This window comes from Emys orbicularis, chromosome 1 (genome assembly GCF_028017835.1).
Source record: "Emys orbicularis isolate rEmyOrb1 chromosome 1, rEmyOrb1.hap1, whole genome shotgun sequence".
Taxonomy (NCBI): Eukaryota; Metazoa; Chordata; order Testudines; family Emydidae; genus Emys; species Emys orbicularis.
The window spans coordinates 127,715,577-128,292,292 of record NC_088683.1 but is presented as its reverse complement, the minus strand read 5'-3'; the positions used below and the strand labels follow the sequence as shown (position 1 = coordinate 128,292,292).

Sequence of the window (576,716 nt, the reverse complement as noted above, 5' to 3'; positions counted from 1 at the left end):
GCTATATTTAACTCCTAATAATAGTCTGGATCACCCCCTCTGGTGGAAAAGCCCAGGAGAGGGGGCTAAAGGAAGAAAGGCTCTTGTGGGAGGTTTCTCCCCATGGAATGGGCTGCAGTTCTGCCCCCAAGCCCCACAGATCCCTTGGGATCCACAAGAGGCAAGTTCCCCCAGGCAGAGAAACTGTGCCACGCCACAGAGGCTCTAGGATCCCTGGCTCTTTCACCCTTTTCCACTTGGTCGGGATGTTGTAGAAGAGCCAAACAACCAACGCTTCTCCTGGCTACGTCTGCCCTTGAAAACACCTTCAAATGGTTTCCCCTTGCAGGAAGAGGGTGCAGAAAAGACGATATAGAACCAGAAAAAGTAATAGAGACCCAGGCTATATTGTCTTTTACAATTCATCTCTACAGGGCTGGTGAATTGGGGTAGTGTATCCCTCTCTGCCCCACTCACTGCCTGCCCCACCTAGTCCCCATTAGCACTGGAGAGATCCTAACTCCACAAGGAGCCCACCTGAGAGTCCAAGGAAGAATCTTTACCTTACAGTGATTCTATTTCAATCAAGTCGTTTATTAGAGAAGAGTCCATTGTTTTTGTCAAGCCCTTCCTGCCATGTTCAATAACTCCTACCCTGTCTGTTTTAGGGAGAGCACATGTCATAACATACAGCCCTTGATCTAGGGTGGCCAACCATCCAGGATTGTCCTGGAGTCTCCAGGAATTAAAGATTAATCTTTAATTTAAGATTGAAACCTCCAGGAATACATCCAACCAAAATTAGCAACCCTACTGATATCACACCTTCCTATTGGAGATGAGGTCAAGCCTGGACCATGTTGCAGGACTCTGTGGGCAGAACTTTGGCCATAGCTGCCTTAGAAATATTATTGAGTAAAATCCAGCGAAAGTAACAACATTAGCAATTTCTTTCCTCTCCCAATAGCAGTGGAGGCTTCTCGTGGCAGGCAGCACATATATTGGAATTAGATAAATCATGATCTTTGCCTGCTACTTAAACTGGCTCTGAAGTCACCTTTATGTGACAATTTTACCTGGGCACTTTCTGGTATCACCTGCCTCCACTGACTTATAAGATCCACCCCATACCTTGTTTGTGGGGTCCAGGGACAGTTTTTGCAGTACAAAGGACAGATCTTCCCTCACTGTGGGCCTTTCCCCTCCTACTGTAAATTGATTGACTTTTAATGGCGATACACCTGGGGTGGTTGTGGGCCTTGTGATTTCATTCTCCACTCTTTGACAAGGCCAGATGAAGTCATTATAGGTCTGTGCTCAGGCCACAGCTCCTGGAATCACACAATGAGGTCAGAATCTAAGATGCTTTTCACCCCCAGAGCATGTTTCTATCCCTCATAGGTGTGAAGAGAAGCTTAACAATGTAACATGAGTGTAACCAAAACAATGTCTGCCTGAGTCTGCAGAGAGCCTGAAACAATAGCTTTGAGAGCTGTAGACTGACCCGAGGATCTCAGTGGAATGTTAACTCCAGTGGACATCAATACCACCTAGCAGTGGGATCTGTGTGTGGCAAGAGAAGAATGCCTCAAACCTGGCCCACACACCCCTGGCTGCTGAGGTAAGTACTCCAACAGGGGGTCCGCTCCCCTTTGGCCCCCTGCCTCTCCATGGAAAGGAGGGGACCTGCTATTCCAAAGGTGAGAAGACACTGCTGATCCTGGGGGCAATAAGGAAGCCCATGCTGCTGCCCATCCCTCTCTGCCACTGTCACTCCAGGTGGGGGATGATGGCCCAGAATGAGGTGGAGCTGTGGGACCCATTGTCATGGTGTGCCTAGAGCATCACCTCTTAGATTAGATAGGAAAAATATTTGCCGTCCCACTGCCAAGTCTCTTGCTTTGTTCAGAACCTAGATGTTGGTAGTTTAGGGAAAGGGGTGGGGTGGGGTGGATATTTAACATATCCCCACCAGCGCCACCAGCACAAGGTTAGGAGACAACGTACATGACAGAACGGTTTAAAGTTCCATTAAAACACAAAAACCAAAAGGCTTCCTCAATACAAGTGAGATATTTTGAAAAACCTGCTCACTCGAAAGGAGGGGAGTCTCCCTAAAAAGAAGTGAGATGTGGCAGGCCTGCGACCACCACTGTCATGCAGTCAAGCACTGTGTGAAGGATCTGTGCTTGAGCCAGGCAGCAGCAGCTGCAGCGGCAGTCTGGTGAAGTAAAGGGGAGAGGAATAATACAGCAGGCATGTAATCTCTGCCAAACAGGATTTCCAAATGCTTCAGGACCTGCTCTCCAGCCCAGCACATTATGGCCTAATTCACAGTTGCACTGCACACCCTAGGGAATACCCCTGTCACAGAAGCCCTACCCTTCCATCTGGCTCTGGGAGCAGGGGGCATTCTAGGATGTCAGGAGGGGCCAGAGGGCATTCTGGGTGTAAGAGGGAGTGTGGCCAGGTCTGAGTTCCTCCAAGGTCCACAGAGGCCGTGGATTAACAGTACAAGTTAGGGCAGCTCTCAGGGCTGCCTTAATTTTTGCTTGGAGCTCGACTGGCTCCTAATTACCCCAGGATGCACCTTTATTTTTTCATCAGCCCCTGTGCTGGGCTCCTCACTGCCACAAGTATAGGGTGACCAGATGTCCCGATTTTATAGGGACAGTCCCAATTTTGGGGTCTTTTTCTTATATAGGCACCTATTACCCTTCACCCCGTGTCCTGATTTTTTACACTTGCTATCTGGTCACCCTGCACAAGTATGAATTGGGGCCTATGTGTATAAGGTCCTGGTTCAGTGGATATCACCCTGGGGAGACGTTAAATCTACGTCCATTTCTTGATAGGCAGCAAGAGTTTCTAACATCACAGCAAAGCTCTTTCCCCATCATGCACATGTATATGTAGATGGTAATAGATGACAGAGGCAGACACATCTCTCTTTCTCTTATCTGTTGAATTTCTAATGGGCCCATCACCCTATTATCAGTGATGATTAGTGTACTGGTTCTTTAAAACTGTAGTAGGAAGCAAGGTAGAAGGGTTCGGGGTTGATTCTAGGTAGAAGCTCTAAAATGAAGCAGAGAGATACACAGGAGTTTGAGGAAATATATTGTTTCCTTATTCTAATGAAGTTCCTTGTTCAGTATTAGAAGGAAACAACTATGTGAGCATGTACCATTGTCACATGCCAATAGCCAGGCAATTTTCACTTGCAATGTGTAATTTACACTGAACTCACTCTGGGAAGAAGGTGTACAATCTAGCCTACCCAATAATTTGCTTTTCTCCCTAGCAGCAAGTGCTCTCAAAATGCAGTGGTTCTCAACCTATTTACCATTGTGGGCCACATAGACAGCTCTCTATGTGTTATGTGGACTGCGCCCACACAATATATATACTACCTGTATGGCCCTGAGGATGTCACATGGGCTGCAGCTATGTGCTGATTGGGCTGCAAGTGGCCCACAAGCCACGGGTTGAGAACCACTGCATTAGAGCTTCATAACTCCTTGTCAAGGCTGTATCCCCACTTTGAACTTTAGGGTACAAGTGTGGGGGCCTGCATGAGGACTTCTAAGCTTAATTACCAGCTTAGTTCTGGTCCGCTGCCACCATTCCCTTCCCTGGGAAGCTTTTAGAAACCTCTCACCAATTCCCTGGTGAATACAGATCCAAACTCCTTGGATCTTAAAACAAGGAGAAATTGACCCTTCCCCCCTCCTTCCTTTCACCAACTCCTGGTGGATACAGATCCAAACCCCCTTGGATCTTAAAACAAGGAGAAATTGACCCTTTCCCACTCCTTCCTTTCACCAACTCCTGGTGAATACAGATCCAAACCCCCTTGGATCTTAAAACAAGGAGAAATCAATCAGGTTCTTAAAAAGAAGGCTTTTAATTAAAGAAAAAGGTAAAAATCATCTCTGTAAAATCAGTATGGAAAATAACTTTACAGGGTAATCAAACTTAAAGAGCTCAGAGGACCCCCCTCTGTCTTAGGTTCAAAGTACAGCAAACAAAGATAAACACTCTAGTAAAAGGTACATTTACAAGTTGAGAAAACAAAGTAAAACTAAGACGCCTTGCCTGGCTTTTTTACTTACAAGTTTGAAATATGAGAGACTTGTTTAGAAAGATGGGGAGAACCTGGATTGATGTCTGGTCCCTCTCAGTCCCAAGAGCGAACAACCCCTTAAACAAAGAGCACAAAACAAAAGCCTTTCCCCCCCCCCCAAGATTTGAAAGTATCTTGTCCCCTTATTGGTCCTTTGGGTCAGGTGTCAGCCAGGTTACCCGAGCTTCTTAACCCTTTACGGGTAAAAGGATTTTGGAGTCTCTGGCCAGGAGGGATTTTATAGTACTGTACACAGGAGAGCTGTTACCCTTCCCTTTATAGTTATGACACTCCTTTTGCTACACCCAAGCACCGCTGAATGTATACACCCTGGTTAGGGCCCTTCCAAATTCACCATCCATTTTGGTCAATTTCACGGTCATAGGATTTTTAAAATAGTAAATTTCATGGTTTCAGCTATTTAAATCTGAAATTTCACAGTGTTGTAATTGTAGGGGTCCTGACCCAAAAAGGAGTTGGGGGGGGGGGGGTTGCGGTACTGCTACCCTTACTTCTGCGTTGCTGCTGGTGGTGGCTCTGCCTTCAGCGCTGGGCAGCTGGAGAGCGGTGGCTGCTGGCCAGGAGCCCATTCTGAAGGCAGAGTCATCGCCAGCGGCAGCACAGAAGTAAGGATGGCATGGTATGGTATTGCCACCCTTACTTCTGCGCTGCTGCCTGCAGAACTGGGCCTTCAGTCAGTAGCTGCTGCTCTCCAGCCACCCAGCTCTGAAGGCAGCAGCGCAGAAGTAAGGGTGCGATGGTATGGTATTGCCACCCTTACTTCTGTGCTGCTGCTGGCGGGGTGCTGCCTTCAGAGCTGGGTGCCTAGCCAACAGCCACCACTCTCCAGCCGCCCAGCTTTGAAGGCAGCACAGAAGTAAGGGTGTCAATACCCCGACTCAATCCCGGGCCCCTAAAATAACCTTCTGACCCCCTTCAACTCCCTTTTGGGTCAGGACCTCCCTTGTGAAATCTGTGTAGTATGGTAAAAGCACACAAAAGACCAAATTTCATGGGGGGGACACCAGATTTCACAAGCCATAATGCATTTTTCATGGTCGTGTATTTGGTAGGGCCCTATGCATGGTGTATCTCCTGACTGACTTTCACTGACGATGCGTAATTTCCATCAGGATCACTGGGAAGAAATTAAACAATCCTGCCCCTGCAGCAGCGTTTACTTTTCTCACTAGTAGCAGGAGCTCCCAGAGCCGGTGCTAGGCATAAGCAGACTAAGCAATTGCTTAGGGCCCTGATCATACCAATAATGGGTCATTGTGTGTTGTGTGTGGGGGAGGTCCACCAAAATATTCCTGCTTAGGGCCCCCAATGGGCTAGCACCACCTCTGGGAGCTCCTAACACCCCATTACAGCCCTTTCCACTCCTAAATCCTCATTCACACTTCATGTACCCTATATGTAACAGTGCCAAGCAAACCAAAATCATGAATCAGTTTCCCAAAATCATAAGAATGGCTTTAAAAATCATGAGATTTTTAAAAATATAATAAATATGGAGTTTTTTAATTTGCTGTCTTGTTCTTGAGCTGTTAGAAGTTTAGTCATTTTTAAAAGATAGGTGAGATTCTCATGTAATCACATGCCTACAGGAGCTGGGGCTTTAAAAAAAACAACCAAATATCCAGAGACTCCCCAGAAAATTGTGAGGGCTGGCAACACTGACATCCATATGTAGATCTCCTCATTTACTGCCATTTACAGTGTGTGGTTTCCATTGAGCTCCATTGGGAGAAAATAAACCTGCCCCTGCATTTGCTAACTTCCAGCAGGAGCTCTTAACACCCCACCAGAGCCCAGATCTCTCCATCCCCATGTATGTATATTTAATACAACCCCTGCTTTACGGTCATTTTCATTTGCAATCTAATTTCCGCAGGGAATCAGCACTGGGGAGAAAGTATATAATGCTGGTGGCTGGTTTAGCAACCGTGGCTGGTTGCTGTTCCCACAAGCAGCAGGAGTCCCTAGCATCGCAGATTCCTCCCACCTATACTTTGACGTGCACTGAGTCATTTCCATTGGGCTCGCTCTGGGGAGCAGGTAATACTCCTGCTTCTGCAGCTGCGTTTGCATTTCTCCCTAGGCAGCGGATGCAGCAGCAGCAGCAGCTCCAGAGCAAGGGCTCTCACCGCTGTGATGTGGCAGCGGCAGGTCGGATCACGTTGCTAGCCCTGTGCGTGTACCCGTTTGAGACAGGATTAAGGAGGAGGGTTTTTAGGTGCCAGTGGTAGTAAACGTGGGCTATGCGCACACATCCAGGGTTCATTATCAGACTAAGAGAAAGTGTGTGTGTGTTGGGAGAAGGGAGGGGAGGAGAACAGGAGGGGCATGTACCACCAGACACACAGAGCAATGGACGTTCACAGGGGAGTGATTAATATTACATTTCACTTCAGTGTAAGTCCTCTCCCAATGTCACCCTCTCTCTCTGCCTCTCCTGACAACTCCTTTGCAACAGCGATGCAGTCTGTGACAGTCATAAAACCACTAGAGCACGCTCCTGATTTGCACCTACAGACATCAACTCGCTGTAATCGGTAGCCTCAACTAGGGCGCTCCTGGTTCTTTCTAAAGGGCAATATTAAGAGTTACAGGCCGTTTATGATCACCTGCACGAGCCAGATTAAACAAAAACCCACGAGATTATAAATGGCTCATTGAAATAAACAGGCAAAATAATCTCTCGTCACCAAACTGACAAACTTTAAACTCCCTAAATGGGACTTGGCAGATCTGTGTAGCTCAGGAATAAAAGGACATTTTTGAATGCACCATTTTAATCACTTCCCAGACAGCTGATTTGAAAATTGCATCTTGGCAAACTAAGGTCTCCCCCACTACGGATTTTTCCTCCCAACGCGTTTTGCTTTTTGCACAGGACCACCACGTTGTGCCTCCGCTTTTAAATCCAGCATCCTTTATGCTATATGTGAAATCTCTATCCCCCCAGTCCATAAACTGACTAGACTAAAGAGCAACCAACCCCCAGACACTAAATGCACCGTGATCAGGAGTGCTGCGTTTATTTCCTTACAGGAGGAAACCTCAGCTGACTGCATTGCCATTTGGAAGATGAATAGCTGGACAAAGTTGTTTTTCTTTTCCGGTCGCCTGGATCAGCTGTCCCCGCCTCCTCTCCCTCCCACCCAAACCCCTAGTCTGGAGCTTGTATGGTACGTTCCGCACGTGAGCTGGGTGCTGGTCTGGCTGGCGACGCGCGTGCCCTGTGGCCAAACACTGATCAGTGAGTGCAAACTACCAGCACAGTGTGTGACTGTGACTGTATGAGTGGGAGAGAGAGAGGGGAGGGGAGACAAACTGCTTCACACTTTCCCCAGTGCACAAGAGAGACAGAGGCTGCATGTGCACAGTTTTGCTCAAAGATCTCCAAAGACTCTCAGCATCCCACAGATTCAATCAAAAGCAACAACAAAAAATCAGCTGTTGTCAAACATGGATGAAGGAATCCCTCGTTTGCAAGACAGGCAGTTGCTAGAACATGTGGATTTTATAGGGTAAGGAGCCAGTGCAATATATCTCTGTCTCTTATCACTAGTGTTTCGTTTCTTCTTAAGAAACTGATATAAAGCATTGAAAAGATAGATTGTTCTTAAATGGTGTCTGATTCTTGTCTTCTTTTTTGCAGTCGGGGACTATCTTTGGAGCTGTGCAATATTATATGCATATCTTATTTTTTTTCTTTCTGTATGTATATATTCCCACTTATGAAAGTGATAGGTAGCTCATTGACATACTACCATTGGATCTCTTTCATTTTTGCAGACTGGACTATCCATCCTTGTATTTGTGCAAACCCAAAAGAGGCATGAAAAGAGACGAGAGTAAGGTAAGAATAAGTTTCTGAAGCTCTTCATGACCTGCCTAAATACTTAATTGGGGTTCGGTGTTTTTTATAGCATAGCTTTACCCATAACCGCATCCGAGTTTCTTCCCTTTTAACTTCCCCTGAATTATAAGTGTGTCTACCGGAGAACAAGCATACAAGGGAGGGCTATACATGCTTTGCCATTTGCACTACATGTGGACATTTGTTTTTGTTTTGATTGTCATATTAAGTGAATGTAACATTTGGCTTTTCCTGACTTTACTAATTAGGAAACATACAAACTGCCACATAGATTGATAGAAAAGAAGAGGCGAGACAGGATTAATGAATGCATTGCTCAGCTAAAAGATTTATTGCCTGAGCATCTGAAATTGACGGTAAGGTTTATATATTTCATTGTGGGAAGCATTATACAATATGTTCTTTGTGATTATCTTAAAATTTAAGGACAGGCACCGTAGAGCTGAAAAAGTATGACTTGTGTTGGATGGTAAAGGTTTTCTACAGAGGTGTATGTGTATGTGTTTCAGTTTAAAGCAGCAATCATTTCTAACACGCTTATGTAAAACCAGAAGCTTTAAATATAATACTCCTTTCAAAAGGGAGGTTCCTGAAGTTAGGGACATAGAATATAATGGGCAATTGTATTGTGTTAGTAACCAAGTGTCCCTTTCCCCCCTACTTTTCAGACATTGGGGCATCTGGAGAAAGCTGTAGTTTTGGAATTAACTTTGAAACACTTGAAAGCTTTAACAGCCTTAACGGAGCAACAGCATCAGAATATAATTGCTTTACAGAATGGTAAGTCAGTTTCAGAAGATGCCAGCACATAAACATACTCAGGAGACATGGTTGTTAAATTGGAGATCTCATAATACTATAATTCATAGGGGCAGTCCTTTGAATTTTTTTTTCATGTGCTTTGAAAGGAATATAATAAAATGCTTAGTGTATTATCTGGCCAAAATGCTGACCTCCAATGAGATGTCACCAGCCACATTGCCATGTTAACGCCCAGCAAATATAGGCATTTGTGCCCCATGAGGCGAGGTAGCCTGGATTGAAAGACTTCCCTAAGAAATCACTGAAGTTACCTTTGTTTTGACTTTAAAGGACAAGCCTAATAGCAGGGACTCCCATGCCGGTGATAGCAGCTGTTTTTATGCTGACTTTTCTTTGCATTCCCCCTCCCATATTCTCCATCACAGGGGAGCGGTCTATGAAGTCCCCCATTCAGTGCGACCTGGATGCTTTCCATTCGGGATTTCAAACGTGCGCCAAAGAAGTCTTGCAATACCTCTCCAGGTTTGAAAGCTGGACTCCCAGAGAGCAGAGATGTGCCCAGCTCGTAAACCATCTGCACGCGGTTTCCACTCAGTTCTTACCCAGCCCCCAGCTGTTGACTCCACAGGTCCCTGTGAGCAAAGGATCCTCCTCCTCCTGTACACAAGATCGCACCGGGCAAAAGCTGGAGGCTCAGACTAACTGCGTCCCTGTCATCCAGCGGACTCACCCGCCCGTGGAGCTCGGCGGGGAGAACGACACAGACACGGATAGCGGCTATGGGGGGGAGAGCGAGGGCCGGCCGGATCGAGAGAAAGGCCAAGCGGCTGGGCTGCCCGGCGTGACTATCAAACAGGAGCCTGCCGGGGACGAGGCCCCAGCGCCCAAGAGGCTGAGGCTGGATTGCAGCAGCAGCGCCACGCTCCCTGCTGCTGCCGCCGCCGCGCTGAGCCCGGAGCACCAGGCAGCTGCTGCCCTGCTGAGACCCGACGCCGCCCTGCTCAGCTCCCTCATGGCCTTTGGCGGGGGCGGGGCTGCTTTTGGCCCGCAAGCCGCCGCCGCCCCCCTTTGCCTGCCCTTCTACTTCATCTCCCCCTCCGCGGCCGCGGCCTACATGCAGCCCTTGCTGGACAAGAGCAACCTGGAGAAATATCTGTACCCGGCCGCCGCCCCCATCCCTTTGCTCTACTCCGGAATCCCGGCCCAGGCCGCCGCCGCTGCCTTCCCCTGTCTGTCCTCGGTGCTGGCGCCGGCTGATAAGGCGAACGCAGCCGCCGCCGCCGCCGCGGCCCTTCTGCCTCTTGACATGGTCTCTGCTGGGCAGCACCTGCCCCATCTCTTCGCTGCTGCCTGCGAGACCGGGCCCAGCCTGGACAGTGATCTTCCCTCCCCGGAAGATCTTTTGCAGCCCGGAAAGGAAAGCCCCTGAACTGTGCTACAGGACATAGGATTCAGCCCACCCATGCTCCCTAGTAGGGAGGAAGAAGGAGCCCATCCTAATAAATAATAACAGCAACAATCAGAAACAACCCACCCACCCACTTTGTGGTTTTAAAGGAGAAAGTGTAATAGATTTGCACGATGTTTCTGTTGTGGTTGTTTCATTTCTTTGGTGTTCTCTCCTGCTGCGTTCCTTCCCCCCGCCCCCCCAACAAACCAATTTTTCTGCTGTAAAAGATCCTTTGCATTTCTGTGTTTCACAGAGAATCACAACTTGTCTCCACATTTACCAAAAGGGAGCAAATAGAAACAGGCTTCAAATCAAACGTTTTGTAAGCCGGAGGGTCAGATTCAGTTTCTGATCCAGAGTGTCAGTGACATTTGAAAGTGGGTAGGCAAAAAAAGTGGCCCTGGGAGTCACAGACTATGGTTATGGCCTCTCTAGAGATGTGTATTAATAATAATATATAGAAGCAAATGAAGATCATACAGTATCTGACTCAATGTAGGGTGGGAGTGCTTAACTCTAGAGGCCTCTGCCACTGCTTGAGAATCTTTAAGGATTACATTTGCTACTCAGTATTTTTTTAATGTTTGGCTTTATAAATGCATAAATACGTTAAAAAAGAAAAGAAAGAAAAAATAGTAAGGATATGCTTTTCTCTAAAGTAAACGTTGCACCTTATTTTGAAATGTTTTTCTGTAGTATCTCTATGTTCCATTTAGTAATTTGCACTTGTTTAAAGAGACTTGGATTGGTTCATTATCAGAATGGGGGAGAGGGGAGAGAAAGAGAAGGTGAGTTTTAAGTACATATGTTCGCACTTTATTGAGAAATGGACCATGAATGAATTGATCTTGAGCCCAGTCCTTCAGTGCTTTGAGTACCCAGAGTTGCTACTGGCTTCAGTCAGAGTTTTGGATGCACAAGGAATAGAGGGTCAGGCCTATGCTATGATTTCTTCTTAGTTAAGGTATAGAGGTATGGCAAGTGCATTTGTTTCCACCTGTCCTTATTTAATTTCAGTATTTTCCTGAGTTTTTATAACCTTGCTTTATAAAACAAACATTTCTGCACTGAACTAAAAAAAAAAACAAAAAAACTGACAACCCTGAACTAATTGTATCCCAAATTAAAAACTGGAGGAAATTATTAAACATCTCAGTTTTTAATTGGAAATGCTTAGAAGATATGGGATAAGGTCCCATGCAGTCCTTTTGTCTCCAAATATCGCGATTTCCCTTTCTGGAGACTGTACAGCTGCCAGATAATCACACAGATAAAGCTTTATTAATAAGGCTTAAAACAAGACCTTGCCTAGATATTTTTAGTTTGTTGCCAAGGTAGCACTGTGAGAAATCTCACTTGAATGTTATGTAAGAGGTGAGACACAACTGTCTGACTGAGTGAATAAGTATCCTGGGTCTGTTAGTCAGTTTGATTGCATTTGCTGCTGCTGTTGCTACTGTTTGCCTCAAACGCTGTGTTTAAACAACGTTACAGAAAAATCTTACTAGCCTGCAGAATGGCTGTATGTAAATAGTTGTTAATACATCCAATTAATGATGTCTGACATGCTATTTTTGTAGGGAGAAAATGTGTTAATGATATTTTGAGTTAAATATCTTTTGGGGAGGATTTGCTGAAAAAAGTTGCACTTTTGTTACAATGCTTATGCTTGGTACAAGCTTATGCTGTCTTAAATTATTTAAAAAATAAATACTGTCTGCAAGAAAACAGCTGTTTTAGAACAGTTTAGTATGTGATATATTAGAAATCAATCTTTATATTCAGTATTTTCCAGCACTCCACAAATTCTATTATCTAAATATTTACACACTATTTTGTGATTTAAAAAAAAGTCTTACTAAGGAATAAAAGCTTTAATACACAATATGGGGTTGTCTAGTAATTAAAAATTCCTACATTAATACAGCATAATGGATGGATAGCAAACCTTAAAAATGTCTAGTGCGAATGTAGATAGAAATTTATTTTGTCTTTGCATATTTTAAAGATGGTTTTGCATTTGCTTACTTTCCTTTGAGTTTAATGAATTGTATTTAAGAGTGTGTACATTACACAAAGCACTGCATAAAGCATGCATGCCCACACATTTCTAATTATATTTTAAATTGTTCTATACTTTTTTGCAGTATATTCATTCTACATTTTAAAATGATAAAATGTAACATAATTCACACTATAGATATTGTACATATTTAGTAATTGTCCATAATTATCAGACTTTAATTATCAGATTTTTTATGACAGGTTGATGGCATTAGTTTCATAAATGTTGGGGGAAATCATCTATATCTGAAACTGGAAATATTTTAAAAACCCCAGCTTTATAGGGATACAATCAAGTAATTTACAGTATGGGAAAATATTCCTCTAAAGACCTTAACAGTTTTAATATGGATGAGATTTGGGGCTTTTTTCCTTTTAAAATTTCATCATCCTGTTCCTGAGAAAATAATTTTTAAAAAAGTAGGGAGAGTTTATGTAAGATATAAATATAAAAACAATGTTTTGTGCTCCCTCTACTGGTTCTTCAGTACCAATTAACAATCGAAGTGTTTTCATAGCTGCACTGACATTGGATTGAGCTGGAGTACAAATATAGTAGCAAATTTTCACCAAAAAAAAAAAAAAAAGGGGGGGGGGAGCCATGTTAATTTCAATTTCCCTTAGAAATACAGGAACAAAATAAAGAATTCAGGTAACAACATATTTTTTTAAACAACTCAGATGGTATTATGAGCAAGTAAGTCTACATGGTTTCATAGTAAAGCTAAGCTAAACTAATTCACTATAGACAGCTAGATGAATCAATGAATTGATATAAAACTATGTATACATTTTCATTACTTGTAATGTCTTCTGAGAGTTTATTGTAAAATATTAATAATGGACCAGATCCTGCAACCGTGTGTAAGTAATCCTGTTGAAAACAGTTATTTATGGGTTTGATCCAGATCCCACCAAAGTCTGTGGAAAGACTGCCATTGACTTCCGTGATCTTGGGATCAGGTTCTGTGCCTGGGATTTCAATTGAGTCAGAGGAGTGAAATTCAATTAGGCTTTCACTACACACAAAAATGCTCAACCTGTCTCAATGGGTGGGCGAAATTTGATGGGCCTTGTGAAAGGGAACAGTCCTAACAGCAAGGGAGGAGACTCCTGCCCGTGGGAGTCTCTGGTACTCTGGCCAGCTGGGAGAGAGCGTGTTAATTGGCCAGCATACCTCAGCTTCTGGGATTTAATTTAGAAAGGGGCCATATGGAGCCCCTTTCAGCTCCATTCCAGCAACCCCATGCTAACCACCCTGAACTAGGAAGGGAATCTGGCCTGACAGATGCCGTGGATCTAGCCAATTGCCTGTTTAGGGGTCAGGAAGGATCTTTTTCTCCCATGGATTAATTAGCAGTGGACCAGGGAACTTTTCACCTTCCTCACAGCACCTTCAAGCCACAGTTGATTAAGTAGGAATGTGCTTAGTACCTAACTGAGGTACTGGAGGTTGAGTTCTTAATTCATTGCAACTTGCGGTCAGTTTCCAGTGCTCTTAAGAGGATAAAATGAACAGTTCCCAGAGGTAAAAGACCTGGGATTTTGGTGATGGGCCTTGGGATCATGGGATAGAGTGAGACCTTGTGGCCTTTGCAGGCTGAGGTCAGACCTTGTGGCCTTCGCAGGGCAAGGTCCCCACCCTTTTGCACCCTCTGTCCCCCTCACTGGGCAGCAGGTGTTATGACTCAGAGAGCTGAGTCCTGGGAGTTAAGCTGAGGAGAGCCTACCCCAAACTATGGGTAATCTGGCAGGAGCCCTGTAAAGCCCCATGCACTGGAACCAATCAAATGCCTGGTATAGGAGAGTGAGGGTGATGGGTGGGTAGCACTTCTCCCCTATGTTAAAGTTTAATAAAAGTTGCAGCCTGCCACTTCATTCCATGCATGTGTCTGTCCTCATTTCATCACTATGTCCACATCAAGTTGTACTGCTTTAACTGTAATGGTATATCCTCCCACCCCCACCACACTGTGGATGCAATTGTGCCAGGATAAATGTTCTTATACTGATGTAGCTAATTCCCCATACAGGAAAGCTCATAAGCTATACTGGTCTAAGGCACCTTTCTACCAGTATAACTGTGTTTACACTACTGCTATAATTATATTTGGGGGGGGGGGAGAAATCACACCCTTAACTGACACAGTTATACCAGTACAAAAATTGTGTCGATCAAGTCCATGGCTTCTTAGAAAATCCTACTCTCTATGAATAGGAGTCACAGGTTAGTATTAGTATCACTTTAGGCTCCATTGGATTGTAACCCTATCCCAACATCTTAAATTTTATGTTTATAATCAATTTCAATGTTCACAGGTGTAGTAAAAGGAATAATTATTTTGTTAGTCATTGCATCAAATATGTTAAAGTTCATGCCCTGTTATATCTTCAAGATATCCTCTTTAAAGCAGTTCCAGAAACAAAATTTAGAGACAAAATATGGATGGTTCAGTAATGTTAATGTTTTAACAAAAACATAAAAAACTTCATAGTTAAAACGGATAATATATTCCTGTAGAGGACAAAAGACAAATGGTGGAAGGAAATCTAAGAGCTTTAATTATGAAATTTCTGGCTTTTATCAGTTCCATGCCTTAGCTTTATTTGAAGAAATGCTGTTTTCACGTTTTCTTCCAGTTAAAAAAAATTAGACATGAAATGAAACTGATATTTAAAAACAAAATTATATTTGTTCTTGTGCAAATGCATATTTAGACATTATTCAAGTTTGTGTTTCCCACCTGATTTTTTTTATATTGGTATAATTTGTGGGCCCACTTCTGTATTTCTGGACTTTTAGAATGCAGGACTGGGCTTGATATTTTTTATACATACCTTGCTACATAATGTATTTCTCATAGACCGTAATATATTGGCAAATGTATTTTCCTTACACAACAAACTCTAAAAACAGGTATTATTTATCCAGTATATCATGGTGGCATGAAAGGTTCCCCAAGCAAGGGGAAAAGACTAATAGGGAAGGGTTGTGGACCAAACAGGATGAATAAGTATCTCAGACAGGTTAAGAGAAAGCAGAAAGCCTACAAGGAATGGAAGAAGGGAAGGATCAGCAAAGAAAGGATCAGCCTATACCTCCTCTTGGAAGTAAGGAGGTATAGGCGAAAAGTGAGAATTGCCAAAAGCCAAGCAGAGCTGGACTTCACAAAGGAAATTAAAACCAATAGAAAAGGCTCTTTAGCTATATAAATAAAAAGAAAACAAGGAAAGAAGAAATGGGACTCCTAAGCACTGAGGACGGGTGAAGATTAAAGATAATTAAATATGGCTTAGGGGCAATGGCAGGGTGGCTAAGGGGAACAACAATATGGAAGTAGAAATTACCATATCTAAGGTGGAAGCCAAACTCAAACAGCTTAATGGGACCAAATCAGGGGGCCCAAATAATGTCCATCCAAGAATATTAAAGGAATTGGTATATGAAATTGCAAGCCTAATAGCAAGGATTTTTAATGAATCCCGTAAACTCTGGGGTGATACACTATAACTGAAGAATTGCAAAATATAGTACCTATATTCAAGATAGGAAAAGTGATCAGGAAAACTACAGACCTATTAGTTTGACCTCAATTGTATGCAAAATCTTAGAACAAATCTTGAAAGACAAGAGTAATTAAAGACAGAGGGAAAAGGTAATACTGAAAGATAAACTGTCAGGCTGGAGGAGGTTATTAGTGGAGTTCCTCAAGGACAAATGTGGAGAAGGATCTGAATATCATACAAGAAAATATGGATGACCTTAAAAACTGAAATAATAGAAATGGGATGAAATGTAATAGTGCAAAGTGCAAGGTCATATACTTAGGGACTAACAACAAGAGTTTTTGCTATAAACTGAGGACTTACCAGTTGGCAGTGAAAGAGGAAGAGAAAAACCTGGGTGTATTGGTCGAACACAGAATGAGTATGAGCTGCCGATGTGATGTGGCTGTGAAAGCAAATATCTCCAATGGCCTGACATGGGACACTAAATGGGAGGGCTCTGAGTTACTACAGAGAATTCTTTCCCAAGTGTCTGGCAGGTGGGTTTTGCTGATATGCTCAGGGTCTAACTGATCACCATCTTTGGGGTCAGGAAGGAATTTTCCCCAAGATCAGAGTGGCAGAGACCCTGGTGTTCTTTCACCTTCCTCTGCAGCATGAGGCACGGGTCACTGGCTGGTTTGAACTAGAGTAAATGGTGGCTTCTCTGTAACTTGAAATCTTAAAATCCAAGATTTGAGGACTTCCATAACTCAGCCAGAGGTTATGGCCCTGTTGCAGGAATGAATGGGTGAGGTTCTTGTAGGCTGTGATATGCAGACTAAATGATCATGATAGGCCTTTCAGGCCTTAAAGTCTGAGTCTATTATGTATAAACTAAATACAGTATAGATTAAACCTAAGAAATGTAATACAGCAACTTCCACTGAAGGCAATGAGAGCAGTGTATGAAAGGACAACAATTGTAGGCCTATACTAGTTGTTACCCATGTTCACTAATGGTCTGACCTAAACTCCCTTTGTCAATGAGTCTTTCCATTGAATTTAATTTGTATGTTTTTCTCCCTCTCCTTTTGTTTCATTTTCACTTCTAAGTCGGTGTTACTTGAAAGTCTTTGCCTCCATATGACTAATCCATTTCGCAGTTGGCCATCTTAGAGTTGCCAGCTCAGGTGACTGTATTACAAATCTCACAATACTTGATGTTTTTCTTAAAATCAAAACTGCTGGGATCATGTGGTCTCAGTTTTCATTTAAAAAATAAAGCTTTCTGATTTCATGCTTGCAGAAACAAGCTTGAAAATGTGACCCCTAAAAACCCAAATCCTAGAAGGCAAATAAAAAGCATGCAAAACTTATTTTTGAAAACCTGGTGATTTGTTAAGCCAGTCATGACTTTGGGGGGAGGGAGCTAATGATTTTTGATCACTTGGGATTGGCAACACTGCAGTCTCAGTAAAAAGCCAAGAAGAAGTTAAGAAATGATTGCTTTTCCTTGCTCCTAGAGATGGCCATTCAGGTCAGGATAGATACTCATTGGCTAGGCAGCATGGGGGAGTTTGCACTGCCACGTCACTCACTGTACCTGTTTTGAGTATACATGATTTCAGTTTCCAGAGTGTCACAGGGTTTTCTCACTGCCAGGTCATCTCCCCCTGGCTGCTCTGGGGACTGGCTCTTTCCAGGTCCAAACGCCCCTTCTGTCAGTCATTCACTGTCACCACTGCCCCTCTTGCTCTCTCTGTCTGGGACTCTACACAGTCCTATTTTGTGACTTGCTCTTCATGGTTTGGCCCTCTGGCCAGGTCACTATAGCCCTCCCCTTCCGTGGTAGTAAAGTCACATTGGACAACTGTCCCAGGCATTCTCACATTGGACACTGCCCAGTCTCTGCCACTTGCCCAGTGGCTGGTAGGGGAACCTGGGCCTACCAAGTACTCTGGGTTCCCGTCCAGGTGACCTATGTCTAGCACCTATGGACTGCATGCTCCCAGATGCTGTTTGCTATTTCCCTGGATTCCTTCTGGCTTCCCCCTCTCTGGGTTTACTAGCTCATACTCCCTTCTCCTAGAGAGGAACTGCAGGCTACTTAACTCTGTAGTCCAAACACACCTCCCTTCTCCCAGGGATTGACTGTAGACTACTTCCCCTGGAGACTTTTTCCTACATCCCCTCTCAAGCTTCTGCTCCACCCCCTTTTGGGTAAAGTCTTCAGGGCCTGGATCCCCAGGGTTTCTACTTTACCACTGGGCATCTGTCTTCTCTAACATCCAGAGAGTGGCTGCAGGCTCCCTCGCTGCAGCCCCCTTCTGCTGCCAACTTCCTGGCTTTATACTAGCCCTGCTTGTTCCTTGTCATCTGGGCTCCATCATCAATCAGGAGCTACTCAGGCCACCTATCTGGTTAACTGGCCCCTTCTCAGCCTTGTTAACTTCCTCTAGGCAAGTGTGGGGTGACCACCCCATCACACAGAGTTATCAATCTGTCATAAGCAGTAAGTTCACTGTGGCCCCTGTTATGGCTGCACTCTGGGCAACACAGAGCTGATGCCCTGCCCATGTGGAGCAATAGAAACCATTCTGCCACAGTGAGCTCACAGGGTGCCCAGTGGTATCATGCCTGCTACCATCACGCTTTAGTGGGGTGTAGCCTGCTTCTCCTTGTGTGCTGGTCCCGCTCTGCTGGCCTGTGCTCAAGAGTGGGTGGTGTCAAAGAGTAGGGGAGGAGCTATGCCTCCCTGAGAGCAGGGATTGCTTGGTTTTATGCAGGCCAGCAAAAGATGATGAGGAGTCTTGTCCCCATCCCCCACTTCTATACATCAGTGTAAGGGGCTGGCACTATGTGCAGCACGTATAAGAGGCCAGGGAGGCTAAGCTACCCCCCCAAAACATAGGTGTTGGAACTAGGAGTGCTGGGGGTGCTGCTGCACCCTCTGGCTTGAAGTGGTTTCCATCATATACAGGGTTTACAGTTTGATTCAATAGCTCTCAGCACCCCCACTACATAAACTGTTCCAGCCCCCCTGCCCAAGAAGGCTGGCCATGCGACCAGAAATGCCGTGGATGCAGCATGGGTCACCCCTCCAGAGGCGCGCTGGCCTGCTGCCACCTTTGGAGCACAAGAAGTGAAGCTCCATAGAAGTGGGGGAGCCCACCAGTGCCTACACCGTGGCCCTGCCTGTACTCCACCCCTCCCTGGCTCCGGCTCTTCCTCTTCGGCCCCCCCACCCACCACTTGCTCCTCTTCACCCTCTCCCACCCCCCATCACTCACCTAAGGCAGGAAAAAGTGATGGTGCCATGGCCCCAGGGTCCCCGACCCCCTCGTTCCAGGGAGAGGAGTGAGCGGCCAGCATGCCATCAGGGGAAGGGACAGAAAGGAGTGAGCAGCCAGGGAGGGGGGGCCCCTCAGGGGGAAGGGGCCTTGGGAACAGGGCCACAGCCCACGCACCTGTGGCACCCCCCCCACTTCTAGGAGCTTCTGGCACTCGCATGTGAGCCTCCGCAAACGGAAGATTCACACACCACTTATTCCTGGCACTATCCAGCGTTGTATTTTTTTTTTAATCTAAAAATTTCCCAAGAAACAGATTCTAAGACAAGAAGGGACCATTCTAATCATCTAGTCTGACCTCCTGTATAACACAGGCCATAGAACTACCCCACACATAATTCCTAGAGCAGATCTTGTAGAAAATGATGGAGAATACACCATGACCTTTGATAAATTGTTCCAATGGTTAATTACTCTTTGTTAAATTCTGTCCTATTTTCTGTCTGAATTTGTCTAGCTTCAACTTCCAGGCCATTGGATGGTGCTAGACTAAGGAGCCCATTATTAAACAGTAGTTCCCCATGTAGGTATGTGATGGGGTGCTCTACTCACCTCTAGGATGGCACCTCCTCCTGGCCAGTCTAGAGATTAGCTTTGCGAGGTCGATGCCCCTTCCTGCAGTTTCATTCCGTCTCTCCCTCTCTCTTGGTATGCAGCCCCTTTCTTGCTCCACGAGCTGCTGTTGCCTGTTTGTGACTGAGCCGTCCGACCAGGTCGCTATACACATTTTCGTCTTCTGGGTTATCAGTCTTCCTTCAGCAATCCTAGGTAATCTTCCCATTCACTGCCTCATAGTGCCACTTCCTCAGTGGCTGGTAGGGAAACCCAGACCCACCCTCTACTCTGGGTTCCAGTTCAGGGACCCTCTAGTCGGTAGCTAAGGTCTGTTCCCTCCTGGAACTTACTGCCTTTCCCTGAGCCCTTTCCTTACCATCTGGCGCTTCCCCCCATCGGTTTGCCAGTCTACTAACTCCCTCCTTCCAGGGAGTAACTATAGGCACCTGTCTCTGCAGCCTCCAAACACTTTTTCCCAGAGAGTGACCGCCATCTTTCACAATAGTCCCCCAGCTTCCCATTTCCTGTCTTTCTAAACCGAGCCCAGCTCATTCCTCCTCAGCTGGACTCCCTCACTTAGTCAGGGGACTACTTAGCCACCTGCTTCTCCTCAGCTGTGGCTTGTTGGGTTAATTAGCTCCCTTCTCAGTCTACATTAACCCTTTCCGGGCAAGTGTGGGGTGAACAATCCCAACACAAGGTACTTAGCATAGGCGCCGGCTTCCTCATTTCCCCAGGGGTGCTCGACCCCCGCTCTGCCCCAGGCCCCACCCCCACTCCACCCTTTCCCTTAAGGCCCCTCCCCCCCACCTCCTCCCACCCCCACTCCACCCACGCCCCACCTCTTCCTGCCCCATTCCACCCTCCCCTCGCACTGCCCCTCCCCCCCAGTGCCTCCTGCAAGCCACTGAACAGCTAATCTGTGGCAGGCAGGAGGCGCTGGGAGGGAGTGGGAGGAGCTGATCTGTGGGTCCTGAGCACCCACTATTTTTTTTCCATGGGTGCTCCAGCCCCGGAGCACCCATTGAGTCAGTGCCTATGGTACTTATTGATTGTAATTAAGTCACCCCTTAACCTCCTCTTTGCTAAAATAAATAGATTGAGCTCCTTGAGTCTATCACTATAAGGCATATTTTCTAATCCTTTAATCAGTCTCATGGCTCTTCTCTGAACCCTCTCCAATTTATCAACATCCTTCTTGAATTGTGGGCATGTGACACTGTCCAAGTGATCAGAGTGCACCAATTAGTTTCCCCTTCTCCCTCCCCCAGAGAAAGCTGATTGGGGTAATTAAAGGTAATTAGATAATCAGGCTAGTGGGCTGGGTGAGCTAACCAGTTCAAGACTGATAAAGAGGCACAGGAAGGAAGTGCCGGAGGGAGGGAGGATCAGGGTGAGCTGAGCCCAGTCTCACAGAGGTCTTAGGGAAGGGAGTCCCCCTGCTCCTCTTGGGTCCTGAGAAGAAGGCTGAAAGCACAGAGGATATCATACATAGACGTGGGGACTGTGAATGTGTTGTTGGTAGAGGGAACTTAAATGGCACAGTGGATACACAACCAGAAGAGTCTGGGCCAGTTTCCATGGTGTGGAAAGGCAGTGGTGGAGTGCGCGCCCTGCTACAGGGCACTAGAACTGTATTTCAGCAGCGGTAACGCTACTGCGAAGGGTAAACTAAGCTCCCTACTCCAACTTGAGGATCCCTTGTTTATGTACCTCAGGATCACATTAGTTCTTTTGGCCACAGCATCACACGGGGTGCTCCTGGTGAGCTATCTACCACAACCCCCATCTGGACACATTATTCCTTTCTAGGCTGATAGAGTTTAAAAGCACCCACACTGATTTTCACAAAACAGCTTCTACAAACCATTTGCACCCAAGATGAAATCTTCTTTGTTAAATTTAACATTGGGCACTTTGGTTTTTTTTAATAGAAATGCTGTTGTACTCCCCCCCCCCCCAATTGACCATAGTGGGGTGACTGGCCTATATAAACCAAGGCTCTGATCCTCCAATGAGCTATGATGGATGGATCCCTGTGCCTGTGTGGATTCCCACTGAGATCAATGGGGCTCTGTGGGAGCGCAGAGCTCTGCCCCAGGTAGTGCCACTTGCATAATTACCCACCACTGTAGAGTCAAAAGGAAAAATTCTCAATGTCATCTGTCTGATTTTTTCACTTCATTAACGAAGTTTGATGAGTCTAGTTTTCATTAAAAAATGCTTTCAACCATACCTGAGCCTGTAGAACCAGTTATCAAAAAGAAACTAGAGAGAGTACAGAAACGGTTCACTACTGAGCACTCTCTAAGGAGCAGGTCTACTTGGGAAAACAGCTATGTAAAAATGGCATTTCTTTACTCAGCAGAAAGTCGACTTGCCAAGGGTATTTGAAGTCCTATCTGCATTCCTGAGCCATGATTCTACTCCTGTTGCACTTCATCAGAATGCTAATCAAGGCCCCTAGTCCTGCAACTGACAGCATGCAGGCTGCGACACTTGCACATAGTCCAATTCACTTCAGTGGGGCTCCTCTGTCTACACCACACAAGTGCAACGTTCTGCCCATGTGCTGTTAGCTGTGGGATTGGGGCCTTAGGGCCTAGTACAAAGCTCATTGAATTGACTTGAATGGATTTTGGATCAGGCCATACAGGCCCAATCCTCCAACCCCTTTTGTGAGTAGCCTCCCTTACTCAAGTACTCAGGAGTAAAGATGACAGATGTGAGTAAAGGTTATAGGACTGGGCCCTAAAGTCCAATTTCAGGGCCAAATTCGGTCTTTGGGTTCTGTCCTAGGTATGCTCATCTGCATCTGAGGGCAGAAGGTGACCTGCAGAATCTTTACAATTGAGGGCAACACACAGGCAGCTTGACTCTCAGCTCTCAGGGTGAGTTTGCAGGCCTGGCAGTTAGAAAGAAAACCCATCTTTTTATTTGTGAATTGAGCACATTTGCTCTGGAAGCCATCAGGATGCTTAGACAAACCGTACTTTCAAGTATCAAATATTTTTATTATATTTCAGTATGAGATTTAGCTTGATAATGTTTCTACAAAGCTTTGAAGATATAAAATATTATATAAATGCTATAAATGTGTGTGTGGGGGGGATATATAAAATACCTATCTGTACACACACATGCAACAGTCTGGAGTGGGGTGTCCATGCAGGCTATTTTATCAGTTAATTACATATATTGCTTTTAAAGTGTTGTGCATGTACCCAGAGGGCATGTGAAGGGTTTATTTTATCTAACACATCAGATTTGATTTATTTTAAAGAGGGTATATGCTGCTAAAGACCTCAGTGATTGGATTCAGTGCAGTGTGCAACAGGGCTTCACAAAAGTCCTGGGTGGTGGCAAGGGAATCAGTCCCTCAACCATTGCCTCTCGAAGAAGCTCCAGGATTCCAAAGAGAGAAGCATTATTTGTTGCCTAGCAATAAATCTGCCTTGACATCACTCCCTCTTCTTCCTCCCTCAAAGTACAGTACTTGTGTGTGAGGTGACGGAGCTGCTGCTGCAGGACTGGGCGGTCACGTGCGCTCACACATGCAAAGGCACACGCTTCAAGGCATGTGACAGGGAGGCTGTTCAGCAGCAGCAGACTCTGCTGTGGGGCCGCTGCAGGGAGGAGGAGTGGAGGAGCTCGGCTGCTACTGGAGAGAGAGAGGGAGGAGGGAGGAGAGAGGAGAGGAAGGGAGCAGGAGAAGAGAGAACTCCTTTGACAGCAGCAGCACTCTCCCTTTAGCGTGGCTTGTAGCTCTATAAGCATGTCACTGCAAAGATGGATCTGGAGTTTGCGTCCCAAGAAGAATAATCCTGATTAGCTCTTCACTGTCCTCCAGATAAATCATTAATAATATTAAATGAGCTCTTCTGTAGCGATTTTGCACCTGTGCAGCTCAAAGCGCTTGACAAAGTAAGTACTATCATCCTTCCTGTTTACACTTGGGGAAATTGAAGCACAGAGATATAAAGTGACTTTCCCTAGGTCACCTGACAGGTCAGTGGCAGAGCCAGGAATAGAGCCCAGGTCTCCTGGCTTGCAGTCCAGTGCCCTGTCCAAGGAGTTACCTCAAATCTTATCAACTATTGATATGCCAATGGACAGTGAGTACAGATGCCCCGCTCATTCCGACTGAAGAAGCACACAACTCTTCTGTCCTGATGGCAGACTCTGTAACAATAATTTACATTTATATCTACAATATTGACTCATCCCAAAAGTGGGTCCAATCCTGCCAACACTTACACACACGAATAATTTTACTTCCCACTGAATTCAGCAGCTCACTCAGTGAGTAAAGTAATTAGTGTGTGTAATCATTGGAGAACTGGGCTCTGTATAACATCATTGTAACATACACAACTTTGGGGTAGGAAGGTTAGCAAGCAACTGGTTTCACAGCACGCTGGCCACAATAGAGGTTGTGCTGGATGCAATTCTGGGACAGGTCAGTGGGGCAACATGCACTTAGGGAAAATGCCAAGGGATCTTTAAGGCCCATGCAGGGGAGATAGGACATCAGTTCTGAAATCCCATGAGACAGACAAACCAATTAGATAAGTTGGTTTTAGGTAGTCCAATGTATGCTTTAGTCCTTGATGATTAATTAAGGAGACCTGAATTTGCCTTGATCCCTTAGAGCACCACTGGACATCCTATTTACATGCAGTGAAGTGGCATTCATGGCCTTTGGATATGTCTGTATGTCCAACAACTCTCAGATTATGGAAGATGATACATTGCCTGAGGGCAGATCTCAAGGTTTAAAGTGAGTTGGATCTAGGGCCATGGCATTCAAGAGATTCAGAAAATGTATTTCAAACAAGATTATAGTATAATATTATGTAAATATGGACTGGCTGCTTTCAGGAACAGAAAATATTGACTCAGAGGTACATAGCTCCTGAGACCATCAGCTGAAGAACTAATATACCACAATGAAGGGAACTGTTTTTATTGGCAGATACTTTTTCTCTGATATTATTCTCAAAGCCTGTTTTATTACGTTTGTGAGGATTCTCATTTATCCCTGGTTACTTATGGTGGGAGGGGAGCAGGGAAGGCTTCAGGGTCTTGTCTCACTGACAGGAGAGTACCTAAAAGAAGAGAAGGATGATACTTTTCCCCCTTTACTTCAACCAAGAGCACTCTGAGGGGGAAAGGGCAGGGACAATCTTCAGAGCCCACCTCTTTCACTCAGGAGTAATATTGGAGGGAAGCTTTGGGATTCTTCCACCTCCTCTGTTGGAATTGTCACTGGAAATGAGCCCTGGGTGTTGAGGCGAGCTCCTGTCCTTAGTAAGAGTTATCAAGGCCTTCTCCCCGCTATGGACATTTGGAGTTGGCTGGCTTTTCTTCCTATGGGGAAATTCATGCTGGGGAGGACGGAGGCACATGTGGGAACCTCCTCTCTATCAGACTGTCTCATGAAAGGCAGCTTTGGGCAAGGGCACGTCTTCTCACTGACCGTGGCAGATTGTTCCCAGCAAGCATGAGTAGAAGGGGAGCTGTAAGGCCAATGTAACACGGCCGCTGTTGGGGCAGGGTTTCCCTGGCAATCACAGGGATTATATTAATCAAACGCTGTTGCCCTCCCAGCCTGTAATGGTGTCCACTTGGGAGGCCAAAAACATAATTCCACATTTAGTCACATGACCAAATGTTCTCTAATATGACTAAAGAAAAAATCCAGAAAAGTGTACGCTTGTGTATTATTGTGGAAGCAGCAGAGGTTTCTTACAATGAAGCTTTCATTACGGCTTCTAATATGACTCTATATTTTCAGCCACTTACAACTTTCTGAAACGTTCACCTTTTGGCCTAAATTTTTCCATGACATGTTTCTGCCCAATGGTGAAATTCTGAGAGGAAGTTAAAACAAAAGGAGTTCTGCCATTTCTGAACATGAGAACCCTGGAAGATTAAAATGCACATTTCTTTATTCTTGTGACCTGGATTAGCACCAATGTGGCTGGAGGTTGAAAAGTGAAGTATGGCTGGGCAGTAATCCACAGGAAGGAGTGGGTGTTTTTCTAGGAATTATTTTGGGAAGGTTGTATGGTCTGTGTTAGTCAGATTAGATTATCACAGAGGTCTATTCTGGTTTTGGAATCTATGGTAGCCTCTGGTGTTGCAGAGGAAAGTTGTTTTGATTTGATGAAGAATCAAGTACTAAGCCTGCACAGACATTTTTTTCAATAAGGCAAAAATTTACCTTAGGCAAGTCACTTAATCTCTCTGTAAAAAGGGGGGATAATAGAATCTTCTCTCTCCCAAACTTTGCCTGGCTTGTCAGTTTATGTTGAAAGCTCTCGGGGAAGGGACTGTCTCTTGCTATGGCTGTGTACTGTGCCTAGCACAGTGGGGCCCTGATCTTGGTTAGAGTGCCTAGATGCTACCATAATATTATATATGAAATAATGCCAGGCTGCTTTGACCTATAGACCAAAACAAAATGTTCTTTAACTGACCAAAGCCTGAGGAAACAAGAGTAGGTTTGTTTTTGTGAGGTGGTAGAAGAGAGAGATGCTTGTACTTTAGAAAGAAACTGTGTATGGGAAATGTATTCTGCCAGCATAGAGTAAATTCACTAACAGCCATGTCATACCTTGTTTGTTATAATTCCCTAACAGGGAACAATAGGTTAATATTCTTTGCCACTTTATACAAATTTGAGGATGCAGCCAAATGGGTAACTGTAGTGATGTTGGCCCAAAGAGCTTGTAATTGATGGGCTTGACTCTGTGGGGAGCTGAACTCCCCCTAGGCTCACAGAAGTCAAAGTACTTAAGTCATCAGGAGTGAAGGACACTCATCATCTCGCAGGCTAGAGCCTTATATCAGAAATAATGGACCAACTGCAACTCATATAGCAATCTCCTGGCTTCAACAGACAAATCTGGTCCAATGAATGCAAAGGGAGGGACATCATATTAAGAGTCAAAACTTTTGGACTGAATATGTTTAGTTTGGAAAAGATACAGACCCTACTGCTTCAGGGCATGATTCAACCTCTAACTGAGGGATTAGAAGAAACTTCCCCTGGGGATCGGCTGCTCCATAGCAGCCTACTGTAGGGTACCTTACACCTCCCTCTGAAGCGTCCGGTGCTGGCCACTGTTTCTTGGAAATTATTTTCCTAATAAGTATATTAAGGTTTATCACCACTCAATTTCTACACAAGCATTCCTTTAAGCGTTCAAAGGCCACGGTATTAATTACACCCTAAATACAAACATAAGCATATACACAGGCCAATATTCTATACCCTAGCAACAATAGAGTTATAAGCATTGGCCAACATACTCATGACCAGATCAGGCCTGGGAGATCCCTTCCCATCATGCTGTGACTCCAGAGGGGTAAGGAGAGGTTCTGAGAAAGAACCCGCTAGGAAAACCTGGCTTAGTGTACACTATAACAAACAAGTGATGTTATACTGGGCATTGTACCTTAGCTAAAGCCTGCTGAGAGAGTTATAGAGCTGAACCTTTCCCCCTGGCTTGTTTAAGAGAAGATTCATGGCTGGTCCCCTTTCTTCTCAAGGTTTCTGTCTTTATCTCAGTTGGCCATATTTCTCCCTAGCTACTGGACTGAGCATTTTTAACCAATTATTTACTAAACTTTGTGCCCAGTTAATCATGTTTTCTTTATTTCTATTACTTTTACCCAAACCTTAAATGAGATAACACTGGTACTTTAAATGTCACTACAAATTTAATACAAATAACTTCTGTTTCTCACGATCTCAGCCTTTTACATGCTTTGGGCCTACCACTCATGTCAAGAGCCAAACTAAGTCTAAAACCATAGCTATGCAGGTCTAATGTGGGCCTATATTCCTACACTGTTGAACCCAGAATACCGTACTAGATGGACCACTGGTCTGATCAGGTGGGGTAAGTCCTCCATTCCTATGCTTTTAAAGCTTTGTCGGTCTGTAAAACGTTAGTTGTTAGGAGGAGCTAGACCCTTGGTGTCCTGGAGGAGGAAGACAGTTCCATGTATAGGGAGAGAGATAGAAAATAGGCATGGCGAAGAGTGGTCAAAGAAGATGATGGGTACAGGAAGGCCCTTCACAGCCTCAGTTTCCCCAGCTTCCAAATAGGGATAATAATACTTTCCCAGGCTTGTGAGAATGACTCAGTGAACATATTTAGAGTGTTCTGGGAGCAGTGGCTCGATCAGCTATAGAAGCCTTATTCAATGTGAATAAAAAGGGGATTGTGAAAAGAAACTTGCCTCAACTCAGGACTTTCTAGGCAGCTGTTAAAACAAGTAACAAAAACACTTAATAAAACAATCCCATTGGCTCCTCACACTTCTCAGGCAGCTAGAGGCCCTTGTATTTTGTGGTCTTGTGCCCTTACAATACTCCTGAGGCATGCAGTGAGTATAATCACACATGTGGGGCCACACCTTGAGAGCTGCAGTGTCCACTTTTGTCTGCAAGGGGAGCCAAATGTGCTCAGCAGCAGGTAGCTCATTATGTGCACTCACTTATGTAACACAGAAGGAAGAAACTAGAGTAAAAGGAACACCAGGAAATAGGACATGAAATAAACGCACTGGGCCCGATTCAGTGATTCTCCACTGCCTGGAACCTCGTATAGTCATACACACGTGTGCCAAGTGAATTAAAATGCTGTGACTAATTGTGAATGTCTGTACAACTTCATTCTGATTGCTATTGTGAAGTTGTATTATGAAAAAAGTTCTGTACCATGAGTGCCTATATGTAAGTGGCTCCACCATTGCTGGCAGGTCCTGTAGCAAGTACACATCAACAGATACAAAGGGACATAACTAAGGTGAACAATGGTACTTAGCCCTTGCAAAGGTTATGCAAAAAAGCAGCTGCAGCCTTAGGAAAAAAAACCTGTGTAGCTGATTCCTCGGGGAGAAGAGGGGAAGGTAGGAGCAGTGGAAACTTACCAGGAGTAGAAGAAAAGAGGCCAGGTGACCAGAAGGAGTTTAAATAAAGAAACACACAGGCACAGGGGTGGCAGGCAGGAAAAGAAAGCGTGGGGCATGAGAGCAAGGTCATAGAAGCTGAGTGAAGGGCTGCAGGAGGGAGAGGTCAGCCAGCATGTAGCAGACTCATTGGGTAGGGGGACCCTGCCTGCTTTCTTGAACCCTGATGGACTTTGGACAGCCTAAGGAATTTGGGCTCCAGCCCAAAGAATGCCCCTGGAGTAGTGAGGAAACTAGGCAGGGACATGTGTTTAGTGTTTGTTTTGTATGAGCTGTTCTCTCCTGTGCTTTACATGATTAAGTGTAAAAGGCATTAGACTGCAAAGTGTGCATGTCTGTTAACTGCTTCATAACTGCTGTGTGCTCTTGAGCCAGATAAACTGTAAACCAGAAGCTTCACGCCTTGTGAATGGAGTTCTGGGAGAGGGGTGTGTTTAAGTTACTGGGGTATCTTGGGGGCCAGCCCTCTCTTAGGGGCTTAGGGCACATGGACTAAGCCCCATTTCTGAGAAGGGGTACAAGACTGAGAGTCAGTGCCCAGGAAATGTGCCGAAGAGGCCAAGGAACGAACCGGTGCTACAGCGGCTCAAGAAGCATGAAATCCCAGAGCAGCAGAGGCCTGGATTCCCTTCACAGCAGTTCTAGTGTGTGGCTGGCAGGATATGTGACAAATGCTACAAGTTAAGGCTGCCCTACCCTGTAATTTGGGCCAAATGTGGCACTGGTCAGCCCAAGAAAGTGGGGGAGTGCAAAGGTGGCTTACTGCTGCCTTTGTCCCCAGACTTGAGAATCAGACCTGACTCTTTACGTATGGTTGGTATGAGCAATACTCGTTCTGACTGCAGTGGAAATAACTCTCACTGGGGTGGTCGAAAGGTAACAAAGATTACTGGGAACAAATGAGTCCATATCTTTCCTTACTCAGAATCAAAGAACCCCTTGTCACCCCAATAATTTCAACTCTGCACATAGCCTCTCTCTTCACACCATAAGACTGAAATGCAATTAGGTTTCTATGGAGAACCATAAAATGCCGGCCTGTCGTGGCATGTCACTGGTTCCTTGCACTTTGTTAGAACATTGTCAGCCTCCTGGAAACATTGGAATGTTTAGGACCAGGAAGTAAACTTCAGAATGTTCAGGCAAGCAAGTCCGTTGATTAGTTGCACACTACAAGTGGAGGGAAGTTGCCTGACATAAGAAAATTGCTATGTAAGAAGAGCAGGCTGTTCTTATGTTGAGGTGAAGGAGCGTTTTTATTTCTTTAACTATTTTTACACGTTTAGATATCTTAGTTTTTTTTTTAAAAGTAAAAAAAAAAGCCACTGATACTCTGAGACCCCTCTTTTTCCATATCACGCCAGCGTCAGAGAAGACCAGCTCAGAGTGACATCTTGTAAAACCCTTGGGTAGGACGAAAGAAACTATTACTATTTGTATAATAGTAGCAGCTAGATCAGGGCCCCATTATGCTAAATACTGTACAAACAAATAGTAAGAGAGAATTCATTCCCCAAAGAGCATGTAGTCTAAATAGACAAGTCAAAGGGTGGGGGAAAGGAAGTATTATTATTTCCACTTTACAGATGTGGAACTCAGGCACAGAGGGATTACGTAATTTGTCCAAGGTCACACAGGAAGTCTGTGACCGAGCTAGGAATTAGTGGTCATCGAAGATAATCGCCTCAACCTGAGCTGTGAGTGCAATGTTGTGGCAATAGCAAAGAATGAAGCTGAATAAGTGGAACTTTATTAAACCCTGTGCACTGCTTTGTCCATGTGGCTGTCTTGCTTCCTCCACTTCCCATTTTTTCTGGTGTCTTCTCAATAACAGTCATAGAATCATAGAATATCAGGGTTGGAAGGGACCTCAGGAGGTCATCTAGTCCAACCCACTGCTCAAAGCAGGAGCTATCCCCAAATCCCTAAATGGCCCCCCCTAAAGGATTGAACTCACAACCCTGGGTTTAGCAGGCCAATGCTCAAACCACTGAGCTAGCCCTCCCCCCTCCAGGGAACATGAGCCCTCTGATGCCAGTTCCATTGATCACCCTTATTTTACAACTATTTTAATATAAACATTAAAAACAAATAATTGATGGTCAGACCCCCACCTCATGTCCTTTTTTACCTAGTAGTTGCTTCCACATACCCGAGTTGGAGTTTTCTCGTTACCACAGACTCAGCCGGTTACATCATCTTTAAGATAGTTTGGTCTCCTCAATGGGTGACCACACCGGGAATGATCCATCTCTGTCACCTGTCTCCGAGTCTAGAAAACTGTGTCTTTGTGGAGTATCCCCCCTCACTGTGGGTTTGACCTCAAGCGAGTTCTCTGTCTCTTCATTCTGTGATGAGCTTTGTAGACTTTGGCTGGGGGGTTGTGTCTGCTGGCTCATAAGAGCTTCCTGTTCCTTTGGATCCCTTGACCCTCTTGCGTAGTCACCCTGCTGCACCAGGTGGGTGGGCAGCACGCGGCCGCAGCCCCCCCAGCCCTGGAGCGCCAGGTGGGTGGGCAGCACGCGGCCCCAGCCCCCCCAGCCCTGGAGCGCCAGGTGGGTGGGCAGCACACAGCCGCAGCCCCCCCCCAGCCCTGGAGCGCCGGGAGGGCGGGCAGCGCGTGGCCACAGTCCCCCCAGCCCTGGAGCGCCGGGAGGGTGGGCAGCGCGTGGCCACAGTCCCCTCAGCCCCGGAACACCAGGAGGGTGGGCAGCACACGGCCGCAGCCCCCCCAGCCCTGGAGCGCCGGGAGGGTGGGCAGTGCAACCCCAGCCCGAGCCAGGGCCATTGCACACAGGGGGATGGGAGCTGCCGCACACAGAGCAGGAAGCAGGAGGGAGGGACTGGGATGGAGCATGGGCGGGGCCATGTCTGGCTGATTGTGGAGGCACAGTGTCCCCCAGCCTATGGTACCTGCTGCCCATGGCTGGATGATCCTTGGCTGAGCTTTGGTACTCTAGTGCCTCCTTTCTCTGATTGCTGGCCATCTCCTTCCAGTGGTATCTCCATCCGTCTGGCTACAACAGGGCTCCCCGCATTGGTAGCAGGGTTTTGGTCCTTTATCCCATCGGAGCTTGTGCTGGACTGTTATGGCACACATGTGATGGGATATTTCTGTGCGCCAAAAATGCTAACAATGGCTCTGAACCACAAGAAACAGCCTTGTCTGATTCCACCTTACCATTACTCTGGGGGTATGTTGGGGAGGGGGTGTGGTGGTCAAACGCTAATGGGCATGAAAAAGTCTTGCATTCTTCCAAGGCAAATTGGGGTCCGTTACTGGTGAACACAGAGTTCAGAATGTCAGATCTCACAAAGTGAGCCTTCCGTTTGTCAATTGCTGACTTGCTTCTTGTATCAGGCAGGGCAACTACCTCTCAAAAGTTCGAATAGTAGTCCACTGTAATCAAGTATTGCTTTTCATTGAAGGTAAATAAGTCCACGCTCACCTTTTCCCATGGTCGAGTGGGCAATTCATGTGGTAATCTCTCTCTGATGGTGGTTCTCTCTTATTTGATAGGTGTCACATCCTTTTATCTAGGAGCACAGCTGCGTATTCAGTCCTGTGTTTTTTGCACGAAATCCTTACATAATGAGGCACGGACAACAGCTTTCTGTCCTTTCTTACTCCGTTCTTTAGCCATGGTATCCATTTTTTTAGTTCTTTTCCTATTTTTTTATTTATTTTGGGTATACATTTAATTTGAGCCTCTATTATGGTGTTTTTAAAAAGTTACCATGCAGCTTGCAGGCATTTCATTTTTGTGACTGTACCTTTTAATTTCCATTTAACTAGCTTCCTCCTTTTTGTGCAGTTCTCTTTTTGAAGTTAAATGCTTCTGTAGTGGGGTTTTTTGGTATTATCCCCCCTATAAGTATGTTAAATTTAATTACATTATAGTTGCTATCACGGAGCTGTTCAGCTATATTCACCTCTTGGACCAGATCCTGTGCACCACTGAGGACTAAATCAAGAATTCTGTCTCCCTTGGTGGGTTCCAGGACTAGTGGCTCCAAGAAACAGTCATTAACGGCATCTAGAAATTTCATCTCTGCATCCTGTCTTGAGGGAAGATGTATCCGGTCAATATGCAGATTGTTGAAATCCCCCATTATTATTGAGTTTCTTATTTTATAGCCTCTCTAATCTCCCTGAGCAATTCACAATCACCATCCTGGTCAGGTGACTGGTAGCATATTCCTACTACTGTACTCTTATTATTCAAGCATGGCATTTCTACCCATAGAGATTCTGTGGTACAATTTGATTCACTTAAGATTTTTACTGTATTTGACTCTGTGCTTTCTTTCACGTATAGAGCCTCTCTCCCACAACTGCAATCTACTTCCTATTTATTTTGTACCCTGGTATTACCGTGTCCCATTGATTATCATTGTTCCACCAAGTTTCTGTGATGCCTATTATATCAATATCCTCATATAATACCAGGCACTCAAGTTCACCCATCTTAGTATTCAGACTTCTAGCATTTTTTTTTGTATAAGCACTTATAAAATTTATCAATATTTAGTTGTCTGCCTTCATGATGTAATTGAATGGGACTCTTTCATTTGACTGTTTCTCATCAGTTCCTACCTGTACTTTATCAACTTCTACTGTCGCCTCTCTACTGTCCCCATTAATAGATCATCCCCTAAGGGACGTCTCTGTCCAAACAGTGTGCTCCTCCACACGTCTGCTTTCCCCCAGCCCTTAGTTTAAAAACTCCTCTATGACCTTTTTAATTTTACATGCCAACAATCTGGTTCCATTTTAATTTAGGTGGAGCCCATCCTTCCTGTATAGGCTCTTCCTTTCCAAAAAGGTTCCCCAGTTCCTAATAAACCTAAAACCCTCCTCCTTACACCATCGTCTCATCCCCGCAGCGAGACCCTGCAGCTCTGCCTGGCTAACTGGCTCAGTGCGTGGAACTGGAAGCATTTCAGAGAATGCTGCCATGGAGGTCCTAGACTTTCATCTTTTATCTAGCAACCTAAATTTGGCTTCCAGGGCCTCTCTCCTACCTTTCCCTATGTCATTGGTACCTACATATACCACAGCCACCAGCTCCTTCCCAGCACTGCACATAAATCTGTCTAGATGTCTCGAGAGGTCTGTAACCTTTGCACCCAGCCGGCAGTTCACCATGCATGTCTCCAGGTCATTACAAATCCAACTATCTACATTTGTAATTATTGAATCCCCCATTACTATTATCTGGCTCTTCCTAGTAACTGGGGTTCCCTACCCAGGAGCGGTATCCACAGTGCAAGAGGATACCCCTGACATAATCTGGAAGGAGGGTCCCAACCAGGGAGGGGACTACAAAAGGGGCAATTGCCCAGGGGCCCAGGCGATTTAAAAGGGCCCGGGTGCCCCTGGCCGTTGCGGGGCTCCTAGGCACGCATGGCTGGCGCTGAGTTTCTGATCTGCTGGGGGTGCTCCCCCCGCCCCCACTCCACCTCTTCCCACCTCCGCCCAGTACCGCCCCCTCCCTGAGCATGCTGCACCCTCACTCCTTCCCCTTCTCCCCTGCAGCACCTCCAGCCACTGAAAAACAGCTGATCCACGGCAGGTGGTAGGCGCTGGGAGGGAGAGGGAGGCACTGGTCTGGGGCCCACCAGCAGGCAGGAGGCGCTGTGGCTCTGGGTGGGGGGGCTGCCGGTGGGTGCTGAGCACCCACCATTTTTTCCCATGGGTGCTCCATGGAGTCGGCGCCTATGCTCGGCGGCGATGAAGGCAGCCAGGTGGGCATGTGGAAGCCCTGGCCGTGCTGGAAGAGTGCACCCAGCAGCGCAGCCAGCAGTTTACTGGGCACTAGCCAGCACAGACGCAGCACCGCCCAAATGTCAGGCGGACCATGGGCGCAGTGTGAGCGTGCGTGCACCAGCCACCGCACATACACCAGCTCTGCACCCATGTGACAACACCACCGGGCCAGCAGCAGCGTGGGACTCGCCCTGCACGAATCAAACCTCAGCCACCCTTTTCTAAGGGGCCCATTGACTGTTCTGCCCTGGGGCCCGGAATTGCTGTCGGCGGGCCTGGTCCCAACTATGGGATCATTTCCCTTCGCTCCAGTTTGATGCTCTCCTCTGAGATTCCATCCTCCTCAACAGCACGGAGGCTGTTAGACTGGGGGTGGGATCACTGTGTCCCAGAAAATCTCATCTATGACCTCTCCGTCACCCTTAGCTTCTCCAGTTCAGCCACTCTAGTCTCATGAGCCCGTACTATCCCTCTGAGGGCCATTGGCTCCTTGCACCTAATGCACACATATGTTACCTGCCCACAAGACAGGTAATCATACATGCTGCATTCAGTGCAATAAACTGGCTAGCCCCCCACTCTGCTGCTGGACCGCTGCCTGCATTCTTTTTACTCCTGCAGCTTTTTTTGTTTGGGTGCAGTTGGGTGTTGATTGGCCTAAGTTTACAGAATGGTAAGTGTATCTGGCTCTCGCACTACCTCACAAAACTCCTGTTCACTAGCCCCTCTGGTCACTTAGGCGTTGGCTTTTGAAACCCCTGTTCTCCCTGAATAGGCCTGCCACTTGGCTAAGGGATCAGGATCCCCTTCCTTCATGGGCCGAGGGGAGAATGGGATCACCTGCATTGCCCTTAATATGCTCATAACCATGGGCAGCGGGTTGCATAGGCTGGGGGAGGCTTTGCCTCCCCAAACACCCAGGCATGACGCCGCCCCCTGCTGTGACCGCTCCCTGCTCCAGTCCTCTAGCTCCAGCCCCCCAATGCGCCGCTGGAGTAGGGACGCACACCACTCACCTTCCTGCGCTCCGTGGCTGGGGCCATGTGCCACCCACCCTCCCGGCACTCCTTTGGGGCTTGGAGGCTAGCCGTGGGACTGGGCCGGTAGCTGTGGTGGTGGCGGTGGGGGGTTGGCTCCAGGCTCCTTTGGGGGGCAGAAGAGGGGGCTCAGCTCCAGCGGGGGCAGGGCCTCGGGTAGAAGGGGTGGGGCTGGGGACTAGCCTCCCCCAGCCTGCAGTTCACGTGCCGCCCATGCTCATAACATCTGTGGCACTGCATTAAGATGACTAGCATCAAATCTCACGCTTCAGGTCTTCAGTTAGTTGCCTGCTCGGGCCAGGAAGGAATTTTTTCTCCAATGGACAGTTGTTCAAATATGTTCTCATGTTTTTTTTCCTCCCACCTTCCTTTAAAACACTAGAGATTAGCGGTGGAGATGGGACACTGGATGGGCTGGACCAGTGCTGTGAGGTGAGATAGGGAATCCTTTCTAGCTACCTGACTAGTGTGCCTCACTCACTGAGTTGGGGTCAGGATGGAATTGGCCCTCAGGTCAGGCTGGCAGGAACCCTGAGATTTTTTCACCTTCTTCTGCAACATGGGATGCATGTCACTTGCCAGGATCACCTGGGCATAAGTCACTTAACCAGTGCCCCTCCAGGGACCTCAGACATTGGTGGTACATTCGTCTCTCCTTTTGGCACAGTTTGGTTTTCTCAGGGCTGAACTGGTTTGGTCTAACTAAAGGCTTTGGGCTTTAGGGTACCTAGGTGAAATATAATAGCCTGTGATATGCAAAAGAGCAGGCGAGACGATCTATTAAACTCAGTGCTTGCATTAGTGCTGCTCCTGTTGTACGTTTTCTGTGGCTAAAACAAAGGACTTCAGTCTCCAGCCTTGTCAGTTTGGCACCATCTGTAAGTATTAAAAGACAGAAAGCTACAGGTATTACATATTCTGTGTCACGGGCTCCGTGCGGAGAAAAACTGTCTGTTGTTCTACTGCAGTGGCGTGGATGTGCTACTGTAGGAATGCCGGAAGGTAGGACTGCCCTCTTGTGTAAGCCTTGTTGCAATTGCAATAATTCAGCTTTCCAGAGGCGGAGGGCCGGATTCCCTGTTGCCCTGCATCTCATGTAGCAATTTACACCAGTGCAAAGTGAATAAGCCATTACCCTTTTTTAATTTAGGCCGTGCCTTTCTCTCCCTGTGCACTAGTGTGAATGGATCCATAAGCTCCACGACAACGGCTGAAGTGATGATAGAGGTTAGTTAGAGTAAAATGACAGCAACACGCTGTAGTTATGGGTGTATCGCTGTTCTCATACTTTCCTTTGGGGTTTTCAGAAGGGGTAGTTCTATCTCACCCACTGAAATCCACCTTAAGTTGAATCTTCTCAGACAAGCTCCTGGCAGTTGAAGCCTCTGTTTTCTACATTTTTAACAAATTTGGTAACTACAAAGTCAGGTCAGCTTAACGACCTTGCTCAGGGCTGTGAAAAATTTCACGCCATGTGAGACGTAATGAAGTCACCTGAAGCCTACGAGTTCTTCCGTTGACCTAGCTACTGCCTCTCAGAGAGGTGGATTTACTTCATCAGTAGAATACCTTCCTGTGCTGCAGTAAGTGACCACATTACAGTGGCACAGCTGCAGTGGTGGTGTTTCTAGCGTAGACATACTCTTATTTATCTAGGGCAGAAGCAATTGGTAAAATGTTTAAAGGTGAAAGGAAGTTTTGGGTCAAAGTTTAGGAAAGCTTTCGAACTAGATGCTCATTGAAAATGTGATGATTTGTATGTGGAAAACTTCAATCATTTTCTCAAAGTATCAACCAGCTCTTTTCACAACTATTAAAATAGTGCTAAGCTGCCATGGAGGATTGTGAAATAGCCCTCACAGCAAACATTCAATAGCCTGAAACATCTATTTGAGAATAGAAACAAACAATCCTCCCCCATGGAGCATGGACACCACGAGACTTGTTAGAAGCCACTTCCAACACATTGATCCTCTTAGTGGTAAAGAGCATGACCTCTGATGTTGCTACTTAGAATACGGAGCGATGTAATCAGGGCAAAGTGTAAACAAACAAAATCAATGAAAACTCTGGAACTCAAGGCCAAGCTTGACTTTGGATTTTAAGCAGTTTCACAGTTTAAAATCCTTTCCTTAATTACTAATCCCAGGGAGCATGGAAGATGTAATTGATGGAGATGACACGTGTACCTTCTTGAGCTTTCCAAGGAGGGGTCCAACCAGTAACTCCTTTTCCAGCAGGGATGAAGGAGAGTCCAGTTTGCAAGGGCAGACATCTCGCTTTGCAAGCCAGTCATACATTGCAGAAGAGAAATGCTTTTGGTTCAGTCTCCCTCTGTCTCCCATCAGGGCTTCACCATTAGTGGCAGAAAGAAGGGGAATAACTGTCCATCAGCTGCTTCCTCCATCCAGATCTGAAAGTTGCATGGCGGCTTTGCAGAGGGGAGGAACTGGATCAGGTCCTTACAGTGGCCCATCAGTCTCCTTAGAGATTGATCATTTTCAATTACATTGCACCTTTCATCTACACGGCCGTCTCCTGTGTCAGACAGGGAAACAGAGGTACGGAGAAGGTAAGTGACTTGTGCACTCAGCAGTTAGTCACACAGCAGTTCAGTGGCTGGGCATACAAGCTTCCATTTTTCAGGGTCCTTGCTCTAACCAAAAGATGAATGGCCTGACCCTATCTAGATGTGACCCTAAGCACTTTCCATTCACAGCCTGCACACTCATGTAATAATCTTTGTACAAAGCATGCCTTGAGTGGGATCATTTGAAAACTAACAACTTGCTGGTCGGTCACATCATGGTAAAATGTATATAGCAACATTATATGTAAAGTTTTGAATTCCCCCTGTAGAAAGTCACTAGCATATGTTCAAGACCAGATGGCTTTGCCTAGGTAAAATTGGTAAACGGGTCTATCCTAAACAAAGGAGTGGGTGTTTACCTCAATTTACATATATGCAGTAAGCAGGACTATCAAGACGGGGGGAGGAGGAGATTGCAGGGAACAGAACAACTTGCAAACACCAGTGGGAGGGTGAGTGGGAAGAGCATGGAGATTCCTTCATCACTGCACTCTGTCATTTTCTTCACAGCTTGAATGAGCTATACTTTATCCATCTCAAAGGTTCACTGAACTATAAAAGAAAGGGGCAGAGAACCCCACGTTCTCTCTTTCACTGAAAACAAAGAGAGCAGCACTTTGGGGCTTCTGGAGGAACTCTTGACCAAGGTGGGGTCAGCCACCCCCATCGCGCTGGAAGACTGTGGATGAGAAAAGCCATCTTGAACAAAGCCTGTACCTGGCTAGATTAAGTTTTAGACTTTTAGATGCATGTTTTCACTTTTATTTGCTTGTGACCCTAACTTTCTCTTATACTTGAACTCATTTAAAATCCTGTCTTCTTTTGCTAATAAACTTGGTTTACGATTAAGCGAAATGACCAGTGCTGTGTTTGAATTAAAGTGAATGTTAACTCCAGTTACTATGGCAAGCTGGTGGGTTTTCTCTCCTCAAGAAGCCAATGAATTGTCTCATCCCTCTGAATGTTGCAGGAGAGGGCTGGGCATTGCAGGGCACACGGGTTTGGGAAAGTTCAGGACCAGAATGGGTCTGTGATAATTGTTGGCAGGCTGTTGATTTCCAAGTGGTTGAATCAGCGTTGTATAGCAGATAGAACACAGAGTGCATGCTGACTGCGGGCTGTGTGTATGTCCTAGGCAAGAAGCCATAAGTAGAAACAGGATCTAAGGGTACTCAGGGTTATATTATAAGCAGTGACAATCTCTCACTGGTCTGGGATGCACCCCAGATTGTGACAATAGATGTTAGAAGTAATATGCTGAAGGACAAGTAAAGCAAAAAGTTTACCAATTGTGTTCTACTGTAAAACAGTTAAATCAGTACCACCATACTCGCTATAATATTTAGGCAGAAATAGGAACATGTCCTTTCAAAGGTGCCTTTCCCATAGGAGAGTTAATGAAATGATAGAGCACGTTACTGGTCTAATGACACTATGCAGTAGCGCTAACTAGCTCAGCAAAGCCGCACACACAAACATTATATCACTTTATTCTTTGATGCAGAATTAAAGAATGGAAACAGCCACATTGGGTATTCTCTTCCAGTCATGCAGTGGGACCTGCCCATGATGATAGCCTGCTGGTTTACATATAAGCTAAACTAAGGATGGTGCCTCCTTCAATACAGTCCCTCTAAAATTCATGCTGTGGTTCGCGTATAGCTGCAGCTTGTTGGGCGGCAGTGAGGCTCAGGAACTGCTGGGGACTGATTTTTGTCTCAAATATATTAGTGCAGCTCATTTAGTCCTATACCTGATGGGACGCTCAGACTCCCCTAGCTCAGGGAATGGAGAGAAATATCGTAAAAAAATCAAACAGATTCCAAACTAAATTGCTTCTCCAAAGTTTGACATACTAGCTCCTCTGATAACTGAGGGCCTCACTCTTGTAAAAGATGCACAGCATACTTGTGAAACAAATGTATCCTTTACCCACCAAAAGAACTACACTGACTTTAAATTTATATATATCAATGTATATTACTAGTATCCTTCCTTCTACCTCACTGAAGTGGCTACTACTGTGTAATAACCAATTTCTCATTAAACACCAGTGTCCTAAGGGGTCACATTGCTCTCGTTTCTCAGAGGCTGCACAATCCCAGTTGTGCTGCTATTCTGCAGTCATGGCATCTGGGGCTAACATTCTTGCCTGCCTTTGGAGGAGTGAAACAGCTCTGCAGGGCAGCAGGCTGGGTGGGGTTCTGAAATCCTCTGCTGCTCTGAGGCTGGGGGTAAGAACAGTGGCCTTAAAAAAAACAAACAAACAAACAAAAAAAAACCACCCTACAAGAATAGAAGGGAGACTTGCATGTAAAACCAGATTGCTTTCCACATTAAAAGAAGGAACTTGGATGCTACAATAATTAGGGCCCTACCAAATTCACAGCCATGAAAAAAACATCACGGACCGTGAAATCTGGTCTCCCCCTGTGAAATATGGTCTTTTATGTGCTTTTACACTATACTATACAGATTTCACGGGGGAGACCAGTGTTTCTCAAACTGGGGGTCCTGACCCAAAAAAGAATTGTAGGGAGGACAGAAGGTTATTTTCGGGGGAGGGAGGTCATGGTATTACCACCCTTGCTTCTGCATTGCTGCCTTCAGAGCTGGGCAGCCAGAGAGTGGCGGCTGCTCACTGAGGGCCTAGCTCTGCAGGCAGCAGCGCAGAAGTAAGAGTGGCAATACCATTCCAGACCATCCATACTTCTGCACTGCTGGTGGTGGCGGCTCTGCTTTCAGAGCTGGGCTCCCGGCCAGAAGCTGCCGCTCTCTAGCTGCCCAGCTCTGAAGGCAGCGCCACTGCCAGCACCAGCACAGAGGTAAGGGTAGCAGTACCGCAACCCCACCTACAATAACCTTGTGACCCCCCACAACTCATTTGGGTCAGGACCCCTACAATCACAACACCGTGAAACTTCAGATTTAATAGCTGAAATCATGAAATTTACAATTTTAAAAATCCTATGACCATGAAATTGAACAAAATGGACCGTGAATTTGGTAGGGCCCTAACAATAATGGTATCAGTGTGGAAAACCTGATGTCAGAACACGGGAAAGCCACCTGGTTTAATTGTAGTGACTCCTAGCTGCCCTGTAGGCTTAAATTTTAATGCGTCACCAACTTCCTACAAGCTCCACCCTTCCCTCTCCCCTCCAGTTACAGGTCTAGTCTACTTGCTTGGAGTTCTGAGAGGCATACACCTTCTGGTACAAGCCTCCACACCGTACTTAGACCAGTGGCCTGCTTCCTTTTTCTCCCTTTCTCTGGGATAAATTCCCTCTTTAGGTGAATAAATACAGAGTCCAGATGCTCAGCTTATGTCCAACACAACTTGGGTTATGCCAACAGTTAATTAATTTAGAATAAACATTTCTGAAAGCTTTTGATATGTGTGGTGTGCTATCCTGTCTTCCTTTCATACCAGATATTCTTCAATGCACAAAAATTGTGACAACTGCAGTGTGTTCGTGTGAGATGTACAATGTATGCCAACAAACCATGGATTGTAAAGACCCAATGATTCAGGGGAGATTTATTGTACTGGAGAATATCCAATATTTTTCTTCATAGCACTGAATAACAATTCATGAAAATAATCAGAAAATATAAGCTTTTTAAATGACAGTCAAAAGAGAAACTAATATAATTACATATAATACAGATTTCCATCTTTCAGGTAAGCAAAGCAGTACTAAAAATGGTCATTTTTGTCTTCACAGTTAATGAGCATTGCCACTCCTGTTTAAAGCTTCAGCAACTCAAATCTCCTAATCACTGTGTGATTATGTTTAGACCTAAGCTGCATCTGGGTTGTAAACATATTCTTCAAATCTTCCTCCTCTGTATTCTCTAGAGTGGGCACACTTAAATTCATTCTATTTGTGGGAATAATAAAGGTTTCAGAGATACCAACTATACATAAAATGAGGAATTATTACTAGAACTGTTATCTCTAGAACCAGAATGAACTTTTTAAGGCTATGATTCAGCAAAGCATGTGTGCGCGCTTAAACACATGCTTAAGTTTCATTGATTTCAATGGATTTTGAATCATGCCCTTTATGACTGTCAGTTTAATGACTAGCCCTAATCAGCATCTGCTTCAGCTATGTACTGAGCAGGGATGGATTTAAGCATATGCTTAAGTGCATTACTAAACTGGGCTTAAGTGCATGTACAGTATGTGTGTTTATGTAAATACTACACACACATGCGCACACAGTTATTGCCATTCGCTTTCTTGTGTTTGAACATTCTATACACTAAGGTAGAACCTGCACTTATTTTGGTTTCTACAAACATAAAAAAGCGCCTGAAGAGAGCTATTGCAGCTTTCAATCAGTCACTGTATTGGCATTGGAAGCTTTATTTTGAAAACGATAAGCAGCAATACTGAATAAATAAGATAGAATGATTGTTTTGTCATCTCCATACAGCCGATGGCCTTCATCCAAAACATGAAAATACTGTAGCAAATAGAATAAACATGCATGTTTCAATGTTCCAAAAAGAAAAAAATAAAGGCATAATATAAAAGTAACACTTTGACACTTATTTTAATACCGTGCAGGCCATTAAAGATTATTTTCTGGAAAAAAATGAATAAAGTTTTGCTATTTACATAGATAATTAAGGCCCAATTCATCCTAAGTAATGCACACTGGGAAACTGTATACTTCAGTTCACTAATAATCACAGGATCAATTTTTCCCTCACACTCATATAATCCCAGTTCACCATAATGCAATACATAGTGTGCTTTTTATTTATTTATTTTTTTAAAAGGCAGTCATAGCCCCAAGTAGAGGTTTTCCTTTCTCTAAAGGGTCTTCTTCTCTTAATCACAAAGAAAAGTCATATTTGCAGATTCTGTATGCTAGGCTAGTGATGGAATGTTCTCTTTAAAGTTTCAGAAGATGGGTAACTTTTTCAAAAATGCTTGAGTGACACAGGAGCCATTATCTTTCAATGAGATTTAGGCTTTTTTGTTGTTGTTGAAAATTTTACCCTAAATCTTAATCTATTTTTGCATTTATCTCCCTTCCTACACTTGTGAATGACAATGTGAGGGATTCACAAGTTAATTTCCATTAGCAATAGCAGGAATCTTTCATATAAATGTCCTGTGCACTTAAAGGAAAATAGATACTTGTGTATTAAACTATTTAATAAAAACAAAAATCTATATTTATTATGCTGGCAAGTATATAATGTGGCACCTGTTAAAGTACATGCTGTTTTTGTTCTACTCATGCCCCTCTGACCAGGTTTGAAAAAGCTTTTGAAAATGGAAGCATGATAAAAATCTACCTTTAAAAACGGGTCACATGTTGATATGAAGTGAAACTCTTAATTCTTTATGATGCTGTGGTTGAACTGAATAATAAATTGAATAGAAAGTTCAACATGTCAAGAAGATGGAAAATAAAGGGATTTTCTCAAATTTTAAAAAACATTTCAGTGAATTTTTTGCCTTACTAACAGCAGCCCTGGAGCACCAACTGTTCTGTTTACCCTCCTAGTGGACAGAAGCAGTGAAAGCTCCTCAGGTGCCCTGATGATGTTCTTCAGCTTTAACTTGGAGAGAGTACAAGACGGGATGGTTGTCTCCAAACCCACTTAGTGTTTGACCTCTCTGCCAAACAGCAGTCACCACCAATCTATGCTAAATTTAAACTACTAAATTAAGGGGAAAGGCTCCAAATTTCGTTACTGGAACAATATCTTGAGCCATCCAAAATCCTGAGTTTTCTTACCCCACCGCCCTTAAAGCACAAGACGACACATAATTCTTATGACCTTAGCATTCACGGAACTCAATGGGAGCTGGATCAGACCCTTACTGCATAACAGAATATTTTCAGGATACATACATTTATCTGCTTTAACAATCCTTTATATCAGTATGCAGCAAAGATTTGATTAAACTTTTCTTTGTGATTAAGTGACATAGGATCTTCGCTATGCAATGCAATTTGGGCTTGATACTGCAAAAGCACCGACTGCCTCAACTCCTATCGACTTCTAAGGGAGTTGAGGATACTAAGTATCCTGCCAGATTGGGCCATTTGTTTGGCAAAACTGGACCTGGAAAGTAAAGGTATATGCCCCTTGGACACAGTATAATCTCCAAATTATTTGTGTTTTATATTAATTAACAAATACATTTTTATATAAGGAAAAAGTTATGGGCACAAACATACATGAGCAAAGACTCATCAATAACTGATATGAAAAACTGAGCGTGGCAAAGATTCTTTAGGCTAGAGCAGCACATTTACCAGTTTGTTCACAAGTAAAAAGAGACATGGATAATGAATTTTTGTTTTTGAACTGAGTCTGTTTTGAAAGATCCTTTATATTTTCACAGCCTCATTTGAAGTTGCTGTTAGTCTAAATACAGCAGCATTTTTAGTATTTATGGTGCTATTAATAAAAGAGAAATGAAAAAAATTTCATTTAAACGGTGATTCCTTCATCTCATGCTGTATCCTTCAAACTTTGAGTTACCGTTCTGATGTGGAAATTCATGGTCATTTTTAAAATAAGAAAATTAATTTCGTATTTATCTGGGCACAAGTAAATCCAAACAGGAACATCTATATTTTAAAAATAAAAAGATTTCTGAAATATTATTCTTTAGTAATTAAAGCTTGGGTTTTTACTCACCAAGGATGAAATCCTGATCCCACTAAAGTCAAAAGAAGTTCTGCCATTGACTTCAATGGAATCAGGATTCTCCCTCTAGATTTTGATTTCTGGGGACCCCAAGGGCTAAATTCTGCTCTGGATGCACTGGCATGGCTCCCACTGAAGTCAAAGGGATCTGCAGGCATGCGATGGCAATAGCTGGTGCTGTTATAATAGGCAGTCCAAATGCAATACATAAGGCCCAGATTCTGTAATCAGATCCATGCATTTGGACCCCCAGGTCGTCATGAAGGAGTCCCACTGATGCCAATGGTGTTCTGCACAGACTCAGGAGTCCACTGCATTGATCCGAGTGCAGGACCAGGGCCTAGCATCATAACCGCACTTTATTTGGAAGTGATGTACCTGTACGTGTTTACTCTTACATTCTGCTGGGGAGCCACTTTGTCTAAACCTTGTTTTATTTTTGGTTGTACTAGGTGACCTCAAAACATTGTAAAAATAAACGGAAGTCTCCTAGTGAATCTGTGAAGGTTTATCTTCTACCTCTCACTTGTAAAATACATGCTCTATAAAACCCTGACCAGAAATAGTCTTGCATATCTAAAGAAAAACATGTTCCATAACATTTTGGGGAGCAGGAATGAAATCCTGGCCCCAGTGAACTCAATGGGAATTTTGCTATTAATTTCAAATGGGACCAGGATATCACCCCAGCAATTTTATATATCATTTTGCTAAATGGTGTGTGTGTGTGGATTTTTTTTTTTTTTTTAAGAATAGTAACATTTACAGGAAAATAAGAACACTGTCCTGGCTGGTGAAAAGAAGAGTAAAAACCACACACAGTGAAAAGCCTCACACCCCTTTTTAGTAAGACATACAATGAAGACCCCTTATATTGTTTGTTTCTCAAAAGGCATACGCAATGTGGCACAATATCTCAAATATACATTCTATATAATAAAATACTGTCTAACTAGTGCATCCTCAATCATATGCTGGAAATATCCTTACCAAGCCAGCTTTAAATTCCATAATCTTTTAATGGTTCATTCAAGGCAGAATCAATAGGAAGCTAATCCCACAAACTCACCTTTCAAGCCTAAAAAGGTAGCAATGGATGTGATATGATGCATCAAAATCCACAATGTAACAAACAAAATCAGTGGTTAGAGACTATTTTAAAGATACAGCACCCCCACAACACTCTTGTGGTTGTGAATTGTTAATGTGATGAAACACTGGACATTTATACACACACAAGTCATCTGGTCAGATTGAGAAATACGATATTATATAATTAGTCACAAGTTTAATATAATAAAACAAAAGACACCGTAAAGGTCAACATTCACACCTCCATGGATTGCATGGAATAAATTAAACCTTAAACCAGTTGCAAACAGGTTCCTTCACTCTGCTCACTCAGTGTTTTATTTATGCCTATATATGGAATAATACTTTTCTAAATGCTTCTGAAGTAGCAAGAATAAAAATGAAGGCTCTTGCATCAATAGTTATTGGACAGCAACTTCAACACTGCCAGCTGTGTAGCTACACAGTTCCTTTGTTCTTTTGCATTAGTGCAGGGCTCCACGTGGTGTGTAGAATGAAGAAACGCAACATGTGGTGGCTTAAAGAGGAAAAGCTTCTTTCATTCATCATTGGTAGAATCAAAAAGGAAGGAACTTATACTGTCCATGGTACCTTCATAGGTCCTCTTCAAAAGAGGTATATATTGTTATACATAAATGCCCTCAGGGTTAAAACCAGATGACAGTGGATTCTGTAGAATTCGAAGATTACTGGGGAGCTGCCTTGATGAACCTGGGCGTTTCAGGGACCCAGACTGAAATGTTGTCTCTACACAAAAAAAGATGATAATTAGTATGATTTACTTAATAATTACTAAATATTATTTGTAACATTTAGAGAACACACTTATTCCTTGGCCTACCAGTGTGCTTGAGTGGAGCACAAACATAATTTACATAGAATATATACACAAGTGACTGTATAATGGTTGACATTAAGACACACAACTGCCACTCATTTTAATGCGAGTTGTTTATTAGTTGGCTTTGAAAATATAACACCCCCCCCACCCCAGACAGTGCACATATACAGGAGGACTCATGTAGACATACACTCAAAGTACCAACTCACTGCCCTCCTAAAAGAAACACCATGGCATCATTAGCGGAAGAGCTCTATACAGGGGTTGACAATAAAGGCCTCAGAAAAAGGAGTGTTTTCAGAAGATGTTTAAAAAGTGGGAGGGATGGGCTGAGATGAAGGTCCAGGGAGGACCTGCAGGGGCTGTCACAGCAGAAGCTCAGTCACCTGCTAGGTACAACAGTGGTTCCATCATTGCCACAAACATAATTTGCATGAGTATATTTATAATTATATGTATATGTGTGTGTGTGTGTGTGTGTATGTATATATGTGTGTGTGTGTGTGTGTGTGTGTATATAATGTGAGATTTTTTTAATGTATGAAAAGAGAACTTACATAGCATACTCTTGCTATTTTGTTATATTGAGGGACTAGCAGATAATAAAGAGTTCATTTGATGTTTAGTGTATTAGTGTTAAAGGAAGAGAGAAGTGTATTTTTTTTCTCCTTACAAAACTTCCAAATTTGTACCTCTTTCGAGCTGTGTGTGTGAAGCCTCCACTTCAATAGGGTCTGCTGGTAGCACTGTGACCTTTGTTCCTGTTTGCTGGATAAATTGTTGGAGATTTACTTGTCTTAGCTCCTTCGTTAGCTGCTCCAGTTCTTGTTCTCGGTCCTAAACAGAAAGGGGGGGAAAGAGTCTGTTTAGAGGTGGGTAAGTCTGGAACAGACGTGCAAAATTCTATCCATCCATTTGTCTCTGGGGCAAGTCATTTTTTTTCTTTGACGGGTAAATAGAAAGTCACTAGTTTTTAAGATATTGTTTTGTTGAAAGATGGTTTGCTGCATAACTTACAAAAGTAAAATGATACTGCTTCATATGGACTTATCTACTTGTTAGCAGTTATCATATCTTTATATTTGCTTCCTTGTCCTCTCTCAGACACTACTCAAGTCACCTGAACAGAAACTTAGCACAACAGAAGCAAGAGGCTCTGATAATCCATATCCTGAATGCTACAGAGGCTGACCTTTTGTTTAAGGCACTGGTCTGGACCCTGAAAATCTAGCTCCAATTTCACAGACTTCTTGTATAATTTGGGCAAGTCACTTAATTACTCTGTGCCTTAGTTTCCTGTCTGTAAACTGGGGATGATACTTCCTTTCTCTATACCCTTGTCTTGTATATTTCGACTGTAAGCATTTCTGGGCAGGGACTGCTTCTCGTGTATATAGTGTATGGGTGTATATAGTATCTAGCACTTGTTTGGCAAGTACATTTCAGAAATTGCTCTGGTTTTAAGAAAACAAGTCCTCACAGATTTTTGCCAAAATTCTTCAGAATCTATTTGGTCTCAGCTCGCATTAATATATTACATTCTGAAATCATGCTCTCAAATGTCAGGAAATTCCAAAAATGGATATCCTCCCCCCACAATGTTAACTCTGTACTTGTTTACTCTATCCTATAAAATACACAAACAGTAATGCACTGAGACATTCATTTAACAAAAGGAAGAGGATCAGAAGACGCTAAAAACATGCAAGTGGCAACACTAACATTGTGAATAACCTCAGCCTTTGGAATTTCCTAACTTCTGAGTGCTGGAGGGTAATATTTTCAAAAGTATCTAAGTCCCATCGAATTAAGTTCCTAAATCACTTAAGAGCTTTTGAAGTTTTTCTCCTGAGGTCTCACACCAAACATTGCATCAGTGCTTTTTTTTTTTGGCATTTAAAATCTTCTTTTCTAAAAATGCCAATGGCAAGGAAAAAAGAAAACTGCTAAATCACAGCATATGCTTGACTGAAGGTGTCCTTAAAAATACAGAGGGAGAAGAGTGATTAGGAAATTCTCATATGCATACATGAAAATGCTGACTTTACATGTTCATACCCTTAGAACTACTTAACCAGTTTTCCTCCCTTCCTTATTCAGCCAAGACCATAACAAACAAGCCACATTTAAAATGTCTAATTTCAAATCAGCTAGTTATGCAAGTACTAACACTTCAGTCTGAGATTATGGAGAAACATATATCCTCCTCTCTCTTGCATAACTCAAACACAGCTGAACTGATTTTGCTCAAACTTTCTGGAAAAAATCATCTTTAGGTTGAGAACAAGCATTGACAATTTAGCCTAATAGGAATTTGCTTGGGACAGCCAGAGCATATGAAAAAGAGAGTGAGAATGGGAGTTTGAACTCAGTGTTAGCCTCAGTGGATGTTATCAGCATTGTTATTTAAATAAAATAAAAATAAATAAATGAAAAGGGGGTTCTCCTGGCATCACAGTAACTAAAAGGATAATTTGTAATATCACTGGAAGCCGGGGATGGGTGGCTAGACATATATGCTTAGAGTTTTCATGTGTTTTGTTTCAGATGCCCAAATTAACCATATTTTTATTTAGTAAAAACAGCTTAAATTGATACAGTACAGTGATTCTAAGGATCCCAAAGTCCTTTACATAGTGACAGCAGAATCACTTCACACTACTCAGCCACTGTGGAATGCAGCAGCAGTTTAATACAGGATATTAAAATAAATAACAGTGCTATAACCAACTGAAACTGAGTGCCTTAATTCTAGGGTGCCTGGGATATTAGACATGCCAGGAATAGGGAAATTTGCTTCCCAGTGTCATTGTATCCCCCCTTGTCACTATTTGCTACAAACTGGATTTCCATTTATATTCATTATTTCATGCTCTACTTATGTCCAAGTGACATCTTTAACTTTTGCAGGGAATAAAAAAGCAGTGACTTGATTCTCTGGTGATATGGGCTCTATAATTGCCTGAGGTAGACAGAAAACAAAATCTTGAACTCATACAGGTCAGGTAGGGAAAAGGAAGAACTAGTCTCCAAACAATTGTTTTATAAGCTATTAGTTACTTTAACACACCCACTCTGATACTACTTTTGGATCTGTATCTTTTTTCTAAATATTATGCTCATGGAAGATTCCGGAGAGCAGCACTAGAGAGACAGAAGTTCAGCCTCAAAAAGGCAAAGGACAGACAGGTAGTGCAAGCTTCAACCTTCATTATCCCAATGTCACTCAAACGCTGACTTTAAAAAAGGGACTATTTTCGTAGGGTAAGAGGAGGGTCCAGGCCTCTGCCAATACTGCCAAACCATAGTATCAAATATGGTGGTAATAGCGGCTATGTCAGATGTGGACACTCATCCACTAGGAACTCAGACCACTCAGTGATTTCACACAGGTCACTGAACAGCCAACAGATGGTAATGACTTTGGGTCACTACCAATTACGGTTGCCAACTTTTTAATTGCACAAAACCGAATGCCCTTGCCCCACCCATGCCCTGCCCTTTCTCCGAGGCCCCACCCTGCTCACTCCATCCCCTCTCCCTCTGTTGCTTGCTCTCCCTCACCCTTACTAACTCATTTTCACCAGGCTGCGGCAGGGGGGTAGGGTGTAGGCTCTGGGCTGGGGCCAGGGATGAGGGGTTTGGGTTCCAGGAGGAGGCTCTGGGCTGGAGCCTAGGGGTTCGGAGTATGGGAGGGGGCTCTTGGCTGAGGTAGGGGGTTGAGGTGTGGGAGGGGGTGCGGGCTCTGGGCTGGATGTGCAGGCTTTGGGGAGGGGCAGGGGATGAGGGGTTTGGGGTACAGGAGAGGGCTCTGGGCAGCTCCTACCTCAGATGGCTCCCAGGAAGCTGCTGGCATATCCCTCGGCTCCTAGGCGGAGGCACAGCCAGACGGCTCTGTGCGCTGCCTCTGCCCACAGGTATCACCCCCTTAGCTCCCATTGGCCACAGTTCCCGGCCAATGAGAGCTGCGGAGCCAGCGCTCGGGGCAGGGGCAGCGCGTGGAGCTCCACTGGCAGTGCCTCTGCCTAGGGGCTGCAGGGACATGTTGCCATTTCTGGGGAGCCGCACGAAGCCAGATAGGGGGCCTGCCAGCCCTGTGCCAACCAGACCTTTAATGGCCCAGTCAACAGTGCTGACCGGAGCCGACAGGGTCGCTTTTCGACCAGGCGTTCTGGTTGAAAATTGGACACCTGACAACCCTACTGCCTGCCACTGAATCTGCAACTAGAGGTGAAATGTTCTGTGCTGCATTCAGCACGAATTCCTCAAGTAATTGAGTCCCTCTGAATATTTAAAGAGCAAGCACACAAAAATCTTTATCACCTAACCTGAGAGACTAAGGGGCAGTTAAAAAAAAAAAAAAAAAAAAAAAAAAAAAAAAAGGGGGGGGGGGGTAGGAGATGAGACAGAATCATTTATGTCATGGTATTAGGACTGGCTGGGTCCAAAACTTGCAAATTCTGAAAATTTCTGATGGAGAAAAGGCAGACAAATTTTTTACAAAAATTGTCATGGAAGATTTTCCCTGTTTTTCTAACCAGCTCAGTCAGATCTTGGACTAATTAAAACTTAAACCTGCTATCTTTCCCCAGGCAGAAAAAGTGTTCTTACCTGTAATCTTTTGGTGGCTTGGCCCAATGACCTTTCTACAGCTTTAATGCCATTTTCCAGCCTCAGACTCTGTTGGCCCTGAATATCAATTTCACCTTTCACCTTCTCAATCTTCTCTTTGACCTCTTCTTCATTCACCTGCGACTCCTGAACTTCCCGGTGCAACTTCTCTGCTTCAAGGCCACTCTCCATTCTGTGGATTTGAGTCATATAGTCTTTTAACTTGCTCTCGGACTCCAGGATCCTTTGCCTGATCTCCAGGAGTTGTTCCTTCAGCTGCTTCTCGTTCTCTTGCTCAATCTGCAGTTCATTTTCCCAGAACTCTTCCTCTTCAATCTCTACTTCATTTCTTTTGATTTTCTGCTCAAATTTGATAATTTCCTCTTCCAGGCTGGAATTGTATTTCTGTTCCCAGTACCGGATTTCAGCCTCACTTGAGTCCAGCTGCTTCTCAATGGACTGAAGTTTCTCAGTCTGGAGGTGGATCAGTTTTTTCAACTCTTCAGCTGTTGTTTTACAGTTGAGCACCTTTTGCTTGAACTCAGATTCTTTACCTTTCCCAAAAATGTCCATTAACCCTTTTGCACCCCCAGTGAAGGTCAAAGACTTCCTTTTTGGCTCTCTCCTTTTTATTAATTTGTCATTCTGAGGCCTTAGCTTGGCTAATGGAGGTAAGCTTTGTCGGTACAAAGTTCTTTCAGGTATTCGAGCAACGCTGTCTGAAGTCGGCCTCTCGCTGAGGGATGGCCCTGTGCGGCGTAATATTAACTGCACATCACTTGCATACTGTCCCCATTTGTTCAATGAAATTATAGGATTTTCATGAGGTGCCAAATGCCTCTCTGTATCTCTCCATTTTTCTATCAGTGTGTATCTTCCAGTACGACCTAGGGGAGAAAGGATAATGAGAAAGGTGAAAATTGCATGTGTAATACCTAAAACAGTCCAACAGAGGGAACTATTGGATAAGGATATCTACTGACAAGTTATAAGAGTGTTGCATAGTCTAAATAATCCCATCATACATTTTAAGGCTAGGAGGGACCATTACGATAATCTAGTCCGATTTCCTGAATAACACACACGATAGAATTTTATCCAGTAGGTTCCTGGATCAAACTCAATATCCCAAGTTCAATATCAGAGCACTAGTCTCCCACTGATCTTAGAGTGTACATTTAAGAAGTGGTATATGGGAGGCAGATGTACAACTCTAGTTTACAATAGGATTAGCATAGATTTTTTTGTATGTACCTCCCATAAAATGCTTTGAAAATTGTTAGTCTACACAGCGTTAATCTACTATTATTTAGATTGCAATTGCACCCATAGGGAGCAAGGTGCTTTCCAACACAGATGAAGACAAAGTCATCTACTATACTAGAACATGTTTTAAGTGAGGGCAAGAACATCTGTTTTGTATAATTTTGCAAAAAGTAATACGACGGGTGCCCCGACTATTTTATTTCTTTTTAGTCATGAATTGCACTAAGACAAGTTCTCTTAACATACAAGAGTAAATGAACAAATTAGTACTGGGTTTCCTTTGAATTTGTGATTTGAAACATAATACCTCATGGAAACTATAGGAAAAGAAAATCATATTTCACTTTGCATTTCAATATATCAAGCCACCTAGTCTACATTATAACAGTGATCCAATGAACTCTGAATTCTAGCAATGGGGAAAGATAAGAGTTAAATTATTAGAAAGTGACAAATGAGAGACTAGACAAGTTTCCCAGGGTATTTTCTATCTCCACCTACATAATTGGCAAAATTAAATTTTGTGTTCTCCTCTGGACAATAACTCATCACTTAGGGGCCACTGTTAATAACCACTACTATTAAGACCGTAACCCAGAATTAAATCCCCAGTTAAACCAAGACAATGCTGACAGCATTATTCTAGTCTATGATGACTGCTAAGCCATGATCAGCATTGTGTTAACTAACGTGGTTGCTGACAACCATGTCCAGACTTCATACAGTAGATAAGGCTAAAGAGACACCACTAGAGGATGCCAAACTTGGTGATTGCTGATACCTGGCTCAGAAAATTTACATAGCAGCAACCAATCAGATCTTTTTTTGGGCTTCAGAGGATTCAGAAAGATGCTTTGATATGTTGAATCCTTTTACGATTGCTGGGACGATCTCTGACCTCTATCCAAGCAGCTGGCTTTACAATGCAATATGGTTATATTTTCAATAGAGGAGAAAATAAATTATGTTTTTGCTGCCACCAAATTATCCCTTACATATTTATTCAGGACCCAGGGTCATCTCCTCCTTACATTCCTCTATAATTAGACTCAACAGAATTAGATTTTTATTTTTTATAAATTCAATGGATATTCATATTTATTTGTAATCATTTCCCCATTTTTATGGATTAAAATGTTCACAGTTGCATGAAATTATGGAAGGGGCTAGAAAATAGGTAGGAGATCAGCCAATTATTTAGATATTGAGATTCAAAAAGTTAAAGCTTTATAACCATTCAAACACAAATCATCAACATCACATGTCAAAACATATAAAGTAAATATCCTTAAATCAGGCTTGAATATTTTCTTGGGCAAAGTAAGAAAAATACTGCTTATCCTTAAATTTCAATTAGCTCTACAGAAATATTTTCCTCGTCAGAGTGTGTGTGTGTGTGTGTGTGTGTGTGTGTGTGTGTGTGTGTGTGTGTGTGTGTGTGTGTGTGTGTGTGTGTGTGTGTGTGTGTGTGTTGAATCTGATATTTACCAACATTTACCAATAGGCTTGAAAGGATTACATTTCTATCTATAATACTGAGTATAGAGCCAACATGTTAGTCTCCTACCCCCCCCCCCCATTATTTTTTAAACACTATTGTTATTTTAAAATAAATCAGTCTTCACAGGTAGGGAAAAATAAAACTGAATTCCCCCTACCTTGTGAAGACTGTTTTATTGAAAAAAAAACAGTAGCATTATATTAAAAAAACAAAACAAAAACAAAAAACAGAGAGAGTCTAACTGCTTTCAAAGCATGCTATGCAATAGTTTGTGATAAGCTCCATAACTACTAATTATCAGAAAAATGTAATCACATGCTCTCTTAATACAACCTCTCAATAAACACATTCTTCAGGGGAAATTAGAGAATGAGCCAGGCAGTGCTGGGTTTATTTCATCACTTAAGAAGTGCAAGTCTTTTTAAAATTTCTCCTTTTCCGAAGCAATTGTAATTGCTCCTTATCCCAGGTAAATGTGAACAATGGATGTCTATGGGATAGAATTTCTTCCCTTTTTCAGCTTTGGACACACTAAGGGTATGTCTACACAGTCCGTGGGGGCGAGCCTCCCAGCCCAGGAGGCTTCAGAACCTGAGTTCCAGCCCAAGCTGCAACTTCAAAGCACTGTCTACACAGATATTTTTAGAGAGCTAGTCCGAGCCTGTCTACCTTGATTCGGAGGCTCGCTGCCGTGGGGCTGTATAGACATACCCTTACTTAAGAGACTGATGGGGAGTTAAGGTTGTATCATAACAAGCCCATGACAGAGCCATCTGGGGAGATCCAAAGCAAAGATATCCATCCCCCAAACCACTACCCCTTTCCAAAGCATCAAAAGGTATTTTAATCTTGTGTAGATTTGCCTCTGGCTTGCAATTACGTTTTCTCAAGACAGCACCCTCAGATAGAATTTTTAGGACACACACACACACACACACACACACACACACACACACACACACACACCTGTTGTAGGTCAACTAGTTGATATCATCTGATATAGTCAGACCATCCTTGGAAATCATGCTTTACAGCATATAGCCAATGCATACAAAATTATTACTTCGGTCTCACTTTGGGAGCTCCTACTTCACTATGCCCAGGAACTAAAACAGAGATTGAGAGGGATTGACTAGAAGAGAGAAAACTAGAGCTGACTAGTCATATTAACAAGACCAGGTGGATGTAAGATGAGTTATTGGATCACCATCTGTTGGTGAGAGAGTGAAGCTTTCGAGCTTACACAGAGTTCTTCTTCAGGTAGCCCAGACCTGAAGAAGAGCTCTGTGTAACCTCAGAAGCTGGTCTCTCTCACCAACAGAAGTTGGTCCAATAAAAGATATTACCTCATTCAATTTGTCTAATACCCTGGGTCTGACATGGCTACACCACCACTGCATATAGTCATATTAATGATATTTAGCCAGTTAGCAAGAGGGAAGGGAAGAATAGATCTCAATACATTTCCTCTGTGAAAGGAGAGTGTATGTATGTAAAGATTACACACGTTCCCACCCCCATGAAAGAGACAGACAAAATGAGGTAAGTAAAAATGGAAATAGCAGGCCAAATTCAAAACTAAAAACCTGTTTACAGTGACTCAAGATAAGCATTGGAGGAAATTCTATAAGTGTACCAATCTATTTGACTGAAATTCTTGGAATCAGTTTTAATGTTTATTAGAATAAAGTAGTTGAAAAAGAGGCAATGTGCCAAGAGACACAGTTGTAGACATTTGCGAACCCAACATATTCTACATTTAACATGCAGTATCTTAGAATTTGTACTAAGCATCCATGTCACTAATGGTAAATCAAGCCTAATTCAGTTCACCATGGCAAATTAAACACTACAAATCCAGGAGAGGAAAAACATGTTCCAGAATCTCAGAGCAAAGGTTGTAGCTTTGCACTCAACTTTGTTAATCCTAAAGGCTCGTAGCTCTTTTATCTTGCAGTCACAGTAATGCTACTAATGTTATTTTGTGTCAGAAAGAGCCAGGTCCAAATAAACCTTGTAAGTCTAAACAGCAGACCACTGGGTGAGTGCTTAGCATGCAATTTCCATTCAGTTTGCTACTAAATGCACTACTGTAAAGCAACATGAGAACAAGGAAGAATAAGGGGATAAACATGGCAATTTCAAAAGAAAATGCATGAAGGGTATTTACTGAGGTGCTGGACAAAAACATAGCTGTTCATATCTTGGGTTATGGTTCAAGGTCAACATACAATCTTAAAACAATAAACTTAATGGTCCCAACTCAGCACAAAAAACTGTGGCCCAGATTGCAGAGTTAGTGATTTTATATAGTGCAACAACCATGCTTTGAATCCAGTGCTGCCCTAAAACAAAATAATCTTTTATCCAAGCTAAATATTATTTGATTTGTTCTCCAGGCCACTTATGGTATAGATTAATCCTCTTTGTTATAAACAAACTTCAAACTCCAGTTATAATGATAATGCTAATTCACAAGTAAAAATGCAAACAAAGTTCATTCAAAACAAACCTTAGAATGTTTCAGAATCAGAAACCTTTAAAGCTAAATCGTTGTTTGTAATCTGCCACTGTTAGTGAACAAAGACAAGCTGCTTTGATTCCTAATAAAAAACAGTGGTTCTCAGGTTAAAGAAAAATTCACTGTGTTCTGTTTCTTGCAGCATATGTTCCATGCCAGCAACTCATGACTCAGTAAGACATAGTCTATCTTTCTGAATTGTGCAGTTTAGATATCTAATCACAGAAATCCGTACAAAAAATGAGGTTGAGAGAACATTAAAGTTGTACAGTTAAACACCAAAAGGCATAAAATGTCAAAAGCTAAGGTTGCATGCACAGTTTTAACACTGACCTCTTGTGCATATATATTACAATACAATTTTTATTTACGATGCCTGCTTAGATAATTTTTTTCACATCTTAGCTCAGAGCCCAAACAATACAATTACACATTTTTCTCTACTCACTAAGGTACATGTGTAGCATCTTAGAATAGTCTTTTGTTTTTGTATATGTCTGGTGGGTCAATGTGCCAATGAAAATGGTCTGTCTATCGATGGACAAATTATATAGTAAGTTCATTATTGAGAGAAAAGGAGTCAGAAGTCCTACACTATACAATTTCCCTTTAGACAAGCAGCAATTCAGGAGATGAAGAAGCTAGTGACAAACGCAGGTCCCCTACATACGCCAACAATTTTTCCACTAGTAGCCTAATATTGTTACACTTCCATCAGAAGTACACAGTGTAATAAGGACTGTACTTTGCAGTTTTAATATACAATTATTTCCATGGGCTGTTTTGTAGTTCTGTGTATTGCCAGAAACTACACAAATGTGTATGAGCTTGTTATTTTTTTAAAAATGGGCAAGATCATGTATAGAGGTTTGGCCGCAGCTCCTTCCATAGCCCATAGACATCCCTTTTTTCAGACAGCCAGAGTGAGCTCTAACAAGTGAGCTATGCCAGCCACTGCTACACTGGAGAGTGAAACACCAGCACCTCGTATGGCAGTCCACTCTACTGCTAGTCTGGCATCGACCTAAGTTTTAGGGTATAAGAGAGAGACAGTTACATGGAACTATGATGAAACTAATGAAATATACAGTAGTTACTGTGGAATTAAGGTCTTTTTTAAACTAACCTGAAAAATGTGGATTTGTAGATTATACTTCATGACTATAGTTTAAAATTAAAAATGAGCAGGCTTCTGGTCCTATTTAACAGTGATCATTTTAAACCTTCTGTACAAGCTCAGCACTTCGGTTGCAATCATCCCACACACTATTATTTCTGTTAGTTAAAAACCAATGGAAGTTCAAAGTAAAAGCGGTACCATTTCCACTCTCATGAAATACCTTTGCTGGGGCCATAATACAACTGACCACAATACAGCATTTAAAATCAACCACCACATTTTCACGATTGCACTGCCCAATGTGTGATACGCGCACCCTGAGCTCTTTTGGGCAGAGACCATCTGTATTTGTTATATGTCTGCTCAGTGCTTGGTGCAATGGGGCTAGGGCCTCTAGTTACTACCACAATACAAAATAATAAACAGTATTAGTAGCAATGATAATGAAAGCACAGAAGAGGATTTCAATGGGATGGTCCGATTGAAAATGGAATTGTTCAAATTTGAACTAAATACAAGGACATTTAGTCACCTGTGCTCCTGCCTTCTTTGTAAGCCCTCAGAAACCATCCTTTTGCTCTGTTTGTACAAAGTGGGGTCCTGCTCTGTAACTAGAGCTCCTAGACACTATGGTAATACAAATAATAATGTCCCTTTAATAGCTTTGCTGTGCTTATGTACCAGATCAAGCCAGGAGGCTTCTCTCCCTCCCACTGCACCTCCTATCGCAGAAGCAACATCTACTCTTGTACTACGAGATGTGAGGTGTGAAGAAGAGCACTGTGCTTGTGCCTCAGTCTGGATTCCTAACATGCCAAGATATTGGCTCGTCTCCTGACCCTGACACAACAGTTTTCATTGGTAGATCTTTGGACTAGTAGGGGCCCTGACTGCAGTGGAGGACAAAGAGATAGAAAGGTAAGTGAAGGAATGGAGAGCAAGAATGCGAGACTTTGAGAAAAGAGAATCAGTGCCTACACCATCCCCAGTCTTCATAAGCCAGACCAGCACAAGACAAGAAGGATCAAGAAGAGACGGTAACATGAACAAGGAATGAGAGAAGGGAAAGAAGGGGAAAAAACCCTGAGAAGCAGGACAAATTATACAGACAGAGACAGAGAGAGGTGCAATCAATAAGGTAGGTTTTTGGTGGTAGGGTAAAGCAAGGAGAGAAGAAAAAAAACAAAAAAACAAAGCAGGACCTAAAGGATACAGTGACATGGGGCAGAAGAACAAATTAAAATCCCAGAGTGTCCCAGTTTGAAATGAACAGATTCATTCTGTGAGGCCCAAACAATGAATAGTATAGAGAAGATAGAGCAGGTTCTTCTGTTCACCTTCTCTCATCATACAAAAGGACAAGGGGACATTCCCTGGAATAAAAGGCAGTGAATTTTTAACTCACAAAAGTAGTACTTCTCCCTTGCAATGTACAATCAGCTTTTGGAACTCACTGCCATAAGATAACACTCATTAGGATTCAAAAAGGGACTGGGCATTTGTATGGATAACAACAATATCCAGAGTTACAACAGTCAGGATTAATACCCACCAAGAGTTTGGAAGGAATATAAACTCATACCTCAGGGCTTAAACCAAATGTTAACTGTTGGGGATTAGAGGAAGTTTTCCCTATTGCCAGGTTATTCCACAGGTGACTACCACCAAGGTTCTTCCACTTCATTCTGACACGTGGCACTGGCCATAGTCAAAACAAGACAGTGGACTAGATGGACCTTGGGTCTGGTCCAATCTGGCAATTGCTAGTCAAAATGTGACTGCTATAAAAACAGCTAGAAAAGAGAGCCGTGTGTTTATCCAATGTAAGACACAAATAGGACTAATCTGGTCCCTTTACTATCTACTTGGATCTCACATGTGGCGTTCTAACCCCAGGAAAGAGATGGAAGAGAGAAATTTAACTCTGTCTTATTTATCATGACAATTTAAAAGGCTGTTTTTACATGGTTGTTTTTAGAGAAATTCCATATGGCTAAACTGTACTTTTAATCAACTTTTTTTTTTTTAAATGTGTGAAACATTTTAGGTCAGATTTTGTTTGATTTAGCAAAAGTAGCAACGCTAAAGCTCTAATGGGATTGATGGAAAAATAATTGCTAGTAATTTTAATAAAAATTTAAGGTTTGAACTCAATACCTTTGAACTATGAAGCTGACATTTGATCCACTAAGTGACACAGGCTTAAGCAATTTAAATTCATAGCAATTTAAAGGCATTACTCTGGTTACCTGAGAACTCATTTTCCATTAAATGTCAAGAATGATTAAAAGAATCAAAAAATTAAAAGTAAAGACTAGAGAGTTTAAATTACTATGTGCTCCCATGATCTCTATCCATGCAGAAAGTAATGGAAATCAGATTTAGATCCTAGTCTTATAAAAACATACACACATGCTCAACTATACTGATGTAAATAGTCCTATTAAATTCAATGGTACTGCACGTGTGTCAAGTTATTCATGGGCATAAGTATTTATGTGACTAGGGTCTTAGGGCTTGTCGACATGACAAGTTACAGTGCGGCAAGCCAAGGTGTGAATGTACAGTGCACCACTTTGCTGCACGGTAACGTCCCATGTGGAAACTGCTACAGCACAGCAAAAGTCCTAGAACACTACTGTACACCAAGCTGCACTCTGGGACTGTGGGTGGACTGTAGCAGTGTCCACACAGGATGATACTGTACAGCAGGCTGATGCACTGTAGATTCACACCCCACCTTGCTACATGGTAACTTGCCATGTAGACAAGCCCTGAGTTTATGATGTCCTCCTTCAATAAAAAAGTGTGAGCACAAGGTAATACCTCTATATTCTGGCAAGCTATTATTTTACTATAAAATACTCTGCACTCCTCTATTGACTTCCATCTGAGCACCTCAAAGTGCCACACAAACATGAAGCCTTACACATGATATAACAATTTTACAGATGGGTAAAGTCAGGCAGAAGATGTTTGAGTAAGCAGCTTGCCCAATATCAGAGAGCAAGTCATGGCAGATTTGATGATAAACTAAACTAGTTTGGCTCACAGTTGCATTCTCTACCACTAGACAAGACACTCCATCTTATTAACAAGAGCAGCAAAAAACAAACAATTTATTTTATGTGATGACAGTGTTGTTATGTCTGTGGAAAAAAGTCAGAAAAACTTATTTGAGAAAGGCAATATCCCAGATTCTAAAAGACAAAGTTGTGGGGTCATCCTATCTCACTGCTATCTTATACTTCCATTCTATTAACAACTCTGTCTTTAGAAATAGCAAAGTTACATATTTAATTTGTAGTGTTGTTGTAGCAGTGTTGGTCCCAGGATATTACTGAGACAAGATCGGTGAGGTGATCTCTTTTATTGGATCAACTTCTGTTGGTGCAAGAGACCAGCTTTTGAGCTACACAAACCTGAAGAGCTCTATGTAACTTGAAAGCTTGTCTCTTTCTCCAACAGAAGTTGGTCCAAGAAAAGATATTACTTCACCCACCTCATCTCTCTAGAAGTAACATACACAAGTTTTAAGCTGTACTACTTTATATTACATGATTACACTTTGATTTTTTTTTTAAAACCCAAACTCAAGCAATAATGTGCTCTATTTTTCTAATCCACTGTAGATTTGGTGCAACTCAGTTTCATCTCAGAGTTTTTACAACAGGTGTGTTCCACAGCCAACTTTGGTGTTTCCTTCAACAGAAATTACTCGCCAAAAAGGTAGCGTTTATGTGATTTCCCAGATCTAATCCTAGCTAAGCCATAAAATGCAGTAATGCATATTTGGAACAACTTTAACAAATCTTTGCTCTTTCTTCATGAGTCCATCTAGCTTTCACAAAGAAACAAATACACTCCAGGAAACCAATAAAATATTGCTTTGATGGACTGCATTTTTTGAAGAGACAGCTGTGTTTCTTGTTCAATGGGTCCATGTTTTGCTGATATTCTGCTACAGCTAAAAACATCCCTATTTAAAGCAATTCTGTCATTTTAATTATTTTCCACAGGAAACTGACTAGGACAGAAAAAAAACATAAAAGGTCTTTGGTTAGGAATTCAAATTTAATCTTCTGGAGACTGAAATATTCTATTTCCATGAAACAAACATACATTGTCGTTTTGACTATTAAGGACCCATTTATTCCCTGGAGGGGAAGGAAATCATAGCAAATGCAATGGGTGGTTATAGGGGGTAGGAGTCAGAGGAAATCACTACTGAAAAACAGGACAAGTGTACTGATGACAGTAATATTCATTGTTCTTCCTCTGGAGGATAAGTCATATTTTAGCAAGGTAGGGAGAGGAATTTTGAATGGAAAAACACTAAAGAAAGATTACTAGTATCCACCTAGGGCTTCCCATTCTAATCAGGTAGGAAGGTCACACTATGTTCTTTCAGATAGGGATCATTTTTATTCTACAGCCCCAAACTTGCAATGTGATCTGCATGGGTGGACAGCTGTGCTCACTTGTACCACAATGAAGGACGGGGGCCTGTGACAGGATAGTACTTAGTACAGTGGGGTCCTGATTTGTCTGGGGATTCTAAGCACTGCTGTAATACAAATATTACTGACATGTTTTCACCTCTAAGTTCCTTTTAAAAAAAACGTAGCTTGTAGTTTTCCAACATTAAAAAAAGGGGAATAAAAGAGAAGATTCTCTTTATCAGAAGCTGCACTGGTGAAATGTTCATAAGACCCCTCGCAGAAAAACATTATTAGAAGTACTAATGCTGGTAAGAAGCAGAAAACTAGCAGGACTTGTCTATTTTAAATAATAAATAATAATAAAAAAAAACCAATGATGAGTACTATCGAAAAAGCAGCTCACGTCTCCTGGCAAAAGTTCCTTTTCATAGTGAGACTTCCTGCTTTTCCATTTAAACTATAAGCTGCTTGTTTTTAATTTTACCTTTTGGAGAAAGAGAGAAAAAAACACCTCTCTCTCTTTATGGAAATTGTGTTTCTCTGACTCATCCAGCATGGTTAAGTTTTCCTCACCTTGTAACAATCATATAGTACTAGATGAAACCTGTACAGTGTAACGTAATTGTTCCTCAATATTCCAGTGGGAAGTTTTTTCAACTTGGTAGTTCTACTTCTTTACTGAAGAGTGTAGATCATCTCCTCCAGCTAAATCATTTCCAGCTCCTTCCAAGACACAGCTATAGGAAAATGTATTTTCTGAAAGTGGTATTCTTTCAGCCATAATGATCTCCCAGATCTTTTTTTTAAAATCAACTTTGCTATTTAGTTCAAAATTTGTGCACTTTTCATGTTTCTTTAAAGGCCAAGGAGAACTCCAGATTTAAAAACAAAACAAAAAAACTTTGACTTCCAAGTGAGATGGAAACTGAAATCTAATTTGAGTAAAAACTTTGAGCAGTATCACTTTATATTTATAGATATAGAGGGGGAACAAATGGGATTCTACATGAAAAGTTTGCTGTTTTCCACAGCATACCTGAGTAGTTACATCCATCAGAAATGCAATCTCGATGGACACAAGATAGAAATGTGCTTTCCATGGAAGGACCAACAGAAAGGGCCACAAACTTGTAAGGCACATGGAAGGGCCAACAGAAAGGGCCACAAACTTGTAAGGCACAGGTTAAAAGCCTTATCCTACATCAAAGTATGTTAGTGGCAGAACTCTTACTAATTGCCACAGGATCAGGCCCCAAGTCCCCAGGGAGCAGGTCCTCACCTGGTGTAAACTATCATAGCTCCATTGTTTTGAATGGTGGTCAAATAGCATTCCTCCACCTCAGTTTCTATCTGACTTTCCCATCCAAAGCCCTTACTGAGGGGTAAGCAACTTTTGGTGATTTCTCTATTCCTTCCTGAGATGAGGAGGTTTTCACCAGTCTCTTACTGGTCGAGTGAGGTGAGGCCTAACACTCAGATTGATGGCATTTCTGTGTCTGTAATGTGATAACTTTTGAAGACCTGCAGCACCAACTGGCCACGGTCAAGGGAAGAGGTGATGAAGGCAGGCATCAGGGTTAGGGTTTAAGGTTAGGGTCCCTGGAGTGAGTGATGATTGCTTGAGTTAGTTCTGGTGTCAAAATATTACTGCTCAGGCTTCTCTGTCTGCATTAACAAAGGGGCACCATCAAGGGGAAGATGTTGATATGAAACTGATTAAAACAATGAAGAAAAGAAGAGGAGCAGTTTAGACACCAGTGACATTTAGGTTTAGTGGCAGTATCTTGTAAAACTTCTATGGGTTCAGGGATAGATGGTGTTCCTGCCTGTCGTCGTCATTTGTTTGGCCAATAAGAGATTGGTAGAAGCCCACTCATCACAGCAAGGAATGGAGAAATCAACAAATGGTGCTTAACACACAATAAGGGTTTGGGACAGAGAGGAAGTCCAGGAATCGGAGAACCACTGATTGGGTGAGCCAAAACAGCAGGAGTCATTGGTGTACAAAGGAAGTGCAGCCATTCGACTGAAGCTGAAAGAGATACAGGTGGAAGAGTGCCAGATAGAGACTGAGCTGGAGGGATGCCACTTGTGTGAGAAGAAGAAAGCATGTCAGTTCCTGCTAGACAGAGGTGAGACTGGCAGTTCCAGGGCAAGAGACAAAGAAAGAGGAAAAAGCTAGAGTAAATAAGTACAAAAGCACAAGCCAAAAAAAAGGGGGGAGGGAAGAATGAGTGATGTAGTGAAGAACAGAAACAAAGTGCAGAACTCAAAAGCAGAGTGGCCCCTTTCTGACCTCCCCAAGTGCCCTTTAAAAAAACCTGTTGTAAAATTATTTCTTCAGTACTGTGAGGAAAGAGGCAGCTGCATTGTATTTGAGATGGTTCGTGAGCTACGAATGACTTTAAGGGGTAATGGCAGTTACCACTGGCCAGTGCTTTCATCAGACGATCCTACTGTAAAAATCAGTCTGACGGCTGCAAGAGCTCCTGGTGTTGTTTTGGCATGAATGATGTACCTGCTACATTCCAGGTTGGTCAATAAACAGGTTAATGGGTCTGTGCAGCTTTGCAATGGTTTTTAATCTAGGACAATCACATAATTATGTACGGTTAGAAATGGAAAAACAAAAAGAATATCTGCAAAGCTTTGGAAGCATGCCAATAGCAGCCTCCGAGACAGATGGTTATTAGCTTGGCATGGCCGGTGTGACTTACCTAGGACACAGACTCTGCACCATTGAAAATTTAAGATCAGAACCAGCCAAGGTGGAGGCCAATAGTGACTGGCTCATATCTGCCGCAAAATGCCAGATGAGGGCTTTCCTAAGGCACTGATGGCTTATAAGTGGCTATAATTTTTTCAAGCCCCTCTGACAGATGCTACTGATGACTAAGCCACCTGACAAGCTGGCATGGATGGACAAATCAATTCGTATGGATGCACATAAGGCAGTGCTTAACTTGCTGCTGGCAGAGATGGTTATTCCCCTTGTTGTGTGAGTTTTAAAGAAATAAAGAGGTCATTTCATCCAATAGAATGCACAATCTCAAAATTCATGACAGGCTTTATAGAAGGCCTAGGGGAGGCAGGCAGTGACACACTGTCTGTTCTCCTAAAGGGTTAGCATCCCTTTCCATTTTGGTACCGGAGAGCTCGAATGCATAAGCCATTTAAGTTTGGTACATAAATGACTTCACTTTAAAGATGTACATGCAGAATGCAAATTTTGCTGCGTGTGGGTGCCATCAAACCACTTATCAAACAGGCTTGATGTCCTTCAGTAGGCCCTAGAAGCATGGGGAAGATGTTGGATCATGAGAGAAAGGGTTGATTGGTGGGGGAAATATAGCGAGATCTGAAAAAGCTCTAGAGGTAGGTCTCTGGCCAACAGGGCCAGATTAAGGGATAGATGTTACAGGAATGTGCCTGTGGCCCCAGCTCCTAGAGTCAAAGTAATCTAAAATTATAATATAAAGTATATTTCTAGCCCTCACTGTTACAAAGAAAACATGACCCAAGTGTAGTTGATGCACCAATGTTTGCTGAACTTTGCAGAGAAGCTATAGCTTTGAGAGGTGTGAACTGCTCTATTCATCCCAAAGGGTTGTGAACTCAAAGCTGCTGGTCTTGGGGGGGTCTCTTGCCAAAAACCCCAATATTGGACTCTGTGTGGGAGGGCTGAGGACCTTTGCTGCTCTCAGCCCATCACTGTTCTGCTGAGGTGGTGTCACCAGAGGTTCTCCATGGCATGGGTTCTCTTACTTGAGTGGGCTCCACGACTTTGTAACTATTTTTTTTTAAATTTGAGAACAGTCTGGCAACACTGATAGATGGCCACTGTGGGTATGTCTGCACTGCAAACTAAGCCTGGGTCTGTGGGACTCAGGGTTATGGACTCAGTGTTTCTAAGTCCGTGCTCGGGTGTCAGAGCACTGTAAACCTGGGCTTACAATAGCTGGACTCGGGTCTCTCAGTCCAGCTAACACGTCCATGCTGCACTATGTAGATATTCTGACTTGGGTCTATGGCCAGATCTGTGGCCACGCTGCAAAAAGATAGAGCTTAGACCTGAGTCACAATGGGACTCAGGCTCTGACCCAACCCCTAGGACCTAGATCCTGAGTGCCTGCTGACCTGAGTCAGACTGATGTGTGTGTGGATGGAAGGAGGGGCTAAAACCTAAGTCCGAGCCCGGGCTTAATGTCCAGGATAGACATACCCTGCAAGTACTCGAGTGAATGATGTCTACACAAACTGTCTTAGCAAATAGCATCCAGAACACTGAACACACTTCTTATGCAGATATTCAAGACACACCTACCACCACACAGTGCTAATGAAAGGGTAACATTAAGAAGAGAAGAACTGAAGAGACTACACTCTATTGATGGGCAGCTAGGAATACTTGCAGTGTATATAATTTCAATGAATATCACCAGCTTGTATAAAAGACAGCTAGTTATTTTATGCTAGCTCAGTTTTTCCTTGGTACTTAGCAACCAGCACTGACAGTTTAGTCCTTAAAGTCTATTAAAGAAAATACGTGGGCTGTATTTACAAACTCAAACAAAGAGCAGCATGTTATTAGCTGGAGAGTAACTTCATGCAGAACTAAAAAGTTTGCCGATATGTGCATACATTTCCTTTTTGCAAATTTCAAATAACTCATCATAGCTATATATTTTAGCCAAACACTGAGGGGCCTCAAAGTTTAAGTCTAGAAAGGGACCACCAGATCATCTAGTCTGCCTCTTCTGTATATCACAGGCCACCAACACCACCCCACACTAAACCCAACAACCAAAATTAAACTCGAGTATTACAACCCTCAGGAGACTAGGCTATCCTCCATCTGGTTTAATAAAATACATCACACCAATTCATTCCCACCAATCCAAGTAATCCTTTTCCATACCTATAGCCTGAGCCAGGGCTATCACCACCTCTTGGCAAGTTGTGACTTCAGTGACCCCACAAACAATTCTCTGGACTCCATCCACCCATACTTTGAGCTCCATGGTGCACCAGATCATCCAAGAGCCATGAATGCAGTCATCAGGATGTCAAGTCATGTTTACAGCTACACCAAAGACGATGAGGCTGACTTCTAGTCATCAGCTGGAAAAGAAAATAATTCTGCCTTTTAGTGTACGGCATTGACAAGTTATATTACAAACAAACAATAATTTACTTAACATTTATGGGGTTAGGGGTGGGGGAGGCATACTTCAATGTCAAACATTTTAAACCGAGTTAGGTTTTGTAACATGGAAAGAGATGCAATTTTTATTTTAAATGAACTCATTTTAAATTAATGGAGATATCCTATTTCCTAGAACTGGAAGGGACCTTGAAAGATCATCGAGTCTAGCCCCCTGCCTTCACTAGCAGGACCAAGTACTGTTTTTGCCCCAGATCCCTCAAGGATTGAACTCACAACCCTGGGTTTAGCAGGCCAATGCTCAAACCACTGAGCTATCCCTCCCCACCTTGAGGGCATTTCTGCATTCTCTTTTAGAGCTGGAAACCCTAGAACAGCAGCACTGTGGTAGGTCTCAAGAACAAGAAAATGAAACTGATCATTCCTGTTCAAGATGAGAAAATTTCATAGACACAAAATAAAAATAAAAAAACCTAGCAGAAATAAGGAAGAGTAAACCCCATTTTAAAAATTCATATGGTTTTAATAACCTGCAGTTTTACTAACAGTTAATTTAAAATATGATTTTAATTTTACCAGTGTCTCTTTACTCGCTCTCCTCTTTTCCCCCAGCTACATCAATTTACTCTAAAGTAATAAACTTTAAGGTTTCATACAAGTTTTTTGCCTACCATATAGTACTTGGCAAGTATTTACAAACAGAAAACTCAACATTTTGAGAAATGGGCAGAAAGTAATTCCTAAAATAAAAGTGAGAAAATAAATAAAAAGGCCCTAATACATTGATTGGATCTCTCACGGGATTGGTAACTCGTTGCAGAATCTTTTGGCACTAGTTCAGTAGCTGAAATAGGCAGTGGTTTCCAACTGATGGCTGCTAGAGTGGGCTTCAGACCCCACCTCTTCCCTTTTGAAATTTAATGCAGTGGGATGTGGGTGCTTAACTCCTAAGATACTTTGAAAATTCTAGCCCTGCTCACTTCATGAAGCAATTTGGTGATCACTGTCCAGTTCCTACTGCAGAAGCATCCACATCATAAAACCCACTGTTATCTTGCATCATTGATGGCAGGCTCAGCAAAGAGACCAAACAGACATGGAAACAGACACAGCTTAATGCCACTAAATCGGGTGGCCCAGATAATCTCCATCCAAGAATACTAAAGGAACTGGCACATGAAATTGCAAGTCCAATAGCAAGGATTTTGAATTAATCTGTAAACTCAGCGGTCGGACCCTATGACTGGAGAATTGCTAATATAGTTCCTACTTTTAAGAAAGGGAAAAAATGTGATCCAGGAAACTACTGGCCTATTAGTTTGACCTCAATTGTATGCAAAGTCCTGGAACAAATTTTGAAAGAGAAAGTAGTTAAGGACATACAGGTGAATGGTAATTGTGATAAAATATAACATGGTTTTACAAAAGGTAGATTGTGCCAGACCAACCTGATCTCCTTAATTGAGAAGGTAACTGATTTTTTAGACAAAGGAAATGCAGTAGATCTAATCTACCTGGATTTCAGTAAGGCATTTGATATAGTTCCACATGTGAAATTAATAGTTACATTGGAGAAGATGGGGATTAATAGGAGAATTGAAAGGTGGATAAGGATCTGGTTAAAGAGGTGACTACAACGGGTCATACTGAAAAGGTCAGGCTGGAGGGAGGTTACTAGTGGAGTTCCTCAGGGATTGGGTTTGGGGCCAATCTTGTTTAACATTTTTATTACTGACCTTGGCACAGAAAGTGGGAGTATGCTAATAAAATTTGCAGATGACACAAAGTTGGGAGGTACTGCCAATACAGAGGAGGACCAGAATATCATACAAGAAGATCTGGATGACCTTGTAAACTGGAGTAATAGAAATGGGACGAAATTTAATAGTGCAAAGTGAAAGGTCATACATTTAGGGACTAACAAGAATTTTTGCTATAAACTGGGGGCTTATTATTTGAATGTGACAGAGGAGAAAGACCTGGACATATTGGTTGACTATAAGTTGTCAATGTGATGCGGCCATGAAAAAGGCTAATGCAGTCCTAGGATGCTTCAGGCGAGGTATTTCCAGTAGAGACAGGGAAGTATTAGTATTATAATATTAGGCACTGGTAAGACCTCATCTGGAATTCTGGTCTTCCATGTTTAAGAAAGATGAATTCAAACTGGAACAGGGGCAGAAAAGGGCTACTGGGATGATCCAAGGAATGGAAAACCTACCTTATGAGAGGAGACTCAAAGAACTTGGCTTGTTTAACCTAACCAAAAGAAGGCTGAGGGGAGATATGATTGCTCTCTATAAATACATCAGAGGGATAAATACCAAGGAGGGGAAAGTTATTTAAATTAAGCACCAATGTGGACACAAAAACAAGTGGACATACACTGGTCTAAAATAGTTTAGGCTTGAAAAATAATTGAAGGTTTCTAACCATCAGAGGAGTGAAGTCCTGGACAGTCTTCCAAGTGGGGGGCAAAAAACCTACCTGGCTTTGAGACGGAGCGTGATAAGTTTATGGAGGGGATGGTATGATGACCCTGCCTACAATGGCATGTGGCCCATCGGTAGGGTTGTCAATTTTCTACTTGCACAAAACTGAACACCCCTGCCCGGCCCCTCCTCTGAGGCCCCGCCCCTACCACGCCCCTTCTCAGAGACTCCACCCCCACTCTCTCCATCCCCCCTCCCTCTGTCACTCGCTCTCCCCACCCTCACTCACTCACTTTCATGGGCTGGGGCAGGGGGTTGGGGTGCAGGAGGGGGTGCGGGTTCCAGCTGGGGGTGCAGGTTCTGGGGTTGGGCCAGGGATGAGGGGTTTGGGGTGCAGGAGGGGGCTCTGGGCTGGGGAGTGGAGCCGAGAGGTTCAGAGTATGGGAGAGGGATCCGGGCTGAGGCAGGGTGTTGGGCAGTGGAAGGGGGTGCGGGTTCTGGGGTGGGGGAAAGAATGTGGGATTGAGGGTGTGGGACGGCGCTCGACTGGGGCATGGGGGGTGTGAGGGCTCTGGCTGGGGATGCAGATTCTGGGGTGGGGCTGAGGACGAGGGGCTTGGAGTGCAGGAGGGTACTCTGGGCTGGGACCGAGGGGTTCGGAGGGCGGGAGAGGGATCAGGGTTGGGGTAGGGGCACCAGGGGGAGGGTGCGTGTGCAGGCTCCAGTGGCGCTTACCTCAGGCAGCTCCCAGAAGCAACAGCATGTCCCCACCTCTGGCTTCTATGCAGAGCCGCGGCCAGATGGCTCTGTGCGCTGCCTCGTCTGCAGGCACCACCCCCGCAGCTCCCACTGGACATGGTTCCTGACCAATGTGAGCTACAGAGCCAGCGCTTGGAGCGGGGGCAGTGTGCGGAGCCCCCTGGCTGCCCATAGGTGTAGGAGCTGGAGAGGGGACATGCCGCTGCTTCCGGGAGCTGCGCGGTGCACAGAGCCACAGCAAGCAGGCAGCCTGCCTTAGCCCTGCTGCACCACCGACCAGACATTTAACGGCCTGGTCATCGGTGCTGACTAGTGCCGCCAGGGTCCTTTTCGACCGGGTGTTCCATTCGAAAACTGGACATCTGGCAACCCTACCATCAGTGACTGCCAGTAGCAAAAATCCCCAATGATTGGAGATGGGACACTAGATGGGGAGGGCTTTGAGTTACTACAGAGAATTCTTTCCCAAGTCCCTTGCTGGTGGGTCTTGCCCACATGCTCAGGGTCTAACTGATCTAGCGTTACCATATTTCCACAATCAAAAAAGAGGACACTGGGGGGGGGGAAGCCCCGCCCCCATCCACTCCCTCCCACTTCCCACCCCCTGACTGCCCCCCTCAGAACCCCAACCCCCCCTGCTTCTTGTCCCCTGACTGCCCCCTGCTGAGAACCCCCCACCCTAACTGCCCCCCTAGGACCCTACCTGTCCCCTGACTTCCCCGACCCTTATCCACTCGCATGGGTGGCAGGGTTGTAGAAATTTTGGTGGTGCCCAGAACCCACCCCCCCCCACCTGCCTAAGGCTCTGGGAGGGGGGTTGGGTGGGGGGAGGAGGTCTGGGGATTAGGGTGCAGGAGGGGTGCAGGGTGCAGGCTCTGGGATAGAGTTTGGGTGCTGGGTGCAGGCTCCGGGCTGGGGCAGGTGTGCAGGAGGGGGTGAGGGGTGCACGCTCTGGGATGGAGTTTGGGGGTGGGAGGCGGTGCAAAGGGAGGGGGTGCAGGCTTTGGGAGGGAGTTTGAGGGCAGGAGGGGGTGTGTGGGAAGGGGGTTTGGGAGGGAGTTTGGGGATAGGAGGGGATGCAGGGGTGAGGGCTGTGGGTCTGAGGATGAGGGGTTCATGATGCAGGAGGGGGCTCAGGGCTGGGGCAGAGGATTAGGGCGCAGGGGGATGAGGGCTGGGGCTGAGGGGTTTGGGGCGTTGGAGAGGCTCAGGGCTAGGGTGGAAGGGCAGGGTAAGGGCAGCCTGTCTTCCCATTAGTGGATGGGGGAAGCTAGGACCCAGGGGCAGCAGACAGCAGTTGCTGCTGGCTCTGGCAGTATAAGCAGGCACGGGAGAGGCAGGGAGGGGGGGGTGGCAGGTGGAGGCCGGGGACCCATCCAACACTCCCCTGCTCTGACTGCCCCCCCCCCCCCGACTCCCCTTACGATGCCCATGTCCACGTGTAGGCAAAACACGCTGCCCGGTGGGTCGGTTTGTGTGTTACACAGGGCTGCAGACAGAGGGAGGGGGGAGCAGGGGAGGGCTCTGGCTGCTGGAGGCCAATGGGAGCGGCTCAATCGGCCCAGCCGCCCAATCAGCAGCCGCACTCTGCATGGAAGGGAAGGAGGGAGGCGAGGGAGAAAACCGCCCCCGGACATTTTAACCTTGTTACCAATTCCTCCTGGACGGCTATTTAGAGACGCAAAAGCTGGACATGTCCGGGGAAATACGGACAGATGGTAACCCTAAACTGATCGCCATATTTGGGTCAGGAAAAAGTTTCCCTCAGGGTCTGACTGGCCTGTCCTGGGGGGTTTTCACCTTCCTCTGCAGCACTGGGCTTGGGTCGCTTGCAGGTTTAAACTAGTGTAAATGATGAATTCTCTGTAACTGGAAGTCTTTAAATCATGTTTTGAAGACTCCAGTAACTCAGCCAGAGGTTATTGTCCTATTACAGGAGTGGGTGGGTGAGGTTCTATTGCCTGCAATATGCAGGAGTTCACACTAGATGATCACGATGGTACCTTCTGACCTTAAAGTCTTACTACCTTCTCATCTCACTCGCTCCCGATCTGGAAGAAGGGACATTGGGAAGACACTGCACTGATGTTTACATTGCCACTGCCCACATGCTATCTGCTTTGCAGATAGCGGCCTTCAGTTTCCAGTTGTGCTAACTGTCAATCCTGAACCTTTCACATACAGTATATTGCATTGAATATATTACCAACACAGAGACAAATTGCACTGATCTGCCGCTGGCATAATTCAGTGCATTTCCATTGCCTTCAGTGAAAATATGCCAGGTTACTCCAGCTAAAGAACTGGCCCATTGCATTCTATCACCACCACATCCAACATTAAAAACAAACTTCCCAAGAGGGAAAAAAAAAAAAAAAAAAAAAAGATACTCTTCAATTTTAAAATTTAATTTTGAGTAAACAGAAATGCAATATAAAATTTATTCCCAAATTCATCACTATGCTGGCATTGGAAAGAATGGAACTGAAAGTACAGGAACAGCAGACAAAAAGTTGGGAGAACTAATTTGTGAGCACCTCATAAAAACAGTTTGTTCCTTGCTCATTCCTTGTGATCAGCTGCCGGTATAGACCTATCCCTCATTAACAGCAGTCAAACCATGCAAGGATTGTCAGCTTTAGTTTCAAACTAACTATAGCTCTGAATAAATGTGGTTTTGCAACAGTTCAGCTTTCCAAGGTTGTGAGAGAGAGAGAGAGCGAGAGCGAGAGAGCGCACGCACGCGCTGAAACAAATCTGTCTGGATTATGTCCCACAAAAAGTTAATATCTTGCCAGGACAGTGAAGATGTTGAATTTCAAAGACTTCAAAGTAAACTCAAGGGAAGCATTACTTAGATGGCTTAAGATATGATACTAGTGATGTTGGTTTGCCTTCTAAATCGTAAATAACAGCTGAATTATATAACAGATGGAGAAAAATAAACCAAGTTAATTTAGCAAAGGAAACTGAAATATTTGTGTAATCCCACATGGATAAAGGGTGATCAAACAAGAGAAGATGTTTTTAAAGTACCAAGAAAGTGGACAACACCGGGACAAAGAAAAGATCTGAAAGTTACGTAGAGGAGATTAGCAAAAGCAAAAGAGGGCCTGGTTGCACAAAACAGCTGGAATTTGATGATGCTGATGGATTTAGTACAACTGTGTTTGCAGGCAGAATTGGGGCAGAAAGAACTCAAAGTAACTGCTAAATAGTTCCCATTTTACAAATTGTAAACTGAATTGCATTCTTCTTAGGATGCAAACATTCATCAGCTTCTATATGTAACAAAATAGGAGTCCAGCCCAATAGTTATAATATAGAAGAGATTATTCAGTTTTAAACCCAGCATCTTGTTGCTACAACTGGCAGGTATCTGAAGTGCTGTTCAGGAGGCATACTGATCCTCATTAGGGAGGGGGTGACTCAGAGCCAACAAAGGGCTCCCTTTACCCCCCAACATGCAAATAGGGCCTGAGCCAGCACCCACTCAAGTCTGATTCAGGCCCTTGTGAAGCAGCATTGAGGGACTCAGCTGTGAAGTCTGTCTGTCACAATTATGTGAAATACATATTTCAAAAAACAAAAACAAGGACTAGTGAATATTTGATTCCAAATGTATAAATAAAAGCAGATCTCAAATATGTTCAACTCTTTAAACTCAAAGTAATATATGTCAGGACTCTTAAGAATTCTACTTCATGCACAGTAACATTCTTTTTAGTAAGCATCATGTAAAATTAATCCACAGGGCGATTTAACAGTTTAAACAAATATACTTCCCACACATAAAATTGTATTTCAAACACAGCCTGCATATGGAAGTATTACTAATACAAATACTGAAATTGCTCATCTAGTTAAGACTACTGCCATGTACCAATCAACTAAGGAGGTCTTTTATTGGCCCATAATATAACGGAATGACTGAAAAGCCTCATAAAAGGTCCCATCAGTCACCTTTAATTGTTTATTCTTGGAAAGGCTGTCTTCGCAAATAAACAGACTTCACATTCCAAGTGAAAATGTAAAGAACTTTGCGAATTAATTTAATATACTGCTGAGAGTTGGACAGTTCAGATTTACTGGCACAAGCCATCTCTCTATGTGACAACACACACGTCAAAGAATCCAACAGCCCTAATTGTTTTTCTGTCTGTCAACATCCAAAGTATTATTTTAATTTAGCAAGACAGCTAGTGCTCCCCCCCACCCTGCAGTCAGCATACCTAATTAACAGTCCTGCATTCAGTGTAGCAAACGGTTTTGCATTTCCATTTTCTGAATGCCTTTATTTGAAAAAAATCAAATTATTTAGTAGAATATTGCAGTCACTTCTTGCTTCAAAAAAGCAAATGTTCTGAACAATAAAATCTCTTTTGCAGTGGTTCAAGTTAAAGAAAAATACTGACATTTGAAATTTAAAAGGGCCAAATAATCTTACTGGAATAAACAGGAAAAGGAAAGCAAAACAATGAAAGCAGTTTATTGTACGTGCTTCAATCAGCATGGCATCAGTGCCCAGACACAGGACCGAATGCATGATCAAAGACATTAATATGTCAGGCTTCCTAACATCTGCCAAATGGAACACACAGGGACTTCGGACATTATGGTCTGATGTAGTGATTTCAGAATATATATTACATGCTTCCAAATAAAGTTAAACTGTTATCAATCTAATGTAATGTGGAATGAATCTGGATTATAAGACTCCTGTAAACTTTTTATACTATAATGTTTGAGAAAGGAGAAAAATCTTTTGGCCTTTATAACCATCTCTCTTCCCAAAAGATCCACTCACTTATGAGGCTAGACTACCTTTTCTATTACAATTTGTTCCTCCCCTCCCCTGCCTCACACTTATTCAAGTCATTGTTTGCTGCCAGCAAACTCTTAATATTGTCCAGTTATTGGTTTTTCTACCTTCTCAGTGAGGTATTTGCTGGTAACAAAAAAATTATATATATATATATATATATATATATATATATATATATATATATATATATATATATATATGGGATTTCTGGTATCCAGGAAGAAAGTAACATTTTCCAGATGACTGGGAATGGAGAACTTGCCATTAGGAACAAGACAGCTAATATTTAGCTAAGGCCTCCTGCACAATATGGTGAGTGGGAAAGATCCTGTAAGGTTCTCTCTGTCCCACCAGTAAAATCCTTTTGATTACACATTTGATTCAGGACACCAACTATGAGGTCTCTTTTCTGCAATGTTTTACTTGGTTCTTTTACAGGTTTATGTAGCACCTCATCTGCCTGAGCTAGCTTTGGTCATGAAAATGAAAATACCTGCCTACAGAAGGTACATCAAGCCTCCACATTTTTGGTGGGTCACAAGAGAACTCCTATCTCAGCTTATCATCCCTTTCAACCATTTAAGGTCTCGGAGACTATCAGCATTGCCTAAAGAATCCTTGAAGACAAGGATGGGGTGGGTTAGGGTAGGATGGATGTGGAGAAATGATGAACCTTACCTCACAGGCAATGCTTAATTTGTGCCAGGTCTTAGCCTCGACACCTCTAGGCTTGGCAGTTCATACCCCTGGCACCTCTGGGCTTGCCCTGTCAGTTATCAAAGTAAAAAAAGTTGGTTGAACCCTGGCACCTCTTTCATTACAAATTAAGCACTGCTCATAGGCCTAACTCATGTCCATGCTAAGATAAAAATCAATTCCATTCAGAAGTCATGCAGGACCAGGACAAGGACAAAGGAAATTTTGGCTGTAGCAGTGCCAGAAAGCCCTGATATAAAAGTCTATCTGAACTCTCCATTAACTGGAAGAGGTGTTCCCCTAGCAATAAGCACCCCAGCTTCAGGGAGTCTCGCCTCCAGACAAGGAAAGAGGCCCACCCAAACCCCAAGGATTGTTGTTTCCGATACAAGATATTTAGCTGATTTGCATCCAGGGAACATTATAAGTAGCAATCTAGCAGCAGTTGGCTGCATCATTATGGTCTTAACTTGTTCGGCATCCTTAACAGTGCTGCACGGAATTGAGGAAATGAAGCATTGCCCCTGAACAACAGAATCCACAGCAAGCCTGCATTAATAAAGTTCTTCCTGATTATAGAAGATTTCCTATTTCTCATTAGGTTTCAATTTTATTTGTCTGTTGTAGAGATGAGGAGACGGCAGAATTTCCCCTTTACAATTGGGTAGGGAGAATTTTTCTTTTTGGATGGGGGGGCATGGATTACCATAGTCAGCTGGAGTGGTAACTGAAACACTCAAACCCTCCTCCTACCCTAAAATTTACACAATTTACTTCAATATTTTAATTTCTGTCTCTTCAATTCCCACCCTCACCCACAACCTTGGGATTTGTCTTTTTCTTTATTCACATATCCGCTTCCCCCCACCATCTTAGCACCCCCAGCTCCTTCTATGCCCTCTCTGGTCCCTATTTTTCATTCTTGGCCCTCTCCTAGTACATGATTTTTGCTCCCCGCTCCCTTGAGAAAGAAAGCTTTGCAGCTACATCCCATTCCCAGCTGGCCGCATTGACTGAAGCCTGCTGATCAGGTGCCTTAGTTCAGCGTTGTCTCTTCCCCTTCTTTACTGCATTCCTGGTGTCAGTGGGAAAGGTGGAGCCTGTAGTCATTTCCCTACTGTGCCCTCATGAGCTCTCATGACTGAGCTGAAGACCTCACCAGCATGTCTAGCTCTTCCTACCCTATGAAGATGCTGCTGGAACAGATGCAGCAGCGCTATGGTGTAGGCCACGTTTGTTGACCCCCTCCTCTCACTCCTGCTGGCTGGTGATTGGCTACAGTGTTGCGTAAGGCTGACCTGCGACTCTACTCAGCACTGAATCAAGCTGACCATGAAGTGAGATTCTCTGCAGGATGGCTTTAAATTCGCTCTGCAATCGTAAGGCTTTAAAGTCCATCTGTCTATACAGAACCAAGCCTACCCATTGCCATTGTATTTGGTCAATACTTTGTACTGTTAATAGTTTCAAAAGCAGCTCATTCAATCCTTGCTGCAGTGCTTCAAATGTAGGGTTTGGCACACTTGGACGCATCTCAGAGTATCCTGGAAGCATCACAAAATTTATTGCAAGGAAACAAAACGGAAGGTATACTAATGGAACAGATGGCCTATTTAATTCCCTTGTTTTATTTTGCCACTATTGGGAATGGAACTTTAGCATTTGTAACATTACTTTAAAAAACACACATATATACTTAATCCAAAAAGAACAAAAACAATCTGGAGCCAAGGTCCTCCCTCGGTCACGCCTAAATATAAAAAATGCTCTATTCTAAGATCACTCCTGACCTCAGGCACAAAAGGGGAAAGGTTTTCAGGCTATAGGCTTAACTCAGACATACCACTGAGCCCCAGTGATGGTCATTTCCATCTACTGTACCAGATCTCAGTGCAGCTCAGAGTCTTGAAGTAGACAATCTAAAGCACAAAGATAGGTACCAGCAAATCAAAAAAGTATTCCACACATTAATTGGATCATTTTGGAGAGCTGCAAGCAAATTTATTTTTATACATGTTTGGCTCAGACTCAGGTGAGGACTGCTAGTAAACAGGATCCGAAACCTTTCACGTCCTGAGTCACCACTTTGAATCTGGCTCAGTTTGGTAGTAACCATCTGACGAAGGATTGTTGTTCTGTGTGAAACAAACTGGCAGCATCAGTCCACATTCCAGGTGCCCAAATTACAAAACTATTGGCACAACTGGTTTTAATTGGCAGTTTAAGTAGAGATCAAGGATTGAATGGGCATGGAAAGTGAACATCTCATCTTTGCATGTCAGCCCTGCAGATCTGGGATGGGGTGTGTTGCTGTTGTAACATAGGGAAGCTTATACTGATGCTATCTGGGTTTTATCTGTTTAGTGGACAGAAGATGTCACTCTCCAGAGGTATCAATCCAAACCTTTCTTCCAGTGCCAACTATACAACTACTCAACCAATCACACACACACACTTAATATCAATTCCAGCACGAGACATTCCATGTCAAGTCAACAGATAAATTCACTACATTGTGGTGACCTCCCGGGCCCCTAAAATCTCACTTCCTTTGTTCTATATGGAGAATTTACTGAACCTATGTAGCAATGCAACACTACTGAAAAATAGCAACTTTCAATGGAGGTAACTTCTGGAAGGGCTTATGCACATGGTCCATATTTGTACAATTTAATGTGATCTGGAGTAGAATGGTTTGGTATTAAAAAAGCCGAGTCTAGGGAACTAATTCTATTGCAGCACAAAGATTTATAAGACAACTGAACTACAATGTATGCAAACGGCTTCAAAATTCCCATCATGCCACAATTACATCCTGAGGTTATCCCTCCAAATATCCTCAATTCATAATGGTGTTTCTTCCCATTGCTGTATGGGAGCAGGTTATTTTCTTAATGGGCTTCACAAAACATTAGTCAAGGCAGACAATTCCTGTTTGTTCACAGTTCACAATATCCCCTGTACATGTTGTCTGCAATTGCTTAAGACCTTGTCAGGAATTTGAGTGAAGACATTTGTCCACAATAATTGCCTGCATTTAGACCAAAGCACTAATGAAATAACCAACTCAATTTCAACAATAAGTAGTTTAACCCTTGTTTCTGTGAAGTTAAGTCAATTCTTTACTGTTCATTCAGGAACACATGCAGTACCTGCCAAGTTCTTTATTTCTAGACAGCAGTTTTCAGTCAAGAGGAAAAGAGCATCTGAAAAAAATTAACAGGTGGGAAAAAATGTTTCCATCCTCTAACATGAAAGATTAATGCAAACTGATGAAGCTTAAAAAAGCCACACACCCCCTAACCACACCTCCCCTACTTAGGCTGAGGCCCAAACATAAGAAAATGTCACCCTCAACCACTACATTTTTTGAGAAAGTTACAGGTGTGGAATGAACTGACATCTCAACCGTAACTCTTTCCCTGAAGATATCAAAAAAAAAAAAAAAAAAAAAAGGCTTTACAAATGAAGTGTTTATTTTTTTTAAAAAGGAATTGGCTTAGAAGTTTTAACGTCAATTAAGTGTATGGTTTACTGCACACATGACTATTAAAAAAGGAGAAATTATCTCAATGCAAATAAATAAATGAAGTTTATGAAACAGAAATAAAGCAAGGCATTTACAGCTCAACCAGCTCTTGACAATTTTCTTCAGCGTTAGAAGGTCACATCATTCCTTAAATAGATAATCCTCTAAGAAGTCCCAAGTTACCAACTCAGAAGCCCTTAAGGGAAAAGGCCTCAGGGTATGCCTGTATAACAGGGCAAACCAGGATATAATTTATTTCCACAATGGAGTTTTTAAAACAAAAACTAACCTGAAACAACATCAGTTAAATAAAGTGACTAGGCAGGGAGGAGAGAGGGGAAAAAGTTCCCTTTCTATAAAGTTTGTTTTGTTGGCTGCACTTACTTTCACAATTCCCCCAGGACAAAAAGAACAAACTTCTCTGTGCTTTTCCATCCCCTATTTATAAGGGTCACCTGCATCAATTAAGTATTTCACATCTCTAGGCAATTGTTAAGATTTTTTGTAATTGAGTTTTTTCATCAAGGCAAATTTCCATGCAGTAAAGTCATAATATAGGGCAATAGGTTAGATATTCCTAGATACTCCAACTCCATGCTGGGAGATACAGAGTTCCACTAATCCTGCTTTCAACACAAATGCAATACAAAAGAGATGAGAGCTCATAAATACTCCTTTGCGAAATTGCCAAGAACCTTCCATCATCTGCTGGAGAGGCAAAGACCCTGGCTGCTCCACTCTCCACCTCCCAGAGCAAGGGGATAGGCTGATGGTCACTCCACTATTCTGCCTCTCTGAACTCAGAACTTTGACAAGATCCTCCCTAGTGGACAGCCGGAGGAGTTGTCATTTCAATTTTGCCTGTTGGAAAAAAAAATCAAAATTTTATAGCAAAATTGAAGTTTTCCTGCAGAAAATTTCAGTTTTGCCAAAGGGCATTTTTCATTAGAAAAACATTTAGATGAAAATATTTTGACCTGCTCTAGTCTTCATTTCAACTGTGTCAACCCTCTCACAGTCTCTCCAGCAGCTCCCTCCTTTCTCCATTGCATCAGCCACAAGCCACTCAAATATGGCGATCAGCTAAACCCTGAGCATGTGGGCAAGACTCACCAGCCAGACACCCAGGAAAGAATTCGCTGTAGTAACTCAGATCCCACCCCATCTAACATCCCATCACAGGCCATCGGGCATATTTACCACTAATAGTCAAAGATCAATTAATTGCCAAAATTACGCTATCCCATCATACCACCCCCTCCATGAACTTATCAAGCTTAGTCTTGAAGCCAGATATGTCTTTTGCCCCCACTGCTCCCCTTGGAAGGCTGTTCCAGAACTTCACTCCTCTGATGGTTAGAAACCGTCTAATTTCAAGTCTAAACTTCCTGATGGCCAGTTTATATCCATTTGTTCTTGTGTACACATTGGTACTGAGCTTAAATAATTCCTCTCCCTCCCTGGTATTTATCCCTCTAATATATTTATAGAGAGGAATCATATCTCCCCTCAGCCTTCTTTTGGTTAGGCTAAACAAGCCAAGGTCTTTGAGACTCCTTTCATAAGACAGGTTTTCCATTCCTCGGATAATCCTAGTAGCCCTTCTCTGTACCTGTTCCATCCTGAATTCATCCTTCTTAAACACGGGAGACCAGAACGGCACACAGTATTCCAGAGGAGGTCTCACCAGTGCCTTGTATAACAGTACTAACACCTCCCTATCTCTACTGGAAATACCTTGCCTAATGCATCCCAAGACCACATTAGCTTTTTTCATGGCCATATCACATTGGCGGTTCATAGTCATCCTGTGATCAGCCAATACTCCGAGGTCCTTCTCCTCCTCTGTTACTTCTAACGGATGAGTCCCTAAATGCATGACCTTGCACTTTTCACTATTAAATTTCATCCTATTACTATTACTCCAGTTTAAAAGGTCATCCAGATCTTCCTGTATGATATCCCAGTCCTTCTCTGTATTGGCAGCACCTCCCAGCTTTGGGGACCCAAATAGACAAAAGATTCCCACCTTGTGCCAAAGCTATAAAAAGGGGTGGAGCAGGACAAAAGGTGGCCAGTCATGGGAAAGCCCTGCTTTCCACTTAAGATGTCTGCTGGAACTAACAAGGACTGTACCAGGGGAAAGGATTGGGCCCAGACTAGGAAGGAGTCTAGTCCGTGAAAGAAGCTTATTGGAACATCTTTGAGGGTGAGATATTACCTGTAATCAGTTTCTTAATGTATTAGGCTTAGACTTGTGTGTTTTTGCTTTATTTTGCTTGGTGACTTACTTTGTTCTGTCTGTTATTACTTGAAATCACTTAAATCCTGCTTTTTATACTTAATAAAATCACTTGTTTATTAATGAACCCAGAGTAAGTGATTAATACCTGGTGGAGCAAACAGCTGTGCATCTCTCTCAATCAGTGTTATAGAGGGAGGACAATTTATGAGTTTACCCTGTATAAACTTTATACAGAGTAAAACGGATTTATTTGGGGTTTGGATCCCATTGGGAACTGGGTGTCTGGGTGCTGGAGAGGTAACTTGCTGAGTTGTTTTCAGTTAAGTCTGCAGCTTTGGGGGCGTGGACCAGACCCTGGGTCTGTGTTGCAGCAGGCTAGCATGTCTGGCTCAACAAGGCAGGGTTCTGGAAGCCCCAAGCTGTCAGGGAAAATGGGCTCAGAGGTAATTTCAGCACATCAGGTGGCAGTCCCAAGGGGGTCTCTGTGACCGAACCTGTCACATGCCCCACCCACTTATGTTGCCTCTGCTCTCCAGATATTGTCCCCCTATCTCTGCTCTGTCAGCAATGCCAGCTTTCATCACCCGTATGTTAATTTCAACTGGCACCATTGCATTCTCTCCTGCTGCCTCTTACACATGGGAGGAACTGCACATAAACATCAGCTAAGCCACCTTATTGTCCTCCTTCAAATCTCTCCTTAACATGCTCATCTGATGCAATGCCTACAAAAACCTCAACACTATTTGGGCAGTTGGTGGGCTAGGACCACTGCTTTTCATGCTGACCAGTTTTGCCTCAACGTCTCCTTGTGCAACCCCTCTCTGTCTGTTGGATCCAACTGTTGTCTCTAACATTATACTTGAATTGTAAACTTAGGGCAGGGACAATCATTTTATTATGCGTTTGTACAGCACCTAGCATAATGGGGCCCTGGCCCATGACCGAGGCTCCCAGGGACTACCAAAATACAAATAATAATAATAATGATAATGATAATATGGAGCAAAACAATTTTGCATAAAAAGAAAATTGTGCACATATGGTATCCCATGTGTAAGTTCTTTGAGAAAGTTACTACCATTTAGAAATGGCCATTTTCTGAATAGATGCAATTGCATGGGTTTAGTGATTTGATCTCTCTGAAGCCAGGGAACTGAAAAGTTAGGATTCCAAGGCAGCCTATCATTGGTCATGGGAAGAGCATATAAGCCCTTCCTGAAACCCACACAAGGCTCTCTCAACACTCTTGGCTCCCTCCAATGTATGTGCTTATTTAGTAGGGAGCAGCCCTTCTAGCTGTTTTGTTAAAGGAGTTAAAAAATTAAGCAAGTTCACCTACATTTTGGAAGGAAAGATTAAGTCCCAGCTCTCAAAGGAGAGCTCTTCGCCTGCCTTGAAGCCAATAGTGGTGATTCAAATAATCATTAAATGTGTTTTCATCATGACTGGAATTGACGTGTAACTCTTTTAGGCAAGCTGGACTGCTTGAACTTCAATGTGAAACACTGACATCATTGCCCAGGGAATTGTTCAGCATTTTAAAAACCTCAACATGGGCAGTGCAACGCAGTTGGCAGTACTTAGTTTTCATTTTTCTTAAAAAAGAAAAAACAAAAAACAAATAAAAACAAGAATTCACTGCTGCACACAAATTACAAGGAAGTACATGCAAAGCAGACTCAAAGCTCTTGTTTTCCCTCCCAGAGAATCTCTGCTGGAGGATACAGAAGTTCTGTGGCAAGGGAAGTTGTTTTTGGTGTGGGATTTACACCCTATATAGGTGGTCAAGCTTGTCTCCTCTCCACCCAATGGAAGGATAAGAAAGTAATTCCATGCATGGAAACAGCTGAGTTTCCACTCCCCTATATGGGAGTAACCCACAGAAGAAAAAGACCCTTAATTAAAAAAAAACAGTTGAGGGTGAAGTCTGATTTGTTCATTTATTTACAGTTGTTTCACTTACTGAAATTGACTGTTGACATCCTAGTTGCAACACGAAACAACAGGTAGGGTCAGCGGGTTTAAATTAGAAACATTTCAGAAGAATTTAAGTTGATAATGCTTTTATGTGTTGTATTGTTTTTAAACTGCATATCCATAAAGACCTAAAAATGTTATTGCGAACTCATAACTGAAGTTTATGATTTCAAAAAGTTAAAATTCTCAAACTGCAGCATAAGGCCACATTCAAAAGCTTCAATACATAGTCCTAGTGTTTATGTCTCTTCACAGAAATATAAAAGCTAGAGAGAAGAGTATCACTATCTGAATTCCAGTGCTGGCTGGGCCTGCGGTCATATTGTTTCCATGTGCAAACACCATGTGGTATATCCTGCACTTTGCTGACAACCAGCAATCTAATACCAGTCTTCTGAATCCTAAACAAACAATACCATAATCCACTGTCAGCCATACAATAACTGCTGCACTCTGTCAAAACATACATTAAAAGATAAACGCTCAAAGGAAACCTGTAGGAAAAAAAAAGCACAGATTCTAGTCTAGCCTCTTTTCTAATGTGTCTCTCCATAGGCTGTAACCCTTTGAATTTTGATGTTATGGTTGCAGACGCATACAGGAGTATGAGGTTCTAAACTTTGTACCGAAAGCTAAGAATTCCACCACACACCCCTATCTTCTTTCTAGCCAAAAATAATTGAGATTAATAAGAACATAAGAATGGCCATACTTGGGTCAGACCAAAGGTCCATCCAGCCCAGTATCCTATTTACCGACAGTGACCAATGCCAGGTGTCCCAGAGGGAGTGAACCTAACAGTTAATGATCAAGTGATCTCTCTCCTGCCATCCATCTCCACCCTCTGACAAACAGAGGCTAGGGACACCATTCCTTACCCATCCTGGCTAATAGCCATTAATGGACCTAACCTCCATGAATTTATCCAGTTCTCTTTTAAACCCTGTTATAGTCCTAGCCTTCAAAACCTCCTCAGGCAAGGAGTTTCACAGGTTGACTGTGCGCTGTGTGAAGAAGAACTTCCTTTTATTTGTTTTAAACCTGCTGCTCATTAATTTCATTTGGTGGCCCCTAGTTCTTATATTATGGGAACAAGTAAATAACTTTTCCTTATTCACTTTCTCCACACCACTCATGATTTTATAGACCTCTATCATACCCCCCCTTAGTCTCCTCTTTTCCAAGCTGAAAAGTCCTAGCCTCTTTAATCTCTCCTCATATGGGACCTGTTCCAAACCCCTAATCATTTTGGTTGCCCTTCTCTGAACCTTTTCTAATGCCAGTATATCTTTTTTGAGATGAGGAGACCACATCTGTACGCAGTATTCAAGACCTGGGCGTACCAGGGATTTATATAAGGGCAGTAAGATATTCTCCATCTTATTCTCTATCCCTTTTTGAATGATTCCCAACATCCTGTTTGCTTTTTTGACTGCCGCTGCACACTGTGTGGACGTCTTCAGAGAACTATCCACGATGACGCCAAGATCGCTTTCCTGATTAGTTGTAGCTAAATTAGCCCCCCATCATATTGTATGTATAGTTGGGGTTATTTTTTCCAATGTGCATTACTTTACATTTATCCACATTAAATTTCATTTGCCATTTTGTTGCCCAATCACTTAGTTTTGTGAGATGTTTTTGAAGTTCTTCACAGTCTGCTTTGGTCTTAACTATCTTGAGCAGTTTAGTATCGTCTGCAAACTTTGCCACCTCACTGTTTACCCCTTTCTCCAGATCATTTATGAATAAGTTGAATAGGATTGGTCCTAGGACTGACCCTTGGGGAACACCACTAGTTACTCCTCTCCATTCTGAAAATTTACCATTTATTCCTACCCTTTGTTCCCTGTCTTTTAACCATTTCTCAATCCACGAAAGGATCTTCCCTCTTATCCCATGACAACTTAATTTATGTAAGAGCCTTTGGTGAGGGACCTTGTCAAAGGCTTTCTGGAAATCTAAGTACACTATGTCCACTGGATCCCCCTTGTCCACATGTTTGTTGACCCCTTCAAAGAACTATTAGATTAGTAAGACATGATTTCCCTTTACAGAAACCATGTTGACTTCTGCCCAACAATTTATGTTCTTCTATGTGTCTGAATTTTATTCTTTACTATTGTTTCAATAGTAAAGAATAAATTTACCGGTCTGTAATTGCCGGGATCACCTCTAGAGCCCTTTTTAAATATTGGCGTTACATTAGCTATCTTCCAGTCATTGGATACAGAAGCCAATTTAAAAGGACAGGTTACAAACCATAGTTAATAGTTCCACAATTTCACATTTGAGTTCTTTCAGAACTCTTGGGTGAATGCCATCTGGTCCTAGTGACTTGTTACGGTTAAGTTTATCAATTAATTCCAAAACCTCCTCTAGTGACACTTCAATCTGTGACAATTCCTCAGATTTGTCACCTACAAAGGACGGCTCAGGTTTGGGAATCTCCCTAATATCCTCAGCTGTGAAGAGTGAAGCAAAGAATTCATTTAGTTTCTCTGCGATTATTTTACCGTCTAAGTGCTCCTTTTGTATCTCGATCATCTGGGGCACCACTGTTTGTTTAGCAGGCTTCCTGCTTCTGATGTACTTAAACATTTTGTTATTACCTTTTGAGTTTTTGGCTAGCTGTTCTTCAAACTCCTTTTTGGCTTTTCTTATTACATATTTACACTTAATTTGGCAGTGTTTATGCTCCTTTCTATTTACCTGACTAGGATTTGACTTCCACTTTTTAAAAAGATGCCTTTTTATCTCTCACCGCTTCTTTTACATGGTTGATAAGCCACGGTGGCTCTTTTTTAGTTCTTTTACTGTGTTTTTTAATCTGGGGTATACATTTAAGTTGGGCCTCTATTATGGTGTCTTTGAAAAAAAAAGTGTCCATGCAGCTTGCAGAGATTTCACTCTAGGCACTGTACCTTTTAATTTCTGTTTAACTAACCTCCTCATTTTTGCATAGTTCCCCATTCTGAAATTAAATGCCACAGTGTTGGGCTGTTGAGGTGTTCTTCCCACCACAGGAATGTTAAATGTTGTTATATTATGGTCACTATTTCCAAGCGATCCTGTTATAGTTACCTCTTGGACCAGACCCTGCGCTCCACGCAGGACCAAATCGAGAATTGCCTCTCCCCTTGTGGGTTCCTGTACCAGCTGCTCCAAGAAGCAGTCATTTAAAATATCGAGAAATTTTGTCTCTGCATTTCATCCTGAGGTGACATGTACCCAGTCAATATGGGGATAATTGAAATCCCCCACTATTATTGAGTTCTTTATTTTGATAGCCTCTCTAATCTCCCTTAGCATTTCATCGTCACTATCACTGTCACATGGTCAATAATTGATCCCTACTGTTATAGTCTTATTAGAGCATGAAATTACTATCCATAGAGATTCTATGGAACATGTGGATTCATTTAATATTTTTACTTCATTTAATTCTACATTTTCTTTCACATATAGTGCCACTCCCCCCCCCCTCCCCCGCACAACCTGTTCTGTCCTTCCGATATATTTTGTACCCCAGAATGATTGTGTCCCATTGATTGTCCCCACTCCACCAGGTTTCTGTGATGCCTATTATATCAATATCCTCCTTTATCACAAGGCACTCTAGTTCACCCATCTTATTATTTAGATTTCTAGCATTTGTGTACAAGCACTTTAAAAACTTGTCACTGTTTGTCTGCCCTTTTCTGATGGGCCAGATTCTTTTTTATGTGAATGTTTCTCGTCTGGTCTGGCCCCTACTTTATCCTCTTCCATCCTCTCCTCCTGACTAAAACCTAGAGAATCTCTATCAATAGACTCTCCTCTAAGAGAAGTCTCTGTCCAATCCACGTGCTCCTCTGCAGCAATCGGCTTTCCCCCATCTCCTAGTTTAAATGCAGTCCTTTAGTGAACAGTAAGTATCTAGGCTCTTGAATTGCTCAACCAAATTTCAGCATGGATACAAATATTAATGTAACTTCCTGTATTTACACTAAAGTATTATAAAAATGATTAGTATTTGTCATGGACCCTGATAATATAAAAACTGACAAATCATTCTGCAGAATTGTAGTTCGTGAAGAACTAAGTTTCTGAGGCCTGGTCTACACTAGAAGTTTATGTCGAATTTAGCAGCGTTACATCGGATTAACTCTGCACCCGTCCACACCACGAGGCTATTTAGTTCGACATAGAGGTCTCTTAAATTCGACTTCTGTACTCCTCCCCAACGAGGGGAGTAGCGCTAAATTCGACATGGCCATGTCGAATTAGGCTAGGTGTGGATGGAAATCGACGGTAATAGCTCCGGGAGCTATCCCACAGTGCACCACTCTGTTGACGCTCTGGACAGCAGTCCGAGCTCGGATGCTCTGACCAGCCACACAGGAAAAGCCCCGGGAAAATTTGAATTCCTTTTCCTGTCTGGGCAGTTTGAATCTCATTTCCTGTTTGGACATCGTGGCGAGCTCAGCAGCACTGGCAACGATGCAGAGCTCTCCAGCAGAGATGGCCATGCAATCCCAGAATAGAAAGAGGGCCCCAGCATGGACTGATAGGGAAGTCTTGGATCTCATCGCTGTGTGGGGCGATGAGTCCGTGCTTTCCGAGCTGCGCTCCAAAAGATGGAATGCAAAGATCTATGAGAAGATCTCGAAAGCCATGGCAGAGAGAGGATACAGCCGGGATGCAACGCAGTGCCGCGTGAAAATCAAGGAGCTCAGACAAGGCTACCAGAAGACCAAAGAGGCAAACGGACGCTCCGGATCCCAGCCCCAGACATCCCGTTTCTACGAGGCACTGCATTCCATCCTAGGTGCGGCCGCCACCACTACCCCACCACTGACCGTGGACTCTGAGGATGGGATATTGTCGACGGCCGGTTCCTCGGACATGTTAGCGGATGGGGAAGATGAGGAAGGAGATGAGGAGGACGAGGCAGTCGACAGCGCTTACAACGCTGATTTCCCCGACAGCCAGGATCTCTTCATCACCCCTACAGAGATCCCCTACCAACCGTCCCCAGGCGTTAACCCGGACACAGAATCAGGGGAAGGATCAGTCAGTAAGTGTTTTAAACATGTAAACATTTATTTTTAACAGAACAGGAATATTAACAATATTAACAATGGGTTTTTCATGATTACTTTTCCCTAAGCGCTTAACGTTTCAGTCCTTGGCAGTGCAACTACTGAAAAAAAATCTAACAATGTCCGGTTTAGCATGATTGTTTTGCCCTAGGCGCTCTACTGTTTAGTCCCTGCCAGTGCAGCTACAGTAAAATCCGGTCTATATGTCCGGGGATAGAGCAGAAATCCTCCTGGGACATCTCCACGAAGCTCTCCTGGAGGTAATTGGAAAGCCTTTGCATCAGGTTCCTGGGGAGAGCGGCCTTATTGGGTCCTCCGTGGTATGAAACGTTTCCGCGCCAGGAGACAATCAAGTACTCGGGTATCATTGCCTTGCAGAGCATGGCGGCATACGGCCCTGGTCTTTGCAGGCTTTCCCGAAGCATCCGTTCTTTCTCCGTCTCTGAAATCCTCATCAGAGTGATGTCGCTCATGGTGACCTGCTTTGAATTAGGTAGGGGAATGTTAGTATTGGGACTGCTTGCCTGTTCCTTTACAGAACTGTAACCGGCGGTTTAGAGCCACGCGGTGGAGGCGGGAGAGGAGCAGCATACAGGGATCTTTCCCTGGGACAGCCGCGAGGGGGTGGGACAGGGGCAGAGTTCATGCTTGCCGGATTGCTGGCAGCAGGGACTGGCATTGCTTTGAACGTGAAAGGAGGCCAGTGCTATTATTAAAGTTTTAAGCAGCCACAAGTCTACGGCTTACCATGTCAGCCTGTTACCCAAATTCCGATGTCCTGTCCCGCTTGTCTGATCTGCACTGCAAGACACCAGGCACTGAATGCGAAGGCCGAAAATTCGACCTTGTCCTGAGTGCGCATGTGATAGGTGCTGTGCATGGTCTTGTTCACAGAGAAAGACTATGTTCTTTGTTCACCCCAAAATTTATCTTTTTGAGGAATTCACTCCCTTTTTCCCATCCCACAGCTGCGACTGTCTCCCGAACTACCCTGGCATCACACTCCCAGAGGCTAGCGCAGATTAGGCGTAGGAAGAAGAGGACACGGGAGGACATGTTCTCGGAACTTATGGGCTGCTACCGAGCCCAGGCAGCCCAGCAGACCCAGTGGAGGGAGAACTTGTCCCAAATGCACCGATCACACATGGAACGGGAGGAGAGGTGGCGGCAGGAAGACCAGCAGGCGACTCAAACGCTGCTTGGACTAATGAGGGAGCAAACGGACACGCTCCGGCGCCTTGTGGATGTTCTGCAGGACCGGAGGCAGGAGGACAGAGCCCCGCTGCAGTCTCTCTCTAACCGCCCTCCCCCGCCACCAAGTCCCATACCCCCCTCACCCAAAGTCCCAAGAAGGAGGGGCGGCAGAGTCCGTGAAAACTCTCACTCCACCCCTGCAGACTGCTCAAGTACCAGAAGGCTCTCATTCCCCAAAATTTGATAAGTCCTTTCCTTCCCGCCTCACCCAAGCCCCCGTCCCAGTTTCATCCCCCAGTTTCATGTGTAGTTGCTAATAAAAAATACGTTTCTGTTAATTACTGTTTCCATCATGTTCTTTTAGAGGAGAGTCTGTTTGAAGGGGGGGAAGGGGGTTGGTAATTGGACAGGACAGTCACCTTTACCAGGGTACAGACGCGGGGGCAGGTTCAGCAGCAGGGCACACACACATTGCATTCACTAGTTACCCTGGTCAGTCTGGGTGGTTTTCATGTTCTGTGTGTGTGTGTGGGGGGGGCTATGTGACTTTGTGGCAGGGGAGGGCGGTTAGAGATCTTATGCAGCGGTCCTTATTCTGGATCACAGAGCCACGCAGCAGGGGATCTGTAACCGTCCTCCCCCTGCCACAAAAAGTCACATAGCCCCCACACACAGAGTCCCGAACAGGAGGGGTGGCAGGCTCCGTTGAAACAACCAGTCCACCAGTGCGGAGCCTGTCATTCCTGGAGTTTAGAAGTGTCCTTTGCATCACTACACTACACCCGCTCCCCACCACAGTCTGCGTCCCAGGTTCCACACTTTCCCGCGAAAACAGTAATAAAGAAAACGGTGTTCATTAACAAATTTCAAGTGATTTTATTTTTAAACGTGTGTTGGAAGGGGGGGAACGGGGTATGTAATTGGAGAGGATAGTGAACATTTACTGGGTAAAGAAACGGGGGCAGGTTCAGCTTCTCTGTAAACAAACTTAATAGTCACACGTTACCCTGCTCACTCAGGAACCTAGCTTTCAAAGCCTCCCGGATGCACAGCGCGTCCCGCTGGGCTCTTCTAATCGCACAGCTGTCTGGCTGGGCGTAATCAGCCGCCAGGCTATTTGCCTCAACCTCCCACCCCGCCATAAAGGTCTCCCCCTTGCTCTCACACAGATTGTGGAGCACACAGCAAGCTGCAATAACAATGGGGATATTGGTTTCGCTGAGATCAGAGCGAGTGAGTAAGGTTCTCCATCTCCCCTTGAGATGTCCAAAAGCACACTCCACCACCATTCTGCACTTGCTCAGCCGGTAGTTGAACAGTTCTTTTTCACTGTCCAGGGCGCCTGTATAGGGCTTCATGAGCCAGGGCATTAGCGGGTAGGCTGGGTCCCCGAGGATGACTATAGGCATCTCCACATCCCCAAGAGTTATTTTGTGGTCCGGGAAGTAAATACCTTCCTGCAGCCGTCTAAACAGACCAGAGTTCCTGAAAACACGAGCGTCATGAACCTTGCCCGGCCATCCGACGTTGATGTTTGTAAAACGTCCCCTATGGTCCACCAGTGCTTGCAGCACCATTGAAAAGTAGCCCTTTCGGTTGATGTACTGGCTGGCCTGGTGGTCCGGTCCCAGGATAGGGATGTGAGTTCCATCTATAGCCCCACCGCAGTTTGGGAATCCCATCGCGGCGAAGCCATCTATGATGACCTCCACGTTTCCCAGGGTCACTACCTTTGAGAGCAGTAGCTCAACGATTGCGTTGGCTACTTGCATCACAACAACCCCCACGGTAGATTTGCCGGCGCCAAAGTGGTTCGCGACTGACCGGTAGCTGTCCGGTGTTGCAAGCTTCCAGAGGGCTATGGCCACTCGCTTCTGGACAGTCAGGGCTGCTCGCATCCGGGTGTCCTTGCGCTTCAGGGCAGGGGACAGCAACTCACAAAGTTCCAGGAAAGTCCCCTTCCGCATGCGAAAGTTTCGCAGCCACTGGGATTCATCCCAGACCTGCAGCACTATGCGGTCCCACCAGTCCGTGCTTGTTTCCCGGGCCCAGAATCGCCGTTCCACAACATCAACATGACCCATTGCCACCATGATGTCCTCGGCGCGGGGTCCTGTGCTTTGTGACAGGTCTGTGCCACTCTCAGACTTCAGGTCCTCACCGCGCTGCCGTAGCCTCCTCGCCCGATTTCTCAGCATCTGCCTCTGGGAAAGGTGGATGATAAGGTGCGAGGTGTTGATAACGGCCATAACTGCAGTGATGGTCGCAGCGGGCTCCATGCTCGCAGTGCTGTGGCGTCCGCGCCGTCACTGACCAGAAAAGTGCGCGAACTGATTTCCCGCCGGCGCTTTCAGGGAGGGAGGGTGGGAGTGACGGTTGGATGACGACAGTTACCCAAAACCACCCTCGACACATTTTTTTCCCCAGAAGGCATTGGGGGCTCGACCCAGAATTCCAATGGGCAGCGGGGACTGCGGGAACTGTGGGATAGCTGCCCACAGTGCACCGCTTCCAATGTCGATGCTTGCCCCGTTAGTGTGGACTCACAAAGTCGAATTACTGTCCTTAGTGTGGACACACACGTTCGACTTTGTAATATCGATTCCACATATTCGATTTAAGTAAAATCGAACTACTCTCGTAGTGTAGACATACCCTAAGTCAGGAACTTTCCTCTTACATCTTTCAGGAATAGATGGTTATTCTTCATTTGAAACAGGACTAAGCCATGGAAAGACTTGGGAAACCTGGGTTCATGTCCTTGCTCCACCACCGCGCCTTCCTGAGTGACCCAAGGCAAGTCACCAAGTCGCTCTGTGCCTTAGTTTCCCATCTCTAAAATAGAGTGCTATTATCCCCATCTCCCAGGGGTGTTGCTAGGATACAAATATTAAACATTGTGGGGAACTGGGATTACAATGTAATAGGGACCATATCAGTAGGTAGATAAATGAAAGCAGTTAAAATGGATAGTAGGAGCACTAATTTTTACATAATTTTTAAAACCATCCTAAAGAGAAAAGGGATTCAGAGTTTAAATAGCAAACAAGTATCACAAGCAACTTTTAGGAATGCTAAAAAGAAACCAGATATATACACCAAGTGTTGAAGTTTAAAATCAAGCACTGAGCCTCACTTATTTTGAGAATTGGTTTAGATTTTCAATATTTTTGCATATAGCAAAAGAATCAACAGGGATTAGCAAATTTTGAAAAGCCCACACAAAGTAACATGCTCAGAAATTTCACTTTAATCAATTTAGAACACGTTCTTAGGAAATTTAGTGTCACTTCAAACATTCCTATCAACATAAAAACAAACACATTTTAACTAGGCAATTCGATGAACAGACAGTATATCTTACCTACAGCAATTTTAATCCCTGATTCAAAAAAACATACTGAATTCTTCATTAAGAGTGCATTCCCTCTTGTGATAATACTCAACCAGAGGGATCTAATGAAAAGTGACCAAGAGGGTCCATCTACTTTATTAAATTTTGACTTTAATAACCAGGGGGCAGCTAGAACAATTAAGCCTTCAGTTCTGTGATACTAACAGACCTCTGGTATTGTTAGGATTTATTGCTTTCGCTGCCAATTTTCCTTGTGATGTTGCAATACTAGAGGAAATGTAGCTCTTGGCACAGAGATTCAGTACAATACAATTGGTAGTTTTTGTCCAGACACTACAATACTTTGACTTTTTAAAAAATGGCCTGCCAGAGGTCAAGCTGCCCTTCGTGTGCTTTGATCAGCAACGGGACTCAGGCTTGAAACCAAACCTTAAAAATCTGATCTAAGGTTAGTTTTAACTTCGAAGCTGTCATTGTCAAAGTCAAACACAAGGGATATCTCTTGCTGCAAGAGCAGTGGTAGAAAGTTTAAGAAGTGCTTGTCTTTTCACCAGACAACTACTAAAATGCTATATAAGCCGTTTAGACAAATGAAGAAACCTACCACTGAATGAAGTGCTTTACACACTTACCAGAAGAAAAACAGATTCACCTTAAAACTTCTACTGTTCATGCTGTGCTACTTGAGATCAACATTAACACAGAGCTTACAAAGACTACAGTGGAGCTTTCTTAACCTAGTTATGTCCTATGGCATTAGTGTTAGATCACTGCAAAAACATATGGAGTAAAGCTAAAATTGTGCTATTAGCAGAGTTTAACTGAGCATTGTACTTCACTCAATGAAATACTTAAAATTGGCCCAATGCAATACCTGAATACAGATTACAGGAATCTCTCTTGAACCAGAGAGATTGCAAAGTCTCTCCACTGTACAACTTACAGACTCGGTATTCAGTTATCATAAAAAATTAAACTGAAACTGCACGATTCCAGACAGAACACAGCTTTTCCTGAAAAATGCCACTGAAGGCAACAGGTTGTAACTGCTATACTGTGCAAAGGTGTCAGCTGGCCACCACAAAGAGAAAACTAAAATGGACATATAAGGAAAGATGGAAAAGTAATTAGAGGGGAAAACCTAATTCCGTTCTAAACAAAAGCTATCAATTTAGCATAAATCACTGCCAACATATATTTTTATCCCTTATACCCTATGAAATAAGCACCAAATTCCCCTCATCTAACAGGCAAATTAATCAGCCTAGGTCAAATGTCATTATTCAACCCACACACGTGGGATGAAGTATCTACAGACTTACAAATTCTTAATGAACATAATGAAAAATAAACAAACAGAGGAACTGAAAGTAAACACCACAGATTTCCCAATTTCGTCTCAGATCTTAACCGGTAAATTAAGCACCAGAACAATATATCCAAGTTTACAAAGACAAATAAACCCATGGCTAATTTTTTAGTTTAAGTTGGTGATGTCTTATATTATATGGTGCATGGCAATTTTAGAAAATGGCCTTTAAGGGAGACGACTACCTACTACATCATATACAGTGATGTTTCAAAGATTCCAGAGCACTTTACAAAAATTAATCCATAGGTAATTGTGTAGATGAGTATTTTATACCCCCTTAGATAGGAATTCTGAGACAAAGCGTTTCAGTGATTTGCCTAAAGTCAAAGTGAGTTAGGGCTTGTTTACAGAGGAAAGTTATACTAATACAAAGGTAAAACATGAACATGAAGTATTATTGCTATACTGGTAAAACCCCATTGTGGATACTCAGATTCCATTATGTTAGTGCCTTTCCCCAGTTCAGCTTGTCACTTTGGAAGCGGTTTAAAAGCTAACCTGGAAAAAGCTAATCTTATTGTGGAATGAGAGTGCCCACACACGGCCTTGCGCTGGTATAACTACAATGGCCTAATTATACCTGTATAACTTGTGAAACTTTCCCATGTAGATAAGGCTTTAGTGGCACATCCAGCAATAAGGCAAATGCTACTCTCTGTCATCATTTCTTTGCCACTGCTGTCAGGGTTACTTTAAAACAAATACTGTATTGCAGTATCACTTCGAGGCCCCAACTAAGATCAGACTCTGATTGTGCTGTACGGACATGTACAATAAGTAACAGTCCCCGCCCCAGAATTCACAATTGAAATAGACTAGATAGAAAATGGGTGGGAGTGGAAAACAGAGGCACAAAGAGATGAAGTGACTTACCTAAGGTCACAGAGCAGAACAATAGCACTGTCAAGAATAGAACCCAGGTCCTACTAGCTCCCAGTCTAATCCACTATCTGCTAGGCTATGTAGTCTCTCAAGCAAGCAATATCAAGAAGATATTTGCACTGAAAAATTGAAAACAAAAAAAAACTCTTTAGAAAGGGTCTGGGTGTTTTATACAATTTATAGCTCATTTTATTTATGGGCCTATTGTCTAAGATTTCTAAATTTTCCAACTGATCACAATACAGTTTCTGCCCCCCCCCCCCTTCATTAGCTAAACCTCCTAGTGCTATGGTTAAGAAGTCTATATATCCCCCATCATTAGACTCAAAATTTTAAAAGTTAAAATGTTGGTAAAAAGAAAAGGGATAAAAATTGGACTCTAAGGAAAAATACATTAAAATGGAATCTGCAGCAACACCTAAGGGATGTAAGGAGACATTCCCTTATGTCTATTTCTCCAATCATAACCACAGAATTCAAATCTGTTTGGCTCATTGACAGAGCTTTCAGATTTCCCTAAATCTTCTATTTCTCTTACACATACAGTCTCTTTGAAAACCTTATCTCTTACACTTCAGGGATTGGAGACAAAATCTGATATGTTTAATTTAGAGATTCAATAACAAAGTTACAGTGGAAAAACAAAAGAAGAATTGATTTAAAAAAATTTTTATAGAAAAAATGAACTGGAATCTGAACCATTTATCGATGCATTAATCAGAGATACTTGCTTTATATACTTTTCAGAAATGTTTAGTTTGCTGTATAATAAAACATCCCACATTAGAATAGCGGCATTTTCTGAAGTATTGGAGGAGGAGAAAGTTCTTCATTTAAACAATTCTATAGCTGCTTTTGACCTCTCTCTCTGGATGATAAAGGTATTCAGGATATCAAAGTAAGTGTCACTGCCATCTAAATCTGCAAGGTCAAGTTTTCCCTCTAGTGTAGTCATAGCTTTTACATCAACGGTAGATAGGGAAAGATTTATGCAACAAGTATGGAAAAGAAAAAGTTTTATATAATGATCATAACACCTATATCTGTCTAAGGCCACAAGGTGAAAATTATTGCTACTTAGAATGCATTGATCAAGAATTGTTTGGTGTTGTGGGGTTTTTGTGTGTGTGGTTTTTTTTTTTTTTTGCAAAGAAGTTTTGTGCACTGCAAAGCTCTACTTTTAAAAAGACAACAGAAGATACTTTCTGTGATTCTGAAGACTGAAGATTCTCTGCTCGCTCCAGTGTCGTTAAAGAAGCACACTATGAAAGTTTTGAAAGTGACTGAATTAGAGATTTTCAACTGATGCAATTTTGAGGCCCTGTGGGTAACATACTTTAAAAAAAAAAAAAAACATTTGTGCTGTTGATTAGTGTTAGAGCCTTACGGGCTAAAGACAGATCAATAATTAACAAACTTGGTTTCCTTTGCTCCCCCTTCTGAGAGATATTTCTACTTTAAGATGTTAAGTGGCTTTAAATATCATTGAGAAACTATGATGTATAATTATTGTGAGATTATTTAGTTGTGCTGTTTGAGGCATTTTGTTTTGGATACCGTTTATTGGAACAGCTTCTGAATTTAGAAATAAAGAGTCAGCTAAATGATGGGCCACAAACTGCTCCTGAAAATGGAGCCAGAATACTGGGGAGAGCAGAAGAGTTCACATTGTCAAAGGAACTTCATAGAAGACGGAGAGCGTGCATGTAGGCAAGAAGAGGCCAGGGGAAAACACCACAAAATACATATTCAGATTAGGCAAAAGGATTATAGTTTTTCCTATCTACTATACTCTTAGCTTCCTACTTTGAATTTTTTTTCAGAGCAAGTGGACATATTGCAAAACCCTTCCAAAGATCATTTACAAATATATACAAACAAAAAATTAAAGAGCCATGTTTTGATAGCAACAGGCTATACCCAGGTGTCCTGTTCATCAATAAGTTACTGGCACATTTCTCAGATGGTTGGTGGCACTTTACCAACATGTGCCAAAGGCATGCACAAACAAGCTGCTAGTGACAAAGCACTAGGACAAATTGCTTTATTGCATTTGAAATGCACACATGCAGGGCCTGACTCACCTGATTTACACATATGTAAATCACTGAAGCCAGTGGAATCATATTTTAAAGTTTAAAGCCAGCGTGAAAAGAATCAGGCCCACAGGGTAGATGTAAATTAAGAAGTGACACAGTATAGTTTTTTGACTAGTTCTGGCATTCATAAAGTATATGATGTCCTTTTTCCTTTTTAAAAAAGTGATGCGTTTTCAACTGACAACTGTGTTCTATACATTAGATTTCTGCAAAAACAAATTCTCTGAATTCTCAGAGTATAAACCCTTTTTCTAACAAACTGTATCTCATTTCTAGAAACATTACATGCCCTTCTGACAATCAGTCTTGCTAACCCCACGCATTCAAATATCAACTCAGGTCCTCAAAATATGAGTTTTGCTTAAAAATAATGAGAATAAAAACATGAAATCTAGGGTTTTTTTTTTAATTTTCCTAGTGGTTTTGGGGCCATTAGGGGGTCACATTTTCCAACTTTTCTCTGCAACCACGATGGATAAAAAGGTACTTTTTTTTTTTTGTTAAATGAAAGTTGAAATACTCCTATAGCCACACATCTTCAGGAGCTGGGGCTTTAAGAAATATCACAAGACTCGCAAGAAAATCATGAAAGTTGGCAAGCCTTCAGGCATTGTTTTGAATGCTCCTGCTCTGAGGTAGGATTTAAGTAAAAACTACTTACTGACTATTTTGTTCAAACAAAACTGGGACAACAGATAATAAGAACAAGGGAACAAAAAGCAGGACTTGATCCATGTGAAAGTGACCAGAAATATAAAAGGGGACCTATTTCTTAAACTGCCTAGTGAAGTGACCAGAGTGCATTTAGGAAAAGGGGACAACAGGGCCCTTTTCTGGGTCATATAAAAGGAGACTTGAACTGGGGCAAGGTAAAAAAACTAGCCACCAGGTTTGCAGGTTAGAGTGGGTCATTCGCTTCCTACCTGGCTTGAAAAACAAGAGCCCCACAAAAGCTCTTTTCCAAAGAACCAGCATAGCAGTTATGCAGGAACCCAAAGCTATATCAATTATGGCACTATATTGTTTGAAAAAAGTGTGTATTTTTTTGTTTTTAAAGTCCAGTGATTTTCTTCCAACCATTTTAGGAGTGTTTCAGCTACACAGAGGGAGCACTCAAAAATGGTCGTCGTCATCATCATCAGCAGCAGGGACGTCTGATCCCAATATTTATCTCAAACCCATTAACTTTGTATGCAGTGCCTTAAAGCACTACAAAACCGTGTCAGGAAGATGAAATGTTCTGCGTATCTATTCCTGACTACGTGATTCGTATGTTATGTAATAATTCCTAGATCAGAGTCAACTACTGGAACACATCTCCATATTGCTAAGTGAAAGTCCATATTAGCATTACTTCTTCCATGTCTTGTCACATTTACACTAGATCTGTGTTTATCCAAGACACTTCTCCAAAAATCTCTGGTATCTAAGTACAGTTCTAGATACAGTGATATACATCATTTGCAAAGGAAAAAAAGCTCTTCCCATCACCATGGGCCAAACCCCCTTTTTAATCAGTCTTTAACCAAATCTCCTTTCTATTTGGATAGTCAGAGTTCTAATACACTACTACTAAAATTATATCCTGTTAGGAACGCAAGACTTGGTAGGGACTTGTTGGATCATTGAGTCCAGGCCCATACTATTGCAGGCAATGCAGTCATAGAATCCTGTTCATAAACTAATCAAGCTCCATCATAAAACTAGTTAGGTTCTTATGCCCACTATTTCTATTGGGAGGCAGTACCAGAACCTCACTCCACTGATAGAAACCTTCTAATTTCCAGCTTGAACTTATTCATGGCCAGTTTATACCCATTTGTTCTTGTGACAATATTGTCCTTTAGCTTAAATAGTTCTGTCCTCTCCCTAGTGTTTACTACCAGATATATTTGTAGAGAGCAATCATATCCCCTCTCAGACTTAATTTTGCTGGGCTAAACAAGACAAGCTCTTTTAGTCTCCTCTCGCAAGATAGGCCCTCCATTCCTCTGATCATCCTAGTAACCCTTCCCTGCACCCATTCTAATTATTAGTCTTTAAGAAGATTCCAATGGTCTAGCTATTTTTTTTTTTTACACCATAACCACTAACAAGATTCTGCCATCAGAACTAGCTATTCATCTTGTTGATGCATGAGCCAGAATAAAACACACATCTCTGGACTGCTAACAGGACTAAACATTTGTTTTTATCAGTAACTTAGTGAAGAATGTATCTGCTCATCTTATTCAATGTCTGTTTTATTTGCATACAAGGTTCCCTGATACAATTATGGGGAAATTAAAATTCATATGTGAATACCATTCTTCCAGCCACTTTCCTAACCATACATATGCTTTAAATTGGATTAAAGGTTTAGTATAAAACTGCTAATCTATAGTGAGCTTTTTAGCAGACACGGGCTTTGCCAGGAAAGAACTCTTTGCATCTTCCCTTTACCTCCCATGATTGACAGAACTCGAAGACCTTAGACATTACCGGCTTGTTCAGAATAAGTGAATTCTGAAATTCACTTATTTTCTCTTCTGACATGCACTTGGATATAGCCCATTCTTGCTTGCTGCCAGAGCCAGCAGTCACTGTCAACTCGGGGCACATTTAGATTGCTATTACAATTCTATCAGAAATCCCTATTTTCTCCATTGGACTGATCTGGAGTATAAACCACTGTAATAAAAACGTGACCCAGTCCTCATACAACAAATCTGTCAAACATAATCAGCGATCTAAAAAAAGTTAAGGGAATGTACACCACTGTGTGAACAAACAGCGGAGCTTCTTTACGTAGTAGGGTCTATTTCTCCTCTCCCACCCACATACATAAAACACCAAGGCTGAAATACAGGGTTTCTTGTCAAGCTATTTTTAAATTCCATAGACATTGTTTCCCAAATCTTTCCTGCATAGTCTGTGAAGATATCATCATAGGGTGATCATATTTTCCACTCATTAGCACACGGTAACTCCAAAATTTATGCATGTGCCTAACTTTTTTATAGATCTACTCATGTGTGCAAAATCTTTTGCAGGGATAAGGGACAAGGTTTGTAAATTAAACTTCTGAAATATAATCTTTTCCTCATTTTGTGAAGGATAAAAAAAATACACACCCAAAGCCTCCCTTATTATGTTCTGACTCATCCCTTCTTTACAACATTCTAAAAAATGCAACTACGTTACTTTATTCTTTTGTACATTTGCTTTCTCTAGCTCTCTCTCTCTCACCCACACCCCTCTTCAAAGGCAATGCTAAAAAGAATTGGTACATAGTGGCATGCTCTGTATTTTGTTTTTAATAGAGAAAAATAACCCACCATTTTAGAAACCAAAGCAGATTTGTTCCTGAATAGGATCATCTTGCTACAAATTGCAGCTATCAGACCTTCTAATATGAGAAGATAGTAAGTTCTTGAGACAAGGCTTCCCTCTGTGAAGTTGTACAAAAACAACCCCCAAAAAGTGGACATAACTGTATACTGTTGAAAAATAAGCAAATTTTTTGCCATGTATAGGGAGCAATTTGACAGCTTTTAAAAGTAGAAAAAGGATTGCTTAGAGTCAAGTGAAAAAAATATGTAGGGAATCCATATTTTTTCCTTCCTGACTAGAGTTTTGGAAGTATTGGTTGTAAAATTATTTGTAATCTACAAAAGTCTTTCTAGACTTGGAAGTCTGCAAGATATTAGCTTGCCTCATTCTGATTACCATCTCACTTTTTTCTTCCCACTTTTACTCGTGTTATTTTGGTGCTATCTTGAAAACAGCTAGAGCTTGGAACCAGTGCTTTATGCCCCCAAAGCCTGGAATCCCAGTTTTCAAACAACATAAAGCCTTTCTTTTTAGTGATCTGAGAAATATGGAACTGTTAAATTGAAGAGGAGAAAAAAACACACAAGTTTGTACTCAGATCAACACTCCTCTAAATGTTCAGTCTTCCCTCAAGCTAGGCTAAGGTGCATTTCAATGAGTTTAAAATCAATAGAACATGCAAGTGCAGGTTGTGAGAGAGACTATAACTAAGTTTTCATACTGGTTTATATAAACATTAAGAGGTCAAGCTTTGACCTCTTGCGTGTGTAATACCCATATAGCTTTTGCTCTAAGCATTTTAATAGCTGCATACAATGAAGCTGGCATCACACTTTGCTGTATCGGGCTATTGCAATGATTAAGCATAATTTCCCAGCAGTTGATAGATTAATGGAATAACTGAAGCTAAGCTAAACTATAAAACTATAAAAGATCAGCTAAATAAACTATAAATAAACGTATGATTTCATAGGAAGGATACTAGTTTCATTCTTTTCACTACTCCATGACAAAAATGTCTAATGTTAAAAGGTTCTATTTGAAAATATAAAATAAATGTTCAGATGTTTGTGCAGTAGAACAGTCTGTATACATTCTGATCTTGCCTTCCTTTGTATATAGTACATTTTCTTAGAGTGATCTCTTCTTCCTGTGGTCTATTTCTGTGTCCACTCCCCGTCTACATGTTCCCAGATGCATTCTGTCTCAGTCTTCCCACCTTTGAATTTTCACTATGCCACTTAGCAGGAAAATGAGAATGACTGCAAACTCCGAAACACCATCTATAGATACTTTAATTATCACATTTTTTGTATTTTCCCCCCCATTACCCAGCAACATGTCCAAAATCTGTTTTATCTTCAAGGGCAACACCCTTGAACCCAATCACACCCCTGCCCCCTCCCCCCAATACCTGTTTCAAGTGTAAGTGACACTTTGCATTACAACTTTACAGCAACTGCAGAAGTCAATGAAAAGCCATTGGTGCTTATGCTTTTTTCTGATTAAAAATCTACCTCTGCCTTGTAAATCTAGTTTAACATTTGACCATCTACAGTAAGTTTATCATTTTAAGCCTTTTGCAGTATACTTGCTCAACATAATGAAATTACAAACCAGGAACAACTTGCAGGGATTGGAGGGGGGTGGGGGCATCTGACCAAGGCTCGATCTACAGCTGACAGCAGTAGGTTCAGGCTGTTTCCTGCCCTTAAACTGCCTATTGGGGGAACAGGAATCCTGAAACATCCCTCCCCACCCCCTCCCAAAGAAAAAGAAAAAACACACTGCAACAGACCCACGGTGGTTGTTATCTAAAGACAGGGAGAAAACACCCTAGAGCAACCTAGGGGAAGAATCAGTTGTCCCTCTGAAGACAAGTTTCGGGCTTGGAGGAGAACAAGCCTGGTGGTTAAGCACAGGAATTATTGCCAGGAGATCTCAGTTCTAGTCCCAGCTCTGCCAGATTTCCTGAGAGAGACTTTTGGCAAGACACCTTGGCCAAAATTCTCACCAGGAGGTGACTCACTACTTCGGGTGTTGAGTGGCCAGCCGGAGACACTTTAAAAACAGTCTAATTTTCAGAGGGTGGGTTTTCAGCACTTGCTGAAAACAAGGCCTCTTTTAGGGGGTCTCAAGTTGGGCACCCAAAATTGAGGCACTCCAAAACCCACCAGTCGCTTTTGAAAATTTCAACTTTCTCTGTACCATCATCTATCTGCATGCTGGAAGAAATACTTGCCTATTTCACTATGGTGTTCAGGATAAATTCATTAATATTTGCATGTGCAGTTCTGCACTTCAGCAGTTTTGCATTAAAAAGATGAGAGGGGAAAGCAAGCACTCAGTCATTGTGACAAGGGCTACAAGCAAGGAAATGGAGAAAAGAGATGCTTTTATCATGATATTCTACAGCTATGCTCTCTCACCAGTCTGAACAAGTGCAAGGTCATTAAAAAACTACAACAGAGACAGTGCAGGAACAAAAGGCACATTGTGTTTTGTTCAACTCTGAAGAGGTGGGGAGAGGGAGAAAAAGAGATGACAAGTAATCTTGTACGGTATTCAGAAAAATGCAGTAAAATCCAAGAGTTGGGTTCCATAGATAACATTGTCACAGAAGAAGGAATCCTGATTTTCTTTTCTATGCAGCTCTAACCCAAAAGAAGAGACATGAGGCAGGTATGTATAGCAATGCTGAAATACAGTATTTGTTAGAAACACTGAAAAAGCTAAAGGTAACACTTAAGTTCCTTTCGGATTATTCCCTACACCAGCCCAAACTTCCAGGGAAGCAGAAAGGGGGCAGGGGGAATACTCCACTCTCTAGACACCTTTTTAGATTAGCTTGGAACTCACCCACCTCTTCATTCCTCTCTCTGGATGCCAGCAGCAAAGTGAAGATGAGAATCAGAGGAACTTATGATAAATACCACAAACAGAAGCATGACGAGACACCCCTACATTCAGAGTGATGAAGAAGTCCTGCCGTATTAAATGATCCAAGTGACGATTTTCAAATAGAGAATAAATACAAGCCTGTTTACCAAAACGGGCCTCATGTATAGTGAGCAAATATGCCAACAGGGTTGAATGTTAACAAGGCTGTACAGAGCATATTGAGTCAGTGGGCACTGGCCTCAGTCGGATTCTCAGAGGAATAAGGCCATCCTTTGTAAAACGGGATGGCTCTTGGTAATTTGCCCACTTTGAAGGGTGCTGCTGAAGCTGAACCACAAATCCAACAAACTGTCAGAACTATGAGCTGAATTGTAATGGAAGGGAAGAGCTGAAGAGGCAAGGGAGTGGACAGTTAACCAGTCAAAAACATCCGCGGCCTGTGCAAAACAGCTTTCCAAAACGCTGATGGAGAGGGGTCATGGAAAAATCAAGAGCACTGCCTGAGCTTACAGCAACAGTGTTTGCTGAAATAGCAAATAGGAATGAAATGTGTTTAAAACAACAAAAAGAAGCTCCCTATCTCCACCTGTTGATGCAGAAGGGTGGAATCTTAATGTTCATGCCAATATTGAGTACATGGAATGTGTCACTGATCCCATAAATCTAATTCTTCTCTCCTTCTCAAGCCTCTAAGCAAATGTAATATCCTATTTCCGGTGCTGTGATCTTGTCAGTTTTCAGGAGCTAAGTAGAGAACTGGTTAGTAGCTCTACCATTTAAGTAGATGGAAAAAAATCAGACTATTGTAGGAAGTGGTATCAGTGATTCAACAGCTTTCTTCCTCCTGAGTCAATAATGAATCAGTGTTCTAGAATGTTAGTGGACAGAGTGCTGCCGAAGATTCATGCTTTGAAATAAAATTTAAACTGAGGTCATGACCACTTGTATTCGTTAAAGGTCCCTTGGCACTTTTTTCCAATTTAGAGAAAGATGATAATAGATTCCAAGGCCATCGTGATCATCTAGTCTGACCTCCTATATAGGGCCTTAGAACTTCCCCAAAATAATTCATAGAACAGATCCCTTAGAAAAAAATCCTATCTTGATTTTAAAATGGTCAGTGATGAAGAATTCACCACGACCCTCGATAAATTTTTCCAATGGTTAATTACCCTCGCCATCAAAAATGTACGCTTAATTTCCAGCCTGAATTTGTCTATCTTCAATTTCCAGCCACTTTCTCTGCTAGACTGAAGAGCCAATTATTAAATATCAGTTCCCCATGTTGATTCTTATAGACTTTAATCAAGTCACCCCTTAACCATCTCTTTGTTAAGCTAAATAGACTGAGTTCTCTGAGTCCATCACTATAAGGCAGGTTTTCTAATCTTTTAATCATTCTCGTGTCTGAACTCTCTCCAATTTATCAGCATCATTCTTGAATTATGGACACCAGAACTGAATACAGTATTCCAGCATCAATTGCACCAGTGCCAAATATAGAGGTAAAAACCTCACTACTATTACTCGAGATTCCCCCGTTTATGCATCCAAGGATTGTATTAGCTCTTTTAGCCACAGCATCACAGTGGTAGCTCATGTTCAGCTGATTATCCACCACAACCCCAAAATTTTTTTCAAAGTCATTGCTTCCCAGGATAGAGTACCTCATTATATAAGTATGGCCTACTTTCTTTGTTCCTAGAGGTACACATTTACATTTAGCCATATTAAAAAGGCACATTGTTGGCTTGTGCCCAGTTTACCAAGCAATCCAGTTTACTTTGAATCAATGACCTGTCCTCTTCCCTATTTTTGTGTCATCTGAATTTAATCAGTGATGACTTTGTTTTCTTCCAGGTCATTGATAAAAATGTAAAGGAGCATAGGGCCAAGAAATGATCCCTGCAGGACCCCACTGGGAACATACCTGCTTTCCCATTTACAATTACGTTTTGAGACGTATCAGTTAACCAGTTTTTAATCCATTTAACGTGTGCCATGTTGAACTGAATTAAGGAGTTAAATTGGATTTTAAAAAGGAAAGAAAAAAAATGGAATAGTTCACAAACAGAACTGATCAATTTTTTTCAAGTTTCCACTTTTCAAAATAAAGATGGAAATGGGGGGAGGGGGAGGAAAATGATTAAATTAAAAAAATATATCAAAAATATCTTCCCCCAGCCACTTTTTGGCTAACTGAAATTTAGTGAATTTTGAAATTTCATATTTATAAAATTCAGAGTGGAAAAAAATAAATAAATAATCAGAGAAAAATGCAATTCCCTACCCCATGACCAGCTCCATTCACAAAAAAGAGACTTGTTTGAACCCTTTGGCATTTATTTGCCTGCAATGCTTTGAAGGTGATCATGTACCTTTATGTTTGACTATAAACGACAGTATTTGAATAGGTCCCTGAATGACATGTTGGAGGCCAGTCCTTCTGTAGCCTCCTCCCTCCTGGCATCAAACCAACATGCACTCACAGCAATGAGCCAATGATACATGATTTACAAACTTAGATTACAGTAGTAATGCTGATCTGAAAAAAAAAATCTGTTCAAAATGTGTAACAAGAGAAGCGAGTCTCCAAGTCCACCCACTCCCAGAGATAATCAAAGTCTCAGTGAGTTCACTACAAACACATACTTTCTGATTGTGTAGGGCAGTTCATCCAAACCAGGCATCCTGCAAGGCCAATTTCAAGTCATAAATGAGTGCCACCCTGGTCACCTGGCAATCAAAGGTCCTCCATTGTTAAACTTTGACTGTTCAGTAAATTCCTTCAAATACCCCAATAAATTCAGTAAACATCGATAAATGTTTCACAATAGATTTATGACCCCCAAAACTGAACAAAGTCCAATGAATTTACTATTTCCTCAGGACTTTTAAATCAACTCTGGTGTTAATAAACATCTGTTCTGGACAAATGCCACTTGGGGAATCACATTCCGTCTTCCAAAATTCCCCTTCTCATTTCATTTAGATAGGATACTCTTCACTTCCTCTACCAACCTGTTGCATTAGGTCATCATATTTTATGATTGGTGAAGTGGCTCATGTTTTGTGGCTACACATGGCATTTGTAATGTGGGACCAAAAATGCTTTTTAAAAAACATGAGAGAGTGCTAGGCTTAAAGCCCTACTCCAAGACGATAGCAAGTACTGCCACTTGACAACAGTCTGTATTACATAACTGAATTGCTCCTGATGCTTCCAGATCAGATAATACACATTAATATATTTTAAGGCCAGAAGGCACCATTGTGATCATCTAGTCTGGTCTGTGTGGAGAGACAGGTGTCAGCTATCCACCAATCCCTGGTGGACCCCAAATTTATTGACCCAGAGGCCCAAGTGACAGTGCAACCCTTTAAGGCCAACTCTTTTAACTTGCCTACAGCCAAGTTGCCTGTCCAGGGCTGGTCAGGAATATGGACTTTTGCAGTCTATGACAATTATCCCATTCCATGATGCTGGGAGAAGACTTAGCCAACCATGTGAGGCTAACAAAAATGGTGGGGATGGTCACCCACAGCCAGGCTAAAGAGGCCTCCACACCTAACTCCATTCCCGAGCCTCCTACAAGGACCCAGTCTGTATCCCCTGATATTAGAGGCCTGCGGACCCAGCCAGAGGTAGTGGAACAAGATCCCAGACCAGAGTCTATGGCAGCAGTTGTAGATCCAGTTCCTGGGACCCAGCCAGAACCAGCCCAAGAATCGGAACTGGCAGAGCAGTCAGCACCAGAGCCCGTGCTTGCAACCCCACCAGAGTCAGGGGAGCCAGCACCAAAGGGCACCACAGAGCCTGCACCTGCAGCAGCAGCAGCTCAACCGGAGCCTGAAATACAACCTAGTGCACCAGCGGAGAGCGGTGCACAGTCGTCAGAGACACCCCCCCATCACCTGCATCACCTCCAGTGGGACCAAGCCCAAGTCCACAACCCAGAGAGGAACTAATGTCTCCAGCATAAAGGGAGCAGATCCAGGCAGAGCAGGAAGTGGATGAAAGCCTCAAGGGAGCTTGGACGGCGGCACGGAATGACCCACGGCCTCTCAGCTCTTCTAATAGGTCCAGGTTTGTTGTAGAAGGAGGCTCTTATACACGGAAACCCTTTCTGGTGGGCACAAGGAGGACTGGCATCCTCAGAGACAGTTGGTAGTTCCAACTAAGTATAGGGAAAAGCTCTTGAGCTTAGTCCACAATCACCCTAGTGGCCACGTTGGGGTGAACAGGACCAAAGACCACTTGGGAAAGTTATTCCACTGGGAGGGAATGGGCAAGGACATTTCTACCTATGTCTGGTCTCGTGAGGTGTGCTAGAGGGTGCGAAAGCCCCAAGACCAGGTCAAGGCCCCTCTCCAGCCACTCCCCATAACTGAGGTTCCATTTCAGCATGTAGCTGTGGATATTCTGGGTCCTTTCTCAAAAAAGACACCCAAAAAGCAACGGTGGCGTAGAAGAGGTGAGCCTTTCCATAACCCTTGGGCATAAACAGCGACAGCAAATCCAGGAGCTGTGCACCAGCTTTGTGTCAACGTTTTCAGCCACCCCAGGACACGCAGAACGGGCATACCACTCCATGGACACAGGTGATGCTCACCCAATTAGAGTTCAACCCTACCGGATGGCTCCTCAAGCCAGAACCGCGATAGAAAGGGAGATCAAGAACATGTTACAATGGGTGTAATCCACCCCTTTGAGAGTGCATGGGCCTCTCCAGTGGTTCTGGTTCCCAAACCAGATGGAGAAATTCGCTTTTGCGTGGACTACCGTAAACTAAATGCTGTAACTCGCCCAGAGAACTATCCAATGCCACGCACAGATGAGCTATTTGAGAAACTGGGACATGCCCAATTCATCTCCACCTTAGACTTAACTAAGAGGTACTGGGAAGGGCTTGAGGGTACCCCACAGGAAGGAATTCCCAAGTGCACCTTCCTGGGTTCTCAAAGAGGTTTTGCACTTGGGTGGTGGCAGCATCTACCAATCCAAGATCAGAGAAAAGCCGTAACCTTGGGAGTTTACTACAAGCCTGGAGTGGCCAGTATTAATTTTTAGAATCCTTGCAGGCCCCCACTTCTGCACTCGAAGTGCCAGAGTGGGGAATTAGCCTTGACAATCCCCTACCCCCCCACACAAGGTGTACACATGTGCAGGGTCCTGTATCACATGTAGCAAGCTGGGATAAAACCAGAGGTAAGATCCATGGATTCTACAGTATTTTGGCAAAGCAGATGGAAAATTTTGTCCCAACACCATTTACATGATAAAATGGAGAAATATATATGAACCAAACATGAAAATCAATACAGCCCATGCTGTATCCCTTGTGTTATTTATTTCAATACTCATCAATTTATTTTTAGTTGTCTCGTCATGGTCTGCCTTCAACATGCCAAGCATTATTGCATGGAGAAGGCACCACTGAATCGGAGTTGATGCCAGGGAAAGCTGAAGGTATAACAGTTGGAGCTTTTGACACCTAAGAAAGCATAGGAGCATGAGATTGTGGGAGCAGCACATTAGCTAGATGTTTCACTCTATTCAAATTGTCAGTAGTGAAACAGTTGACATTGTCACCATTGGATTTCAAAGTTAAACCCTACTGAGAATGAGCTAGTTCACCCATCTTAGAGTTATTGTTTCAGACTGTTTGCAGACTCAGGCAGTCAACACTGCATCAGTTTGCACTCGGTTCATGTGTGGAATATTTTCTTCATAAGCGTAAGGAATAGAACCAAAATTTACAAAAATCCCAAAACATTAAACTTTAGATTTTGGAGCCCAGTTCTGCAACAAATTCTGAGAGCCCAAAAAGCCACCAGGGAAACCGACCGACAAAAAGGGGGGGGGGAGGAGAGAAACCTGTGAAACTGATAAAGCGCTGTTAGATGCACAAAGCAGACAAACTGAAAAAGGTTCTCTCTAATATTTCTAGCTATTGTAATCTTATGCGATACTTATAACAATACTATGTAAAACTTTTTCCAAAAGAAGTCTGACTTTTCACCAGCCACTCATATATATCTTTATTTTTATTACATATCTATCTATCTATCTATCTATCTACACATATACACATACACACACACACACACGAAGAAGTGTATATAAATTTACATAAATATAAATAAAAGAAGAAAGGAGGCACCCAAAACCTACCAATATCCTAGTAGGGTGACCAGATTGCAAGTGTGAAAAATCAGGATGGGGGGTTACGGGGTAATAGGCGCCCATATAAGGCAAACCCCCGAATATTGGGACTGTCCCTATAAAATCGGGACATCTGGTCACCTTATTTCCTAGGCTGCTCTCTAGCATCTCTTATGCAAACTCCGGTTCAAGACAGGCTTTGCATCAAGCCCTAACAGTCAAACTCTGGCAAACAACAAATCCTCCACCAGAAAAACCTCAGCCACCACCCTCTTATCTCAGTGCAGTTAGAAGCGAATCAACACTTTTTGGAAGACCGCTATAGTAGAGAAAAAGGTAGCCACGTCCCAGAACTACCTCAACAGAATTCCAACTCCAAGAGGAACTGCTATTCCTTGGGAAGAGAAGTGATCACTACAAGGTTTAAAAAGGATACAGTTTAAAATAACTCTTTGCACATCTATACAATTGCACTTTCAGGTGGGGGGAAAATGTGTAATGGAAGTTTGAGAATTCATTGCCATGACTTCATATTCCATACCTCTATGTGGAGAGATACCCAGATTAATTCTGTTGTGAAGATGTTTACGTGGGTTCTGTAGGCATAAAGCAGAAGGGTAGCGTTGAATACATGCAATCAATTACATGTTTAGGGAAGCCAACTGCGAGAAGAGAAACTATTTTGATTTGCCAATTAAAATAATTTTTCAAACAAAGTTTGTTCAGAGTAAAATTCATGTCTTTTTTTTTTTAAAACAGAAAAATATAATCTCTAGGATAAAATGAAATGGAATACAAGTGCGTTTTAATTTGTTAAAAAAAGAGTCCCATCTTGTCACATTTTACTGCTATAAATAAGTAAAAGTGATACACAGTATTTCAACAGCTTTCTAGAACAGCATGAAAATTAGACACCATATTAGGTAGTCATGAGAGTCTACTAGTGCTAAATTCTAACTAAGGGGGGAAATTATTTTAGTTAAAAAAAGTTTGTGAAATACTACAAAATCTGGAGAAGTTCCAGATGTAAAATTTCCAAGGGCTCTAGGACTATATACCCATAATTCCCCTGAGATATTGGCAAATTAGTTCATCCTGGCCAATGACATAATGCAAATAAGGAACAAAAAACAGACAGTGCAACACAGATCTCAACTGTTGGTTAAAAATTAAGAAATTAATATCAGTGTGGAAGGGATGTGTATTATAACATCAGTGCTTACTATATTTCTACAATAGCATCATTGTGTTAGGCTTCCAAATACTGTTTTATAGCAAGGCACAGCCACCAAGTAGGGCATATTTATAGATGGTTATTTTTAAATCCTTGCCAGAGACCCTCTTAAAATTACTTTAACAACATCTATTATCCTTAATGCTAAACAGGAGTTTTTATATATTGATGGGGATCTAAAGGGAAATCTTTCCTTGCCTTTGAGCCCCTCCCCATTTTCTGTAGTACGTTACTTTATTGTGACAAGACAGGCTGCCTTCCCCCAAGTTACCCGTCAATCAGAGCTAGACGTACAGATTAAATAAGTGGATGACCCATGTGAGTATGGCATAAAGAGGTTGGAATGTGGCATGTCCTGTTAAAATACAAAGCTAAACAAGAAGAATGCATCAATCAGATACCAAGTTATAGATCACAAGGACTACACATTCAACCCTTATAAGGCTAGTTATTTCATTCTAAAAAGGTACAAATTAAGATGCCCAATAAATCCTGAAGTTCTAGGCCATCGATGAACCTATTCTCAGTGCCTCAGCCTGTATACTTGATTTTCATTCATAAGGCAGCATTCATTACATGTAAAAACTTCTAGGTTTTCATGCTGGTTTTTCCTTACCAGTTACATTGATTGCTGTTCCTATTTGGGCACAAGAGATAAAACACCTTTCACAGCCTGTAGAGGCATTTATAGACATCAAAGCAAACATATCTCTTACAAATTACTTAGATCCAAACAGCAGATAACAAACCATGTACCAGTAGGAGAAGTTAAACAGCCTGTCAGTTTGCCTGAGTGATATGAGATGAGATGCTGACTGGCTCTGGGAGGGTCAAATTTCTCCAGGAGAGCCCAACTAGATGACAGTTGAATTTTTTTTTTTTTTTTTAAATTAGGGATGTGGCTGGAGTGTGGGAGAGAGATGAAGGTGGAAGCAGATGCTTGGCATAAGCAGATTGGGGGGAAAAAGGCAGGATTGTTATGAATAAAAGAGAAGACTCATTACAAAGTGGTTTTTTTTTCTTTTTAATATGCACTGACTGATGTTGGGGCTTTAATATGCAGTCAGGAAGACTTCCAAGGCCCGAAACTTTGGTACAGAGTATCAGTAACTGTGGGGTAGGGGACAGATAAAAAAAAATGCAACTAAAGGAAATCTTAATGTTAAGTCCAAAGAGATAGCTGGTGGGAAAGTTTCCCTAAGGAAGGGAGATGGTAACCGCTTCTAAAGAACAAGACTGGCTAGGAAGAGCACTGGAATCCCATTCAAAGGGCCATGAAGGGTTTTTGCCAAGATTTTACAAAAAGGAAGAAAGGTCAAAGGGGATCCATTAAAATGGCTGAGTAGTGAAAGGGATATTTGTTTAGGTTACCCTAGATTATGTGAAAGGGTGGGGGTTCAGGAGAGGCTCTCACAGCAGGAAATGGGAGAGATATATCATGAAAGCATGGAGGAGCTACCATTATTAAGGAAGTTGAGCGAATCTATGCTGCAGAGGTTCCAAAAAGGTAAGTCACTACAGATTTTGTGGGGTGAAAGGAGGTATAGAGTGCAATAGGATAGGAAAACCAGAGAAACATTAGAGGCAACAGAACGAGCCTCAGATGGGAGTATTAGACACTTAATAGACCCATTTGCCTTGTTTAAGCATGTATTAAGTTATGAACCTTAAACATGGGGGTATTATATGTTGAATTATATACCCGTTATGATACTACTCTTAATATACAACTTCTACCAACAAATAACCTACTGAAAAGTAGAAAACTACCTCAAAGAGTGAGCTCTTTTCATAAACCAGTATGCACATATTTCAGAATGGTTGCCTTCATCCCCATTTCTAATTATACATTTGAGTAACTGCTTACTCATCTATACATGCAAATGAAAAAAGAAAGAAAAAAAAAAAGGAACCTTGGAAAAGTTAGCCCTTTCCATTGTTAAAAATAAGGACAATACTTAATGAAATTAGAGAATCTCACTGGGAAAGAATGTGTGGTATAAAAATTTCACACATTTTAGACGTGATGGTGGTGTTCGGTTTTGTTATGCAAGGTTCTGCATGGAGGACTGTGCAAATAGCAGGAAACTAATTCTTGAGTCAGAGTGGCTCCCTAGGAACCAGGCTGACATTCTTCAAAGAGGGGATTGTCTGCATGCTGTTTGACCATGTCTGGTCCAAGGCTGGTGTGTAAATATAAAGTTACAGTTATTGGCCTGTGGCCCCTATGTTATATTAATTAATACTTGTGTCAGGTATATTTAGGATATAAAGGTGAAATATCAGTATTAATTAATATAACATAGGGCCAGAGGCCTCAGGTCTATAAAATATTCAGTTTAGCCAAAGTAGGCCATAGGACTTCAGGTTAGTTAGCATAAGCAAGTAAATAATAAATCTGCTGAGCTTGTGTTTATGTTTGTGATATACTGATGTTCTGAAAATAACTACTGAGTTTGGATAATAGTGTCTATGAAAGATCAGTATTACACCACAAGATGACCACTGGTAGCCAGGGCGACATGTTACAGACTTCCTTAAAGTAATCGCCTGTTACTATGGTGACAAGGTGACGTAAATGTTAATGAGTACAAGGGGAACTAATGAGTTAGCTTATGAAAAATGGGGCACCCCAAACGTAGTTGGGTGTGGAAGTTCAAATAAGAAAAAGGAGTTAAAACCTTCATAAATACACCTCTTCCCCGATATAATGCTGTCCTTGGGAGCCAAAAAAAATCCTACCGTGTTATAGGTGAAACTGCGTTATATCGAACTTGCTTTGATCCACCGGAGCGCGCAGCCCCACCCCCCCAGAGTGCTGCTTTACCGCGTTATATCCGAATTCATGTTACATTGGGTCGCGTTATATCGGGGTAGAAGTGTATGTATGAACCCCAGTGGGTGTCAGCATAACAGTATAAAAACTGTATCCTGGCCTGCATGCCTTGGGGGGGGGGGGGGAAGGGGCGGAGGAGGCTGGGGGGGAAGAGATGCCAGGATGATCACCACTGGTGGTGAGGATGATAGTGAGGATGAACACTAGCACAGTGTGAGTAATACAAATGTTACACATTCTGCGTTGGTGTCTCTCTCTCACTCTCTCCTTTACCAGATTGCAGTGTGTACACTGTTTGGTTGCTTAATAAAAGTAATTATTATACAAAGAGCACTATACAGTCTCTGTTGTGCACTATGTGGTCCCCCTTCTATTCATCACCTCTCTACAGTAGAGATTTTGGGAACTGAACTCTCACAGATTAAAGTAGGTGTGAACCCTCACCTTGGGGTGGGTAATAGGTTAAAATAACCCACAACTATAGATAAGACTACATGCCACATCACTTATTTCTCATCCACTAGTAAGCTAGCCTGCAAGGCCTCAAACATTGGCTGCGGCTTGGCAGAGGGGCGACATTGGTGTCAAAATGCGACACCGGCACCAGAAGAAGGAATAGAAACAAAATCATTAAAATAGAAAAGACTGATAATGTTGCAACAAAATTGGTTTATTCTAGGCATTTGCTGTCAAGATAGAAATTAGTTGGTGAAATAGATACTGGTTTTGTATTTTCTCCAACAGCTCATGCATAATTGCAGGTTTGTTTTTTTCTTCTAACAATCAGTTCAGTTATTGTTTAAATATCAGTTTGTCCTTCTGTTAATTTTTGGTCTAGTGTAAATATCACCATACAGTCTCCCATGGCCAAAATTCCGTATTCTCCCATCTCCTGAAAAGGCTAAGTGCAGGAGGTAACTGATTTTCATTCTACATCTGAAATGTATTTATGGTACAATAAATCTGCATCCTGAGTTGCATACCAATTTTTAATGCTTTCATACACTGAAACTTCAAGCACAAAACTTCATTTTATTTATGCAAATTTATACAAAGAATGAAAAGGGGCTACCTCTCCAAGGCTCCAGATGCCCCTGACATAAATTACAAATAAACTGCCTACAGAACACAAACTCCCCTCCTACTTACTAACAAATATAGTCTATCACAATAACTTGGATCCATGCTAACAGTAGAAAGCTGACTTGATAGACTCATGCTGGATTTTCAGAATAAATTCTTGTGCAACGATGCCTTGAATTTTGTACATTATGGGGACCCATCACAATAATTTTAAAAAATTAGTTATTCTGTCCAGCTTCTATTTTGTATGTCAAATTACAGCTACCGAGTCAAGCACCAACCTTACCTATCAGTGTGAATCATCAAAACTAGGGCACCAATACCTCTTATCAAAACCCATGTGCACTGATGCTAAGGCTTATTAATAGGGATATAAATAAAACTGCAATGTACCACAGTGACTCAGTTTATCTGAAAATGTACATCTGCTCTGGAAAAAGCTGTCAGAAGTCAGCTTCAAGACAATCAATCAATTTACTGTAAATGAAGACAATGGTAGAGACTGTCAAGGAAAGTCAAAACAAGTATTAATTGAAATTCTCCCTGTTAACTATGCCATCAATTTAGTTTAATACTCAAAAGGAAAAAACGGCCAATTTTTACCTAAAAATGTAGTGGCTGTGATGCTGATCCATCACTTCAAACTGATGGCTAACCTGCGGCCACAGTCAGAATGATATTTATTTTAGCTCCACTCAAGCACTAACCCCTCAAAATGACTTATTCAAAACCACACAAAAAAGGTTTTGAGTGGGGAGGGGGAGGGGGAAGGTCCAATCAATCAACTCCACATTCTGTCCTTAGAGAACCACTTCTTTTGTAAATCCAGTTTTCCAGCAACCACCACCAACAGCTGTGTGTCCTCAAATCAAATCACTTCCTGACAGGATCTTTATAACAATAAATCCACCAATCAAGCTATAGCTGGGAAAGAAAGATCACTTGCTATCAGGGCTGGCTCCAGGCACCAGCTTGGCAAGCAGGTGCTTGGGGCGGCCAGGCCAGAGAGGGGCGGCATGTCCAGCTATTCGGCGGCAATTCGGCGGAGGGTCCCTCACTCCCGCTTGGAGCGAAGGACCTCCCGCCGAATTGCCGCCGCAGATCGCGACTTTTTTGGGGGGGGGCTGCTTGGGGCAGCAAAAACCCTGGAGCCTACCCTGCTTGCTATACCAACTTCCAGAGAGCTAGACACCTTGGGACAAAAAGGATTCTGGTAAGAAAAAAAGCAGTTAAGGCAAAAATGCTGAAATTTTATCTGCTCTCACACTACTACTAACCTTCTAGGCTCCTAACTTCCCATCTAATCATACAAATAGATCCTATTGGCTTAACCTTACAATGCATAAAATGTAAAAGACAGATAGGTAAAGGGGTCTGCCTCATCATTACAACCTCTATTTGGATGAATCCAAGAACAATCAAAATTCCGATTTAGTGCTTCCTAGTATGGGGCCTGGCACAAACAGGAATTATTACACAACCCACATAGTATGCATGTACTACCAACAAAGTAGGAAGACCAGAGGAAAAACAGATATAAAGATCAACTTATTTCTCTGCAATACTGTGCAACCTCTGAGAAAACATACATAAGCGAGGATCTTATGACGGAATCCAGCAATCAATTGACACAAGTGTAGTTTTACAAAAGACACACCTGAGCTTGAGACTACAAAAAGGACAGATCTCCCAAATGTCCAGAACAAGTGGACTGATTCTGTAGGCTGGGATATCTAATTTGATTTAGATCTCTAGGCTAATAAGAGCAAGAATAGGAAGAGTAATCATTCTATCCATAAAGAAGGAAGAAATAAAAACCCATTTTTATATTATATACAGTATATCTAAAATACACACACACACACACACACACCCTACAGAAAGAGCCACAGAGGCTGCAGCTGGCATCCTACTAGGCATCCTATAGTCTGAGAGAAAAAACAAACAATAATCCACTAAAAGCCTGGCTGCCCCTTGGCTGTGAGGTTCAGCATGTAAACCCATCAGTCTAGTTTGGAAGATATGCAGTCAGAAGTGCCACATTTCTTCAAAGTAGCATCAGTTGTGGTATGTGTTAGGTGCTCCACTATAAGAAATGCAAGAATACAGATATCACTTCCAAGAGGCAAAATATTTTTGGTGTTGTGCAGCTATCTGGCAGAAATCTGTGCATTTCAAAAACAAAGCATTTCCCAATTGTGTCTGCTATTTGCTCAAAGCATCTTAGAGCAATACACACTCAGTAAAACTTAGCACTCATTATGACCAAACTTCCAAAGTGTAATCACTTTACATTGTATGTAAATAGTTGCGCTACAATATAACTGTAGCAAATTAGATAAACCGGAATTGAAAAAAAGCTCATCACTAGAGACCAGGAAGTTTCTTTTGGTAAGCCAATAATTTAAATTTTTAAAGAATTAAAGACTAAGATCTTATTTCAAACAATTCAGTTTCTAGCTTTCATGGTTGTCACTTTCTGAACATAAAGAAAAGGAAACAAGTCCAGTGCCTATGATACTGCTCTTTGCTTTGCCAAGCTAGAGTAGGGTGAAATTAACAGGACTCTGATTAGTTTCAATTTTGCTATTCAGAACCCATAGCCAGCAGTAAAAATCTTCAAGAATCAGGTCAGTTTCATGCTGCTGATGCTGGGAAAAGCTACCAGTGGCACTGTATTTATTCATGGAGGAGACATTTCTGGGTGTGTGTGTGTGGTGGTGGGGGGGGGGGGGAAGGAAATATAGTAGCACACACATATACTAATGTGATACTTCCAACTGCTTCCATGACAGGAGGTAGGAATTTGGAGCAAATGAGATGTTATTCTTCGTATGTGTGCTCATCTTTTCTCCCTCCTATTTTCTCTTCTTCTGTTCTTGTTATTTGCTACTAAATGGTAGCCTGACAGCTATATCATGCTTCCATTGAAGTCAAGGGCTAAACTTTCATTGATTCAAATGAAAGCAGGACTGGGTTTATAGTAACTCTTTCTGACCTTAAAAATCACCCTTTATTCACTCTGTAGTTGTTCTATAGTTTACAGGATAATGGCCAAAATTATGTCCCTGACTACTTAAACTGAATTAATCCCTTGTTAAGGGAAGTTCAAATGGAACAAGAAGCAGTTTTTGACACTGAAGGAGACCTTTGGGAAAACTGAGGTTTGAAAGACATTTTAGAAACTGAGTTGGCTTTTGAAAAGCTTTTTTTGTATAAATACAGGAAAGCAGGATTCTTGATGACAAGTAGGAACTTTTAAATGAAAGCCCTTTCTGTCTTTGTTGAAGTTAAGCAGCAATTAACCATAGAGGAAAAATATAGGAGCAGCAATTCCAGAAGACCAAATCATTATCTCTAAGGAGACACTGTCTATATAGTTTAACAGGGACAGTTTCAGTCAGTTGTATAGGATAATGGAAGTTGCATGATGTTAGGCTGAATGTCTGTCAAGCTAATGACAATTCTGGAAGACCACAGTAATCAAGTGACATCTAAGGTTGCTCATTATTAGACTCTAGGTCATCCAATAGAAGAAAAACCATCACATCTTTGTACAGCCATAAGTCTGCAAATGTTGTGGGTTGGTGGTGCTGAAAGGGTATGTTTGGTTTTGGGCAGGGTAGCAAGGGAAAGATTGGGTGGGACAGGTTGGGAAGACTTTCATATCCAGCTCATTTGGTACTAATCATCCCCACATCATTAGTAGTGATCAAAAGTTATCATATAAGCTTATCGTGAGAACACTGTTATCTCTACCTAATTTCCATTGGAGAGGGGGAGGGGTTGCAGGGGCAAGCTTCTATATCACAAAACCATATCAACAAAAGGGTGGGGATCTGAATGGCTACGGAGAATGAACTATATCCGCTTACCGATGTGGAGATGGTTGTTCCAGGTTAGGAACGAGGTACATTGTTAGAGCAACACAGGGAAGCTCAATCTATTGCTGCCTTTGCTGGAACCCATCTGTGGATGTATTCATATTCCAAGGTAGCCAATCCAGCACTTAACAAGATTACAAAATTAATTTAAGATCTCTAAATAGATTTTGTTATACTTGCCGCACACCGATGATTGAAGGATCATCAACATTACATGGATAGCCTAACTATATGTTTCAATTCCATTTTTATCTACCCAGCCATTTCTAATGTGCCCATTACCATGGTATTTGAAATCTTAAATGCCAAGTATCTAAAAATTCCTGTTTATGTTATTACTCTTTCTAGTTCATCATTTTGGCTATAACAGCGTAATGTATCTATACAGGGAACAAATATTTAATAATAGACGCTTCTCTGTTTGAAAGGTATAATACACTCCAATGGCTCAAAGTTGAAACTAGACAAATTCAGACTGGAAATAAGACAGACATTTTAACAGTGAGTGTAATTAACCCTTGGAACAACTTACCAAAGGTTGTGCTGGAGTCTCCATCACAGACAATTTTAAAATCAAGATTGGATGTTTTTTCTAAAAGATATGGTGTAAGAATTGTTTTAGGGAAGTTCTATGGCCTGTGTTATACAGGAGGTTAGATTATAGGATCACAGTGGTCCCTTTTGGCCATGGTATTTATGAATGTCCAGAGGCTTCCAAATCAGGAACTTTAACATTTACTGGAATGAGTGGAGCGACAGGTTTTTAATTCACATCTCTGCATTAGGCAGGGGAGAAGTGACATCTTACTTTCTAGTCACTACTACTATTTTGATGCAACTCTCTTAGGAAGGAAAGAAACTGGACCACAATTGGCATTTCCAAGTCCAGTACTCATAACAGTTAGTCTTCCACAAAGGATGTTTGTACAGGCTTCTCCATCCTCTATTTCAGCATACTTAAAATATGTTGAGCACTGGAAACACCATGTCAGACGTATTGAAAGAACGAGTTAGAGCAAGCAAAGCCGCAGCACTAAAAGCTACTTGATGTAAAAGACCGCCATTGCCATTATAATTTTATACATTATTTATTTTTTTCTTTTTGGGTATGTGTGAAAGGCACCTGCTTCCATTGGGTCAAATAGCAATGGACTTACATTAAGGTAATACGGCTCTAATTATTGTTGGGACCAGAGGGAAAACTCTTTGGTAAATATGGATTAGAATATAAACTTTAAAATTTTAAATGGAATGAATGCTAAACAAAGACTAATCAGTTAAATGTGGATTTTTATCTATATTTGTTTGCTTGTTTAAACAACCTTTCTAAAAGAACCACACAAATAAACCAAGAAGACTGTAGTATAATTAGAGATCTCAGCATAGGTAGAAACTTCATTTTCCTATATTTGTATTCTTGTTCCTGCAAATGAAGAGATCTTCTCTGTGTTTCTAAAGGTGTATCCTTTGGGTAGTCAAGCTCTGAATATCTAAAACTCACCATGATAAGTTTGCCAGAGTTAAAAAGACACATATGTACTCAGGGCCGGCTCTAACTTTTTTGCTGCCCCAAGCAGCAAAAAAAAAAGTGTCGCCCCGCCGAGCCCCACCCCCTGCCGAGTGCCGCCGGAACCCCGCCCCCCTGAGGGCCGCGCCCCACGCCGCCCCCCTGCCAAGCGCCGCGCCGCCGGAGCCCGCCCCCCCCCCCCCGCGGAATGCCGCGCCGCGCTGCCCCCCCCCACTCCAAGATTGGCCGCCCCTTACCAGGTGCCGCCCCAAGCATGTGCTTGGTTGCCTGGTGCCTGGAGCCGGCCCTGTATGTACTGAAAACACATTGTTACGGTGTATCCATAAGCTACCTGAGCTCAGCCCTAGGTATTGATTCCCCTCACACTTTCCATCTACAGGTTGATTTGGAATAACTTGGACATGGGCTGCATACAGACCATTGCTTTTGTCTATCTAGGGCCTGGTCCCCACTAAGCCCTCACTTCGGACTAAGGTACGCAAATTCAGCTACGTTAATAACGTAGCTGAATTCGAAGTACCTTTGTCCGAACTTACCGCGGGTCCAGACGCGGCAGGCAGGCTCCCCCGTCGATGCCGCGTTCTCCTCTCGCCGAGCTGGAGTACTGGTGTCGACGGCGAGCACTTCCGGGATCGATCCCAGAACATCGATTGCCTGCCGCCGGACCCTCCGGTAAGTGTAGACGTACCCTTAGATGCTGCAGATGTATATTCATGCCCCACACCCTGAGATAATCCTCCATGACACCAGAACGTGCAAAGCAGTCTCTCCTCATGATATTCTAGGCAGATAAGGGATAGCCATCTTTCATCATACAATGCTGCAGGTTGCTGGTGTTCATATCACTATGTGCATCTATGGCAGAATAAGATAAAGCAATGCATAGCTTGTATTGCAATGGCATTGAAGAAATGTGCATAAACTATCGTAACTGGTTTCTGTAGTTTTTTTTTAAAAGGAGTTAGATTTCATTAACTCCACTTTTCAGATAGAGAAATCGAGGTTCAGTAAGGTTAAGTGACTTGCACAAGGTTATGCAGTAAATCGGTGGCAGAAGTTAGGACAGAATTTGGGCCTCCTGATTCCAAAGCCCCTTGGTCTAACCATTAACATTTGTGTCTTATCAAAAGGAATGTCTAAATTGGTTTAATTTTATTTAACTGCAGTAAGAAGCCAGTGACAATAAACTAAAATATGTCCATTTAACTATATAATGAGAAAATATTATCTATACAGATTTGCAATTATATAACTTAATCAGAAAAGATCTCAAAGCACTTTTTGTGAACACTCATATCACCCATATGATGAGCTCTTTAAAAACCACCCACTAACCCACTCAAGAGTAAATGAATACAGTACCCTGGAACGGATTCTCCTTTTACTTACACTGGTATAAATAAGGAGCTACATAATTGTAAAAACTGGTGTATATGGGAACAAAACCATGCCTTTTCCTCTGGCACTACACAAATACTCAAGTCAGCATGTGAGTAGCTGTAATGTGAGAACAGCAGTAGTGTAAATGCACAGATTTTGTTTACAATACACAGACTCCAATAATCCCATTAGTTCCCTCAAATGTAATTGACAATTAATTCTTAAAGAAATGATTCCTCACTTTTGAGATTGCCAGACAACGGTAATTTCCATTTTCACCTAATGACAATTTGTAGTCACTCCAAGAAATCGGTTATATTAAATAAATAAATAAATAAAAATATCTTAAAAGACTGTCATCTTGGGAAATGGAGGACATTCATTTCTGTTCCACAGATTTTATCTATCTTGGGCCACTTCTCACAAAAGAAAGAAAGAAAAGAATACAAGTGTGAAATGGCACAGCTATTCCCTTGCAGGTCTGGATGGCCTGAAAGGCTAAACTGGGGGTGAATTTTTCTTCATTACAGCCACTAAATTTTAATGTTTATATACTCAAATGACAGTGGCAGGGCAATGGCTAAACTGCCATTTTTAAAAAAATTAATATATTCATTTTAAAAACTCTACCCATTTCATTTTATTAAATCATGCATTATTTTATGATGCAGTCAGCTGCCCATTTACTGTGTGTTTGCATGAACATGGCCAAGCACTTCGCCTTGGCGACCATAGCAACACTAACAAAAAACAAACCAGAAAGGTATAGTTTTTGCAGAATCTACAGATTTGTTGGATAAAATTGAAAATGGTTAATTTAATTCACGGATAACCAAGAACTCAGAAAAGTTGAACGATGCATTAAATAGCTTAAAAAAATCCAGTTTCATGGGTAATGTGAAAGTCCAGATCTCAAGCTACATTTCTCTCTGATCCAATCAATTCAAAACACAAGGGAGTTCTCATCTATACAAAGCAAAAGGATTCCCAGAGACAGGGCCATCCCTATAGGGGTGCAGGGCCTGGGGCAAAAGTGACGTATTAGTCTCTTCCAGGACTGACCGCACCAGCCAATCACACCGGCCTGCGGTGCCTGGAGGAGTCGCCCCAATTCGCCCTACTCAAGGGACGACTCTGCCCAGAGATCAAATATGGCAGCCCTGGTTGGTCTGCATTAATACCTGCTTTATGGTGCTTAGTTTCCAGCCTCCCTTCCTGTAATATAGACAGATATGTAGTTCATAATAAGAAAGCACATAAATAAATACAATTCCAAGTATTAACAGGAAGAGGCAAGACAGACATGTATTGTGCCATTTCCAAAGAGCTGCATTCACTTTTTTTCCCCTTCCCATTATGATCGCACTCTCACATGCAGTTCAGGACTTTATCTAGTACATAACTGATGTTTGTCCATCGTTATCGATGAAGATCTCAACAACTCATTTTTTCGATGACCAGTCATCTTCAGACGCACAGAGCCCGATCAGTCCGATTCGGGCGTGGAACGTCCTGTCATACGTCGGGCAGACATGTAATGGCAGTGTCGATGATGTACGAGCAGCTCTGGACTTGCGCAGCTCACGCTTTTTTTCAGCCTCAGCAATACGCCTCGCCTCAGAGGTATTACTGCCTGTGTGAATGAGGCTGCGCCATGCTGGACGGTTCAATGCGAAGGTTTCCCATGTGGCGGTGTTGATCTCTAAGGACTTCAAAGAGGTCTTCAGCGTGTCCTTGAACCACTTCTTTTGTCCTCCATGGGAGCGCTTTCCCTGAGTGAGTTCTCCGTAGAAGAGCTGTTTAGGAATGCGTTCGTCTACCATTCTCATGACATGTCCGGCCCACCTGGTCTGGGCTCTCATCAGCAATGTGTGAACTGACGGCAGACTGGCTCTAGTAAGGACATCAGTATCGGGCACTTTGTCCTGCCATCTGATTTTTAGAAGCTTTCGCAGACAGGAAATGTGGAAGTGATTAAGCCTTCGTGCATGACTCCGATAGACAGTCCACGTCTCGCAGGCGTACAGCAGAGTTGGAAGCACCACTGCTCGGTAGACCTTCAGCTTCGTTGGTAGGCTGATCCCTCGACGTTCCCAAACGTTGGAGCGCAATCGGCCAAATGCAGAGCTGGCTTTAGCAATTCTGCAGTTTACTTCATCATCGACTGACACTGCTCGGGAAAGGGTACTGCCCAGGTACGTGAAGTGGTCCACTGTCTGAAGTCTCTGTCCATTTACAGTGATGGACGGTTCTGAGTATGGAGCGTGGGGAGCTGGCTGGTGCATGACCTCAATCTTCTTGATGTTAATAGTGAGACCGAAGTTGTTGCATGCAGTTGAAAACTTGTCCATACTGGCTTGCATTTCTGGCTCTGTACTAGCATTCAGAGCACAATCATTGGCAAAGAGAAAGTCTCGAAGTACAGTTTCCTTCACCTTGGTGATGGCACGCAGTCGCCTCAGATTGAATAGTTTCCCGTCAGTTCTATACTTCAGGCCTACTCCTTCAGTGCAGTGTTGAAAGGCATCAAAGTGGCAGAGAATATCATGCTAAACAAAGTGGGTGCTAAAACACACCCTTGCTTGACACCGTTGGTGACTGGGAAGGCCTCAGATGTTTCACCGTCATCCAGGACACGAGCCATCATACCGTAATGAAATTGACGTACCATTCGTATAAATCTGTCTGGACAGCCAAATTTCGACATGATCCTCCACAGGCCCTGGCGACTGACAGAGTCAAATGCTTTCGTGAGGTCCACAAAAGTTGTGTAGAGTTCACGATTCTGCTCTTGACATTTCTCCTGTAGCTGACGCACAGCGAAGATCATGTCAATAGTCCCACGTCCCTTGCGGAAGCCACACTGTGATTCTGGCAGTAAGCCCTTCTCCAGGTGAGTGATCAATCGGTTCAACAGAACCTGTGCAAGAACTTTCCCCACTGTAGAAAGCGGCGAGATTCCACGGTGATTCTCGCATACCTGGCGATTGCCCTTCCTCTTATAGAGGTGTAAGATGGACGCGTCTCTATATTCTTGTGGAATGGATCCCTGCTTCCAAAAGGACTGAAACAGCTCAGTGAGTTTCCATAGCAGCACGGGTCCACTGACTTTGTACACCTCTGCTGGTATGGCATCTGACCCTGGGGCTTTGCCACTTGACAGCTGATTGATAGCTTTCTTCACTTCGTCCTCTTCTGGTGAAGTATCCATGGAGTCATTGACTGCAACCTGGGGCATCTTGTCAATGGCCTCATCATTGATGACTGAGGAGCGATTGAGAATTGCTTCAAAGTGTTCAGCCCATCTCTGGAGAATCTGCATCTTCTCTGTAAGGAGCACAGTACCATCAGAGGTCAGGAGGGGAAAGCTCCCAGAAGACTGTGGACCATAGATTATGTTGAGGGCTTCATAAAACCGTTTATAGTCGTTCCTGTCCGCATATGCCTGTATTTCATCTGCTTTGGCGCTCAGCCAGAAGGCCCGCATTTTGCGCAGTCGGTTCTGTACTGTTCTGCGAGCGTTGATAAAGGCGGTCTTCTTTGCCGCTTAGGATGGATCGTTTTGATATGCACGATCCAGGTCTTACTTGCTGAGAAGCACCGTCTGCATTTCTGCATCATTTTTGTCAAACCAGTCTTGCCACCTGCATGTGGAGGGCCCCAATACCTTCGATGCAGCTGTATGGACAGTGTTGCGGAATCGCTCCCAGTCTTTCTCAGCGTCATCCTCAATACGAAGATCAGCAAGCTCATTCTCTAGGTCTTCCGCTAGATTTTCAGTGATGCGGCTGTTCTTCAGCTTCGACACGTTGATCCTTTTGAGAGCCTTACAGCCTTGTGGTTGTCTCTTCGGCATGATACGGAACTTCATTTTGGATACTATGAGCCTATGATCCGTCCAACAGTCAGCGCTACACATAGCTTTTGTAACCCTGACATCTTGTCTGTCCCTTCTCCTGATGATGACATAATCCAGGGGTAGGCAACCTTTCAGAAGCGGTGTGCCGAGTCTTCATTTATTCTCTTTAATTTAAGGTTTCGCGTGCCAGTAATACATGTTAACGTTTTTTAGAAGGTCTCTCTCTCTCTAAGGGTATGTCTACACCCAGCCGCTAGTTCGGTGGCTGGCAATCAAAGTTCTGGGTTCGACTTATCGCGTCTTGTCTGGACGCGATAAGTCGAACCAGGAAGTGCTCGCCGTCGACTGCGGTACTCCAGCTAGACGAGAGGAGTACCGCGGAGTCGACGGGGGAGCCTGCCTGCCGCGTGTGGACCAAGGTAAGTTCGAACTAAGGTACTTCGAACTTCAGCTACGTTATTCACGTAGCTGAAGTTGCGTACCTTAGTTCGATTTGGGGGTTTAGTGTAGACCAAGCCTAAGTCTATATTATATAACTAAACTATTGTTGTATGTAAAGTAAACAAGGCTTTCAAAATGTTTAAGAAGCTTCATTTAAAATTAAATTAAAATGCTGATCTTACGCCGCCAGCCTGCTCAGCCCACTGCCAGCCTGGGGTTCTGTTCACCTAGGCCTGCAGTGGGCTGAGCAGGGCGACCAAGTCAGGGCAGAGGGCTGGGGTGTGTGTGGAGGTGCAGGGCAGAAGGCTGGGTGTTGGGGGGAGGTCAGGGCAGAGGGCTGGGGTGTGTGTGGAGGTGCAGGTTAGGGCAGAGGGCTGGGTGTTGGGGGAGGTCAGGGCAGAGGGCTGGGTGTTGGGGGCGACTCGAGGTCAGGGCAGAGGGCTGGGGGGTGTGGGAGGTGCAGGGCAGAAGGCTGGGTGTTGGGGGCGACTCGAGGTCAGGGCAGAGGGCTGGGGGGGGTGGGGGGTGCAGGGCAGAAGGCTGAATGTGTGGGGGGTGCAGGGCAGAAGGCAGGGTGGGTGTTGGGGGGAGGTCAAGGCAGAGGGCTGGGGGGGTGGGGTGCAGGGCAAAGGGCTGGGGTGCTTGGCTTGGGGGGGTGCTCCCAGCCCCCTGCCCTGAGCCGCTCAGGGCAGGGGGCTGGGAGGGATATGCCCTGTTCCACCCCCTTCCCCCAGGCCCGTCCCTACCTCTCTCTGCCTGCTCTACGGAGCTGTGTGCAGCCTGCCGCTCTCCCCCTCCCCCTCGCAAGGGCTATCCCGGCAGGGAGAGGGAGGAGGAGGGGCAGAGGGGGCGGAATGCACCAAGCTGTGGGAAGAAGCGGGGGAGGAGGGAAACTTGGCTGCTGCAGGACCAAGCTTCTGCCTCCTGCCCCCGCAGGGGAGAGCGGTGGGCAGGGGGCTGAGTGGGGCGGGGGGCCGGGACCCCCTCCCCCCACCGCTCTCCCCTGCTGGGGCAGGAGGCAGAAGCTTAGTCCTGCCGCAGCCAAGCTTCCCTCCTCCCCTACTTCTTCCCCCAGCGTGGCGCTTTCCGGCCCCTCCGCCCCTCCTCCTCTCACCCGCAGGCAGCGTGCCATTCAGAATTGGCACGCGTGCCGTAGGATGCCGACCCCTGACATAATCGATCAAATGCCAGTGCTTGGAACAGGGATGCATCCACGAAGTCCTGTTACGGGTAGGAAGGCGGAAGACTGTATTGCTGATCAGAAGGTCATGTGCTGCACAAGTTTTCAGCAGTAACAGGCCATTGCTGTTACACTTTCCCACTCCATTTTTCCCGAGTTCAGGACTTTATCTAGTACATAACTACACAGACAATCAAAAAACTTTTTCTTAATTGTTCACATAAAAGTTAAAATGTTTCCTATAGTTCACCACCACCAGACACTTTTACTGCCAGTATTAAAAACAAAACGCACCCTTTGAAAGACTGCAGCTCTGGCATACACAATCTACACATTGGTAGAGGCAACAAAGGGGAGATAAACAGCATACTTTTTTCCTATACCCTCCTGCTTGTGTTTATACACACAAATAATACTGCTTAGATATCAAACATGGTTTAGTGCAAGATCATATAGAGGTTAACAAAGAAAATGACTACAATGAAAGAGAACATGCAGTGACACTTGAACAGAACCTAAACAAAATATGACACCCTCAGCCTGGGATAGCTTCTGATTACCGCCACTTTCGCTTCCTTGACGTATACTGGATGGAGAGGGAAATAGATAGGGCCCTACCAAATTCATGAACTACGAAATCTGGTCTTGTGTACTTTTACCCTATACTATAGGATAAAACTATACAAAAGTATATGGCGTTTCTCAAACTGGGAGTCCTGAGTCAAGAAGAGGTCGCAAGCCTATTGTAGAGGGGTCATGGTATTGCCACACTTCCTTCTGTGCTGTCACACTTACAGCCTATTTCTAGGGTTCTACTTAAATTGTGGAGAAATCACAGATTTTTTGTGGGTTGGTCACAGCCTGAACAACAAATTTCACGGATGTGTTCATACCATACCATGCCACCCTTACCTCTGTGCTGCTTTCAGACATGGGAGGCCAGCCAGCAGCTGCTGCTCTCCGGCTGCCCACCACGTCTAGGTATAAGAGGATAGTTCAAATCTCCATTCTATTCCAGGATAGAACTTCTGTTCAGGGGCTAAACGAAACCAATTAGCATTTCTTCTGATGCAGACATATGACTACTGGGAACTGACCAATCTAAGACCAAACTTATTTCATCTATCACCAAAGGATACATCACACAACAACATATTTTACCAGGTGGACTAAGGTTGAACTTGTTAAGGTCAAAGGGTTCTTTTATTATTGCTGATCAAGTTTTCCAAAAGACCCAGGTATAGTATGTTGACTGCAACAGGATGGCCAATCAATACAACTTTAAAAAAAAAAAAAAAAAGTCAGAAAAATAATTATGCGCTATTTTTTAACCATGTTATTACATCATTCTTCTGATGTTTAATTTTTCTTTTTCCCCCATTATTCAGCTAAAGTTTAAATAATTGCATAGACAACAGGCAAAACCGACAGCTGATATACCCCTACTTCCACCAGCTGAGGACCTGGCCTAATGTTCGCATAGATTAGTCCCTCTCTTTCCTACAGCACATCTATATGCATGGCATTCAAAGTCTAAAAATCGATATGGTTGATAAAAACATTACTTGCATATATAACCGAAAATGTAAAACAAGAGAACAAAAGCACTGGGAAGTGTTTTCTGGTACAACGACAAATCACAAAGCCATACTTCTTTAAAGCAGTCTACTCATTGAAAAGTGAAACATTAATACCGTTAAAGATATTTAATGACTTGGTAAATAAGATCTATTTTACACGTAAGTATGAAAGAGTAGCAGCAGTTAAAGAAAAAAAATCCTTTCTTGCTTACATCTGGAAACTTCTTCAGAGAAATATCTAACCTGGGCTATTAGGACACCTTCCAAATTAGAGAGACAAGGTGGGTGAGGCAATATCTTTTACTGGACCAACTTCTTCTGCTGGTGAGAGAAACAGGCTTTCAAGCTTACACAGAGCTCTTCTTCAGGTCTGTGTAAGCTCAAAAGCCTGTCTCTCTCACCAGCAGAAGTTGGTCCAATAAAAAAAGATATTACCTCACCCACCTTGTCTCTATAATATCCTGGGACCAAAACACTGCATTCATCTTCCAAATGACAGTCTCTCTTTGTGCAATTTGTGCTGCCAAATATTCAGCTCCTGTAAAATGAACTGCAAATGCCTCTAATTGCAAGCACACATCAGGTAATTAAAGGTGAAAGTACTGAAATATGCAGCTGCTATTTATATTGTGGCTACAAAAATAGGGTCCCAAATTGCACCTGCAGAGAGGGAGGTTGGGCCTCAAATCTTTTGAAAATGTGCAACTTAATTTTCTTCCTCAACAACATTAGCCCTTGTTAAAGATGGTGTCTTTCCCAATCCTTCATCAGCCCCATGCCGATTACCTTCTGCACCCCCCCCCTTTTTTTTTTTTTTTAAAACATGGCAGATTTTAAGGGGTTTGCTATAAAGATTTACCATTTCCTAATTCTGTTTCTATACACGTGAATGAGTGTTTCCTAATTGCATAATTTGCTTTTAATACAATTTTCTAACCTCACATTCATTTTTGTTTGGAGGTTTAATTTTCTATTTCATTCATTACAAAGCCAAGCGCTCTCAAAAGAAACACACTTGGATTAGCAATGAGTCACTGAAAGAGGTAAATGAAAGCCAGCTGTAAAATTACTCAAAGAAAAATTTTCAAGTTGTATAGCCTTAAGAACCTCCAAAGTCAAAGATCCAATGGTTGAAACAGCTGAGGTCAGCAAAGGCTGCCAAAATATGCATATTAAATGGCTGCTCTGGTTCAAGATTCTACCTCTACTATCCCCCAAATTTTTAACTCTAACTAGAAGCATTTGTTGTCATAATTCAAATGTATCCTGAAGATGACAAAATGGATTTTCCTGCTATGTGAAGGTGCAGAGGAATCATTAGTGATATCATTTATAACACAGAACATAGGAATGGAATGACCTCTTGGGTCATTGAATCCAATCACCTGATCTCACAGGAAACCCCGTCACATAACCCTCTATTGATAAACTCATCAAGATCAATCTTTAAATTAGTTAGGGTGTTTGTCCCAACTACCCCTACTGCGAGGCTGTTCCAGAACCTCACTCCTCCAGTTAGTCCTACCTTCTACCAATTTCCATCCTAAATTTATTCATGTCCAGTTTATTCTTGTGCCAACATTGCCCTTTAGATCCCCCCTTTATAAAAAATAAACAAAAAAGGTATCAATGTTGGACAAATTCACACCTAGTGTAAACAATTACACCCTCATGTCTGAATTTGACCTACAAGGTCAAATTATTGTACTATCACAATTAAATAATTTCTCAGATTAAATACATCACTGTATTCTGAAGGACAATGAAATTCAAGTTTAAGTTTCAAAAAGTATTTGTTCAGTGGCGGACTGATTTCTCAACCCCCCCCTTTCCCCATGAAGCATTTGATGTAGGCGGGGAGGGGGATGGACAAATAAAAACAAAAACAACCTCTAAAGCGTTGTCTATGTGGGAAATTTTTTTTACCAACTACAGAATCATAGAAATGTAGAGGTGGAAGGGACCTCAAGAGGCCATCTAGTCCATCCCGCTGCACTGAGGCAGGACCAAGTATGCCTATACCATCTCTGACTGGTGTTCATCTAATCTGTTCTTTAAAACCTCCAATGATGGGGATTCCATACTAGTCTAGTACTTAGGGTACGTCTTCACTATCCACCGGATTGGCTGGTAGCGATCGATCTATCAGGGATCGATTTATTGCGTCTCGTCTAGACGCGATAATCGATCCCCGAACGTGCTCCCCGTCGACTCTGGAACTCCACCAGAGCGAGAGGCAGTAGCAGAGTCGACGGGGGAGCCGCGGACGTCGATCCCACGCCGTGAGGACCCGAGGTAAATCGATCTAAGATACGTCAACTTCAGCTACGCTATTCACGTAGCTGAAGTTGCCCATCTTAGATCGATCCCCCCCCCCAGTGTAGACCAGCCCTTAGCTATGCTTATAGTTAGAAAGTTAGGAGTATAATAGACACCTATGAGATGTTGCCTCTTCTCCCCCCCCCCCGCCTTTTATCTTCACCCATAGACTTTCTACTGGTCTGCCTCCCATCCCCTTCTTGACCTCAGAATGAGCGAATGAATACTTTATTGATGTCTAGTGCAACGCCTCCTCCTTTTTTTTTTTTTTGTCCTTCATGAACAAGCTGTACCCCTCTGTACAAATATTGCAGTCATGAGATTTCTCACCAAAACTCTGTGATGCCAATGAAATCATAATTTAGCTTATGTATGAAGACATCCCGTTCTTCTTGTATATTTCCCCATACTCCTTGCATTTTTGCACTAACATCTAAGATGTTAAGTATCAGAGGGGTAGCCGTGTTAGTCTGGATCTGTAAAAAGCAACAGAGGGTCCTGTGGCACCTTTAAGGCTAACAGATGTATTGGAGCATAAGCTTTCGTGGGTGAATGCCCACTTTGTCAGACGCATGTAATGGAAATTTCCAGAGGCAGGTATAAATATGCAGGCAAGAACCTCGTTATCTCCATACTGATTCTTGCCTGCATATTTATACCTGCCTCTGGAAATTTCCATTACATGCGTCTGACAAAGTGGGCATTCACCCACGAAAGCTTATGCTCCAATACATCTTTTAGTCTTAAAGGTGCCACAGGACCCTCTGTTGCTATTTAAGATGTTGAACAGCTTCCCCCACTGTATTCCCTCTTGCTGCTCCAATGACCGTATTGTAATTGTACTGGTCTAACCTCCTCTGTGGACACTCTTATTCCAATAGAAGAGTGGTTTTTTTGGTTTTGGTTATGTAACACGGGAAGGGGGTTAACTGAAACCAAAAGAAGCCACTAATAGGGAATAAGAGTATCCACTCACAGAGTTAGACTGGTATAACTATCAGTTTAAAAAAAAAAAAAAAAAAAAAAAAACACCTTGACCTAACTATTTTGGTATAAGCTAAGTTTATTAATAGCAACTTAGCCATTTGCCAGTGTGCCAAAACTAAAATATTACACAATAAAACTTAAAATTAAATCCAGAATTTTAAAATATTAAAACACATAAATACAAATTAAAAACAAACCCATTAAACCATATATAATCACTATGGTACTTGCCTTTTCTTTAATTTAGCAGCTGACCATGCAAACAGGGCAACGAATCAGATCACAAATACACTGCCAGTTCCTAATAAAAGTTCAATTTTCTGAGAGGTCATAGAAAAAGGCATTTGGGACAAAAATAACCGGAAAGCCATTTTGACCTCAAGGGCAAGACAAATTACAATATAATAAATAATGGGGTAGGTCTTCCACCTGCCAGAGCCACCTGGACAGAGATGGTTACACTTCTCAATAGCACAATCTTGGCTTTATAAGTAAGCTGACTGCTCAGATTGAAAATGGAGACCTGTAAAAGCCCTCCTTAGCTTGTTGTTGGACATATTGTCTAAATATCTGGCATACCCATGAGTCTTTTTAACAAGCAGGAGCCTAGGCAAAATGTTTGGAATGCAAACAACTGACATATACAGTTGCTTATTAATATCCTCTAATCTCAACTTGATTCGATATTTCACATTTTTAAATTTAAATCTGCTCATTTCCAATTCTTAGAGGCCTAGAGCATGCAACTAATTTTGAATATTCTCTAACAATGAAATTTACTAAAGTAAGTTCTTGTATAGTCAGGTCATAAAATACTGAACATGGATTTTACAAACCGAGGACAATAGGAATATCCCAAGTATTATCTGTGCCTGTGTAAACTTGATATGCAAAGCTAAAATTGATCTTAAATATTTTGTTTTTTCTACTGACCCTCCCCATCAGCATTAAACAAACATATCATTTTACCTTGTTTTTAATGTAAATGTTCAGCAAGTCTTTTAGAAAGTAGCTCCGACTCCTACAACTATTTATTCCTGAAAGTGTTAAGTAATGCTGACTTCTGGTTAGACATTTCAATTAATGGACTTCTGGAGGAGCTGAGCCCCAGTTGGTGGCCAGCTGCCAGGAAATGCTCAACCTGGAAGCAATTATTGCTATTATAAATTTTGACATTTACTTAGAAGTGTAAAGTAAAAGCTATTTACCTTTTTATGGTGCTACAAAACTTGAAATATGTTGCCATGGCCACAGGATTCTGTTTACAGTACTGGTCTTTTCCTAGCACTTAAAAGCCAGCTGTAACCAATAGGAACGCAGAACTTCACTCTCAGCATTCCCTTAGGTTTACAATTAAGCAGTAATATCCAACAGGGTGAGTATTATAGTCTAATAATGGCACACCTTACTGGATGGCAGTAGGCCATTCAACTATGTTTATCACTTAGGTGGTATTACATCAAAATTCACAACTTGTATTATTTCAAGTTACATATTAGGGCTTAATCCTAGGTGCTGTGAAACACTTCGGGCTACTACCAAAATCAAAAGGGAATTGGCGACACTTGGTATCTACCAGAATCAGGCTTAAATCTCTAGGAAAATAATTCTATCCAAGAAAAAAAAAAATTCTAAACATAAAAGATGAGATTAACTTAAGCACAAGGTTAAATTTGAAGAAAAGTCAGAAACAACAAAAGTTTCCATGATAAGCATCTGGCAATGTATCTTATTTTTCTTAAAGTCAATGTGCCAATTTTTTTTTTTTTTTTTGAAGGAATACCAGCTGATACTTCCTGCTTCAGAGTATTGTATCCCTTACCTCTTACAGGAGGATGGGCATGATCTAATAAATCTTTTCCCATCTCAAACTCCTGGTCCTAAAAAGTGACTGGTATTTAAGTTCAGCTACAACAGGAATTTTAAAGTTATTTAAACTGTGTCTAATGATCAAAAAAATTCAGGTGTTTTTGTCTCACAATGCGATGTTATGCTTTTCAGATACATGAAAGTTGTGGAGGCGGGGAGAGAGGGATCATGCTTTCATAACTAGGGCAAAACACAATAGAAGGAACATGAAAACAACATGGATTGTATAGAAACTGCATTACTGCAGAGTGTTTAATAGTTTGGCAACGCCAGCAGAAATTTTTTACACAGTAAAGTAACAACACACAAATATTCTTATTCTGAGATCTTACGAAGTCTGAATATCAAGAGGTCATACCCTTCCTTGATTTCTTTAGGAACGCCCCAACCAAAATTAGGAGATCCTGTCTGGCTTTTCACAACTGGTTAATTTAAAAGTTACCTCATCTTAAAATCAATTCAGTGCCAGGGAAAAAAGTAGATGATGTTGCATTAGACACTGTTCCTGCTGAGTATTAAATTTTGAACCCTTTGTAGACAATTATTCAGACTCCTCTTGTTACTTAATTTAAATGCCCCCATCCCAGCTCTCTTAGGCAGACTGACAAACTGTCCTTTTTTCCCCAGGTTCAAATGCAGGTTTCAAAACTCAAAGTTAACAGAATACAAAAGCTCAAGAGTACAGAAAGCAACAGCAACACCTCTATTACACTGATCCCAGACTTCATTAGCAACTTCTTCATGAATTAGAACTGACTAACACATCCTTGGAACTCCCAAAAATAGCACTGTAAATGAAGTACATTACACCAATAATCTGTGGGAAATGCCCACTCACTACAGTTGTTAGTCATGCTTCTGTAGCTAGAAGTTAAAAAGCTTTATGTGCACACTAATGAGGTGAGCATACTGTAAATAGCACTAAAATCACTGTATGGAAAACTTCATTTCTTCAGTGCAACAAATATGCTTTCTGAAATGCAGGACGTATTATCACAGACCCTTCAAGCCCCCATAGTTATGTGGAGTCTAAAGCAGCAGCTTGTAGTTCTAAATAATCCATTTTAAAAGATCTGTATTGAAGTCTAAAGGATTCTAACAAACCTCCTAACCCTGCTTTCAAAGAAATGCTGAAGATGAATGGCTGAATAGCCTATATCCATTTATGATTTCAATTAGGAAGCATTGAGGTTACACACTCTCACACAGACGACTTAGATAAAAACATCCATTCTACCAAACAGAGTCTCTGTGTTGGTTGGGTGAAGTTGCAAATTTATAATTTCCCCCCTAGCCCCACAATGCCATTCAGTCTCAACATTTAGCTTGCCACTTTTGAGCTATTGCAGACACAGTGTCTCCAACACTATCTCAGGAGACAAGGGGTATGTATAAAAGGCGTAAGAGATGGGAAAGATGGTCCAGTGGTTACGACACTAGACTAGGCCTTGGGAGACCTGGGTTCAAGCCCCTGCTTGCCCACCGACTTCCACTGTGACTTTTGGCAAGTTACTTCGTCTCCATGTTCCTCAGTTTCTCATCTGTACAATGGGGAAAATAGCACTTCCCTACCTCACAGGGGTGTTGTGAACGTGAGGATATGTACATTAAAAAATTGTGAGGCGTTCAGATATTATGATCATAGGGGCCCTATAAGTACCTAATGTGGATATAAGGTAATCAGAACAAGGGTCAAATCATGTGGTCTTACTCATGAAGATTCCTATTGATTTCCATGGAAAAATGAGTAGAGACTGATTTTAAGTTCTCAGAACGGCAAAAGCACCTACAAACAAAACATTACGCACACCTCTGCCACTGGTTATTTCAAAGCAAGTATTACCAAAACACACTAAACGGAGTGGCTATTACAATTCCAAATAGCAAAGGCAGAGATCAAGGATGAATGGGAGGTTGTAATCTTCCTCCCTATCAGTGTTACAAGGTCTACAGGAAGAGGGAAATGGCTTGAGTGGAGTTACAGTACAATTCTAGAAAATCAAAACCAGAGCACAACCCCAGAACCCCCTTGTTTAAAACAGTACTCTATTGAATTCAAGTCCACAGAGAGAACATTTTTTGTCAAACACATCATAAGCAAAACAATGCGTAGTATAGTTCTAGAATGGCAGTGTAACAGCCAGGTCAGCATAACCCTTTACTAAAGCACGTAGTTCACACTCTGAACCACTGGCAGAGACACATTTTGTGCTCATGTCCTTCGTTTTGTGTTCTATGTACAATTCAGGGGTAAAATGTACTCTTCACTGCTCTCTGGGTTCCTCAAACCTGCAGCATAGCAAATAGCTGCCAGTCAGCTTTTCCAACACAGGCGGGCTGAAGAGGACTGCATCAGCCAATACTCTGCACAAGGGCCAGCTGGGTCTGGGGACAGGCTGTTCTCCTAAAAGAGGTGCACTAATAAGCCTGATTTTTCAAAGGTTTCAAGTGCCTTGAGAGTTTTGATTCAATAGGATTCTATTGTGATTGTTACTGTACATAATATATTTCTATTTGAGATCTATGCGCATAGGAGCACACACAATAGACAAACTGGTTTAGTGGATCTGTGTTCATGTCACACTCCCTGTCAGTTCCTGGCCCAGGACAGGGAAACTAATGATCAACTAGCAGACCAAATTTGGTGATGAATCCTGGCCACGTGCTACGTGAGGCATGCCGCACGTATGCTAAGTAGTAGTTAAAATAATAAAATGGTTTTAACATCTAAGATTTGAATTCCTCCCCCCACCCTCCACACTTCTCAGCATCTCCCAATTCCAACAACAACCAGAAGCAAAATTATCTTGACTTCTGATAACCCAAAAGTGTGTTAGGTGCTGCACAGAAACAAGGAAAGAGCCTACAATCTAAATTCAAAGATAACACAATAAGTGAGCGTCTTTTACAAAGAGATGAGGAAGGATAAGGGGAGCAGGCTTATTGAAATAGCACATGAATGGCTCAATTTTGCATATTCAGTAAGGTTTGCATAAGCAACTGACCCTGTGAACATTTGGATGTTTGCCCATAATTGGCACAGGTACAGAGCATGTGAAGTTATAGTATGTTTCTTTTTCTTGAAACTGAATGATCAGAGCTATATTTTTAGTTACGTTATCTATTTTAGAAAGCATAGTCAGCTCGGCCTCAAAATATTTTGGCAATCACTTACATTTTCAAGATGTTTGCTAATGATTACATTCACTTCTGGGACACACTTGATATCAAGCACAACAGTTAGAATAAGATCTTGGAGATGGATTGGCAACTCCTGGCTCCTAGACAAAAAGCAAGGCTCCTCTCTACAAGACATTTTTCAGATCACTAGCTATCATTTTACTATCACTATTGAATAAACCTATTTTAAAAAATTTACTAAAAATTGACAAAACTATGACAATAAATAAGTGAAGACAGGTCTATCAATTGGGAAACCATCTGGAGAAGTTCGGCTGGCACTGATATTTTAACTATATTCAATACCTTGCTCCAATATGCATTAAGCATTTTTAGTCATTATTGCTAACATTAATGGTTTGATTCACTATTCCTCTGCCCAGCGCCCATCTGTTACACACGACCTCAAGAACTTAGACCTGCCTCATTACATTTGGTTTCTCCTTCTCTGTTCTGAAAAGTCTATCACCCAGACAACTTTTCCATACAGATGCCCAATCCTGCTCCCATAGAAGGTAAGGGGAATTTATTAGGAGGAAGATTGTGACTGAAGTCACAGCCAGTAGCAATTTGGTAATGTTGATAGCCCCAAAACTCAGCTACCTAAGCTTAGCTCACCTGAGGCCTGCACTGGCTTCTTGTCAAGGGCTGAGTTTGGACTGCAGATCTTGTTGATCATCCCAGCCCAAAGCTTTTAACTAGAACTGTGAAGCTGGGTAACATTGTTACCTTAAAAACTCCCATATTATACTTTTTCTTGGATTGAAAGCAGCACTTGAATCACATGGGCACTTGACAGGAACACACTTTCCATCTGTTTTATTAATGCAGAGAGTTATGATCCCAAGGAGGGCTCAGCTCTTAGGACCTGATCCAAAAGTCCACTGACATCAGTGGAAGCCTTTCCTTGATTTTAATGTGCTTGAGCCCCTTCAATGCTCCATTCCAAGAGGAAAAGCCTCTCTAGGTGTAGGGTACCCAGCCCTGTCTACTCTGTCATAAATCAGATCCAACTCCCTTGCACCCTTTCCTAACTGCACACTCTCCGTTACTGGGGTTTTCCTTCTTTCAAGAAGGAAGCACATCACAATCCCTTGAGTCAACCAAGAAGGATGCTGAGGCATTTTCACGAAGAAATTTTTATTTTATTATCCTGCATCATTCATGTATTAAACACAGACTAGAGAAAGTGTTTTAGTTTCATCCACATTGTGTTCATCAAACCCAAGGGTTATGCAGATCTTTGTCACAGTATTTTGCAGTACCATGAGGCTCCCCCCATTACGAGTTAAAACTTGAAGTTTTATGGTCTCAAACATTTTGGGGGGGAGGGGGGGGCTCAGAGAACTGGTTGGTCATTAACCCCTTTTCCTTACGCCAACCCTATCTTTGTGTTTACCGTACCTATGGATGATCTAATTAAAAACATTTCTATCCGAGAAGAGGGCTGGTCAGAACAGTGCTCCTTTGCCCCCTACCCGTAAGTTACTTTAGTCCCAGACTGGGCAATGAGCTCATACAGACATGTGCCCAAGAAGAGCCTCACTGACCTTCCTGTGCAGATCTCATTGCAAGATTGGGACCTTAAAAGGTGCGTCACATACACTATTTTTCCATTAGAAAAATCTCTGTTCATTTTCCCAGAGTCTCTGTATTTGTTTCTCCCTATCCTTTGGCTTTCACTCTATGCCACTTCCTTTTCAGATGGTCTCCCTGTAACAGAACTTGGATACAACTACATTTGAATTGCAGTCAAACTTTTAAACCCACCCATATTAGGGATGAGCCAACTCATTTTGCCTAATTTCAAACCCAAACCAATTCTAATAACTATATCACTTTCAAATCCATTTTAAAATTCCTAATACAAACTCAAAACTAAGAAAAAATTTTATTTCACAGCTGGGAGATGTGGGAAAATTTTCAATAAATTAATGACGTACTAATTGTTTAAATTAAAACCAACAGTTTTGAAAATGTTTACCAGCTATGGGTTGTCTTAATCACAGGAAGATGTCAAATTTCAGCCATAATCTTTTTATTAAGAGAGTGAAAATACATCAATAGCAATGAAAATTTTATTCAACCCCCAAAACACCTACCTATGGCTTTTATGGTATGTTAACTGCAAGACACAAATGCAATATGAAATTCAGCTGCAGTGCTTACATGTTCTCCTTGCACAGGATAGCATAACAAATAAAAACCAAAGACTTCATTTTTTCATCCTGTGCTCTGTTCTTCTGTAACTATCACTAAACACCGAGGAATGGCCAACGTATAAGACAGTCTTGAATGAGCTCTAGCATCAGTCGTCTTATGTTAAGACTTCACCTGGCAATTTAAAATAGAGAAGTGTCTGTCTCACACCATGTCTAGCCAGTCAGTAGTTTTTTATATCAGAAACTACTGACCAGCTAGGAGAGCAATAATGCTCTTTGATATGATCCTGGTTCTGCCAAGTGGATGCTCTGCACGGTAGACTGGCCTTTATGCCAATGGAAACAAGCATACTGTGGGGAGAAATGCCATACAAAGAAAACCATGTTCCATTTGATTCTTGAAGACCCAGTTTCTGACAGCCTTATTCACATCCAACAGTGCTCGTGCACACAATCAAGTACCCTTATCTCCGTGGAACCCCTCATATAAATATATTTCGCTTGAGTAAGGACAACAGAAATGTGGCCCAAATGAATTCTGTCTGCAAAACACTGAGCAGCTAGTTCTTGTCTGCTCCTTATTTCCTTCATTGTTGGCTACTTCCTATGAATCTCTGGCCCAGAGAATTTACACTACTAACTGTGTGAAAGTCAGGGATATTGATAAAAAGATTACTAGCAGCACCTCCCTTTTTCCAAGTAACCTGTCCTCTTGCCAAGATATTGAAGCACTGTTTTATTTTAATGGAGAATTTTCTGGATTAAAAAATTATTTTCAGACTGTAGATGTGGCCAAAATAGGACTAACAGGATTTCCATCATTGCTGGAAACTACATTCTTGAAACAGTCTCTTGTAATTTAACAGTACTGGGAATTCTTATGCAACAAACTACAGAAAGATTGATGGTCTCTAGATTAAAGCACAAACTACTGATAAGAGTCTTCAAGCAGTCTGCCTTATCTAAAAAGACTGTAAAGAAAAACTACCATAAATAATAGAAGGCTAGACACTATAGAAAGTCAACTAATAGCTGACAATAGACTTGAAGAGGTTAGACAAAAAGGTAATCATAACAATTTTTAAAATCATTTCTATATAGCATCATAGGTGTGCACAGTCGTTTACCTAGAAAATGAAAACAGCCCCTTCCATGAAGGGCTTATAATCAAAGTTATATATACACACACACACAAGATATGATGCAGAGAGAAATTAAAACATCAAACAAGGGGGTGGGGGGAAGAGGGAGATGGAGGTAGGTAGTTTTCCCAGGATTCAATGTGTGTATGTAGGTATATATAATCGTTTTTATTTATATATATATATATATATATATATATATATATATATATATATATATATAATATAAACGGAGGGTTGGCATCAGAACGTGGTGGATTGAAAGGATTGAAATTTTGTGTTCAATATTTTCATTAATGACTTGTATAATGGAGTGGAGAGTATGCTTATAAAAGTTGTGGATAACACCAAGATGGGAGGGGTTGAAAGCACTTTGGAGAACAGGATTATAATTCAAACTGAATTTGATAAATTAGAGAATTGGTCTGAAATCAACAAGATAAAATTCAATAAAGACAAGTGCAAAGTACTTCATTTAGGAAAGAAAAAACAAATGCACAACTACAAAATGGGGAAAACTGGCTAGACAGTAGTACTACTGCAAAGGATCTGTGGGTTGGCGTGGATCACAAATTGAACATGAATCAACAATGTAATGCAGTTGTGAAGAAGGGTTATACACCTCTACCCCAATATAACGCGACCTGATATAACACAGTAAAGCAGCACTGGGGGGAGGGGGGGCTGCGCACTCCGGAAGATCAAAGCAAGTTCGATATAACGCAGTTTCACCTATAATGCAGTAAGATTTTTGGGCTCCCGAGGACAGCGTTATATTGGGGTAGAGGTGTATCATCCTGGGGTGTTTTAACAGGAGTGTTGTGTGTAAGATATAGGAGGTAACTGTCCTGCTCTACTTGGCACTTGTGATGCCTCAGCTGGAGTTCTGTGTCACAATTTAGGAAAGATGTGGATAAAGTCCAGAGGAGGGCAACAAAAATGATAAAAGGTTTAGAAAACCTGACCTAGGAAGAAAAGGTTAAGCATGCCCAGTTTTTTTTTTAACCTAAGAAAGGATGTCCGAGGAGGGACCAGATAACAACCTTCAAATATGTTTAGGGCTATTGAGAGGATGCCAATCAATTGTTCTCCACGTTCACTGAAGGTTGGACAAGAAGTAATGGGATTAATCTGCAGCAAGGGAAATTCAGGTCAGATATTAGGAAAAACTCTCTCTAACTCTGAGGGTAGTTAAGCTCTGGAACAGCCTTACAAGGGAGATTGTGGAGTCCATACCATCGGAAGCTTTTAAGAACAGGTTGGACAGACACCGCTCAGGGGATGGTCTAGGTTTGCTTTGTCTTGCCTCAGCACAGGGGGCTGGACTCAAAGACCTTTCAAGGTCCCTTCCAGGCCTACATTTTATGATTCTATGAGAGAAGTGAATTTGCAGAAAGAGCTTGACGGTGATTTTATGAATGTACACAACAGGCGTTCAGAACTCCATGAGGGGAAAAAAGCAGCACTAGAAGGATAACTATCTGACCACTGTTCTATGTGACAGAGAAGAATCAAATCTTATAGCATTCAGGAGATCCCTGGCAGCATGCAAGGGGTGGGAGTGGGGGAGAAGTGTCTTCTCCTCAGATCAAAGTCTGGTGACTGATGAAATGCAAAACTCCTTGCCCCCATTTAAAAAAAAAACCAAAACCAACCACGACATTGACAATGGAAGGGTGAAGGTTGCATATTCTTCCTGTCTCTACCTGAGTATGCTTACATGCATGGGTGCCAGATTTGTATAATTTTTGGTAGTGCCCAGAACGGATCCAAGCAGAGCCATCCCAGACCGGGGCAAGCGCACCGGGCCCCGCACTTTGGTGGGCCCAACATTTCGGGGGGGATTCGGGGTCTAGGGCGGTCTGTGGGGTTAGCAGGGGGTCTGGCACCAGCAGCAGTGAGTGACCCAGCCCCAGCCCACCCCGCCGGCTCCCATTGTCACTCAGGGGCAGGGACAGAAGCTGGAAAGAGGTGGGGCAGGAGCTTGTGAGAAGAGGTGGGATGGAGCGGGGAGGGGGTGGAGCAGGGGCGGGAAGAGGCAGGGAGGGAGAGGGGGTTTGTGGGAAGGGGTGGAAAGAGGCGGGGCGGAAGGTTGGGGAAAAAAGGTGGGAAGAGACAGGGTGGAGCGGGGTGGGCTTGGACCAGGTTGCTCATTGCTACTAGTGCCAGGCCCACTGCTAACCACCTAAAAGCGCAGGGCCCGGGGCGGTGGCCCCGGTCCATCCTATAGATGGGATGGCTCTGAAAATATAAATCCAAACATTGGTGGAGCCGGCCCCACATTCCTGAACATTGGTGGAGCACAGGCACCACGGGCCCATATAACTCGCTGCCTATGCTTACATGGAGAGGGAAAAGTTATACATACTGTAACATCACTCCCAAATAAATGAGGCGAGACCATATTTTCAAAAATCCAATAAAGCTACTGTAGCCAGATCCCTCACACAACAGCATATGCTCACTCCTGTGCCTCTCTTTCCTAGAGATAGCAAAAGCAGGGCCGGCTCTGGCTTTCTGGCCGCCCCAAGCAAAAAATATAAAAAAAAAATCTGCGGCGCGGCCGGAGCCAGGGTGCAGGGGGACTCCCTGCCCTGCAGATGTGCCCCGGCTAGCGGGGGGAGGGGGAGGGAGCAGGGGGAGAGAAAGAAGGGGGGGCCAGGGCTTCAGCGGGGCGCTGCCATGTGGCCCCTCACGCTGTGCCCCCTACCGGGAGGGCTCCGCACCACACCGGTCAGCTGGGAGGGAAGGACGCGGGCTGCCCTGCTGGGCTTGCTGCAGGGCGCTCCCGTCCTCCACGCCGCTTCCCCCTACAGGGCGGCCGGAGCGGAACAACCACCACCACCACCAAAAAAGCGGCCGTGCCGCCCTAGGATTGGGCGGAATGCCGCCTCCTACAAGCTGCCTCCCCAAGCACCAGCTTGCTCGGCTGGTGCCTGGAGCCGGCCCTGAGCAAAAGCCTCTTCCCAAAATGACACTTTGTTTCACTTTCCATTCTCCGAGCCTCTCTCAAACCACACCCATCAGCAACCTAGCTAGTGAGGGAGGGGAAGTCCATTACACTATAAATTGAAGCTTTCAAAAGATTAAAGAAAGTTCACCAGACCAGAGTCTTGGAAGAAAAATCCAAGTCTTAAAATTACATGCAAAAATAATGCAGATTAAGAAGCCTACAATGAGCATTTGTAACAACGGCTTACATTTGATGCCTAATTAATTGAGGAAAATAACGATTCCTTTTGTGGGGGGTAATCTTACCAGCACAAGGACTTAATATTGCTTCTAGTTGTGTGTGACCAGGGACACTTAATTACTTATTAATAGTTACTCCCACTCTTGTAGATAATAAGTATCTGGATTTTTAAAAAGAATTATTTAAAACAATTCCAGTCACATGTGTTTCACTAATTTTTAATCCTTCTTGAAAGAGTTGTGACATTACTTCGTACATATCATAAAATATAATATGGATAGCACATTCTATTCTGCAGATTAAAAGCAAATAATTTTTGTATAAAAGTAATCAGAGTTCAGCAACATATTTTATAGAATTACTGTTTATTTTATTGATGAAAATAAATTGTGTGTTTTTAAGATATGGGCAAAGAAACTAGACCAAAATATTCTATTAACAATAGAACTTTACACCACAAATATCACAACAGGTGTGGAAAGGACATACTGCAAACTAACAAATGATAGATAATCAAGGTCCAGGAGGAACAGAAATTGCTAATGTTTAAATCCTTGGAAGACCATTTAATTTACATCTGTAAGAACTCAAAATCCAAGATAAAAAAAAATCTTTTGAATCATCAGACCTATGGAGTTAATTATTCATTCAGTTTTAAACTCTTGGAGATGTATATGCTAAATTTAACATCATAGTTTTCCTTGATTTGTCCTATTCAGAATATAATGGATTGCTTCATTTTTTAACTAGTACTCTGAGTTGGGGTCAAGTTGGTTAACAACCCCACTTGGGGATGATTTTAGTTCCAAGGGTCTAAGCCTTACTCAACATATTAGATGGTTAAATTATTTTTAAGATTGCCCATGATCTATTTTGGAGGTAATAATTCAGAACAACTTTCCAACCTCATTCATCTTTGCTGTAGGAAATTTCTTGTGCAAACTGTTTGCTATCCAACATTAGTCACACCACAAATTGGTGTGTGTTTCTTTGCTTTAATACATTATTTCCTAATATGGCTGTGATTCTGCATAGAAGAACCTAATGCACATTTAGGAGTACAGTGATCCACTGCACATTATTGCATACCTGAAGGTATCAATAGCAGTTTCACTCAAAAAAGGGGCAGTGGACAATATTAGCAGGCTTGGTACAGGTCAGGTTTGTGGTGTGTTGGCAGAAGTATATGGGGAATTTGTATTGTAACATCTGTACACAGAGTCTCTCTCTAATCTCAGCCATTAGTTCAATTTAATCCAGTACAAAATTTACTCACAAAAAAAAGTAGTAATTAAGTTTCCCCATCAACAGAAAAAGCCAGAATTCTGCCTCTCAATATTTTATCCAGCTGTTAATAACACTGTTAAAACAAGTAGTTAAAGATGAAGGATGGGAACACATTACATTTTAAACCATACATATAAACCAATATCAAAAACTCTAATCTGAAGTCACTCTAGTTAGCACACACTGGCAAATGACAACACAAACAACACACTGAGAATCCTGCAATATTTTTGTGAAAGTTTAAACCAATTTTTTCTACGTTGTGAAATGCTAGTGTTAGGTTATAGAGAGGAGGAAAGCAATTGGAATGTTTACTGTCAAAGAAATTCTTCAGCCCTAGTATCCCAGGAAGTGCTTTAATGCAGGTTTCCATGACTACTAACATTGCAGAAAACATGCATTCCTATCTCACCAAGTTGCCTTTCTTAGAAGACATCAGGACCCTACTCAAGGTTGTACAAATGAATTGCCTTTGACAACATACACACATCTCATTATAAGTGTTTTTATTCTGGAGGGCCTCCCATTAAACCTTAAAATGAACTACAAAATAAGTGGCATTAAACCTAAATTGGCAACAAATAACTATGCTGCCTGGAGAAGCACAAAATATCCTTCTTGAGAAAATGAATTTGGGGGTCATTGTGAAAATCACTAAGATGCAGCCAGTGGTAGAGTGCATCCAGATAACTCATTGGATAAGCTGCAGACTAGGGTTACAGTATGGTGACATTGTTTTCAAGGCAATTTTGAAGGTTGATTATGGAGCTAAGACCTGTTTATCATCATCCATTCATGACTAAAGCTTTGTTGTAGCTGTTGTTGGGGAAAATGGGGAATTACTCTACTTTCAATTAAAGCAGAAGGAAGGAAGGAATCCGCACATAATTCAATGCTGTGCTTACACCAAACATGCATTGAATTAAGTCTTCTCTAACAAGTATGGAATCAGTGTTTATTGGCCCTCAGTCTGCTGCCTTCAAACCAACTTTAGGATTATTTTCCCAAACGGTCAGCAGAAGGGGTAAGGTTATACAGTAACTCCTCACTTAAAGTTGTCCCAGTTAACATTGTTTCGTTGTTACATTGCTGATCAATTAGGGAACATGCTCGTTTAAAGTTGTGCAATGCTCCCTTATAACATTGTTTGGCAGCCGCCTGCTTTGTCCACTGCTTGCAGGAAGAGCAGCCTGTTGGAGTTAGCTGGTGGGGGCTTGGAACCAGGGTGGACCGGCAGCCCCCCCCCCCGATCAGCTCCCCCTGTCAGCTCCCCGCTCCCCTAAATTGTCTGTGCGGCAGCTACCAGGCAGGCTATCAATTGCCAGCAGTTCAGCGGTCCCTCCCCCCACTGCCATGTGCTGCTCCTGCCCTCTGCCTTGGAGCTGCTCCCAGGAGCCTCCTGCTTACTGTGCGGGGGAGGGGGAAGAAGGGGGCTAATGTCAGGGTGTCCCCTTTCCCCCTGCACCCCACTTACCCCATCTCCATGGCTGGGGGGAGGATGCGGGGGACGACATGACAGAGCTCAGGACGGAGGGAGCTTCCTGGGAGCAGCTGCTGTCTCAACTTGCTGATCTACTTAAAAAGGCAGTATACTTAGAGTGGGGTCAGCCTACTTAAAGGGGCAATCTCTCTCTCTCACACAGGATGTGTCTCTCTGTCTGCCATGTTGTCTTCCCTCCCTCCATTCGTGCTGCCTTGTAGAGTGTGAGGCTACATTAACAACAATGGGTTAACCCTTGAGGGTTCAGCCAAAAGCTAGTTCATCATTTAGCAGTAAGGCATTCCCTGGGAAATATCCCACCCTCTGACTTCACCACCTCAACCAAGCTTCACAATCATTGCTGTGTACAGTATTAAATGGTTTGTTTAAAGCTTGTGTGTGTGTGTGTGTGTGTGTGTGTGCGCGTGTGTGTGAGTGTGTGAGAGTGTGAGAGAGAGAGAGAGAGAGACTGACTTGTCTGGTGAAAAAAAGTTTCCCTGGAGCCTAACCCCCCCCCCCATTTACATTAATTCTTATGGGGAAATTGGATTCGCTTAACATCATTTCGCTTAATGTCACATTTTTCAGGAACACAACTACAACGTTAAGAAAGCAGAATCACAGACCAATGTACCTTAAAGAGAGGGGATGAGCAGCTCAAACAATAGAGGCCATCATTTTAGCGAGAGAGAGATTATACTGTGAAGATTAAGGACAGAAGAATGGCCATACTGGGTCAGACCAAAGGGCCAATGCAAAGAATTTATTTAGCTTCTCCGCAATGGCCTTCTCTTCCTTGAGTGCTCCTTTAGTACCTCAACTGTCCAGTGACCACACTGATTTGACAGGCCACCTACTTCTGATGTAAACTTTAAAAAAATTGCTGTTCGTTTGTGTCTCTTTTGCTAGTTGCTCTTCAAATTCTTTTTTGGCCTGCCTAATTATACTTTTACACTTTACTTGCCAGAGTTTATGCTCCTTTTTGTTTTCCTCAATAGGATTTTTCTTTCAATTCTTAAAGGATGTCTTTTTACTTCTCATTGTCTCTTTTACTCAGTTGTTTAGCCATGGTGGCATTTTTCGGTTACTCTTACTATCTTTTTTTTTTTTTATTTGGGTTACACATTTAGTTTGAGCCTCTATTATGGTATTTTAAAATAGTTACCATGCAGCTTGCAGGCATTTCACTTGTGCCTATTCCTTTTAATTTCCATTTAACTAGCTTCCTCATTTTTGTGTAGCTCTCCTTTCTGATGTTAAATGAGACTGTGATGGGTTTCTTCAGTATTTTCCTCCTACAAGGATGTTAAATTTAATTACATTACGGTTGCTGTTACCGAGCAGTTCAGCCACATTCACTTCCTGGACCAGTTCCTTTGCTCCACTTAGGACTAAATCAAGAACTGCCTCTCCCCTTGTGGGTTCTAGGACTAGCTTCTCCAAGAAGCAGCCATCAATGGAATCTAAAATTTTTATCTCTGCATCCCACCCTGAGATGACATGTACCCAGTCAATAGGGGGATAGTGGAGTTTTCTATTTTTGTAGCCTCTCTAATCTCCCTGATCAGGTGGTTGGTAGTACATTCCTACTACCGTACCCTATTCAAGCATGGAATTTCTACCCAGAGAGATTCTATGGCACAGTTTGAGTCATTTAAAATTTTTACTATATTTATCTCTAGGCTTTCTTTGACATATAGTGTTCACATTAAATTCTAATAGGACAGTATATCATAGAACAGCAATCGGGAAGTTCTGGAAAGAGTCATTTGGCACACTTGTTGATTCTGTTAGCCATTATCACACAAGCTCAGAAATGCACATTTGCCCCAAGACCATATACAATTATGTGCTGAAAACTGTTTGTATAGTCTCAGTGGAAAAAAGTTATGATTTAAAAAACACAGCTTCATTTATTATGAAGTACTAAAATAATAATGAAAAGTGACTCCCTCTGTTGAACAGCTGACTAAAGGCTATTTTTATAACGCGATTTATAGATTTGTGTAAATCCCATGAGTGTGAAGTTATGGGAGCTAATGAGTCAGAGAGCCAACACACAACAGTCTTTGATCCTAGGTGTGAATAGACTACTCTAATGCTCACTGACAGAAGAGCTGTAACTAGGAGGGGGGGGAAAATAAGAACACAGTTTTTGCTGCTTGGAAGGAAGAGTGCAAGACTTGCAGTTATATGTAATGTAGCATGCATTTGTATGTATTCAAGACAGCTCCTAGAGAGAACCAGCAAGAGCTTCCCGGTTTTATATCTGCTCTCAAGTTTAGCAAAATATGAGAAGACATTTTACCACATACAAAAAAGCCAAGAGTAATCAAATATAAATCCTAAAATATTAAAAATAAAGAAGCATCAATATTTAAGTCCCACTAAATAGTGGGAAACAGCATCTTTACATAGTCCCAAACTTGCTAATACAGTATATCAATCTTCAAGATGACAAACTGGCTTGAGAGTTTTTCTTCACTGTCAGCTTCATGATGACATAAGTATTATACAAAACCCTATATTTGTCCGTTCATGTGTACTGCTGATTCCTGGCATGCACATTGCTGATATAGTTCTGAGGCAGGAAAATATAAATTCCTAATACTGAAAAGTTTAGGGTTAAATATTTTCATAAGTAAGTTTTGGAGGGTACCATAGATTCTAGTGAGCTATATCACTTTCAACTGTAAGGATTAGAGACTGAAGTGCTACTTACTTTGCAACATAACCCCTCAATGCTGCTAAAAGGAATTAGGACACGGACTAGGTCAAACAATTACTGGTACAGAAATCAGAGCTAGTTGAGAATTACATGGATGAATAATTTACCCCAACAGTAGGTCATAGAGCCAAATACTTTGAGTTATCAAGAAGTTTACCAGTGACACCAGAAACCTAATACAATTACAAGTGTACGTTAATAGTTTTTGTATCCACTGATTATGTGGCAAAATTGAAAATAAAATGTCATTTCAGACTTTCTATTCAATGATGTTGCTGCAATTATATTTTACTTTGTTAGGTCTAAACCTAGCAGATAAACTAGGATATCAATGTACAGGTACTTACAAACTCTGTATAGAATCCCATGTTTCAGGCAGTCAGGAGCAACTCCTCCAATCACAATATTAGTTAATTTTATCCTATTTATTTCCTTTTGAGTGGATGAATTTAGTGTTCATTGAAGTGAAAGACCAATAACAAGGCCTGGAGATATTTTGGGCTGACATTGTATAAGCATATCTGTACAGTTCTATCCATGCAACTCAATTCTAATGTGCAACATACATACTACAAATAGAATTCTTGACTGGAGATGCCAGTTGTGCTAAGCTACCTGGTCATTCTGTAATATGGAAAAAAAATGCATACTAGCAACTAGAAGAGGGACAAATTCATTTTCGTTTTTGCAACAGGTCATGAGAAGTGAACAGAAAAATGCATTCTCACTGCACAATACAAGGCTATCATGACAGTAGTCACAGACATCAGGGTCATGGCCCTTAAAAGCATCTTGTCATGCAGGAAATACATTTCATACATTGTACAACCTCTATTCAGGAGCTCAGTGTTATTCAACTGAATTCATCTGCAAGAGAGGTGGAATGTTAAAAGGGCCAGGACTATATTGCCTGTAGAAGTGGGACTTCCAGGAATGACTAAAGTAGAAGCGTCACAGCGGTTAGGAGTGATGACAAGTATGCCAGTTACTTTGGGAATACTTGCAGGTACCCAAAATATACTGAGTGTGCACACAGTGACTAATCTGCCTTTTTAGAAGCTTACTTTCCACTACATTTCAGACTTAATGACTGCTGGAATGAGGATAAAAAATAACTAACTGCCAGATAATTAATATGTAAATAGATTTTAATTTCTTCATAATAAAAACCATGATTTCTTGGCTACAATTAGTCTTTACAGGTAGTAACACACTTATTCACTTAACAGAAAAAATGTCTTTCTACCCCAATGCCATACCCAAAATCCTATGAAAAATGCACCTGCCAAAACTCCCATCGTTTTGCTATCATCTCATGCTAAAAATTTGCATTTTTATGCCTGAGTACTTTGGAGTTCTAATAAGTTTGTGCATATAACAATGCAAGTCCTTAGTGTTCCAGAACCGACCTTGAATTTCCTTCCCCAGCTGGTGAGGGCTGACAGAATCACAGAAGCGACTCGCCATATTCTGAGGGCAGCATAGCTTGACAGTATTTGGAGCCCTTTCTAAAGGCTGCAGCACTGCGCAGCACTGCAGCTAAACCAGTAGGCAAAATGAAATTGGGATTAATGGAAGGGGTGAAAAAGCCAGTCCTGCAGTATGAAATGAATGAGAATGCTGTACCTCGCATGGAGAAGGAAGAGAACAAATCTCAGATACAGAGTTCACTGACACAAAGTGAAAACAGTCAATAGAATAAGTAATTTGAGCCCCACGACAGCAAAGAGAAATATAAAGCCCAGGCAGACATCTGTGTCCATGCGGCACCCCAATGACTTCATCGGTGCTCCATGTGGGCACCAGGATCCAGGGCTGGCTCCAGGCACCAGCTTACCAAGCAGGTGCTTGGGGCGGCCACTTCGGAGAGGGGCGACATGTCCAGCTGTTCGGCGGCAATTCGGCGGACGGTCCCTCACTCCTGCTCGGAGCGAAGGACATCCCGCCGAATTGCCGCCGCAGATCGCGATCACAGCTTTTTTTTGTTTGTTTGTTTGGCTGCTTGGGGCGGCCAAAACCCTGGAGCCGGCCCTGCCAGGATCTATCTCAGCACGAATCTCTTTGCAGGATCAGGGCCTTCATCGGACACTACATTAAATATTTTCCACTGCCCCCTACGGGGCTGGCCCACATTTTGGCACCTGAGGCGGGGAGCTCAAATGATGCCCCCTCGCTTGGGCCAAAACTTTGAAAGGTCTAAATTCTGCCTTCTTCCTGTTCTGCTCCTCTCATGGTACTGCTCTGCTACCTACCCCAATAAAGGAGAACTAACAACTTATAATGCCTTGTTCAAAAATTTTAAGTAACACTTAACTTTCAAACGCCTGAACAGTAAATGTAACTTTTCTTGTCTGCATAGTTAACACTGGCATTTTTATCTCTTTGAATAATCAAAGTGGTGCTTTCCTTGCCTTCTTGGTTGCAAAGATCTGAACTGCTTCCTGAAGGTCCACAGTCTGGGGCAGCTCATGCTCTATTGAGATGGTTGCAAGGCCAACCAGCCTCTCCTGTGTCATTGTGGAGCGTAGATGTGTTTTTATTAACTTCAGCTTGGAGAAGCTGCGTTCTCCACTGACAACTGTTACAGGAAGTTTAATAGTGAGAAGTGTAAGGTGATGCATTTAGGGATGACTAACAAGAATTTTAGTTATAAGCTGGGGACGCATCGGTTGGAAGTGACGGAAGAGGAGAAGGACCTCGGAGTCCTGGTTGATCGCAGGATGACTATGAGTCGGCAATGTGACGTGGCCGTGAAAAAAGCTAATGCGGTCTTGGGATGCATTAGGCGAGGTATTTCTAGTAGGGATAAGGAGGTGCTGCTTCCGTTATACAAGGTGCTGGTGAGACCTCATTTGGAGTACTGTGTGCAGTTCTGGTCTCCCATGTTTAAAAAGGATGAACTCAAACTGGAACGGGTACAGAGAAGGGCCACTAGGATTATCAGAGGAATGGAAAACCTGTCGTATGAAAGGAGACTCGAGGAGCTCGGTTTGTTTACCCTAACCAAAAGGAGGCTGAGGGGGGATATGATTGCTCTTTTTAAATATATCAGAGGGATAAATACAAGGGAGGGAGAGGAATTATTTCAGCTTAGTACTAATGTGGACACGAGAACAAATGGATATAAACTGGCCGTCGGGAAGTTTAGGCTTGAAATTAGACGACGGTTTCTAACTGTCAGAGGGGTGAAGTTCTGGAATAGCCTTCCGAGGGAAATGGTGGGGGCGAAAGACCTCTCTGGCTTTAAGATTAAGCTTGATAAGTTTATGGAGGGGATGGTTTGATGGGATAACGTGATTTTAGTCAATAAGTCAATAACTGCCATCGCTGGTAATTAGTATCAATGGTCAATGTGGGTCTGGCTGGAGAATCTTGCCCGCGTGCTCGGGGTTCTGCTGATCGCCATATTTGGGGTCGGGAAGGAATTTTCCTCCAGGGTAGTTTGGCAGAGGCCCTGGAGGTTTTTCGCCTTCCTCCGCAGCATGGGGCAGGGGTCGCTTGCTGGAGGATTCTCTGCGACTTGAAGTCTTTAAATCATGGATTTGGGGACTTCAACAGCTGAGTCAAGGGAGAGAATTATTCCAGGAGTGGGTGGGTCAGATTTTGTGGCCTGCATCATGCGGGAGGTCAGACTAGATGATCATAATGGTCCCTTCTGACCTTAAAGTCTATGAGGAAGCATTAGAAGTATGCGCAGAGCAACAAAAGCATTTGGAAAGAGGGTGTTCATCTTATTTGTGCACATATATTCCAGAACAGCCTTTGGAGTTGATCCTGCTGAAAATGTATCTTGAAAGGGCTTTCAGTTCATCACCTAAATCACTCGCATCAATATCGCGCATGTCATGTGTCAACACTGTCTCTAGTGCCCTGCATTACTAGTGTAGGTCTTCTTCAGGTATAGTGAGGAGTTTTGGAATATCATACAACATCCCAAATATACTGCTGTGTTCCTTGAGCTGCATGAAACGTTCAACTGACTGTATTGCACAATCTAGCACCTGGTTAAAGAATTCAACTTTGAATTGTTGTTTGGGGTCTCTTATGGGATTATCCCGTGCCTCATAATCAAAATGTCGTCTTCTTCAGTGACTCTTGTATTCTTGAATGGGTGGGAAAAGAGCTTCAGTGTGAACTTCTGTGCACTCTTCTGAATGTTTTGAAATCCCTCATCTGACCGGTAAGACTGTAGGTATGGCTCTGCTTTGTCCAGTTGTTCCATTGCTCCAGATATATCAAGGTCAACACCTTGGAGTCTCTTTCTTACATTTTTTCAAAAAGTATGTCATGCCACAACACTAAGACACACAGAAATTTGAAGTTATGTATGTTTCTGGTGATTCCATTTCCCTCTGCCACTGTTCTCCCACAAACAGTTCCTGTCATAGCATTATCCTCCATAATGGCAACTATGGCATCATCTATCTTCCCAATTTGGTGTTTGATAGGCTTTATTGCCTCCACTCAACTTTCCCATCGTGTGGCACTCAGTGATTTCAGTGTCAGAGAGGATGTTCCCAGATGTTGCTTCAAAATTTGCCATCGATGAGTTGATGCAGAGAAAAATACACAGATGCTTTGAATTACATTAAAAAATTCAGCAGCCTCACTAGAAGCTGAGGCTGCATCACTGACCACCAAGTTCAGTGAATGAGAACTGCATGGGACAATAAAAGCTCGAGGGTTTAACTCTCGGATCGTGTCTGCACACCTCTCCTTTCCTCTCATGTTGGCACCATTATCGTAGCCCTGACCTCTCATGTCAGCTATCGCAATTCCCGTATCTTCCAGCTTTTTAAGAAGCACATTTGTCATAGCAGCTCCTGTAGTATCATCAATGTCAATAAATTCTAGAAAATGCTCTCTTACAGTCACCATTGCAGGGACATTTTCACTAGGTTCTGTTGTTGTTACAAAACGCACCATTAAAGTCATTTGTTCTGTATGGCTGATGTCAGGTGTGCAGTCCAGAGTAGTATCTTGCTGACTTCAGATCTGCTACAATCTTCTGTTTGACTTTTGTTGCCAGTAACTGTATGATCTCATTTTGAAGTGTTTTTCCAAGGTAGTGATGTATGTACATTTCTTGGGTGGTGAGTCTTCTTAGATGCTCATGGAGTACAGCATCAAACTCAGCCATCAGCTCTACAATTTTAAGGAAGTTTCCATTGTTTGGCACATACAGCTGATCTGAAGTGCCACGCAGTGCTAGGTTTTGGGTAGCAAGCATTCTCACAATGGCAATGAGCCTTTTCAGAACATTTTGCCAGTAAAGAGACTCTGATGCAATCTTCTCTTGATGCTGATCACCTATGATGGCCTTTAACCTTAGTCTCATCTTAAGCTCTTTCCACCTATGGAATGCTCTCTGGTGATTTGCTACCTTCTCATGGCATGCCAGATTTTTCCAGTCCTTTGTTCCTGTAGAACCCAATGTGGCTGGAACATTAGACTGGAAGAGTTTGCAACAAAAACAGTATGCAGTATTCTGGGTTTTTCAGTACATAAGCCATGGCCTCTCCACTTGGTCACCATTGGGGATTTCACACCAGTAATGTGTTGGATGGAAAGTTCTATTTTCATTGTCTTTGGGGAACATGAAGTTTTTCGCTTGCTGTGGCCCATGCAGTTCAAGGAAGTCCCTCAGGCTACTACTCAAGTGGGTCCACAGTCCTGGATCGTCTAGACTTAAGGAACTAAACTCAGCAGCAGCTGTTTCTTGCACCTCCACCACACTCTTCTCTGATCTACACTTTTCTTTAGGAATGTGCATGGTTACATCCATTTGAAATGGAGATATGGATGCTGCAGTAGCTACCAGGTCACCTGCACTCTGACTAACTGGAAGATCAGGCATCCCCTCACCACTCATATCCTCGCTGGGGCCAGAAGGCTCACCGTGAACATTTGTGTTTATGTATCTCAGGAGAGCTCCTTCTTGCTTAGATAGAAAAGCTTCCTTTGCTTGCTTGCTTTTTCTGAATGCTGCCCCAGAGGGGCATTTTCTTCTTTCACTCATGACTGCTGTTCTGTGCCAGCTATAATGGCTCTCAACACTGAATTGAAGGGGACAAATAAGCAGGCTGGTAGCAGGGCCTGAGTGAGGGAAGATATCAGTGTCTTAAGAGCCTAACTGGCTCCTACTACTTCAGTTGACTGCCTGTTCTCCTTAAGTGGGTTCAGGGAAGCAGCAGGAAACAGGAAGCTCCCTGAGAAGCTGGTGTTAATCAGTCCAGGCTCCTGGGGGTGCTAGAGAGGTACATAAGAGGCTCCTCCTCCTCTCTCCCCCTGCAGCTTTCTGTTATTCCCTCTCACTTTTTCTCCTGCCTGCCTGTTATGTCTCTTGTGCCCTCCTTCCTCCAGCACAGCACTCCACCATCTCTGTGCATCTAGAGCAGAGAGACTACATATGCACCAGCAGCAGACAATTTTCTACACTCTGGGTCCTAGTGGCGCCCCCCCACAGTCTGGCATCTGAAGTGGTCGCCTCAGTTTGCCTCATGGTAAGGCCAGCCCTGACCCCCTATATTTTCCATTCAACCTACCAGACTGCAAATTTCAAAAGGCAGGATTCACGTCCTATGAATAAAATATTTGTGTAAAATTAAATTTTAATCACAAATGGCATTTGCTTGCCTAAATTGTGGCAGACACCTTCTTGCTAAAATACCCATAAGATACACTGTCCTAGAGTTATCTTAATCTCATGTTTTTAAAAGTAAGATGGCACCTTCCTGTAGGCTAACTAAAAAGATGCCAATCACAATTACATTTTCAAATAAATGTTATTGCTTATTTAAGTGGTTTCTCACCTTTCAAATTGTCATACCATTGGGCCAATAAAAGTAAGGGGAGCACTCTTTGAAATCTGGTTTGTATTTATATTTTAGAAGCATTCACATCCTAACCTCATTTACACAGGATAGTCCCGATCCTGAAGAATTAAGAATTTAATGCCTCAGTCCTGCAATTAGCTCCATGTAGGGAGATCACTGTGTCTGCATTGGTTTCAATGGGGTTCTACATGGATAGCACCTATTGCAATATCAAGGACTAAGGATATAAATGAAACTGTCCAATGAGAACTCCTGTTCACCACACCACTATCCCACTCAAAAATGGATGGACTTGCTACAGATAAGTAGACTAGCACTGTCTGCACAATGATCACCACTAAAACCTTTATCATTTTACCTTTTGCATCAACTTCACTGTAATATTCCCTGTATAATTTTACATATTATACCCTTCCTCCCTTCCCCCTATGTAACGGTTAATTACTTTCAAACAGTAACTATAATGACTTTCATGGGCACAAATGCATCTCAATGTGACAGCAGAGGTCACAGATATAGCATTCCAAGGTAACTGGAAAAAAATGTGAGCAGTGGCAACTGGTCATGTGGCAATCCTGAACCTGAAGAAGAGATTAGAATAGCTACCTTACCCACAAAACTAACAGAGTCATTCATCCATAAACGAGAGCCTGCCAAGTTTCTCCAGTCAACTCTTGCCTTGTACAGCAGAGTTTTATCGTTAACAGAATACAAGAATATTCTCTATAGATATCCCAGAGAACACATCCACCATTCCATTGTAGGAGCCATCTAAAGTGATTATTTCCTATGCTGCTTCTTCCGGAAGATAGATTTCTGTCACCTGCTTTTGGTGTTACCCACTTGGTGCAGATAAAACCATTTCTGCCACTGTATACTAGCATGCAGTGCTGCTGTAGCCATGTGGGTCCCAGGATATTAGAAAGACAAGGTGAGTGAGGGTAGTACCTTTTATTGGACCAACTTTTGTTGACGAGAGACACACGCTTTTGAGCTTACACAGAGCTCTTCTTCAGTATCAGTGCATTTTACATCAGTACTTAGTGGTGTCAAATCTGTTTGGACAGGGAAGGCAATCAGAATTCAGACAGGTATCAAAGAGTCATATGGTTAAACTGAACCAAAGGCTTTAAGAAAAAGACAAGAGGAGTAGAAACAGTAATATATGTACATGTACACATGCATACACACACTTCTATGTAATGTAAGGACCAAACAGAACTTACAGAAACAGACAAATAGGTGATTATTTGGCAAAAATTCTGAATATTTAGATACCAGATTTGCATTCCATGGAAACAGAGGGGGGGGGGGGGGGAAATAGAAATGAAAGCATTCCAGGTACCCTTCCAGGCCTCCACTAAAACATGTAACACTGCTGTACCAACACTATTAGTCTGTGATGCTGAAAGCCTATAGCTATAGTGTAGAAAAACAACACTTTAAACTTTCTACAGGCAGGCAGCCAGCTGCTGCAGCTGACAAGTGAAAGACTAAACTTTCCATTTCCATGGAAATTGACTTTGGATCTTTAAAAACAAAGATTTCAAAGCCTAAAACAAAACCCTACATTCCTTGTATTTTTTGACCCCACATCCATTTCCCTGGGAATTAGGAGTAAAATGACAAGTAGCAGATAAATTAATAAGAGCTCTAACCCACCAATTCATTATTTGTTACATTTCCCATTTTCACTCACAGAGATAGGCATCCTCTCACAAATCATAAAGCAATAGTATCAAACTGGCCATGATGATACTAGACAGCCAGTGATGTTCTAGAAATACTACTCTGTTTTAATTGGCAGATTCTGGAGCACTGATAGGGCAATAGTTACATGTGTTATAAGCAGCTAGCATTCCATTCATATTACACTGTAAATTCAAAACAGTGGTAAACTGAAAGTCACCTTGTTACTAGTCCCACTAGACATAAAGGCACTAACACACATTTGTTTTTATTGCTAAGATAGCCCACTGGTAGCCAGAGTTGCATAGTAACAGCAGAACTCTGGAAAAAATTTTTAATCCTAAAGATATCTCCATGAAAGATTCTTAAGCAAAAGCTGAAAATGCTTATCCTGGTTTCACCAATCTGAATTTTCTCAGAAATGGAAACGGAAGCCCCTAGCTGCAAGTTAAAGAACTCTGGCTTGTCAATTTCATCTGCAAGTTGCTCATTGACAACTGAAATACCACTTTGCAAACAGTGTGTATGGCTTCTAGTTTATGTACCATATGCTGGGTAATAACAAGACTCCATGGTTCTAAAATTAAATGGGCTCTTTATTAAGAGAACTATTTACAGAAGTGTTACAACTGTAGCTCGCACTCCAGCCATTTGCAGAAGGACAGACAGACTTACTTCCCAATGTCCCATGCAAACCGTTCCTGCCAAGTGCAATGCAGGTTGCTACAGGTCCTGAAGTCTATAATACTAGTTGTTAAGGGACTTTGGGGGGTAGAAAGAAAGAGTGAGATGGCACCCTCAAAACAGCTACCTTCAGAAGAGTCAGGGTATGCTTCAGAACTCTTGGGTGAATACCAACTCAAATGAGAAATTGCAGGACTACTAACTGTAATCTGTAACCTATCATTTAAATTAGCTTCTGTACCAAATGACTGGAGGATAGCTAATGTGACGCCAATTTTTAAAAAGGGCTCCAGAGGCGACCCCGGCAATTACAGGCCAGTAAGCCTGACTTCAGTACCGGGCAAACTGGTTGAAACTATAGTAAAGAACAAAATTGTCAACACATAAATGAACATAATTTGTTGGGGAAGAGAGTCAACTTGGTTTTTGTAAAGGGAAATCATGCCTCACCAACCTACTAGAATTCTTTGAAGGGGGTCAATAAGCATGTGGACAAAGAGGATCCAGTGGATATATTTAGATTTTCAGAAAGCCTTTGACAAGGTCCCTCACCAAAGGCTCTTAAGCAAAGTAAGCTGTCATCGGATAAGAGAGAAGATTCTCTCATGGATTGGTAACTGGTTAAAAGACAGGAAACAAAGGGTAGGAATAAATGGTCAGTTTTCAGAATGGAGAGAGGTAAATAGTGGTGTCCCCCAGGGGTCTGTACTGGGCCCAGTCCTATTTAACATATTCATAAATGATCTGGAAAAAGGGGTTAACATTGAGGTGTCAAAATTTGCAGATGATACAAAACTACACAAGATAGTTAAGGCCCAGGCAGACTGCGAAGAGCTACAAAAGGCTCTCTCAAAACTGGGTGATTGTGCAGCAAAATAGCAGATGAAATTCAATGTTGATAAATGTAAAGTATGCACATTGGAAAACATGATCCCAGCTATACTGTACGTATAAAATGATGGGGTCTAAGTTAGCTGTTACCGCTCAAGAGAGAGATCTTGGAGTCACTGTGGATAGTTCTCTGAAAACATTCACTCAATGTGCAGCGGCAGTCAAAAAAGCAAACAGAATGTTGGGAATCATTAAGAAAGGGATAGATAATAAGACAGAAAATATCATATTGCCTCTATATAAATCCATGGTATGCCCACATCTTGGACAACCACATCTGGACACAGTATTCAACTCAAAAAAGATACATTGGAATTGGAAAAGATTCAGAAAAGGGCAACAAAAATGACTGGGATATGGAATGGATGCCGTATGAGGAGAGATTAATAAGACTGGGACTTTTCAGCTTGGAAAAGAGACAACTAAGGGGGGATATGATAGAGGTCTATAAAATCATAACTGGTGTGGAGAAAATAAATAAGGAAGTGTTATTTATTCCTTCTCATTACACAAGAACCAGGGGACACCAAATGAAATTAACAGGCAGCAGGTTTAAATACTTCCACAGGTTGACTGTGTGTTGCATGATAAAACAAACAAAAGGAACTCCTTGCCAGAGGATGTTGTGAAGGCCAAGACTATAACAGGGCTAAAAAAAGAACTAGATGAATTCATGGAGGATAGGTCTATCAATGGCTATTAGCCAGGATGGGCAGGGACGGTGTCCCTAACCTCTGTTTGCCATAAAATGAGAATGGGCTGGGAAAGGGGATGGATCACTTGATGGATTTACCTGTTCTGTTCATTCCCTCTGGGGCACCTGGCATTGGCCACTGTTGGAAGACAGGATACTGGGCTAGATGAACCTTTGGTCTGACCCAGTGTGGCCGTTCTTACGTTCGAATGGATAGAGTGCTTCAGTTTTCACACATCAGATACCTTTCATAAGTACCAATTCCACATTTATATTTAAATAATGAACAGATCACAAATTCTGAAAGATTAAATATATAATTTAAAGCACTTAATATATATCCCAAACTTTTCCAGGTATGAGCTTTTACCTCTATCTGCACTTCAGATAGTTGCAGGTATTTGCCTTTAATTTCACATCACACATGTAGACATTTGGTATAATTACTCCACTAAATATACTATTGTTTGACTTATATTCCACAAGTGCAAACAACGAAGTACAGAAGTTTTGTTTAAGAACACAAAATATTCTGTGTATTTTTAGTACGTGGGATAACCAAGTTTGCAATAGCACCGTAAAATAGGTCTGATACTGAAAGGTGCTGAGCATCTACAACTCCCACTAACATCTGCAAGAACTGCAGATGCTCAGCACTTCTCAGGATTAGGCCCACTGTTAGCACAGAACATGACAAGACCATCCGCCTTTATGCATCAGCTTAGTGTAACACAGCACTGCATTTGGTTGCCCATGGTATTACCTGGGATGCAGACACATGCTTTAAATTTGTATTGCTGTGCAAGGGAAATATAGATCTTGATGTTATTGGGCTCAATGTAGGGATAACGCAATGAAATTCTATGTTCTATTCTGTGTTTTGCAGCAGATCAGACTAAGTGATCCTAATGGTCAGTTTGGGTCTCAAAATCTAGCACTAGTATGTAAAATAACTACTATTATAATACATTTGCCTGTGAATCCAAGGCTGTCTCTTCCCAGAGTTTACATTTTGTTTATTTCTACCTTTCATTTCAATGACAACTTGAATAGGTAACTCAGAAGGAGAGAGAGAAAGAAAACCTTAGTGTTGCAAGTTGAAGAGAACCTTTAGGTACCAATGTACCTCAAAACAATTTTGTCAACAAGCATTCCCCCAATTTATTATTTTAATTATTTTTAAATCCCTGGACTACATGAGCAAGTCTAGACAAGCAAGGGATTTTGACTAATCCTTTCTCCTCCCCCACACCAAACCCCTAAAGATAAACTTTATGCAAGCAGGTTAGTGTTACAGGGCATAGGCTACGAGAACAGTGAAAATGTGAAGGGCTCTGATCAACTAAATTTGCATTTACATATAGCACTGAATTTTACTTTATTAAATAAAAAACAAACCCAGCAGCTTTTTTTCTGACCACAGAAGTCTGTTCTAGCTACCCTGTTTTTAGTGGATTAGACTTAGTTACCCAGCCTTAATACCCTTGTTTTTGAATTAACCATCTGTTCTGTAGCATTTAGACAGATAGACCCAGAACAAGTAGAATGCCAACATAGATTTGTTTTACACCTGAGAGATACATGACAGATATGTTTTCAAAAGGGCAAAGGCACCATCTTTCTAGAACATGTAACCTTCCCAGCAAGGAAGTAAGCTACAGTCTTGATTTTCTAGTCTCTCTGGTCTGATTTTATCTAATTAGCACAAAGAGTCCTGAAGAGAATGGTAAGCATATTTATTATATCTTTTAAACTAATTAGCATGCTGAGAGACTAGCCATTAAAAATAAATCTACAAAGCATAAGAAGCTGGATATGTCTGAAGGTTTTTTTTAAATAAGATCCCAACAGTTGTAGATCAGACATAGATATCTTAACCTAGCTCATTTTAAGAAGATTGCCAAAAACAATGCAAGCTGTCCAACTGATTGTCACAAAGAGTATGTAAAATTCTTAAGTGAAAATGTACGTTGAAAAAGAAATAGGGTTCCACAGGCAACATGATACATATATTTTGAAGCATCTAATGTAACTTGAAAAGACCTGGGCTTCTCTTTACACATCTGTGAATGGGAAAGAACAGCAAGGATGCTCAGTTTAAAGCTAAATTAAAAAAAAAAAAAAGTTAGTTAAATGCCACTTATAAACCCTAACAAAAACTATTAATGGATATTTTTAATCAAGTAGTCTATTTCAGAGAAGTGTGCCATTATATTAATGGATACATTTGTCTTGCAGCTGTCTCTTCAACAAGAGTGCTTGTTTGGAAATGAAAGACTAAATCATAAACGGCTGAAGATGGCCTAAAAGTAACTCATAGGTACATGAAGCTAGATCACCAGAGTTCAGAGATCCTCTAGTGCCTCTTCCCTACTTAAGAGTTATATGTAGGAGCCCGCTCCCTCTGCACTGGTTTCCTACACACTGCCTTTGCTTCACTGAGTGCCCGTGCTTGGAACAGTAATTTGGGGCCTCCAAATGCTGGTGTCGCATCAACTAGTCTACTTCCCCCCGGCCCCAGTAACAAGTGCCCTCCACCTGACTCTCTCCAATTTCCAGAACTTTACTGCAAACATTTATCAGCCACCTCCCATTCCTTCAACTGTGGACCCTGACAGTATTTCAAGATATTAGGTACCCCCACACCAGTCAATTTTGCTCAAAGAAGGAAGTACAGGGTCTATATCACCTTACAAAGGTAAAGCCACAGAACCTATAGCACTTACTCTGCCTTTCCAAATCATCCTTTTTATTACCTTCTCTGGAAGGACATATGCACAAGTGCCTCAAAAATCAAGTGAAATGATAGGCAAATCTAAGCTAATGGCATGTTTCTTCAGCACCACATACATGAAAAAAATCTGTTTGCACTGCATTGCAATCTGGCTTGTTATGGCATCTTTTGATTGCACGTTATTTTTCCATTACATTGTATTCTTAGGGTGGCACTTCCGAAGCACTCAACACTGGGATAACTTCACTCCTATTGAGCTCAAAAGGAGTTTTACCATAGACTTCAACAGAGTTAGACCAACGCTGAGTGCTTTTGAAAATCCCTCCCTTAAGTTTCCACAGCTAGTCTCTTTTCTTGGATTTTAGATTAACTTTTAGTGAAATAAACCAGCCAGTTTGACTGCCTATACTAAAAGGTAATTTAAACAGCTGCCTCAAGCGTTGGCCATTTACAGGATCTGCAAGAGATTAGAACGCTGGAAAGCAGCTGCTCTTTGTGACCCCACCAGTAGCTAGAAGCACCAGTTACCTGTCATTTCGAGAAGGAAAGTGGAAGCATGCACCTCAGTATTATCAATGCCAATAATTATGAATATCAGTAGAGGGTGCCAGAGTATTTCATCTGCCCAATGCCTTTTTTCCCCTGGAGATTAACATTTTAGGTTCTATAAAATACACTTATCTGATGCCGTCTAACCCAGAAATGCAGAGCCAAGAGTTTCAGCATTGGGTACATAAAGACAGGTGTCTCCCACTGAGATCTGTGTAACCTGCTGGATGCTCAGCACTTTTGAAGATCAGACTACTTATTTAGGTGCCTGTAGTGGGCTTCATTGGGGGCCTGGCAGGCTACGGCTAAACAGTTGTCTTGGGGTGGCCTTGCCAGACAGTCAGAGGGCCTGGTGAGTTATAGGATGTCATCCCCCAGTCCTCCCCACATCCTCTCAGTTGGATGGAGGAGGAGGGAAGGGTAGGAAGAACCAAGCCCTCCCTCTCCATCAGGTCCCAGCCCAGGTGCCCAAGGGGAAAGAGGTGGGGAGAGTCTCAGACCCCTCTTAGCTGATGCATCAGACAGGCTTCCCCTAGTCCACTTCCTACCTCCCCTGTTCTCTTCATATTGGAGCACAGTCCCAGCCCTCTGCTTCCCTCTCAGCGGAAGGTTGCTCACAGTGTCCAAACAGTTCAGATAATCAGCTGGGGCTTTCCAGCAAACTTTCACTGTCTAGTCATTCCCCTTTGTCAGGAGAACTGGTTGGGGGGGGAAGGGGTCAAGCCCTGGCCAGGTCTTACCCACAATCCAGACACCTCCCTTGTAGATCGCTCTGACTGCAGGAAGGCAGTCAGGATGCCTCTTCTGGGACTTTCCCCTTTGCTCCCCCACCCCCATTTCACTGTCAGAGTTTCCTTTTTAGCAGGTCCTCCATGTGGAGAATTCTCTGCAGCTGCTATGGGGCAGGGCCTTCTTAGCCCAATATTGCTCTACCACTCCCTTAGCACGGGGTCTGTATACCTTACCAGAGTGGCTAACTATAGCTTTGGAGCCTAACCTGGGCCAAGATTTTTAAAAGTAGGAGCCCCAAGTCTTTATTCCACAATTTTCTGCTAACTTACATTTTCTATAGACAAATGGGGGGGGGGGGGGAAATGCAAAAATGAATCTCTTTTAGTTTGGTTTGCTTGCTCTAGTATCACTTTTCTCTAGCATAATTCTCAAATCACTAAATGTGTGCATATATAAAGGATGAAGAGGGTAAATTTCCATCTGAAAGATTAACCAATCCACAAAGGTCACATTAAAATTACTCTCTCTCAAAGTTATATGTCATTACTTTTATTAACAAATTCTATCCCAGCACAGTTTCATTAGAAAATTAATTTCACAACTGAGTTCTAATAACAGAACTAATCACATGGCATCAATCAGATATTCCCATAATTTTGTTTAAAATATCTGTTCTACTACTACTTTGTAGTCAGTGGCTGTGAAAGGCCAAAGGTTGTTGTCTAAGGAGTGGGGCATGTCCATAACTGCAAAAGATATCGTGGGTAAAATTTCACATGAAATTGTGAAACAGTCTGTAACCTGCACAATGAATAATAGAGTGGGTGGTGCTTTTTACAAAGGAACTAGTGTCTGAATAAGCAGACCTGAAATTCTGGATCCATTATTAGCAATTGCCTTCTTGTCTGCAGCCTCGGTCAAACATGCAGCACACCTGCTTACGAGATTGGTCTTGTTGCTTCTGTTCTATGGAAGTGTCCATATTTGACTCTTTATTATGGCATTAATTAGGTGTATTTATGCATGAAGTACTGGGGTTTAAACTGCTCCTCCTTGTTCTTCTTTTGATTAAAATATATAATGCCAATATAGGCAGCCAATATTAGATACAGTGTAATTAATACGTGTATTAAGTAAAGCAAGGACAAGCAGGAAAAAAAAAAAAAAAGTCCACCTAAATAATTTATAGGGAATTTCAATACGTGATAATTTATAGCAAGCTCTCCTAAATACACAATCTTTTGTCTGATGCTGCATAGAAGCAAAATATCACCCACTATGAAGAATTTCAGTTCTTGGAATATTTGAGAATTATCTAAAAAAATTGGAGGTGGAGGAAGGGTTCCCCCTACATGAAACTTTTAACAAACATACTACGGTGCCCATGGGAGGGGCTGAGCTGACAGCCTTAGAAGCCCTCCGGATATCAACATAGAAGGAACACCATAGGCAATGGAAGTGTTGGTTGTGTACTGAGGGGAAGCTTATATACCTCTACCTTAACTTGGAAAGACCATTTTTAAGAGTGAGCGTAATTTACCCTAAATATCTATTAAATTCTTGGCCCCCTTTATGAAACTGCCAATAAGGGGATCCAATTACAGCCAATTGTGATGATAGCAGTTTTGTGATGTGCACACTTCTCTTCTAGGAAGTGGACCTGAAAGGTTTAAGAATTCAAAACACAGGACACCAAATATACATTTCAGACATCATAAACTCGGGCCAGATCTGAGCCAGTAACCTAAAGATAAAAGCTTACATACGCTGCTACCATGCAGTTCCTATAATTTACTTTTTGCGGGGTAGTGTTAATAATTAATTAATTAGTGGAGAGGCAAAATATAATACAGTTCAATGTTTTGTATATTTTCCAACATATTCTGAAGTGTCAACACAATAAACCAGGCACCAATGCATTTTTTTAAGTTTTGCATTGCATATTCTTTGTTAATGAAAATGCATTTAGTGTATTTATTAAGTCAAAGCAAATGCCTAATCCTAAGTGAAAACATCTCTTCATAAATAACTTATCAAGGGGTCAATGGCAGGTCTGTCAGAACAAAGAAGGCAGAGCACAATTCTGGATTGAAAGGAAATCATCAGCTGACCTATCATGAATGATAAACCAAACATCGGTGCTTTCACTTCAACAAATCAACCAACTCAGATTTCATTCCATACAAATCACGTGGGTGCTAAACCTACATTACAATGTGTTATCACCCTGCTTATAAACTCCCCCCACTTTCACTAGTTTACAGGCGATTCCAGCTACAATGTACTAGCACAAACAAAATTAGTACAGTTAAAGTAGCGCACACATATGTAGCGCCTGATGTAACAAAAAGGATTAGGTTCATTAGTTTGCACTGCCCACTGGTCTACAGAAGATACCATATAGACACAGATATTCGAATAGCTGTTTACTCCCCCCACCCTTTCTGTTATATGGATGTGTACAGATTCTTCAGTACTTTAAAACCTCAACTTTTATTTGTTATGTTAGAGTGTCTTACAGAAAGTGTGTGTGTTTGTTCATAAATCATATGCCAACAAAACACTGCTAATTATTGGAGTTATATATAACCCAACACCTAAAGCTATTCTTTGACCATGTACCTGCTAATGCTGTGCAAGCAGCTTATTTAATATAAAGCTCGTTTTTATTTTTAAATGGAAAAACGAGACGTAGTTAACTTAGAATTCAGGCTGCTCAACTATTCCCCCCACCACACACAATACCAAAACTTAACCAAGGAATTGTAAGGTAAGACGACATTTACACCCTATACCAGCGGGGGGCAAACTACAGCCCGTGGGCCACATCCGGCCCACAGGACCCTTCCCTCTGGGCCCCGAGCTCCTGCCAGGGAACGGGGTCAGGACAGGCTTGCGGAGGAGTCAGCCCAACTCCGCAGCAGCGCAGTGAGCGGGGCAGAGGCTAGCCCCTGGCCCCTCCCCTTCTGCTCCCCTCTCTCCCTGCCTCAGTTCCCCAGCGCCTGGGCAGTGTGGCTACAGCTCCGGCTGGGCGGCACGGCTATAGCGCCACCAGACCTGGTGCTCCAGGGCGGCGCAGTCAGGGAGAGTTCCGGGGGGGGGGGGGAAGAGGGGCAAGGAGCAGGGGTGGTTGCAGGGTGGCAGTCAAGGGGCCTGGGCCCTGCTGCCGGGGACAGGGGCAGAGCAAGCCAGGGCCCCGCTCCACCCCCAGCATGCTTAGCCTCGTCCCCAGCAGCCAAGCCCAGACAGGGAGCGAGCCCTGCTTGACTGCCAGGGAGAGCAGCCAAACCAAACACACAGGGAAAGGACTGAGCCCCCCCTTTCCCCCACCCCACAGGTAACGTGGGGCAGGGAGAGCAGGGAGGGTTGGGTAGGGGTCCCGGGGGGATGGTCAGGGGGCAGAGAGTAGGGGTATTTGGATAGGATGTGGGAGTCCTGGGGGGCAGTCAGGGGTGGGGAGCAGGGGGTTGGATGGGGTGGAGGTTCTGGGGGGCTGGATAGGGGGCAGAGACCAGGCCATGCCTCACTGTTTGGGGAGGCATAGCCTCCCCTAGCCTTCCCTACCCGGCCCTCCATACAATTTCTGTATCCGATGTGGCCCTAAGGCCAAAAAGTTTGCCAACCCTGCCCTATACAATGCCAATCTCCAGGCATTAGTCCTACTGTCAAGCCATTCACACTGTAATACAGTCACTTTGAATTCAATGTTATCACCTCCAATGCACAGAGGAATTGCAAGTCACACTGGACAGGGCAGAGCTGGGAAGGGTACTGGAGTGGGGGGCAGCAAACCCCAAGGCTTCTGCAGGTGAACCAGGAGAGGAGACCCTGACCTGTACATCTTAGGAGTTGTGCGGTAGGGAAGTTCTTCTGCAGCTCTTAGGAAGGCTGTAGGAACACAACTCCCCTTCTGTGGGCTTCCCAAGGTCCAGGAGACAGACTCTGGGTATAAGAGCTTGTTTACACGTTAGCCCGTGAAGGAGTGACAGTCCATTTGAAGAAGAATGCACTGTTTCCCTTGGGTATCTTTTGCCTGAAATATACAACATACAGTCAATTCTCTCTGTTGAAATAATTACTGCAAAATCAATTATGCCACCAAATCCCCTATAAAATGTTTTCCTACAGGCCAGAGAAAATACGTTATTGGACAAATATCTGGGGAGTCATGATTAACAGAGCTCTTAGAAATAAAAATTTGCACATCAATAAAACTCAAAAATAGCCCAAGCCTTGGATGTGGGATAACAGAACTTAACCTGCAATTGGCATGAAATCTAAGGCTTCAGACCTCAAAACTTTTGATGCAAACATGTGTGTCACGCAACCCATTACTCAAATGCATTTTTCAAGTACTACATTAAATTTACTTGCCATCAAATCTGTGTGTCGCAAACTGGATTTTTCTGCTAAAACCATGAACATAGAAATAATGCTGACATGTGGACCCTGAACGTGCTTAACCTTGATTTCAATAGGACTACTCACATGAATAAAGTTAAACATCCAAGTAAGGTTAGAAGGACTGGGTCATAATCTGTAATCTTTAGGTTACAGAATGAACCATGCAATTGAAGGGAATCAAACAATTCACACTTCTCAGAGTGATTGTTTTAGGCTATCTGTTAAATTCTTTTTACACCTCCATGGTTGTGGAGAAACTTTGAAAGTCAGTCTGTCAGATAAGCACCATATAAGAACCTAGACAGAATAGAATAAGAAGCATAATTCTTAAGTGAAAATTTACATTCTGGAACATCCCTTAGATGACAAATATTTGATGAAAATATTAAGGAACCATTTTTACAATATAGGTAGAAATAGCTATGACTGACAGCATTAATAAATAAAACAAACAATATAAAAAGTAGCCTACATGTTACATTGTAATACAACTTAGCACCAAGTCAGTTTTCAAATCCCGAATCAGGAATTTAATTTTAAAAAAGAAACACCACTACAGTTCTTAAAAGGGGACATTGTAATGTGTTTATAGTGCAAGCTAGCAAACAGATCCATTGACAATTCTCAGGAAATCAAGTCTCACAGTCAGCTCTGTATGGGCAGACTTCTATGCCCGCATGGAATTTATTGCAGGAGTAGCATTTTAGTTTGCATTCAAAGAGTAAGGGTTGTACAAGATTAGGCAGAGTATACTGTATTATTCATATATAAAGAGGTTTAATCCCTGCTTTAAAAGGACCCAATCTAACATCAATTAAGATTAATGGAAAGACTTCAGATGACTTTATTGGGTGTTCGATTGAGTCTTAAGTGCAAACGTTAAGTTAACGACAGTGCCTCAATAATTAGTCAAAGTCCGATTTTCTTTATTAAAAACTGGTTTACAGAAGTCAGTCTAACATGGGAATACTCATCCTCCCCTTTTAAAAAGAAGGTCTATGGATAGTAGCTTTTCATGATAAAAGGAGGATTCTTATACTCTGCAAGATTATTCTCAAATTCAGTTTGGTCTAGTAATACACACGATACAGGAGTCAAATACAATACAAAATAACACTGAGGGTTTGGTTACTAGTTCTTAATGCACTCCATCTCACAGGAAAAAACAATGCAGAAGTTTCAGCACAGGGAGTTGGTGCCTAGCTACTACAATGATTGGCAAATACAGTGGTGTTACTTACACACACACACACACACACACACACACACACACACACACAGCAACAGCTAGGATCAACAAGGTGCGCTAACAATGCAGTAATATAAAGTACAACCTCCTTAATTTGCACTAATGGTATGGACACTGTCTGCAAATTAGCACATCTGTGCTAATTCAAATGTGCTATGTCACTGAACAACCAAATCAGAAGACTTTGACAGTTGTAGTTTATTTACTGTTAAATATTTTGTAAACAATAATCTTAGTAATTTGTGAACTCATACCAGCACTCTACTATTAAATATTGGTTAGAGTCAGAAAGAGACCACCATGTATATGTGCAAAAGTACACATTAGCCATGTTTATGTTTGCAAAGTTCTACTTTATTATAGAGACCACTTGCTAGAATTTATGTTGCTGATATGATCTCTCATTTGGCTTGAATGTGCATTTGTCAATAATTGGTCCTGTAGACTAACAGTTAACCAAAAGTCAAAACCAATAAATGTGTATACATAAAACTGTGGCTCAGTGCTCAAATACTGCAGTGATGAGCACCATAGAACACACCAAGAGAGATGAAAGAGAAGTGGTAGTTACACAACTGGAATCAACTAACGATCAGGAAATCAAGGTTTTAACATTTATTTAGGATCTGTGAAAAGTGTTCCAATTTCTTTTTTTGGGGGGGTGGGGAGAGGGAGAGGAAGAGACTGAAATTTGGCAGCTATCTTTTGCCACTATCATTAAGCCACTTTGCAAGTACAAGCCATACGTCTCCTGTTTTATTACCTGTTTCAATATTGTTCTTTGGTTTTGTTTACCTGGGCAGGGATCTAACACAGTGCTCTGGCACACAGCCTGTTTTATTGTACTTTCCATAGCCCATGAAAGTACTTGACTTATTTCTCCTCAAAGTTCTGCCAATTTGGAAGATAGTTACTGTTATGAATACAGAGCACATCCCCTCCTTGCTCTAAATGACAGTGTTATTTTATTTCCACCCCTTATCCAAGTACAAGATGCCTTGAAGTTTGTGTCATTCAATGAAAGCAAATGCATTAAATTAACAGTTGAAAAGTATTTAACAGATTCACATTTCCTCCCGCTTCCCAGCACTACTTTTGCTGATGACTATGGTCAGGTCAGCTGATGATTTACATGATTTCTCTACAATGCTAGATATCATTTATATTGTGGCAGTGCATGGAGCACCAGTCATGGACCAGGACCCCACTGTACAGACAGAATGAAAAGACTCTCCCTATCTCACAGTTTAAACATTAGGTGTTTGCATCTAATAACACTTAGCATGCAACAGTAAACAGCAAAGACCATTTAAGTCTACAGTCAGTAAACACTGGGTCAACTGTACACTTTATACCAGAGGATGAGGAAAGAAAAGAAGGCCTTGCGGTTAAGTCATTGCACTAGGACTCAAGAGATGAGGTTTCAGATCCCTGTTCTGTCTCACACACTCCTTGTGGCCTTGGCAAGTCCCATGGGACTACGCCGCAAAAAAAAGAGGAGACCCACAACAGTGAGTCTCAAAGCTCAAGTCAACTGAATTAGGCTTGCAGGGCTCACACTACAGGTTATAAATAGCAGTGTAGACATTTGGGCTTGGGCTTTGAAACCCATCAAGAGGGGTGGTCTCAAAGCCCAGGCTCCAGCCCAAGCCTGAACGTCTACAATGCTATTTTTAGCTATTTTTAGCATTTTAGCAGCCAGAGCCTGAGTTACATGCAGTATTCTGATTTATTTAAGAAACAAGATCCAAATTAAAGATAGGGGAAAAGGGGAGACAACCCATCAGCTGTCAAGTTGTGACATCATTATCCACCCCCTTCACCTTAAAGCTGGAGTAACCTCCTGGCGTAACAGATGGGAACACAGAGAGGGTGAGATATCCTGGCCATCACAGAATAAACCTCCCTTCTTGTTATACTTCTCTTTGCATTCACACTGCAGGTAAAGAGAGGTTTCTGCTGCATGGCTTCATGCGAACATGAGCAAGAGAAAGAAATTTACTTTCTTAAAAATAGTACATAATTGTATGCTATTTCACTCAGACTGGTTATGCTGGCAAATAATGGAGAGGTTCACTTGAAATCATGTCATCCAAAGCAAAATACAAGTTGTTCAAGACATCTGAAATACTTGTACAATCTCTCAGATAACAACTGGTCAGAAGGTACTCTGTTCTCGAATGACATTGACTGTTACAGACACATTCAGTGGTGAAAATCTAAAGAGCATATCAATAGAGTTGAAAGCATTTCCTGAATGCATATATTTAAATATTCATACCAACATCTCACACACAAAATCTAGTCATCCACTTTTGCCCCACTCACACATTAAAATAAATATTTTATGATATTACAAAAATGGAGACAAGCAATTGGACTAGAGGAACAATTCAGACAAACAGGCTGAAAGTATGCAGTGTTTTTACAGCCATGTTGGTCCCATTAGAGAGACAATGTGGGTGATGTAATATCTTTTATTGGACCAATTTATGTTGGTGAGAGAGACTAGCTATTGAGCTTACACAGAGCTGAAGACCTCTGTTTAAGCATGAAAATTTGTCTCTCTCACCACCAGAAGTTGATCCAATAAAAAAATATCACCTCACGCACCTTGTCTCTCTGACAGGCTGAAAGAGCAGTTCTCAAGCAATTCAGAAGCCATGTGTTTGAGACGGATGATCCTGCAAACACTTTCACATGTGTTGAACCTTAAGCATGTGATCAGTTCGATTAAAGTCTACGATGATTTGGGGCAATCATAAATCTTACTCACGAACAAAGGTTTGTAATTCAGTGAAAGGGCAAAACTTTTCATTGTTATTCAGACATAGCAAAGACGTTTTTTTGATCTTTCATGAAAAATGTCAGTTGCTGGAAAAAATGTAGTTAGCTTCTTTAGATTCAAGATGTAGGTCCAAGATTTTAAGTCATGTTTACCTGATAAAGCTGTTGTCCCAAGAATCATGAGCGTGCAAACCAATGGAAACTGTCCATACAAACTGTCTCACGTTGAAGTGGACTGAGGTACAAAAGCATCACAGGCCTGGGAGCAGGTACATGGCTCAGTAACATGGGGATTATTAAATGGAGAATATTTGTTACTTCTCCATAAATCAAGTCTGATGCTCAGTTTTTCAGCATGAATAAAGTATATTTCATTTTCCATGCCCCTCTCCTGAGACTACCAATATAAGAATCAATATGAAACAATTGTGGCAATTTTTGTAATCTATAAACTTGAATGAGACCAACTCATTTGACATTGATTGCAGGACAGCAATCAAATGGTAACAAGTTTAGGTCATTATATTGACCTAGGTAGCATCTGAACTAGTGACCTAGAGGTGAACAACTTAATAGCTTCTTCCATTCCCAGTCTTATGAACCATATAGTCACACAATGTCACTTTTTTTGGTATAATTAAGGTCCGTATCAATCTTTTATTGTAGTTTAGGACTCACATGTATTCCAAGTCATGGGGACAAATAAGAGCTGATGAAACTGATTCTTATTTTTCCATTGTTCACAGCTGTAAATAAAACACATAGGAAAGTGCTTAGCTAAAATATTCAGTTTTCTAAGAGTAGTTTTCAGGATTATTTTCCAAGGAGAATGCTTGATTTTTTTGAGAGAGTTGAGCTTCAGTAATTAATATCAGTAAGTGGGAAGAATTCCTTAGAGAGTTCTTAAACCAACGTGGACATTTATTCTTAGAGTAGTTCACGTTTTATCTGAGGAGAAGGAGATGTTGGCATTTGAATTTTTATGTTAGTTTATTTTTATTTATTTTTTTTATTCCTGGCACTTAGTGGTTCTTTCCCCCACATTCCCCTTCTATTTATGCAACAATGATTTTGATATGAATAATCTGTCATAACTTTTTGCCAGATACTATGAGTATCTCATTTGCTATTTTATTTTTCCCTATACTGAAATCTACCCCATCCAATCCATTTTCTTCTGCATTTGTCACCCTATGATATGTATTTTTCATCTGTTTTTATTAGTATGTCCTACAACTGAGGTTGCAAAATAGCTTCAATTAAAATGCTCTTCACTCTGATATGGGGTTAATTCTCAAGATCTAGGGTTAATTTGGGGGAGGTGAAAGTGGAAATGTATGCTGTTTCTTACCCATCATTATTGATCAATATTATTGTGTGGCATGTAAAGTAATATATATGGAAAATATTTACACACCATAGTAATTTTTGTATTAAATTAAAATTAATTCAAGGCAAAGAGGTACAATACCATGTATGGATTTGTAAAACAGAGCGAGTTAACACTTACAAGAAGTCATTTGAAAAATAAACAAAGGTGGAAAATGAAAGGAAAACCGCAGAAAAATGAAAAACATAGTTTTATCAAGTACACAAAAAGGTCAGCGAAGGACCTAAGAGAAAAAATTGCTAAAATGTTCTTTGCTTTAGTTTTTTCAAAGGAGGATGAAAAGACCTGCTACAAAAAACAAGTCTCCTCAGAGGAAGAAGAGAGAACATATACTGGAGGAAGTGAGGACCATGACAAAAGAGGCGCTCAAGAGATTATCCATATATATTATGTATATCTCCTAGTAAAAGAAATGGCAAAAAGTTCAGGATACATCAGAGCAGAAAAGAATTGACTGTGCTGCTGAATGCACTGAGCACACCAACAGTGCACTAATTAAAAGTGTTAACAGAACAATAGCAGGTGCAATGTGGAATCAACAGTGAAGGGGTTAAGAAGATTCAGCATACATTATAAAAGGCAGACTATACAGTAAATAAGTAATCGGATAACAGAGACCTGGAAGATATGTGGGAGAGGAGATTTACAATGGATAAAGAAAGTGTGGTATAATGAATGGGGCACTCATATGGGAGACTTGAATTCCATTTCTGACTCTGCTACAACCTGCTGTGTGACCTTGGGCCTCTAGGTGCTACTGTAATACAAACAGTAATAGTAACAACTGAAGATGCTCAGATATTGAGGTCAGCAGTTTGACAGGGAGAATATGATTACTAACCTGAAAGAGATCAGATAAGCACACAAAACTTCTTGCCCATTTACATCGACAAGACTGAGCTGGAAATCTCTCATAGGATACCATACACATGTCCTCCCATCTGAAAATACTACAGTGAATGTTGTTCTTGTGGTATTTTGGAACTTCTAGTCCCAGCCAAAAAAAATCAGATGTGAAAAAAATGCCACTTGGATATTTCCAAATATAAAAGGGTTTATTTTATTTCAGTTCCAGAGGTATAAAAATGGGTCTCTTCCTTATGCTGCTTGGCCTATCCCTAGTAGAGTGTGATGAGAATTGGTATTTGGAATCAAAAGTTCTTCACCTTCCTAGAAGATCAAGGACCACTGGAATCCTGTGGTACTACAGTCCAAGTTCTGTGGCAAGACTCCTGAGGTTGTGTCACACTGACCGACTTCACAAAACTATTTTACCATACACTAGTCTTTGAAACTATGATCTAATCCAGGGGTTCTCAAACTTCATTGCACTGCAACCCTCTTCTGACAACAAAAAATTACTTCATGACCCCAGAAGGAGGGACCGAAGCCTGAGCCCAGCCAAGCCCCACTGCCCCAGGTGGGAGGGCCAAAGCCCGCGCCCCCCCACTCTGGGCAGGGGGGCCAAAGCTGAAACTCAAGGGCTTCAGCCCCAGGCAGGGGGTCTGCAACCTGAGCCCTAATGCCCAGGGCTGATGCCCTCAGGCTTTGGCTTCGGCCCTGGGCACTGGGGCTTGGGCTTCAGCCCCGAACCCCAGCAAGTCTAAGCCAGTCCTGGCAACCCCATTCAAAGGGGGTCGTAACTCACTTTGGGGTCCCAACCCACAGTTTGAGAACCGCTGCTCTAATCAATTTCAGCATGCAGTTTTTGCTTGCTATCTTATGCAGAGAGAGCAAGCAAATGAAAAACAGCTTGCTAAGCTTTCAGGGCTACCAAGTGCATCAGAACATGGCATTACAATAAGGGTGCAAATATTTACCTATTTTATAATTTGCCCCGAAGTTCTTTTTTTGGAGAAGCAAAGCACAACTAGGTTTAATGTATTTTGTCACTTACAGTCTAAAGCCAAAATGAAAGTTAATTTTGTGTAGCAGAGTTAAACAGCTTGCTGCTATATTACTACTATTGGACTGAAAGAAGATGCCAGAAATAATTGTTAAAAACACAGTAATTTCCAGTCAGACTATTCTGTAGACTGTTGCTAATTCATCCTTGGTTTGCCTACAGTTCTGGAGTTTGAACAAAGTTTCTAGCAAAGGGTTTCACCACAAAATCAGATAGCCTCTCTCCAATCCAACAGTGAGGTGGGAGCATTGCACAACACTCAGCTGCTGTTCTCCATTAGTTTCTTTGCTCATCAGTACTGTTTGAAACACATGGCCTGCACAGGGTGTCCAATCTACATCACAGAAGTGCTTTACTTAGTAAAGGCCTGATCTGACTCCCAATGAAATCAGTGAAAAGTCTTCCACTGACTTCAGCAGGAGTTGGAGTAGGTCCAAAGAAAGCAGATATGATACACACAGGGAGCAGCACTGATGAGTAAGGTGTTTAAAAAAAAAGTCACTTTCTGACTGGCAAGTACAAAGACACTTTTCCCGCCATATGTTTCTATTTGAATGTTAACACTAGTACCTAAAGTAATTAATTAATATTGCTCGCTATAGATATTAGCGTTAAGTTTGTATGGCTAGCAATATTAACTAATAGCACATTTAAACAACTCCTATCTAGATTGCTAGCTACTTTTAAAAAAACAATTAACTCTGGCCTTTTTCCACCTTTCACCCCCAGGAATATTGTGATGTGTACACACTGGATAGCTTTCCGTTTTTTTGCCTTTTCATTATTTCTTCTGCCTGGATTCTGAGTCCAAAGGAACCAAGGTGATGGTTTGCTTGTATCCTCTGCTTAAGCCTAGAGTGATGAATCACACTGCTTCTCACTCCAAAACCTCCTTTGTGTGCTGTACGAGGATACGTAACTGGGTATGATTTGGGAGTGTGAAGCTTTTCTAGAGTTTTTCCATTTTTGTTGTCTGCTAGCTAAGGTAAATTGTTAACTCTAATTATTTAATGCTGCTGGCTGGCATGGTTACATTTTCTGTACATAAATATTAATGCTGCTGGGTAGTTATTGTAAGCCTAATTATTGTGAGGTGTTTTTGTATGAGTGTTATTTTTTAATGTTCAATCTTAACAAAACACCACCATCGAAATGTCCAGAAAAATCTACTCATTTGTAAAAATGGATTAATACCTACCTCTTATGTAGTGCTTTTCATCAGTAGATCTCAAAGCAGTTTACAAAGTATCGGTATCATTATCCACATTTTACATATGGGGAAACTGAAGTACAAGAATGTGAAGCGACTTGCTCTCAGTCACGCAGTAATCCAATGGCAGCACCGGGAATAGAACGTAAGTGTCCTATGTCCCAATCCAGTGCTCTATCCTATAAACCACACTACTTTTTTTTTTTTTTTTTTTAAATAAAGTGTGTGTACACTTTTTGCCAGTGGAAGTTTCCCCTGCCCCTCAACTCCCACAGCTTTATGGAACAGCTGAATTTAATTATAAAGCCACAATTTAAAAGGGGAAGAAAAAAAAAGGTTTCTGGGAAGATTCTAAATCCCTTTTAAAAACAGAAGTCTGAAACACTGTTAAGTGATTTAAACGTCTAGTGACCAGAATATATTATTCTCTAATTTCCTTTCAATTCAGTTGAAGTAATGCAGTACTTTAAACTTCCAAATGTGAAAGAAAGCACTGAAACGGCCCCAGCTACATCAGAACTGGATGATCCAGAGTCATAATAGAGGTAACAACACGTTAAGTATTGTTGCAATGAAAGGGCTAATAATACACAAGGTTATCTGTGGTACAACTATCAGAACAATACATTTGCGCTATTAAATGAATTCAGACTACCAATTTGAACCTAGGGGCAAAGGCAAAGAAAATTCAGGGAGAAAAGAACGGTATCTGTACATCTACATTCACTCAACAGAGCAACAGGGAAATAAATATATAATTAAAATTCTGAAGCAAATGTTAAATCCCACTATCTTAAAATACTAGAGAAAGAACTTCACTACAGCAGCCACCTGAAAGAAGGAACCACCCACTGAATGGATAAAAGTCACATGAAAATTCTAAATCAGGAAGTCAACAAATATAAAGGCAAAGGCCAATAACATTCAGAGTTACCTGCATAGTATGGAGTTTATTTTGGAATTTCATCTTCATATAAAAAGTATCATAAAAGTCTTGGGAACCTAAGTACCTTCTTTACTGAGTCTGTTCTCCCATCAATGTGCACACAATTCCTGCTCTTAGTGCTAGTGGGAGACTGGACCCTCTACAGACAAATAAGTAATGTGAATAGGTTACTACATCAAGGTTGCTGACCCCAAATGTTCAAAAATGATGAAGTGTAGTTGTAGCCATGTTGATCCCAGGACACTCTAACCAACAGAAGTTGATCTGATAAAAGATATTAGCTCACATAATCAGCTGACTCCAGGAACGGGGAATTTAAGTGAAACACCAAATAAAAATCACAAAACTCAAGATAAAATCTTGGGGTTAGCAGCACTGCAATATACAGACAGACAAATTGATAGAGAAAATATAGCTGATAAATATGTAGCTTATACAATTCAACAGAGAAAAATAAACACAAAGAGGAAACATATCTTCCATGCTCAAACTGGAGGACGATAAAAGAATTAACTGGGATTATTAAGGTTTAAAGGTCTTTTTGTTTCACAAGGTCTTTGGCAGAATGTGTTGGTTTTATGAGGATTTTCATTAATATTGTTTGATTTTTAAATCCATATGATTTTTTGTAAGCATTTGGGATACTTAGCCAATAATATTATATAAATACAATTCTAGTATTAGCAAAATATATGTATAATCAATCGTTTAAATTATGAAAGGAGAGGGCATCCCTACATAGCCTGTTTTTTTTTCCTTCTTCTCTTCTCATTCTAATAATGCCAAGTAAAGTAAAGAACAAATTATTTACATAAATAAAATAGAGCACAATACCACCAGGAATTAGGTAAAGTCAATATTATATCAAAAGGCATCCTTGACAAAGAGCCTCATCCTTCCTTACTGAAAAGGGATTTTGAAGATCTTAGCACTGATAAAATAGGGAATGTTTAAATGCTAGCTTCCCTCTAGGTGGTCCTCCAAAGTAGGTTCCATTTCCAGATGTAATTGCTTGTCAGCCCTAACTGGATGCCTGAACAGTCTCTGATAGTTCTGTAAAGTACTTAAACAGCTGGATGGTACAGACCACTGAAACTAAACTCTTTTTTCTCTTGCCATGGCTCTCTTTCACTGCCTTCCTTTGAAGTCTATGCCACTGAGGAATCAACAACAGCTGAATAACATGTGTTATCATACAACATTGAATGCAACAACAATACTGCACAGCAAGACATTTTGTTCAATAATCCTGGACTGTAGGAAGAATTGAGATTTATTTTGTTGGGGATAATCCCTTTTTCAAACACAATATTAGAGTAAACAAGACAAGCTAAATTAAATTTATTGATTACAGTAATGCATTATGCATATGAAATGCAACAATCCATTTTTTCCTTAAAATGTACAGAAGTGTTTCCTACTGAACCACTGCTTAAATCCTCACAGGCAAATTCCAAACAAAGTCTTCACTTATTTGTGGCAACATAAAACTGAAAATTTTCAATATGAATGAAAGCACTACAGACTGATGGAGCTGTAATTACTGTGGGAGATTCACTGAATACTCACTTCAGGGGCTGTAGATAATCCCATTTTCCTGTCCCATCTAGAGCAAATTCTGTGCTCTCATCTCAACATCTAAAAGCCAAGAGTATCACAGGGCTATCACACAACTTGACACAGGCCTGTAGAAAGAACCATATATTCTGCCAATGCACAAAAGATTTAGGCAAACTCCTCTTAATGTCAAAAAGGAGACAATAATGTCAATTTCCTTTCACCAACTGGAAATAGTTCCGAGTTAGTTATGGGCAAAATTTTCAGTTGTGGATACTCAAAGTTAGACCTCTGAATGAAAGTCAGGCCACTAATTTCGGTGCCTCCGTTTGAATACTTTGGTCTAACTGTCCAGGTAGAATTTGGGGATCTGACAGAATGTAGTCATCCCTACAGCTAAAGATGACAGTGATTCAAGTCTAAAGGTGTTCCATACATACAATATTGTGGTCGGATTCTGCAAAATCTTACTCCTGTAACTAGTTCTCCAAACACTACATCATCAGAATCTATACTATGACTGATCCTAAACCTTGCAGAAAAGCAAACATTTGAGATTACAGCCTATCTTCAGTGCACCCTTAAGGCTCAGAAACCAGAAGGCAATACAAAGAACCCCAAATGTATTTTTTTTTAAATCTCATGATTTTCAAGCCAATCTCGTGATTTTTGGGACATGACTCAATAAGATCAGAAATTGTATGCATCAGAGTTGATGGCCACAGTCCAGTTCCTAGCGGACATTTCTCCACACTGCAATTTGGACTAATAAGTCTCCTTTCTGCAGTGTCTGCAAAGAAGCTAAGAAATAAGAATGGAACTATTCCTTCGGTTCAGGTTTGAGATACACAGATGGGGTATTATGAGTAAGTATGCACTGATATGTCAAAGCCATGCCTGCTCTGTGGATAAAAAGAACTTCTGTCTCCAAGTGTCTCAAGCCAACACTAAATTCCCATCAGCTCATATACTGTATATTACTTTCAAATCATAAAGTAAACTGTGTGCATCAGGAATTTTTCTACTTTGCAGCTTTATAAAAAAACAATATAGTGCATGAACACACATGGAATATTCTAACAAACATGGTTCCTCAACTAGTATTCTAAGGCACTGTCATTTTTAAACAAATACTGTATACTAACAAATTTGCATGCAGTCGCTTTCAACAAGTGATCTTAAGAGTAATTTACAGACATGAATGGAAAGCTCAACACCATCTCAGGTACAGATGGGTACTGTCTATGTAAAGCTCCCACTGCCATTCAAGGCAGAAGTAGAAACAGAATCCATGCTCTTTCAGATTTCTGGAGACACCACCAATGAATGGAGTCCAATATATAGTTTAAAAAGATTCACAAACTTGTTGCCAACAGCATTTACTATGTTCCCAATCTGTCTTCTGTGAACCCATTCAGAGTTTTTCCTTTTTGTCTCCTGCATGCTCTGTACAGCCAAAGAACCATCTTTTTATTAGCTGACTAGTTTAAATAAGCAGGGTCAGCTTCAATGGGGATTTTTTTTCTTTTGGGGGAGTGAGGGGAGAAGGGAGGAAGTGGATTTACAGGTTCTTATATAGCTGTAGAAACTGCATTACACAAATTATTTTGTTATTCAGTAGTATGTCTTTCAGAACAACTCTGCGAATGAGACAATCATTTCTGTTCCCCAAGGAGAGAACCATTGTGCTGCCTTTCATTGAAAGGATTGCTTTTTTATGGCTTAGTAATTTAAATGTCAAGTCTTACCTATTTTATAATAAAATTTTAAAACTAAACAAAATTTATTTGCTGAAAATATTGACAGACTCCCCTACCCCTTTCCCCACAAAAAATGAGAAGGGAGGCAACAAATCAATCCATAATGACATTTTCTGAAAATATATACAGTGGGTTAATGCAACATAACCAAGATTAAAACTGACTGGTTCAATTCTAGGTAAAGTAGTCAGCATTTTATTCATGAATTATACACATTTTTTCTAAAATAATATAATCAGACCATCAGGTTAGTGTTCTCTATGTTAGTCATAACACAACAAACTAAAAAAATCTTTAACCAGGTATCTTCATAGAAATCAATAGATAATTGGTTTATTTTCTCTCTACAGTTCAGGGCATATTTAATTTTAACTAGAGGTGCTGCCTATGGATGGTGCAGAATATAGTAAAGCACAAGCCAGACTTCATAACCCACAGTACAGCACACTTTGTCATGGATGTAATTAGCGTCTGGTGATTTTTGTTATTATGTCAAACTTTGATATCTTTGCAAGGGTCCAAATGCAAGACAGGTGTTATTCTACAGGGCATGCCAAACATGTACCCTCGATCTCCTTCATATTTACAACACTGATCAAATCAAAGGGTAATATTGACCTGCAATTTAATGTGTGGCTCTGTTGGTCACATCAAAATGTCATTTTGATTGAGAAGCAAAAGGAGTTAGCACACAGAAGTATAGGACTCAAAAACTTAAGAAAAAAATTATTCCATATCAAGAAATCACCAATAGCCACAGACCTTTACAACAGTCTTCACTACTGCATAAACCAAGGACCAAAATCTGCCTCCTTACCCCTTAAAGTTCCAAGCCTTGTTATTGTAAAATGATTCACTCAAGCTTTCCTCACACTGTTCCTAAAATCTGATCCACTCCCTGCTGGCAAAACAGATTTACTTATAATCTTCCCCCCCCCCCCTCTACTAGCAGAGAGAGGGGGCAGGGGAGAGGAATAAGAAAGATTAATCATCAAACAAATCGTCACTGCCTGGACAGGAAAAACAAAACAGTCCACGTTGCGAAGAAGAAATCTTTCTAATTTCCATTCAAGGAAAGACAGAAAGAAAGACAGAGAGACAGAACCAGAGATTCCTCTGCTCAGCAAAAGTGGCCTCTAACCTCTCTTCTCAAGGACACAGAAAAATACCTCTTACTTTTTAAGACTTGTATACGGCTGCTATAGGAGACAGAAGATACAAGGGGGACGGGGGAGGGGACAAAACTGCAAGGAGGCAGGAAAAGGTGAAATAGAAGGGGAGAGGAAACTTACAAGGAAGGAAGAGAAACGGGTAGGGGAAACCAGGGAGAGAGGAAAATGCAAACGGAAGCAGAAACGAATAAGGGCTGAAGGTAGAACTGCAAAGAGGAGGGGAAAGTTGAGGATGGCAAGACGGAAAAAGGGAGATGGAAAATGCAAAAAAGAAAAAAGAGAGGAAAGCCGGGGGGGGGGGGGGGGTCCGAAAGAAAGGGAGAGCGAGGAAAAACTACCAAAAAAGAAGAGGAAATACGAAGGGAACTGAAAAAACGCAGAAGAGGAAGGAGAGCGGAAAGGGGGGAGAAATGCAACAGAAAGCGAGAGGAGGCAGGAAAACACGGAGAGGAAAACTGCCAAATAAAAGGGGAGCGAGAGGGCTCCTGGCAGGGGAGGAAGAGAGCCGAGTGAAGAGAGAGCCCGGGAGCGGCTGCAGGAGCGGGGGGCTCTCCCGGAAAAAACACTCCGAAGTTTGCACCTACAGCTCGGCCATAGCAAAGCCCGCGGCGGCAGCTGCTGCGAGCGCGGGCCGGGGGATCCTGCAGGCGGCCGCGTCCTCTGGGCTCCGGCAAGTCGGCACTTCCCCGCACCGGCTCCTCCGGACAGGCAGCAACCCCAAGTGCGAGCAGCCCGCTCCTCCTCAGCGGCCAAATAGCCCGGGAAGGGGGCGGGGGATCCCGACCGCCTCGCTGCCAAGCGCAGCCGGCAGGGGGCTGGAGCGGGAGCGAGGGGGGCAGTTCAGGCGCTGCTGCGGGCGGGCTGCAGAGTGTGGGGCTGCGGGCGGGCTGCAGAGTGTGGGGCTGCTGCCCCCTCCTCTGTCCCTGCGTTGCTGGGGCCCGGGCACCCAGCTCCTCCCCCTGCCCCTGTGTGTGTGTGTGCGCGCGGCGGGGGGGTGCTCACTCCGAGCCGCTGCCTCGCACCGCAGCCCCGTCTGCTCCGCGCTCTGGTTCCCGTGGCCGCACCGCGGCGGCGGCTGCCTCCCGGCCGGGAGCAAGAATGTAACGGAACCGGGACACCAGCGCGGCATTGTGGGAGCTCTTAAAGCAGCCGCCGCCGCCAAGCACAGCACCAGCCCCGGCCCCGCACCTCGGGCCGCATCCCGAGGGGCTGCCCGCCTAGTGCCAGGGCTCCCCGAAGGGAGGGAGATTTCTCCGCCGGGGAGAGGGTGTTGGAAGTGTCTGACTGCATCACCCGGGGGGGAGGGGTGCAATAGCTTCCTCCATGAGAGGATTTAAAACCTGGCCTGAAGGAGAACCCCTAAAAAGAGACTCTTTCATGCCAACCCCCAGAACAGGGGTGAGAAGCTCAGGGATGCGCTGTCTCTGCCCTCCCAACGCTTCTGGGAGTCCGCCGTCCGCATCTGCATCAGCATCAGCATCAGCCAAGGCTAGGAACCGGGAGGAAGGAAGGAGGAGAGCGCGCGATTTCCCATGAGCGATAACAGGTCAGGAAGAGCTATAAACGATGCGATGCTCAGCTGCATGCTCTTTGGTTTGTCTGTGTTAGGTTTAGTTTTTCATTCACCCTGCTTGGAAACTATCGATTCTGACCTCCCCCAAAGGTCTGGGGATTTTTGGTTCCACTCATTATAGACCGTGGCCAGTTGGGACTTAATATATTCTTACTCTAGAGGGAGTCCCGTTATACCACAGAGAGAGAGAGAGCGAGAGCGAGAGCGAGAGAGAGAGAGAGGAAATGGTAAATATTTTCCCTAAAACTTTGAAACGCTTTTTTTGTTGTTGCAGAAATATTAAAAAAAAAAAACGAAAATCAAAATGTTTGATGGTCATTTTTGGTTTCCAAAAGCCAAAAAAGTTTTGACTTTTGATAGTTTCTCGTTTTTGAAAATGGGGAAAAAACTTGGAAAATTTGAAAAAGGAAGTAAAAATTTGTGTTACAAAAACAAATTAAAAAACAAACAAAACAGGTCATTTTTGTCCAAAAAAGTTTTTAATGACAAATTTTGCCCAGCATTAGTGTATGTATATACACGTACATCCTCAAGACCAACTCAGATGGGGGGAGGGAGGGGAATTTCTAAAAAGATTTTAACTACTTGAAACTTTATTTTACATAATTAAAATAGGGATATTTCATGCAGGTTCTTTTACTTTTGTTTTGTTTGAGATTACTCCTGTTCACATTTTAGCAATACTCCAAATTACTCCTGTAGGTTAAGAGTGTCCGGTTCTATTCCTATCTGCCTCTGAGGCCCCAGTCTTTCAACTGACTCCAGGCAGACAGAGTTCTGCACCTGCATAGCTCCTCACTGAAGTCAGTTGCTGTAAGGGGCTTTATGGGATTATTCACATGCTTTAAACTAAGCACAGGCATAAATGCTTGTAAAGTCAGGGTGTTAGATTATAATCACTTCCTCTTCCTTTTATGTCCTGTATCTCACTGAGCACATTGTGGACACTTCATAAACAACAACAGTAACATGTGGCAAAGCCACAAGCCTCTGCTAAAGCACAGATATCTTGGTATTCATATGATCATCACTTCTAAAGTTCCTAACTTTCCTTCTGTCTCTTCTCTGCTCTTAAGAGAGAGAGGGGAAGGGGCATTCATTTGACTAAAGGGCCAGATGTGGGCTGGTAAAGGTAGTGCTCTATTGGATTGGTAAAATGAACAATTTTTCATGCTTTTATGGATTTAGGGCATGATTGTCAGAAATGTTGAGCACCTGCATCTCTCATTGATTTCAGCTGGAGTTCTGAGTGCTCAGCTCTTCTTAAATCAGCATGTTATAAAAGAAAGTTTCCTTCTGTTTTGAAAATGTCATTGATAACCCAGGATTATAAATTGTTACTTTAGGGAGAGAGAGAGAGCAAGCTTTGGAGAGCCCTCAGAAAGGAAGGGATAGTTGTGCTAAGAGATGTGCTCATATCTATTCCTGACAACTGTCTCAACAACAATTGTTGTGTTTTTCAGTTGTTTCTCTACATTAATATGATGACTTTTGTTCAAGATCTTCCTAGCATATGCGCAATGTGCCTCAGGAGGCATGTTACCAGGATTCATCACTGAATTTGGTCCGCTGGTAGGATCATTAGCTTCCCTAGCTTGGGCCGGGTACTGACGGGGAGTGTGACGTGAATGCTGATCCATGCCCCTCTGTTCTAGATATGAATTTATGAATACACACATCTTGAAATGAAAATGTAGAATTGTTATACTTGCTGTTGGATTATGGTCATGTCCTTAGCTGGTGTAAATTAACATAGCTCCATAATATTGGAATCATAGTCACAGAGTTTAAGGCCATAAGGGATTACCAGATCATCTAGTCTGACCTCCTGCCTATCACGGGCCACCACCACCACCTGGCATCTGTACACTAAACTCAGCAACCAAAATTCTCCCATTAAGTTGTTCCCGGGCATCTTATTCAACACTTGTAAATAAATACATTTCTAGCCTTTATGGTTTTGAATATACATTCTGGTCACATTTGGAAAGTTAACATGATACCTCGATGATTCTGAAGTTTGTAGTTGGGGAGCTCCAGGTCTGGTCAGTTTCACAGCTGATGTACAGGGCTGGATGGGGAGTGGTGGAACTGTGAAGAATCATGCCAGTTTCATACTAATGCTGCTGCTGGAGACAGTTAACATAAGCAACAAAAGTTGTTCACTGGGAAGGAGGACCCAGAAAACAGAGACTAATAGCTTAAGTAGCAAAGACCTCTCCCCAGTGCAGTTAGGAGGCTCTGAATTTGAGGGGGGGAAACAAAAAGCTCCATCAATTAAGGGATTGTAGAACATCAAAATTATAACCCATCTATATGCTAATACAAAAGATCGAGCTCCCAAGTAGGTCGAGGGATGGCACCATAAAAGAAATCCAAGCACCCAGTGGCTGGAGATGAGAGAATTGGATTCTTTAGCAAGAGAACCTGGACTTTCTTGGTGGAGCCCGCTCCCTGGCTTTCTTATCTATGTGTGCCTAAAAGGATTAGTCTTCTGGCTATTAGTTGACTGGTAAATTTCTCAAGTTCTGTCTAAGCAGAATTCAGTTTTGACCATGTTGTTTTTTGTAAATATTTCTGCAAATTAAGGTTTGTTCATATGAATTGTTTACAGAAAGCAAACCCTGGCCCTGTATCTGACATGCATTTCATCACAAAATGAAATTTGCTTTGGGCAGTAATTGAAAAAGTTTACAAAGATTATGTTATCCAGGGAGCAGAAACAATTTTATGTGATACAGGTGACCAATCACATACCTTGCCCATAAGGAATTGCAAATATAGACTATCCCAACAGGATACTTTCAGGAATAGAAATACTGGCAGCAAACAGTTTGCAATCAGTTTGCAATGCAAGATGAGATTTGTTTGCACGAAGCATTTCTACAACTATGAAGAGTGCATAAATTAATATAAGTCACAGTCTGATTGCAGACAATTCACAAACAGGAAAAAAAAAAGCTTACATTTTGCCAAATAAACTGTTTGTTGCAAGTTACTTAGCCAACTATTCTTATAAAGATTGCAAAAAGTACAGCATTCAGAATACCACTCCTCCCTTCCTTCCTAAAACATGCAAGCAGAACAGGAGTTGAAATACTGGCTGGCTGAAGATACAAGACTATTTCTCAGAATCCAGGGTTCACAGGAATTCATATATGAAAAGGAAAGAAGTTTTGGGAAACCAGTTGTTGTTAGATGAAGAAAATCCTTGTTTAAAAATTTTATTACTTACTAAAAACAGTCACATGATGAGTCATTACATTTCTATTGTTTACCACTTCAAAAGGTCAACAGAACTGGAGCCTGGAACATTTTACACAATTAGATTTCATATCCAAAACTAGTTTTCTGTCTTCTTTCTCCGACTTAAATAATACCCTTCTTGGACTTATAATTCCACCTCTTTTGGTAGACATTTACTTAAAAAAAAAACCCTATTACATTTAAGTAACTAATGGCCATACTAGAGAGATTTCAAAATATTTTTTATATATTCAGGATATATGTAATAACGTATACAATGTTCATCAATATTGACTTTTGTTTCATCTGCTTATTTTAGGAGGCTTGTTTGCTAGTAGAAAGACAATGTAACTGTTTTGACTATAAACACACTCTTCCCCCACTTCCCTCCCCCGATTTAATTGTAAAGGGGAGGAAAGTAGCACAAATTCCTGCTAAATCAAGGTGGCATGCATGGAATTTTCAGAATCATGTGTGCATGGCCTGATAAGCTAATATGTCCAATAGAGGCATCTAAAATATTTTTCAGCAATTATTTTTCAGAGTAAAAAGGGAAATGTTTTGGAAGATGTGGTGATAGAAAGAGGAAAAAATGAAACCTTCTTATTGGCATTGAGTAACCATCTGTGATTTGATATGCTTAGTTGCTGAACTGGAGGTGACAAAGATAGCTGGGAAAGAAAAGAGGAAAATTGGGTTTAAAACAGGCTATCAAGAATACGGGCGAGTCTCATCTTACGCGGCGGTTCCGTTCCGCGGTTAGCGCATAAAGCAAAAACTGCGTATAGTCAAAATTACATTGAGTTGAATGGGAATCGCCCGCACTACAAGTACAGTATTAAAATTGTTATTTTTCTCTCTTTTTTTTGTTTTTTTTTGTTTTTGCCGACCGCGTAAAGCTGAAATTGCGCATGTTAAATGCGCATAAGATGCGACAGACCTGTAGGGCTAAGAAATATGTAAAAGTATCCACCAACATTCTGTGGCATAACAAGCAATGAAGTTATTTTTTCAGCTACAGTGGCAAAGGACAAGGGATCTACTTTGTTGGAAACATAGTGGCTCAGTACATTACATGCAATTCAGATTAATCTGTTGAATTTGGCTTCAGTCCATCTTCCCTCTGTATTTTTGGATTGGAAGAGGGCAGACACTGATTCAGCAAAGCACTTATATACATGTGCTTCTTTTCCGCATGTACTTAAGTCTGATTTAAGTCTATGGAACAGAAGAACATGCATAAAAGCTAATCACATGCTTAAGTGCTTTGCTGAATAATGGTCAGACTTACTTCAAGATATTTATTGAAGGAAAAATGTTTACTCAGTTCTTTTTATTGGATGGTAAAAGGAGAGTGATTGTTGAAAAACAGTTTCTTGCTAATATCTAAGAACAAAAGGTGAGTTCCATTGAGGAAAGCCAGGGAACATTTAGCTCTTTCAAATGAATAATTTTTTTTTCCTTTTAATGGGGATGTATATTGTAATAGTCCGGTGCGGGGGTCGCGCCCTCTTAGGGGCCGTCGGGCGCCAGGCCGCTTCACTGCACGGCCAAGTCAGACCTCGTATCCGGGAGGTCTAAGGGTTCCGCCCCTTAGGCAGGGGCTAAACAAAAGGCTCCCTGCCGCTGCAAGGAGTTCCCGCCCTCAGGCAGGGCGGGACAGTGGACCAGTCCTAAGCTCCGGTTCCTTCAGCCGGAGCTGGGGACTTACACAGTTCAATAAGCCTGAAGGCTAGCTCAGAGCGGGGTGATACCCCAGGGTTCGAAAAGGGGCTCAGGTCCTTGTGGGAGGAGCTGAGCACTAACCAATAGTTCAGGGGGGGCTCAGGTCCTTGCAGGGGGAGCTGAGCGCCACAAACTTAGCAACTCCAGTCCCTCAGTCAGGGAGTGAGCAGGCAGGTAATGGCAACCCAGGCCCTAGGTCAGGGCGGGGCAGCAAACAATCAGCCCAGGCCCACAGTCAGGGCTGAGCAACAGAGTCAGTAATTCAGCCCAGGCCCTCAATCAGGGCGGGGCAGCCCAACAGCAGTTCTGGGCTCAGGCCTTCAGGTAGGGCTGAGCAACAAAGTCAGTGGTTTAAGCCCAGGCCCTCAGTCAGGGCGGGGCAGCACAACAGCAGTTCTAGGCTCAGGCCTTCAGGGAGGGGCTGAGCAAACACACACGCAGTTCAGGGCTCAGGCCCTCAGGCAGGGAGGGGCTGAGCAAACACACACGCAGTTCAGGGCTCAGGCCCTCAGGCAGGGAGGGGCTGAGCAAACACCCACGCAGTTCAGGGCTCAGGCCCTCAGGCAGGGAGGGGCTGAGCAAACACCCACGCAGTTCAGGGCTCAGGCCCTCAGGCAGGGAGGAGGAGAGACTGCCACCCGGCGTGGGGGTGGCAGGGGGGATCACAGGCCCACCCACTCCACTGTGTTCCAGCCCGGGGCCCTATCCGCAGCAGTCCGTCTGCTGCAGGGTCAGTGGGGATCCTGCCCGCAACACACTGACATAGGCTCGGGGTCTGCTATCCCCGGGCTACTTCCCATCTCCTCCTCCTCCATGGGTACCTGCTCCTCGCTGGGCTCGGCAGCGGGGTCCCACACCATGGGCTCCTCGGGTTGCTGGGTGTTGTCTAGGTCGAGCCGCTCCTCCGGTCTCGGGTCCGGCTCAGGTCCGGGTGGCTCCTCGGGGTACCGTGCTCGGGGTAGGCTCGGCCAGTCCACCTCGGGGTACCTTCCTTGGGGCAGTCTCGGTCGGTCCGCCTCGGGGTACCGCGCTCGGGGCAGGCTCGGCCAGTCCACCTCGGGGTACCTGCCAAGCGGGAGGTTTGAGCGGCGCTGGGTGTTAGAGTGCCTGGGTCTGGGGAGGCTCGGCCCATCTGCGTCCAGGTACCGGGCTCGGGGTAGGCTCCGTCTCGCAGGAGCTCGGTCCGGAACGTCTGTCCTCTCCGGCCGCTCGGCTCCAACTGAGTGTTGGGGCCGGGCTTTTATACTTCCTGTCCCGCCCCTTGACTTCCGGGGGGCGGGAACAGGTGGTGGTAGCTCCGCCCACTTGAGTGGCGGCTCTGGCTCTTCCCCCTCTGGGGTTGGCTCCGCCCACCTGGGTGGCTGTTCTGGCTCCTCCTTCTCAGGGGCCGTCGGGAGCCAGGCCGCTTCACTACAATATTCAATGAAAAGAAAAGGAAAATCAGAGACACTAAATATATCCATATGAGCAAATTACCAACAATTTACAAAAATATATAGCTTAATCAAATTACAATCTTGAGAAGATATGGACAATTTTTGTTAGGATAAGTAAATTACAAAATAAGAAAAAATTGTACAGACAATGTATGCTTGTTTATGAGACTACTTATTGTGGTAGAAGTCTCCCAATCCTGCAAACAGTTAAGCATGTATATATACAATGGGACTCGAAGTTAGTAGTTAACAGGATTCTTCATATACATGAAGTTACACACATAGAATCATAGAAATGTAGGACTGGAAGGGACCTTAATAGGTCATCTAATCCAGTCCCCTGCACTGAGAAAGGACTAAGTATTATCTAGATCATCTCTGACAGGTATTTATCTAACCTGTTCTTAAAAAACCCCCAGTGACAGAGATTCCACAACCTCCCTTGGTAATTTATTCCAATACTTAACTACATTAACAGTTAGGAAGTTTTTCCTGATATCTAACCTAAGTCTCCCTTGCTGCAATTTAAGCCCACTTCTTCTTTCCTGTCCTCAGTGGATATGGAGAACAATTTATCACACTCCTCATCAGTAAAAGTACCTTCTACATACTTGAAGACTATTACCATGTCCCCCCACCCCAAGTCTTCTCTTCTCCAGACTAAATTAACCCAGTTTTTCCAATCTTTCCTCATAGGTCATGGTTTTTAGACCTTTAATCATTTTTGTTGCTCTTCTCTGGACTTTCTCCAATTTGTTCACGTCTTTCCCAAAGTGTGGTAATCAGGACTGGTCACAGGACTCCAGTTAAGGCCTTATCAATTCTGAGTGAAGTCAAAGAATCACTTCACATGTCTTGCTTACAACACTCCTGCTAATACAAAAAAAGCTAATATCATTCTGGGATGTAACAGTATTACGTTGTTGACTCATATTTACTTTGTGATCCACTATATCCCCCAGATCGTTTTCTGCAGTACTCCTTTCTAGGCAGTCATTTCCCATTTTGTATGTGTGAATTGATTATTCTTTCCAAAGTGTAATACTTTGCATTTGTCCTTATTGAATTTCATCCTTTTTATTTCAGACCATTTCTCCAGTTTGTCAAGACCATATTGAATTCTAACCCTGTCCTCCAAAGTGCTTGCAACCCTGCCCAGCTTGGTGTCGTCCACAAACTTTACAAGTGTACCCTTTCTGACATTATTCAAATAATTTATGATGATATTGAATAGAATCAGACCCAGGACAGATCCCTGTGGGACCCCAATTGGAATGCCCTTCCAGCTTGACTGTGAACCATACTCTCTGAGTATGGTTCTCCAACCAATTGTGCGCTCACCTTATAGTAATTTCATCTAGGCTATATTTCCCTAGTTTGCTTATCAGAAGGTATGTGAGACAGTATCAAAATCCTTACTAGAGTCAAGATAAATGACATCTACTGCTTCCCCCTCCCCACCCCCCATCCACAAGGCTTGTTACCCTGTCAAAGAAGGATATTAGGTTGGTTTGACATGATTTGTTCTTGAAAAATCCATATTGACTGTTACTTATCACCTTATTGTCTTGTAGGTGCTCACAAATTGATTGTTTGATTATTTGCACTATTGTCTTTCAGGCTGTTGAAGGTAAACTGACCGGTTTGTAATTCCCTGGGTTGTCCTTATTCCCCTTTTAATAGATAAGTACTACACCTCTACCCCGATATAACGCGACCTGATATAACACGAATTCAGATCTAATGTGGTAAAGCAGCGCTCCAGGGCGGGCAGGGCTGCGCGCTCCGGGGGATCAAAGCAAGTTCGATATAACGCGGTTTCACCTATAATGCGGTAAGATTTTTTGGCTCCCGAGGACAGCGTTATATCAGGGTAGAGGTGTATATTTGCCCTTTTTCAGTCCTTTGGGATCTCTCCTGTCCTACCCATGAGTTCTCAAAGTTAATCTCTCAGAGATTTCTTCTGCCAGTTCCCTAAGTGTTCTAGGATGTATTGCATCTGGCCCTGCAGCCTTGGAGCTTGTCTTCACTATCGGGGAGATTGACGCTGCTGCAATTGATGCAGCGGGAGTCGATTTAACGCAGCGGTCACCAACCAGTTGATCACGATCGACTGGTCAATCCTGGAGACTCTCCCAGTTGATCGTGATCTCCGGCGCTGTAGCAGGGCTGCCACTAAGGCAGGCTCCCTGCCTGTCCCGGCCCCACGCCACTCCTGGAAGTGGCCAGCACACCCCCGCAGTCCCGGGGGAGAGGGGGCAGGGATCTCCACACGCTGATCCTGCCTGCAAGCACCACCCCCACATCTCCCATTGGCCGGAAGTGGGGAACTGTGGCCAATGGGAGCTTCATAGGGTGACCAGATGTCCCTATTTTATAGGGACAGTCCCGATATTTGGGCATTTTCTTCTGTAGGCGCCTATTACCCCCCACCCCCTGTCCTGATTTTTCACACTTGCTGTCTGGTCACCCTAGAGCTGCAGGGGTGGTGCCTGCAGAGAGGGGCAGCGCGCAGAGCTACATGTCACCCTCCAGAGGCCGCAGGGGTGTGTTGGCCCTTTCTGGGAGCGGCGTGGGGATGGCTGAGGTAAGTGCCACCCCCTTCAATAGGCAGGTTCTGAATGGCTCTGCCGCATTAAGACCAGGAGTAGCATGAGTACAGCAGGTCCAGCTATGCTGGACCAGCATTTCTCTTCCACCACCCAACCTGCAGCCTCCCGGAGCCAGCCCCCCATGCTCCCTTCTGCACCCCAAGCCCCTGCATGAGCCCCCTCCTAGAGCCAGCACCCCGTACCCCCTCCTGCACCCCATACCTCCTCCTGAACCCCATACCCTCTCCTGCAGCCAGTACCCCCAGCGCCAGCCCTGATCCCACCTCTTGGAGCTAGCACCCCATACTCCCTCCTGCACTCCAACACTCTGCCCCAGCCTGCAGCCCCCTCCTGCACCCCAACCCCCTACCCCAGGCTCAGCCCGGAGCCTGCACCCCCTCCCAAACCTCAACCCCCTGCCCCAGCCCAATGAAAGTGAGTGAGAGTGTGGGAGAATGGAGTGAATGGGGTGGGGCTTTGGGAAAGGGGCGGGGCCTCAGGGAAGGGTCAGGGTAGATCCTGGGTTGCCCTTAAATTCAAAAAGTGATCTTGGGCATAAAAAGGTTGGAGACCACTGATTTAGCGGGTCTAGTGAAGACCCGCTAAATCGACAGCAGAGTGCTCTCCAGTCGACCCCGGTACTCCAGCTCTCCGATAAGAGGAAGGTAAGTTGATCGGAGAGTGTCTCCCAGCGATGCAGAGCGGTGAAGACACTGTGGTAAGTCGATGAAGGCTACGTCCACTCCAGCTACCTTATTCACATAGCTGGAGTAGCATAACTTAGAGTAACTGGAGTAGAGTAACGAAGACATCTAACTTGTCAAAGTTGTTCTTAACTTGTTCTTTTTGCTATTTTAGCCTCAGATCTTACCCCATTTACACTGATGTTCATTATGTTAGTCGTCCAATCACTGCTAACCTTTTTGGTGAAAACTGAAATGAAAAAGGTATTTAAAACTTTGGCCATTGCTGCATTTTCTGCTATTGTCTTTCCCTCCTCATTGAGTAATGGGCCTACCTTGTCCTTGCTTTTCCTCTTGCTTCTAATGTATTTATAAAATATTTTGTTACCCTTTATGTCCCTAGCTAGTTTAATCTCATTTTTGTTCCTCTGTAATTTTGTTCCTACATGCTTGTGTTGTTTTTTAAAAATCATCCTTTGTAGTTTGACCTAGTTTCCACTTTTTGTACGACTCTTTTTTGAGTTTCAGGTCGCTGAAGATCTCCTGGGTAAGCCCGGGTGGTCTTTTACTATACTTCCAGTCTTTCCTATGAATTGGGATGATTAAGTGTTTGTAGGAGTGGGTCCTACATTAGCTGTTAACATTTATGTGAAACAGAGTGGAAAAAATGGCTGCCAATTATCTGACAAAAATTATCACAAAACATGAACTAGCAGGGACATATTTTTAAAAGAAAAAAATGTTAAAGTAAGACTCCTTCATTTTCCTGAGCTGAATCTATGAAATCTACAAAACATTTTTATAGCATTATACTCTCTGTAATTCCATGAACTGCTGCTTATTATTCAGTAAAATCACATTCTTTGGAAAATGTTAAGGGTTCATCATTAATTAACTTACCAAATTATCTCCCCTTCACTCTCCCTAGAAAAAGATTGGAAGAAGTTTCTATTCTGACTATTTCGAATTTATTTTCATTTATATATTGCATTCCAGGGTCTCTAGTTCTTTCATCCCATTAGGTAATACTTCTGATGAGTGGCAACAATATCATGGATTATATGTAAGAAAACTCCTAGAATTGATCTCTGTGGATGTAGAACATATAAGAAAGGGCACTTCTTTCAAATACTAGTGGAATTAGCGCTAGGTGAATACCACAGAAAACAAAGCATGAAGCTTTTTGCTCTAATTTGAATAACATTTATTTAAATTGAAATATTCTTGTGTGAATTTGCTTCACCCATGTTTATGCCCCTTTTGGATCACTTTCCATGAAAAGTTCAGAGGATGTATTTCAACAGCATGAATGCCAGGGGAAGTGAACTTAAACTTGTATGCTGATGTATTCATGCTAGAATTGGTGCTCCATATCCTCAACCCCAGCTCCATCCCTTTTGGCCATGCTGGCAGCACAAAAAGGACAGAGAGAGTTGCCCTAATATGTATAGCAGCTGGGGATTCCACTGGCCTATTACATGGCATAACGCTGGTATAGATTTTTGTACACCACAAGTCCTGGTCCCAGTAGTGTAACAGACATGGCAAGGACATTCCAGAGATGGGAGGGGACAGAAAGAGATGAGGCAGAGTGTGCTGCTCTCCTGAAACCTTGACTCATCAGTCCTGGGGATTCTCTAACTTGTGCCAGGAACCAAACTTTTCTCCTACTATCCTCAACCACCTATGCTCCTCCTTCCTCAGATGCATTATGGGGAGCTCTGGCACACCTGAAGATCTAGCTCAGTATATTTTTTATGGCATGGGACGCAGCTTGACACAGTAGGGCAGGAATGTAGGAATGTACCTTTGAAACTAGAGCCATGTACATTACACGCACACACACACATGGTACAAATGTGAGGAGGAGGAAATTTAAGGAAAGTCTTCACCCAGCCAATTTATTTTATATTAGCCTACTTTTTCTGAGAATAATGGCATTGTAGGCCAGAAATGAAGGGTATACAATTGTCTAAAATTTCCTAATCTCCTGCTCTCCTTGAGCTAATCTTTGACTCTCCTGCTACTTCTGCTCTTCACAATGTCTCTTGCTGAGAAGTTCGAAGCCCCAGTGGCTTCTTCAAACTCTTGTCCTGATTATAAGTTAGCTTCATTCAATCAGAGAACAGAAACACCATGTGACTTATGTGACCGATTACAAGTAATCAACACAGATGTTGAGTATCAAATATTTACTGTAAACTGTTCATGATCAATCCACAGAGTAAAAATACTAGCAAAAAATGCCTTGAGTAAATTCAAATAGGCCTTGATTCAACAAGTTAAATTTAACCCTGTGCATATATGTAAGCACATCGGCCCAGGTCCTCAGAGGTATTTAGGCTCCTAATTTATATTGAAATCAATGGAAGTTAGGAGCCCTAAATACCTCTGAGGATTGGGGCCATAGGCACTACTTATGTGATCAAAGTTATACATGCTTTTAAGTACCTTGGAGAACTGGGGCTGTAATGAATAAATCTGAGCAAGTCCTACCTGCTTGCAGATATCCAACAAGCATTAAAACAGGCTAACTGTTTTGAGTAGTTTATTTGCTGCAGATGATTTGCTCAGTTTTAACAGGAACATTTTGAGGGTTATTTTAAATTGTAGACACTGTCTAAAACACTAGGGAAATATGCTAGCATTAAATTACAATTCTTAAGTGCATTCTTCAAGCTCTTTCTTCTTAGTTTTATTATTCTCTCTAATTAATATTTAGTTTGGAGCCTGGAGAGCAATAATTCTTTATTGTTGCTCCTCCACATTTTCCAACTCTAGCTTTGTTGTTTACTATTGATCATCAGCCACGTGTTGCAGCAAATGTAGAGGAAAATACAGTCTATTCCCCAAGGAACTTACTACAGTCTAAAAGATTGGCACTACAAGTTACTAAATGCCCTCAACTGCCATTGGCTTTAGGGGGTATCAAATGCATTCAGAGACTCTGCGGTATTTAAGACTGGGCCCAGACCAAAAACAGAGCAGACACAAATCGCTCTGAACCAAATATTTAGCTGGTGTGAATCGATTTGTACCACCTGAGGCTCTGGCCCTAAAGATGATTAAGAGATAGAGCCATCCCATATTATTATTGTTAATTATTTGTATTAACTGTAGCACTGAAGAGCCCCAGTCAAGGATTAGGGCCCCGTTGTGGTAGGTGCTGTACAAACACATAAAGACACAGCCCCTGCCCCAAAGAGCTAGTAGTATGGGGTACAGAAGTGTATTTTTAAGTAGGGGAATAATAGCTCTTCCACAGGTGGTGAAAAGCACTGATAGGCCTTATGCCAAGTGAGTTTTAAATTGGGATTTGAAAGAGGAGAAGTCAGGTGAAAGAGAAGGATTGAAAGGGAGTGGTTAGGTGTGAGAGTTTGGCAGAATGAACGAAGTGAGAAGAATATATTAGTTTTCTTATTATAGGAGTGTAAATAGCATCTAGCTTTTGCTAGTTACTATTAAAAGACAAATAGAGAAGGCCAAATTAAGCCTTTGTGCAACTCCCTTGGACTTCCTGGAACAATACTGGGGTTAAATTTTGCCCAGAGACTCTAAAGAAGTGTTCAAAAATAAATTTGTCAAAGAGTATCCTCTTTCTTTATCTTAGTGACTTCCAGTTCTGTCAAGCAAGACAGTCATGAACCCAGCACATAGTCTTCTGGAGAAATCACAGGAAAATGAGTCAGGAGATCTTGGTTCTATCCCTGTGTGACCTTGGACAAGTCACATCATGGTTCTGTGCCTCAGTTTACCCATCTGTAGAATGGTGATAAAGATATGTCAGAAAGCTGTTGTGACACTAAATTCAATTATATCTGAAAAGCACTTTGAGCTCTGTGGATGGAAGGTTCTACAGAAGTGTGGAGTATTACTAGTAAAGGTTTTATTTCCTACTCCCTGTCCATTGAGTAATTAGAACTGAGGAAATACCTATCAATAACCTTTTAAAGTTTTCATAGGCTTGCTTAAAACACAACATCAACAACAGTAAGGTACCCAATATTGGCAAATCCTAATTTTATTCAAATTTTGCAAGATTTGGCATTTTTCTTGAAGTCCCAGCTCCTGTAATCAGATGACTACATGGGAATCTCAGCTTTCATTAAAAAAGCAAGTTTCTAGCCCTCGTGGTTGTAGAGCAAAGTGGGAAAATGTTAACCATAGAGGTTCAAAAACAGAAGGCAAATAAAAGGAGCCCTAAAAATTATTTTTAAAAGCTCATAACTTTAGGGGGTGCAGGGGGGTTCACAATCCTGGGTACTCTTTGGAAATCTAACTGTAGTTTGTTTAACAAGGGAATAATCTGCTTGTAGATTTTATGTATTCTGCATTACTTTTTTGCTGAACGCTGTGTCAGTATAATTTTAAAGCAATTTAAAGGAGGAAAAGTGACATATTGTAGTTCTGATAAAGTATGTACGGTTGTCAAGTAAGAGCAATCAACATCCCTGCTTTAACTTCACAATCAATTTGCTCTGGAGGAGTCAGACAGGTTAAAGAATGACAATATTCTAAGGTACTTTACGACTCAGAAATCATCTTAAGATGGAGCTACATGAAATCAGTCTTTTCTTTCAGATCAAGATGAAGGGCAGATGGGAGGGGATTCCAAGAACTAGAAACAGCCAAATAGCTGGCACAGAAATAGCTGAATTGAACTGGCACTAAAAGACAAGAAATAACTTTGCAACTTGTCATATTGGAAACTTTCACTTGAAATAAACAAGAGGTTTAGTGTAGCAGTGTGGTAGCTTGATGCCGGGCAATTAGTGCCCTTATTTGCCCAGGCCCAGGCCATCAAGACAAAAAGTTCCTCTATATTATATGAAGAGGCTTCAGAGACTGTTTGGTCTGCTAGACCAATGGTTCTCAATCTTTTCCATAGTGAGACCCCTTTTTCCATAATAGAATCCCCCTCTCATCTAGCTGGCTCGCGAGGACCCACTCCTCCTATTTAACAATATGAGAAGAAAAAGGCTGGACATGACACCCAGGTAGAGTATTCCGTCTCTCTTTGAACACTTACCTTTCCTTTATTTTAAATACCAACAGACTTTAAAAAGATAAGAATGCCCCCCTTATTCAGCTCACTAACCACCACCATTTAGAGTACATCTCATTATTCTACCTGTGCTTTTGATTTTTTCACAAAGAAATGTACATGTGGGGACACTGAGCATCACAGCTAACTGCTAGGCACTGAGAAAATCACTGGGATTCACAAAGCTGGAGTTAGGTGCCTAGGCTCCCTATACAATGAAGGGGAAGAGAGAGGTGTCCTCAGGATGGGATTCACAAAAACCAGCGGGCTAAGTAGCTGCCTAAACTAGCCACTGGGAGATGCCAAGGTGAGGGGTGTGTCCCAAGCTCTTCCACTCTTAGGGAGTTCAGAACTTAAGTCCAGGCTGGAAAGAGGCACTTCCCTCTGCTTGGGACTGTCAGTTGCAAACCCTCTCTTGGCTTTAGGCACCTATGCTGTATTTCCCCATAGTGTTTCGCCCAGTGGCTCAGGTACTCACCTGGGATGTGGGAGATTGCTGCTTCAAATCTTCCCTGCACCTGAGAAGAAGAAGGAATTTGAACAGGGATCTGCCACCTCTCAGGTGAGTGCCCTAACCACTGGGCCATGAGATATTCTGATGTGGGGCTTCCTCAGTCTCTCCTGTTGAAGTTGATGTCTAAATACCTCAGTCACTTTTAAATAAGGGGCCTTAGGCTCCTAAATCACATAGGTGTTTTCTGAAAATTTTACCCTCAGTCACTAAGGGCTTGCCTCCACATTCATCGGAGTCATAAGACCATGTTCTGTTCTCCATTACACAGGTATAAATCCAAAAAAAACCCCACCATTGACTTCCCCAGGTATAACTCTGAACAGAGTAGTCTTCATGGTGCAACTGAGAGCAGAATACCCTGTGGTCTTCTTTTAGGAGCAGGACCAGGTCCTAAGCCAAACCTCTAATCAAAACAACATGTAAACAACACTGAAAAACTCAGGTGCACAAGATAAAATTCCCCTTTTTGGAAACTAAGAACAAGTGAGTCTTAAACAAAGATGGCAAATGGTGTAAAACAATGGAGTTTAAAGTGTCCTGTTTGATCCAATAAAGTCTTGTGGCCTTGTTAAGGAACCATATTAAAACTTGGTTTAAACATGATTTCTGATAAAACTGTTTCTAACACAGCCTGGGTAGGGATGGTTTCCTGAATCAGGACAATAGGGCACGGCACTCTTTGATTTTGTGTATTTTTAAAAAATCGTATGATATAAAATAAAAAAGAATGGAACAAGATGTTATTGCTAATATTTCAAAATTAAGAATTTTGCATGGGAAAAGTAATCATGAATTTTATGAAAAGTTTAGGAATGAATATAAAACTTCACCAGGCCCACATATTCAAGAATATTTTGCAGATATGTTAGTTCTTGCTGAGCAAATCTGCCAAAGGCATAAATTGGTGGCTTTGCAAAGAACTGCATTTAACATGGATTCAGCAGGTTAATTCCTCTTTTGAAACCAGTTTCCCTGTTGTTTTTAAATGTCTTTTTCTCAGGTTTGTTCCTGGCTTTTGCACTCTGTCAGTTGGGAAATATGAGAGGACATTCAACAAAGAGCTAATTTCTTGGTCCTTATGACCTAAGCATGCCAAGCTTTCCCACAGAGAAACAAATTGGATGACTATTTTAGGATAATTGGGTTGCTAGATGCCTTTTAAGTTATTGAAAATCAGAGCTGTGAAAAGCTCTTTTCCCCCACTGCCTATCATGGAAAATGTGTGTTTGTTTTTAGGGGCTTTTTGTTGTTGTTCATTTCAAGCAGATAAGAACAAGATGACCAAAGAAACTAACAAAGTGGGTTTGTGAGCAAGTTAACCTTTGTATATTATAAACTGGATGTGTCCAACTGAAAGTATCACTTATATTGCTTTTCTCAATCCCAGCCCTTCATTTACATGGTATCTCTTTAAGCCCCAATCCTACTAAGAGAGATATTCAAGCAAAGCCCTACACTTGTTCACATATATACTTGTCAAGCGATTAAAAAAAATTAATCGCGATTAATCGCACTGTTAAACAATAATAGAATACCATTTATTTAAATATTTTTGGATGATTTCTATATTTTCAAATATATTGATTTAAGTTACAACACAGAATACACAGTGTACAGTGCTCACTTTATATTTATTTTTGATTACAAGTATTTGCCCTGTAAAAAACAAAAGAAATAGTATTTTTCAGTTCACCTAATACAAGTACTTTAGTGAAATCTCTTTATCATGATAGTTGAACTTACAAATGTACAATTATGTACAAAAAAACTGCATTCAAAAATAAAATAGTATAAAATTTTAGAGCCTACAAGTCCACTCAGTCCTACTTCTTGTTCAGCCAATCGCTCAGACAAACAAGTTTGTTTACATTTGCAGGAGATAATGCTGCCCACTTCTTGTTTACAGGGCCGGCGCAACCCATTAGGCGACCTAGGCGGTCGCCTACGGCACTAACATTTGGGGGTCGGCGACCACGGCGGCCGGATCTTCAGCCGCCCCGGTCGGCAGCGGTATTTCAGGGGCGGGACCTTCCGCCGCCTCTGTTGGGGGCGGCATTTCGGGGACGGGAGCTTCCACCACCTGTGTCAGGGGCAGCATTTCGGGAGCGGGACCTTCCGCCGCTTCTGTCGGGGACGGCATTTCGGGGGCGGGACCTTCCGCCACCTAGGGCGGCAAAAAAGCTGGCTGCTTGTTTACAAGGTCATCTGAAAGTGAGAACAGGCATTCACATGACACTGTTGTAGCCTGCATTGCAAGATATTTATGTGTCAGATGCGCTAAAGATTCATATGTCCCTTCATGCTTCAACCATCATTCCAGGGCAGGGGACATGCGTCCATGCTGATGATAGGTTCCACTCAATAACAATCCAAAGCAGTGCAGACCGACTCATGTTCATTTTCATTATCTGAGTCAGATGCCACCAGCAGAAGGCTGATTTTCCTTTTTGGTGGTTCGGGTTCTGTAGTTTCTGCATTGGAGTGTTGCTCTTTTAAGAGTTCTGAAAGCATGCTCCACACCTCGTCCCTCTCAGATTTTGAAAGGCACTTCAGATTCTTAAACCTTGGGTCGAGTGCTGTAGCTATCTTTAGAAATCTCACATTGCTACCTTCTTTGCGTTTTGTCAAATCTGCAGTGAAAGTACACCTCTACCTCGATATAACACTGTCCTCGGGAGCCAAAAAATCTTACCACGTTATAGGTGAAACTGCGTTATGTTGAACTGGCTTTGATCCACTGGAGTGCACAGCCCCACCCCCCCGGAGCACTGCTTTACCGCGTTATATCCGAATTCGTGTTATATCGGGTCGCGTTATATCGAGGTAGCGGTGTATTCTTAAAATGAGCAACATGTGTTGGGTCATCATCCGAGACTGCTATAACATGAAATATATGGCAGAATTCGGGTATAACAGAGCAGGGGACATACAGTTCTCCCCCAAGGAGTTCAGTCACAAATTTAATTAACACATTATTTTTTTAACAAGCATCATCAGCATGGAAGCATGTTCTCCAGAATGGTGGCTGAAGCATGAAGGGGCAAACAAATATTTAGCATATCAGGCACATAAATATCTTGCAATGCTGGCTACAAAAGTGTCATGCAAATGCCTCTTCTCACTTTCTGGTGATATTGTAAATAAGAAGATGGCAGCAGTATCTCCTGTAAATGTAAACAAACTTGTTTGTCTTAGCGATTGGCTGAACAAGAAGTAGGACTGAGTGGACTTGTCAGCTCTAAAGTTTTACATTGTTTTGTTTTTGAGTGCAGTTATATAACAAAAAAAATCTACATTTGTAAGTTGCACTTTCACAATAAAGATATTGCACTATAGTACTTGTATGAGGTGAATTGAAAAATACTATTTCTTTTGTTTATGATTTTTACAGTGCAAATATTTGTAATAAAAAATAATATACACTTTGATTTCAATTACATCACAGACTACAATATATATGAAAATGTAGAAAAACATCCAAAATATTTAATAAATTTCAATTGGTATTCTATTGTTTAACAGTGCGATTAAAACTGTGATTAATCGTGATAAACGTTTTTAATCACGATTAATTTTTGAGTTAATTGCATGAGTTAACTGCGATTAAGTCACAGCCCCAATATATACATCTCATCACAAGACCAAGGCCTTAGATGTTAAGCTCTTTGGGGCTTGTCTCCATAAATTTCTATAAAGCACCTGGGCCCAGATCTTCATAGGTGTGATGTCCCAGGTCTTGAACCCAGGCCTGGCCTCCACCCAATGTCTGCTGGAACTTGGTGGACTGAGAAGCTACTAGGACTATAGCCTCAGCTGGAGCACCACTCATGGGAGCTCTGATTGGTGGATTTTCTATCTCCACCGATTGGTCCAACTACAGTATTTAAGTCAGAAGGGGAACAAGAAGTTTGTCTGAGCAACAATGTGATTTCCTGTTGTGGCTGCATTGGACCCTGCTTGTGCCTGCCTCCTGCACCCACCCCTGTTCCTGATTCCTGCTCTGCTCCTGCCTTGCCCCTGTCTTTGATCCTGTTCCCACCTAGCTCCTGCTGCCTGTGTGATCCTTGTCTTTCCTCCAGTTCCTGCCCGTACACCTCACCTCCAATCATCAGTCCTGGCTCCAACTCTGACCCTGACTCTGGCATTTGGTATCTGACCTCAGCTTTGATTCCTGGTTCTGACACGGGCTTTACCCCTGACTCTGGTAACTGGCAGTTGACTCTGGGGCGGAGCATTGGCTTCGTTCCCCAAACTGGACGCCTGCTCCGCCCACTAGATCTGACTACTAGGCCAGATCACCTACATCCCAGTTCATAACATTAGGTGCCTAACTCCTATTGATTTAAATAGGAGTTAGGTGCCTAAATGCATTTGAGCATCTGGGCCCTAAATAACTGTTGATATTATATATAAGCAATATTTATTAGTAATATATAATTGACTGGGTATTCAGCAATAAGGAAACTGCATTAAAATAACACTTTCACTAGAAGGCCTTGAAGATCTTTTAAAATATAAATGTAAATGAAATCTTTACATTCTTATGAGGTAGGTCAGTGTTGTGTCAGTTTTTCAGGTGAGTGAACACACACATAGAGATTGATAGCCCAGTTTTTAAGAGCAGCCACAGATTTTGGATGCCTCCTGCTTCTGGCAATATTGGCCTCAAGGATTTGCTTAAAGTCACACAGCAAATGAGTGACAGGACTGGGAATGGAAGCCAAGATTCCTGACACCCATGTTATATGCTTTAGCCCCTAGACAGCACTGAACCTCTTGATAACCTGAAACAAAAACCCCTTCTCAATAACTTTAAAGTTTGACACAAACTAAGACCAGCATCCATAAGAGCTGTGCTCCATTCCCAAGAGGTACTTCTCCTTCAGGAGCAGTTACAGAATGTCTGATGCTGCCAAAGACTAATCTCGTCCCACAGACTGCTCCCTGCCCAGGTGCCACAGACTCTTGGGAATGATGTTAGTGGACACAATGAGCATGCTGGGTGCATCCTCCAGTATCCCAATACAGGGGAGAGTGCTTTGCACTAGCTGACTGACAGTCAACCAGGCAAATACTTTAAAATCCTCACCCATGTTTTCCTCAATTGGCTTGTTGAAACAGTATCAGAAGTTTCTACCAGTGGCTCAATATAGATTGAGATAACGATGGAGCACCACAGTGACCTACTGGTTCTCAGGGGCAACTAAACAGTTTGGACTCACCATCAGCCAGGAAAAAACTGAAGTCCTTTTCTAATCAGCTCCATCAACCATTACCACTGAGACAAACATTACCTCAGTGGTATAGAACTAAAGAGCCTCCTCAATTGCTTTACATACCTTGGCAGTACCATCTCAAATGACAGCTCCCTGGTTCAAGAAATATCAAATAGAATTCAAAAGGCAAGCCAGGCCTGCACAAGATTTGTTCCTAAGATACTCAACTAGTTATGTCATCAAACAGTCAACAAAATTGATGCTGTTCAATGTCACAGTGATAGCAGCCCATTTATATTGGTGTGAAATATAGACAGTTTGCAGCAGACACGTTAAGCAACTTGAAAAATTTCCCATGCATTGTCTTCACTCTGTTCTGAAGAGCCACTAGTGACACAAGCTCAAATGTTAACATCCTTGAAAGAGCAAAGACAACCAGCATCAAGGCAATGATCATCAAAGCTCACTGTAAGTTGTGTTATGAGAATGGGTGATGATAGACTGCTGAAGAAAGTTTTGTAGTGCCAAAGGCACTAGAGACAGTGGTGCTCGAACTAGGGGTCTTGCTGCACCCCCTGGCTTGAAGTAGTAATACCAAACACCAAATACATTGTTTCCATCAGCAGCACCCCAACTATAAAAATTGTTCCAGCACCCCTGGCTAGAGGGGAGGTTTCAAAGACATCCTTAAGCAGAATCTCATCTCATACAGCATAAATATGGATAACTTCAAAGACATAGTTGCTCTACATTCGGATCTGTCCTTGGCTATCATAAAGGTTGTAAAGGAAGATAGATACAAAAAACTGATTGAAAAAAGGGCTAAGCATCATACCAAGTCTTCAGAGGGAACCTGCACATGACAGCTTTTCATGATCTTGCTCCTCACAGATGGGACTATACAGACAAATGAGTACACACGTGGTGCCATGGCATTGGATATGATGGACAGGCTATGACCTATTCAATTTCCCCTCTTGTGGCTGCACAGGGGGAAGGATTATTTTAGCACTGGGGCTCCAAGATGCATAACTCAAGTGGAAGGGGATTACTACCTATTATTTATTATAGTTACTGTGGTAGCACCTAAAAGCTCTGATCAGGGTCCCATTGTGTAAGTGCTGAACACACATATAACAAAATAACTGTCCCCTGCCCCAAAACAATTTCCAGTCTGTCCAAGAATTCCCTAGAATAAGGAATTAAAGAGTGTAGGCAGGAGGTAACTCATGCCTGAAATGATCTGCCACTTACCAATACTGAAGGTAAACCACATTACCAATCCCTCTGAAAATAAAACCAGAAAGGCTATTTAGACATACTTTTAATATATTTTTTTTATTTGGCAGAAGACCAGCATCCTGCTCTTACATGAAAGCCTAGATGTTTTGATGCTTGGAGGATAATATATTTTTTTAAGGTTCACGGCCACATTCTCAGCAGGCATAAGCGGTCAGAGCTCCAAGTGAGCTATGGTGCTTCACACCCTCTGAAGAACTGGTTCACAGTTTGCTTTTCCAAGAAAACATAAAAACAGTGCAAAAGTTTTTCCCCCCCTCACATATTATAGCCTGAAATACAACACTCCAGTAAGCAAAATGATGAATATTTCAATGTCTTGAACATGATGGATTTTAATTTCTTATTAGGGGAGACAGAAATAGAGGAAGTGGGAATAGCTTTGGAAAGAACCAATTTCTTTGTTTTTTAAAGGGCATACATTTACCTGGTAATCTCCTGTGTAAATGATTTTCCTTGAAATTTGATTTCCTGCCTCCCATATCTCTTTTTTTACATTGTGATTTTATTTTCCACATCAGATAACACAGATATTCAAGGGAAAGAAGAACCTTAGGAAGTAGTAATGTCTTGGTGGGGTTTGTGATGGTGGTGCACAGCAGGTTAGATATGAGTAGAGCCAATTAGAAAATGGCAAAAAAAAAAAAATAGTAGTGTAAAACTATTGCTGTTTTTCTAAACACTTTGGCTTCAGATAAGAGGCTGAAACATGAGCTGGTAGCAATTTTGGGGCTCCAGTGCAAAAACATCATGTGATTTTATGCACCCAAAATGTCCCCTGACTTCAGTGGGAAATGTAGGCATGCTAGACAACCAGGATTTGCCCTCTGTTACTTGAATCAATACAGGACATATTAATCTTTCCTTCCTGAACAATCACAGCTGAAAGCTAGGTTTGGATGGTTGGGCAGCAAGTCAAGACATTTATTATAAGACAAACAATGTATCCAGGTGGAAAGCAATAAACACACACTAAATTGCTTATAGTCCCTCTTTTTCTTCATTCAAACAGTGATAGCAAATAACCTCTAAGCCTCTGTTTTTCTGACCTTTCCCTGACTTCTCTCTTTTTTTCTTTTCACTAAGATTATGTCACTCTTCACACTTAAATCAGAAGACAGTATAATCTTTTTCTGCCATTTCTATTTGACTGTCGCAAATGCCATTTTTTCCAAAGGCTAATGCTGTTACAAATGTAACCATAGTTCAGGTAGTAAGTTCAGATTTCTTCCAGGATCATAATACTGAGTAAAAATTTAAGTCAGAAAATCTTGAATAAAGTTGGTTAAGGGATTTCTTGACTAACTAGCTAGTCAGTCTTTCAAAACAAACAAACAAATCAGTTTATCTGTTGTAAGGTTATCATTCTGTTTATCTATGCTAATTAAATGCAGCCTGTAAAGTAATAAATGCTTTGCACATAATACAATTCATTCAAGGTTCTCTGTGATGGGTATTACAGACCTTTGGTACGCAAAAAGGAGATGCTAAGGGGTATGGCTTCTCCATCTCAGTTTCTCTTACTAAGACTTACTGAGGTGTGTAACCTAAGACTCAGAGGAGTACTTCCTGCAGGTGCTTAAGTGGAAAGAAGAACAGCTGGACCCAGTTCCTAAGAGGAGATATAAAGAGTCAAATGGAATATAAGGTATCTGTTGTTTAGAGAGAAATTCTTCTCTGCTTCCTAGCTGTGAGAGGGTTTTAAAATGTACGTGTTTTGTATGTGATTTGTTTTTTGGTATAAAGTCTATTTTCTGAGGATCCTTTATGAAGAAAGTTTACTTGGTTCTGGCTCTAACCTGGCCTCTTTAACCAAAAGAGGGGTCTCTTCCCAAGACAGTTTGTCTCTGGATGTTTTGTGAGTGGGGTTCTGAAGCTGGCTCTGATCTGTATCTCAGATTGAATTGCAGATACTCATTAGTTAAACCTTACAATGCCCTTATGAGGTTCATAAGTAATGTTAAAAGCAACAGAGGGTCCTGTGGCACCTTTAAGACTAACAGAAGTATTGGGAGCATAAGCTTTCATGGGTAAGAACCTCACTTCTTCAGAGGCTACCACTCTGATACATAAGTAATGTTATCTCCATTCGACACATGGGAAGGTGTGGCACAGAGAGATTAAGTGACTTGCCCAGGGTCACATAACAGGTTGATGGCAGAGTCAAGAGTACAACCTCAGTCACCAGGTGTGTGATACAGGCGGACGCCAGGTTTAAAATAGCTAGACAGCACTCCTTTCCTTTAAGTAATGAGTTATCAACCTGGTTTCAGCGCTAATGTATTGTTCTCTGATGTAGGGTTAAAGTCACATGCACATCAGCAATGGCTTGAACGACAGGGTTTTGTGTGGAAATTCTGAAGGAGTTGGAAGACCAAAGTCCCTTCAGTAATCTATAAGGCCACTATCACTATTTCAAACTTGTTGACCTCTTCATGACCAGCATAGAATCTCCTCCATGAAAAGCAGTGTGTTCAGCAACACTTTTGTGTAGATACTCCATCGATAATCCCATTTTGCAGTGACATGATAAGTACCTTCAGTGATGAGGATTGTGCGCAGGATTTTCCTGCCTGGGTTAATTTCCCCCTTAAGGCATAGTTAATTGCTGGATTTAAGACAGCACAGCAATAGTCCATAAAATTCCATTGTAGAAGACTCAGCAGTGATTTCCTGGATTGAATACAGTGTTCACTCAGGGTAGGATTCACCCTGTGCAGAGGGCCAGCACAAGGCCTATACACTTTTTAAGTCCTTCTTAAGCCTTATTTTGGGGGCTTAAGTGGTGTATAGGCCTTATGCTCCCCCTCTGCACAGGGATGAATTTCACCCACAGTGACTTCTTCTCTGGGTAGGTGGGAGGGTTCTTGGGGTACCCAGGACTACGGTCATCTTGGTTACTCCCCTGCCTCCAGCATGAGGGAGACTTGTGCTCAGCTGGTGTCAGGTCCCTGGCACCACCAGCCTGTGAACCACCCAAGCACTCTCCTCTTGGCAATGCCAGCCCTTATTTTGCCCTGCAGGTTAACAATAGGTGTACCCCAGTCCCTGAGCTCCTTTGAAGCATTTTCCTGTAGTGTCCAGCCCTTTATTTAGTGAACACTCACAAAAATATCAAGTCTGCTGTCCCCAAGGGAACAGTGTACATACCAGCTTCTGTGATTCAACTCAGGATCAGCTCCTTGTATAACCTTGTGTCTAAATAAGGTCTCCTCACCCCCAAAGTCATTTGTAGCATTTCAACCAAGGCTGGTTGTGATCTCCATTTCATGAGTATAATCGCACTACTGCCCGTTTACTTCCTCATTGGAGGATAAGGGCATGTTCTCTTTGTCTTGTACTTATATTCCCTAAAGTTCATTGTCTGTTCAGAGTCAGTATAACCACCCATCACTTGTTTTTTCCAGCGTGCTCTTTCCTGTGGACTTCACACCTCTGTTGACTTTCTATGTAAATGGGGGTATCTGTTGTGTTAGCTTACAATGCTTCTCAACAGGGAGAGAGGTGCATAAACATTTCTTCCCTGACAGAAAGCCTGTTTGTCAACCCTGCCTTGATACAGACCTTACCACATATTTTGTATACACTCATAACTCCTTACATAGTATCTGTACATACAGTTCACAATGATATTAATGACCAGTATGGCTCTGGCTTTCATTTAAGTCCTCACATGACATTCTTTGGTGAACCAGAATGCACATACCAGAATCAGGACATTCCTGTAACCCCCTTGCCAGGTGGCATTGAGGGGTTCTTAGGTTACAGTAGGATTCTACAATATAACTTTGGAGTCAAAACATATGTTAATATATCTTATTATATGGGAGGCAAATAAAGAACATGAGCTGGGAGGTCAAACATATGTTTTGGGCTAATTACTACTAAAGTCCACATACAGTACTGCAAGTACAACTTCACTGCTGAGTTAAAGTACATGTTTATGTCTTCCTGATTTCTATTCTCTCTCTCACACACACACACACACACACATTCCCCAGGTCAGCATTAGTTTTCCAAGTTCTTCTGAAAAAATATGCATTTTCCACTGATTCTTGAAAGGCCTGCTTTTATAAGCATGCATCCTTCATATCTGCCGTATATGTGCACCCTTTGTGATCTTATCTACATGTAACTTAGAGGAATTGCTTCATGTAAGGAATACTACACTGGAAACTAATGTGAGAGTCAGACAGCTATGGCCAAATGATTTCTGACTATGGTTCCCAAAGCAAACGCCACACATCTGTAATATATTTAAGGCACTGCTTACTCATGCCTTCTCCTCCCTGTGGTCCCTTTTAATGAAGGGTATGAAAAATTAAACTCCTTAGTAGACTCCAGCAAACTAAACAGGCCTCCGAACAAATGCCTAGTATTTTCCTCACACACCATTATATCCATAACTGTTACTAGCTGTGGAATTTACATTGATAAATGAAATGGGATCTGTTATGAGTTTCCTGCAACTTATAATACATTTGGGGCCACATGCTGCCTGAGGTTGAGGGCCGTTTTGTGGCCTTTAAATTAGCAATGGTTTTTGTGAGGCAGTAAGAATGAGTGAGCGTACAGTATGTAACTCCAGAATTACATTTATTAACAAAATAACAGCAAAATAGCACAGAGGGGAGTAAGCGGACTAAATTACATTTTGTGATGGGTGTAGCTAAGTAAAAGTAACAGAAAGGTTGTAACTGTTCTCTGTATCCCCCACCTTTAAATAAAAGGAGATTTCCTGTCAGCTGGAGGCAGGGCAGTGAGTCAATCCAAGATGGATGTAACTATAATCTACTGGGGAATTACGTAAGACATATTTGTTTGGTTGATTTCCTTAAAGAGATACCATCAACTTAGACGTTACATTTCTGTTCATTCTGTGGGGTTAATGCAGTTGTTAGACACGTACTAGTGTAGTAACAAGCAATATTTTATACCTTAGAAGATATGAGATCTACCAGAAATCCAAGTAAGAGTTTGGAGGCCCTGCCACGATCAGCCAAGTTGGTAAAGCCACACAGTAGTAGTTTAGATAGTAGGATGGCCACATAATCAATGTGCAATGACACTACATTCACAAGGAGAATGGGATGCCCAATACTGGTAACTATAATTTGAGAAGGTGACATATAAAAAGACTAAGACATGGAGGGAGCTAAGAAAGGGGAAGCTCTCTGAACATTAAACGATGTTCATATTACAGTTAGAGCTGGGCACAAATTTGTTTTGGTTTGGTGACTGAATTCGGAGGGGGAGGGGGAATATTTCAGGTCAATCAGAAACAGAATTTTTTTGGTATTCTTAGTGAAAGAAAAACCTCGAACAAAAATTCACTCTGGTTCAAATAAAATGTTTAATCTGACCTAAAACATAATGTTTTGATTTTTGGGTTTTTTAATGCTTAAATATTTACAATTTTTTAAACAAGGGTCATTGCAAAAGGAAAAATCAAAATGTTTTGTTTTGAAAATGTTGAAACAATACATTTCAACTTTTCTAATTTTTTTTCATATTTTTCAGCCAAAACTGTTTGCCAAATTCAACCCAAATTCATTAATAGCTATGTTGCCTCTGAAATGTCATCTTTTGGGGAATTTACAATTCACAAATCAAAAATAAATTTAATAAATACATTAATGTGGCTAGATCTACTTACTGAATATATTAGAGTAATGCCTCAGTAGCTCCAATCAGAATTAGGCTATCGTTGTGCTAAGTATTGTCCAGACTTAGGCAGAGAATCAACTTCTGTATCCAGGGCCATCCATAGGCGGGTGTGGGGCCTGGGATAAATCAGCCTCCCTGCTAGTCTCCTCACTGTCCGCCCGGCTGCCGCTCTCCTCCTCGCCATCCGCCCGGCGCGTCCCCCCCATCCGCCCCACTGCCGCTCTCCTCCTCGCCATCTGCCTGCCCGCCTGCCACTCTCCTCCCCGCAATCCGCCCGCTGCTCGCTTCCCCGCTAATCTCCTCGCCATCTGTCCAGCGCGCCACCCCGTCCACCTGACCCCCGCACTCCTCCTCACCATCCACCCACCCACCTGCCGCTCACCTCCCTGTTTGCCTCGTCACCTGAATATTGGGACAAATGGCATCCCAATCATATGTCAGCTGGGCAGGGCCGGCTTTAGGCCGATTCAGGCGATTCCCCTGAATTGGGCCCCGTGCCTAAGAGGGCCCCGCGCCCTTGCCGCCGCCGGTACGCCGTACCGGGGCAGCCGGCTTCCCCAGGAGGCAATTTAAAGGGCCTGGGGCTCCCCAGGCCCTTTAAATTGCCACCAGACTCCACTTCTGGAGCCCTGGGGTAGGGCTGCGGGGCTCTGGGGGCTATTTAAAAAGTCCAGGGCTCCCCTTGCTTCTATCGTCCCAGCCCTTTAAATAGCCGCTGGAGCCCTGCCGCTTCCCCAGGGCTCCCTCGGCTATTTAAAGGGCTGGGGTGGTAGAAGCAGGAGAGCCCTGGGCCCTTTAAATAGCTGAGGGAGCCCTGGGGTAGTGGGGGACTCCGGCGGCTATTTAAAGAGCCGGGGCTCCAGCTGCCACTGCCGCCCTGCTCCTTTAAATAGCTGCCGGAGCCCCGCCGCTTCCCCAGGGCTCCCGCAGCTATTTAAAGGGCCGGGACAGTAGAAGCAGGGGAGCCCCGGGCCGTTTAAATAGCCCCCAGAGCCCTGGGGTAGCGGGGGGCTCAGGCGGCTATTTAAAGGGCTGGTGCTCCAGCTGCCTCTGCTGCCCCGGTCCTTTAAATAGCCACGGGAGCCCCGCTGCTTCCCCAGGGCTCCCTCGGCTATTTAAAGGGCCGGGGCGGTAGAAGCAGGGGAGCCCCGGGCCCTTTAGCCCCCAGAGCCCTGGGGTAGCGGGGGGCTCCAGCAGCTATTTAAAGGGCCGGGGCTCCAGCTGCCTCTGCCCCCCCGGCCTTTAAATAGCCACGGGAGCCCCGCCGCTTCTCCAGGGCTCCCTCAGCTATTTAAAGGGCCGGGGCGGTAGAAGCAGGGGAGCCCCTGCCCGCACCAGCCCTGCACCCCACACCCCCTGCCCTGCCCGCAGCGGCAGCCAGCCCCTGCTGCACCCCCTGCTCGCACCAGCCCCGCACCTCCTGCCCTGCCCACAGCCAGCCCCTGCTGCACCCCCTGCCCGCAGCCAGCCCCTGCTGCACCCCCTGCCTGCACCAGCCCCGCACCCCTTGCCCTGCCCGCAGCCAGCCCCTGTCTCCAGCCAGCCCCGCACCCCCTGCCCTGCCCGCAGCTAGCCCCTGCTGCACCCCCTGCCCTGCCTCCAGCCCCGCACCCCCTGCCCTGCCTGCATCAGCCCCTGTCTCCAGCCAGCCCCGCACCTCCTGCCCTGCCTGCAGCCAGCTCTGCAGCTCCCGGCCCTGCCCGCAGCCAGCCCCTCACCCCTTGCCCTGCCTCCAGCCAGACCCTACCTCCAGTCAGCCCCTGCCCTGCCTCCAGCCAGCAATGTACGTAATATATAATTTTGTTATTATTTATATAGTTATGGAAAGTAAATAATACATGGAAGAAATGAAAGGGTTTGTTTTACGTGGGTTTTTTTTAGTCATCCCTGCCGGGGCCCCGCCGAAAATGTTCGAATTGGGCCCCGCACTTCCTAAAGCCGGCCCTGCAGCTGGGACATAGGACAAAAGGTTAAATATTAGGACAGTCCCGATTTTATCGAAGCATGGGGGCCTTGAAAGCATGGGGCCCGGGGTGGTTGCCCTGATTTGCCCTACCTACGGGACAGCTCTGCCTATACTGTGGAGCTTACAATCTAACAATATACAAAGAACAAATGCTTCTCAGGTTACTGATTGAATGCCTGGCTTCCAGAAGATTTGAGGGAGATTTCCAGTACAAATACTCCCATCACAAGGCATCACTTAATAAGATTTTTACCCTAGTAGTTGAAATGAGCCATTGGGAATCATTATAGCATCCCCAGGGTGCACAGAATGAATGACTGTTGCCAAAGTATAAAGAAGATGGCAGTCTTCCCAGACCATGCAACACCAATAAGGAAATGGTATGGGCAGCAACTTCATAAGGTTGAACCTGAGAATACAAAAACAATCTCTGTTCCAGGAGAAGGCCCAGATGCTAATAATTGAAATGGGGAAATTGATACTTCATTAATGAGGAAGGCTGTGGATGCACAAAGTGCCAGCAAAGCAGCTCTGTTGGCCAAGCAGTGAGGCGATAGATGGATACTGAAGGAACATCAATGTCAAAGGAAAATTAGGCCAGTAATCCTCAGTGCACCAGAATCATCAACACAGGTTAACTGCCTTGGTTGAAAAACCCTCCTTGCCTCAAAAAAGGGCTGAGAAATCAAATATGACTTCAGCCACACAGCAAAACAAAAAAACAACAACAAAAAACCCACTGATGGAGGCATTGCTGCTGCAAAGAACCATTCTGGGGTCCGGATATACTAAATGGGAAAGCGGCAAATGATGGGTACAAGAAACGCTATTCAAATCAAAGCGCCATTCCACAGGTGTGGCAGAGAGCTGGAAATGGCCTAACTAGAGGCATTTCTGACAGGAAGTTCATTAGCTGACCATGGTTAGGAAGGAACTGAGGCTGAGTGTTCTAGACGGCACTGAGAAGAGGCACTGTCGGTTGGTCTCACCATGAGGTGGGTCAGCTGCTTTGGGCAATTGAGGAAACTCCAGCCTGTCTCTCACTAGTGGGCTGAGGGCCATGAATGGGAACTCAGCTGATATGGTATCTTCAGAGAAGCTAAGCTTTTCCCAAGGGTGGGGAACCTCTGTACTGATTTCTCCTGCAGAGATGCCGGACCAGGCAATGAGGAAATAGGGTGAAAGAAGGGATATGGGGGAAACTTATTTATCAGGCTTTGATGAATGAGACTACGTTTCCCTTTTCTGCTTGGTGAATCAGGATGATACTTGTGCCAAATATCAAATCTAGCTGATAAGTATGGGAAGGAGAGCAGAGTCCAACGAGCATTATCTCCTCACTTCCCCAAGTTCATGGAAAACCATCTGTGAGAACAAGACATGGCTGGAACCACAACTTGGGTGAGGCATGTCAGCTTGGTGGTATAGACCCAAGTAGAGGACAGGCACTCCCCTGGCCTGAGTAGTTTTAGATGTGCTTTCCAGTAGGATCTTGTGCTGCACCACACCTTGCAGGGTGGTTTAGTGGTAGGACTCAGGCAGTCAGCCAACGACAGCATGATTTCAGAATCTGACTCAGCGTTTGAGTAACTCCTCTCTTCCTGTGGGCATTTCCATGGAAGGACTAATTTCCTCCCACATATGTAACAAGAATTCATCTTTATTCAAGAATTTCTTGATTTACTCTTGCACAATATTTTAATGATAACCCTAATTGCTTCTAAAGCACATCATCTTGTATTTAGCAACATAGTGTAAGAGGGACACAAGAGAACAATATTCACATCTTGTGAATATCAAGGTATTTTTATAGAATGTAAAGTAATTTTCATTGTTCTTTTCAATAATCTCTTGGGACTTTGAAACTGAAATCTTTCCCTAACTTAGAACATTTTTGTTAATTTTAATATGAGCATTTGGTCTGAGCACAGGATTTGAATTGCACTCCTGGATCTGCATTTGTGGCTTTAGACAGTCACTTGACCTCTTTTCCTCAGTTTTCCTATCTGTAAATTACTGACGTTCCTGCTTTAAGCATGCTGTAGGGACTAATTTAGGGTGGTTGAAGTTAAGTGCTTGAAGCTGTACACTGCTACACAAGAGAGCTAGTCATTATGATTCCTCTGTTTTATTTTGTGACAGCCTGATTCTGTAAAACCCAAAGAAATGTCTGCAAGGCATCTTTCTGGTAACATATGGACACAGATTCCATGCTTCAGTTATTTGGCAATGTAACTGATCCTGAGCCATGAAAAATCACTAAAATCCTAATACAGTAACTCCTCGCTTAACGTTATAGTTATGTTCCTGAAAAAATGCAACTTTAAGTGAAACGATGTTAAGCGAATCCAATTTCCCCATAAGAATTAATGTAAATAGGGGGGATTAGGTTCCAGGGAAATTTTTTTCATCAGACAAAAAACTATATATTATATAGATATACACACAGTATACGTTTTAAACAAACAATTTAATACTGTTCACAGCTATGATGATTGTGAAGCTTGGTTGAGGTGGTGAAGTTAGCGGGTGGAAGAGGGAGGGATATTTCCCAGGGAATGCCTTGCTGCTAAATGATGAACTAACACTTGGCTGAGCCCTCAAGGGTTAACACATTGTTGTTAATGTAGCCTCTCACACAAGGCAGCACGAACACGAGGGAGGGGAGACAGCATAGCAGACAGAGACCGACACACACCTTGTGTGTGGGAGAGAAAGAGAGAGATGCACACTGTCCCTTTACGTAAGCTGACCCACTCTTAAGTGCACTGTCTTTTTAAGTGGACCAGGAAGTTGAGACAGCAGCTGCTGCCCCAAGCTCTCTCTGTCTCTCTCCATCCGTGTCCCCTCCCTGCTCTATATGGAGAAGGGGTAAGCGGGGTGCAGGAGCAGGGGGGAGGGGGACACCCTGACATTAGCCCCCTCCCTTCCTCCCCTGCACAGCAAGCAGGAGTCTCTGGGAGCAGCTCCAAGGCAGAGGGCAGGAGCAGCACATGGCAGTGGGGGGAGGGACAGCTGAACTGCCAATTGCTAGCCTGCTGGGTGGCTGCAGCACAGGGAACTTAGGGGAGCGGGGAGCTGATAGGGGGGTGCTGGTCCACCCTGGTTCAAAGCCCCCACCAGCTAGCTGCAACGGGCTGCTCTTCCTGCAAGCAGTGGACAAAGCAGGTGGCTGCCAAACGACGTTCGAAGGGAGCATTGCACAACTTTAAACGAGCATGTTCCCTAATTGATCAGCAATGTAACAATGAAACAACGTTAACCGGGAAGACTTTAAGTGAGGAGATACTGTAATTAGGTGAAGGAAAGTAGTAAGCAGGGAAAAAATTGGGACAACCAGAATAAATGGAGTTGTCAGAGGGTAAGATATTTTTAAGTGCCTGAGTGATTCAGGGGCACAAGTCCCATTTGCTCCTAAATCACTTAGACACTTTTGAAAGTTCCACCCAGAGTCTTTAGATAAATTCTTGGCCCAGATCTTCAAAGGTATTTAGGCACCTAACTCCCTTTGACTTCAGTGGGAGCTAGGCACCTAAATATCTTTGTGGACCTGGACCATTCTTCCTATGACTACCTGAATAATTAATAAGGAGAGCATGGTCTCCAAAGACTTTGAATGGGCATTCACAAGACATTTCCTGTATTAATTAAGTTTTAAAGATGAGGAGAAGAATTTGCACCCTTTTTGTCTTTTCTTCATGTATAAAGAAGGCCCAACATATTTTTAAAGGTATTTTCTACTTGTATTTTTGCACTGGAAATTCAGGTCTTGTCTAGCCTAGAAGAATTTCTGGTGCCTGGAGAACTAGTGAAATGACAACATCAGGAGAGTGAATGTTGAGCAACTGAGAGGAATGGAGAGGAATTCTAGCCAGATTGTTTGAAATTCTGTGTCTTATTTGTGTTTAACTTCAATGACTCAACCCTAGAGATTAAAAGACCTCAATGTTAACGATTCAACATCCCACTCCTTCAATTAAATATAGGAAGGAGTTACAACTTCTGGGACAATAGGTCCTCCTGCAAAAGGCAGGGAGGGGGGTACCAGGGATGATGTTTCCAGGGTTGTGGTTTTATCCTGAATGTCATGATAGTTGATTTTTTTCTTAAACCCCTAAACCCTGACATCATGTGAATATACCAGAATCTCAGCTTTTTTTTTTTTTTAAAAAGAAGTTTTTAGCCCTCATGTTTTTTGAGAAAAGCTGGAAAACACAAACCCTAAAGGCTCAAAAGCCAGAAAGCAAATAAACAGGATCCAAATGCATTGTTTTGAAAATCTCATTATTTTTAAGACAATGATTTTTGAAAGTTTGATAATGCTGCAGTCCTGATATTTCTAAGAAGAAAATAATTAAGCACTTTCAGGCCCTGTTTACACATCACAAACCCAAATTTAAAACAAAAAATCCTTACCAGATTGCTTTAAGAATCTTTAGTATAACAAATACACTTGTTTCAAAACTTTATCTCCACTGGTCTCTTGTTTAACAGCATAGAGGACATGGATTAAGAAGAAAGGGAAGAAGTCTGGCCATGACAATCAAAACACCCTAATAGAACATTATACAAGCTCATTTGCAAACTTCAAATCCAAAACTCGGTTTGGATTTTGGGTGTACTCAAATCTGGGGGGCTGGTTTGGGCTCATCTTTATTTATTATCAAAGTTTGGAAGAGTGACAAACAGGGAGATAGAGTCAGGAAGAGACTCTGAGCTATAACTGTGCAAAGATGAACGCCTTGGGTTTTGAAATTATGCAGTGAAAGGCTACTATGAATATTTTATCTACAGCATGATATATTATCTAATAAAATACAAATGAGAGAGGCTTAAGGTATGCTGAGAAACAGCAGTCAACAGGCTGCTCAGAACAATGGGAAGGAGGGACTCAGCGAGGTATGAGATGAAGAGACGCAGTCCAGTACAAAACCTACAGGTATTAGCTGCCACTTACAATGTGAAAGACTCAGTGAAGTATGAGGTGAAATGGAAATCAATACACTATGGCTGGGTTACATTTCAAGACAGTTGATTAATACATTAAATTGGCTAAAAGGAAATGAAAGTGAATATGAAAAGCATTAGTATGTCTGAAATTATCATACAATTAAAACACAATAAATATATTTACTGTCTTAATTTGCATAAAGCAAGGCTGCTCAGGTTCATTATTAGCTTGAAAGATGTGAATAGCTGAAAGTTATGATTCATTTCTATACTTACTGGTGGTATAAATTACTAGAGTTGACACATGGAGAAAAGTGTAGAAGTGTTGTGAAAATATCTACATAGAATGTTCCAATGGGCAGTTCAGGCAAAACTCCCATTAACGCTCCTTGCTTGGGCAAAAACTCCTCTTCAACTCCTTTTGCTTGAGTCGGGACTGCAAGATTAGGCAGTGAAATCTTGTTTATTCCAGATGGTTAATTTGAGGTAGTTTGTGGAAGGCTAGTGATTGTGAACAATGAAAGTAAGGTCCTGTGTTTCTGGTAGAAAACGTGTGATCTGAGGATTCACCATCTTTCAATCAAGGCTGGATGTCTTTCTAAAAGATATGCTGTAGTCAAAACAAATGTTATGGGCTTGATGCAGAAATTACTAGGTAGGTTCTCTGGCCTGTGTTATGCAGGAGGTCAGACTAAATGATCACAATGTTCCTGCTGGCCTTCAAATCTATTAATTTATGAAGTGAAGGTCTCAAAGTGGAATGTTACATAGTAGAAATCAATGGTTAATAAGGTTGTTAGAAAAATCATCTTTGCAGACAAGCCATAAAAGACCGCAGAAGAAAGTGATGGCTATTAATCTGATACGAGACAGAACAATGTGAAGAATCTCAGGAAATCACAGTATGTCATTCCCCACAACTACTACTTATCATGGTTGGGCTTAGAGGCCAACCAAGAATGGGGTCCTGTGGAAAACAGCTTGTGTTCATTCAATTAAAGACTATCACAATGCCTACACCCATTGGGGGCGGGGATTAAGATTGCACAGGCAACCTTAATTCTGGCATTTCTTGATTTTTTGAGTGCTTGACTTTGGAAACGTAATGTTCTTCTAACATAGTTTGTGTTGTGTGTATATGAGACTTCTTACGTTTTTAAAAAAAGCAAACTGAAAAAACCTAATTCCATCATGCGTCATCATATTGACACCCACATGTTTCATCAGCAGGGTTGGAACCTTTAGATCAGCCACATAGACCTCTGCCGTGTGAACTAACAAAGTAACTGGTACTACTAGTAGGCTGTCAATCCTTTTGTGGCCCATCACTACAGAGAGATAAGGCACTTTGCCAGTGGCTTTTCACAGACATTTGCTGACTGCGGTGGAATGGTGAGACTCAGGAAAATTCGGTTCCTTTTCAGGACCTGGAAGGGAATATGCTGTAGTAGATACAGACTTTTCTGCCCACTTCCCCCAAGCATGACCCATTCTGCCCTGTCTCTTCCAATCTGTCTATGCCCCAGTCCCATCTCTTCCCTCATCCTCATCCTCCCCCCCCCCAGCTCCTTGTCCCAGTCCGATTCCCCTCATCTAGCCTGTACCAGTCTCCACTCCTTAGGCTTCTCATCCCAGTCTCCTTCCCCAGCCAGTCCTAGTCTCCCCTTTCAGACTTCCCTCCCCCCTGCTCCCAGTCTCAGTTTCCTTACCCAGTCAGTCTGTTTCCTCCCTCCTGGCTCCCCATCTGATCTCTCTCACCCTGCCCCAGCCTCCAGTCAGACGCCCAGCAACCACAGTCCCCATCATCGCTGGATCCCAGGCCTAGTCTCCCTTTCCAGACTCCTTGTCCAATCTCAATGTCCATCCTTCGCCCAGCTTCTTCTCACAGTCCATTTGGCCAGGAAGTCCCAATTCTCCCCCTGATGAAGAACCAGATCTGTTCCCTTTCTCCTCACTTCCTTTCCCCCACCCCTCCAAAAAAGTTTACAGTCCCAGTTTCCCTGTGAGCTCTTCGTCCAATCTCAGTCTTATCCACTGGCTCCCAGTCCCTTCCCCCATTTCCCTACCCAGCTGCCAGTCCTAGTCTCCTTGCCCCACCAGTCCCAGTCTTCCCCAACTTCCAGTCCCAGTTTCCATTTCCTCCCCTCCATCAGTCTCCCATGCCAGTCTTCCTCCTCAGGCTCTTTGTCCCAATCTACTCCTTTCCTAGACCTCCCACATTTGGCTCTTTTCTGCTCTTCATTTGTTTCAGGTGCCTTCCTCTTCCACACTGCCTGGGCATCAGCGGCGAGGGGCGGGGGAGTATTGAGAAAACAGGAGTGATAGGCTCCCTGCTCTCAGTTCCTGTGCCTGGAGCCAGATCTGGCATGGCCCCGAGCAGCCAAGAAAATTGAAGGGAATGTCCTGCTCAGCCCTAGACTGGAGTATCTTCAGTGTAGATGGAATCTTCCAGGAATTAAGCTGTGAAGTTCTGGCAAGTATCTATTCAGCATGTGAAATCTGCAATTTTTCAAAGACTTATAAATTGGCCAAATTTGAGTGGATTTTCACAGGGATGGCAAAAGGCAGATTCCTGATGCAAAGTCAGGGCCGGCTCCAGCATTTCTGCCGCCCCAAGCCAAAAAAAAAAAGCTGCGATCGCGATCGGCGGCGGCAATTGGAAAAAAAAAAAAAAAGCCGCGATCGGCGGCGGCAGTTCAACGGCAGGTCCTTCGCTCCTAGAGGGAGTGAGGGACCTGCCGCCCCCGAATTGCCGCAGGTGCCGCCCCTCTCCCTTGGCAGCCCCAAGCACCTGCTTGTTAAGCTGGTGCCTGGAGCGGGCCCTGGCAAAGGTGATCCCCCACCAAATTTGAAGCCCTTTCCCCAAAGCATAGAGGTGCTAGAGCTTCTCAAAGAAGTTGCCCGAAAAAAAAACAATGTATTTTTCCCATGGCCTTGTTCTTAAAAGTGGCTGAGCCTTTTGGGCTGACATTTTCCAAAACTTTTCAGCCTGAGGCAGACACCCGGCATGTAAAATTACAGCAGAAACAGTTAAAGGTTGGCAAAGTTGTAAGCAACGGAAAATAGAGCTTTCTAATGGGAGGTATCGGGCGACCTTAATAATAGGCGGTGCTACCAGTCCTTCATATAATGAAAGAGTTTTCATGTTTTTTGGCAGAGATCAAGATTTGAATGAGCACAGAGTAAAGCTGGGCAAATTTTGTTGTTCAGTTTCCCAATGATTCATCAACAGGGCTTTGAAAGCTTCCAGTTACTAACCTTGTTATAATAACACCTCTTTAGCACACACAATATGCTTTGCTTCAAAAAAGTAGCATTATAATGAGAGAGGAGTGGAAATACATATGCTTTTCATCTACACTGAATAAAAACCTATAAAATGTAAAGCAAGTCTTAAAGGCACAAACAAGCATGAGACAGAAAAATGCTAGTAAAATAAACCTGTGTGGAAAAACATTTCAAATGTGTACTGAAAGCCTTTCCTACCATACCATGTATTAGAACTAGACTGAGAACATTGTGTTATGAGTCAGAGAATGGCTGATAAAAGCATGTCTCCAGAACTGATAAACAAGTTTCATGCAAATCTCTTGCATGCCATGTTACTTTTCCTCTGATAAATATTTAAAGAAGAGATTTGTCTTATCACACTCACTCTTTAATGTAGGGCAGTGAGAAAAGACAGCAGATTTTTTTTATTATTGCACATGGGAAGTAACTTTATGTCTTGTGATTTTTGTTTTGTTTTGGTGTGTGTAAGCAGAATTATAACATACTTGTTAAAAACTATCCCATACAAACTTTCATATACTAAAGCCCAGAACCTGCGAACACTTAGGCATGTGAATATTATTCACATACATAAAGTTACCCACATATGTAAGTGTCTGCAGGAGGGGGGTCTAAGTACATTTCTTTATAAGCAGTTGCTGTTCTAGTTTGCCTGTTTTCTGCCAGCACCTCTTGTGGTTTGCATTGCGCAGGGAAACACTAGAGCACAAGCTCCACCCTCCAGTGGAAAGTTCATGGCAACCATCAATCAAAATTAGTTGCCTCTGGCAACCAACAACAAATCTGGCTGAATTAATCACAGGGATCAAGCATGATGTGAGACGTGGTTATTAGCACATTGATGTTCCGCTGAGAATTCCTGGCATCAGGAAGATTTAACATGCAGGAACTTCCAAAAAGTAAGTATTATGTAATGTCTGAAGGATAACTAAAAGAGAACAGCAAATGCCAGGATTAATTTAAAACTCCTCCAGCTTGGTTGTATCCAGTTGCTGTAACTTAGAGGAGGAAGATACCCAGAGCCAGCTTTAAAACTAATGATCAGAAGATTAAACTCTTGCTCCTTTGAGATGTGCTTGGTTATGTTATGGAGGAAAGCTGTATGCTGAGAATTTTAGTACTACCCAGTATCGCTTGCGGTCTGCAGCAGTGTTTCTCCAGTTGAAAATCTGCAGACTTGGATATTTTATAGTGTTTGCATTTTTAATTTCCTAGTTTTGTTAACTGGTATATTCATTTGTATCTATTTGTTATTATTGCTTATTTGTTTGTATAATTCCCTCCACACCTCAGCAGGGTAAGAAGACTTGCATTCAGTATGCGGTATTCCTTTAGAGATACTGGGCTGATTCTCTATTTCTTGGTATCCTGGGTAGTCATTTGCACCAGTGCAATACTTGTATAAAATGCTTCCATTCTTACTTAGGAGTATCTTACACCCACTTCATACTGGTGCAAGGTGCCTGGCAACAAAGAATAGGAAAACACAGACAATTACACTCACCCATGCATCATGTGCATGGGGCCAATTCATGCCTTTCATGAGGAAGGGCCAGAAAACAATGTGCAGCATTCCCAGGCGATCATCCCAACAAGGGCTGGGTATAGTTTTACAGCTTGGCAAAGGGGAGAGAGGTGGTAACACTCCAAACCCAGCAAGGTCCAAACATCAGTGCATTCTGGATTCCATGGTGTACTTTCCATTAGCTGTCTGCTCCAAACCTTTTGTCTTTGGCAGCAGGAGGCTGATGGGGAAAGGATAGAGAAGGGTTAATTTAAGGAGACAACAGGGGCACCTTTATCTTCTGCTTCCAAATCCACTAAGGTTTCAAAGGGGAGGATGCAGCAGAGAGTGACTATTCCTCAGCTCCACATCTTTCTTGAGTTCCAAAGGTAGGGAAGTGGCCTCTGTCGGGTGGGAGGGAAATGGATGCTGCTGCATTTACAGCACTTCTCCTCCCAACAAAATCTGGCCCGTTTTTGTGGAAACTCAGCTATGTTCACACCCTCTGTGGCACTTTCCTGAACTTGTGATCTGGCCCAGTGGTTATTTTGCCTATTCTCCTAGTGCCCTTTTGTAAGAAACATGGCATTTTTCAAAGAAGTCAAGTCAGAGGTCATCACTGGCTTGGCTTGACACTCACACATATATTGTAGATCGAGAAATGGAAGAATGATTTTCGCTAATGTAAAAGGTGAAAATTTCTGCAAAGTTTTAAAGCTCTCTCTCACTTATTCAAGATCTAAAAATAATTTCCTACTTTCATTAATTCATTAGCAAAACCACAAACTGTATTGATAGAGTGTGACTTAACACCTGGTGCAGTGCAGAAGTCATGGTAGAAAAGTATCCGGCAATGCAACTATTGCAGCAAATTAGCTGCCCGGATCACTTCTAACATGCACTCCCAGGCAAGAGGAAAGTGTTTCCATTTGGAAATCAACGATTGAGACAATGTTGCTTAGTGGATGGAGCATGGGACTCAGATGACCTGTGTTCAATTTCTGGCTCCCTGGCTTGCCATGTGACTTTGGGCAAGTCATGTCACTTTTTTGTGTCTCATTCCTCATTTGTAAAATGGAGATAATGATACCTCAATTGTAAAGTGCTTTGAGATCTATGTATGAAAAGTGCTGTGTAAGAGCCACTTATTATTTTAACCTGTTTTTTCTCATGCATCTTGAATTCAACAAGAGTCATTGCTTTCCCTGATACAAATCAGTATAGCTTTGCTGAAGTCAATAGAGCTGCACTCAGGGCCAGATTTAGGGGCAGTTAACCCAGGCAACCAGCTTGGATGCCAGGCTTGGGGGGCTGTTCTTATTGTTAGCAACAAAAGGGAAAATAGAATGTTTGAAGGGAAAATAGAATGTTTGAAGTGAAATGTTTCAGGTGTTCTGTATGTGGAAATCAGATCACTGACTTCAAATTTCTAGTCTCAGTTGTGGTTTGGTATTCAAAAATGTAACAAATGGAGGGGGGGGCACTGAAGATGCTCCTTGCCTGAAGCGCCATTTGGTCTAGGGTTGGCCCTTGTTGCACTGATTTACACCAGCTGAGGATCTGGCCTATCGTTTGATATGTTTGTCTGCATTTGTGCATCAGCACCTTTAATGAAGTTACCTCTGCTTTGGCAAGTGTTGAACTACTGCTACAGGGCCTGAAAGGGGAGCACAAAACTTTGTTTTTGTGTAGGTATTAAATATTGGTTTTTGTGGTTTTTGGATTTCTTGGTGACAGACTGGAAGATTACCCAAAAAGGAATTAATAGGATAAAGTATACTTTTCAGCCAATTATGGGCCGAATTTAAGATCTACACAATTTGACAGTAGTATTTATTTGTATTACACAAGCATCTAGGAGTCCTAACCAAGATCAGATTCCTGTTAGGTTAGGCATTGCAAAAACATGTATGAGAGAGTCCTGACCCTGAAGATTTTACAGTTTAAGTAGACTGTACTGACAAAGGGTGGTGATTATTCCCATTTTACAGATAGAGAGCTGAGGCCCAAAGAGAGTAAGTGACTTGCCCCGGGTCATACAGAAAGTCCTGGAAGAGCCTCCAATTGAAGCCCCATCTCTTGAAGCCCAGGCCTGTGCGTTAACCCTTTCCTCTCAGTAGCTTTTTAGTTTCTCATGTTATTGGTTGGAGTAAAGTAAACAATACCAATTCCTTGGCAAATGATACCTTTCAATGCATTGCATGTTGAGAAGATTTGGAAAGAATTTAGTTTTTTCCTTGCTTTATTAATAGACTTTAAAAATAGGGTGACATATGTATAGTAATGAAGGATAAAGGAATAAAGATATAGGAAATCCTAATTTGTATTATACTGGTACATCAAAGAGCTACTTTTCCTTAATCCACTTACTGCCTCTGCACTCCTCACACAAAATCAAGGAAAATCCCCACACAGCTTCAAAAAGAAAGGAGGAGGGAGAAGTGAAGCAAATCTAATAATTAGGAAAAGTATAATTTATTGGCTGAGCACATAAAAGCAAATATCATATGGTTACTTTTAAAGCCCTTGTGTTAGAATAGAATGGAGGAAAGCAATTGTATCAACAGCCAAAACCAGACCAGGTTACAGAACCAAAATTTGGCCAGGTTTGGCAAGGTTCATGAACCTATGGGGAACTAATGCCAGGTTTTGAGTGGCCTTGCATCCAGTTATGAGTTTGGGTGAAAACCATGCAAAATGCAGTTGTTTCATAATGTTTAACCTGGAACCAGGTGAAATTCAGTGATTTCAGCTGAGTTTCACTTTGAGGGGTTTTTGTTCAAACCTGAATCTAAACCTCAGGGGTGCAAGCTGACACGAAGCAAAACTGAAAAGGGTCCCTGTATTAGAAATAAATAACATATGGGCCAAAACCCCACTACAAACAACCCCAGGACTTTGGGGAAGTTCAGATCCACATCTATACTTGGGGCTTGGATTCATCTGTGCTCTAGTCACAACAAGATGTACTGGTGTGAATGTGGAGTGACTCTCCTTAAGTCACACAACAGAGGGCTTGTTTATGTGGACAGTTGGTGCACGGCAAGCTTCCCTTTTTTTAAGCACAACTCAGGTTGCAGGCTCCCAGCAGTGGTAAATTCACACTTAGTTGGCATGTAGGAGCATGCGCCACCCATAAACTCCGTCTCACCATGGCCTCTACAGAAAACAGCAGGCAGAGCACCAAAAGTGGTTGGAGCTAGTGTTGGAGGAAACAAGGTCTGGGATACACACTGATCCAATCAGTGCCCCTCCTGGGCAGCCTCCATTGATTGGTTCTCAGCCCTAAGTTCAAACTGCATTTACCCAGCAGAACCTCGGGGAGGGGGGCGAGAGGAGGGTGTGCTGGCATTCTCACAACAGTCCTCTCCTTCCAGGGTTGAATGGCCCAAAAACTAGGTCTGAGTGAATATTTTGCAAAGAAAAATTTATCGGATGAATTTCACCTCTTTTGTCTCATGGCATCTCTGAGCAGATCAGGATTTCCTCAAATTTATTATGTGAAAAGAATTGAAGTCTGTGGCAATATTTATTCTTAAGGCTGTGAATCGATCATGAATTCTTCTCTGCAGGGACTTGTCATTCAGGCTGTGCTGCTTAGTTGTGACTGGTCAGATCCAATACCTGAGGCCAAATTCCAGCCCCCATTATGGTCCCTCTTCACTACTCCAGTAGTGGAAAGAGAACAGAGAGGACCCTGGGGGAATTCCCCTGTGCAGGACTAGTGTCAGGCTGGCATATGTGACCCTACACTGCCCCCTCACAGCCCGTGGTATATGGGTGAGCTGGAGACAGGAGAGGGAATGGCTAGTGGTCTGTGCACCCATAATCCTGGGTTGCAAAACAGCCTACAGTCAGCCAGCTAAGCCTGCCATAAATTAGAGAAGCCCCTGAAACTGCTGTAGTTTACACTTAGAGCTACATTGGTCATAGGAGCAGCCCAGAACCTGGGAGGTGTGAAGAGGTCTAGAGCCACCCTTGCCCTCCGATCCCTCTCTTGGGCTGTACCTTTTGTGATGTCTCTTCCGAGAGACAGCACAGAATCTGGCCCAAGGCCCTGAATCTGTTTCCTGATTGCATGACAGTGCCCGAGATACTTTTGCAAATACTGATGTGTGCTAAAGTTTTGTCTCTGCTAGTAACTTTTGTGCCAGTACAACTTCACTGTGGGCAAGATTTACAAATATGCCTAATGGATTAAGAGTCCCAACAGATTTAGGCACTTTTTAAAATCCCACCTTGTTTGGATAGCTGCACAAAGCAAACAAATATAATTCATACTCCTGGAATATAAAGTGTCCACAGAGCTCTAAAAATAACAATGATAAAGAAAAGCACATCAAGTTAATACAAACAGCCTGAGTTGTCATGCACCGAACACCTATGGCTAAAACAATTCCCAGCTCTCGGAAATCAGGAGTCATGAGACCATGCAAAAAACTCTTCAGTTTAACATATAACACTCTATTTTCAAAGCAGCCCTATTTTATCACAAGTTGATTCAACTGTACGGTAGTTTTGACACCTCTGATTGCTAATTCATCATTACTTGAAGGCCAAAGACCATCCAAGGTTAGGAACACTCTTTAGTTAAAAATAAAATCTTACCAATCCTTCACTTCATGCCCTCCTTCCCCAGTGCTGATATAAAGCATCGCCAGCTTTTACTTCAATAAACGAGCAACCTATAATATCGGCTTGAACCAGTTTTCTCTGATTTGAGTCTCCCAAGTATTTTATTAATTAAAAGCGAGTATAGTGTTCATAGAGTAAGAGAAGAAAGTGAGGGTGGGGGTGGACTACTGAGGTTTTCATGTTGTATTTAGCATTTTGTTTTCATGGCTCAGATCCTGAGCCACTTTTCACCACAGTCCCGGCAGACATGGGACTTAAAGCTAGTGTTGCCAGCTGAAAGGATCATCTCAGTGTGTAGTGGGAATTCTCAATGGGCAAAGCAACTCCTGTGCCAGCTCCTAGACTCCTAAAGCACTGGGAATGTGGCTGAGTGGAAAAAATGTGGCTGGGGCTTCCACAAGCTCATAGATCCCAGCTGCCCGACCAACACCCTAGAGCCCTCTCCTTGTGAGGCCTAGCAGAAAATCTAGCATTAACAAACTGTCTAGTGTCCCTCTAGAGGAAGGTAAAGAAAGAGCTTTGGGCCTCGCAGGAATCTTGTTTTGGCTTTTGTGACACGGGTGTTGGGGAGGGAAGGAGAGTTAGAAAAGATGTCTTTGGTAGATAGGTGTAGGAATGGGCAGGCTGTGGGCGGGTGAGGACCTTGGAAGTCTGTCCACAAATTGTTATACCATTGTTACTGTGGTTCTTGAAGAGCTGTTACATTCCACATGAGAGGGGTCTATATTTGAGTGCGTATAATGGGCAGTAGGGGGACAGAGGATGAAATTGATGGACGTGATCCCCATATATTCCTTTCCTATGTTACAACTGCACGATGAGGTGTAAGTAATGTTTGTAAAATGTTTTGAGACCCTCAGAGGGAAGCTGCTTTAGGAATGCAACATATTTGCATGGAGAGTACATCACCTTCTCCTGAGGAAACTGACTCAGGGCCTGCTCCTATATAAATCCATGGGAGTTTTGCCACTGACTTCAGTGGAAACAGGACTGTGCCTTCTGAATGGCAACAGGTAATAATATCAGCGGAGGTGTTGGATGGGAGCCGGCTATGCTATTACAAATATACTTGTATTTTCTCAGCTAAGTAAAGCCTGCAGGATGAACATCATTTAGGAAGGACTGTCCCTATTTCTTACTAAATATTTCCCATCCTGCCCTTTAATAAAGCTCTTGTATTCCAATGGGTTTCCAAGGGGGTATCAATGGGGCATTGGGGACATGGATCAGCATTCATGTTGCACTCCCGTCAGTACCCGGCCCAAGCCGGGGAAGCTAATGATGCAACCAGCAGACCAAATTCAGTGATGAATCCTGGTCACATGCCACTTGATGCACGTTTTGCATAAGCTAAGAAGAAAAATGGGGCATTCCCCAATAGTCCATATTTATAACATTTCAACCATACCTGCCAATGTTTACAATGGTTTAATGTGGAACAGAAAGTGCCAGACCATCAAACAGCAAAGTGAGCTAGATGGTGCAAAATAGCTGAATTAAGAAGAACTGCTTCCTATCATAAGCTCTGGTAAGATATGATGCAATGGAAGAAGAGGAGGTGGCAGTATTGTTACCATCTGATAGTTTCAATCTAAACTTTTTTTTCGTACAAAATAGTTATCAGACAAGAGTGAACCGAAAGCAGCAGCTGATTACATTGGTGGCATTATAATCTCATTTTAAAATGAATGCAGAACAATATGTTTGTTCAGCTATAATGACAGTCTATCCATACGACGTGATCTTGCCTTGTTTTGCAAACACCAAAGGAAATGATTCATGTCAAACAAACCAACACTATTCCCATGAATAATTCCTGTTAATGATATATATTTTGAAAGATAAATATTTTTTCTTGTGTATTTGGACACAGTTTAGAGCAATTAGAGCCTCTAGAATGGTTCAGACTATTATTTGTTCTACTGACAGGTTTAGAAAAGTCACACAGCATGATCTATTTTAGAAAAGACATCATGAATATGGCCAAAGTAATGTACGCAGCTGGGTTTAAGTGCTTCATTTCCACTACTGTTTGTGTTTGTATGTAATGGTGATTGAGAATGATGCTTGTGCGCATTCATCAAAATGTATATTTCCTTGACTGACTAGTCAGACAATGGCTGTGACACAGCTTTCAGTTAGCATCCCCAAGGCTTACTGCAGATGTTTGATGGGCACTCATCTCCACTGTTATTTTGAAAGCCCATTTGGAAATAATAGCCCTATTACAGGGAACAGTAAGCGGAGGCAACATTATCAAAATGATTTATCCTGTCTGATCCAAACACATTCCCTAGGGCTTGCAGTTGGATATTTATCCCCTTGTCCCCCACCCCACCCCCCAGCACATTAAAATGATCATGGGAGGTGGAATCCAACTTATGATACATTGCAAAGATCCCCTTGTCTCTGCTCCCTAACTCTGGACGATACACAAATAAACAAACAGTGTGTGTTCCCAGAATTCAAATAAATGTCTTTAATGTCACCGGATTTGCTGTGATATTTAGTTCACTGCAAAGCCATTATTTCTATGGTGGCATAGGAAGGCAATTTTTAAAATGATTTCCATTAGTTGTTTTTAATGGTCTTTAGTGGGCTTTGCACTTCCATTCCTTTCAGGACCTCCACCACAGCTGAAATAGCAGCTAGCAACAACTGTGTTTAAACATGAATTTTTACAAGCAGGGGTCTAGCAAAGTTTCCTTGACTAGAGGGAACAGGTGCTTCTAGTCCTCATCTTCTTATCAGGAGGGGTTGGGTCATCATGCATCTACACTACACATTTTACTGTGGTTAAGCAATGTAGTTAAATAGTGACCTGACCGTGATACAGCTGGGTTTAGTCTTATCTGTGTAAATGGAAGCAAAATTGGAAAGTGTGACTCCTTAACATGGTTTTAACACAATTTGATCTTGTCCCCCCATATCAGACCAAACTGTTTACTGGTACAGGAGACTACCATGTGTGAGCATTGTGCTTAAACATGATCCAATCTGGAGTGTAGATAGAGACTTGTTCCATAATAATACCTGGCACTTGTGCAGTGCTTTACATCTATGGATCTCAACGTGCTTTACAGTGAAAAGCAAGTATCCTTATTAGGGCTGGTCAAAGGGATGTACTTTATTTTCCGCTAAGAATTTTTAAGAAAATGAAGAAAAGTCATTTTGGTAGAATATTTTGGGATTTTGTTGAGAAAAACAGAACAAAAAGCAAAAACCTGACAAATTTCTACAATGGAAATGTTTTTGCAGAAATTTCCATTTTGTCAAAGGGCTGTTTTTCTGGCTGAAAAGCTTTCAGCCTGCTCTAATCCTTACCCCTATTTTACGGAGGGTGAAGCTAAGGCACACAGAGCAACACTTGTTTGCCCAAGATCCATGGCAGAGCCAAGAACAGAACCCAGGTTTCCTGACGCCCAGTTTAGCACCCTATCCCCTGTTTTCTATTGCTTCTTTTTACATACCTTGGCTGTACAGTGGCCAAAAATCAGCATTTGCCAACAGCCACAAGAAATGATATCAGATATGAGTTTTCCTGGTACTTAGGACAGGAGACTGCTGTTGTAATTGCATGATATCTGTTGACAAATATAGCTCTCACCTTCAGCATATCCCAGAAAGCAATGTACTGCAGAATGATATGGAAGTACACAAGAGTGTGAGGAATATTACTTATTATGCGTTTTCCTCCCCTACTATCTAGCCAGCATGTGCCTAGAGGAGGCAATATAAGGAAGTGGAAAAGGGAAATCAAGTTAATGAATTGAAGTCTATAGCCAGCTCTAGGGTATACAGGCACTTATATAGTAAGAATTCTGGCTGCATTAAAGATGGTTTGATATTAAAGAAAAATGGTTTGGTCTCATTTCGATACTTCAGCTGCTTCAGTATCAATGCAAATAACAGACCCTTCCTGTCAAGTGTGTAGATTCCAGCTTTTTGTGCATTAGGAATACTTTGTATTGACATGATCCACTGCTTCTCTGCCCACCGTTCTAGATGCTGAATACTGGAAAGGCACATTCCGTACACTGACATGATTTATTGTTGTGGCTTCTTCTGCCTCATTGGAATCAGGGCTGATATAATTAGATTTCTAAACAAATTTTGTCCACTGTTATGTGCAAAAGGATTTGCTAGGACACAAAGCCTGTCACAGCAAGATAAGAACCATATTTTGAATGTGAGTCTCTGCTATTTAGCTAATAGTTTTAATTAACTTGGATTGTATTTCTCAGTTTGTCATTGATTAGAGAACATATCCAAGAAGAAGACAGTGCTTCAATAAACTGAGGGAATAGTTCTTACCATTTTTTAAATAATTACTTGTCAACAAGCTATGTCAGCTACTCAGTGTATTCCATCTGTGAAGATAATATTTATTTTTAATGCTTTTTCCCAGGGAATATTGATTAAAAATTTTCCTCCTCTTTCCTTTGTCACACCAGTAATCATTATATATTTTTCTCTGTTACAAAGCTTATTATTATATCCAGCTTTTCATGAATGATTAAAGAAATAAACTCAGTAAAACTTCAGGTGTCAGTATCATGTTCAGATGTCATGAACAGGTTTCATTAACAATCGCAAGGAGGAGTTTAATCTGACATTGATCAAATGTGTGGGAGTCTGGAAGCTATAATAAATATACAATGTATTGCAAGGCTTAGTATGGTGAGCGGGGAGTCAGGACATGAGTTCTTTCCCCAGCTCTGATACTGTCACGGTTGCTGTGCAACCTTAAGCAAGTCATTTAGGCTGGGATTTAGGTGCTCAACTTCCATTAATTTTTTTCTAGTGGAAATTGGGTGCCTAAATCTCTTGGACTTTGAAAATCCCACCCTTGATCTATCAGTTTGCTGCTCTATTAAATGGTAATAACACTCTTTATCCTTTCCAGCTGGGGGTGTTGTGAGGCTTCGTTAAATAATACTTAAAAAAACTTTGAGATCCTTGGATGAAAGATACTGTAAATGTGACAGGTATTTACAAATATGGCTAGATCTGGATAATATTTGGGTCAAAGTGAGATCAAATATTAGTATAAACAAGTGAAAAAGAGATCTTGGAGGGGAAAAAATCCAAACCTAGATATAAATTAAGGGAGCATTACTTAGAATGCAGCATATGAAGAGAGAGACAGGCTAATTGTGGATTAACTACTGTTGACAATGCAGTGTGATTGCAAAAGGGCCACTTGTCTTTTGGGATGTGTATACTATAACCAGGAAGGTTATAGTACCATGTCATGGTTAAAGGGCTGGCTGAACCTCTGACCCCTTCTCTGGTCTCTCTGAAGGTGTTCCCCACCAGCATGAGGCCTTGATCTTTACCTCCCTGGAGTGAAGTCACACAGTTCTCCCTCTCTTTGACCATATGTCAGGCTACAGCTCCCTGTGGATTAAGAGCACTTATCCCAACAGGTCTACCTGGGTTCTGGTACCTGCAGGTCCTCCCTTTGGGATTCTGTGACCACTAGAGAATACAATGGCAAAATAGCCTTCTTAAAGCAAAGTATTGTTTAATTTTAACAGTGGGAATGCCACAGGGTGCGCTCACCACTAGTGGATGCCTCCTCCTGGCCATCCTGGGGATTAGCTCTGCCAGGTGTTGCACCCGCCTCTGGTGGTGTCTTCATCTGTCATCCTCTTGTCCTGCGGACCCCTCTCGCTCCAGGAACTGCAGCCTCCTCTTCATGACTTGACTCTCCGGCTGGGTCACCATACATGTTCCCCCCTTCTGGTTTATCAAAGTCTTTCCAGGACAAATCATCCCACGCAGTCAACTGTCCTCTGCCTGGTCTGTGCCACATCCCCAGTGGCTAGTAGGGGAACCTGGGCCAACCCTCTACTCTGGGTTCCAGCACTGGGGCCCTCCGGATAGCAGCCAAGACTTGCATTGCTATTCCTTGCTGCTATTCCCCTGAGCACCCTCCTACCTTCCTGACTTCCCGACTCATCTCCCTTTGGGTTTGCCAGCCTCCCAACTCTGTCCTCCCAGGGAGCAACTGTGGACTACCCTCTATAGTCCCAACACACTTCCCTCCTCCCAGGGAGTGCCTACAGCCTACCTTCCTGCAGCCCCCTTCTGTTACCAGCTTCCTGGGTTATATAAGCCCCATCTGTTCCTGCCTAGCTGAGCCTCAAGTCTAATCAATCAATCCCTGCTCCCTGGCTCCTCCTCCACATGCAGCTTGGCAGTTAACTGGGCCTAATTTACCTTTCAGGGCCAGTGTGGAGAGTACACCCCATCCAAAGCATAACACAGGAGAAAAGGTTTTTAAAACGACCGAGGTCTACACTCATATCTCTCTTACCTAGCAGGCTTACCATCCCTAGTAGACAATAGACACATCTAAGTTCCCAGATAACCCATCCTCTGAAGTCTGGGTTCCCCTTCATTTCCTCTTCTCTGAGAGTGAGACTTTAAATTGAGTCCTATTGTTCTCCTGTTTTCTGAGCCTAGTTAAACTGGTTTGGGCAGCTCAGCAAGAGCTGTGAGTAGCAACACTAAATCCTAGGTGTTTGCTGAGAGGCTGTTATCCGGGTTGTTGTCCTACTTCCTGTCTCCATTTCCTGACAATCCTGCTGTGAATTAACTCACTATATCCATACAGTGAACCTTTCAAAATCCCCGTCACATACTGTATTCATAAATTATTACAGAGCAGGCCCCACGTGTTTCACAGTACCAATTTACACTGTGCTGACAAGTGTTTTGTACAGCAACTGTAAATCCAAGAACACACCTAGAATACTGTACATAGTTCTTGTCAACTTCCTTTGAAAAAATACAGACTGTGGATTTACACTAGTGTAACAGAGTAGAATCTCCTTTGGGGACTTGTAAAACTAAGAAAATGGGATACAAAAGTTATTGAGAGAGGATGGGCACACTTCCTACATTATCGTCTTTACAGTTACTTTTGCCACCAGCTTTTTACAGGCCAGAGCCTGAGCTGCATGTGGACAGCTTTGCACTTTTCCACCAGAGCAAAGATTTTCTGAAGTCCACTTAGCACGACACAGGAGGATCACCCTAAGAGAGCCACTGTAGCGGATTCTCCATTGTCCCAACCTCCCACCCTACTCCTTGCAGCTTGTAGAGATGGCATGCCTGGGGAAGGAAATTAAATTTGGATGTTGACTCTTTAATGACAATCACTTTAGATGCTGAAAACTGTATCGATACATTGATTAGCCCCATATATCAAGAAGGTTAGAGGAAAGCAGAGAAATAGATGAGATTGCACATATTCCATTAAGCACTGTTGTGGTGAAATCCTGATCCCATTAAAGTTGACGGAAAAAACTCTCATTGACTTCAATGGGACCAGGATTTCACTCCAGTAGTCTTTCTAGAATGTAAGGGGAAGAATAACATACAAGAGTAGCAAGGGAGCATGGAGTGTAGTTATGTAAAATACAGGGCTTTGTTCTCCTTTGTCAGTGCTGATTGATTATGTAGTCAATGTGATCACAATCACCTCCTATGGAAGATATTTATAATGATAAAATGTCATATTTATAGCAAAATAATGCACTGTGCAATTGATTCATGGTTACTGAAACCATTTCTCACTTAACATTAATGTACTGAGTAGTGGTTTCTTAACACACTAATATATGCTAGCTAAGAATAAGCTCAGGGCCCAGTATAAAGTATGGGTGCTTAATGTATCTTGACAGTCAATAAGTGTTTGGTAAAGGACTGGCAATGAATTCATTATTCTCCTTATGAACCCATTCCTATTTATTGCAAACAATCAAAAATATTTTATTGTAGAGAATGAGATCTCACATAACAGTTCTTTCACCAGAGGCTGCCATGAAAGGACCAGTGAGACTAGAACAAAGTACAGTTAATGATAGGTTGTTTCTCAGAGAATTAACCACTGTAATTGGTCAATCAGATTGAGCATTTGAGAAGGGAAGAGTTGCAATTATATTAAAAGCTACTTACTGTACTTTGGCAGCTTTCTCTCTGCCTTGGGCGATTCTACACTCTACATCAACATTCAGGTTCATCAAAAAGTTCTAAGTTTCCTAGCAGTCCCAGGGTCAGGTTGTTAGTAGGGCTGTCTAGCGATTAAAAAAAATTATCGTAATTAATCGCGTGATTAATTGCACTGTTAAACAATAATAGAATACCATTTATTTAAATATTTTGGATGTTTTCTACATTTTCAAATATATTGATTTCAATTACAACACAGAATACAAAGTGTACAGTGCTCACTTTATATTTATTTTTGATTTCAAGTGTTTTTCACTATAAAGAGACAAAATAAATAGTATTTTATAATTCATCTAATACAAGTACTGTAGAGCAATCTCTTTATCATGAAAGTTGAACTTACAAACGTAGAATTATGTACAAAAATACTGCATTCAAAAATAAAACAATGTAAAATTGTAGAGCCTGCAAGTCCACTCAGTCCTACTTCTTGTTCAGCCAATCGCTCAGACAAACACGTTTGTTTACATTTGCAGGAGATAATGCTGCCCGCTTTGTGTTTACAATGTTACCTAAAAGTGAGAACAGGTGTTCTCATGGTGCTGTTGTAGCCGGCGTTGCAAGATATTTACGTGTCAGATGCGCATGCTTCAACCACCATTCCGGGGACATGCATCCATGTTGATGATGGGTTCTCCTCGAAAACCATCCAAAGCAGTGTGGACCGACGCATGTTCATTTTCATTATCTGAGTCAGATGCCATCAGTAGAAGGTTGATTTTCCTTTTTGGTGGTTCGGGTTCTGTAGTTTCTGCATTGGAGTGTTGCTCTTTTAAGACTTCAGAAAGCATACTCCACACCTCATCCGTCTCAGATTTTGGAAGGCATTTCAGATTCTTAAATCCTGGGTCGAGTGCTGTAGCTATCTTTAGAAATCTCACATTGGTACCTTCTTTGCGTTTTGTGAAATCTGCAGTGACAGTGTTCTAAAAATGAACAGCATATGCTGGGTCATTATCTGAGACTGCTATAACATGAAATATATGGCAGAATGTGGGTAAAACAGAGCAGGGGACTGCAGGGCCGGCTTTAGCAAGTGCGGGGCCCGATTCCTGGGGCTTGTACTTACCGGGCGGCGCTCCCAGTCTTCGGTGGCACTTCGGATTGCCGGCCAGCGGAGGGAGGTAGCGGGGCTTGCCGCGCTCCGGCTGGGGTCGTGGGGCCATGGGGCAGCCGTGCTCCAGCCGGGGTCGCGGGACCACGGGGCTGCCGCGCTCCGGCCGGAGCTCCAGCCGGGAGAGCGGGGCCACGGGGCTTGCAGCGCTCCGGCCGGGGTCGCGGGACCACGGGGCTGCCATGCTCCGGCCGGAGCTCCAGCTGGGAGAGCAGGGCCGCGGGGCCGCAGGGCTGTCGCGCTCCAGCGGGGTCACGGGGCCGCGGCGCTCTGGGCCAGGGTTGCGAAGCCGCGGGGCTGTCGTGCTCTAGCCGGAGCTCCAGCCGGGAGAGTGGGGCCGCGGGGCTTGCCACGCTCCGGCTGGCACTCTGGCCAGGGGAGCGGGGCTGCCGAAGACCCCGGAGCAGACCACTGCCGCCCGCCGGGGTGAGTAAAAAAAATTAAAAAGGCGCCTAAGGCGCGGGGCCCGATTCCGGGGAATCAGCGAATTGGCCTAAAGCCGGCCCTGGGGGACTGTAGCGACGTGACGACACACCGGCGCGGCACCTCCTGCTGGTTGTCTTGGGAATTAGCTCTCCAGCTCCGGAGCGCCCTCTGCTGGCCGATGTCCCGCTTGCCGCTGGCCCCCATCTCCCTCCCAGACTCTGGTGCCCCTTTACCTTGGGTGCTGCCCGCTGGCAGTACCCCCACTCTCTGGGTCTCCCCACCCAGGGGAACTCCCAACCCTCTACCCCAACCTTGCCTCAGTGGCTACTGCCAGTCACCATCTAGCCCCCACTCCCTGGGGCAGACGGCAGTCTATCAACCACTCATCATCGGCAAGGGGTTTTGGACCTGCTGCCTTTGCCTACCCTGGGCTGCACCTCTGCAACCCCAATACCCTTTCCGGCCTTTAGCAAGGCCTGCAGCCTGGGGGTTTTCCAGGCCAGAGCTCCCCAGCTCCTCTGGCCTTTCTCCAGCTGCTCTACTCTAGGTACTCTGCTGTGCTCCCAAGCAGCCAGGCCCATCTCTCTCCACAGCTAGAGAGAGACTCTCTGTGCTCCTGGCCCACAGCCTTTTATAGGGCCAGCTGTGGCCTGATTGGGGTGTGGCTCCAGCTGTGGCTGCTTCCCCAATCAGCCTATCCTATTGGCTCCCCAAAGCAGCCCTCTCCCAGGGCTGTTTTAACCCCTTCAGGGCCGGAGCGGGTGACCACTCTGCTACAGGGACATACAATTCTCCCCCAAGGAGTTCAGTCACAGATTTAATTAATGCATTATTTTTTAACGAGTATCACCATCATGGAAGTCACAGAGTCACAGAGAAATAACCCTTCCCACAAGCCATAGAAGAGCAATAGCAGGGTTGCTTCCTGGATCCTACTGCATTCTCAGTGAATGGGGTTGTGTGGGTGTATCAGAGCAGTCCAGAATCCATCATCTTGAGTCTGAGAGATGAGTGCTTCATTTTACAAATTCAATATGCAAGTGAATATGTCCCAGTTTTGTAAAGTTGTGTACATGCTTTTACAAATGTGGGCCTAAATGACAAAGGCAAAACAAAATTATAGGATTTTAATGTGGGGCAGAAGGAAGGCAAGCCTTATCCTACACTACCAGGGGTGAAAGTAACTTAAAGGACTTACCGGTACACTGGAGTCCTGAGCGGGGGCGTGGCCTCAACCGGAAGAGGCGTGGCCTCAACCGGAAGAGGCGGGGGCTTTCAAGATTTAAAGGCCCTGGGGCTCTGGCTGTGGCTGGGAGCCCCAGGGCCTTTAAATCACCCCGGAGCTACCAGCTGAGAGAGGCAGCTGGGAGCCCCGGGACTCAGGGGCGCTTTAAGGGCCCGGGGATCCCCGCAGTGGCCGGAGCACCAAGCCTTTTAAATCCCCACCCAAGCCCGGCTGCCGGAGCTCCGGCAGCGCTTTAAAGGGCCCGGGGCTCCCCCGCAGCGGCTGGAGCCCTGGGCCCTTTAAATCACCGCCGCAGAAGCCGGTCCAGTCCGGCACAGCATACTGGCTCTTGCCGGTACGCCGCACCGGACCGTATCGGCTTACTTTCATCTCTGTACACTACTGAAGTCAGTGGGAACATTGTTATTGCAGGGTCAGGTCTGAAATAGGAAACCTTTGGGAGGAGGTTGATTACAGCATAACCAGTTTTTGAGCTGGCAAAACAATGATTATACCCTGGAAGTTACAAGTGGCCATTTCTTCCATCTTTTACCGTGTAGATTGATCTGTCATCTGAGGCTCACCATTTAAAAGATGAGATGGCTGCCATTTCTGGCATATATGAAAAGAAGGAGATGCCTGCACCTCAGGAACAACTAGAAGTGAGCAGTTGTGGCAAGATGAGAACTGAAATCAGCAGACACAAGAATTCTCAAGTGGAAATCAGATCCCAGAGCAGGTTTGTTTGCTTCTGCACCGAATACAGAGTTCTGATGGAAAGTTGTTTTTTCTTATTTAAAGAGAGAAATAAGGCAGGTGTGGCATTTTACAGCTCAATAAAAGAAATTCCCTGCCCTAAGAAACTTGTGATATCTAGTTTTGCCAACCTCAGGCATTCAAAAATCATGATTCAAACCTCCAGAAACAGCGAGATTTAAAAACAAATAATAAATGTTGAGTTCTTCACATAGTGGTTTCTGAGCCTTTAGGGTGCACTAGGTTCGCATTTTCAAGCAACTTTTCTCAGCAATTGTGAGGACTAGAAATTTACAATTTTTTTGGTCTTGTTTTGTTTTCTGTTTTTCCCGAATAAAACCGAGATTCCTATGAAATGTCTTTATTCCAGGAGCTGGAGCTTTAAGAAAAACATGCAAGATGTGCTAAAATCACAAGAGTTGGCAACAGTGTCTAGAGATGTCAAGGACAGCCCAAAGTAGCTTATTGTAATGCTTGACACCTCTTTGAATAGACTAACACAAGAGTGATCAACAATGATTTTCTTTCTAATCACAAGGATCCATCCTAGGACAATGGTTTGCTACAGAGACTGGTCAGACTGCAAGAAACCCAGTTTGGACTGGGTGGGGGAGGGGGGGGGGGCTGGAACTTCCTGGCAAGACACCTGACTAGGGTCTGAAGCTGACCAGTTGGTCACTTGGCAAAGGGGACAGAAACCTTATTTAAAGGCAGGATCAGTTCCAGTCTCCCTCTCCTTCAGAGTCTGACCATTGCCAGCAATAGAAGGAAAGGCAGGAAGGACCTACCCACCCGAACACAGAATGGGCCCAATGGCTCAGAAGAAGGGCTGAGCATAGACACAGTGTGAAGTGTGTAAAGGCATTTGTTGTTTTGCCCAAAGATTTGTAACTCTTGTATGCTTTAAGAGTCAATGTTACTATGGTTTTAGAAACCCTTGTGCAAAGCCTGTGTTCCTTGCCTTGCCTGCCACATGGTCCCCAAGGAGTTAAACGATAAACCAGATTGCTCACGGAGATGGAACTCTGGTGGAAGCATGCATAAGCAACTGGGAGGTCAGAGTGCTGGCTTTAGGGCCTAGGGCAGTTGGACCCTGGAGTCCCACATCTCAGGAAAGGGTGGCAGACAGGGAGTCTGCATTCAGGAGTGCATCTTAGAGCTAGAAACTGTGACTAGATGCTGGCCAGACCCACTGGCTTGGAAACGTGGGATCCAAAGGTTGGGACTAATTACAACAGACTGGTGACTGTCCACTAGGGGAACTCAATCAGGTCTGTAACACCATCACCATAGCATCTAATTTATGCAAAAATAGGGGTTTACTGGGGACTTAAGTGACAGACAGGCCTCGTGCTGGCCCATTGCACAAAGGTGACTTTGCCCTCCATGCTTCTATTGTGTATGCAGTTAAATCTTTGCAGAGAAGTGGGATGAGACCACACTTCTTGTATGAGAATTATTGGCCTTGTAGATTAACGGAGTGAAAAATAACAAGATTCTACTGTATGGTATTGGTTAATAACACTCACTGAGACTACAGTTTAGGAGACCAAACTAGTGTCAAGAAAACAGTAAGGACTAATTGCATGCATGTGGATATACCAAAATAACTTAATGGATTGTATGTACTGTATCAAAAAGGACAAAAAACCCTGAACCCTGAGTTAACAATTTAAGCAACAATAACAGCAGTTTTGTCAACTTATTTTAAAATATTGCACACAAGCTGTGTTAAAACAGTATTAATAATAAGGTTTCAAAATCAAGAATCCAAAAGTTAAGAAATACCAGAATTAAGGTTGCCTGGTCAACCTTAATCAGCCCCATTGTGCATATGCATTATGATACAATCTTTAATTACATGATCACATACTACAGTAACTCCTCACTTAAAGTCGTCCTGGTTAACGTTGTTTCGTTGTTACGTTGCTGACCAATTAGGGAACATGCTCGTTTAAAGTTGTGCAATGCTCTCTTATAACGTTGTTTGGCAGCTGCCTGCTTTGTCTACAGCTTGCAGGAAGAGCAACCCGTTGCAGCTAGCTGGTGGGGGCTTGGAACCAAGGTGGACCGGAAGCCCCCCATCAGCTCCCTACTCTCCTAAGTTCCCTGTGCAGCAGCTGCCCAGCAGGCTACCAATTGCTGGCAGTTCAGCTGTCCCTCCCCCCACTGCCATGTGCTGCTCCTGCCCTCTGCCTTGGAGCTGCTCCCGGGATCCTCCTGCTTGCTGTGCAGGGGAGGGGGGAAGAGGGGGACTATTGTCAGGGAGTCCCCCTCCCCCCTACTCCTGCCCCCCGCTTACCTCTTCTCCATATAGAGCAAGGTGGTGACAGGGCTCAGGCTGGAGAGAGCTTGCTGGCCGCAGCTGCTGTCTCAACTTCCTGATTTTTTTAAAGGCAATGTACTTAGAGGGGGGGGGTCAGCCTACTTAAAGGGGCAATGTGCATCTCTCTCTCTCTCTCTCTCCCTCTTACACACACACACACACACACACACACACATGTGTCTCTGTCTGCCATGCTGTCTCTCCTCCCTCCATTCATGCTGCCTTGTAGAGTGTGAGGCTACATTAACAACGTGTTAACCCTTGAGGGCTCAGCCGAGTGCTAGTTCATCATTTAGCAGTAAGGCATTCCCTGGGAAATATCCCACCCTCTTCCACCCTCTAACTTCACCATCTCAACCAAGCTTCACAATCATCATTGTGTGTACAATATTAAATTGTTTGTTTAAAACTTATACTGTTGTTAAAACTTATATATATTGTGATACAGGAGGACCAGGGAGCAGTAGGAGAGTGGTCGAGGGGAAGTATATAAGCCCTAGGCTAATTAAGGCATGGTTCCCTTTAGACTAGGGAGGGTTGCTACAGGTTAATTGGAGCACCTGTAGTCAATTAAGGCCCGGTTAGCAACCTAATAAAACCCCCTGCTTCAGGCAGTCAGGGGAGAAGGAGGAAGGAGAGAGGACTGGAGCTTGGAGGTGTGCTGTGAGACTTGGAAGATCAGAAAACCGGAGTAAGGGAGACCCTGCCCCAGCAGGGGAGGGAGACTCCCTCCCCCAGCGTTTAAGGACCGAAGGTACCCCACCCAAGGGGGAAGAGGGTAAGAACCCACAGGGGTTGAGAGGGCCTGGGGCTCAGAGTAAGGAGCAAACCCAGACCCGCCCCCACTTCCCTCCTTTACCACCTTCCCGGGCCACTAGTGGGGCCCTCAGTGCCCCAAGAGCAGGGGCAAGGGGTGGCATCTTAGCCCCCCACCAAGAAAAGCGCAGGACCCACCATACTACATCGGCCATCTTGTCACAATATATAATATAGTTTTTTGTCTGGTGAAAAAAATTTCCCTGGAACCTAACCCCTCCCCCCCATTTACATTCATTCTTATGGGGAAATTGGATTCGCTTAACATGGTTTCGTTTAAGTTGCATTTTCCAGGAACATAACTACAACGTTAAGTGAGGATTTACTGTATTTTTTTCCACATTTTGTCCTTTTTCTGTGCACAGGATGTACCTACTCTGGGGATGAATCAGGGTTGTGCAATGAAGGGGAGTTTTGTCCTGGGTAATATTCTGCTTAGTATGGGCAGAATATTCAGGGACTGAAGCTGCAAAGTTTTAACAAGTCTCTACTGAGCATGTGTGAACTGCAAATTTCAAAAGTTTATAATTTGGGTAGATTTTATGAGAAAGGCAAAATGCACATTTTTGACAAAAAGGCCAATCCTGCTAAAGTCCGTGCTCCTAAAGCGTATTTTCCCCTCGCCTTGTTCTCAGAAATAGCTGAACTATTTTGGCTGAAATTTTTCAAAAAAAAAAAAAATTCAACCTAAGGCAGAATACCCAGCATGGAAAATTTGAGCCCAAACAGTTTGTTTGGCAAAGTTATAAGCAAGTGAAAACAGGTTCTTATAATGGGAAGTGTTGGGCAACCTTAATAATAGGTAGTGCTACCAACCCTACCTATAAATAATATGGTATTGAAAAGTCTGCATTTTGGAAAGTAGAGCCATTTCAGTAGCGGCAGTGGGTGGAGATATTCTTTGGGAGTGGGGGCTGGGGGAGAAAGCTCCATGTGTTGTCTGCCCCCTATTGTGCACCTGAGTAGGAGCAGCTGGAATCTAACCCTATTTTTTGTTTGTTTGGTTTGTTGGTTCAATTTATCACAGTTTAATTTTCATTTTTCTAAAAACGGGAGCAGAGTAAATCTTTAATTTTTGGCTCTGACTGATATTTTGTGTGCGCTCAGACAGGAGGAGCTGGATACCGTACTCCTGAAGAAAGACGAGGACTTAAAGAATTTAAAACTTCTCATGGCCCAGAAGGAAACAGATTTGCAAGAGCTGAAAACCCAAAGGACATTATCCTCAATACAGCTGGATCTAGCCATGCAAGAGCTTGAGGAGCTAAATAAAAACATCCTGATGTCTCAAAGAAAGTAAGAAACTAAGTTTAGATTTCGGGCAGAAATCTGGTTATTTCTGTCGTATTCACAAAGAGCCAAACCTCTTAATCTTGTATCAAAGAGCAATGCGTATTTAAAGGTACAAACCCAGACACTCAGCTGCATCCAAGCTGTGCTTGCTACATCTCAGGAGGAGGGCAATGGTGGCTATATTGCAGTTTAGCAGCCCTAGGATTCTAAAACCATCTGAGGGCATGAATTAGAGCAGCTTTTGACACTATCCTCAGGGGTTGTTTTTGCAGTTGGGAATAGCTGGAGTGCAGTGATGCTCTGGCCACGCCCACTTTCTTGTGGTTATAGCTGCTACACTGACAGCAAAAAGATGAACTGCTGATTCACTGGCCCTAGATTACCCAGAGATTTCCCTTTATGCAAGTGTACTTCCCTTGTAGCCATTTAAGCTGGCTTTCTGGCATGGAGCCACAAAGCAGCCAGAGCATAGTCCTAGCGTAGTCCACAATATCCTAAATACATCAGAGCAAATCTTATTTGGTAGCACTACTGAGTTCTGTAATGCAATGTCAATGAGACTCCTCACATGACAGGATTTAGCTCATAAGGAGAAGCACTTTTATTACAGGAGTGGTGATTTGGTTAACCTACTGCTTTTTGTAAGGCATAGACTGCTTTAGAGAGAGCATAAATCTTTTGAGAATAATTTCAATGTAAAAAGTAAAAAACCAAATGAACAATGGATTAAAAAGGCAGAAAATGTCCTGGAAGTTTCTCTCGTTACTTTATTTGAGCCATGCTAAACTCGGGAGCTTGGCAAGTTGACCCCCCAAAGGGTTTTCCCAGCTCTCGGAGCTTTTAATGTCAGTACAAAACACATTGCGCAACCTGTGCTGCTTGTCCTCAACTAGCAAACGTAAACTGTGCCAGTGTAACCCAGGTTTATTTATAATACTGTAGCTGAGCATCGCTCATGAGTGTGACAAATTCAGATTAGCTGCTTTGCTGCCAGACTTAATGGCTGTATTCTGATCTGCAAACTTTGATGAGAAGCAATTTAGAATAATGTGACATAGCAGCAGTCAAAGGAGCTTGGAAAATTGTTGCAGTTCCCATTATTAACTATTCAATAGACTGTTCTGGCTGCTTCTTGTGTGCCTCTCAATATGAGCAGCAGCTATTCATCTACGATCAGTGGATGCAATGATCAAGGAATTGCTTTGCGTGTGTGGTCGGGCATGGAGCACTGGGCTTTCACATCCTATCCTTTCCCCAGTAAGATAGTCACATGACCTGACATCCTTTGACTTTTTGCCTTTATACCTAATATAAAGCACCAGACCTCAGTGTATGTTTTAAGTGTCCTTATATTTCCCTATCAAACTGTTGTACTCCAACAGAGGGAAGAATGGATGCAAATCAGAAAAGTGCTACTTATAGCACTGCATTGTATTACTGGAAGAATATGGAGATAAGCAGACTTGCATTGTCTATCAGCTTCAGGGTGGCTGGCATTAGGATATTAAGAGGCTTCCACTGTGACTATTTAGTGGGGTTCCCCTTCTTTGCAATTTTGCCCTTTCCCCCTCAAAAATTCTCCCCATTTTCTCTTTGCCCATCCCCTTTCCACTATTAACTCTCTCCCTCTCACTCAGTCAGGAGCTGTTGAGGGCCAGATGATCTTTCCTTTTCCGACAGTTAGCCCATGCCATTTGGTAGCACCAGCTAGAGAATCGATGAATATTTGTGGTCTCCCTCTTTCCCACTGTGATGACTGGTGACAGACCAGAGACTTGGAAGCTGGGGCTTTTCTAGCAGCAAGTCAGTGGAGAGCACATTGATCTGTACCCTGCCTAAGAGCTAAAAAAGCACCTAAAAGAAGAGCACTTATCAATGCATTTTAGGGTGCAATCCATCCCAGTGCACAGGACCAGCAATACGCACATCTTAGTCCCACAAAGGCTAATTTTACTCTGAGATAGTAATACACCACTCATTCCCATAAATTTGAAATTGTCCTGCACGTTGGAAGTCCATTATGAGTTGAGGTCCCAAAATAACCAACATCCAAGATATAAAGGCTCTGATAGCCACTGTCCAAGAAATATAGCTATCGTAATTGCATGTCTGTTTCTCATATCACATGGGTACCTAAGACCAACATACAGTACTTGGTATTTAGTTGATAATTATTACTATTTTTCATGGATTAATTAAATTTGTACCCAGCAGATTACGTGATAATTATCCTTACATTTGTTATGGGAAACTAGAAATTGCATGGGTTGTTAACAAGCAAGCAAGCAGAATGTAATTGCAAAAACACGACATGGCTGTCTGTACAAGATTTTGATCACAGACTATCACTTCAAAGAACCAAGGCTATTTTACAAGATAAAAACTGGCCAGTTTAGCACCTGAAAATATGAAAACAAAGCACCGAGTGGGAGCTTTTCCGCAGGCTGGAAGCAAAATCTCGAAAAATGTAGGTTTGAGAAGTTGAACAGTTTGCTATTCCCTATGTCTAATTAAACATAGAAAAAGAGATTCACCTTGTTTTTTGGTCCTGTGGAAGACAGGGTGTTCTTATGGATGGGGCACTGGTCTGTAAGTCAGGCAGCTTCAGTTCTATTCTTGGCTCTACCACTACATGTAACCTTAGGCAAATCACTTCACCCGCTTCCCCTCCCACCCTTTGTCTGTTCCAGTGGTTCTCAACCTATTTACCATTGTGGGCTGCATCCAATACTACCTGTATGGCCCGGAGAATGTCACATGGGCTGCGGCTCTGTGCTGATTGGGCCACAAGTGGCCCACGGGCCGCAGGTTGAGAACCGCTGGTCTGTTCTATCCATTTAGACTGTAAACATTCTGGAGCAGGGACTGTCTCATACTATGTGCTTGTACTGCACCTAGCACAATGGAGCCTCTAAGTACTACCATAATAATACATAAATAATATAATCTAAAAATGATAAATAATGGTATGTAGAAATGGTCCACCGTCAATAATGGTGACGACATTCTGAATTAAACTGTAGGAAGATGGGAAATCCATGCTTCAAGGGTAAATCTTGAAGTCCTTTGCCATGCAGGATTCCCAGTGGAATCAATGAGAGCTTGGCTTGAGTAAAACCTGCAGGATTTAGCCCCAAGGTTGTCATTCAGCCCTTTCTGCCTAGTTAATAGAACACTTGGGATGTGAACCATTGCCCAAGACTCTTGCCAAGATCTGAGCTGGAGCAACAACAGCCTTAACCTGGAGGCTCTCCATGATCATTTTTAATATAAATTTAAAATTCTCTGATTTATCTTCTGATTTTCTTGGACATTTATTTTAAACATAGATTTAAAAAAAAAAAAAAAGCTAAAAGCCCATCATGGTCCTCCCTGCTAAAATCCCTTCAAACGTTGCTTCCAGGTATTTCTGCTTTAGTGGATGTCATGGGACTTCAAGGATGTTTAGAGGGGTGTTGAAGTGCCTGGCGTTTTAGCACAGCCCCGGGCATTTTTACACATCCTCATCTCCACAGACCCCAAGAGGAGAATATGCCCTGGTCTTCACACACAACAACACTTTCACTGCATGATGAAATAGTTGGGGATTTTAATCATGATTTGCACTTTTGTAGCATTTTACTTCCCGATGCCCTCAGAGAACATTTAGAAACACTGGTTAAGCTTCACAACACCCCATATAAATAATAACAGAGGGTCCTGTGGCACCTTTAAGACTAACAGAAGTATTGGAGCATAAGCTTTCGTGGGTGAAGTGGGCATTCACCCACGAATCAGATGGCGTCTGATGAAGTGGGCATTCACCCACGAAAGCTTATGCTCCAATACTTCTGTTAGTCTTAAAGGTGCCACAGGACCCTCTGTTGCTTTTTACAGATTCAGACTAACACGGCTACCCTTCTGACATATAAATAATATTATCCCCATTTCACAGACAGAGAGACTCAGGCACCGAGAAAGTGAGTGATTTACTTAAGTGTCAGTAGCAGAGTCATGAATAGTAGTGAACAGGGGTTCTGATTCCTAGTTCCCTGCTCTGATCATTGTAGAGAACAATCTCATCTGCTAAATGTTCTACATTTTATTATTGCCAATGACCGTTTGTTGAACTCTCCTGTGGAGCGTCTCAGTTGCGCAATAAATAGATAACAGTATGGAAATTATTCATCCAAAAGGAAGACAAGGATGTGACCTAGGAGTAGACTTCATCCTGGGTTTCAAAGCTTAAGCTTGAAGACAGAATTGGCCAATGGGGTTGTTTCGTTAAGGGCACAACCTACTTTCTACTTGCCTACTTGTTATTGGGTAAATAGCAGCTGCCATTGGGGTGTAAAATTCTGCCTTTGCTTTAACCCCCTTAATTCCAAGCCCTTTTGCTCAATGTTTCTCTGCCATTCCTAGCTTTTTTGAGTATTTACACTCTAAACTCCTCAGGGATAGGATCTGCCAATAGAGCAGGTCAGAAAATGTCATGTACACCTTATACATGTGTAAGCAGTGTCAGGATGAGCTCTACCCTGACATCTGATGGTGAATTATGGCGAGTGTGGAAAAGAACTCCAGGGGCTGATCTTGTTTGCATAGGCACACCCACTCGCCTGGCATGGAACAACAGCAACTGAAAGTGGTTACTTTGGCTGGTGTGGGATCCCCAGTTTCTCTATTATTGGGGCAGGAAGAATAAAGTTTTGTTACCCTGATTCTGTGAATCAAGGCCAGTGGAACTGTTGTATGACAGAAGGACTGAGTGAGTCCTTCACCATTACCTAAGTAGCACTTGCTTGACAAGGGGCATGGGTTACAAAACCCAGTGAATTGAGAGAGGATGGGGACAGGTATTTGTACCTGATGGTATGGGCCCCCTCTGAGGGTTTGAAACACCAATTGCACCATCTCCTCTCTCCACTGTTGAATGTTAGAGCTAACTTTGATTCCATTAGAAGTCTAGTTACAGACTGCTGAGCTGAATTCACTTTGGGCCAATGGTGCACCAGCACTAGGGCTCCCCTACTATTGAGCTGAAATCGCTAAGAGCTGAAATCACAAAAGAGCTAAAGTTATTAAGAGCTCAGATCACTGAGTGAAGTGTTAACAAGTGGGGGAGCCTGAAGCTATATTGCTCAGCAGCTGGCGGAGCAATTTGTGGGGACGACTGGAGGAGCAGCGAGCGGCGTGGAGCCTTGTGGGGCCGGTTGGAGTGGCCCAAGGAACGGTGAGCGGAGCTGTTTGCGGAGACGGCTGTTACAGCTCACAGGTCGGGGAGAGGAGCGGAGCGGAGTGGAGCGGAGCAGCTTGTAGAGCGGAGCAGTTCGTGGGATGGCAGGAAAGTGGACTGGCTCGTGGTGAAGGCTGCGGCGGAACCCCCACGGAGAAACAGACGGCTGGCCAGCCTTGGATCACGTAAGGTGCCCCTTAACACCCTGCGTGCCCCCCCTTTTTGCTCTGGGGCTGCACTGACCAGGGACAGAGACTTTGGGGGTTGTTGGACTTTTGGGACTTTGGGTGGTTGCTGGACCCAAGAGACTTTGGGGGTGTTGGACTTTGGGGACTCTGGGTGATTTTTGGGTTGTTGGATTCAAGAGACAAAGGGAAAGGACACAGCCCAATTTGCTGGGGTGGGTTTTGCTCATGGTTTGTGTTATGAATCCTGTTTGTGGTGTTTTTTCCAATCTTATGCTGATGTCGTTTACCTCATGTTATTAAACATTTTCTGCTACACTCAGACTCCGTGCTTGCGAGAGGGGAAGTATTGCCTCTTAGAGGTACCCAGGGGGGTGGTATGTAATTGTCCCAGGTCACTGGGTGGGGGCTCGAGCCGGTTTTGCATTGTGTTATTGAAACAGAACCCCTAGATACAGAACCTGGCCCTTGTTGCTGCCAACTTAGATGGGCAGAAGGGTTACATTTTTGGGGGCTCGTCCGGGATTCCCTGGGTCAGTACCCCTCGCAAGCACCTGTTGAGTGTTCCACTGCATTGGGAAACAATTGTGGTTATATTTTGAGGAAATTACTGTTTGTATAATGGCTAATATGTCAGGTTTGTTGGGCCCCAGCCCTGCAGCCTCTAGCTCAGGGGCCGCAGCCTCAGCCAATGATTGGGCAAAAGCACTGGGGCAAATATTGGAAAAGGTTGTGCTGTCCCAGGCTATGTTAAACTCTTGTCGTGAGTTAAGATTATTTGCTGGGGCAGAGGAGTTTGAACCCTGGTTGGAGCATACCACTGAAATGCTGCAGGAGTGGGCCGTACCTGATGCAGAAAAGCGAAGATGTCTAATAGAGAGCCTTAGTGGCCCAGCATTAGATGTGATTCGCACCCTGAAGCTCATTGACCCTGGGGTCAGTGTGAAGGACTGCCTAGAGGCCCTTGATCATACCTTTGGGAGCGTAGAGGGCCCTGAAAACAGTTACTGTAAGTTCCTTAATTCCCGACAGCAAATTGGCGAGAAGATTTCAGCCTATATACAGAGGCTGGAGAGACTACTTCAGAGAGCTGTCATGAGGGGAGCAGTAACTGCTGAACAGATGGATCGGACCAGACTGGCTCAAATTGTAAGAGGAGCTCAGTATCAGAACCCGATTCTACTCCATCTCCGGCTAAGAGAACGACGGGAGCATCCCCCAAGTTATTCCCAGCTGATAAAGGAGGTCAGAGAAGAGGAAGAAAGCCAGGCTGCCAGCGAGTTTTGGGAAGCCCAAACATTGGAGCCAGCTGGCACAACACCACTGCAAACGGCTAGTGTACTGATGGTGAGCACCACAGAGGAACTTGCCCAACAAATGCAGGTCCTGACAGAACGGATAGCTGAACTGCAAAGCACCATTGACCGAGCTAAGACTTCCAGGAATAAGGCGCCTCTGACTGTGGCGATGGAGAAGTCAGCATTTAGAGCCACCATCCCACCTGGGCGAAGCGGGAAAGGACAATTCTTCTGCTACCGATGTGGTCAGGATGGACACAGTGCTGGCAAGTGCCATAATGAAGAAAACCCCTCCTTAGTGTATGGAAAGCTAAGGATCAGTTGGGAGAGATCCGGTAGCTGCCAGAGAGTCCGGGGACGGGGACCACCCAGGCCTGCAGGATTTGAAGATTCCCCCAGAAGCGACCGTCCAGCTGGGATCCCCGCAGGACTGATAGGGCCTCGAGCAGAGGTCATGGTGAAGATTGAAGGGGCGGAGTGTAAAGCCGTGCTTGACACTGGATCTCAAGTGACTATTATATTTCAGTCATTCTACCAACAGATGCTTAGGCACCTGCCTATACAGCCACTGACTGGCGTTGGTCTGTGTGGCCTCAGCATGGATGAATACCCCTACCAAGGGTATGTCATAGTGCACCTGGAATTCCCAGAGGAGGTTGCTGGGGTAAGAGAAGAGGTGGACACAGCTGCATTAATATGCCCTGACCCTAAAGGGACCTCTGATGTGTCTGTGCTGATAGGGACCAACTCCAGTCTCTTCAAGGTGCTCGCGGATTACTGCAGACGACGGGCTGGGGACCAGTACCTGAATACCCTGATGATCCATACGCTTTGTGCTGAAGCCTATAGGAAGATTGAGGGTGCTAAAAAGGAGACATCTGAGCTACCGATTGGGGCGCTGAAGTACATGGGCACAACCCCCTTAGTAGTGCCTGCAAGGACAGAGCAGGAAGTGCTTGTCATGAGTACCCGGCTGAAAGGCAGTAAAGGGGCATTAGCAATGGTAGAGCAGCCAGTTGAAGGAGAGCTCCCGGAAGGAGTGCTGGTCCCCAGTGGAGTCATAACCCTACCTGCTGAAGCCCAGGAAAAGGTGACTATACTGATTGCTAATGAAACAAGTCGAGATGTTGTTGTGAAGCAAGGACAAAAGATAGCAGACCTCTTCGAGCCTGAATCAATTGTAAAACCCCAGTGTGAGACTCAAGTTCCGACAATAGACCCAGCAAAGTTTGACTTTGGAGATTCACCGTTGTCCGAGGAGTGGAAAGATCGCCTGAGGAGGAAACTTTGTGAAAGATCCAAGGTGTTCTCATTGCATGAGTGGGATGTGGGATGTGCAAAAGGAGTAGAGCACAACATCAGACTACATGACTCTCGACCTTTCAGGGAGAGATCTAGGAGGATTGCCCTCTCCGAGATGGAAGATGTGCGACAACATCTTCAGGAGCTGGCTGCGAATGGCATCATTACAGAGTCCCGCAGCCCATACGCCTCACCCATTGTGGTGGTCCGTAAAAAGAATGGGAAAATCCGGATGTGTATTGACTACCGCACCCTAAACCGCCGTACTGTGGTTGACCAGTACACAATGCCCCGAGTCCAAGATGCCTTAGACTGTTTGCTAGGAAGCCAGTGGTTCTCTGTGTTGGATCTTCGGAGTGGATACTACCAGATCCCTCTGGGTGAAGAAGATAAGGAGAAGACAGCCTTCATCTGCCCATTAGGGTTTTATCAGTTTGAACGCATGCCCCAAGGGATTTCTGGAGCACCTGCCACATTTCAACGTCTTATGGAGAAAGTTGTGGGAGACATGAATTTACTGCAAGTGTTAGTTTATTTGGATGACCTGATTGTGTTTGGAAGAACCTTGGAGGAGCATGAAGAAAGACTTCTTAAAGTGCTTGATAGGTTAGAGGATTATGGTTTGAAGCTTTCAATTGACAAATGCCAGTTCTGCAGGACCTCAGTGAAGTATGTGGGTCACATCGTGTCCCAAGAGGGTGTGAGTACTGATCCCGATAAAATAGAAGCACTCACTACATGGCCATGTCCAAGTAACTACAGAGAACTCAAGACCTTTCTTGGGTTTAGTGGCTACTACCGCAGATTTGTGAAAAACTATGCTACGATTGTAAAACCTCTGAATGATCTTACCAGGGGATACCAGTCCAGCAGGAACAAATCTAAGACCAAGAGTAAGGGGAGGTCCCCAAAGCCTCCTGTGCAGAGACACTATGGCTCCTTCGAACCATTTGGGCCACGGTGGGATGAGAGATGTGAAAGGGCTTTTCGAGAAATCATTACTTGCCTAACTCATGCTCCAGTCCTAGTCTTTGCTGACCCAAGCAAACCATTTATCCTGCATACTGATGCCAGTTTGGAGGGTCTGGGAGCAGTACTGTACCAGGAACTGGAAGGAAAACGTAAACCTGTAGCCTTTGCCAGCCGAGGACTGTCTGATAGTGAAACTCGCTATCCCACCCACAAGCTGGAGTTCTTGGCCTTGAAATGGGCCATCACTGAGAAATTTCGAGACTACTTATATAGTGCTCAGTTCCAGGTGTGGACAGACAACAACCCACTGACCTATGTGTTAACAAGTGCTAAGCTGGATGCTACAGGGCAAAGATGGGTGGCCGCTTTGGCTAGCTATGACTTCAGCATTCAATACCGATCAGGGAGAAGCAATGTAGATGCAGATGCATTGTCCAGGCGTCCACAGGCACCAGGAGTTGCTGTGATACCCACAGATGGAGTGAGGGCTATTTGCAGTGTGAGTCGCCGGGAGCCAGAGTCCCATGAAAGTCTTCATGGATGTGCTGCCGAAGCTTTGGGCCTGCCCCCTGAATGCGTGCCTTCTGCTTCAGTGAACTATATTGCGTTGGACCAATCTCCTTTGCCCATGCTCAATGCGGCTGACTGGCAGGAAGCCCAGCTGCAAGATATTGACATTCGTGATACACTACTTGCCAAAAGGGAGGGGCGAAGCCCAGCTGTGGTTGTCCCACCTAACCCGGAGGGTAAACTACTATTGAGAGAATGGACCAAACTAAAACTGATTCAGGGAGTGCTACACTGAGTGACCACAGACCCTTTACAAAAGCAACGAGCACAGCTAGTGCTGCCAAAAGAGTACAGAGCCCTGGCCATGAGGGCCCTGCATGATGACTTTGGCCATTTAGGGATGGAGAGGACCCTGGAACTTATTCGTAGTAGGTTCTATTGGCCTCGGATGGCTGAAGATGTTCGCAGGAAATGTGAGACCTGCGCTCGATGTGTTCAAAGGAAAACTCTGCCCACGAGGGCTGCATATCTGAAGAACATCACCAGCAACAAACCTCTGGAGCTGGTATGCATTGATTTCTTGTCTTTAGAAGTAGACAAGAGAAATATTGGGAACATTCTAGTAGTGACTGACCATTATACGCGATATGCGCAGGCATATCCCACACGTGATCAGAGGGCCATCACTGTTGCTCGAGTACTGTGGGAGAAATATTTCTCAGTTTATGGATTTCCAGCCCGGATACACTCGGATCAGGGGCGGGACTTTGAGAGTCACCTTCTGAAGGAGGTGCAGGATAGCGGGAATTAAAAAGTCTAGGACAACGCCTTATCACCCTCAAGGTGATCCACAGCCAGAGAGGTTCAACCGAACCCTATTAGATATGTTGGGGACTTTGCGGCCAGAGCAGAAGGCAACCTGGAGCCAACATGTCGCATTTCTGGTGCACGCCTACAATGCCACAAAGAATGATGCTACAGGAGTCACCCCATATCTCTTAATGTTTGGGCGAGAACCAAGATTACCCATAGACCTGTGCTTTGGTGTATCAGAGGATGGAGATAGCTATGAAACTCATCAGCAATATGTATCCCGACTAAGAGAAAAGCTGCGGGATGCTTATCACTTAGCTACATCTGCGGCTCGGAAGAACGCAGACCGGAACAAACATCGATATGATGCTAGGGTACGTCTGCAAGAACTCCAGCCGGGGGACAGAGTCCTGCTGCGAAATTTGGGTATTACTGGCAAACACAAGATAGCTGACAGATGGAAGGCAATACCTTACTTGGTGATGGAAAAGCTAGGAGATCTGCCGGTCTACAAGATCAAACCTGAAGATGGTCCAGGGCAGACAAAGACAGTGCATAGAAACCTTTTGCTCCCTGTGGGGGAATTGGTAGACACCCCGTATGAGATGGGCCACAACAGGGCAATCGGGCGGAACGAAGGTGCTGGACCAAAGCTGCCCTCCAACGTGGACAGCCAGCCCCCTGCAGCTAACCTACCCCTATGCAGCACATGCGAGAGTGAGTCTGAGGAGGAAGACACAACCATGGTGTATCCTGGGATGGAGACAAGATTTCAGTCTCGATCAGCATCAAAAGAGAGCTCCTCCTCTTCCGCCCTAAACCCCATGGCAGAAGTATTTAGGCCCATTCCTGACACCACTGGGCCACTGGTGGGACCCCCATGTGATGACACACACAGGTTATTGGACAGTGGAGACATACAGGTGGAGGATGTCCTGGGCACCTTGGACCCTCCACTGTTAGAACTAGAACTGCAGGGGCCTATGCCAGTAGCCGAGGGACCCTCAAAGGAAACCTCCCCATCTGTCGTTCAAGACGCTGTCCACTCTACCACGGTAACAGAGAGTCTCAATAGACGAGACAGGGTAATAAGACCAGTAAAACGGTTGACTTATGATGCACCTGGGGTGACTAGTGAGGAACCAATATGTTTAGCACACAGGCTTGTGGAAGCTAAAGTGGGCTATCTGAGGCCCTTTGGAGGGAACCAGTGAGTTGGTATATAGGGTGTGATTTGTCGGGACGACAAATTCTCGGCTGGGGGGAGGATGTAAGCAGTGTCAGGATGAGCTCTACCCTGACATCTGGTGGTGAATTATGGCGAGTGTGGAAAAGAACTCCAGGGGCTGATCTTGTTTGCATAGGCACACCCACTCGCCTGGCATGGAACAACAGCAACTGAAAGTGGTTACTTTGGCTGGTGTGGGATCCCCAGTTTCTCTATTATTGGGGCAGGAAGAATAAAGTTTTGTTACCCTGATTCTGTGAATCAAGGCCAGTGGAACTGTTGTATGACAGAAGGACTGAGTGAGTCCTTCACCATTACCTAAGTAGCACTTGCTTGACAAGGGGCATGGGTTACAAAACCCAGTGAATTGAGAGAGGATGGGGACAGGTATTTGTACCTGATGGTATGGGCCCCCTCTGAGGGTTTGAAACACCAATTGCACCACCTCCTCTCTCCACTGTTGAATGTCAGAGCTAACTTTGATTCCATTAGAAGTCTAGTTACAGACTGCTGAGCTGAATTCACTTTGGGCCAATGGTGCACCAGCACTAGGGCTCCCCTACTATTGAGCTGAAATCGCTAAGAGCTGAAATCACAAAAGAGCTAAAGTTATTAAGAGCTGAGATCACTGAGTGAAGTGTTAACAAGTGGGGGAGCCTGAAGCTATATTGCTCAGCAGCTGGCGGAGCAATTTGTGGGGACGACTGGAGGAGCAGCGAGCGGCGTGGAGCCTTGTGGGGCCGGTTGGAGTGGCCCAAGGAACGGTGAGCGGAGCTGTTTGCGGAGACGGCTGTTACAGCTCACAGGTCGGGGAGAGGAGCGGAGCGGAGTGGAGCGGAGCAGCTTGTAGAGCGGAGCAGTTCGTGGGATGGCAGGAAAGTGGACTGGCTCGTGGTGAAGGCTGCGGCGGAACCCCCACGGAGAAACAGACGGCTGGCCAGCCTTGGATCACGTAAGGTGCCCCTTAACACCCTGCGTGCCCCCCCTTTTTGCTCTGGGGCTGCACTGACCAGGGACAGAGACTTTGGGGGTTGTTGGACTTTTGGGACTTTGGGTGGTTGCTGGACCCAAGAGACTTTGGGGGTGTTGGACTTTGGGGACTCTGGGTGATTTTTGGGTTGTTGGATTCAAGAGACAAAGGGAAAGGACACAGCCCAATTTGCTGGGGTGGGTTTTGCTCATGGTTTGTGTTATGAATCCTGTTTGTGGTGTTTTTTCCAATCTTATGCTGATGTCGTTTACCTCATGTTATTAAACATTTTCTGCTACACTCAGACTCCGTGCTTGCGAGAGGGGAAGTATTGCCTCTTAGAGGTACCCAGGGGGGTGGTATGTAATTGTCCCAGGTCACTGGGTGGGGGCTCGAGCCGGTTTTGCATTGTGTTATTGAAACAGAACCCCTAGATACAGAACCCGGCCCTTGTTGCTGCCAACTTAGATGGGCAGAAGGGTTACACATGGTAGGTTGTAGGCCTGCTACTAGCAGGTCAGGCTTCTGTACCAGATATGGATTGGCTACAGAGCTTTCTTCCCAGAGAGATACACCAGAGATGTGTACACCATAAGATCCTGTAATGGCAGGAATGGCTGTTGTGAGCTTAAGTATATTACACATGACACCACCTAATGGTTGAACAGTACAGTACGGTTTCACACTCCATGACATCTCCCCTTTTAAGTTTTACATTCCTACCATTTACAAAACGTACACTTTAAAGTTCAGTACTGTTAAGTCTCCTAAGTGTCTCTGAATTGTACTGGTTTTCTAATTACATGACCAAAACGTGTAACAACTTGGTCATCTGGCTGCCTACTGGTTGCAACGACTGGCTTAGTTGGCTTGGAATCAGTAGCGTAGCTGGGGGGGGAGCGGGGCAGCGGCCGCTCCCCCACTGAGCACAAATGGCGCCTTGTCAATTTCTTGGGGCCTTTTTAATTTTTAATCCCCCGGAGTAAAACAGGGGGAGCGATCAAAAAAAAAAAAAAAAAGGCCCCACCCACTGCGGTGCTTTTACTCACCCGGTGGCGCTCCAGGTCTTCAGCAGCGGGACCTTCTCTCACTCTGCGGGTCTTCGGCGGCATTTCGGCGGCGGGTCCGTCAGTGCCTTTTGATCGCTCCCCCTGTTCCCTCCACCTGGCTACGCCACTGTTTGGAATCCTTGAGGAGGAGTCTTGTTCTGCATCCACCATCTGTAGAGTTTGTGCTGTTGTTGTTCTTTCTGGAGGAACAAACTGTAGATGTCAACGGTTTCTGTTGAACTTTCCACTGTTGGTCTCAAGCACATATGATCTGGGCGCTGAATTCTTTTTCTTTACAACAGCTGGGGTAGTCTATCCTTTTTCTCCATCCATTTGACACGAACGCAGTCAGCAGGTTCTAGACCCAGACTCTAATTGAGTGGCATCTGTTGTAAAAGTGTTCTTTTAGCTTTTTTTATCTGATTTGTCTACTCGCTTCTTGTCTGGTCACTTTGGAGATAGGTTTTTTTCCAAAGGTGGAACAGTAGTTTTGAGTGGTATTCCCATCAGGAGTTGTGCTGGGCTATATCCAGTAGCTACTATTGGTGCTGATCGGTAACTCAGAAGAGCAAGCAATGTATCTTCGTGTTGTAGGATTTTCTTGGCTGTCTATACAGGTCTCTTAGCCTCTCCATTCACTTGTGGGTAATGTGGGCTGTTAGTAATATAATCAAAATCATATTTCATTTGGAATTATTTAAATTCTACAGCAGTGAATTGTATTCCATTGTCCATCGTCCATCACTAGTTGTTCTGGAATACTAAAGTGAGAGACAGTGCACTTCAGTTTCTCAGTAACCTGGAAAAATACTCTGCAACAACCAGGTAACCAATGGGCTGTAATGTAACTTAGAACTCCTTGAAGTTGTGTGTCTGTTGAGGTTGCTTTTTGTAGCTGGTGTAGTTTCTTTTCTGCCACTGGTCTGTATGCATCTGTAGCATCCACATACACCTTTACATCATCTTCGAGCTCACAGGTAGCTGAGTGAGATACTGGACTCCATGGTAGAGCATCTGCTGCTACCAGATTTTTCCCAGGAACATAATTAGCAACTGGGTTAAATTGCATTAACCTGATCAAAAGACATTCGCATCTCAGCGTGGCTTGATCCAGGTCTTTTCCATTGAAGAGGGTTACAAGAGGTTTATGGTCTGTTATCAGTGCAAAAGAATCCAGTCCACACAGATATCTGTAAAAGTTCTCACATGCCCATAGGCTTGCCAGGCACTCCTTTTCACTCACTGTGTACATTTTTCTGCTTCTGTGAGTGATCAGAGCAAAATTCAACTTCCACTCAGACCCACGTTGTTGCCACAATATACCACCTAGGCCAGAGCTGCTTGCATCTGTACTCATCCTTGTGGACTTGTTCATATCACAGTATTTGAGAACTGCAGCTCTTGAGATCATTTCTTTTACCTTTTTCGAAGTCAATTTCTTGCTTTAGCGCCCATGGTCATGATGTGTTGGAGTTTAATAGTTCATTTCGTTGTTTTTGTTGCTGTAGAAAGGTCTTGTTGGTATTGTCTGAGGTGGTTACCTAGGGAGGTGGTGGAATCTCCTTCCTTAGAGGTTTTTAAGACCTGGCTTGACAGAGCCCTGGCTGGCATGATTTAGTTGGGGATTGGTCCTGCTTTGAGCAGGGGGTTGGACTAGATGACCTCCCGAGGTCCCTTTCAACCCTGATATTCTATGAACCTAGGCCACGTCTCAGTTCTGGTACATATGTTGATGCATTCAATTCTTGAATTGCTTTTACTTTCTCAGGGTTAGGACTTTGTTTTTTGTCCGTCCCAAAAACTCGATTAAGGGTAGGCAGAAAACTCACTGTTCCTTGTTTAGCTTCAGTCCAGACTGACTGAACTCCTGAGGGATGGGACCTGCCAAAAGAGCAGATCAGAAAAATGTTTTTTTCCCTCCTGCAGAAGATGTCCATTTTTATTGTGGTTGAAAAACAGATATCCTGAAAAGTTAAAAGTTTTCAGTTGTGGCCAAAAACTGATGAAAACGGAAAACAATTCAGCCAAAAACTGGGGGCAGGAGAGAGGAATAATTTTTTGTCAAAAGTTTTCAGTTATCCAACATAAACATCAAAACAATTACTGACCTTTTACATTTAGTTAAAGCCAAACACAGTTTCAATAGAAAATTTTCAACCAACCCTAACTGCTAATTTTATTTGTCAATAAAATGCCATGTGCATCTAAATCACTTCCTGAACTATCCTAAACAACTCTCTGCGTTAACTATCCCTTTCTCTGTGTTAACTATCAGATACATGACACAGCCTTCTGCAGTCTTTATTGAGGCATACCTTCCAATTAAGTCATGAAAGGTCTTGGGCCAAATTCAAGGGAGTCAGTAAACACGCACAGTTTACACACAGGCTGGATTTGGCCCTACAGCTTAATTTGGTGAATAGCTATAACTTAACTGAGCCTGTAACAATAGTTTTATGGATATCACTACAAGAATTTTTAAAAAAACAACAGAACATTTTATTAGTTACACCTCTACCCCGATATAACGCTGTCCTCAGGAGCCAAAAAATCTTACCGTGTTATAGGTGCTTTGATCTGCCGGAGTGCGCAGCCCCACCCCCCCACAGTGCTGCTTTACTGCGTTATATTCGAATTTGTGTTATATCGGGTCGCGTTATATCAGGGTAGAGGTGTATTTCTAGTCATAATATGTAATTTGTTCCTGGATACATATTGACTCCCTCACATTACATATAAAATGCAGAGCTAGAGTATAATGGCTGAGGACCTGACCCCACTGGGTTCCATCTGAACTACAGAACTATATTTAAACTGGGTTTAGATACATGTAAGGAACCGAGCATAGCTGGTGTGGTCTGGTGGTCACAGCTGGGCTGGTGTCCACAAGTCAAGGATGGCCGCAAAGTGGTAGTCAGTGAGCAGGGATTGGGATAATCTCTAGAGCCAGCATCGGTCAACAAGGGTCAGAGTCAGTTATGGGCAGAGATTTGAGATCAGAGACAGCTACCAGGCTGGAATCAGGAGGCCAGAGTCAGGATGGGGACAGAGACTAGAGATTAGAAAACAAGATGAGGTTTGGAGTCACAGCAGGCTAGATGTCTTTGTGATTCCCAGACAACTTCCTTGGTCACCCTCCAGGGTTAAATAGTGTGCTTGGCCAATCAGAAGGCCACAGGCTGCTGTCACTCTGGACTCTTTGGGCAGTACTTCCTGTGGTGTCTGATCTCCCGTGTGCTCCCTGTGGGCTCTCCCAGGCTCTGCAGCTCTGGGTTCTAGACTCATATAAGGCTTCTAGACCAGTGTTTTTCAAACCGTGGGTTGTGACCCAGTACTGGGTCGTGTTACCAGATCTGCCCATTACTTTGGGGTATGCTCATTTATTCAAGTTACTTTTTGAGGGGAGGGGGGTTCTGTAATTCTATCAATGTACTGCTTGTGTCTCGTGTGTTTTCATATGGAGCTCTACTTCTCCCTTATGCAAGTTCACTCCCAATGAAGCTATCCTGCAGGACTTAGGTTCCCTAGGGCTGGGTTCTTCCAGCCCCGGAACCGGATGTGCGCGCACACACACACAAGTCTGAGCAGACCGGGTCAATCAGCACTTTCAAGCTGACCCCTTATCTGTCCCTGGACTTAATAGGCTGGATGAAGCAGCACTTTCAAGCTGCCCCCCGCATTATGTGCCCCTGGGTTCAATGGACTGGGTTAAGCAGCACTTTCAAGCTGCCACCCTTGTGTCCCAGATTCAGCATGTCCCTATCTCCACTCTCACATCACAATTGTACTGGTAGAAACCTACTTGATGAGCAAACCCCAGAATATTTTGGGTGCTGCAGGGATCTTTAGCTTAGGTAAAAGAAGCGTTGATGTAAAGTGAATGGGGGAAGGTAAAAACACAAAAGAGTAAAGTTCAGCAAGAGAGAGAGAAGCAACCAGCTTAACCATAAAAGTTATTTATTGAATAATAGTGATAATTACACAAGGAGAGCCTAAACCAACATAACATACACTATTAAAGGTTAATACCTAAGGTAGAAAGAGAGAGAGAGAGAGAGAGAGAGAGAAGGGAGCTCTCACCCACTCCATGAGGTTTGAACTGGTCGGTGTTCCCAGGTGATGGTGGTAGCTGTGGGTCCTGAGTGCTGGAGACAGGAAGAGCCCCCAGCACAATCAGTCAGGAGAAGATGGAGTCCCAGTGGAACTGATGCATAGTTTGGATCTAAGCATCAGAACACTTACTGGAGGGTGAGTAGGGATTTTTGTAGAGAAAATACAATGGTTCAAATGAGAACACTAGATTTGTTTATGGGTAAACTGATGACTCAAGGATTTTCTTTAGGCTAGCCCAGGGGTCGGCAACGTTCGGCACGTGGCTCGCCAGGGTAAGCACCCTAGCGGACCGGGCCAGTTTATTTACCTGCTGACGCGGCAGGTTCGGCCGATCGCGGCCCCCACTGGCCGCGGTTCGCCGTCCCGGGCCAATGGGGGCGGCGGGAAGCCGCGGCCAGCACATCCCTCGGCCCGCGCCGATTCCCGCCGCCCCCATTGGCCCGCGATCGGCCGAACCTGCCGCGTCAGCAGGTAAATAAACTGGCCCGGCCCGCTAGGGTGCTTACCCTGGCGAGCCGCGTGCCGAACGTTGCCGACCCCTGGGCTAGACAATAGGAGCTGATCACTCTTGGCTATGGGTGGTGTTTTCTTCCAGGGAGCTCACAATGCAACTAGGCTGCTTCAGTATTTTGGATATCAATCAAGGATTCATTACTAGAATTGGTCTGATAACTGCTGAGCTGGGTGTGTGCAGGCATAGGTTCATTAACATCTGGAGCAGAGATTCCCATGATGCAGTGCTTCCCTGCTTTTCTGGTCCCAGAGTTCAGTGCGGTTCTCTGTTCTCTATTCTGTATGCAATTGAGATGTCTCCCTATCCTATCTTTCATGAAGATGAGGCTAGGGGGGTTGTCTGTGTTCTTCATTCTGTATGCTAATGGATATATCTTAATCTTATCACCCTTGTCAGGAGGGGTCTAGGTGTGTCTCCCATCCGCCCTTCATTGCTCTCTGCAAGGCTTTTCTCTGATGGGTTTTGGTTTAAGCAGAGACTGGTGTGTGGGGGGGTATCTTTCATGAGTCAGACAGGCTGGATACTGCGCCCTGGTTCCCCAAGAACACAGAGCTGACTGGTATCAGTCGCGGCACGTAAAGCACCGGGTCGCCTTGCTCTGGTCAGCACCGCCGACCTGGACGCTAAAAGCCCCGTCGGCAGTGCTGCCCAGCTAAGGCAGGCTAGTGCCTACCTTTTCCGACACCGCGCTGTGCCCCAGAAGTGGCCAGCAGTGAGTCCGGCTTCTAGGCAGGGGGGCCATGGGGCTCCACGTGCTGCCCCCGTCCCGAGAACTGGCTCCGCACTCCCAAAGGCCGGTGTCTGGGGGGGGGGGTGGTGCCTGGAGGTATGAGTCTTGCGCCTCCGCCTAGGAGCCGGACCTGCTGCTGGTCGTTTCCAGGGCACAGTGCAATCCACAGTGTACCCCGGCTGCGCCGTTGACTGGGAACTGCCGGAGGTAAGTCCATGCCCCAATCCCCTGCACCAGCCTTGAGCCCCCCCAACCTGGAACTTCTTCCTGCACCCCACATCCCCAGCCCCACCCCAGAGCCTGCACCCCCAGCCCAGAGCCCTGACCCCCTCCCCACCCTAACCCCCTGCCCCAGCCCAGAGCCCCCTCCCACACCCTGAACCCCTCATTCCCGACCCCACCCCGCAGCCCCCACCCCCATACCCCAAACCTCTGCCCCAGCCCTGAACCCCTCCCACACCCCAAACCCCTCATCCCCAGCTCCATTGGGTTGCGGGCATCAACAATTTTCTTCAACTGGGTCGCCAGAAAAAGAGTTTGAAAACCACTGTTCTAGACTCATCCTTACAACATGATTCAGTCTAAATTGGTTCCTAACATGGGCCCCCAATTCTGCAAATAAAAGTAGTCTCATTAACCATTGCTTGGCCCGGAAGTAGAAAGCCTCGTCTACACTAGGGCTGTTTGCCCCAATAAATAAATCCCACCATTGCTAACAGCAGAAAGAAAAGGAAAATATGAATCAGGAAAATACTTAAAACTATTCAGGGAGAATAAACCAGTAATTTAAGAATGCCCTGACTACCTCATTACCAAAGCAAGCACTTTTCACATGCTTATTATAAAACAAAGAAGGGATCCCAAAGACAGTGGCTTACTTGCAACTACTGGTTGCTCGCGCTCTCTCTCTCTCTCTCTCTCTCTCTCTGCATATTGAAGAAGCTGCAGCCAAATTGCAAAGTAATTGTCCCTTTTTCCAATAAGCAGCTTTTTTCCTAACATTTATGCTATTTATACTTCTCCATTTATCGTAAAACTACTACTCTTTTCCAAAGCAAAGTAATCACTAAAAGCTGTGAGATCCGTTTATAGTCCAGGCACTTCAGGCCAGACTCATTGGGAAAAGCCCTGACGCCACTAAAGACAGTGAAAAAGATCCTGTTGATTTCAACAGAGCCAGGATACCACCAGTAGTTGCACTAGGTCTCCTTTGTATTAGCCAGGCTGGGGAAAAGGCAGGTAGGACAGGCATAATCTCTGCCCCCAACAAATAACTTCGGCACAAAGGGCCTGCATGTCAGGTGCAGTGCTGATCTTCATGCCTCTCCAGAATAGACTTTTGCTTCCCCCAGGGCAGGTGATGTTCTCGATGGAGGCAGGCTAGAAGGAGTAGGGCTAGGGTGCAAGCTTGTCCTGGTGACTGTGTCCCCTAGCAATGTTCCATGTGGCCTTTGTAACAGGACACAAGTTAAGGCTGTGCAAGCCATAGTCAGCCCCACGGATCACACCAGCTGTCTATAACCTCTGAACAGGGGAGGCAGAGGAATGTGTCTGGCTCTTCATCCTCCTGTGGGTCGCCCCTCCTGCCCCGCAGTCACTTTGATTTGGACTGATACCGTGTGAAAGAACAACAGTGATAGAGTTTTCTCTTTATCCCTGACTACTTTAGGTATGAAGAGGAATTTTCCCAGCGACTGAAATTGCAGGACCAGGTACTGCAACTCAAACACCAGCTGGAGCATCAAAAAGAAAATTGTTTACAGGTGAGGCTAATAACACTGCTCCTAAACTGTGCTTTTGAAGCCTATTCAGTGTCTCCTAATCAGACTGCTAAAACTTCTGCAGAATTGTCCTTCCTCCAGCAATGGATTAACATGGACTGCTCTTTATTAGAGCACACTTGGGAAGCTGGTGTCTGTGAATGTTTATAGGGCCAGCTCTCCATAATTCCAAAGGTGAAGGAAGTTCACCACTGCCCCAAAACTTGTTTGCATATAGAGCCAGCTTCAGGATTTTAATGCAGAGATCCAGCTGACCCACGAACCCTGCCATGTGGGTCAGCTGGATCTCTGCATTACTGAAAGCCCCAGCAAGTAGTGGTTTGTGCTCTTTAGTGCCTTCTTCCTTGTCTGTCATAGTGGCCTAACTATGCTGATGTCCATACCATCTCTATGTGTATATTTTCTTTTCATCTTCTTGCTTTGGCAGGAAGGATGGTCTTTGCTTAGAGTCAGAAACCCAGATAGGGTGACCAGACAGCAAGTGTGAAAAATCGGGACGGGGAGGGGGGGTAATAGGAGCCTATATAAGAAAAAGACCCCAAAATCAGGACTGTCCCTATAAAATCAGGACATCTGGTCACCCTAAACCCAGATCATATTCCTGGCTCTGTCTCAATTTTCCTGGCCCTGATTCTTCACTACCTCACACCTTCTATGGTCATTTCTAGGAGAACAAAGTTGGGCATAAAATGCTGCTGTTGATTTAAGTGACTGGAGAATTCGACTGTGGTAGTGTTTTGCTCTCCTGCTGCTGCCGCCAGGTAGATGATTACGCCAAGTGAAAGGGGAATCAAGTCCTCTGTGTGAAGCTAGGCAAATCACTTCCTCTTGTGCTGAAAGGAGGTGCTGTGAGGAAGCAGAGGATTGGAATCTCCATTCTAATACATTGACTTTCCTCCCAGTACTCCAGCATGCTGAGTTAATCAGCCTAAAATCTTGTCCACACTTTTTTTTTTATTTCTATCTCATAGAGCTGGAAGGTCATCAAGTCCAGCCCCCTGCCTTCACTAGCAGGACCAATTACTGATTTTGCCCCAGATCTGGAAGTGACCCACTCAAGGATTGAACTCACAACCCTGAGTTTAGCAGGCTAATGCTCAAACCACTGAGCTATCCCTTTTGACTAACCCCAGTTCCTTGTCTATGGCAAGCATTTGGTGTAGTGCAGTGGTGCTGACTCATTAGTGCAGATGAAAACAAACTGGAGCCTGTGCTGATTGAGCACGAAGCAGGTGCAAACCTTGATTAGCTCAACTGGTGCAAACCCCTACACTGAATGTGCTTAAGAGGTCACTATAGGGACTGCTGGCTGCCAGAGGAGGAATTGGGCCTATTCTGTAGTACAGTGATGAGGCCTTAGGTTGTTTGTGTTACAGTGCAGGTAGGAAAGCCACTGCACTACAATGGGGAGTTCAGTAGCCTCTTCATAAGGGTGTTGGGAAGTTTAATTTATTATTGTCTGCAAAGTGATTTAAAATTCTGGGAGTAAAGTGGTTAGCATAGTTAACTGGCTTCCCTTGGGTATTATGGGATGGAGCTATGCTCTACCCCTCCCTTACATCATATGTAGTGAGTGGGAATTTGTGCCCTTCTGCCTCTCTTGTGATGCAGTTAAATAAAGCAGTAACTTTCCAGCCTGCAGTCCTGTGAGTAGACATTTTTGTTTCACGGAGTGGCTCTTTACAAAAAACAGGGATGGCATTACAGAGTAAAGTAGTATTATTACCATATGCTGTGGTGGTTTTGAGACTAGAATATTTTTTAACCCATGACTACCTGGTTATATACTAATTTACTCTTAGTTAGATCTGCTGCATTTAAGGGTCTGTCAACACTTATGTTATTAAATTTTGTTAAATCTCTTTTCCCCCCTTGAGAGTATGTTGGAACAGAAGTAGTCAGCCCAGCTGGAAATGGTTCTACCTGAACTAGGCTTGTTTACTTATGGAGCTGCATGGATATTTAAAAAAAAAAAAAAAAAGAAAGAAATTGTTGGCACCGTGAGATGACTATTATTTCTGTTGTGGAAGATTGAGGTACTGCAGCCAAGGCTTGAGGACTGTGCAATGTCAGCTGAGACAGGCAGTAAGTGGGAATGGCCAAAGAAGTGGAGAAGATAAGTGACATCTCTTAGGAGTGTTTTTTAATAAACAAAACATAGATTAGCCAATAGGGGCTGATTAGCTGAAGCCAAAAGGAGGTAGAGGTGAGGCCCATAAAATGCCAGCAGCTGGGAAAGGCAATTCATGTCTCACATTCTGAGCAAAAAATGTGTGTCTTATTAGGGGTAAGCAGTCATAAAGTTTTTAAGGCTAGAAGGGACCAACAGATTATCCAGTCTGACCTCCTGTGTATCCCAGGCCACTAAACCCCACCCAGTTACCCCTGTATTAAAATCAATAACCTGGACTAGACTAAAGTATTACAGCTTTCAGAAGACTTAACTATTGTGTGTCACAGTCAGCGAACAGAAGGGACCAAAAAGCACCAGTTCCTGGGGCCTCTGCAGTGGCAGGGAACTGATTTGGTGAGAGAGACCCAGCTGATTCATTAGTATGTCTCTCCTGGCTGCTGGTGTCTGGGTTTGCTATGTTTTTTTGTTTGTTTAAACTGAAGTATTAATTTTCTCTTTCTGGCTTGTTTGTTATACTAAATAAACAATAAAAGGGCAGCCCCATAGCTTTTTCTGGCTGGTAGGCATCAAGGGGGCAACCAACATCTTTCCCCATACATGGAGATAAGAAAACACATGAATCAGTGTATGTGTTGGGAGTACTCCTTTGTCAGACAAGGAGCAGCAGTAAGAAGTCCTTTACGTAACTCAGCAACCACCTTGCTGATCTAGACCAGTGTTTCTCAAATGCGGCCACCAGGGGCTTTTCATGTGGCCACAGCCTCCTGGATGGTGAAGGGGGCGGGGGGAAGAGAGCACAAAGCAGTGGCCCCTCCCCAGGGCCATCAGCAGGGGTGGGGCTTTGCCCCCCCTTTGGAGCCATAAACACTAGAGAAGCAGGCAGCTATTGTGAGTTCCCCACCTTCCCAAGGGCGGTGGGGCTCAGGCTTCTGGCTTCAGCCTTGGGGTGGCAGGTGCTGGGCTCCATTCCCTGGCTGCAGGGTTTCAGAGTCTGGATGCAGGACCATGGGCTTTGGCCCTGGGCCCCAGTCACGTGGCAGTGGGTACCGGCCCTAGGCTTACCACCCCCCCATCGCTCCTAGTCCCTGCTGTGTCCTCTGACCCCAGGCTTCAGCCACGTGACTGCAGATCTCTGGCCCCAAGTTCACCAACACCCCTCGTCCGTGGCCCCCACTGTCTCCCCTGGCCCCTCACCCACCCACCCCATTGCATCTGTCTCCCACTGCTTCCCTACCCACCTCCCCATCCAGGGCTTAATTTGTTTCCCAGCATGCCAGGGCTGAGAGTCTGTCTGTGAAAAGTGATATTGGTATGTTTGTTAATATCACTTTTCACAGCTTCCTAGCTAGCTAGCAAGTCTGCTACTGTGAAAAGTGATATTAACAAACATTCAAATATCACTTTTCACAGACAGACTTACTAACTCGCAAGTCTTTTTAAAAAATAAAAATAAAAAAAAGGAAAAGAAACAATAACAAAAAAAGACAAGAACATGCAAAGCACATTATCTATTTCTATTCTGTTTAGGTCCAGTAAATAATAGACAACTGTACATTTTTATCATTGAGTCTGCAAAAAAAAAAAAAAAACCCAAACCCCGACATAAATAAATTACAAGGATTTGGACATGTATATGTGCATATTTATTTGTTTTTCCTAAAGTTAATTAAGTATTTTAGGAAAAACTGTCAGCGGCCACCAGCAAGAGTTGGTGGTCGCACTCTGAGGCCACCAAAAAATGTGTTGTGAGAACCCCATGACAATTGGGAGAGATGTTTGATTGGAATCCCTCTGAGTGCAGACAAAAGAGAAAGGAAGCATTGGCCAGTGGTTAAAGTGCCAGCCTAGGACTTTGGAGACCTGAGTTCATTTCTCTCTTCCACCACAGACTGTCTGTGTGACCTTAGTCTGAGAGCGACAAGGAACTTAAAGGCACCTAGAAAATCCCCGTAACAAGGGAATCTGCTTTCATACCGGGCCACCCTTACTTCTGCACTGCTGCTGGCAGCAGCGCTGCCTTCATAGCTGGGTGACTGGAGACTGGCGGCTGCTGGCCAGGTGCCCAGAGGGGGGCATAAATATGGTTACCAGACATCTGGGTTTTCCCAGACATAGCTGTGATGGGTTGTCACCCCTGGGGTGCAGTCTGGGAGCTGTGGGAACTGCTGCACTTCTCTAAGACACACACCTGGGACACAGCCAGCCTCACCCAGAACCTATCATCGCCCAACAAGCCAACAGGTGGTGCCACTCACCCAAACTGGGCTACCGGAGTGCAAACAGCAGACCCCAGCCAGTTTCCCAGCTCCCCAGGCATGCACTCCGCTCTGGAATATAAAGCCAAAATTATATCATCTTGCACTGCACAAGGATCTCCACAGTGTAAACACATTAATATATCTGCCCCTCCCTCAATGTGGAGAGGAATATGCACACTTGTAGTAACCAAGCTGATATTTTTCCCAAAACACTTCACTTAAAGACACACTGGTTTAGGATAAAATATAAAACAAGTTTATTAACTACCAAAAGATAGATTTTAAGTGATATTAAACAGATCAAAGCAGATTACTTACTAACTAAACAAAACCGCAAACTCAGCCTACGATACTAGACAGATGGGATATGAGTTAGCAGATTCTCCCCCTGGCTGATGATACAAGCAGGCTTTCAGATTCTTAAGCTTTGCAGCTTGGGATCTCCTCCCCCATTCCAAGTCTTTTTCTTTTGGAGCTTCTCTCAGGTGTTGAGTTGTGGGGGAGTGAAGAACAACAGATGATGTCGTTCCCTACCTTATCTAGCTTTAGCATATGGTGGGAACCCTTTGTTCCAAAAACAGTTCCCAGCCCAGTTTGTGGAAAAATACAGGTACCCGAAATGGAGTCCAGAGTCATGTGGGCTGGTCACATGCCCTTGCAGAGTCATAGGCTGCCAGGGGCAGTCTCAGGAAGGTTCACCAGGTAGGGGATAAGCTTCTCCTAAGGCCTATTGTTTTCCCTAATGGCCCGTTACCCTGAATGGGCCTTTCACAACCAGCTCTTTAGACTGGAAGCAGCTTGCCTAGTGGGTGTCCTCCAGGTGTAGCTACATGTGAAATACAGATACATAGTCAATATTCATAACTTCAGGTACAAAAATGATACATGCATACAAATAGGATAATCATATTCAGCAAATCATAACTTTTCCAATGACACCTTACATGACCCATCTTGTACAAAATGTATCATAATTATGCCATAATTATATCATCATAATATCACTATGAAGAATATGAGGTGCAGTGTCACAATAGTCTCTTTTTGGATCCTCTGACTTCTGTCTAGGCGGATTTTTCAAATAACAGGCAATGTCTTGGATTTTTGCAGAGCAATTGTTGAAGCTCAGAAAGAGCCCCGATTGGTCCCTTCCTGTATCCGTAGGTGATTGATCCATTCCCTGGCACCCGCAGCTGCCAGATCCCCGCCCCCCACCCAGGCCTCAGCTCCTTGCCCTGGCGGGGGCCCCATAAGGAGGTAGTAACTGATGAATGGTGCTGCATCCTGGGCTTGCACCAGCCACCCTGCCACTGTGACAGGGAGCGACGCTTCCCCCTCACTCCAGGGAGTACCCCCTCAAGTACACACACATCCCTCCAGCACCCCCAAATATACCCCCTTCCAGCTCTCTTCTGCCCTCCCTAGCTCTTCTCCCTACCACTTCTGGTACTGTCCTCTTTTTGGGAACCTGAAATATGGTAACCCTAGGCATGAGCTACTACAGATGTAAGGAAGGGGGTGGCATCAAATAAGTCTGAGAACCCCTGGGTTAGAGCACACAATTGGATGTTGGAGAGCTTGGTTCAATTCCCTCATCTGCCTGCTGATTGAACAGCAGCGGTTCCCTACTTCTCAGGTGAAAGGACTTGATGGACCATTGAACTGTTCCAAAATGGCACATTCTGTGTTCTTATTGTAAGCCTGGCAATGATAAGCACGTTGTTGCACAGAGCTTAACACCAAGATTTATTCAGTAGATACATAGGTTGATGTGGATGATCTATAGAACTAAAAAGCAGGCACAAGAGCAACAGCTTGTACTCCTCTTGGAAACCAGCTGGAAACAGGCAACCCTTTCTCTTTCATATATTGCCAAGTTTGTATTGCTGTACTGTACTCTGTTCTAAATACCAGTACCCTCTGGTGTGCAACTAATTTACACACGGTTACTGTATTTTCTCTTCTCCTATATTATTTATACAAGATTCTTCAATTTTTATGTAATGCAGCTTGTTTGCTATTGCATTGACTTCCACTACATTCACATCTAGTACTGAGCAGGGGAATATTAGTTATAGCATCACTGCAGAGTGAAAGAGGTGCTCTAATTTCTGAAAGGTAGAGATTCAAGTGGGTCTTAATGCTGCCACCGTAAGGAGTGGTTAGATAAAACGTCATTGCTCTCCCTCATGTACGATGGGCTTCCTCTGTGCAGGTGCATTGTAGGGGAAGTGGATTCAGAAAAGCCTCGTCTCACCCAGCCTTGAGCATCTGAGCAGGAACTGGCCAAAATACAGCTCTTGTGCTTCTTTGAGCATTAAGGTGATGGCCCAGTTAGCATGGTTGGCACATTCCATCTTTCCCCAGGGAGCATGGCCATTCAGGTGCATGACATTGGCTGAGCCCTGGTTCTCTTGTGTACCATCTATTCTAATGCATGCAAAAACAACCCCCTCCCCCCCGAAGATAAACATCCTCCATGGTGTTCTTTCTGAGTCATTCTGTCTGTAGTAAGATAGGTGTTTCTCCATGAATGGCTAGATTTTGCCCTCTGATATTCTGAAGGTGCAATTTGGACCCAAGGAAGTATTCAGAGTGGTGATGGGATGAGGGCGGATCACTGAGTGAGAAGTGAGATTTTAAAATGTAAATGAAAGGGTGGAATTGTCCAGTTATCTGTCAGCCACAATAACTTTTCAGCCCTGGGGACCATTTGGCGATCTGCTTTGATTCAGGTGTCCAAAACATGGTTGATTTAGACAAGCCAGCGTATGTATTTGAAGAACAAGCATAAGCCACACATACCCAGTGATAGAAGGGTATCACAGAAAACTATTGCCCTGGGGATTGAACAGTGGCCGACAGTGGGGATTAGATGCATTGGCCTTGGGCATTGTTGCCCAATAGAGGGAAATTTAGAATTTAAGGAGCAACAGGTCTCACCTTAGCTAAGAGTGGTAGCCTTTCTATATACAGTGTGGTACAACCCCTTAAAGAACGGACAGGAACAAAAAAGCAACTCTCTTCTGCCTAGCTGGCTGGTTGCCAGAGGAGCCCTTGGCACCTGCTGCAGGTTGACAGTCTTGGCCAGTTTGCAGTTGGCTGAACCATGTGTTTTTGGGTTTGCTTATTTTCTCTGCCTTCTGATTAGTTAGTTTTCTTGGCTGTTCCACTGCATATATAAACATTTCCTTCCCTAGTTCCCATACCTTTGTTGTTTCCCCTGGTGAGTTGATGCTGTGACTACTGAATGATGATTTTTCTTTTCATTTCATTTGCAAGCATGTAACAAGGTGAATTAACATGTAGGGGGAAGGATCGAGTGGGGAAGAAACTTAAGAAAGTAAGAACATTGCCTCAGGATTTAAAAGGAAAATCTTTGTTGATTTTGCTAAACTTCTCTGTTGAGTCTGATTATTTCTGGATGAATAAGAGATGTCCCTGAACCAAAACTCTGAATCCAAACACCCCATAGTGTGTGTGTGTGTGTGTGTGTGTGTGTGTGTGTGTGTGTGTGTGTGGATGATGATTGATAGGGGTCAGATCTGAATCCAAATTTCCCAGCTAGACTCTCTCTCTATAATGGGACAGCCCAAAACCTTACATCTGAACTCTGGGGGAGGTTTTTGGATGCAGATTCAAATGTCACAGTTCAGGTCCATCTGAAGTATTAGCTGAGGTCACTTCTAGATTTGCTAGTTTGTCCTCCCATTCCTTGCTCCTGCTTTTTTCTCGTAAAGCAACTCTTGATGAGATGAACACATTGTTGAAAACAGAACTGTTTGATCTAACCATCCAGCAACACATGTGCATTGCAAGAACTTTGTGAATCTCATCAGTCATGGACTTAGAACCAATATTTGCCCTCTTTTCCACACTGGCCTCCAACCTACCCTTTTCTGTGCAACTGGGATTAGCTGCTGACACTGTGCATGCAGAGTACTTAAGCTCTTTGAGACTCTACTAATTCTTATCATCGCTCTGGAGTGCGATTCCATTTGAAGCATAAGTTATTACCTACAATTCAGTTTCATCTCTTTGAGGATGATAGAGCAATAATTCCTTCAACCCAACCATACTGTATGTAATATTCATGTCAGATGTGTCTGATATGTACAGTAATAAAGGATAAAACCTTTTTTAGTGGAATAGAATCTGAACGCTGCTGCATCTTGGGCTAATAAGTGTTGCGTAGGGTGTGTTTTCAAATAAAGCAGTAATAACAGAAGCTTGATATTAAAGGATATTAATTCTTAGAGTATTACCACTTTGTCATTGTAAATATTGTAAAAAACGACATCCACAAGTTATTTCAGAACCCCTGACCTATTCTATTTTTTTTTTTTTTTTTTGGTGGCTCAGACCCCAGACTTCCTCTTTGGTCCTGCTTTTTTTTTTTTTCCTCTCACTTATTAACAAAATGGACTGTGGAAATGAGACTGTGAGCTGTGCTGTAATTTGCAGCACTACGAACAGGCAGATTAAGCTGATGGTGTGATATGTGATGTGATATCCCTCCATTATTTTCCCAAAGCATCAAGTTAATAAGACTAATGCAGACTGGCATGTGTGTTGCGGCAGCCATCACTGCTTCTGAAAAGAGATTCAGTATAATGACTCTAGGACAGGAAGTGGAAGATGTGGATATAATTAGAAATAAGCATTTTAATTAGATGTTAGTGACTGTGCTTTTCATTAGTAGTGGTTAAAGAGTATCATTGACTTTTACAGCTACTTACCCAAAAGGTAAGATGTGTCTGTATAAAAAAGATAAAGTGACTTATATGTATGTATTTCCTCCTTGGGAACTGTGAAATAGGTTGTGGTTGAAAAGTTTAGGGTTTTTTTTCTGTTCTCTGAAATTGGCACAAGTGAAACAGAAAAGTCCAAGGAAACATGCGTTTTTCTGCTCTGGCTTTTTAAACAATTCATCATGGAATCTAACAGGGAAAATAAGTTTGTTATAAGTTACTCCCTTAAAAGTACTTGGCAATTAACTAGCAGTATTATCAAAATTCGTTTACTGGCTTGTTTTCAATATCTTATATCTTTTAAGGACACAAATGATTTCTTTTTCACTGTAAAGAAATGCTCTTACGGTTTTTTAAGTCTAATTTTTGTGACCTGTCCCCTGAGAGAATCTAATTCATTCTTCTTCTAAAACAACTATAGGGATCCAAAGAGATGAGACAGAGGCTTGCGTGGTCAGAAGTTCTCATACTCCAACTAGAAGGAAAACTTCAGGAATTGAGCAATGGGGACTCAGATTCAATGGCAAAAGTTCAGAACATTCGAGAAGCCAATGAAGCAGAGGTGAAACAAATCCAAGAGGAAACTGCAACAGCCTACCATCAAAAGGTAAGCCTATAATATAGAACATGTGTTCCTTCTTTCTTTTGTCTACTTTACAAGAGTTAATATACAGTATTTGCAAGGTTCAGAAGGGGGCTTTTCTCCCTCCAGGCTACTAGCTACAGTTACAGCTTATTCAGAAAGTTAGACTTTTCCCCTATCTGAAAAGAGTTTAATAACATAGCCTTAAAAAAGAGAACGGACAAAACTAATGGGAGCATTCTGCTTAAACATAACAATACAGTGCCAGAGGAAATGAATTGGGCCAGGGTGAATTATTTTTACTTGTTAAGAAAATGTAAAGGGTGAAATCCTGGCCCCATTGAAGCCAATAGCAAAACTCCCTTCAACTTCAATGAGGCCAGGAGGACTTCCCCTTACAGTATGCATAATGGAATTGTGGTAGTGACTCCTTAGCTAAAGACAAAAGGCAGTTAGGTGTCTGACTGGGTGCCTAGCTCCTATTTGTGCTTTTGAATATCTCCTCCAAAGTTTCTAAGCTGTTTTCCAAGGTCTACATTTGAAAAACACTCATTTTGACTTTTCTTTGACAAAAAAAAATGTCCTTTACACCTCAAATTGTATATTTGAGGCCAGATCCTCAAGACCAGCCATTTGGCACATGGCATTACTCCCTGATAGCTGACACTTTATTTCAGTACACTACAGAGAAGCCTGAGGGTTGCTCTAAATTGCACCAGAGGCAAACAGCACCAACAGGCCATTTTGGTAGCCAGGGATTGCTGGAGTATAAGAAAATTCCAGCCATGCTCCCTTTTTTCTTGGCCTTTGCCACCCACACTCACAGCCCTTGTCATAGTCGATGAGAACCAAGGTGTGAGTGTACCATGGATTTATATAGTGGCATTATGATATTTTCCATTTTATTATCTGTCCCTTTCCTAATGGTTCCTAACACTGTTAGCTTTTTTGGCTGCCGCTACACACTGAGCAGGTGTTTTCAGAAAATTAATCATGATGATGCTAAGCTCTTTCTTGAGTTGTAATAGCTAATTTAGACCTCATCATTTTGTATGTGTAGTTGGAATTATGTTTTTCCATTGTGCATTACTCTGCAGTTATCAACATTGAATTTCATCTGCCAGTTTGTTGCCCAGTCACCCAGTTTAGTGAGATCCCTTTGTAACTCTTTGCAGTCAGCTTTGAATTTAACTATCTTGAGAAATTTTGTATAATCTGCAAACTTTGCCTCCTTGCTGTTTACCCCTCTTTCCAGATTGTTTATGAATATGTTGAACAGCACTGGTTCCAGTAGTGATCCTTGGAGGACCCTGCTATTTACCTCTCTCCCCTATGAAAACTGACTCTTTATTCCTACCCTTTATTTCCTATCTTTTAACCAGTTACTGATCCACGAGAGGACCTTTTCTCTTATCCCATGACAGCTTACTTTGTTTAAGAGCCTTTGGTGTGGGATCTTGTTAAAGGCTTTCTAAAAGTCCAAATACACTATATCTACTAGATCACCCTAGTCCAGTGGCTCTCAACCTTTCCAGATCCCTGTACCCCTTTCAGGAGATGGATTTGTCTTGAGTACCCCAGTTTCACCTCACTTAAAACCACTTGCTTGCAAAATTAGACATAAAAATACAAAAGGGTCACAGCACACTGGAACTGAAAAATTGCTTACTTTCTCATTTTTAACATATAATTATAAAATAAATCAACTGGAATATAAATATTGTACTTGCATTTCAGTGTATAGTACATAAAGCAGTATAAACAAGTCGTATGAAATTTTAATTTGTACTGACATCGCTAGTGCTTTTTATGTAGCCTGTTGTAAAACTAGGCAAATATCTAGATGAGTTGATACCCCCTGGAAGACCTCTGCGTACCCCCAGGGGTATGCGTACCCCTGGTTGAGAACCACTGCCCTAATCCACATGCTTGTTGACACCCTCAAAGAATTCTAATAGATTGGTGAGGCATGATTTCCCTTTACAAAAGCCATGTTGACTCTTCCCCAACACATCATGTTCATCTATGTGTCTGATAATTCTGTTCTTTAGTACCAGGCAAACTGATTGAAACTATACTAAAGTTAGGCTTACAGGCCTGCAATTGCCCGGACTGCCTCTGGAGCCATTTTTAAAAATAGGCGTTACATTAGTTACCCTCCTAAAAATAGGCGTTACATTAGTTACTAGGTACAAAAGCTGCTTTAAATGTAACTTTAGCGCCCTCGTAGCCAAGATGGAGTCTGCTCTGCAGGCAGCTCTGGCCAAGAGACGGCACGCGCAGGAATGCAGCAGGAAAAAAATCCCTTCCACCCCAGGGGCACCTGTTCCAAACCCCCCAGAGTGAACACACCCACCCACAGGAAAAGTACAATGGATATAAGAAAGGGAAATATTTATTTACAGAGGGATGAGAGGAGAAAAACAAAAGGGGGAATATAAGGGGTGCAGCAAAACAGGGTTGCATCCAAGCCTAGGCCCCACAGGCCCAGTGGTAACACAGTCTGGAAGGGCAGACACTGAGCAATGTGTCTGCACACAGAGTTCAGGAGTCCTGAGCAAAGTTCCAGTCCACTGGTGAGTCTTGGATGCTCCTGGTCGTCTTCGGCACCAGTGAACTTTCCCCAACAAACCCCTCTGGTGCCCTCTTCTGCCGCTCTCTGCAAAGCCACACAGAGCGACCACCTCCCCACTTAACTAACCAGCAGCCTCCCTCCTTATTCCCAGTGCAGAGTCACAAGCCCCAGTACTCTGAGCCCCATGCAGCTCTGGGCAGCCATGATACTGGGTCCACCTCCGGCCTGTCCTTCTTGGGCATTTCCTCCCTGGCACAGTGCTCCTCCTGGCTCCTGTCCTGGGGTGTCCCCGATCGGCCGCCCTGTCCTTCCCAGGCTTCAGGCAGGTTCTCTGCTGCTTCACTTTGTGAGGGCCTGCGGGCTGCAGCCCTTCTCTCCCCCAGAGCTCCAGAGCCACCTCCCTCCCCCGAGTTTCCCTCCTTTTTCTCACTGCTCCCCCTCCCCTCTTAGGAAAAAGATTTGAAGGGGCCATGCTCTCTAAACCCCAAAGGTGTTACATAAAGGATAGGTTATGTACCCCAGTAGTTCTGTAATTTCATATTTGAGTTCCTTCAGAACTCTTGGGTGAATATCATCTGGTCCTGGTGACTTATTACTGTTGAATTTATCAATTTGTTCCAAAACCACTTCTGTTGATATCTCAGTCTGGGACAGTTCCTGAGATTTGTCATCTAAAAAGAATGGCTCAGGTGTGAGAATCTCACATTCTCTGCAGTGCACACTTTCTCTCTCTAATGTTTTTCTAAACTGTTTTAACCTTTGGTAGCATTCCAAAGGGCTCATTTTCTCACCCCTTCACATTCCCTATTGTCTATTATGATCTTTCCCATTGCACACTTTGCATGCAAAGTGTTTATTTTGGGTAATGCAATGTTACCACTGACTGTGAATTGAAAGGACAGAGCGTGCAAGTAGATCAACAGTAAAGATGTTTTCTTCTTTCCTGTATTGTCAGTGTAATCAAATTCATTCTCATCAGAACTGAAATCCTCTTACCTTTGCCCGAGCCCCTGTTGTACAGTAGATTCCGGGGTGTGTGTGTGTGTGTGTGTGTGTGTGTGTGTGTGTGTGTGTGTGTGTGTGTGTGTGTGTGTGTGTGTGTGTGTGTGTGTAAAAATCTGGACAATGCATTGACACTATAGTAAAGCTCATTATTTGTGCTTTTTTCCCAAGGCTAATTTTCTTTTGAGAACAGCAAATCGTAAATTATCCTTGCTGAATAGCCTATTTACTAAAAACTGAAACAAAAATACATTCATCTAATGCTAGCAAAATATAGCCGTGATCAGGATACGGTCAAAGATGTAATCAGCATAATGTATCCAGTTGGCTAGGCCACCTATCTGAGGGACCAGAAATATGCCCTGTCAGAAGAGGGATGCTTCTCAGAAATCCACAAATTCTTTTGGAAATTAACGAGTGATATGCAGCTTATTTTGTTAATAGAAGCACAAAATGGGTCTTGCTTTTCCAAAATATAGACTTTCAAAGAACCATGGTATGCTATTACTCTTATTCATTCTTTCGTTTCATTGTTGGCTTCTGTAGAAGGTTCGTGCCGGGGCTCAACCCTCCTGGGCAGGAGGGGAGCCATACTGACTCACTACCGGTGGGACAGCGGTACAATTCGCTAGGTCCGGGCTCAGGTCCTTTGGCACAGGAGCTGCGCACAATATAACAATTAAGGAGCTCAGGCCCTTTGGTGCAGGGGCGGAGCAACAATATAACAGTCTAGGGAGCTCAGGCCCTTTGGTGCAGGGGCTGAGCAACAGTATAACAGGCTAGGAAAACTCAGGCCCTTTGGTGCTGGGGCTGAGCAACAGCACAACAGTTAAGGGGCTCAGGATCCTATACCTGAGCGTTGGGTGAGGGGGAAGCCTGCCACCCATGAGCGGGGTGGCAGGGGGGGACGCAGGCCCACCCACTCTACTGCGTCCCAGCCCGGGGCCCTAGCAGCAGCCACTGCGGGTCAGTGGGGTGTCCTGACCGAAACACACTGACATCAGCTCATATGCGTCTACATCCTGACCGGGGTCGGCTACCCCCGGGCTACTTCCAGGTTCCCCCTCAGGGCCTACCTCGTCCGTGGCACCGGGCCCGGTCCAGTCTACCAGCATGGGTTCCTCGCGGCCGGGACTTGGCGGCAGGTCCGGCAACTCCTCGGGGAAGTCCGGCCAACTGACCTCGGGCGGCTCCTCCGGGTAACAGCAGGGCCGGAGGGCCTCTGGTGGCGTCTCGCCTTCGGGGTTGGTGTGGGGGAGTTCCAACCGATCCTCCCAATGACGGGAGCGGGCGGGCTCCGGTGGCTCCTCCTCGTAGTGGGCCCGGAGCAGCTCCGGCCAGTTAGGACAACGGCCTCGGGCCTCGGAGGTCTCCCAGCCGCGAGCTCCCGGCCGCACGTCTGCTCCCTGCAGTGGCTGGGGCCTCACTGAGCTCTGGCGGCCGGCTTTTATACTTCCTGTCCCGCCCCTTGACTTCCGGGGGGGCGGGCACAGGCGGCTGTGACTCCGCCCACTTGGGTGTCTGCAAGGGCGCTCCCTCTGCTGGGCAGGAGGGGAGCCACACCAACTCACTACAGCTTCCTTATTCCTTGCCATTAACAGCAGATTAGCAGACCAGCAATTGTGTTAACAAACAAACAATTCTTTTTAAAGCTAACGTAGTCTCCATTTTGTTTCAAATTCCATTGACTAGAATAAGAAAATCCTGAATCAGAATATCAGATAACCAGGTTATAATAGTAGGTGCATGTAAAATAGTGCCTGAACTCCTGAATACTTTTCTATTATAGCATAAATAAAAGTATCAAATGTCTTTCAATGTGAATATCAAACGAGGCCCCTGCTCCTGCACAGGAAAACCCCTATGTAGTGGTTTGAGCACTGGCCTGCTAAACCCAGGGTTATGAGTTCAATCCTTGAGGGGGCCATTTAGGGAACTGGGGTAAAAAAGAAAAAAAAAATCTGTCTGGGGATTTGTCCTGCTTTGAGCAGGGGGTTGGACTAGATGATCTCCTGAGGTCAGGGGCGGCTCCAGGCACCAGCGCAGCAAGCACGTGCCTGGGGCGGCAAGCTGCAGGGGGCGGCCTGCCGGTTGTTCTGAGGGCGGCCGTCAGGCTGCCTCGGCGGCATGCCTGTGGGAGGTCCACCGGTCCCGTGGCTTCGGTGGTAATTCGGCGGTGGGGACGCTGAAGGCACAGCACTGGCGGACCTCCCACAGGCATGCCGCCGAAAGCCGCCTGACTGCTGTGCTTGGGGCGGCAAAAACCATAGAGCCGCCCCTGCCTGAGGTCCCTTCCAACCCTGATATTCTATGATTCTACATGGTACCCCACTGAAGTCATTGGGGCTCCATGCTACTGAAAGGGTCTGCTCATTGCAGGATCAAAGCTTAGAAACTGGGCCCAAGATGTAAAGTCCAGATCCAAACTTCCCAATGTTTGAGGTACTGAGGCTTGGATTTTAAGTCTGGCCATTAGCACTAGAGATTTATGGGTAAGAAATAGGGAAGAGCTTTCAGTATAAAAAATGCAATAAATTGTCGCAAACCTTCTCTCAAAACTCATACTGGATCTGAAAAAACTATTAAGGTTCTAAAGAGTCAGAAACATTTTCCCTTTCTTTTTTGTGGACATCTTTACTTTGTAATTCCAGCCAGGATCAAAAATGAATGTGCTGAAATACTATCTAGAGAGGTTGTTGGACAGTATTTCTAGCCCAATCAGAAGCATTAAGTACTGGAAATCTCCCTGGATGCTCCTGAGATTTTATCTCTAAACTGTGGCTACAAGAGGTTTGGTTACTTTAGATGATTGTGGACGTTTTGTGGTGGTTATCCATATGGAATTTTGACCTTTTAGAGCTTGGCCCATGTCTAGTGTAGTGGGAGTGAGGGGTCAGGGAGACTCTAGAACCCACAAGAAAATCAAACCCCCACACTTTTATTTTGCAGAGTAGTTGTAGAAGCAGATAGTGAATGTTAAATTAAGCAGAGTATAATGCTCTTCTGTAATTGCTATAAGTTCGCCAATAACATGCTTCAAATGTGTGATGCAGTAGAATTTTTTCACAGCTGAATTCCTTTGATTTGAACTATGGTCTCTAGAGTATGAATGTGAGGGAATAGATCAGAACCTTCCTTTGCTACATGTCACAAATAACAGTTTCAGTGCTATCAGTTCTTGATTTGTAGGCCTGTTCAAAGCTTTCACTGAGTTGGCTCTTTTGACTGGCTATGATCATAACCCTTTCAATTCAATCAATTTCAGCCTGAGTACTGCAGTGACCTTAATTACCAGATCTGGTTACAGGGTCTGATTTAATGTTCAGATCTGTCAGGGCACAGAGTAACACTGTTTGGAATGAGGGGCTCTTGAAAGGTGTATACAGTGCTAACAAATCTGTAGAATCCATATAATGTGAATATCAGCAATTTTTGTTAAGATGTTTTAGTTCGTGGGCTTGGTAAATTTAAATATAAACTTGGTCATACTTTATATTAAGTAGTCATTTATAAATAGTGTATAAAGGATTAATACATACTGTTTTAATAAATGGTTAATCAATTGTTATATATGGTTATAAAGCCCAACAGGTCAGTAAGTTGCTTATAACCATCTATAACAACACCTGCTTGTGTATGCATTATAGATGGTTATAAGCATTACCTGCACCTGCAACATGCTTCTAATGTCTATTAATTATTTAACCCTTAATAAACTACTAATAAATGTACCTTTAATGTAAAGTGTGAACCAGAGTTTTATTCTACTTTTGGCTTTTTTAGCTATGTAGAATTCTAAGTGGAATATTTAAGACAAATTTTTAACTAAAAAATGAGCCCTGGACTTATTCCTGGTCCCATTGAAATCAAGTGGAATTTTCAATGGGATTTTCTAAAGTTCCTCAGTGACTGATAGTCAATGGGACTTGTGCTCTTAAATCATTTAGGCCCTGATTTTGAAAGGTATTCAGGTACCTAACTTCCATTGCATTCAATTGGGATTAGGTGCCTAAATATCTTTAAAAAATCTGGGCCTTAGGCCCTTTTAAAAATTCCACCCTTTATTTACTTTAATGGGAGTGGTTTTGGGTCTCTGCGGGAACCATGACACATTGCTTCAGTTGGGGAAAACCGGAGGAGGCATACGATCACAGTTCATCAAAAGCTCTTCTTTATATAGTGTTTCTGATCAGTGGGTGTCCTCTTCCTGACAAGCTGTAAATGTGTACTTAATATTGTATTATCTATTAACTCCCAAAGTCAATAGCTTCCCTGGTAAGATCAGAACACTTCCAACGTTAGTCTCTGTAGTAAAAATAATATAGGTAATATTTACTCAGTGTAAAAGAACCCTTACTTAAACATTTATAGAGTTCTTATGATTCTAGGTTGCTTTCCTAAAACATTGATTAACTACAGAGAATACATAGGTGTTTTTTTAAATACATAATATAAGCTTTGCTTCATTTAAGAAAATATTTTGGAACATTTTTTCTCATAACTTTTCTGGCATTTTTGTAGGATTTAATGTTACATTATTAGAATTCACCTGAACACATAAGTTTAAAAATAGCATGTGACGACACAGGGCATGTCCACCTTCCCCTATGGCTTGAGTGTATTGTCTCTTTAATGATCCCCTGCATTCTGGCCTGTGGAATGGTAGGCCAGGTTTAGGAAAAAACTTCAGGATTCTTTCTTGAATGTATGAGTTTGTGCACTGAATAATACAAAATCCTTCTGTCTCTCACTTTTTCTCTTTAGCCTCAGCCCCCCTTCCACCTACGACATCCTGCAAGAGAGCCACAATAGCAACTCTGCCAAGGTTTTGACTTCCAGATTTTGCAATATTTTAGTTCGTTTCTTTAGATTTATACATTTGTGTTTATGAAGATTAAAAGTTTGGCAAAGGTAGCAGTTTAACTCTGGGAAATGATAGAGTTCGCTGTGGAGGCAGCAGTAACACTGCTGTGGAAAACACACAGTCCTTCTGGAGTAATAGATAAGTCCCTGATCCAAAGCCCATTTAAGTCAATGGGAGTCTTTCCATTGACTTCAGTGAATATTGGATCAGTTGCCTAAGTCAACAGTAGCTCTTCCGTAGCGGTAGTCAGCTGCTTTTAATACTACAGTGGGGACTGGTGAAAGGCAGAAAGAAATCTGACCCAATATCACCAAAATCCACAGATTCCTATTGAAATATAGAATGTGTACATATTGGATTGTAAGTAAGGCCTGGTCTACACTAGGCTTTTATGTCGAATTTAGCGCCGTTACATCAAATTAACCCTGCACCCGTCCACACCACGAAGCTATTTAGTTCGACATAGAGCTCTCTTAAATTTGACTTCTGTACTCCTCCCCAACGAGAGGAGTAGCGCTAAATTCGAAATGGCCATATTGAATTAGGCTAGGTGTGGATGGAAATCGACGCTAATAGCTCCGGGAGCTATCCCACAGTGCACCACTCTGTTGACGCTCTGGACAGCAGTCCGAGCTCGGATGCTCTGACCAGCCACACAGGAAAAGCCCCGGGAAAATTTGAATTCCTTTTCCTGTCTGGGCAGTTTGAATCTCATTTCCTGTTTGGACAGCGTGGCGAGCTCAGCAGCACTGGCAACGATGCAGAGCTCTGCAGCAGAGATGGCCGTGCAATCCCAGAATAGAAAGAGGGCCCCAGCATGGACTGATCGGGAAGTCTTGGATCTCATCGCTGTGTGGGGCGATGAGTCCGTGCTTTCCGAGCTGCGCTCCAAAAGAAGGAATGCAAAGATCTACGAGAAGATCTCTAAAGCCATGGCAGAGAGAGGATACAGCCGGGATGCAACGCAGTGCCGCGTGAAAATCAAGGAGCTGAGACAAGGCTACCAAAAAACCAAAGAGGCAAACGGACACTCCGGATCCCAGCCCCACACATCCCGTTTCTACGAGGCACTGCATTCCATCCTAGGTGCGGCCGCCACCACTACCCCACCACTGACCGTGGACTCTGAGGATGGGATATTGTCCGCGGCCGGTTCCTCGTCGGAAATGTTAGCAGACGGGGAAGATGAGGAAGGAGATGAGGAGGACGAGGCAGTCGACAGCGCTTGCACCGCTGATTTCCCCGACAGCCAGGAGCTCTTCATCACCCTTACCGAGATCCCCTACCAACCGTCCCCATCCGTTACCCCGGACACCGAATCAGGGGAAGGATCAAGCAGTAAGTGCTTTAAACATATAAACTTTTATTTTTAACACAACAGGAATATTTATAATATCAACAATTGGTTGTTCATGATTTCTTTGCCTTAGGCGCTTAACTATTTAGTCCCAACTATTTAAAAAAAATCTAATAATGTCTGGATTTTCATGATTAGGCTGCCCAAGACGCTCCAGTCTGTAGTCCCTGCCAGTACAGCTACACCAAAATACGGTCTATATGTCCGGGAATTGACACGAAATCCTCATGGGAGATCTCAGCATAGCTCTCCTGGAGGTAATGTTCAAGCCTGTGCATCAGGTTCCTTGGCAGGGCGATCTTATTAGGTCCACCATGGTACGACACGTTTCCACGCCAGGACTCTATCAAGTACTCTGGGATCATAGCACGGCAGAGCATGGCGGCATACGGCCCTGGTTTCTGCATGCTCTCCCGAAGCATCCGTTCCCTGTCGCTCTCCGAGATCCTCATCAGCGTGATGTCGCTCATGACGCCCTGCTTTGAATTAGGGAGGGGAATGTTAGTATTGGGACTGCTTTACAGCCACGCGGTGGAGGCGGCAGAGGGGCAGCATACAGGGATCTTTCCCTGGGACAGCCGCGAGGTGGTGGGACAGGGGCAGAGCTCATGCTTCCCTGATTGCTGCCAGCAGAGACTGGCATTGCTTTCAATGCGAAAGTAGCCCAGTGCTACTATTAAAGTTTTAAGCAGCCACAAGTCTACGGCTTACCATGTTTGCCTGCTACAAAAGTTCAGGTGTCCTGCCCCGCTTCTCAGATCGCAACTGCAAGACCCCAGGCACTGAAGGCGAGGGCCGAAAATTCGACCTTGTCCTGAGTGCGCATGTGAGAGGTGCAGTGCATGGTCTTGTTCACAGAGAAAGACTATGTTCTTTGTTCACAACTTCATTTATCTGTCTCAGGAATTCACTCCCTTTTTCCCATTCCCACAGACACATCTGCGACTGTCTCCCAACCCAGCCTGGCATCACACTCCCAGAGGCTAGCGCAGATTAGGCGGAGGAAGAAGAAGACGCGTGAGGACATGTTCTCAGAACTAATGGACTGCTCCAGAGCCCAGGCAGCCCAGCAGACACAGTGGAGGGAGAACATGTCCCAAATGCACCGAGCAATCATGGAACGGGAGGAGAGGTGGCGTCAGGAAGACCAGCAGGCGACTCAAACGCTGCTTGGACTAATGAGGGAGCAAACGGACACGCTCTGGCGCCTTGTGGATGTTCTGCAAGACCGGAGGCAGGAGGACAGAGCCCCAAGTCCAAAGAAGGAGGGGCGGCAAGGGCCGTTAAAACTTTCAGTCAACCCCTGCAGACTGCTCTAGCACTAGAAGGCTGTCGTTCCCCAAAGTTTGAAAAGTCCTTTCCTACCCACCTCACACAAGCCCCCGTCCAAGTTTCACCCCCCCCCCCGTTTCATGTGTGGTTCATAATAAAATATTCGTTTCTGTTAATTACTGTTTCCATGATTTTCTTTTAGAGGAGACTCTGTCTGAAGGGGGGGAAGGGGGTTGGTAATTGGACAGGACAGTCACCTTTAGCAGGGTACAGAGGCGGGGGCAGGTCCAGCATCAGGACACATACACAGTGCAGTCACCAGTTACCCTGGTCAGTCTGGGAGGTGGTTTTCATGTTCGGGGGGGGGGGTTGATCTGTGACTTTGTGGCGGGGGAGGGCAGTTAGAGATCTTATGCCACGGTCCTTATCCTGGATCACAGAGTCACGCAGCAGGGGATCTGTAACCCTCCTCCCCCTGCCAGAAAGTCACTTGGCCGACACATACACGCAGTCCCGCCCAGGAGTGCTGGCAGGCTCCGTTGAAACAACCAGTCCACCACTGCGGAGCCTGTCATTCCCGGAGTTTAGAAGCATCATTTGCATCAGAACACTAAACCCGCCCCCCGCCACAGTCTGCGTCCCCGGTTTAAAACATTCCCGCGAAAACAGTAATAAAGACAACGGTGTTCATTAACAAAACGGAACAGATTTTATTTTTTGGGAAGGTGGTGAAGGGGGTATGTAACTTGGAAGGATAGTCAACAGTAACTGGGTAAAGAAACGGGGGCAGGTTCAGCTTCTGTGTCCACAAACTTAACAGTCACTGGTTACCCTGCTCAGTCTGGAACCTAGCTTTCAAAGCCTCCCGGATGCACAGCGCGTCCCGCTGGGATCTTCTAATCGCCCGGCTGTCTGGCTGGGCGTAATCAGCAGCCAGGCTATTTGCCTCAGCCTCCCACCCCGCCATAAAGGTCTCCCCCTTGCTCTCACACAGATTGTGGAGCACACAGCAAGCTGCTATAACAATGGGGATATTGGTTTCGCTGAGATCACAGCGAGTCAGTAAGCTTCTCCATCTCCCCTTGAGACGGCCAAAAGCACACTCCACCACCATTCTGCACTTGCTCAAACGGTAGTTGAACAGTTCTTTTTCTGAGTCCAGGGCGCCAGTATAGGGCTTCATGAGCCAGGGCATTAGCGGGTATGCAGGGTCCCCGAGGATCACTGTAGGCATCTCCACATCCCCAAGACTTATTTTGTGGTCCGGGAAGTAAATACCTTCCTGCAGCCGTCTAAACAGACCAGAGTTCCTGAACACGCGAGCGTCATGAACCTTGCCCGGCCATCCGACGTTGATGTTTGTAAAACGTCCCCTGTGGTCCACCCAGTGCTTGCAGCACCATTGAAAAGTAGCCCTTTCTGTTAATGTACTGGCTGGCCTGGTGGTCCGGTCCCAGGATAGGGATGTGAGTCCCATCTATAGCCCCACCGCAGTTTGGGAATCCCATCGCGGCGAAGCCATCTCTGATGACCTCCACGTTTCCCAGGGTCACTACCTTTGAGAGCAGTACCTTGACGATTGCCTTGGCTACTTGCATGACAACAACCCCCACGGTAGACTTGCCCACACCAAAGTGGTTCGCGACTGACCGGTAGCTGTCCGGCGTTGCAAGCTTCCAGAGGGCTATGGCCACTCGCTTCTGGACAGTCAGGGCTGCTCGCATCCGGGTGTCCTTGCGCTTCAGGGCAGGGGACAGCAACTCACAAAGTTCGAGGAAAGTCCCCTTCCGCATGCGAAAGTTTCGCAGCCACTGGGATTCATCCCAGACCTGAAGCACTATGCGGTCCCACCAGTCCGTGCTTGTTTCCAGGGCCCAGAATCGCCGTTCCACAATATCCACAAGACCCATTGCCACCGTGATGTCCTGGGCGCAGGGTCTCGTGGTTTCTGACAGCTCTGTGCTACTCTCCGACTTCAGGCCCTCACGGTGGTGCCGTAGCCTCCTCTCCTGATTTCTCTGCATCTGCCTCTGGTAAAGGTGGATGATAAGCTGCGAGGCGTTGAGAACGGCCACAACTGCAGCTATGGTCGCAGCGGGATCCATGCTCGCACTGCTGTGGCGTCCGCGCTGTCACTGATCAGAAAAGTGCGCGAACTGATTTCCCGCCGGCGCTTTCAGGGAGGGAGGGCGGGAGTGACGGACGGATGACGACAGGTACCCAAAAGCACCCTCGACACATTTTTTTACCCAGAAGGCATTTGGGGCTCGACCCAGAATTCCAATGGGCAGCGGGGACTGCGGGAACTGTGGGATAGCTGCCCACAGTGCACTGCTTCCAATGTCGACGCTTGCCCCGTTAGTGTGGACTCACAAAGTCGAATTACTGTCCTTAGTGTGGACACACACGTTCGACTTTGTAATATCGATTCCACATATTCGATTTACGTGAAATCGAACTACTCTCGTAGTGTAGACATACCCTAAGTCAAGGGCAGCCAAGAAGCGGGAGGAGTGTCAATTGGATGTTCTCTATATACATGAGAAAAATGGTGGGAACATAGCAATGCTTAAACTGGATTTAGAGGCAATACACAGAAATCCTATCTTGTTTGAGGATCTAGTGGTGCAGAAATAAACTGGCTGACTTGGTGTTGGTAAATCACACAGATACAGATACAGAAAGAAACAATTAAAACTCTGCCACAAAAGCATGTCAGCCCCACTGACCTCAGATATCCTAATCTGAAAGTAAGGGCGGGTGGCATTGACACTGTTAAACATGTATGTCGTTTGTTAATCTGAACTAGCATCCAGGAGAACAGTTTCACTTGATGTAGGGACCCAAATGGCTGTGAAGGAAGAAGTTTAAGAAAAGATCAATAAGCTAGTTAGTTACAAGGGCAAGCGATAAATTCTGTCAAGCAGGGTACAGATATTTGACAGAGCAGTTAAACATATGAAGTAGCAGAATTATAATGTATTGTATGTTCAAAATGTGTGTGTCTCTTAAGAGAAAAGGCAGGATGTTGCTAAGAACTTGATACCTAAGAAGAATGTGGTCACACTTTATATTCAGGTTCATTTATAAAGGATTAATAGATGTTGTTATAAGCATGTTACAGACACGAATAGTATGTGTCATAAATGGTTATATGTAAGCTATTGACCTGTTGGACTCTTAACAGTTCACAACTTAATAACATCTATTCATCTTTTAATCCTACATAAAATATTTATAAATGGAGGCTTAATATAGTGCAAGTCCAATAATGCTAGAAGTCAAGGTAAAGAAGAGACCTACTCTGACCCAGCTTTTCACTCTCAAGAATTCATTATTAACTTTGGGTTCTGAAGATTATAAGGGTACTTTGTGTAATAAGAGACTATAAACTATATTTTAAACTACTTATTTTAAAAAAAGTTTTCTGGTGTATACTGCTCCTAGCACGGCTAATTGGACCTATTGAAAGAAAAGGGAATTTATTCTCCTTTTCCTTGCAAGTATTTTACACTGAGGTAACTCAATTGATTTTATTGGAGTTACTTCTGCTTCACGCTATGTAAGTGAGAAGAGAATCAGGCCAGAGGTTTAGCTTTATGCCGTTTCTTTTGTCCTAAATAGGGGACATTTTAGTCAGGTTGGTAGAATACTACAAATACTATTAACTTTGGTAAATGTAAAGACTGCAAAGCAGTAAATGTCAATTTGTAATGGGTCACACAGTATGGGGATGAGCATCCAATCTTTATGTAACCAAAGTCCCATTGAAATCAGAGAGAGACTTCTCTGAGTTTTAGAAGAATATTTGGCATTTCTCTAGTACCTTTCATTCAAGGATTCCCAAACCCTTCACAGACATAAATGTATTAAGCCCCACAACATCCCTTGGAGGTAGCTAAGTAGTACTGTGCATATTTTTGTAGATAGGGAAACTGAGATGCAGAGGTTAAATGACTTGTCCAAAGTCAAATGGCAAATGTGGCAGAGCCCATGTTTAACTGTGAGAACATGCTTCCTCTCTTACGCCTGAACCAATGTCCTTTAAAGACAATGGAAAGTCCCCCAAAACAAATCCAGGGGCAAGAGGAGGCATTTTAGAACCTGGAGAGTGTGGAGCCAGAGCACACTGTGCTCTGACAATCCTCACTAATGTAATGGGGTCATCACAGGCTTGTGTGAGTTAGAGCAGCCCTAAGGCTGCTTTAACTTGTGCTAGGGGACAGTTTGGCCCACAGCCAATCCCAGGACTGGTGCTGGAAGCAGAAAGGTGGCTTAGAACCCCCTTTGCCTTCCACCTTCAGTGATGCTAAATCTGCTCTAGCACATCTGAGGATTTAGATTAGTGAAATTAGTGCTGGTTAAAGGTGTAGGATTGACAGAGGTAATTTGTGCGTACAACACAGGCATGAGTATTGGAAGCTTCCCCACCAGTATGGCTCAACCCTGACCTCCAGAAGCTACCTCTCTGGGTAAGAGAGCATTTCTATCTCACTTATTTAATCTTTAGCTTCTCTGAGGCTACCAACAAAACTACTGATCAGTGCCAGTTGCAAAGGTTTATTTTGATAGGGACACCTGTTCACTAGGAACAGGACTGAGACTACTAGCTCATTTCACATAGACTATAAAACAGCTGTTGTTGATAGTGACTTTAAATCACTGTTGAGCTATATTTCTATCTTTAATCTGGAGGTAAAAGGCGCATAATATTAAACCCCTGAACCATCCAGTGTACCTAGTGCAACCTTTCTTTCACAGGACAAAAAAACTCCAAAGCAACAAAACACTGAATTCCTTGTGACACTTTCATGGAGAGCTGGACAAAGAAGGAAGGAAACAGAGACATCATTTATCTTTGCTTATTTCTTTGTCTTTTTGGTCTGGTGAAGACCATCTCTTAAGTATTACTCCTTGGGCTGAAAAACTCCAACCTGCAATTAGCAATGAGCACACAGAGATTGGAGGAGTTCAGATCCTTGAAACAAAACCCTGCTTCATAGACTTTAAGGCCAGAAGGGACCATCATGATCATCTAGTCTGACCTCCTGAACATTGCAGGCCACAGAACTTCACCCACCCACTCCTGTAATAGACCCATAACCTCTAGCTGAGTTACTGAAGTCCTCAAATCATTATTTAAAAACTTAAAGTTACAGAGAATCCACCATTTTCACTAGTTTAAGCCTACTACAATGAGATCAGTAAAACATGAATATAATAGGGAAGAGGCCCCTCTCTTTCTTTTTTTCCACCTAACTCTTTTACTCTCCATTAGAAACTTGCAGTAGTTACACCTCTAATTCCACAGGTTGAGCTTTTCACTTTGATATATGATCAACCTTCTGGTGCTGAGGGGCGGGGGTGTATGGTGTGTTGTGTCTGCGTGCAATGAAATTAAACACATTAGAGCCAGATGCTGTAGGACTAATGACCCTGATTCAGTAAGGTAGTTACTCATGTGCCTAATTTTAAGCATGTGAGCAGTCCCACTGACTTCTGTGGGACAACTCTCTATGCCTATAGTTATGCACAAGTTTACTACCTTGCTGAATCAGGCCCAATTTGTGTCATTGCCCTTTCTGACCCTGCTAACATCATCCAGCAATGCTCATGGTAATTCACCATATCATTCTTTAACTCTGTCCGTTAACATGCCTATGGCTACCACACATTTACTGTGAGTATATAATTCTATCTATATATAAAATATACACACACAGAGTAAATATGTGTTAGTTGTAGGCATATTAACAGACCGAGTTAAAGACTATATATATATATATATATATACTGGTGTATTCCCAACTATAATTGTAAAGCAGAATCTAGAATCAATCTTCCTTTACAATGAAACTGAAGGCCAGCCTTTGTATCAGTGACTACTTGCTGTGCCCCAATTCTGCTGCTGTTGCTCTCAATATGTAGAACCCATCCTCAGTGAGTAGCCCTATTGATTCCAGTGGGATTAGTTGCAGAGTATTGTGCTACTCAACATAGTTTGGGACAGAATCTGGTCCAAAATTTCCACTCCTTTCCCCTCTTCTCTCATTTTTCTTTCTGTCTCTTTCAAGAATAACATATTTGTGTGATTCAATGCACCCCTGTATTCACACCCTACACACTATTGTAATAATCTCTCTGGAAAATATGTCTTGCAAGGTGTCATTTGAAAACTAAAAAATTGCTGGTCAATAATATCGTGGTGGAATGTATGTAGCAACATTATCTGTAAAGTTATGAATTCCCCCTGAATGATGTTTGTGGCACATGTTCAAAACCACATAGTCCCAATTAGGCAGAACTGGTTAAGCAGGTCTGAAAGAAAGGAATGTGTTTACCTCAGTATACATATAAGTTGTAAACAGGGTCCTCAGGCAGTGAGGGGGGAAGACAGGAGACAAGAAAAATCTGCATTTCAGCAAACAGAGGTGAAAAGAAACAGCATAGGACCTCTTTTGCTACTAGACACCATGCCGCCTCCTTTACTGTTTGAATAAACTTTGTCTTGAGAGGTAACCTTCAGAAAAATACACCTCAAAGGGGACTGGACTATAAAAGTGAGGGGCAAAACCACCCCAAGTTATCTCTTCCTATCTATCTCTCTTTTCACCTATGAAAACAAAAGAAACAGCCTTTGGCCTTTGGGAGCAGATCCTGGCCTGAGAGTTTGGTCAGCAATGTTACTGGAAATGTGGTAAGGGATTTCACCTTGAACCAAGTCTAGTTTAAGTTCAGAAAGCATTTTCTTTATTTTTCTTACATTTCTGACTTTAATGCCTCATTAGCTGTACTCACTTAAAACCTTTCTCTGTAGTTAAATAAACTTGTTTTATTCTTTAATACAAATCCAGTGTTGATTATCTTGGAGGGGCAATGGATCTAATATATCTGGATTGTCCAGGAGAGGGCTGGGTTTTTTGGGAAAATCCAGAACTGGGAGTGTGTTGGGGTCACCCTGCAAGAGGTAACCAAGGCTGCTGGAAGTCAGAGTGTGGCTGATGTGTAGCTGGCAGGCTGCAGCTCTACACAGATTCTCAGGCCTGGTCTACACTATGAGTTTAATTCGAATTTAGCAGCGTTAAATCGAATTAACCCTGCACCCGTCCACACAACGAAGCCATTTCTTTCGAAATAAAGGGCTCTTAAAATCGATTTCTGTACTCCTCCCCGATGAGTGGAGTAGCGCCGAAATCGATATTGTCATTTCGAATTAGGGTTAGTGTGGCCGCAATTCGATGGTATTGGCCTCTGGGAGCTATCCCACAGTGCACCATTGTGACCGCTCTGGACAGCAATCTGAACTCGGATGCACTGGCCAGGTAGACAGGAAAAGCCCCGCGAACATTTGAATTTCATTTCCTGTTTGCCCAGCACAGGAGAGCACAGGTGACCACAGAGAACTCATCAGCACAGGTAACCATGCAGGCCGATAATCGAAAAAGAGCACCAGCATGGACCGTACGGGAGGTACTGGATCTGATCGCTATATGGGGAGAGGATTCAGTGCTAGCAGAACTTCATTCGAAAAGACGAAATGCCAAAACTTTTGAAAAAATCTCCAAGGGCATGATGGAGAGAGGCTACAATAGGGACTCAGAGCAGTGCCGCGTGAAAGTCAAGGAGCTCAGACAAGCCTATCAGAAAACAAAGAAGGCAAACGGTCGCTCCGGGTCAGGGCCGCAGACACATTATACGCTGAGCTGCATGCAATTCTAGGGGGGGCCGCCACCACTACCCCACCTCTGACCGTGGATTCCGAGGCAGGGGTAATCTCATCAGCCACACCTGAGGATTCTGCGGACGAGGAAGAGGAGGAGGACGACGACGAGCTTGCAGAGAGCACACAGCATTCCGTTCTCCCCAACAGCCAGGATCTTTTTCTCAGCCTGACTGAAGTACCCTCCCAAGCCAGTACCCAAGACCATGACCCCATGGAAGGGACCTCAGGTGAGTTTACCTTTTAAAATATAAAACATGGTTTAAAAGCAAGCATTTTTTAATGATTAATTTGCCCTGAGGACTTGGGATGCATTCGCGGCCAGTACAGCTACTGGAAAAGTCTGTTAACGTGTCTGGGGATGGAGCGGAAATCCTCCAGGGACATCTCCAGGAAGCTCTCCTGGAGGTACTCCAAAAGCCTTTGCAGAAGGTTTCTGGGCAGTGCAGCCTTATTCCGTCCTCCATGGTAGGACACTTGACCACGCCATGCTAGTAGCAAGTAATCTGGTATCATTGCATGACAAAGCCTGGCAGCGTATGGTCCCGGTATTTGCTGGCATTCAAGCAACATCCGTTCTTTATCTCGCTGTGTAATCCTCAGGAGAGTGATATCGCTCATGGTAACCTGGTTGAAATACGGGAATTTAATTAAGGGGACAGAGGTGGCCCTTCCTACTGGGCTGTTTGCCTGTGGCTGAAAAGAAAGCCTTCCCTGTAGTAAGCCAAGAGCGGGGTGGGGGGTGGGATTGGCGCTGAGCTTTTCACGTGTGGCTAGCAGGGATCTTCCCTGATACCAGCCACGCGGTGGGGGGAGGGATAAAGCGATCATCCCAGAGAATTGGATGGGGGGGTTAGTTTGTTTTCTGCTGCTGAAGGTTAACAGGAAAACCGCAGCACTCAACGAGCTTTGCTTGGTATGTGGGAAAGGAGGGCGCAGAAGCCGAAAGACAGTGGCTTACCATGGCCGCTTGCAAGCCGAATTCTGTTGCCCGGACCTGCATCTGTGATCTCTAGCAGCAAAGCCACAGGCACTCAATATTAAGAGGCAAAATGCGACCTTGCACAGAAATCACATGTGCTATGTAATGTGAATAGTGTTGTTCACCGTGAAAGAGTATAAGCATTGTTCTGTAAAATGTATCTTTTTAAAAAATTCTCTCCTTTTTTCCCTCCCTCCAGCAGCTGCAAATTTTTCAAGCCTCCCTCCTCCGTCCCGAAGGCTATCTCAGATAAAGGCGTCGGAAAAAGAGGACGCGAGACGAGATATTTGCGGAAATCATGGAATCCACCCGCAATGAAAGAGCTCATCTGAATGAGTGGAAGGACATGGTTTCAAAGTATAGGAAAGATGCCAGTGAACATGAGGACATGAGGGACCAACGTGAGGACATGAGGGACCAACGTGAGGACAGAAGGGACCAACGTGAGGAGAGGAGAGACGCTCGAGATGAGAGGTGGCGGCAGGAAGATCAGAGGAGGCAGGATGCAACGCTGGGGCTGCTGCGTGAGCAAACAGACATGCTCCGGCGTCTGGTGGAGCTTCAGGAACGGCAGCAGGATCACAGACTGCCGCTGCAGCCCCTGTATAACCATCCTCCCCCCTCACCATGTTCCAAAGCCTCCTCACCCAGACGTGTAAGAACACCGGGGGGGAGGCTCCGTGCACCCTCCCATTCCACCCCAGTGGACAGCCCAAGCAAAAGGCTGTCATTATTTTAACCTTTTTTTAGTGGCCTTTTCCTTCCCTCCGATCCTCCTCCCAAATCCCACCCGGGCTACCTTCTCAGGTCTCTTCCTCTTTTTATAATCAATTAATAAAGAATACATGATTTTTAAACGATAGTGACTTTATTTCCTTTGAAAGCAAGCTGTGATCGAAGGGGGAGGGTGGGTTGCCTACAGAGAATGAGTCAATAAAGGGGGCGGGTTTTCATCAAGGAGAAACAAACAGAACTTTCACACGGTAGTCTGGCAGTCATGAAACTGGTTTTCAAAGCTTCTCTGATGCGCCGCGCTTCCTGGTGTGCTCTTCGAATCGCCCTGGTGTCTGGCTGCGCGTAATCAGCTGCCAGGCGATTCGCCTCAGCCTCCCACCCCGCCATAAAGGTCTCCCCCTTACTGTCACAGAGATTGTGGAGCACACACAAGCAGCAATAACAATGGGGATATTGGTTTGGCTGAGGTCTGAGCGAGTCAGTAAAGTGCGCCAGCGACCTTTTAAATGGCCAAATGCACATTCCACCACCATTCTGCACTTGCTCAGCCTGTAGTTGAACAGCTCCTGACTCCTGTCCAGGCTGCCTGTGTATGGCTTCATGAGCCATGGCATTAAGGGGTAGGCTGGGTCCCCAAGGATAACTATAGGCATTTCAGCATCCCCAACGGTTATTTTCTGGTCCGGGAAGTAAGTCCCTTGCTGCAGCCGTTTAAACAGAGTAGTGTTCCTGAAGACACGAGCGTCATGAACCCTTCCTGGCCAGCCCACGTTGATGTTGGTGAAACGTCCCCTGTGATCCACCAGTGCTTGCAGCACCATTGAAAAGTAACCCTTGCGGTTTATGTACTGGGTACCCTGGTGCTCCGGTGCCAAGATAGGTATATGGGTTCCATCTATCGCCCCACCACAGTTAGGGAATCCCATTGCAGCAAAGCCATCCACTATGACCTGCACATTTCCCAGAGTCACTACCTTTCGTAGCAGCAGCTCAATGATTGCTTTGGCTACTTGCATGACAGCAGCCCCCACAGTAGATTTGCCCACTCCAAATTGATTCCTGACTGACCGGTAGCTGTCTGGCGTTGCAAGCTTCCACAGGGCTATCGCCACTCACTTCTCAACTGTGAGGGCTGCTCTCATCCTGGTATTCTGGCGCTTCAGGGCAGGGGAAAGCAAGTCACAAAGTTCCATGAAAGTGCCCTTACGCATGCGAAAGTTTCGCAGCCACTGGGAATCGTCCCACACCCGCAACACTATGCGGTCCCACCAGTCTGTACTTGTTTCCCGGGCCCAGAATCGGCGTTCCACGGATAGAACCTGCCCCATCAACAACATGATCTCCAAAGCGCCGGGACCCGCGGTTTGAGAGAAGTCTGTGTCCGTGTCCATGTCCTCATCACTCTCGTCGCCGCCTCCTCCTTGCCTCGTTTTTCTGGTCCTGGTTCAGCATAAACTGCACGATAATGCGCGAGGTGTTTACAATGTTCATGACTGCTGTCTTGAACTGAGCGGGCTCCATGCTTGCCGTAGTATGGCGTCTGCTATGTTCACCCAGGAAAAAAGGCGCGAAATGGTTGTCTGCCGTTGCTTTCATGGAGGGAGGGGTGAGGCTGTACCCAGAACCACCTGCGACAATGTTTTTTGCCCCATCAGGCACTGGGATCTCAACCCAGAATTCCAATGGGCGGGGGAGACTGCGGGAACTATGGGATAGCTATGGGATAACTACCCACAGTGCAACGCTACGGAAATCGACGCTAGCCCCGGTACATGGACGCACACCGCCGAATTAATGTGCTTAGTGTGGCCGCATACATTCGACTTTATACAATCTGTTTCCAAAATTCGAATTCTGTAAATTCGGATTAATCCCATAGTGTAGACATACCCTCAGGGTGGGACCTGCATGCTGGAAGACGGTTTGTGAGAGGCCCAGGACGGAGCTGCAGCAGCAAAGCATTGTGAGGCACCCAAGATTGTAGGGCAGGTGGTGACACAGCTCCTCACTGGTCTAGATTTCACCCCAAGATGTCATCATAAGTCAGAGAGAAAGGAAGATCTATCAGGTAATTTACTGCATTACTGCAGGAGTTTTCCTATACAGTGTTTTAAATGGGGTCTTTTCCTACCAAATAGAGTTTCCACCTCTTCCCTTGGGAGGCTGTTTCACGCTCTACTAGATCTGTTAATGTAATGGGTTTGTTATTGCATTTTAGTAGTTCAGAATACTTTCACAATTACCCTCGGAGGATAGGCCCTGATTCTGCTCTCTCACTAGATTTATGCCAATATAACTCTAATCATTTAAATTGAGTTATTCCTAATTTACAGTGGTGTAAGTAAGAGCAGAATCTGGCTTGTAATGTCCAATGAAATGTCTTGAATGAAGGAATTTCTGGAGGAAACTTGCAGATGTACTATATAATACTTAAATATAGAGCCATGATCAGCATACCTTGGTTGCATAGGAACACAGGGATTGCCATAATGGATCAGAGCAATGGTCCATTGAGTCTGATAGCCTGTCTCTGACAGTGTCCAGTATAAGCTGCTTTAGACATGAAAGAAACCCTGCTGTAGTCTGTGGTATAACCAACCCGCTGAGAAAGTTCCTCCCTAGTGCCCCCTTTAGTTAAATATTGCTGTATGTCCTGAGCCATAGAATCATAGAAATGTGGGGTTGGAAGATGCCTCGAGAGATCATCAAGTCCAGTCCCCTATGTTGAGGCAGGACCAAGTAAACCTAGACAATCCCTGACAGGTATTTGTCCAACCTGTCCTCCAATGATGAGGATTCCACAACCTCCCTTGGAAGCCTATTCCAATGCTTAACTATCCTTATAGTTAGACAATTTTTCCTAATATCTAACCTAAATCTCCCTTGCTGCAGAGTAAGCAAAGGAGATTGAGATTAGATATTAGGGAAATCTTTCTAACTATAAGGATGGGGCAGATATTCAGCATTTTTTTTTGTCTTCCTCCATAAAATGGTAAAATGCACGCACACCAATAGTGCTATAGAAACAGTGAATAATATTAAAACAAAAGTTAGGTGGGAAATGGGATTAATTTTTTGTAGGAAAAAATACTTTTCATTGAAAAATATAGGTATTTGACCAGCTCTAATTAAAATTTGCTATCCAGCTGCATCCCACTCACTTGCTTTACTCTAATCTCAGCCCCTTTCCAAGGACTTCCCTTAGTTGGGATTCATTCTTTAATGCTTCTTGACCTAGGAAGGCCAAAATGTAGATCATAATATGGAATAAAGGGCACAAGAATATTATTAGTGTACTACACAAAGAGTTAAGGGACATGAATTTCTTTAGCATAGCTCACATTTTCTATAACCTCATCCTTACTAATATCAATAATTTACAGCAAGAAAAGGGATCCAACATTAAATGTTTGTGGGCTGCTAGTAAATCTGGGTCACTAATGAGGAGCATGTGAGTGATATGCTGCATAAGTTTAGGCTGCTTCATCTATCTGGAACCCCTCCCTGTCCCTACCTCTTTCACCCTGAGCTAGTGAGTCACTTCCTCTCTTCCCCAGAGTGATTCTGGTTGGTTTTTTTTAAAGCATCATAGGGTTCCATGTTTGTTGACTTTCATTGACTTTTAGAACAACATTGTTCAGCTCACAAGTAAAGAGATGTTTTTCCTAACTGCTGCTGCTGCGGGCTCACCCTGGGAGCTGAAATTCAAGATGTGTTCTCTCTGTCTTATGCATCACTGCCGGTAATTCCAAATCTGCAGGCCAAATTAGACTGTCAGAAACACCAGTGAAAATCCTCTGACCCTGATTCTCTATTCCACTATGGCTTCTTTATGCTACTCTGTCATGTAAACAGGTCATGCAGCAGGCAGATCGTCCCACTGAGGAATACCCATGACCTAACAGAGCCCCTCTCGTGTCATCCAATGTATGGGGCATGCCAAGAGTCAGAAGGAGTGTGTTGGGAAGGGAGGAGGATAGGGAAAACAGCGTACCAGCTATTCTTTTGGGTCCAGGGGCAGTCTTGAGGCTGCTCTAACTTAGGCTGGGGACCAAGCAAGCCCCTGGATGCCCGGAGAATATGACAAGCGCAAATGATGTTTTAAACCACCTTTGACCTGTCTCCTGGTTTTTACACTTCAGTTTTTTCCTTTATTCCATCTTTGTACACTATTTTTCTCTTTCTGCCTCTAAGCGAGGCTCTCCTCAGTCCCGTGAAGCCTTATCCATCCCTTTCTGTATGCGCTTTACGCTCACTGCATACCATTGAAAGAGAAGTTATATTGTTTCCATAGCAACAAACTGATGTCATAAATATAGGATTATGACTTCACTTGAGGATCGAGCAGATGGAGAAACTGGTGTGTGAAGAAGAAAGCTCTTCCTCAAACCCAAATATTAGCACTGGGAATACAGGAGATTGCTAGCAAAATTAAATTGAGTCTTGAAGACCTAGGAATGTAGCACAACACAAAAAGAGCATTTCTTTTTATTCACCAAACCTGAAATTCACTTCATTGCAGATGGCCTACTCCAAGCCCTATGGAATTTAAGTGGTGCATTGGTTCTTGTGTGAGCTGCCTGCCCTGGGGCGAAGGTCACCCCACATGTACAGGTTCGTATTTTAGCACAGCACAGAATTATTCTAGATACACAGGAATTTGGAGGGGCTTCTTACTTTAACGGAGTCACCATTCCTTACAGTGCTGATATCACCGGGGACAGGGAGCCCCACTCTGACAGGCTTCTGTCTCCCCACGTAGTCTACCTTAACCAGGATTGAGGCAGAGGCTTTATTATCCGAAACCCAAATCCTATGACATTATAGGAGTCATAATAGTACAGTGGTTTAACCATATACTAGTATAGCTTAACCACATACAGTTCTGCTACAGACACCGAGATACCTATAATGGGACTATAATATTTCTCCCTTCTTATGCTTATTTCAAATACTGCTGAACATGTTCAAGAGCATTTCAGGAAGTAACTGACAAGAGAGTGTTGAAAGCATTGGGAGGAATAGAGACTGTGAGAGAGTATTGCCAAGGGAAGAGAGCATTTGTCTACTTTCCACTGTTCCTTGCAGTTAAACATTTCGTCGGCCTGATTCACCAGTTCATTAGAGATTCTTTGCAGTGGTCTGGTGGCACAAAACAGCCTTAAAGCCGGATGAAGTGACCATTGGAGAATTCCTTCTGAATAGTTAGATCTTTAGTGGTGTACAGCTGCTGTAGGGGCTCTTACCCCCACCTGCTTTTTTCTGGCTGTGATTGGGCACAGCAGGGAAAAGGTGGGGTGTCTGGGACATCTCTTTTATAACTGATCCATAATGGCATCTGGAGACTGTTCATTAGATTAGAGCAGTCTTTAGATTGCTCTCAGAATGGGGACTGAACTGATTTGTAACTGGCTGCCAGGAACAAGAAGGCACAAAAAGGGCATAAAACTACCTTTCCCCTACTCCTTTGGACTTGTGCTGAACGCCCCTTGGCTAGACCAAAAAATCAGGGCCAATATCTGTTTTTAAAGAAGGTTACAGGATTTACAATGAAACACCTAACTATCAAAGCTAAACTGCTTAAAAAGTCCTATTGCCTCAGGCTTGAAACCCATTTAGATTTGGAAATACTTTCACTTTCATCTAGAGTTCCCAAGACACTTTATACAGATATTATTGTATTAACTTTCACAACACCTCTGCTTGAGTTTGGGAAGTATTATTTCATTTGATTTACAAATAAAGAGGGTCACGTAACAAGTCAGTGAATTGTGAAAATAAAACCCAGGTGTTGCAGTTTACCATACAGTTTTAACCATAGATTTTAACCATATTACCTAGTTAAATTCCCTACACACAATGCACTTGCATCAGGCAAAAGATCCAAAGTTAACATAGCCATATAATGGGTTATGGTATGATTGGGACCATAATATTGCAAGTTAAATAATCTTAACATTAATGCCCCTCTGCATCTTCTGTCCGATAAAATAAATGAGTCTCTCAGTGGATAAACCGTTTGTAAACAGCATTATATATATAAAAAATCTATAATTTGGCAATTTACTACCCCCCAAAGTTACAATAAAATTGGGAGAATATAATTACAAAGACTGATAGACAACTTTTCAACCACCAATAAAATAACACATTTCTGCCCATAAACTTCACTACATAACTTCTTTTAGACAGTCTGGATCTTAAATTCGACCCAGATTTGTGACTGGGAGAAGCTTTAATAAATTAAAACCTTTGAGGAGGTTTATTTTAGTACCGAAAAAGCTCTGCTGTAGCTGCTTGTCTTCATGCTTTAATTGTTAGCATTGTAATACATTTTTGGATATGGCTTTGAATAATAATACCTTGCACTTTCATAGTGCCTTTAATCAAAGGATCCAAAGGGATAAAGAAGGCCAAAATTCACATTCACATCATCCACTTCTTAATTACAGATAATTATATACTTTCATTAAATAAAAATCACAATTTATCATCAAACTACATATTGGCAGGAAGATGCTGTAGTTCTCTGCACCCACATTTTAAAACATGGGCTTAGTACAAGTGTGGTAAAGTATATTCCTTAGTGCATAGAATTTGTATCTAAAAATGGATTGTGTTGCATGTTTTCTGTTAATTCCAGTAAAGCTGAGAGCTTTTCAATTATTTATATATGGGAATATCCATAATGGATTGCAAATGTATGGAATTAGTCTGCCTGTCTTAACGAGTGTTGTTAGATAAACATGACAGTGTGTGATTTTTCTTTAAAATAAAAAAAAATTACATGTATGTGACTATATTGCTGGTGAAGTTGGAAGAACAGGTCCTTGGATTGAAGTCCCCTCAGTTTCAAAACATAGTTAGAAGAGAAGAGCACAATGTCGGTGTGCCTGTAGCGAGGCGGTTACTCTGCTCCTGAGATAAGAGGAGTGAGAACAGCTGAGGGAAGCTGACTGAGTAGCTGACCACAGCTGTGGTCAGCTCAATCAGGGCCCAGCTGGCCTTGATAAGAAGGTTGTGCGGGAGGAGCTGGGTCAAAGTCTCACTCCAGGGCTGGAGTGAGAAGGGCCTAGCTGCCTGGGAGCACAGGGTACCTCAAGCAGAGCAGTGCTGGGGAAGGGCAAGAGGCACTGGGGAGCTCCAGCCTGGCAACTCCCCAGGCTGAGGCTTGTTAAAGGCCTAAGGGGGTACTGGGGCTGGGAGGTGCAGCCTGGGGATAAGCAGAGGCAGCTGGTCCAACCCCCCTGACAGTGGTGAGTGGTGATTACAGACTGCAGTCTGCCCCAGAGAAAGGGGGCTAGATGATGACTGGCAGTAGCCACCGAGCCAAAGTGGGCATAGGGGGAGAGGGCTCCCCTGGGAAGGGAGACCCAGAGTGTGGGGGTATTGCTGGGGGCAGAACCCCAAGGAAAGCGGCCCTGGGGTCTGGGAGGGACACGGGGCCTGAGGCAGCCAAGACACGGTCTAGCAGGGGGTGCTCTGAGGCTGGAATTGAGCTAATTCCTGGATGACCAGCAGGAGGTGCCACGCCGGTGAGTCAGTGATCTGCTACAGTGCCTCAAACCTGACCTTTAGGGATCCTGGTGGATAGTTCAGTCTCCCTGACTATTCCCTCCTTGTCCTCTGTGCTGAGGTTGACAATGTGATGCAGACACCTGTCTAATAGGAACTGAACTGAGAACACCCAGTTCACTGCACACTCATCACGACTGACTTGATTTGGAAAACAAACCCCTATATGGCTCCCCTCACCTTCCAAGGATTAGATGTTGGCACTTTTCAAGCAGCTGAAATTTGTGCCCACTCTTCTAATAATTGGGGCCTGGCAGGCCTACCCCAGTTGTGGGCTCAACTGTAGGAAAGTGGATAAAAGTTCGTAAAATGTACCAATCACCTATAACAAATGTTGAAAGGAAAAGGTACAGAAGGGGGGAAAAAAGACCAGGTTAGTCCACAAAGATGCCTACTGATAAAACTCAAGGACTGTGTTGATATCATGCCTGGAAAACAAGAGGAGTGTGGGACCAGAAGTCAATGTACCAAAATTGATGTATCAGAAATTAGGCTGACTTCTGCTTGCTCCAGGAACTCTGTCCTTTGTTCGTGAGCCTTGAGGACCATTGGATCTGCTGACACCCAGATCTCAACACACCTGACCATCACCGCTGTCCCAGCAAGACTTCAGCATGGGGCCATCATGTGACACCCTGCTCTGTCTTCCCTTCCTCATGTCTTTGTCCCCCCCACTGTCTCTCTATCTCTTTCAGCTTTTCTCCTGATCCTGAGAGCAGCCACATAGCACCAGCATGATGGGATGAGTTGCCCCAGCTAGCTGTGCCCAGCCTCAGAGAGACCAGTAAAGCACAGGGTCCTGACCAGACCAGCCAAATGATGTCCCAGACTGGAAAAGTGAGCCTGAGTAGCAGGTTTTGTGGCTTACCTGCCAGGCCAAAGCATCTGTCTGTGTCTGATGAGCTGCCCAAGAACATCAACAAAAAGCCATACTTTCCCCACCTTTACTATCCTATCTGTTTTCCCCTTTAGTCTGTCTGTTTTGTCAAAATCTGGGAAAGTGACTTGTAGCCCAAGAACCTTTTAATGCCAATTCACAAGGGGGTACAGAGGGGTACAGTTATCCCCTGATTCTTGTATGTACATTCTGGTTCACCAAAGAATGTCATGTGAGGTCGCAAATGAAAGCTGGTGTCACACTGGTTATTAATATAATTATGCAATGTATGTACAGGTACTGTGTAAGGAGTTATGTGTATATATACTGAAAATATGTTCTTATAACCTGCATCAAGGTATTAGTCACCAGCAGAGGTGCAAGACAGATTTTCCTCCAGACAGGAGGAAATAAATGCATCTCTCTGTCGGGATGTAAAAATTAAGATAATACAATGGTTGTCCATTGAAGTCTGATGTTAAGGAAGAGATGTGAACTCAACAGGGAAGCAGCATGTGCGGAAAACAAACTCCAGAGGTTTATCCTAGCTCTAAGTACAGACAGTGAAATTTGTGGCATATGTAGGAGGCAAAGAAGATACCCCCTCATCCTGCACCTAGGAAGTAAATAGACAATGAGTTTACATTCATGAGAAGGGGATCACAACTAGCCTTGGTTGAAAATGCTCCAGAGGATTTTGGACAGGAGATTAACCTGTTAGTTATGTCTAGTGTCTAGAAGTCATCTTACAATTTTTGTTTTACATGTAACTATTTGTTGCTAATATCCTAACTCACTATCACATGAATCTTTGGTGATAAACTTATTCTTGCTTTTACTATAAATATATCTCAGTGCGGTGGTAGTAAGCAAAGTGCTGATCCTCAGTTGAATCATGCAAAAGTGCTGATCCTGAGTTGCATATAGTGTAGTTGTAGCCATGTCAGTCCCAGGATTTTAGAGAGACAAGGTGGGTGAGGTAATATCTTCTTTTGGACCAACTTCTGTTGGTGAGAGAGACAAGCTTACACAGAGCTCTTCTTTTGGGAAATTTACTCAAAGTGTCATAGCTAAATACAAGGTGGAACACATTGTTTAGCATAAGTAGTTGACATATTTCAAGGGACCATTCAAAGTGACACCCTGTTAACGAGAGGCCCGTTAACACCCCTCCAGTCATTACCAAGAAAGGATAGCACAAGGGAATGCTTCAGAGGGACTGGCGGGTACCTATTGTTAAACAGCAAGGCAAAGTAAGGGCTGGCATAGCCCGAAGGAGAGTGCTTGAGTGGTAACAGGATGGTTGGGGAGCTGACGTGCAGCTAAGCACAAGCCAGACTCCCTCACACTGGAGGCAAAGGTAACAAGATGACTCTCAGTGTTGTATATCCCAAGAACCATCACAGTGACTATCATTCACAACTCAGAATTGAATAAGAGAACTACTCTGTCTTCTCTGCCTGACAAAATAAGAGACTCTAACCATCAACTGCTCTCTGAGAAAGGGACTTGGATAAGTTTTTTTTTGTTTTGCATAATCACTCAATTTCAATTCCAAAATATTTTGTCTTGTTCTGATTTTTTTTTTTTTTTGCTTGTGTATCCTGATCAATAAACTCCCAAACTTTGGCATTAATTTTCTAGTGTGTTTGCCATGGTACTAAGCAGGCTGAGGTCTTGGCATGCAAAACCCCGAATCATGTTTGACTGTTTAGTGTTGGCACAATGACAGGGTTGTGTTAACACCTTTAACTCTCTGGGCTCATTTACTCCAATTAAATTAAGACTCTACCACCCTATCGCTTCTCCTCAGTGACAGTCCAGGAAATCCCTTAGGTGACTATATGGGGTGGACCCCTGATTGTGACCAATTGGCTAGAGCGTTGTTGTTTTTTATTGGCCTTTGAGGAGCTAAAGAATAAATGTTAGTTATGTGATGTGTAAGTCAACCTTCACAATGTTTAAAAGGGTGAGAGCTTCCTCCTGGACCAGCATTTTTCCCCCCCCCCCCCCCCCATAAACCACCTTTCCTCAAGGTTGCTGTGCTCTTGCAATGTTTACCCTTCAATCAGAAGAGTATCTGGGCACTCCCCTCATCTAAGGCTGATGCAAAAACTGCTCCATGGGTAGGGCAGCCGGACTGGTACTCATATCTACTCTGCCCTGGCAGAGCTTTGGTTTCCTGCTTTCAGGCTATATCTGAGCCCTATGAGACTGGATTTGAGCTGGCTATCTCTCTGTGGATGGTTGCAGTATATCTGGCATTTGTAAAAGGATCAGTTTGCAAAATCCAACTCTCAGAAGTTGCTAGGCAAGTGTCCTGCCTTCAGATTCTGGCATCACTGAGTGAGATTTTGTTTAAATGATATATTGCCTGTAAATTAACAGCGAATTTTATGGGTGGAGTTCTGTGAAAACCATTGTAAACTGGCTCAGACCAATTTAGTGCACTTTATAGTAGAGAACCTTCCTGCTCGGGTAGGTTAATTTTATCCTAATAAACACTGATCATATTCTATAACACCTTTGGACTCATAGCTATTACACCAAACACAACCGAGAGAGTTCTCATTCAAGATAAAAATACTGTAAGCTGAAAGTGGAAGCCTGGGGTGCAATGTAGCTTCTGTAACTTACATCCTTTTTTGCGTACTGCACCTTTAAATTTCTAAGAGCCTTGCTGCTGTGAGAGGTTCTCTGGTCTTTCCATTCACGGGGGCTGTTGTTACAAAGCGTGTCTCACACACACTGCACTGTCGCAGGAAGACTTTACACTTTTATTGATTTTCTTAATCTAAGTAATTGAGACTGGAGTACATGGTTGCTCTTTGTGCATGGGAGAACATGGAAAAACCCCCATAATAATTCATACCTAGTATGTTGCATTAATAATTGTGTAGCTCACCAAGATGCCCAAATCCCATGTTTATGGGAAAACACATTAGGAAAAAAAGCAGTAAAGGCTAAACAAATATATGAATAAAAATCCCATGGCTTATGCATGCAATTATAAGATCTGTGAAGTTAATTAAGTTGCTGAAAGAATGAATTTCTGGTAAAATGCAGTGCAATGTAAAAGTAGATTAAAACAAACTGAAGTATATCTAGTTTGCTCCTTAGATACTTTCCAGACTTATTTTTTAATGAGTCTTTAGATTAATATTAATATAAAGTACTTTTATTGGGGGGAGCAAGAGAAACTGGGACAACTTCAAATCTTCCATCATGCTGTGTGTAAGAAATTTTGCTGATCACAGCGTGGTTCATTGTCTAATCGACTTTGGCATTTGATTCCTGTTTTAATAATCATGTAAGTTGCTTTGTCTAACAAGTCCCTGTGTTCTTTCTCAGTTTCTGGAGTTACAAATGAGGTTACACACTGATCGAGTCATGCTGGGGAAAATGCAAGAGGAGAACCAGTGCCTGAATCAGCGAGTTGATATGCTGACAGTTGAAGTTACGGCATTACAGAAGAAGGTGAGATCAATATAAATATAATAGAGGTGCTATGGATTTTTGAAAACTGGAAGTGGGTTAAACCACTGCTCAGTTGTTATATCTCAGTGGCTTTGTATGGACATGTTTTCTTCTGCACACCACTGAGTATAGTTTACTGTGTGGCTAACATCATAATGCTATTTATTTGAATGCATTCTGAAAAGTTATCTTAGCGTTCTCAGTCATACATGTTTTTGGAAAGCATTCAACTGCAATTTGTTCATAAATTTCTTTGATTGCTGAACCATCAAATAATCCAAAAGGGGAGACTGAATTTTTTTGTAAAATAAGGGCTGATACAATTTTAATTTTCTTTTTTAAAGTAGAATAGTGTGTAAATATTTAAAATACAAGTGGCACTTGGCTTCACATAGCTAGGGAAAAATTGCTTTTATTACTGTAAACAATAAAACACATTCCACCCCTGTGGAATTACTGATTCACCAAATTATGTTCTGGTAGATTTGACACAATAATAATGAAAAAATTGTTTGTTACACTATAAACCTACGCAAACAGTGTTGCTAAATTCTCATGAAGTGCTCTTTGTTCCTAATGATAATGACACTCCAGCCCCTGAAAACAAATGAGAGCTGGAAGATTTTTCAAGCTTGTTTGTATTATATTATGTAGCAACATTTGCCAACAGATCTGAATATTTTAAGTGAATTGACTGCACTATAAAGGTGCCTTGAGAATCAATTCCTTTCTTTGTCCTCACAATGGTAACAAAATAGGCAGAGGACTTGCAAAGTTTAGCTATACTGCCAATGAACCTTAATCCTGAGCCTGAGGATGAGAGGATAATTTCGTCTCTGTCCCCTATTCAGTCTTTGGCCTTTCTATGGAGATATCAGTTAGAGCCAGTTGTGAAGGGCTGTGGTTTGGACAGCTGTCCTCTATAACCACGACTGTCAGCATCACAAGCCCTCATCCTCTCAGTCCCCACTCTGAGTTCAGTGTTGGTGGAGGAATGAATTTGTCCCTGAGTCAGTATTCATTCCAAGCTGCAGTGGGATAGTATGGAGCATTGAACTGTTGGAGAAAGTGTATTTTGGATGAGATGGAAAACTGAAGTCCTGATCCCTTGTGGTCTTTAAATATGTTGATGTTTGTACAAGACTTTGGATATTAATCCCAGTGTCCTGAGCCAGTTGTGATGAGAGCCATTACACTCCACCTACCTACATTTATTCTACAGTTTTAATTAGCTACTGTATTCTTCCTCAGTTGTATTCCTAAACTTTTAGTGCTGTTAAACAACTGCTGCATTTTGCCCCAGTTATGGCTGTATTATAGTGGTGGGTGAAGTGAGTCCTGTTTATGAAGTGTGTAAAGCATTTTAGGACCTTTTTAGATAAAAGGTGCTTATAAGCAGTTAGAGTTATCATGCTGCTCAAATCACAGAGGAGACACACATTGGATGTGGTCCAAAATTACTTCCATCCAGGGGTTCATTTTTATTTACTCAAATAACAATGTAACATAAACCTCAAAGTAAGCTGTCTCTTGAGCTTGGCTATTCCATGTAGGCTTTTTCTCCTCCAGGACCTCTTTGTCTTTGCTCTAGTCCCTTCCACCTCCTAGAGGCACTCAAGTTTTCTTTTACACCTGGGCTGGAGTAAATAGACCAGCTCATAGGACATCAGAGAGCTCTGCATATCTATGGATCGTTCTAACACCTGACAAGACGACTTTGCAAAAGAGTCTTCCATTTCTGTGCAGGGCCCTAGAAACTTCCATACTGTTACAGAGCTATGTCTATATATAACATATTCAAAATATTAACAAGTTTAGTTTTTTATTTGTGTCATGTATCCATTTATAATGTATATCCAGCCAAAATTAATAGCCAGATTTTTGAGAGAGCTCAGCGCCCAATAGAGCTTGTTTGAAAATCTAGCTGTAAATGTCACAGTGGAAGATGTGGGTACTGTTATCTTGGGAAAATCTGGCCCCACACAATCAAGGATAGTCCCTCCATGACATAATGAGCTTGTCACTATTGCTCAATGCTGTGCTAAAGGACTTAGTCAGAAACTAGAGATCTGGCTTCTGTTCCCACCTTTCCCATACACTTCCTATGTGACAATAGACAAAATAGTGCATTTCTGTTTCCCTGTCAGTAAAATAGTGATAATATCTAACTTGTAAGTTGTGTCTAGATAAGCATAAAATTAGTATTGTAAAAACATGGTAGTTAAAACATATTAATGAGCATGTTTTAAAAATACACTGTGTATCCTAGTCTAGATAAATGTGTTACATTACTGAGGACTTAATTTTTTGGTTTGATCAGAAGACACATATAAATGAAAAGTATTATTTCAGTCCCACTGAACTGAACTGTTTTTCCCAATTGCTGAATGAAGTATAATTTAGGGCTTCCGTTCCAAAACTAATGTTGTATTCTTATTTGTACTGGTTTTTTTTAGGATAGAGCAGAGATATAGAAGCTAATTTTTAAACATTTATTATACATTCATTTTAGCACCAATGTACATCTGGCAAACCAATACAGTCCAATTTAAAATGACAAAAAGGCTGCTAGAGAATTCTCAGAAGCTTAATACATCTGTGCTTTTAAAAACGTGCTCTGTGATAAAGCTATTATACATGCTGGGTACAAACCAACAACGTCCTCCTCCCCCACTAACTATTCTCACTATAAATATCAAGCCTGCAAAATCCATCTCACTGAGATTTGTGTATTGCTTTGTTTCCAAGAATAGTCTTATAGTAAGGGTGTCAGCTGTTCTGTCTCCAGTTTGCACTCAGACTCCATTAGAAATCATACACTGGATGCCCATCAAGCTTGAGGTCCCTGTGCTTACTGCATAGCTCGGAAATGAGACTTCTGATACTGTACTTGAATGCTACTGATAAAATACTTAACTATTTCAGATAGCTTGCTCCTCAGTCCTTCACTATACTCTGAAATGCTTTCCAGTGTGTCATTGTGGAATGCACATGCACTTCCAAAGTTCCTAGCAACAGTCAAAAGCAATCCGAGGCAGCTGTCCAAAGAGAATAGCATCTTTTTAGAAAGCTAGATTTCTTACTCCAAGGCAGATGCGGAGACCATTGCAAAGCAAGTGGACAAAGACCTTATTTCCATTGCTTTTCTGTGAATAGTGTCCAGTGAAGGGAAAGAATATTAAAGAAATTGTGAGATGGCGAGCAATCTTGTGTGTGCATCCTTTCAGATAAGGACAGCACCAGCTGTTTTTATTGTCAGAAAACCTTTTATCCTATAAGAATTGTCTCTTGCAGCCTGACCACACTACTTTTTTGATTCAGGAGCCATCAGATGTTTAAATCAGAAGGGCACTCCTTCACTTTCTGTATAATGAAGCACTCACCATTTACTCTGGGTGTTGTCTACGGCTTACCAGTCTGTTAGAACTGGGGATCTGCACGGGCAATTTTATAATGAAGAAAGGAAGGTTACTCCGCAGTAACTGGAGTTCTCTTGATCTATTGTGTAGGTCTACACGGCTTGTCCTTCCTTTTCAGCTTCTTTGAGGTTAAGTTAGCTGAAGTATAGAAGAATGGAAGATGATCAGAAGGCATGTTCCTGTTACTACTGCATCTTGAAGTGGTAGAGCCATGTTTCGTATGCATATCGCTTCTCTGCGACAGTCATACTGCTATTGAGCTATTCTGTTAACCACAGCATGTTAAGAAAATATTTAGAAGCCATTTCATGAGAGAGGAAAGCTAAGTAACATTCCTAAGATCTCTTTACACTCAGACACTCAGGGCAAGAGGGACTATACCATTCAATGGGAGCCTTCCTGTGTACTTGAAGGAATGGTATTCCCAGCTTTTTTCCTTCCAGTGCTTTCTTTTAGACATGCCAGAAGAAAAGAGTGGCAAGAAACCCCATTCTGTGCCATGCAAATTCCTTTCCCCTTATGATCCCAGAGGATTAAAGGGAGGAAAAAGCACGTGATTGTCATTTTGGATGTGATCCCAAGGCCACTGAAGTCAGTAAGAGTGTTTTCTTTGACTTTGGGGTTTGGATCAGGCCCTTTGAAGAGCATCAATCTGTCACACACTTGGGTCCATTTTAGCAGATAGGTGACACAATTTAAGGAAAGAAAGCTGGACAAGAGAGACCCCACCGGGTTAAAGGTTGTGGACAAAGGCTAACCCAGAGTGCATGTAAACTAAATCAAAGGAGATTATTGTGGAGCATATGATTTGTGGTGACTAAGGAGTGGTTGTGCGGTCCTAGTGTTTTAATTCAGTGGATGTTCTGAGTATTCTCCAGTGAGCAGAGGGTAGTGAAAGGTTATAGCAGGTACGAGTGATCTTTGGATGACCAGGGTTGGGTCCTTAATAAGTAAAAATGGGGTTTGCCTGGACTCTGTCAAAGGCTAAATCCTCTGTATATTTTTTGCTACCTTTTGGTTTGTGGTTAAGACAGTCTAACCTTGTGCTTCGGATTGTGGAAATGTTTTTTTTTTTATTTATTTATTTTTTACATTGGAAATATGAGAGAAGTCTATCTATAGATAGGTTGATTAAAAGAACCATGAAGTATATTTTTCATTTTAATGTACATGTATCAAAACCTACATTGATTCTTTTTTCTTTTTTCTTATTTGTTGAAAAAGAAAAAAAAACTTTGGCAGAAATCATTTTAATTTACAAACCAATATGTACAAAAGGATTACAAACAGCAAAATAACAACTACAGAGGAAAACGTATTTATCAATATATTCAACGTGAAATGATCAAATATATTTAGACAATATTCTTCTGTCTCCTGTGGAGAAAAGTTTCAAGCTGCCATGTTAATACAGTGTGTAATGTAGTGTAGCAGTATCTTTTGTGGACAAATTTGTTGCTATGCTCTGATATCACAGTGAATGTGATGTCACAGTAAGATCAGATCACTTGATATAGGTTGCACTTTCAAATTAAATGTAGACATTTCAAAGGCAATAAACTCCTGTAGACCTTGATTCATGTAGAGAGAAATCGTTGGCTCATCAGAATGGATAACCTCCAGTCAGTAAGTGTTGCCTTTGTAGAAGATATGGTAAAAGCAGAAAATGTACATTCCTAATAACAGCCTAAAGCTTTTTAAGGTTGTGCGTTTTCTGTACAACTTAATTTATGTATTGAAATAATAGCTCTTCTATTCTTAGCTGGGGAGAAGTTTTTAGGGAGGGGGTTCCACCCCTTGTCTAGGGATTGGGCAGGAAATCTGTCAGTCTGACCTTCATGCAGTAGTGTTTTTTACTTGCTAGAAACCAGGAAATACATGACCAGTCTTTATGTTGGTATCTTATTACTCTTACTGACCAGAACAAGGAAGTACAGAGGCATGTGAGAATTAAATGGGGAAAGAATCATTTTATTTATTTCTTTAAAACTCGCTAATCAGTTTGGATTCAGGTCTGATTTTGAGTTTGGACTGGTTCCCATCATATCTGAGCTGGCTTGCCCATCCCTGGGAAAGTATTAAGCTTAAAAAAAAATTCTGGTGTTCAAAACTTTTCTGGGTGTAGCTGATAGATTTTAAGGTTCGAACTCTTAGATTTGTGATTTCTCATGTAAAGTTGAAAAGTCCTTAAATTATGAACTGTTCTTGTAAGATTCTTACCTTTTACATTTCTTCACTGCATTAACATGACATTGACATGACTTGTGCTAATATATATAAACACTGTATATAGAAAATGCACCTACCATTGCATGTAGCTACATATATCAAACAAACAAACAAACAAACAGCCATGGATACATAAAGATAAAGCGAAAGTTCAAACCAAACATTCAGTATTTATTCAATATTATATCTGTCTTTCCTTTCCATTTCATTTTTATCCGTCTTATCTATCAATCACATATATATAAAATGTGTGTGTGTATATATATAATATTTTATTGCTTTACATCTGTATCCCCTTGTCCAGAAACTTCCCTTATACATTAGGAAAACCAGCGATTTCCTCGGGGAGAGAGAGAGAACTGAAGATCTAAATAACCATTACAACTTTGAGCGCACCCTTTTAAGCATCAGTCCTACAAGCTGCTTCATGCAGGTGGACTCCTGCTGGCTAAGCCATTGAGGTGCCCTGCTGAAGGCGTCAGAACTCCATGCAAATGTAAGGGTCTGCCAGCATGAGGCAGGATTGGGGCATTAGTTATTTTTAATGCTACTTCTCTTTATACCAAAGTCTTTCATGAAGATAGCCTTTGTGCATTAACTTGTTTTTAACAAAAGGGCTATAAAATAGCCGAATACAAAGTGATAAGTAACAGTCAGCATGGATTTGTCAAGAACAAATCGTGTCAAAGCAACCTGATAGCTTTCTTTGACAGGGTAACAAGCCTTGTGGATAGGGAGGAAGCAGTAGACGTGGTATATCTTGACTTTAGTAAAGCTTTTGATACTGTCTCACATGATCGTCTCATAAACAAACTAGGGAAATGCAACCTAGATGGAGCTACTATAAGGTGGGTGCAAAACTGGTTGGAAAACCGTTCCCAGAGAGTAATCATCAGTGGTTCACAGTCAAGCTGGAAGGGCATAACGAGTGGGGTCCTGCAGGGATCAATTCTGGGACCAGTTCTGTTCAATATGTTCATCAATGACTTAGATAATGGCATAGAGAGTACAGTTATAAAGTTTGTGGATGATACCAAGCTGGGAGTGGTTGCAAGTGCTTTGGAGGACAGGATTATAATTCAAAATGATCAGGACAAACTGGAGAAATGGTCTGAAATAAATAGGATGAAATTCACTAAGGACAATTGCAAAGTATTCCACTTAGGAACAATCAAAATGGGAACTGACTATCGAGGAAGGAGTACTGCGGAAAGGGATCTGGGGGTCATAGTGGACCACAAGCTAAATAGGAGTCAACAGTGTAACACTATTGCAAAAAAAGCAAACATCATTAGCAGGAGTGTTGTAAGCAAGATACAAGAAGTAATTCTTCCACTCTACTCCGCACTGATTAGGCCTCAACTGGAGTATTGTGTCCAGTTCTGGGTGCCACATTTCAGGAAGGATGTGGACAAATTGGAGAAAGTCCAGAGAAGAGCAACAAAAATGATTAACGGTTTAGAAAACATGACCTATGAGGGAAGATTGAAAAAACTGGGTTTGTTTAGTCTGGAAAAGAGAAGACTGAGAAGGGGACACGATAACAGTTTTCAAGTACATAAAAGGTTGTTACAAGGAGGAGGGAGAAAAATTGTTCTTAACCTCTGAGAATAGGACAAGAAGCAATGGGCTTAAATTGCAGCAAGGGAGGTTTAGGTTGGACATTAGGAAAAACTTCCTAACTGTCAGGGTGGTTAAACACTGGAATAAATTGCCTAGGGAGGTTGTGGAATCTCCATCATTGGGGATTTTTAAGAGCAGGTTGGACAAACACCTGTCAGGGATGGCCTAGAGAATACTTAGTCCTGCCATGAGTGCAGGGGACTGGACAAGATGACCACTTGAGGTCCCTTCCAGTCCTATGATTCTATGAAACATGGTCACCAGTTTAGCTCATCTTATTTGTACCTGTAACCACTTCACATTCAATGGGAAATGGCAAGAGAGAATCTGCAGTTGCAAGGTACAGCTATGGGAACTCCTGACCCTGTCCTGCGTGAACACTTTCCTGGATGTAATATGACTTCCAAATATAAACTGTTAGTATGTAGGAAATACAATAATACTTTCCTTATGTGGACTAACTTCCCAGAGGTAATTGATGAATTCATGTTATTTATCAACAACATAGGCCTTCCCATCAAATGCACTTGCAGTGATGCTGCATCTTTCTCCCTTTCCAGGACGTACTGTTATATATTCATAGCAAAAAATAAAAACAGATCTGTATAGCAAAGCAACAGATGCTCTCTTGTACCTTAACTAGACTGCATCCCATTTCTGCCACGCCAAATATAGTATCATTTATAGCTAGCCTTGAACAATTGGACACATCTGCAGCAGTAAGAAAACCTGCAACATAAAACTACAAGTAACTGTCAAAACAAATGAAATGCAGAAAGTTCACACTACGTGTCGTGAGATGACAAATCCTGTCATGGTTAGAACTGAACAGAAGAGCACCCATCACAGAGAAAAAATATTGTGATTGAATTTTGTTGTGGATTTTTATCCCATAGCTAAATACATAAAAGTAGCCAAAGAAACCTAGCCTCCAGTTTCTAATTCAGATAAGTTACAAAAGGCCATATCAAAATACCCACTGATTTACTATCAATTCTCATTTTATACCACCCCTAGAATACTGTGATCTGCAGGTACAGTGCAGCTGTTGGTTCTCAGATGACCACTTGTCAGAGCTAAAGACAAGGCATTCTCAGTGAACAATGTCATGCTGTTTAACTAAATAGGACGAACCTCCTCATTATTTGGAATGCTGCCCCTCCACCCCACATACTCCACACATGTGTATCTACAACTCCTAAGGGTGAGGAGCAGAACACCCTGTAGGCCAACCACGGAAAGTGTTGAAGCTGAAAAAAAACTCGGTTGCTTAAATCCTATGGTGACGGACATAAATAAAATGTATGTAGAGAATGATAGAATCTCTCCTAGGTACTAGAAATTCCTTACTTGTTAGATGAGAATTAAAACCTAAAATTGTGATCACAATAGTGATTTTTCCCTCTCTTGATGTCTCATCTTACACACCTGTGCAGACTACCTAGGTCACTGGTCACAGCGGAGGGTGAGAGAAGGCACCGCAGGTGGGCGGACAGGGAATGGGTGTAGTCTTGAGTCCCACTCTCTACACTGAACAGCTCAACCTGAGCTGGCATAGACTGAAAATAATTTGTTTTTGACCAAGGGTAGTAGCAGGTTACTCCCCCATCTTTCCTCCCTCCAGAGCAGGAGGAGCAAGGGAATGAGTTTGTGGTCCTACCTCTTTCAATAAGAAGCTAATAAAAGACACGGAATAGCTGTTCAGCAATGTTACTGAGGCAAACTACTGGAATTATCAAGAAACAATTAGAAATATCCTTGAAAGAACTCAAGTACTATGATAATTTGTGGCTCTGAGTCACAGTTTGTTCCTGGTTCTGCTTCTGGAATGGTACAGTTACAAGCTGCCCTTTATGCAGGATATCAGCATCTTTTCTTTTCTGAGGGAGGCTGGGCAATGAAATATCTGTGTCAGCCTGACATTGTTGAGCCTTAAGTGAGCCAATAAAGTACAGATAAAACATGAGTTTTCATCTGTCTTTTTGAGCAGAGGTATTAATAGACCAAGGAGCCTGTAATTTCATCTGTGCTTCTCTACCCCTCTCTTCTGTTTCAAGATGATATCTTATATTTCCCACCCTTCCACTTCCTGATTGATGTTGCAGGAACCCTCTGTGTTGCTGCTGGGTGTTGGAGAGCTTTATTCTCGGAATGAATGACTGCTCCCTGGTGAACCTCTTGTTTGGCCATATGTTGACATCCAGACTATTTCTGACAGCTATTGCAGCAGGCTATTGCAGCTACCCAGTGCTACTGGCTTCCCCTGCCCTCCCCTTTTATAGTCTAATAAAGCAAGTTTTAGGAAATGTCAAAAAGCATGATTATTAGAGCTGGTGGGAATTTTTAAAATGAAAAGGGTTTTTTTGTTAAAAAATAGGAGTTTGTCAAAATGAAATTTGTCATTAAAATGTTTTGGTTTTGATTAACATATTTTGCTTTTCATAGAGAAAAGAGAATTTCTTAGCCACCAAAACCTAAGACCAACACATTTAAAGTTTCCAGTTTTCAGATTTAAAAACTTGACATTTTTGTAGAAAAGAAATCTCTCAGCCACCTCTAATGACAATAATGTTTATCTGACCTCCTTTTTGTGTATGGAATCATTCTCCATGACACAGCCCATGTTCTCCTCTCTTATGGAGAAACCATGTTCTCCTCTCTTATGGAGAAACCAGTAGCAAGGGGGAAACCTATTTGAGGACCTATAAGCTTAACTCAGGCGATTCCAATCAAGTTACCAACACTGATAAAATACATTAAAATGATAGCCCGCACACTCTGATTCCCAGTGCTGTCTAATAGCAGAGCTGATTCTTGCAGTCCTACTTTGCTTCACCCAGGGGGATCCCAGCAAGAGGACTCCGTGGGACTCCATCCATGCATAGCTAGCAGTTCTCTTTGAGAGCGACAACAGCACCATTAGCTGAATGAAGATACTTGAGACCATGACACATTCTTTTTGAGGAATCCACGTACAGTGGTCGTCTGATGGTTTTTAAGATAATTCTGGTCATCACACGATAATGGTGAAGCTCCCTCTCACCTCGTGGGCAAATCACTGATGAACCAGAGGTGCTTCCAGTGAGAGACGTTTTACTTGAAAGAGAAGGGCCTCAATGGAATCAGAACTGTGCTAGCTACAAAAATCCTTTTATAGAGCTCAATCCTGCAAACGGCTGAGCACTCTAGCCTGATCCACAGACACACTTAAACACTGGCATAAATTTAAGTACATGATCAATCCCATTGACATCAGCGAGACTCCTCATGTGCATAGCTTTATACACATTCTTATGTGTTTTGCTGCATTGGGCCAGAGTGCTTAGCACCCTGCAGGATGAAGCCCACAGGACCTGATCCACCTTTACACATGTTGAGTAGAGGGGAAGCTTTGCAGTCTTTACTACAGTCGATACCACCAGGCACCTTCTGTAATTGAAAGAAATAAATCTGTCTACTATATATTTACTCAAGGGAACTATTCCATCTCTTGAGTTGGTTATTCATTTAAAAACAATATAAATATGGTTTTTTTTTAAAGGCTGTGGAAGGAAACCTTGAGATGTGTTTATCCAAGAGAGGCCTTCTGTGATGTTATAAATGTGTACGATGTCTTAAAGAGCCTGAAAACATACTTTACTTGTCTTTAGGTTAAATATCCAGTTTATAATTACAGGCTTCCTTGAAAGATTTTAAAAAAATGAAGTTTAAAATTAGAACTTTTTTTGGCATCTGCATTGCCTGTAAACAGATACAGCCGGCTTTCACAATAAAACACAGGAGGAAATGAGGGCATCCAGTGCAAGCAAAGCAAGCCAGTGCCATGACAGCCTTCTCCAAGGAGGAAATTATTTTCATGCATGAGCAAATGCCTATAAACATGGTAGGGATAAATTTAGCGTAAATGTTGTATCATTCAACCAAAAGTATTAAAACTCTGGGGGCGTTGGCGTGGTCTAGTGGGGAGGGCACGGGACTGGTCTGGCAGCATTAAAAGTGTGTTTTATTCCCAGCTCTGTCATTGACCTTGAACAAATCACTTAACTACTCTGTGTTTCTGTTTCCTCTCCTACTCTTTGTCTGCTTAGACTAGAAGCTCTCCTGAAGGGAGACTGTTTCTTAATATGTGACTGTATAGAGCGTACCACAGTAGGCCTGATCTCAGTTTTGGCCTCTAGGCAGTAATAATAAAAATAAATAAAATAATAAAACTTAATATTTGAGAAGGCTGACCAGATATGCAGGATATGTTTCCCCCTTCCCCCCCCTTGGATCTTTTCTGGTAAATAGTTGCTTCAGTTCTTGAGCTCACTATGTCTACACTACACACCATGTCTACATTACAGACCTTTTAGTGGCACAGCTGTATCGCTGCAGCTGTGCCGCTGTAAGGCCTCCTGTGTACAGGGCCAGCTCCAGGTTTTTTGCCCCCCCAAGCAGCAGCAGCAACAACAACAACAAAGCCGGAATGCCGCCCCTTGAAAAGTGCCGCCCCAAGCACATGCTTGGGATGCTGGTGCCTAGAGCCAGCCCTGCCTGTGTAGCTGCTCTATGCCGGCGGCAGAGAGCTCTCTCGCTGGTATAATTAAACCACCCCCAACAAGCGGTGTCAGCCAGCTGACACAGCACTGTGCACACCAGCGCTTTGGTCGATGAAACTTTTGTCGGTCAGAGAGGTGTGTTTTTCACCAAGAAAAGTGCTAGTGTAGACATAGCCTCAGAAAGGTATTTACCCCCCATAGTTCTGCATCTAGTGGTGTAAATTTTCCATAACAAAGAGAGTCTGTAAGGCTCCAAATAAGGCAGCACAAAACTCTTTTTCCTGGTGGAGAATGGGAAAAGATCTCTGGTTGGTTCATAAAAAGTTCCTCCAGTAGTGCCTGCATATAAAGCATGTGACTTATCACAATATTGTAGAATCTCTACCCCCAATCCTGCAAACACTTAATGCATGTGCTTCACTTTAAGTGCTTGACTAGTTTCCCTGAAATCAGCTTGAAGTGAGACACCTGCATAAGTGTTTGCAGGATCAAGATCCGTGCTGATTATCTTTTCTGTGGGTGAGTATGATGCCTTTAATGAGATGGAACTGTGTTATTCCACCTGGTGGGAGGGCCTAACCCTTAGGTCTGCCCAATTGTGGAGGAAGGTGCACTTACTGTACAGTAGCTGTGGAGTACGCCCAAGTCAGTGTAGAGAACTGGCGGTACTCCACCTATGGAAGCTCATCCTTTCAACTTGTCAGGGTGGTAGAAACTCCACAAGATGATTAGAGTCTGTAGGCCAAACTAACCCAGAAGTTGTTGTGCTTGAGATATTACCAAAGTAGTGAGCATGAGGCCCAGGAAGGAAATGGACACTTCTGTGTCCAAAAAGTTTTATATGTGTAAGCCCTGGATTTTCTTAGTTGATCCATCACCTTCTTGATTGTCACCATGCCATGAGAGGTACATTTTGTGAAAGTGTGTCATTGTGTGAATGTTACCTCTTCAGTCTTTTTCTTACACCCACACAGCTTGTATCATCTGTGACGAGAGCATGAATGTCCCCACAGCTCAGTGATCTTTGTGTTTACTGAAATACCAGTATAGTTCTGTGGCTGATGGTAAAGCACCTTGAGAATCAGATCATATTTTAGTCGCTGAAGCCTCACTTCGGGTTTGTTCAGAAGAGAGTTTGGTACTAGCTCTTGCATGAAGAAGCTAATAAAAGACATGGAATAGCTGCTCAGCAATGTTAGAGGCAAAATGCTAGAATAATCAAGAAACAATTAGAAATATCCCTGAGGGAACAGGAGTACTATGAAAGGACAAGATTCGATGAGACAAATGACCTTTACTTGTTTCCAACAAAATCTTATGTTCTATTTTTTCCCCCTTACTACTTATGGGGTTAGCAAATACAGCCATAAATCTGTATGTGTGAGACATTACGTAGATGAATACTCCAGTACCACAGTGCTAAAAGAAGGAATGTGAGGCTGTATTTGGATGGCCAAGCTGATAGAGTTGGGATCCCAAAGAATCTATTCTTTAATGGTGCATTTTTCAAAGGCAACCTATTGTTGGTAACTGCTCACAAGCATGGAATGATGGACCTAACCATCTTCCTAACATTTAATGCCCTGGCATGTGGTAGGGCGTTGTGGGAATGAAATGACAGGCCAGGACTGCTGCCTTCTAGCGGGACCTGTGAGTTCTTGTGACTCAGGGGCTGCTCCAGGCACCAGCGCAGCAAGCGCGTGCCTGGGGCGGCAAGCCGCGGGGCGCAGCGTGCCGGTCGCCGTGAGGGCGGCAGTCAGGCAGCCTTCGGGAGGTCCGCCGGTCCCGTGGCTTCGGCCGCAATTCGGGGGCGGGTACACCGAAGGCGCGGGACCGGCAGATCACCCGCAGAAACGGCGCCGAATCCGCGTGACCGAAGGCCGTCTGACTGCCGTGCTTGGGGTGACTGAAGAGAAATCAGGGTAAAGACAGGTGGGGGCATTTTTGGCTTTGTGTCAGTGATGTTCCCTTTTCCACATCTGTTGATTCCTGAAAGCCAAGTGAGCTGGCACAAGCACAGCAGAAAAAAACCCGACAGAGTCAAGTGAAAGGAATCTTAGTGACTAACGAACGCTTAGCATGGTCATTTTATTTAAAGTATTTTTCTCCCTCACTGCCCCCCCAGATAATATATCCAAATTAATGAGATTAACAGAAATAATAATAATAATAATTCATAATCAAGTAAAAAGACAGTACAAAAGCCAACATTTCCATTATGTGCAGGCTTTGCATCCTTTATAGTTTATGCCACTAATTAAATCTTCCTCCTACAATGTAAATTGGAAGATGGAGGCGATAGCTTTAACTGGAGTTCACCAAATATCAAACTGTTTTCCCTCGCTGTGAAACACAGCTTCACTTTCTCAGCAAGGAGTTTGTTGTACAGCTGATGTTGGCTCCTGTTTCATCACACCCTACTAGCTGAAGGCCAGGGTGTGGCTGGGCCCTCACTCATCTCTTCTCCAATCAGGACCTCAGCTGCTTTGACTCCTGGAGAAAAACCATGGCTGTCTTTGTACTAGAGAAACAGCCAGTTAACGTCAAAGGGTAGGTATCATGTTTTCCCTGTGAAACTGACTATGCTTATACCAACCTTAAGCCTCTGAGCATGCCCTGTGTAAACTAGTTCTGTATAAAAGAGGCAGTGTTGCCTACTGGATAGAGCATCAGATTGTACTCAATAGGTCTGGATTCTATTTCTGATTCTGCCAATGGTCTGCTGGGTGACCTCTGGCAAGTCACTTTACCGCCCTGTACCTCAGTTTCCCCATCTTTAAAATAGGGGATAATGATACTGATCTTCTTTGTAAAGCAATTGTGATCTACTGATGAAAAGCACCATATAAGAGCTAGGTATCGGTATTATTATTTATTATGTGTTTTCCGGACAGCGCACCTGCAGTTAAAAAATGCTAAGCTTTTTCTCCTGACTCCTGAGCGTTAATTAAGCATTACAGCTATGCCAAGGGACTAAGGAAGTAGAAAGTCCCCCATAAGAGCTGTTAATAGCTGTTGGTGTAGTGATTGACACTCTGGTTGAAATAGAAGGTGAGATATACCTCTCTACAGACAAGCAGAGTACAAAAATTCATAAGTTCTATTGTCTATGAGAGCTTCTTTTGCTAGGTAAGGTAATTGGATTTAAACATAATGTAGAGAGTTGAGTTGGATGACAAGGTGCTGACCAGAACTAACTCGCCAATGTAGACAAGGACAAGTCACAGGGAGTGCTGTGTTTATCAAAATCAACTCCCCACAATCATGTTTAAATAGGTTGAGGTTTCCCTGTGAACATATAGACTTGGCTTTGCTACTGATGTTACCATCAGTGCTTGGTAGGGTTTAAGGCATGGTTGTTTTTCCCCACTTGTCATACGTCATACAAAACGGTGGCACCAGAGGTTTCTATGTTATCTTATGCTGCTGCTACCAGTACTCAGATCGGTAGATAACTAAATAATCTATACTCCATGTCACTGTTTTGTTTTCTTTGTCTGTGTACCAGAGCTATAGTTTCTTTTGTAAGGGATTGAGCCAAACTTCACTGAAGTCAGTGGGAGCCTTTCCATTGTTTTCAGTGGACTTTGCATGAAGCCCTAAACCCAGATTTCATTAGTGTCTGCACAGAATGCTACCACTAGGCTCTAAAAGAGAAATGGTATTTTAATTAACTTATTTTGTAAATAATTTCAGTAAATGTAGGGTCAGTTGATTTCTCTGTTCCTTTGACTAGATATTGAAAGCTAAAGGAAGAGCCAGATTTTGAGTCAGCCATTTCTCTTGCATTTGCCACTGACTATCACAGATAAGTGCTAGCTTAAAAAGAAAAGTCCACAGTATCATCAACTGGACAGAATGAATTCCTGCAGGTCCGTGAATAAAAAGGAATAAGGCAAAATGTGAATTTTGAGCTCCTCTGCCTCCCTGAAATGAACTCTGACTACATCCCCGTAGGTATCTGTGCAAGTTTGTTAATTGGGTCTGCAAGCGCTTCACTTTTTATTCATTGGATTGTCTCTTACAGAAGTGCTTAGTAATGTATATGGGATTTACTCTTATACTTACTTCAGTGGATCTATGTTGGACCGTATGACAGGCTTTTAGTAGGGACCTCTCTTGTTTAACAATTGCTGGACAAGTAGGGATGGGCTAAAATGAAAACCTTTAATCCAAACACCCTTGAACTCAGGTGGGGAGAGGGACTGGGAGGACGTCTTGGAACTTGGACCAGGGTCTGAATTTTGTAGCTATACCCCTCCCTTAATCTCATGAGCAGCTGATTCATCCCATACTATTTGACTGCATTGTACCGCGGTTTGTGTGGTACAACAGTTGCTGTTTCTTATCTTTCCTAAAATAGACTTACAAAGCTGTGTAAGAAGAGAGAGCTCCACAATTGCCCTGGATGTGACATGTTTTAGATCTATCTATAGTACTGGAGTCATGACATTCCACTGGTCCTGTGGGAAGACAATATTTTTTACAGGATTTCAATGGTATTCAATGGGATTATCCCAGCAGGGCAAGAACTTTCCTGCAGGGCAGACGAAATGTAATTATATACTGTATATCTTCCTATGGATGTGCATGGATATGAGTCTATATGCATATGTGTATCTGTCTGCCTACCCACCCAGATAAAACAGCAACTCGGAGATGGACATTGATCCTTGCTGGATTGAACTATATTGGAAACTCTGAGCAACTTTTGCATTTGGTTACAGGCACCAGAGTAGTGAAGTTGCAGCAGCCCAGGCTTCGGCACGGGCTGTACAAGCCCACCCAGAACCTTTGGTAATTACTTGGGGAGTTAAGCTTGAGCTGAAACTCGGCTTCCTGCGGTATTGCTGCTCCAGTACCCGAGCTAGCTAGATCAAAGCTAGCTCCAGTATGTCTACACCAGCCGCAATCGCACCTTGTGATTGTAGTGCAGATGCATCCAAAACATTTGTGTTCAAGGGCCTAGTTTTGAGAGTGTTTGAGCTGAGCGACAGTTACAGATAGAGCCAAGCAAAGCTTAGAAGTTCTGCTTCCTCTGTGGCTTTCGATTCATTCAAAATCAAAGCAAAAGGGATATAGTCTGCAACTATAGAAATGGTTCACATTGAAACCTCTTGAACTGAATCCACCACATGGGATGGAAATTCTGCTGGGTGCTAGTGTGTTGTGCACTAACTGGCCCATGTGGTCCCAGCTGGTGTGCACTAAAAGTTTCCTAGTGGGCATGAATGTAAGCCCATTTCAAACAGTACTATGTTAACATGCACAAGGGAAATTTCAGTGCACACCAGCAGGTTCCACATGGGCCAGTTTGGATATGTCTATCTCCACTGCTGACTTGGGCTCATGGTGCTCGGGCTAAGGGGCTGTTTAATTGCTGTGTAGACTTCTCGGCTTGGGGTAGGGCCAAGGTTCTAGGACCCTGCGAGGTGGGAGGGTCCTAAAAACAGAAATCTGCACTGCAGTGAAACAGCCCCGCAACTCGATCCCTGGGAGCCCAAAGTCAGCTGGCATGGGCCAGCAGCAGGTTTTTATTCGCTGTGTAGCGATACCCTTAGTGCACAACACACTAGCAGTGAAACAGCCCCGCAACTCGATCCCTGGGAGCCCAAAGTCAGCTGGCATGGGCCAGCAGCAGGTTTGTATTTGCTGTGTAGTGATACCCTTAGTGCACAACACACTAGCACATGCTAGAATTGACACCCCGCTAGTGTGGACTAAGACACTGTGTAGACAAGTCCTTTGGCTTCTTTTATTTTTATCCCACCCTTGCTTATTATTTCCTTCTCAATCATCACCTAGGTCTTTTTTTTGGGGGGGGGGGAGAGGTAATTGAAGTACCATGTCTTGTCAACTTTTTCACATAGTTTTTAACACTATGAGCAGCATGGTTTTATTTTCCCTGTTTGTCATAACTCCAGTGTTTCCAGTTTCAAACATGCATTCTCCACAATGACCTTGATTTAATATGAGGAATAAAAGGAGTTTGTTTCATCATAAAAAGACATTGCGTTCTCTATCCGTCTTTTTAATTGGCTTAATTGCAAATAACACTTTTCATTTAATTAATGTTTAATGCCATAAGTGGGGGAGGGAACACCTCACCCACTAGTGCACCGTTTAGGGGGCCATCACTTATGTAGGAAGTGGAATCAAAAAGATACAAATAATAATAAAAGCCCACTACGCTGTGCACAACCATATTTTCTTTCAAAAAATTCTTCCAAGTAGTCCTTACAAAAGAAATACACCACAAAACTCCATAAATTAAAGAAATGATGGCATGGCAGCCGGCCCAGCGCCGTAAAACGATCTCCTGGGGTTAGAGAAACATGAAGAGCCAGATTCTCGGCTGGTGTAAATCCCTATCGCTCTGAAGTCAGTGCAGCAATGCTCATTTACGCCACCTGGGGATCTGGCCCCAAATGTGCCTGGGCCTGTTCTGTTCTGCTGATGATTTTTGTAGATCCAATTTTGGAAAGCCCAGACTTGTAGTGCTCGGCTAGAGCAGTGAATTCAACAAGCGGAACAGACTTAGGACTTGTTTTTTAGATATGCTGAATGACTAGGAGCTCCTTAAGCCAAGGCACTAAGATGCCGTCTTAAGATACATAACTATGAGCTTTATTTATCATGTCTGCACTGCCTGAGGAGTCACACAAAGCAGACTAAACTAAAATCCTTTCTCAACGTACACTGCACTTATTAAAAACCTGGGATGGATTCTCTGGGAAGAAGTCTTTCCTTTGGCTGTTCCAAAAGCCTTCTCTGGAATCTGAAAGAGAGTTGGCCTAGAGGCATTAGAGTATCAAAACAGCTTTAGGGCAGGTCTACACTACAAATTTACAGTAGCTCTTCTGGTGAAGATGCTCTAAGTTGACGGGAGAGAGCTCTCCCATCGACTTCATAACTCCACCTCTGCGAGAGGCAGTAGCTATGGGTATGTCTACACTACGAAATTAGGTCGAATTTATAGAAGCCGGTTTTATAGATATCGGTTTTATACAGTCGATTGTGTGTGTCCCCACATAAAATGCTCTAAGTGCATTAAGTCGGCGGACCGCGTCCACAGTACCGAGGCTAGAGTCGACTTCTGGAGCGTTGCACTGTGGGTAGCTATCCCACAGTTCCCGCAGTCTCCGCCGCCCATTGGAATTCTGGGTTGAGATCCCAATGCCTGATGATGCAAAACAGTGTTGCGGGGGGTTCTGGGTACATGTCGTCAGGCCCCTCCCCCTCCGTCAGAGCAACGGCAGACAATCGATTCGCGCCTTTTTACCTGGGTTACCTGTGCAGACAACATACCACGGCAAGCACGGAGCCCGCTCAGCTCAGCTCAGCTCAGCTCAGCGTCACCATATGTCATCTGGGTGCCGGCAGACGTGGTACTGCATTGCTACACAGCAGCAGCTAATTGCCTTTTGGCAGTAGACGGTGCAGTATGACTGGTAGCCGTCATCGGCAATCTGGGTGCTGGCAGACGTGGGGCTGCATTGCTACAGAGCAGCAGCCCCTTGCCTTTTGGCAGTGGATGGTGTATTACGACTGGTATTTGTCATCGTCGTATTCCTCAGTGAGTTCAATCAGAGGCACCTGGGCAGACATGGTTTGTCTCCTGGCCTATTGAACCGTCTTGACGATGATGGCTAGCAGTCGTAGTACATCATTTTCTGCCAAGCACCCAGAAGATGCCGATGGCTATCAGTCATGCTGCACCGTCTGCTGCCAGCTTAAGATGTAAAAAATAGATGGACCAGATTTGTTCTGTATTCATTTGCTTCCCCCTCCCTCCGTGAAATCAACGGCCTGCTAAACCCAGGGTTTTGAGTTCAATCTTTGGGGGTCCATTCTGTGTGACAGTTGTTTGTGTTTCTCCCTGATGCACAGCCACCTTTGTTGATTTTAATTCCCTGTACCTGTACGCCATGTCGTCAGTCGCCCCTCCCTCCCTCCGTCAGTTTCACGCCTTTTTTCAGACCAGACGCCATAGCACTGGGATCATGGAGCCCGCTCAGATCACCATGGCAATTATGAGCACTATGAACACCACGCGCATTGTCCTGGAGTATATGCAGAGCCAGGACATGCCAAAGCAAAACCAGGACCAGCCGAGGAGGCGATTGCAGCGCGGTGACGAGAGTGATGAGGAAATTTACATGGACATAGACCTCTCACAAAGTACGGGCCCCAGCAATGTGCAAATCATGGTGTTACTGCGGCAGGTTCATGGCATGGAATGCCGATTCTGGGCCCGGGAAACAAGCACAGACTGGTGGGACCGCATCGTGTTGCAGGTGTGGGACGATTCCCAGTGGCTGCGAAACTTTCGCATGCGTAAGGGCACTTTCATGGAACTTTGTGACTTGCTTTCCCCTGCCCTGAAGCGCCAGAATACCAGGATGAGAGCAGCCCTCACAGTTGAGAAGCGAGTGGCAATAGCCCTGTGGAAGCTTGCAACGCCAGACAGCTACCGGTCAGTCGGGAATCAATTTGGAGTGGGCAAATCTACTGTGGGGACTGCTGTGATCCAAGTTGCCAGGGCAATCAAAGACCTGGTGATATCAAGGGTAGTGACTCTGGGAAACGTGCAGGTCATAGTGGATGGCTCTGCTGCAATGGGATTCCCAAACTGTGGTGGGGCGATAGACGGAACCCATATCCCTATCTTGGCACCGGAGCACCAAGCCACCGAGTACATAAACCGCAAGGGGTACTTTTCAATGCTGCTGCAAGCCCTGGTGGATCACAAGGGACGTTTCACCAACATCAACGTGGGATGGCCGGGAAAGGTACATGATGCTCGCGTCTTCAGGCACTCTGGTCTGTTTCGAAAGTTGGAGGAAGGGACTTTCTTCCCGGACCAGAAAATAACCGTTGGGGATGTTGAAATGCCTATCGTTATCCTTGGGGACCCAGCCTACCCCTTAATGCCATGGCTCATGAAGCCATACACAGGCAGCCTGGACAGTAGTCAGGACCTGTTCAACTATAGGCTGAGCAAGTGCCGAATGGTGGTGGAATGTGCATTTGGATGTTTAAAAGTGCGCTGGCGCAGCTTACTGACTCGGATAGACCTCAGCGAAACCAATATCCCCATTGTTATTGCTGCTTGCTGTGCGCTCCACAATATCTGTGAGAGTAAGGGGGAGACATTTATGGCGGGGTGGGAGGTTGAGGCAAATCGCCTGGCCGCTGATTACGCGCAGCCAGAAACCAGGGCGGTTAGAAGAGTACAGCAGGGCACGGTGCACATCAGAGAAGCTTTGAAAACCAGTTTTGTGACTGGCCAGGCTACGGTGTGAAACTTCTGTTTGTTTCTCCTTGATGAACCCTCCGCCCCCCTCCCCCCCGGTTCACTCTACTTCCCTGTAAACCAACCACCCCACCCTCCCCTCCCCCCTTCGAGCACTGCTTGCAGAGGCAATAAAGTCATTGTTACTTCTCATTCATGCATTCTTTATTAATTCATCACACAACTAGGGGGATAATTGCCAAGGTAGCCCGGGATGGGTGGGGGAGGAGGGAAGGAAAAGGACACACTGCACTTTAAAACTTTAACACTTATTGAAGGCCAGCCTTCCGATGCTCGGGCAATCATATGGGGTGGAGTGACTGGGTGGCCGGAGGCCCCCCCACTGGGTTCTTGGGCGTCTGGGTGAGGAGGCAATGGGACTTGGGGAGGAGGGCTGTTGGTTACACAGGGGCTGTAGCGGCAGTCTCTGCTCCTACTGCCTTTTCTGCAGCTCAACCATACGCTGGAGCATATCAGTTTGATGCTCCAGCAGCCGGAGCATCGACTCTTGCCTTCTGTCTGCAAGCTGATGCCACCTATCATCTTCAGCCCGCCACTTGTTCTGTTCAGCCCGCGATTCATCCTGCCACCTCTCCTCTCGTTCATATTGTGCTTTTTTGCACTCTGACATTGACTGCCTTCACGCATTCTGCTGTGCTCTTTCAGTGTGGGAGGACATCTGGAGCTCCATGAACATATCATCCCGAGTCCGCCGTTTTCTCCTTCTAATCTTCGCTAGCCTCTGCGAAGGAGAAACATTTGCAGCTGGTGGAGGTGAAGGGAGAGGTGGTTAAAAAAGACACATTTTAGAGAACAATGGGTACTCTCTTTCACATTAAATTTTGCTGTTCACATTACACAGCACATGTGCTTTCGTTACAAGGTCGCATTTTTCCTCTTATATTGAGGGCCTGCCGGTTTGGTGTAAGAGATCACTCATGCAGTGCCAGGCAACAGAATTCGGCTTGCAGGCAGCCATGGTAAGCCACAGGCTTTTGGCTTTTTTAACCTTCATAACATGTGGGAATGGTTTCAAACAGCAGCGCCCTCATTTCCCATACCAAGGACCCATTGGGTTGGCCATTTAAAATGGGTTTGCAATGTAAAAGGAGGGGCTGGGGTTTCCGGGTTAACATGCAGCACAAACCCAACTACCCCCCCACACACACACACACCCAATTCTCTGGGATGATCACTTCACCCCTCCCCCCCACCGCGTGGCTAACAGCGGGGAACATTTCTGTTCAGCCGAGCAGGAACGGGCACCTCTGAATGTCCCCTTAATAAAATCACCCCATTTCAACCAGGTGACCATGAATGATATCACTCTCCTGAGGATAACAAAGAGAGATAAGGAATGGATGTTGTCTGCATGCCAGCAAACACCGGGACCATACGCTGCCATGCTTTGTTATGCAATGATTCCAGACTACGTGCTACTGGCCTGGCGTGGTAAAGTGTCCTACCATGGCGGACGGGATAAGGGAGCCCTCCCCAGAAAGCTTTTGCAAAGGCTTTGGGAGTACATGAAGGAGAGCTTTCTGGAGATGTCCCTGGAGGATTTCCGCTCCATCCCCATACACGTTAACAGACTTTTCCAGTAGCTGTACTGGCCGCGATTGCCAGGGCAAATTAATCATTAATCATTAAACACGCTTGCTTTTAAACCATGTGTAATATTTACAAAGGTACACTCACCAGAGGTCCCTTGTGTGCCCTCAGGGTCTGGGAGCACGCCTTGGGTGAGTTCGGGGGTTACTGGTTCCAGGTCCAGGGTAATAAACATATCCTGGCTGTTGGGGAAACCGGTTTCTCCGCTTCCTTGCTGTGAGCTATCTTCATTGTCTTCATCATCATCTTCCTCGTACCCCGAACCCGCTTCCCTGTTGCGTGTTTCTCCATTGATGGAGTCAAAGCACACGGTTGGGGTAGTGGTGGCTGCACCCCCTAGCATCGCATGCAGCTCCGCGTAGAAGCGGCATGTTTGCGGCTCTGCCCCGGACCTTCCGTTTGCCTCTCTGGCTTTGTGGTAGGCTTGCCTTAGCTCCTGTGCGTCCCTGTTATGGCCTTTGTCCTTCATGGCCTTTGAGACCTTTTCTAATATTTTGCCATTTCGTTTACTGCTACGGAGTTCAGCTAGCACTGATTAATCTCCCCATATGGCGAGCAGATCCCGTACCTCCCGTTCGGTCCATGATGGAGCTCTTTTGCGATCCTGGGACTCCATCATGGTTACCTGTGCTGATGAGCTCTGAGTGGTCACCTGTGCTCTCCACGCTGGGCAAACAGGAAATGAAATTCAAAAGTTCGCGGGGCTTTTCCTGTCTACCTGGTCAGTGCATCTGAGTTGAGAGTGCTGTCCAGAGCGGTCACAATGAAGCACTGTGGGATAGGTCCCGGAGGCCAATAACGTCGAATTCCGTCCACACTACCCCAAATCCGACCCGCAAAGGCCGATTTTAGCGTAATCCCCTCGTCGGAGGTGGAGTAAAGAAACCGGTTTAAAGGGCCCTTTAAGTCGAAAAAAAGGGCTTTGTCGTGTGGACATGTCCAGGCTTAATTTGATTTAACGCTGCTAAATTCGACCTAAACTCGTAGTGTAGACCAGGCCTATGTCAGCGGGAGCACTTAGGTGAGGATAATTATGTCACTCGGGTGTGGATTATTCACACCCCGGAGTGACACAGCTATACTGAAGTAATTTTGTAGTGTAGACTGCCTTAGTGTTTGCATCCTTTCTTAGTACACTAAAAATTCATTGAGTATGCTCTTTCCGTAACCCAAACACAGTAACACCTTTCCTCCTACCCCCTATGGCAGAAAGGTGAAGATTCCTGCAGGTCATTCTGGGAGTTGCAGCTTTCAGACCCTTTGCAACCAAGAACAGCTGACAGCAAACTTACTACAGAATAGTGACCAACATAATTTTCACGCAGGTGAACAAAGTTAGGTGGTGGTTTGGTTTCACAAAATATCATTGGTCACGTTTTGGTTTTGCCCAACTAAAAACAAATGAGTTCAGACCAGGATCTCGTTTTAACCACATTTCGGAAGCTGTGTGTTGGGGGTGTTCAGATACATGGTTTTGGCTTTGGATCATCTTTTCCATGAACTCTTGGCAACTCAAAACTCACTGTTTACATTGATTTTTTTAATGCAGAAAGTCAACCAATAATTTAATGCAATGTCCTTTGGGTATTATTTCTTCATGGCTTACCTTTGACTTCAACTGGCGCAGGATCCATTCCATAATGCATAGTAATTCCAGGACTATTTGGTTTGTAGAGAATATTTTAAAAGGAATCATCCTTTTTTAAGGGAATTGCAGGTCTTCCATGCCTCAGAAATAAGGCACAATTTGTCTCAAATTGGTGACCCAAAAATTAAGGCACCGAAAGCGAGTGAACATTTATGAAAATGTCGCTGCATATAAGTTAAAAAGACATGGGCACCATCTGCCATTTCATGATAGTACTTGAAATCCCACAATGTTCTCTGCCCATGTTGTTGTTTTGTAGGTCAATTTTTCATCATGACTATACTTTCCCTAATTTCTTTGAACAGCAGTATAATTGTTAAATCACAGCTCTGATTAAGGGTCAGTCATTATAGTTAGTCTGCAAAAGAACTGAGGTTTACTTGCAGTTTTAAAAATATATCTGGTTTAATTGGAAAACAAAAATGGTTTAGCCCAGATTTTATTATGGTTTTTGTGAGCCTGGCTGGCTAATATTCAACAATGCTTACTTCAACTGGAGTGCCTGAAGGCATAACCTTTCCTGCATTGTATGACTTGGTTTGTTATTTCCTCTAGGAAAAACAAATACTGCATTAAGTTACATCCTGGAGTGGGTTACCTACAAACTTGAACTCTGATCCATCCTAGCAGCACATGTGATTGCAACACTGGTATTACAGAAAGGAAAAAGTCCAGGGTAGTTCAGACAGCAGAAGTAGGAGCAGAGTTGCATACTTTTTTTTAATGCAATATGAAGATCTTCTTGGTTTCTCCCATTATATTTATACAGATCACTTCATGTCAATCTGTTTAGTTATGGCTAGTTTAACTAAATCCCCTCTTGTATTTTTAATTGGATACTATCTTCTCTTCCAGCTTTAATTAAAATATTGTAGTATTCTGTGATGTTAAGCAGTGGGTCTGTTCCTCACTAGAGGTAGATGTATTGAATGGTTGGTGAAGAAGGCCCTATCTCATATAATCCAATTTATCAAAAGGATTTTGGAGACATTTGGTACTTTCATAAAAACAAGGCAGCTGATGAGTAGGGGAAGCAATGTGTGGTGAGGTTGCTGGTTGCAGAAATGACCAGCCATCAGTTAACCACAGGCTGCTAAATGGGGTTATATGGTGTATTGATTGTAAATCATTTGCAATGATGGCTGTGAAGCAATTAAAAAAATTAATCACGCAGTTAATTGCACTGTTAAAGAATAGTAGAATACCATTTATTTAAATATTTTGGATGTTTTCTATATTTTCAAATATATTGATTTTAATTACCACACAGAATACAAAGTGTACAATGCTCACTTTATATTATTTTTATTACAAATATTTTTACTGTAAAAAAACAAAAGAAATAGTATTGTTCAATTCACCTAATACAAGTACTGTAGTGCAATCTCTTTATCATGAAAGTTGAACTTACAAATGTACAATTATGTACAAAAAAATAACTGCAGTCAAAAATATAACAATGTAAAATTTTAGAGCCTACATGTCCAGTCAGTCCTACTTCTTGTTCAGCCAATCGCTCAGACAAACAAGTTTGGTTAAAATTTGCAGGAGAGAATGCTGCCCGCTTCTTGTTTACAATGTCACCTGAAAGTGAGAACAGGTGTTTGCAAGGCACTGTTGTAGCTGGTGTCACAAGATATTGATGTGCCAGATGCGCTAAACATTCATATCTTCCAACAGTGGCTAGTGCCAGATGCTTCAGAGGGAATAAACAGAACAGAACAATTATTGAGTGATCCATTCCCAGCTTCTGGCAGAAAGGCACCCCTAAAATTGGGGGCGGGGCAGTAACAAGGATCCGTGAGAGTAGAACCTATGGGCAGGTCTACACTTACTTCCTGGTCCGGCCATAAGCATTCGATCTTCTGGGATCGATTTATCGCGTCTTGTCTAGACGCGATAAATTGATCCCGGATCGATCCCGGAAGTGCTCGCCATCGACGCCGGTACTCCAGCTCGGCGAGAGGAGTACGCAGCATCGACGGGGGAGCCTGCCTGCCGCGTCTGGACCCGTGGTAAGTTCGAACTAAGGTACTTCAAATTCAGCTACGTTATTAACGTAGCTGAATTTGCGTACCTTAGTTCGAAGTGGGGGGTTAGTGTGGACCAGACCTAGGTGTATAGAGCCTGGGACAGCTGACATTCCCACATCACCACCAGGAGGCCCTACTACTATGAATGTCAACGCATCTTGAAGGATGATTGTTACCCTTCAGTGGCTAGCCTACAGGGCATGTAAACCCTAATGCTGCTACCATGGAGGGAGGTTCTCCTTTAGTTCCAGTGAAAGGTGCAAGCCTTTCTGAAAGAGTTTTAGTCTCGCCAATGACCATGAAGTCCTGTGTGGTTCCAGTGTGTACAATATCTGCTGACTGTCAAGTGCATGCTGCTGTGGAATACCTCTCACAGACTCATAGTCTCTGAGATCAGAAGGGATCATCATGATCATCTAGTCTGACCTCCTCCACACTGCAGGCCACAGAACCTCACCCACCCATGCCTGTAATAGACCCATAACTAGGGCCCTACCAAATTTACGGCCATGAAAAATGCATCACGGACCGTGAAATGTGGTCTTTTGTGTGCTTTTACCCTATACTATACAGATTTCATGGAGGAGACCAATTTCTCAAATTGGGGATCCTGACCCAAAAGGGAGTTGCAGGGGGGTTGCAAGGTTATCTTAGGGTCCTCGTGGTATTGCCACCCTTACTTCTGCACTGCCTTAAGAGCTGGGTGGCTGGAGAGTGGCGGCTGTTGGCCAGCACCCAGCTCTGAAGGCAGCGCCCTGCCAGAAGCAGCACAGAAGTAAGGGTGGCAATACCATACCATGCCATCCTTACTTCTGCGCTGCTGCTGGCGGCAGCGCTGCCTTCAGAGCTGGGCTCCTGGCCAGCAGCCACCACTTTCCAGCTGCCCAGCTCTGAAGGCAGCACCGCTGCCAGCAACAGCACAGAAGTAAGGGTAGCAGTGCCACAACCTCCCCTACAATAACCTGTGAAATTTCAGATTTAAATAACTGAAATCATGACATTTACAATTTTTAAAATCCTGTGACTGTGAAATTGCTCAAGTCCTGATGGCTCAGACTGACTATCAGGTTTAGAACATTACCAACATTTTTTTCAAAGTCCCTTGTTCTTTTCTTGACCCTGTTACTGCCACTATGGGGGAGACAAATGCTAATTATATATGGAACAGGGTTTTTAATCTGTATTTATGTGTGTGTGTGGGGAGGGTGGGGGTGTGGCGGCACTAAGGCCGAGTTCCCTAGGGACCAACATTGTCCCTACAGGCCAAGGGAAATAGAATGCCCGAATATTTTATAGGGGCACTATCAAGATATCAAGGTGCCTGTGACAGGGCAGAGCGGCCCTACACTGGTACCCTTCCTTCCTAGCAGAGGAAGACACGCCCCTGAGGCTCTGCTGGGCATCCTCCAACAGGAGAACAGGTATAAAAGCCTGCCTAGCTGCTCAGTCTGGGCTGACCGCCGGAGGGGAAGGAGGCATGCCGCCAGCTCCCAAGGAGGGACAGCCTGCGCTCCAGGATCCGGAGGCCAGCCAAGCCAGGACGCACCCTGATGCCCAGATGGAGTACGTCACAGGAGGGGAACAGACCGGAGGACCCCCCCGAAGCAGAGAACCCGGAGTTTATGGTAGGAAGTGACCGAGGGGAACTTTAGAGGAAAACGGCGTTAGAGCCGCACAGATGCTCGGTGTGTTTCGGGTGGATCCCCGCCGAGCTGGTGGCAAGGGGAACTTGCCACTACCAGGGCCATGGGTTGGGACCCGGTGGAGAGGGCAGGCCCGGGTGCCCCTACCACCCTCCCCACCACCACGCCATGGGAATCATACAGACTCTGGCCACTAGGCCACGCTACCCTGTCTGAGAGGGGTGATTATATGGACATCGTCCATTGGGCCGCACTGCTCCAATGCTGGGAGTGATTTATATGGACCTGAGCCATTGGGCCACACTGCTCCAATGCTGGGAGTGATTTATATGGACCTGAGCCATTGGGCCACACTGCCCTGACACTTGGGCAAGTTACATGGACTCCGGCCGCTAGGCTGTACTACCGCCTGCGAGGGGGGAGTTATATGGACTCTGGCCATTGGGCCACACTGCTCCAATGCTAGGAGTGATTTATATGGACTCTGGCTGTTAGGCCACACTACCCCGCCCAAGGGGTGATTGCATGGAGAGAGGCCATTAGGCCGCATGGGACCGCCCACAGAGAGGCGAGCACGCGAACTTGGGAGTGGCGAGGTTCTGACACCCCATCCAACCCCTGCCACAAAGGGGCGGTGCGGTGCCAGGCCCGCCACAGTGCCAAATAGATTTCCATCCAGACCATCAAAATTACCTTTCTCTTTACTTTTAAAATGCATTCTTAATATAAAGAAGGAATTATCTTTCCAAAAGGAAGACTGCAAAAGTCTTAGAATCAGAAGGTTTTGAGTCAAAACTTCTAAACTTATGACACTTTCCTAATGGGACAGCAGGATAAAATCTGTTTTTTCCAGCAGTGGCTTAGATGTACATTATGTGTTGTTATTAAACAGTAATCAAGCAATTCAAATGCAATTTAATTTTTTAATTAAATGATTTAAAAGAGCTATTTTAAGGGCACAGTTTTAATCAAATGCTACTTTTCATTGCTCTTTTATCAAGAACTTCATCCACAATATTTAATATTTTATAATGCCAGGGGGCATTATATTATCTCATCTGATATTGCCATCCTGATAAAAAGGCCTGACTGTAATTTCTTCACACAGTAGGGTACAAAATTGTTTGACAATTTGTTAAAGGGGAACATGCTGCTTTGAAAATTCAAATGAATAAAATAACGTGAGCATTAAGAAATACAGCAACGTTATACCAAATAATATCCAAAGAATTCTCCAAGATTTTTAATAGACTGGTCGCTCAAACCTCAATTACTGAAGATCCTTTCTCCTCTACTTGTGATTTTTTTGGGCCAAGTTCAGCTCTGATGTGTAAATGGGTATAATTCCAATGAAATCCGGTGGAGCTGAATCCTCTTACGGCAGGACTGAATCTGTCCCATAACAATGTTATTTATTACATTAGTGGCTGGGATGACTGCACTTCATGCAGTCAAAAAACCTATCCTGCCTTTTTCTTTATAATGGATGTATTCACTCATTTACAGTGCCACACCCATAGGCAGCTGATCAGACAACCAGCTATGGTTCAGTGCTGACAGGACAGTCCCTTCTTGGCTCACTTGGGAGTACACATGTGACACTTCTTGGGGCACCCACATCTGTGAGTCATCTTGTTACCTCCTGCCTCCAGCACAAGGGAATCTTGCTGGAACTAGTTGGGTGTTGGCTCCCCAAAACAACTATCCCATCAGCCACTCTCCTCTGGCTTACATCAGCCCTGTCTTCATTTTGTAGGTTGACAACACATGTACCCCAGCCCTCGAGTCTCTTCAAAGTGTCCCCCTCTGGTATGCATCTCCTGATTACTGGATACTCTCAGAAATCCCAGATCCCCTGTTCCCAAAGTGTACCACAGTTTACCAATTTTACCTTAAACCCCCTCTCCTGTATCACACACAGCACTTGAGTTCAGTTATAAAAAAAATGGGGTATTTTTCTAAGAAGGAATAGAGATTCAAACAAAAACTGGTGCGAGAGATGAGAACCAATGATTTCATATAAAACAAAATCATAACACACTTTCTAGAGACTAAGGTTAACTAACAAGTCATTCCCTTATCTCCTACAAGCTAGCTTAGCCTATGTTCTTTCCCCAGCATTTTCAGCTAGTTTGGTTTTGAGACCCTTCTCGTAAGATCAAGCCTGCTGGCAGTTTGTCCTTGCAGATGGAAGGAGTAACTGGCAGTTCATCTTCAACCTCTTGAAATATTCTTCCAAACCATTGTTTTAGTTCGCAAACAGGATAAACCCCTGCAGCTTGTTTTTTCCTGTGTGCTGCTTCCATATTGATTTCACATCCTTCCATTAGTATTTGATTCAATATGTAAATAGGCCTCCATTTCAAAGCTTGCAATACTTCATTTACATGTATCCAGAGAGATAAATGTTTCTTATCTCCTGTCTTGTGGAACCATTCGAGGGCACGTCACCTTACATGTTTTAAGAACATATTTTGGACAGATATATAACTCCTTAAATATCACCCGTACATGCACCTCACAATGCTTGAGGACCCGTATGACATGAGCTGTCATTAGAGACCTGACATGACTCTCTTTGGTGAGCTAGAATGTAAATACCAGAGCCAGAGGATCACTGTAATCCTTATGCACCCCTTATGCGCTCTGTCATTTGGCATCAAGAGGTCCCTGGGTCACAACATGAACTCACTGTCATTGGCTTGTTGGGTTCAGGGTGAATAAAGCTTGAATTCAGCCAATATTAATTCTCAGCAATAGTTTTACCTGAATTCAGTGTCAGAGAGAGAGAGAATCCAGAACCAAAGAAACATGTTTAAAAGATGCTCTGCATTTTTTTCTGAGCTGAGCCTGGAGATATTTAAAGAGATGGGTTTCCCCATGCTCTTTGGATCCCTCATCAACAACAAGCCCAATGTTAATACTTCCCAGAGGTACTGGGGTCACCATAGGTATGAATAATTCTCACTGAAGTAAATGGGAATTACTCAGACCAGGCTTGATCCTGTCATCCTCCCTCAGCTGTTAGAAATGAAAGCTCATACAGCTGACAGTGAGCATGCTAATTACTTGCATAACCTACACTGAGTGAAATATCAATTATGGTGGCGACTGGACTTGTTGACATGAAGTGTAATTTCCTATAAGGAAAGGAGCAGCATTAAGTTCTGTTTACAATAACTTTTTATTAGTGGCAGATGAACCATCAAAAGGTTCAGAGGTTCATTTTGGATGTTGATGCAAAAAGTCTGAAGCTTTTCCAAACTTCTCTTTGGTCTAAAAATCAGAGGAGATCTGGCATTCTCATCCAAGAGGTTGGGGAAATCTCAAAGAGAGTACAGAGCACAGGAACAGAAACCAGAAGCTATTGAGTTCTGACGTGACTTTGGGCAAGACACTCTGAGAACTTCAGAATAAGTGCCAAGCCCGTTTGTTCATAGCCTGTTGGTCTTGCTAAAGTTATTTAGTCTAATGTGAAAGCCACTCTTTTGTCCCCTCCTCACTACTAATTGTTACATTTGTTTTGGAAAGGGAAGGAGTTTGAGAGTTTGTGCACCCTCCTGGACTGGTTGAGGAAGTAACATGTGGCAATGCTAGTAAAGTTATAATTGAAATGACTACAGCAAAATGCAGTGTAATTCCCAGTAGGCTAAAGCAAAATGAAAATGTGCTTCAATTTGGTATGCTCCTTTTTCACCCTACTTCACTTACTACAGAGCTTTTACACCCTAAGAGAATGTAATGGTAGCCTCTTGCATATATTTAAGGGCTGATCTTGAAGTCAGTGGTGCTCCCAATGGGCATAAAGGTCCACCTGCCTGGTTCCAATTTCAGGACTGTGGCCTTTGTGTGTAATTTATACAATCAAAAAAGTTAAGTTCTTATGTAGCATCTGGTTTCGAAAGAGCCCCCAGCCCTCTTTTCCTGCAGTGATGAAGGCCAAAGGGACGAGGAAATGTTTTATCCAATGACATCCAGGCTTAGAGCCAGGGTCCTCAGTGCATCCTTTCCAAGTTGCTTGGTCTCACCACTGGGGAACGTAGGTTCACACGGGGAAGATAAGGTTGCTAAATTGAAACACTGGGTGTAAATAAAAGGGGCCGTTCCTCTGATGCAGTTAATTCCCCATTCTGAATATTGCTAAACCATTCCTGTCAAAGATTATCTTTATCCTGGTTTGTACCAATTTTTTATTGTAGCCCGATCTATAGATTATATACATATATTTTATTAATTACTTAAGAATCCCCAGTTATTGCTTTGAGGGTTGAGAAGTTTTTGTCCCAGGTATTATTCAGGCCTAGTATTATTCAAATTATTATATAGTTGGGAACCCTGATGTGCACAATTGCAACACTCACTATAGGAATTCCTCTATATTTACAAATAGTTTATTAATACATTTAGCACAGTTGCAAACACCCCAACTCGGTAAGGTAGGGGGGATGCCATTTTAGATTTGGTTTTGGTGAGTAGTGAGGACCTCGTTGAGGAAATGGTTGTAGGGGACAACCTTGGCTCGAGTGATCATGAGCTGATTCGGTTTAAACTAAATGGAAGGATTAACAGAATTAAATCGGAGACTAGGGTTTACGATTTCAAAAGGGCTAACTTTAATAAATTAAGGCGACTAGTTAGGGAAGTGGATTGGACTAACATATTTACGGATCTAAAGGCAGAAGGCGCCTGGGATTATTTCAAGTTGAAGTTGCAGGAGCTGTCGGAGGCCTGTATCCCGAGAAAGGGAAAACGGTTCATAGGCAGGAGATCTAGACCAAGCTGGATGAGCGAGCGTCTCAGAGGGGTGATTAAGAAAAAACAGAGAGCGTACAAGGAGTGGAAGATGGGAGGGATCAGCAAAGAAACCTACCTTATTGAGGTCAGAGCATGTAGAGATGGAGTGAGAAAGGCCAAAAGCCGTGTAGAGTTGGACCTTGCGAGGGGAATTAAAACCAATAGTAAGAGGTTTTATAGCCATATAAATAGGAAGAAACAAAGAAAGAAGAAGTAGGACCGCTGAAGACTGTAGATGGAGTGGAGATTGAGGACAATCTAGGCATGGCACAATATCTAAACGAATACTTTGCATCGGTCTTTAATGAGGCTAATGAAGGGCTTAGGAATAGTGGCAGCGTGACGAATGGGAATATAGGAGGGGGGATTGACATTACCGTATCCGAGGTAGAAGCCAAACTCGAACAGCTTAACGGGACTAAATCAGGTGGACCGGATGATCTTCATCTGAGAATATTAAAGGAACTGGCGCGAGAAATTGCAAGCCCGTTAGCGATAATTTTTAATGAATCTGTAAAATCGGGGGTGGTACCGTTTGACTGGAGAATAGCTAATGTGGTTCCTATTTTCAAGAAGGGGAAAAAAAGTGACCCGGGTAACTACAGGCCTGTTAGTTTAACATCTGTAATATGCAAGGTCTTGGAAAAAAATTTTGAAGGAGAAAGTAGTTAAGGACCTTGAGGTCAATGGCAATTGGGACAAATTACAACACGGTTTTACGAAAGGTAGATCGTGCCAAACCAACCTGATCTCCTTCTTTGAGAAAGTAACAGATTTTTTAGATAAAGGGAATGCGGTGGATCTAATATACCTCGATTTCAGTAAAGCGTTTGATACGGTACCGCATGAGGAATTATTGGTTAAATTGGAAAAGATGGGGATCGATATAAAAATCCAGAGGTGGATAAAGAACTGGTTAAAGGGGAGACTGCAGCGGGTCGTACTGAAAGGTGAACTGTCAGGTTGGAGGGGGGTTACCAGTGGAGTTCCTCAAGGTTCGTTTTTGGGTCCGATTTTATTTAATCTATTTATTACTGACCTCGGAACCGAATGTAAGAGTGGGCTGATAAAGTTTGCGGATGACACAAAGTTGGGAGGTATTGCCAATTCGGAAAAGGATCGAGATATCCTGCAGGGAGATTTGGATGACCTTGTAAACTGGAGTAATAGTAATAGGATGAAATTTAATAGTGAGAAGTGTAAGGTGATGCATTTAGGGATGACTAATAAGAATTTTAGTTATAAGCTGGGGGCGCATTGGTTGGAAGTAACTGAAGAGGAGAAGGACCTCGGAGTCCTGGTTGACCGCAGGATGACTATGAGTCGGCAATGTGACGTGGCCGTGAAAAAAGCTAATGCGGTCTTGGGATGCATTAGGCGAGGTATTTCTAGTAGGGATAAGGAGGTGCTGGTTCCGTTGTACAAGGCACTGGTAAGACCACATTTGGAGTACTGCGTGAAGTTCTGGTCTCCCATGTTTAAAAAGGATGAACTCAAACTGGAACGGGTACAGAGAAGGGCCACTAGGATGATCCGAGGAATGGAAAACCTGTCGTATGAAAGGAGACTCGAGGAGCTTGGTTTGTTTACCTTAACCAAAAGAAGGCTGAGGGGGGATATGATTGCTCTCTTTAAGTATATCAGAGGGATAAATACCAGGGAGGGAGAGGAATTATTTCAGCTCAGTACTAATGTGGACACGAGAACAAATGGATATAAACTGGCCGTGGGGAAGTTTAGGCTTGAAATTAGACGAAGGTTTCTAACCATCAGAGGGGTGAAGTTCTGGAACAGCCTTCCGAAGGAAATAGTGGGGGCGAAAGACCTCTCTGGCTTTAAGATTAAGCTTGATAAGTTTATGGAGGGGATGGTTTGATGGGATAACGTGATTTTAGTCAATAGGTCAATAACGTGCCATCGCTGGTAATTAGTAACAATGGTCAATGATGGGTTATTAAAAGTTACTACAGTGAACTTTTTCCAGAGGGTCTGGCTGAAGAATCTTGCCCGCATGCTCGGGGTTAAGCTGATCGCCATATTTAGGGTCGGGAAGGAATTTTCCTCCAGGGTAGATTGGCAGAGGCCCTGGAGGTTTTTCGCCTTCCTCCGCAGCATGGGGCAGGGGTCGCTGGCTGGAGGATTCTCTGTGACTTGAAGTCTTTAAATCACCATTTGGGGACTTCAACATCTGAGTCAAGGGAGAGAATTATTCCAGGAGTGGGTGGGCCAGCTTTTGTGGCCTGCATCATGCGGGAGGTCAGACTAGATGATCATAATGGTCCCTTCTGACCTTAAAGTCTATGAGTCTATGAGATAAAGATACTACAGAATGTACATCTGCACATCCATATACTCACACCATCCCTGGTAGAACAACCTGAAATGTTAGCCATCATCTTCCTCATCACCTTCCCCATCATCACCAGTGGCCATCAGTCTGGCACTTCCCAAGGACTACATCTCTTTCTCGTACTGCCTCCAGGCTGGGATGCAACTTTTACGCTGATGCCACTATGTTTGATGCATGTTCAGTAGGGATTTCCCCCCTTTTCCTTATTTGTATTTCCTCACCTTACTAATGTTGGAGGGTCCTTCTCCTATAGGTTAGTATATCAGTGATTTCAACTTATTATCATATACATCAATTCGTTACCATGGCCCTCTTGTGGTTAGGTATCTGCAGATGTAGCTCATGTACCTGTTTTGTATGTCAATTCGTTGCCATGACACTTTTATGGTTGGACTCTTGGACGCTCTTGTGGTTGGTTGTTCCTGTGGTCAGAAATTTCCCTTAAACACTCTATTTTCAGCTCCCCAGTACTTGGGGTTTTCCATTGGGCCATTTATCTGTTCAAAGTTTATAGGCTTCAAGCCTTATGCTAACTTGCTGAAGCTAACGGCTTACAGGATACAGGCCTGTAGGGTTCCTTGCATTACTGCTGAATATAATGCAAAGCAGTTAATATAATAAAGGCAAGCTAGCCCTATGGGCTACGCTATACAAGTACAATACATGTTACTTGGTATAATTTGGCGCATTCATTGTTCACTGCAGAGGGTGTTCCTGCTCTTCTGTCACTCGTAAGGACTTAATTTCCCCAAATAACTCTCTGTCACCTATTCTCCAGATTCAATACTGATCATATTTGCATCCCTAGTGCCTGGATGTTCATAGTGAATCGTGAGGCTTCCCCCACATATCTGTAGATATTTGTCTGTCTTAGGAACGTCTATGCCTCTTACCATAGTATCTGAGCCACCTCTGTCACAGGATGACCGGCCCCTTTAAGGAGAAATGGGGCCAGTCCCACCCATAGATTCATAGATTCTAGGACTGGAAGGGACCTCGAGAGGTCATCGAGTCCAGTCCCCTGCCCGCATGGCAGGACCAAATACTGTCTAGACCATCCCTGATAGACATTTATCTAACCTACTCTTAAATATCTCCAGAGATGGAGATTCCACAACCTCCCTAGGCAATTTATTCCAGTGTTTAACCACCCTGACAGTTAGGAACTTTTTCCTAATGTCCAACCTAAACCTCCCTTGCTGCAGTTTAAGCCCATTGCTTCTTGTTCTATCCTTAGAGGCTAAGGAGAACACGTTTTCTCCCTCCTCCTTATGACACCCTTTTAGATACCTGAAAACTGCTATCATGTCCCCTCTCAGTCTTCTCTTTTCCAAACTAAACAAACCCAATTCTTTCTGTCTTCCTTCATAGGTCATGTTCTCAAGACCTTTAATCATTCTTGTTGCTCTTCTCTGGACCCTTTCCAATTTCTCCACATCTTTCTTGAAATGCGGTGCCCAGAACTGGACACAATGCTCCAGCTGAGGCCTAACCAGCGCAGAGTAGAGCGAAAGAATGACTTCTCGTGTCTTGCTCACAACACACCTGTTAATACAGACCAGAATCACGTTTGCTTTTTTTGCAACAGCATCACACTGTTGACTCATATTTAGCTTCTGGTCCACTATAACCCCTAGATCCCTTTCTACCGTACTCCTTCCTAGACAGTCTCTTCCCATTCTGTATGTGTGAAACTGATTTTTCCTTCCTAAGTGGAGCACTTTGCATTTGTCTTTGTTAAACTTCATCCTGTTTACCTCAGACCATTTCTCCAATTTGTCCAGATCATTTTGAATTATGACCCTGTCCTCCAAAGCAGTTGCAATCCCTCCCAGTTTGGTATCATCCGCAAACTTAATAAGCGTACTTTCTATGCCAATATCTAAGTCGTTAATGAAGATGTTGAACAGAGCCCGTCCCAAAACAGACCCCTGCGGAACCCCACTCGTTATGCCTTTTCAGCAGGATTGGGAACCATTAATAACAACTCTCTGAGTACGGTTATCCAGCCAGTTATGCACCCACCTTATAGTAGCCCCATCTAAATTGTATTTGCCTAGTTTATCAATAAGAATATCATGCGAGACTGTATCAAATGCCTTACTAAAGTCTAGGTATACCACATCCACAGCTTCTCCCTTATCCACAAGACTCGTTATCCTATCAAAGAAAGCTATCAGATTGGTTTGACACGATTTGTTCTTTACAAATCCATGCTGGCTATTCCCTGTCACCTTACCACCTTCCAAGTGTTTGCAGATGATTTCCTTAATTACTTGCTTCATTATCTTCCCTGGCACAGAAATTAAACTAACTGGTCTGTAGTTTCCTGGGTTGTTTTTATTTCCCTTTTTATACATGGGCACTATATTTGCCCTTTTCCAGTCTTCTGGAATCTCTCCTGTCTCCCATGATTTTCCAAAGATAATAGCTAGAGACTCAGATACCTCCTCTATTAGCTCCTTGAGTATTCTAGGATGCATTTCATCAGGCCCTGGTGACTTGCAGGCATCTAACTTTTCTAAGTGATTTTTAACTTGTTCTTTTTTTATTTTATCTGCTAAACCTACCCCCTTCCCATTAGCATTCACTATGTTAGGCATTCCTTCAGACTTCTCGGTGAAGACCGAAACAAAGAAGTCATTAAGCATCTCTGCCATTTCCAAGTTTCCTGTTACTGTTTCTCCCTCTTCACTGAGCAGTGGGCCTACCCTGTCTTTGGTCTTCCTCTTGCTTCTAATATGTTGATAAAAAGTCTTCTTGTTTCCCTTTATTCCCGTAGCTAGTTTGAGCTCATTTTGTGCCTTTGCCTTTCTAATCTTGCCCCTGCATTCCTGTGTTGTTTGCCTATATTCATCCTTTGTAATCTGTCCTAGTTTCCATTTTTTATATGACTCCTTTTTATTTTTTAGATCATGCAAGATCTTGTGGTTAAGCCAAAGTGGTCTTTTGCCACATTTTCTATCTTTCCTAACCAGCGGAATAGCTTGCTTTTGGGCCCTTAATAGCGTCCCTCTGAAAAACTGCCAACTCTCCTCAGTTGTTTTTCCCCTCAGTCTTGATTCCCATGGGACCTTACCTATCAGCTCTCTGAGCTTACCAAAATCCGCCTTCCTGAAATCCATTGTCTCTATTTTGCTGTTCTCCCTTCTACCCTTCCTTAGAATTGCAAACTCTATGATTTCATGATCACTTTCACCCAAGTTGCCTTCTACTTTCAAATTCTCAACGAGTTCCTCCCTATTTGTTAAAATCAAGTCTAGAACAGCTTCCCCCCTAGTAGCTTTTTCAACCTTCTGAAATAAAAAGTTGTCTGCAATGCAGTCCAAGAATTTGTTGGATAGTCTGTGCCCCGCTGTGTTATTTTCCCAACATATATTTGGATAGTTGAAGTCTCCCATCACCACCAAATCTTGGGCTTTGGATGATTTTGTTAGTTGTTTAAAAAAAGCCTCATCCACCTCTTCCACCTGGTTAGGTGGCCTGTAGTAGACTCCTAGCATGACATCACCCTTGTTTTTTACCCCTTTTAGCCTAACCCAGAGACTCTCAACACTTCCGTCTCCTATGTCCATCTCCACCTCAGTCCAAGTGTGTACGTTTTTAATATATAAGGCAACACCTCCCTCCAACCCATGCCACAGTTAGCAGCCTCCCAGTGTGAGGGGGTGGGCAAATAGGGTCAGGTGGTAGCCTGATGAACACCTGGGCCTCATAAGAAAGGGCTGAACAAACTCAGCAAAGAGAGGAGCTGAGGAAAAGAGGAAGGAGATTAGGCTCTTGTTAGACACACTGAGGTAGCCTCTATAGGAAGCAGGAGGGTCCTTGAGAGAAGCTGCCAAAGTTCCCTGGGAGAGGGGAAGCAGTGGGAACCTACCAGGAAAAAAGGGCCTCCCCAGGGAGAGCCCTGGGTAGGGGTGCTACTCTGAAAGGGAAAAGAACCACCCTGCAGGGTCCAGAAGGAGGGGCAAAGAGCTGGGAACTTCAGAGGGGTCAAGCGCGGAACCCAGAAGCTGGGCTGAAGCGTAACCCAAGAGAGGCAGAAGAACCTTTTGTTTGTCTGGACTTATAGTTGTACTTTCGGTACCCTGGCAGGGAGCTGAACTTGAAAGGTGAACCTGTCTGGAGGCTGTGCTGGGGAAGCTGCAGACATCTGCAAAAACAGAACAGGCAATAGGGGATGCTAGAGTAGAATGGGCCCTGCAATGCCACATCATTGCATGAGGGGATGTTCGGATGGTGAGTTCACCCATTACCATTTCACAATCTGTAATGTATTTTTCCTCACACTACCCCTGTGAAGTAAAGAAGTGCTATTGTCCCTGTTTTACAGCTGAGAAACAGAGGCACAGGGAGACCAAGTGACTTGACCAAGGTCACACAATAAGTCTGTGGCAGAGCAGGGAATTGAGCCTGGGTTTCCTGAACCGCAGGCTAGTGTCCTAGCTGCTGGGCTATCCTTTCTCAGTTAGTGCTGTGTTATTATTATGAAGTATTGTGTTATTAATATCATTAAGATTAGCATTACAATCAGGATTTACAAGAAGCCCTAGTGTAGCAATTTATTTGGGTATGATGGGGAAGATTTGTCATGTGAGGTTGTTATTGTGATATAGTTAACATAATAAATAAATTGCATTGTGTAGCAAAGATGCTCTGGGCTAAATTTTTCTCTCAGTTATACCGGTATCAAGAGCACTAAAATCAGTGCAATTGCACTGGTGTAACTGGGAGCGACATTTGTTCCTGCATGTGGAAAGTTTCCTTGTACAGCCAAATTATGAGGGAGGAACACTCCTTTTAGTGGTCACTTTTGCAGTCCTTAAACTGAAAAGCATTTACTCATGTGAATAATGCTACTGAAATCAGTGGCACTACCCATCATGAGTAAGGATTGCAGAGTCAGGCCCCTCATGTACATTAAAGGCAGGAAGGTGATTTCAGAGAAAGGCATGTGACAATCTACAGAACAATGGTAGCTAATTTTGGATTTAATGAACCGTTTAAAATTAAACATAATGAGCATGAAAGGTGCTATGTAAAATGACATTCTGTCCCACTCTAAGCATTTGGGTATTAGACCTCCCAGAAGTCTGACAGAGTTTAGCCTTTGGGCTAATTTTCAAAACATTCAGTGTGAAAGTTAGAGGAAATGATGATCATGTCTCCTTTATGGCAGAGCATTTTTATCCAGGATGCAGATGTGATTTTGTTCCAAGTCCACAAAGCAGATGCCTTGCTCAGAGGAAAATGTTTAGTCAGGGTGAAAATACTTATTTTTGCGCGGTTTATTTATAATAGACATTTCCTGCTATCCAGATGATTTATCTCCCGCCTCCTTTCAGCAAGTGCCAGTGCAGTCTTTTTGAGCTGTGTAAGGTCTAGTAAGTCTGGTACATAAGCAGCAGCCTTTAATTTTCATCTCAGGTGGAAAAGAAGATATGCTGTTCTACTTTCCCCATGGAATAACATTGGGTTAAAGGATGATGCCCAGCTGGGAGGACAAAGAACCACATGCCCTGGAAAGGTGGCAGCTTCAGTGAAATCATGATGATCGGGCAGAACTATTCAGAAAAGGCATGTGGCTGGGGCAGATCTCAGCTAGGAGGGAGCTGTAATGTCAAGGTGGTGTTGTAGAGGGTGGGGAGAGGCTGTGGTGTTTTATCTTTTTGTCTCTATCTCAGGGGTCTCAAACTCAATTTACCTTAGGGCCCATGCCAGTCCTCAAATCCTCCCAGCGGGCCAATAATGTCACTCATGCCGCCCTGGCTGACCCTGCCTTGCGACTAGTGACGCTGCCTCCATGGCTGACTTTGCCCGGCGACTAGTGATGATATCTCTGTCCCTCTCCCCCAGCCAATGGGAGCTGTGGGGGGGGCGCGGCGCCTGCAACAGAGGGAGCCAGCTGCATGGGTCTCTCCTGCCCGCTCCGCTCCCCTCCTGCTCCCACCCTTCGGCTGGCAGCCACAAGGGCCGGATGAAAGAACTTTTTAAAAAGTTTCTGCGGGCTGCATTGCAGAGGTTCTTGGGCCACAGATGGCCCGCGGGCTGGGACTTTGAGACTCCTGCTCTATCTAAAAAGGAACTGTGCAGGCGGGTGGGTGAGATTTGTGAGGCCTTGCTAGTATTCATCCAGGCAATGTGCAATTCCTGGCCTCCAAAAGGAAGCTGGGATTGGAGTTTCTTCTTTTCCTTTAACTTATTATTATTGTAGCTTTTAATTTAAATACGCATAGTATAATCATACTTCTAAATGTGGAGCTGAAACATAATCCTGAATTCAAATCCCCCCTGAACTTGGAGATTGTATGAAATCTAGATCCTAATTTTATGGAGTACCTCTGTTTCTGTGTTTCATAAATGGTAATGCATCTATGTCAAACCCATTGAATTTCCTGTGGATATCTACAGACTTCCTGTATGTCTTCTTTAAAATTAAATATAAGGGGCTTACTTCTCTGCTTCCTTACATCTTGTGTAGTCATTTACATCTGTGCCAAAGTGGGTGTAAAATACTGTGAAATGGTAGCATGCTACACCTTGTTTGCATTCAATTTTCAGAAGTATAGAATCATAGAATATTAGGGTTGGAAGAGACCTCAGGAGGTCATCTAGTCCAATCCCCTGCTCAAAGCAGGACCAACACCAACTAAATCATCCCAGCCAAGGCTTTGTCAAGCCAGGCCTTAAAAAAAAATCATCATATAAGCTGCCAAGCAGTAGTTCAATAGGTCAAAGTGGGAGGGGGAGCTCACCAATGTTAGTGTTCATTGTGATGGTCATGAGGTGTTTTGGCTTTGCATCATCTGGTGATGTGGTCCCCTCAGCAACAGAATGGGGAGAAGAGAACAAATGTGTGTGCAACCTTAACTGCTCTCTTTTGCATATGCATTATGATTTAGAGCTTTATATATGGTCACATACTATTTCTCAAAGAATGATAGAGTAGCACACCATTTTTTCTAAAACCGTAGATATACACATGTAGCCTATTGTAGTCCTAATGGTAAAGCATAATTGGAATAATTAATACTTGTCATCGATAAATCTCAAAGCACTATAAGAGGAGGTTAATGGATCATTTACTCTTATCCAGACGGGAGGGAAAAAACTGAGGCACAACAATGTTAAATGACTTTACCAAGGTCATACATACGGAATAGAACCCTGGCCCCTTGGTTCACAGTCCAGCACCTTATCCACTGAACTACACATGACACTGTGTATCCTGTTTTGAGAAAATGTAAACATGTTACACCACTGTAAAGAAATGCACAATGCTTTCGAAAGCTATTCATGCATGTGCAGAAGAAGTTGAAAGTAAGCAGACTGCTAGGAAATTGCATTACAAAGTGCATTTAAAATCCCTCTTATAGCTATGCCAAACTACAGCTAATGTTCCCCAAATGACCGGGAGCACATCTCTACGTTCTTTGTATGCAGTTTATGAAGCTGGCACGTCCCAGTGGGTCCTTCTGCTACAAAATGTCAAACCGCACACTACAGTTTCCTTCATTTTAAAAGATTTTAATAAAGTCCAGAAGAGAGAGGGAGAGAGAGAATATTAAACCGAAATCTGCCTCGGGCATGGTGTGTTCTATTAAAATATCAATGAGCCCAAACCATTGAGCCCAGCAGGCCCCACATTATAAAACCAGAGCAGGTTCTCCTCTCTCTCTCGCACACGCACTTTTTTATCCATAGGAATATTGAGCTTCTCTGCATACCACCCGTATAAAGCCCAAGTCTCCAGCTCCCTTCTACTCAGTCATGTTCCCTGACATCTATATAAAATACGTGCATTTTATTGCAATGCTCTATACAACAATTTAATCTTTTTGCTCACTATATCTTCCAAGTTTTCAGTACTTTCTCTTCCTTTCCTTTAGTCACTCCACTCTACTGCCTTTTCTCCCTTTTCCTTGGTTCAGTTTCCCCTTTAACTTCCCCCGTCCTTCATCTAAATTCATTCACTGACCCCACACCTCTTTTGTCGCCATGCTCTATTCCATCAGTTTCCTACATTTGTCTCCTTTCCATTCACCTCCACTTGCTTTAGACTGACCCTACATTCCCCTTTTGGTCTCCTAAATTAATTCCCACCCCACTATTCTACTAGGGAGTACCAGGAGAGGGAAAGTTGATGACAGAGCAGGATGAATTTTTTTTATCCAAAACTCTTTTTGAAACAAAATCTTTTGATTTCTGATTCAAAACAACTTTCTGTTTTGAAATTCCCTTCAATTTAATGGGGAAAAAAATGTAAATGTCAAAAACCAGCTCAAAATCAAAACGAAACATTTAGTTTCAGGTTGAACAAAATGTTCCATTTGACCCAATATGAATTGTGTTCGACTTTTTGATTTGCCAAAAATTTTGTTTTCAGGTCAACTTGAAACATTTTTTTTAAACTGCCAGCAAACCAAAACCTCAGTTATTTGCACAACTCTATTGATGCTACATATTGTTGCAGGTGATCTTTAACCCTAGAGAGGAGGAGTAAGCCAGGAGGTGCTCCCTTTTCTATTCCCCCTCTTCCCTGGCACTGGGATGGTTCATTCCTCCTGGATGGAATTAGGGAGTTGGTGAGGGGACAAGCCTTTCTATGGAAGAGGCAAAACGGGGACATCTCTTCTTTTCCCATCAGATGGTGCTGCAGCCACTGGTATGAATGATGGGAGCTCATGAAATTCTCCTGTTCCTCCCTGTGATGCCACATCAGAATCTCCAGGCTGGTATGCCCTCCCTTCATAAGCCAATATAGAGGAGGGGAAACCCAGGGAATGCTGTGCTCCTTAACCCAAGGAGTGGGAGAGGAGGTGGAGCTATGATTCCCCTGCATTCCACTTTACTTCAACCCCCAAAACTAATAACCTCCTGCGAGCATATTGATAAATAATGTTGACTGTAGCAAATCTTTCCCCAGGTTTGCTTATCTAGGATGTTTGTTGTATGTGAGTTTATAATTAGAAGCACTAATATGCTTATCCTGTTTGATAAGATCTGCAAAAGGTCTTTGTATTTCCTCGTAAGCCTTTACATTGTCTGGTGCCGTAAGGACACAGTGGCCTTTCATATGCTCTGTCGTCTTTCTTTTCTCTTAACCACCCTTCTGCTGGTGGCTTATCCTGTTCCATTTTCTATATATTTTCCCGTCTTGGCCCAAGCGGTTAACCAATATTCAGGGCCTTCTTCCTAGGTTATTTCCAGTGGGAGAAGAAATTAATTATATGAGGTGGGTATTGCTTTGGTGCAATCCCTTCTATTTACAAGGAATGTACACCAACTCCTGTTTCCCTGAACACAGCAGAAACAAACAGGAGGCAGTTTCCTTGTTCAGAAATCCAAGTCTGCTGTTCCAGTCAGTACTGTGCCCAAAAGAAGGTCTGTCTCTCATCTTCCTTCTAGGACCATGTTCACTACTGCTTCTCTCACTGTCCTCGGGCAGAAAGCCAGCAACCTGCAGCTTCAACCAATTGATCCCCCAGCCCTAGGTTTGCAATCAGTCCCAGGGAATCCCCTCTGCCCACATAACTTAGCTTCTGATCAGTCTTGCCATGTGGCTCTTGTCTTGGGTGGTGGCTTCCTTTAGTTTCAACTATTACTATACGAAGAGGCATTTAGTTGTTCCTTCCATTCAGCCTGAAAGAAAGAGGGTTAAGTCCACATATTGACTTTAACCAGGTCTGCAATTGCTCTATAGATCAAAGACATACCTGATGGCAGCCATTCACATCTTCCAGCATCACAATCAAATTATACGATTTGCCACCAACAGAGCTGATATGAAGGGACTTCAGGGCCATATCCTGAGGTTTTTACCTAGGGTTCAATTGTACCTTACAGGCACTGGTCCACCTTGAGCATGAATGTTGAACTGCACCTCCCTGGAGCTCTGAGATAAATTCTGTCTCCTGGAGGCGGACTCCCTCCCAGGGGCTCAGAGGTATCACGACTACTGTTCTATCTCTTCAGGAGGCCCAGTGTACTACATCCTGCATACCCAGCCACCTCCGCTGGCCAGTGGGTAATGTGGAGAGCGGGCATGGGCTTACCTCTCACTATCACATCTGGGTAGGGTGACCAGATGTCCCGATTTTATAGCGACAGTCCCGATTTTGGGGTCTTTTTCTTATATAGGCTCCTATTACCCCCCACCCCCGTCCCGATTTTTCACATTTGCTGTCTGGTCACCCTACATCTGGGGTTTCTTGTGCCCCAGGGACATTAGGAGGGACTGAGTCCTTGTGCTTCAGGAAGATCAGAGGCAACACTATGCCCAGTGGCTGGACAAAGTGAAGGTGAGGGGCTCCAAGGAAGGGAGGGGTTTTGCCCTCCTACCTACATGCTTGTGTACCTTGCAGCAACTAATCACAATCTGGTCCACGTATTTTACTCAACTGTTGCTTCCCAGTGAAGTCAATGGGAATTTGAACTGAGTAAGAACTGAGTGAAGATTGAATAAGGATTTACTCCACTTAAAGCTCACTTCTCCATTGAGTTATGCAAGCCCACTTCACATGCTGAAAACATCTCTAGGGTACATTTGTGCACTGACTGCAGCAGCACAGTTTCCAAGGTACACAGCAATGTGGGCATCTGCCTCTGTCAGTGGTCAGATCAAGCACTAAAACGATGTGTTCGGCAGGTCTTTGCTCTGTTCACACTTAGGCTATGTATACACTACCGCAGTGGTTCCCAAACTTGTTCCGCCGCTTGTGTAGGGAAAGCCCCTGGCGGGCCGGGCCAGTTTGTTTACCTGCCGCGTCCGCAGGTTCGGCTGATCATGGCTCCCAGTGGCTGCGGTTCGCTGCTCCAGGCCAATGGTTGCTGCTGGAAGTGGTGCGGGCCAAGGGACAAACTGGCTGCCGCTTCCAGCACAAGCGGCAGAACAAGTTTGGGAACCACTGCACTACCGCTTATGTCAGTATAACTTACATTGCTCGGGGCTGTGAGTAAGCCCACCCCCTTGAGTCATGTAAGTTACACTGACCTAAGTGCCTGTGTGGACAGTGTCCCATCTCCCTCTCCACCCCTCCACCCCCCCGACATAGCTACTGCCGGCTCTTGGGGGCTGGAGTAGCTAAATTGACAGGAGAGGTCTCTATCACATCGGCTTAGAGCATCTGAACTAGCAGCGTTACAGCTGCACCGCTGTAAGCTCTGTAGTGTAGCCATAGCCTTAGATCTCAACAGTAACTAGAGATGGCCACATCTCCCCCATCACTACAGTCTGGCAGACCTCCCTGAGCCCAGTGGGCATGTTCCGGTTTTTAAACAGGTGTTAATCTAATCCTTTGTTCCTGTAGTAAGCATATTTGCTTGGAATGTTAGACTAGCCCTCAGGAATCCCCAGGGTCTCCATTTATTTTGTTTATGTATCTTACAAAAAACAAAGCTTTTGAAAATAAGAGGAAGTAAACACCAAGATCAGAATCATGGTTTAATATCCTTTTGCGGTTAGAGCTTCCATAGCAAAGAAGCCCATTAAAACACTGATTCATTATTTAAATGTATTGCTCAGGTTTCACTGTTCCCCCTCTGAGGTTTCTGTAACAAGTACAAGAAATATCCGGTGCCAAAAATGTCTGCAATACTTACTTTAACAAGCCCTCTCAGCCCTTGCCATCTTACTACCTTCTGTTTGCATCTTTAATATGTGTACGTACATGCACATGCACCACAGGTCTGACTAAGCATCCAAAATGCCCATTAGAAGCAGCACTGAGCCTCTCAGTTAATACCAGTTCCTTTGAGCTTGTTGTTCATTCAGATGAACTGTTATAGGGACTATTTCCTTCCACCCTCTTTCCATAAACACAGCTGTTTCCCAAATCCCTTTGTCTAGACGTACTTTTAAACAAGGCCTCTCTCCGTCCTGCAATACAAAGCTGCGATACAGGACTAATAGGCCTGCTCCTGGGAAATGCAGAGAGCCCTCAACTCAGATTAGCTTCACTGGGAGTTGAAGGTGGTTGTCCTCTTGCAAGAGGTGCTCAGGACTGAGCCGCTGCGGTATATTGGCTGGAAATTGCTGTGGTACAAACTGGGTCAGTGGCTGAGCCCTCTGAGCCAGCACTGTGGGAAGATTTAGAGCCACTCTACACTAGAAGCACTGCAGGGGAGCAGCTGCATCAATGCAGCTGTGCTGCTGTAGTGCACCTGGTGAAGACACTTCATGCTGATGGGAAAGCTCTTGGCGCTGAGGTTGGTTTAACTTACGTCGCTCAGGGGGTGGCTTATTCACGCCCCTCAGCAACGTAAGTTATACCCACATAACCTGTAGTGTAGACAAGCCCTTAGTTTTGCTTCTCAGCTTGGCTTTTCTAAAGAAAACCCCAGCTTTAGGGAAACACCCAGTATGTATTTATGGTCCCCCATGACACATACTCGGTGTACAGATTCTAATCAGTTAAAGCAATGTAGCCCCATTTAGTTTTGTGTCAACAGTTCTATTATATATTATCAGTAATTGAAACAAATATATCCTACAGCCAAAAGAATGTTGGATGCAAAGTGAAGCACTCAAAAGTTGCCTGTGCAACCTTAATTCCAGCCGCCTTGTGCGTATGCATTATGATAGTCTTTAATTACATGATCACATATTATTTTTTCCACAGACCCTTTGTCTTGTAAATTTTGATTTTGTTGTTTGTCCATCCTTTATAGGAAGTTGTGTGTGTCGTTAGCAATAAGTGATGCAACAGGCATATGGCGCTGTAGAAAAGACATCTTTATTGAGTATGCTGAGTGGCCCAGATCTCATATCAAGGCTCTAGAGTTTTTACGTTCAAGCAGCCTGGGCCCGGATTCTGTTCCTGAAGTGTTGGTGCTCCATCAAGCTGAGTTTCTCCTGAAACCTGACTCATTCTCTAGTTCCCCTCATCACAGTACACTGTGCACGGCGGCCATAACTAAATTAGTATATAACGTTATTAGTTTGAAAACATTTGTCTTTTCTTTTGCCTTCTGGTATTTTCCATCTCCATTTCTCTTTCAAAGGTCTGGGTTAAACTGTTTCGAGCACTCCGATAATGCAATGCTTGTAGTCTGGAGCAGCCTTTACAGTTTAATAACTTTTTATCATCTTGACAATTGCCCTCCCATCACCAATTTTAACTTGTTTAGAAAGCAGGGGAGTATTTCTTAAGCTTCCGTGAGCAAATATTAATCCAATAATTATGATGATTTATGAGTTGGTAATAGATAATAGAAAATGTAATTACCCTATTGCCTGTGCCTACACTGTATCAGTCTGATCAAATATGATTATCTGGTAAATTACTTTAAAATGAATCCTACATTAACCACAATAGGACAAGTTCATCGCTAGTGTAATTCTTCGGACCTCGGTGAAGTTATGCCAGGAATTAAATTGGTCCATTATCTCATATATTGAAGGCCCCAAACCTGCAAACTTATGCACACTTTTACATTTACTCACATGAGTAGTTCTACCGAAGGCCCTGATTCAGCAAAGCACTTAAGCACATACTTACTTTTTGGCATGTGCGGAGTCCCATTGACGTCAGTGCTCAAAGACTCCAGTCCCAAAGATGCTGCTTGCTTGCATTCTGAAAGTTTAAACATGTGCATAATTGTGTGCAGAAGTGGGTCCCCACTCTGAACTGAAAATCATGAATTCCAGGAAAGCAGAGGGGGGTATGTTTACTAACATTTCAATTACAAAACTTCCTCTGATGTAGGGAGATTCCTATGTTTGGTCTTACTGAAAGCACCTCACAAATGTACTATACACCTCTACCCCGATATAACGCGACCCGATATAACACGAATTCGGATATAACGCGGTAAAGCAGCGCTCTGGGGGGGCGGGGCTGCGCACTCTGGTGGATCAAAGCAAGTTTGATATAACGCGGTTTCACCTATAACGCGGTAAGATTTTTTGGCTTCCGAGGACAGCGTTATATTGGGGTAGAGGTGTAATAATAATAAAGTTAAGTCTGAGAGCACTTGATCAGCATTATTGTTGTATGGGCTGTTCAGTTAGCAGCTGTAGTTTGTTCGTGTGTGTGTGTGTATACAGATGTGTGTGTGTAGCTATGTATATGTACACATATGTTTATAAGTATTTAATATTGCAAAGTGGCTAGAGTTCTGAATGATTGGAGAATAAATAAATCATCATCATCATGTTCCTATTACGCCTCTGGCGTTTAGGGCAGTGACAAAGCTCCTCCACTCCTGTCTGTTTCTGGCAAGTCTTTCAATGGTTACTGAGGTATATTCTCTACTGTGGTTACTTTTACAACAGAGGTTATAGGAGAGCAGAATTATAATTCACATTGCAGTTTGTTAGAGTATTTTGGAGAAAAATGATACTGAGACATACCTCCCGACATTTCAGACATGACAGGTCCAGGGGTGGGAGGCCAGAGGGAGTTGCAGAACAAGCTTGCCCTTCACGCATCCCACAGCGGCAGCTCCTGTCCTGCAGGGGTTCGGCTCCTCTCTCCAGGCATTGTAACCTGGCCTCTGGTGCATGGGGGCGCCCTGCTGCTTAGGTATGGCCCAACTCCCTTGACTGGGAGGAGGTCATTGGCCTGCTAAACCCAGGGTTGTGAGTGCAATCCTTGAGGGGGCCATTTAGGGATATGGGGCAAAAATCTGTTGGATGATTTAATTGGGGATTGGTCCTGCTTTGATTTGAGCAGGGGGTTGGACTAGATGATCTCCTGAGGTCCCTTCCAACCCTGATATATTAAAAAAAAAAATCTAGGAGGATAGCAACAGCCTGGAACTCGTACCTTTGGTTACTTCATTGCCAAGTCAGTCACACACTTTTTCATTTGACTAAGAGGCATATTTGAGAGGGCAGGCCCAGTGAGGAGATCTCAGATAGTGTCTCTCATCGCCACTGAAGTTGCACATTCAGCATGTCAATAGCGTTATCAAATTGTATTTTGAAATCTTGCTCAGTGTGATATTGAAATCTTTGTCTTGGGCTTCATTGGAGTCCAGTCTTCTTACCTTCCTATTCCTCTTTTTAGGAAATTCTGAAGAAAGATCCATGAATTGAGCATGGATCCATTATTGCATCAACCCCTTCATCACACACATGTTGCAGTCCATTCCACAGTCCATTTATCAGTTTTCCAGCTTGGTCCACAGATAATCCTTTGCTTTGCAAAGCTAGACTGACATAGAAATATTACTTAAAATTCAGTCCCACATAAGTAGAGTGAATATGAACTTGAAATTAATTTGCAGCATAAGGCTCTTGGCTGTTGAAACCGTTTCTGGGCATAAAGTCTGTTCGGATATTTCGTGCAATGCCTGGAGAACACCTGGCAGTTGTTGACTTAAGGCCTTGATAGCACAGGCTTTTGGTGTCACTGTGACCTTTGAGCGTGATTTTAAGAATATTGGTTAAGACTTTCCATCTGCTTATGGAACTAACAAAACAATTAAACAGTCTCTGAACAGTTCCAAAAAATGAAACCATGCCCACAGAGGAACCAGCTGCATGAACGCCTACTAAATTCAGTGAATGTGCTGTACATGAAACAAATCTAGCCAGATTGTTCACTTGTTTCAGTCTAGCCTTCATGCCACTATACTTTCCAGCCATGTTTGCTCCGTTGTCATATCGCTGTCCATGAATCTAGATCTAATCCATCATTGCATAGCTTCTGTTCTGTTTCCTCAGTGAGACCGCTACCTGTCTTATCAGTCATTTTAATAAAATATATAAAACTCTTCAACACTGCATTGGTCATCAGCAATTCTAACATACCTGATTATTTCACAGAGCTGTTCCTTGTGTGCCGTGTCCGGAATGCAATCAAAGATAATAGAATAGTACTTAGCCTCTTTGATTCTGTTGATTAATTCTTGTCTTACAGTGTTGCCAAGAAAGTTTATAAACTCATTTTGAATTACTGGTGAAAAATAGGAAACTCTTTCCTTCTTGTGATTTGAAATATGAACTGCTAACTCAGGATTGTAATGGCTAATCATTTCAAGCAAACTGAGGAATATTCCTGCGTTGGATTGGCCAATTATGTCATTAGAGCCCCAAAGAGCTAGATTGTTCTTGGCGCAGAAAATAATTGCATCAAGGATTATTTTAAAGATTGTATGCCACTTCTTCTTTTCCACAGAGAGCACTTTGAAATGCACTGTCAATTCCAGTACCATGTTTTATGTGCATCTCTAAAGACCTCCAACTTAAATAACTTTGACAATGCTCTGGTGAGTTCTCATATTCTCCTATTCTGGGGTTAAAATACTTCCAATGAAAGAAGCCTCTCTTAGGATTTGCAATGCAGATGCTTGGAGTGGATGGTGATTTCTTTCCAAAGAGTATGCAGGGGAAACAAAACACAGCTCTCTCTGTCTCCGAATACGTAAGCCATTTGCACTCTACTGTTTCTCCATTAGGTAGATTTTTAATGAACCAATCAAGACTAAATCACCTCCTATCACTAGAGGTTGACACGCTGAAATCTGCATCTTTCCGTTGCTCTGGTCCCTCTTCCTCTAAACAACACCTCAGTTTGTCCGTTTGGCCAAGAATGTAGATCATTAAAATTAAGTCCCAATGAAGCAGTGTCATTCTCAAATTTGTTTCAGAAAAATTGTTTACACTGACACTGGAATTGCTAACACTGTGGAGTGGAGTGTCCATATTGGTTTCGTAACTCTCATTTTTAAAATTAGGGCCTACCAAAGCTGTTACATTGATGGCATTCTGCTCCTCCTGCTCTGTGACTGAACTTGAACTTGCTGTCAGGCTTCTGCCACCCGAGTCCTACTTCAGACAATCGCTCAGACAAACAAGTTTGGTTACAATTTGCAGGAGATAATGCTGCCCACGTCTTGTTTACAGTGTCACCTGAAAGTGAGAACAGGCGTTCACATGGCACTGTTGTAGCCGACGCTTCAAGATATTTACATGCCAAATGCGCTAAAGATTCATATGTTCTTTCATGCTTCAACCACCATTCCAGAGGACATGCGTCCATGCTGATGACGGATTCTGCTATATAACGATCCAAAGCAGAGCGGACCGACGCATGTTCATTTTCATCTTCTGAGTCAGATGCCACCAGCAGAAGGCTGATTTTCTTTTTTGGTGGTTCGGGTTCTGTAGTTTCCGTATCTGAGTGTTGCTCTTTTAAGTCTTCTGAAAGCATGCTCCACACCTCATCCCTCTCAGATTTTGGAAGGCACTTCAGATTCTTAAACCTTGGGTCGAGTGCTGTAGCTATTTTTAGAAATCTCACATTGGTACCTTCTTTGCGTTTTGTCAAATCTGCCATGAAAGCGTTCTTAAAATGAACATGCGCTGGGTCATCATCCAAGACTGCTATAACATGAAATATATGGCAGAATGCAGATAAAACAGAACAGGAGACATACAATTCTACCCCAAGGAGTTCAGTCACAAATGTAATTAACACATTTTTTTTTAACAAGCATCATCAGCATGGAAGCATGTCCTCTGGAATGGTGATCGAAGAATGAAGGGCCATACGAATGTTTAGCATATCTGGCACATAAATACCCTGCAACGCCGGCTACAACAGTGCCATGCGAACGCCTGTTCTCACTTTCAGGTGACATTGTAAACAAGAAGCGGGCAGCATTATCTCCTGCAAATTTTAACCAAACTTGTTTGTCTGAGCGATTGGCTGAAGTAGGATTGAGTGGACTGGTAGACTTTAAAGTTTTACATTGTTTTATTTTTGAATGCAGTTTTGTTTTGTACATAATTCTACATTTGTAAGTTCAACTTTCATGATTAAGAGATTGCATTGCAGTACTTATATTAGGTGAATTGAAAAATACTATTTCTTTTGGGTTTTTTACAGTGCAAATACTTGTAATCAAAAATAAATATAAAGTGAGCACTATACACTTTGTATTCTGTGTTGTAATTGAAATCAATATATTTGAAAATGTAGAAAACATCCCAAAATATTTAATAAATTTCAATTGGTATTCTATTGTTTAACAGTGCGATTAATCGTGATTAATTTTTTTAATCATGATTAACTTTTTTCAGTTAATCGCATGAGTTAACTGCAGTTAATTGACAGTCCTAATTATTTTTTATTTAAAATTTGGCTGATCTAACAGTGGGTTGTCATGCATCCAAATAAGCCTGGTCCAAAGCTCATTGAAGTCAATTGAAAGGCTTTCATTGTCTTCAGTGGGCTTTGGATCAGGCCTATAATGCTGAATTCCCAGTTTCCTGGCTAGAACTGGCCAAATACTGCTTACATTTTTCCATGACTGTTTATATGTCCTTGCTTTGGCCTTGCCTATATCCCTTTTGTGTTCAGTTTCCAGCAGTCACGATTTGCTGATTCTAGCAAGCACGTAAAACAAATTTAAAACTTGCTTACACAAATATGAGCACATGTATTCCCTTCACTCCCTGCACACTCCAGTTGTGGAAACTGAATAAATACCCTGGAACTTGTGACCGATCACAACATAATCAACACAACTCCAGTTCTGAATATCAAATACTCACAATCAAACTGTTCACAATCAGTCCATACTGTAAAATTAGTTTAAAACAAATTGGCTACATAAACTCTAATCAGTAAATTCAAAGAATGTGTGATTGTGGCTAGTCTGTGTGCTGAAAAAGAGGCTAAATTCATTGGATAAATTATTTGTTGTGTATTATTCATTCAGCTCCTGTAACAATAGTCATCAAGCTGGTAATTTCCTGAACACACTAGGTGTTTTTTCATTGGTTTACTCTCCTTTGTAGTGAGATGCAAGGATTAGAGTATTTTTATATTACAATTCAGTTTTCCTTTCAGTTATGGGAGAAATTTTCCGATGCTGCTATATCTCTTTTCACCCCCAGGACAATAGATTTAATAATTTCACGTAGTGTACTACCTTGCCCTACTGTCTTTCCATTCTGTTTGAATACCTCAAAGTTTGAAAACCTTGCAGAAATCCTATTCAAAAACTAATCATAAAGGACAAGAGACTATAAAAAGATGACTCAGATGAAACCAATAGAGACTAACCACTTAGCATGCATTGGTTGTTGCACATATCGCTTTATCATAGCCATCAATCAGACAATCCAGGTACGCTGCCAGAACAAAACTTTTATTTTAGTTTTTTCAATTGGATTGCCATTTTCAGTTACAAGAAAAAAAATATTTCTTTAAATCGTAGGCGCTAATAAGGGGCATAGGTAAGAAACTGGGGTGAATATAGCAAATGTAAATGAACTAGCAAGGTTCTTCTGCCACCTGGAAGCTTGGTGGAATTAATCAAATGCCTTTATTATATTAGAACTTTTCCATAATGTATGCTTGCTGATTAATAGTTAATTGAACAAAGAAGTCCTAAAAGAAATAGACTTCTATGAATTGTGGGCCTAATTTTTAAATGTTGGATTCCTAATTGGATATTCATACTTAGCATATGGATGCTCAAATCAACAAATATTTAAGTAAAATGGACATTTATGAACATACAGTGGTTTCCATTACAACGTAAACATTTGCCAAGTTATACTGCAGAGTTATCACAGTTGTTTTCCTATTCTGTGGATGACCTCCTCATTAGTAAATTGGGCTCTGTACTGGTAACATGCTAAAACATTCAAAAAGATACTAATGTTACTACAGTCTAAAGAGTAACACACTTTTACATGACTGCAGCAGAATCCACTTAATTGGGACCCTGCTAAATTACTATTATTTAACATTTGTATTATGGTGCCACATGGAGATCAGCCAGGCAGGTCTCCATTGTGCTAGGCACTGTAGAAATATACAACGTATGACAGTGCTGATCCTAAAGAGCTTATCATCTAAAATGCCACAATCAGAATGATAATATAGCATCCAGGGCCAGCTCCAGCTTTTTTTGCCGCCCCAAGTGGCCAGGGCCGGCTCTAACTTTTTTGCTGCCCCAAGCAGCAAAAAAAAGTGCCGCCCACGAGCGCCGCGCCGCGCCCCCCCCCGAGCGCCGCGCCCCGCCCCGCCGAGCGCCGCCCCCCCCCCGCCGAGTGCCGCCGGAGCCCGCCCCCCCCCCGCCGAGCGCCGCCGGAACCCCCCCCCCCAGCGCCGCGCCCCGCGCCGCCCCCTGCCGAGCGCCGCGCCGCCGGAGCCCGCCGAAACACCCCCCCCCCGCCGAGCGCCGCGCCGCCGGAGCCCGCCCCCGCCCCCGCCGAGCGCCGCCGGAACCCCCCCCAGCGCTGCGCCCGCGCCGCCCCCCCGCCGAGCGCCGCGCTGCCGGAGCCCGCCCCCCGCCGAGCGCCGCCGGAACCCCCCCCCAGCGCCGCGCCCGCGCCGCCCCCCCCGCCGAGCGCCGCGCCGCCAGAGCCCGCCCCCCCCCGCCGAGCGCCGCGCCGCCGGAGCGCCCCCCCCCCCGCAGAATGCCGCGCCGCGCTCCCCCCGCCGCCCCTTACCAGGTGCCGCCCCAAGAATGTGCTTGGGTGCCTGGTGCCTGCAGCCGGCCCTGCAAGCGGCGAAGAGAAAAAAAAAAAAAAGCTGCGATCGGCAGCACTTCGGCGGCTGCTCTACCGCGCCGCTTCATTCTTCGGCGGCAATTCGGCGGCCTGTCCTTCCCTCCGAGAGGGACTGAGGGACTTGCCGCCGAAGACCTGGACGTGCTGCCCCTTCCATGGGCCGCCCCAAGCACCAGCTTGCTGCGCTGCTGCCTGGAGCCGGCCCTGATAGCATCACAGCTAGGCACAGATTAAGTGTCGTGTCTGTCAATGTCCCTAAGCAATGGATTAAAGACACTTCATTATAGAAAGAAAACTGTTTAAATTAGGTTTGGTTGATCTGCAACCAATGCACAGTAGATTACAGCTGTGTTTAATGTTTGTAATTAATAATTTTTCTGTGGAAAGGCTCTTTGCTTACATCACACTGCTTCCCTACTCAGTTATAGTTGCTAATTAGTCAATGATGACTTAATAGAGTTTTCAAAATATGTAAATTCTTTATACACTGCCAAACACTTCATGAAATAAAAGTGACTATCTCCTAGCCCCGTATATCCATGTGAGGCTATGAGAAAATTGATAACTTTAGTTGGCATGACAGTTTAAAAATGCCATCAGATTTTTAATGTCCAAGTGGAGCAGACAGGACCTTGATTTCTAAAGTCTGATCCAAAAGACCCACAAACTGTAATAGTTCATGCTGCTTACTTTATCTGCGTGGAAAGGACGAAGGATTCAACCTTGTTGTCCCAGGAATGGTAGATAGTTCATAACCCGATTCTTGGATCACTGGGCCACTGCCTTTAGCTTAACCCAAAATATCATATTCCAGTAGATCTTAATCTAAGATATATTTAAATAAATGCTATTTTTGCAACAGCAATCTACTCAAGTTGAGTACCTACTGCATCAGTTAAGCGGATTCCATTGTATTAGACAATGTGAATTTTAAAGGAGTTTCTGTAGAAATCAATTCTATGTGCAATTAAGTACACCTAAATGTTTTAATACCTGATCCAAAGTTCAATACAAGTCAATGGAAGAGTCTCATTTACTGCAATGGGCTTTAGATCTGGCCTTGATACAACTCTCAATAAAATCAATGAAAGTCTTGTCATTGGTTTCAATGAGCTGTAGTTCAGGCCCTTTAAGATTATTTTGGGTATTGAAATGCATATTGAAAAGCAAAGATGCAAAATACATTCAGCTATTATACAGCTGCTAAATATTGCCTCAGAGGTGATTGCCTTTCTATGGTGGGTGAAGTAATCCTTGTGCATAGACATATAATATATGTAAAATGCTTTGGGATCGTTTGTGAAAAATGTCACTGTATAAATGTGGGATTAGTAGTAATAAGTGGTTAAGTTTTTATTACAGAGTCAAGTCCACTACAACTAAACTAGATTGTAAATTCTTTGGGCTCCTGACTGTCTTTTATTCTGTGTTTGTACAGCACCTGGCACAGAGGTGCCCTAATTTTCACCAGGGTACATAGGTGTTGCTGCAATACTATTATTTATTATATTATTCATTTTGCAGTAGCCATATTGTATATAGATGTTGCTGCAATACAACAAGTGTTCTTATTTATTGTATTACTTGTATTGCAGTAGGAGTCTCTGTCGATAACCAGGACCCCGATGTGCTAGACACTGTACAAACATGGGATAAAAAGATGGCCCTGCCCCAAAAGCCTACAATCCAAGTAAATAAATAAATAATAGCTTGGAATGATTTTATAAATTAAAGGAAAGAAAACAGTTTGGTGAGAGAGAAAAAAGGAATAGTCGTTTGAAAAGTCCTCCCTGTCCATAAGACCCACTCAGGTAAGGCCACAGTGATCAGACCTACTGATTCAGAGGAGCCTTAATTTACCCCAGCCCTCAACACAGACTGAGACTTACCCCCTCAGCTGAACCACTTCAGAACAATCCTCTTGGGAGAGGGGGCGGAGGAAATATAATCCAGACACTGCATTCTCTCTCCTCTGGTGTCAGCTTGCATTATAAATGTATAAAACAAAAATGTTCCAATACATTCTGTGTTTTAAAAAAAACAGACCGCCCCCCAAAAACAAATACTCCCACAGCTTTCCAGTGCATGTAGGATAAATCAGAGATAATTATTCAAGTGCTAAGTGTGAACACTGATAACATCATGTACAGCTGATTCAACAAAACTCTGTGGCAGTTAACTTTTAGGAACTGAAAAGTGGCAAACCAAAATGTGCATTCATTAAGGTCTACATTCCCATATGTGTCAATCCTCTGACAGTGTCTCCCCCATGGGTCATTTGTAGTGCAGTACGGTACAGGCTCCCTGAGCAGTGTACCATTTGAGATGAAGAGGGAGGAGAGGAAAGTGTGTATAATACACACTGACCTCTGTGCCTGGCATAATAAAACAATCTACATTCTAAGATCCTATTTTTCATTCTTTTATTTAATAATCAAATGAAGGAAGTTTTTATTGTCCAGTAGTTAAATCAGGGAGGTGGGCATCCATATTTCTGGGTTCTGTTATTTCTGGCTATCCCATAGAGTTGCTGCAACCCAGGAATGGCTCTGTATAAATAATAGGGTTATATAATAGGTTTGCTCTTAACTGTACAAATATGCTGATTTTTTTCATGCGGAAATTTGGGTTCTGTAATTGCAGGTGGGGCGATTGGCCTGCTAATTGTATGGAAGGTCTCTGGATACAAGATTCCTGGGTGGTTGCAGAGTCACCATAGCAGCGCCTATGCCACCCGCTTTTTGGACCCCAGCGTAGATGTATGTCTGGGGGGAAAGGGAGCACTGTTGTGGTTTCTCTGTACCTCAGAGGTCCCTGGCTACCACAACAGTGGCTTGGGGCTGTGTCCCGGTGGGCTTAAGGAACTTAGGCTAAGGACCAAACGATTCCTTGCCTAGGCTGTATGCATTCTAGGTGAATGTTAGGGTATTTTCTTTGTCTTTTTCTACAATTATTTAATTAGAAAACCCCAGCAATGCTACTATAAGTGCTTCAAATAGCTGCCTCATCTCTTAACCCCAGATGAACACAGATACATATGGCCAAAGAAACTTAATCAAATATAGGGATGTACATTAAATGCACTCTCCCATGTTATGTCACTTCACCTTTGATCCCTTTATCCTGTTCACTCCGTTCCCTTTGCTGCTTGCATTCTTCTTTCTCTCCTTCTTTTTTCCCCTGTTTTTCCCTTGTCCTCCCTCATCTCTTTCTCTTTCCCTTTCTCCCTCCTTTGCTGCCCATGATGCCTTCTCTCCTCTTCTGGCAGTGTGAGGAGGCTGGACCCTGCTTTCCTTTGCCCAGATGTTACATCCTCTTTCCTATCAGTTTGCTAGCTGCTCCTGTTGAGGGTCTGTGTATTGAAGGTACTTGCTCCCCATTCTTCCACCTCCATGTTCGTTCTGTTGCATCTCCTGCATGTGCTGCCCACCCCTGTAGACCGCATTGGAATTTCAGTTGCAGACAGCCTGCTGGCAGGGAGCTTGCAGCAGCCTCTGCACCATCAGTCATAGCCCAGGAGACCCATCCACAGTCACTAATAAGTTTAAGCTCTTTTCAAAATTCAGAAAAGCCACCTAACATCCACAGGTTTTCAGGCTCCAAAGGCCAGCTCTGGGTGGGTATGGTGGGGACTGAGCACCTTACATTTACAATAAATACAATTGCTCTAAAGAAAGGGGCTAGAAACTTGCTTTTTAATAGATTTAAAAAACACAGCAATTAACACAGATATCTGTTTGTTCTTGTTGTTTATATTACAACAGAGTCTAAAAGCCCCATTGAGGATCACGGCCCCATTGTGCTAGGTATTGTACAAACACATAAGAGGCAGTCCCTTCCCGTACACTCTAAATTGCTGAGAGACCAAGGATAGGAGATTGGAATTAGTAGCATCTCCATTTTGTAGATGGAGAATTGAGGCCCAGAGACCAAGTAACTTGCCAGACAGCAAATCTGTGGCAGAGCTGGGAATGGAACTCTGTTCTCCTGAGTCCCATTCCAATGCCTTTAGCATGCTCATCTCTGTGGTACATCCGGCTGCCCCTGCTGGATCAACTTCAACCTCCAGCCCTCTGAATCCACCAGGACTGTGCTTGTACTGGCTTCAAATTCACTGAAAAACATATAGAAGACTAACAAGAACAGAAACTGCTCTTGGTGGTGGACATTTTGAAAAAAACATTTTTTCAGTGTTTTTCTAAACCCAGTTTCGTGCTTTAGTCTGACTATGTATGAATCGAAGGAGCAGTGTGTTATCCTGGGGGGGAAAGGAACTTGCTTTCCAAACAACCCAGGTTGAATAATTTCTAAAACTTTTGAATATCTTATTTCTCTCATAATAAAATCAGAAGCCTCCAGTCAAGCATTCAGTACACAGATCTTTCAGGTCACTGGATATGAGCATGTTCTATTTTCTGTTTTACTTTCTTTCTTTTTAAAATTTATGGGTATTTGAGGCTTATAACAATGAGACTCAGACAGCACTGGCGAGCGAGGCATCCCCGTGCAGCTGTGCCAGTCCTCATTTCATTCTTCACAGACATGATCCATGTTTGTTTCAGCTTTGGGCCTCCCCTGAGTAGAGACTGCTTCTTGTGTGATGTATACAAATGGGGTCTAGAATGAGGATACCAAAATCCTACTTCATCTGAGAGCCTAATGCGAGTATGAAATTAGGTGCCATTAACCCATTCTGCCAGCTACATGAAGGGGTACTTATGACTGTATACAATAAGCATACGGATAAGAATTTAGACGTCAGGAAGGACGTTTTGATGAATAGTGTATAATTACGTGAGGTGCGGCGGCTGATTTGTGGAGGCTCTCAACTACAATCCTGAAAGTTATGGATTTGAGTCTTGCTCAATCTCTCACTTGAAAGGCTGTCTCTAGTTCACCCTGCTACAAAATGAGTACTTCACCCATAGGATTAGGGAGGTCAAAGACAGTTTGATGTGCTGCTAGCCACATCACTCCCTTGTGTTCTGTTGGGGATGGAAATCGAGATGCCTTAAACCATCTCAGCCCCATGAGCCATCTGTGGCTTGGGGCAAAATTTTACTTTTTTGTGTGTAATTACGTAGCTGAAGGCCAAGATTTTTAAAAATGGGTGCTTAACATTAGGCTCCTAAATCCATATCTAGGCACCTAATGTGTCTGATTTTCAAAATGATGAGCACCCAGAAGATCCAGTTGACCTCACTGTGAACTTGCTGGGTGCTCAGCATTTTGAAAATCTGACTACAAGGCTGTATTGTATCTCTCATGCTCCAGGGGGCAGAGTTAAGATTTTGGATGTGGCCTTAACTCCTTAAATTTGCACAATTAACTATGCAACCTTGAGTTTCTGTAAATGTCAGTTTGTCATATTTAATGCATATTTTCCCTATATAATATGCATAAAATTATTAAACATTCTGTTTAAGAATGAGGAATTTTAGTCAAAGATAGCATAGTACTGGAAAGTAATTACCAAATAACTGAGATGTATGGGCTTGCAGTTGGACATTTGGATTCTTGTTTTAGCAATTTATGGCCATTTTGAAAAAGAAGGCTGAGTTTGGAGAGAATTTTTTTTCTTTGAAAACTAGGCTAATTTTGATTTGCCCAGATTGTTTTCCATTGCAGGACCATGCTATCTAAGAGAGCAACCAATAATTTCCTTTTTAAATTGGATGCCCTGGGATAATGCTGTAGGTAAATTTCTTTGCAGCTGTGAATTTCACAGTCATAGCTGTTTAATGGATAATTGGCTTAAGAGGGGCTATCCTCTAAAGCACAGGAGTTGTAATTGGTGCATTTTTTTCTAGATAAAGCTGCAGTCAAGAAGCTACTTGCTTATAGTTTGCTAACTTTTTCTCAGAAACTAATTCAGCCATCTAACCACAGGAATTTAGTTTGATATATCAGTTGTTTTCATTAAAAAAAATAACAAGGGCTATTGTAGTACCTCTTTCATATTTGGAAACTCCTGATTGGAATATGCTAGCAATTTAAAATCCACTCCTTTCCAATTCTTTCTTATCTTGGGTTTTGATCACTCTTGAAAGAAAAGTAGCCTGCAGATTGCTTTTGTTTTTGATAGCTGATCAAATGGTTATCATTTCCTTCCAGTATATTGGGTGTTTGTGCCTCCTCTTACCAGATAGATATAGATCTCAGGACATCCTTTCTTGGTGATAATAATAACATGCATATTAATTAGTTATGTTTGTTGTAACGTTCAGAGTCAGGTACTGGAGTTTAACCAGTAGAAGATGATATCCTTTAATAATTTATTTACTGTGATCCCCTGCCCTTCCCCTAACACTTTCTTTTACCTGGCCATAGCTGCTAGAGCCCTACCTTTCCATTGGCATTGTGGAGTTCTTGGTGACTGGTTTCTATTCCTCTTGTGCAATAGCAGGAACCAGTGGTGTTTGTTAGGAGTGTACACAAAGTTGCTGGTGTGGAAGTAGAAGAAAGGTTGGCCATCAGCAATTAATGAATCCAGGAAGTTCTGGCAGCCAGGGGTAGAGGAATTGGGACTTGCAAGGGGGGAGCAAAGCCATCACTCTGATTCCCCCTACCCCCCATCACTGTGCATCTGTGATATTTGTAAAGGGGGGAGAGGGGGAAGATCTCCATGACAAATCTTCATTGCTGCTCATAGTTGTTTTAACCACTGTGTCATCTAGGCTTACTCTGAGCAGGGTTACATGACAGAGGGGTTAAAGTGCTGAGGAGCTGTCTCCACTAGTGCTTCAGTGTTGCCACCACCAAGGCGTAGTGTACTTGAATGGACAAGGGCACCAGCTTGGGAGTCAGACTTGGGTTCTATTCCCAGCTTTGCCATGGTTTTGCTATGTGACCTTGAGGCAGTTACTTGGGCCATTCTTAGTCTGTCATGTCCATTTCGACTGTAAGCTCTTTGGGTTATGGACTGTGTGTTTATACAGTGCATAGCAGAGCTGGTCAGAAAAACCTGGACAGAACCATTTTCTGTTGGCAAGTCCATTCCATCAAAATTTCATTTCAGAGAAACACTGGGGGAAAAGTTTAAACAATGCTGCAAGATCCTGTTTTTTCAACATTTTCAGAAGGAAACGTTTCGATTTTTTTTGGTTTGAATAGCCTTTTCATTTCTATTTTTTGTACTTTCAAATTGATTGAAATGTTTCAGTCTGAGGTTTTTTTCTGGAACTTTCCTTCGTGGATAATTTCAAAATCTAAAATTCTTCATGAAATGGAATTCCTGTCCTCCGCACTCTTCTAGTGCCTAGCACAATGGGGCCCTGATCTTGTGTGGGACCTCAAGGCACTACAGTAACACAAATATTAATAACAATGGTGGAGCCAAGGATTTTTACTGCTTTGTAGTAGCGTCTACGGGTGATGTTACTGCGTGGCAAGCTGGTGTGATGCAGATTCATAGCATGGCTTTGTGTGCAGTAACTTGTCATGTAACAAACTTTTACTTGTAAGAGCTTGTCTACAAGAACCAGTTTTAAACCCACTTCACATTAAAACTGGTGGAGGCTAAAATGTGTGTACTGGGCCAATCCATGTTTAAACTGCCATGTTGGGCTGGCTAAGCCATATTAGCTATCCTGAACCAAGGAACTGTTTTAGTCCTAGTATAGAAAGGGCCCTAGAATATTTTATAGTCCCTTGTTCATACTAGGCTTTGTGTGAGTCAGTCACATACTGAATAGCTTTTATGACTGTTTTTTAGGAGACAGACTTCATCATGACAGAGGTGGTTAAAAAAAAAATCAATGGAAAAGGGAATAAAAAAGAAAAGGAGAAAATATCTTGAGGGCTTTTGCTATTTTCCAGTCTCTAGGCAACTCAGGACTGAGGACAAAACTAAATTAAATTTTGTAGTAACAGACTGATATGTATTACCTTAGCAGCTATTTTTCACACACAGGCATCTAACATATCTCACATCCGATGGCTTTATTTGAATCACGGCAATTCATTGGGAATAAAGCATCTATTTAATTTATCTTTATGATATTTATCTCATGAATACCAAATATGCAATTATTCACACAGCATTCGGTACTCCAGACATTATCCACCAATATAGTCTCTTTTCATGCTAACTATGGCTCCTGAAAATGAGTCCTATTCAGTACCTAAACTGCTACATAAAGAAAGAATTAAACAAGTGTACGGTATGCTATTTAACATTATACCTATATATGTGTGTGTGTGTGAGAGAGACAGAGAGAGAATAATGATTTTTGATCAATGGTATAAGCTTGAAGGAATTAAGGGAATGACTAACTGGTAAATATTACTGCAATCTAAAGCCCCTGAAGTATGTATTTCTTTACAGTGATCAAAATTAGGTGATAGCCATATATGAGCAATTTATGAACATAGGGCTAGAACATAAGAATGGCCATACTGGGTTAGACCAAAGGTCCATCTAGCCCAGTATCCTGTCTTCTGATAGTGGCCAATGCCAGTGCCCCATAGGGAATGAACAGAACAGGTAATCATCAAGTGATCCATCCCCTGTCGCCGTTCCCAGCTTCTGGCAAACAGAGGCTAGGGGCACCATCCCTGCACATCCTGGCTAATAGCCATTGATGGACCTATCCTCCATGAACTTATCTAGTTCTTTTTTTAACCCTGTTATAGTCTTGGCCTTCAAAACATCCTCTGGCAAAGAGTTCCACAGGTTGACTGTGCGTTGTGTCAAGAAATACTTCCTTTTGTTTGTTTTATGACCCCTAGTTCTTGCGTTATGAGAAGGAGTAAATAACACTTCCTTATTTACTTTCTCCACCCCAGTCATGATTTTATAGACCTCTATCATGTCCCCCCTTAGTTGTTTCTTTTTCAAGAATAAAAGTCCCAATCTTATTAATCTCTCCTCATATGGAAGCTGTTCCATACCCCTAATCATTTTTGTTGCCCTAGATTCTAACTTGGATTACATGCCTACACAGGGCTAAGAACTCCCCTTACACATCTGGTGGACTGTACACACTTTGGATCCAAGCCAGTGTTGTATGATCTGCTATTTCCCTCTACTGAACTGGTGGTCAAGAAAATAGGTGATGCCTTCATTCCATTCCCCATCCCTACAACATGCCAGCAAGCACAGCTGGGCTTGTGCTGGGAATATTACAATTTACTATAGGTATAGGGCCATTCTTCCCTGTCTTTCCTTAAGCCAGGGACAGAGTTGTGTCTGAAGGGTATCTAAGATGCAGTGCCTCCTAGGTCTGCTCCGGGGCTGGTACAGATTTCACGCTGCTTCTTACTCAGAGCTGGGCCTAACAGCACAAACTAACTCATACAGTGTGTATGTACATACATAAAAATGGATCCTTTCACATGCTAGCTGAAATTGACCCACCTCTGGAATGGAACTTGGCAATTGTTTAACTGCGTACAGCAACACTATAGAGAGATGAGATCAGAAGCGGTAAAAATCCCAACCAATTGAAAGTACGAGGGAATGTTTGAAAGCAGAATGTGATTACCAAATTTGAAACTTGGCCAGGACACTGGGGCTACTATCTTTACTCTTCCATAACAAGTCATGGGATCATCAGGGTAAATCCTATTCCATCCTCCAAGACCATCAAAGGCCCCATAAGCAATAGGCATGCATAAATTAATGTATCTGAGGAGCCTGAATCAGAGTTTGCATCTCCTGTGTGTAGTGAAGCACAGCTTTATCGGTGTTCCTATATGTATCTGTGCAAAGATGTGTAGACAATTAAGCAAGGGGAAGCTACAGGAGGACTGAGGATAGGGCCAGTAGATCTATTTCTACTCTAGTCAGATGGCCACATAGACCCCTACGGAAGAGCTGTAGGAGCTTTTGCAGCCTCAGGGGTGCAATAGAGGCCACACAGTAGTGGAAATGGGAGAAAGCCTTCTCCTACCCATCTCTTCATACACCACGGAACTCTCCTGCACCAAGCCCAACTACTTGGACTTGGTTGACATAGGTTGAAAGACTTAGTTCTTCTTCGTAGCTGGTGCTCATGTAGTTGGTTTTGCATTCCTTCTGAAAGATGGCACCTCTTGCAGCCCAATACGTATCAACACCAGCTGGCGTGTTGGTTCAGCAGCAACTCAGAAGGAAGAAAGTCACCTACCTGAATCATCAGTGTCACTTCCTGCACACCCAGGAGATCTATATTCCAATAACTGAGCCCACCTCTCCTTTGCTTGGGAGACCCGACAGGAGCATAGGATGTGGTGGCGTGGCTATCCTGGCCGCAGTGCTATCGTGGCTATCAGCTAATGCCACTCTTGTTAATTTCATATGGGTGACTGGATAAAATCCATGACTGTGATTTTATCCTACTTAGATGGGTATTGACTAAATGTTGTTGCTTTCAAGTGGCTTTCTCCTGACCCATATGAAGTGAATCTTCTGGCTTTAGTGACACTGACAATTCAGGTAGGTGACATTCTTCCTTCTGAGCTGCTGCTGCATCCAGCTTGAAATGTCCACATCTCAAAAAACAAAACAAAAAAAACACCACCACCAAATTTGGCAAATGTATCACCCTTTTCAATAAAGAGGGCAAGGATTGAATAGTCATAAATTGAACAGTCACCTGATGTTGAGGCATATTTATGCAGCAGTGCAATGCAAACTTCACTGCGATTGCCCTTGGTATATCTATAAGTACAGATTTCTGGTTCCTAGGCTGACAATCCCAGTGACATTTACAGGAAGACTAAATTCAATTATTCAGCTGCCAACTCGCAAGTCTTAACCATGGAGAAAGTTCTGGGTGTTGAAATATTTTAAGGATCTGTAAATTAGCCATAGGGTGGAAAAGCCTTATAAAATGAGATTCATCTTAGTGAACTCTAAAGCTTCACAATCTGCTGTGGTGAAAAGCACACGCACATATGCAAGATAGCAGATGATGTAGAAATTGTTTTCTTGGCAGTGGAACATTTTTGAAGGCATCACACTTTTGTCTAGCATTGGAGCTTTGGTCATAAATCTTGTAGTTATAAGATCAGCACCCAGAACAACTTGTTGTAGAATCTAAACTAAGCATTGAAAAGAAGGCAAAGAAATTCCAGAACCCCTAAAGCTCTTCTCCTAATCTCTGCTTGAGGAAAGGTTTACAGGGGTGATGTGTAGATTAATAGTGGGTGGGAGTCTCCCAATGCTGATTTTAATTTAAACTATGTGTCTTGATATTGTTTAACCTTCCCTTCATGCGAAGGGCATTTTTATGAGTTAATAAGTCAACAATACATACATAAAGCAGCTTGCATCCGTTTTTTGAGGTGCAAAATACATGTCATTGTGGTTTCAGCCTCAAGCTGCCCATTTAAATGTCAGTGTAGAAATCAGTGACTCAAACTGTATGAAACAGAGGAGGAAAATGCTGGGTTTAGACAGTAGAACCAAAATCTTTGTCTTTTTTGAGTGTGACGTTTCCTAAAAAGTCAGTGTATATTTTTAAAATGTTAGTATGCAAATGTGTGTCATGCGGCAACATTCTGAAGTCAAGTGTGATTTCAGACACTGAAAGCCATTGGTAAAGTTGCCAGCATTAGTTCTTCTTTCATTGGTTTAGCAACAAGTTGTACGTCCCTTGTCTTTTCCCCAAATTCAAGGGAAAATATTCCTTCACCCTTTGCCACTACGACTGTGTCTAACTGGAAACATAGGGACAGGGTAGACTACAGTGTGCGATGCACATGCCCTATTGCTGCTAGTGCTCCTTGTTTCTCATAGAGTCATGGGGAAGAATAATGAAAATTTCTACCAAGAGGCCTTGTCTGCACTGGGTATTTCAGCCACCAGTGACCAGCGTAGATGCATCAGTGCAAAACCTTAGCCTAGATAGGCAAAGCTGCTATAGGTCTTGACTGGCACCAGTGAACCTTATCCCAGTATCAAGCAAGGGTGAGCTGCCAGGGTGCAATTTATGGTTATTGTTGATTGGGCCTGACTATACTAGGGGTTTGCACTAGTGGCTGTCCACTGATGGCTGGAATCCCCAGTGTAAGTCTCAGCCTCCATTTTGAGAGGCAAATAGCTCTCCGGTGACCAGGAGAGGGCAGTGTATCTGGCACATGGAAATTCTGGGCCTGTCAGTCAGTTTTGACAGTGTCACTTTAAATATGCTTTTAATGGCTGTTTATGGAGCTGTAATAATGGCCATTAAAGCCATATCTAATCTCTTAAGGTGCTAAATGTAAATAAACGCCCCTCTGCATAAAAATGCCTTGCCTGTAATTTTTTTTAAGCAAATGGTAGAGAATAAAGGAAATGTTTTATAGAATGTATTCAAACCCTTAAGGGACTCTAATTGCTTTTAATTTCCATGTGTGATGGTCCTTATCCAAGGAAAGTATGCTGCGTGGACTATAAGCCATTTTATCCCATAGAGCGTTTAACAGAGCATGCCTGGAATTAGCTGAGCTCCTTCCCTTTCTCTCTCTGATCTCTATTACCCTTCACTGTGATTAAACACACAGTGTTTTGCTGCTTGATCTTCAAGGACATTTAGAAAGGTTATACGAGTTATAATATTCTAATTGTCTTGCCTGAGCTCTTCTGTTTGTCCTCCATGTTTATTATATCACCTGTGAAACGGAGGCTCTCTTTCCTGTTTAAAATGAGAGGTTAATGATGCCTATGAAGACATGCTGAGGTTTTTCTCTGTGTCCCAGCCGAGAGCTCAGGAAGAATTCCATTTACTGCTGAAGACCAGGGGTACCCCAGTAGGTAGGAGAGCTTTTGTTCTGCAACTAACATTCCAGTTGCCCACAAAACAGATCTACACCTTTTCACAAATGACAGAGCCTTGTATACCCTTTTTAAAGAGACATCACTGACAGTTTTTCCTCTTAAATTTCAAGACAATTTAGTGCTTGTGAAAAATGCCAAATTGAAGGCCCTGCAGGCTGAAATCCTCTCTCCATAGGACAGACGTAGGAGAGTGCAAGCAGTGGCAATACAAGCTCTAGCCATGTCATGCTGCCAGTGTGTCTCAGCCCTGGCCCTGGTCTCATTTGGTGTTGCCCCAGTCCCCTCCCCTCTTCCAGTGAGGCCAGCGTCATCTGCCCATCTGTCCTCTTTCCACACAACCATCTCTGTGCTGTTTTCCGGGCCACCCCTACACATGGCATGCCCTGCCTCACGTATGAGGCCACCACCCTCTTCTCATTCAAGTCCTGCTGTGTTACCTATGGGAGAACTAAATGACAGATTCTGACAAGCTTGGGGAATAACTGGGAGTTGTTTATATATCCTAATTTAAAAACAAACAATAAAACTACTCATTGAGTCAACATAGATGTGTCCAAGCAGTATCTTCATATTACTAAGATGTAGCCAATCGCCTCCTTGAGTGCTCTACTTATATGTTATATCCCTTAGTCCTGTTCTCTGTTTATTTCCTTGTCTGCCTTTAGACTATGAGCTCCTTGGGACACAGACCATGCCTTCTTTTCTGTCTGGAAATCTCTTAGCACATCTAAGAGTTTGGATGATTATCCAAAGCTCTTGTGTGCAAGTGTGTGCTGGAAATTTTCTCATTCATCAAAGACCCAACACCTCTTCCTCCTTTCACCTTCCTCTGAAGCATCTGGTCCTGGCCTCAGGAATTGTCTGCACAAACAATTAGTGCAGCAAGCTGTGGTGTAAATCTACAGTGCACTAGCCTGCTGCTCATTAACTGTCTGTGCTGACCCTGCTACCATGCACTAAAAATTGCTTACTATATTTTGATCTAGCTTGCTTTGAAGGGGGAGTATGTCAGTGTGCATGGGGGAACTTGTAGCACATAGTAGCAGGGTCCACCCAGCCATTTAGGGCATAGCAGGTTAGTGCATGGTAGATTCACACTCTCGTTTGCCACACACAAACTGTTCGTCTAGACAAGCCCTCAGAGAGAAAAATGCATTCAAATATGTCAAAACTAAAAATGGAGAGCTTGTTAATCCATCTTTATAAATATGTGAAGGCAGAGAGCTAAGAGAAATTCTGATTTTATCTTAAACCCCAAGCAGTTCTTAATGTGGCTGAACCAGTAGATTCATCCTTATTCAAAATATTTCTCTTCTTTTCTGGTCCCATTCATATTGGGTAAAATATCTTTTGTCTTGTTTCTGATATAGCAGAAGCCAGTAAGACCAGCCCGTCTATTTACTTTCATGTATGTACATCTGCACCAGATGACCACAGCAGAAACATACGCTGAGAAACAGCTGCTATTTCCAATTATGACTAAAACTGAGGAGGCTGTTTTTGTTTGGAGTGTCCCTGAACAAAAGACTGGATATGTACAATATATTATTTTTTCTCAGCAATGGAATTATTTAAAAAAAAATCAGATTTTGTAGAAAAAGGAAGACTTCTCCCCTTAGATGAGGATTATCATGTTTACATTTTACAAAGGCCACAGATCAACCCTGCCATAGTAACAACTTTCACTCACTACCAATCCAGGCTATATTTGAAATACTAACTTAGAGATGAAAGGCTCTCTATCCCCCTATCAATCCCTTGAGCCATCTAGCAACTTGCTGCATTTATTTTTCAGAAATTAATTTTAAAAAAAGAAGCAATTGTTTTTGCAAACAGTCCTTTGACTTCTATCCCAGTGGCATTTTGGAGCATTATTGCAAATTATTCAATTTAAATGCGTAGTCAAGCCTACATCATTATTCCTATTTTATACTTAAGTGAAAAAAAAGCCAGCCAGTCTAGAAAAAACATTCTTTACCAGGCCAAAAAATAAACCAGAAACCTTACCTTGCAATAATATTGCTGTTTACAAGGACATCTTGTAGGAAGATTCCAATTACTGCAGCAGAACTCAGAGATACGTTGCATTATAAACACTAATTAATGAAAGTATTTATGTTTTTGGCTTTAGACAAGACAATCCTGCATTCTTAAAAATTAATTAAAACTATTACAAAGACTTATGTTCATACCTATATGTGTTCCAACTCGCAGCTATCCATTAGTCACGGAATAATAGGCCACTCATTAACATCCTATGAGTTCTAAGGTCTTTTTAACTACATACTCACCCACCTACCTGCCCCATATAGCTTGCCTTGCAATCAGTGCTCCTGATGGCAAGAATTAAGAAATACAAAGCAATGATGATACCCAATAAAGCATGACTCGTAAAGCTCTTCCTCTAATATAGTATAAAGCACTTGATTGGTTCATTGTTCCTACACCCAATTTCTGGACTTGAATGGGAATGTTCAGATCCAAATTTGCTGCTTATAACCATAGTTCCCAGCCCTTTTAATTTTGATTTGAAAGGAAAATGGGACTCTACCAGCATCCCGGCCTGTTACATTAGACCCAGTGATATTGCAATAACGTAAGAAGCACAGATGCTCTGAAATAACAGTGTCTGGGATAGGAAAGGTTAGACGGTGGTAAAATTGGAGGCTTCCAAAGTGCAAGATGTGGTAAAACCAAAACTTAGGTTAGATTTACAAGTGTGCTGGCAAACTTTAGTTAGATATCAATGGCGGGTCCTCTACAGATATAACACATTAGATAAGTTGAATAGTTTTCTGCAAGCCTGACCCAAGTAAACAGTTCAGATCAAAACCTTGGTTTCAACTCAAAACAAAGGAAAACTTGACACTTTGGGCTGAGCTTTACTTCAATTTTTGGGGCTTGTACAATCCTAAAGCTCAGAGGGTGTGGACACTTCTGTCATCCTTCCAACCTCACTTCGGTCTTGCCTGCCAGGGTGCAGCTTTAGCCAGGTGCTCTTCACCCCGTTGCTTATTTTGGTTAGGCTTTGAGAAAGCTGGGAGATGGTGCTGTTGATTTGATGTAAAGGAGATGAAGAGCTCGGTGTTGTCTGAGGGCTGCTGGAACATCAGCTTGTTGTGCATTCTCATTATGAGCCATCAGGACCACTGTAGACATCGAATAATATGGGGAAGAGGACTGAGCCTAGCGCGACTTTGCAAGTAAGGACTTCGGAGGTGTGGAAACAGTAACCCATAATGACTCTGTGGGCTCTGTCAGAGAGGAAGGACCTCGGCCATTTGTGTTCACCCCAGCAAGCATTTGGAGGTGGGACAGGAGTATCTGGTGATCAAATGCTGCAGAGCACCAGCAGGGTGAGCCCTGCTACACTTTGTTTGTTTGTAGAGAGGTGGAAGTCAGCCACAAGAGCAGCAAGTACTTTCATTGTACCGTGCCCTGAGGCAGCTGTGGTGTTGGGAACCGACAAGCAATGCTGGAGATTTTTGTTATGCTTGTTTTCCAAATAGCTTGCTTAGAAAAAAGAGGTTAGACACTGAGTGGTAATTTTTGATGTCTCTAGCAAGTTCTAGATCAACAACTCAAAGGACACACAAAAGTCATGTGATTACTGCTGACCTGGACTGGATTTGAACAGTGGATTAGTTCTGTAATTAGCAATCTCTTGAGCCATCCAGTCTCCCCAAAAGAAAGCTTTTTTTAAAAAAAATATTGCACTACTAAGACTTTATACTAAACATTTATGGAGTTTATTGCCCTCAACTTCACCTTGGGCTTAATTGGCTTAAATGCTTAATTAACATAGTGATGATTAATGCCTAGTGGCAATTAATTTTCAAGGGATTATTTTTTAAATTAAGATCATGAGTACTCCATTAACATTATGCAACTGAAGTTCTGGAAAACCTTGCCAGTGTGTTTTGTTTACAACAGCCAAATCATTTGCATTTCACCTCATTGTGAAGATTTGCCCTGTGGTAACAATGATTAGGGCTGGTATTAAAGCCTGTCCTGTGTATGGAGATTAGAGCTGTTTTGGAAACAATGAAATGTAGTTGTTGGGCTCGCACGATTCATAATTAAATGAGAAGCAATGAATGAGTGTCCTCAGATAATACAAAAAGAACAGGAGTACTTGTGGCACCTTAGAGACTAACACATTTATTTGAGCATAAGCTTTCGTGGGCTACAGCCCACTTCTTCAGATGCATGTAGACAGATAATACAGTAACCACACCCATAAAGGATACTTTCTGAATACTATGTATGGTTATCTTCCATTTACCAAGTGCTTTTCATGCCAAAGGACCCAAAGTGCTTTACAAAGTGGTTTATTACAAATATGTTGTTCTGTTACTATATATATATATATATATATATATATATATATAAGGTAATGTATCAAGTCATGAGTGTATGAGACTTTATGTGAATAAGACATTTTTTGCCTCATCCCCCACTGTTTATGTGACACTTTGACAGCAAAGTTTGGTTGCATTCAGAATCATATCTCAATGCATGTGAAATTTGGAGACGAAACCAAAAGATGAAATTCACCTAGGATTGCCAGCCCTCCAGGATTCTCCTGGAATCTCCAGGAATTAAAGATTAATCTTTAAATAAAGATTATGTCATGTGATGAAACCTCCAGCAATACATCCAACCAAAATTGGCAACCCTATATTCACCCCAATCAGAGAGTCTAGTCACCACTTATTTCCCACTCTTTGAGAATTTAGGCTCTGCCTAGGTCTTTTGCTGACTTTCCGCACATGGGAGAATTTCACCCTAACTGAGGATCAAATAGGGATAACACATCCCCGATGAAACAGTGGTGATGTCTATGGTAGGATGAAACATTATAAGATGTCTATGCCATGAGATGTTATGAGAAGAAACTGTGTCCCCCCCAGATTTCATATAATATAAAAAAAAACCAAAACACTCAAAAAGTAAAAATTCCGCAGCAATGTATCAATACTGAAAGGTATAATCACCGAATAAATCTGTGAGTTAAGTCAGATCTGTTAATTATCCTCCTACAGATCAGGAAACATTCACTTTATAATTTTCTTTTGCAGTTTTATATCAAATCTTAATTTTATTTCTCCCCCACCCCAAAATGTACAGTCTGAGACTCATAAAATTCCACCTGGCCTGTAGAGAATATCTTGCCCTGCTGGGTGAATGCCATTGAACTCCTATTTAAAAATAATTTAAAAAAAAAAACAAGTACTGCAGCATGGCTGGAATTTTAGTGCTGCCTGAGTAGCTCTCATCCTTTCATTCCTAGGAAAAGGAACACTTGTGGGTTATAATGCCCCCCTTTTTATCTCCCTTGCTCCTATCTAGGAATACCAGAGAGGGGTAAAGGCAGAATTTCAGCCTTAACATTGAATTAAACTCTTTAGGGCATAGACTGTCCCTTATTTTGAATATCTGCAGCATTCAGCACAATGAAGCCCTGATCTGATTGGGCACTTCAGATGTAATAGAAATACATACTGATAATTTCCTGAGTTTTGGCAATACCATAACATTTTTGTATGTGCATATCTGATAATAAGTGTTAGGGTGGTGGTGGTCTTTTCCCCTTCATAATAATATGAAGGTGCTGTTCAGAGTACAGCAACTAAGCAGTAGCTGCAGGTATGGGACTGGGCAATGCTGCAGGTTGAACTGAAAAAAGGCTATTGTTTTGCTGTAGTGCGACAGCAAGAAGATTTGGCAGCATGCGGGAGATGGTATATAAAGAAGCTAATTATGCCTTTACAGTCTCTTTGTTGGACTATTTTCCCCCCGCACTCACAAAGAATCTTCCTTATCCTCAAACAGCTCCTCTCTGAAGAGGCCAACAACAGTGCATTCATTGAAAAGCTGCAGTCGGAACACAGGGGGAGACAACAGCACATTGGGGCCCTGGAGGCCAGGCTAGAGGTCAGTGTCTGTCATTTTGCCGGTAATTGCACTCCCGTGCCACTATAAAGGGAACTCTTAGAGGCAGATGGAGATTTTCCATTTAGTTTCCATGTTTTTTTTAAAATGTCCAGTGGTCTCCCCTATAAAGACAGTCACGTTTTCTGTTAATAATTAGGGCCTTGGATAAATTCTCCATTTCTCGCCGATTTTTTGGAGGCATATTCTTTGGCTGTTATTTTCATAGTGCATTATAGAGAATAAACATGGTCTTTTAATCAAGGTCATCAGGTATCTTGTCTGTGATCCACACTATGGGGCAGATTCTCTGCCCTAATCAGCATCTGGAGCAGAAGCCTCCCGTAACTCACCTGCTGAGGATGCCCTCAGTATGGAGAAGTCAGCAGGGGGGCATAGAATAGGAAGAGCCAAGTCCTACTCTTCTCTCCCTGCAGGGAACTTTATGGGGGGTAACAAAGGAGTGGCCTTTTAACAATCCCCAGCTGATTTATGTTCCCAATTTGCAGTAGCCCCCAGGTTGTGCTGCTCAAACTTGGGCCAGGATCAGGGCTGGAGAAGAGAAACAACTGGCTTCTTGAAAGTCTCCCACACTCTGCTGTGAGGAGCAGAAACTACTTATGGTACAGAACCTGCCCCTGTAAAAACAAACTGTGCCATGGGGACTGCTTACAGCCTGTTGTGTCCAGTCACAATACAAGCACAATTTGCTATCGCAGTGTAGAAGGGATCTAACTATGTTCTAACCCAGCCTGTGAATCATGCTGCAGCCTATAGCCAAAATGACAGACATTGAACCATTCTTTTGGCTGTAGTACTTTTCAGAGGCATAGTTAAGTCTAATTTACACTGCAAAACTAAATCATGCTTAAAATACATTGAGGACAATCATGTAACTGATTCCCCTGACAGTTGTTTTTACAAAGTAGACACGCCATCAAGTTTGAAACAGAACAAAACCCCACCATCAGTGGTGTAACTGAAGGCTGAATTTGACCTACTTGATACAGGGAACTTTGTAAAAAATATGAATTATGTAGTTTAAAACAACTCTCAGTTAAATTCCACACTTGCATGCTGTGTAACGGTTAGTGTCAAAGATATGGAAGGTTGGATAAAAATCCAAGCAAGAATTTGGAAGTTTTTCCTCATAAAACTTATCAGAATCTCTTTGGTCTGGAACATATGGCTAGAAATCTTGTGACTACAGGCTATTTTGCCAAATTGCCAATGATTCTTCTTTCCTGCCAAATCAGAATTACTGCAAGAATATCCATTTCACGTGATATTTTGGTACTTATCATTCAAGATGGAACCAGGAAATTGCAGAGAAATGTTGAAAAATTTAACTATTTTTTACAAAATGATGCTTTGTTTTCTGGTATGAAAATAAGGTTCTATTCTGGGGTCTATTCTTATTTTTCCTAATCCTGGTCATCTGCTCGAATAACAATGGAAACCTCACAACCCTGGTATTTAGAACCAAATATTTTGAGTGGCATAAAAGAAACAACAATAGTAATACTTTGCACTTCTATAACACATTCTGTCCGAGGATTGCAAAACACAGATATTAATGAATTAAGCTTCACAACATCCATCAGGGCAATATTGTTCTCCAGTTTTACAGGGGGTGGGGAGGGAACTGAAGTTAACAGATGTAATGATGTGGCCTTTTAAGACGACCATATTTTTTTCTGAGAATTGCAGAATGTCTGGAAGTTATTTTAGGGTATGAACCTTTAGCAAGTAGGGCTGAGTGCTGGAGCTCTGCTACTACAGAGTTAAAGATTTGTGTGTGGATTTACTTCCCCAAAGCATTACAAATAACTTGTCCAACTCCACACAGCAAGTCAGTGAAAGACCTTGTAATAGAACCCAGATCCTCCTGACTCTTAGTCTTATGCGTTAGACACAAGCACATCCTTTTCCTTTCCACAGGACCATCTGTAAGGGTAATTATAAAGGGATTACACCCATTGAATATTGCACATTTATGACAGATCTGTCTGGAATGGATGTGATTTTTAGAATGTGGGTGGATCTACCTACTACGTTCCTCTGTCCCATTTGTTTTGAATGGACATTCCACTAAAAATAATGGCACTATCAAATATGCAGGAAATTGGCTTTATATCAGCTATGAAAAATGTGTGAGAAAGTGCGAGAGTTTACCCAGAAATCTTCTCTGCTCCCTACCCCACTCCACCTTTCTCCACACCTTTTCTCTCTTCCAGGCAAATGCTACCTGGCTACTTTTCAGCTGGCACTGCCAGTTTTGTTAAAGTTGCAGCTAGTTAGTTGCCAATAATTGCATTTTAAAAGCATCTTTGTCAGCCTGTGCTGGCATTGCTGTTGATTACATTGGTTCACCTTTCCTATTGATAGAAGCAGCTGCCTATGGATGTGTTGAATTAGCACTGATGGTAGTGCTAGCCATTGTGCGGAGGGGGCAGATTGTGCCTAACAGGAGACGGTAGGATGCATCAGACAGTGGCTTTTGTAGCACCCAAGGGATGATACATAAACCCTAACAAAATGGGCAAAGATGGATCAAAGAGTAGCAGGAACTGAGGAGCAGAAGAAGAGAGTGAAAAGAAGTATTGGAACAGTCTTCACATGTTCTGGATATAGCCATGGCAATTATTATTAGAGAACAAATAAGTCTGGACTAGAGATCACTTTGGGCCACCTATATTTCAAGCATGTCAGAAAAAAGGGCTTTCTTGCAGTGTGCTTGAGGGCTGTGCTCAGACTTGCATCATTCAGTGCTCTGGCCTACAAAACCTGGATATTTTATTTGATGTTTGATTTATTCTTGAGGAAGCAGACTAGAAAGCTCTGCTGTGGTGCCTCCAGGTATTAATTTCAATTGAGGTTACTTCATTAAAGTATCTAACGTAGTTTTGCTTTAACACCTCCTACAGCTGGCAATGACTGCGTAGATGTAGCCAGCAATCTATATATATCGTGCAGAAGGCCTGAGAAATCATCCCAGGCATGCAGAATATACACCTAATGCAGATGCAGGGTGGGAACTAGGTGTTCCTGATTAATAAGACCTGAAGCAATATGGCTATGGCTATAGCTTCCTTAAAGTTGTGGGCAAGTATTTGCTCCACTGTAACTGATACGTGGAGGAAAAACTTCAAGAAAATCTATCCCATGTCCTGCTTAGGAACCATCTCTGGTATGGGGAGGCTATGAAAAGGACTTTAAGAGAGCTGCATCATTGACAAGTCAGTGTGTATCTGGATGCAGGAAAACATAACTATGAAGAATCAAACCAGATGAGGCAGAAATTAGTTGCCAAATTAAAATCCCCGTACTAGCTGTAGACCAAGTTACTGACTGAATGCTGTGGTTCCTTCAAAGAGACCTGTAAAAATATCACACTGTACCCTTAAAGGAAAACTGAGAAGTAATATAAAATCCTAATCACTATATCTAATTGCATAAAAGAGTAAATCGTTAAAAAATTAAGTGTCTTCAGTGTAAGGAAAATAATTGGGCAAGAAGCTAGACAATTTAGTGAGGCAAATTACGACTAAAATAACAGGTTTCCCATTAGAAACCTTTGAAAATCATTGTTCAGTTTGTGGCCCCAGGCCTTAATTACTGTGTACTATTAAAACCCTGCTCTGAAGACAGAATTAATTTCCTCATATTCTTTTCTAGGAGGGTACTAATCGCTATAGTATCTGAGTGCCTCACAAATAGTAATTAATTTATTTTCACAATAAAGTTGTGAGTTGAAGGGTTGGTATTATCCCCTTTTTACAGATGGGCAATTGAGGCACTAACATTGAAGTCAAAAGTATCCACTAATTTTGGATGCCCAATCTGAGACCCCAACGGCCTGATTTCTTGGGGACTTACATCATACAGCACTTTGTATATTCAAAGCACAGTGTCTATTGCTTTCAGTTGCAGCTGTGAGTGCTCAGCACAACGGTTTCAAGTTGGGCACCCACAAAGTGAAGAACACACAATTAGTAGCCATCTGTGAAAAGCCGGGTTTAAGTGACTTTCCCAGCATCACACAGGAACTCTGTGGTACAGTCAGGGGTAGAATTCCTTCTCCCGGGCAGCCATAAACAGCCTTAACTATCATTTATCTTCTGCAAACTCTGCCTCACTTTCCAGCTTCCGCAACAAATAAGGCAGGGTCCCTACAGATAACACCCTCATTTACTACACACAGGCCCGCCAACAGCAATTCCCCAGGGCAGAACAGTAAATGGGCAAGGCCAGGGCTTCCACATGCCTGCCCAGCTGCCTTAACCGCTGCCGGTACCACCCCGTGCGCACCTAGGAGCCCTGTGGCCCGCCCGGGCAATTTAAAAGGGCCCAGGGCTCCTGCCTTTTTAAATTGCCCGGGTCCCTGGGCAATTGCCCCCTCTGTCGGCAGGCCTGACTACACAACCCTGATTTAGTCCCAGAGCAGGACTATCCTGTGCACCGAATGAGGAAAGGGTTCTGTGAAAAAAATGTGATCATGTAAAAAGACTGTATTAAAATGCATATGCACAAGAGGGTAGAATTAAGGTTACATGGGCAATCTAAAGTCTGGCCTTTCCCAACTTTTGAATGCGTGTGTTACACTCCGAGACCAGAGAGAGTTCAAAACAGGAGCATTTTAATAAACTTAGAATCCAACCTCCCACCCTCCCCAAAAGCACTCGTAGCTTGCATAAGGACAGTTGCTACTGTCTCTCTCTCTGGAGCACACCACACTGCTGCTGCAACCACACTCTGCTCCCCAGAGCTGTGTCTCTTGATCCCACCAGCAGAGCATCAATCCTTAAAGGGACAGGGTGCAGGTAAATATAACCCTGGCATTCCTTTAGGAGTGCTACATTCCCCCCTTGTCAATGTAATGTTGTCCCAGCTTTTCTGTTAACTCAAAATACATTCATCATCCATCTGACTCATTAGCAGTAGTGTACAAGCTCCAGTAGCTCTTGAGTGCATCTTTGTCTTGATTTTATTTCACAAGTTCTGATACTGATGATGGAAACTTCTGGATCTCTCTTCAGTGTATCTTGCCAATCAAGCAGGAAGTTACTGTGGCAGTTCTAGGTCCAATGTCCAATAGAATGGCCAATTCTGCACAGCTGAAATTCCCAAACATATTGATATCTTATGAAATAACAGTTCCTGTATGATCAGTAGTATACTCGTACAACTCAATCACTAGGCATATGACAAGCCATTTTGAAAACACATCTGCTAAATAAACATCATAAATTATCCAGAACTATAAAACAGTCAGTGTAGAATGATATCCATGCTATGAGTCAATATAACTTCATTTACCAATATAATATCAGTCTTGGATAGAAAACAGGATAAGGTACAGAAATAGGTACTTGGCATGGCATGCAGGGTTGACCTCACAGTTGTCACATGCCATGCCTTGTGGATAAGTTATTTTCAAACCCTGCCCCTTTGTCATGATGAATCCTTTTGGTTAAACCAACTTTTAAAACAAAGTAATTGAAGACCTTGTCTGCCATAGTCTTGCCTGATTTTTCAGTGGTAGCGTAGGTTTGGACATACCTAGTGAAGTGATCCACTATGACTACACTTTATTCAGATCCTCATTTGCTCCTTTCTGGATACAAGATGTTAATTGAAACAAAGAAAAGGCAGATCCCTGATATTACAGAATTTTCCCAACCCCAGCTAATTCAAGTCCCTGCTCCAAAGCATGGAGGTGCTAAAGCTTTTCAATGAAATGGTGGTAACATTTTTTTAATATGGACAAAACACTGAGTTTTTTCCCATAACCTTGTTCGTGGAAATTGATGAACCATTTTTGCTGAAACTTTCCCAAAATAGCCTGAGGCAGACACCCAGCATGAAAAATTTCACCCTGAATGGCTAACGTTTGGCGAAGTTATAAGCAACTAAAAATAAGGGCTTACAATGTAAAGTGGCAGGCAACCTCAACTATAATTTAAATGATAGATTGTAGCTTCCAACAGCTTGAATCTTTTTGATTTCAAGCATTTCCTACTGGGAAGCTGATAACATTCAGTCCCACTTTGCATCATTAGAAGAAGAATCACTGCTGAGAAAAATAACTAAAATGGCAATCCCCAATGCGAGAGACAACCAGAGCTGGCTGTTGGGATGCACAGAAACCTTGGCCGTGGTCCCTTGCAGAATTTGGGGATGTAGAAATGTGTAGGAATAATAGGGTGTTATTTTAAGTAATTAAAATATAAGATGGGCTCAGGAATGATTTTTAATGGTTTTACCTTTTTCTACTACGTAGACTACTTCGTCTGCATTGAACTTTTGAGAGATGAACCAGTTCAGTATATCTTTTATAAATGTATGAAAAGATGGAGCAAGCAGTTATAAGAACAAATATGAGTTAAGTGAAATATGTCACTAACTAGTTTAGCTTATATTTTACCTAACCTAATTTACAATGGTACAAGGCAATAGTTAAATTAAGGTTATAATTGAAATATAATCAATAAGCCAATGGTTCAGTCTATCTGGATTGTCAGCTACTACAATTAGTAATTACATAAAATTATCATGAACAAGTTAAGGAAAACAATTCTCTCAGGATTTTAAAGGAAGGCTGAGGGGAGAAACCATTCCCATTGATCTGAGCCATTTAGCTAAGAGTCTGTTAAAGGCAGAGGCTGTTATTTGCCTTGGTTTTAAGGAAGTACAGTTCTTAAATTGGTTTCCTGCTAACTTCCTCCTCTGGCTGCTCTCTCCTGTTATGCTTCACTGTTCTCGGAAATCGTATCAAGCTTTAGTCTATTTCTCCTCCCACTTTAACACAATACCTGCATCTTTCTGGTTGTCTTCTTACACAGATCCAGAATGGTTTCTAAAAATCCTGCACTTTTAGCAGCTTTAGAAGGACACTGGTTTAAGGCAGATATCTCTTATGGTCTAGGTAACAGACTTAGGTGTTTAGTGTCCACTTTGGGGAATAGTTAGTGACATACAAAGCATACGTACATGCTAATGGGTGTTGGAGTGATTTGAGCATTCTCAAATTGCTTTATAGAACAGATCTCTGTATTGATAAGATGTAACTTGAAGCTTTCATGTGTGGGGGGAGGGGAGGGGAAGAGGAGGGGACTTTTGGTCTTTTCTCTGTGTTGTAGACTTCAAGCTTGTCTTAGCCAGTGGTCAGTCTTTCACCTCTCCTTCTTTGGATGGCCAGTCCAGGGAAGAGAGCAGGATGCAACTTCGGGTGTCATATTGATGCAAGAGCCCCCCGCCCCAATTCCTTCCGGATGATTAGCATCTTTTGTAGGGATCAGTGACTCCCCTACTCCATCCCAGGGGACACATGTCTCCAATTAGCAGTTCCAGCATATTAGCTATAGTTCAACATGGACCAATAACTTGGCACTTTGATCTTGAAGTCACATCAGTGATTCTTGTTTAGTGTGTACATGTCTTGTACCAATTTGTTGATAACCACAAGTAGATCTCTCTCAAAAACAGGATGTAAGAGAGTGCCATATGATGAGGAACTGGTAGGCAAACTTCTGTTTAGGCCCAAGATATAAATGTCTTAATTGTTTAAATATAATTAATGGTTTTCAGCATCCATTCATTCCCACACATCCTCATGACAGCAAGTTAATTATGACACTGGGAAAGTAACCCTAAGAGGTTGGGGGCAGAGTTTAATGACCTTACACAAATACCCTTTTGGCTGCAAGCCAGCACGTTGCTTTGGACATCTCCTAGTTTCTAGATGATAACTTTGTTAAATATTTGAGCAACTAAAGTTACTCAAATCTAAATCCAAATATGTACCCAAATATGTACGTTGTATTGCAGGATTGATTTCAATGTGCATGTTTTCAAAAGTAATTTCTACTGCTTCTTTTGTAAGAAGAAAGATGTCCTTGAAAACATGAACTAATCACTAAAGTCCCAGTACTCAAATACTTATGCAGGTGCTTAAATTTAAGCATATGAGTAGTACTATTGACTCCATTGGTTGAAATTTTGCCCCTGATTTATATCAGAGACCATGGGTGATTTACTGTTCCCAACCTCCCTCCACGTTAGTCTTATTTAGTCAGTATTTATTCATCTAATGAAGCTACTATAGTACGTTTCTGGATATTTTTTCTTAAGTTTGCAGTGTGTTTTCTTTTGTCAGTTGATGGAACCACAGGCAAGCTATCCATAAATGCTAAGTTTTAATATATAATCTTAATAACTGAGCATAGAGGATTAAAAAAACTCCACTGTATCTAACAACTTTCCAAAGCTCTCCTCACCTCTTCAATTTCCCTCCCATTTGAACAGCTCAAAGGAGGATCTGATTTCTTGTACTTGGAGGAAGAAACCCTAATATGGCAAGATATTGCTGCATTTGAGTTATGCCTTAAAAATAAAAGATGACAGGCCCTGAACTAAGTTGTTTGCATCAGCATCCAAACCAAAGCAGCGGCTTCCAGTTTGCTATGTTAATAGAAGAAAATCATGTCAGTTGCTTTTGCATATCTATAACAGAATTAATTTAGGGGATGTAATGTTGGCAAACATTATGGGATCTGGGTGAAATCTGTCAAAAACTATAAACTCTTATTTTCTAAGTTCCCAAATACTGCATATTAATATAACCTGGAGATTTTTAGGTGCTGACTATTAAAAAACAAAACAGAGAAATGTATAATTGAGCATGTTCCAAGTTTTAAATAATGAACAGTTATTTTAGTTGTCATGAAACATTTGTGCCTTTGTGCATTTTTATGTACGAAAAGTAATGAATTTGCATGCCAAAACAAAGTGACTTGTTAATTATGCATAGTATTATATATTCATCAGATGCCAAGGGGTTTGGAAAGGTGGTGTGACCAACATGTATGCTATTGCCATCTGTAAAATGACAATGAGATTAGCGATGGATAGAGGATAAATTGGTGGCAAGATTATTGTAACTTGAGGGAAGGAATTGCTGGAATTTTCCGGTATGGAATATTGTCTACAGAACTGTGTAGGCAGAATAACTACAGGTTAGTGTGTTGGCCTCTATCTAAACATCATAAAACACATTTATAATAGAAACATTTGTGCTTGTACTGCACCACAGTTGATGAAATGGCTTTGGAGCAGGTGGATTGTTGCAATTATGCAATGAATGGGAAAGACCCGGAAGGTCTGTAGGAGCTAGCTTTGGTCAACGGGGACTACTAAAGATCTCTAAACATCCAGAGCATTTGAAAATGAACAAAGCCTAGATTTTGCCAGGCTTTCGGTCATCTCTCAGCTAACTGCTGTAGAGCTGTGAGCACTGGAAGCTGAATGAGGATCTCAGCTAGAGTCTTTTTGAGGTATGCTGTTATGGGTGATTTATTTACCTACTTCTGGATTCTTTGGCAGCCAGAGATGGAATGAAAAGTTTGAGACAATATGCAGTACAGGACCCTGACTGAAACTGAGATAGGCGTTTAGATCATCTCACATGTTGATCAAGATGCTAAATGATACCAATGTGGCTGCATTTAATTAACATTATTATGTTACGTAATTATTTATTTATTTTACTCCTCCCACACCATGGCTTCATTTCAGCCAAGCATTTAAGCATGTGTTTAACTTTAAGCACAACTGGGGTCTGTAAGCATCAATGATCTGTAATTAAAACTCGTTAATAATGAAAGTTACTTTTCAATCTCAACTATAGCATTTGCTACTCTAATAATTACAATATCACTCCAGAGGTTGTTATTCGTTATAGTTATTTAAACCTCTTGTAAGAAAATGCTGTTTTTCTGAAATCAAAATGTTTTGCAAAAACAATTAGATTTCTGCAACCTTTCAGATGTGTTCCATGAGAATAATTCAAAATGAAATTTTAATTTAATTTTTTTTTCTTTGAAAAATTGAAATTTTCTGCTAGTGAAGTAGTTGCATTCAATTTTTTATTCACAGAAATAAAACTGGATTTTTTTGGCAAGCTCTGTTATTATGTCTGCTTTCCCAAGACAAATTCATGAATGTTGGTGCCAGGTAATGTTTTCAAAAGTCACTAAGTCCTGCCTAGATTTAAAGAGACAAGGTGGGTGAGGTGATATCTTTTATTGGACCAGCGTCTGTTGGTGAGAGAAACTTAGGCTTTTAAGTGTCTGTCACATTTGAAAATGAGACTTGCGCTCCTAAGTCACTTCTATGCTCTTCAAAATTTTACCTAATTATGTTTTGGTCCTCCTAAAAATTTGACTAAAAAGTGAGCTGCTCAATAGCTCAGATCTCTAACTGGATTGTAGAAATCATGCAAAAAACATTAACTGGCAACGTTTTCTCAAACTTTAGCTGTGAAGTGCATTATTTTTGTTCATTAGTCACCACCCCATAGTTAAGGTTGCAACTGTATTTCTATTATAAACCTAACATTGGCACCCACACTCTAAAAACCACCAAAAAAAGTCTTATTAGGTTCAAAGTCTTATAGGTTAGGCTTGGGGCCAAGGTGGACTGGCAGATTCTTCTGTGTTAAGAGAGCAGATCTGTGCATCAGAGACTTTCTTCTGAGACTAAGACTACTTTACCAGGACTAAAGTCTTTAGTGCTTATCAGAGGCTCTTAGCTAAGTGTATTTAATTTCCCCTTTATTTTGCTTACTCACAGTTGAAGTGAACTTTGAAAAGGTTCTCTTTCTTTAATATGGGGTCAAAAACTATTCACTGAATTAAACTCAAATTCCTGAGCAGTTCCAGTGCCCCAAAAGTAGTATTCTCTGGGGGGAAAAAAATCACTCAGTTCTGTTGCTGGAGACCTCCGGCTAACTTCCTTTTTATCAATGGAAAAAAGATAATTTGTTCTTCAAATGTCTTGTGAGGAGACCAACAAGGCTGATGGTGTTTTCCCCTTTTGCAAACCTCAGGGAAAATGCTTTCTTTCTCCCCACAGACCTCCAGGTCTTCTAATGCTGCTCTGTAGTTTGCAGCAGATGGATGCTCATTTGATGTGAGAGCTACAGGTAGCTTGTCAGGCGGAGAAAGCAAGGGAGCAACAGTGTTTCCCCATTTCCTTCTACTCCGACACTCCTAAGCTTCTCTTAAGCACTGCTGTCTCTATCTGGACCCCTCTGCTCCTGGTTGGCACCACTTCTAAAGCGCACAGGCATTTTGGAGATGGTGGTTGTCTCAGATAAGCCTCTAACCTTTCCAGGAGTGGGTGCACTTACCCAAGTAGAGCTGTTCTTTGGTGCACAGAAGACAGGCTTCACTCCAAAGGATCTTAGGAAATGTATATTGGTGAGGAACTCTTGTAGACCTCAGGTAGTCAGGAGAAAGGGGAAGATTGTCTCCTCAATCCTATTTTGCTCTTCAGTTCCATGTTAAGAGTATTTTTTTTTAAGTAATGAAATTCTCGCGCAAAAATATTTAAAGTTTAAGGCAAAAAATATTTGCTGTACAAATGTCCGTAAAGAGACAGTCCCATCCCTGGAGAGTTTATAGTCTAAATAAAAGACACAAATAGATGAATGGATGGGGGCAGGGAAAAACATTCAAGCAAAAAGACATGGTAATAATTGGCACTTCCATTAATCCCACCTTTTGTTGTTTTTCTATATAACTTTTAATAGAAGTACAGGGTGGGTGAGGGGAACAGGAGGAATGTAGGAGTTACCAGTAGGAAGGGATTAAAGAGAGACTGTCACAGCTTGTCTTCTGCCTAGCCATGATAAGCAGGCAGAGTTTTTAGGGCATCATGGCAAAGGTGAGTCTTAAGAAAGGACTTGACAGATAATATTACAATGGTTGTATGGATTTTATCGGGGCAATATAGGGCAAAGAACAGAGGTGTTTGTGGAAGAAGATGACTAATTGGAAGTAAAGGGTGAAAACAGTGGTGGGGTGAAAATAGGCAAAGCTAGGCTGTGAAGGGCCTTAAAGGTAAAGATGATAAGTTTGGGTTTGATGCAGAGCTGAAGTGGTAGGCAGTGGAGAGGGATGACATTGCCAGAAGGACGAACCAAGAAGACAGTCTTATCTTTAACATTATAAATGGACGTGAGGAGAGCAAGGGTGCAGGAGCTGAGGCCAGAAAGGAGGAAATTGCTATAGTCAAGACATGAGATGAGGGTATGGGCAAAAGTTCTAACCCTGTAGACAGAGGTTCTTAGAGATGTGTAATAAGAAGTGGCAAGACGTGGCCACAGCCTGGATGTGTGGGTCTAGAGATCAAAAGGCATCCTTTTAAAAACTGGAAGTTATAATAAATATATGGAGATATACCTATCTCATAGAACTGGAAGGGACCCCAAAAGGTCATTGAGTCCAGCCCCCTTCCTTCACTAGCAGGACCAAGTACTGATTTTGCCCCAGATCCCTAAGTGGCCCCCTCAAGGACTGAATTCACAACCCTGGGTTTAGTAGGCCAATGCTCAAACCACTGAGCTATCCTTCCCCCCCAAATCCTACTGAGGAAAATAGAAAGGAGCATAAACTCTGGCAAGTCAAGCGTAAAGAGTATAATTAGGCAAGCTAAAAAAGAATTTGAAGAGCAACTAGCAAGAGAGGCAAAAACTAATAGCAAAATATTTGTAAGTACATCAGAAGCAGGAAGCCTGCCAAATAATCAGTGGGGCCACTGGACAATTGAGGTGCTAAAGGAGCAATCAAGGAAGATGAGGCCATTTCAGAGAATTCTTTGCATCGGTTTCCACTGCAGAGGATGTGAGAGAGATTCCCATACCTGAGCTAGTCTTTTTAGGTGACAGATCTGAGGAACTGTCGCAGATTGAGGTGTCAGTAGAGGGGGTTTTAGAACAAAATGATAAATTAAACAATAATAAGGCACCAGGACTAGGTGGTATTCATTCAAGAGTTCTGAAGGAACTCAAATATGAAACTCAAATATAAAAGGCTCCAGAGTTGATCCTGGCAGTCACAGGCCGGTAAGCCTAACTTCAGTAACAGACAAATTTATTGAAACTACAGTAAAGAACAGAATTGTCAGACACATAGATGAACACAATTTGTTGGAGAAGAGTCAACACAGCTTTTGTAAAGGGAAATCATGCTTTGTCAATCAATTGGAATTCTTTGAGGTGGATCAACAAACGTGCACAAGGGTGATCCCGTGGATATAGTGTACTTGGACTTTCAAAAAGCCTTTGACAAGGTCCCTTACCAAAGGCTCTTAAACAAAAGTAAGCAGTCATGGGATAGGAGGGAAGGTCTTCTTCTGGATCAGTAACTGCTTAAAAGTCAGGGAACAAAGGATAGGAATAAATGGTCAGTTTTCAGAATGGAGGGATGGAAATAGTGGAGTCCTCCAGGGATCTCTACTGGGACCAGTGCCATTCAACATATTCATAAATGATCTGGAAAAAGGGGTAAAAAGTGAGATTGCAAAGTTTTCAGGTGATTCAGAATTACTCAGGATAGTTAAGTCCAAAGCTGACTGCGAACAGTTACAAAGGGATCTCGCAAAACTGGATGACTGGGCAACAAAATGGCAGATGAAATTCTATGTTGATAAATGCAAGGTAATGTACATTGGAAAACATAATCTCAACTGTACATACAAAATATGTCTAATATCGTGAATGGTGTGGAGAAAGTGAATAATAACATACAACATAAGAATCGGGTCACACAATGAAATTACTAAGCAGCAGGTTTAAAACGATGAAAAGAAAGTATTTCTCCACACAGTGCACAGTCAACCTGTGGAACTCATTGCCAGAGGATGTTGTGAAGGCCAAAACTATAACTTAGTTAAAAAAGAATTAGGTACATTCACGGAGGTTAGGTCCATCAATGGCTATTACCTAAGATGGTCAGGGGTGCATCCCCATACTCTGGGTGTCCTTAGCCTCTGACTGCCAGAAGCTGGGAGTAGACAAGAGGATGGATCACTCAATAATTGCACTGTTCTGTTCATTCCCTCTGAAACACCTGGCATTGGCCATTGTTGGAAGACAGGATACTGTGTTAGATGATCCATTGGTCTAACCCAGTATGGCCATTCTTATGTTCTTATGACTAAAATATCTCTGTGCACACTTGAATTATTTCATGTAATCCCCATATTTAGCACAAGTATCAGAGGGGTAGCCGTGTTAGTCTGGATCTGTAAAAAGCAACAGAGAGTCCTGTGGCACCTTTAAGACTAACAGATGTATTGGAGCATAAGCTTTCGTGGGTGAATGCCCACTTCGTCGGATGCATGCATTCACCCACGGAAGCTTATGCTCCAATACATCTGTTAGTCTTAAAGGTGCCACAGGACTCTCTGTTGATATTTAGCACAGCAACTTTATGAAGAAGAATTGGATTTTCTTGGCTCTTTTTACATGTAAATATTCACTGGCTTTTTCAGAGGAAAAACATAAATGCTCCATATTAAAAAAAAAAAAATTGTCCCCCAATGTCTGTTTTCCCCCCACCACACTACAACACAACCATAAACATCATACTTCATTCACATCTGCACTAATGCCACATCTGATGTATACTCCTTTTTGAAAGTTACACATTAAATAGAAAAACAAATGGTTCCTTTTACTCATTTGCTTATGCCAAGAGTAGCAGATGGTTACCTCAGGATCTGTGCTCTAATATTGCCACACTGTCCAAACTCCCAAACTGAAAGCCTTCTCTTTTAATCAAGTAAAATAAATTTACTATGCAACAACTACAATCTTATTTATTTAATCTTGCATATCAGAATTAGAAAAAATCATTGTGGGAGGAAACCTATTAAATTCCCTCTTAATTTCAGAGAATGCTGCAACAGTACTGCTTGTCAGAATCGAAAAATGCAAACATACATGGGCTAAATAATAATACTGCAAGTGTTATCTCCTGAAGTAAGCCCATACTCTGTGCTGGAGCTACAGCATGCATCACTTTGCTGCTGATGACACCAGTAAATTCTTGTGTGTTCCAAAGCAATACTTGAAGAGTTGGAGAACGGAAGCCCCAGAGTTCATTGACATTTTGAACAGACAATGGGTTCTCATTTCCAATGAGAAACCCCATTAAAATTGTCTAGGTAATCCAAATGTTTGTAAACAGGTATGTACTACCCAGGGGCACTGCTGGTAGCATTGGCACAGGGGACAACTCAACCAGAATGGTGTTTAAGAAGTAGGTAATATCCACTATGAGAGATCAGAACCATCATTTTTATATGCTGTGTACCACTTAAGCCCCACGTTAGGAGCTTTAAGATTTTCTAGAGGGCCTATTACTATATCTAAGCACCCTCTGGATTAATAGAACCTTAATGGTAAGAGTTTCTCTCTCTCTCTCTTTCTCTTTTAAATCATGCCATTAAATTTGGCAGCGAGTCCTGATGGCCTGACTCTGCCTCTTTTTTTATCTTGGTGTAATTCATTGATGTAAATGGAGTTGCTCCAGGTTTACACTGATGTAAAAATAGATAAAAATCAATGTGCCCAAGTCTCCAAGCTGCAACAAACAGGTTTTTTTTCTCTACTTGCCCCCCACCTCCCCCCCCGCACCTTCCCCACTTCCCCCCACATACAGCTGGGTTAAGGAAATGTTTGTATTATTCAGATTAGATTTGGGGTAAGGTTTGAAATTCAGGTTCATTGCTGAACCAGAACTCGTCTCCAGGTTCAGATTTGACATTGCAGAAATCTTTTGCCATATTAATAAATTTTCAGCTAAAAATGGCTAAAGTCTTGTGAGATTAGCTGTGCTTGTGAAATTTCCATTCTCATGTCTCCTTTAAACAGGATCTGGAAAATAGGCTCCACCTAGTTTTGAGTCTGACCTGGAACCACAATCATAGGAGAAAGTTCAAATCTGAAGTTTAAATTCAGAACTCTGCCCCCTGATATTGGGAAGGTGGAAATGGGGTCGTATTTGAAGTTCTGATTTAGGCCCACTTCTATTTACAGCAGGTTATGTTATGTGCTTTCATACATTCTGTCACATCCAAAACAGCTGTGGCTGTTATCCAGTACAATAGTGTTGAAATCAAGATTGATTGCATTTCCTTCAGTCCAGTTATCTGCTGTCGGTCTTGAATATGGCAAGCAATCCGTTCAGATTTTTAGCCTGGTATTAGCTGCCTTGGTATTGAATAACGCAAATAAATATATATTGTACAAACTGGCCTTTGGTGACAATAGACTTATGTTATCTACAAAACTCTATTTCTATTTATAAATGACTCTCCTGAGTCACAACTGAGGCTCAACTGCAGGTCAGCAGTATTTGAAATTGATTCTGTGGGCCAAATTCTGGCAATACACCCAAATGCCTGCACAGGGTGTTGACTGCTGCTTTCCTCCGGAGTAATGTGCTTTCTGCTATTGTTTTTTTTTTTTCTTGTGTTTGCCTCTGATATCATATGTGCTTGCCAGTTTTTGAGCTAGCTGCAGCCCTTTTCCCTAAAGCCTTGGCCCTTGTATTCATGCTGTATGTACTGTGCAATAACATACCAAGCTGCTGAACTTTTATGCATTATGGTTAGTTACTGTTTATATGCAACATACTGCATAGCTCTGATCATGCATTGTGCATTGGCCCTCCTTATGCACCTGCATAGTCATAGGCAAGAACGTAGCTCTCTGAAGTGCAGTATTGGGTGATGCTTGCACCTCAGCGATCAGCATTCTGGTATGTTTCATTTTCAGTGCCAGAGGAAAAAATGGAAGAATTGTGGGGAAGTTATTATGCTGAAATTTATGTACAAATAGGACTGAACAAAAACTCTGGATCCAAGCACCTTCAAAGTTTAGAGAAATTTGGCTCTGAACTTTGTGGCATATGTTCATTTCTGGATATAGCTTAGAGCAGAGGTGGGGAAAATATGGCCTGGGGGCCACATCCGGCCCTCCAGACGTTTTAATCCGGCTCTCGAGCTCCCACTGGGAAGCGGGGTCTGGGGCTTCCCCCACTCTGACGCTCCAGCTGGGGAGTGGGGTCGGGGTCTTGCCCCACTCCACATGGCTCCCAGAAGCAGTGGCACATCCTCCCTCCTATGCGTAGGGGCAGCCAGTGGGCTCTGCACACTGCCCATACCCCAAGTGCCGCCCCCACAGCTCCCAATGGCCAGGAACCTCAGCCAATGGGAGCTGCAGGGGCAGCACCTGCGGACAGGGCAGTGCGCAGAGCCATCTGACCGCACCTCTGCGTAGGAGCCGGAGGGAGGACATGCCACTGTTTCTGGGAGCTGCTTGAGGTAAGCGCCGCCCGGAGCCTGCCCCCTGGCCCCCTCCCATGCCCCAACCCCCTGCCCCAGCCCTGATCCCCCTCCTGCCCTCCGAACCCCTCGGTCCCAGCCCAGCCCCCTCATTCATCCCCACCCCCACCCCAGAGCCCGCATCCCCAGCTGGAGCTCTCCCGCCCCCCCAAACCCCAATTTCGTGAGCATTCATGGCCTGCCATACAATTTCCATACCCAGATGTGATCCTCAGGACAAAAAGTTTGCCCACCCCTGGCTTAGAGTAAGCACAGCTTTTACTCAGCAATTCACTGTGATGGAATCCCTTCTATCTGTTGACTCCCTTGGAGGGTAGGAAATGGTGGTAGTTAAACAGTTTCTGCCAACGTTGTTTCTACAGTGCTTTTAACAAAGTTGTGTCCCATCTCCATCAGTCAACATAAATGTGTTTACAGAAACATTTTTCAAAAATACTGGCTAAAAATTGTTTCCTATCCCAGAGATCAGACTGTGCCATACACACAATAACTGTTTCAGTCCCCTAACCTTAACCTAGACTGCTCTGTTCTCTCAAAGGTCCATTGTCTATGAACACAACAGAAGCAACTAGAAGATCTGAGAAACTACTCAATAGTGGGTGTGGGAAAGCAAAGAAAGATGAAGTGTATCTCAGTCCCCACTTAGCCCCCATTTAACTTAAAAAGGCAATAGGCTGAACCCATGAAGCAGGTCCCCACCCTACAGGAAAAATGTGGCCTTTGACATTATAATTTATTAATTATTTGTATTACATTAGCGCCTAGAGGCCCTTTCCCTGTCTGGGATGCATCTGAATGTTGGCAGCCTACACTGCTTCACATTCAGAGAGCGCTCTAGGATGACAGGGACCCTACTGTACTTTCAGCACCATTTCCCTCTTGCTTCTACAGCATCCACTATACGACTTTGTAAGGAGTGCGTAGGTTGATTTAATTGGTAGTGGAGCTTATCTGATACAATGGACTAAACAGTTCATCTGTTTGCTGGAATGTTGTTAATAAGAAGTGGGTAAAAGAGCTTAGAGCAAGTAAAAATAGTTCTTTTTCAGAGGTTTCATGATCTAACATTTGGACAGGGTCCTATTATGATGTTTGGACTAGGGATTTTTCCACCTCTTTTTCCCTCTCTGTTTATTATTTTTGAAATGCTTTTCCTCTGTATTTTTAGTGGCTCATCTTCTTCTGTTTCTGTCACCATGGCATATGGTTTGGGTTTTCTAATGGCTTATTTTGCTTCTGTGGTGTCATTTATTGTCTTGGATTTAACATCATAATTTGCATTCCATCCAAGGACCAGAAAGTGCATTACAAACATGGATTAAATAAACCTCACTACTTCCCTGCGAAGCAATATCAGTTGTGGTCTTAGCCCTGGTCTACACTGGGGAGGGGTGGGGGTGTCAATCTAAGTTACGCAACTTCAGCTACGTGAATAACGTAGCCAAAGTCAATGTACTTAGATTGACTTACCATGGTGTCTTCACCGCGGTGAGTCGACTGCTGCCGCTCCCTTGCCGATTCTGCTTGCGTCTCTCACAGCGCTGGAGTACAGGAGTCGACGGGAGAGGGCTTGGGGGTCGATTTATCACGTCTAGACTAGATGCGATAAATCGATCCCCACCGGATCGATCGCTGCCCGCCGATCCGGCGGGTAGTGTAGACATACCCTTAGAGTCTTAGAAGTCACCACAGAACTCCTGCCTCCACTCTCCAATCCTGGGATTGATTCTCTCTCTTTCTCCCAGGTTTCCTGATTCCCAATCCCCCAGTTCAATCACTAGGTCATTCTCCATCCAGGAGAGAATTCTTAAGATACCGTCACAGGCTGAAATTTAAGCTTTGGTTAAAAAAAATCTTTAAAGCTAATAGACCTGACTCTCATTAGACTAAGGCCGTTTTATACTGCTCTGGAACAAGTCACATTTACAGACACTTTAAGACCATTTTTTACTGCTAGAGCAGTATAAAGGAGCCATAGGGTATGTCTACACTGCAGCTGGGAGGGTGCATCCCAGGGCGGGTAGACCGATGTGTTAGCTCTCCTCAAACTAGCATGCTAAAAATAGCTGTGTGGCCATGATGGCTCAGGGTAGCCACCCGATTACAATCCCGTCCAACGCCCTCGTCGAGTTGCTGTCCATGCTGCCACAGCCACATTGTTAATTTTAGCAGGCTACCTCAAGCAGAGCTAAAGTGTGTCTGTCTATGCATGCTGGGAACCATGCTCCCAGCTGCTATGTAGACAGACCCCCCTAGTGTAAAAGAGACTCAGACCCAATTGTAAGCTCTTTGCGGCTTTGAGAAACTGTCTTTTTGATCTGTGTTTGTACAGCACCTAGCACAATGGGGTTCTGGTCTGTGATTGGGGCTCCTAGGCGCTACTGCTGTATAAATAATAATCATTAATAGAAATGTTCAGTTAAAACCGGCTTTTTGGTTGGCAGGTCCATGCGGTTAAACACTCCCATGTGGTGCTGGAAACTCACATACAACAACATTGTGTCTGTGGTAGAGAAACATAAAATAAAAATGACTATTTTTGCTTCATTGTCATAGTGGAGTGAAATGAAACAAAGTAGAGAAAAGTAAATGGGATTTTGAAAATATGTTCTGTTTTAATTAACTATGGTGTTAGTTACCTAGTAAACCAATTCAAAAAGGAAGAGTATTTTATCTTTACAGCATCACTTTATTGATACCACATTTTGCTTTTCTTTGGTTTTTGTGGCGAAAAGAAATAGATTTTACAAAAATCATTCACAACAAATACTTGTGCAAACAATGCAGATCAGCTTTAATATATTAGCTGCTATTGACAGAAATATTGGTGAATTGCAATCTTGCCTCTCAGGCTGCAATGAAAGAACCATATTCATGGCAATTTTGGCATTATAGAAACCCAGAGAAGTGCAAGCTGAGCATAAATAAAAAACTGCAACCAGGGGGATAATAACTTACCAATGAAAGGCATTCTATAGTTCCTGCTACGGGCCCACCTAGAATGATATTTCTTCCAATTATTTCCCTCAGCTAATATCAATTTTCCCAACAGTTCTGCATCAGAGAGCTTATTAAATGATCTCAGTGAGTTGGTTGGGATGCAGATTTTCTAAGTACAACCTACTTTGAGATGTAACATGGCCATTTTATACTGTTAGTCAGGCAATTCCATTTGTCCCAATGGTTTGGTATACATAGACCCAGGGAGAGTGGAATTTTGCTTTCCAAACCTAGGAGTGACTTTTGAATCTAGCTTTCCACTATATTTTTTAAATGTATGGCAGGAGAACAGAATGTGACGCAGGTTGGCATACTGCTGCTGACATTTCTTGCATTTGCTATGATTCATTAGCCCAACCAAACAGAGACATTCGGGGGTTTATAAAACCTTGTCAGGGTCTTGTTTTGAAAGAAGCAGAGAGAGAGGGAACTAGAGGAGTCCTTTATATTCTACCATAACTTTTTTCTCATTTTTCTATAGAGAGTAATGTTTCCGTGTCCCTTTAAGGACTGAGCGAATAGTCTTTATTTTCATTGCTCTTTGGTCAGTTTACAGCTGTCCTGTTAAATAAGTATGGAAAGGTACATATTGCAGTGCCTCTACTAAAATTCTCCTTTGGGAACTAGGAACTTCTTTGCTGCCTTCATAGACTGCAGCCGCTGATCCATTCAGCGTGCTGATGTGTGTTCAACCTCAAGTCAGATAGTGGGACAGATCCTCAGCTGGTATAAATGATTTTAGCTAAATTGACATCTGTCCCAATTGCCTTTTCCATCTGACAAAGTTACACTTACACTTAGTGGCAAATTAAAAAAGATTTTTAAAAGATTATAAAAGTGTACATGGGGCTCCAGGCTCTGGAGCAGAGTGTGCTAAAGCTTTTAATACCCTTCTCTCTTCCCTAGAGTAAGGGAGAAACCCCAACCACCAAATCTGCTATTGGTAAAGTAGTAGGTAACATGCCTACTACAAAACTCTTTAGATTTCATGTGATGACTTTTGTGAAGATGCTTGAGAATGGGAGCTGGCTTTTAACTAGTTCTGCATATATGTATAGGATGACACAGTGAGGATGAATCTCTCAGTTAAATCAACCATTAAACTGGGATAGCTCTTCCACTCTTCAAATATTGAATATTATGGCAGAACACCTTGTCCTTGGGATGGATTTGGATTATAATTTCTTCAAGGTCGGAACACTGAGACAGACTTCAATCTCTGTCACATTAACTTCAGTAGAGTTATTTCTAATTTACACATGAAATCAGATTATGGCCTGTTGTCATTAATTTGTATTTAAAGCACCATCCACACTGCAGAGCTGTTGACACAATATTACGCAGTTTGAATTTATTTTTGATACAAATTTGGTTTTTGGACTGATTTGAAGTTTTTTAAAGGAACAGTTGAAGCAGTTTTATTATTATTTTTAAAAATACCAAATTTACAAACAAATGCATATGGGGCCAGATAAGGGTGCTATGCCAATTTATAACAGCTGAGGATTTCTCTCATATGTTACATGTACACATACTCGCACTAATTTTCATCGAGCTAGCGTGAGTACAAATGGCAGTGTAGCTGTGGTAGCACAGATAGCCGCAGTGGAGGCCTGGCTTAGCCATACTGAGTACGTACCCACTCATTTCAGGCAGTTTTGTACACAGCACAGCTAAGCCGTGTCTCCACTGCCACTAACCATGCTAGCGCAGCTTCACTGCTATTTATACTCATGCTAGCTTGAGGAGAACTAATGCAAGTACGGGTACACAAGCATGGGAATCACACCTCTAGCTCACATTGTAGATGTAGCTATGGTCTACCTTTGAAGTGACATCTGTAAAAAGTTGGCAGTATGATTCTGAAAAACTTCTCTATGCTATTCTTATAACCCTATCATTTATTTAATCGTGGCATTTCAAAGTTGGAAAGATCTGTATGGGAGGAAACCTATTAAACTGCATCTTTATGGCTGAGAATAATGCTACAATATCTGCTTTTTTGGAATCCAGAAATGCAAAGCAGTATATGGACCGAATACTAACTCTGCAGTTGTTATCTCCCGAAGTAAGTCTCTCACCTATTCCAGTGCTGAAACATTGGCATTGTACTGTTGACTACACCAGCTGATGGTTGTGTTCCAAAGCAATACCTGAACAATAGAAAGGAAAACAGAGTTCACTGGAACTTTGGACAGGCATTCAGTTCTCTGTTTCCAGTGGGGAATCCCTATTAAAATGTTCTATGTAATCAAAAAGTATGTAAGCAGTTGTCTACTACCCAAAGGCACTCTGCTATAAAGGTATTTAAGAAGCAGGTAACATCAGCTAAAAGAGATTGATATGATCAATTTTATGTCATACCTGTTAGATTTTTGGATTAGGCCCTTGGTTAGAGCTAGACTTGGTCACATAAATGGTCAGTTTAAAAATTTGCTTGTTAACAAAGCTATAGCATGTCCTGCAGAAGCCAGAGGCTGTGTTGCTGATCTACTGATGTTGTCTCACCTTAGACAAGCATGTAAGAGGGGCTGTGGTTTCTGTAAGGACGTTCACTTAGTCAGTTTATTATTATTATTTTCATTATTGAACATTTAAGTAGCACTATAATATTCCAGTGTGCTTGACAGATTTTTAAGTCTGCTTAATTAGCACAGTTATCACCACATGGAAGGTATTCTTATAATCCACTAGTGGCCTTGTTATTAATAGGAGACTCTCATGTGAGAATGTGCATTATTGCACTGCAGTCTAATAAACCTGACATTAAAAAATTACACGTGAAATTAACTGCCCCCATGTGGAGTTCAACATTTGAGGTGATGGTCACATTGAGGCTCTGCTGGTGTATATTGTTGCTTTTCTATCGTAACTATCACAGCAGGAGCATGAAATCAGAAAATATGTGTGTGGGAGGGGAATCAAAAACAAAAAAAACCCACAACCCGTCTCAGCATAAATAGGTTTGACTAGACAGTAAAATAGTTGCCAGCAGCCTATTGCACAATACTGTTCCCTCCGTGAAAAGTGGTTGAAAAGTCAATTCATATCTTTACCCATGTCTTGGAAAGGATAAAAAACATTGGGAAATAAAACGTGTTCTTATGCTTTGTTGCCTTTAGTGTCAAAGCATAGCTGGCCAGAGGTAGACTGGAACACACAATCTTCCCGATAGTCTAATCCTAGTGTTAAACAACATCAAAGCTGTCCTCTTTCCCCTTTTTCTTCCCCACCTCGGCCATTTGCTATTGTGCAATAACACCTGTAGCAGAAGCATGAGAACCTTAGTTACTTTTGGAGCTCTCAAACAATGAATGATGAATATGGACAATAAAAATGTGTCTCCACTAGTATATTACGTATGTATTCACAAATTTCTTTAGCTAGCCATTCTGTCCAGGCATTGGTGTTCGCTGATAAGTAGTCTGATGTGTTTGGAATTCCTAAAGTATGTGTCCTGGAGACAGCAGAAGTATCCTCAAGCCAGACTTTTGGCTCACCAGCATTATTTTGCACTGCAGGGCGGCAGGCCCTGGGTTTTGGATATACTCAGGACTTCTGCGCCCCCAGGACAGAGGGAGAAATGACAAATAATTAGGCTTGGGCAAACAGAATAAGGTGTTTCCCAAATAGCACAAATGTCCGGCCTGTCTGGTGAGCTGCAAATATGAATTGGAAAATACTCAACTGCCAGATTTTCGGGGGTGTGCTAGCCAGAGCAGGGTAAGGAGACAGAAGGGAGCTTAGAGGGGGATATCCAAGGCTCAGAAGAGCACTCCAGCCAGTTTGTGGCTAGTTAGTCATATGTCCTATGTACCTCAGTTATATTGCAGTCATTTCTCATTAGATCCACACTCAGAATCATCATACAGCAATAAAAATTAGAAAATAAACAAAATCTCAATTTGCTTTCTCTTTACCTGGCCTTGTAGTGTTGCTGCTTTCTCTCCCCTGAACTCCATCCTTTCTATTTTACCTCTCTTATTTTTGTATTTTGTTCAAAAATACATATTCCCAGTATTATCCAAAGAACATCTTCAAATATATGTATATGGGGCATTTGCCTATCCCTACAAAATATAGCCAACATTTTTAGATTCAGGTGTCAAAGGCACATAAAACCATATTGAGACACTTAAGTAAGTTGCTTGACATTCAGAAATGCTGAGCACCTGCAGTTCCTATGGACATCAGAGGGAGTTGTGGGAGACCAGCACCTTTAAAAACTCAGAACACGTGTTTAAGGTGCCTCGCTTTAACTACCCAAGCTTGAAAATTTTTGCCCGTATGCTTAATATCTGGGGCAACTGGGAGGGGAGGGAGAACTACTTCATGAGCATGCTCCCTATAGGACAATTGATGGAATGGTATTAATAACAGACTCTGAAAGAAGCCATGTGCTCTGCTCACTTGAGACCTGATCCAAATTCTCTCTCTAATGACTCCAGTGGATTTTGGATCAGGCCTGTCTTTAGCGCTAGTCACCCAGAACACCCCGTCATGAGGCTGACCTGTGCTTGGTGAGAGCAGTTGCCATAGATGAAATCTGCCTGTGTAAATTGATGAGTTATTTGTTCCATAATTTTATCTTTAGTAATAAATTGTAGTTTTGAAAAGGAAAAAGTCCATCAAATGTCATGCTTCAGAGAATATATTGATCTGCAATTGTGTCAGGAAGTTGTCCCCCTCTCCCAACATCCCACATATAGCACTGTATGATTAGCTAGTTAATTATGGGCCTTTTTTCAAGTGTCCTTGCAGCAGCAGTCATTGGCCATTCGTGAGGCACAATATCACACCTGCTGGGCTGATGCAATGTAATACACATCCTGCATTCCAATGATTGCCAGTGCTTGGATACCTGGGATGGCTATCACAGCCCTCAACAATAACTGAATTATAATTTGCAAGGATACTTGGGATTCTCTCTAGGAATCTCTCTCCTGTCTGTGGTGATCAGTGTATGTTGCTGTGCCAACATAAGGAAGGTTATGGGTTCTTTAGCACATTGAAGATGATATCTGTATAATGCCATCTCCTCTAATGAAAAGAGAGGATTGGCGGGGGGTGGGGGGGCGCACTTTAAAATATCCCCAGATATGTATACATAGAATATGTGATAAATTCTTGAGATGCATAAGAAATGTTGAGTCCCGACAACATGAAATTGTTTTTTATTAAGACACAGTCAACCAAAAAACAACTTGAAAATGATGCAGATAGGCCGTCATTGGATTAAAATGTCATCTTTTATAACAGCATCCATTTTTTATAAAAATTAATGGGCTGCTGGGAAGATACATGATTTTTTGAACCAAGTTAATTCAGTCCATGTACTTGCATATATTCGGTGTAATGTGGTTTTGCTGCCTGGATGTGTAGATGGCAGAATACATATCCATACATTTAGATGATTTATGGATCCTGATTATTTTTGTGAACACAAATGACATAGAAAATATCCATTGGCAAGGAAATAACCTTGATAACTTAATTGCATTGGCTAATGTATATGTCAGTCTCTCCCTCGTGGGATGGTTGCTGTATGTGTCATTAGCAAATGTCTCTGCACAGCTTACTTTTTTTCCCCTCATGTCTTTCACATGTTCCTGAAGAACCTTAAAAGACATTGTAACGTTTCTTGTGTTGTTTAAAATGAACCATGAACAATTTTCTCTGGCTAATAACAGCGTGTGTGTTCAGTACCTTGGAAAACAGTCATTATTAAAGTTGGAGCAGTTTCTTTCAACAACAATATGTGTCTCAGTAAAGTTTTTCAAAGTCATTGTTTAAATGGAAAAATCACACTCAATTGCCTCTCTCCAGCTTAGGTGACTTTCACAGGACTCATAGTCAGTGAATGAGAACTTGAACAAGACCCAATTGTCTGCTCATAAGCACTGGCAGTAGCAAAGTGCTGACAGGATCTGGCTCTTCAAAAGGACAGACTATGCTGCTAAATGGATTTGATCTGCCATAGTTGTCATCGAGCAAGAATCCCCTTTGTGATATCAGGCTGGCCAAAAAAAGAAAGCAAAGTGGCTTGTTCTGCTATATGCACAGAGCTGGGGCTGTTGAATGAAGAATTTATGCAACCCAATTGGATTTTTAGGTTAATGTTATAACCGTCCTTCCTCAGCTGTTTACACCTGTGTGGTAAATACCATAGTGACAATGCAGCTCACTCATTCATGCTTGAAAAGGAATAGGATAGATGAATTTGATTTAATATAAAAGCATAAGAGTTGAAGACCTGAAGTAGCAAGATCCACTTCTTGCAGCCATAGAAAATCAGGGTGTGTCTAAACGAACCCTTAATTCACAGCAAGCTGGGGTATGACTCTATCCCACTTTGCACTGTGTCCGTGTGGATCCTCCTGCCAGGGCCGGCTCCAGGCACCAGCCGACCAAGCACGTGCTTGGGGCGGCACCTTGGGGCAGGGCGGCGCTCGATTTTTTATTTTTTATTTTTATTCGGCGGCGCAGCGCTCGGAGGGGGGGCGGGGCTTCAGGCGGCGTGGTGCTCGGAGGGGGGCGGGGCTTCAGGCGGCGTGGTGCTTGGAGGGGGCGGGGCTTCGGGTGGCGTGGTGCTCGGACGGGGGCAGGGGCTTCGGGCAGCGCTCGGGGGGCGTGGCTTTGGGCGGCGTGGTGCTCGGGGGGGCGTGGCTTCGGGCGGCATGGTGCTCGGAGGGGGGGCGGGGCTTCGGGTGTTGTGGTGCTTGGGGGGGCGGGGGCTGGCGCGGTGCGGCGCTCGGAGGGGGGCGGGGGCTTCGGGTGGCGCAGCGCTGGGGGGGCGGGGCTTCAGGTGGCGTGGTGCTGGGGGGGGCGGAGATTTCGGCGGCGCTCGCGGGGGGGGGGTACGGCGGGGCGGCGCTCTTCTTTTTTGCCTGGGGCGGCAAAAAACTTAGAGCCGGCCCTGCCTCCTGCTTTGCACAAATAGTTCCCTAACGTGCTTTAATTTACTCCAGTTTCAAGGTGGGGTAGATCAAAGCGCTCTAAGGTACTTTAAGTATGCTGCAGCAGGGTCTATATAGACATAGTAGTGTGTGGCAAGCTAGTGCGAGGTAGATTTACACCCCAGCTTGTTGTGCACTGTTTAGATAAGTCCTCGGTCAGCTGAGATATAGCACCCTAGCCTACTGCACTTAGACATCAAATTGCCAACTTCTGAAAACATCTAACTGGTTCAAAATACAGTTTGCTCAACAACTCAGGTGGCATACACCCCATCAGTCTGTGACTCCCCACTCTGCATTTACTCTTCATTGAATACAGAGTCAAAGTTCAAGGTTTCAGGCCTTGTCTTCAACATACTCTACCATAATGAATGGGGGTGTTGGGTGGGCATGTGTTCATATCTAGAGAAAGAGTTAGTGTGTTACTTTTAGAATAAGGTAATCATGCTGTGGCAATGAGCCTAGACAGACCGAGATATACTAATGGATGATAAAGAAAATGTTACTGTGACTCTGACAGACCAGCCAACCTGTGTGTGATCCATAACAACTTAACAAGAGGCATTACAATTGTATCAATATAATTCTCTTGTATGTGAATTTCAAAGAGATGTACTAGACTAAATCATTAACCCATTCATTTGTAGTAATAGAAATCAAGGATAGAGGCTAAGTGTATTTGTCTGTATTTACTTATATCTTGTTAAAAGTTTAACAGTGTAACGTTATGTATGCGGATGGTTTAGTTAATCTTAAAATCAAAGATGTGAGATACTGCAGGAAACTAATAATATTAGTTACATTGTTTTCAGCTTAACTATCTCTGTTATAATGAATGACCGGCTGTTGTCTTATAGTGTAACTACATTACCTGTGTATGTATAGGAAATAGAAAATTAACTTCAAAGCAAATGTCCACAAACTATCTGCAATGCCTATTCTTCCTCGGAGGAAAGCCCTGTTGTGACAATTTCTGTGGGGAGGCTTGTCAGCCTGCTAGAGAGCTATAAAAGAGAAGTCTCGGGCCTGATCCTGTTATCTTGGGTCTGAGTAAACTCTAACAAGGAAGGTCTAAGCCATAGGATCGAGATCTCCAGGTAATTTCCTGGATTACCCTGGAATTCTCCTGGAACAACTAAATCATAGAAAGACTCTACACGTGAACTGCCAATTGGACTATAACCCTTTGAATTGATTCCAGAGAGACTTTTACAAATCAGCAGCCTCACAATCTCTGTTATGAAACTGACCTAAGGACTTTACACTCAAGTGTATGTATATGGACCTTTTCACCATTTGTACCTCTCTTCTTTCTTTTCCTTTTATTAATACCCTTAGATTTACTTATTAAGGATTGGCTGACAGCATGATATTTGGGTAAATTCTGAGATTCATATTAACCTGAGGGTAAGTGTCCGATCCTTTAGGATCGGTAGAACTTTAAGTACAGTATTGTGAATAGAGTTTTCAGTAACCTCTCACTATATTAGACTTGGTTGTTTGGATGGAAGCCAAGGGGACTATGTTTGGCTTCTTGTTAACCAGCGTGGTGCTACAGAAGCTGTTTTGTTACTGGTTTGGTGAATCTAATTATAGAATAAACCACCAGTTTTGGGGATTGTCTGCCCTATTTCTTACAGTCTGCCCCGAGTGTGGCATTCTCGGTGTGGCCCATCCATGCACCTGGTCACAGTTATATTTAACAATCCTGCACTGGAAGGAGAGTGGACTAGATGGCCAAATAGGTTTTTTTCCCCCTCATCTTCAATGAATGTTGCGAAATGTTCCACCAGAGAAGGCCAGAAAAATCCTATGGTCCTTAGGGAAAAATTCCTTTTTCCTTAGGGAAAAATTCCTTTTTGGACTTAAAGTTGGGGAATGATGCTCCTATCTCTTTATGGGTGGAAAGGGGAGCAGGGCTGGTGAAGAGGCATGTAAAGTTGGCCAAGTAGCCAGGATTATACCCTATTCTAAATTCCACATGTATAAAGCTTACTACTCTTTCTCCATTTCCATGTATAGCATTAATGAGGGTTACAAAGTCTCCTGTGCTGAGTCCATCTTTGGAAAATTAATTTTCTGCCTCAGGTTTAAAAATGCAGACAAGTTAATCATTCATATTATTGCAGGCAGATTAGCTGAACCCAGAGTCTGACCACCTTTAGGAAATGCTGCAAAATCTTCCTCTTTGATAAAGCTTCATGTAGCCTCAGCAACTGAAGAGTGAGCCCAACCTTCTCTGTGGGCAGGAGGAAGGAAAAGCAAACCCATATTATTGCAGGCAGCAAGGGGCAAATGCTGTCTCTGTGTGACCAACTACTTTCAAGGGGGAACAGCAAAAGGAAGAGTGAGATCTTATGAAGGGGGAAGGGCATGGAGGTGCTGTACGGATTCTTGACAACACTAGTTACTTCAGGTTTCTTTAGCCAGGGAATTTTGAACATATATCCATTTTGTGGGAAAACACATCTATATCACAAACCCATGATGTTAGCATTTTACTTCTTAGGTTAGAACTATAGTAGAACCTCACTAAATCACACTTCACTAATCCACACAGGCCATCATTGCTGGGTATTCTGAGCTTGCTTGTTGTTTTTACATCAGTTTAACTCCATTGACTTCAGTGGAGTTGTTTCTCATTTACACCAATATAAGCAAGATCAGAATACCCAGAAATTTCTCCCTGTTTTTCAGCAATCATTTAACAGAAGCCTCTGGCGTGGTCTCATGTTACTTCATTACTTTCACAATATATACTGTGGAACATTGTCTAGGATACGACGAGGTATCATCATCAATTATTAAAACTACAGTTGTCAAACAAGTGCATTCTGTGATGCATTATCCTTGATTTTTTTTTACATCCTGTTTGTTCACTTACTACTTAATTTGCAAAATTCAGTAATACCTTGACATGGATTGCTCAGTCATTCTTGTGAATTAGTGAGGTTCTACATGATGTGACAAGGTTAAGTTTATAAAACTGAGTTTCCATGTTTCACTTTTAATCCCAAAGCCTGACACCTCAGAAAGGAAGGCTTCTAAATACACATGCACACCCACTCAGCGTAGGGCCTACTTTAGCACAGGCAAATTATCTGAATTTCATGTAGCCTCAGCAACTGAAGAGTGAGCCCAACCTTCTCTGTGGGCAGGAGGAAGGAAAAGCAAACTGCTGTCCAGCTCATGGCAAGAGTAAAGGGAGAGCCAACACCCTGCTCAAGCTTGTCTTTTCAGCAGTTCAAGGTGAGGCCTTTGTCGGGGGTAAAGGTAAGGGGGGAACAGTGAGGAGGTTTGCTGTGGTGGGAGTTCTCTCTCCTGTTTCAATCTCCTCTAACCACTTCCTGTGACTTCAGGGAGGGGTGTGGAGGCATCACCTTCCCCGCAGAGTATGTTGACTGACTGAGCTGGCATTGGCCCAGCAACGCTGTCCTGAGAGCTCAGCAGCCCTTCTCTCTACTAACAGCTTTGCCCCCCAGCAGGAACCCAGGATCAGTTCCCCCTCCCCTAGGCCTCATGCTCTCACACAGCAGCCATAGAGAACATATCTGAGACCCTGCCCTACCAATCCTCTCCCCGTTCTGCCCCATTTCCTTAATCTCCCCATCCACCCCCCATGCTGCCTTCCCCAATGCCCTCCTACTCTCATGTCTCTACTCCTCCACTCACTGCCTCCTCAAGTGTCCACTTCCTTCCTCTATCCCTCAGACTGCCCCTTCCTCACTACTCCTTCCCTTCCATGCCGCCCCCAGAAGTCTCCCCCTCACACTACATCCCCCAGAAATACCCTTCCCCCTGCTTCTCCTTCTTCCAAAGCCCCCCTCCACCAACTGCTCCTTGCCCTCCCCACCCCCCCACGCAGCATCCACCTCCTTGTATTGCAATTCACCCTCAGGTACCCCTTTCACCATTTCTGAGCAGGAAGGTGGCGCTGGTCCTCTCTGTGTTGGCCAGGAGGGGCCCAGTTTCTTTTCCTGATGTATCTGGTCACCAGACTTGGAAGTGGAGGAGGAGGAGGAGCTGGAAGCCAGAGGACCACTCTCATGGGACCAGGGGGGCGACATAGCAGTCTCGTCCTTTCTGGGGAGCAGTGTCTGAAGAAGAGGCACATGACCCAAGAGAAACTCAGCAGGCAGCTACACAGCAGTGAAGATGGGGAGACTGTGTAGCAGTAGAGAAGGGAGGCACTGCGTTGATTATTTGAGTGAGGGGGTAAGAATCAAAAAGTGGTTAAGAATTGATGGCTTGGGAAAGGGGGAGCAAGAGTAGCACTGAATTGATTGTGGGCTGGGGATGCTGAGACTTGAATACAGTGAGAGGAAGCTGACAAAAATTGAACGGCTGAAGTAAGGGTGACGATCTTGGAAGTATATTGATGAAGAGAAGGAGGGGTTCTGAGAATTTATTGGGAGAAGGTGGCAATGAATTGTGTGAAACTACGGAGAGGTGAATTGGAGAATTGAAGGGTTTGAGAATTGAAATATGGAGGGGGATCAGGAAGTGAACAGAATGAAGGGAAAGGAAGTCAGTAATTGAATTGATGGATTAAGGGAGAGGAAGTGAGAACAGAAGATTGAATAATTTGGAGGTGGGGGTTGAGACGTGAATAAATTGGAGGAGTGTTGCAGAATAAGTGAACCAGCAAAGGAAACATAGAATTGGGGAATGGACTGCAGGAGAGGGAGCACAGATTATAAAGAGAACGCGATGCAGAATTGATGAATTTATGGGAGTTAGTGTGGGACAGCTGTAGGTGGGTAGAGTGGGGTAGATCTAAAAACTTATTTTCTTGTGCAGGGGGGAAAGGGATGGAAAGAGAGAATGGATTGTGTTATGTGAAAATGGAGAAGAAAAGGAGAGATGAATTGGGTAGAGAAAGGGAAAAGTATGAATGGGAGGAGAGTGTATGGATTTGGGGAATGAGGTTAGTGTATTTCAGGGATTAGAGAGCGGTAGAAGGGGATGGGGAAGGAGGGAGAAATTTGGAATCATGGGGAAAAGAAAATGAGTGAGAGAGAAGAAAGGAGAGAAAGACTTAAAAATGTAGAAAGGGGAACAGTGGGAATGGAAATGTAACCGTATAGCCTGGATTTCAGAGAGATGAGACTGTCTCTCTATATGTCTGCATATGGGTCTGGGAAATGTGCAAGGGCATTTGGTGCTCTTTGCTCTTCGTGTATGCAGGGCCGGCGCAACCCATTAGGCGACCTAGGCAGTCGCCTAGGGCGCTAACATTTGGGGGGCAGTGACCACGGCGGCCAGATCTTCGGCCGCCCCAGTCGTCGTCGGTATTTTGGGGGTGGGACCTTCTGCCGCCTAAGGTGGCAAAAAAGCTGGCGGCGCTCCTGCATTTATGGCATCTACTGGTAATTTAATATAATATAATTTGCCTACGGGCAGGTTATTTGGGTAAAGAATACCAGATAAATACTCAGTAAACTTGCTTATTTAATATATAAAATGAAAATGTACAAATGCTTTAAAATCTACTTTAATTGTACATTGTATTTTTAAAATTGTGGGGGAAGACCCCTCTAGACACATTCTCTTCCTCCCCGCCCCCATTCCCATTTAATTTTGATGCTTCCTTGTAGTTCACCAAAGCCTCCCATTTCTTTTTTTGGCTAGCTCTTGGTCTGCTCAGGGCCTTGAAATGTCTGAAAGTAATTATATGCTAACAGTATTGGGCTGTGCTGTAAAATTTGCCTAGATCAGCATAGCAATTTACAACACACATTTCAATACATGCTTATCAATTTTAGTTGACAATAGATTATTGTAATATATAACCTGCTGGCATAGACTCCCCCAAATGCAAATTAATTTTGAAAATCATCAAAGGAAACAGAAGTATTTACAGAAGCAATTGTGAAACTAGACCTCTTTTAGTAGCCCATTTATAAGGGTGCTTCCAGTACTGTGTTTCAAGTCAGGCAAACAAGAAAATTTGTACATGAAAATGTACAAATGCTTTAAAATCTACTTTAATTGTACATTGTATTTTTAAAATTGTGGGGGAAGACCCCTCTAGACACATTCTCTTCCTCCCCGCCCCCATTCCCATTTAATTTTGATGCTTCCTTGTAGTTCTTATAAAGTAATTATATGCTAACAGTATTGGGCTGTGCTGTAAAATTTGCCTAGATCAGCATAGCAATTTACAACACACATTTCAATACATGCTTATCAATTTTAGTTGACAATAGATTATTGTAATATATAACCTGCTGGCATAGACTCCCCCAAATGCAAATTAATTTTGAAAATCATCAAAGGAAACAGAAGTATTTACAGAAGCAATTGTGAAACTAGACCTCTTTTAGTAGCCCATTTATAAGGGTGCTTCCAGTACTGTGTTTCAAGTCAGGCAAACAAGAAAATTTGTACATGAAAATGTACAAATGCTTTAAAATCTACTTTAATTGTACATTGTATTTTTTAAATTGTGGGGGAAGACCCCTCTAGACACATTCTCTTCCTCCCCGCCCCCATTCCCATTTAATTTTGATGCTTCCTTGTAGTTCACCAAAGCCTCCCATTTCTTTTTTTGGCTAGCTCTTGGTCTGCTCAGGGCCTTGAAATGTCTGAAAGTAATTATATGCTAACAGTATTGGGCTGTGCTGTAAAATTTGCCTAGATCAGCATAGCAATTTACAACACACATTTCAATACATGCTTATCAATTTTAGTTGACAATAGATTATTGTAATATATAACCTGCTGGCATAGACTCCCCCAAATGCAAATTAATTTTGAAAATCATCAAAGGAAACAGAAGTATTTACAGAAGCAATTGTGAAACTAGACCTCTTTTAGTAGCCCATTTATAAGGGTGCTTCCAGTACTGTGTTTCAAGTCAGGCAAACAAGAAATATTACGCAAAGAAAGATATATATTCTCACTCTTTTTTTTTTTAAAAGTTGTTCTATATTATTTACAGTAGCACCCACTACATGCTGGGCACTTTCCAAACACATGATAGTGAGTGCTGTTCAGAGGCGCTCACAGTCTGATAACAGACAAATAGACAGAGGCGAGGGGGGAGGGAGGAGGAGCCACAATAGAGAACGGACATACCATTGAGATAGTCAAGTCAATTCGGTTCACTGTAAGCAGCTTGGCAAAAGTGGGCCTTTAAGATGGACTTAAATGTGGAGAGGGTAGAGGCTTTGCGGATGAGCTCCTAGAGGCCACACTATGTATAAGGGGCCATGGACACACAAACCTCTTATTTTGCTACACTGTTATTCAGAGCTAAGGAGGGGAAAAGGGAAGAGTGCTGTAGGTGATATATGAAAATGAGAGACAAAGGTCTATATTCAGTTTCTTGAAATAATTTAGTACATGTTTCTATTTGTTTCCAAACTAGTCAAGTATTGCTTATAAAGTAAACTGTTCCAGAGTTAAATATTTGATAAGGGAAACCCAGATCTGTGTAGCAGGCATGCCACTTTAGTCAGGTGGTTTAAATTTTTTTTTCCTTAACAAAACTAAGATACTAGTTATGGGGAAGGTTGACGCAGTTTCTGCCCAGATTAGTACCCAAATGTGCACTTCTTCAGATTACTGGGAAATATAGTTGAAATTGAGAGAGGAAATGCCTGTATAGATTGGAAAAAGGAGACAATGCCTTGATGTATAAATTTGTTAGTCTCTAAGGTGCCACAAGTACTCCTGTTATTTTTGATGTATACAGTGTCTTGCAACTATTAAGCATGTTTTTATGTACTGAGTTGCAGAGATGAAGTGAACTGAAACATCTGTGTACAATGAAGAGTTGTGTCTCTCTTAAATTATTGGCAACTGTAAATTTGTGTATAGCCTCCACAGTTTATTCCCACTTCTTTTCCAAGAATTTTGTTTTATTACGTTCTAGGAAGGTGGAGTGTTTTAATGTTTGATAGCGTCTAGATATAAAACCTTTCTAAGGCCAGCCGTAGCCTACAGTGATTCTAAAAAAACATACTGGAAGGGACTGATTTTTGCCAAATAGCTTTCCTATATGTGTGCTTCTTGACAAAAGAGTAGTAAAGTATTTAATTTCTTTTGCATAAAAGGAAGTTTATGTAGGACGTTCTTAATCCTATTGACTTCATCCTAGGCTCAAGCCTGTGCTCAGTGCAGTCATAGTAAAGCTCCAATTGAGTTCAACGGTGAAGATCAAACACTATGGTCCCAATTCGGGGAAGCACTTAAGCATGTTCTTCACTTCAATCATGTACTGAATGGGAATCAGTCCCATTCACTTTAATGAGGTTTAAGCATATGCTTAAGGGATTCCCTGAATCGGGGCCTATACGACAATAATCTATCACTGTTTAGGAGAACTTAATAATAAGAGATTCTCTTCTAGTGGGAAACTGGGTTACCTCAATGTAGGTTTGAACTATTTTATATTGATGTTTTATTTTCATCTGTGTTTTCATGCCCCCTTTCATGATGGATTATATAGCTAATACTTTGAGGGATGTATTTGTTCTGTTGGGCAACATAATAGCTTAGCAGTGTGCTGTTCAGTTTGTGTCTGAGTGGTTATAAATCCTCACTTGTCCATGCTCTCCATAGGAGGCCTAGGAGCAGAGTCTCAGATAAGCAAGTTTTAGTCATTCTAGTCCAGCCATTTTGGAATAAATCTAAAAACAAACAATAAATAAATCACTAGAGAGCTGTGGGCTTTTCCACCCACTTTTTAGTTGAAGACTTGGCCAATGGGAAAGTGATACATATGAGAGCTGAGGACAAAATATTTTCTATTTATGGGATCTAGTTATGGAATAATCTTCCAGAAGAGATTAGCTGAACCCAGAGTCTGACCACCTTTAGGAAATGCTGCAAAATCTTCCTCTTTGATAAAGCTTCTCCACCATAACCAGAATGACATTCACAACCTAAAAAAAAATACCCACACCTCACATAAACACAAAAAGAAAAGAAAACCAGGCCCCACCCAGATCTTTCTGTTGCCCAGAAAGAGAGAGGAGCCTGAGACACCATGAAGTCCACTTGGACCTTTGCCCTTGTTTTATATGGAAGCCCCTCATATGCTATGGTGATAGGCAACAATACAAAACCCTGAGATAGATAGATAGGTATGGACTCAGCATCTTTTATTGCATAGCATCATAAGGCCTGCTGCTGCAAGCCTTACTCATGTTATCCAGCACCTTACCCTTGAATAGTCTTACTGATATCAATGGGGCTACTTGGGTGGTGAGGTACTACTCACTTTCTGTAAGGCTGGCTAAATGTAGCACATACTGCTCCTTACCTTCACTTTTCCTTTTCAGTGTGGTGCAGTAGTTACTTATTGTATCCACTTGTACTTTTCGGGCTATGTTTCCCACCTGCCATTTGCCAACAAAGTATTTATTCTCCAGCTGGTAGGATGGGGACGTAGTCTGTTTTGTTGATTCTGTCAGTGATATGGCTGTATGTTTTATATATGATAAAATCATACAAAGATCAAGTTATATTTAAAACAAACAAACAGAAACCACAATGACCTTGAGTGGATAGTATATACGCCAAATCAATGAGATTATCTGAACACACACTCTGGATCATCTGATCATAAAAGGTAGGGATGGAAAAGTCAGACTAAATTATGTAGCGTCATCCAAAATTGGTGAAAAAAAAGGCACAGAAACAAATCTTTGATATACTAGTTGTCATCCTTAAAATCACTGTTATTGGACTGTGGACTGTTAAAAAAGATCAGAAAAAACAAGGTCAGAAACAATGAAACAATGAAATACTTGAAAAACAAGATCCTATCACAGTCACATCAAATACTCAAAAAACAAAAAACAAGATCTTATCACAGTCACATCAAAAAACTAGGCTAAATATATTTGAAAGTATCAAAACTGGCAGTCTGTCTTCATCAAATGTGCATCAGAGAGGAGTTGAATTGACCTGACAGCTGTGGGCTAAATTAAAAAGTTGAAGAATGGAAAACAGTTCAGATTTGGAGCGGATGTACTGGTTTGGAAATAAAAAAGAGGCCTTTCCCAGAACCTTTCCCAAAACCTGGAACTGAAACTGAACTTGAGTGGTTTTTTGAGCAGTTTTTTGGTGTCTTGATTGCGTTTGTTTTGCTGCTGTTAATATACCAGCCAGTGTTTTTGTTGTTGGGTTCTGCTGCTGGGTGGTATTCCTGTTTGCATTGTGAATTAAACTGTTGTCAGAGCATGGAGAGCTCGTGTATATGCAAGGTGTTTAGTATCTTTTTGTTTTGTTTTGGAGTAGGTGGTTTGTTTTTGTCTTTTGCCTAGTAAACTGAAATTAAAAGAGTTGGGTTAAATCTATTTGCATTATTTTTCTCTTCTGGGTGCCTGCAATTCCAGGTTACAGCCAAGACTGGAAGTGCCAAGGTGCTGTGAAAAAGACTGCTTGAGGGACTCCCTGTCCAAAATTTCAAACCCACGATGGAGAGACTTGGTTAAAATTTGAGGAGGGAGTGCTGTAGTCCTTAACTGAACACCGCACTCATTGGGGACCAAATTCTGAAATCTACACTCTGTCATTACACACAGAACCATATGTCCCCCCAATCCCAAATCAAACTCAAGGGGAGCTGCAAGTGCTCAGCACTTCTAAAAAACTTGCCCCTTGTTTAGGTGAAGAGAAAATTTTGACCAAAGGAACTTGCCCAAGGGTATGCAGCAAGTCTGTGGCAGAGCTGAAAATAGAATCTGTGACTCCTGGTTCCCTGTCCAGTATGTTAACTGCAGGACCATCCTGCCTTCCTTTAAAAATAATGTTACTTTAAAAAAAAATGACAGTGCATTGCAGGAAATAATGTGAGAAAGAAATGATAGGATCCCAACAAGGCTTATGTGAGTGCTTAACTTTATGTCAGTAGTCCCATTACACTCTGTGCTTAAAGCTAACACATCCATAAGTTTTAGCAGGATCTAGGCCTACATTTATAAGTCACCTAGAAATTAGTTTAGAGTAAAATAAGGTGTGTGCACAGGATGTGGGTTCTAGAACCCATTTGAAGCCTTTTAAAAATGTATATTAAAAAATGAAATAACATATGGGATGTTATGAGGGACAAAAGTATAACTGGGTTCAAAAAAGAATTAGATGAGTTCAGGGAGAATAGGTAGGTCCATCAGTGGCTATTGGCCAAGATGCTCAGGGACACAGTTCCATGCTCTGGGTGTCCCTAAATCTTCAACTGCCAGGAGCTGGGACTGGACGATGGGATAGATCACTCGATATTGCCCTGTTCTGTTCATTCCCTCTGAAGCATCTGGCTCTGGGCTAGGTGGACCATGGGTCTCACCTAGCATGGCTGTTCTTATGATCTTAATATGAAAAAGCTTTTGTCCTAGGGGGGAAAGTGAATTGGGGGGAGGGAAGGAATGCTAGGAATTATGGGAAGAAACAAAGTGAACCCTTTGTTTGTGAGAAAGACAATACCAGGTGTTTTGGATGAGCGGGTGTCTCAGGAAGGACTACATTTTTCACTTGACACAAACCTATGACAATAAATGTACTATACTTACATGATAATTCCTGATGGAGGAGTATGGAAGCCAGTGAACCATTTTTTTGTGACCAGCTAAATAGTGAGGCATTAGATTATTGCAATAGCTGCTTATTGCAAAGACTGTGCCCATGCTTCATGAACAGGGTTCCTATTATCCCAAAAGGCAAAAAAAGCTTCAACAAAGTACAGTGTAAAAGAAAATAACTTTCTTGTTTCTTTTTTGCCCTAAGAGGGTTGGAATTGATCTATGTTGCCACCTTTTAACTTTTTAGTTCTATCACTTTGAGGCAGGAACTAGCCCCCTTATAACAAGTACTATAGCTTTCTCCAGCAATGGTTCCAAACGGAACCATATATCTTACAGTGGTGAAGTGAAGTGTTTGGTGCCATCACTTAGAATATAGTAATACTTTTAAAAAGTGGGGAAGCTTCGGTGAATAAATTGTTCTAATGTGGGCATAACTCAAAGCTATGGTGAACAACCATAAAATTATGGGGCAGAATGAGAGGAATCGCTAACCTGCTGTGAGACAGTAAACTTTGTATTGTCTTAATTAATTTTGATTTTTCTACAGCCCAATATTCCACTTCGCAAGAACGCTATAAGCAGAATGAATATTGAGCTATAGTTAGGCATTTTAATTCAAAAAGGCCTTTTCAGATGCTTATATTTTAATTGTAGGTGAAATAGTCAGATCATATCCTAGGAGGTGATGGTGAAAATCTGGCTAATCTGGAGAAGAGATCAAGCACTGTGTGCTGTTAAAATGACTGTCCTCCTGCAGACGACAAACTGCAGTGGAGTTTGTATACGAACCTGTACAATTCTATAGCAGAGGGATACAACTCTCTCTTATTTTCTAAACCTTTTAGTAATTTCTATCAAACTCTGTTTATTTTCAGTAGAATCCTATGGAATTCATCCCTATTCAATTTGATAGGTTTTTTTCCCCATAAAGGTACATAGTAAAAGCAGTCCATGATTGTATGTTTAAAGCAACTATTTGATGGAGTGGTGTGGTGTTGAAATGGTGATGTGATTGAACACATGCCAGTATGGATTTCAGTGAAGAGTGTGAGAAGACGCTGTTTGATTTCCCTGGGCTTTGATTGTCTGAAATCCTTCTTTTGTCTTTTAATGTAGCAGTATCATAATTACAGAACTCCGATTATTCATACCTCCCTATTTACCAATAGGGAGGTGTATCCACCTCTACAGAAGCGTTCTGTTAATTTGTCAAACTGTCATTACTTTGCCAATTGTTGGCTCATCCACTTTAAGTAATCTGTTTCCCATTTGTTAGTTTTTCAATTTGTGAATTTTAAATTGACTAAGTTTTAATTTTGTCACTAACTGTTAATTGGCTGCCATTTACAAGGCAATTAAACAGTCTACATTAAAATTTATGCACGACTTGCCCAAATAAATCTGTTAGTCTTTACGGTGCCACTGGACTCCTCATTGTTTTTGTGATTACAGACTAACATGGCTACCCCTCTGATAAGAGAAAGTGGGGAGTTTTAATTTTATACAAGAAACTGGAGCTAATGGATAGCTGGAACGCAGGAAGAGAGTGGTAGTTCTGTCTGGCAGGCATGGAGTTGGGAAGTCCATGGTTATTTTGATTCGTTGAAATTTGGGATTCGGCTCAAACGCCTGTTTTGATATGAATTAAAGAAGGGCAGAGAGGTGGTCCCAAACCATTTATTGCTTTCTAGATTGAAACCAACATCTTAAACTCCACCAGGAAACTAAAATAACTAAAATAGAGGGCCTAGGCATCATCACTGCAATCATATTTCATCCCTCTGGAAATACAGTGTGGCAGTACTGAACAGGCAGAACACGCTGATTCAGGTATGGTAAGCACTTCTGACCGATACAACTGGCTGGTGAGAGGCTCTTGGCCCTCACTAGGGACCTGATCCGATGCCCATTGAAGTAGATGGAAAGACTCCCCCTGACTTCAGAGGGCTTTGGATCAGGCCCTAAGTCCCCTTTGCACCATTTCAGAGATTCAGAGGGCTACAAGCAAGCAGCTGAGGAAGAGCCACATGGTAGCCAGTTACTCCCCCACATGCAGTATAGGGTGCATGTCAGGGTGGGAGGAGGGAAGGGGCTGGAGTGCACGGTCTGATCCTTCACTAGAAGAGCAGTCGGTAGCACCATTTAGGCCCCTGAGTGAGACAAGAATTAGGGGACATAAACGCAGGGTAGAGCCACTTTTGCCTCTTCTCGACTGAGCATGAGCTTGGCATGGTTCAGGATTGAGTCCTTCCGTTCTGTCAAAGAGAACGCAATGTTCCCCACACGTTCTTCAGCCACCAGAAAGGACAGCTTCAATGTTTGTTGTTGTCCATTTGCAACTAAAGTCCTTACTGTGTTTGAAGGTAAACTGGAGTTCTGTTAGGGGTTGTTAAAAGGTCCTCTAGAGATTGCACAGCCCCGTGGCTCTTTCTGTGAAAACCAGTCATTCAAATTTATACATTTTTCTAGTTGAAAATGTCTTGTGATTTAAAAGGAATTTGGGAGTGACTGTAAATGAACTGTTGGGAACACTTAGATGGAAGATATAAAGAAATTTGAATTTTCTGGTTGTAGTGAATGGAGAGAAAACGTTAAAGCTACAGAGAGATCCAGAACTGTACCATCTGATGGAGAAGATCCTCTTAAGTTCACTCAAAAAAAACTAGGCCTAGGCTAAATTGACCAGCTTTGATGATGATGTGTTCTTAGAGAGAGTTCACGTAAAGGTTTTACATAGAAGTGGGCCCAAGCTGCAAGGTTTGGATCTGAATTTTTCCCTGGGTGCTGAGATCCACGCTCTTGGGTCAGACAAATCTGTAATTTTGTAGTTACCAGGCCAGAATTTGCAAGTGCTCAAGTGCAAGTGCTTATCAGGGCCATGATTTTCAAAAGTACTCAGCTCCTAGTTGGGGCGATAAATGTCCAGATTTTAAAAAGAGCTCAACACATTTGAAAATCTGGCCCTTGCTTAGACGCCTATAAAGGATCTGAGTTCTCTTCAAAATCTGGCCCTGTCTGTGGGTGCTGAGCTCTTGAAAATCTGGCCCCAAGAGTCTTCCTTTAAGAGAAAGTAACATAACCAATGTTTCTGATAGAGAGCAGTGTTTGTAGTCACAGCAGTTCCAGGGTTTAGCTGAGTAAAGACAGGTGAGCAGCTCCTATAATGGTGGTGGTATTTGAAACAGTTGGCTCAGTGATCCACTTAAAAAAAGAAGAAAAACTTATTATTATTGGAAAGCTTTTAGTCAGGCTCCACTGGACAGAGTTTAAAAAAAAAAAAAAACTGCCCCGAAACAGGATTGACTTTACAAAGCAGTGTTGATTTTAATGTCAGGCTATGCAAGATTCCCATGTTGACTGGGGTATCTTTCTGCAGCCAGCTTGGTTCTGAAGACCATATGACGTCTAGGAAAATGCACTTCAGTAAAGACTTGTTTGTTGCTGACACAATGGAGAGCCTCTAGGCTGAGTTATTGATTAAATTTAAAAAATACCTATAGGATTTAGCCTAACTGGGATCATTCTTTTGGCATCATAAAATTGCTGAGCCATGAACTATCCAAATAAAAACCCAAACTGACCAAATACATATAATAAGCACAAACAAAAACAATTTAAAAACCACAAACTCTACAAAGTAACTTCAGTTGCAATTCACTCTGTAATCATGGGTGTACACCGCTCTCTCCTGAACGTGCTCTGATCAGGGATCGGAAAGCGATAGCTTTCAAGATTTTGCTTGCCTGGAAAGAAATGTATCTTCAGTCTTTCTGCAGTGGGTGTTTAATGCCTGTATACTCCACTGTTATCATTTAAACATACTGATACTGCATCGTAGGAATGAAGAGAACGGAGCCAGTTAAATATTTAGGTCAGAAGAGGTGTATGTCCCTGCTGAGTTGAACACCACCCAAGCTGAATTTTGGGAGGTTCCTTAACCTCTGCTCTTGAGGTCATTATGCCACCAGTGTGTTTAAACTCTTAACTGAACAACGCACTCTGGAGCATACCATTACGCTTGGTTAATTCTAGATCTGTGAGGGGCCCTTACCTCAACCACCTCCCATTAAACTAAGTGGGCCAGACCAATCCCGCATACAAAGAATGATGTCACTATTGTGAAAGAAAAGAAAAGCGCAGTGGGAAGACAAGAGCCAGACCCCCAAATTAAGGATCCTTTGTCTAAATACAAGAGTAGACAGACTCTAAAGGATCAAAATGCTTTTGCGTGCCAATGTGACATGTGATGTCAAAGATAAAAGGAAAGCTTTTTTTCAGAAGCAAGACTGTTTTGGGGGAAGAGAGTGAAATCTTAGTATCTACGTTGAAATGCATAAAAAACACATGTTTCTGATATTGTTTTCTCTTATGTTAAAAGGACTGGACATCTGGTTATATTTTACATAATTAAATTAAGAGACACTAAATCATTGCTCCACAAAGCGAAAGGTAGTACAACCAAGTACATCAAATAAGGTAACAATGAAATGTTTGGCAGGACTTCAGAGTAATGGAAACTCCTGCAACCAAAAGGAGGTGAAACATCTTATTGTGATATATAGGAGGCTTTAACTTCTCATTTATCTGTGATATTTCTTACTACATTTTACAGTAATACATAGTGTTCTCATTCCTGTAGATTTCTATATTTTGATGCCAAAGCTCCAGATGTTTTCTAGGTAAATCTATGGAGATTTTTTTATTTTGTTTTATTTCACCTCATTTACAATGCCCTCTGAGCTTTGATCACTAGTATAAAAATCCATAAACTATACAGTTTGGCTGATTGGACATTTTTGTTCCACGTTCATGCTAGGGATGGGTTCACACAAATCTTGAATTGAATCAGAATCTTTGAGTTTGAAAAAGTTGTTCTACCTTTTTTTCATTTTTTAACTCTTGGAACACTGCAGAATTAAAGATATCTCCGATATGCTTATACATATTTTTATTTGCTCAATCTTTCCCCTTTCCCCCATCCCACTTCAGCCTTCCCTATACCGAGCCCAATCCCTTCCCTCCTCCATAATACTTCCACAACTCCTAGCCCCAGGAATGTTCCTCAACCAAATCCCATCCCCAGGACCAATTCCCTTTCTCTTGGTCTCTCCCATCTGCCTCTTTTCATTCTGTCTTTAACCAGTTTGTTCCGTCTGTCATATGTTCCCTGTCCAATAGAAGTTTTTATGGTTATCTAAACCACACTGTTTGAGGTTTGCTCACCACATAAGGGGCAATATTCTGGCAAGGAACCTCTTTTGCCACTCCCATACACTTACACAGTAGCCAGTCAGAACAGGTGCCTAGTACTTCCTTGGATGCTTGGCAAGGAACTCAACTAACCCACCCAGCTGTGCTCCATAGTTTCAAGGCCTTCTGAGTACATGGTACCTTTAGCAGCAGTTGCTAGAGAAAGCGCACACACTGCTTCTCTTCAGAGTAGCAATAAGGACTACTGCAGAATCTGTTGTATCCTCTTTCACTGCCCTTTCCTCCTTCAAGATAGTACACAGTTCTTCCAACAAGTCTACAAACCCCAGCCTCCCCGTCAGGGAAGCATTCAGAACCCTTATTCATTAAAATATAATAATGGATGTGCCTTAGTTCAGTGTGCAGTCACAGTTTCTTGTCACACCACTACTCCCTCCTGCATTTCTCTGATGTCTTCTTAGATTGTAAACACTTCAAGGCAGGGACCTTCTCTTTTTACATGCCTGCAAAACACCTACTTGATGGCATTCAATAATAATTATCCATCCCTTTTGTAACAACTGGACTTCAGTTAATTTTAAAGGATGAAGTTCAGATTTGAAGTGATGAGTTGTGTATTATACATTTTGTATATACCATCAGAGACATTCTTGAAAAGTGGACATCAAATGTCTATGTGTATATATGGGTGTATGTACCTATATATATATATATATATATATATCCATTCCAGTGCATGTCCTAATAATTTGCCAGTACTTGGATTAAGCTCCCCGGGGCTGGAAACACTGGGAAGGAATTGTTCAGACAATCATAATTTCTCCTGTGCTGCCCTTTTGCTCCAGAATAAAGGAGGAAGGAGGGTAACTTACTGCAGCCCTGAAAAGAATTTTGCTTACTTCCATGCTCATGTCCAACTAAAAGGTGTTTGGCTCTGGCTATGGAGAAACTGCTGAAGTTCAGGGGTTACACGCCGCTGGGGACCCGGAACTGCAATGCAGGTAGCTTTAATATGACTGCGAAAAGGTGTGGGGAGGTCTTTCTAACTCCCCTGCTCATTAGGTCTTGTAAATGTAAGCGGGGGAATGGTCCTGCTATTGTGGGGAACTTTCCTGGCTTCTGCACTACACCGGTGAAGTGGGCTAGCGAAAGTATCTGAGTCCTTGCTCCCACTGCCTTTACCCAGGGGCCTCCCTGCCCTTGAGGACGCCCCTTCCACTCTCCTGTCTGGCAGAGTCCTCGTAACCCCAACAAGGCTGGGCCCAGAATTTCTGGGGGGGCTCAACCCCCAACCCTGCTGTGGTCACCCAGGACAGGGGCTAGGGTGTCCCCACTCCGGGGTGCTCTCTCTGCACTGGGTACCTCCCTGACCCACTGATCATTTCATACAATTTAAAGCAAATACAAGTTCTTTAATTAACAATTAATTTAAAAAAAGAATAAGGAAAAATGGGAAAGGTTAAAGGAAAACACATCATCTCGCTCTGTGGCAGGGAACATCACAAACGTCTCTGGAACGTCAGCGCAGCTCACAGTCTGTTCCTTGTAGGTCCCAGGCCTCCTTCTCAGGCCCTGGCCGTGCTGCAGAGACGCTGCGGGTTGGACACTTGCTCTGGCGGTGGCCACACGCTCTCAGGCTCTAGGTGGCAGGATCCTTCTTCCCAGTGTTGCCCCTGCCCGGTTAGGGTTACGATCCCCCTCCAAGTCTGGCCTGCAGAGCCTCTTGGCTGAGGCATCTCCCTGCGCTGGGCCCACTGCCCAGGATCCCCCTTACTCTACCCAGCTGCTCACCGCACCCAGCTCCGGACTGCTCCAGCCCCAGCCCCTGCCCCCACTGCCTCAGCTCTGCTGCTGCTCTGCCTTCAGCTCCCTGGGCTGCTTGTCTGGCCCCTCTGGCTCTGGTTGCTGCAGCTCTGCTCCCAGGGCAGGTCTGCTCTCTCTGGGCTGTGCTCTGGCTTTGGGGCTGCAGCTCTGCTTCCAGCAGCTTAGCTCGAGCCCCTGCTCTCTCCTTAGCTCGGCCCCACTCTGTCTGACTCAGGCAATTCCAGCTCACACGGAGGACGGGACCCCCCTGGCCTCCTGTCTCCCTGATTAGCGTGCCCGCCCTGTCAATCAGGCTGATCTGGAGCATTGGCCTCTCCCCATTGTTCCTGGGGACTGTCAGTCTCAGGCTCCTGATTTCCCATCGACCCCTCCCCTTTTAGTGCTGGGAGCTAGCCAACCAAAACACCCCCACTGAATGTTAGTAAGGGGGCAACAGTCCCCTTACATAAACATCTAGCCCTATATGCTGTGACATGGCTGCCTATTGAATTTTTGGTAAATATTTTTGTTTCTGTTTAGTCTCATGAGCTTTGCCTTGCTGAAATATCTATGGACAAGGGATATAATGCAATTAGATATTTTATAATCTGTGCTATTACTAGTGTTTTATTGAATTATTTATTAAAGAAGGAATACAGCATATCTGTATGACTTGAATATTTTATTTCTTGTTTCATGTATATATAGGTATGACTGCCCTAACTGGTATCCTTATTACTTGTGGAACTGAATATTATTATAATGAATGAAATCATTTTAAACTAAAAAAAATCCAAACAAACCAACAATGCACAAATTGCAAGAGTTAAAACTCAAGGATTTTTAAAAATCAAAATCCCAGATCTGAGCACCCCCAGATTCTGGAGGAATTTGGATCTAAATTCATAGATGACCCTTTTAATAATACTTAGCTCTTTTCATCTGTAGAAATTGAAATGCTATATAAAGAAAGGTAAGTATAATTATCATAACCTCCATTTTACAGATGGAGAAACTCCGGGACAAAGAGGTGAAATCACTTGTCCAATGCCACTCAGTAGATCAGGAACAGCTGGGAATAGATGTCTTCTAATCCCCAATCCAATGCAGTATCCACTGAACCGCACTGTTCCTGCTCTTTAGAATAGGCTGGCTTAAGCCGCTGGACCCAAACACCCCTCAATTTTGAGGGAAGCTCAGATCCAAATCCAAACTCTGTGCCTCCAGCTTATCTTAGAAATATGTAATGAACAACATTTTACAGCAGGTTGTATGAAAATAATTTACAAAGGAAACATCAAAGTACAGTATCTTGCCTGAACATATTACACAGAACTCAATCCCTAGCAAACCAAAGGAGGTATTATGCTGATCAACCATTTTTAAGGAGAAAAATGTAATAAAAAGACAGGCAATAAGAAGCATTGATAGAGGACGTTATATGGGCCTTATTTTATTCTAGTTACTAGAGAAGATTAAAAATTACCTGTTTCAATGTACATAAAATTACATCTGCACGTTCTTATAAGAAGACCATCTTATAGCCCTGCTCAAGGTTTCTAGGCTCTATAACCATTTGTGGGAAGGACAAGAGGATGCTGTCAGGTAACATATTTTAAATTTGGAAGGATTAAATTATTACCAATGCTAGGATATATGATCTCCCCGATATATGTGATGGAGGGGAACAAAATGTGATAGAAAAACACTTGAACAGGTGGAAGGAGGAGAGCCAGAGCACCACTACTTGCTTCCCTCTAGCCCCAAGCATGGTAAACGCCCCTCCACTCTATGCATGTTTGGAATCCATGGTTGGGAGGGGGCAGAACTGAGGAGCAGCTACTCTCTACAGCCTAAACTCCTGGGCACAGGTGGATTTTCATGCAGAAGCCTGCTCAGGAATTAATGCTGGTGGAACCATCAGTAATCTCCCCCTCCATGGTAGCTGTTTTTTGGGACAAAGAGAGAGGGACAAAACTTCTCTCCTCCTACAAACCCTTATTTCTCTAAGTAGTCCTTATTCACACAGCTAATCCTACTGACCTCACCTTTCTGCTTTAGTTTCTTGATCTATAAAATAGTGATAATACTGTTGTGAGGATTTATGATGGGTTTTTCTAAAGTGTTCAGTATTGGCCTAACTCTGTTCCCACTGAATTCAGCATTCAGTGGAAGAAGAGTCAGGCCAATACTGAGCACTTTGGAAACACCCCCCACTCTCCAAGTACAAAATATGTTTGATTCTCCTTCTACCCCAGTAAATGGCAAAACTCCTTATTTTGGTAACATCCTTTGAAGATGAAAAGTACTATGAATGTGCTAAATATTACTATGTTCTCTTCCTTTCAGTGCATTCATGTAATTTTCACCAATGCTTGGGATACTTACATTTTCCATAGTGCCAGTCAGGTTGATATTTAAAAAGATTTTCTTGATCGATCAATTTCAGTATCCAGCCTGTATCTCCTGTTTAGCTCAATAGTTTCCAAAGGGTGAATGCTAATGATACGTGTGCATTGACTGCAGAATATATCCTTAAATCAAGCAAGCATGCCTCTAAAATGTCATTTTTGCAGTTCAAACTAAGGTCATTTGAAAACCTACTTGGCAATTCATGGTAATGCAACAAAACTATAGCTGAAAATACACACACACACACACACACACACACACACACACACACACACACACACACATTACAGACAGAATCATGCTTTTAAAAACTGGCTCTAATTTTGTGCCTCTAATTTTGGTTTATATAGCATTTTTCATGCATACATCTCACAGAGCTTTACAAAGGAATGTAAATATCATCATCTTTGTACAACTGAGGGAGCTTGGGCACAGAGAGGTGAGGGTTAATATTTTCAGAAGAGCCTAACTCACGCAGGAGCTTAAGTCCGAGTGATTTTCAAGGACACTTCGGCTCCTAATTATCTGTCACTTTTGAAAACGGGGCTTAGGCTCCTTAATTGCTTAGGTGCTTTTAAAAATATTCCCTAAATGACTTGCTCAGAGTGACACAACATGTCAGTGGCAGAGTTGGGAGTAGAACCCAACTGCCTCACTTTGTGTGACATTGGAAAACTGGATTGCACATGAAAAAGCGTATGCGTGTATTCAAAGTGGGTGGCTGTGGAACTCCCAGATTTGTTTATGCAAACCAGATTTTGTTTATGCAAATAGTTTTGCACATAAAATTGTGTGCTCAGCTCAACTGTAGTGACCTTTCTGAGGCCCTTTTGAAAATGTTTCCAACTGTTGGATGGCGAAATGAGCATTAGATTCCACCAGAGCAGATATTTAGCACAATGCTCCATGCTTTAATCTCACCGCTCCAGTTAATGTTTTTTTGATGCAAGGAATTAAAAAACCCACAACACAGCCTTATACCTAGGAAGGCGTAGTGGTCTAGTGGATAGGAACTGGACAAGGAGTTAGGATTCCTGGTTCTGCCACTGATATGGGGCAATCCGCCCCACCTTTCGGTGCCTCTGCTTCACCGCTCACCCTTTGGCTGCTTTGTCTCTTTAGGCTGCAGGGTTTTCTGGGCAAAGACTGTCTCTTACTATGTGTTTCTCCAGTGCCTAGCAAAATGGGGCCCTCACCTCCCTGGGGCCGTTAGGGATATGTCTACACAGCTTGCGGCAGTGAGCCTCCCAGCCCGGGTTGACAGACACAGGCTAGCCGGGCTCTTGCTAGTGCTCTAAAAATAGCTGTGTAGATAGTGCTTTGACAAAGCACTGTCTACACAGAGTTTTTATGCAGTTTTATTCCAGCCTTTATTTTGTAATTGCTCTATGTAATGGCTTATGTCTGTAGTCGGTTCATAACAAGATTTTGTTGTTCGTTTTCTGTTCAAAATAATAAAAAGTCTCTTTTTAGGGTTAACCCCAAAGAAATACCCTTGTAAAAACTTCCTGGTGCGGTTGGATTGCATCTTTCCAAGGCTGTTTGGTGCTGATAGGGCACCATTGGCCTATCAAAATGTCAGCAGCCCAAACTTTCAATCCTACCTGTTAGCGAGGGTGCAGAGAAGAGGCTTTCAAATAACTGTTGACCATCCACTGCCGTAAGTACCACAACCAAGGAGCAATTTGAGGTCCTGCTGCTACCAAACTACTTTACATAAAAATTAGTGTGAACCCTGAATGAAACAACATTCCAGATTATCCAATCCAATTCTACACTCCTTGTTCATGTGAAATACAACTGGCATCAGTGGAACTACTTGAGTCAGGATCATCCTCATGAGTCGGGTTTGCAAGCTTGGATTTAAACATTGGGTGGTAACAGAGACACTACAAGGGACATGCAAAGACTAGCCACACAGGATACCCACTGTATATTTTGACCTCTTGGCTGCCCAAGTGCTGGAACTGGTAGCAGCAATGATCATGTACGTTTTTTCTCATTGGAAGTCGTGCGGAGAGCACTAAAGGCTGGAGCTCATTGGGAGAGGAAGGAGAATTGAAGAAAGTGCCATGCCTTTGCTTTCTCTCCACTTCAGGCCAGCCAGGTGATGCTTCCATTTTCATACCGCTCCCACTGAAGTCAGTGGAAATAGAACCAGGCCCAAAAGAAGCAATGCTGGGGCTGCCTGATAAATGAGTGAATCTTCTCCAAAAGAATAAGTTTCCATTGGACCACAAAATAAAATAAAATAAAATAAATCAACCTGGTAAAGATCTATAGCTGAATACATTTTATGTGTATCAAGCAAAAATATATTTCCCATAACAAGAGAGTACTCATTAAAGGGGAAGAAGCCAGATTTTGGACGGCAAGGGGGGGGGGGGAACCACCAGCATTAGTTCTGAGTTCCCTCCAGACCTGTGTATAAACATGGTGCATTAGAGCATTAATATCCATCCAAGTCCTAGCTGTGAAGAGGAACAAAGGGGAGGATCTTGCATAATTCATTTCCTGTTGGAATAGGAATACATTGTGCATGGAGCTGTGTGCCAGACTCACTGCTGGGGTTTGCTATTCACATATGTATATGTGCAGATGTATGTGGATCATACTCCCTGAGTCTTTGGCAGCAGGGCCGGCTCCAGGCACCAGCCGACCAAGCACGTGCTTGGGGCGGCACCTCGGAAGGGGCGGCCAATCTTGGGGTGGCGGGGGGCGCTCGGGGTTTTTTGTTTTTGTTTCAGCGGCTCGGCACGGTGGTTGCGGGGGCTGGCGTGACGCTCGGGGGCTTCGGCGGAACGGCGCAGCGCTGGGGGGGGCGGGGGTTGGCGCGGCGTGGCGCTCGGGGGTTTGGGCAGTGCGGCGCAGTGCTCAGGGGGGCGGAGGTTACGGCGGCCCGGCCCGGCGCTAGGGGGAGGCGGGGGTTTTGCCGGCCCGGCGTTTGGGGGTTTGGGCGGCCTGGCACAGCACTCAGGGGGGCGGGGGTTTCGGCGGCCCGGCCCGGCGCTCGGAGGGCAGGCGGGGGTTTCAGCGGCCCGGCCTGGCACTCGGGGAACCGGGGGTTTGGGCGGCCCGGCCCGGCGCTCGGAGGGCGGGCGGGGGTTTGGGCGGCCTGGCCCGGCGCTCGGGGGAGCGGGGATTTCGGCTGCCCAGCCCGGTGCGGCGCTGGGGGGGGGGCGGGGGTTGGCGTGGCGCTCGGGGGTTTGGGCGGCCCGGTGCGGCACTCGGGGGTTTGGGCGGCCCGGCCCGGCGCTCGGGGGAGCGGGGGTTTCGGCGGCCCGGCGCTCGGGGGAGCGGGGGTTTCAGCGGCCCGGCCCGGCGCTCGGAGGGGGGGCGGGGGTTTGGGCGGCCCGGCGCGGCGCTCGGAGGGCAGGCGGGGGGTTTGCTGGCCTGGCCCGGCGCTCGGGGGCTTCAGCGGCGCGGCACTGGGGGGGCCGGGGGTTGGCGTGGCGTGGCGCTCGGGGGTTTGGGCGGCCCGGCCCGGCGCTGGGGGGGCGAGGATTCGGCAGCCCGGCCTGGCCCGGTGCTCGGGGGGAGCGGGGGTTTAGGCGGCCCAGCTCGGCGCTGGGGGGGGGTTCGCCGGCACGGAGCTGGGGGGGGGGGGCGAGGTTTCGGCAGCCTAGCCCGGCGCTCGGGGGGGGGGCGGGGGTTTGGGCGGCCCGGCCCGGTGCTCGGAGGGCAGGCGGGGGTTTCGGCGACCCAGCGCAGCCCGGCGCTCGGGGGGCGGGGGTTACGGCGGGACTGCGCTCTTTTTTTTTGCCTGGGGCGGCAAAAAAGTTAGAGCCGGCCCTGTTTGGCAGTGGCCCATTAAGCTCTTCTTTTGTTTCTGTCACAGCAAACTTATGTAAAAGGCTTTCAACTGTACTTTTAAAAGAGCTGGAATATAAACAACTACCTTCTTTCTGCTGCTTATATATGTGTATGCCAGAATTTGGCCCACATACCTGTAAATGGTATAAAACATTGTGTGTCAGAAGGTTACTTACTTTACAGGTTTCTAATGTAACATTCTTTATAAAATTTTGGGTGCCATTATACAAGTAAAGAAAAGACAGATTGAGATGATGATAATAATTGAGCTCTAAAGGGAAAAGTTTGAGAAAGTTGCGAGTGACGGAAAACAGGAGGTTAGAAAATGCAACCCTAACTAAAGCATCCACTGCTGTTCCCGCTAGAATATACTACACTAAAACACCAGCTGATCCTTATCATTATCTAAAATACTAAATGGAGGAAAGGTGAAATGAGTCTTCCAACTTCATGTCTCCAAGAGGCACTTTTGGATTTGCAGGTCCCCAAACATAATTTCTTTCTTAGCCATAGGTAAACACCACACTATGTCTCAGAAACATCAGGATTTCCACTAAGTTAAAACAATGCTGGATCTACATTCTGGAGTTACCTCAGCAACCTTCTAGTGAGAAAGTTCACCTAAATCTTAGAAAATTCCATGTATGTTCTGCAAGATTAACAATAAGACAATATATATTCAGTGACCCTCTTGTTCCATGAAGCTCCAACTGCCCCTTGTCTTCCTATTTAAGGCCTCAATTGAGCAAAGCATTTGAATATATACTATTTACTGGGTTCAATTAAAGACATTTCTGAGAAGGGTGTGAACTTCTGCTAAATTAGGGGCTCTCTGACCCAAGAAATTTGGGATATATCAGATCTCTGAGAATCAAAAACCAGTGACCAGGTTTAAATTAATACTTTATTAAAGCAAATGCCACAACAATATAAATATACCTTTATAGACCAGAAGAATGGTCTAGTTTTTGTGGAGTCAAAGGAGGCATGATGTGAAGTTTAATTGGGGGTAAATCTTTCTCAAGGTACTGTATTGATGAAAACATTTTATAATGGAGAGGTTTAAAATTAGAATATCAGTATTTTTTGTTCTCTGAGTGACATTCTTATAAAGATGTTTTGTTAATGCAGTATCTAATATCACCATGTAATGGCAATGCCAACCGTGTTGCCTAATAATTTGATGCCAGTTATTAACCTGATATGAATACTGAATATCCCAGAAGAAGACACCAAACTTTCTCTTCTATGTCAGATATCATTTGTTATAGGACCACATCTGCCCTCTGCTGTCCTTTCCAGACAATATGGAACTAAATCACATTCTCAGAATATAATAATTAGTATAATAATTAAATAAAAGGTAAGAAGAGGAAAATGGCTTTTTTTAAAAAAAACCTTTTGTATTAATATTTTTAGCAGTGGCTTTGAACCAACTCTTGTGAATCTAAACACCACTGAACTTTGGGAAATTTTCTGTTCACATTCAGACCACTTGTTCCTTGGAAGATGTCAATAAACTGTACTAAATTCTGAGGTTTAACATATAAATTGCAAGGAAGGTGTCAAATTCTGCCCCTTTGAAAATACTCCACAAAAATAGCATGCACTGAGTGATATACAGCAAAACCAGCATTACTATCATATCTGTTCTAACTAGCAGTTACCACCTGCACAGATCTCTCCCCCTCCTCCAACACAATGTATTCCTTCTCTAAGCAGTAATAATTTGTGTGTGAGCTTTCTGGATGTATGTGCTGCTGTTCAGGCTGGAGCTGTAAGCACACCAAATGAGGACCATGCACTCTGGTCACCAGCTCCCACTCAAGAATGCCCTTCTGTGACTATAGATGTGGAGAGAATCTTTTGCCTGGACATGTAACTTCTAGAATGTGTAAGGACCCACAGCCTAGAACCCAAGTCTGCAGATCCTGGGACAGCTGATATTCCCACAGTGCCACTGGACAACCATACAAAACCATGGTGAGGGAGCACTATGGAGAGTAGGTGCTGCAGGAAGTGCCACCCAAGAGACTAAGAGTCACGGTACCCTGTGACCCTCTGATTGGCCAAGCCCCTTATTTTACCCCAGGGGTTGGCCTAGGAAGTTGTCTGGGTAACCACCCAGACTTTGGCTTGTTGCAAGGCCAGATTCTGCTTGATTTCCAGCCTGACTCTGACTCTGATTTCTGCCTTAATTCTAACTTGGTACTGCCTCTGATCTCTGGTCTTTGACCCTGGCCTCACTCTGACCCTAATTCCTGCTTACGGAACCTGGCTCTGGCAATTCCTTCAGCTTCTGCCTGGTGACTACTATCCCTGGTGGGCAGGCCTCAGCCCAGTTGTGACCACTAGGCCAGACCGCTTATGTCCTGGTCCATTAAAGAATGTAGTTATGTGCCGTGATTATGAAAATCTGCAGCACACACTGAAAATGCTTATTTAAGAGCAGAACAACTAAATTCATATTTTATTTCCAAATAAATGACACAAGGAACACTGCACTACTTGTATTGTCCATTGTTAGATTTAAGCCAACAAACCCCACAATTTTTTAACTTAACTGAAGCTGCCACAGAATTTCCAGGGCGTTGCAGAGGAGAGCTGCAGATACAAAAGATCCTTGCTGAAGATTTGAGTTCTACATTGTTGTGGAGTAGATTGTACAAGGCCTTGATTGTAATATCTGAAAAGAACTGTGCAGCCATTCTGAAGTTCACATAAATCTTATCAAGCAATTTCAAGGACCAGATCCTTGCGTGTGCCAAGCTATGCTTGTTGCAGAATCTCTCCAGGCCACTTTTGTGCTCCCTCAGAACTGGATACAGCTGCAGCTGTTATGGTATAGACCTAGTTACACCAGCTGTATACATCCTGGAAATTCCCCCATGTAAGAGGAATTGTCATCTGACTCTTTAAGCTAGCTTTCAAGTAGCCTTTAAGCTACTTGGAGTGGTGGAAAGTGAACAGAGGAGGGCAGAACATATAGCATCAAAATATTTGACTATTTTCAGGAAGCTGGTGGTCAGATAAGTCGAAGTCAGGCCATCGGATACAATCAAACTTCGAGTTTCTAGGCGAGGCCATTTTTATGATATTGCAAGTCAAAAACTTTGAAACTGTTCATGAAATGATACAACTTGTCATCTGAATTCTCATAGCTCCTAAGTATCTTGTCTGACTTGCCTCAAATTTCCTAAATAATCCCCACCCTGGCATAAGATCATACTTGTAAAATTTCAGGCAAATTGATTAAACGTTGGCAAAGTTCAGGAAAGAGGGTATAAAAACTAAAGCGGGTCAAAACTCAGAATTTCTCTTTCAAGGGAATTGTCATTTCAGAATTTGTTTTTATTTCTAAATCAGAACAAAACCAAATATTTTAAAACTTTCCTGTGAAATGAACATTCTGAAAAAATGTTTTGAAACTTTTGTTTGGGGAAAGTGTTTGAATTTCCATATTTTTATTTTAATAGTTATTGGTTTTCCATTTTAGTATTTTTATTATTTTACATTACATTACTCGTCATGATCTGATGTCATCTTATGCATTAGGTTGGACATTGGGAAAAACTTCCTAACTGTCAGGGTGGATAAGCACTGGAATAAATTGCCTGGGGAGGTTGTGGAATCTCCATCATTGGAGATTTTTAAGAGCAGGTTAGACAAACACCTGTCAAGAATGGTCTAGATAATACTTAGTCCTGCCATGAGTGCAGGGGGCTGGACTAGATGACCTCTCGAGGTCCCTTCCAGTCCTATGATTACTAGTGACATGTCATGAAATAATGTCATATGACATGATATAGTCCAAGTATTCTGTTCTAATCTACTTTATTAAAAAAAATTAAGGGCAGGTTCTACTTCATACAGATTGAAACACATTAGCATAGGTTCTGGATCAAGATGTCTCCTGATTGTGTGGTAAGGAAACAGTTTGACCTTTTATCTTATTTTCTTGTTGAAAGTGTCAAATTGTCAAACTTTTTCCTTACCACAGAAACAGGTGACACTTTGATCTACAAAATGTGGTAAGATGTTTCAATTTGTATTAAGTAGCAGCTGTTCTGAATGATTTTAAAAATGCAAATAAAAAATATAACAATAAAATAAATTAATAGAATATATAGACTTACATAATATGTCATACAAATCTATATATGACACTCTCAAATTATGTCAGTAGTAACACAGAATATCGTTTCATATTGTGACATGACATGTCATATGACCTCACATGATATGTAATTATGTACTACTACTATTGACATGTCATACATTTTAAATGAAAATTTACATTTTAAAGAAAATTTGGAGATTTCCTAAAACCAAATTTTGCTAAACAAACATTTTTTGATTTTGCAGGAAGTTTATCACGATCACAATTTCACACACAAAAAATGGTTTTGTCAAAAATGACATTTTCCAGAGGAAAACTTTCCATGAAAAATTTCTCCCCAGCTGTAGTCAAAATTGATCCCATAATGGAAAGTTAGTTACATCTTTAACTGTGTGCTGCTTCCCTGTACTGAGACTCCTTGATTATCTGAAATATGTTATGCCTAAGAGGTAGTTTCTCATAGACAATCAGCTTTTTAAAAAAAGCTGTTAAATTTTAGGTAGCATATAATGTACTCTACCACCACATAACGGAATTAAAATATTTACCAGAATAAATTTTTACTACATATACTTTTCTTGACACAAATGGTTTCCAAGCAGGGGTGGCAGGTTTGTATAATTTTTGATGGTGCCCAGAACGGGTCCAAGTCCCGCTCTCCCTCGTCCCACCTGCCTAAGGCTCTGGGAGGGTGTTTGGGTGCAGGAGGGGGATGGGCTCTGGAAGGGAGTTTGGGTACTGGGTGCGGGCACGGGGTTGGGGTGCAGGAGAGGGTGCAGGGTGCAGGCTCTGGGAGGGAGTTCGGATGCGGGAGGCAGTTTGGGGTGCAGGCTCTGGGCTGGGGTGGGGGTTGGGGTGCGGGAGGGGGTGAAGGGTGCAGGCTCTGGGAGGGAGTTTGGGTGTGGGGTGTTGGCTCTGGGCCAGGCTGGGGGTTGGGGTGTAGGAGGGGAGGCAGGGAACGGGCTCTGGGAGGGAGTTTGGGTGCGGGAGGGGTCTTGGGGGGCAGACTCTGGGCTGGGGCAGGGGGCTGGGGTGCGAGAGAGGGTGAGGGATGCGGGCTCTGTGAGGGAGTTTGGATGCTGGAGGGGGTTGGGGAGCTGGCTCTGGGAGGGAATTTGGTGCGGGCTCTGGGCTGGAGCAGGGGGTTGGGGTGGAGGGGAGGTGGGGAGATGGCTCTGGGAGGGAGTTTGGGTGTGGGGTGCGGGCTCTGGGCTGGGGCAGGGGGTTGGGGTAAGGCAGAGGGTGAGGGGTGTGACACTTACTTCGAGCGGCTCTCGAAAGCAACCAGCACACCCCTCTTGCAGCGGCTCCTAGGTTGGGGGGGGCAGAGGGGTCTCTGAGCACCACTGCCAATAGGCATCGCCCCTGCAGCTCCCATTGGCCGCAGTTCCCGGCCAATGGGAGCTGTGGAGTCGGCACTTGGGGCAGGGGCAGCGTGCAGAGACACCCCTACCTCTGGGGCCACAGGGATGTGCCAGCTGCTTCCGGGAGCGGTGTGGAGCAAGGGCGGGCAGGAAGCTGCCTTAGCCCCGCTGCGCTGCTGGTGGTGGCAGTGGCATCTGTGAGCCCCCAGGCCCTTTTAAATTGCCCAGGGGTGGCAGGTGGGGCCAGGAGATGCTCCGGGAGAGGCGCGTGGGGGAAGCAGGCAGGGCCAGGGGAAGAGTCCCGGCCCCGAACATTGGTGGAGCCGGAACCCCAGTCCCTGAATATTCCTGGTGCATGGGCACCACGGACCCATGTAACTTGTAGCCCCTGTTGCCAAGTACTGGTCAAACTGCTCCATGCCTTTTGTACAAACTATATATGCAGTATTTTAATGTTTAATAACCGGTAAACATCTAGTACATAACTCATTTTATCTTAAGTCAGTGGAAGGACTTGTATTGACTTCAGCAGGCTTTGGATCAGGTGCTTAGGGACCACGTGATTCTCTGTGTGATTCTGGTGCTGTGGTTATCAACTGAAGTGATTGAGTTAACCCCTCCCTTAATCACATAGGATGGGCAACAGGCCTGGACTAACAGAACCTGGATTTGGTATTTAATTCCACTGGAAGGTTCATGTCTTTTACCAGGCTTTTCCTTTGGGAATTGATTAGGGTCCGAGAGTAGATGGCATGGGAGACATTTACTTTGGTAGGTGAGGATGTCATTTTGAGCTAACATGAGTTTGTAATGATTGCCTACCCCCTAGGGTTCTGGGTAGGTACTTCCATTAATTTTATTTATTTATTTCTATTCCAATAGGCTGTCAATGTGTTGTGCACTTCTTGCCCCAAAGAAATTGCAATCTGAGAAGATTAGCAATAGCCGTAGGGAGAGGAGAAGGATAAAGCATATAAAGTTTGGGGTTTTTTAATTAAGTGTTATATAAAAATAACACATTCCCTGCTGTGGCTCCAAAGGAGGAGAGATGGTCATGGAGGGCCTTACAAGCTTGAAGAGTTGCATGAAACAAGGCAGTGATATGATTTTAGGAGAAGTAGACACATAGGTTGAGACTGGCCACACAATAGGAGATAAGAGCAGAGGAGTATGGAGAGGCAGAGTTCAGAAGGATTATAAAAAGGAGGAGAAAAATCTTGTAAAAGAAGGAGTCTGTGGAGCAATTTCCAGCTGGAGGTGACAGGGTCAGAGTGATGATCAAAGAAGGTGATCTAAGCAGCAGAGTTTTATATGGACTTGATGGTATTGGTATTACCTGATAATGGTATTAGGTAGGCCAAGAGTGAGTGATATTGCAGTAATCAAGAAGTGGGATAAGGGCCTGGAAAACAGCTTTAGCTGTGTAGACAGAAAAAAATATATATAAGATCATACAAATGTTAGAGAGAAAGAAGTGGAAAGAATTGGAAGTGGCCTAAATGCGTAGGGCTGGGGAAACAGTGGAGTCTACGGTTACATCTACACTTACGCCAGTGTGTAGGGTACAGACACTGCATGCCCAGCTCACACGGGTGTAAATAGAAGTGTAGATAGAAAGGCATTTCTTCGGAGAGTAGAGTGCCTTATATGCACGAACCTCCAGGATACATACCCACCATGGTCTCTCTACACATTCAAACAGTGCCTCCCACTGTATTCTGCTGTTTTTTAGCAGTGTAGTGTCCTGCTTCCTCCCTGCTGCTGGAGTCTTTCTTCCCTATGATGAAAGGCTCTAGTAGTGGGGAAAGGAGATTTTCCCCACTACCTACTCATTGCAAGAGCCTTTCACTGTTATGTGTAGCTATACATATAGTGCCTGTACTCTACATGTCCCCATAAGAGTAGACATAGCCAAAGATAATCTTCAGGATACAGATATGAGTAACAGGGAGGATGCTGGTATTGCTTGAAAAAACTGTTTTTCCTTCTATGCTAAGTTCTCACTTCACTTCTGCTATTTACATTATTACTCTTAAAAATTTCTCCTGTACAAAAGCTCTCCATATGCACATGGAAAATATGTATTGAGTGCCCAGCCAAAGTTATCAATTAAAGTTCACCTAGAGGTGAGTACAGCTGGTCATTGAAACGTTGAATATTTTTTGACCAAGAGATCGACCGAAGGGATTAGTTATTTGGTATATGCAATCAACCATAGGTTAGTCGGTGGAAGTGGTCAGGTGCAATGAGCAGTCAGCTGATTAGCAGACTGCTAGCTGCAAATGAGATGAATATTTACCATGCAGATGAATGAATGGTAGTCTGTCTGGAGAGCTCAGCTGAACAGAGCACTGAACAAATAATTCAGGTAACCTCAGCTGCACCCTAAATGAAAGTATGTGTGTGTAATATTGTTGCTATTTCTCTCCTGAGACCAATACCATATATGATAAGGTATTAATAAATAATAATTGTTCTTTCCCTCTGGTGCACCTGGCATTGGCCACTGTCGGAAGACAGGATACTGGGCTAGATGGACCTTTGGTCTGATCCAGTATGGCTGTTCTTATGTTCTTATGAAAATATAGAAATTAAATAACTATTTTCAAACAAATTATTACTTGGAATGAATGCACTAAGAAATTGCTTTTTTTTACCTTCCCATTCATTTCACACTAGATTACATTTGCATTTCAAAGTTGTTTAAGTATCAAATACTTTGTTCTTTTGTCTGGTAATAATTCTCATATTAAAAATAAGATGATGCTTTAAGGTTAATTAAAGTTCATGAGAAACAAACTACATTGATATATCTATGCCTCTTTAATTAAAGGTCTGGAGATTTAATTTTTATTTTTCACTTGATGGGTTTGCAGGTAGATTCCCTTCTTGAATGGTGCAGAATCTCAGAAATGAAGAGCTTTGGGTTTTTTTACAGGGTGGACTTTATCAATAGGGACAATCGCCCAAATAACCTCTGAGGATTGCACAGTGAAACTCAGGAGGAGTGGGGAGAGGATAGGTGGGGTTAAAGGTGTTATTAAGCCACTTTTGCCCAGTATCTGGGCCAGTATTTTTAGCAGAGATGGGCCAAAATGGAAGTCGTCTATCTGAAGTGGGTCTCTCTTCTGGTATGTTGATGTTTCAGTACAATTACAACCAAGTTATGAAGACAGCAGTTTTCATGGATTCCAGTTTAATCCATGTGTACACATACTCATATAATTAACTCTTTAGTTGCTGAATTAAACACTATGAAAAGGCACAGTTAAAAAAAATTCAACCCAGTATTTTCAAGAGCAGTAAATGGGGTCCTGTTGGGTAACCCAATTATTTGGAACCAGAGCCCATAGCCTAGGTAAGAAAATGTAGCATAGGTGACCCTTGCAGAAATAATGCAAAACCATCAGCAGTTTCAGTCCTGAATCCATTGTCAAGCTTCCCAATGTCAGGAATCCTGGGGTTTTCCCAAATCACTCACGGTGTAGGTGGAGTTTTTGAGGTAAATTAGTAGAATTTCAGCTCTGCAACACCTGTTGCAACCACATACGTGTCACACAGACGGGCGCTGGAACAGTTTGTATAGTGGGGATGCTGAGAGCCACTGAATCAAACTGTAAACCCTGTATATGAGGGAAACCACTTCAAGCCAGGGGGTGCGGCAGCACCCCTAGTTCTAGCACCTATGCACACAGATAGAACACTTCATAGCCTTTTAAATAAATGAATACCTTTGCACGAGCCACATAGTCTACTTCTTTGTAAAATACTTGTAACTAGAATTGGAAATATATCGTCCTGTGAAAGCCAACCATCAGCAGAGAAATCCAACTGCCAGTGGTGCAAAGCTGGTTTGAAAGTTTCATAGGTTCCTGCAATAGTGAGTACTGTGAACCGGGCTTACTTGTTAAACCTTGAAAGCTGAGCCAGCGGTGGCCCAGGACCCCTCCTCCTTCAGGAAGAGGAGTGTGCCCTGGTGGCAGCAGTGTAGGGGCAGGTTCTTTGCAGACATGCTGTCATCCTGTTGAGGAAGGCGTGGTGGAAAAACCCTTAGGCAATGAAAAAAATGGAAACATTCTCAGGGCTGACTCTTCCTGAGGCTACCCCGGTTAACTCCATTTTGTTGATCTAAACGACTAAGATAAGTATGAACAACGGACTTTCTTTTTTTTTTTAATTAGATCATAAATGGCATCATTCCCATCAGAACTTTCTTTAGAGTAGCTTGATAAATTGACCGTAGACATGAAATTCATGACCCCGGACAGTATTTAGGAGTTTGATTACAGTATTTAGTTTATGCCGTGTGCTTGTTTCTATGACTAAGGATTTGGTGTTTGGTGTTTGTAATATTTTTAACCCCAACTAATTCTGTTAGTGCGTTTATTGTGGTGTTTTTGGATTTTATGTTGTCAAACTTCCACTATTAGTCCCCCAACACTGGGCAAAGGTCAGTTTTATTACTGAGTTGCTTGTTTATTTTCAAAATATTGTACATTGCAAAGCTAGATCTACCAAATTTAGCTTAACTGTACATTCACAGGGCCTGATTCTTCCGACGTACACTGATTTTGCTGTGGTAGAACTCAATAAGCCTCAATAGAGCTACTCCTTGTTTACTCCAGGGCATGAAGAGAAACAGACCCATAATTTCTAACAGCAGCTATACAAGCTAGTGCAATTCCAGATTTTTCTCAGAAATGATGCAACTGTCATGTTCTCGGATATCAGCTTTTTTAAGTGAAAAAGTTCTGGGTGTGGTGGGGTCCTAAAAGTATTACTAATGGGATCATGTGTCAAGAATTCATGATTATTAGCGGAACCAAACATGATTGCTCATTATCCCTATACTGTGTGTATAAACTTAATACAGAGCCTCTTGCACATCATCATCATAACTTACTTAATTGACTTTCATAAGTCAATGAGTTACACTGTCAGTGTTCCAGATATTTGGAAGGTATTTTCACTCTAAAATAAATACCGACAATAAAAAATAGCGCTCATCAAAAAAAGTCAACATTTGCTCATATTTACTGCACAGTGGTAGCTGAAATGCTTCGTATAGTTATTTCCTATACGAAGTACAAGGAAATACTGTGCAGTGATCCCTACCACTGGTCACTAACCAGGACCTTCTGCACCAAAGCACAGACCTCTACTTGAACTAAGGAAGTGTTTCCATTAGTGTAAAGCAATAGTAGACCACTATCCCCTGTCTAGACTAGCCACTAGAGATGGTCATGATACACACGCTGCTGTATCTCAGCTATGGTGGTGGAACCGAGAAAAAGAGGAGCTAATGCCCCTGCAATGGAAATATTGTGGGGGCTCTGTCCCTTTGTAAACTTGCACATACCTGGGGATGGGGGCAGAGGTGAGAGCAGGACCCAGAGGGGCTAGTTTGGCCATCACAGGAGCTAGGATCAGGCTGGGGAGCAGGGAGTGGGACCCAGAGGGGCTGGAATGGGCCTGGGAGCTGCTGGAACCACTGGGACCTTCCTTCTCAGCCAGAGGCCAGTTTCCTCAATCCTCTTCTTCCACTTCCCTGATGTGTCTCAGTACCTCCCCTCACTCCCCCTCTAATACCTCCCCTCCCTCCATTCACAGGGAGCTTCCTGGTAACTCTTGATAAATGTTGGCTCCCAGTGACCACCACTGTAGGTCAAAGTGTGTTGAATGTTATATTTTCAGGCTGACACACTACCATAGGGGTCAGTTGGGTCTGATAGGCACTGGCCTACGTTGGGCATGGCATAAAGCCTACCTGTCCACAGTGTGCTCCCAGAACTTCCTGCCATGCAGGGGAAGCACAATGTTCTTACCTCTGTTCAGGGGCTGCAGTATACTCTCCCAAGCATGCCTGGCTCAGTTTGTTTTCAATGCAAACCAAAAACTAAGAAAAGAGACAGATTTCAGATAGATAGAATTTGCATTACCCAGTGAGATCCCTGGCACATATCCTTCTCCAGAAGTGACCAACACATAATTTAATAACACATGGAAAAAGCCTTCTATAATGCATTTATCCAATTGTGCAATGCTGCACATGGGGTGTATCTATTCTATTCTATTCTATTCTATTCTATTCTATTCTATAGAAGTTCTTATACTGCGCTCATCACTGTCGTATGTGAGCACCTTCCCGTAGGGCATTAAGTGACGTGACTAACCTCTGTCCCCTCTGGTTTGTTCCCTCATCCTCTCCCCATGGGGAAAATTGTATGTGCAGTGCTGAGTTTTATTTTTGTAGGGTTTTTTTTTTAATGTACACACTGCTAACTGTGTGTGTATGTGTGTAAGTACTTCCCTCCTGACTGCTGAAGCAATCAGCTTATACTCTGAAATATGATACTTTTACCTTTCATGCATCATGTTTAACTACAGCTGTTATTATTGATTATAAAATGATCCAGCCGCTACTTAAAATGCAAAATTAAATAGAATCTAAGTAATGAACACTAATGCCTTGGAGACCGATTGCGAATGGCTGAATTTAAGACTTAATGAGTAAATGAACCACGACATTGTTAAGTATTGCATTTCAGTGGTAGAGAAAGACATCCTTGTGTACAATTTATAAAAGTAGATCAGATAGTTATGTTTGTAAAACATTTGGGGATCCTTTGGGTTGGAAGGTTAAATATAAGGATCTTATTATTGTATTGGGATATGTTTAAGATCTTTATGATTTCATATATGAGGGCTATTATATATCTATATAACAGAACCACCAACTTCAAATATATTAACTGCCTGATTTCATGCTTTTTCTTTCTCAGGAATTACAAGATCTTCTTCTAGCCAGGATGAAAGCACTGGAGGCTGTTGAGGAGAAAAATCTTTCCCTGCAAAATGAGATCAGTTTACTTAAAAGCACGTTTGGAGGAGAAAAAGGGTAGGAACATTAACTAAGCAAGGGCTATTTAATGACTACATATACTCCAGTTTTGTTGAACAAAACTTTTTAAACCTTCTTTGTAACTGCAGCCCCAGGTTTTAGTGACTTCTATGGTAACCAAAGAGCATGACCATCATCATAGCTCTTAGTCCTTCATAAAAGTGACGCAGATATCAGAGACTGATTTCTCAGGGGACAGAATGGCATAGTTGTAATGACACCATGTATTTAAAGAAATGCCAGATGATATAGCACTTGTTTACATTGTTATATAAAGAACCACTAAAAGTGTAGGAGTGTAAATGCTCACATGCCCCTTGGTTAACTTCTCTAAAACTTATCTCTGTAGAATCACTTATATTTTGCCTTACGCCTCCTACCTTTGAGGATCTGGACATCAGCTACTACCTACTTTTGGTTACCTTTGGTGCATTTTTATTTCAGGAGTACATATAAGCCTGTGAGACAGACTTTGCATCTGGATCTAAACATTCCCCAAACTTCTGGACTGGCCCTATTCAAACATTTGATTTAAGTCCTGTAGCAGGGCTTACCCAATCTGACTTTAGGCCTTGCTACTGCCTCAGTCTCCCCCTTCTTTCTCAGTTAAGAAAACTTCATGCTGCAGGCGTTTCCTCCATAATTCTTCTCTTTTTGGGAGAAGTAATGAAAAGTTCCAAACAACACACATCTTGGCTGCCTTCTGTAATACTGACAGATTGCTTTGGTCCCAACGTGCTGTTTGTTTATTTTGAGTATACTATAGTAGAGTCAGTCAGCACACTCTACATCTTAAGCGCTGATGGAGCAAGATGGATATTTTAATATCCTCCCACATAATTCAGTAGTAAGACTAGAGAAGCTTTGTCTGGACAAAGGATTGCATTATATGGTTCTAAGCCTAATACTGTAATGCCTCAGCCCTGTGGATGGTATTCACTGCCACAGAGGTTTCTTTACTAGCTAACAGAATAAGAAGGGTTGTCAGTCTTTGTGCAAATTTTCTGTGAGCATTCTGGGCCAAATTCTGCTCTCAGTTGCACCTGTGCAAGCTCCTGAGTAACCTTACTGAAGGTATTGGAATTTGGATTTACACCAATATTGCTGAGATGTAGACAGTAGATAACTAATTTCACTTTGAAACTCTTCATTTTTATACATGTGAAAGTGGTGTTTGTAAAACGAATGGCCCGAGCAAGTGTATCAACTTCTAGCCAAATGAAACCCAGATGCTTTCCCTTTTAGGGAAAGCAACCCTTTTCCTGAAACTGTAGCCTGAAAGCTCAAGTCACATCACATCAGCCTCAGCTGGGTTGGCATGAGCAAAAAGGTTTTCATTGGGCTATTTATACACACACGCTTTTTTCTTCCCGTGTAGTTTTCAACAGATGCTACCGTACTGTAAGATTTCAAATTGAGATATTTGTTTTGAAACTTCTGTGTGTTGGAATGTTACATGATTCCTAGAGCTACTTACACAAATTGTGCTGTCTGTTACATTGGTGTAAATCTGGTGTAACCTGTGGATGTCAGTGAAGTTACTCAGGATTTACAATTGCAAAAATGAGAAGAGAATTTTGCCCACTGTCTTTAAGCTGATTGGTTCTTTGGGAGAGGTGCATAAGGGCATATGCTGACTCATCCCTGCTATATATTGCTGTGCTATATGTTAACACTTAGGGCTAGATTGTAGCTGTGATATCACAGCTCTGCCTATGGGGTGGTGAGAGCAGCACTGCCTCAGGAGAAGCATCAGTGTGTGCCTCAGGAGAAGCATCAGTGTGTGCCTCAGAGAGGCATAGTTTTTGCCTAGGCTACACAAAAGGGGTGTGCACCTTACACCAGCTATTAGGTTAGTGTAAAATGCTCCACACCTTCCCTCACTTCCTTTCCTCGCTGCACCCTTTTTGGCATCCCAGTTAGGGGTGGGTTTTTCAGTTTGTTGGCAGTTACGAAAAATTAAGGGGGTGGGGGAATCAGTTTGGGTTGAACCAAAGTTGAAACAAATGTGAAAAATTTCAGCAAATCAAAAAAAAATTATTTTGGGTCAAACAAAACAGTGACAACTCCTGATTTACTCCAATGTATGTGAGAGCAGTGTGACAGAGTATTGGGAATACGTGTTTGTCCAGATAAGAATTCCACTTGGTTTATGGACATTGTTTGTAACTATAACCATCATTGTGAATGAGATCATCCATTATGTAGCAGGAACTTGACATGTAGTTGGGAAGCTGTCTGGAAAAGTGTGACAGAGCAATGAAGGACGATCAACACTGCATGGCTCTGCCCTGGTGAAACAATGAGGTTGCTACTGGCAGGGCCAATGACTTTGAATGGACTCTCTACACAGAAATCGGCCTGGAGGGAAGGGGCTGGAATCCCCCCTTCTCCCCTCTCTGTCTAAATCCGTGCTTAGGAGAGCTGCAGTTTCTCCACTTTACAAAACAGTGATAGTCTTTTTTTAAAGGTAGCTGCTTCCTAGACAAAGGAAGTCCTTTCACTGCCAGAAACAGATGACCCAAAAGGAGGAGTGGAGCCAGAATGGACTTAGCTTCTCCTAAGGACTTGGACCAAACCCAAAAGGGGTAGATGAGACTGGGGGGATTGTGACCAGGAGCTGTTGTTTTCCATGGATCTGTAATTCTTTTATGCTTTTTAAGAGTAAAGTGTGTGTGTTTAAGAAATTCCTTTTCTAAGCCTATTTCCTTCTTTACTGCCATGGTGTCCCTGAAGGGGTTAAGTAGAAACCAGAGCCCCCATCGCCATTCTGGAGGGGAATGTGTCTATAGGTACATCTACACTGCAATAAAATATCCGTGTGGCATGGCCACAGCCGGCCCAGATCAGTTGACTTGGGCTTGCGGGGCTAAAATTTGCAGTGTAGATGTTTGGGTTCGGACTGGAGTCAGTTGACCTGGGCTCTGAGACTCATTGCCATGTTTTTTATTGCAGTTTAGAGATATCCTACGTGACTTTGGGCTTAGGAGGGCTGTGGAAGTAGTTCTAGGGTCTAGGCAGGAGGATCCCGGGGTACTGCTGCCCAAGAAGGGTGTCAGACACACGGTCTGCACCTGGCAGTATGCCTGAGAGACCCAGAGCTAGGCACAGTGGCCAGTCACTACCCAGACCCCAGGAGCTTAGCATCACATGGGATTCAGTGGTTGGATCCCATAACAACAGACTGGTGTCCATCCAGAGAGTGGGACTGTCAGGTTGTGACAGCAGAATTGGCCCCAAGATATACTAGATATGTCAGATGTATGAGCATATTGCCCTGAATGGGAGGGTTGTGCTTCCTGGATGTTTTGGATAATTTATGCAACATTAAAGAGGATATAAAAGTCAAGAAATAATTGTAAGAATAATCAGCTAGTAGTAATCATCTTGAAAGGAGGACCAGGCTCGATGTTATTCTATTGGTTGATATTGAGGTTTCTTGTGCCTATACGAGATTCTGCCCTAGTTTACATCCCATCCAGCCCCATGGAAGTAAATGAGGTTGTACAATATATACATTGGCCCTGAGCAGTGAATGTGTTTTCCATGGACTCGTGAATGAATGTAATTTCACTATTTTTAATACAGAACGGAGGCATCCCATTTCCATTTGGCACCTAACCTGTCATACTCTGGTCACTCCCCTGTTACCTCAACTCCCATCATAGATGCATCACCCCAGCCTTCAGAGAATGTGCTCTCACCACAATCACTTCAGCCTGCTTCTGCAGCTACTATGACAACTGGAATCACAGCAGCACCCAGACTGGCCAGATCCGCCAGAGCAGATCCGACTACACAAAAGAGAGTTTTAGGTAAGCCCTCAAAAACTCTTCTGTAACTCATACCTAGGACAGAAGATTGCAGCACTTTATATGCTCTTATTCCCCAATATTTCAACTGTGCCCCATGATGATTTCTTACTGTGGTTGGAGTGATTTCCCTGCATGCATTGCAGCTATTAGAACTTTCAAACTAAGCAGCCTGTATCCCTGCCTACCTTCATGCCTCCAGCTTCCACCCCGGACACACCACACAATCCATCATCTACAGCCAAGCACTGAGGTACAACCGCATCTGCTCCAACCCCTCAGACAGAGACCAACACCTACAAGATCTTCACCAAGCATTCTCAAAACTACGATACCCGCATAAGGAAATAAGGAAACAAATCAACAGAACCAGACGTGTACCCAGAAGTCTCCTGCTACAAAACAAGCCCAAGAAAGAAACCAACAGAACTCCATTGGCCATCACCTACAGTCCTCAGCTTAAACCTCTCCAACGCATCATCAGTGATCTACAACCCATCCTGGACAATGATCCCTCGCTTTCACAGACCTTGGGGGGCAGGCCAGTCCTCGCCCACAGACAACCTGCCAACCTTAAGCATATTCTCACCAGCAACCACACACCGCACCATAACAACTCTAACTCAGGAACCAATCCATGCAACAAACCTCGATGCCAACTCTGCCCACATATCTACACCAACAACACCATCACAGGACCTAACCAGATCAGCTACAACATCACCGATTCATTCACCTGCACGTCCACCAATGTTATATATGCCATCATGTGCCAGCAATGCCCCTCTGCTATGTACATTGGCCAAACTGGACAGTCACTACGTAAAAGGATAAATGGACACAAGTCAGATATCAGGAATGGCAATATACAAAAACCTGTAGGAGAACACTTCAACCTCCCTGGCCACACAATAGCAGATGTAAAGGTAGCCATCTTACAGCAAAAAAACTTTAGGACCAGACTCCAAAGAGAAACTGCTGAGCTTCAGTTCATTTGCAAATTTGACACCATCAGATCAGGATTAAACAAAGACTGTGAATGGCTAGCCAACTACAGAAGCAGTTTCTCCTCCCTTGGTGTTCACACTTCAGCTGCTAGCAGAGGACCTCACCCTCCCTGATTGAACTAACCTCGTTATCTCCAGACTGATTCTTGCCAGCATATTTATACCTGCCCCTGGAAATTTTCATTACATGCATCCGACAAAGTGGGCATTCACCCACGAAAGCTTATGCTCCAATACATCTGTTAGTCTTAAAGGTGCCACAGGACTCTCTGCTGCTTTTTACAGATCCAGACTAACACGGCTACCCCTCTGAAGTTTAGGCATAGGCAACCCTGGTTTTTATTATGACAGAGGTTCTCTCTGCACTACAGTTAGAACCATATTTGGGAATCCAGTTACAACATAGTTGTTCCCAGACATGTTATCGCACTCTATGGTTTTACCTGTGGTGACTAGAACAAGCCATGTTACAATCATGTTAAGGGAATTGTAATATAGTCCTGCAAGTATGGGGTAATAGCATGGCTCTGTGAATGCAGTTAAAACAAGAGCTGGTCAAAAATTGGAATTTCTATCCAGTGGGGAAATTCTGATATTTTGACATCGTTTTAAGCCTAAATTGGGACAAGAAGTTGAAATACTGAAGTTTTTCATGGAACAACCAATTCTGTAAATGTTAAGACGTTTTATTTTCACTGAAATGTTTTGACAGTCCTGAATCTAAACATTTCATTTTGGTTTGTCGAAATGAATCAAAATGTTTTTGTTTGGCTTGATTCGATATTGAACTGCATCTGACTGAGATGCCACAGTGCCTCCTGGGAGTGGTGGTTCAGGTGCCTAATATTCCCATTGTCCTCTATGGATCAGGGTCCCCATCCAGACTACATCTCCCATGATGCCTGGTGATTGTAGGACTCCCATGATGCCTGGTGACAGGTCAACAAGAGGGGAGACAGCTGTGCATCAAGGGAGATGTAGTCCAACCAGGGAGCCTAGCCCATAGGAAAAAATGAGGGCATGAGGCACCCAAACTACAACTCCCTTGGGGTACTGTGGCCATTTAGGCAGATGCAGGTTAATGTCAAACTGACCTGAAATGAAACGTTTTGATTCAGTGTGGCAATCCAAAATGTTTCAATTTGGGTTGACCTGAAACCCCCAAAAATTGTTTTGATTTTCCCAATGAAAAAAAATAATTTTCAGCAAATTCAAAATTTTCTGTAGAAAAAAATGTTTGATGAAAAATTCTGGACCAGCTATAGTTATAACTCCTTGTCTGTTCTGGACTGGCCACCACGACTTAAATACCGATTCTAGATCCTCCACCTTCTCAGTGTATTTGCAGGCTGCACGCATTGTTACATGAACTGCAACATTTTACATAGTCAGATTGTGCGCTGCCCTTGCTCAGCCACAACAAGGGTCAAGGGAAGCACAAGAAGCCTCCCTCTACTAATGTGGCTGCTCAGGAGAAGTTCATAATAGTGGTCCCAGCTATGCTCATTCTTGTTGCCCCAAGGGAAGTGAGAGTGGGTAGGGAGAACCCAAGGCCGTGGCCCAGCCCAGCCACCACACTAACCTACAGAGCAGAGCCAGCGTGCTGGGTTAAGCAGTCTATGTCAGCCTAATGGTTGATTCAAATGATGCACCCCCTGTTCACAGAGTGCAGCATGGGGGAAGACTGTGTCTGCCCCTGGGGCAGTGTCCCCCATCGTCCTCAGGGAGGGTGCAACTCTGCATCCTCCCACACTTAGGGCTTGTGGCTAGGTGCCTTACTTTAGGCTATGAATCCCATTGGATTTCAGTGGGATTTGGGTGCCTAACTCCCTTAGGCCCTTTTAAAACCCCAGCCTTAGCCCATAGCATTCAGTAACACAGAAAAAGCTGCCACCAATGTGATCCAAGAAACAAACTGACTTATTAACACATCACTAAAAGCCAGCTTCAACAGAGTCTGCTCATTCTGCTGCTGCCTGTTCTGCTGCCACTCTGAATATTTGATCTAACAGAGACTCTAGCAAGCACAGAGCAACAGAGTCCAACAATGCATCTAGCTTCCTGATTATGGAGCTCATTGGCCTTTGCCCCATTTCTTCTCCAGCAAATCCCTGAACACCATTCTTTTGTGCCTCCTAGTTAGACTCATCCTCTGCAAAATTCCCACTCAGTTAAGCTGAACACCTGCCAAGGCTTTCTGTTTAGGCCACTGTGCTGTAGCTTTTACCCTCCTTATTGCTCATATGTTATTACATTTGGCTGCAACTAATTCTTCACTTGCCAAGACGAGGAGACCCTGTTTCATTGCCCAACTATTGGAACTGCTGGTTCATTTGAACTCTACCACAGAGAGCCTCGAGGGAGGGTACTACAAACAAGATATTGAAATGGGGGCCTGCACTGTGTCACTGCCTTGGTGTAATGCACTGTAAGATGGAAAAACAGAAACTCAAACATCTTGTTTTTACAATCAGAAAATCCCATTGGAAAAAGCAAATCAGCATGCCTGATTGGAGCCAGCATTCCTAATACAATGGGGAAGCTAATTCATGCAACATTATTACTCTCACTGACGCAGTAATTTTGCCAAATCAAGAAGGGTTTGAGTTTTAGCCATCTAAGGGACAGATCCCATAAGTACAGAGCACCTCCTGTCAGGTAATAAAAACCTTAAACTCCCATGGAAATCAATGAGAGTTGAGGCTGCTCAGCACTTGATAGGATCTGCATAGGGATAGTCCACCTGGCAGGGCATCCCCAACGCATCTCTTTGGGATCCAGAACTCGGGGAGGTCTGAAAAGCAGCACTGAGTCACAAGCACTGACAGGATCTGGGGGGAAGCTGATTTTTTATGAGACTTCGGTGGCAGACCAGGGGATCTCTTTGTGAGAGAGGGGTTCACCAGCAGCATTCACTTCTCCCCTGCCCCAGATCCTAAAGTCTCAGTGAGAGTGGGGGTGCACAGGTGGTGCATGGACACACATTTTTGGGTCTTTTGCACAGAGAGTGAAAAGAAAAGTCCAAAGAGGAGGAGAGGATATTATCACATTCATTCTGTAAGCGGAAGAGAGGCTCAATATGTTCAGTACCAACTCACAGCTGATGCTACACCTAATAGCAGCACTGAAATTGCAGGATGACATTTATACTGCCAGTGGCATAATTTATTGTTTTTGAGCTACCCAAGGTAATTCCTCCAAGGTAATAAATCGACATGTCACTAACAAAATATTCACTTTGCCAGCTGTGTTCCATTTTATAGCCATAGGTTTAAAGCTTCCTGAGAAAGGTTCATTGAGCACCGTTTTACATTAACAACTCAAGGAGGAGAAAGGAAATGAGATTATGCAATTTTTGTTACAAAAATAAAAGATGAAAAATATTGGGTTCTTTTTTATTTTGTCGTTTTGTATCTTTTACATCACTGCTTGTCTGTCTCTCTTGTTCGTTCAACAGCTCAGGGCAGCACTAATACCGAGTCACCAAAGTGGTCCTGTTCTAGGTCTAGTTCCCTCAGCCTTGACACGAATACATTAGGACAAGGTCAGGACTATTTCAGCTCTTTGTTTACTGACTCAAAGAAGAATGCTCAACATCCCGGACCCTTGGAGAGACAGGGAAGGACACCGTCAGCAGCTGAAGACATCATCTCTTCTGCATCCAGGCACAGGTGCTGTGTTAAGCCATCAGATGTCTAAAGACTTCATTTGTTTTAGCAGTAGGACTCTGTAATTGTGTTTTTATGGGGAACTTCCTTTCATTTTATTTCTGAAGGGCAGAGATGGTGTGCCTATACAGCCCTCTGTAATATCTCCATTAGGTAAGCAGTAAGACAGCACTTAGAACATAAGAACGGCCGTACTGGATCAGACCAAAGGTCCATCTAGTCCAGTATCCTGTCTACCGACAGTGGCCAATGCCAGGTGCCCCAGAGGGAGTGAACCTAACAGGTAATGATCAAGTGATCTCTCTCCTGCCATCCATCTCCATCCTCTGACAAACAGAGGCTAGGGACACCATTCCTTACCCATCCAGGCTAATAGCCATTAATGGACTTAACCTCCATGAATTTATCCAGTTCTCTTTTAAACGCTGTTATAGTCCTAGCCTTCACAACCTCCTCAGGCAAGGAGTTCCACAAGTTGACTGTGCGCTGTGTGAAGAAGAACTTCCTTTTATTTGTTTTAAACCTGCTGCCCATTAATTTCATTTGGTGGCCTCTAGTTCTTGCATTATGGGAATAAGTAAATAACTTTTCCTTGTCTACTTTCTCCACTTCACTCATGATTTTATATACCTCTATCATATCCCCCCTTAGTCTCCTCTTTTCCAAGCTGAAAAGTCCTAGCCTCTTTAATCTCGCCTCATAAGAGAGAAAGGCCAAGCAATTATCCACAAAACATGGGAGAATGTCAAAGGTTTGAAGGTTTTGTGACGGGTTGGGTCACAGATACCCCCTTGGGACTGCCACCTGATGTGCTGGGACCACCTCTGAGCCCATTTTCCCTAGCAGCTTGGGACTTCAGTACCCTGCCTTATTGAGCCAGACACACTAGCCTGCTACAAACACAGACCCAGATCTGAACCACGTCCCCCAAAAGCTGCAGGCTTAACTGAAAACAGCTTAAGAAGTGCTCTTGTCTCTAGCACCCAGATACCCAGTTCCCAATGGGATCCAAACCCCAAATAAATCCATTTTACTCTGTATAAAGCTTATACAGGGTAAACTCATAAATTGTTCGCCCTCTATAACACTGATAGAGAGATACGCACAGCTGTTTTCTCCCCAGAAATTAATTACTTGCTCTGGGTTAATTAATAAGTAAAAAGAGATTTTATTAAATATAAAAAGTAGGATTTAAGTGGTTCCAAGTAATAACAGACAGAACGAAGTAAGTTACCAAGCAAAATAAAATAAAACACGCAAGTCTAAGCCTAATACAGTAGGAAACTAAATGCAGGTAAATCTCATCCTCAGAGATGTTCTAATGAGCTTCTTTGACAGACTAGACTCCTTCCTAGTCTGGGTCCAGCAATCACTCACACCCCTGTAGTTACTGTCCTTTGTTCCAGTTTCTTTCAGGCATCTCTTTGGGGTGGAGAGGCTATCTTTTGAGCTATCTTTTGTCTGAAGACAAAATGGAGGGGCTTCCGGGGCCTTTTATATTCTCTCTCTTGTGCAACATCACAGCCACAAGATGGGGTTTCTAGCCACCTGGGCAAGTCACATGTCTATGAATGATTCCGCTTTTTGCAGGCCAATGCCATTGTTTACATGTTAGTTTGAACATTCCCAGGAAAGCTCCCAGGGAGACTGGCATCTCCCAAAGTCCATAGTTAGTTAAGTACTCCCAATTACTTGAATAACCCCTTCACACTATGTTGAACAAATCTGTCTATGAGCTTCCTACAGCAAACACTTTAAATACAAGCATAGAGCCAATGCTCAGAACTTCAGATATAAAAATGATACATGCATACAAATAGGATGGATGAATATATTCAGTAGATCATAACCTTTGCAAAGATATGTTACATGACATATCTAGCATAAAATATATTCCAGTTATGTCATATTTACACTCATAAGCATATTTCTATAAAGCATTATGGGGTGCAACATCACAGGTTTGCTTAAGATAAGTCACCAAAAGTGTAGAGGTCAGACTCAGTCCTGCACAGCAGCTGCCCCAGAGGTGGAATTCACCCTAGGTAACATGACCTACAGGTTTTGAAACCACGTCTGCAGGGCTCCTAGGGGGTCATCACGCTCCAACCCTCCACCCAGTGGTTTATTGGCATCAACTAGAATCAGGTCTCCTTGAAGCCTACTTCAATTAGGAGGCTCCACCATGGGTCCTGATTGGTGAAATACCAGAGCTCCTGATTGTCTCATTTCCCCTACTTAAGCCAGGAGGAACAGGAAGTCATCTGTACAACTGGGCTCCATCCTGCTTTGGACTGCTCAGCCAGTGCTGCCTGCTCTTGTGTCCTGGTACTGACCTCCTGGTTTCTTGACCCAGCCTGATTTCTCGTATCTTACTCATGTTTCCTGACCTTCTGGTTCTGGCTGGTGTGGGGACCAGGCCCTATGCTAACCATGAAGCCTATCTGCCTACTTTACAGCCGTGATGTTGGGAGAGTACAGCAATTATATTCACCATCCTTCTTTCAGAGTTTTGTTGCAGGAGGGTCACTAACAAACTCTGGTTAGTGCTCTAGAGGGGCCTTTCTGGTGGAGGCTGCCCAGAAAAGGAACTGAAACTCTGCATCTCCTGGCTGGTTTGGCCCCACTCTCTCTTGGGCTTGACCTGCTCATTTTTGGTAGCTCCAGGCCCATGAATGGAACTGGGGCTGCAGGTGGCTTGTGGGGGGTCCCACAGTTTGGGTTGGACCAGCAGAACCTGAGGTAACCCAGGGCGTGAACTGAGCCCTAGATGGTTAGACAAGGCTAGTCCAAATTTATCCAAACCTACTGAGAGCCATATCATAAAATATATTGGCCCCAGGGATAAACTCGTTATCCCAATATATTTTCCTTCCATCTCTAATTTAGAATCTTAGATATTAGAGATGGGGAAGACCTATTGGGCCAGATCTTCAATTGGTGTAAATTGTCACAGCTCCATCAGCTGCAATGGAGATAGGACAAGTGACACCAGCTGAGGATCTGCCCCATTAGGTCCAGTGCATCCCATACCCGTGTGGATTGTCCCGTACAGTATATTTTCTAGTGCTTTGTCCAGTACATATCATGTTTGAGGCCCAGACATCTTAATGTTAGGAAGCTTTTCCTGATATTCAGCCTAAACAGGGCCGGCTCCAGGCACCAGGCAACCAAGCTGGTGCTTGGGGCGGCACCTGGAGGGGGGCGGCGCGGCGCTCGGGCCGCCGGGGAGAGCGGGGCCACAGCCGAGCTCACCGCCCTCCCCCCGGCGCTCTGGCCGCCCTCCCCCACGCGCCCTCCCCCCGGCTGCCGGGGGGAGAGCCGAGCCCCCGCCGGGGCTCACCGCCCTGCCCCCGCCGGGGCTCACCGCCCTGCCCCCGGCGCTCTGGCCGCGGGGGGGGAGAGCCGAGCCCCCACCGGGGCTCGCCGCCCTCCTCCCAGGGCTCCGGCTGCCCTCCCCTCCGGCGCCCTCCCCCCGGCGGGAGAGCGGAGCCCCCGCCGGGGCTCGCCGCCCCCCCCGGGCTCCGGCAGCGGCGGAGGCTTTTTTGCCTGGGGCGGCAAAAAAGCCAGAGCCGGCCCTGAGCCTAAATTTTCCCCTTTTTAATTTCATCCCATTGCTTTTAGTTGAACCTCCTTGTACCAACCTAAATAATTCTTCTGCCTTCTTGTACTTCCCAGCCCTCAAGCATATCTGCTCTATTACCATGTCTCCCTGTCCCCTTAGTGATTCACTAACTAAACCATATGTATTTAACTCTTTTCTCATAAATCAATCCCGCCAGCCCCCGAATCCGTTTTTTCTGAACCTTTCTAGAATACCTTCCAAAATGTCAATATTTTTGTGCTAAGTGCCCAGAAATGAACACAGTGTGCCTGATTCTGATCTCACTTACACCAACATAAACCAACAGCAACTTCTTTCTAGTCCGTGGAGTTACACTAGTGTATGTGAGAGGAGAATCAGGATCAATATTGCAGGTGGTTCCTCCACAGAGCTGTCCAAAGGGAATCTATTACCTCCTTGCTCCCTACTTTGCATATGCAGCCACAATTGGAACAGCTTTCTTTCCCCCTACAGGGTCACATTAACTATCCTTATTCTAGCCTTTCAGCATTACTGCTTTCCAGGCTTTTCCCTGCCGGTGCATTTTATGCTTTTGATTATTTCCCCCGTTTGTGTTATTTCTCTGTCCCTGGTTTTCTCCTCCGATCACGCATCTCCGCCCAATTTAGCATTATCTGCATATTTTATTAACCAGCTGTTTTACTTCCTCTTCCAAATCATAAGTGAACATGTTCCATGAGACGGGACCTGACACCATCCTGTAGGGGACCCCCACACACAAACACACAAGACACTTCCTCATGGTTTATCATTATTATTTGTTTACAGTCTCTCAGTCAGTTCATGTGACAGTATTTATACCCAAGACAACAGGAACTAATACTCTGAGAAAATTCTATAACAAATGCTTTATTCAATTCCAAATCTATGTTACCTGCTGCTTTCCCTTTCTTGTTAATTTTATAATGCTTGCAATTTTATAGACATTTCTCTAGCAGATAAAATCTTCATAAATCCCTGGCACTTACTGCTTGTGTTTCTATAACTAGACCTGTGTAATTCAGGACATTATGTGTATAGCTATGAAAAAATACCTTTGAAGGCCAGTTAGAAAGCTGAAATTGTTTCCAGAATTCTACAGCATTTCCAAATCCTGAGATATGCCCTACTGTTTGACTGGGCAAGGGCAGGAAAAGTCTAGCTAAATGCAGAAAGATAAGAGCTTACTTTCTCCTTCATGAATTTCCTTGTATTGTGAGAACTGTTTTCCAGTGGGGGATTATCACATCTCATCTCACACAGAAAGCAGGAGAAATAATTAGTTCTGCTAATTGTAGAAGATAAAGAGTAAAATGTGGTGACAGTTCGCTTTGTGTGTTGTTAAACTTGTTTAATGCATGAAATAGGCAATTTTTAAAAAATTCTCATTTGATTAATTACTGACCATCATGACACTCAACTGCACCAGCACACCAACTCCCTTTTGAGCACACCCACATTAAATTTTAAAAATACACTCACTCTCAATGCCCACCTATATAATGGGGCTGCCTGCGCTAGCAGGGGACTAGACTTGGTGACCCAAGAAGTCCCTACCAATCCTATGTCCCTATGTTCCTATCAATTTGATGTTCCCATCAAATAAAATTATGCTGCAATGCACAATCATAACTCCAGTCTGTTGATTTATAATTGTATTATATAACATATTATGAATAGACATGAAATGGGGTGTATACACATTTCAATAGTATTTCTGTATAGCTGTGTTTAGTAGTGTATATTTTTTGATGGAAGGCACAATGTCACTAATATTATTTAGTACACAAATTTTGTAGAAGTTTGTGTTTTTGATAAACTAAGATATTTTAATCAGCAGTGTGATTTTATAATTTTTAATTCACTTTAAATTCGTTTGCTGTGCGGTATGCAACAATGCTAAGGTTGTAATTTTACGGTTGCAATTATTACTAAAGTATTAAATAATGGAGCGGTGAAAGGTCGGAGTTGAGGCTGTGCACTGCAGTGAGATTTTCAGTTTTTTTCATGTATGCAGCTAAGGTAGTAGTATTGTTGAACCAAAAGTGTTAGAGTATAATGACAATAGTGGCCTAATGTTTGGAGACTGGGTTGTGTTGGATGTGAACGTTGTCTTTTAACTATTTCCTTGCTGTTCATACTTGAGCAACCTTACCTCTAATTCAAGTAAGTTTTTGTGTGTTTTATTGACTGTAAGAAAAATGGAGTGGAAGCACTCTAAACAATGTAAATCATCAATATCTATTTTGCAGTAAGTACATCTGCATACACTAAGTACATCTGCATACAATAATTAGGGCTGGACTAAACCAAATCCAGATTGCCAATCCTCTAAACTTTAAAGCAATTTGGATCTGGATCCAAACTTTATTTCTCAGACCCATATCTGACACTAATATGTACAGGGTATTTTGCAATCCTAGACAAATTTCAATATTTATACTGTCCCCTCTCCCCCCAGTCCATTTCTGCCCCATCCTGCACCTATAGCTAAATCCACTGGCAAATAAATATATAGGCCTTTATTTGCATCCATGTAAATAAACCTTTTGTCCTATATTTCTCCTGTCATAGTAATTGTACCAACATAAATCTTTCCTTTCAAACATTAAGACTTCTGGGCTTAGAAAAAGGTGGGATGTTTTCTATTAAAGGGACACTGTTAAGTTAAAAATACAAGGCCAAATTCTCCAGTGAGCTGGAAGCTTTGTATTGGCATACCACCCAACAGTCCCATTTCCTATCCCCCGCTTCTTCATTTTTCACCAGTCTTGTGTCAGAAAGGCCCCCATCAGATTCTGACCCCACCCCTATCATATTTACCCTTCCTATACCTCCAAGTTCCTTTAAGTCCAGATGCAATTCTTGTCTAGAAACAAGTCTTCCTCAAGCACCTACCGTGCACTGCCTGATTCCACCTAATACCCATGTTCCTTCGGATACACCTAATACTTTTTGCCCCCACTCTCTATTTCCAAATCCTACCCTTAACATCTATCCTTCCAGTCCCTCATTTCTTACCATACCTCAAGCACACACCCGGTCCACATGTCCCTCTTGATTCTCCTGCCCAACTTCATATTTCTGTTCCACTTCCTTCCTAGTCCAGATTGTCACTCTGCCGCTGGCCTGCTCAAAACTCCTTTTTGTTTTGTTTTGTTTTTTGTGCTACCCCATATGTCCTGGTATCCAAGATTTTCTCTTGTTCCTTCACGTGGCCCAAGTTTCCTCCAGAAGTAGCCTCTCTTTGATGGAATGGGAGGCACTTCTAGCAGATTTTCTCATGGAGAGGCAATATGGCTTATCCTTCTTATCCTCATGCTGCAAGTGAAGTCTTTTTGGCCACACAACTTGTCATCATCTACACCTGTGCCAAGTGTGAGAACACAGGGAACATCTTCTCATTCTGTGTTTGTACAGCCCTTACCACAATGGTCCATGATTAGCAGGGGCGTCTCCAGGCACCAGTGCACCAAGCGCGTGCCGGGGGCGGCCTGCCGGTCGCTGTGGGGGCGGCAATCAGGGAGCCTTCGGCGGCATGCCTGCGGGAGGTCCACCGGTCCTGCAGCTTCGGCGGCAATTTGGCGGTGGGTACGCCAAAGCCGCAGGACCGGCGGACCTCCCACAGACATGCCGCCGAATCCACATTACCAGCGGACCTCCCGCAGGCGCGCCGCCGAAAGCCGCCTGACTGCCGTGCTTGGGGCGGCAAAATACATAGAGCCGCCCCTGATGATTAGAGCTCCTAGGCACTACGGTAATACAAATAAATAATAATGATGAATGATACCGGACCAGAAGGGCAGCATTTTACCCTAACTTTGCATCAGTTTAAATCATGGTTCACAGTGCAAGGTACCATAGAGAATCAGGCCCTTTTTTCCTATGGGAAGCTCCCTAAAGGACTCCCGCTGCTGATGGGAGGAGCAAACAGACTTGTATGCGTGTTCTCTGCCCAGAGAGAGAAGGGACTCAACAGAGGGCCCAAAGATGCGGCAAAGGGAAAGGAAGGGAGGGTTTCCTACATGCTGCATAGCACAGTATTGTGCTCAGTAAGCATGTATTCTTAGTTTCTGTTGGGGGAGATCAGGGACAGTTCCCACCCCCTCCCTTCATATCTGTCACTAGGTGCTGCAGACTGCAGGCAGTCATGTGCAAGCATGACTCCCTACTGTGCAGCATGAATGAATTTTTGGGTGGGTGGGTGGTTTTTTCCACTCACCAATTATTATTTTGCCACCTTACGCAGACTCATGTCTATTTGTGCTGTAGGGCCAGGCTTGAATACAGGCACAAACACCTACATATTAGACTTATCAGCAAAACAGAAGGCGGCATGCATAGCCAGGGCAAAGACATTACACAGACAGGAGACACAGACAAGACATTACAAGGGCTAAACAATTAACTAAATCACAGTGGCTGTCTCATGGAAAATTGGATGATTCCTCAGACTTCTTTCACAACTTGTCTGATAAGACCAGTAATGAGCATTATAGTCCAGAACTGTGTTTTAAAAAGAGCTTTCTTGACATGTAAGTTGCTTAGAAGAGGACCGCTCCAGAGAGAAATTTATTTTCCAGTGCTTGCCGAAGATAAAGTGTTCCTCTGCTCACTCGAGGAGTTCCTCTGCTTTCTGCAGATAAATCACAGACCCTTGTTTGCTACATGTCTGAAACGAAAGAGAGAATAGGTCTTAATTGTTTTAACATGTATCAAAGGGGTAGCCGTGTTAGTCTGGATCTGTAAGAGCAGCAAAGAGTCCTGTGGCACCTTATAGACTAACAGACATATAGGAGCATGAGCTTTCGTGGGTGAATACATCCGAAGAAGTGAGTATTCACCCACAAAAGCTCATGCTCCAATACGTCTGTTAGTCTATAAGGTGCCACAGGACTCTTTGCTTGTTTTAACATGGTGTCTCTTGGACATTGGTTAATAGTACAACTTCCCTTTCCTCCACAAAGGAAAATAAAAATGAGGGACAGGTGGAAATCAAGAAAGGAGGAAGGAAAGGAGGGAGAAAATACATAGATGAAGTCAATGACTGAGATTTTCAAAACTGACAAGGGGATTTAGCCACACAACTCCCATGAATTTTAATGGCCAGATTGTGTGGTCAACCTTAAAAATATTAACCGACATACATTTCGAAAATAGAAATAGCAAACTGTGATGATGATTCATTTTTTTAAAAAGTACCAATTAATTTCCGATGGTAATGGGGGCCCAAAAATTTGTAAGATAGCTAGTATGTGTTGATATATGTAAAGCACACTGAGTTTTTCAGATGAAAGGGTCTATGTAAAGTGCAGATTATTACTATTGTAAATAGTCTGCATACAGTATGTTTATTATGCAGACATCAGGGCAGGCTGTTATAGTTAAAGGCATGTGTATTTCGTTTGTGAAATGCTTTTAAACCTTTGATTCTACTTTTATTATTTAGTGCTATTGGCAACTTAAAAATAGCAGAAGTTCATTCGGGTGGTCATTTTGTGAAGATCCTTAACTGTTCCCCTGATAAAGAGGAGGGCATTGGGGATTATACACTCCAGCAAAATGTCAGCGGCCATCCAGTAACAGTATTCAAATTCCCACCAAGGATCAGAATGAAGGCCAATTCTACTGTAACCGTGAGTACAGAAGAGGAAAATGCCAAATGAACACCGAGGGGATAGCTAAGAATTTACCTTCCGTAACTCAGCTGCTCCTCATCCACTGTAATGCAAGGTCAAAATTTCAAACCTAAAATACTTGAAGTCAGGCTCATAAATCCATATTTTCAGAAGTTTGAGCACTCACAAATCCCGCTGAACTCAATGGGAGCTGCTAGAGGTCAGCACCTTTGAAAATCAGGGCACTTTTATTTAGGTGCCTAAATGTGGATTTAGGAGCCCAACTTTCAAAATTCTGCAGAAAGTTTGAAGATTCTGGCCTGATATCATAAAGAATCTTCCCCATTTCCCACTCTCCCCTCTAAGCATTGCTTCTGTAAGATATCTCCATACTGCAACATAATTTTCAGTACAAAGAAATTGGTCTGAACTGAAACCCTGGATCTGAAGGTCAATCCTTTTGAATGCTGCTTGCAAAAGTAAGTTAGGATCATTTTACACAAGAAAAATATTTTCATCATGGTTCCTGTTGCTTTGCAGAGCATGATGCAGAGCTGTTGTTAACATCTGTATAAAACTAAAGGAGAAAAAATTATTGGAACTGCCTGTTCCCTCACTGGGAGGCTCCAGAATCAATCGTGGACTAGGATTGTAAAGGTCTATGTTGCAGGCCTATTAAAATACCCAGCATAAATAAAAAGAAATCACCTATTGTTAATCTGACCCTCAGCAATATTGGCTAAAAATCCCCCAAAACCTAATATAAGTGCCTGAAAAATATGCCCTCATAATTATCTCTATTAATCCACAAGAGCAGGTCTTCATGACAATAAGTATAACCAAGCCATTGCTACAGATCTTGAAATGCAGTCCCTTCAGCTTTGATTTCATGGAGAAAAGCCTTGAGAGAGGGAAACCTGCTGCTTCTTACTGAGTCTACACACTTCATAAACATCCAAGGACCATCCTCTCTATATCTGATTACTTCCTTTGGATTGTTGCAGGTATGGACAGCAGATTCTAAAGTGCTTCATAAACCTCCATCAGATTTCCTTTGGAAGGAGCAAGATAGGTTTAAAACAGGCCCAGAGTGCACTACCATTCTTTGTGAACCTAATGGTCAAGTGAGTGTTCTGATTCTCATGAGCTGTTTGTCATGTAATTAATAGAATTGCTAAATTCTTCTACTCATCCTTCTTAAAAGGATGGCCGGATGTAAGGATAATTGTAAAGAGTAGCAATGGCATGCAGAGTTTTGGCAAGCAAATAACCCAAGAAAGTGCCAACGAGCAGGTGTACTGGTATGTGGAGTCTTGAAGCTTAACAAACCCAACGTTCCGGGTACATTGAATATGTAGCATTGAATACTTGCACTTTACAAGTGGGACAGGACAAAGGCTTTCCCCCAGTGTCACCCACTCCATACCTTTTTGAAGTCTGGACTTGACTATATAGTGCTAGATCCTGTTGACAGTAATGGGTCTATTCATGTGCTTAAAGGTAAACGAGCATAAGTGCTTAGCTGGATCAGGGCCACAGTACTGAGCACTTTGCAGGATCGAGCCCATGAGCCCTAATTGAGCAAATTACATAATGTGAGTAAATCTTGGCTGTGAATCTTGCTTGGGTTTACAAGTTAATTACTGAGACCTTGAGGACTAAAGTAAGGGGCTAGATAGACAGGCTGGCAGTATGAAGGTCTACTATGCATAGAACAGGTACAACATGGGCCCCGGCAGTGCAAGTTTTCTTCAGATCTCCTTGCCAGTGTGCTTCTTCCTTAACCTGGAGAGCCCCCCCATAGGGGTGAGAAGTTCAGCTATCCATGTCTATTCAGTCCAGGGGCAAATCCTTTAGCAATTGCCAACAATATTGGCAGTTGTGGTGGGTTTTGTGAGGTGGACCTTTGTCCACTTAGAAATGAGACTGAAACCAGACTTAGTGTATGTCTAAGCAGCAAACTAAAACCCGCATTGGCTCGTGCCTGCCGACTCAGGCTCACGGGGCTCGAGCTGCGGGGCTGTTTCACTGCTGTGTAGACGTCCGGGCTTGGGCTTAGGCTCAGGCTGGAGTCCAGGTTCTGGGAGCCTCCCATCCTGCAGGGTCACAGAGCCCGGGTTCCAGCCCGAGCCCAGACGTCTACCCAGCAATGAAACAGCCCCACAGCCCGAGCCCCATGAGCCTGAGTCGGCTGGTGTGGGCCAGCCACAGGTTTTTCTTTGCTGTGTAGACATATTCTAAAAGTAATCTAGTGGCAATGATTTTTTGGCCATTTCTAGCCTGAGCCAGACTTGAACCAGTGACCTGGAGACCAATTTCCTCAAACTATCCAGTCTCCCTTGTACAGTATTAATCTAATTTACTTGATACAACCTGTTTTTTATTCAGATTTTTATACTCTTTTCCCCTGTCTTCTTCCTTAGTTTGGCCAAACTTGCCATTGCATTGGTAATGTGTCTGTTTAATTTAAGTCAAGCAGTTGAATTGCAAAGCTGTTACATTATGAATCCACCCTATAATTTTAAGAACTGAAAATGGATTTTAAAGATCAAATCAATGGCTGTGATTTGATGCCTTGCCATTATTCTCTGGCTCACACCCTTGAATAGTCGGCTCAAAAAGATCATAGAACCTTTACCTCCTCGCCTCTTTCTTCCCTCACCCCCCGCACACACTATTCCTTCTGTAACAGAAACAATAAACTTGATGGTTAAATGAAGTAACTGAATGAGTGGTGTTTTTTTCTTCAGGCTGTTGCTTGGTATACACCTATTCACTGGAACAGAAAGCAAGGATGGAAAGAGCGAGAAGATGATGAATACCTTAAGAGCAGCAAAAAGCCAATTATACCAACAAAAATGCAAAGAGATGAATGGGAAAAGGAACCAGAGTCTGTGATAATTGATAAAGAACAGGAAGGGGCTGTCCAAGGTCGAACAGAGGAAAGCGGACCGGTTTTCATTAAAAGGTAACCATCCATCTATTGACTGTACTCCATCGTTATAATATAGCACTATTCCTGGCTGGCTGTGGAAGCAAATGAGCATCTTGCAAAGAAAGTTGTTATTAGGATTGGGTGAATTGGGCAGGATAAAATAAGAACTGACCCGAACTTTCAAACAAAATCCAAACCAAACTTTGTTTTAGGTTCCATGCAAGAGAGCAATAGTTTCAGTCAATGAAGTAATGGGACATTTTGCAAGAAAACCTGAGTTCATTATATATTATTCACTCACTGAGCACACAAAAGTGTGCCAGGCAACATCCAGACAGAAAAGACACATTCACTGCCTCAAAGAGCTTATAGTCTAAAGGTTGTGATGTTCATAGAATTATTCACACTAGTTTGTGAAAAAGGTGGATCTAAAACTCATAGTTTCCTGCTCCAGCGCAATGCATCTTAATCTAGGCCATAGGGTATTTTGAAGGGGAAAAGCAGCATAGGCAGAGATTTAGTTGTTGGATCCTTGCAGCATGCTTATAATTTGACCAAACCTGGGCAGATTTTTTAATGAGGACAGTAAAAGGCCCCTCTCTGCCCCCAGGAGTATTCCTCTGCTAAATTTCAACCTTCTGCTCCAAGCTGTGGCTAGAGCTGTTTAAAAGACAGTTCAAAAAATTTTAACATTGGCCAAACTAACTAGTGTTCTTGGAAATGGTTGAACAGTTTTGCTTAAATTTCCAAAGAAATTCAACCTGAATCAAAGAGTCAGTATGGAAAATTTCAGCCCAAAGGGTTAAAGTTTGGCAAAATTATAAACAACTGTAAATAAGGGATTATAATAGTGTTAGACAGCCTTAATATAGATGCTACTACTACTCCACCTATAATATAAGTTATATAAAATATATGTGTACTATACACATATATTAAGATATATACAATATACAGAATACAATCATTTGTATTTCTGTTTACAGAGAAAAAAAGATCCCAGCAACCCTGTTCCCTACTCAGAATTCTTGGTGCCGAAGTCCAGCCTCTCCCACGCACCCTCACTTTTCTCTGCTCAGACCATTAACCATGGGCAATGATGGCAGCAGTCTATGCAGGCAGTCCAGGTGTCAGTCAGCAAAACCTGACCCAGCACCAGGTGAGTTAGAGAGCAGTGCTCATAGAAGGTTCAAGATGCAAGATATTGTCTTCAATAGGCAGAAAAGTTTTGAAATTTGCTGGAAGAAAAAGATCAGTAGTTCTGCAGTAGTAATGTATACGTGTTATCACTCATATCATACACTTATCCTGCATGTATCGGTTTTTAAAAATAAGCGTTCCATGAGGTTGTTGTTGTTGCTGTTTTTGATATGAGTTGTTTGCCGTTAGGATTGACTCTTTTTAGAAAATCATAATACCAAGATTCAGTGAGAGAGAGACACTTGTATTGACTATGAGTTGTTAATTAGGCATTGGTGAGCATCCTGTGTTTAACTCTGGTATTTCAAACCCAGGAAGTTATTGACAGACTGGAAGGAATTCAGACAAGAGCACCAAAGTAATTAAGAATATGAAGAGATTGATTTATGAGGAAAGATTAAGAAGTTGTCACAGTTGAGGGCAACTACATCTGTATTTCCCCCTCTGTGGTCCAGCAATGGCATCCACTCTTAGGCTTCCGGCCCCCCCAGCCATCACATCTCTTAAGTAGAGACATACCTTTCTCTCTCCTCCTCTCCTGATTGGGGTTTTTCCAGGCTGCATAGTTTCCTGCCTACACTGTGACTAGCCCAGCTAGTCAGCACGCCTGCTTTGCCTTCTCCTCAGAGGCTATAAACAGCATAATGGCCCACAGTTAAGTTACCACACAGCTCTTTCCAAAAAAGCACATTTATTTTTAAGGTAAAAGCATTACACAGAAAAGATATTAAAAACAAAAGAATCTATATCCTTCTAATAAGTTTGCAAGAGATCACCCCTCATTCCAACAAGGGCTCTGACAGGTAAACAGTCGTTCAAACCCCAGATAGGGATTTTTCTGTTGTTACAAGTTCATAACCACCTTGGCTCAGAACAAGGTCGCCCATGAATAGGTCAAGTCCTTCCAACTCTTCCCAGGAAGGATTTGGGCCTACCTTGGACAGATGGTCCTGTCCATTTGCTGGATCAGAAAACAAGCCCTGAATCTTCGTCTGCTGGTCTCTAGAGAATCCAGTTTATGCAAGTCTGTCCAGGTGGTGGTACCTCTTCAGAGCTGTTGCACGCTGAGTGAATTTGCCTAATCGCTCTACCCGCTTCCGCTGTTCTTAATTCCTGGAGGGCTGTGGTCAGCCTCGCCTATTGAATTACATACACTCCATGGCCCACAGTGATACATACAATTAATAAGTAAGATCTCCCAAAGATATTGCAGAAAATTCCCATATCTGTCACAGAAGTAAATATGTTTGACAACCAAGGGACAGACATGATAACTGCCAAATGTTTGGAAAGATAAAAACACCAAGGAGGGAGAAGTGTCTGACATAGTCCCAGATAATATAGCTAGGAGGAATGGGACCAAATTTAGCACAGGAAGTTCTAGGCTGAATGTTTCTTACCAATGAGCTCTAGTAGTCTGTAATATAGTTTCCCAGTGGTAGTGGTGAGGGTTTCACCTGAGATTTTTAAAGCCATTGTGCTAGGGTGCTGAACAAACACAGAACAACATTATGGTCCCTGCTCCAAAGAGCTTACAGTCTGGTGGTTTTTATTATACATATAAACATCTGGTGCTTTTACAAAAATCCTGCGAAGAACTTGGCCTCAATGATATCTTAGCAATGGGTTCCACAGGCTAATTGTGTTTATAAAAAACATAAGCTCTTTGAGGCAGGGACTGTCTCTTTATTGTATGTATGTAATATGCCTAGTACAAAGGAACCCTGGTGAGATGCTACTTACTAGGAATACAATAATAATGTATACAAATGTCTTTTCTTTTATCAATTTCAAATTTGTTGCCTTGCAGTTTCCTTGAATGTCCCCTTGTACTTGTTTTGGAGGAAGAGTAAAAAGGAATGCCAATTTTCCTTTTTATATACCATTCATTATTTTGTATATGTCTATTGTGTCCCCTCTTCCTCATCGCTTCTCTAAACTCAATAGTCTTTTCAGTCACTCTTCATATGGAAGTTTTTTCCATATAGCTAATAAATGTTGTCACCAATCTCTGAACCACTTCTATATCTGCTACATCCTTTTTGAGATATTAATAATAATAACAGCACAGTACTCCAGGGGAGGGTGTACCATAGATTTGCACAGTGACATCATAATATTTTTAATATTAACTTACATCCTATTTCTTATGCAACGTAACATTTTCCCTTTTTGACTGACACTGCACATGGAACAGAGGTTTCGTTGAGCTGTCCACAACGACATCCAGGTCTTGTTCCAGAGTGGTTATGGTTAATATACAGTACGGTTAATATACAGTACAGTTACCATACAGTAAGGTATATGAATAGTTATTCCTTGCAATGCTCATTTATCAGCATCAGATTTCATCAGCCTGTCCATTCACTTAGCTTTGTTAGCTCCTTCTGAAGTTCCTCACAGTTTTCTCTAACGTTGACCCACCTAAATATTTTTGTGTCAACTGCAAATTTTGTCACTTCAACTCTAACTTGCTTTATTTGACTGAGGAATAATGTATTTCCTGCTTATACTGTTGATCTGCCTAATTATATTCCTTTACGCTTAGGGTGACCAGATGTCCTGATTTTATAGGGACAGTCCCGATTTTTGGATCTTTTTCTTATATAGGCTCCTATTACCCCCCACCACCTGTCCCGATTTTTCACACTTGCTGTCTTGTCACCCTATTTACACTTGATGCATTAAGTGTCCCCTCTTTCCCTTCAGCCTCCCCTGTGGGACGGGGAAGCAGCTATTGACACAGCTCACAAGTTCCAAAGGGACTTTCTTGATATTTCAGTTTTATCACACAGTTCAATGTATCTCCCTTGTTCCCCAGAAAAGTGCCACACTGGTTCCTTATTTTGTTGTTGCTGCTGTTGAATTTCGCTCTGAATCAAAATATTAAGCTGTGAACTTTTCAATGGGTTTACAAATAGCCAGGGCATGCATTGAAATCAAGCACTTTGAAGTCTCAGCCAAACACAAGAAGTTTTGTCAATCAGAATTTTTTCACGTCTCCAGTTGCTGAGAAACACTAATTAAACATTCAGTGGCAAATGGAGAATGAGGGGTAGGAAGGGAGGGAAGGGAGAGGATTTAGCACACATTTTATCTAAAAAAGGAGCCATGCATTGCCCACACCCCTCATCTTTATGCAGTGAAGCAAGCTCATTTTTTATTCCCTGTTATTTTTCCCCTTCTGTCTTTTTGTCACAAACACACAGGGCTCAGTTTTCCACCCCTCACTCACTTGGAGGAGCTCTTCCTTTCATGAGCTGCCCCAGTGACTTTTGGAGTCAGTGGGACTGCCCATGGAAGTTCTAGTTAAAATGAGTAACAGTTGCAGAATCAGACCCATATCTTTTATTGTAGGATGCTGACATGTGGCAGACAGGGCTGTGTGATAAAATGTGCCCTTGTAAATGAGGTTATATAAACACACTGTTGCACTTATGGAATAAACTGTACTAGGGGCATATATAATGACAGTGTGAAGGCTAAACAAGTGATTATGGCAACAGCACAGGCAAAGAAACTTTGTTTTCTCAGATAGATCAACTAACTACACCAGATCAATCAAACATTCCTGTCAGTATCAAGTCACAAATTACAGCACCCCGATTTCTCCAAAATGTCTCTCAATATGACTGACAGCCATGCTGCACCTTAACTTGTGTTTGGAAAGCTTGCTTTCTCTGTCATCTGTAATTCCTTGAGGACAGACTTCCAACCTTCAAAACCTTAAACTGTCTCTTCAGATGAAGAAATACTGAAACTGTCCCATCCTCTTTTAAGCCAATCACCCAGAATTCAAACACACAATCTCACTGTGGTGCTGAGGAAGGCAGAGGCCTATACATTTAAAAATAGCCACTCTGGAAGCACACTATAAAAAAGAATGGAATTTCATTTATTAGGCACTGGGGGGGCTGTACAGTTATTTTGCAAATGCAATAGAATCCTGATTTTTCTAAATTCCACTATCTCAACCTCATTATCTAATGACCTGCCAGTGTGTCTACCTGCCTGCCAAGCAAATTGCCAGTCTGTCCGTTCTTAAAATGTCCAACCTGTTTATTACTTACTGCTTATAAGGGACTGCAACCATTTGTATTTATGTGTCCTTGGTGTGCCAGAGAAAGCTGGGTCCTTTGATCCTATCTTGGAAACTCAAGATAGAGGAAAGCCTTGGGAAAATTCTGAACATTAAGTATGGCATAAGAAGTTCAAAAATACAGAAATTAAGAAAAAATGCAGACTTTGGGCCAGATCCTCAGCTGATGTAAATCAGCACAGCTCTGTTCTAGCCCTATGATTCCTCCCCGGGATCAAAGAACATAAAATTATGAATAGTCAATGATGCTGAGAGTGAGTCAAAGATTTATCTTTGGTTCTGATGAGAGAGAAGAAGAGAGCTGCTCTTTCAGGACCCCTGCTTAAAAAGAAAGCACTTCAGTTTTGCTTGAAGCTAAATGGTCAGGAACCAGCAATCATGTCTTTAAAAGACATGGAAAGAAGTGGCTGAAATTGTACAGGGAATAGATGAGAGCAGCTGATGAGGTTGCTAGGCTGTGCCATACAATGGAATGTCTATAATGGCCTGTCACATGAGCCAATTTAGAATGACAATAAAACAGGCTTCTTGGTGTTTATTGGTGTTGCTTACCTAGTAAAAAGTTGTCTCTATTCTGGGATTTGGCACTCACATACTCTGTCTCCTGCTGACAGAGAGATCTAGAGAGTGCTTCTCTTACGTGAATATATTGAAACAGACTGGTCCACTAAGTATCAGAGGAGCACCTGAACAAATGGCACACTCATTGCCCTCTTACAAGTTGATCTCTATGTTGAAACTCTGTTTGCAAGTGCAAGGTTTGCCTCTGAAAAGCAATTCTGCTCCTGGATAACTTGGCAGTGCAACCTGATACTTGAGATACCATGAGTAGGGATGGCTCAGTATAATGTATTTTCCTGCCTTCTGATATAGCATGCCAACTGTGACCAAAGCATACTATGGAATTATGAAATAAAGTCCACAAAACTCTGCTCTTGGATGATAACAAGAAAGTGCCACTTTATGAAATCATTAAGCGATCAGACTTACAAGTGTTGTGCATGTCTTGCAGAAACATGGGATCATTAAAAAGCTGATTCTCTGGAGAGAAAGCATGGGTATTTTCAGGCTCTGAGATCAGCCTTAGACCAAAGATTGAGGACACCGACAAAATTCAGGTTGAAACTTCAGCTAAATGAAGTGAAAAACTTGCATCTTCCTACCAGACCCAGTTTCTGATAGAGAATGTGTGAAGGATCGTAGATTGCAACAACAGTGAGCAAGGACACTGCCATCTCTGTGATGAGACAGTTGTGGAGATAGTCTGACATGGACACGGAAAGAGCATGAACTAGAGTGAATGTAATAATGAGGAGAAAAATGACACAATCTCCACGTTAGTTTCTGCACATTCGAAAGCTGTGGAGTATTTGAAAAAAATGTATGCTGTACACAGAAAGCCAGAGTGACTGCAATCCTGTCTAGCATCGGATGCTCCCACAAACTCTTCACACAAAGTCTTCAAGAGATGATTTGATACTTTATTATAATAATGGGGGGGAAAACACTTTTGACTGACTTTTTCTCACAAAAATGAAGTGTAGTATTTTCAAGGTACAAAGGGCATTTAGCTAATGGGAACTGAGTGCCAAACAGCCATTTATGCCTTTGAAAATCTCTCCCTCCACAAATGTTTTTCAGTGCACAGGCTGAACTGGTTGTATGAAATGTATAAAGTCACAGTGTATAATCCAGATCCACTGCATTTATTTTATGTTAATTGAAATCCATTTCAGTTTATTTTTAATTGGCTCCCTGATTAATGAACACATCTGGTATCATGCAATAAGGATACTACCCTCGTATATAAACAGGGAACAACAGGAAGAAAACAAATATCATGCTCTATGGTTCCTTTGAATATACTTTTTTGCCCAAATTTTCAAAGGACTGTGTTTGAACTCCTCCCCTGCCATCTTGAATTACTCACCTGTGTAAAAATGACCACTCCAGCCCAACAAAGCAACATACATTCACCTAACTAAGCCCTCTTCCTAGTTAGCTCTCCCTTAACTTCAGATTCCTCCTGCTGTGCTCCCTTTTGACCAACCAGGGATCAGGGATATGTTCTGGAGTTTGGGCCCAGATTAACCCACCCCTCCCCATGGAGGGGCCCTTCATGTGTGGATCTCCCCTTGTCTATGAAGAAATGGTATTGGGGTGCCTCTGTGGTACTCTTCCACCCTCCCCCAGCGACTCTCTGTACGGAGCTCTCTCTCTGTGCAAGCTGAGGTCTGTGCATTGGAAGGAAATGGGGTCAGGCCAGACCAAGGTAAGAGGTACAGGCTGGGGCAGGACTGGAGATATACCCATCATCCACCCTTTGGTCCAGCAGAACTTCTTCAACATGGTGCTCATGCTGTATTAACTTTTTCACAGGCCCCTCCCACACCAAAGATCCCCGGGGAGTTTCTCTGGCCGTTCATTTTCATTGGAGCTTCACCTACAAGAAGAAAGGGCAGGCAGCCTCCAGGATCCTGACCCACAGTGGGAGTACAGGACCTTGTATGGATGACCAAGGTCACATGCAGATATTTGGGGCAGCTATTCTGAAGGGGGCACATTCCTGCCTAGCCCCTTTCTCCCACTGGGAAGTTCTCTACAAGAAAATACTCAGAAATATCGGCGTAAAAAGTGGCTTTTACTATGCGAGGGGGCAATGGGAGGGGCCTAAATACATGTCAAACCGTATTATGCAAATATCCCATCCTTCCATCCTTTCTAAAAACAGTTTTTATCATGCAAACAAACTCCCAACCAGTGTTTAAACATTGGAACAGATGTAATAACACAACAACCACATCCCATTATCCATATATCAATATAGTTCTCTTTTCAGGAAAAGATTTGTTGGCCCTCATTACTCTGTTAAATCTGTTTTAAACATGCTTCTGTTGCAACTCAAAATTGCCTCCATCCCGCATGGATTTAATATTTATCTGACTTCTACTGTCATCAAGTATTAGAAGCAGGACTACAAAGAGACCAAAAAGCAAAGGTGAAAATGTAATTTATTACAGAGAATTCAATACCGCCTCCTTTTAATCCTTCTGCACTACTGTGTGTGTCATGGGTCTCGTATCTTGGCTATTTGGTTCTGTTGACTCAAAGGTATAGACAATTGTTTGACTATTCTCACAGTTTGTTCTTTAAAATGTTCACGAGATGAAATAATTGAACTTAGCCAAATGTATTGTCTAAAGACAAAACAGTACAATAAAAAAAGGAGACATACCCACCCTCTTTTTGGGAAGCAAATTCTCACAGCAAGTTCACCTAGCACAGAAGGTGTTCTTCAAAGATATGCATTTCAACTAGTAATTTGTAGGATGATTTTACAAGTTAAAAAACTCTTTATGTATCACTAAAATTGAACCCACTAGTTCCTACCAATCCTTAGCTTGTTGTTCTGGACCTTCCTTATCTTTGTTTTGGATACTAGCATTCAGGGCCATGAAGATACCTTCCTGGCTCATACTGGGGCAGAACATTAATGTATTTTGCCTTTGACAAATGTCCTGTTTTCTAATGCCAAAGCTGACTTCAGCTTTGCAAAGTGTTGTGGGATATTGGACATGGGGCAACAGAGTTGTGTGGAGATCATAATACATTCAGTTAACATAACTTCCCAACAAGTACACCTCTACCCCGATATAACGCTGTCCTCGAGAGCCAAAAAATCTTACCGCGTTATAGGTGAAACTGTGTTATATTGAACTTGCTTTGATCCGCCGGAGTGCGCAGTCCCGCCCCTTCGGAGCACTGCTTTACCGCGTTATATCCGAATTCATGTTATATCGGGGTAGAGGTGTATATATATGTAATGTATATTATATTAGTATCATGCCAATAATACCTTTTAATGTGGTGTGTACTATGCCTAACATATATGTAATATTGGCTAACAGTCCACACTGTGTCCCACATTTGGGTCTTGGCAAATAGACTCAACTGTTGAGAGTCCAGCATGACAGTGGAAGTTCTCACTATGTGTGGGTGGGTGTCTGGGTTCGGATAAAGACTTCCTCCCCCGTCCTTGTCCCCCCAAATCTTTGCAAACAAATTGAAATTAGCCTTTTATTTTAAGTTTTAAAAATATCAACAATTATAATTATAATCATAATTATTCATTTTTTCCCATTTCTTTACTTTTGGTTTCTGACCAGAACCAGACGTAAATACCAAAATACCATGGGTGAAACCTTGGGCTTACTGACATCAATGTCAAAGCTCCCATTGACTTCCATGGGGTCAGGATTTTGGCCTATAGGAAGGGCTGTTCTCGCAAGATTTTCAATTCACTTTTGCAAACTCAAAAGGGCTGGACAGTTTAGATAAGCATGACCAATCATTCAAAGTTCACCCTTCACTTGTTTTCACCAACTTCTTGGGAAATTGAGTTACCTGCATCTTAGTGACAATCAAGAAGGTCTAGGTGATCATGGATTTATCACAAGATGCTTTTTATTTAAAACTTTTTCCATAACCTGAGAGGAAAATGAGGATTTTTGTTGTTGACTTTATTACTTCTGAGATTTATTTTTCTTTTAAAATCAGTGTATGGAAATCATTTTTGTTCCCACCAACAGGCACTCTGTATGCAGGAACCAGCCGGGGCAGAAACACAGCTACAGGAAGTTTGAATGGAAAAAGTAGAAGGCTGACCCGGTCAGCAGGGGTGAGTAGAGACTAAGACAAATTCCATTTTCAATAAAGCAAGAACAGTGGGGTTCAGAGAAAGAAAAGGAAACAAAAAACTTAATTTTGTTGAAAATTCTTTTTATTATTTGTGTTCTAAGAGAGAGGCCTACATCAGAACCAGTCATTCAAGACTCAGATCTGACTCTGTATCGAAACAGTGCAACTTGATCACATCTATATGATGTGACCATTACAAACACCACTGTATTGGCAGGAAGTTTGCATTCACAACTTGAGAGTATGGGTCTGATTCTCATTTATAATGAGGCCCTTTACACTGCTCTGGTAGGGTAAAGAGGCCTTGAAGTGGGTATACATTTTCACCCACTTTAAGACCTCTTTATATTTACACTATCCTATAGAAAGACCCACAATCAAGCCCTGTATAATGGGCCCATCCCAGGCCCCTAAATTTGTAAATCCCCAAACTGGGAGAATGTTAGGCTCCCAATCCAAACTTCCTGGCTTGGGTTCATCTCTAATTTTTTCTAAAGATCAGTTCCATGATTTTTTGTAATATAGAATACTTTCTCTTAACTAATAGATACGTAAATGCAGGCAATACCTAGGAAAATGCTAAACATTGCTTCGGTATCAGACCCACATTTCTTAAGACCTGAGTCAAAGCTCATTGAAGTCTATGGGATTTGGCTGTTAATGAATACTAAGCTATATATAAGATTATTATTATAGACCTATAGAATATGTATTATTATAACTCTATTATGGTTAATGTTCTGCAAAGTGCTATTTGCATTTACATGGCTGTAAAAATGTTTATCATCAACAGCCGGTCTATGTACACTAGACTGAAATGAAAAAGAAATCCTGGAGGAATTTTTTTAAAATTGGATGTGCTTGCTTCTTAACTGTTAACATGATATAGGGTTCTTCCACTAGGTATAGGCCTGTGTAAATAAACATATCAGTGTCTCAGTTTTCCCTTCTGTAAAGTGGTAGCAATAAAGCATATCTCAAAGGGGTGTTGTGATGCTTGATTCATCAGTGTTTGTAAAAGCACTTTCATATCCTCAGATGAAAGGCACTTTAGAAGTGCAAAGTATTAGCATTAGTAACACTAGATAAAATGCCCTTTGGAGTATGAATCATGCTTTTGCCAAGAAACTACTTGAATTAAAAGAAGCTGATCATCCAGAAAGACTGTTTCCAAACATCTGTGTCTCTAATCTCTTGGTTTTCGAAGTAGCATTCAGGGTTTAGCTGAGCAATTCAACTTTACTGTCACAGTTAAAAATAACCCTACGTGATGTTTTGGAAATGTAGGGGTCTCTTTATTTGCAGCCAGAGATATGAGACTTGATTCTTATTTATACTGAAAGCCCATTACACTGACATATCCTTTGGGTATGTCTTCACTGCAGAGTTAACCCAGGCTTTTGTTTCTAGTTCCCTTCCTGTCCCCACCCAAAAACCTCTTCTGTTTGGTGGTGCTTTCAACCACGGTAGCTGGGGCTATAAAGCCAGAGTGAGGCTTTCATTTGGGCTGGGAACCCACCCGCTTTGCAGGGAGGACACCGGCTTAGCCACTCAAATGCTGATAATCCTCCACTGCCTTCCCAGAAGGACAGACAAATTCTCTCACGGTTCACTAGGAAAGAACCATAGAGTGGTTCAATTTACTGTAGCACCAGAAGCCATGGGATATGCCCCCAGAAGTCCTAGGGACATGCATGGGGGAGTGCAGCATCACTGAGGACACAGTAACTTGAGTGTGTCTTTGCCGTGTGGGGGGCTCACTCCTGTGCTAAGCTAACCTAGGTGTTGATCACTCATGGTCAGGGGGCTGGAACAGTTTGTATAGTGGGGGTGCTGAGAACCATCGAACCAAACTAAACCCTGGATATGATGGAAACCACTTCAAGCCAGGGGATGCAACAGCACCCCCAGCACCCCTAGTTCCAGCACCTATGATTGTGGTAACCACAGTGAAAACGTATCTTTAGAGTAAATAAAAATGGTGCAGGTGCATGGTGCAATGGTGATGTCATCAGCTAGCTAGGAAATTCTGAGAGGCACCGAAGATTCAGCTCTTCCGGCATAACCTTCAATGGAGGCACAAAATTCAGAAGCCCTAGAGAGTTGATCCCATATAACGGGCTTTTCTACACAGGGAAATTTACCAGGATAATTCTACTGCTATAGTTATACCAGAGAAACTCCCCATGTGGAGACTTTTATTGTGGGATAAGAGTGCCTTTTTCTGCCTTTAGCTTATACCAGTTCCAAAGTGACATCAGCTAAACTGGGAAAAGGCACTCTTCTTGAATAATAATGTCCAGATAGGGAGTTACACTGGTATCGCTTTAGCCATTTAAAGATAACAGCATCATTATGCTGATAAATTTCCCTGCCTAGACAAGCCCCCAAAGCCCCTTAGAGAGGCTTTCAAAGTATATGTCCTCTGCTACATATTCATTTTTGAAAAGCTGCTCTCACTGGGGGTTAGGTGACTCAAGTGATTTGATAATGACACACAGAGCCTTTCATCTCTTGATTACCAGTTCAAATCCAGCCCAGGCTGATAGTGAGTGACTATGTGATGACACTAGTGAAATGAACTGATAGTCTGTTTCCAGTGGACAACTGTCCCTCCTGCAACAAACTAGCCTCCTTTGTTTGCCATCTCAGTAGACAGACTAAAGACAGAATGGGATAGACTGTGAATTGCTGTACCCCCAGGCCTCTAGAAGAGGTTCCTCAAGGGCAAGGTAGAGACCCATTGTTGGGATGGAGTGGGGAAGCTTGCATTGACACCACCTTTTAACAGCCATAAATTCACTAAGAAAGAAAATGCAGAGGTCAGGATCCCATCTGCCTGCCTAATTCAGCCAAGTTCACAAAGAATTGTTCACGTTACTTTGTGTTACAATTTTACTTTTCTTTAGGAGGAGGAAATGCAAATCTAATGAACAATGGGATGTCCCAGGGTGTGGGGTCCAGTCATCAGCTGGAAAGAGAGCGAGAGAGAGAGAGACTGCAACTTGTAAGGAATCTTGTTGATTTTGAAAAGGATGAGCTCATTTGGAGGGACTTCAGATTATCTTCTTCTCCAGGCAGGAGCAGAGGCAATGGTCTGGTTCAGGTGTTTTCTAATAGAAAAAAAGGCACTAATCCAAAAAAACAAAAAAATAAAATAAAAAAAAGGCTGCTCATCTTTTAGTTTGGCACTTACTGAAGAACGTAGAAAGTGCTAATTTCATTCTCTACCCTTTGCCACTAGCACTTCTGCAGCTGTTTCTGCTGTTCATGGGAACACATTTTGCAATAGCACATTGTGTCAGGCAATCCTACCTCCTGTGATCAAGGACATTTGCATTTAAAGACACTTTCTCATGACAAAAATATACCTTCCTCAAATGGGTTTGACTGCTTCAGTGCTATATAGACAGAGTTGGGAAAGCACTGAAAGGTTAAAATACTACTCAGATAATAGAAACAGAACCAGAAGTTCAGTTGCTCACCCAGCACTGCCGTCTGGCCATTGGGTGGAAGGGGATGGTGAAGAGGGCACTCCTAGCTCTTCCCAGAATTCTTCTGTGGCCCTGTAAGTAGTGGAGGATGGTAAACAGGACTGGCTTACCCCAGAGCTGCTCTGTGGAAGCAAGGGTAGAGAGAACAGGGTACTTTCTGGCCCTGGATTTCCCGTTTGTGGTCCCCATCCTGCAATTACATCCTCTCATGCAGAGCCCCACTGGGGCTCCCTGCAGGTGCAAGGGTCTGCTCATAAGGATCCAATTGCAGAATTGGTGCCTTTTTTGTTATAGCCCTTGCTTTCAAAATGATATAGTCCTGCAGAATTGCTAATGTGTCATTTTGCCTTTCCTCATTAATGTCTCCTTCAGTGCTATCTCCTCCCATATTTGAGATTTTTAAAAAATGGAACAAAAACCATCAAATGTTCAGATTTCTTTAAAAACTGTTAGAACTCCAAGAAGCTCTATTCCTTTCCCCCATATTCTCTGTTGTGGACTTTGTGCTTCACACCCTCCTGCCCTATCTGATGTCATTCTGAATGTTGTTGTTTTACTAATTTAGAACGTAAGATACTTAAGAAAGGGGTTTTGACTCGTTACACATCTGTAATACATCATGCAAATCTATAGCACAACATATATAACCTCAGACAATTATTAGCCACTCGTTACCTGAACTATGCAAACTTCTTTGAGATCTGAAAAACTGGACTGAAGAACAGACGCCTGTTCATGAAACTTCCCTTGTTCCCTGCTTCTAACTACAGTATATTGCCAATACCAAGAGAACAGCTTTTTTTATCTATTGAGACCTATTCTCTACAGGGCAGGGATTATCTCTTCCTCTGTATTTGGAAAACACCCAGCAGCCTTTTGGTGCTAGGCAGTCTCCATAATAAATAATAGTAATCAATTAATCTTTTGTCAGGATATAAAGAAGATTTAAATGCAGTGTTTCCCCCCACATAATTCCCATATTACACAGATAATGTGCTTTCTGTTTATTTTTGATGAGGACCATTCCTATGATTCTGACTGAAATACTTTAAGCAGCTGATTAGGTTACCCATCAGATCTCTAATGAACAAATCACAGCTTTCTTAGCACATTGCATGGTACCACATAGGAAGACAATAACATTATTTGAATAATGCAAGTTTCAGTCTCTCTTTAACAGCATGGATCTTTGTCTCTTTATACTTTGATTTCATAGGGAGGGCCCTCTACTGAATAAATGACAATTTTTTCTGACAGTAATTGAATAATTCAATCAAGCCTATCCAAAGAGATTGAAATAAAAGGAGGAAATTAGGTTTTTTTTCTTAAAAGTGACTTGATTCCTGAAGTCTTGATTGAACATAGAGAGGATTGAATTAATCAGTGTTTGAACTAAACCAGGGGTTCTCAAACTGGGGTTCAGGACCCCTCAGGGGGTCGCAAGGTTATTTCATGGGGGGTCACGAGCTGTCAGCCTCCACCCCAAGCCCCGCTTTGCCTCCAGCATTTATAATGGTGTTAAATATATTAAAAAGTGTTTTTAATTTATAGGGGGGGGTTGCACTCAGAGACTTGCTATGGGAAAGGGGTCACCAGTACAAAAGTTTGAGAACTACTGAACTAAACAGAAGGTACACTGCATATTGTGTGTGTGTGTGTGTGTGTGTGTGTGTGTGTGTGTTATATATGCATGCACACACCAATTACACCTTCAAAAAGTTATAAATATACTTCTAGATGATAGTGTATTAAAATTAGGTGAATAAAATAAGTAAGTATCCATAATCACAGTGAGGCCAGTGTTGGAATCATACACAGCTGTGTGAATAGTGATTTTAGCACTTCCACTGTTATCACTGCTGTCATTGTGCCCACCCCCATCCTCTGAGCACATACATAAATATCCATCATAGTAGGTCTGAGCACAGAGATATTATCTTGTTCTTCCCTTCCCTCCATACTAGGTTGGCCAGAGTGATAAAATAACAAATGGCACCTGGGATTAATATGTTTAGACAAGAAGGTGAAGCATTCGAGTTCCACTTAACGCAATTTCTTTTTCCTTCTTACCTAAACTGTTTCATTTGCACTTAGCATTATGATTAAATAGCTCCAGCTGGGAGGGTTCATTGTCTCAATGGATCAGTAATTGACTATAGACTAGAGCCTTTCACCTGTATGCCACCCGTTCAAATCCAGCGTAGGTCATGATAACCAATTATTGTTACAACCGTATGGCTATGCTGTAGTCTGTTTGCAATGAGTTGTGAGTCTCAGTCCAGTTTCTAATGGACAAGTGTGCACATCTCAAAGCACCACCTTAAAGTAGCAATCTCTGTAATGGGGCCAAAGGCTGAATAGACCTGGGATATGTCTACACAGCAACTGGGAGGATGCTTCTCAGTGTGGATTGACAGACACAGACACTAGCTCTGCTCAGGCTACCACGCTAAAAATAGCAGTGTGGTCAAAGCAGCACAGGCAGCGGCTCAGTCTAGTTGCCTGAATACATCCCCAGGGGTCAGGGAAGTCTGTATTTGAGCAGCTAGCTCAAGCTGTTGCCCATGTCACCATGAGCACACTGCTATTTTTAGCATGCTAGCTCAAGCAGAGCAAGCATGTCTATCTACCCGCTCTGGAACACAGCCTCACAGCTGCTGTGTAGACATACCCATAGAGAATGAGCAATCTACTCAGCCTTAGAGTTGATCCCTCCAGGACAGGGTTGAGGCACATTGGTGGGACAGCATGGAGACACTGACCCTGCTTACCACCGGTGCTGTGGATAGATGGCAATCAGTCAGGATTGCTTGTTTTATAAGCTTTAGTTAATTTCAAGCAATAAAAAATAGATCCAGTCATTCATACAGATCTGTGAGGATATGCTTAGTGTATGTTTCACTTTTCCTTCTTTCCACCCCACCCCCACTTAGACAGGCACTGGAGAGCAGGTAAGGGCTATTCTGGAAAAAGAGACCAAATTCTCCTTCCATCTCAGTTCCTTCATATCTCATACTAATACTTATGTCCAGGCAAGCGAATACCCAGGCACCTTCACTTAACAAGCATTCCCTTTTTTAACCAGAGTGGAGCTAAGTCACTCCATGTTCCAAGTCACCATTTAAAAATGGGAGACTCTTTCAGAGACATCTTCAGTACTAGCAAGTAACTGGGAAGAAACTGATTTCGAGAAAGCAAGCAGCTTCCATTGGCTTTGTCTGTGCCTGATGTCATCCTTAGGCTCCATCTACACTTGAACTGTAGCCAAGGCATCTGACCTGGTGACAATATAGTTGTCCCTTAACCTGGTTAGAGTCTGGTTCAAAGTTGTAGTGTAGAACTGACCATGTCCTGTTAACTGGCTTCAAGCCTTGTACTGTGCACTGTGTTGTAACTTTGTTAGAGATCAGACAAGTGGCAATCAGGTCCTCTGACTCATTTACACTTGTAATGTTGATAGGACTTACTGGGTATGTCTGCACAGCCTGCAGCAGTGAGCCGTTCAGCCCGGCTCGACAGACTTGGGCTAGTGGGGTTCGCCCTAGTGCTCTAAAAACAGAGGTGCAGAGAGTGCTTGGAAGTTGTGGCTCAGGCTGGAGTTTGGGCTCTTGAGCTCACCCTCTCTGTAGCCTTTAGAGCCCAAGCTCCAGTCCGAGCCTCAACTCCAACGTGCTGTCTACTCAGCCAGTTTTAGAGGGCTAGCGCTAGCCCAAGTCAGTCGCTTGAAGGTGGGACGTTCGCTGCCACAGGCTGTGTAAACATACCTGATAGGAACAAAGCTGAGGTGGTTCAGATTGCTATTCAGTAGCTCACAAGGCGATGACCTAATAATGTAATGCAGTTGACAGTGGAACCTAATAACAGTCTTGGGTGTTTTGACAATGGGACATGAGTGTTCACTGAAATACTTTAATGTCTTGGAAAATGTGGGTGTGAAGAATTAGTGGCAAATACTTTTATTGGATGTTTTATTCGAAGGTTTGAAGGTGTACATGTGCCACAAGATGGTGTTGGTTTAGTACTTCTGTAGCATCAAAATACTAGTGCCTAACTCTGGTATCACATAATATGCACCAGTGCATGTACAATCCCAACAGTTCTAGGACTGAGCACTAATTTTGCAGTGATCACAGACTGCCATAAAATAAAGTGCAGGTCCCAAACAGCAGAAGCACAGTAGTGACCCCATGCTGGAGTAATTGCACATTCATAATGATGACAATATGGAGCCACCTTGGGCAATACCAGGATGATGAACAGCAACTCCCTTTCTGATGTCTGCCTCTCTGTCCATCAAAAAAAAAAATGCTGCAAATCACATCAGTCTCTCTACATGCTACATCCAGGAGAGGCTGAAATACACAATGAAACTCCCTATAGATCTGGGCCGGGTCGGGGGCTGACCGGGAGGTTTGAGCTCCCCCGGGGCCCAGAGGAAGCCAGCGCCTGTGCCTAATCCTCTATAGTTTCACCCTTTGCTAACATACAGTGAATTGAAACCCATCAAACAGCTGAGAGGTAAATGTATTCTGGGAATAGATTTGTTCCATTAGCTGAAATTAGTGTTAAGCGTGTTCTGTTGTCATTTGCTTCCCATACAGCTGTCACAGCATGTGTTGTGCCATTTTACAATAGATGTCAAATATAAGTGGAAGTCAAATAACTGCAAATGGTTAGGTGAAGGGCAGCTTCTTTTTCTTTGATTCAGCATTAAGAAAGATCCTGCTTCCATCTATATTGGCTTTGAAATTAGTTTTAGCAAATATGTACAGGAACAGTACACATGAGCATGTTGGAAATAGTGAGCATGTTTAGAGGGAGTGTCATTTAAGTGCATAACAGCAGTGCTGGCACAGTGACCCTGCAGAGATGATTATGCTGGCTAATGATAAAAAAATTGCAAACAGCTGTTTCTTTAGCCTGTGGAATTGCAAGAGCAGGGATTTGAGGCAAAGAGCACCAATCACAGAAGAAATAGTCACTTCACACAACAGGAGGTCTAAGGGCATGCTGTACATTCTCTGTATACATTTATACAACTGAGTCCAAGTGCTGCTTATGGAGGTAATTGAATTTTTATTGATGCCATGTAACTTCCTACTCCTTAATTTTTTGTAACTTGCATTTAATTTTTGGTTTTATTGTTTACACACACTGAGTTTTACAGTTTAAACAAACTTAATCTACTTAAGAACATAAGAACGGCCATACTGGTCAGACCAATGGTTCCTCTATCCCAGTATCCTGTCTTCTCACGGTGGCCAGTGCCAGATGATTCAGAGGGAATCAACAGAACAGGGCAATTATCGAGTGATCCACCCCTGTTGTCCAGTCCCAGCTTCTGGAAGTTGTAGGTTTAGGGACACCCAGAGAATGGTATTGCATCCCTGACCATCTTAGGTAATAGCCATTGATGGATCTATCCTCCATGATTTTGTCTAATTTTTTTTTTAACCCAGTTATACTTTTGGCCTTCACAACATCCCCTGGCAACAAGTTCCATAGTGTGTTGTGTGTACTTCCTTATGTTTGTTTTAAATCTATTGACTATTAGTTTAGTAGGGTGACCCCTGGTTCTTGTATTATATGAAAGGGTAAATAATGCTTTCTTATTCACTTTCTCTACACCATTCATAATTTTATAGACCTCTATCATATCCCCCCTTAGTCATCTCTTTTCTAAAATGAACAGTCCCAGTCTTTTCAATCTCTCTTTATGTGGAAATTGTTCCATACATCTAATTATTTTCTCTGTACCTTTTCCAATTCTAATACATCTTTTTTGAGATGTGGCAACTGGAACTGCAGGCAATATTCCAGGTCTGGACATACCATAGATTTATATAGTGGCATTATGATTTTTTCTGTTTTATTACCTATCCCTTTTCTAATAGTTCCTAACATTCGGTTCGCCTTTTCTGACTGTCGCTGCACATTGAGCGGATGTTTTCAGAGAACTATCCCTAAGGACGCCAAGATCTTTCTTGAGTAGTAACAGCTAATTTAGATGCCATCATTTTGTATGTATGGCTGGGATTATTTTTTCCAATGTCCATTACTTTGCACTTATCAACACTGAATTTCATCTGCCATTTTGTTGCCCAGTCACCCAGTTTTGTGAGATCCCTTTGTAACTCTTTGCAGTCAGCTTTGGACTTAACTATCTTGTGGAATTTTGTACCATCTGCAAACTTTGCCACCTAACTCCTTTTTCCAGATCATTTATGAATATGTTGAATAGGACTGGCCCCAGTACCGATCCTTTGGCGTCCCCACTATTTACCTCTCTTCACTGTGAAAATTGACCATATATTCGTACCCTTTGTTTCCTATCTTTTAACCAGTTACTGATCCATCCTTCCCTCTTATCACATAACTGCTTACTTTGCTTAAGAGTCTTTGGTGTGAGACCTTGTCAAAGACTTCCTGAAAGTCTAAGTACACTATATCCACTGGATCACCCTTGTACACATGTGTGTTGACCCCCTCAAAGAATTCTAATAGATTGGAGAGGCATGATTTCCCTTTACTAAACCATGTTAACTTTTCCCCAGCGTATCATGTTCATCTATGTTTCTGATAATTCTGTTCTTTGCTGTAGTTTCAACCTGTTTGCCTGATATTGAAGTTAGGCTTACCAGCCCATAATTGTCAGGATTGCTTCTGGAGCCTATTTTAAAAATCTGTGTTACAATAGCTATTCTCCAGTCATCTGATATTAAGGTCTGATTTAAGCAATAGGTTACCTACCCCAGTTAGTAGTTCTTCAGTTTCATATTTGAGTTCCTCAGAATTATTGGGTGAATATCATCTGGTCCTGGTGACTTATTACTGTTTAATTTGTCAATTTGTTCTGAAACCTCTTCTATTGATACCTCAGTCTGGGACAGTTTCTCAGATTTGTTGCCAAAAAAGATGTCTCAGGATATAGGCGTCTCTCTCACATCCTCTGCAGTGAAGACTGATGCAAAGAATTCATTTAGCTTCTCCTCAAAGGCCTTTCCTTCCTCAAGTGCTCCTTTAGCACCTGGATTACCCAGTAGCCCCACTGATTGTCTGGCAGACTTCCTTCTTCTGATGTACTTTTTAAAAATTGCTATTAGTTTTGTCTGTTTTGTTAGTTGTTCTTCAAATTCTTTTTTGCCTAATTATGTCTTTACACTTGACTTGCCAGACTTTATTCTCCTTTCTATTTTCCTCAGTTGGATTTGACTTCCAATTTTTAAAGCGTGTCTTTTTGCCTCTAACTGCCCGTTTTACTCTGTTCTTCAGCCATGGTGGCATTTTTTGGTTCGCTGCTTATAATTTTTTTATTTGGGGTATACATTTCGTTTGAGCCTCTATTATGGTGTTTTTAAATAGTTTCCATGCAGCTTGTAGGTAGTTCACTCCTGTGACTGTTTCTTTTAATTTCCGTTTAACTTAGCTTCCTCATTTTTGTGTAGTTTCCCTTTTTGCAGTTAAATGCTACTTTGGTGGGTTTATTTGGTATTTTCTCCTCTACAAGGATGTTAAATTTAATTACATTATGGTCACTAATACTGAGCAGTTCAGCTATATTCACCTCTTGGACCAGATCCTGTGCTCCACTTAGGACTAAATCTAGAATTGCCTCTCCCCTTGTGGGTTCCAGAACAAGTTGCTCCAAGAAGTGGTCATTAATGGCATCTAGAAATTTTCTCTCTCTGTCCTGTCCTGAGGTGAAATGTGCCCAGTCAATGTTGGGATAGTTGAAATCCCTCATTATTATTGAGTTTTCTGTTTTTGTAGCCTGTCTAATCTCCCTGAGCATTTCACAGTCACTGTCACTATCCTCATCAGCTTCTCTGTAGTATAGTTCTTGTGTATACTCTTATTATTCAAGCATGGAATTTCTCTTCATTCAGATTTTGCAGTACAATTTGATTCATTTAAGTTTTTTAATATATTTGACTCTATGCTTTCTTTCACATATAGAACCACTACCCCCCTCAGCATGACCAACTCTGTCATTCCTATATATTTTGTAACCTGGTAATTACTATGTCCCATTGATTATCATTGTTCCACCAAGTTTCTGTGATGCCTATTATATCAACATCCTCATTTAAAACCAGGCACTCAAGCTGATCCATTTTAGTATTTAGACTTCTAGCATTTGTATACAAGTACTTATAAAATTTGTCAATATTTAGTTGTCTGCCAGCATGTGATGGAACTGAAGGGGACTCTTTTTTATTTGACTGTTTCATTCAGGTCCTACCTGTCCTTTACCAACATCTATCCTCTCCTCTTTACTAGCATATAGAGTACCCCCTTTACTATATCATTCCTTAAGATATGTCTCTGTCCAAACCCCATGCTCCTCTGCACCGGTTGGCTTTCCCCCAGCTCTTAGTTTAAAAACTCCTCTATAACCTTTTTAAATTTACATGCCAGCAGTCTGGTTCCTTTTTGGTTTAGGAGGAGCCCAGCCTTCCTGTAGAGGCGCCTCCTATCCTAAAAGTTTCTGTGTTTCTAATAAACCTAAATCCCTCCTCCAAACACCATCATCTCATCCACACATTGAGACCCTGCCGTTCTGCCTGTCTACCTGGCCCTGACTATGGAACTGGAAGAATTTCAGAGGCTGCTGCCATGGAGGTCCTGGACTTTAATCTCTTACCTATCAGCCTAAATTTGCCCTCCAGGACCTCTCTCTTACCTTTCCCTATGTCAGTGGTACCTACATGTACCACGACCACCAGCTCCTCCCCATCACTGCACATAAGTCTGTCTAGGTGTCTGGAGAGGTCCACAACTTTTGCACCCGGCGGGCAATTCACCATGTGGTCTAAATGCAATAAAACCTTGCTCATTCTCACTTAGCTAATCTGCAGACTTGATAATTCTGCTAAAAAAAGGCAGCAAATAAAGATTTAAAAGTGCTGGGGTCAGATCTCCTATTACTTTTACAAAATACAACTACAGAACATTCACTGGCAATCTATGAAGTATTATTACAAATAATTAAAACTAAACTGTCACTTCAAAATAAATGAAGTAAGTACTTTTGGTAGTACAATATTACTGATGATTTTAATCATGTTTTTTATCTTCCTAATTTGCAATATTTGGTAAACTTCAGCGAGTGCAAATTTTAGCGCTTGTCAGAATTTCCAAGCTCACAAACCTGGAGACTTACATTTATCCAAAAAACAGGTGAAGCTTGAGAAGTGGCAGTGCAGGCTTCCTCTCACTGTCCCGCCAATGTGCTTAAACCAGGGGTGGGCAAACTTTTTGGCCTGAGGGCCATATCTGGCATTAGAAATTGTATGGCAGGCCATGAATGCTCACAAAATTGGGGTTGGGGTGCAGGAGAGGGTGAGGGCTCTGGTTGGGGGTGCGGGCTCCGCGGTGGGGCTGGGGATGAGGAGTTTGGGGTGTAGGCGGGTGCTCTGGGCTGGGACCGAGGGGTTCGGATGGTGGGAGGGGGATCAGAGCTGGGACAGGGGTTTCAGGTGCGGGGAGAGGCTCAAGGGTGCAGGCTCCAGATGGCCTCAAGCAGCTCCCAAAAGCAGTGGCATGGCCCTCCTCCGGCTCCTATGGGGAGGCAAGGCCAGGTGGCTCTCCCATTGGAGCGCCAGAGAGGGGCCATGCTGCTGCTTCTGGGAGCCACGTGGAGCAGCCCCCGACCCTGCTCCCCGGTTGGAGTGCCGGAGGGGGGCCATGCCGCAGCTTCCGGGAGCCATGTGGAGAGGCCCCCGATCCTGTGCCCTGGCTGGAGCGCCGAAGTGGGGCAAGCCCCAGACCCCGGTCCCCAGCGGGAGCTCAAGGGCCGGCTTAAAACGGCTGGCAGGCTGGATTCGGCCCGCGGGCCATAGTTTGCCCACCCCTGGCTTAAACCCATTCTTTATACTTTGATCTCCATGTCTTTTCATTCCTTGGTACCTCTGCTGAGGCTATCAGCAGAGGTACCAAACAGTGACGGGGTGTAGTGATGTTCTTGATGTAGAAACCTGGCCAAGGAGACCTGGACTGCGGTTATGTAATTATTTACAAAGGCCACCAAACAGCCATTAAATCCATTATTTCAATAGAGCTGGTGAATTTGTTGTGGATCAATTATCCAGTGAATTCTGGCCTCGAGTCATTTGAGAACTGATCCTGGTTTTTGAGACTGTAGTAGTCATTCACAGGTATTTGCAGAATATTTTAACAAACAAATTTGAGTCTAGTGGTTGTTTGTGAGCTATTCATTTTAGTTATTTATTATATATGGAGTCTGACCGGCCATGTAGGTCACCTGGTATTGTTTTTGTGCCCTGATGAGTTGGTTGAAACTTTTTAAACAAAGATAACAATGAATAACAAATGGTGAATAGTGATTACACTTGTATGTGCACAGATGCCTTAGTTCAATATGACACAGTGTATTTGCATGATGAACAGCCACTATCCAAACATTATCCAAAACCAAAACCAAACCTACTCACACAAATGTGAAGGAACAGCAAATAGGAAATATAAAAGTGGTTGTACAAAACAGCTGTCTGGAATTCAAGAGGAATTTATGAACACTGTCTTTGCAATATTTGACCATCTCTAACTTTCAGTCACTAACAACCAGATTCAAACCTGTGACACAAAGGTAAAGGTTTCTCTACATCCCATTCATTGTCTGATCCCTGAGCCATTTATTCTTCCCTACAGATAATTTTAAGGAACTTCACACACCATGGGTGAGATGCTTCCCACTGCTCCCACCCTACTGGGCCACATAATAGGGTCAAAGTGGCATAAAGGGGCCCTAAAAGCTCCATATCCAGATGGAGGAAGATTCCCAGGATGAATCATGTGAGAACTGGTGACAAAGCATTCTCACTCGAGGGGATCTGGCTATAGAACAATCTTCAAGAGGAGATCAGAACAATACAGAGTATTATCATCTTTAGGAAATGTTGCAAAACCTTCCTCTTCGAGAAAGTCTTTCTACCATAATTGATGTTCACTATACAAAAACCACCTACTATTTCCAATCCCCTACTACCCTCCCCCCCCCAAAAAAAACCTCTGCTACAAGCAGAATTTTGTCCCCCAAAAGTAAGAAGAGTTAGAGATTCCATAAAGTCTGCTAGGGACTTCGTTGTTGCTATTTGTTTTATGTGGAAGATGTTCAGATACTACAGTGATGGTTAGCAGTGTAAAATCCTAAGATAGATAGATACATTCCCCCTGCATGGGCACTGTGGAAGAAAGCCATACTATTACTTCTCATGGATCCCATTGCAAACATTGGTGTAGGTGGTGCACTAATAGGTGGGGTCTGCACTGATGGAGCTTCTGGGCAGTGCTGCAGCCTCTTGGGCAGCCCTGCCAAAACGCAGACAGGGCTGTTCACATTATCTCAGGGGCCTCTCCAGCCCCCAAGCAGAGTCCAGGAGGATGCAAAGGTGGCTTAAAGCTATGCTCCTAGAGGTGCAACAGAGACACCGGGTGCAGTTAGGATAATGACGCTACTACATAGAGATGCTAGCTCTAGTTTGTAGATAGGACAGAACAAGTACTCTATTATTTTAAGCTTGTGTTGTGTTAAATTGTAGCTGCTTATTTAATTTGTAATCATTTCAGCCTGTACGCACTACATGGCAACACGATGTAGATTATGTAATCACAACAGATGGATGCAGGGATCAAGTAAGAGGCAGCAGGTTTAGAAGCAAGAGTCAGAGATACTTGCAGCAGTTAGCAGTGTTGTCTGCTCTTTCAGTTTCATCATGAGCAATGGTATTTTGGCCTTTGCTGCAGACAGTTTCAGGATGGTGGGAGAAGCTGTAGCTTGCACACAATTTCCAGGCCTACCCAGGGGAAAACCCCCTCTGATTGGCTGCCTTCCCCACTTTTCCACCTTCTGGGGAAGAGCAGCCAATCAGAGCTAATGGGAGGCAGGCAGAGCACTTCTCCCCTCCCCTCAGGAGCTGAGAGCAGTTTTCAGCTAGGGAACGTGGGGAAAGGGTGAAGTCGACACCATTCTCACAGGAGGGGAGGGGAGATGAGGGAGCAGAAGATCCTGCAGCTCAGGGCGGCTCTGGCTTGGGAAGGGAGAGAGGGTGTGAAAAACCCCTGGAACTGCTGCCGACCATCAACTTCCCAAACTCTGAAAAGGGCACCCAGCTCTAGGAAGAGTGATAGTTCTCTGAGGGGCATGGGGCAGATGTGGGACCGGAGGAGCAAAGTTGATGTGGGAGTTGAGGTGTATAATTAATTGCTGAGATGGGGAATGGGCAGATATGGGAGTAGGAGTCCACAGAATTAATTAGTATTTTGGGGCATGGGGAGAAGCTGGAAGCATCAGGCAGCCAATGAGAGCTTCTGCATTGAAGCCAAAATTGCCTTACTCTATCAATTTGGGAGAGTTGTTATACGCACTCTGGCAGTGGGCAGGGGGAGTTCAAAAATCAAACCCACAATAATATAATGTTTAAAACAAATCTCATGATTTGGGGGACCTGACTTGTGCTTTTTTAACTTTGGAGGTTGGCAATTCTGAGTTAGCTAGTCATCCACTCAGCAGACCAGTAATACATTACATCTGATGATCTAAATGTGTTTTACAAGCATGGATAAATGTAATTGCATTGAACCCTCATGAGGAGAATATCCCCATTTTAGAGATGAGGAAAGTGATGCACAGAAAGTTGGACTGTCCAAAGGCGATCAGGCAGTGTGTGGCAGAGCAATAAATGGAATCCCAGGTCTCTTGACTTCCAGTTCTATATTTTAAAAGTTACTTGCAAAGGGTTTGGAGGGGTGAAATTAAGCTTTTGGGAAAGCTATGTCTTCCTGAGTTTGTGCAGTGTCAATGCTCAACAGATAAATAATAATAATAGTAAACATTCATATGGAGCCAAGCAGTCTACAGATGACAAATCTGTGGTTTATCAATTTCTTGGGAGGCACGTCAACAATCCATTCATATTTATTGCTTCTGCTGTACCTTTAAACTGACAACTATTCCTTTCTGGTTAAAAAATATCCCTAACCATTCATCTTCCGAGCTCCTTAGCCCTTACAAAGATTCTTGTCCCCAAACCAAGGCTTCTCCTCTTCAAAAAATTTCCTAATCCTCCAAATTCTGTGAAGTTTTTACTTTATTGGCAGTGTCCTATATAAGCACATAAACAACTGATAAATACATACAATAACACATTTTAGGAATCACTCTGATGGTCATAGCTCAATATCTTAAATAATGCACAAACTCCCTGCTAGTTACATGGGGACAGACGGCAAAGAGCTAAATGAATAGAATGCTGAGATCCCAGAAGGGTATTCTCTTTGCTTTTTGTACCAGGATATTTTTAGTTGGAAACAGAGATAGGTCAGCAGCTCCAAAATTTGAGGGTTTCAAAACCTGGGGCCAGATTCTTAGCTGGTGTAAATTCTTTGACTTCAATACATGTACACAGGGCCGGCTCTAACTTTTTTGCCGCCCCAGGCAAAAAAGAAGAGCGCCGCCCCGCCGTACCCCCCCCCCCCGCGAGCGCCGCCGAAATCCCCGCCCCCCCCAGCACCACGCCACCTGAAGCCCCGCCCCGCCCCCCCAGCGCTGCGCCACCCAAAGCCCTGCCCCCCTCCAAGCGCTGCGCCACCCGAAGCCCCCGCCCCCCTCCGAGCGCCGCACCGTGCCAGCCCCCGCCCCCCGAAGCCCCGCCCCCCCAAGCACCACAATGCCCGAAGCCCCGCCCCCCCAAGCACCACAACGCCCGAAGCCCCGCCCCCCCTCCGAGCACCATGCCGCCCGAAGCCACGCCCCCCCGAGCACCACGCCACCCGAAGCCCCCCCTCCAAGCACCACGCCGCCTGAAGCCCCGCCCCCCCTCCGAGCACCACGCCGCCTGAAGCCCCGCCCCCCCTCCGAGCGCTGCGCCGCCGAATAAAAATAAAAAATAAAAATCGAGCGCCGCCCTGCCCCAAGGTGCCGCCCCAAGTACGTGCTTGGTCGGCTGGTGCCTGGAGCCGGCCCTGCATGTACATCATACTGAGGCTCTGCAGCTTGAGCTTATCTCTAGTTTGAAGTGAAAACAGAAAAAAAATGAGGTATTTTGTCTTGCAATAATTCTGTCGTCTATCCTATGTACAGTAAAAAATAAAAGTGACCTCTGCTGTTTCATCAGTTCAGGCAGAGGCAAAAATTTCCCCTCAGCATTTATAAGCATCATTTATCAAGTACTCTTCCATCTACCATGTTCTCCCAAAGGAAACTATCCTCATCTCAAACTTCATTTCTAAAACTTTGGGGGAGGAGGGGGGGGGGAAGTTGTGTAAACCTTTAAAATGGATGGTTTTAATTTTCTGGAAAGGGGCCAAAAGTCTTCTACTCTCTAATCTGTCTCGTCAAGCCTTCTGCACCCCAAACGACTGCAATGATTGCTGTATGGATTTACTGTAGACTGTGTTACGTTGCTGTATGCTGTTATGCAGTTTCTGCTCCCTATCCCAGAGGCAGGGACATTTCCTATGTGGGTATACTGATTCCTGTATCCAAAGCACATTGGGGTACTTCAAGATTAAAAGGGTTGTATAAATGTAATATAATTTTTTAACACATTGGACCAGATCTTCAGCTGGTGTAAATCAGTGTAGCTGCATTTACTTCAAAGGACATATGATGTGTGCATCAGCTGAGTATACCAGTACCATTTATTTTAAAGACTTTAAAGAAACACCCATAGGGGCTACATAAAGGCTGGCAGGAAGCTGCGGGGAGAGGAAAGGGAGGAACTAGGGAGTTAGAGGCTGCTCTCTCCTGCAGGCTGCAGAAGCCAACAGTCCCTGAGGCTGCAAGCCTGACGCTGTCTGTAGCTACAAGGTGGTGGGAACTTCTACTGTAAATAAAGAGCATGCGTGATAGCACCAGAGCAGAGGTCTCTGGTTGATTTGTGGGCGCAGAAGTGGCAGAAGAAAGAGGGGACCACCTGTTCCCTGTTACACATGGGGGCTTGTCTAGGACCTGAGCCAACGGACGTGGTTGGCAGCTTGGAGATGGAGGAGACCCTGCAATGGCTCATCAAACAGCAGAAGCAGATGCAGAAGGCCCTGCAAGGCTTCCAGCAGTTCCACCAGGCCGAGAGACAGGCCTTGCTAACCTGGCAGGCAGAATAGCAGAAAAGCCTACAGGACTTTGTAAGAGAGCAGGACAGTGTGCAGCAGCAACGAATGGTGAATCTCACGGTAGGAGATGGCACCCGGCTGCTGGGCTTGGAACTCTGTAAAATGGGTCTGGCAGATGACCCGGATGCCTTCCTTGGTATATTCAAGCGGATAGCCATGGGCATCAGATGGGATAGGGCAACCTGGGCCTTATGGCTGGCTCCCTATCTGGTGGGAGAAGCTCAAGTGGCTTACATGGCCTTGAGCGAGGAACAAGCCCAAAACTATGAGACGTGAGGGTGGCCATCCTAGACTGCGTGGGCCTGTCAGTGGAGAAATACTGCCAAAATTTCCGGTCAGCCCGATGGATGGGGGCTGTGTGGCCCTGGGCATTCGCCTAGAGACGATGGACTAGGCCACCCGTTGACTGAGGCCCAAGACGATGGGGGAGATACTGAAGCAAATGATGGGGGAGATAATGGATGCCCTCATCCTAGAGCAATTACTACAGGGCCTCCCTGAGAATATCCGAGTCTGGGTCAGGCGACATCAGCCAAGTATGGTCGATGCGGCAGTCAAGCTGACCGAGGAGTACACAGGAGGCAGACGTTCCCCAAAGGGAGGGCCAACCCTATAAAGATAGAGAGTTGGGGAAGAAGCTGAGGGAACCCCTTCCTGGGAAATGCCCCGAGAGGAAGGAGAAACCCCAAACAGCTCCCAGTAGAGTCGGCGTGATTGTTTGCTGGAAGTGCGGGCAGCCAGGACATAAAAAGGGGGACTGCCCAGATATGGAATGTGGGTGGACCGAATTTTCCAGCTGGACTAATGTTGGAGGGTGGACAAGGGGGCAGAGGCTATTCACCATCCCAGTGAGGGTGGGGAGGAAACCCCATAGGGGCCTGGTGGATACAGCTTCAGCCTGCTCGCTCATCCAGAGGGGGCTGATAAAACCGCACTGGATAATTCCAGATGCACAGATGGCCCTGGAGTGTATCCATGGGGATAGGAGATACTGCCTGGGGGCCTGGGTGCCCCTAGAAGTGCAGGGAAGCTTTAAATGGAAGCGGGTCGGGGTAGTAGAGGGGTTACCGTACCCTGTTGTGTTGGGTATGGACTGGGGCCCTCCCCCCAGAGGGAAAAGGAAAGGTTCCCTGAAGAAGAGGGTGGGGAGCCCTTGACTGAAAAGCCTCAGGGAGGAAAAGCAGCAAGGTCCTCAGGGTAATGAACATGAGAAACCTAGTCAACAGAGCCTGGATAGGGTAGACAGAGGGGAAGGAGGTGTGGGGGAGATGGCCCGCCCAAGCCACTTAGAGGGAGAAAAGGGGCAACTGGAGGTCCCCACACCACAGCTCCCAGGAGAAGAAACAGGAGCTTGGTGGCTTGGGAGAACCCGAGGCCCGGGGTGTCCAGCAGGAGGTTGGGATTAGCCTCAACCCCCTACCTGAAGAAAAGGGGATAAAGGAGAAGGGACGCCCGCAGGGGTGTGATTGGTGTGAGGACCTGTGGGTGGCAGCAGAGCTATAGGGACATCCACCCACCAACCAGTGTACTTTTTGTGGGTGGGGGATGAAGGAACCCTCAGGAGATGATGCAGGTGATTGCCCAAAAGAGGGGGAGAGGCTTCCCCGGATTAACCCCACCGGATGAGGGCAGAGAGATCAAGGAAGGACGAACCTGGCAGTTCATAGGGGTGGAGGTTTGTGACAGGGTGCTGGCTAGGAAACCCTGAGCCAGACCTCTGTCACACTGGCTGAGTAAGCCCAGGCATAAGTGAATGCATGTTTGTAAAGCACCTTGAAGAAATGGAGCTATATCGTGTGAAGTATTATTTATTTAAACAAAATAAAATTGGTGGCTGGGGAGGAATATTCACCTGAGCCTAGAAAACAGAAGAAAAAAGGTGGGCCAAAACAAAAATGTCCCTTTACTCTTCATTTGGTAACTTATAATAACCAAGCTAGATTTATCATTTCAAATAAATTATCTAATGAATAAGAGTCTTCTAGATCTGTAGTCATGCTTCATGGTACATAAATCAGGCAGATTGCCTATTAGAGTTTCACCTCTTCAAAAGAGCAGCTGTAGTCTTGCTCTAAATGTATTGGGAAGACATTAGAGAGACAAGAGGGGTGAGGTAATATCTTTTACTGGACCAACTTCTATTGATGAAAGAGACAAGCTTTCAAGCTACATAGAGCTCTTCTTCGAATCTGGAAAACTTGAAGATATGGCCTTTAGGAACAGAACATCGTGTCCTCAATCAGAATCCAGGCTTATAAAAACCAGTATGAATGGGATGGTAATGTGCCAGGAAATAAACTGAGTTGCACTCTGGAAAGCAAGATTTTACTTCATGAGCCTATAGGACTGGGCTTCACTGATTCAGCAAGCAAGACCTCATGCTGTGTACAGACCTCAGGACAAAGAAGACAGATAATTGTTGAAACCATTTACAATGCATGGCAAATATTTTGCTTTATAACTAGGCTTCATTTCACTAAATGACATGCTTGGTGGTTTGCTTTGATGACATGATGCCATCACTCGCTAACTGCAAAACCACCGTGAGTTGACATTGTTTCCATGATTTCACTGGTTTTGTTCTAGGCTTACTTTTTTGGCATTTCTACCTGTTTTGTCCAAACGGAAATGCTAAATTAGACATATCATCAAATATTTCCTTAAACCCTATTTTCCAGTTCTTGCATAGACCCAGAATACAATTTCACCCCTGTGCAGACAACTAGCACCAAGTGTATGGTTCACTTAGGTCCAATTTAAACCCTATCAGAAGGCATATGCAGAACTTAATATTCACTTAAGCCCTCAAATTAGCTTTTAAGTGGGATTTAAGTGGTGGCACAGAGAGCTGTTCAATAGCTGTTCAATTAAAGTAGTGTCCAAAATGTGCTCGGTCATATACACATGACGTATATGAGAACATAGTCTTGTGAAATAACTTGGCAGATCTCAGTCCAGTTCTCAGTGGACAGAAAACATTCTCCCAGCTGGTACTTACTGGCACCCATTTGGGCAGACAAGGACTGAAAGGACATTGAATCTGAACTAACCTCTCACCCCCAGAGTTGTTTCCTCCAGAGGAGGAGGAAATGAGTGCTGTTGTAATATTGTAAGTGTATCACAGGGTGACTGTCCCTTAAAGGGAAATGGGGCCAACCTGAGGGGGTGGGACTCGTGGGTTCAGGTGTTAGCATGGTGAATACTGGGCCTCATAAAAATGCTTGAGAGAGAACAGTTGTGGTGAGAAAGCTATGTCAGTGGCTACAAGAAGCAGGAGGTTCCTGCAGGGAGAGGACCTACAGGGAGCAGGTTAGGTTCCTGTGGAAGACCCTGAGGTAGGGTCTGTAAGAAGCAGGGAGGTCCCTGGGAGAAGCTGCTGGAATCCCTGGGGAGGGGAAGTGTGATATTCCAATAACTTAAAGACCGCTCAGGTAGGCAGTGGGAGAAACCTGCAAGGAAGAAAAGAGTCTGCAGGGAGAAAGCCCTGGGAGACAGTGCTCAGTTTACAGAGCAGAGAAGAAGTCTGCAGGCCTGAGAGGAGGAGCGAAGACCAGGGAACTTCAGTGTAGCCCAGTAGAGATAGAACCACCATTTGTTGGGATGTTTATTTGGATTTTCAGTTAGACTTTTGTTGGCCTGGAAGGGGACTGAACTGAAAGGTGCCCTGGCAGGAGGGCTGGGCTACAAAAGAATCAGAACACTGCAGAACCAGATTGGCTGACAATAGGGGGCGCTAGAGTGGACAAGCCCCAGCACTGCTGCATCTTGCCTTGAGGGGGTGCTCTGGTCCCATGGCCTCCATTAAAGTGTGGCTGCTCTGTGGCTCTCTGTCAGATGTAGTATGGTATTTGACAAAGTCTCCTACACCCACTTATGGTCCCCAGTTTGGACCTGCTCCTCAGGAGACACAAGCTTCCAGAGCTGCTCAGTTTTTTTCAGTTGCAAAAACTTAACTGAATGTTGCCTGTTTTCAGCTGGTCTGAGAAAAAGCTTCAAAATCTTCCAGAAAAGCTATGTGGACCTGCTCATCCAAAGGAAATAACCAAAGACCACAGCCAGGATTCCGTGGCTCTTGTAGGGTCTTACAAAATCCTGTACACAGATTTGTGGGGTCAGAACACTTTGAAAATAATGCTGTTATTAGTTGGTGAGGATAATGTGGTGTCACATTGCTGGGGTGAGGCTGTACTGCCACTGCTCTGCAGAGAAACAGATAACTTTATTCTCCAGGACTGTTTGTCCAGCACTTTTCACCAGTGCTAAGACTACTTCTAAATGGGGGAGAAAAGAGCTAAATAAAGATATGGGAAATAGGAGATGTGATTTGTACCAGGCTCTAGGGGAATCACCAACTTGATTAGTGTTTGTGTCACACAGCTACACTGCTTCAGTAAATTAGAGCATTTTTATATCTGTATTAAACAATGTGGTGCATAGTCCACCAGTCTAGCATAGATAGTTCCACATATATCTTCTAGTGAGTCAGCAATAAACAAAGTCTATGAATATTTACATCCAGCTGGAGTAGATCTATGTTCCCAGCTGAAATGTGTGACCAAAGTACTAGAACAGGGCTTAGCATACTAATGATGATGCATGTGTTTGATTGTCTTTGGAGTAGCATCCTCTGATATATAGATACAGGTTCTCTGGAGGGCAGTGCAAAGGGGATGTAAACAATCCCTATCTCCTCGTCTCGGGATTCTCCTGGTGTGAGGCAGTCGCTGGCTTGAGTAGACCCTGCACCAGTGTAGAAAGGGAGTTAGGGACAGAGAAAGCAGGGGATGTGGCTTGACAGTACTGCACTCTGACAATCTCTGGCTGGCAGACAGCCTCTTGGTGTCCATGGCCAGCCAGCACAGCTTAGAGCAGATTGCACCACAGCATGCCAGAGAACCAGCCCCAGAATAAGAGAACTTCTTTCGGCTACTTTGCTCCCCTTCCTTCACCTCATGCGCTTCATGATCTGGTTCCCAGCGAGATGATGTGTATGTGTTTGTTAAACTTGATAAGAGCATCAGAGGTCAATGCAAGGAGGGGTTGTCATGGCAAGTGAAGTGGTGTAACTTCGAAAAATTCAAGTTTCTGGCTATCTGAATGTCTTAGAAAATAGTGAATTGGCAATGGAGCCTTTCATCTCTAGAGCTGTTTGAATCATGTGATAGTAGTTACAAGTCTTTGTCCCTGATCCTCTGGCTGGCAATTCAAAGGTGGCTTAACAATACCTTTCTACTCTGCTCGTCTCTGGGACGCAGCCCTGGCACTAGTCAGAGCTATCTCAGGACTGCTGTCACTTGCCCCATGGTAACAGTCCCCCAGGGATCCTTTATGTCAGCTGAAAATTGCCAGGGTAGAGCAGTGCTCCAGCTACAGCCACTCTCCCTGGCAATGCTTCCTATATCAGCAGCAAGTGGGTGGTATAGAACCAGCCATATCAGCTCTACCCCATCCAGAAGTCTCCAACTGGCCAGTGTTGGCTGCTTGTCATCCAGCAGAATGGCACAAAGCAGGACAGGAATAAGGCTGGGGATATGGCCTATTACCATTTTTTTTATTTTCCAATGTTCTATATGAAATGAGATGATGGCCTCAGTCTTGTTCCTAGAAGACATCTGCCTGCATGACAAGTAGCAATGGAGGCACAGTCAAAGCTTCAGAGTTCATGTTCAAGTTAGATAAACAATCACAAGTTTGGATGTACATCTGATCCTCTTGAGTCTGCAAGATTCAGCAAGAAATGTCAGGAGAATGGTCACACTCCTTGTGGCATTTTTTTCTCCCTTCTTGTTTTAATGAGAATTCAGAAGTGCCAAGTTATCAAAATGCTTCAGAACCTAAAATAATTTTTTTAAAGGATGTTGGTTCTAAAGATGGCCCATGTGCCAGAGTTTCTTACGTTTTCTGAATCAGATCACCCATCCTCAATCCCACCTTCCACCTGTGTTGAGAGTCTTGCCAGAGAAGCTGAAGAGTGAATAGCTGTAGAACTATTCTCAAAGGAATTCCTCCCCATACTCCAGCGGAAGGACATTGGTGGGGCAGGATGATGTGTATCTGTCTGTCTGTCCATCTGTCTTTCCTTCCAGGTTCTTGTATTCTATTGATAAAACAGAGGATTACAGTACCCAGGGCAGTCAGTGTAGCACTTTTTATGAGTACTGAATTCATTTATATTATATATATATGTAAGTCCTCAGCTGGTGTAAATGGGCCTAATTCTGTTGGCTTCAATGAACCTATGCTGCTTTATACCACCTAAGGATGTGGCTTCAAGTTTCCAGGGATGTTATTTCTGGAATATACTCCCAGTGTTATTTTACCTTAGAGACTTGTTTCAAGTTTTGTGATCCTCCCAAGATAATTTGTAAATGCTATTTTTAATTAGCTTGAGAGCAGGTAGATAGGAAAATTGGCTGAAACCCCAGAAGATAAAAGCACTTTGGGGGGGGGAGGCAAATTATTTAAATTGCCTTTGGTTTGGCAGAAAGAAAGGGAAACAGGTTAGACCAGGCTGGGGAATAAATACTAGGAGCCAAAACTTTTTTTTTAATAACTCGCACTGTTTTTACTGCTAAGTGATATGATGAGTATGCGTGGAATGGGGAGAGAAGAAGCCATGTTGGGGTGGAGAGATTGTACTTTCCCTTTTAAGGAAAAAATTGTGGCAGATGTTGCAGATAGAAAACCAATGTCCAGCAGTTAGGGTCGTAGGGTGGAGATTTAACTCTTGGCTTCTGGCTTCTGTCAATATCTGTGGAGCAGGCATGGAGGAACATGTAAGAGCAACATCAAGTGTGGGTTTGCATGTTTATACATAACTAACTAATAGTCCCACCTTTGCAGTTTCCCCACAACAGATTATCCCTGTTCTTGCAAGGGCACTATTTACATGGGGGTGGGGAAGAGGATCCTGCCTGGGGCTGCTGTCAGCTATGAAATGGGCATACATTAGATCTGCTCTGCACACCTATTTAGGGGGGACATTTGTGGAGCCTCAGAATTTGCCTGGTTTTTAGGATGAGGCTTTGTGAGCTGAACCAAATGGCATACAGGAACTAAGTTATTCACTCATTTTTTAAACATATTGAAATGCACCTAGAAACTATACAAAAGCAGTACATTAAGGGCTTTCACTTTTGTTCTGAAACAGTTGTATTGTATCTGACACCCACCAAGAAGAGCAGCAGAAGGCTTTGAGTTATGCCCCAAACCCCTTCTGTGTTTGCAAGAAAGGAGGTATAGTGCAGCAAGTCTGGAACCAAACTAGTTTTTCTATGCCAAGGTTTAGGATTTCCATTTATTTCCCTATCACATTGTGCAATCTGTACAGTGATGCAGCTGTACAGCACTGTGTCCAACTCAATGAAAAAAGCCTCACAAATCATGAGGAGTAAATATACTGAACAAGCAATAGGTGTACACAGACAAACAGTTTATTCCTAGGGTCACAGCTCACTGGAACTCATTCCAGAGAAAGTTTTGATCTCATCCAAAGGCAGGGAATCGAGAAAACAAGCTGCAATTCCCATCTGTGGGCTTAACAAGAATCCCAGGAGACCCAGTGTGCTATCAGTGAACAGAGCATACTGATGAAATTGGTATATGACTTACCTCCTCAAGGTCCTTCTTCCATTTTACTTGTCGTGGACAATTGAGCCAATGCTATGTAAGAAGCGAAAGATGACAAATTTGCATACACAACATTTTGCACACCGGATGAACCTACTAGTGGAGGAAAAGAGTTCACTGGAGTGAGGGGAAGGGGAGACCTAGGAGTAAGAGTCTGTGTGGAAGATGTCTGGGGGGACTTAAGCTTTGGGAAACCCACAAAATGTGGGTCCCCAGTCTACATCATGTTATTGGCAGAAAAGGAGCTTTTATTTTAAAAGGTTAGAGATGGGCTTAATGGCAAAATTTTGATTTAGGTTTCAAGCTCCTCAGAGTTTGGGGTGTTCAGGTCCACAGTTCTGGATCAGCTTGTTCAGGAGACGAGACTGATTTACAAAATTCAGATTCATATCTTGGCCATTCCCCATGTTTGGGAGCCTTAGATCTGTGGTTTTGGTTCAGGCAGGTCATTTTCTGCTAATCATATCGTATTTACACAACAGGATAGGAAAGGAACCCTGAAACTCCTCCTTCCAGGGACATTCTTCACACTGGGTGATCAGCACAAGGCCGGTTTACAATTCTTACAGTCAGTGCAGAACCTCTCCTTCCAGCCCCCAATGCCACGTCCACCACCTTTCTCAACATGGTGAAGCTTTACCCTTAACCTAAGGTCAGACTTCTACATTTATTTTATTTTTCCTTTGCAGGAATAAGATAAAAATTAGAGCTGGTTGGAACAGAGGATGTGTCTCATTACATAAGAATGGCCATAGTGGGTCAGACCAATGGCCCATCTAGACCAGTATCCTGTCTTCCAACAGTGGCCGGTGCCAGAGGCTTCAGAGGGAATGAACAGAACAGGGCAATTATGGAGTGATCTATTCCGGGCTTCTGGCAGTTGGAGGTTTAGGGATACCCAGAGCATGGGGTTGGATCCTTGACCATCTCGGTTAATAACCATTGATGGACCTATCCTCCACCTATCCCCCCATAGTCATCTCTTTTTTTCTAAGCTGAACAGTCCCAGTCTTTTTCATCTCTCCTCATATGGAAGCTGTTCCATATCATTAATCATTTTTATTGCCCTTCTCTGTACATTTTCCAATTTTAATATATCTTTTTTTGAGATGGGGTAACCAGAATTGCATGCAGTACTCAAGGTGTGGGCGTACCATAGATTTATATAATGGCATTATAATATTTTCTGTCTTTTTCTCTCTCCCTTTCCTAACGGTTCCTAACATTCTGTTCACTCTGCCGCTGCACACTGAGCAGATGTTTTCGGAAGGCTATCCACAACGACTCTTAGATCGCTTTTTTGAGTCATAACACCTAAAAAGAATGGCTCAGAGATGTGGGAATCTCCTTCACATCCTCTCCAGTGAAGACCAATGCAAATAATTTATGTAGCTTCTCTGCAACAGCCTTGACATTCTTGATCGTCCAGTGGCCCCACTGGCTGTTTGGCAGGCTTCCTGCTTCTGATGTATTTAAAATTGTTTTGCTCCCTAAGAGTCCCTGGATAATATGCATCCTGGAAGATGTAGTCTGTCCAGAGAGCCATACAGGAGCATAAAGTGCATCAACTAGAACTCCCATGATGCACTAGGGTGTAATTTTGAATAAAAAATATTTTAATGTTTGGGGTTTTTTGATGAAATATTGACATTTTCCACAGGAAGTTAACACTTTTCATGGAAAAAATTGTAGTTGAAAATCCAATTTTTCAATGAAAAACAATACAGATGGAAAATTTTTGACCAGCCCTAATAAAAATAAAATCAGAGCTATATTTTTAAAAGTCTATGGCATCCTCAAGGCTGCTTCATGAGAAAGCTGGGCCCAAATCAAGATCCCTAAAATGAGGCTGAATTAGGGCTGTTGACTAATCGCAGTTAACTCACACGATTAACTAAAAAAAATTAATCACAATAAAAAAATTAATTGTGATTAATCACAGTTTTAATCGCATTGTTAAACAATAGAATACCAATTGAAATTTATTAAATATTTTTGGATGTTTTTCTACATTTTCAAGTATATTGATTTCAATTACAACACAGAATACCAAGTGTACAGGGCTCACTTTATATTAATATTTTATTACAAATATTTTCACTGTAAAAATTATGAGCAAAAGAAACGGTATTTTTCAATTCACCTCATACAAATACTGTAGTGCAATCTCTTTGTTATGAAAGTATAACTTACAAATGTAGATTTTTTTTTGTTATATAACTGCACTCAAAAACAAAACAATGTAAAATTCAGAGCCTACAAGTCCGCTCAGTCCTACTTCTTGTTCAGCCAATCACTAAGACAAACAAGTTTGTTTACATTTACAGGAGATAATGCTGCCCTCTTCTTATTTACAATGTCACCAGAAACTGAGAACAGGCATTTACATAACATTTTTGTAGCCAGCATTGCAAAGTATTTACATGCCAGATACACCTCTACCCCGATATAACGCTGTCCTCGGGAGCCAAAAAATCTTACCGCGTTATAGGTGAAACCGTGTTATATCGAACTTGCTTTGATCTGCTGGAGTGCACAGCCCTGCCCCCCCTGGAGCATTGCTTTACCACGTTATATCCAAATTCGTGTTATATTAGGTCACGTTATATCGGAGTAGAGGTATATACTAAACATTCATATGCCCCTTCATGCTTTAGACACCATTCCAGAGGACATGCTTCCATGCTGATGATGCTCATTAAAAAAATAATGCAGTAATTAAATTTGTGACTGAACTCCTTGGGGGAGAATTGTATGTCCCTTGCTCTGTTTTACCCGCGTTCTGCCATATATTTCATATTATAGCAGTCTCGAATGATGGCCTAGCACATGTTGTTCATTTTAAGAACACTTTCACTGCAGATTTGACAAAACGCACAGAAGGTACCAATGTGAGATTTCTAAAGATAGCTACAACACTCGACCCAAGGTTTAAGCATCTGAAGTGCCTTCCAAAATCTGAGAGGGATGAGGTGGGGAGCATGCTTTCAGAAGTCTTAAAAGAGCAACAGTCTGATGCAGAAACTACAGAACCCAAACAACTAAAAAAGAAAATCAGCCTTCTGCTGGTGGCATCTGACTCAGATAATGAAAATGAACAGGCGTCGGTCCACACTGCTTTGGATTGTTATTGAGCAGAACCTGTCATCAGCATAGACGCATGTCTTCTGGAATGGTGGTTGAATCATGAAGGGACATATGAATCTTTAGCACATCTGGCACGTTAATATCTTGCGACGCCCGCTACAACAGTGCCATGCCAACGCCTGTTCTCACTTTCATGTGACATTGTAAACAAGAAGCGGGCAGCATTATCGCCTGCAAATGTAAACAAACTTGTTTGTCTGAGTGATTGGCTGAACAAGAAGTAGGACTGAGTGGACTTGAAAGCTCTAAAATTTTACATTGTTTTATTTTTGAATGCAGTTATTTTTGTACATAATTCTACATTTGTAAGTTCAATTTTCATGATAAAGAGATTGCACTACAGTACTTGTATTAGGTCAATTGAAAAATACTATTTCTTTTGTTTGTTTTTTACAGCACAAATACTTGTAATCAAAAATAAATATAAAGTGAGCACTGTACACTTTGTATTCTGTGTTGTAATTGAAATCAATATATTTGAAAATGTAGAAAACATCCAAAAATATTTAAATAAATGGTATTCTATTATTAACAGTGTGATTAATTGCTATTAATTTTTTTAATTGCTTGACAGCCCTAGCCTGAACCAAAGCCCCAGGTAAGAACACTCATGAAGTCAAAGAAGATCATCTCCAGATCCAAACTTTGCAGATGCTCACTCTCTTTATAACTAACTAAAGAGGGCTAACTCAGAACATTGGAGAAAATTCAGATCTGGAATTGCTATTTCATCTTCAGCCAATGGAAGCAGGGGCAGGCTCCTGAACTTCACAGCTTGGACCTAATTACAATGTATTCTCAGCATGTTAGAAGATTCCTAATTTAATTACATTCCTTTGCAGCTTCTCCATTACACTCAAGGTTTAGCATCCAACAGGAGTTGTAAAGAGAGTGTAGTGTAATTGATAACAGATGAGATTAAAAATGTCAGCCTTAAAGACAAAACAAAAGCAATGTAACACATTTATGCATTACAAAAGAATTGCATGTTTGTAGCCTAACATCACTCTGTGAAGTATTAATAACCCTGTTACTTGTCAGGCCCCATGCCAGTGCCTCTTCCTGGCAGGAAGGTGTCTGCAGGTGCCCAGCCTCAGTTTCCCCCCTTCTCCGGGTCACTGCTAATACTCCTCAAATACTCTCCTGGGCAGAGGATCCCTTGTCATGGATAATTCATTATTACCTGGCTCAAGGATTTAAACTCAAGTGCCATACTGTAACTCCAACCACCTCATGCTCTGCCACCTTTTTCACTCTTGACTTTCTTCAGGCTCCAGTCTTCCTTGTAACAATGGAATAACAATGTCCACCCACCCTGGGCTTAATAAAAGTCTCATGTCCGTCTTGGATTCTTTCCCAGCTCCCTGCCCTTTGTACAGGATAGTTGCCACAGGAGCACTCCCCTGGGTCTTTCTCTTGCTCCAGAGTCTCCTTCTCCCACTACCCAGGCATCCTGGCTTGTAGCCAATATCCCTTTTCTAGGGAGCAGCGAAAGCCCCATGTTTGTTCTCTCGATCACTTTACTGATTTGTACATGTTCCTTCCAATATAGTCCAACTGGGAGTCTGGACCAGTCACAGGTGCACTGGCCTCTTCCTTCTTAAGGGGGCAGGGCCACCTTGTGACAATCCCCATTTTACAAATGGAGAAACTGAGGCTCAGAGAGGTTAAATGAAATGCCCAGTGATCAAGTGGCAGAGCTGAGAATAAAATCCAGCAATCTGATTCCTAGGACCAAATTCTCAGCTGATGTAAATGGTTGCAATTTATTTACACGAGCTGAGGATCTGGAACCTAGTCTTCTGTTCTTACTATCTCATGCAAGGTGTTGCATTTATAAAGGACTGATGCTGCAAAGTGCTGAGCACCGCCTGGATTGTGTGTGGGGGGGGGGGAGGGGAGGGATACCACAACTTCCATGGGAATTCCAGGCCCTTTTTTCCACTCAGGAGATTCTCCTCACTTTGTAGGATTGAACCATAGCTTGTAAAGTACTTTGGGGTCCTTTGTGATGAAAAGCGTCTACATAACTGTAATGTAAAATGTTATCATCTTTGTGAATACATTACCTTTATTTCATTATCACTTGGAGATTTAATAAACAGGGTGACTACTCCATTCTTAACCTTAATCTAAAATGAAAAAAGGCAACCCACCTGATTCCCTTTTAAAGTTGCCAGTTTGCTCTGATCAATTACTCTCGTAGAAAGTCCCTTTGTGTTCTTTTTGTAGTCCATGTAGATTCCTCCACTGGGCAGGAGAGTGAGATAATCAATCTACAGCATCAGATCCATCAATCAGGCATTGATGTCTGTCTACCTTTGTTCTCTGTGCTTACCCCAAGTTTTACAAGAATTACCCTAATGGCTTTTTCCTGTCATCTTAATTTGGAGGTGAGCCATATCAGTGTGATTATAGTCTACTCTTATCCACTGCCAAGTGGTCTTAGTGAGGTCACTAGACCCAGGAGTACTGAAAACTGGTCTACACTATGAAGTTCAATGTAAGTCACCTTGTGTCAACCTAGTTGTGCATGTATCTACACTCAAATTTGTCTCCCACTGCTGTGAACACCCCATTACAGCACTGCAGTAACAACACCTCATTGGACAGCATTGAGCCACAGTTGATGTACTGAGGTTGACAGAGTGCCAATGTAGACACTGCATGACCTATGTCAACCCTAACAATCCTCCAGCAGCTCTCCCACAATGCCTCTGTAAAGATCCATGGGACTAGAACCAAGGTCTGTGGAGCCTGGGACTGCTGATATTGCCACTTTGCCACTAGGAGGCCATGTAGAGCTAGATCCAAGGAGCACTGTGTAGATTAGGCACTGCAGGAAGTACTACCCAAAGGATTCAGAATGACAGCACCCTGTGGCCTTCTGATTGGCCCATGCTCACTATTTAAACTGGGAGGGTGGCCCAGGAAGCTATCTGAGAAACCATGCAGACTTCTGGTCTGCTGGGACTCCAGACCTCACCTCGCTTTCTGATTGCTAGTCTCTGACCCCAACCTGACTCTGACCCTGACTCTTGCCTCCTGATTCCAGCCTGGTAATTACCTCTGATCTCCAGTCTCTGACCCCAGCCTGACTCTGATCCTGATTCTTGCCTGTTGATCTCAGCTCTGGTGATTACTCTGAGCCCTACTCATTGACTACTGCCTTGTGGCTGCCCCTTGACACAACCCAGCCATAACTGCTAGGCCAGATTACCTATGCCCTGGACCCTCACAGTCCGATGTTGACTGCTGTGGTATGTGAACTCCACAACCTAGGGATTATGGAGCCAGAAGCTGTCACCCCGCCCCCACTTAAAAACCCTGCGTATTTTTGGAATGACTTTTCCTGATGGCTCAGCTTGGCGAGCACACCTTGCAGCTCTCTTTTGTTGTGTACAACTGACCAACTGACCATGCTGGTCACAAACTCCTGCCTGGAGTAGACAGGAGATATTGGAGCTCTGGGGCAGTGGGGAGAAGAGGCCGTGCAGCCACAGTTATGATGCAGTTGTAGAAATGTGGACATCTACAAGCAGATTGTATGGGGGCTTTAGGTGAAGGGGTATGACTGGGATCAGAAGCAGTGCTGCATGAAAGGAAAGGAACTGTGGCAGGCATAGCAGAAGACCAGGGAGGCCAACAGTTGATGTGGTACCAAGCTGCCGACCAGCCGCTTTTACAATGAGCTGCATGCCATATTTGGTGGAGACTCCATCAGCACCCTGCAGAGCACTTTGGATACCTCCAAGGAGCCCAAGATACAGACCCTGCTGTGAATAGTGAGGAGGAGGAGGTAGGGGACATGTGACCAGGGAGTCCAGCTATGCTGTGAACCAGGATCTGTTCAAGACTCCACCGCAGTCTAATCAGTCCCGGCAGCTGAGCACAGGTGAGCCCAATGCAGGGGAATTAACCTCAGGTAAGTGTGTGAATGCATTTCCCATTGCAATGTTTAACTGTCCAGATGGTGCCTGACCCCAAAGTAGCAGGACACAGGTATCGACTTTTCATTGTTTTACTTGTACTGGAAGAGATAGTGATTGTCAACTGCTCTTCATTCCTCAGGGTGGGCATGTGGAGCAGGTTGTTTATGTACACAGGGGTGTCCCTTGTATCCTCCTGAGACATCTTGATGAAACTGTCATGGAGGTACTCTGCAATGCTAGGGATTCTGGGGTTGGCAGCCTTATTTCTTCCTCTGCAGTAGGACGCTTTCCCCTGCCAGTCTGCAATGACTTCGGAAAGCACCATTGCCATACACAGGGTATCTGAACTCACAGATCAGTGACAAACACAGTGTAATTATTATAAATGTACAGCAAGATTCATAGGTGCATTAACAGACAGTGTTATATTCATAGATGTACACCAACCACCACACAATTCCTAATAGCCCCCAAAACTTCAGGGCCAGGTACAGCACAGTCAGCCATACCATGTTATTGTGGCTGACTATTAAAGCGCTCTTTCAAGTCCTCCCCCAGCTCAGCACTGAGCTCTTCTGATTGCCCTTGTGTCTGGCTCTTCAAACTCATCAGACAGCCATTCCACCTTTACCCTCCACTCCAGCATCAACTTTTCTCCTTTGCCTCACAGATATTGTGCAGGACACAACAGGCAGCTATCACCATTGGGATATTTTTTCTCACTCAGATTCAATCTTATGAGTAGACTCATAGACTTTAAGGCCAGAAGAGACCACCATGATCTTCTAGTCTGAGATCCTGCACATTGCAAGCCCCAGAACCTCACCCACCCACTCCTGTAATAGACCCAGAACCTCTGGCTGAGATACTGAATTCCTCAAATCATGATTTAAAGACTTCACGTTACAGTTTACAATGTAAACAACACCAATGTCCCTTCAATCTACTGAGAGCACATTCAACTGTCATTCTGCACCTGCTGAGCCAGTAGTTGAATCTTTCCTTGCTGCTGTCAAGTTGGCTGGTGTATGGCTTCATGAGCCAGGGAAACAAAGGGTATGCTGGGTCCTGCAGGATCACTATTAACATTTCAACATCACCAATGGAAATCCACAAGTCAAGAAAGAATGTCCCTGCTTGCGGCTTTCTGAACAGTCCTGTGTTCTTAAAGATGAGAGCATCATGCACCTCCCCTGACCTGCCAATACTGATGTTGGCGAAGTGTCCCTGGTGATCCACCAACACTTGCTTAACCCCAGAAAAGCAGCCCTTTCTGTTGATGTATTGTGTGACAAGGTGGGCTGGTGCCAAAATAGAGATGTGTGTGTCATATATTGCCCCACTGCAGTTCTGGAATCTCACTGCTGCAAATCCAACCACTAGGTCCTGCACATTGCCCAGAGTCGTAGTGCTGTGAAGTAGGAGACCATTAATAGCCCTACATATTTGCATGACAATGGCTCTCCTTGTGAATTTTCTCACTCCAAAATGGTTTCCCACTGACCAGTAGCAATCCAACATTGCAAGCTTCCATGGAGTGCTTGCCACTCATTTTGCAACTTTCAGTGCAGTTCTCACTCTGGTGTCCCTGTGCTAGAAGGCTGGGGTGAGCTGAGCACACAGATCCAGGAATGTGGCATTGTGCATCCAAAAGTCCTGCAGTCACTGCTCATCATCCCAAACCCACACTACCGTGTGATCTCACAAATTTGTACTGGTTTCTTGGGCCCAGAAGCAGCTCTCCACCATCTGCTGCTGCTCTCTGAATGCCACCAACAACCTTGAATTGTTTTTTGCTGTGTCCCACAGCAATGTGTCCTCCATGGACTCATCAGGTCCCCTGCTGCTGTGGGGATTCTTTCTGCGGCTCTGCAGATACTGGAGGATCATTTGTCCTGCGTTGGGAATGCTTATGACAATAGCGCAGAGCTGCGAAGGCTCCATGTTTCTGTCAGAGAGGGCGAACAGCGCCGCATGGGATTGTGGGATTTTAAAAAAGGTGTGAAAACTATGGGATGGAAAAGGGTGCATGATGGGAACTTGATGCCTTGCTCCCAGTCACCCCTGCAGAACTCGTTTCTGCCCCCCCATACATTGCCAAAATGTCCCAAAAGGAAGTGCTGTGGGCGATAGCAAGTTGTACGCTGGGTTACCTCCCCAGGGTGTACTCCACGATGCATCACCACAAGCACTCCTAGTGAGTACACGCAGCACTGATGCAAGGAGCCAAGTATGCACGAGTGATCTACTAATTGCAGCAGATATCAGAACTATTCTTTATGAGTGTATTGTGTGACAATATAATGATCTTGAAACATCAGCCTGATGCTTTCATGGTGCTCTTTGACACTGTCATTTTAAGGATGGAGTCCAGTACAACCCTAGCTTAGAAATATTTAAAAAGCATCATATCAAAATGGCATGAGGATCATTGGGGTCAATTTTTGCTTAAATAAAAAGTGATGTCATTGTGAATTTAACTGAAAAGTATTCCCATTCAATATCTATGAGCTCTTATTAGGCCATATTGTAAGACATATACTAAAAGTACAGCTAAAGTACTGTTAGAAATAGAAAACAAAATGCAGAATAAATAGTAAATTTTCACCGTGGCGAAAGATTAACAGAGGAGTGCCTTAAGGATCTGTGTACTATGACGTGGTGTTTACTATGTTTATTAACAAAATGGAAAAGAGGGTGAGCAATAAGGTGACAACATTTGCAGATGACACAAAATAATTTAGGCCACTTGAAACTAGAGAAGACTAAAGAATTTCAGAAGGATCTAACAAAGGTAGGCAGACAAACATTATGATAGCAGATGAAATTTACTGCTATCAACTGCAAGATAATGAACTTTGGAAGGAACAAGTTAACTGCTCTTAACCATTGCTGAGTTCTAAATTAATTGTAACCACTCAGGAAAAATACTTGGTCATCGTGGACAGCTCAGTGAAAATCTCTGCTTAATGTACAGCAGCAGTCAAAAAAGTAAATCATGTTAGAAAATATAAGGAAGTGGATAGAAAATAAATAGGAGTTCTATTTTGGGGGGTTTATTAATTGCATTTTGGGATGGGTTATTTTTAGCAATTTTGAGTTTTATGTAGATGTCCAAAAACTAGTAGTTTGGGGGCTTTCTATTTCTAATACAGTGTAATGAGTAATCTCTTTGTAATGTTCCTTAGTGCACTTCAACATAACACTGTTTCAAACTGCACTATGTTAAAGCACACTAAGGGTATGTCTACACTACCCACCGGATCAGCAGACAGCGATCAATCCAGTGGGGATCGATTTATCGCGTCTCGTCTAGACGTGATAAATCGACCACAAAGCACTCTCCTGTTGACTCCTGTACTCCACTGCCGCGAGAGGCGCAGGCAGAGTCGACGGGGGAGCGGCAGCAGTCGACTCACTGCGGTGAAAACACCACAGTAAGTCGATCTAAGTACGTCGACTTCAGCTACGTTATTCATGTAGCTGAAGTTGTGTAATTTATATCGATCCCCCCACTAGTGTAGACCAGGCCTTAGGAACGGTTAGTGCAAACCATCTGGGTCTACACAGATCAATTAATTTGCAACGCATTAGTGCACTTCAGAAATCACACTCCCATAATCCACACTACTGCTCCGTGTCAACTAGACAAACACTTAAATACAAATAACCATTTCCAGTGTTTTCCTGGTGTTTATTGGATAAACACTTATTCATAGATTCATAGATTCTAGGGCTGGAAGGGACCTCAAGAGGTCATCGAGTCCAGTCCCCTGTGCTCATGGCAGGACCAAATACTGTCTAGAACATCCCTGATAGACATTTATCTAACCTATTCTTAAATATCTCCAGCGATGGAGATTCCACAACCTCCCTAGGCAATTTTTTCCAGTGTTTAACCACCCTGACAGTTAGGAACTTTTTCCTAATGTCCAACCTAAACCTCCCTTGCTACAGTTTAAGCCCATTGCTTCTTGTTCTATCCTTAGGGGCTAAGATGAACAAGTCTTCTCCCTCCTCCTTATGACACCTTTTTAGATACCTGAAAACTGCTATCATGTCCCCTCTTAGTCTTCTCTTTTCCAAACTAAACAAATCCAATTCTTTCAGCCTTCCTTCATAGGTCATGTTCTCTAGACCTTTAATCATTCTTGTTGCTCTTCTCTGTACCCTCTCCAATTTCTCCACATCTTTCTTGAAATGCGGTGCCTGGAACTGGACACAATACTCCAGTTGAGGCCTAACCAGCGCAGAGTAGAGTGGAAGAATGACTTCTCATGTCTTGCTCACAACACACCTGTTAATGCATCCCAGAATCACGTCTGCTTTTTTTGCAACAGCATCACACTGTTGACTCATATTTAGCTTGTGGTCCACTATAACCCCTAGATCCCTTTCTGCCATACTCCTTCCTAGACAGTCTCTTCCCATTCTGTATGTGTGAAACTGATTGTTCCTTCCTAAGTGGAGCACTTTGCATTTGTCTTTATTAAACTTCATCCTGTTTATGTCAGACCATTTCTCCAATTTATCCAGATCATTTTGAATTATGACCCTATCCTCCAAAGCAGTTGCAATCCCTCCCAGTTTGGTATCATCTGCAAACTTAATAAGCGTACTTTCTATGCCAATATCTAAGTCACTGATGACTTCTTTCTCTCTTACTTTCTTTAAATCAAGGGTGCTATGGTTTCATTCATAGATAAACCAATGTTATGACCACATCTAATATACTGTATTCAGTCCTGGTCATCTTATCTCAAAAAAGATACTGCAGAAATAGATGGGTCCAGAGATGGTAATTTAAATGATTAGATGAAAACTTTTAAATTGAAAAGATTAGGACTGTGGTTTAGAGATGAATAAAAGGAAACATGAGAGAGAAAATAAATTATGGTATACAGAAGGTAAATTGTGTGTTCCTATTTATCCTTTCTCCTGGATAAAGGGACATTTATACAACAAGGGATATTAAATAAAATTAAAATTTAAAACAAATAAAAGGAAACTCTTCCCCTCAATGCATAATTAATCTGTGGAACTCATTGCTACAAGATGCATTTGAGGCCAAGAGCTATCCTATGAGGACGTTATTCCATAATTGTCCACTATAGTGCTTCTTGTATCCTTCTTTGAAGCATCTGGACTGGTACTGGCCACTCTCATCTATGGGATACTGGACTAGATGGGCAAGTGGTTTGCCTTGCTATTAGAATTCCAATGTTCCTAAATTCAGTCGTGGATTCCACAGCCCAACATAAAAAGATGCACATTTCACAAAAGAGAATACTTTCCACTCTATAATGTTATGGTAATAGGTGTGTTTGTGTCTAAAAATATTCTATAGCCGAAAGGGATCATAAAAGACTAGCTGCATGCCAAGATACCTGCCAATGGGTGGTTTTGTTTTAGGGTTGTTGGTTTTTGTTTTAATCCCTATAGGTAGTTGATCATAAACCAGACCTGGAGATCGGATTATAATAATAATTCTTTGTCCCTTTCATATGAGGATCTCAAACCACTGGAACAAGATTAATTAATAATTAGCCTCATAAACACCCTTATGAATTAGATATTATTAAACTGAGGCACTGAGAAATTGTGCCACTTTCCCAAGGTCACACAGCAAATCAATGGCAGAGCCAGTTATAGCACCTGACACCTACTCATCTTCTCTAACCACTAGGTCACCTCCTTTCAAAATACAATTTCTTTCTTATTCCTCTAGAAGATGTTTTTATCATGCAGCCATCCTAGACTCAGCTCCCATCTCTGTATGTACAAAAAAGTGACGTGTGACCAAGATTTTTTCAGATGTGAAAAATCTGTGTTTCTTACAGTGTGCATTTTAAGTAAATAGTGGAGAGCTGGAGTTGGTCTGAATGTGTTGTATGTGCACCAGGTTAGAAGCAGTGCTTCTCAGGGACTGGCAATCACTTAAAGCCATATTCTGCCTTGTGTATGCAGACCTGTCCTCTGGAAATCTATTGGACCCACATGTGCACAGCCAAGGACAGAACATGCCTCTGATGGGGGTTTTGGAATCTTTTCAATAAGAATCACAGTATAAGTCCGCAAACATTATTGCTAATAATGAACACAGAGCCTGAGCACAAAGCGCATATCAAAACTCCTATTGATCTCAACAGGGTATGAATCAAGGCTCTATATCCTATGCCTAGTGAGTGCTCTAGCATTAGCATCATCACTGTAATGACTTCACACCTGTTTTCAGTGGTCCAATAATTAGGTTTTAAATTTCCATATAATTATTTAAAGCAACAATCAAAGAATGCTTCTTAGCCAGCTTGGCTTTGCCATTGGAATATTTGTATACTGACTGGAAGCTGGAGTTGAGTTACAGATTGCAAGGTCATGATGATATCAGCTTCTTGGCACAAAATTTTGGGTACAGTGGCAGAAATGTCAGTTCCCTTTCCAGTTTCAGTATGGAAAACAATAAATTAATTTGATACATAATCTTGTTAGAGTTTAATATATTGGTACATTTAAACATGCCATTGTTTTCCCCCAGTTCAGATCATTTTAGTTTTTGCAATATTTATTAATAATTTTCAGTGTTGGAGGGCTCATCTGGAGACACTTCAGAGGGGTCTGATTTTCAAAAGATGGGCACTCATCACTTTCTGAAAATGAGGTCTCTCTAAGATACCTAAAATTACTGGTCACTTTTGTCACTCACTAATATTAATAATATATTATTATTTTGCCTGATGGCTTTGACTAGTGACCTTCAACTCATTCCATTGTGTGGTGTCACTTTTATAAGAAAGGAGCTAGGGGAGGTACTAGATGACTCAAAGAATTGGTAAAGACTAAGATTTACCAATTTTACCTCTAAGATGCTGCACAGAATTTCTCTCAGAACACTAGTGACTAAAATGTGAATGAGTTGGTGGTTTTAACCCAGTTCCTAGTGAACAAATGTGCACAGAGCTCACAACATCCTCCCAACTGGCTCCCTTGTGGCATTCTCAGCAGAAGGACCAGCAACTGAATGGACAGTTGAATAATCTCTCCAGGTCAGGGTTGAGGCAAATCAGCTGACTGCCATGGCGAATATTTGCATTTCTACTCTATCTGTTCTATGGCTAAAGAAGACTTCAGTCTCCTGCACCATTTATGAGCCCTTCAATCATTAAGGGGAAAGAAAAACTAAATTAACTAAATAAGGGCAATTTAGAGAGTATTGGTTTAATGCTATATGCACTTACTCTACATCTAAAACTTACCAGGAATCTTGTTTTTCTTTTGCAGCCTAATTTAGGTGGAGTGATGTACATAGGTTCTCCTGCACCCACTGGCTCTGCTCTACAGAAGTACTTTGTCAATTCACCTTACATCTTCAGTCTACCAACCCCGACTTCTTTTACACCCACCACTTTCTCTAACTTCTAACACAGGATCTATGAATAGGAGTGTGTGTATGAGGGGTGGGGGAGCTCCTTAATGCTCTGCAGCAAAAATAGTAATATGTGGGTCATTGCTTCAGGGAACGAAGAGAGTAGGTTGTTGAGTGACACTATAGAATTTAAATGTTGTTTCTGTGTAGACTGATATGTACCAGAAAGTTTGTTTCACTGACTATTATCATTACATTTTTTATTGATTATATATTTGGAATAACTGATAATAGGGTGTATATAATATGTAAAACATTATATAGAGAGTGTATGCTATATATAATGTTTTACATATTATTTATATAATCATTCTGTGTTGGGGGGGGGGAGCATTTAACTACCAAAGCAAAAACCTTTAAAAAATAACCATCTATTTTGGTTGCACAGGGGAAAAAGATGTTTAAAAGTATCTGCAATGTAATATTTCTTATACTGTAATGATTTATTTCCCCCCTTTTACACAACTATCAAATCCAGTGGCGGCAGCTGACATATGAAAATGGGTAGGCAAAGTTGGCCCACAAAGGTGTCCTCGAGGCCAGCAGTGGGTAATGATCATACTATAATGGAATCAAAATAAATGACTGTCCTGGTAAGAAGATTCCATTGGTCAAATCTATCCCCAGGACAGTGTTCATGTTAACTAAAGATGAGGTTTAGATGCAAAAGGCAGATCCTAACTTGCTTCAGATTTGGGAATGTTGACATGCTGGCTTTTGATTCAGCCAATTACAAGGATAGGAGTCTGCTTTAAAATTTTGGATCCATATATAGATGCAAATGTCCTCAAAATTTGGCATGTTTGGATTCAAGTTTAATTTCATTTCCATCTCCAGTGAAAACAGGGAGAAACTTACCCATAACTTCTTCCACAGACATCCATCTCTTTTATACCGTTTTAAAATCTAACCTAAGTTTGGGGATATTTTCCCACTGCCTGGATTATAAAATCACAAGTTATGAATACATGAATAACTCCCACCAAAAACAGCCTTCCAGAGCCTTTCTCAGTAGCCTGGTGGAGAGATATTGCCTGACATTGAGGAGCAGTGTCTGGTTTCCTGTTTACTAGATGGTAGAAAATGAAGGAAGAGTTTGTGAAGTTGGAGGCTGCATCCCCAGGGGAGTAATGCTGACCTACTGGCTCTTTAGATTGTAATGGTCAATCGGTGTAGCTACAATAACAATCAAAGAAGAGAGGTTCACAAGCTGTGAGTTGGGACCTCCAAGAGGTGAGGGGAAAGTCAGCTGAAATTGTCTGGGATGAGGTGAATGAGTTCCCAGTCCCTGTCTTCCTTTGAAGTCAGATTTTTCTAAGTCACTTGCATCTGGGTCCTCCTCAGATTTTACCACCCTGAGTCTCACAGGGTGGCCTACTTTGAAGGCCCCAGAGAGGATACTCAGATGAGTCTGGGGAGGAGAAGTTGTGTGGGTGTAATCCATGCCTGCTTGGTGTGGCACTCTGTCCCCCTCTAGTGGCAGCTAGCCCAGAGAGGGATTGATGAATCTGCTACAGCCTTGGCTATTAGCCACCTGGCTTTTAGCTCATTCAGTAGATGTTCATACACTAAGCTTCAGTGGTCCCAGGTTCAATCCTGCCCACAAATGACCTGGGTCTGTTGGCATTACACATGGCAGATGAAGAAAAGTAGCCCATTGCAGAATGAAGTCTGGGACATGGGAGCCAAAGAGAATTAAAGAAACCAGTTCTCCATTTTTCAAGCATTCATTGGATTTGTACTTGTCATACTTCACAAGGGTTCTGAGACTCATTTTTCTCTGTGGCCTTGGACAAGTCATTTTATCCCTCTTTGCCTCTATTTCCCCATCTATAAAATCCCACCTCACAGGGAGTAGGTTGTCTTAATTATTTGTTTGCAAAGTATTTTGAATGTCAAAAAGTTCTGTATTAATTCTAAAGCCCAGCTCATCCCACTGTTATCTATTCAAGGACTGGACCCAAACAGATCTCCATGGATGGGGGGAACTTAAGTGGTTCGATAGCACTGTCCATCCCCGGGGACCCTCAGAAGATGCTTTGTAGGACCAGGATCCAGAAAGGGGAGAGGAAGGGGGGGGTCAGGCTAGGGGAGGAGTTGGTGGCTCATGACTGTGGTGACACCAATCATCCCCTGTCTGACCTTACGGAGATTCCTGAAAAGGTAACCCAACCCTCAGGCTGTATATTATATATATTATATATAATATATATATATTATATATTCTGAGGAGCTCCTCTCTCCTGATAGAACAACGTAGAGGGATCTCTGTGACTTGATGCTCATGGAAATTTCTTCTCCTGAGCTCAATCCCATGGGTTTTATCTTGGGAGAGGACAATCTATCCGAACATTATCAGAGAACCACATCTGTCCGAGCCCCAGGATTCCCAGCTCCATATAACCAATGGTCTTCATAGGTTCATGGCTCACAACCTAATAGGAAACAGCTATTTTATGCCAATTAATGTTTCTTCCTATTGCCTTTTATAAACATTAAACACTGAGTTTGTCCTTACTATAGTAAACCCTCTTGCCAGATGCTGAGATGATGTTGAAATCAGTGGGAAATGCAGGTGCTGAGCACCTCTCAGGATCAGACCCCATACACTGAGGCACTGATGCATGAATGCAATTGGAAAAAAGGACCTAGAAACAGGTTTCCCATAATCCTTTGCAAATATATGAGGCCCATTTTTTGGGAACTGGCTTAGCTGATAATCAAAGAGAACCTGCTCGACTTCTGTAGTGCAGAGAGAGCCACTTGGATGCTTTGTTAATTCCTCAAAAGACATCAAGAAAAAGTTTGGTGCCCAGCCTTCAAGTCACATCTGCTTGCGCTGTACTTTTCATTATGCTGTATTCACAGTCTCTGGCTTGTCTGGCCATTTTTTGGTCTGTCAAATTACTACTGTCTTATGGAAATCAATAAACATAATTTTAAAATCTTCATTGTTCAGTAATTATTATTACAATGTATAAATAATGCCTTGGAAAATGATTTCTAAAAATATATATTATTTCATCTAGAGGGATTTATTTTGTTTTTCTCATAAAACTTCCACTTTTTATAATAAAATACATCTGCTTATTAGCAAAGGGCCAGATCCTGGAAACACTTACTACCTGGTGCTGTTCTTACTACAGAGAGTACAGGCTACTGCAAGGGAAAAGAAAGGAGAGTCAAGAAGAGAGTGACAGGACAGACCCAGTTAATCCCTACATGGTGGCCCCCGGTGCCATTTTATAACCATGTTCATTTCTCATGCAAAGCATAGCTAATAACACAGTGAAGCACAGTTTGCAATTGCTGAGTTTCGTTCAGCTCCAGCAGTGACCCTAGGACAGCGCCTCTGTTGGCTACTTAGATTGTAAACTCTTTGGGGGCAGGGACCATCTTTTTCTTCTGTGTTTGTGCAGCACCTAGCGCAGCGCGTCCTGGTTCATGGCTAGAGCTCGTAGGTGCTCCAGTAAGACAAATAGTAATAATACTTCTCAAGTGCAGAGTGGGGGAAACTAGCTCATTGTTGAGCCTAAGGCAGCTTTCCATTGGTGTCTCTTTGCTTGTTTTGTGCTGTTTATGAAGGATAGTGCATGGGAGGAGGGAATTGGCCTTGACTACACCTTTCTTTAAGGCCCACTTCTCTAACAGAAAGCCTGATCCTGCACCCCTTGAAGTTACTGGATAGACTCTGATTAATTACAGTGAGCAGTAGATCGAGCCCAGAGTGCACAAAACACAAAACATGTGACATTACTTCCTCCCCCCAGTGCTCCTGATGACAGCGTCATGGCAGAACCTTTACCCTAATTTCTGCTGGCTAGAATGCGAACTGTCCACATTTTTTCCTGATATGCACAAACATGATATGGACCCAAGGAGGGAAAGAAATTGTTTAGGGTGGGTTCAGCCGTAACTAAGGGTAAAGGGAGGAAACAGAACAGAGAAACATTTAGGCTGACTATCAAGAAAAACATCCTAACATTGAAGTCGAGTAGGCTGTGGAATAATCTCCCAAAGGAAGTGGTGGAAACCTTATCAATGAGTCATTTCAAACCAGAGAGGACAAAGCACTGAGTGTAGGGAACAGTCATGCACTGGAAGGGAATGGAAAGAATGACCTCAGGGGTCTTTTCCATCTCTAATGTCTGTCATCCCTACAGTCATCCGTCCTGCAGTTTGCTTTTTATTCTGAAAGAAAATTGGTCTGCAAATACAATGCAAGCAGTAATGACGCTTCCTAGGAAAAAAACCCGAAATGTTTCTTTGAGCGCAGGAGCCTAGGAAATGCTTTTCAAATCAACTTGGATAACATGAAGTATGTTAACGAGTTTTAGAGTAATTTTCTTTTTCATCAGCGCTGCCAGAATGTGTGTCTGTCCTGGCAGCAGTTTTCTTGCAAACTCATGAAACATCAGGATGTTCTATCCAGCCAGATTAGAGTAGAGTGTTTCCAGGAATGAGTCTGAAAGGACAGATCCGCAGCTGCAGCAAATCAGGATAGCTCTGTTGATTTCAGTGCAGAGCTACACCAGTTTACAGCAGCTAAAGATCTGGCCTATTTACTGTTAAAAATAAAAAGATTACTTCCATTTTACCCAAAGTTTCACTAAAAGGAGGCACAGTTGCTTTTTCTTTTTATTAAAATCTGCCCACTTTGGGTAATTATATTTTGCCTATTTAAAATTCCCTTTGTAGTTTCCTTTGGCCACAGTATTCTGCACCTCCTGCTCCAAGAGTTGTGAACCTATATTCTGTAAATTAGTGTATCAAGTTTGTAAGGCACCTTGGTATTCTTGTGGACAGCAGGTGATATATACACGTAATATTCTTGTCATTTTTTTAAGCTGAACTCATTGGCCCACCTCTGCTATTTTTTTTAAATCAATGATTTTAAAATAACAGTAATAATAATGTTACTTGTATATATTATACAATGCTAGTCATGTTGCACCATATATCCCTGGAAAGTGCCAAGATACCATGGGGATGGGTGTGGAATAAGAACTGACTAGAATGTAATTTCTTACCTGAAAGAGTTGAAGACATCCTGAGGCTTGGCTTGTTGTTAAGTCAGAGAGTGCTTTTTGGCAGCTTACCACACTAAAGTGCACATGTAATGTTGTTCCAGTGGAGACAAGGGTAGATTTTAGTGGATTCCTGCTGCCACTTGTTGCCTGAAGGTTGCTGGCACTCTGTGATGCGAACACCCAAAACAGCCACCAGGGGGCACCATCCCAGTCAGTACTAACATGAGCCAGAAATGAGGGGGTAAATGGGAGTACTGAATGGAGTAATGCAGAGAGGAGCAAAGAGAATTGAGAGGGTCCAAACATACCCAGCTTCCTCTCCTGGACTGAAGAATGTGCTGAAGACCAGATGCTTCCCAAAAGTACCCAACCTCGGCAATTTTGTCTGTCTATTGGTGCCCTCTGCAGCAGCCTACACACCCTGCTATGACAGTGTATGAGATTCGTAATACTGCCTAACCTGCCCCTGGGTGGAATTTCCCTGACATAGACACTGCGTAGGACAGAGCAGCTCTGAGGCGGCCTAATTTACACTTTTTGACTGGAACACCCGATCGAAAACGTACCCTGGCGGCTCCGGTTGGCACTGCTGACCAGGCTGTTAAAAGTCCGGTCGGTGGCGCAGCGGGGGCCCGGGGCTAGCTCCCTGCCTGCCCTAGCTCCACGCGGCTCCCAGAAGTGGCCACCAGGTCCCTCTGGCTCCTAGGCACATGTGGACAGCCAGGGAGGCTCCGTGTGTTGCCCCCGCCCCTAGTGCCGGCTCAGCAGCTCCCATTGGCCGGGAACCATGGCCAATGGGAGCTGCAGGGGTGGTACCTGCAGGCATGAGGGCAGCACGCGGAGCCTCCCTGCCCGCCCTACACGTAGGGGCTGCAGGGACCTGGTGGCCGCTTCCTGGGAGCCACGGTAAGCGCTGCCAGGACCCCGCACCCTGAACCCCATCCTGAACACCAATCCCCCCTTCCCCAACCCAGAGTCCCCTCCCGCACCCAAACTCCCTTCCGGAGCCCGCACCACCCCCCCCACATCCCAACTCCCTGCCCCAGCTCGGAGCCCCCTCCTTCACCCCAGAGCCTGCACCCCCTCCTGCACTCTGAACCCCCCCAGCCTGGAGACTCCTTCTGCACCCCAAACTCCTTATCCCTGGCCCCACCCCAGAGCCTGCACCCCCAGCCGAAGTCCTCACCCCAACCTCCTGTCCTAGCCTGGAGCCTGCTCCCGCACTCTGAACCCCTCATTTCTGGCCCCACACAAAGCCTGCACCCCCCCATCCCAGAGCCCTCACCCCCTCCTGCATCCCAACCCCTTACCCCAGCCTGGAGCCCTCTCCCAGACCCCAAAACCCTCATCCCTGGCCCCATCCCAGAGCCCACACCCGCAGACGAAGCTCTCACCCCCACACACCCCCAACCCTCTGCCCCAGCTCAGTGAAAGTGAGTGGGGGGCGGGGCGGGGAGAGCAAGCGACGGAGGCAGGGGAGATGGAGCGAGCAAGGGTGGAGCCTCAGAGAAGGGGCAGGGCAGGGGCAGGGCCTTGGGGCAGGGCAGGGGTGTTTGGTTTTGTGCCATTAGAAAGTTGGCAACCCTATTTACACAAGAGAGAGACAAGGTGAGTGAGGTAATATCTTTTAGTGGCCCAACTCCTGTTGGTGAGAGACCCACGGTTTTGAGCTATACAGAGCTCTTCTTCAGTCCCAGACCTGAGAAGAGCGCTGTGTAGCTCAAAAGCTGGTCTCTCTCACCAACAGAAGTTGGGCCACTAAAAGCTATTACCTCACCCACCTCATCTCTCTCTGGTATTCTGGGACTGACCTGGCTACAACAACATTGCATACGACAATATCAAGATTTACACTCGGCTGTTTTGTCCCCTGATCAGACCAGAATCCCGCTAGCTGTGTGCTCTGGCTTAAAGCTGCCTTTGCCCTGAGCCGTGCCTGTGTTTCTTACGCCACCTGGAGGCGTGCAAAATATAACCTCAATCTTTGGCTTTGAGGGGATTTCTCCAGCCTCTGGACTGCCTCCAAAATGTCAGGACTTTTGGCTGTGGATACCCCAATGCTGGCAGGTGCCGGCATGTTGACCATGAATGTGGCATTGACTAGAACAGAAGAGCACTAAAGAGATGGAGCCTGTCCAGGCAGGCCCCAAAGAAGATAATTCTTGCGCTCATTGTTTCAGTTCACTTTAAATTTGGGGCCTGTCCTAATTAAAAGCTGTTTCGTGTCTTTTTTCCCCCTCTCTCGTGGTTGAGATAGTAGGTGGGAACAGGGGCTGGTGTCAGCCAAGAGGATGCTGTCAGCCAAGCTTTTTAGTAGTGTAGGCAGTTGCGCGGCTCCCACCAGTTCCCATTGCCACATGGAGGAACAAGGGGAAGAAAACCAGCTTCCCTCTGTGCCTGGAAGGGTGAAGAGGAAGAAGAATATGCCTGTGAGCCTGACTGAGGGGAAATGAAGAAGACAAGCAATGAGCTGAGGGGAAAAAAGGAATGAGAAAGGGGGAAAGGACAGACAGGGAACAAGGGTGGGGTGGGATGGGGAAGGAGATGGAGAAGAGGCTACCAGAGCAAGTGAGACTGAGAGTGGTGCACCAAAGGACGCTGGGACTGGGAAGGTGCAGGGGATGGTAGTACCGTAGTAGGGTAAAGAGAGAAACATGGGGGTGAGCAGGGATTGAGACACATGCAAAAGGATGGGGAGCCCTGGTGAAAGGGGGAATGAAAAGTAATTGGGGATAAACAGAAAAAGAAATGAGGGGAGCCAAAGAGTGGGAAGAAACAGAGATGGTGAAAAATGGAAGAGAAAATAAAAGGGAGAAAAGGAATTAACAGAGAAGACGAAATGTCATGGAGACCAAAGGCAAAAATAAACTTGGGGGGGGGGGGGGCAAGAAAAGCCATATGTGACCTGCAGGTTTGTACATTGTATTTCGTGGCTTCATGTTGACACTTCCATTATATTTCCTTGTCAGAAAGAAGGAACTGAAAGGAGCAGGGGAATCTAGAATCTATGGACCTATTGACGCCCTGCAAGTGGAGGCAGGCGGGGAGAATCTTTGGGGCATTTGTGGGATTGGGCCCTGGGATGGAGACTGGGACCTGGGGCGGGGGTTGTACTAGCCCGTTTCCCTGCTCTCTCCTCAGTTTCCCTGCCCACCCCTCAGTGAGAATCATTGCCAGTTCATTTGCTTTACATCATTTCACCGGCAACAGTGCACTCTTGTGGCCAAGTAAGGATGTGTCAGAAGTAAGAGCAATATTTAAATGTGTGATGCCGCACTCCAGTTTCAGTGACATCTGTTAGTTCATCTCTTTCATTTTCATAAAGATGTGAAATTTCACGCTGCCAGCTTGCAACTGGGTTTATAATTTGGCAAAGAATTTTTTTTAAATTGTGTCATTACGAAGCATTACCGCCCATACATTAGCACCTTAGTACAAAGCCTCGCTGAGAGCCAACTTTCCAGTGTAATTTTCCTGCATGTCTGCCAAACAGTCCATGGAAAGAACCATCTGTGATGTCTTATGGGGGCATTTCTCGGTCATAGCTTCCAACGGTTAACTAAAAACTCTGCTGTAAAACATAAGCCATCAGCACACATGGCGTGGGTTTTCACATAAGAGTTTCTAGAACAAATGATAACATCCACTCTTTGGTCTTATACTTTTAGATTCCATCTGCATCTTGAGCTAATCAGACCCCCCTGACAAAATTAAGTTCTGATATGAATTATGTCTCTCACGATCCAATTTATACTTCAAGACTATTCTTTGTGAAGGAACTTTGCTGCTTTACAGTACATCGGATAGGAACAATCTGTTAAAGTTTGTCTAGTGGATAAGGCAACATCTTGGGTAAAACAAGTTCCTGATTACATTATAATTTTTAAAAGTGAGGGTAATTAACCATTGGAACACCCTACCAAGGGACGTGGTGGGTTCTCCATCTTTTCATGTCAATACATCAAACCTGGATGCCCTTCTGGAAGACACGCATTAGCCAAACACAAATTATTGAGCTCAGTACAGGAGTAAGTGGCTGAAAGTCTATGGCCTGTGTCAGATAACAGGTCAGACTAGATCATCTAATGGTCCCTTTTGGCCTCAAAAATCTATGAAAAATTCCCCCAAGTGCAGGAGTATTATGGGAAAATTCAAAGTAGGTCCATTACCCTTCGATTACTTAAACTCCCCCTACGGCTATAAGCAGATGTGATATTCCTCACTTCCTGTCCTAAATTCATGTGCAGAATTTCTTGAATAGCTGCATTTTATTTTCTTGGGGCCTTTCTAAAAAAGAGATCCTCTAGCTATTGGGCTTGGTGCAGGAAGCACTAAGAGAAATGCTCTATTCTGCGTTATGTCATGGTCCCTTCCAGCCTTTAAATCTGTGAATCTATGATTCCAGTGGTCTTCTCAATGTGTGCGCAATGTGCCTCAGGTAGCACGTGACCAGGATTCATCACCAAATTTGGTCCAGTGGCTGGATCATTAGCCTGCTCAGGCCAGGTACTGACAGGGAGCGCAACATCAATGCAGAGCCATGCCCCCCATTCCACTGGTGAGCAAGGTAATCCTATGGCCCAGATTCTGCCACTCTTATGCATGTTGGATAATCTCTTACTCGGTGAATCACATGGGCCTATTGAAATAAATGGGGCTATTTGCAGAGCAAGGTCTTACTTAATGTAAGCAGGGGTACCAGAATTTGGCCCTATCTATTTTTTATTTCCCACTAGTAACAAAATCTATAGTTCCAGTTGGGTTACACTGCCAATTTTAACCTCACATTTTTGGGGGTTCTAACTTTCTGACTCATGTTCCGTTTTGGATTGAGATTTGCCTGCTTGGGCTCAGCACAAAAGTTCATTTTGGGTAGAAGGAAATTTAAGAAAATTCAGTTCAGGTGGTTTGGGTTTTTTTTCTTGAACCCTTGTGGTGAAGCAGAGAAATCATCCACCAGTACTGAAGGGGTTAAAGAGAGCCTTTGGGCCCAGCTAGCCCCATCCTGTAATACTTGCAGTCAGTGCCAGGATTGCAGGGGAGAGAAAAGGTCTGGCTAGATGAGCATGGGAGCTGCGGTGGAAGCTCTCTTTAGCTGGTCAAAGGTGGATTGAGTCTCAGGAGACCAGACAAATCGGACTCCCAGAGGCGCACCATCATAGGGGCTACCAGGTGGGAAAACCCCTTGATAAAATGCTAGTAAAAGTTGGCAAAATCAAGTAATCAATGTACTCGTCACACATCCCTCAGGAGTGCCCACTTGGCGATGGCAGGTAACTTATGTGGCACCACTGTCAGCCCTTCAGGGAAAATGATGTACCTCAGGAACTCAGTTGTGCTCTGGTCAAATTTACACTTCTCCAATGTAGCATAAAGGTGGTTCTAGGAGCCTCTCCAAGACACGGCACACATGCTGGTTGTAGAGGACCTGGTCCTCAGAGAAGAGGAGGATATTGTCAAGGTAGATCAGGATGAACTGATCCAACATGTCTCTAAAAGTATCACTGATGAAATGTTGCAACATCACAGGGGCATTATACAATCTGAAGAGCATTATCAAATACTCAGAGTGCCCTATCAGGTATGGATAGCAGTCTTCCACTCATCGCATTCCTGAATATGGACCACATTATAAGCACCATGGAGGCCCAGCTTGATAAAGATCTTACCAGCGTGAAGTCTCTCAAAGAGCTCAGTGATGAGTGGCAGAGGGTATTGATTCGAGATGTTTACCTTATTCGAGGCTCGATAGTCTATGCAGGGGTGCAGGAAGCTGTCTTTTTTTTTTTTTTTTTTTTGGTCACAAAGAAAATTGGAGCTCCTGCCAGAGACATGGATGGGCAGATGAACATTTCCAGATTCTCTTGGAGGTATTCTTGAATTGCCTGCAGCTCAAGCTCTGGTAGGGATTAGATATGTCCGAAAGGAACCTTGGCTCCTGGCTGGCGGTCAATGGGGTATTGTAGCAGTGCTGTGGCAGCAATATATCATCCTTCTTATTGACCACCTCTGCCAGATCCCTTTACTTCATTGGTACAGCCTGAGCTACTGGGGGAACTGCGGATGCTGACAGAGGTTCGCCTGATTTGATCCCCGCTGTTCCAGAATTCCCCGGGTGCTGGGGTTCCTCGGGTTTAAACTACTGATGGCCTCTGGCATGGAACTGGGTTTGGGGAGACAAGACTGACAGCAAAATGATGAGCAAAACCAGGCTTTGCCCTCCCCCAGTGAACATGCAGATCATGTGTAGCAAGCCAGGAGATGCCAAGAATGACCAGAAAAGGTGGGGAGCGAACCAGGCCTAACTGCAGGGTTTTGCAATGGCTCTGACAGTTGTGACTTCCAAGGGTGCTGTCTCTCATGTCACCGGGCCCGATGAGAGGAGGGACCCGTCAATGGAGTCCACAAGATCAGGAATGGTGCTGTGTCGGAATCCCATGTGCCCGGGTAAACTTCAAGTCCATAAAGTTACTAGAGGTGCCAGAATTGACCAGCACTTCTACACTGACCTTCTGCGTGGCAGGGTGCGCAGATAAAGCAGAACATGGAGAGGGGCCAGTGGTTGGACTCCACAAGAGGCCCTGTGGAGAGGTGCAGGCTCTGCATGCCAAAATGCATGCCATCCCAGACCTTTCTCTCATGGCTGGAGCATTGCCCAATCGAGGTGTGGGTCGGGCCTTCCACAGCAGGGCTGCCCAGAGGATTCAGGGGGCCTGGGGCAGAGCAATTTCGGGGGCCCCTTCCATAAAAAGAAGTTGCAATACTATAGAATACTATATTCTCGTGGGGGCCCCTGCATGGCCCGGGGCAAATTGCCCCACTTGCCCCCCCTCTGGGAAGCCCTGTTCCACAGGCAGGACAAAGCAAAATGCTCAGGTTGTCCATAATACAGACAGAGACCCCTGCCTGGCGTCGAGCCTTCTCTCCTTTGGCATTCCTTCCAGCTCATGTCAACCTGCATGGGTTTGAGCTGCGGTGTGGGGGCAGGACATTTATTGGTTGGGGCTGTCAAAACTGGCATGGTTTGGTGTGTCACCCTCCTTTCTTGGCAGCGTTCAGATAGGCGGCTGTCAAGTTTAATGTACAGATTGATAAAAGTATCCAGGCTAGCCGGGGGCTTTTCCTGAGCCAGCTCATCCTTAATGTGATCGTTAAGACTGTGCCGAAAATTATGGCACAGAGCGACTTCATTCCAGTCTGTGTCCACTACGAGGTGCTGGAAGTCAGCATCCTTCCCTAAGGGTATGTCTACACGACAATTGAAAACCTGTGGCTGGCCTGGGCCAGCTGACTTGGGCTCATGGGGCTTGGGCTGAGGCTGTTTAATTGTGGTATAGATGTACAGGCTTGGGCTGGAGTCCAGGTCCTAGGACTTTGTAAGATAGGAGGGTCCCAGTGTTCAGGCTGCAGCCTGAGCTGGAATGTCTATGTCACAATTACACAGCCACACAGCCCAAGCCCCACAAGCCTGAGTCAGCTGGCACAGGCCAGCCACAGGTGTCTAATTGCAGTGTAGACATACACTTAGGGTCTGGAGCACAGCATGTACAGTCTGAGTCACCAATATAGCTTGGACAAATTATTGAAACCAGATCAAGAGGGGGCTGGACTTTTTAAGAACATAAAAATGGCCATATTGGGTCAGACCAATGGTCCATCTAGCCAAGTATCCTATCTTTGACAGTGGCCAGTGCCAGGTACTTCAGAGGGACTGAACAGAACAGGGCAATTATCAAGTGATCTATCCTCTGTCATCCAGCCCAGCTTTTGGCAGCTGGCGGTTTAGGGACACCCAGGGCATGAGGTTGTGTCCCTGACCACTTTGGCTAATAGCCATTGATGGACCTAACCTCCATGAACTTATCTAATTCTTTTCTGAACCCAGTTATATGTTTGGCCTTCACAACATTCCCTGGCAACAAGTTCCACGGGTTGACTGTGCATTGTGTCAAGAAGTACTTACTTATGTTTGTTTTAAACCTGCTGCCTATTAATTTCATTGGGTGACCCCTAGTTCTTGTGTTATGTGAAGAGATAAATAACACTGCCTTATTCACTTTCTCCTCACCAGTCATGATTTTATAGACCTCTATCATACACCCTGTTACTCTTCTCTTTTCTAAGCTGCACAGTCCCGATCTTTTTAATTTCTCCTCATATGGAAGCTGTTCCACAACCTATACTCATTTTTGTTGCCCTTCCCTGTACCTTTTCCACTTCTAATATGCCTTTTTTGAGCTGGGGCAATCAGAACTGCATGCAGTATACAAGGTGTAGGTGTACTATGGGTTTATATGGTGACATTATATGTTTTATTAGCTATCCCTTTCCTAATGGTTCCTAACATTCTGTTAGCTTTTTTTGACTCCCGCTGCACATTGAGCAGATGTTTTCAGAGAATTATCCATGATGATGATGCTAAGATCTCTTTCAGGAATGGGAACAGCTAATTTAGAGCCCGTCATAGAGCTTCCATATGAGGAGAAATTAAAAAGACCGGGACTGTGCAGCTTAGAAAAGAGAAGAGTAACAGGGTGTATGCATAGTTGGACTTCATAGACGAGCAAAATGTTATCAGTTCAGCTGCTGGTGTTAACAAAAATACAGAGAGACACAGAGGCACGTAATAGCTTGTGATTATTGTCTGAGGGCTGGGTGGAGTGCTTATTGTAGAGGGAGCAGCTGAGAGCATGCATATGTGGATTGGAAAAGCTGACACTATAGAATGCCTTTCTATATTAGAGAAAATGACTTTAGTTTACTCTGATTCACCTTAATTTCCCAGCAGGTGCACAGCTGAACAACCTGCAAACTTCCAGGATTAGCAATCCTAGGTTTGCAGTCAAGTACCACAGGGCAACAACAAGAGTAGAGAGAGAAGCAAATGCATTTTAAAGGTACATTTATTGAATTATTAATGTTTATATATTTCCATATTGTTTATCACTACACTAGCTGCAACAAGCACTCTGACTACAAATATTTTAAACCCACAAATTACATTTGCCACACACATAAATGGTGTAAAATTTGAAAATATTGGTACTATAATTGTTGCCAAGAAACATTAATAGGCCACCTGTTAGGTGAGACACAAAGCAACTATAAAAAAGCAACAAATTAACTGAATGCCGGAGAAAAGAAACAAGCCTGGAACCTTTCCCTCAGGCTCGGTCTGTATGGTACATACATACACACCAAAACATGCTCAACTGTAGAATTGACAGTCCAAACACTACACCTTTGATTCACCAAGATACCTTAAGAGGCCAACATGAGAGCAATCTAGGGAAGACGCTTGTTGATGCTCAATTTGTGGTATGCAAGCAGCACCTGGCTCTTCATAGCCTTGCTGTGATGGGGCATGCTTGCCCCACACTGATTCTGCAGGGGTTAACTCCACCCTATAGGCTGAAGAGGCCACGCCCCCTCAGCCCTGCTGGGCATGCTCCGGCTGGAAACCAGGTATAAAAGGGAGCAGCTCCCCTCAGTCAGGGCTGACTACTGAGGAGGGAGGATTCATGTCACAGGCTCCAGCCAGGGAACTGCTGAAGCCCCAGACCGCGAAAGCCAGAGGCGCCAAGTCCCAGGCAGATGCTGAAGGAGGGTTGGAACTGCTGGGAGCTGCACAGGCTGAGGAGCCCAGAGACACCCAGACCACTGCATCAGGGAACAGGGTAGGAAGTAGCCCAAGGGGACTAGTCATTGTGCTGGGTGGCATCAGTGTGTTTTGGTTGGATCCCCACTGACTCAGTGTTGAGCATGCTTGCTGCTGCTAGGACCATGGGCTAGGACCCCCTATCCTAGCTCCCACCCATCCCTAGGTGGTGGCTCATTTCCCTGAATATGGCCATTGGGCCCCCCAGCCCTGCTAAGGAGGGCAGCCATATTTGACTCTGGCTGTTGGGCCTCACAGCCCTCAGGGAGAGGGCAGCCATATTTGACTCTGGTCATTGGGCCACATGCCTCTCAGGGAGAGGGCAGCCATATCTGACTTCTCCTCTAGGCCTCACTATCCCAAGACAAAGGGTGATCATACAGACTTAGCTGTGGGACTATAACAACCCTTACCCCACCCAAAAAGGGGATGGGGCGCACTTGCCCCATGTCACTTGCACATAGCTCCTTCTTGGGTTTGAGAGAGGCCTGGCGCACCAGCCTAACTACAGTGCATTGGTGGCCCTTGGGGAAAATGCCAATACAGAATGTAACCAAAGACATGCAGGATCCATGGGAGGCAGCGATGTTGACAGAAGCAGCCTTCTCAAAATGTGACAGATGTCAAATGTCAGGTGTTTTACTGAGCCCTAAATAATACTGCTTGGATTGCAGCCTTTACCAAGCTGCTTTGATGGTTGTATTTCCTAATAAATGGTATTTGTATTCTTGTATTCCAAAAGTGTGATCCTGGTGTGGCTGATTGGAGCTACTACCTTCAACTGACCACTTAGCTCTTGTAACTCAGCACGAAGGGCCTGGATTGACAGACAATAAGCAGTCACTTTCTCATCCTCTACTTCCAGATCATCTACAGTAGCAAAATGTTCATACTGGGAGAAATTCACATCAGTGCAGGAGGCCCACACAAGACCTGTTCTCGGCTTAAATTCCACTTTAAGCCTATTTTGAGGCTTAAATGGTGCATATACTTTGTGCAGGGTACAGGAATGAATTGTACTCTTCCTGTATAGGCAACAGAGGCTAGTAAGGGGTAGACATTTTTGGTTAGTCAAAGGCAGCACACCTCTAGAGAGAGACTTGAAACTGGGATGTACAAAGGGTTTGTTGGGTATGGTACCTGTTGCCATGCTAGTGTTTGGACAATAAGCTGTTTGGCAGAGGTGTCCCATGGCCAGTATTGGGTCTGTCAGATAGGAATTTGCAATTAAAAAGTTTCTAAAAACTTTTTCTGAAGATGACATTTGTGTTTTCTAGGTGGCTTTGTGAATATGCCATTGGGAAAGATGCAAAAATCTCCTGAGTATACTAAGCAACCACAAGCATTTTAAAGCTTTTTGCAGACCTGTATTAGTATTTCAGGCAGGTGAAGTTGCAGATGGTTTACCTACTGCAGCCTCTCAGGGCTTGTCTTCACTACTGCACTAAATCCGCGCTGCTGCGATTGATGCATCAGCGCCAATTTAGCAGGTCTGGTGAAGACTTGCTAAATCAATGGGAGAGCACTCTCCCCTTGACTTAATTAATGCATCTCAAGAGAGGCAGAAGCTATGTTGACGGGAGAGAGTCTCCCGCTGCCGTAGCTCGGTGTAGACACCGCGTTACGTCGATGTAAGTTACGTCGCTCAGGGGGGTGGTTTTTTACATCCCTGAGCAACATAACTTATGTCGATTTAAGTGGTAATGTAGACAAGGCCTCAGTCTCCAGCACATGCTCTGCCTCTATCATCTAGAAATTTGCAGCATTGGGACTTGCCTCCAGAAGTTACTTCATACACAGTTTTGTTGTCCCCTGCTTCTCCCAAAAAAGGGTTTTGTTGCTTTGGAAGAATGCACTGATGTTAAATGGACGTGTAAGCACCTGGTGTTTGCCAATGTGGAGGTCAAGGTTGCTGCTTTAAAAGAAAACCTCTGAACTGTGAGTGACGCAGGCTGGTGATGACTCGGAAGTGAGAATGACAGTGTCAAACTATCTGCTGCTCCAGTTAAATACAAGACTACCTTGAACAGAAAAATAGAGGATGGGGGTTGAAACTGTTAAGAACAGTATGACTACCAGGAGGTGTAGCTTAAACAGTACGCTACTGTTTCACCATCCAGGTTAAAGCACATACGTATTAATGTATCCAGGCACTACAAGGTTTTTCTTTTGAACCTTTGAAATGAAGGCAAGTGTACAATTACAAGGTGGTCAGAAGTGGTGTTGTTTGTATTCATGCTAGTGCACCAGGATGGTTATTGCAGTATTATGGCAGTTTAACTTGTACTGTGGGAGTAGGGGGTTTGATACGGTATCATATTTTTATCCTTTGCTCCCAGCAGTTAGACAAAGTTTGAGGCCTTGCAGGATTGTTTCCATTTGGATGAGAAGTCAGTCAGTTATATTCTCGGTGCAACCTTATCTATTTGCAAAAAATGAACACAAAGGCCTGTTTCCCTGAACACAGCATAACCAAGTGACAGCATGCAGTTTCTTTGCTTAGAAATGCCCAAGTGTGCTCCTGCAGCAAGCTCTGTGCGCAAGACACTCCATCTCTGCTATGGCTAATGCTCAAAACTCCTCCTCCTCCTCCTCCTGGCTTTCTGCTGCCTCCCACACACACATCCTACAGCCAATCTCCTAGCCCTCTGTCCGCAACCAAGGAACCCCACCTCAGCCCACAGGGCTTAGCTCTCACCTGCCATGCAGCCTATTGCCTTGGCAGGCCCCACATTGTCTGCAGTTGGTTTTGCTACATAAGGGGGCTTGATTTCTCCTTCTATGGAGCCTGAAAGAGTACTTGGAACATCCATTGGGTTTTCTGAGGTCTGTGATTGTCTTTAGATCCAAGACTCAGCTGATGCAACCGTTCGCACCTTCCAGCATAGCAATATATTTAAATCAATGTGTTTGTCTTTAGGGTCATTTATTCTTTATTATCTGTTTTAATTATGATAGACACTGGATGAAACTGATTAGTTAATAAATAAATGCATTCAGTGACTGAGGTAGCAGTATGGATGCATGAATTAGGCCTTGTTTCCATTTGGAAATAGCTCCAATTCAGCAGTTGTTGGATGGTAATTGAAGCATCTGCACCAGTGCTGACTCCTTAGAGTAAATAACAGGACACACAGGAATGTATACTAATTAAGATGACATTTAGTCCTTTTTTTCAAGTGGGGTAATCCCTCATTAGCTCCCCCAGCGCAAAACCTTGCAATTGTCTACACTTAGCTGCATCCGTGCTGACCCCTAATGTTCAACTTGGCTCTTCCTGTGTGTGAACCAGGTCTAAGATGGTGTAGGAAGCTGAGGCAATTCAGTCACTCTCTCTTCCTATCTACCCTGCCGCAGCCCTATGATGGAGGACAAATTGGGACCCTAAAAATGTAAGACTAACTACTCAGGGTTAATTTTTTAGTGTGCCAGGTTTTGAGTCAGAGTTGTGTCTGGTTAACACCAGTGAGGGTTCCTCAGTGAGAATGTGACATTCTAAAATGTTCAAAACTGTACGTAAATTAATTGGACTACTTTGGCATACCAGAGAGAGTGGAAAATAGTATAGACGCTCCAGAAGCAATGTGGGGTTTGACAGAACTTGGCTAAGAGCATGGTATAAATATTTAAAGATCATAGACCTGATTCTCCATTGCCCTGCACCGTGGGTAGTCATTTATACCTGTGCAAAGTAAGTATAAAATGCCACCAGTCTGATTTAGTAGCAGTTGACACCCACTTTATGCAAGAGTGAATGACTGCACAATGGAGAATCAGGCTCGTATAACTTTGCCATTCCATAAAGCTAATCGTGATAAAAGGTCTTACCACCTGATTGATTGTATGGCTCACTAAGAGGTTTCAATAATACCTACAGCATTCTTGGGGAAGATGGGAGATCACGTGTAACATCCTTGTATGCAGAGACTAATGAGTTAAACTCAAATCCAGGAATGTTTTAATACAATTGGATTTAGACTATAATGCATCACGCACATGCAGGAGTGTTTTTCCATGTAAACCCACACTTGTCCTGATAGAAATGCAAAGCAGACTTATAACTTAAACAAATTCAAGGCTGTAGGACAGAATTTTACAATTCCTGTGGCTGGTGGTGGTTATTGGGTAAAATTGGCTGAAGTGTTTTGAATTGTGATGAAATATTTGGGAAGGGAGGGGTGAGAAAGTTGACATTTACGTAAAATTAGTTTTCCCTTTTTGACCAGCTCTTTATTGGGAATTGAGCAAAATACCTTTGACCTCTAGGTTGCTGGGTCAAGTTAAGCGTATGACAGTAAGGCTGAAAATTATTACTATTTAATGACTGTTTAGTGGGTGTGTGAATGAGTTTGAGACCCTTGCTCCACTCCTGGGAGACAAGTGTTTGTAAAATAAACTACCAAAAAATGGCACTGATAAGTAACTTTGTTGGCAGCTTCAGCAGAGATGCCAAGAAATGAATGGGCTTGGAGACTGCCTGAGAGACCCTGTAACCCTCTGAGAAAATCCCTCCCAGAAAAGGTTAAAGCACTTCAGGGAGGGGAGTGTGTGGGAAGTTGTCCTGCTGCTGTCCATGCTGTACCGACGGCTTCAGTCTCCAGGGCTGTTAACCCAGTACCTTTCACAAACCCAACATCCACACACACAACTATAACTTTAAAGCTGTAATAACCTACTACCACCAATCATTAACTTCATGGTATTCCTAGTGTTTGCAACAGGACCTCACTGGCAGGAAGGGAGTGTTTACATTTAGTTAAATGTTCACATCAAAATTAGACACCTCATCCCAAGACATTCTAAAGGAAACAGGCAGCCAGACTTGTATTGTTTTCTAATCGGTCATAATTTTAATGTTTTCAGGGATAAGTAAGAAATCCTCTCACAGGTAGGGGGCACTCTGCCACTAAAATTCAAAGTCCTTTCAAAAGTTGTGAGAGAGCATAATTGTACTAGTTACTAATCAGTCATTTTGAACAATCTGATGCTGATTTTTGGCTTGCACTGTTTTTTGGAGAAGTTATTTAATGCCAAAAATAGGGCAATGTCAGATCTCTAGGCATTTACGAAGTCCAATTTACTGAGATCATTATTTCTGGCTTACCTAGCATATGAGTAGCCTCTGATGAATAGATACTATTTCTTCAGGATATAAAGCCAGAAATAATAATTTGCTGTTGCAGACTGAAAATTTGGGATGTTAAAGTCGGCTCTGGGCTCCTTTTTCCTCACCATTTCCCCATACCAATACTGAAACAAAGATTCAAAAAGAATTCTATGCAAAGGAAGATCTTAACTTTTGGAGTTTATCACAAGAATACAGCCTTATGCTCAATGGTGAGTACAATTTCTTTTTCTGGGCATGCAAATAAAATGGTTCCCCAACACAGAGCCATTAAGCGTCACTTCTGATTAGCATTAAAACCTGTCTTTGTTTATTTCATTTGCATCTCCCTCACATCCCCTCAGAGAACAAACCCTTTGACAGCTTTTCAAGTTGCCTTGGTTGCAGTTAAATTATTGCTTCCAAGCATATAAGCTCTAGCAAGATCTCTCCATTACAATCCTAGATAATGACTGACTTATAGTAATGGCCAACATTTTAATCTCTATATAAGATAACTGGAAAAGAACTATTGAAAATATTCTTCCCCACCCAGGTCTCACACATTCATTTAGGGTTTTTTCCACTGCTTTTGGCCTGAATGTATAACCATATGTGGGCTTATGATTTGGGTTCAAGATTTGTCCTATAGAAAGCTGATCAGCGCAGTTCTGTATGGCCTTATTTTAAAACCCTTTGAAGTTTTTGCAAAAACGTATTTAAAACATTCTTGGAAAGAGTTGCAATAGGGTCATTGGATGTATTTTCTGTATTTCCTCACTTCAGTCTTTATTACAAAAAATATTGTACGAAAGCAAATGTATTGAGACTTTGGCTCTCACTGCTTATTCATCCCCTGAAGTAGTAATTCCCATAAGGCGCTCACAATCAAATTTTTACAAATCTGTTGTAAGGCTTGACCTTGCATTCCCTGTGTATACCAAACTCTCACTTTTGTTAGCTGAGTTTGGGATACTCTGTAAAAGCAGAGTCAGGCCCATTCTGTAAACAAATGAAAGGATAATTGCTGAATGTGTGGCCAGATCCAGCCTGAAACAATACATTGACAGCCACTCCCAGCAACAAAAGTGAAGGAAAACAAAAAAGAAGAGATGGTAGCAGCAGCTCTTTCTAACTGAATCTGCTGTGTGCGCACAGATGTGTATTTATATAAACTGGCAGGCTATCTTCCTCACACTTCAGAACAAAAGCAGGACAGCTAATATTTTAAAAATAAGCTGTTTTCAATTAGAACAGGATATACAAGTCAAAAAGTGCAAAAATATACTTTACAGTAGCTTGCATTTTCAGGCCAGATCCTCTGCTGGCATAAATCAGTGTAGCTCCACTGAAGTCCAGTGGGCATTGGACCAGGACCTTTCCCCCCATCCTATAGCAGAATACACAAATTTTCTAATGGTTGACATTGCTATTCTATTTGACTGTTCTTTGCCATCATGACCCTACACCAGGGGTGGGCAAACGTTTTGGCCTGAGGGCCACATTGGGTTTCAGAAATTGTATGGAGGGCTGGTTAGGGGAGGCTGTGCCTCCCCAAACAGCCAGGCGTGGCCTGGCCCCATCCCCCCCCCCCCGCTTCTTGTCCCTGTTGGCCCCCTCCGGACTCCTGCCCCATCCAACCCCCCTGTTCACTGACTGCCTCCCGCCCCCCCATCCAACCCCCCTCTCCTTCCTGACTGCCCCCCCCCAGGACCCCTGCCCCCATTCAACCCCTGTTCCCTGCCCTCTGACCGCCCTGACCCCTATCCACACCCCCGCCCCTTGACTACCATCCCGAACTCCCCTGCCCTCTATCCAACCCCCCCCCCCCCCCGCTCCCTGCCCCCTTACCGCACTGCCTGGAGCACCAGTGGCTGGTGGTGCTACAGCCACCATGCAACACAGAGCACTGGGTCAGGCCCCGGCTCTGCAGCTGCACTGCCCCAGGAGCTCACAGCCCTATCGCCCAGAGCATTGCGCTGGTGGTGCAATGAGCTGAGGCTGCGGGGAAGGGGGAACAGCAGGGGAGGGCTGGGGCCTAGCCTGCCAGGCCAGGAGCTCAGGGGCCGAGCAGGAGGGTCCCGTGAGCCAGATGTGGGCTGTAGTTTGCCCACCTCTGCCCTACACTAAGGCAGTACTGCCAACCCCCAGAATTCAGAATTGTGAGTCAGGCCACAAAAAGTCATGAATGGATTAAAATTAATCTTACTTTGCTTTCTGTGTGTATTGAAGTTCATGTCTTCCAGTATTACTCCACAGCTATGCAAGCTAGGAATTTATTTATTTTTTTTAATTGAAAGCTGAGATTTTCATAATTTCATGATTTTTAGGATTTGGGACTTTATTAAAAACACCAAACAGTGCAAGACTCCTGTGTGTTGGTGACACTCTTGAAGAATTTCATTCCTCGTGTACATCATGTGACGGTTATATGCTTGAGCCTGATTGTCCTCTCAACCCTCCAGTCAGCACTGGGAGTAGATGGAAACTGGACAGATTACAGCTGGATCATCTTTTATGTAGCCTTATCCTCTGGAGGTCCTAGGAGAAACTATGGCCAGCAGGAAAATCCTGGCTAGTACAATTCCAAGGGAATTCTAGGGATGGGGCGGGTCCAGAGACTAGAGCAGCTGTAGAAGCCCTAGGCCTCTGAATGAATAGCCGCATCCTTGGGAATCTGTCAGGTGTGGGGGCAGGCCTAGTGGCTTATTCTGCGGGGATAGGGATCATGCACTCCCCTACAACAGGGAAGGAATTCTGCAAGAGGATTCTCTCAGAGATTTCCTCCTTCAGAGCCACACCTGGGGAGAGATGATCCAGGCTGTTGTAAGGAACCAGGATAGCAGTGTTACTACTAGAGCTGGTCAATATTGGAATTTCTGCCCCATGGGAAATTCCAAGATTTCAAAATTCAGTCTCACTTCAGGATGAAACAAAATTGAAATTTCAGAATTTTTCATGAATCAAAATATTTTGAAAATACTTCTAGACCTTATTGAAATGGCTCAATAGGGCTGAAATGTTTTGTTTTGATAAGGTTTTGACTCAGACCTGTCCTTTTAATTTGTATTCCATTATATTACAACAAAAGTCAAAATGATGATGTCCAAAGAAAACATTTTAGTGGGAAATTAGCAAAATCTCTATAAAAATAACAGGAGTACTTGTGGCACCTTAGAGACTAACAAATTTATTAGAGCATAAGCTTTCGTGGGCTACAACCCACTTCTATATGCATCCGAAGAAGTGGGTTGTAGCCCACGAAAGCTTATGCTCTAATAAATTTGTTAGTCTCTAAGGTGCCACAAGTACTCCTGTTATTTTTGCGGATACAGACTAACACGGCTGCTACTCTGAAACCTGTCAAAATCTCTATGTTCACAGGAAATGTTTCAATTTAATCCAATCAGCATTCTGTTGGGAAAGTGTTCAATCAGGTCTAGTAAATGCTCTTACACCAATTTTTGGAGAGATTATTAGACTTGGAAATATTCGATTTTTATCAGTAAATGTCAATGAATGTCATTCATTATTCACACACAACCCAGTGAAAAAAATATTTCCATTGATAAGAATCAAAATTTATAGTTAGGCAAAGTAAGGGAAAATGCTGCCTGAAAACTTCATTAAAGTTTGATTTAAGGCTAAAAATGTTGGCATTTGATGTTGACAGTTTGTATTTCAACAGTCACAAAGCTTTAACGTTTTGAATCACGTCTAGTGTTGTTAAATAAGTATCACCTCCCCCCCACTTCCTGCAGCTGTGAAAATGTAAATCAATTTTTAAAAGTGCTTAAAAATAAACTATTTGCCCTCAATTATAAAAAAGATTAAAATTGAATTCTGCCAAGCCTAACTCTAATTAAAGTAGGATGTTTCTTAACCCCTTGCTGTAGTAGCAGGGCTGGTCACAAGGACACTAATTGTTTTAACATTCTCTGAAAGGAATATTTACCGAGTGAGGAGCTAAGAGAATTCACTTTCTTCTCCACTAAACTGTCAGCTTATCACCTGGCATTAAATATGCAGTAGTTTCCAGCTTGGGGATCTATTTCTTGCCTTCAACTCTCAAACTGCTCTGTATCTGTCTGTGGTTTGCATTGTCATTTACTGAACATATTACAACACTCTATTGACGTCCACAGTTTGGAAACCTTTGTTTGTCTTTCTCACCCCACCCTTGAGGAATTCCAAAACTACATCACTGAGCATGTGTGAAGTCGAGTCATTCATTACAGCGATGATGGACCTGACTCTCACGCAGTCTGGTGCTGGAGCTGAGCTGTCCAAAAGTTTTCAGATCTTGCAGATTTGGTTCTGGCCTGCTACAGAGACACAGTGCAGAGCTGCTCTAGTTCCCCCCTTAATGGAGAAATGGGCATTTACCCCAGTCGAGGATCTGGCCCTAAGTTTGGCCCCTAACTTCTCCAGAGAAGGGGGTGGGTGGGTAAAAGGGAGTGTTTGCAACTTGGGTTCTGGTTCAGGCTCCCTGTCTGAGTGGTTTGGGTTTTTAACTCGCTGTCTCCCTCTCCTTCATGCCTTTCACCCCCTGTGTATGTACTCGTGCACTGCTGAGTGCAGAAGGCAAAGGCGCACACGCATTCTTTTGGCTGAGTCCAGGTCGACCCGAACTTGCAAAACTGGCTGTTGCTGGGACCCAACCGGGAAAAATGGCTCCCTGTGACTACAGGGTTCCACAGTTCAAACGCGGCCCGGCCCCTGCAGCGGAGTCTCACGCGCGGCCGCTGCCGCGAACCCAGGCACTGGGCGCTCTACGGCAGCCAGGGCGGCGGCTCCAGCTGTGCGGCTGGGGGGAGGGGGAGGAAGGAGAGGGGAGGGTTCCATCGCCGCCCAGTTGTGCGAGGTCTGTATGCAAAGCAGCCGGGAAGTGGCAACCAATCAGGAGCGGGCCTCCGCCGTAGTATTTATAGACCGTATTTAAAGAGCCCTTGGGAGTCTCCGCTTTGCTCAGCTGGGCGGTGGCGGTGGCACAGCCGGAGCTCTCTGACAGGCACACGTGCTGCTGGGCTGGTGCAGCTGGGGGAGGGGTGGTGCGGTTACTGCCTTTGGTCTGAACCCTGGCTCTTCTCTCCCACGCCAGTGCTGGGAGAGAGAAGCAATTCCAAGGCTGCTCCTGTAACCATTTCCTCGCTGGAAACCACAGCGTGAGCAGTAAAAAACAAACAAACAAAAAACAAACACCCTTCAAATCTTCCAAAAGAAATGCACTTAAAATCTAACCCTAGACTGCTTCCCCTGGGGTTTTCCCAGCCTCTTTGAAACAGGATTCGGGGTGGGGTGGTAGCACCGGGTGCCACTTATTTACTGAAACAGTGGGTGGAAGGTGATGAAACTTTATAGAGCCGCCATCTCTTTTGTCAACATGTTACTTAGCGTCTGTCAGACGCTGCCGATGTGCTCAGTGGTGTACAAAACTCCGAGGATGATGGAGATCCTTCCTACGGAGTTTAAAATCTACGGGTTTAAATTCAATCTGCACCCATAACGCTTCCCAACTGAAGTAGGATCCAAGCATGAAAGGCGTTGTATATTCCAGCCCTTTGCCTACAAATAAAGAAGCGATACAAATTTCCCTGAGTGAGCAGAGGAAGATGATTTTAGAGCATTGTGCTTTTTTTGTAATGGCTGTAAACCAGCCCTTCTGATTGAGATGGGTTATACCTGCAGGCTTGGTACAAGAAGTAGGTATTAAGAATATTTGAATGAGGAGGGGTGAAGGTCACCATTAGCACAGGGGAGGGACAAGAGATTCAGGCGAAAGGGAAATCTTTTGAATGAAACTGCTGGATGATTAGATTAAATCCCATCAGTAGAGTTGGCAACGTCATGATGACACATATTTGTGCAGTGAAACTTTAAAAGCACACATTGGCCAGAGGAGTCAGCACAGTGAATAAACCAGACTTGAAGTTGCTGGTGCTGCTGCCAAGAGCTAATGTGTCATGCTTTATTACATAGTTTTAAATAAGAAACTGTTGCACAGTGCTTTAGTTGTACAATTCCTGATTTGGGGAAGTGCACAAAAAGAAGTCCAGGCTGCAAACCAAGATACATGGGAGCCTAACTGTAGGCACCCAGAAGGGAAACATCTTGGCCATAACCCGCCCCCCCCCCCCATGTTATTAATTCTTTACCTTTCTATCTGGAGAATGTACCTTTCTCACAGGAATTAGAAGAGGTAGTGGCTCTGGCACTCACATATTGCCAGAGAAATCACTAATGCAAAATTGTACGACAACAATTTTAATTCACTGTGAGCCCAATCCCGTGAGTTGCTCTGCCACTGGCTTCGGTGAGAACTGGGAGTGATTTGCACCAGTGCGGAGGTGCTCTGCACTTTGCAGGATCAGGCCCCAGCATACTGCTCCTGACGGGCATGAGCACTTGCACTTGCCTTTGACATCCATGATCAGGCATTAAAGGCTGATTCTCCATTGCCTTTCCCCTTGTGTAGTCACGGGCACATGTGCAAAATAGCTGGGAAATGCTACCTTTGCACATGCCTGCTCAAATTGTAAGAGAGTGGAGAATCAGGCCCTAAACCTTCATTTTACGGTAAACTGATGTTCAGTTGGAGGAATGTTAATTTCTCCTGTGAACCTGAGTTTCTTCTCATGGAGTATACTTCTTAAAGTAGTGGAAAATAATTCTAATAGTAACAAGGGGTGCATGATTTCTGAATCGGGGGGGAGGGATAGCTCAGTGGTTTGAGCATTGGCCTGCTAAACCCAGGGTTGTGAGTTCAATCCTTGAGGGGGCCACTTGGGGATCTGGGGCAAAATCAGTACTTGGTCCTGCTAGTGAAGGCAGGGGGCTGGACTCAATGACCTTTCAAGGTCCCTTCCAGTTCTAGGAGATGGGATATCTCCATTAATTATTATTATATTTATTATTATTATAATCCAATAGCGGGCCATTAGGACCACTGCATTTCATACAGTATGTTGTGCTTTGTCAGTAAGGATCAGACCCAGCTCCCATTGAAGTCAATAGCAAAATTCTCTTTGACCTCTTTGGATGCAGTATTGTCCCTGAACACTTCGTAATAAATAAAGTAACCTTTATGGATGGTTGAACTACAATGAATAATCACTAGAAATTTGTTATTTTAATAGACGTTGTAGAAGCATGTACAAGCGATTTTAAAATATTTAATGGATGATGCCATAACCAGTGGTGAGCTGGAGCCAGTTCGCACCGGTTCGCAAGAACCGGCTGTTAAATTTAGAAGCCGGTGTAGAACCGGTTGTTAAATTTAGAAGCCGGTGTAGAACCGGTTGTAAAGGGGCCAGCGGGTGGGCAAACTCCGGTCCGCGGGCCACATCCGGCCTGCAGGACCGACCTGTCCGGCCCGCCTGAGCTCCCAGCTGGGGAGGCTCCCCCGCTTCCTCCCCCTCTCACAGAGCCCCAGTGCACTGCGCCACCGCTCTGGGCAGCTTTGCAGCTCCTGCTGCTTTGAGCAGCGCATGGTAAGTGGGCCGGGCCGGGGCTGGGAGGAGGGGTTGGATAAGGGGCAGGGAGCAGTTGGAGGGGGCGGAGGTTCTGGGGGGGCGGTCAGGGGATGGGGAACGGGGGGGTTGGGTAGGTGTGGGAGTTCCGGGGGTCTATCGGGGTCGTGGTGAATGGGGTCGGGGCAGTCAGGGGACAGGGAGCAGGGTGAGTTGGGTAGGGGGTGAGGTCCTGGGGAGCAGTTAGGGTGGGGCTCTTGGGAGGGGGTAGTCAGGGGACAAGGAGTGGGGGGGGGGTTGATGGGTTGCGGATTCTGAGGGGGGCAGTCAGGGCAGGAAGTGGGTTGGGGTCGGATGGGTGTGGGGGGGAGAGACAGGCACGTGGGGCTTGTACTCAGCACGCGGTTCCCTACCGGGTCTTCGGCGGCACTTCGGCGGTGGGGGTCTTCACTCGCTCCGGGTGAAGGACCCGCCGCCGAAATGCCGCCGAAAACCCGGAGCAAGTGAAGACCCCACCGTCGAAGTGCCGTCAAGGACCCTGTAGGGAACTGGTTATTAGGATTTTGGGAGCTCATCACTGGCCATAACAGCCTGTTGCCATACAAAGCATGGTAAGAACTGTGGTACAGTAGAGTGCAAACCAGGGCTGCTAACCCTTACTTACTCAAGACACCTCAAACAGCCAGGTTTGGCTCAATACAACTTGAAAGGACCCTGGTATACACTTTCTATTCAAACTAAACTTGATTCTCAGAGGTTTATATCTACAATAGAGCCTCTGTTTTACAAATGAACTGGGGAATGAGGAATTCATAACATCAAAAAGTGCATAAAATTGAACAGCTCCTAATTACAATAGGTACAGTACATATGTTAATTTATCAATTGTTCAATGATCGTGTATGTAAGCAGTGGTAACAAATGTATACAGTGTGCCTGAGTTTTCTTTGTTGGTGAGAAATGCATCTCTGCTTTGCAGCCAATTCTCCCAGGGTGTGTCTACACTACAGTAGCACAATTATGGTGCTGCAGCACCATAGCGTAGATCAGTGGTGGGCAACTTGCGACCCATTAGGGTAATCCACTGGCGGGCTGCCAGATAGTCTGTTTACATTTTCACGGCCGACTGCAGCTCCCAGTGGCTATGGTTCACCATTCCTGGCCAATGGGAGCTGCGGGAAGCAGTGCAGGCCGCAGGGACGTGCTGGCCGCCACTTTCCACAGCTCCCATTGGCCGGGAACGGTGAACTGCAGCCACTGGGAGCTGCAGGCAGCCATGCAAATGTAAACAAACTGTCTGGCAGCCTGCCAGGAGATTACCCTGATGGGCCGCGTGCGGGCTGCAGGTTGCCCACCACTGGTGTAGATACTTCCTACATCAACAGAAGACTTTTTTCCATTGATGTAGTTAATCCAGTTCTCTGAAAGGTGGTAGCTAGTGTGATGGACTTCCCTGGGGTGCAAGCTGGAACTGGGGTATCGCTGAGCCCTCTGGCATACCAATCTGGGCCCCTCTCACACTGTGAGGCTATGACAAGCTGCAGACCACTCCCGGTCCTGCACTCACACAAACCTTTATGCAGGCAGGGACACACCCAGCTGCAGTTACATGAATGCTTCTCCTCAGCCACTCATGAACAAACAATAGAGAGGCTTCAGCTAGCTCCCCTGCAGCTCCACAGCCTTTGACCCCAGAACTGTACTGTCTTGCCCTGGTCAAATCCTGACCAGTATTAGTTTATTACCCAGTCTTCCCCTCCTTCAGTATGGAGAGGACAATGCACCAGCCCCCGTTCCTGAGCAGATTTCCCTTTGCACTTCAAACAACACACTGTTTTAGGTAAAAATGTATAAACAGATTTATTAACTACAGAAAGGTAGATTTTAAGTGATTATAAGTAACAGCAAACAGATCACAGCAGATTACCTAAGAAATAAAACAAAATGCAATCTAGGCTTTATAAATTAGATAGGAATATAATCAAGCAATATCTCACTCTCTTAGCTAGTACAAGCAGGTTACAGCTTTTGCATACACAGTCTGGAATTCTTCTGTCCTGCTTGGACCTCCTTCCCCAGTTCAGTCTTTGTTCCTTGGGTGTTTTCGGGTGTTGTATTTTAGGGGAGTGAAGCCAAGTGATGATGTCACTTCCCCTCTTTTCTAGCTTCTCCTAGCTTGCTGGAAAGATCTTTGCTTATGACGTGAAGGTCTGCCCCCCCTCCCTGGTCAAGCATCCTCCATTGCCTGGTCAAGCCAGACCCATCTGATTGCCTTCTATGATGAGATAACTGGCTCTGTCGATATGGGGAAAGCAGTCAATACCTTGACTTTAGCAAAGCTTTTGATACAGTCTCCCACAGTATTCTTGCCAGCAAGTTAAAAAAGTGGGGATTGGATGAATGGACTATAAGGTGGATAGAAAACTGGCTAGATTGTCAGGCTCAAAGAGTAGTGATCAACAGCTCGATGTCTAGTTGGCAGCCGGTATCAAGCGGAGTGCCCCAGGGGTCTGTCCTGGGGCCGGTTTTGTTCAACATCTTCATTAATGATCTGGATTGCACCCTGAACAAGTTTGGGTATAACACTAAACTGGGGGGAGAGGTAGATACACTGGAGGGTAGGGATAGGGTCCAGAGTAGTGGTCCCCAACCTTTTTGTGTGACGGGTGCCAGATGACTAGCCGCCGAGGACCGTGGCTGCTGGACAAGCAGCTGCCAAAATGCCGCCGAGAAGTGGCAATGCCAAGAAGCGTCACCGCCGAAATGCCGCTGAGAAGTAGTGTCATCAAGAGGTGTCGCCGCCGAAATGCTGACGCTTCTTGCCGTTGCCGCTTCTCGGCGGCATTTCGGTGGTTACTTGTCCGGCAGCCAGTAGGCGGGCGCACATAGATGCCCCGGCGGGTGCCATGGCGTCCGCGGGCACCGCATTGGGGACCCCTGGTCCAGAGTGACCTAGAAAAATTGGAGGATTGGGTCAAAAGAAATCTGATGAGGTTCAACAAGGAAAAGTGAAGAGTCCTGCACTTAGGATGGAAGAATCCCATGCACTGCTACAGGTTGGGGACCAACTGGCAAAGCGTCAGTTTTGCAGAAAAGGACCTGGGGATTACAGTGAATGAGAAACTGGATATGAGTCAACAGTGTGCCCTTGTTGCCAAGAAGGCTAACGGCATATTGGGCTGCATTAGTAGGAGCGTTGCCAGCAGATCGAGGGAAGGGATTATTCCCCTCTATTCGGCACTGGTGAGGCCACACCTGGAGTATTGCGCCCAGTTCCCCCCCCCCCCCCCACTACAGAAAGGATGTGGACAAATTGGAGAGAGTCCAGCGGAGGGCAACGAAAATGATTAGGGGGCTGGAGCACATAACTTATGAGAGAGGCTGAAGGAACTGGGCTTATTTAGTCTGCAGAAGAGAAGAGTGAGGAGGGATTTGATAGCAGCTTTCAACTACCTGAAGTGGGGTTCCAAAGAGGATGGATCTAGACTGTTCTGAGTGGTGGCAGACGACAGAACAAGGAGCAATGGTCTCAAGTTGCAGTGGAGGAGGTCTAGGTTGGATATTAGGAAAAACTATTTCACTAGGAGCAGGGCCGGTGCAACCTATTAGGCGACCCAGGTGGTCGCCTAGGGCGCTAGCATTTGGGGGGGTGGCATTTTCTTCGGCGGTGACCGCGGCGGCCGGATCTTCGGCTGCCCCGGTCGTCGTCCGCATTTAGGCGGAGGGAGCTGGGGCAGGAGGGCCGCGGGGAGGGCCGCCTGCAGCAAGTAAGGGGGGGGCGGTATGCAGGGGAACTCCCCGCCCCAGCTCACCTCTGCTCCACCTCCTCCCCTGAGCATGCCGCCCCGCTCTACTTCTCTCCCTCCCAGACTTGTGGCACCAAACAGCTGATTGGCGCTGCAAGCCTGGGAGGCGGGAGAAGTGGAGCAGCGACGGTGTGCTCGGGGAGGAGGCAGAGCAGAAGTGAGCTGGGGTGGGGAGCTGCTGCATGGCTCCCCGGGCTGGGGTGAGGAGGGGAGCTGCTGTGGGGGGGGCGTGTCTCAGGGCGGGAGGGGGTGGGGAGCTGCCGTGGGGGGGCGCCTCAGGGCGGAGGGGGGGTGGGGAGCTGCTGCGGGGGGGGGGCACCTCAGGGCGGGGAGCTGCCGCAGGGCTCGGGGAGGGGGGAGGGCGCAAGGTGGAAGTTTCGCCTAGGGCCCGAAACATCCTTGCACCAGCCCTGACTAGGAGGGTGGTGAAGCACTGGAATGGGTTACCTAGGGAGGTGGTGGAATCTCCACCCTTAGAGGTTTTTAAGGCCTGGCTTGACAAAGGCCTGGCTGGGATGTTTTAGCTGGGGATTGGTCCTGCTTTGAGCAGGAGGTTGGACTAGAGGACCTCCTGAGGTCTCTTCCAACTCTAATCTTCTATGATTCTATGTGCTCCCTCTGGGAAGCCTCCATTGTAAACAATTCCTGAGATAGTTTCTGGGAGTGTGGATTCCCTTTAATGGGGCCATTAACACTGTCTAGCTTCTTCATTGTTGTACCTGTGGATGTTTCCAACCAGGGCCGCCCAGAGGGGGGAGCAAGTGGGGCAATTTGCCCCGGGCCCCACAGGGGCCCCCACGAGAATGTCGGAGGCTCCACCCACCTCCGCCTTTGCCTTCCTCCATCCCCCGGCACCTCAGTGCGCCACATCCAGGAGCAGCCCTGGACAGCGCTGCAGCGGCGTGGCTCGGGCGGGGCCCGAGGTCCTCCCACTCGGAGCCGTGTGGTAAGGGAGCGGGGCTGCGAGCTCCAGCGGGCCGAGCAGCAGGAGCTCCTGGACGCAGCTCGCTGAGGCTCTGGGGAAGGTGGGGGTAAGTGGCATGGTAAGCTCCTCTGAGCCGGGCACCCCCCAACCCCATCCCCCCACAGCCCTGACCCCCACTTCTGAGCCCAACCCCTCTGAGCCGGGCACCTCCCGACCCAGAGCCCAGCTCCCCACCCAGCCCTGGGCAACAGTAGTGCCACCCCCAGGCAGCGACAGCCCATTGGCACCAACCATCACCATCACCCAGCGACAGCCCATTATGTAATTGCAAATGTATACATACCATTAAAGCATTTAATGTTTTTAAATAATGTATTTTGTGTATTTTCAAATTATTAAAAATTAATTTTTGAATGTATTTCACTGGTTATTTTTTACATTTCCAAATACATGTTACTATAGTATTGCAACTTTTTTTATGGAAGGGGCCCCTGAAATTGCTTTGCCCCAGGCCCCCTGAATCCTCTGGGTGGCCCTGTTTCCAACTTCACAACATATTTCAGTAACCCACACATAGCAAAACTTCATAACTTCACATACAATTACAGCACATACAATCCAACAGGATATTAACGTTCAACAGATCAAGACTTTTACAATGATACCTCACAAGGCATACTTCATACAAAACATATCCTAATTATATGACAGTAGTGAATATGGGGGTGCTTTGGGGCACAGAGTGTCACAGCTAGGTCGATGGAAGAATTAGTTGGAGGCATTGTTCTTCATTCTGCCTAGTAGTCTGTGCATTGAGAAATCCTTTTTGCCTGCCACTCAATAAGTGAGTGTTGAAGTCAGGGCTGTGAAAAATGTCATACCCTGAATGCAGTAACCAGATAAATCTAATTTTTAAGTGTAGACCAGGCCTCAGGCCAGGTCTACGCTACAGACCTATATCAGTATAACAACGTTGCTTAGGAGTGTAAAAGATCCATATCCCTGAGCGACGTACTGTAGTTATACCGATCTAACCCCTATGTAGATGGTGTTACTGCCTCTTGGGGAGGTGGATTAACTACACTGATGGGAGACGCTCTCCTGTTAATGTAGAAATAACAGGAGTACTTGTGGCACCTTAGAGACTAACAAATTTATTAGAGCATAAGCTTTCGTGGGCTACAACCCACTTCTTCGGATGCATATAACGTGAAACATATATTGAGGAGATATATATATACACACACATACAGAGAGCATGAACAGGCGTATATATATCTCCTCAATATATGTTTCACTCTATATGCATCCGAAGAAGTGGGTTGTAGCCCACGAAAGCTTATGCTCTAATAAATTTGTTAGTCTCTAAGGTGCCACAAGTACTCCTGTTATTTTTGCGGATACAGACTAACACGGCTGCTACTCTGAAACCTGTTAATGTAGGAGCATCTTCACTAAAGAGCTACAGCAGTGCAGCAGCTGCACTGGTGCTGCTGTAGCACTGTACATGAAGACAAGCCCTCAGTCTTTTCAAACCTGTACAGCTGCTTGAACATTGGCTGAAGGACTGATGTCACATTCATCAGCAGAAAGATGATTTTGGCAGCAGAAACATTGTTCATGTAATCAGAGTTCTACTGTATATAGTTTATTGGTACTTGTAGATAGCGTTTTATCATTCAGTGAAAATGCTCATTTTGAAATGAAAGTGGTGCTGGCTATAATGTTATCCCCTATACTGCTTTTTTTTTTTTTAAGGGTAAGATCAGCTCCTCATCTTGTATAAATCAGCATAGATCCATTGACTTCATTAGAGCAACACTAATATACACCAGCCGGCACAGTTGGATTTGGCCCATTTGTTTCAACATTTTGAGCTATAATATTTTAAAGTTAAAACATATAGCTTGTTAAAGTCTGCTACAATGGAGATAATTAGTGCTGTATGTAAAATGATCCAGTGATAATATTTTTAATCTGCATAGTATTTTTTAAAAATCTTTGTGTGTGTTTTATTTATATATATATATATATATAGCCCTGATCCCACAAAGTGCAGAGCACCTCCTCACTGGTGCAAATCAACTCACGGGATTGGGCCCACAGTGAATTAAAATGGTTGTAGCACAATTTCACATTAGTGATTTCTCTGGCAACATATGAGAGCCAGAGCCACTACCTCTTCTAATTCCGGTGAAAAAGGTACATTCTCCAGAGAGAAAGGTGAAGAAATATATATATTCAAAATAGCAAAGCCACCTTTGGAACTGCTTGCAAGTCTAGATTATTTTAAACTGCAAATCTAAGAATGAGAAATGTCACGACAAAAGAAGTTTTGTTTGTTTGAGACAATTAGAAGAGTGACAAAAAAATTTGACTTACTGTTGCCCTGTACATTGTGACCTCACCTGCTGGTTGCCCTTGGGTTAGTTACTTCCTCACTTTGTGCGTCAATTTCTGCATCTGTAAAATGGGGTAATGATACTAACCTCCTCTGTAAAGTGCTTTCAGATCTATTGATGAAAAGTACTAACGAGCTAGGTATGATTTATACCATTGCAAAGTTGTTGTAAAATATTACCAGATTAGAATGACAGCCAGGGGCACCAGAATGGGAGAGCCAGGGGGCCATGGCCCCATCACTTTTAAAAGAAGGCTATGCCCTCCCACTTTTTACGGGTCATAAGGGCAAGTGACAGGCACAGAGTGTGGAGAGAAGCAAGCAGGAACAGGGCCTCAGGGTGTGTGGGTGGGTCCTTTGGGGGAGGGACAGTGTGTGGATGGGCCCTCGGGAAGAAGGGGTGGCACGGGGGGGCGAGGCCACGGTTTGGGCGCCAATGGCCCCCCCACTTTTAGGGAGCTTCCATCACCCCTGATGACGGCATTGTGCAGTCACTTTGCACCACCAGTATAAATGACTACACAAGGTGCAGGGCTGGGTAATAGTGAATTGAGCCCAATCTTGCAAGTCCTTTCCTACATGATTCATCCTGGCTACAATATAGCTACTCATCTGAGTGAGTGCTGACAGAAATGAGCCCAGAAATGAAGGGGACTACATCTAGATCTCTATAGTAACAATGCTTTCTGACAGAATATTTGACACAGATCCTGCAGTCCTATTGAAGTCAATGGGAATTTTCCCTGTCTGAAAAATTGGGCTTTAGATTCATAGGTGCTGGAATCAGATTTTACAGTTTGGTTCAATGGCTCTCAGCACCACCACTATAAATATTGTTCCAGCACCTATGCTTATATTTCTAAAATGTATATATCCTCTCATTTGTACATTCATTCAATTCTCCTGTGTTTTCTCTCTTCTCCCCACCTCCCCATTGTCAAGCACAAACTGCATAGCTATTGAAAATGTCTTTGCTCTTGTTTTGAATAAAACTACCACATCACTCACTTGGCAAGACAGTTTGATTACGCTGCTAATGGAAATACAGGGAAGGGGGCAGGGGCTGGGGGGGGGGGGGGCGTAATAGACAGTCTGATGTGCTTCCCTCTGTCTTTCATTAGGACATGCCTTAGATAATTGAAAAATCTATTCTGAGTGCTGTCTGCATGACTTCAAACAACACCAAACATCCTCTGTTAGCTCTTGATAAGTAATTTTCTTAGGCTATGGGGTGGTATTGTCAGCACACAGATTCACTTAACCCCTGTTTTACTGGAGCACTATATTAGTTTCCAGTATGAAATAGAAATGGATCAGAAGGGGGTGGGGAATGTTACAAGCAAACCAGTAAATGAAAGGAGTGCAAATTTCTCAGCCTTGTTGTGCATGCAAGCCCATTGCAATCAATGGAAAGACTGACACTGATTTTAATGAGCTTTAGATCAAGCCTTTAAAGAAGTTGTATGCACAGATATTGTGATGGGTCAGTGCATTTTACATGAGCATTCTGGGGGTTCATCCCTGTTTTCTCATTTGTTAAAGGTATCAGCTATGATCATCCCAAAACAAGGAGGAATAAATCAGAGCTGTATTCTTCTAGATGTGTTGTTTTATTCAGTCCTATTAGCATCTACTTGAATGGGAATAACAATGGCAATTCAGTTTTAGAACTCCGATTTTTATTATTCTTTGCACTTTCATCATATATGAGTCTCGTGACATTGCACAGAGAACCGCTGTAACATTTAAGTGGATGAAATTGTGCAGATAGGTAATCACGTAGCTTCTTTATACGCTGGTTTCTCTTTAAGAAAAACAACATAGAGTGAAATTTCTCTCAAGTGATGACCATAAGCACCAGCAAATATCATGCACCTAGTACTTGTTGTGGTTTTTAATATAATACAAATCAGACCCCCCCCCACTCCAAAATGAACTGCTTTACAAAGTTAAAGTAACAAGAGCCTGGTGATATATGAAAAGATCTCTTTTCTTCAAGAGATTAAATGAGATTATTATTACTTGTATTATCGTAGAGACTAGGAGCCCTATGGTACAGCACCTCATTGTGCTAGGCACTGTACAAACAGAACAAAAAGATGGTCCCTGCCCCAAGGAGCTTACAGGCTATGTCCACACTAGGAGCATTTTACCAATACAAAAATACCAGTACTCTGTACTGGCAAAATGCTCCTAGCTTGGATACAGTTATACCAGCAAAGCTGAGCTTTCTACCAGTGTAGTAAAACCACAACCCTGTAGCTGGATCTAGGCTACAGGCTTTTGCCAGCACCGTTATCACGACTCTTTGCATCCCTGCCCAACACAGCTGTGATGGCTGAAGTCTGTAGTGTTGTAAATGTGGCCAGAGTCAAGGAAGCAGAGAGACTTAGGCTGGCTGTTCCTGATGCAGCTGTTGATAAGAAGGCTTTTGCAGAGAAGAGAGAAAGACAAGGAGCCAAATTTACAACTAATGCATGAGGTGGTGTAAGTTAGATTTGCATGTTTAGGCAAAAAAAAACACCCCTGAGAGACATAAGTTTTGCCTGCATAAGTGGTAGTGTGCACTTGTTGGGGATGGTTTAATTATGTCGATGGGAGAGCTCTCTCACATCTGCATAGGCAGCTACACGAGAGAGCTTACAGCAATGCTGCTGTGCTGTAAGCCCTCTAGTGTAGACATAGCCTTAAAATTTTGCTGCTAACTGTACCAGTGTAGTTAAAGTGGTACATCCCCTCTAGTGTGGATGCAGTTATACTAGTATAAAAGTGCTTATACTGCTTTGGGAACTAGCATAAGCTATACCAGTATAATTACGTCCACACGAGGGCTTATACTGGTATAATCATATCATTAAAAATCATATGCCTAACTAGATTAGTTATACCATTATAATTTTCTAATGCAGACTAGGCCTTAGGGCATGTCTATATAATGGAGACTATACCAGCATAGCTATGCTGGCACAGCCCTATAATGTAGACACAGCCTATACCGACAGAAGGGGTTTTTCTGATGGTGTAGGAACAACCACCTCTCCGAACGACATTATCTACTTTGATGGAAGTGCTCTTCCATAGACCTAGCTGCCTCTGTGCTTGGGGGTAGGGCAACATAACTACCTTGGTCAGGGGTGTGTGGATTTTTCATACCCCTAAGTAACTAAGTACTAGGTAACAGTATCCCTGATGAGGCCATAGCACACCTGGTGGCTGAGCTTTGTGACTTTGTCCTCCCCCACAATCATTTCAGATTTGGGGACAACTTATACCTTCAAGTCAGCGGCACTGCTATGGGTACCCGCATGGTCCCATGCATCTGAAGAAGTGAGGTTTTTTACCCAAGAAAGCTTATGCCCAAATAAATCTGTAAGTCTTTAAGGTGCCACCGGACTCCTTGTTGGTTTTGTGGATACAGACTAACACGGCTACCCCCTGATACATGGCCCCACAGTATGCCAACATTTTTATGGGTGACTTAGAACAACGCTTCCTCAGCTCTTGTCCCCTAAAGCCCCTCCTCTACTTGCGCTACATTGATGACATCATCATATGGACCCACAGGAAGGAGGCCCTTGAAGAATTCCAGCTGGATTTCAACAATTTCCCCCACCATCAACCTCAGTCTGGAACAGTCCACACAAGAGATCCACTTCCTGGACACGACAGTGCAAATAAGTGATGGTCACATAAACACCACCCTATACAGGAAACCTACCGACTGCTATACTTACCTACATGCCTCCAGCTTCCATCCAGGACACATCATATGATCCATTGTCTACAGCCAAGCTCTAAGATACAACCGAATTTGCTCCGATCACTCAGACAGAGACAAACAGCCACAAGATCTTTATCAAGCATTCTTAAAACTACAATACCCACATGGGGAAGTGAGGAAACAGATTAACAGAGCGAGACAGGTACCCAGAAATCACCTACTACAGGACAGGCCCAACAAGGAAAATAACAGAACACCACTGGCCATCATGTACAGCCCCCAGCTAAAACCTCTCCAGCACATCATCAGCGATCTACAACCTATCCTGGAAAACGATCCCTCACTCTCAAAGACCTTGGGAGGCAGGCCAGTCCTCGCTTACAGACAGCCCCCCAACTTGAAGCAAATACTCACCAGCAACTATACACCACATCACAGAAATACTAACCCAGGAACCAATCCCTGTAACAAACCTTGTTGCCTACTCTGTCCCCATATCTACTCTAGTGATACCATCAGAGGACCCAACCACATGAGCCACACCATCAGGGACTCATTCACCTGCACATCTACTAATGTGATATATGCCATCATGTGCCAGCAATGCCCCTCTGCCATGTATATTGGCCAAACCGGACAGTCTCTACGTAAAAGAATAAATGGACACAAATCAGACATCAGAAATGGTAACATACAAAAGCCAGTAGGAGAACATGTCAATCTCCCTGGACATTCTATAACAGATTTAAAAGTAGCCATACTTCAACAAAAAAACTTCAAAAACAGACTTCAAAGAGAAACGTCAGAACTTTTAAAATTCATTTGCAAATTTAACACCATTAATTTGGGCTTGAATAGGGACTGGGAGTGTCTGGCTCACTACAAAAGTAACTTCCCCTCTCTTGGTATTGACACCTCCTCATCAATTATTGGGAGTGGACCACATCCACCTTGATTGAATTGGCCCTGTCAACACCGGTTCTCCACTTGTAAGGTAACTCCCTTCTCTTCATGTATTCTAATGCCTGACCTGTAATTTCACTCCATGCATCTGAAGAAGTAGGGTTTTTTACCCACGAAAGCTTATGCCCAAATAAATCTGTTAGTCTTTTAAGGTGCCACCGGACTCCGCGTTGTTTTTATGTAACAGTGTACACTAGGCCTGAGTCTCTACCAGTATTTCATGAAGGAAGAAGATAGGGCTTGTCTAAACCCAAAAGTTGTATCTCTTTTAACTATACCAGTATAGTTAAAACAATGCTACCTGCTTAATCTGGACACAGTTATATTGGTATAAAGGTGCTTTATTACCAATGTAGCTGTTCCTGTATAGAAAAGGGAACAAGCTGTACTGGTTTAAGGCACCTTTGTAAGGCAACTGCATCTACTCTGGGGGTTGTACTGGTATAACCATTTCAGTAAAACATCAGACCACCTAACCAAAATAGTTATTCTGGAACAAAATCTGTCTAGAGAAGTCCTTGGAGTAGCCCCGGCCACCAACACTACTTTAACGTACATGTTCTTTAATCTTCTGTTACCTCAGCGTTCAAGTTGCACCAATTTACATACATTGACTCTAATGATGTGTAAAGGAAAGTAGGTGAAAGGGCATCTGAGTGTAAAGAAGCCAGAGTGTAAGGAAGTCTACTTTACATCAGTGAATTTGGTGCATGGCCTGTGTAGAGCAAATTTTGGGCAGGATTCTGACAAGGAGAGAGCCAGTGGAGATTCCTGAGAAAGGATGGGGATGGTTGTGCTTCTCACTAATGGGTGAACAAATTGTAATAGAATCAGGTATACTTAAAGAGGCAATATAAAAATTAGATTTGCCTGTTGGAGATAGTCCTTAGTGTGGTTTTCATGATAGGCTTTCAAAACAATTAAGTTAATTATGAATCCAGTGTGTTGGGTGCTACATTCTTGTCACTGGGAACCATACTCCTCCCATCTGTGTCGATTGGGAGACTTTTCTTAGTCTTTCACTGTAAATCTGTGGACTATAATTATTCCTTTATGAGAGCTTGAATTCTAGAAATAAATTCAGGCTGTGTAGAGGGAAGGTTTGCAGTCCAAGTATTGCGTGTAAGGATACAAGACCTCACTAAAGACAATTGCTTAGTGATTAGTAAAGTGACCTCAGGTTAATGTGCACTTTGCTATCTTTTCAATATGTGCAGCTGATTAGAAGGGAAAAATAAATCTAGTATTGGAACTAGTATTTTGCTGGAACTGAATCATGATTTCTGTGCATAACTTCTTAACTATTAATTTTGTGAGTGAATGCTCTTTGCTTAGTTGAAGCAATCAAGATGTGATTTTAAATAGAATGCAAATCTGTGTTTCTGCCACATAAGTTAATTCCAAGATATGGTTTATCTATCTCTTTAGTTTAGTTTTCTCAAAAATAATAAAAATAATGATCATATTTTGCATGTATATAGGACCCTTCATCCAATGATCTCACAACACTTTATAAATATAGGATCCTATTGTGCAAACACTTACTCATGTGAGTAGTCCAAAAACGGTCCCCCTTGCATGAGTAAGACTACTCATATAAATAGGGGTTTGCAGGATCAAGCCCATACACTAGTTAATCCTGTCATTGCCATTCTGAACTAAATACATAATAATATTGCATTTGTTTTTCAGATATGAAAACTGGGGAAAATATTGGCCAAAAGTGGCTCCCATCATGGATGTTTAAGTTTTTGGGTAGCTAACTTGGAAAATGGGTGACTCAAAGTTTGTTGCCCAAAAATTGAGGCACTCAAAATTAGATAGCACTTTTGAAAATGGTCCTATATGACTTCCCCAAAGTCTCCCAGCACCTCAATGGCAGAAAGCCAGGCAGTGGCTAGAATTCAGAAGTACTGATTCTTTGTCCTCCCTCTACATTGGTACTACAACCTTGCCTACACTCCCCCAGTGTGAAATATCATATTTCAAACACTGGGATGAAATTTGCCAGTACATTGTGTTCAAGTCCATTATAACAAACTATAAAATCTAGTTTTGCAAATTGTATTTCCCCTCACGTTGTATTTCTTTAAGACTAGGTAGCTCATTCAGTGCGGGATTCTGACAGATACTCAACCTGAGTAAGTAGCTCTGAATAGCCACATTGATTCTACTTGTGGACTAACATACTACTCAGCAAGGACATGGGTGGCAGAATCTGGCCCTCAGTGAACAAATATTAGTATTGGTAGTTAGAAGAGACTTTTCACTGAGAAAATAATAATGAGTTTACCCAAGTAAAAATAAGTTTTTTCCATCTGCATTTTCAGTGAAAGTAAACAACAAAAGCTCTCCCAAATAAACAAACCGCAGTGCTGTTGTTTAATGTGTTCTTTAATGCTAGGGCTCATTTATTTTACAGTTAAAGAAAACCTATTAGATAGGTTAGGGTGGATGCTACCACACCGTGAACTATAGTCACTTGCACTCCTTTGCTAATGGTCTCAGCATTTCCTGGGTTCTTGTTGCTATCAATAAAAGAAAGCAATAGTTCTGGATTTCTCAAGAATAGGAAATCTCATTGGTTAAAGTATCAAAATGTATTTTGAATTCCTGGATATAGGGTGGTTTTCATGCCAGATCCTTAGTTGATCTAGATTAGCTGGAGTGGCGTTATGCTAATTTACACAAGTTGAGAAACTGGCTCTTTGGGTTGTAGACTTCTCAGACCTATGGAAAGAGTAGGAAGCAGCAAATTCATTCCATTTGTGAGACTGGTTTTTATTCTGACACCTTAAAACAGAATGACAGTTGCCAAATGAAAAGCTGCCTGAACCTGCTTACTTGAATAGTTCTGTTGACAAATCATGTAAATAAAAGTTGCAAGAACAGGTCCTTGCTTCCTCATATAAGACTTACTAAACCTCTTTTCTCATTGGTTTTCAAAGCAAGGACTTTCAGTCCTCTACATTCAGGCTAGAATGTATTAGAGGCCTGCGGTGCCGATAGTTCCAAGACTGAACCACAGAATTGGTTTTGGATATTTAGTGTCAGTGTGTCATACTCGTGATCATTTGCATAGACCATGACTGTTGCTGACAAAAGGTGTTTTTTTGTTTTTGAATTGCTCACTTGTGAAGTAAGTGGAACTGCACCTGGGATGAATTTGGCCCAGGGCTTACAATATACCCTATCGGTGACAGCAAAACAATAATAATCAGAATTACTGTTTAATCTGGAGAGAAACTGTTAAATCTCAGAGGAAATTAGCTTTTGCAAAGCAGGGAGAACATGTCTATGTGTGGGGTGGAGGAAGGGCTGATACACGAAGAAAGAATATCTTGTTTTACTGAGATGTTGTTTCTCTAGCACAATGACTGAGCTGTGATTATCAAGGTGTTATTTCTGTTCACTGACTGGATGAAGTGTGTGCAAGCACTTCTAACATGAATACTTGCACATTCAATTCTGAAATTCATTTTCTGCAACTACTTGATGTATACAACTGTGAAATTTGCTCAACATCGCAGATATCTGCAGAAAGCAAACACAAAAAGCGTGTGAAAATGGACAAAGAAAATTCATTTAACAACATGAATGAATAGATTTAAAAAATGCATTATCCATTCAGCTCTAATGGTTACTAGGTACCCTGGAGCTCTCATATGCGTGAACAGAACATTCTAAGCCCATCAATCCCTGATTTTTATTCAGAGAAATAAAGTGTAGAAACAAAATCACAGACTACATGATATAAGTAAAGGCAGATACTGACTGGTATATTAGATACTTCATTTTAACACTACAAATTTCAAATTGAATTAAGCTGTTTCTGTAATGTAGTCCTCATTGAACAATGAAGTAGTGAGAAAATAATGCAAAGAGCTAACCATTCCTGTCATTATGACACATCTCTCCTGGGTCTTATTCCTTAGCCTGTTGCTGATTTACTGTGTTGTCTTGGGCAAATGATTCAAAAATTTCTGTGCCTCAGTTTCCCCAGCTGCGAAATGGAGACCATCCACCAGACAAGTGTGTTTTTAGCCTTAATTAAGCAATTTTGCAAAATGATTTGAGATCCATCTATGAAAGCTGCAACCTATAAAAGTGCAAATTGTTCTTCTTCTATGGGTTGTTCTCCAGTAGCACTTCTCAGAGTCAGAAGGCAACCCTAATGTCCTAGCCAACGTACACTTCCTCAGAGACATGTACAGTACAGAATGTAAGCTATTGCTGAGAACACATCTGCTGTGATGCTTTCTTGCACAGTCCATACCCACTAGCATCTAGCTCAGTGGTTCCCAAAGTTGGGTTCCCAGACTTCTGGGGGTCCTCTGGGTTATGCTGGGGTCCATCCCTTGAGCTGGGGTGGGAATTAACCAGAACATCATTTCAGCATTTTTGCTGCATGGAAGATTCCATTTTGTTATCAAAATCGCATCCTTTGCACACCATGACACTGCACGTACTATGTGTGAGAGCTCATGCTGGCAGGGGCATTCCCACGCTGGTGGTACTTCCTCATTCAGGAATACACCCTCCCTGTGAGGGTTTAGAAGAACTTTTTCTGCCACAGATGTCATGAAATTTATGTATAAAAAATGAAAGCGATCTGGGACATTTAGTCAGATTCCAAAGGGTCCTTGGCAGAAAAAAGTTTGGGAACCACTGATCTAGCTCATTATGATACAACACTCTGGGATATCCAGAGTATGAAAGGCACCATGTACTTCCTGTATGTTATAGTGATGAGTTACAAGTGGATATTGGCTCATATGCCTATATGACAGGAACAGTTCAACTTGGTTTGAAAACAGGAGATGAGCCAAAACCACAACCCCAGGACTCGTGAATGTTTGAATTCCAAACCTGGATTTTGCAGATTGCTTTGGCCAATATTATAAAAATACAGACAAACTTATTCATCTCAACATCCCAAAACCTAGGCGTGTTTGAAATTCAGCTTCAATTCGGATGTGAGCACATCACTTGTCACCATCTGCTCATCCTTTATTTTGGAACACTTTTTCAATAACTATATCAGACCTTTATATAGCATCTTTCAGCCCAAAAGGTATCCCAAAGTTTAACTACTTTGGAATTATCCATAGCCTAAGCACACAACCCATACAACTCCCATTGAAGCCAGTGGCACTCTCTGCACAGAGCACTTGTAGAATTGGGCCCCAGGTCTATTGTATATCAATGAAAGGGGCTCAGGATTAATTAGTTCTACTTACACAGTAATTATTCCACTGAACATTTTATTGGATTTCTCTTAAAGAAAAGTCGTATTAAGGAAACATTGTTTTTTAATTGACCAAACTATATAGAGTCTGTTGTCTATTGTAGCTTTCAAGAATGGCTATGGTGCTTTATGAGCACTTTTTCATCTCTCATATTATCTTGTGGTTTTGTGGAAGGCAGGATCTACATTTTTAATTATGCCAGATTTTTATCTGATGTTTTTTCATGTGTTAGTTTTAAACATAGACAGCAGCAGAGTACAGAATGTGGTAAGGGAGAGAACATCTAAAAGTTCTCCCACAGGTACTTCAAAGTCTCCCTTGCACTCTGTGGCATCATCTCCCAGGGATTATTCTGGGGGATGGGAGAATGCCTTTGAAAGCTTTATTAGTAATAGTTTAGATGGCTACAAATGGAACAGAGGTTTGACTCTGGGTTAGAAGTGTTTACTCCATGAGTACTGAAACTACAGACAAAGGGATAGATTCTCTCTCCCCACTCCAGGGTTGGCACCCGTCCGGTGTTCACCTGGACAGTCTGGGTGCCATTTGACAAGCCCTGATGTCTGTTTTTTTGGTCTGGGGAGTGGGGGGAGGAAGAGAAGGGGTGGGGCCTGGGGAAGAGATGGAGAAGGGGTGGGGCCTCGAAGAAAGAGGTGGAACAGGGGCATGGTGGCTTTGGGGGGAAGAGGCGGAGAAGGGGTAGGGCATTGAGGGAAAAGCCGGAGCAGGGGCGGGGCCTTGGGGAGCAGGAGCAGGGCCCTGGGGGGAAGAGGCAGAACAAGGGAGCAGGGCCTCGGGCCTGGTTACCAGCCATTAGAAAGGTGGCAACAGTACCCCACCCCCTGACTGCCGTGACCACTATATGGCACTGTAGCAGTGTAAAGGGGACATTGAGAGGGAAGAAGGGCTCTCTGGGGAATTCCCCCAGTGCAAGAAAGCAGTGTAAGGCTTATATAGCCACACTGCCTCCTGCACAGCCCCTGACAGGAGGGGGTAGATGGGTGGCAGAGGGACATAGTGGGTGTGGCTGTGCTGCTTTGCGGGGTAACCCCTTTGGCTGCTCTAATTTATGCTGGGGGCTGTGCCAGTCCCTAGCGCAACCAGGAATTAGGGAGGCACAAACATGGCCCAAACTTAGGGAGGTGCTGAGAAACTCAGTACAAAATCTGACCAAAAGTTGCATGACTCCAGTTGTACATCAGGATAACTCCCCTGAAATCATTACAGAACAATTACTATTTTGTGTCAAGCGCCCGTGTTCTTAACACTGCACAAAACAAAGAGAGAGGCCTTGCTTACACTAGAAAGGCTTTGCAGGTATACACAACACAAAAGAGTTCTTTTGCCAGTGTAACTTACACCAGTTCCCAGAACAACATAAGCTACACCAGAAAAAGCACTTTTTTGCTCACTTAACTGCATCACACTAAGGTTTTTGCTGGCACAGCTATGTCAGATAGAGGTGTGATTTCCCCCCCCTCCCCTGCACACTCCTAACTGATATATGCTATGCTGGCAAAACTTTTAAGTGTAGACCAGGCCAGAGACACAGCCCTTTACAATGAGCTTGTATTGTAAATAGATAATACAGTGGAAATATATGGGAGCTCATTTTCACTCATGCCAAATACAATTGTACGCCTAATTTGCATACACAGTTGCCCACTCAGATGGCTGCATAGCTGGCCATTTGTGTGTGTGAAATACCCAAGCTGCATGCCCAGATTAAGGCTCTGTCTACCCTTAAACCACTACAGTGGCACTGCTGCAGCTGCGCCTCTGTAGCCCTTCAAGGTAGCCACTCACTGCAGCGATCAGTTAATCCACCTCCCCAAGAGGCAGTGGCTAGGTTGACGGAAGAATTATTCTGTTTATCTAGCACTGTCTGCACTAGGGTTTTGGTCGGCTTAACTAAATTGCCCAAGGGCGTGGATTTTTCACACTCCTGAGCAATATAGCTGGGGTTGACCTAACTTTTTAGTATAGATCTGGTCTAAGAGAACAACTGGGGTAAATGCAGCAGATCCTCTGGCATGAGAACCGGGGCAGTTTCACTGCACAAGTGGGTACAGAATTTCAGAAGGCTGTGCAGTGGGCACACACCTCCTGAATGGTATAGGGCAGATCTACACTACAGAATTACTTCGGTATAACGACGTCGCTCAGGGGTGTGAATAATCCACACCCCTGGGTGACGTAGTTATTCTGACCTAAGTGCCGGTGTAGACAGCACTATGTCGGCAGGAGAGCTTCTCCCACCAATATAGCTACGACCTCTCGTGGAGGTGGATTAACTAGGCTGACAGGAGAGCTCTCTCCCATCGGTGTAGAGCGTCTTCATTAAAGTGCTACAGTGGCGCAGCTGGATTGGTGCAGCTGCACCGACGCAGCATTTTAAGTGTAGACCTGCCCTTAGAGTCTATCTGTGTGAAGGTTTCCCTTGCAGCCAGATACAATGAGAATGAATTGGCTATTAGGGCCATAGGATCCAACGTTTTGTCTTTTTTCTCCTGTCCCATAAAAGGGACCCATTAGGCTATGGAACAGGGGTGGCTAAACCGTGGCTCCCGAGCTGCATGCAGCTCTTTTACAGTTAAGGTGCAGCTCACAGAGCCCAGAACGCTCCTCCCCACCATTCTCCCCCTACCAGATGGGGGGCAGGGAGCTTGGGGCTTCTGCCCTGCGATGGGGTGGTGGGACTTCAGCCCTGTGGGAGGCACCTGCCAGGGCTCAGGGCTTCAGCAGGAGCAGGGCTTCAGCCCCGAGCCCCAGCAGGCTCCTCCTGTGGGACTGAAGCCCCGAGCCCCAGTAGGCGTGCCCTGGGGGGCTAAAGTCCTGGCAGGTGCCTCCTGCGGGTCTGAAGCCCCTATCTCCACCACCCTGCCACAGGGCAGAAGCCCCAAGTCCCAGCAGGCACGCCCCGTGGGGCTGAAGCCCTGATACCTCCCTCCCCGAAGGGCAGAAGCACTGAGCCCCACTACCACACCGCAGGGCAGAAGGGCAGGCGCGCCTGGTTCTTCAACTTCTGAAGATTATCATATGTGGCTTGGAGGGTCAGTAAATTTGGCACGCCTGCTATAGAGGCTACTTCAGTATCTAATATTAGAGTAGCCTCCACAGATTTGCTCCATGTTTTTGAGGCAGATTCCTCCCCACTCCTTCTCCAGAGATTCCCAGCACCCAGCCAAGTTACTTGATATGTTTATTGTATATATGACATTGGCTCCATGAGAAAGGAGGAGGATTGTTGCACGACGTGCAAGATGACAGTACGAAAAGAGGAGAGCAGGATTTTGTAGAGCAGGAAGTCCATGTGGTCTTTGGATACATTCAGCAGCATGGAAACAGAAGCAGAGGCAGTGGGTGTTATGTGAGAGCCCGAGATGGGGGAGCCAGTGGGTTGCATAGTGCGGTGAGAGTGGGACCAAAGATCTGAAAAATAAAGAAGAGAAAGAAGGAAGGAAATTTTGGTGAGTAGGAATTCTTTAGGATATCATCATCACAGGGCACAGTCAGATCATCCCCTGGTCTGCCAGGAGGGACAATCTTTCGCTCCAGCGCTGCAATTTGTAGCACATGGGGCGACTGCCTCACCACCACCGAGGCCTATTGAAGTCATTGCCGGCTTGCCTGCATGCTATAGATTGCAGGATGAGGGCCATAGCTGGCAAAAATTCTTTTTGCATTGCCACCCCTGAAACATAACACCTCAAAGTTTGGCAGGCTCTCTGTTTTACTAAGGCCATGTCTACACTACAGGGACTATAATGGCATAGCTATGGCACCCTAGTTAGTGAAGTTATGCTGCTGTAGCGCTATACATGAAGACATGCCCTTAATCAGAACTGTCACTTAATTAGGTTGTCTCCCAGGGAATAGATTAAGCCTAATAATTATAATAATGAGTCTTGCTTAACTGGAAGAGTATCAGTATAAATTCCATTTAATAGAAATGCATTTGGTGGATGTTGAAGAGTTAAGTGTTGCTTAACCAGGTGTGGATTAGGTATTAAATTTGCACATCCCTCTTTTAATAAAGAAATTGCTGTATAAAGTTTAAAGAAAAAAGACATAAAGAAGGAATGTGAGACTCTATATTGCTTTTGTGCTTGTATTTTTACCGAGTAGAGCATTCTTTTTCAACTTTTAAAATAATGACAATACACCATTCAAATTGAATAGATTCTATTGCATATTTTTTATGGGAGGGAGTGTTATCTAGAGGTTACAGCAGAGAATGTGGGAACTGAGAGACCTGGGATATATTTGCAGCTCTGCTACTAACTTGGTATATGAACTGAGGCAACCTATTTAAATCCTGTGCCTCTGTATCCCCATCTTTAAAATTGGGATGATAATATTCCCTTCACAAACTACACTTCTCAGCCAAAGATCACAAAGCATTATGAAAATGCAAAATATTATGCCTAAACTTGAATGTGTAGCACTGATTCTCTCTTGTGACAACATATCAGTATGGCTGCATAGCTCTTATAACTCTCTCCAGTCAGCTGATCTAGCGTCAGCCAGGTAGGGTCAAACCTCAGCCCAATATTCCAACCAAGCCTGCAGGATAGGAAAACAGACTGGCAGTGGTTAAAATGCTGGAGAACCTTTGCAGCTGCCAGTTATATAAAGGAGGGGAGTAGGGATGTTTCAAGACGGAGAGGGGAGGGCTTGATAGCTCAGTTTGTACTCTAGAAATAAGAAAACTCTATGTTTGCACCCTGAAAAAGCCCATTATGGACAGAATGAGCATCTGGATGTGAACCTATGTTGCTGGCTGTCATGCCCATCTGCCTCTGATACACCACACAAGCTCTGGCTTTGGAAACTCAGAGCCAAATCATGCAGTCTTTACTCAGACTAAACTTTCATTGCCTCTGATGGGAGTTTTGCCCAGTGAGGATTGTTGGATTTGCTCCATAAAGCTCTATTTTGGGTATTGGTCCTTGTGGGTGTGTAGCGGGGTAGTCACCCCGCTCATGCCCTGAAGGGCTTAAAACAGCCCTGGGAGAGGGCTGGGGCAGGAAAAGCTAGGCTGATTGGGGGAAAGCAGCCACAGGTGAGGCCATAGCCCAATCAGGCCACAGCTGGTCCTATAAGAGGGCTGAGGGCCAGCGGCTGTAGAGGACACACTCTCTCTCTCGCCTCTTAGGAGAGAGTAGGACCTGGCTGCCTGGGAAGCTGAGGAGGGTACCTAGGGTGGAGCAGTGCTGGGGAAGGGCAGAGGGAGCTGGGGAGCTCCGGCCTAGCAAAGCCCCAGCTGCAGGCCAAGTTAAGGGCCCACAAGGGTACTAGGGCTGCAGAAGGGCGGCCCAGGACTAGGCAGAGGCAGCTGGTCCAAGCCCCCCTTGCCAATGATGAGTGGTTTACAAACTGCAGTCTGCCACAGGGAGCGGGGGCTAGATGGTGACAGGCAGTAGCCACTGAGGCAAGGTGGGGATAGAGGGTTCCCTGCGGAGGGGAGACCCAGAGACTGGGGGTACTGCAGAGGGCAGAACCCTGAGGGAAAGGGCACCAGGGTCTGGGAAGGACACAGGGCCAGCGGCAGGCAAGACATCAGCTGGCAGAGGGCGCTCCGGAGCGGAGAAAAGAGCTAATTCCCTGGATAACCAGCAGGAGGCGTCGTGCCAGAGAGTCGTTGCCCTGCCATAGGGTGGTAGAGGGAAGCTTAATTGTTTTTTATACAGGGTAGCAGCAGCATAATTTTAAAAAATTGCTACAGAAATTAAATCAGTACCCATTTTACTGTCAAATTTTGTTCCTTAAGAGACCCACAGGGCTGACAGACTTTCTTTAATGTGACATTTGCATTCTTGCATCTCTACCAAAAGATCTGAAGACAGATAGTGTGTTCACTGTAACTATGAGTCAGCATTTACTGTTAGTGAATAAAGTTTATGACTCTAGCACCTGTTTGATGTCTGGTTTGGTATCAGGTACAGTTGATGGTGGAACATAAAAGAAAGATAAACATGAATCTGTTCCTTCCCCCGAGCTATTTGCTTTTTCTATTAAACTATAATAAATAAAAAAAGCTGTTGTCAAGGGTGCTTACAAAAACAGAGCCAGTGAAGGAATAGCCTTGTGGGGATGTTTCAGGTCTCTTGCTGCTTATGTAGGATGTTTGCTTTGAGAGGTGTGGTCTAGTGGTCTGAGGATAGGACTGGAAACCAGTTATTCTGACATTGACTTTCTGTGGCCGTGAGGCTTTCCTTTTTCATTTCTGTTAAATGGGAATAATTCTACTTACTTATCTACCTTATGGGGGACTTGTGAAGATGAATTAATTAGTTAACTAACACTAGTAAAGCACCCTACAGATGAAAAGCACTTTTAAGTCCTAAGTATTTTTGTCATTAAGGTACCAGTGAAAAGATCATCAAAAACTAGACTAATAATCACAGAAGTAAAAAGCAGAGTGAGGAGCTTGCCTTGCATCTGGCATAGGGCAGTTGCCAGACCCAAGGACAGGATAAGTCAAGGCACCACTGGATACCCCAAAATGGGGAGGGTGCCAGGTGTTTAACTATAGATGCATCATATTGTTGCAGATTTACACTGGCAGATTTTAAGTGTACACCTTAGCAAATAATTTATCTTTCTGCCCCCCCCTTTATTCCCCCCATTCTCAGGATATAGAAGCATATCAGAAGTAGTGTGCTTTGCCCAGGACGGGAATGGAGAAGGTGGAAAGTGCCTCAGGTTGTTAGAGCCCCACCAGTTGAATAACACAGTAACAAAGTCCAGAAGGTGTCCTGGCCACACTTTAGCCCTCTGGGCAAAACCCAGAGAACCCATCCTTTCCAAGAGGATGCATGGCAACCGATTGAGCTGCTTCCTGCATACATGGTGAAGTCTCCTTGTAAAATTGCCATAGACGTCACCATTTTTAGAACTAAATGCAAAATTTGTTTCAACTTATTGAGGGAAAGCTAAATTCCTCCACCCCAACACACATAGACAAACAACGCTCACCACCCACCAACATGCAAACAAACCTATAAGCTACGCCTAACTATTTCTCCTACAGGCTGCCAAAGAAGAAAGGGAGATTGTTATTTAACTTCTATTTTTAAATACTTGGGAGGTACTTGCCTACTACAGTTCAGGGGACTATATAAGTACTGAGAGAGAATCTGTGATAACTCCTACAGCAGCACTGACACCAGCTTAAACAGCTCGATTATGAAATCCTCCACCTAAATAGTGATTATTAGCAGAACAGTAGCTTCTGGTCCATGTTGATGCTCACATAAACATCCTTGCACTTAGTCACCTTGTTAATTACAAGCAGGATGAAATTATCATAGCTACCCTCCCCCCTCTTTGTTTTGCATGAAGTCAAACCCATCAGTAATAACCTACAAACTTGCACAGTCATCATCCATGTTAGTCTACTATATTTTGGGCTGCGGTTTAGTGTAATGATGAAGTGGTTTCTTTTAATAGAAACTTTTAAAAGTCTGTCACTCTGAGTGGGAGGTGAAAACATCTGACACTCTTTGCAAAAAGATATATTCTCAGCAGTGTTGATCTGCTGAAATCATTTGTACGGTGTCTCCACCAAAGTCATTTTATTGTTAGAGGAGCAATTTTCTGTACAACTTTATTTTTGCTTGATGAGCCAACATCAATCCCATCCCAAGAGAGGAAAGAACCCAGGGAAATATAATGCCACTTACACTACCACACTTCATATAACAGAGTTTCACCTCCCCTACCCCCAGGCTAGATGCTGCAAATGCAGGCAGGTGCTATGCAAGCTCTGTTAATGCCTCTCAGTTCAGGCTTGTGACATACAGGGTTGTTCATAGACTTCTTGTAGGTAGACCTGGCCAGCTGACCCCAAGTGTTTGGTGGGTATTTTTATGTGGACAAATGGGGAATAGGATGAGCCACCAGTTGCCTTTTCACTTGTGACCTAAATCGAGATTTGAACCAAGTATGACACAGTTTCAAAGCTGGTGCTGGACAGGCTGCTTAGAAGCCTAATCATCAGGTGTGAAACATCAAGAGTCAAATTCAGAGGTGAGTTTTAGGGGGTCAAAACTGGTATAACATACACCTTCTTCTGGTCCCTCAGCCACCAACTCAGTCAGCCTTTTAGGGCTAAGTCCCCGGGTTCAGCTGAGCTGCACTCAGCAGAGGACGTGAGGCAAGGGGAAGACGATTCTAAGGCTATGTCTACATTACCGTGGTAAGTCGACCTAAGTTACGCTACTCCTGCTATGTGAATAATGTACCTGGAGTGGACATAACTTAGGTCGACTTACTGCGGTGTCTACACTGAGCTGGGTCGACGGGAGACGTTTTCCCACCAATTTACCTTACTCCTTTTGTTCCCGGTGGAGTACCGGAGTTGACCGGAGAGCGCTCTGCTGTTGATTTAGCAGGTCTTCACTAGACCCACTAAATTGACCCCCCCGGTGCATCGATTGCAACAGCATCGATCCCACGGTAGCGTAGACATGGCCTAAGCTACCTTCCTGCTCCCTTGATCCTTTGACTGACCAGGGGCCTAAAGGCTGCTCTATAATGTACCAGCTAAAATGGTCCCCTAGGGATTGTTTTGTCAGCTAGGGGTTGCTGGAGCTCAGTGAGCAATCAATAGCCAGCCTAAGAACACCCCCTATTTCTGTGGGGGAGCAGGTGGCATAAGACTGTGACTGTGCCAGTTTTACACCAAATGTATATTCCTTTTATGTCAGAGGACTCCCCCGATGCCCTTTTAGGGCAGCTCTTTGTCACCTTTGTGCTGCTGGAACATTAATGATCTGGAGGATGGCATGGACTGCACTCTCAGCAAGTTTGCAGATGACACTAAACTGGGAGGAGTGGTAGATACGCTGGAGGGTAGGGACAGGATACAGAGGGACCTAGACAAATTAGAGGATTGGGCCAAAAGAAACCTGATGAGGTTCAACAAGGACAAGTGCAGAGTCCTGCACTTAGGACGGAAGAATCCCATGCACTGTTACAGACTAGGGACCGAATGGCTAGGAAGCAGTTCTGCAGAAAAGGACCTATGGGTTACAGTGGACGAGAAGCTGGATATGAGTCAACAGTGTGCCCTTGTTGCCAAGAAGGCTAACGGCATTTTGGGCTGTATAAGTAGGGGCATTGCCAGCAGATCGAGGGACGTGATCGTTCCCCTCTATTCGACATTGGTGAGGCCTCCTCTGGAGTACTGTGTCCAGTTTTGGGCCCCACACTACAAGAAAGATGTGGAAAAATTGGAAAGAGTCCAGCGGAGGGCAACAAAACTGATTAGGGGGCTGGAGCACATGACTTATGAGGAGAGGCTGAGGGAACTGGGATTGTTTAGTCTGCAGAAGAGAAGAATGAGGGGGGATTTGATAGCTGCTTTCAACTACCTGAAAGGGGGTTCCAAAGAGGATGGATCTAGACTGTTCTCAGTGGTACCTGATGACAGAACAAGGAGTAATGGTCTCAAGTTGCAGTTGGGGAGGTTTAGGTTGGATATTAGGAAAAACTTTTTCAGTAGGAGGGTGGTGAAGCACTGGAATGGGTTACCTAGGGAGGTGGTGGAATCTCCTTCCTTAGAGGTTTTTAAGGTCAGGCTTGACAAAGCCCTGACTGGGATGATTTAGTTGGGAATTGGTCCTGCTTTGAGCAGGGGGTTGGACTAGATGACCTCCTGAGGTCCCTTCCAACCCTGATATTCTATGATTCTAAAGCAAAGGGGATGAACCTAAGGTCCAGGGGATGGCACTTGGACTTGCATCTACTTAAGGTGTGTGTATCTTGCATCTTCTTACACATCACTCCTGCATTTGTCACACTGAGTCTAAGGGAGTATAAGCTGCTGTAACTGACCTGAGGATGTGGCCATAAAAGGGGGGTACCAGGAAAAGATAACAGGAAGATGTAAGTTAAAGTAAGAGGTGGCCTACTTTAATTTACACCTACTTATACCCTCCTGTTTGCTTTTCCTGCTCCGCACATCTTCTGACCTCTCAGAATGTAAATCACACCAGCTGAGATTCAGTTAGATCCACCTCTGAATTTGGCCCCTAGACTCTGTGGAACCACCAATTCAAACCCTAGAAGGATTGACTTGGCCCTTTATATTTCCAAGGTAGGCAAACTGAGTCCATGTAGTTTGCATGGAACTGATTTGGATGAAACCTTAACACTAACATTCTGTGGGAGGTCAAAAATCTCATGGCAATTTTGGTTTGTCTCTGAGTTCTGAGCCAAAATGTCCCCTCTCCATGCTATTATATGGCATCCTGTGTGCTGGTTGGTTGATCGCCTCTCAAAGCTAGCTGCATTTCATTGGTTCTGTTTGTGTATGATTGTGTTAACAAATGCTTTAGGTTGGAAGGTGCTATATGCACATATTGGCCAGATCTTCAGCTAATACAAACTGATGTAGTTCCTTTGCTTTCAATGGAGCTATGCCAATTTATATGAGCTGAGGATATGGCCATAAAACATTAGTATTAAAATTCACATTCCCTAGACTTGAATGTTTAAGGATTATTACATAAATCAGTTATTCTTGAATGTGAAAGAGGCCTGTGAACATAGGTGCTGGAACCAGGAGTGCGGGGAGTGCTACTGCACCCCCTGGCTTGAAGTGGTTTCCATTATACACAGGGTTTACAGTTTGGTTCAGTGGCTCATAACGCCCCCACTATAAATATTGTTCCAGCACCCCTGCCTGTGAACAATTTAAAGAGGGAGGGGACTTGCAGATCTCAAATTTCTTTCTCTGTCTGTCAGAATGGAAGCAGATTTTTTTAAAAAATATGAATAGAAAAAATTGGCCTAAACCAATCTTTCTCTCTCCTTATTTTCTTTTTAATCCTGAAAACTTAGTTATTAACACGTTTTTTTTCTTTTTAAAAATATTGCTAAAAATATTCTCCTGGTGGTAGGGCTTTGACTGCCAAGTTTCAAGTCCGCAAGCATATTTTTACAGCCAAGTTACAAATCCATGAAAAATAGATTTATTGTCTAAGTATAAAATAACTTGGCCCTTTCTGGTGCCAAGATCCACAAGATTCTTCTATGTCTCAGGAGGAAACATATTTTTTCCCCTTAGTGAATGCAGTCTATAAAAACTAGGTATAAATATGCAGATACAAAGGCCTCTTAAGAATGCGTTAGAACTCAGACCATTAAAAGACAAGACACTTTAACAACAACAACATTAAAAGTAACAATTTTTTAATTGATTTTGTTTCCAAAAATCTTCCATGCCCTAAATCAATGGTGGGCAACCTGTGGCCCACGGGCTGCACGTGGCCCATCAGGGTAATCCGCTTCTCACAGCTCTCATTGGCTGGGAATGGCGAACCGCAGCCACTGGGAGCTGCGGGCAGCTGTGCAAATGTAAACAAATGGTCTGGCGGCCCGCCAGTGGATTACCCTGATGGGCTGCATGCAGCCCGTGGGCCACAGGTTGCCCACCACAGCCCTAAATGAAATAATGAAGGCTAATTGATGGCATTGCCAAATCACTCAGTGGACTCATAACGAGTGGTTGCAGCAGGCATCTGGCTGTTGCTCAGTTGTGTCCCTGTAGCTACTGTACTGTGGATGAAATCCTGACCCCATTGAAGTCAATGGGAGTTTTGCTCTTAAAAATCAGTGGGGCTAGGATTTCAGCCTATAGGTTTGTCACTCTCACCTGGCAATGATACACAGATGGTGGAGACCCCCTCGGAGCACCAGAAGCTGGTCCTGGCTGGTATCACCAAAATTGGAGACCTTGTGGACTACAGCCAGTAGGATTGGGTGGACCCCATGGCACTTGCCCAGTGCATGGGGAGGCCCAACCTTCGTGTCTCCCACTGTATGCTCCAAGAGGCAAAGGACACTCTTCCCCCTACCTCTCTTGCATACCTGAGCAAGTCCTGCAGAAGGGTGCTCCCTACCTGGCTCATCCTCTGGAGCTCAACATCAGGGCCCCTGCACATAAGCTCCCCTAGTCATCCCCAGCGCACCATTTGAGTAGGCTGCTCAATCTCCAGATGATCTATCTCTAGACTATATTCAGAGATCTTATCTAAGCACTTGTGTGTCATACTGTGCATTTTCTTGCCCTTTTGTCCCATTCTGACACCAAGTGACAGGATGTCCTTCCACGTAGCAAGGGTGAGGATTCCCAGTGGGCAGGGCCGGCGCTTCCACTAGGCGACCCTAGGCGGTCGCCTAGGGCGGCAGGATTTGGGGGGCAGCATTTTGCCGCCCTCGGCGGAAATTCGGTGGTGGGGGTCCTTCCACTCCACGTCTTCGGGGCATTTCGGCGGCGGGTCCCGGAGCGAGTGAAGGACCTGCCGCTGAATTTCCGCCGAAGACCCGGAGCGGAAGGACCCCCGCCGCCGAATGCTCAGAGGAGGAGCGCTGCCGCCTAGGGCGGCAAAAACCCTGGCGCCGCTCCTGCCAGTGGGTCAGCCTCTAATCCATCTTGGTTCCACATTCCACTGGGGACATATATTGGTGGCTCCTCCATGGGGCTGTGAGCATGGGCATGTGGCTGGTGCAATTCTCAGACACCCTTGACACTTGCCCCTTCAGCAAGAAGGAGATCATTGCTCCAGTGTTCTGGGCAACAGGCCCTGTTCTAGATCCTCTAGCACTTTCCCCCACATCTACTCATCTACGCACCCTATCCATGACTCCATGAAATCAAGAGACCTCGTTCTCAGTCTCTTCCTGGCATTGACCATAATGGCCACCTAACAATCCAGGAAGAGGAAGCTCTACGCAGCGGTTCTCTGTAACTGTGAGGATTATTTCTGCATTCAGATTATCTCACATATCCAGGCAGAGTTCTTCTGGGCAGCATCCGCTGACTCCTCAGGCTCTTTTGTGGAGCAGAGGGCATTGTCTGAGGTTTTGTGCTCAATTGCCCATTTGCTGTCCTTGTTTTAAACTCTTGGAATCACATTTCCGTTTCTGGGTTTTGCTTTGTGCTCCATGCCATTCCTTTGTTTTCTGGACTCTTGCCCCTTTCTTGATTGAGGGTGTGGGCTTTTGGCCTAAGTGGGTTTAGGTCCACCCTCCCAGAATTTAAATAGGGTCAGCTAACAAAAAACACAAGGTGTATTAGTTGGTCACCAGCTATTTGGGGGGGGGGGGGGTTTGTAAAACTAGCATGCATTCCCCAACATTTTCCTCTGAAAAGATCCCCCAAATCTTGCATTTTAAAAATAGTTTAAAAATAGTTAATAATTTTAAATATATATATATATATATATATATATATATATATATATATATATATATATATATATATATATATATATCTGCAAGCATAGTGTAAAGCTTTAAAATAAACTATAAGTCATCAAAGAGACAAGATGGGTGAGGTAATGTCTTTTATTGGATCAACTTCTGTTGGTGAGATAGACAAGCTTTCAAGCCACACAGAGCTCTGTGTGGCTCAAAACCTTGTCTCTCTTGCCAACAGAAGTTGGTCCAATAAAAGACATTACCTCACCCACCTTGTCTCAGTAATATCCTGGGACTGACATGGCTCAAACTACAGGGCATATAAATCATCAAGTCATTTTGTTGTCATCATTCACACCCAATCTGTAAAAGGACAATAGTGACAAAACAATTCACACTAGTATGAAGACAATAATATGAAAGAACAAATGGCCTTAAATAAAGAAGCAAACATATTAATTAATATATTAGTTATATAGCCCGTTTCAAGCCAAAGGATTGCATGGCCACTTATAAACTCTATGTGCTGGGCAATTGCTTCACCCACCACTAAGATGTAACCTTTGGAATGGAGTGCATTTATTTAACAGTACACAACACCACTACACAACCGTTTAGGATATGTAGCAATATTTTATCCAGTTGAAAAATGCCAGGGGGACTTTAGGAAGGCAGAATGCAATTACCAGTTGGAGTTTAACATTTGGGGTGGGGGTGGGGGGGGGAGAGAAGTGTTTTTCTTCAGAAAGGGCAGGAGGATTGCACCCACAGAAAGGGAGTCTACTTTCAACTGTGGGCCCCAAATCCTGTATCTGAGTGCTCAAATCTTCACTTAACCTCTTAACATTGGTACTTGGTCCCTCATTGAGGATCCCTCCTATGTGGGATTTGGGCACCTGTTATTATTTATAAATTATCTGTTATTACCATATGGCATAGGAGCCCTAGTCATTAACCACCTATATTTGATGTCCAGGTTTGAAAACTGGACATTGTGTACCAGATTTCTAAATGCTGAACTCCATTTTTATGCCCACAATTTGGAGCCAGAGTTTCCTAGATTTCTGGAGTGTTGATTTGGGCCCCTCTTTAATTCCCAAAATAGAGTCTTACTTGATCCAAACTTCCAAATTTTCTTCAGATTTTCTCATTACTACAAATTTACCACTGAAAGGAATATGCTTTGAAAAGACAATAGCTGCCTCTCTTAAGGGGAAGAGGAGGGGGGAAATTCCTGATGTGACTCCATAAAATACTAAACAAAATATTTCAAGTATTCATGAGATCTAGTTCTTGAAGCTCTGCTAAAGAAAAGACACATTCTTACCCAGCTCCCACATAGCTAACACTCTACTTTGCAAAGCAAATCTTTGAAGCTCACACATTCAGTCAAGGGTTTAAAGTCAAGGGTTTAAGTGCCTCAGCCAAGACCCGGGTCTAAAAGATTGAGCATTTAATATTTAAACTTCCCCTTTTCCTCTTGTAGCAGAGCTTTTGTGAATGAGGAAAAAAAGTATATGCTTGTTGTCCTCTTTAAGTGTCTTATGTCCCTGAACAAATCTATTAGGTTACTACCTTCCTTTTATTTCAGATCTTTCATCAACACCCACTTCTGCCATGAAATGTAGAAGAAACCAGCAAAAGAATAATGGCTAGACTGAGATGCATTTGAGAAAAGTGGTAGACTGGCAATTAAAGAAAGTCAATATTGGTTTATTTAGGTCATTACCAATGAGTTCCGGGTTCTGCAGTTCAGTGCATCTGGGTGCATTGCTGTGCACGTACATGGTAAATTGCAGGACTGAGGCTTAAACAAATAAAATAGTAAATGTATATGGGCCTGATACGAACCCCATTAAAATCAATGGGAAGACTCACATTGGATTGGGGCCTAAATCTCTCTCTCTCTCTCTCTCTCTCTCTGCTGCGCTTTGTACAGTGCTTATCTGCTTAGATTCTTTGGGGCAGGGACCATATCTTCTGTGTTTGTACAGTAGAGTGGTTCTCAACCTGCGGCACATGGGCTGCTTGCATCCCAATCACACACAGCTGTGGCCCATGTGCGATCCTCAGGGCCATACAGGTAGTATATATATTGTGTGGATGCAGCCCACATAACACACAGAGAGCTGTATATGCAGCCCACTATGGTAAATAGGTTGATAACCACCGGTACAGTGTCTACCACAATTGGCCTCTGGGCACTGGAGTAATATGAATATTAAATAATATTTTACTATCTGGTTATCACTTATTATCTAAATCTAATAAAGTGGCTACTAAACCAGCCAGCCTATATCCAGTTTCTCCT

General features: G+C 43.3%; 3 protein-coding genes across 3 annotated transcripts; 2 read left to right on the top strand and 1 right to left on the bottom strand.

The window, feature by feature from the left end:
• The first annotated feature begins 7,579 nt into the window (after positions 1-7,579).
• On the top strand, positions 7,580-10,185 carry BHLHE41 (basic helix-loop-helix family member e41). The gene is made up of 5 exons (XM_065423517.1): positions 7,580-7,641; positions 7,910-7,973; positions 8,243-8,350; positions 8,663-8,774; positions 9,182-10,185. Exons 1-5 carry the CDS (start codon positions 7,580-7,582, stop codon positions 10,183-10,185), a joined length of 1,350 nt encoding a protein of 449 aa, XP_065279589.1.
• A 36,265-nt stretch (positions 10,186-46,450) lies between these two features.
• Positions 46,451-67,163, bottom strand: RASSF8 (Ras association domain family member 8). The gene is made up of 4 exons (XM_065423370.1): positions 67,046-67,163; positions 51,278-52,164; positions 47,359-47,503; positions 46,451-46,572 (listed from the first exon to the last, which is right to left on the bottom strand). The coding sequence occupies exons 1-4, from the start codon at positions 67,161-67,163 to the stop codon at positions 46,451-46,453; spliced, it is 1,272 nt and encodes a 423-aa protein (XP_065279442.1).
• Positions 67,164-184,196: 117,033 nt separating this feature from the next.
• On the top strand, positions 184,197-502,997 carry LMNTD1 (lamin tail domain containing 1). Its single transcript, XM_065423769.1, has 17 exons — positions 184,197-184,210; positions 193,120-193,231; positions 239,352-239,530; positions 243,797-243,985; positions 264,551-264,644; positions 274,227-274,412; positions 306,699-306,824; positions 381,064-381,165; positions 445,351-445,466; positions 449,058-449,284; positions 453,746-453,959; positions 463,010-463,196; positions 464,183-464,302; positions 465,929-466,146; positions 467,100-467,272; positions 476,002-476,090; positions 502,848-502,997. Exons 1-17 carry the CDS (start codon positions 184,197-184,199, stop codon positions 502,995-502,997), a joined length of 2,496 nt encoding a protein of 831 aa, XP_065279841.1.
• The last annotated feature ends 73,719 nt before the right edge of the window (positions 502,998-576,716 follow it).

Excerpts from the sequence above, each read along its gene's own strand:
- BHLHE41 (XM_065423517.1), top strand. The coding sequence starts at position 7,580 with ATGGATGAAGGAATCCCTCGTTTGCAAGACAGGCAGTTGCTAGAACAT. Across the intron at positions 7,974-8,242 it reads TGAAAAGAGACGAGAGTAAG|GAAACATACAAACTGCCACA; the intron begins GTAAGAATAAGT and ends TTTACTAATTAG. Across the intron at positions 8,351-8,662 it reads CTGAGCATCTGAAATTGACG|ACATTGGGGCATCTGGAGAA; the intron begins GTAAGGTTTATA and ends CCTACTTTTCAG.
- LMNTD1 (XM_065423769.1), top strand. Across the intron at positions 239,531-243,796 it reads GAAATCAGATCCCAGAGCAG|ACAGGAGGAGCTGGATACCG; the intron begins GTTTGTTTGCTT and ends GTGTGCGCTCAG. Across the intron at positions 463,197-464,182 it reads AGGCCAATTCTACTGTAACC|GTATGGACAGCAGATTCTAA; the intron begins GTGAGTACAGAA and ends GGATTGTTGCAG.
- RASSF8 (XM_065423370.1), bottom strand. The coding sequence starts at position 67,163 with ATGATCTGGTGCACCATGGAGCTCAAAGTATGGGTGGATGGAGTCCAG. Across the intron at positions 47,504-51,277 it reads AAGCCACCAAAAGATTACAG|GACCGAGAACAAGAACTGGA; the intron begins GTAAGAACACTT and ends CTTTCTGTTTAG. Across the intron at positions 46,573-47,358 it reads ACACACACAGCTCGAAAGAG|AGACAACATTTCAGTCTGGG; the intron begins GTACAAATTTGG and ends TTTTTTGTGTAG.